This window comes from Scyliorhinus torazame, chromosome 6, assembly GCF_047496885.1.
Source record: "Scyliorhinus torazame isolate Kashiwa2021f chromosome 6, sScyTor2.1, whole genome shotgun sequence".
NCBI classification, from domain to species: Eukaryota; Metazoa; Chordata; class Chondrichthyes; order Carcharhiniformes; family Scyliorhinidae; genus Scyliorhinus; species Scyliorhinus torazame.
Window position 1 is genome coordinate 144,548,249 of NC_092712.1, and position 576,716 is coordinate 145,124,964.

General features: G+C 49.7%; 2 protein-coding genes and 1 pseudogene across 7 annotated transcripts; 1 reads left to right on the plus strand and 2 right to left on the minus strand.

The window, feature by feature from the left end:
• Positions 1-204: 204 nt before the first annotated feature.
• Positions 205-311,064, minus strand: ddc (dopa decarboxylase). 3 transcript variants are annotated; one of them, XM_072508857.1, is made up of 14 exons: positions 310,963-311,064; positions 310,290-310,512; positions 309,279-309,392; positions 301,596-301,715; positions 231,281-231,415; positions 208,898-209,041; positions 185,930-185,996; positions 170,049-170,143; positions 126,702-126,769; positions 113,133-113,209; positions 85,157-85,176; positions 70,626-70,724; positions 30,716-30,817; positions 205-982 (listed from the first exon to the last, which is right to left on the minus strand). In XM_072508857.1, the coding sequence occupies exons 2-14, from the start codon at positions 310,488-310,490 to the stop codon at positions 785-787; spliced, it is 1,440 nt and encodes a 479-aa protein (XP_072364958.1). In that variant the 5' UTR covers positions 310,491-310,512; positions 310,963-311,064; the 3' UTR covers positions 205-784. The 3 variants fall into 3 exon arrangements, with proteins under 3 accessions (XP_072364958.1, XP_072364957.1, XP_072364959.1); XM_072508856.1 differs by lacking the exon at positions 310,963-311,064 and adding an exon at positions 310,756-310,902; XM_072508858.1 differs by lacking the exons at positions 309,279-309,392; positions 310,963-311,064 and adding an exon at positions 310,756-310,902.
• On the minus strand, positions 47,538-51,696 carry LOC140425647 (ferritin heavy chain pseudogene; annotated as a pseudogene).
• A 155,048-nt stretch (positions 311,065-466,112) lies between the features above and the next one.
• Positions 466,113-482,514, plus strand: fignl1 (fidgetin-like 1). 4 transcript variants are annotated; one of them, XM_072508859.1, is made up of 2 exons: positions 466,113-466,207; positions 476,327-482,514. In XM_072508859.1, the coding sequence occupies exon 2, from the start codon at positions 476,337-476,339 to the stop codon at positions 478,467-478,469; it is 2,133 nt and encodes a 710-aa protein (XP_072364960.1). In that variant the 5' UTR covers positions 466,113-466,207; positions 476,327-476,336; the 3' UTR covers positions 478,470-482,514. The 4 variants fall into 4 exon arrangements, with proteins under 4 accessions (XP_072364960.1, XP_072364961.1, XP_072364963.1 ...); XM_072508860.1 differs by lacking the exon at positions 466,113-466,207 and adding an exon at positions 466,215-466,270; XM_072508862.1 differs by lacking the exon at positions 466,113-466,207 and adding an exon at positions 466,298-466,452.
• The last annotated feature ends 94,202 nt before the right edge of the window (positions 482,515-576,716 follow it).

Genomic DNA, 576,716 nt, shown 5'->3' on the forward strand with positions numbered 1-576,716 from the left:
ACATGCTGTGTAATTAATAAATATAACCTGAAATAATTAAGATTCAAATTCCAAGATACTCCAATAAATGTTTCAAGTGTATGAACCAAAGCTTTAAAAAAAAAATCTTTGACCTGAAGTTAAAGAGTAGCCTCTCTCCTGACTCTGAGAATCTAACTTAACACTTCAGTAGTGGTCAGAATAAAATTAAACAAGAAAGTATAGTTCAGTTTAGAATTTGCACACCATTTATTTCTCACAATACATAAACCAATAGCTACTGTCAATGTATTACTGTTAATTATTTGCTTGAGCAGTGATTAAATAATTTGGGATTACAATTTAAAAAGAAAGTTTTTTGACTGCTTACAAATAGGATGGGATTGATCCAGTACCTCTTTATTATCCCGGATGTGCCCTCAGACAACCCAACTAGATGTTGTAGTGTAAATGTTCTTGAGGATGTAAGCAGCGACTCTGAACTACAACAGCCCGGTTTAGCAAAATAGAGTACAACAATGAAGTAAGAAAGAGCCAAACATGAATAGCAATCATTACATTTTTCAATACACAACGGTATTTGTTGAACACACAAGGAATCAAAATAAAATCTACAGTGCAAAATACACACAAGCTATTTATGAATTTATTTGATTTAGTGCATGGGAATGATTGGTTTACATTATTCTCTGATCATCCAGATCAGCATCAAAATCACATCATTGACAAAAATAAAATTAAAATGCAGTCATTTAACACCAATATATATAACAATGAAGCTGGAATTCTTTGCCGAAGTAGCATATTACTGATGATCTTTTTCAAGGTCAGTCGCGATCTCCTTTATGTTCTGCCAAGCATATTGAACATGTTTACTTTCAGCTGCTTGTGCACATAAAACAAACCTGAGGACAAACTTGTCACGAAGTTGGCATGGCACAATGTGAATCTTTCCCATTTTGTTTATTCTTTGAATGAGATCTTCATTTAGCTCGTTTGAACCCTAAACAAAATGAAGTACACCAGAAAGATCTTGAAGGATGTTTTTACTTTTTTATAACCATGCAAATTTTAATAAACTGCAAACTTTCCAATGTGGAATCATAAAACCGACAGCACAAAAGGAGGGTATTCAACATATCGTACCTATGCTGGCTCTTTGAGAAAGCAGACATGCTTCATTCCACACCCCTGTATTTTGTCCCTAATCCTATAAATTCTTCATCCTCAAGTACCTAACTGTGGTAGTCTGTATTAGGGGTATTACGGTACCTAGGTTGAGGCTGAAAGACCATTGGTGTGGGAGGTACCTGAGACATGAAGATCATTGGTGAAGCCTGCCTGCTGGCTCTGTCCAGTAAGGCGGAGTATAAGAGTCTGTGTCTCCCCAGCAGCCACATTCTGTACCTGCGCTGCTGGGGGAAACATCTAGTCCAATAAAGCCATCAATTGTCTTCCAATCTCGCTTCTGGAGTTATTGATCAGGCATCAATTTATTGGACTAGATTTTAAAGAATGGAGCTCCAAATCAAACCGGAGTGTCTGCAACTCAGCCCCCACGTGGCAAACTCAGTGGCAACCTTCAAACACTGGCTGGCGTGCTTCAAAGGGTACATCAGGACGGCCACGACTGCATCCACGGAGGACCAGAAACTGCAAGTTCTCCACTCTAGGGTGAGCCCAGAGATCTACACCCTCATCGAGGATGCAGATGATTTCGAGGCCGCGATGACCCTGTTGAAAGGACACTACATTCGCCCAGTAAACAAGGTTTACGCCCGGCATCTGCTAGCGACAAGGCGACAAATCCCGGGGGAAATCGCTGGATGAATTCTACCGCGCGCTCCTGGTACTGGTTAGGAACTGTGACGGCCCGCAAGTTTCAGCCAGCGACCACACAGAACTTTTAATCTGGGACGCATTCGTTGCAGGTATGCTGTCCTCCCAAATCCATCAGCGGCTGCTGGAGAAAGAGACACTAGGCCTCAAGGAGGCACGGGCCCTTGCTAGCTCCCTGGATGTGGCCTCCAGAAACGCCTGCGCGTACGGTCCCGACTGCGCGGCAGCCACTTGGGCAGCGTGGAACCCACCCGCGGACAACCCCGATGCATCCCCCCACAAGCTTGGGCCGCGCGGCTACCGGGGGGCCCCGCTGTTATTTTTGCGGACAAGCCAAGCACCCCCGGCAGCGCTGCCCGGCCCGCTCCTCCACCTGCAAAGGTTGTGGCAAAAAGGGCCATTTTGTGGCAGTATGCCAGGCCCGGGCGGTCGCCGCTGTCTCCGGGGCCGCCACCACAACTCTCTCCACGGGCCATGTGCGGGCCGCGGGCACCGCCATTTTCTTTTTCCCCAGCAATTTACGGGCCCCGGGTGCCGCCATCTTGTTCCCCATGGACAACGTGCGATGCGTGGGTGCCGCCATCTTGCCCACCCCCAGCCATGTGCGACCCGTGGGCGGCGCCATCTTGGCTGGAGTCTCAGGACCCCGATTCGGATGACCACACACCGCCTGAGGAAAATCTCCAATTTGTACCACGACTCGCCTCGGTGACCCTGGACCAGTCTCGACCCCGAACACTCGACCGCGACGACGACCGTACTCAACAACGGGCGCAAAACATCCTGCCTGATCGACTCCGGGAGCACAGAGAGCTTCATACACCCCAACACGGTAAGGCGCTGTTCTCTTCCCATACACCCAGTTAACCAAAGAAATCTCCCTGGCCTCCGGGTCTCACTCTGTAGAGATCAAGGGGTTCTGCATAGCTAACCTCGGTCCAAGGAAGAGAATTAAAACATTTCCGAATTTACGTCCTCCCTCACCTCTGCACTGCCACGCTCCTGGGGTTGGACTTACAATGCAACCTCCAGAGCTTAACTTTTAAATTTGGCGGCCCTATACCCTCCCTCATTGTCTGCAGCCTCGCGACCCTCAAGGTCGACCCGCCTTCCCTTTTTGCGACCCTCAACCCGGATTGCAAACCCGTCGCCACCAGGAGCAGAGGGTACAGTGCCCAGGGCCGGACCTTCATTAGGTCGGAAGTCCAGCGGCTACAGAAGGAAGGTGTTATCGAGGCTAGCAACAGCCCCTGGAGAGCTAAAGTAGTGGTTGTAAAGTCCGGGGAGAAGCACAGGATGGTCATTGATTATAGTCAGATCATCAACAGGTATACGCAGCTCAACGCGTACCCTCTCCCCCGCATATCTGATTTGGTCAGTCTGATTGCACAATACAATTTTTTAGTATTGTCTTTTCCACAGTGGACCTCAAATCCGCCTACCACCAGCTCCCCATCCGCCAGGACGACCGCAAGTACCCTGCATTCGAAGCAGATGGGCGGCTCTACCACTTCCTAAGGGTTCCCTTCGGTGTCACAAATAGAGTCTCGGTCTTCCAACGGTAGAAGGACCGAATGGTTGGCCGGTACGGTTTGCGGGCCACGTTTCCGTACCTCGACAATGTCACCATCTGCGGCCACGACCAGCAGGACCACGACACCAACCTCCGCAAATTCCTCCATATCGCAAAAACCCTTAACTTGACCAACAACAAGGACAAATGTGTGTTCAGCACCGACCGTCTAGCCATCCTCGGCTACGTAGTGCATGATGGAGTCATAGGCCCAGATCCCGAACGCACGCACCCCCTCATGGAGTTTCCCCTCCCCCACTGCTCCAAGGCCCTGAAACGATGCCTGGGACTTTTTTCATATTACGCCCAGTGGGTCCCCAATTATGCGGTCAAGGCCCACCCACTAATCCAATCCTCAGTTTTGCCCTGTCGGCAAAGGCCCGTCAGGCCTTCAGCCGCATAAAGACGGACATCGCAAAGGCCACGATGCCGTTCAGTTAGGGCGCTCGAGAGTTACAAGTTAGCTAGGAAGGACCTAAAGAGAGAGCTAAGAAGAGCCAGGATGGGACATGAGAAGTCTTTGGCAGATAGGATCAAGGATAACCCTAAAGCTTTCTATCGATATGTCAGGAATAAACAAATGACTAGGGTAAGAGTAGGGCCAGTCAAGGACAGGAGTGGGAAGTTGTGCGCGGAGTCCGAGGAGATAGGAGAGGTGCTAAATGAATATTTTTCGTCAGTATTCACACAGGAAAAAGGCAATGGTGTCGAGGAGAATACTGAGATTCAGGCTACTAGACTAGAAGGGCTTGAGCTTCATAAGGAGGAGGTGTTAGCAATTCTGGAAAGTGTGAAAATAGATAAGTCCCCTGGGCCGGATGCGATTTATCCTAGGATTCTCTGGGAAGCTAGGGAGGAGATTGCTGAGCCTTTGGCTTTGATCTTTAAGTCATCTTTGTCTACAGGAATAGTGCCAGAAGACTGGAGGATAGCAAATGTTGTCCCCTTGTTCAAGAAGGGGAGTAGAGACAACCCCAGTAACTGTAGACCAGTGAGCCTTACTTCTGTTGTGGGCAAAATCTTGGAAAGGTTTATAAGAGATAGGGGGCGAAATTCTCCGTAATCGGCGCGATGTCCGCCGACCGGCGCCAAAAATGGCGCAAATCAGTCCGGCATCGCGCCGCCCCAAAGGTGCGGAATCCTCCGCATCTTGAGAGGCTGAGCCCTAACCTTGAGTGGCTAGGCCCGCGACGGACTGATTTCCGCCCCGCCAGCTGGCGGGAAAGGGCTTTGCGCATGCGCAGTGGAGGGGTTCTCTTCCGCCGCCGCCGTGGTGGAGACCATGGCGAAGGCGGAAGGAAAAGAGTGCCCACACGTCACAGGCACGCCCGCGGATCGGTGGGCCCCGATCGCGGGCCAGGCCACCGTGGGGGCATCCCCCGGGGCGAGATCGCCCCGCGCCCCCCCAGGACCCCGGAGCCCACCCGCGCCGCCTTGTCCCGCCAGTAAGAGAGGTAGTTTAATCCACGCCGGCGGAACAGGCATTCCAGCAGCGGGACTTCAGCCCATCCGGGCCGGAGAATCGCCGGGGGGGGGGGGGGGGGGGGGGGGCCCGCCAACCGGCGCGATTCCCGCCCCTGCCGAATCTCCGGTGCCGGAGAATTTGGCAACCGGCGGGGGCGGGATTCAAGCCAGCCCCCGCCGATTCTCCGACCCGGCGGGGGTTGGAGAATCCTGCCCAGGATGTATAATCATCTGGAAAGGAATAATTTGATTAGAGATAGTGAACACGGTTTTCTGAAGGGTCGGTCATGCCTCAGAAACCTTATTGAGTTCTTTGAGAAGGTGACCAAACAGGTGGATGAGGGTAAAGCAGTTGATGTGGTGTATATGGATTTCAGTAAAGCGTTTGATAAGGTTCCCCACGGTAGGCTACTGCAGAAAATACGGAGGCATGGGATTCAGGGTGATTTAGCAGTTTGGATCAGAAATTGGCTAGCTGGAAGAAGACAAAGGAAATTTTCAGACTGGAGTCCAGTTACGAGTGGTGTACCACAAGGATCTGTTTTGGGGCCACTGCTGTTTGTCATTTTTATAAATGACCTGGAGGAGGGCGTAGAAGGATGGGTGAGTAAATTTGCAGATTACACTGAAGTCAGTGGAGTTGTGGACAGTCCAGAAGGATGTTACAAGTTACAGAGGGACATAGATAAGCTGCAGCGCTGGGCTGAGAGGTGGAAAATGGAGTTTAATGCAGAAAAGTGTGAGGTGATTCATTTTGGAAGGAATAACAGGAAGACAGAGTACTGGGCTAATGGTGTCTCGGTGTCCATGTACACAGATCCCTGAAAGTTGCCACCCAGGTTGAGAGCGCTGTTAAGAAGGCGTACGGTGTGTTAGCTTTTATTGGTAGAGGGATTGAGTTTCGGAGCCATGAGGTCATGTTGCAGCTGTACAAAACTCTGGTGCGGCCGCATTTGGAGTATTGCGTGCAACTCTGGTCGCCGCATTATAGGAAGGATGTGGAAGCATTGGAAAGGGTGCAGAGGAGATTTACCAGAATGTTGCCTGGTATGGAGGGAAGATCTTATGAGGAAAGGCTGAGGGACTTGAGGAAGTTTTTGTTAGAGAGAAGGTTAAGAGGTGACTTAATTGAGGCATACAAGATGATCAGAGGATTGGATAGGGTAGACAGTGAGAGCCTTTTTCCTCAGATGGTGATGTCTAGCACGAGGGGACATAGCTTTAAATTGAGGGGAGATAGATATAGGACAGATGTCAGAGGTAGGTTCTTTACTCAGAGAGTAGTAAGGGCGTGGAATTCCCTGCCTGCAACAGTAGTGGACTCGCCAACACTAAGGGCATTCAAATGGTCATTGGATAGACATATGGACGATAAGGGAATAGTGTAGATGGGCTTTAGAGTGGTTTCACAGATCGGCGCAACATCGGGGGCCGAAGGGCCTGTACTGCGCTGTAATGTTCTATGTTCTCTATGCACGCAATCGATGAATCCTTTCCCTTCCGAGTCGAGAGCGACGCGTCTGACGTAGCTCTGGCGGCCACCCTCAACCAAGCGGGCAGGCCCATGGCCTTCTTCTCACGCACCCTCCATGCTTCAGAAATCCTTCATTCCTCCGTTGAAAAGGAAGCCCAGGCCATAGTAGAAGCTGTGCGGCACTGGAGGCATTACTTGGCCGGCAGGAGATTCATGCGCCTCACTGACCAATGGTCGGTAGCTTTCATGTTCGATAATGCACAGCGGGGCAAGATAAAGAACGATAAGATCTTACGGTGGAGGATCGAGCTCTCCACCTACAACCTTGAGATCCTGTATCGTCCCGGGAAGCTAAACGAGTCTCCTGATGGACAAGTGGACCGACTCCGGGCCCTCCATGAGGACCTCTGCCACCCGGGGGGTCACTCGATTCTTCCATTTTTCAAGACACGTAACCTGCCCTACTCCCCCGAGGAGATCAGGACCGCCACCAGGAACACCAAATCTGCGCGGAGTGCAAGCCGCACTTCTACACGCCAGAGAAAGCACTCCTGATAAAGACTTCCCGTCCCTTTGAACGCCTCAGTATGGACTTCAAAGGGCCCCTCCCCTCCACCGACCCCAACACGTACTTCCTGAATGTGATTGACGAATACTCCCGGTTCCCATTCGCCATCCGATGCCCCGACATGACCGCAGCCACCGTCATAAAAGCCCTCCACAGTATCTTCGGTTTCCCTGCCTACATATACAGCGATAAGGGGTCCTCCTTCATGAGCGACGAACTGCGTCAATTCCTGCTCAGCAAGGGCATCGCCTTGAGCAGGACGACTAGTTATAACCCCCGGGGAAACGGACAGGTAGAGAGGGAGAACGGAATGGTCTGGAAGACCGTCCTACGGTCCAAGAATCTCCCAGTCTCCCGCTGGCAGGAGGTCCTTCCTGATGCACTCCACTCCATCCGATCACTGCTGTACACCACGACAAACGAAACACCTCATGAACGTCTCCTTGTCTTCCCTAGGAAGTCCTCCGGGACCTCGCTACCAACATGGCTGGCAGATCCTTGTCCCATTCTGCTCCGCAACCACGTGCGGGCGCACAAGTCGGTCCCATTGGTAGAGAGGGTCCACCTCCTTCACGCTAACCCTCAGTACGCCTACGTGGCATAACCCAACGGCCGGCAGGATGCGGTCTCCCTATGGGACCTGGCGCCCACTAGAGCCCCAACCACATCCCCCCCACCAACCCCACCCTCCCTCCCACCGGTGCACCCCACGGCTGTCCCCTTTCCAGGTGGATCGGTTCTTCCACTGGTCCCACCCAGGGATGAGGAAGCTACCGAAGAAGCCAAAGTCACGCTCATGGAGTCACGGATGCCCGAGCCGGCACCCGCATCACCGCCGAAACTGCGACGATCACAGAGGACAACCAGGGCCCCCGATCGACTAATTGCTTCATTCTGACATGTAGCTGTTTAGCACAGGGCTAAATCGCTGGCTTTGAAAGCAGACCAAGGCAGGCCAGCAGCATGGTTCGATTCCCGTAACAGCCTCCCCGAACAGGCGCCGGAATATGGCGACTAGGGGCTTTTCACAGTAACTTCATTTGAAGCCTACTTGTGACAATAAGCGATTTTCATTTCATTTCATTTTCACATGTAAAATGAATACTGTAAATAATTGTGACATGTAATAAGGCAAAACACTGTACCACCAACGGGTATCACCATAACCTCTACCACTGTATGATGCGAGACCACCACTCCCGTGGGACTTTTTTTTAACAGGGGGTGAATGTGGTAGTCTGTATTAGGGGTGTTACGGTACCTAGGTTGAGGCTGTAAGACCATTGGTGTGGGAGGTACCTGGGGCATGAAGATCATGGGTGATGCCTGCCTGCTGGTTCCGCCCAGTAAGGCAGAGTATAAGAGTCCGTGTCTCCCCAGCAGCCGCATTCTGTACCTGCACTGCTGGGGGAAACATCTAGTCCAATAAAGCCATCAATTGTCTTCCAATCTCTCTTCTGGAGTGATTGATCGAGCATCACTAACCAAATCCCTTTTAAAATTATTCATTGAATCAATTTCCACTATTCAGGTTGAACATTCCAAACCCTGTCAATTGAATGAAAACATTTCCTCTCATTGCCCTGTAGTTATTTTGCCAATAAGTTTACATTCACAGCTGGAGCCCCTTTTCAGAACATTAGCAGCAGCTTTCCTCACTGCGGTATGTCTGGGAGGTCGAGAGTTTCATGCATAGCACATGTATAGACGTAGTTATCCTGCAGTTTAAGAATATGGAAATTGAGTGCGAATGGGTGATCATCAGACAGTCGAGAAGAAACAGGCAGGAAGTTGCTTATTGCTGTTATCGGGAAGGGGGCAGTGGTTGCTGAGTGAGTGCTTGCTGAGAGGGGGAGTAAATTTTTTTTAAACGTACTGTTGGGGGTTTCCAGCTGAATCCGGTCAGAGTGAGGACAGAATGACTGCCGGGTAAGTTGTAAAGATTTAAATTGTTTGCGCGGGCCCATAACAGCTGATTGCTGTTCTCGTGTGGGACGCAGTGGTTGCTGAGTGAGTGCTTGTAAGTAGCAAAGATTTAAATTGTTTGCACGGGCCCATAAAAGCTGATTGCTGTATTCGTGCGGGGCACAGTGGTTGCTGGTTAAGTGTTTTATTTTTACCTGTATTTAAGTTGGGCGGTTCCTAAACCCGGGATACAACACTTGTAGTGTCCCCCACCCTTCCATTTCCTCTAACCTAAGGGATTGAGTGAATATCAGGTAAGCTCTTTCTTTCTTTTTCTTGGTTTTATCCGCAAGTTATCGAGGGGGGATGGCAGGGAAGGCAGTGCAATGTTCCGCCTGCAGAATGTTTGAGGTGAGGGACGCCGTCAGTATCCATGCTGATTTCATCTGTGGGAAGTGCACCCATCTCCAGCTCCTCAGAAACCGCGTTAGGGAACTAGAACTGGAGCTGGATGAACTTCGGATCATTCGGGAGGCAGAGGTGGTCATAGATAGTAGCTTCAGGGATGTAGTTACTCCGAAGAATCAAGATAGATGGGTGATGGTGAGAGGGGCTGGGAGGAAGCAGTCAGTGCAGGGATCCTCTGCGGTCATTCCCCTCAGTAACAGGTATACCGCTTTGGATACTGTTGAGGGGGACGACCTACCAGGGGTAATCCATGGTGAACGGATCTCCAGCACTGAGTCCGTCCCTGTGGCTCAATCGTTAGAGAGACAGATAGACGGTTCTGTGGCAACGAAAGAAACTCACGGATGGTTTTTGCCTCCTGGGTGCCAGGGTCCATGACGTCTCGGACCGTGTTTTCAGAATCCTTAAGGGGAGGGGGAACAGTCACAAGTCGTGGTACACATCGGCACCAACAACATAGGTAAGAGAAGGGATGGGGATTTAAAACAGGAATTTAGGGAGCTAAGGTGGAAGCTGAGAGCCAGGACAAACCATGTTGTCATCTCTGGTTTGTTGCCGGTGCCACGTGCTAGCGAGTTAAGGAATAGGGAGGGAGTGCAGATAAACACGTGGCTGCAGGGATGGTGTTGGAGGGAGGGTTTCAATTACGTGGATAATTGGAGCACATTCTGGGGAAGGTGGCACCTGTACAGACAGGACAGTATGCACCTGAACCAGAGGGGCACCAATATCCTGGGAGGGAGATTTGCTACGGCTCTACAGGAGGGGTTTAAACTAATTTGTCTGGGGTTGGGAAAACAAGCGGTAGTCCAGAAGCCAGTGTTGAGAGTAGTGAGGTACTGAGGAGGGTATCAAGGTCGCAGGAGTGTACCGGCAGATAGGAAGGTGGGTTGAAGTATGTCTACTTCAATGCAAGACGCATCCGGAATAAGGTAGGTGAACTTGGAGCGTGGATTGGTACTTGGGACTACGATGTTGTGGGCATTACGGAGACATGGTTAGAACAGGGACAGCAATGGTTGTTGGAAGTTCCGGGGTATAGATTTTTCAGTAAGAGTAGGGAAGTTGGTAAAAGAGGTGGAGGAGTAGCATTGTTAATCAAGGATAATTTAACGGCTGCAGAAAGGCAGTTCGAGGGGGATCTGCCTTCTGAAGTAATATGGGCTGAAGTTAGAAATAGGAAAGGAGCGGTCACATTGTTAGGAGTTTTCTATAGGCCCCCAAATAGTAATAGAGATGTGGAGGAAGAAATTGCAAAACAGATTATGGATATGTGTGGAGGTGTCAGGGTGGGTGACTTTAACTTTCCAAATATTGATTGGAACCTCTATAGGTCGAACAGTTCGGATGGGGCAGTTTTTGTACAGTGTGTGCAGGAGGGTTTCCTGACACAATATGTGAATAGGCCGACAAGAGGTGGGGCCACATTGGATTTGGTACTGGGTAATGAACCGGGCCAAGTGTTAGATTTGTTTGTGGGAGAGCACTTTGGAGATAGTAACCACAATTCGGTGTCTTTCACTATAGCAATGGAGAGGGATAGGGCCATACGGCAGGGCAAGGTTTATAATTGGGGGAGGGGTCATTATGATGCGATTAGGCAAGAATTAGGAGCATAAGATGGGAACAGAAACTGTCAGGGAAAGGCACAAATGAAAAGTGGAGCTTGCTCAAGGAACAAATACTGTGTGTCCTTGATAGGTATATCCCTGTCAGGCAGGGAGGAAATGGCCGTGTGAGGAAACCATGGTTCACAAAAGATGTTGAATGCCTTGTCAAGAGGAAAAGGAAGCGTGTGTAAGGATGAGAAAACAAGGTTCAGTTGGTCACTTGAAGGTTACAAGGTAGCAAGGAATGAGCTAAAATAAAGGGCTTAGGATAGCTAGGACGGGGCATGAGAAGTCGTGGGTCGGATCAAGGAAATCCCCAAGGCTTTTTACTCTTATGTAAAATAAAAGAATGATCAGGGTGAGGTTAGGGCCGGTCAAGGACAGTAGTGGGAACTTGTGCATGGAGTCAGAAGAGATAGGAGAGGCGTTGAATGAATATTTTTCATCAGTGTTCACCAAGGAGATGGGCCATGTTTTTGAGGATGAGCGTGTGATACAGCTGGGAAGGCTGGAGAAGTTAGATGTTCTGAGGGAGGACGTATTAGCAATTTTGAAAAACCTGAGGGTCGACAAGTCCCTTGGGCCAGATGGGATATATCCTATGATTCTTTGGGAGGCAAGGGATGAGATTGCAGAGCCTTTGGCTTTGATCTTTGGGTCCTCACTGTCCACGGGGATAGTGCCAGAGGACTGGAGAGTGGCGAATGCTGTTCCTCTGTTCAAGAAAGGGAATAGGAATGACCCTGGTAATTATAGGCCAGTTAGTCTTACATCGGTGGTCAGTAAGTTAATGGAAAATGTCCTGAAGGATAGGATATATGACCATTTGGAAAGATGCAGCTTAATCCGGGATAGTCGGATTCGTGAAGGGTAAGTCTTGCCTCACAAATTTGATTGAATTCTTTGAGGAGGCAACTAAGTATGTAGATGAAGGTAGAGCAGTTGATGTCGTATACATGGATTTTAGTAAGGTGTTTGATAAGGTTCCCCATAGTCAGCTCACAAAGTAAGTAAGGAGGTGTGGGGTAAAGGGAAATTTGGCCAATTGGATAAGTAACTGGCTATCACATAGAAGACAGAGGGTGGTGGTGGATGGAAAATTTTCAGACTGGAGACCAGTTACCAGAATGACAGGGAGTGGGATAGCTTGATCTTCGTTTCGGACAAGGCTCGGAACAACATCGAGGGCCGAAGGACCTGGTCTGTGCTGTACTGTTCTATGTTCTAAGTACAGGAGTCCCTAAGTGCATCTCACTCAAACCAGTATTCATTTGGAGAATGCAGCCAGAGCCAGGTCAATAACTCCATAGGTGTCTCAGCTGTACAGAAGGGGTCAAGGAAGTGTGGAAACGTAACATCAATAGGAGATTCAATCGTTAAGGAACTATATTGGTGCTTCTGCAGCCGCAGACATGAATCCAGGGCCGCCACAGTCGGGAGAGGGCCAATTGACGGGCAGGGTGTGGGCTTCATTTGGGCCTGGGGGCAATGTAGGCGGGCGGTCCGGGAGCGCGAGCGGCTGATGCGGGGCACTATTTCAGCGGTCCAGCTCCGCGGGCTGAGTTCGCCATGGAACATGGCGCGGCCGCTGCAGGCCGCCGCCGTGCACATGCGCGGCCTCTGACCCGGAAGTGCACGGGGTCGTATCAGCAGTTAGAGCTGCGAGCTCTACGTCGGTTCCCTGCTAGCCCCCAGCAAAATAGGGAAACAGTGTCCTTTTGACACCTGCCATAAAAGACCTCAGGCTGGATTCTCCGCCGACGGGATGCTCCGGTTTGCCGGCAGCCCGGGGGTTTCCCGACAGTGTGGGACTGCCCCACAATGGGATACCCCATTGACCAGCCGGTGTAACAGCATCCCACCGGCGGGGTGAACCTGAAATGTGGCACGGCTGGGTGGAGAATCCAACCCCGCAGTTTTCCCGACAACGTGGGCATTTCGTCTCCAAAACGGAAAATCCAGCCCAGTGTTTAAACTGGTTATGGAAAAGGACAAAGACCGAACCAGAGTAAGAAGAACTAATTGGGGGAAGGTCAACTTCAATGGGGTAAGAATGGATGTGACCTGAATATTTTGGAGTCAAAGCAGAAACAAACTGAACAATGGGCTGAACAGTGGGATTCTCTGTTTCAGAGACTAACTGTTGACCCCGGAACTGAATTGATGCTCTATGAAGGGAAAATTGGCGCCGTTCCCAGAACAATTCATCAACCGCGAATAGGTTAGCACTGCGTCACGTGGAACACGATCGATTCCAATAAGCAGTGCCGGATTCGCCAGGTTCAGGGTGACACTCGGGAGGCTGACAAGCTGCAGCCGCATAAACACACTTCACTCCCCACACACATCATCCCACCCAAGGAGACAGCAAGGTGAGCGACACCCTGTTTCATGGTCGTGGAACTGGAAACACTGCTAGACGCTATGGAGGAGAGGCAGAAGACCCTGTACCCCGGGGTGGGAAGGAGACTGCCAGCCACTGCCATTCACCATGCCTGGATGCAGATGGAAGAGGTCACGTGCGCCGTTGTCAACAGTGCTAGGACCGGCCAATGTTGCCGCAGAAAACTGCACGACCTCAGGGTGCCCAGGTGAGTAGGCAGCACGGTGCCCAGAGCACCAACCCCCCTCCCACGCAAATAAAATATGTTTATTCAAAGTTTTTCCAACAAATATTTTCAACCAATTAAGCCCCCCCGGTAACAGAAAAAAGAAAGAGAAAAGAACAGAACAAAACATAAACATATCAATCAAACATACTACAGAACTTATACAATGGGTTTCTCCCGCACATGATAACCCTCCCATGTGCTTTTTACAAGTACCCCTAGGGAAAAAAAACCTCTCCTGCCCGCCCAACTACCCCCCACCCCCCCGAAAGAGACTCCCCCCTCCCCTCCCCTCCCTGTGTTGCTGCCGACCGACCTCATTCGAACGCTCCGCGAGATAGTCTAGGAACGGTTGCCACCGCCTGAAGAACCCCTGCGCAGACCCTCTCAAGGCAAACTTTATCCTTTCCAGTTTAATGAACCCTGCCATGTCATTTATCCAGGCTTCCACACTGGGGGGCTTCACGTCCTTCCACATAAGCAAGATCCTCTGCCGGGCTACCAGGGACGGAAAGGCCAGAATGCCGGCCTCTTTCGCCTCCTGCACTCCCGGCTCGTCCGCCACCCCAAATAATGCCAGCCCCCAACTTGGCTTGACCTGGACTTTCACCACCTTGGACATAGTCTTTGCGAAACCCCTCCAGAACCCATCCAATGTCGGGCACGACCAGAACATGTGGGCGCGATTCGCCGGGCTTCCCGAGCACCTCCCACATCTGTCCTCCACCCCAAAGAACCTACTCAGCCTCGCCCCTGTCATATGCATTCTGTGAATAACCTTAAACTGTATCAGGCTGAGCCTGGCACATGAGGAAGAGGAATTAACCCTACTCAGGGCATCAGCCCACAGACCCTCTTCAATCTCCTCCCCCAACTCCTCCTCCCACTTGCCCTTCAGCTCCTCTACCGAAGCCTCCTCCTCTTCCTTCATCTCCTGATATATCGCCAAAACCTTGCCTTCTCTGACCCATACTCCCGAAATCACCCTGTCCTGAATCCCCTGTGCCGGGAGCAACGGGAATCCCCTCACCTGCCGCCTCACAAACGCCCTCACTTGCATATACCTGAACGCATTTCCCGGGGGTAACCCAAACTTCTCCTCCAGCGCCCCTCGGCTCGCAAACGTCCCATCTATAAACAGGTCCCCCATCCTTCTGATCCCTGCCCGATGCCAGCTCCAAAACCCCCCGTCCATCCATCCTGGGATGAACCGATGGTTCTCCCAGATCGGGGACCACACTGAGGCTCCCATCTCACCCCTATGTCGTCTCCACTGCCCCCAGATCTTTAGCGATGCCGCCACCACCGGACTCGTGGTGTACCTTATCGGCGAGAGCGGCAGCAGTGCCGTCACCAGCGCCCTCAGGCTCGTTCCTTTGCAGGACACCATCTCCAGCCTCTTCCATGCCTCCCCCTCTCCCTCTATTACCCCCTTACGGATCATCGCCACGTTGGCTGCCCAATAATAGCCACCCAGATTCGGCAACGCCAGCCCTCCCCTGTCTCTACTACGTTCCAGAAACCCCCTCCTTACACTCGGGGTCTTGTTTGCCCACACAAAACCCATGATGCTCCTACCTACCCGCTTAAAAAAGGCCTTGGTAATCATAATAGGAAGGCACTGGAACACAAAAAGAAACCTCGGGAGGACCATCATTTTAATTGACTGTACCCTGCCCGCTAGCGAGAGTGGCAACACATCCCATCTTTTAAAGTTCTCCTCCATATGCTCCACCAGCCGCGTCAAATTAAGTTTGTGCAGGGCCCCCCAGCTCCTAGCTACCTGGATCCCCAAGTACCAAAAGCTCCTTTCCGCCCTCCTCAATGGTAGGTCGTCTATCCCTCTTCCCTGGTCCCCTGGATGCACCACAAATAACTCACTTTTCCCTACATTGAGCTTATAGCCCGAGAAGTCCCCAAACTCCCTTAGGATCCGCATGACCTCCACCATCCCCTCCACTGGATCTGCCACATACAGCAACAGGTCATCGGCATAAAGCAACATCCGATGCTCCTCTCCCCCTCGGACCACCCCCCTCCATTTCCTGGACTCCCTTAATGCCATAGCCAAAGGCTCAATTGCTAATGCAAACAGGGGGGACAGGGGGCACCCCTGTCTCGTCCCTCGATACAGCCGAAAATACTCCGACCTCCGTCAATTCGTAGCCACACTCGCCACCGGGGCTCTATATAGGAGCTTAACCCACCTGATAAACCCCTCCCCAAACCCAAACCTCCGCAACACTTCCCAGAGATACTCCCACTCCACCCGGTCAAAGGCCTTCTCCGCGTCCATAGCTGCCACTATCTCCGCCTCTCCCTCCACCGAGGGCATCATAATCACATTGAGGAGCCTCCGCACATTGGTGTTTAGCTGCGTGCCCTTTGCAAATCCCGGCTGGTCCTCATGAATCACCCCCGGGACACAGTCCTCAATTCTCGTAGCCAGCACTTTTGCCAGCAACTTAGCATCCACATTGAGGAGCGAGATCGGTCTACACGACCCACATTGCAGTGGGTCCTTGTCCCACTTCAGGATTAGAGAGATCAGCGCCCCGGACATTGTCGGGGGCAGGGTCCCCCCCCTCCCTTGCCTCATTGAAAGTCCTCACTAGCAACGGGGCTAACAGGTCCGTATACTTCCTGTAAAACTCAACCGGGAACCCATCTGGCCCCGGGGCCTTCCCCGCCTGCATGCTCCCCAGTCCTTTAACCACCTCCAACCCAATTGGCGCCCCCAAACCAGACACCTCCTGCTCCTCCACTCTTGGGAACTTCAGTTGATCGAGAAATCGTTGCATCCCCTCTTCCCCCGTTGGGGGCTGAGATCTGTACAGCTCCTCATAAAAGTCCTTAAATGCCTCATTTACTTTCACCGCACTCCGCACCGTAGTTCCCCTGCTATCCTTAACTCCACCTATCTCCCTCGCTGCCATCCTCTTACGGAGCTGATGTGCCAGCATCCAGCTCGCCTTCTCCCCATACCCGTACGTCGCCCCCTGTGCTTCCCTCCACTGTGCCTCTGCCTTCCCTGTGGTCAACAAGTCGAATTCCGTCTGGAGACTTCGCCGCTCCCTCAGTAGTCCCTCCTCGGGGGCCTCTGCATATCTGCTGTCTACCCTTAGGATCTCCCCCACTAACCACTCCCTTTCCCTGCCCTCTCTCTTCTCCCTGTGAGCCCTGATGGAGATTAACTCTCCCCTGACCACCGCCTTCAGCGCCTCCCATACTACCCGCACCTGCACCTCCCCGTTGTCGTTGGCCTCCAAATACCTTTCAATGCACTTCCGCACCCTCCCGCCCACCTCCTCATCCGCTAGTAATCCCACATCCAGACGCCACAGCGGGCATTGGTCCCTCTCCTCTCCCAACTCCAGCTCCACCCAGTGTGGGGCGTGGTCTGAGATAGCTATGGCCGAGTACTCCGTTCCCTCCACTTTGGGGATCAGCGCCCTACTCAAAACAAAAAAATCTATCCGGGAGTAGGCTCTGTGTACGTGAGAGAAAAAAGAAAATTCCCTGGCCAGGGGCCTAGCAAATCTCCACGGGTCTACTCCCCCCATCTGGTCCATAAACCCCCTAAACACCTTGGCCGCAGCCGGCCTCTTCCCCGTCCTAGATCTGGAGCGATCTAATGCTGGGTCCAACACAGTGTTGAAATTCCCCCTCATTATCAAGCTTCCTGCCTCCAGATCCGGAATCCACCCCAACATGCGCTTCATAAATCCAGCATCATCCCAGTTCGGGGCGTATACGTTTACCAATACCACCCACGCCCCCTGCAACCTACCGCTCACCATCACGTATCGACCTCCATTGTCCACTACAATATTCTTGGCCTCAAACGACACCCGCTTCCCCACCGGTATTGCCAGCCCTCTGTTCTTCACATCCAGCCCGAATGGAATACCTGTCCTACCCATCTCTTTCTCAACCTGACCTGGTCTGCCACCTTCAAATGTGTCTCCTGAAGCATGACCACGTCCGCCTTCAGTCCCTTTAAGTGCGCGAACACTCGGGCCCTCTTAACCGGCCCATTCAGGCCCCTCACATTCTAAGTTATCAGCCGGATTGGGGGGCTTCCCGTCCCGCCCCCCTGCCGACTAGCCATCTCCTTTTCTAGGCCAGTCCCATGCCCGCGCCTCCTGCACTCTCCAGTCCCCCAGACGGGGCCACCCGCCCCGACCACCTCTTGTGTTTCCAGTTCCCCATCGGCCAATGCAGCAGCAACCCTCCCCCCCCCCCCCCCCCCCGCTCCCCTGCCCCCCGCCAGATCTATATCTAGCTCTTTTGCTCCCCCCATAACACTCCCATAAGTCAGCTGACTCCTGCTGACCCCGGCCTCCCCTGCCGTCCCATTGACTCCCCCCGTGTGGGAATCCCCCCTCCCCAGCAATCAGTGTGCGTTCCTCCACCCCATCCCCATCCCCCTCCTCCATACTTCCCTAGCGCGGGAAAAAGCCTGCGCTTTCCTGAGCCGGCCCCGCCCCCTCTGGCGCCGCTCCTGTTGCGGCCTTATCTCAATTCCCCCATCCCCGGGCCTCCCCTCCCTCCAGCACCGGCGCCCACATCTCTCACAGTCTCCCCATCAGATCTCTTCCCCCATTCCCATCCATCACCCAACTCGTGGAACATCCCCTACGCATAGTTAAAACCCTGTATACAACCGACATCCCCCCCACAACCACAGACCCTCAGTTTGAGTCCAACTTTTCAGTTTGTATAAAGGTCCAAGCCTCCTCAGGCGTTTCGAAGTAGTGGTGTCGATCCTGAAACGTGACCCACAATCGGGCTGGCTGCAGCATTCCGAACCTCACCCCCTTCCGATGGAGCACCACCTTGGCCCGATTAAAACCAGCTCTCTTCTTTGCCACCTCTGCACTCCAGTCCTGATAGATTCGGATCTCCATATTCTCCCACCTGCTGCTCCGCTCTTTCTTGGCCCATCTCAAGACACATTCTCTATCCACGAAATGGTGAAACCTCACCACTACAGCCCTTGGCGGCTCGTTGGCCTTGGGTCTCCTCGCCTGGACCCGGTGAGGCCCTTCTAGCTCCAGGGGACTCGGAAAGGTCCCCGCACCCATCAGCGAGTTGAGCATCGTGCTTACATATGCCCCGGCATCGGCCCCCTCCACTCCTTCAGGGAGACCCAGAATCCGAAGATTCTTCCTCCTCGACCTGTTCTCCAGGTCCTCAAATCTTTTCACCCACCTCTTCTTGTGCAGCGCCTCGTGTGTCTCCATCTTCACCACCAGGCCCAAGATCTCATCCTCGTCTCCGTGGTTTTTTCCCCGCACCTCCCGGATCGCTGCCCCTTGGGCCTTCTGGGTCTCCACTAACCCCTCGATCGCCGTTAGCATTGGCGCCAGCACCTCTTTCTTCAGCTCCTCAAAGCAGCGCCTGAGAAACTCCTGCTGCTCCTGCACCCATGCCGCTTGATCTGCGCCCGCCGCCATCTTATTTTTTCTCCCTCGCACTTTTCGCTGCTCCAAAAACGCTTTTTTGACCTCTCTGCTCCTGGTCCAATCCATATACTATGGGGGGTGGACGTCGAAAAATTTCCGTTGGGGCTCCTCTGGAGAGCCCAAACGTCAGTTTTAGCGGGAGCCGCCGAATGTGCGGCTTAGCTCCGCATAGCCGCAACCGGAAGTCCCGTCCCACGCACCTCTAACCGCACCCCCACCACCACCATCTGGAGGGCTGCCAAAGGCCCACCCTGCACCACATGCCGGCTCCCATACCGGCTGTCATGGCCAAGTGCCCTGGCCACTGAAGTTACCAGCTACCTATCTCTTGGGCTGCACATATCCAACTATCTAACAATGTACATTTTCTGTTCCCCCACCCCTGCATCTCCAGGAGCAGGACGCTCATCATCGCCATGAAAGGGAGAAGATTGGAGGGGACCGCCGGATCTGGGGCCCCTCAGCACAGCGGAACAGAGGGCACTGGATGTGGTCAATAGGCCCGGAGAAAGAGCAGTCGCTGAGGCAGAGGTCGGCATTAGGCGAGGAAGTGAGACCCCCCTGAGTTGCTGTTCCCCATGACGGGCATGTCACCGCCATCCACCCCCCCCCCACACACATACACACCACCCCACACACACACACACCACCCCCCCCACCACCCCCACACACACACACCACCCCCACACACACACACACCAACCCCACACACACTCACCCACACCACCCCCACACACCCCTACCACTCCCACCAACCTCACACAAACACACAGCCACACACCAACCCCCACCACCCCCCCCACACACACACCCACACCACCCCCACACACGCACCACCCCCACACCAAACACACACACCACCCCCACACGCACACTCCACCCCCACACGCACACTCCACCCCCACACGCACACACCACCCCCACACGCACACACTACCCCCACACGCACACACCACCCCCACACGCACACACCACCCCCACACGCACACACCACCCCCACACGCACACACAACCCCCACACGCACACACAACCCCCACACACACACACCACCCCCATACCACCCTCACACACACACACCACCCCCACACACACCACTCCCACACCCCCACACCACCCCCACACCACCCCCAACCCCACACACCCCCCCACACACACACACACCATCCCCACACACACACACCACCCCCACACCTCCTCTCCACCATCACCACACACCCTCTCTATCATCACCCCCCTCCCCATACCCACCCCAATCTCACACTGGCCCACAATGCAATAATGCATCCTGTCTGTATTTTGCAGGAGTGCCTGGTGGTGGCGTTGGCACTTCTGGCGCCCCCCCCCCCCCCCCCCCCCCCACCACCACAGCCACAAATGGAGATCAGCCAGGACAAGGACACGGACAGTGACGAGAGACCTTAGTCCACATTCCGTGACATCCTGGAGCTCAAGTCCGGGGAGCACGTCGACTTTCCGTCACAACTGTCTCCAACACCCTCCACCATCCCAGAGACACTCACCGCGGTTGAACACTTCAGTGAAGAGGCACAACAGGTGGCGGTAGGAACCCCTGAGGGGATGGATGGTCAGAGGGCGGGCTGTCCCAAAGGACTAGCTGCCGTCCAGATGTGGGCTTCTGGAATGGACAGTCCCATTGATTGTGGAGATGCCGTCGCAGAGCCAGGAACTGCATGGGGAGTTGTCAGCAACCATCCAGCTCCTGCAGGTGCACCGAGGAGTCCAGCTGAATGCAGGAGCAAGAGGTGGTGCCGATCATGGATGCCACTCAGGCCAACACCACATGAGTGGTGTCCACGGTGGTGGCCTTGGAGGCGAAGGTTTCAGCCATAGGTCAAGATGTCCATGACCTGGGGGAATCTGTGGAGGCTGTGGCCGAGGCTTAGGACAGGGTTTCCCTGTCACAAGCAGCCATGTACCAGAGCCACCTGGACATTGCAGAGGCACTCCAGATTCTGGCCCAGTCACAACTGATGGCATTAGCGGCATTGCGCGGGCTCTGCCCAACGTGACACAGATATAGTGGGAGGCGGCACAGTCACTGGCTGATGTGGCACAGACGCAGGAGGTGGTGGCACAGTCGCAGTGTGATGTGGCGCAGGCCCAGAGGGAAGTGGTCTACTCCTTGTGCGCCATGGCCACATGTATTGAGACCCTAGTTGGGGTGGGTGTTAACCTCCAGGACTGGCAGCGCCTGGTGGCGGGTGAACCTCAGGGATTAGCTCCGCTCGCACCCCTGTCCCATGGAGGCCATCAGGCACCCCAAGGGAGGAGGAGGTGATGGGGCCTCTGCCAGTGACTCCCGCAGTGGAGGTACCGGAACACCATAGCACCTTGGACTCCCCCCTTCACGTCTGGTGGGCAGCGGGCATAACAGGGTAGAACCACGTCACCTGGGATACCCAAGCAGCAGTGGGCCCATCCAGGCCTGGTCGCCCCAGAAGACGGCCGCCAAAGTCCCCTTAGTCTGTGAACCTGGAGACAAATAGCACGTCCTGTGCTCGCCGGCCCAGGGGCACAAGTTGTGCAGCCTCGCTGGCCTGCCCAGAACCCATGTCATGCCCATCCTCGCACTCCCTAGCATCCTCCTCATCGGATGAGGACTGGCATTCATTCCTCTCCTCCCGCACATCACCCCTCCGCTGCACAATGTTGTAGAGGACACAGCAGGCCATCACGATGTGGGAGACCCTCATATTGCCATACTGGAGGGCCCCTCCAGAACGGTCCAGACACCTGAACCGCATCTTCAGGATGCCGTAACATCAATTGTTCACGCCCCTGGTCGCTGCATGGGCATCATTGTAGCCGGTCTCCAAAGTGGATAATACCTGTCTCACAGCTGCCAATCCCTCAGCTGGGTGCGCCTCGAAGAGGACAGGAACTATTGCATGTGCCAGGATAAAGTAGTCTTGCACTTTGCCCGGGTATTGGGTGCAGACGTGCATGATGCGCAGCTCATGGTCACACACCAGCAGCTTTGCAGGCTGCGACAACGGCAGTCGGTGCCTCAACACCCTGGTCCCGAGGTGGGGGTCATCCCGACATCACGGTCCAACCCCTGGTCAACCCTTTTGGTTTGTGAAGATTGACCTGTCATGGGCCGGTACTTGGAGGATGACCTGCATCCCATCGATTATCCCCCAGACCTGGGGCATCTTTGTGATGACGGTGAACCCCTCTGCCCGGACATACTGGTGGACTCGGTCCACATTGAATTTTATGTATTGTGGCGACCGAGCGTATAGGGCCTCTTGAGACAGTGGAAATGCACCTGTGCACCGAGGTCTGAGAGAGTCCGGACACATCCCCACTCAGCACTTGGAAGGATCCTCTGGTTTAAATGTTCAAGGCAACAGTTCCCCATATCCCTGTGGTGCCAGCTGCACCATGATCTAGCAGATTTGTCGCACTGTCCCCTGCTCAGCCGGAGTATTTGACGGCATGCCTGGTTTGGCAGGTCCTCGAATGACAGGCCGGTATACATGAGGCCCTCATGCGTTGCCTCCTTTGTACCCCCTCCTCCTCAGCATGTTGGGAGGCCGACTCCCCACCCTCACAGGCTGCCCCCTGTTCCTTTGGGGGAGGCTCTGCCGCTGCAGCGTCCCCCTTGAGCGGATCCAGCTCGGACAACCTCAGTGCATCCTCCAGAGCTGCGGTGGCTGGGATGAAGGCCATCAGCCGTTCCCCCGGCACTCCACTGTCTGGACCCCTGACCCCTGACACTCTACAAAACCAGGGGTCAGGGTGGGCGGTCAGTGGAGTGCACAGCAAGATGGCTGCTTTGCAGGCTACGGCAATGGCAGGAATTTGGATTTTCCGGCCCATCGCCGAAGTGATTTCGGCATTGCTGACCAGAGAATCCAGCCCACAGTGCGTGATTTAACTAAAATCCCGCCCCCCCCCCCCCCCCCGCCCATGAGGACGCACTCATCATCATTTCTTGCACTGAGAAGCTCCAGCGAGCTCAGCTCCTCCATGTAGGAAGAGATTGTGACACCATTTAAATGGCATCCCGATCTCTCAGCTCCTGATGCAACTCCCAGATTCCCCCAACACCCCAACTTAGCTATAAGGGGGTCATCAAGCCCTCCTGCACTCCACCTCACACGGGCGGGGCACTCCCGGGCCCAATACTGGTACGGGCAAAATGTCAGGCTGGCACCTTGGCACTGCCAGGCAGGCTGCCAGTGCAAAAGTGGCACCAGCAGTGTCAGGGTGCCATCCTACCTGGAGGCCGACCACCCGGGGACCTCCGATCACCTTGGACACCCCCCAGGTACCGTTGCGCCTGGTCCCCGTTTGTGGGGGCCAGTGCTGAACAGCACCCAATTGGGATCTGCTCAGCAAGGCCGATAGATGCCGGGTGGATGTTCGTACCAGTATCAGTATGGCTAAGTGCAAGATTGATCGCAACATCTTGTGCGATCTGGTTCGATCGTGCGAGGCGTAACGGCCATCAGGAATCCCAGGATGACCTCTCCTGGTTCCAGTGGGACACAGCCGGTAGATTGCACCCATAGAGATTAAGATGAAGAAGAAAAGGTGTGCTTATGACAACTGTTGGACGGAGAATACAACAGAGAACCAGGCTGAATATAGAATGTTCAGAAGTGAAGTGAAAAAGCAAATAAGAGAAGCAAAGAGAGAGTATGAAAAAAGACTGGAGCTAACTGAAAAGGGAATCCCAAAATCATCTTCAGGCATATAAATAGTAAAAGGATGGTAAAAGGAGGACTGGGGCTGATTGGGGACCAAATTGGGGATTTATGCATGGTGGCAGGGGCATAGCTGAGGTATGAATTTAATATTTTGATTCTGTCTTTACCAAGGAAGAAGATGCAACGCAGTGAAAGAAGTGGTGATTAATACATGAGAAGGGTTTAAAATTCATAGAGATCTTGGACCGAATGTCTGTACTTAAAGTTTACAAGGCACCGGGACCAGGCGAGGTGCAGCCAAGGATCTTGACAGAGCTGAGTGGAAATTGCAAAGGCAGTGACCATCATTTTTTAAGTCTTCCTTACACTCAAGAGCGGTGCCAATGTACGGGAGATTTGTAAATGTTACACACTCTTGTTTGTAAAAGATGTATCAATAAATCCAACAGCTACACATCGGTCAGTGTAACTTCGGGGTGGGGAAACTTCGAGAAACAATAATTCAAGCAGAATTAAGTCACATGGACAAATGCAGGTTCGTGAAGGGAAGCCAGCACGAGCTTAAGGGAAAATCAAGTTTAACTAACTTGCTATTTTTTAAACAGAGAGGGTTGTTGAGGGTAATGCAGTTGATGTGGTGTACATGGACTTCCAGCATGTCTTTGATTTGGTGCCGCACAACAGACTTGTGAGCAAAATTATAGCTCATGGAACAAAAGAGACAGTAAAAATATGGATATGAAATTGACTGAATGATAGGAAACAGAGATTAGTGATAAATGGATGGCTTTCTGGCTATATTGGGGGAAGGTTTCCAGTGGTGGCCGCTTCAATGTTTGGACCTTTGCTCTTCCTGCTGTATTTTAATGACTTAAACCTTGGAATACAGGGCAGAAGTTCAAAATTTACAGGCTTATATAAAATTTAGAAGCATCTCAAATTGTGAGCAAGATATGCAGAATGTTGAAACGATAAAGATAAATTGTTGCAATGGGCCGACAAGTGACAGATAAAGTTCAATGCGGAAAAAAACACTTACCTTCACAGGAGCAGGCCGTTGGATTTCGGCGGGAGCGGTGCGCACGGCATTTCTGGGAGGTAAGCTTTTCCTTTAAAAAACACTTACCTTCACAGGAGCAGGCCGTTGGATTTCGGCGGGAGCGGTGCGCAAGGCATTTCTGGGAGGTAGGTTTTTCCTTTAAAAAACACTTACCTTCACAGGAGCAGGCCGTTGGATTTCGGCGGGAGCGGTGCGCAAGGCATCTCTGGGAGGTAAGTTTTTCCTTTAAAAAAACACTTCTTTTCTGTTTGTTTTTTTTCGACCCGCGGACTTCTGGGAAGGCCCCCCCCCCCAACCAATAAATTCTGGTGCAGAGGAAACCCGAGACACTACACGTGTAGTGTCTCCCACCCACCCTCCTCCTCTAACCTAATAATAAGATCCATTGGTGCGAGGTAAGTGCCATATTATATTATTATTATTAGCATTATTATATTATATCATTAGCATTGCGCAGGTCAAGGAGACACAGCCGGAGTGAGAGAGATACAGACAGTGAGAATTTGGTAGTTTGGTGCAGTGAGGTAACCAGGAAAGGTAAGTGGTTAATCTAATTGTGCTGTTTTTCAGTTAAAAGTGCAGGGTAGTGTCTGATTGGCTGAAGCTGCCCCCACCATAAACTTAAATTAAACTAATTAATTAATTAGTGATGGGTGGTCAGGTGATGTGCTTGAGCTGCTTGATGTGTAAGCTGGCAGATCCCATTGCGAGCTGCAGCGACCACATCTGCAGTAAGTGTTGGCTGCTCGAAGAGCTCCGGCTCAGAGTTGATGAGCTGGAGTCTGAGCTTCAAACACTGAGGCACATCCGGGAGGGGGAGACTTACCTGGACACTGTGTTTCAGGAGGCAGTCACACCTGTCAGAGTAAGTAGTTTAAATCCTGCCAGTGGCCAGGGACAGCAGGGTGTGACTGCAAGTCAGGCAGGTAAAGGGAACCAGCAGTCAGGAACTCAGGAGCCTCAGCCCTTGACTCTGTCCAACAGGTATGAGGCACTTGCTCCCTGTGTGGATGGCGAACAGGGTTGCAGGAAGGATGAGTCAGCTGACCAAGGCACCATGGTTCAGCAGGCCATTCAAGGGGAAGGAGTAAATAGGCAAGTTGTCGTTGTAGGGGATTCTATTATCAGGGGGATAGATAGTATCCTTTGTGAGCAGGATAAAGAGTCCCGCATGGTATGTTGCCTGCCCGGTGCTAGGGTGCGGGACATCTCTGACCGGCTTGAAAGGATACTGGAGAGGGAGGGGGAGGATCCAGTTGTTGTGGTCCATGTCGGTACCAACAACATAGGCAAGTCTAGGAAAGAGGACCTGTTTAGAGATCATAAAGTGCTAGGATTCAAATTAAAAAACAGGTCCTCAAGGGTCATAATCTCCGGATTACTGCCCGAGCCACGTGCAAATTGGCATAGGGAGGCAAGAATAAGGGAAGTTAACACGTGGCTGAAAGAGTGGTGTGGGAATGAGTGGTTCCTTTTCATGGGACACTGGCATCACTTTTGGGACAGGGGGGACCTATACTGTTGGGATGGTCTCCACCTGAACCGAGCTGGGACCAGTGTTCTGGCGAAAAGAGTAAATAGGGTGGTCAATAGGACATTAAACTAAAGATTGGGGGGGAAGGGAAAGTCAGGGAACCAAGAGGTTAAGTAATCAGCGGGGAGCGTAGCTGCTTAGGAATACAAAAAAACATGAACAGACAAAACTCAAGAGTGGTTACGATTGTCCCCACCCCACAAAATATGACACAGTGTATGGAAAGGCTCAGTAAACCAAGGTCCACCACACTAAGAAAACAAAAAGGGACGGTCAATAGAGAATTAAAGGTGCTATATTTAAATGCGCGCAGTGTACGGAACAAGGTAGATGAGCTTGTGGCCCAGATTGTGACTGGCAGGTATGATGTGGTAGGCATCACAGAGACATGGTTGCAGGGGGTTCAGGACTGGCATTTAAACATCTAGGGATTCTATCGAAAAGACAGAGAGGTGGGCAGAGGGGGCGGGGTTGCCTTGTTAATTAGGAATGAAATTAAATCAATAGCACTAAACGACATAGGGTCAGATGATGTGGAGTCTGTGTGGGTAGAGTTGAGGAACCACAAAGGCAAAAAAACCATAATGGGAGTTATGTACAGGCCTCCTAACAGTGGTCAGGACCAGGGGCACAAAATGCACCACGAAATAGAAAGTGCATGTCAGAAAGGCAAGGTCACAGTGATCATGGGGGATTTTAATATGTAGGTGGACTGGGTAAATAATGCTGCCAGTGGACCCAAGGAAAGGGAATTCATTGAATGTTTACAGGAGGGCTTTTTGGAACAGTTTGTGATGGAGCCCACGAGGGAACAGGCCATTCTGGACTTAGTGTTATGTAATGAGCCAGACTTGATTACAGATCTTAAAGTAAGGGTGCCCTTAGGAGGCAGTGATCATAATATGGTCGACTTCAATCTCCAATTTGAAAGAAAGAAGGTAGAATCAGATGTAAAGGTGTTACAGTTAAATAAAGGTAACTACAGGGGCATGAGGGAGGAACTGACGAAAATCGACTGGGAGCAGAGCCTAGTGGGAAAGACAGTAGAACAGCAATGGCAGGAGTTTCTGGGAGTAATTGAGGACACAGTACAGAGGTTCATCCCAAAGAAAAGAAAGGTTATCAGAAGGGGGATTAGGCAGCCATGGCTGACAAAGGAAGTTAGGGAATGCATCAAAGCAAAAGAGAAAGCCTATAATGTGGCAAAAAGTAGTGGGAAGTCAGAAGATTGGGAAGGCTACAAAAACAAACAGAGGATAACAAAGAGAGAGATAAGGAAAGAGAGGATCAAAGTTGCAGGTAGGTGAGCCAGTAATATTAGGAATGATAGTAAAAGTTTCTTTAAATACATTAAAAACAAACGGGAGGCAAAAGTTGACATTGGGCCGCTCCAAAATGACGCTGGTAATTTTGTGATGGGAGACAAGGAAATAGCTGAGGAACTGAATAAGTACTTTGTGTCAGTCTTCACAGTGGAAGACATGAGTAATATCCCAACAATTCCGGAGAGTCAGGGGGCAGAGTTGAATATGGTAGCCATCACAAAGGAGAAAGTGCTAGAGAAACTAAGAGGTCTAAAAATTGATAAATCTCCGGGCTCAGATGGGCTACATTCTCGAGTTCTAAAGGAGATAGCTGAAGAAATAGTGGAGGCGTTAGTTATGATCTTTCAAAAGTCACTGGAGTCAGGGAAAGTCCCAGAGGATTGGAAAATCGCTGTTGTAACCCCCCTGTTCAAGAAGGGAACAAGGAAAAAGATGGAAAATTATAGGCCAATTAGCCTAACCTCGGTTGTTGGCAAGATTCTAGAATCCATTGTTAAGGATGAGATTTCTAAATTCTTGGAAGTGCAGGGTCGGATTAGGACAAGTCAGCATGGATTTAGTAAGGGGAGGTCGTGCCTGACAAACCTGTTAGAATTCTTTGAAGAGATAACAAATAGGTTAGACCAAGGAGAGCCAATGGATGTTATCTATCTTGACTTCCAAAAGGCCTTTGATAAGGTGCCTCACGGGCGACTGCTGAGTAAATAAGGGCCCATGGTATTCGAGGCAAGGTACTAACATGGATTGACGATTGGCTGTCATGCAGAAGGCAGAGAGTTGGGATAAAAGGTTCTTTTTCGGAATGGCAACCGGTGACGAGTGGTGTCCCACAGGGTTCAGTGTTGGGGCCACAGCTGTTCTCTTTATATATTAAAGATCTAGATGACGGGACTGGGGGCATTCTGGCTAAGTTTGCCGATGATACAAAGATAGGTGGAGGGGCAGGTAGTATGGAGGAGGTGGGGAGGCTGCAGAAAGATTTAGACAGTTTAGGAGAGTGGTCCAAGAAGTGGCTGATGAAATTCAACCTGGGCAAGTGCGAGGTCTTGCACTTTGGAAAAAAGAATAGAGGCGTGGACTATTTTCTAAACGGTGACAAAATTCATAATGCTGAAGTGCAAAGGGACTTGGGAGTCCTAGTCCAGGATTCTCTAAAGGCAAACTTGCAGGTTGAGTCCGTAATTAAGAAAGCAAATGCAATGTTGTCATTCATCTCAAGAGGCTTGGAATATAAAAGCAGGGATGTACTTCTGAAGCTTTATAAAGCATTAGTTAGGCCCCATTTAGAATACTGTGAGCAATTTTGGGGCCCACACCTCAGGAGGACATACTGGCACTGGAGCGGGTCCAGCGGAGATTCACACGGATGATCCCAGGAATGGTAGGCCTAACATACGATGAACGTCTGAGGATTCTGGGATTATATTCATTGGAGTTTAGGAGGTTGAGGGGAGATCTAATAGAAACTTACAAGATAATGAATCGCTTAGATAGGGTGGACGTAGGGAAGTTGTTTCCATTAGCAGGGGAGACTAGGACCCGGGGGCACAGCCTTAGAATAAAAGGGAGTCACTTTAGAACAGAGATGAGGAGAAATTTCTTAAGCCAGAGAGTGGTGGGTCTGTGGAATTCATTGCCACAGAGGGCGGTGGAGGCCGGGACGTTGAGTGTCTTTAAGACAGAAGTTGATAAATTCTTGATTTCTCGAGGAATTAAAGGCTATGGAGAGCGGGTAAATGGAGTTGAAATCAGCCATGATTGAATGGTGGAGTGGACTCGATGGGCCGAATGGCCTTACTTTTGCTCCTATGTCTTATGGTCTTAAATGTGGAGGTATTCATTTTGATAGAAAGAACACAGATGCAATATAAAATAAAGGGCATAATTCTAAAGAGGGTGCAGGAGAAGTAGGAGTTGAGTGTCTATGTACAGAATTTATTCATAGAATCCCTACATTGCCGAAGGCAGCCATTCAGCCCATCAAGTCTGCACCGAAAGAGCACCCTACCCATGCCCATCATCCCGTCCACCTCACCCTATCCCCATAACCCAACCCAACCTGCACAACCCTGGACACTAAGGGGCAATTTACCATGGCGAATCCACCACACATCTTTGGACTGTGGGAGGAAACCAGAGCACCTGGAGGAAACCCACGCAGACACAGGGAGAATGTACAAACGCCACACAGTGACCCAAGGCCGGAATTGAACCAGGATCCCGAGCACTGTGAGGCAGGAGTGCTAACCACTGTGCCACCTTGTGCAACCACAGGTGGTTGACAGGTTGAGACAGCAGTCGAGAAAGCAGTTAGCAAAGCACACAGGGGCACAGAGTACAGGAGCAAGGAGTTCATGTTAAACTTGTATAAAACACTTATTTGTTCTCAACTGGAGTATTGAGCCCCGTTTTGGGCACCGCACTTTCAGAACAATGTGGAAGAGGGACAGTGCAGAATAGATTTGCATTAATGGTTCCAGAGACGGGGGACTTCAGTTCCAAAGATAGCTTGGTGAAGAGAAAGATGAGAGGAGATTTGATAGAGGTATTCAATATCATGAGGGGTTCAGATAGTTAGTGAAAAACTGTTCTCACTCGTGAAAGCATCAAGAATGAGAGGACACCGATTTAAGGTAATTGGCAAAAGAAACAATGGAGGCAGGAGGAAAAATGTTTTTCAAATGATGTTTACGATCTGAAATGCACTATCTGAGGATGTGGTGGTGCTCATGCATTGATGGGACATCACAAGGAAATATTTGGACACATTGTGGGTAGTAAGAGTGAGACACACAGGGGAGCAGCCTCACCAGATCTTCTCTTCAATCCTGTGGTTGCTGTAGCCTCAGAAATCTAAGTGCTGGTGAGCTTTACTGGCCCTATAGTTAGAACCCTTCCTATTACAGAATGGATGTTTCATCGCGCCCCGCCTTCAAACACTGGAGTCTTCTGCTCCCTTAACATTTGAACGGCTTTCCTTATTTTCCGGCTCTGCTGCCATCGTGATGAGGTCATACAATTCCACCCCATCCCCAATTTCCTTGTCTGCGCTTCTATGTATTGGACCTTTGGAAACAAGTATTTGGACTAGAAATCTATATCTCCGTGCTGAAGAGGAAAATATCAGGTGGGATTAATATTAACAGTATTTTTACATACCTTCATTCTGAAGCACACCAGTCCCAATATGACATCATTTTCAATTTCAAATCGTCCATCTTGACGTACCAAACTCTCAAACTCGTGTGCTAGACCCACGTGCTGCAGAAAACACAACATAAATGAATGCTCAAATCCCACTTTTTGACACACCTTTTCTCAGCAAAAATAAACGATGCTGCCACAAAATGAATTAAATTGGACAAATCGTGTTGGAACATTGTCACTGTTTATAGAACATAGAACAGTACAGCACAGAACAGGCCCTTTAGCCCTCGATGTTGTGCCGAGCATTGTCCGAAACCAAGATCAAGCTATCCCACTCCCTGTCATTCTGGTGTGCTCCATGTGCCTATCCAATAACTGCTTGAAAGTTCCTAAAGTGTCTGACTCCACTATCACAGCAGGCAGTCCATTCCACACCCTAACCACTCTCTGAGTAAAGAACCTACCTCAGACACCCCTCCTATATCTCCCACCCTGAATCTTATAGTTATGCCCCCTTGTAACAGCTACATCCACCCGCGGAAATAGACCTATCCTGCAAACCAGGCAGCATCCTGGTAAATCTCATTTGCACCCTTTCCAATGCTTCCACATCCTTCCTATAATGAGGTGACCAGAACTGCACACAATACTCCAAATGTGGTTTCATCAGGGTCATGTATAGTTGCAGCATAACCCCGCGGCTCTTAAACTCAAGCCCCCTGTTAATAAACTCTAACACGCTATAAGCCTTCTTCACGGAACCTTCAGAGATCTGTGGACATGAACCCCAAGATCTCTCTGTTCTTCCACATTCCTCAGAACCCTGCCGTTGACACTGTAATCCGCATTCAAATTTTTTCCACCAAAATGAATCACCTCGTACCTATCAGAGTTAAACTCCATCTGCCATTTTTCGGCCCAGCTCTGCATCCTATCAATGTCTCTTGGCAGCCTACAATAGCCCTCTACCTCATCCACTACTCCACCAATCTTGGTGTCATCAGCAAATTTACTGACCCACCCTTCATCCCCCTTCTCCAAGTCATTGATAAAAATCACAAATAGCGGAGGACCCAGCACTGATCCCTGTGGTACACCGCTGGTAACTGGTCTCCAGTCTGAAAATGTTCCATCCACCACCACCCTCTGTCTTCTATGTGATAGCCAGTTACTTATCCAATTGGCCAAATTTCCCTCTATCCCACACCTCCTTACTTTCTTCATGAGCCGACCATGGGGAACCTCATCAAACGCCTTACTTAAATCCATGTAAACGACATCAACTGCTCTACCTTCATCTACACACTTAGTTACCTCCTCAAAGAATTCAATCAAATTTGTGAGGCAAAACTTATCCTTCACGAATCCGTGTTGACTATCCAGGATTAAGCTGCATCTTTCCAAATGGTCATATATCCTATCTTTCAGGACCTTTTCCATTATCTTCCCGACCACCAAAGTAAGAGTAACTGGCCTATAATTACCAGGGTCATTCCTATTCCCTTTCTTAAACAGAGGAACAACATTCGCCACTCTCCAGTCGTCTGGCACGATCCCCGTGGACAGCGAGGACCCAAAGATCAATGCCAAAGGCTCTGCAATCTCATCCCTTGCCTCCCAAAGAATCCTTGGGTATATCCCATCTGGTCCAGGGGACTTGTCGACCCTCGGGTTTTTCAAAATTGCTAATACATCCTTCCTCAGAACCTCTACTTCCTCCAGCCTTCCCGCCTGAATCACACTCTCATCCTCAAAAACATGGCCCCTCTCCTTTGTGAACACTGAAGAAAAGTATTCATTCAACGCCTCTCCTATTTCTTCTGACTCCATACACAAGTTCCCACTACTGTCCTTGACCGGCCCTACCCTCACCCTGGTCATTCTTTTATTTCTCACATATGAGTAAAAAGCCTTGGGGTTTTCCTTGATCCGACCCGCCAAGGACTTCTCATGCCCCCTCCTAACTCTCCTAAGCCCTTTTTTCAGCTCATTCCTTGCTACGTTGTAACCCTCAAGCGACCCTACTTAACCTTGTTTTCTCATCCTTACATACTCTTCCTGTTTCCTCTTGACAAAACATTCAACCTCTTTTGTGAACCATGGTTCCCTCACACAGCCATTTCCTCCCTGCCTGACAGGGACATGCCTATCATGGACACACAGTATTTGTTCTTTGAACAAGCTCCACTTTTCCTTTGTGCCTTTCCCTGACAGTTTCTGTTCCCATCTTATGCTCCCTAATTCTTGCCTAATCGCATCATAATTACCTCTCCCCGAATTATAAACCTTGCCCTGCCGTATGGCCCTATCCCTCTCCATTGCAATAGTGAAAGACACCGAATTGTGGTCACTATCTCCAAAGTGCTCTCCCACAAACAAATCTAACACTTGGCCCGGTTCATTACCCAGTACCAAATCCAATGTGGCCCCACCTCTTGTCGGTCTATCCACATATTGTGTCAGGAAACCCTCCTGCACACTGTACAAAAACTGCCCATCCGAACTGTTCAACCTATAGAGAATATTCCAATCAATATTTGGAAAGTTAAAGTCACCCGTGACAACTATCCTGAGACCTCCACAGCTATCCATAATCTGTTTTGCAATTTCTTCCTCCACATCTCTATTACTATTTGGGGGCCTATAGAAAACTCCTAACAATGTGACCGCTCCTTTCCTATTTCTAACTACGGCCCATATTACTTCAGTAGGCAGATTCCCTTCAAACTGCCTTTCTGCAGCCGTTAAACTATCCTTGATTAACAATGCTACTCCTCCACCTCTTTTACCACCTTCCCTACTCTTACTGAAACATCTATACCCCGGAACCTCCAACAACCATTCCTGTCCCTGTTATAACAATGTCTCCGTAATGGCCACAACATCGTAGTCCCAAGTACCAATCCACGCTCCAAGTTCACCTACCTTATTCCGGATGCTCCTTGCATTGAAGTAGACACACTTCAACCCACCTTTCTGTCTGCCGGTACATCTCTGCGACCTTGATACCCTCATCAGTACCTCACTACTCTCGACACTGGCTTCTGGAACACAATCGTTTCCCCGGCCCCCTGACAAATTAGTTTAAACCCCCCCCCCGAAGGACCGTAGCAAATTTCCCTCCCAGGATATTGGTGCCCCTCTGGTTCAGGTGCAAACCGTCCTGTCTGTACAGGTCCCACCTTCCCCAGAATGTGCTCCAATTATCCACGTACCTGAAACCCTCCCTCCTACACCATCCCTGCAGCCACGTGTTTATCTGCACTCTCTCCCTGTTCCTCACCTCACTAGCACATGGCACTGGCAACAAACCAGAGATGACAACATGGTTTGTCCTGGCTCTCAGCTTCCACCCTAGCTCCCTAAATTCCTGTTTTAAATCCCCGTCCCTTCTCTTACCAATGTCATTGGTTCCGATGTGTACCACGACTTGTGACTGCTCCCCCTCCCCTTTAAGGATTCTGAAAACACGGTCCGAGACGTCACGGACCCTTGCACCCGGGAGGCAACATACCATCCGTGAGTCTCTTTCGCTGCCACAGAACTGTCTATCTGTCCCTCTAACTATCAATTCCACAATAACTATTGCTCTCCTGCTCTTCCTCCTTCCCTTCTGAGCCACAGGCACGAACTCAGTGCTGGAGATCTGTTCACCGTGACTTACCCCTGGTAGGTCGTCCCCCTCAACAGTATCCAATACGGTATACTTGTTACTGAGGGGAACGACCACAGAAGATCCCTGCACTGACTGCTTCCTCCCAGCCCCTCTCACCGTCACCCATCGACCTTGATTCTTCAGAGTAACTACATCCCTGAAGCTACTATCTGTGACCACCTCTGCCTCCCGAATGATCTGAAGTTCATCCAGCTCCAGCTCCAGTTCCCTAACGCGGTTTCTGAGGAGCTGGAGATGGGTGCACTTCCCACAGGTGAAATCAGCAGGGACACTGACGGCGTCCCTCACCTCAAACATTCTGCAGGAGGAACATTGCACTGCAATGTAATTTAAACATGAAAATATTTATAATTAAGACAAACTACAGGACAGTTTACATGAGGACAGGAAAGTAACTTGGTTGATCATGTATCTGGTGGGAACATGATCAGGGGAACAGGACTAAAATGAGTTTGGAGAGAGTAGTGGCACAGTTGATTTCAGGATTATGCAATTTGTCTTATTGAGTAGGAAGAAGGAATAAAGCACGAGACAGAAATTAGCACCCGTTCTTAACATTTTGAATTATCCTAATCGAGATGAAAACTGGCTCCATGGGCTTCTGGTGCAATTGAACCTCAGAAAGAATGGCACAGAGGCATCACTGATAAATGATAACACTTAAAAAACATGTTGGCTAAGTGACAGTGTAGAACCAGATGGAGGGAGGATGCTTGAATTGGGTCAGGAGAAGCTGCGAGAAAGGAATAATAGAGGAATAATGGTCAGTAACATTGCCAGATATCATATACAGTCTCATGGCTTCATGCCAATTTGCTAACAATCTATCAACCCTTTCTAATGATGAATCCATTCATAATCCTTCAGATGAAACTCTACATGGAGAAAATACTGATGAATAAGCAAAGGTACAGAATGTACTCTTCCAACATCATCCATCGAGCAGGAGATACAAAAGTCTGAGAACACGCACGAAAAGATTCAAAAAGTGCTCCTTCCCCACTGTTACCAGACTCCTAAATGACCCTTTTATGGACTGATCGATTAATACTGTACTCCTGTATGCTTCACCCGATGTCTATGTATTTACATTGTGTAACCATGTGTTGCCCTATTACGTATTTTCTTTTCATGAACTAAATGATCTGTTTGTACGTAGAAAAGTACTTTTCACTGTACCTCGGTGCATGTGACAATAAACAAATCCAAATCCAAATGGAAGTGAACTAGCAGAGACCTAAGTATCTAAACTACAAATGTTGACCTGGATAATATATCGAAGACATCAAAATGAAGGAGTAATCTATTTGACTTCAACCTCAGAAACATATTGATCACTGATGCATCTTTCAATGATTGCTTTGATAAGCATGATTACCATACTGCCCTTGTGAATATATGAAGACTAAAAGGATAACTCAAGGAAGAGTAGAGACAATTAAAGGCCGTAAAGATGAATTGCATGTGGAGGCGGAAAACCTGTGCATTTTTCTCAATGAATACTGTGTGTCTGCAAGGAAGGAGATAAAACAGATATTGGGCGGGATTCTCTCAGCCCGTGCCGGGTTGGAGAATCGCCGGGCCGGGAGCGAATCACGCGACGCCGCCCTGACGTCCGTCCGCCGATTAACCGGTGAGTGGAGAATTGGCACCATTGGCGCCAGCACGGTCGGCGCGGCGCCGGTTGGGGGCTGCGCCAGCGATTCTCCGCCCGGGATCATAGAATTTACAGTGCAGGAGGCCATTCGGGTCTGCACCAGCACTTGGAAAGAACACCCTAACCCAAACCCACACCTCCACCCATAACTTAGTAACCCCACCCAACACTAAGGGCAATTTTGGACACTAAGGGCAGTTTAGCATGACCAATCCGCCTAACCTGCACATCTTTGGTCTGTGGGAGGAAACCGGAGCACCCTGAGGAAACCCACGCAGACACGGGGAGAATGTGCAAACTCTGCACAGACAGTGACACAAGCCGGGAATTGAACCTGGGACCTTGGAGCTGTGAAGCAATTGTGCTTACCACTATGCGACCATGCTGCCCACTATGCTACTGTGCTCCCCTCCTTGGATGGGCCGAGTGGCCGCCTAAAAAAGCCTGAGTCCGACCAGTGCCATTCACATCTGGTCTTACCCAATGAGACCTCGGCATCCATCCTGTCGGGGGTGGCCTGGTGAGGAGGGTGGGGGCGGGCGGGGGGGGGGGGGGGGGGGGGGGGGGGGGGCCTCCTACGTGGCCTGGCCCGCGATCGGGGTCTACCGATCGGCAGGCCGGCCTCTCGTGGTGGGGGCCTCTTTTGCTCCACGCCGGCCCCTGTAGCCCTACGCCAAGTTGTGCCGGGGCCGGCGCGGAGGAGGAGGCTACCGCGCATGCGCGCATTCGCGCCGGTCGCAGCGCACATGCGCAGACCCACGGCGCCCATTTGACGCCGGTATCGGCAGTTGGAGTGGCGTGGGTCGCTCCAGTGTCCTGCTGGCCTCCTGTAGAGCAGAGGAGCACTACACATAGCAGTCCGATGACGCCGTCGTATTTATCTCTAGTTTTTACGATGGCGTCCACACTCTGCCTTCAGATAGGAGAATCCCGTGTTTAAAGAGAAAGACTGTGAAATATTAGATAGGATAAACAAAGTGAAAGAGGAAACATGAAGGTGTTTAACATCCTTGAAGGTGTATAAATCACCATGCCCGGAAGAAACACATTCAAGGCTGTTAAGAGATGCAAGAGAGGATTATCATTTTCTCGTCCTCCTTTGCTGTAGAAATTGTGACAGAGTCGAAGGACGTAGCATTGTTTAGAAAAGGGTAGGCTGAGTAATTACAGGACATTTGGCCGAACCACGGGCATATTATTGGAAAAGCTTCTGGCAGAATAAATCATCATTTAGAGAGACATAGTTTAATTAAGGACAGCCAGAATGGATTCGTTAAAGAAAGGCAGAGTCTGACTAACTTCATTGAATGTTTTAAGGAGGCAACAAGCAGGATCGATAAGGATAGTGCATTTGATGTTGTCTACATGAATTTTAGCAAGACTTTTGACAAGATTATGCACGGCAGACTAGTCTTAAAACTAAAAACTCATGGGATCCAAGGGAAATTTTGATTTAAAATTTGCAAAGTGTTAAGAAGCAAAGGGTGACACATGATTGTGTTAAGACCATAAGACATAGGAGCGGAAGTAAGGCCATTCGGCCCATCGAGTCCACTCCACCATTCAATCATGGCTGATTTCAACTCCATTTACCCGTTCTCTCTCCATAGCCCTTAATTCCTCGAGAAATCAAGAATTTATCAACTTCTGTCTGAAAGACACTCAACGTCCCGGCCTCCACCGCCCTCTGTGGCAATGAATTCCACAGACCCACCACTCTCTGGCTGAAGAAATTTCTCCTCATCTCTGTTATAAAGTGACTCCCTTTTATTCTAAGGCTGTGCCCCCGGGTCCTAGTCTCCCCTGCTAATGGAAACAACTTCCCTCCATCCACCCTATCTAAGCCATTCATTATCTTGTAAGTTTCTATTAGATCTCCCCTCAACCTCCTAAACTCCAATGAATATAATCCCAGGATCCTCAGACGTTCATCGTATGTTAGGCCTACCATTCCTGGGATCATCCGTGTGAATCTCCGCTGGACCCGCTCCAGTGCCAGTATGTCCTCCTGAGGTGTGGGCCCCAAAATTGCTCACAGTATTCTAAATGGGGCCTAACTAATGCTTTATAAAGCTTCAGAAGTACATCCCTGCTTTTATATTCCAAGCCTCTTGAGATGAATGACAACATTGCATTTGCTTTCTTAATTACGGACTCAACCTGCAAGTTTGCCTTTAGAGAATCCTGGACTAGGACTCCCAAGTCCCTTTGCACTTCAGCATTATGAATTTTGTCACCGTTTAGAAAATAGTCCACGCCTCTATTCTTTTTTCCAAAGTGCAAGACCTCGCACTTGCCCACGTTGAATTTTATCAGCCACTTCTTGGACCACTCTCCTAAACTGTCTAAATCTTTCTGCAGCCTCCCCACCTCCTCCATACTACCTGCCCCTCCACCTATCTTTGTATCATCGGCAAACTTAGCCAGAATGCCCCCAGTCCCGTCATCTAGATCGTTAATATATAAAGAGAACACCTGTGGCCCCAACACTGAACCCTGCGGGACACCACTCGTCACCGGTTGCCATTCCGAAAAAGAACCTTTTATCCCAACTCTCTGCCTTCTGCATGACAGCCAATCGTCAATCCATGTTAGTACCTTGCCTCGAATACCATGGGCCCTTATTTACTCAGCAGTCTCCCGTGAGGCACCTTATCAAAGGCCTTTTGGAAGTCAAGATAGATAACATCCATTGGCTCTCCTTGGTCTAACCTATTTGTTATCTCTTCAAAGAATTCTAACAGGTTTGTCAGGCACGACCTCCCCTTACTAAATCCATGCTGACTTGTCCTAATCCGACCCTGCACTTCCAAGAATTTAGAAATCTCATCCTTAACAATGGATTCTAGAATCTTGCCAACAACCGAGGTTAGGCTAATTGGCCTATAATTTTCCATTTTTTCCTTGTTCCCTTCTTGAACAGGGGGGTTACAACAGCGATTTTCCAATCCTCTGGGACTGTCCCTGACTCCAGTGACTTTTGAAAGATCATAACTAACGCCTCCACTATTTCTTCAGCTATCTCCTTTAGAACGCTAGGATGTAGCCCATCTGGGCCCGGAGATTTATCAATTTTTAGACCTCTTAGTTTCTCTAGCACTTTCTCCTTTGTGATGGCTACCATATTCAACTCTGCCCCCTGACTCTCCGGAATTGTTGGGATATTACTCATGTCTTATACTGTGAAGACTGACGCAAAGTACTTATTCAGTTCCTCAGCTATTTCCTTGTCTCCCATCACAAAATTACCAGCGTCATTTTGGAGCGGCCCAATGTCAACTTTTGCCTCCAGTTTGTTTTTAATGTATTTAAAGAAACTTTTACTATCATTCCTAATGTTACTGGCTAGCCTACCTTCATATTTGATCCTCTCTTTCCTTATTTCTCTCTTTGTTATCCTCTGTTTGTTTTTGTAGCCTTCCCACATTATAGGCTTTCTCTTTTGCTTTGATGCATTCCCTAACTTCCTTTGTCAGCCATGGCTGCCTAATCCCCCTTCTGATAACCTTTCTTTTCTTTGGGATGAACCTCTGTACTGTGTCCTCAATTACTCCCAGAAACTCCTGCCATTGCTGTTCTACTGTCTTTCCCACTAGGCTCTGCTCCCAGTTGATTTTCGTCAGTTCCTCCCTCATGCCCCTGTAGTTACCTTTATTTAACTGTAACATCTTTACATCTGATTCTACCTTCTTTCTTTCAAATTGGAGATTGAATTCTACCATATTATGATCACTGCCTCCTAAGTGCTCCCTTACTTTAAGATCTTTAATCAAGTCTGGCTCATTACATAACACTAAGTCCAGAATGGCCTGTTCCCTCGTGGGCTCCATCACAAGCTGTTCCAAAAAGCCCTCCTGTAAACATTCAATGAATTCCCTTTCCTTGGGTCCACAAACATATTGAAGTCCCCCATGATCACTGTGACCGTGCCTTTCTGACATGCACTTTCTATTTTGTGGTGCATTTTGTGCCCCCGGTCCTGACCACTGTTAGGAGGCCTGTACATAACTCCCATTATGGGTTTTTTGCCTTTGTGGTTCCTCAACTCTACCCACACAGACTCCACATCATCTGACCCTATGTCGTTTAGTGCTATTGATTTAATTTCATTCCTAATTAACAAGGCAACCCCGCCCCCTCTGCCCACCTCTCTGTCTTTTCGATAGGTTGTGAATCCCTGGATGTTTAAATGCCAGTCCTGAACCCCCTGCAACCATGTCTCTGTGATGCCTACCACATCATACCTGCCAGTCACAATCTGGGCCACAAGCTCATCTACCTTGTTCCGTACACTGCGCGCATTTAAATATAGCACGTTTAATTCTCTATTGACCGTCCCTTTTTGTTTTCTTAGTGTGGTGGACCTTGGTTTACTGAGCCTTTCCATACACTGTGTCATATTTTGTGGGATGGGGACTATCGTAACCTCTCCTGAGTTTTGTCTTTTCATGCTTTTTTGTATTCCTAAGCAGCTACGCTTCCCACTGATTACTTCACCTCTCGGTTCCCTGACTTTCCCTTCCCCCCCAATCTTTAGTTTAAAGTCCTATTGACCACCCTATTTACTCTTTTCGCCAGAACACTGGTCCCAGCTCGGTTCAGGTGGAGACCATCCCAACGGTATAGGTCCCCCGTCCCAAAACTGATGCCAGTGTCTCATGAAAAGGAACCCCTCTTTCCCACACCACTCTTTCAGCCACGTGTTAACTTCCCTTATTCTTGCCTCCCTATGCCAATTTGCACGTGGCTCGGGCAGTAATCCGGAGATTATGACCCTTGAGGACCTGTTTTTTAATCTGAATCCTAGCTCTTTATAATCTCTAAACAGGTCCTCTTTCCTAGACTTGCCTATGTTATTGGTACCAACATGGACCACAACAACTGGATCCTCCCCCTCCCTCTCCAGTATCCTTTCAAGCCGGTCAGAGATGTCCCGCACCCTAGCACCGGGCAGGCAACATACCATGCGGGACTCTTTATCCTGCTCACAAAGGATACTATCTATCCCCCTGATAATAGAATCCCCTACAACTACAACTTGCCTATTTACTCCCTCCCCTTGAATGGCCTGCTGAACCATGGTGCCTTGGTCACCTGACTCATCCTTCCTGCAGCCCTGTTCGCTATCCACACAGGGAGCAAGTGCCTCATACCTGTTGGACAGAGTCAAGGGCTGGGGCTCCTGAGTTCCTGACTCCTGGTTCCCTTTACCTGCCTGACTTGCAGTCACACCCTGCTGTCCCTGGCCACTGGCAGGATTTAAACTACTTACTGTGACAGGTGTGACTGCCTCCTGAAACACATAGTGTCCAGGTAAGTCTCCCCCTCCCGGATGTGCCTCAGTGTTTGAAGCTCAGACTCCAGCTCATCAACTCTGAGCCGGAGCTCTTCGAGCAGCCAACACTTACTGCAGATGTGGTCGCTGCAGCTCGCAATGGGATCTGCCAGCTCCCATATTATTGGAACTCTGTTTCTAGTGACATTTTGCAGCGCTCAAGACCTTGCTGTTCATAGTGATAAGAAAGACTTACATTTGTGTAATACCATTCTCAACCAATGGTTATCCCAAAGTGCTCGACCGCCAATGTAATACTTTTGAAATGTAGTCACTGTTGCAGCATGGGAAATGTAGCAACCAACTTGTACCTAGCAAGCTCTCACAAACAGCAATTTGATAAATTCCAGATAATATTTTGTTTTGCTGAATGAAGAAAGATAAATATTGATGTGGATGCTGGGAAAGCACCCCTTTCTCTGCCTCAAAATAGTGTCATGATATTTTTATATCCCCCAAAAGGCCAGGTTTAATGTCCCATCCAAATGGCTGCAGCTCTAACAGGACAGCACACACATAAAATAAAGATTCAGAGTTAAGTATATGGAACATGCTGAAAAGGTTTGCAGAAAAGAAGAAGAATTGGAGTACAGTTGATAGTTGGAAATGAAATATGGACTGCAAGAAGATAAATGGGTTGGTCAGATGGTCAGAAAATAAGCAAATGGAACACCATCTGGAAAAGCAAAGGTCAGGCATTTTGGAGGACAAACAAGGCAAGGGAATACACAATAAACGGTAAGAAACTGTGTAGTACCAAGAAACATACACCCTGGAGTATATGTCTACATAGTGGGTGGCACAGCAGCACAGTGATTAGCACTGTTGTCTCACAGCACCAGGGAATGGGTTCCATTCTAGCCTTGGGTGACTGAAGTTTGCATGTTCTCCCCTTAAGTGTCCAAACATGTGCACGTTCGGTGGGGTTACAGGGATGGAGTGGTTAGTGGGCCTAGGTAGGGGTGCTCTTTTGGTGGGTCATTGCAGAATCGATGGGCTGAATGGCCTCCTTCTGCACTGTAGGAATTCAATTCTACATATCCCTTCAGGTAATAGGAGAGAATAGTATAAAACACTTGTTAGACTGCAGCTAGAATACTGCATACATTATTGGTCACCATATCACAGAAAGAATGTCTAGAGGGCAACCACATGAATATTTTAAGGAATGGAGCAATTTAGCTATGGGGAAATATTGAATAAGCTGGGGTTGTTTCCTGCAGAATAGAGAAGGCTGATGGGAGATTTAATTGAGATTTATTAAATTATGAGGGCCTAGATAGAGTGGTTAGCTTCATAAATGCATTAATCATGGAAGACAGTTTATCTTCTATGACTAAGAACATTCTGGAAGAATTTGTTTTTTTAAAAGACACTCTCCCTCAAATGTTTAATCATAGAATCATAGAATTTAGAGTGCAGAATGTGGCCACTACGTCCATCGAGTCTGCACCGGCCCTTGGAAAGAGCACCCCACTTAAGGCCACACCTCCACCCTATCCCCGTAACCCCACCTAGCCTAAAGGCAATTTTAGCATGGCCAATCCACCTGTGGGAGGAAACCAGAGCACCTGTAGGAAACCCACGCAGACACGGGGAGAACATGCAGACTCCACACAGACAGTGACCCAAGCCGGGAATCGAACCTGAGACCATGGAGCTGTGAAGCAACCTGTGCTAACCACTGTACTACCGTGCTTCCCTATGCAAGTACTCTGGTTTCTGCTGTTCCTAGAAAAGACTAGATTTTACAAGAAAAGGTAATTATGCAGTTTTAAAGCAGCTGGAAACCTCTTGACCCTGGTAGATGATTTACACTGGAGTCACATGGTGGTTTATGGCTCTGAAAAAAAAAATGCTTTGTAAAATTGTGTTTAAAGGTTGATTGCTGTTTCGCTTCTTGGATGGTGGGATGGAGGGGGGGGGGGGGGGGATTGGGGAGACAAAAAGGATCAACTGCTTGGAGTATTAGAAGACAACTGTTCCCGAAGCATCAGACCTAGATGAAAGCAAAAAGTGAATGGAAGTTACTCAGATGTCACCCTGCATTATTCAATAACTGCAAATTTTCCATGAAGTTTGCCTGAATGGTAGTGCAAGAGTCATTGATTGTTTCAGAGACTGGTACTGTGAGACCAATCGTGTAACTCTACTTTCATATTTCTTCTTGTTTTCATTTTTGTTTCGACATCCTGGGCAAGTGAATTCCAAACCCACTTGTCCTGGAGTCACAAGTGAATTAACCAATAATTCTTATTATAATACCAAAGTCTTTGGCTCTTGGATGCCCAATAATTACAGTCACCATGTTTATAAGTTTACCCACAATTATTGTTCATTTCTAACAATAACTATAATGAACTTTGCAGTAAATACAGCTGGCAGAAAAGGGTAGAGAGGGATAAAAAAAATAATAAGCACACCTTCCTGCACAGCAAGCTGACAGGTTCAGGTCTTTGTTTTGCAGCCTATAATGGTATTTTTGCAAGTTCAGGAATACAGCGCTCACAGCAGCTTTCCTGGATTGGCACCTTTATTCTCTTCAAACTTTGCTTTCAGTGGGTTGTTTCCACTCAGACCTCTGTAGTTTCAGTGATCCAGCACTCACAGCAGGCATTCTGGAGAGAGATGTCACTAACAGGTTTTCTGGAGAGAGAAGGCACTCACTTCAGTCTTTCTGGAGAGAGATTCGGAGACAGAGTAGCAGGGCCTTGCTTCATGCTGCTGGGATCAAAACAGAGAATTCTTGGGGCTCTGAAAAGCATTCCACTGCGATGTAATCCAATCACCACCTGTTACCAGGCAGAGTATGGCTTTTTAGGCCAATTCATTGGCCACCAGCCAATTAATCAAACCTAATCCCAAGCCATCTCTCCTACTGTGCTGACAGGTTTGTGGTCTCCTTTTCAAAGCAGCACAGGCTAGCAAAGTGATCTCTCCAGTAACTTCTGGATTTTTCTGCTTGAATTAAAGGTACAAGTTGCTTGTCTTAAAGAGAAATGTCCATTAATCATCCGTGGATCAAAATAAGAATGGTAAAATAGAAGAAAGCAGAAATAAGGGAAATAAATAGGATATCCCCTACATACCTCCTTCCCTAAAAGAATGAAACTTCAGGGCACAAAGTTTCATTGATGTATGCAAGACATGAATCACAAACACATATCCATGCAATCCTTCACCATGGTACAAGACCCCTTCCCAGGCTCTGTATTGGTAACTGGTCAGTCGTCAAACACGTGACAAAGCATCGACAATCACATTATCCTTTCTGGGGCTGTGTACAATTTTAACATTGAACTGTTGCAGTAATAAACTCCAACAGAATAATTTTGCATTCTTGGTTTTAAATGTCTTTATAAACGCAAATGGATTATGATCTGTGTAAATTAAGCTTTGTTTATTGTTGGACATGTACTTTAAAATGCTGGAGGGCTACCCCAATCCCCAGGTCACTGCCATCTGTGGCCACTTTAAATAGTCTGAAAGGTCCAGGTCGGCTGGACCAGAGCGTTTTCGCTTAATTCTGCAACATGTCTGACATGCCCCATATCTCAGTCTCTAACTGAGCCAGTCCCTGTGGTTTTAGTCAAGACTTTATTGGTTCAGAGAGTCTTATGTTCACATAATGATTAGTTAATGGAGTGCCCCTGGTGTTTCCCTACAACTCAATATCTTTATTGAGTAATATCTTCTCTCTGTTCTTCTTCTGCTGATAGGTTTGCATTTTTGGTTTTGGAACTCTCTCTTCAAACAATGCCTGTCATGATATGCAGACATGCACATAATGAGATACAGAAAGGCAGCTAATGAACACAGAGAACAGGACATAACCAATCAGCAGGCAGAACACTTAGGGGTGGTTTCCCACTATAAAAGGCACTCGGCACTCACATTTCGTCTCTTTCCACTGGGGACGTCTACAGAGTGAGTCAGGGTGTATATATCACATAACACCTCCAGCACATGGCTAAGAGGTAGTCTGGTTTAGTCAGAGTAATCACACTTAGGCTAGCAGAGAGTCGAACTCACAGAGAACTGTGCTAACTGTGTGACAGGTTCAATAAATCAGATTGAACTAACTTCAAAGTCTGGAGTATCTTTCAGTTAAAGCTGCATCCAGTTGCAGCCCGTGTTATCTCAGTGTGCTTAACACTGCAATGCCTTGTTTTCACTCTTGGCTACAAGATCAAAAACAACGTGCTTCCCTTTGTCAGGTTTCTGACTGTCTAAATTAGAAAGGACCCCTGAATGAATTTCTTCTGCATTCCTGTCTATTTCTGTCTCCAGTGTTTTCTGATATTCCAATGAATGTTTCTCAAGTTTGAGGATCATCTGCAACCAAACTACAAGCAATAATGTCAATGCTGAGAGAAATATTGTGTTCATTTTTAATTAATAAACTCTCTTCAACCCTTCCAGCTTTACATTCTCTCTTTCCTGCACATGGTTACTTTCAGAATCAGAGAATGGCACATTTTGGCTCCATGAACTTTCTGGTTTTTGTTAACAGATGCAGTGGCAGAATCACTTCATAGTTCTCTAACCACCTTCCCCTTAATTGTCAAAATGAATCAATTACTGATTATTTCATCTCCTTTGTTATTTGCTTCTTTTACCTAAAAGAGGCACTGTGCCTCTTTAAAAGTGAGGGTTAATCAGGTGTTCGCTTGGTGTCATTTCACAGTCCTTGCGTCCTTATACTGAATAACTGATGCCGTGCTATCATGTATATTGTCCTTCAAAGCAGGCATCCTCTGGAAAATATTTGTACTTACAGTGAATGGCAATGAGCGTACTGCTGTAACAAATTAATTTTAGAAACTCCGACTCACTTTCTTCTTTCAATTTGCAGTCTTCATTCCTGGCTTTGGAAGAGTCACTTACCACTTTTGCAAGATCAGTCAGGGACAGTTCTATTCGATAACAGCTGTTTATCATAACTTCATAATCAGGACCAAAATTGGATTCAGAATCCTTGTCTGCTTCGCCACCACTGTCAATACTATTATATTCGGACTCCTCTTTCTAATGGTCACCCTAGGTCTTGGAGTCCTCGGAACCTGGTTCTTTATTAGGTTTTACCTTTGAAAAATCTCCGTGAGTGATCATTCCTTCGAAATAATTTCATCAGTAGCAGCAGAATCAGATTCACTACCATTGTCATTTGAGATGTGATTAATGTCTGTCAACGTTTCTGTCTTTGAGTCACTTAATGCCCAATGAGTTTTCCGAATTCTCCCATGCCCTACCGTTGGGATCTCATGGGCTATCTGCAATACATTCCTCGGACTCTCTCTAATGCTGGATGAAGCTATAACCTTCACTCAAGGTTTAGAGGAAATGTACGAGACACGTTTTTTACACAGAGGGTAGTGGGTGCCAGTAACTCGCTGCCAGAGGAGGTGGAAGCAGGGACGATAGTGACGTTTAAGGGGCATCTTGACAAATACATGAATAGGATGGGAATAGAGGGATACGGACCCCAGAAGTGCAGAAGATTTTAGTTTAGACGGGCAGCATGGTTGGCACAGGCTTGGAGGGCCGGAGGGCCAGTTCCTGTGCTGTTCTTTTCTTTGTTCTTTGTTCATTCCTCAAAAGTATGTTAACTGTGTGGGAGTTTCTTAACCACTCCGACAATCTACTGGACCTAACACTAATTCATACTCCAATTGTACTTTATACAATGGAACTGGGATATAATCTCCACCTATCGCATTCACTAATACCTTAGCTTTCACTGAGCTCTCCAGAGGGAAAACCAAATCCTTTTCCAGTAAGAGAGTTTGAGTAGCACCTATGACCCTAAAAATAATTATGGTTTGGCTATATCAGTTGACAAAAATTGTGTCCAAAAAGGGTTGGATGGGGTTACTGTTTTTTTTAAGGTTTAAGAACTTTTATTTGGGAACAGATTGTAAAGTTGTTCTTTCCGGAATGATTGTCCAGTGCATTTTTGTGGCCAGATGGGATCACTTTAATGCCATGGCCATTTTGGTAAAAACAGTGTTATAACTTAACGTAGAAAACAACAGGATTGATCGCCCTGTTGAACAATGGAATCCCTTCTGACCAATCAGGATGACGAGCTTGCAAAAAAAACAAAGGCGGGCAGATCGAACAGACGCAAGTCTAATGAGCCAAGTTGGCCAAGCATAACCTCTCCTTAACTGCTCCCCCCGAGGGTGTGCTTGTCGAACAGGTACTCCCCATGCCATTCTCGGGAGCGCCCAATCGCTTCAAGTTGGTAATATGCTCTCCAAGCCTCCTAATGGCCACAATTTGCTCATTCAAGTAGTTTTGATTCCAGGAATTCACATAGAGAATGATCATTTTGGTCGGATGCCAGTTTGAGTAGGTCCACGATTCACTGATTCACATCCTTCTCCAAGCACAGGGCCCGTTTCATCACCTCTAAGCCGTTGCCCCATTCGTCCTGTTTGAGTTTCTTGATGTCCTTCAGGATGATGCGGCCTCCACGCAGATTCTGAAACTTCATCAGCTTCACAGCGTGTTCCTGCTCCTCAAGTGACTGCTCCAAGCAAAACTTGGAAAAGTTCCTCAGAGCGATATCATCCCACTCGAAGTAGTAGGCCATGGACAGGTAGACATAGAACATAGAAAATACAGCACAGAACTGGCCCTTTAGCCCGCGATGTTGTGCTGAACATTTGTCCTTGATTAAGAACAAATTAACCTACACCCCATCATTCTACCGTAATCCATGTACCTATCCAATAGCTGCTTGAAGGTCCCTAATGTTTCCGACTCAACTACTTCCACAGGCAGTGCATTCCATGCGCCCACTACTCTCTGGGTAAAGAACCTACCTCTGACATCCCCCCTATATCTTCCACCATTCACCTTAAATTTATGGCCCTTGTAATGGTTTGTTCTACCCGGGGGAAAGGTCTGTGACTGTCTATCTAGTCCCCTGATCATTTTATAAACTTCTATCAAGTCTCCCCTCATCCTTCTCCGTTCTAATGAGAAAAGGCCTAGCACCCTGAACCTTTCCTCGTAAGACCTACTCTCCATTCCAGGCAACATCCTGGTAAACATCCTTTGCACCTTTTCCAAAGCGTCCACATCCTTCCTAAAATGTGGCAACCAGAACTGCACACAGTACTCGAAATGTGGCCTTACCAAGGTTTAGTACACCTGCATCATCACCTCACGGCCCTTAAATTCAATCCCTCTGCTAATGAACGCGAGCACATCATAGGCCTTCTTCACAGCTCTATCCACTTGAGTGGCAACTTTCAAAGATCTATGAACATAGACCCCAAGATCTCTCTGCTCCTCCACATTGCCAAGAACCCTACCGTTAACCCTGTTGTCATGTGAGAGTACCCTTTAAGAAATGGGTGTTTAAGAAATGTACCTTTAAGAATTGGAGCTGCTCATGTTACTGGAGTGATGTCAGAGTGTGGGTGGAGCTGAGTTCTGGTTCTGCTTTTTTGGTTTCACTTTGAGGAAAAGAGCTTGGATGTGTCTGTGTTTGCAATGAGCTGCATCTGCTGTGATCTCTGCCATGAAAGACTATCTCTGGATCATTTGGGTGATTTAAACTCATAATAGAATGACTTTAACCTGATGTGTTTCTGTTTAAAGGTGTTAAGCCTTTTGGGTGTAAAAGGACAGCATACAGGTTACTTAAGAGTTGTGTTCTTGGGGGGTGTATTTGATTTACTGGTTGCTAAGATATTCACTGTTTGTTTTAAAAAGGTTAACTTGAGTTCATAGAATAAACATTGTTTTGTTTTAAAAACCACTGGTCCATTTTCTGCTGTACCACACCTGTAGAGTGGGCCGTGTGCTCCCCATACCACAATCTATTAAAAGTTGTGGGTCAGGTGAACTCATGATACACTTTGGGGTTCTCTAAACCCTGGCCCATAACCCTGTATTCCGCATTCATATTTGTCCTTCCAAAATGGACAACCTCACCCTTTTCAGGGTTAAACTCCATCTGCCACTTCTCAGCCCAGCTCTCCATCCTATCTATGTCTCTTTGCAGCCGACAACAGCCCTCCTCACTATCCACAACTTCACCAATCTTTGTATCGTCTGCAAATTTACTGACCCACCCTTCAACTCCCTCATCCAAGTCATTAATGAAATTCACAAACAGCAGAGGACACAGAACTGATCCCTGCGGTACGCCACTGGTAACTGGGCTCTCAGCTGAATATTTGCCATCCACCACCACTCTTTGACTTCTATCAGTTAGCCAGTTTGTTATCCAACTGGCCAAATTTCCCACTATCCCATGCCTCCTTACGTTCTGCATAAGCCTACCATGGGGAACCTTATCAAATGCATAATATCCATGCATAAAATCCATGTACACTACATCCACTGCTTTACCTTCATCCACGTGCTTGGTCCCCTCCTCAAAGAATTCAACAAGACTTGTGAGGCAAGACCTACCCCTCACAAATTCGTGCTGACTATCCCTAATCAAGCAGTGTCTTTCCAGATGCTCAGACATCCTATCCCTCAGTACCCTTTCCATTGCTTTGCCTACCACCAAAGTAAGACTAACTGGCCTGAAATTTCCAGGGTTATCCCTATTCCCTTTTTTGAACAGGGGCACGACATTTGCCACTCTCCAATCCCCTGGTACTACCCTTGTTAACAGTGAGGACGAAAAGATCATTGCCAACGGCTCTGCAATTTCATCTCTTGCTTCCCATAGAATCCTTGGATATATCCCGTCAGGCCTGGGGGCTTGGTTATCCTCAAGTTTTTCAAAATGCCCAACACATCTTCCTTCCTAACAAGTATCTCCTCGAGCTTACCAGTCTGATTCACACAGTCCTCTCCAACAATATAGCCCCTCTCATTCGTAAATACTGAAGAAAGGTACTCGTTCAAGACCTCTCCTATCTCTTCAGATTCAATACACAATCTCCCACTTCTGTCCTTGATCGGACCTACCCTTGCTCTAGTCATTCTCATATTTCTCACATATGTGTAAAAGGCCTTGGGGTTGTCCTTGATCCTACCCACCAAAGATTTTTCATGCCCTCTCTTAGCTCTCCTAATCCCTTTCTTCAGTTCCCTCCTGGCTATCTTGTATCCCTCCAGCGTCCTGTCTGACAGGAACATACATATCAAGGACACGTAGTATTTGTTCCACATTTCAATTGTGTCCTACCCTGACAGCCTATGTTCCCAACTTATGCACTTCAGTTCTTGTCTGACAGCATCGTATTTACCCTTCCCCCAATTTAAACCTTGCCCTGTTGCACGCACCTATCCCTCTCCATTACTAAAGTGAAAGTCACAGAATTGTGGTCACTATCTCCAAAATGCTCCCCACTAACAAATCTATCACTTGCCCTGGTTCATTACCAAGTACCAAATCCAATATGGCCTCCCCTCTGGTCGGACAATCTACATACTGTGTTAGAAAAGCTTCCTGGACACACTGCACAAACACCACCCCATCCAAACTATTTGATCTAAAGAGTTTCCACTCCATATTTGGGAAGTTGAAGTCACCCATGACTACCACCCTGTGACTTCGGCACCTTTCCAAAATCTGTTTCCCAATCTGTTCCTCCACTGCTGCTATTGGGGGGCCTATAGAAAACTCCCAACAAGGTGACTGCTCCTTTCCTATTTCTGACTTCAACCCATACTACCTCAGTAGGCAGATCCTCCTCGAACTGCCTTTCTGCAGCTGTTATACTATCTTTAATTAACAATGCCACCCCCCACCTCTTTTACCACCCTCCCTAATCTATAACATCTATAACCAGGAACCTCCAACAACCATTTCTGCCCCTCTTCTATCCACGTTTCCGTACTGGCCACCACATCGTAGTCCCAAGTACCGATGCATACCTTAAGTTCACCCACCTTATTCCTGATGCTTCTTGCGTTGAAGTATACACACTTCAACCCATCTCCTTGGCTGCAAGTACTCTCCTTTGTCAGTGTTACCTTCCCCACTGCCACACTACATGCTTTGACATCCTGAACATCAGCTACCCGAGTTGCTGGATTACAAATCCGTTTCCCTGCCAAATTAGTTTAAACCCTCCTGAAGAGTACTAGATGTAGGAGGTGGTCAGCTCCTGGTTGATCTGTCTGTTGATGCCCTCCTCACATTCCCGCTGGTACTTCAGGCCGCTCCCTCCGTCGCACCGATGGTCCTGCGGCCCCCTCCGGATCAGCAGCTGCTGCCCGGCAGCGGCAGCAGGGGAGTGGCAGAGAGAGAGCAGACCCGGCCGGACCTGGGGTCGGCGCAGGAGGCGGCGGCTGGGCTGCAGGCCCAGCCACAGGCCGGGTAGGAGGCCCCACAGGCTGCCCATGGATTGGGTTATTGATTGATTGATTGGATTTGTCACATGTACTGAAGTACAGTGAAAAGTATTTTTCTGCGGCCAAGGGAATGTACACAGTAAGTATATAGTAGACAAAAAAAGAATAATCGCCCGAGTACATTGACAAATGGCACATCGACAAACAGTGATTGGTTGCAGTACGGAACAAGGGGCCAAAGAAAGCAAATACACGAGCAAGAGCAGCATAGGGCATCGTGAATAGTGTTCTTATGGGGATGGGATGGAGATGTGGGCTCTTTCCAAGGGCTGGTACAGACCTGATGGGCTGAATGGCTTCCTTCTGCACTGTAAATTCTATGATTCCATGAACCAATTCATATGCACGCAGAATAGCCCTTTTAACCTTGTTGTAATTCTTAAGACACCCGCTCTGATTGGGAATCATAACCGTCCTGTACCCGCCCCATCAATTTACTCTGCAAGGGTAATGTTCACTTTTCTCTTGGCCACTCCATTTGGGTTGCTATTCTTTCAAAAGCCCTAAAAAAGGTTTCTACCTCCTTTTCTTCGTATTTGGAAGGGCCTGTATAAATTTAAACATATTGCCACTGGGCTCTATTCTAAGATTAAGCTCCCCTCTACGTTCTGGCAGCTCCCCACTAATTTCTAATGCCTTCATAGTAGAATCATTACAATGCAGAAGGAGGCCACTTGGTCCATCAAATCTGCACCATCCCTCTGAAAGAGCACCCTACCTATCCCCGTAGCCTAGAAACCCCACCTCACCTTTTGGATATTAAGGGGCAATTTAGCATGACCAATCCACCTAACCTGCACATCTTTATTTTTCAGCCTGCAGCGGTTTCTTTGCAAGTTCAGGAATACAGCGCTCACAGCAGCTTTCCTGGAGATGCAGCTTATGTCTCTTCAAACTTTTCTTTCAGGGCGTGATTTGTATTCAGGCCTTTGACATTTCAGTAATACAGCACTCACAGCAGGCTTTCTGGAGAGAGATTTGGAGGAGAGAGATTAGCAACACATATCTTCGTGCAGCCAGGTTCAAAACTGAAACTCCTTGGGAATCTGAAAACATTCCACTGGGATATAATCCAATCACCACCTGTTACCAGGCAGAGTTTGGCCTTTTAGGCCAATTCACTGGCTACCAGCCAACACATCTCTCACTGGTGCTGATAAGTCTGTGGTCTCCTGTTCAAACCAGCACAGGCTAGCAATGTGATCTCTCCTCTAACTTCTGGATTCTTCTGCTTGAATTAAAGATACAGGCTCCTTGTCTTAACATCCATGAATCAAAATAAGATTGCAAAATAAAATAAAGTGGAAATAAGGGGAATAAAAAGGAAGGTCCTTTCCACTTTCAACTTGACAAATCTGGTTTTATAATAAACTAATAATTTTATTGAAGAAACTTGGGCAATGAGTGGTAATTCTGAGATTAATAAATCAAGTACATATTTTACTGTATAATTGGCTTCAAAAATTAATTTAAATATATGTTGTGACCCATGGAGTAATGGATCCAGAGATGGACAGTACATTCCTCCCATTTCAGTCATAACCATTGGTATCACCTCTTTCTGTTAGCAGTCAGACCAGGAACCATCGATTGAAAGTAATTGGTAGAAGGATTAGAAGGGAGTTGTGGAGAGATAGTCTTTCGCCTAAGAGCTGGTGGAGATCTGGAACCTTGCCCGAAAAAGTGTGGTCACAATAAAGACCTTCATCACTTTTTTAAAATACATGGACATGCACTTGATGCGCAGCTATGAACTAAGAGTTGAAATATGGTATTAGGCTATTTTTCTTAGGGGTACAATTCTAACGGCAGTGCAGGAACAGAGGGACTTGGGCATTTATGTGTACAAATCATTGAAGGTGACAGCTATGGGATCCTGAGCTTTATAATTTGAGGCATAGAACACTTAAGAAAAGGAAGTTATGATAAATGTGTCAGACCCAACTGGAGTACTGTGTCCCGTTCTGAACATCACTTTCTAGGAAGGATGTGAAGGCATCAGAGAGGGCGCAAAAAGAGAGATTCAGAATAACATATAAATTAGGAGCAGGCATAGGCCATTCGGCCCCTTCAGCCTGCGCTGCCACTGAATAAAATCATGGCTGATCTAGTTGACTCTTAACTGATCCACATTGAAATGGCTTAGCAGACTACTCAGTTCCAGGGCAATTAGGGATGGGCAACAAATGCTGATCCAACCAGCGACGCCCACATTTCAAGAATGAATAAAAGAAAACCAGCCTTATACAGCTAAAGCATAACCTCCCTACTGGTCTTTTGTGATTCATGCACTTGGACACCCAGATCCCTCGGAGCTTTGCTATCTCTCACGATTTAGATAATTAGCTTTTTTATTCTTCATGTGGAGCTTTTTTTATTCATCAAAATGGAGAATTTCAAAGTTTCCCACATTATACTAAATTTGCCACACCTTTGCAACTCACTTGGCCTATCTATGTTCCTTTGTAGCCTCCTTATGTCCTATTCACAATTTACTTTCCTGCCTATTGTTTTGTTGACAGCAAATTAGGCAATAGTAAACCAGCACTGACAATAACAGCTAAGAAAAAGGCACCAGCAGACAATGAACCAAGGACCTGCCTGAGGGAAGAGCAGATATGAATGAAATGTTTGGTGAGAAGGGTAGGGAGTAGAAATAGGTGAGTTGCTCTTGTCGAGCTGACATAGACCCAATGACCTGCTTACGTTCTATAACCATTTTATATTTCTATGTTAAGACATTTATCTTCATAACAAGACTATTGTCCTCCAACAAATAGTGTGGCACTGGCATGGTGCTAAGTCAGATGATTCAAAGCCAAATCTAGCAGTCCAGAACTTGGCATCCACAAGGTGCTATGGATAGTACAATGTATAACATTTTGGCCTCGCAGGTCCCTCATTTGCCACCACCATTAAGTCAGGAGGTTAATTGGAATGTATAGAGAGGTGGATCTGGTACAACACTAATCTCATGTTAGAATTGTCATGATATACATCAGCATATCATGGTGCAATCACACACACACTGACACACTGATGGACATACAGTAGGACCAACCAGCATACACAACATCGCAGCCAATTACCGGTGAGAGCACACGCACTATAAAGACAGGGGACACCAGAGTCCCCGCTCATTCTAGCAGCAGCCAGCTCAGAGCACAGAGCTCACAGCCTGCCTCTCAGGCATTCACCATGTGCTGAGTGCCTCACCTAGATAGTGATAGGACAGGGTCCACAGATAAGCTGGTAATGCACGTACCCAAGCTTACAGTATGTTATTACAGTTGAGTTGTTAATAAAATAGAGTTACACCATTTCCAGCCGTGTTGACCTGTTTGTAGACCAGAACACCCAACACGACAAGAATAAGGTAAGAACTCATGAAGCTGCAATAAGGAAATACCTGTCTGTAAGCAATAAAAAGGGGAGTTAATTGCTTGGGGGTAACTTCACTGAACTAGTAAATGAAATTAAAATTGCTTATTGTCACAAGTAGGCTTCAAATGAAGTGACTATGAAAAGCCCCTAGTCGCCACATTCTGGTGCCTGTTCGGGGAGGCTGTTACGGGAATTGAACCGTGCTGCTAAGCCTGCCTTGGTCTGCTTTCAAAGCCAGCGATTTAGCCCTGTGCTAAACCAGCCCCTGGTAGTAATCCAGAGGCCCAGGCCCTGGGAAGATGGGATCAAATCCCATCATAGCAACTGGTGGAATTTGAATCTGTTCATAAATCTACAATATAATGCTAGTCTCAGTAATGCAACCATCATCAATTGTTGTCAAAACCCACCTAATGCACTGGAGGAAATCTGCCATCCTTGCCTGCTCTGGCCTATTTGTGACAAAGTGGCTGATTCTTAACTACATTCTGAAAACATAGAAAACATAGAACATGGAAAATCGGTGCAAGAGTAGGCCATTCAGCCCTTTGAGCCTGTACCACCATTCAATATGATCATGGCTGATCATGCAAATTCAGTATCCCACTCCCACTTTCTCTCCATATGCCTTGATCCCTTTAGCCGTAAGGGCCACGTCCAGCTCCCTCTCGAATATATCCACCAAACTGTGGCCCCAGTTGCTTTCTGTGGTAGAGAATTCCACAAGATCACAACTCTCCTCATCTCAGTCCTGAATGGCTTACCCCTTATTCTTAGGCTGTGACCCCTAGTTCTGGATGCTCCCAACATTGGAAACATTCTTCCCGCATCTAGCCTGTCCAGTCCCATCAGGACTTTATATATTTCTATGAGATCCCCTCTCATTGTTCTAAACTCCAGTGAATACTAGCCCAGTCAATCCAGTCTTTCTTCATCTGTCAGTCCTGGTGAATTAGTCTGGTGAACCTTTGCTGGACACCCTCAATAGCACAAATGTCCTTCCTCAAACTAGGAGACTAAATCTGCACACAATACTCAAGGTGAGACCTCACCAAGGTCCTGTATAACTGCAGCAAGACACCTCTACTCCTATACGCAATCTCGCTATGAAGACCAGCATGCCATGAGCTTTCCTCACCGCCTGTTGTACCTGCAAGCCAACCTTCAGCGACTGTTCCACCATGACACCTAGGTTTTGTTGCACTTCCCCTTTTCCGAAACTGCCACCATTCAGATAATAATCTGCCTTCCTGTTTTTGTCAACAAATGGATAATCTCACATTTACCCACATATATTGCATTTGTCAAGTATTTGCCCATTCAGCCAGCCTGTACAAGTCACCCTACAGCCTCTTTGCATCCTCCTCACAGCACACACTGTCACCAGCTTAATGTCATCTGCAAATTTGGAGATATTGCATGCAATTCGTTCATCCAAATCATTAATGTATATTATAAACAACTGGGGTCCCAGCACTGAACACGGTGGTACCCCACTAGTCACTGCCTGCCACTCTGAAAAGGATATGTTTATTCCCACTCTCTGCTTCATGTCTGCCAACCAGTTCTCTATCCACATCAGTACATTACCCCAATACCATGAGCTTTGATTTTGCTCATGAATCTCTTGTGTGGATCCTCGTCAAAAACCTTTTGAAAGTCCAGATACACAACATCCACTGGTTCACCCTTGTCCTCTCTACTGGTCACATTCTCAAAAAATTTCAGGACATCTGTCAAGCATGATTTCCCTTTAGTGAATCCATGCTGACTTGGTCCGATCCTGTCCCCACTTTCCAAATACTCAGTTATTTTATTCTTAATAATTGACTCCAGCATTTTACCCACCACCGATGCCAGACTAACCGGTCTATAATTCCCTGGGTGGGTTCTCCGATCCCGCACCGTGTCGGAGAATTGCCGGGGGGGGGGGGCGCGATTCACACAACGCTGCCCCGACAATTCTCCGGTGACCATTGGCGCCATTGCGGCAGCGGACGCTTTACGCGGCCCCCCCCCCCCCGGCCGATTCTCCATGCACGATGGGCCGAGTGCCCGCCGGGTTAGGCCAAGTCTCGCCGGCGCCATTCACGTGTGGTCAAACCCGGCGGGACCTCGGCGTTCATGTTGCGGGGGACAGCCTGGTGGGGAGGAGAGAGGATCCGGCCCCGGGGTGGCCTGGCCTGCGATCGGGGCCTACCGATCGGCGGTTGGGCTTATCCTGGTGGGAGCCTATGTCCCTCCGCGCCGGGTCCCTGTAGCTCTCCTCCATGTTGCGCTGGGGCCGGCGCGGAGAAAGCAACTAGCGCGTATGCACAAACTCGCGCCGGCCGTAGCGCGCATGCACGAGCTCGCGCCGGCTGTTGCCCTCATGTGCGGACCCGCGGCGCTCATTCTGACGCCGGTGGAGCAGTGTGAGGCTCTCCAGTGCCATATTGGCCCCCTGTGCGGTGCAGGATTGCTGCTCCTAGGGGCCTGTTGGCGCCATCATAAAACGCGACAGCATTTACGATGGCGTCAACACTTAGATCAGAGAATCCCACCCCCCGTTTTCTCTCCCTCCTTTTTTTAAAAAGTGGGGTAACATTAGCTACCCTCCAATCCATTGGAACTCTTTCAGAGTCTATCGAATGCTGGAAAATGATCACCAATGCATCCACCATTTCTAGGGCCACTTTCTTCAGTACTCTAGGATGCAGACCATCAGGCCCGGCTAATTTATCGAGTTTTAATCCCATCAATTTTCCCGATACAATTCCCCTACTAATAAGGATTTTCTTCAGTTCCTCCTTCATGCTACACTCTCTGTCCCCGAGTATTTCCGCAAGGTTATTTGTGCCCCCTTTAGTGAAGACAGACCCAAAGTAATTGTTTAAATGGTCTGCCATCTCTTTGTTGTCCATTATGAATTTGAACATAGAACATTACAGCGCAGTAAAGGCCGTTCAGCCCTCGATGTTGCGCCGACCTGTGAAACCACTCTAAAGCCCATTTACACTATTCCCTTATCGTCCATATGTCTATCCAATGACCATTTGAATACACTTAGTGTTGGCGAGTCCACTACTGTTGCAGGCAGGGCATTCCACACCCTTACTACTCTCGGAGTAAAGAACCTACCTCTGACATCTGTCTTATATCTATCTCCCCTCAATTTAAAGCTATGTCCCTTCGTGCTAGACATCACCATCCGAGGAAAAAGGCTCTCACTGTCCACCCTATCCAATCCTCTGATCATCTTTTATGCCTCAATTAAGTCACCTCTTAACCTTCTTCTCTCTAACGAAAACAGCCTCAAGTCCCTCAGCCTTTCCTCATAAGATCTTCCCTCAATACCAGGCAACATTCTGGTGAATCTCCTCTGCACCCTTTCCAATGCTTCCACATCCTTCCTATAATGCGGCGACCAGAATTGCACGCAATACTCTAAATGCGGCCGCACCAGAGTTTTGCACAGCTGCAACATGACCTCATGGCTCCGAAACTCAATCTCTCTATCAATAAAAGCTAAGACACCGTACGCCTTCTTAACAACCCTCTCAACCTGAGTGACAACTTTCAGGGATCTGTGTACATGGACACCGAGATCTCTCTGCTCATCCACACTGCCAAGAATCTTACCATTAGCCCAGTACTCTGTCTTCCTGTTATTCCTTCCAAAATGAATCACCTCACACTTTTCTGCATTAAACTCCATTTGCCACCTCTCAGCCCAGCGCTACAGCTTATCTATGTCCCTCTGTAACTTGTAACATCCTTCCGTACTGTCCACAACTCCACCGACTTTAGTGTCATCTGCAAATTTACTCACCCATCCTTCTACGCCCTCCTCCAGGTCATTTATAAAAATGACAAACAGCAGTGGCCCAAAAACAGATCCTTCTGGTACACCACTAGTAACTGGACTCCAGTCTGAACACTTCCCATCAACCACCACCCTTTGTCTTCTTCCAGCTAGCCAATTTCTGATCCAAACTGCTAAATCTCCCTGAATCCCATGCTTCTGTATTTTCTGCAGTAGCCTACCGTGGGGAACCTTATCAAACGCTTTACTGAAATCCATATACACGACATCAACTGCTTTACCCTCATCCACCTGTTTGGTCACCTTCTCAAAGGACTCAATAAGGTTTGTGAGGCACGACCTACCCTTCACGAAACCGTGTTGACTATGTCTAATCAAATAATTCCTTTCCAGATGATTATACACCCTATCTCTTATAAACCTTTCCAAGATTTTGCCCACACAGAAGTAAGGCTCACTGGTCTATAGTTACTGGGGTTGTCTCTACTCCCCTTCTTGAACAAGGGGACAACATTTGCTACCCTCCAGTCTTCTGGCACTATTCCTGTTGACAAAGATGACTTAACGATCAAAGCCAAAGGCTCAGCAATCTCCTCCCCAGCTTCCCAAAGAATCCTAGGATAAATCCCATCCGGCCCAGGGGACTTATATATTTTCACCCTTTCCAGAATTGTTAACACCTCCTCCTTATGAACCTCAAGCCCTTCCAGTCTAGTAGCCTGAATCTCTGTATTCTCCTCGACAACATTGTCTTTTACCTGTGTGAATACTGACGAAAAATATTCATTCAGCACCTCTCCTATCTCCTCGGACTCCAAGCACAACTTCCCACTACTATCCTTGACTGGCCCTACTCTTACCCTAGTCATTCTTTTATTCCTGACCTATCTATAGAAAGCTTTAGGATTATCCTTGGTCCTACCTGCCAAAGACTTCTCATGTCCCCCCCTGGCTCTTCTTAGCTCTCTCTTTAGGTCCTTCCTAGCTAACTTGTAACTCTCGAGCACCCTTACTGAACCTTCATGTCTCATCTTTACATAAGCCTCCTTCTTCCTCTCGACAAGTGTTTTGACTGCCTTAGTAAACCACGGTTCCCTTGCTCGACCATTTCCTCCCTGCCTGACAGGCACATACTTATCAAGGACACGCAGTAGCTGTTCCTTGAACAAGCTCCACATTTCCATTGTGCCCATCCCCTGCAGTTTTCCTCTCCATCCGATGCATCCTAAGTCTTGCCTTATCGCATCATAATTGCCTTTCCCCCAGATATAACTCTTGCCCTGCGGTATATACCTATCCCTTTCCATCGCTAACGTAAATGTAACCAAATTGTGGTCACTATCACCAAAGTGCTCACCTACCTCCAAACGAGAGCCTCGCCTCTCGTTGGCCTATCTACATACTGTGTCAGGAAACCCTCCTGCACACATTGGACAAAAATGGACCCATCTAAAGTACTCGAACTATAGCGTTTCCAGTCAATATTTGGAAAGTTAAAGTCCCCCATAACAACTACCCTGTTGCTTTCGCTCCTATCCAGAATCATCTTTGCAATCCTTTCCTCTATATCTCTGGAACTTTCCGGAGGCCTATAGAAAACCCCTAACAGCGTGACCTCTCCTTTCCTGTTTCTAACCTCAGCCCATACTACCTCAATTGACGAATCCTCATCAAACGTCCTTTCTGCCACCGTAATACTGTTCTTGACTAACAATGCCACACCTCGCCCTCTTTTACCACTTTCTTTTACCACCTTCCCTGAGCTTACTGAAATATCTAAACCCCGGCACCTGCAACAACTATTCCTGTCCCTGCTCTATCCATGTCTCCCAAATGGCCACAACATCGAAGTCCCAGGTACCAACCCATGCCGCAAGTTCACCCACCTTATTCCGGATGCTCCTGGCATTGAAGAAGACACACTTTAAACCACCTTCCTGCCTGCCGGTACACTCCTGCAACTGTAAAACCTTACTCATGACCTCACTACTCTCAACCTCCTGTATACTGGAGCTACAATTCAGGTTCCCAAGCCCCTGCTGAACTAGTTTAAACCCTCCCAAAGAGCATTAGCAAATTTCCCCCCCCCCAGGATATTGGTACCCCTCTGGTCCAGGTGTAGACCATTCCGTTTGTAGAGGTCCCACCGACTCCTCTCTTTCCCTATTCCGTATCTCGCTATCACGCGACATGGGTAAGAACCCAGAGATAATAACTCTGTTTGTCCTAGATCTAAGTTTCCACCCTAGCTCCCTGAATTCATGCCTTACATCCCTATCCCTTTTCCTACCTATGTCGTTGGTACCTATGTGGACCACGACTTGGGGCTGCTCCCCCTTCCCCTTAAGGATCCCGAAAACATGATCCGAGACATCACGCACCCTGGCACCTGGGAGGCAACACACCAACCGCGAGACTCTCTCGTTCCCACAAAATCTCCTATCTATCCCCCTAACTATGGAGTCTCCAATGATTAATGCTCTACTCCTCTCCCCCCCTTCCCTTCTGAGCAACAGGGACAGACTCTGTGCCAGAGACCTGCACCCCATGGCTTACCCCTGGTAAGTCCCCCCCCCCCCCCCCCCCCCGCAACAGTATCCAAAGCGGTATACTGTTACAAAGGGGGACGACCACAGGGAATCCCTGTACTGACTGCTTCCTCCCAGCCCTTCTCACCGTCACCCATCTATCTTTATTCTTCGGAGTAACTACATCCCTGAAGCTTCTATCTATGACCACCTCTGCCTCCCGAATGATCCGAAGTTCATCCAGCTCCAGCTCCCTAACGCGGTTTCTGAGGAGCTGGAGATGGGTGCACTTCCCACAGATGAAATCAGCAGGGACACTGTTGGCGTCCCTCACCTCAAACATTCTGCAGGAGGAACATTGCACTACCTTCCCTGCCATCCCCCTAGATAAAAAAAGAAAAAGAAAGAAAGAGCTTACCTGTTAATTCACTCCCCTTCTCAGCAAGCACTCACTCAGCAACCTCTGCGCCCTGCACGATAACACCTGAGGGAATATAAAAGAAAAACTACTTACCAGTCACCAGCCAATCCCTTACCTGCAGGCTGTGGCGTCACGGTTCAACTTCTTCCTGACCTCGAGCCTTCCTCTTGATCTTTACAGCAGTTGTTTTTTTTGGGGGCTAGAGGAGGGGGTAGGGAGGGAAACACTGAAGAAGTGTTTCAGGTTTAAGTGTCACTTGCCAACAGCTCCTCCACAAACTACCTTCAAATTAGGGTGACCACGACGGAGGTATGCAAATTTCCCTTGCAACACCAATCAGCAGCTCCGCTCTACTGCCCTCTGCTGGATGCTTGTCTTCACTCGAACAGCTAGGGTCTTTAGCTCAGGTACACCTTCAAGTTAGGGTGGCCACGACGGAGGTATGCAAATTTCCCTTGCAACACCAATCAGCAGCTCCGCTCTACTGCCCTCTGCTGGATGCTTGTCTTCACTCGAACAGCTAGGGTCTTTAGCTCAGGTACACCTTCAAGTTAGGGTGACCACGACGGAGGTATGCAAATTTCCCTTGCAACACCAATCAGAAGCTCCGCTGTACTGTCCTCTGCTGGAAACAACCTGATTCTACTGAAGGGAACCTACATTTGTCTTCACCAGTCTTTTTCTCTTCACATATCCAGAGGAACCTTTGCAGTCAAGCTTTTATGTTTTCTGCAAGCTCACTATTTTCCGCTTCCGAATTAAACCCTTATTCCTCCTCTGCTGAATTTTAAATTTCTCCCAGTTCTCAGGCTTGCTGCTTTTTATATGCCTCCTCTTTGGCTTTAACACTATCCCTGATTTCCCTTGTTAGCCATGGTTGAGTAATTTTCACGTCCTCCTCTTGTGCCGGACAGGGATGAACAATTATTGAAATTCATCCACATGTTCTTTAAGTGTCTGCCATTGCCTATCCACTGTCAACCCCTTAAGTATCCTTTGCCAGCCTTTTCCAGCGAATGCACGTCTCATACCATAAAAGTTAGCTTTCTTTAAGTTCAGGACCCTAGTCTCAGACTTAACTGTGTCATGCTCCATCTTAATGAAGAACGCTACGATACTATGGTCACTCTTCCCTAAAAGCTCATGCACCAGAATATTGCTAATTAATTCTCTCTCGTTGCACAATACCCAGTCTAGGATGACCTGCTCTCTAGTTGGTTCCTTGACATATTGGTCAAGGAAACCATCCCTTATACATTTCAGGAAATCCTCCTTCATAGCATTGCTACAAGTTTGATTAGCCCAATTAATATGCAGATTGAAGTCATCCATAATAACTGCTGTACCCTTACTGCACGCATCTCTCATGACCTGTTTGATGCCATCCCTAACCACACACCTACTGTTTGGTAGTCTGTACACAACTCCCACTCACGGTTTTTGCCCTTTAGTATCCCGCAGCTCCACCCATACAGATTCCATATCGTCCAAGCTAATGTCCTTCCTTATTATTGAGTTGATTTCCTCTTTAACCAGCAATGCTATCCCACCTCCCTTTCCTTATATCTTTCCTGAATATTGAATACCCCCAAATGTTGAGTTCCCATCTTTGGTCACCCTGGAGCCAGGTCTCCATGATCCCAATTACATCATATCCATTAATGATTGTCAGCACAGTTAATTCATCAGCCTTGTTACAAATGCTCCTCACATTAAGACACAGAGCCTTCAGGCTTGTTTTTTTTTTTACATGTATTGCTCTTTTAGAATTATGATGTGATGTGGCCCTTTTTGATTTTTGTCTTTGGTTTCTCTGCTTTCCACTTTTCTCTTTACTGCCTTTTGTTTCTGTCCCCACCTTATTTCCTTCCGACTTCCTGCATCGGTTTCCACACCCCCTGCCATATTAGTTTAAACCCTCCCCAACAGCACTAGAAAACACTCCCCTGAGGACATTGGTTCCAGTGCTACCCAGGTGCAGACCGTCCAGCTTGTATTGGTCCCACCTCCCCAGAACCGGTTACAATATCCCAGGAATATGAATCCCTCCCTCTTGCACCATCCCTCAAGCCACGTATTCATCTCAGCGATCCTGCCATTCCTACTCTGACTAGCATGTGGCACTGGTAGCAATCCTGAGAACCTACTTTTTAGTTTAACTCCTAATTCCCTAAATTCAGCTTGTAGGACCGCATCCCAGTTTTTACCTATATCATTGGTACCTATATGGACCACAACAGCTGGCTGTTCACCCTCCCCCTCCAGAATGTCCTGCAGCTGCTCAGAGACAATCTTGGCCCTTGCATCGGGGAGACAACAAACCTTTGTGGAGTCTCATTTCCGGGCGCAGAAATGCCTATCTATTCCCCTTACAATTGAATCCCCTACTGATATAGCTCTGCCACTATTTTTCCTGCCCTCCAATGCAGTAGAACCAGCCACAGTGCCATGAAGCTGGCTGCTGCCACTTTCCCCTGGTGAGCTATCTCCCCAACAGTATCCAAAACGGTATGTCTGTTTTGGAGGGGACACTCGCACTGCCTTCCTGATCTTCCTCTGTCTGGTGGTCACCCAATCCCTATCTTCCTCAGTAATTTCTATCTACGGTGTGACCAACTTATTGAATGTGCTATCCACGATTTCCTCAGCATCACGGACGCTCCAAAGTAAATCCACCTGCAGCTCCAGAGCCGTCAAGCGGTCTGACAGGGGCTGTAGTTGGACACACTTCCTCCACGTGAAGGAGTCAGGGACACCGGAAGGGTCCCTGAATTCCCACATCGCACAGGAGTCTAGGATCTCCTGCCATGACTTAACCCTGAAGTTAACTTTACAACAAAGCCAAGAGAGAATAAGAAAAGAAAATAGAACATAAAAATAAAAACTACTTACCAGTCACCCCTACCTGCTGCCCGTGATATCCTTCTTTACCCTTGCTTGTCCTCCTCACGGTGCCTTTTTTTTTGTTTAGAGAAAGAGGGAGGGACGGAAACACAATGTAGTGTTTCGGGCTAAACCGCTCCTTGACACCAGTTCTTCGACATCAGTTCTTCGGCTACCGTACCGTACAGTCGAGATGACTGAGTTGACGTGACCTTCTTCCTGTTTGTCACTGGAGAGGTTCTATGATTACCCACATTACAATTGAGGTGACCGAGTTGACTTTTCCAAGAAACCTCTCTGCCGCCTTTACTGAAGTGGCCCAACAAGCCACTCAGTTCAAGAGTAAATAGGGATGGGCAGCAATGCTGGCATAGCCAACGACACCCAGATCCCAGGAAAGGATAAAGAAAAAAAGCAACAAAAGCAACAGATTGTAGATGGAGTTTAGTGGTCCTACAACCAACCAATCACAGCATCGCTCTGGGCTCTAGTTGAAGTGTGGTGGCAGACAATCAGATCCACATCAGTGGAGGAAGAAACTCCATGTCCATCTTTAACAATGGAAAAATCCAACTTACGAGTGTAGAAGAGAATACTGAAATGTGTGTAAATGGCTTCATCCAAATATTCCCAGTAGATGACCCCATTTCAGCTCTTCCCAAAGTCCACACCACAATAGATGTTACTATCCTGTCAATGTGGTTCACTCCACATACCATTCATAAAGAACACTGAATGGAATAAAGGTTTGACTCTGACAACATCCTGGTTGAAGGGCTGATGATCTGTATTCTAGAACTTGCCTGCTCCTTCCATCATCCCCAGCTGAGCAATTTAAAAGCAAATATTTTTGGAAATACTCAGCAGATTCGGCAACATCCGGAAAGAAGTTTTTCCAGGTCACGACATTTTATTAGAATAATTTCAGTACAGCTGAAATTGGAGCTGAATAGAGTATGATAAGCTGGACAATGTCCAAGTGTTGCCTATTCATAGTAAGGAACAAACATAACATAGCCAATTGCTGTCAACCTTTCATTCAATCTTCACAAAAGGATGGATGAAAGGAGTCATTAATATTACCAGCATCTTACAAAGCAAAGGTAGTACTCATCTGCAACATCAGCTTTGAAAAAGGCTGGTGCTGGTCTTTTGTGCCCTGTTCCCGGGATGGCGGGACTGTCCTATTAAGAGAGATTGGGAAAACTAGGCCTACATTTTCTAGAATTTCAAAGTATGAGAGGTAATCTCACTGAAACCTACAAAACATTTAAAGGGATAGACAGGGTAGATGCCGGGAAGATGTTTATTTGTTGGGGAGTCTAAAACCAGGGGATAAGATAGAACATAGAACTGTACAGCACAGTACAGGCTCTTCGGCCCACGAGGTTGTGCCCAATTAGTCTGAAACTAAGATCAAATCAACCTACTCCCAATCATTCTAGTGCACTCCATATGCCTATCCAATTAAGTGCTTGAAAGTTCCTAAAGTGTCCGACTCCACTACCATAGCTGGGAATGCATTCCACGCCCCAACCACTCTCTGACTAAAGAACCTACCTCTGACATCCCTCCTATATCTTCCATCATGAGCCTTGTAGTTAAGCCCTCTTGTAACAGCTACATCCAGCCGAGGAAAAGATCGCTGAACGTCCACTCTATCTATCCCTCACATCATCTTATACACCTCAATTAAGTCACCTCTCATCCTCCTTCGCTCCAATGAGAAAAGCCCTAGCTCCCTCAACCTTTCCTCATAAGACCTACCCTCCAATCCAGGCAGCATCATGGTAACTCACCTTTGCACCCTTTCCAATGCTTCCACATCCTTCCTATAATGAGGTGACCAGAACTGTACACAATACTCCAAATGTGGTATAACCAAGGTTTTGTACAGTTGCAGCAGAACCCCATGGCTCTTAAACTCAATCCCCCTGTTAATAAATGCTAACACACTATAAGCTTTCTTCACGGCTCTATCCACTTGGGTGGCAACTTTCAGAGATCTATGGACATGAGCTCTGAGATCTCTCTGCTCCTCCACATTCTTCAGAACCCTGCCGTTAACACTGTAATCCACATTCAAATTTGTCCTACCAAAATGAATCACCTCACACAGGGTTAAGCTCCATCTGCACATTTCAGCCCAGCTCTGCATCCTATCAATGTCTCTTTGCAGCCTACAACAGCCCTCCACATTATCCACTACTCCACCAATCTTGGTGTCATCAGCAAATTTACTAACCCAACCTTCAACTCCATCATCCAAGTCATTGATCAAAATCACAAATAGCAGAGGACCCAGCACTGACCCCTGTGGTACACCGCTGGTGACTGGGCTCCAGGATGAAAATTCACCATCTCACCATCCTCTGTCATCTATGTGATAGCCAGTTACTGATCCAATCGGCCACATTTCCCTCTATGCCATGCCTCCTTACTTTCTTCAATGGGGCACCTTATCAAACGCCTTACTAAAATCCATGTATACGATATCAACTGCTCTACCTTCATCTATGTACTTAGTTACCTCCTCAAAGAATACAATCAAACTTGTGAGGCACGACGTACCCCTCACAAATCCGTGCTGACTATTCTGGATTAAACTGTATCTTTCCAAATGATCATAAATCCTATCCCTCAGGAGCCTTTCCAATAATTTATCGATGACCGAAGTGAGACTAACCGGCCTATAATTCCCAGGGTTATACCTATTCCCTTTCTTGAACAAGGGGACAACATTCGCCTCTCTCCTGTCTTCTGGCACTATTCCTGTAGACAGTGAGGACAGAAAAATCAAAGCCAAAGGCTCTGCAATCTCATCCCTCGCCTCCCAAAGAATCCTAGGATATATCCCATCAGGCCCAGGGGACTTATCTGTCCTCAGGCTTCCCAAAATTTCTAACACATCTTCCTTCCGAATATCTACCTCCTCCAACCTACCAGCCTGTATCGCACTATCCTCCTCAACAACGGGACCCCTCTGCTTTGTGAACACTGAAGAAAAGTATTCATTTAGGGCCTTTCCTATATCTTCAGACTCCATGCACACGTTCCCACTACTGTCCTTGACCGGCCCTAACTTCACCTTGATCATTCTTTTATTCCTCACATAAGTGTAAAAAGCCTTGGGGTTTTCCTTGATCCTACCCCCCAAGGACTTCTCATGCTGCCTCCTAGCTCTCCTAAGCCCTTTCTTGAGCTCCTTCCTAGCTGTCATGTATCCCTCAAGTGTCCTAACTGAACCTTGTTTTCTCATCTTGACATAAGCCCCCTTCTTCCTCTTGACAAGATTTTCAACCTCTTTTGTAAACCATGGTTCCCTCACTCGACCATTTCCTCCCTGCCTGACAGGGACATACATATCAAGGACACACAGTATTTACTCCTTGAACAAGCTCCACATCTCAATTGTGCCTATCCCTGACAGTTTCTGTTTCCAACTTATGCTCCCCATTTCTTGCCTAATCGCATCGTAATTACCCTTCCCCCCAGTTATAAATCTTGCCCTGCCGTATGTTCCTATCCCTCTCCATTGCTATTGTGAAAGTCACCGAATTGTGGTCACTATTGTCACGTGAGAGTACCTTGAAGGATTGGGTGTTTATAAATGGGTTTGTATATAAATATCTGTAGTGAGTGTACCTTTAAGAAATGGGTGTTTACTACTGCAGTGATGTCAGAGTGTGGGTGGAGCTGGGCTGTCTGTCAGCTTTTTACTTTTGTTTTAGGCTGTTTTGCTGCAGGGGGTGTTTTAGTTTCGTTTTCAGTGTTGGAGCTGAAGTGAGGCAGAGCAGGTGTACCGTTGATCTCTCTGCCATGAAAAGACTATCTCTTGATCATTTGGTGAATTCAGAATTATAAATATTTTCAATAGTGAATGTAAACCTAATGTGCTTCTGTTAAAAGGTGTTTCTTTTGTCTTCTGGATGTTGTTTGAGAAGTTATTAAGGATTACTTAGTGTTGTATTCTTTGGGGCTTGTATTTGAACTAATGGTTGCTAAGATGTTTACTGTTTGTTTTGAAAAGGTTAACTTGAGTTCATAGAATAAGCATTGTTTTGCTTTAAAAAATATTTTTCCATTTCTGCTGTGACACACCTGTCGAGTGGGCCGTGTGCTCCCCATACCACAATCCATTAAAAGTTGTGGGTCAGGAGAACTCCATGATACACTTTGGGGTTCTCTAAACCCTGGCCCATAACACTACCTCCAAAGTGCTCTCCCACAACCAAATCTAACACTTGGCCCGGTTCATTACCCAGTACCAAATCCAATGTGGCCCCGCGTCTTGTCGGTCTATCCACATATTGTGTGAGGAACCCCTCCTGCACACACTGGATAAAGACAGCCCCATCCAAACTATTCAAATTATAGTGATTCCAATCAATATTTGGAAAGTTAAAGTCACCCATGACAACTACCCTGTGACTACCGCACCTATCCAAAATCTGCATTGCAATCTTTTCCTCCACATCTCTGTTATTGTTTGGGGGCATATAGAAAACTCCTAACAAAGTGACCGCTCCTTTCCTATTTCTAACTTCAGCCCACACTACCTCAGTAGACAGATCCTCCTCAAACTGCCTTTCTGCAGCCATTATACTATCCTTGTTTAACAATGCTACTCCTCCACCTCTTTTACCACCTTCCCTAATCTTACTGAAACATCTAAACCCCGGAACCTCCAACAACCATTCCTGCCCCTGTTCCATCCACGTCTCCATAATAGCCACAACATCGTAGTTCCAGGTACCAATCCATGCTTCAAGCTCACCAACCTTAATCCTGATGCTCCTTGCATTGAAGTCGACACACTTCAAACCACCTTCATGCCTGCAGGTCCACTCTTGTGACCTTGGTACCTTCCTCAGTACTGCATTACAATCAACTTCCTGAACTCCAGCAACGTTATCTCCTGGACTACAAATCAGTTTCCCATCCCCCAGCCAAATTAGTTTAAACCCCCCCAAAGAGCTGTAGCAAATTTCCCTCCCAGGATATTGGTGCCCCTCTGGTTCAGGTGTAACCCGTCCTGTTTGTACAGGTCCCACCTTCCCCAGAATGTGCTCCAATTATCCAAATAACTGAAACCCTGCCTCCTTCACCATCCCTGTAGCCACGCGTTTAACTGCACTCTCTCCCTGTTCCTCACCTCGATCACACGTGGCACTGGCAACAAACCATAGATGACAACACGGTCTGTCCTGGCTCTCAGTTTCCACCTTAGCTCCCTGAATTCCTGTTTTACATCCCCGTCCCTTTTCCTACCTATGTCGTTGGTACCGATGTGTACCACGACTTGTGGCTGCTTCCCCTCCCCCTTAAGGATTTTGAATGAAGGTGAGAATTACTTTTGCTCAGAGGGCTGTGAATCTTTGACATTCTCTATCCCAAAGAGCAGTGGAAACTCAGTGATATAGTATGTTTAAAGCAGAGGTTGACAGTTTTCTGAATACCAATGACATAAAGGGATACAGGGATAGTGTGGGAGAAAGGCATTGAAGTGTACGATCAGCGATTATCGTATTGAATGATAGAGCAGTTTCAATGGGCTGAATGGCCTTATCCTGTTCCTATGTTAAGCCTTTCTGAAAACATGCATCATCATTCTTCTCTATATGTTGAAATAGAAAGCCTATTGGATTTCTCACACTATTGTTAGAACTGCAACTACTTTTAAGCTATTGTAATATATAATATATTTCCATTATATACTAGGTATCGAACTTCTTTGTTTATTACCACTCTCAATTAGTGGTTGTATGAGACAGAATGGGAAGGATTACTGCTGTTTTGATCAAAGTATTGTACACAGAGATATAATGTGACACAGATTTTCAGTATACTTTGCAGACACTTTTTATATACCTGCATATATCATTTTTGGTAACCTACCTTACGGATATGTTCTTGAAGTCCTTTTATTCCAAACATTCTGAACACAAACCACATTTTCAGAGAGCGGAATCTACGTCCGAGGGGAATCTGCCAGTGCTATATGTAAAGAGTGTTAGTTAAAATAGCTGCTTGGTGACTTCTGTCGCATATCCTGAATCAAATTGAGCAATTTGTAGGACGGATAACTATTATTGATTTGTCCTTAATGCTGGAGTACGTAATTTGAGCTCATACTCAAGGTGAAGGCTGAACATTGAATGGAGAGAATTAATTCATACTCACTAAGCTCTATATCCAGCCCTGAATTTCCTTGATACATTGCACTGTTGTTACTTTACAAAGCTGCGGCGCTCATCAGCAAATATGTTTCTTGGGAAATTAATTTTCCTGTGAAGTGGTCTAAGTTCTGGCATAGTTACATCCTAAATATGCATTGAGCAGCCCAGGCCCCAGAAAACTACAGTTCATAAGTGATGCAGAATTCTCAGCTTTTGAGACAAAATGCAATGGCTGGCTGCTTTGGCAGCACCTTTCCCGCTGGCCAAAACCACCATCAGATTCTGCGCTTGGAATCTCAGAGGAATCCCCTCTGCATCACCTGGCGCCGTCAGCTGATTCATCTGCCCGCCATCAATTGGAGGCTTTGAAGATCCTGGTGCCATATTTAAACACACTCATATCACTCTCTCCAGTCCACCTGTCTTCGGACTTTCCAATATGTCAGGGAGCCCCAAGATAAAGGCTAGCAGCCTCAAGGAGGAGGCAGCACCAGCTTTCACTACCATGACCCTTGGGGGCATTTCTGTACCCCAGAAAGAAGCACACCAACCTCACCCTTCCGGCCAGGGAGGCCGTTGCACAGGAGGTCAGCGTGTCGGTCACCCATCCGCGAAGCACCATACAGCGAAAGAAGTGGATGAATGATCTCATCCATTCCACCAGGGTAAGTCATCTCTCAACATGGCATCAGGTACTCAAACAGTTACTCTCTTCACAGATCTTACAGGTGACAGATAGCTGCACTTACTCTTTCAACAAGACTTTCACAATATCTGCCTTGTTGCTTGAGCTTTGATCTTTGTCCCTTCTGGGTCAGACACATGTCGCATAGGGGACATGTATTTCATTCAATCTCTGCTCCTTCCCCTCTCATCACATCTCTTTCTTTTGCCCCAATACAAACCAAACTTGCACACAAGTGCGAGCGAATCCAGCCGGGGAGGGACGGCAGAAATCATCACCCTCAGTGAGTTCGAGGAGGCTGCTGCAGAGCTTGCGGGCAACGATTGAGATCGCTCATGTGCTAACACAGAGTTTAAACTCTCACAACCTGGTATTGAACGCAGCTACACCACTTCATCAAATCCTGCAATTCACATTGAGTGCCATGTACACCGAATTCACTTCAGCTCATCCGATAAAACTGTCCTTCTGTCTTTTTCAGATAGACCATGGCCAGCTACCAGCCAAGCAGCTCTCTGAGCACCGGAGCATATCTGCGAATGAAGGGGCTCAGGAAGAACTATCAAAGCATACACCCATACCCTCCACTACTGCAGAGACACACCTCGGTGGGGTGCAGCTCCAGGATAGAATCAGGGTCACTTTCTGGGGAACATCTCACAGACATGACCCCCAAATAATCAGAGGCTGGAACAGGCCAAATCTCTGGAACTCAAGAGGGTTGCTGGAGACCAGTCACATGCTCAGCCCCAGTCAGCTGATGAGCCTTTGGCAGTGTCCGTCACTCAGCTCACAGGTGTAGATGCAGAGGGAGGCACTGGAACATCGAGCAGAGCTTCGGCAGTCACTGGTCCTTTTGAAGGCCTTTCAAAGCTCTCAAATGCTTTATTTCTGTTTATATCACTGACTTGGGAAGCCAGTGATGCACTCGTGCCAAGAAAGCAGGTAAATGCCATTGCTGTGTAAAGTCCCCTGCCGATTGGATGGGTGGATTGTCAAAACTGCCAAGAAGGTCAAAGAAGTGACATGAAAAGTGGGTTGTCCGGATTTGGTTGACACAAGTACAGTATCTCACAACTTGCAACCTCAAGATAAAGGCCGTGCCAGATTTCAGATTGCGCCGGATTTTGGTCAGATGATTCGAGACATCGGCACTTTGGGTGAAGCTGGTGCAGTTGGGGTCAAGGATTACTCAGACAGTGGGACTAGACTGGCATGCAAGCGCCGAAGGGAATAACTAGTCAGGTGCTACACTATCCAACTTGTCCAGTTTAGTGTTCTTTAATTTTTCTCAATTAAAATTGATGCATGGAACATTCTAAAAATATCTGGTTTTGGACAACTCGGATTTTAGACACTGCACTGTATGACATAGTGAGGGAAATGTTGTGGCCTAGTGGGTATCATCCCTGTCTCTAAGCCAGATCCTCTGGGTTTGAGTCCCACTCCAGGATTTGATGCCCATGGGAGTTATGCTCATTAAGTAGTCAAACAGATTGATTATCAACCAGTAAATTCTCCCGATAACTCCATGGCAGCCGGTAGGAACAGGAGGGCCTCCTGGTCATCCATGATTGATGCAGAGTGGTGCCCCTCAAGCTATAGCCTCTGGTGATAGGCTGGTGACCTGTTCCAGGGAAAACTAGACACAGAAACAGACAGAAACACTTGCCATGTCTGTCTGGTGTGCCACCTGATGGTCGGAGGTCATACTGATTGCTATGTGCACAGATATACAACTACATACATTTATTCAACTATATACATTTTTGTGTACATGCATATCACCACATCCCCTTCCTTTGGAGGCATTAATATTTACCAATGTGACTGTACTTTAAAAGACCGGCTATGCATGATAACTTAAAACATATACTGTACACAGTTTATTACAAGTTCAGTCTGTGAGGCTTGCGACAAAATCTGGTTGATCTCCTGAGTGATGGCTGAATCGGCAATTGTGTACCACCTTCATTTGTTGCTGGTGTTCCTGCTCATTCCGCATTCACTGTCGTGGATGCTTTTCTGATCACTGGTTCTGTTGGGTGGTCTGTGCCCGCTTCAATTTGGCGATTACGCACTAGCTCTTCTGCTGGACTCAGCACGAAAGGCCGTTGCACTTTCAATTGTACTCTTCGATTCCTTCACAAGACTAAATCATCGTCAGTAAGCACCAGAAACGACTGGACCTGCCTGTTGCAAAACCTTTGCAAGGTTTGACCATCCATTGCCATTGGCATCCTCGAGTCTGACGGTATCACCTGGAAGCAGTAGCTGTAGCTTCCCTGTGGATCTATCATAGACCTCTTTCTGCCTCCTCTTTTGAAAAAGCGATTTCCACTCCAGTTGTTGATCTACAGGGGGAGTTGCCATGGAAGGCAGGGTGTACGCAGCTGTCTGTTCATGAGCAGCTGTGCCGGCGATAGTCCATTGACAAGTTGTGCCAAACAATAGCTAAGAAGAGCAAAATAAATGCCTTCACGGCTATCAATGGCCTTCTTTAGCAGCTGTTTTACGATATGCACACCCTTTTCCGCCTTCCCGTTCGATTGGGAATATAGAGGATTAGAGGTGTTTAAAATCATAGTGACGGGCAAATTCAGTCCATTCATGATTTTTGAAACAAGGTCCATTGTCCGACATAACAATACTTTATATACCATGCCGGGCAGAAATCGCTTTGGCATGTAGTATGACACACCAAGCAGTCGAGTTCGCCAACTGTACAACCTCCAGATAGTTCAAGAAGTAGTCATTAATTGCTAGGTAGTCTCTCCCATTGAAGTGGAACTGATCCATGCCCACTTTCTGCCACGGACTTTGATAATGTCACCCACTTGCATCAGCTCTTTGCTTTGCTTGCAGCGGAATTTATGAAATGTGTCACAGTGGTCGACCATGCCTGCAACATCTTGGGTGATGCCTGGCCAAAAGATTTTATTCCTAGCCCTGCGCTTGCTCTTCTCTATGCCCAGGTGCCTTTTATGGAGCTTCTTAAGCATGAGCGGCCTCATGGTATGCTGGTATGCAGAATCACCATCCTGTGCTGTCGCAGAAGAAAGCCATTCACCTCACTCAATTCTGACTGAACATTGTAGTACCCCGAGGAGGAACTCTTCTGCCATCCCGCTCGGAGAAATTTAAATACCATTTGCAGGACTGCTTCCTTGCTGTTTCTGCCTTTATTAGGCGCGACTTCTCATCGGAGACTGGAAGCGACGTAGTGACGAGATTGACATGTAGTTGCACATCCTCATTAACCAGGCGTACCCCTTTGATGCCGTGGCTCGGGAAAGCATGTCAGCGATTGTAAGGTACTTGCCTGGTGTATAGATGAGATCAAAGTCATTGCTCTGGAGCTTCATCATTAGGCGTCGTATTCTCGGGACATTTGGCACAAATTCTTTTGCACAATGGAAACAAGTGACTGTGGTCAGCCTCCATCAGAAACATCGGCAGCCCGTACACATAATCATGGCATTTTTCTCAACCCGTAACTAACCAAGGTGTTCTTTTTCAATCTGCGCATACCTGCGCTCTGTTTCGGACATCGCTCTGGACACGTATGCCACTGCTGCCGGCTGTCGTCTGCACCCTGCTGCAGTAATAGTGCTCCAAGGTCATCCTGGGACACATCAGTCAAAATCTTTGCCTTTTTTGCCGGGTCAAATAAGGTGAGGACTGGTGCTGTCGGTAGCGAGATACACTGTGCTTGCCACTCATGCTCGTGTTTGGGAGACCATTGAAACACTACGTCCTTTTTTAGCGATTCTCACAGCTGGGAAGTTTTGGAGGCCAGGTTGCGAATAAACTTGCCCACAAAGTTGATCACTGCTGGTATGCATAAGACGCCTTTTTTTTCTGTGGTTCGTGGCATCGTTAGAATGGCCTTAATCTTTTCATCATGCAGCTGCACACCTTTTGCCGAGAGCCTGTCCCCTAAAAAGGTGATGGAACAACCCTGATTTGTCATTTTGTTTTATTGAACTCGAGATCATTTTTTTTTACCCGTTGTCGGACTCTAAGAAGTCTTCCATCATGCTCCTCATGTGTGGACCCCCAGATTATATTATTGACATAAACATGGACAGCCTGGTAACCCTTCCACTACGTGCTCCATGGCATGATAGGAAATTTCAGACGCCGAATTTATGACAAGCGACATTCTCCGGAAGCAGAAGCGCCTGAAGGGTGTGTTAAACGTACACAGCCTTGTGCTTACTTTGTCCAGCTTGAGCTGGCAGAAGCCTTGTGACGCGTCCAACTTGCTGAAACATGGAGCTCCAGCCATCTCGCACACTATTTCTTCCCTACGGGAGAGGGTAGTGCTCCCTTTTGATGTTCAAGTTGAGATCCATGGGGTCTATTACATATCCTCAGGTCACTATTCCTCTTTTTAACACACACCATGGAGTTAACCCAGTCAGTGGGTTCCTCTATGCGCCTGATGACTGCTAGAGCAGTCATGTTCTGTGCAACTCAGCCTTCAGTTTGTCCTTCAGCGGAGCAGGCATGCGTCTCGGCCCGTGCATGACTGGCCGATTCGCCTTCAACTGGATGCAATATATAAAAGGCAGAGTGCCAAAGCCTTGAAATACCTCCGGATAGTCCTTCTTGATAGGTTCAGCGGATATATCTCGGCAGGGTGCCATGCTTTCTGCAATGTACACCCGCTTGACGAGCCCAAGCTCTTCACACGCCTCCACTCCAATGAGCGATTCGTGCTCTGTCTCCACTATGGAGAATGTTATCATGCACGTTCTGTCCTTGACAGGAACGTTGAGCTCACATGCTCCTAATGCTGTGATCTGATGACCGTTATAGTCCTTCAGGAGTACTGCTCTTGGGACCATTTTCGGCAAGATTTTCAGTCGTTTCAGCGCTGACAAAGTGATCAGATTGGCCCCCGCTCTCGTATCGAGCTTACATTTGATCGGTGTACCATTAACCATCAGCGGAATTGTCTTCACTGTGGCTGCACATTTTGAGAAAAAACTTTCCGCTTTGGCTCGTCGAACTATTCGTGTCCCCCGTCGAGATCATGCTCAGAGCAACCACGTTGTCAATATTTCCTTATCTACACTCATTGGTTCTGTTTGATCAAATGTTGGATGTAAGGATCAAATGTTGGACACCTTGCAAAATGACTTGTTCTGCCATACTTGTAACTGACCTTTCCAAGTGCAGCTCATCGTTGTGGCAAATGTCTTATGCCGAATTTCTGGCACAAAATGACGGATCCAGTCAGCCGCCCAAAATGGCCACCCATACTGAGACCATGTTTCTATTTTGACTGCGTCACAATGCGCTCAAAATGGCTACCCGCATTGAGACAATGTTTCTATTTCGGCTGCATCACAGTGCTAATGATGCCAGCGTCTTCTTCAAGATTTGCGCCAACATGTTTTAAGCTGAACATACTGATCTGCTGTGCAGCCAACTCACTTGCATGGCAGATCTTGATACCATTTTCTAATTTCAGGTCTTCATCCTGTAACAATCTTTCACGGAGCGTATCATTCGATATCCCAAACACTATTTGGTCACGGATAATTTTGGCTGGTACGATGTTGTGGGCATCACAGAGACATGGCTGCAAGGGGATCAGGGCTGGGATCTAAATATCCAAGTATATATGTCCTATCGAAAGGACAGGCAGACGGGCAAAGAGGGCGGGGTTGCATTGTTAGTAAGGAATGAAGTTAAATCGATAGCAAGGAGCGATATAGGATCAGAAGGCATAGAATTTCTGTGGGTAGAGTTGAGGAATCGCAAAGGTAAAAAGACCCTGATGGGAGTTATGTACAGGCCCCCTAGCAGTAGTCAGGATGTGGGGCAGAAAATAAATCAGGAGATAGAAAAGGCAAGAAAAAAAAGGCAATATTACAATAATCATGGGGGACTTCAATATGCCAGATGGACTGGGAAAATCAGGTTGGTAGTGGATCCCAAGAAATGGAATTTGTGGAATGTCTAAGAGATGTTTTTTTGGAGCAGCTTGTGACAGAGCCGACTAGGGAACAGGCAATTCTGGATTTGGTGATGTGTAATGAGGCAGACTTGATTAGAGAACTTAAGGTGAAGGAACCCTTAGGGAGCAGTGACCACAATATGATAGAATTTACCCTGTAGTTTGACAGGGAGAAGCTGCAATCAGATGTAACGATATTACAATTAAATAAGGGTAACTACAAAGACATGAGGGAGGAGTTGGCCAGAGTTGATTGGAAAAGGAGCCTAGCAGGGAAGACAGTGGAACAGCAATGGCAGAATTGGGGGTTATTAGGGAGGCACAACAGAAATTCATCCCAAGGAGGAGGAAACATGCTAAGAGAAGGACAAGGCATCCGTGGCTGATGAGGGAAGTCAAGGACAGCATAAAGGCTAAAGAAAAAGCATACAAAGTGGCAAGGATTAGTGGGAAACCAGAGGATTGGGAAGCCTTTAAAAGCAAGCAGAGGACAACTAAAAAAGCAATAAGGGGAGAGAAGATGAAGTATAAGTGCAGGCTAGCTAGTAATATAAAGAAAGATAGGAAGAGATTTTTTTCAATATATAAAAGGTAAGAGAGGCAAAAATAGACATAAGACCACTAGAAAATGTGGCTGGAGAAGTAATAATAGCAAACAAAGAAATGGCAGATGAACTGAATAGTTACTTTGCAAGAGTCTTCACGGTGGAAGACACCAGTGGGATGCCAGAGCTCCAGGAGAACCAGAGGGCAGAGATGAGTGCAGTGACCATTACTAAGGACAAGGTTCTGGGGAAACTGAAAGACCTGAAGGTGGATAAGTCACCTGGATTGGATGGCCTACACCCCAGGGTCCTAAAAGACATAGCTGAGGAAATTGTGGAGGCATTAGTGATGATCTTTCAGGAATCACTGGAAGCAGGACGGGTCCCAGAGGACTGGAAAGTGGCTAATGTAACACAACTGTTTAAGAAGGGAGGGAGGCAGAACACGGTAAATTATAGTCCAGTTAGCCTGACTTTGGTCATTGCTAAGATTTTAGAGTCTGTTATTAAAGATGAGATCGCGAAGCACTTGGAAGTGCATGGTAAAGTAGGACTGAGTCAGCACGGCTTTGTCAAAGGGAGGTCATGTATGACAAATCTGTTGGAGTTCTTTGAGAGGTAACAAGGAAGTTGGAAAATGGAGAACCAGTGGATGTGATTTATTTAGATTTCCAGAAGGCCTTTGACAAGGTGTCACATAGGAGACTGTTAAATAAGTTAAGAGCTCATGGTGTTCAGGGTAAGATCCTGGCATGGATAGAGGATTGACTGACTGTCAGAAGGCAGAGAGTGGGGATAAAGGGGTCTTTTTCAGGATGGCAGCCGGTGACTAGTGGTGTGCCTCAGGGGTCTGTGCTTGGACTCAACTTTTTAAAATATACATTAATGATCTGGAAGAAAGTACTGAAGGCGCTGTTGCTAAGCTTGCAGATGATACAAAGTTCCGTAGAGGGACAGGTAGTATTGAGGAAGCAAGGGGGCTGCAGAAGGATTTGGACAAGCTAGGAGAGTGGGCAATGAAGTGGCAAATGAACTACAATGTGGAAAAGTGTGAGATTATGCACTTTTGGAAGGAGGAATTTAGGCACAGACTATTTTCTAAATGGGGAAATGCTTCGGAAAGCAGAAGGGACTTGGGAGTCCTTGTTCACGATTCTCTTAAAGTTAATATGCAGATTCAGTCGACAGTTAAGGAGGCAAATGCAATGTTAGCATTCATGTCAAGAGGGCTAGAATGCAAGACCAGGAATGTACGTCTGAGGCTGTATAAAGTTCTGGTCAGACCCCATTTGGAGTATTGTGAGCAGTTTTGGGCCCCGCATCTAAGGAAGGATGTGCTGGCCTTGGAAAGGGTCCAGAGAAGTTTCACAAGAATGATCCCTGGATTGAAGAACCTGTCGTATGAGGAACGTTTGAGGACTTTGGGTCTGTACTCGTTGGAGTTTAGATGGATGAGAGGGGATCTTATTGAAACTTACAAGATACTGCGAGGCCTGGATAGAGTGGATGTGGAGAGGATGTCTCTACTTGTAGGAAAAACTAGAACCAGAGGACACCATCTAAGACTAAAGGGACTATCCTTTAAAACAGAGATAAGGAGGAATTTCTTCAGCCAAGAGGGTGGAGAATCTGTGGAACTCTTTGCTGCAGCAGGCTGTGGAGGCCAATTCACCGAGTGTCACAGGGATAGGTAAGTTCTTGATTAATAAAGGGATCAGGGCTTATGGGGAGAAGGCAGGAGAATGGGGATGAGAAAATATCAGCCATGATTGAATGCCGGAGAAGACTCGATGAGCCAAGTGGCCTAATTCTGCTCCTATGTCTTGTGGTCTTATCATCAATGACTTTAGATTACTGAAATTGCAGGACTGGGCCTTCAGCCTCAAGTTGGTTACAAAGCTATCAAAAGATTTGCCTGCCTTCTGGGTACACGTACAAAATATGTAATGTTCAGATGTTGTTTTTTTCCAGAGAGCAATGCCAATCTTATCGTAGCTTTTCTCCTCGCTCAAGTGAAGGTATTGTATATTTCTACTGCTTGAGGACTTGCTACCGTGAGCAGCAACGCAATGCGCCTCTCATTAGTCTGTACCTGCAGGCCAAGGGCTGAAACATAAGAGTGTAAATTGTTGCTTGAAAATTGTTACCCAAGTATTGAAGCTGTTGGAGTGCCTTCAAAACTTCCAACTCTAACTTCACCGGCATTTGTTGCATTGAATTGCAGATAGCCGTAATTCACCAGGTCGGCGGAATAATCTTCTCTGTATTTTGCCTTCCTTTTTTCTTGATATCTTTAAATGTTCTTCACTCCTGGTACCATGTTGTGTTCTGTGATATGGCCATTACAATGATGAACACAGACCATCTAGTTGTTGAACTAAAAAGATGATTTATTAACAAACACGTGGAAAGATAACTGACAGTTTACTATATAGACAATGGCTACTAAATAAATTCAGTGAATTCTTCTGCAACTATTCGATCTGCTACTATCCTCTTATGTGTCCTACTACCAACTGCTGGGTGTCTCCAGTCATGTGATGGATGTCTTGACACCACCTGCTGGCCGGAGGTCATACAATAGCTTTGTGCACTGATATGCAACTATATATATTTCTACAACTATATACATTTATGTGTACACGCATATCACCACAGTGTCCTTCAAGCCGGAACCGCTGCTCCATCTCTTCAGTCCTGTAGACGGCAGCTGCTCTTGGTGTTGCTGCTTCCCCAATTGTTGCTGCTGATGCTGCTACTACTGCTGGTGTGGCCGGTCCTGTTGTTGTTTTTTTGGAGGTCCAGCCTACTGCTGTGTGAGTGATACTTGTGCTGCAGTGATGGCTAACAGCAAGGGAGTTGAGATGCAGGTGGAAATTCTCAAAGGCACTTGTAATAAACTCCAAAATGTTGTAATAGTCACTCAAAATAGTGAACCCAGGCTGACAGAAGTAATCTGACAACGATATGCCTTTCACTACAGCCAACCACAAGCGAAGTGATTTCATTCCCAGCACATCAAGTTCATTAAACAATTGTTCCCCTGCTGTACTCCCGCCTCTTGCAGCTTGTCAAGATGTACAAAGTTCTAGAAACCAGTGCACTGACTGCTAAGTGAGACGAATGACAAATTTTGATTTGTTTCCTGTCTATTGGAAGGGGGCACTCCACTCACCTCCAAATCCGCCTGGGCCAAGCTCGGAGGAGGTTGGGATGATGACTGGTTCCTGACCCAGCGTCGCTTTACAGGTACTTCATCCCGTGCCTATCTCCCTGTCCATTAAAATCCTACCCTGTGACGTGGACTTCTTCAAAATAAACAACAAGTAGTAATTATCTGCTAGGGACAAATATAACTGGTGTTTGACAATACTGAGGGATTGCTGCAGAGAATGTCAGTTCAAGTCATGACAGGACAATAACAGTCTAATAATGCTGCAGACGCTGCATATAGCAAGGAAATTCAGGGCTGGCTCATTTTCAATCATTTTTGGCGATTGTTAAGTTTCATATGATAAATAACACAAGCAAACAAAAGAAAACACAGTTTATACCTCAAGTGGTCATTTCTGATGCAGTGAGATATTATAATTTGCGAAACTGGAATCAAGATGGGTTAACAAAGTGAAAATAATAATTCCCCCAATTGGGTAATGGTAACGTCACTGGACTAGTAATCCAGAGGTTCAGGCTGATGCTTTGGAGACATGGGTTCAAATCTCAACATGGCAGCTGATAGAACTTAAATTCCATTAATAAATCTGGAATTGAAAAGCGAAGGAAACTGTCATCAATTGTTGTAAAGAACCCACTTCATTCATTAATGCCCTTTGGAGAGGGAAATCTGCTGTCCTTGCCGACAGCCAGACCCACAATAACGAAGTTGACTCTTAACTGACCTTTATAATGGCTTAGCAAGCCATTCACTTGTGGCAATTAGGGATGGGCAATCAATGCTGGTTTTGCCAATGAAGTCCACATCCAATGAAAGAATTTAAAAAAAACTACCTCTCAGCTAAAATGCTTTCAAAGAAAGTAACCTCTCTGAAGTGCTACTTTTACTCTCTGAGGCAGTGATTCATAGCTTTGCCAGCTTCTACAGGTGGTGGTAACCTCTCCATTATTTTTCTCCAGTGATTATTCCTGACAATTTTGAGTGAACAGCTGAGAGATATTTGACTCACAAGGCCACAAAGCTGAGCATGGTCTTATCCTCAAAATACACAAATTCAGCAGAAACCATCAGAGAGCAGGAATTTTAGCCGTTCCCCTCCCTACCTTGAGGGCACCAAGTTCAATATATAGTGTTTCTATGTGGATTCCAAAGTAACACTCGAAAGTGGCCCTTTTTAATTATATTCTTAGCAATCATAGAACCATAGAATAGAACCGTAGAATTCCACAGTGCAATTCTGCACGGACCCTCTGACAGAGTACCCTACCTAGGCCCACTCTCGCACACTAATCCCGTAACCCCATTTAACCTGCACAGCTTTGGACACTAAGGGGCAATTTAGCATGGCCAATCCATCTACCCTGTACATCCTTGGACTGTGGGAGGAAATTGGAGCACCTGGAGGAAACCCACGCAGATATGGGGAGAACATGCAAGCTTCACAAAGGTCAAGGCCGTGATTGAACCTGGGTCCTTGGCACGGTGAGGCAGCAGTGCTAACCACTGTGCCGCACCATATTCCCATCAGAAATTTGCCAGTGTGAATAATTACTTAAAAACAGAGGGCTAAATTTTTCTTTCTTTGCTCATTTTAGTGAGAAATTATACGCGAGTACAAAACAGTACTTTCTACTTTATACTCTGGCCTTTATTTTCACAAAAATTAACAAACAAAAAAATATATATGTATGAATTCACCTATCTCACATTCCAAATGGGAACTCATGCTCAAGGAAAGCTGAGAATTAACAGTACAGTGTTGACATCTCATATCTGACCTCTTTTTTTTCAGTGTAGCTATATGCTGAAAAAAGACAATTGGTAAATTTACCCTCTAACTTGAAGTTTTATGATGTGGAGATGCCGGCGTTGGACGGGGGTGAGCACAGTACGAAGTCTTACAATACCAGGTTAAAGTCCAACAGGTTTGTTTCGATGTCACTAGCTTTCGGTGCGCTGCTCCTTCCTCAGGTGAATGAAGAGGTCTGTTCCAGAAACACATATATAGACAAATTCAAAGATGCCAAACAATGCTAGGAATGCGAGCATTAGCAGGTGATTAAATCTTTACAGATCCAGAGATGGGGTAACCCCAGGTTAAAGAGGTGTGAATTGTCTCAAGCCAGGACAGTTGGTAGGATTTCGCAGGCCAGATGGTGGGGGATGAATGTAATGTGACATGAATCCCAGGTCCCGGTTGAGGCCGCACTCATGTGTGCGGAACTTGGCTATAAGTTTCTGCTCGGCGATTCTGCGTTGTCGCGGGTCCTGAAGGCCGCCTTGGAGAATGCTTACCCGGAGATCAGAGGCTGAATGCCCTTGACTGCTGAAGTGTTCCCCGACTGGAAGGGAACATTCCTGCCTGGTGATTGTTGCGCGATGTCCGTTCATTCGTTGTCGCAGCGTCTGCATGGTCTCGCCAATGTACCACGGATGTCCCGAAGCGTGGTACATTGGCGAGACCATGCAGACGCTGCGACAACGAATGAATGGACATTGCGCAACAATCACCAGGCAGGAATGTTCCCTTCCAGTCGGGGAACACTTCAGCAGTCAAGGGCATTCAGCCTCTGATCTCCGGGTAAGCGCTCTCCAAGGCGGCCTTCAGGACCCGCGACAACGCAGAATCGCCGAGCAGAAACCTATAGCCAAGTTCCGCACACATGAGTGCGGCCTCAACCGGGACCTGGGATTCATGTCACATTACATTCATCCCCCACCATCTGGCTTGCGAAATCCTACCAACTGTCCTGGCTTGAGACAATTCACACCTCTTTAACCTGGGGTTACCCAATCTCTGGATCTGTAAAGATTTAATCACCTGCTAATGCTCGCATTCCTAGCATTGTTTGGCATCTTTGAATTTGTCTATATATGTGTTTCTGGAACAGACCTCTTCATTCACCTGAGGAAGGAGCAGCGCTCCGAAAGCTAGTGACATCGAAACAAACCTGTTGGACTTTAACCTGGTGTTGTAAGACTTTGTATTGAAGTTTTATATAAAGCCATGCATTCAGATGTCCCATTTTATCTATCAAAAAGGTTTTCTGAAATGAGGAACCTCCAGAACAATCATTTGTTATTTATTCATAAATTTCAAAACGGTTTTCAAAAATTGAGAAATGCCAATTTGTGAAATGGGTCTGATAAGCCTGATATCTTTGTTGAAATCAACATTAAAATGAAACAAGGACATCCAATATCTACAGTTACGTTTGGCGACTTAAAAACCCCATAGAACTCACTATAGATTCAAAATGGTTGCTGGTTTTTCTGGACTGTTATTTTAACTAGAGACTATTTGTAGTTGTAAGCTATATTAAATCAACTAGCGCCCCAACATCTTATGCAGTAAAGGCTTCATACAATTAAGTCTTCTCGATCCCAGATTTAATCTCTTTCCATGCTATGTTAACTGCTTTCTGCCAGGTGGCAGTAGAGGAGCTGCAATTGGCTTCAGCATGTCTAGGAAAGGAAAATCAGTCTCGAAGTTTCTGCTCAGAGCATTATTCAGTAACATTTGCTGGATGTGTTTGTAGACACTGGGGAGGATTGGGTTTGAGAGTGAAGGTCCAAGTTGTTGAACATTCTGATAGTATTCTCCATTTAGGCTCACACAGAAATAAATAGTACAGGAAGGTCGCACACAGTGAATATCCTAACAGAGGTTATTAACCTCAGGAGAGGAAATATCTCCAAGAGAACCAAAACTTAGTTTAATAAATATATATTTAGACGAACTACAAAGCTGGATGCACTGATAAATAATTAGCTGAATGCTGAGTGCTAAACCTGACTAGAGCTGGAAAAATATACCATACTTTTGAGACTAGTTCATATTAATTAGTTTTAGAAATTCTTGATGGGCACTCACCCGATAATCAGTGACAAGTCCTGGAAATACAGAGCAAAAAGAGAGCTGTTAGTGTAAAATGTGACGATTTAAAAAAAATATAACTGCAAATGACTGAACACAAAGGTACCCAATATCAATGGTTGTAATAGAATATACGGAATAATATGCACAACAAGATTTTATGGCCTTTGACCCAGAGACAGTAACAGTAAGAAAAAATTATAATGAATTTAAAATATTTTACAATATGCGGTAGTCGGTATTAGGGGTATTATGGTACCCAGGTTGATGCTGTAAGACCATTGGTGTGGGAGGTACCTGAGACAGCAGTATCATTGGTGAAGCCTGCCTGCTGGTTCCGCCCAGTAAGGCGGAGTATAAGAGCCTGTGGCTCCCTAGCAGCTGCATTCTGTACCTGCACTGCTGGGGGAAACATCTAGTCCAACAAAGCCTTCAATTGTCTTCCAATCTCGCTTCTGGAGTTATTGATCGAGCATCAATTTATTGGACTAGATTTTAAAGAATGGAGCTCCGAATCAAACCGGAGTGTCTGCAACTCAGCCCCCACGCGGCAAACTCAGCGGCAACCTTCAAACACTGGCTGGCGTGCTTCAAAGGGTACCTCCGGACGGCCACGACTGAACCTACGTAGGACCAGAAACTGCAAGTTCTCCAGTCGAGGGTGAGCCCAGAGATCTACACCCTCATCGAGGATGCGGACGATTTTGAGGCCGCAATGACCCTGCTGAAAGGGCACTATATTCGCCCAGTAAACCAGGTCTACGCCCGACATCTGCTAGCGACGAGGCGACAAATCCCCGGGGAATCGCTGGAGGAATTCTGCCGTGCGCCCCTGGTGTTCGGTAGGAACTGTGACTGCCCGCAAGTTTCAGCCAGCGACCACACAGAACTTTTGATCCAGGATGCTTTTGTTGCAGGTATGCTGTCCTCCCAAATCCGCCAGCGGCTGCTAGAAAAAGAGACACTAGGCCTCAAGGAAGCAAGGGCCCTTGCTAGCTCCCTGGATGTGGCCTCCCGAAATGCCCGCGCGTACGTACCCAACCGCGCAGCGGCCCCTTGGGCAGCATGGAACCACCCCGCGGCCGACTTCGATGCATCCCCCATCCCCTCACAAGCTTGCGCTGCACGACTACCAGGCAACCCCGGGGGGACCACCTGCTATTTTTGCGGGCAAGCCAAGCACCCTTGACAACGCTGCCCGGCCCGCTCCTCCACCTGCAAAGGGTGCGGCAAAAAGGGCCATTTCGTGGCGGTATGCCAGGCCCGGGCGGTCGCCGCGGTCTCCGGGGGAGAACCGGGACCGCCACCCCAACCCTCACCATGAGCCACGTGTGGCCAGTGGGCGCCGCCATCTTCCTGTTCCAAAGGCACGTGCGGGCCCCGGGCGCCGCCATCTTGTTCCCCGGGGACCATGTGCGACATCTACTCAAGGACAACTACGCACAGAAAACGAACATGCTCTTCGCCAGGCAGGCACTCGCCACTTGCTCTCAACTCCCTGGTGAGTCCACAGAAGACTTCTGGCGGGCCCTAATCCCACTAGTCCGGGACTGTGACTGTCAGGCCGTTACGGCCACGGAACACTCAGACCTCCTTATGCGGGACGCTTTTGTGACTGGAATTGGGTCAGATCTCATACGCCAGCGGCTCCTAGAAGGGGCCACGCGCGACCTCGCAGAGACTAAAACGCTAGCGCTCTCCATGACGGTCGCCCTGCGCAACGGCCAGTCCTACACCCCCAGCTGCGCAGCCCACCCCTCCTACGCTTCGTGGACCGCACAGACAGCCGCCCCAGCGAGGGCGCTGCCCACCCAATTCGCGTGCGCTGTACGCCAGCCAGCGAACCCCGGGGGCCCCAGATGCTATTTTTGCAGCCAACAGAAGCACCCCCGCCAACGCTGCCCGGCCTGCGCTGCCCTTTGTAAAGCCTGTGGGAAGAAGGGCCACTACGCCGCGGTGTGCCAGGCCCGCTCAGTAGCCGCTATCGCCCCACCCACCTCGGTCACGGAAAATGGGCGCCGTCATCCCCCCCCCCTGGACCACGTGCGGCCAGTGGGCGCCGCCATCTTCCTGTCCGTGCAACACGTGCATTTCATGGGCGCCGCCATCTTGTTCCACCCCCGCAACGTGCGTTCCATGGGCGCCGCCATTTTGTACCCCTCAAGACCTCCGGGCGCCACCATCTTATCTACCCCTCAGCACATGGGCACCACCAGCGTTCCAGGACTCGGGGTCACCAGCCGCCCCATTACCCGACGACCAACCGAGACTCGCCTCCATGACAATCGACCAGTCTCGTCCGCATAACCTGACCAACGCATCCACCAGCGTGAAAGTCAACGTACATGTAACCTCCTGCCTGCTGGACTCAGGGAGCACCGAAAGCTTCATACACCCGGATACGGTAAGGCGCTGTTCCCTCACGATACACCCCGCCAACCAGAAAATCTCCCTGGCCTCCGGATCCCATTGCGTAGCGATCCGGGGGTACTGTACGGTCACGCTCACGATCCAGGGCGTACAATTCAGCGGCTTCCGCCTCTAGGTCCTCCCTAACCTCTGCGCTGCACTAATCCTTGGCCTGGACTTCCAGTGCAACCTCCAAAGCCTAACTCTGAAATTCGGCAGGCCCTTACCACCCATTACTGTGTGCGGCCTCGTAACCCTAAAGGTCGACCCACCTTCTCTCTTTGCCAATCTAACTCCAGATTGCAAACCCGTCGCCACCAGGAGCAGATGGTACAGCACCCAGGACAAGACCTTCATCAGGTCCGAAGTCCAGCGGCTGCTTCAGGAAGGCATCATTGAGGCCAGCAACAGCCCCTGGAGAGCTCAAGTGGTAGTAGTTAAAACTGGGGAGAAACACCGAATGGTCGTGGACTACAGCCAGACCATCAACCAGTACATGCAGCTCGAAGCGTACCCCCTCCTACAAAATGGTTAACCAGATTGCGTAGTACCGGGTCTTCTCAACGGTAGACCTGAAATCCGCCTACCACCAGCTCCCCATCCATAAATCGGACGATCCATACACCGCCTTCGAGGCAGATGGCCGCCTACTTCACTTCCTTAGGGTCCCCTTCGGTGTCACAAACGGGGTCTCGGTCTTCCAAAGGGAGACGGACCGAATGGTCGACCGGTACAGGTTGCGGGCCACCTTTCCGTACCGAGACAACGTCACCATTTGCGGCCATGATCAGCAGGACCACGACGCCAACCGTGCTACATTTCTCCACACCGCTACTCTCCTAAACCTCACTTACAACAAGGCGAAGTGCGTGTTCAGCACGAACCGCTTAGCCATCCTCGGCTATGTGGTCCAGAACGGAGTTCTGGGACCCGATCCCGACCGCATGCGCCCCCTCATGCAGCTCCCCTCCCCCACTGCCCCAAGGTCCTCAAACGCTGCCTGGGGTTCTTTTCGTACTACGCTCAGTGGGTCCCAAACTATGCGGACAAGGCCCGCCCACTCATACAGTCCACCCAGTTTCCCCTGACGGCCGAGGCCCAACAAGCCTTCGCCCGGATCAGAGCTGATATTGCCAAGGCCACAATGCACGCTGTAGATGAGACACTGCCCTTCCAAGTAGAAAGCGACGCATCAGACGTTGCCCTTGCCGCCACCCTCAATCAGGCAGGCAGGCCCGTGGCATTCTTTTCCCGTACCCTTCATGCCTCAGAATTTCGGCATTCATCCATCAAAGAGGCCCAGGCTATCGTTGAGGCTGTGCGACATTGGAGGCGTTACCTGGCTGGCAGGAGATTCACTCTCTTCACTGACCAACGGTCGGTAGCCTTTATGTTCAACACACAGCGGGGCAAGTTCAAAAATGCTAAAATCTTGCGGTGGAGAATCGAGCTCTCCACCTATAATTACGAGATTATGTATCGCTCCGGCAAACTCAACGAACCTCCAGACGCCCTATCACGAGTTACATGTGCCAGCACACAAGTACACCGACTCCAGGCCCTGCACGACAGCCTTTGTCACCCAGGGATCACTCGGTTGCACCACTTCATTAAGGCACAAAATCTGCCCTACTCCGTCGAGGAAGTAAGGACAATCACCAGGGACTGCCAGGTCTATGCGGAGTGCAAGCCGCACTTCTACCGGCCGGACCTCGCGCACCTGGTGAAGGCCTCCCGCCCCTTTGAACACCTCAGCGTGGACTTCAAAGGCCCCCACCCCTCCACCGACCGTCACACATATTTTCTCAGTGTGATTGACGAATACTCCAGATTCCCCTTCGCCATGCCATGCCCCGACATGACGTCTGCCACCGTCATTAAAGTCCTCAACACAATCTTCACTCTGTTCGGTTTCCCCGCCTATATCCACAGTGACAGGGGATCCTCATTCATGAGCGATGAGCTGCGTCAGTTCCTGCTCAGCAGGGGTATCGCCTCCAGCAGAACGACGAGCTACAACCCCCGGGGAAACGGACAGGTAGAAAGGAGAATGGGACAGTATGGAGGGCCGTCCAGCTGTCCCTACGGTCCAGAAACCTCCCGGCCTCCCGCTGGCAGGAGGTCCTCCCTGATGCACTCCACTCCATTCGCTCATTACTCTGCACTGCCACTAACAATACACCCCATGAACGTCTTTTTGCCTTCCCCAGGAAGTCCACATCTGGGGTGTCGCTACCGACTTGGCTCGCAGCTCCGGGAACCGTTCTTCTCCATAAGCATGTCCGACTCCACAAGGCAGACCTGTCGGTGGAGAGGGTGCACTTGCTCCACGCAAATCCCCAGTATGCCGACGTGGCGTTCCCCGACAGCCGCCAGGATACTGTCTCCCTCAGGGACCTGGCACCAGCAGGTTCCACCCCCACACCCCCTCCGCCCCCGGCACCACCCTCCCCTCCCATGTCGCTCCCAACAGCAACCCCCCCCCCCTCGCAGGACCATCCATTCCCCCCCCTGCCCACGCTCGTCGATGAAGATGATTTTGGCACGCTCCTGGAGTCACCATCGACCAGATCAGCACCAACATTGCCGACACCACTGCGTCGCTCCCAGCGGAACATCAAGGCCCCGGACCGGCTAAACCTTTGACCGGTCCACCGGACATCAAAGGACATTTGTTTGCTCAAACCTTGTAAATATTAACTCATTGTTGTATATAGTTATCCACCACCCCGGCCGGAATCAATTTTTAAAATTAAAAAAATATATATTTATTAAAGTTTTTTAACACAATTTTTCACCCTTACAAACAATAACCCCCCCTCCCCCGTAACAAAATAACAAGAAATCGCACAGAGCAAGATATATACATGGTAAAATGATATGTTTACACAGCTTTGTACACTGGCTCTCTCCCGCATGTGCCAGTTTCCCCAACCCTTCACGTTATTCTTGCTCATCCACCCTCCCAGGCAATCCCCCATTCCCCGCCCCCCCCCAGTCCCAAGACGTCCCCCCCCCCAGTTGCTGCTGCTGCTGACCAACCTTCCTCTAACGCTCCGCGTCTAGGAACGGTTGCCACCGCCTGTAGAACCCCTGCGCAGACCCTCTCAAGGCAAACTTAATCCTCTCCAGCTTTATGAACTCAGCCATGTCGTTTATCCAGGCCTCTACGCTGGGAGGCTTCGCCTCCTTCCACATTAGCAAGATCCTTCGCCGGGCTACTAGGGACGCAAAGGCCAGAATGCCGGCCTCTTTCGCCTCCTGCACTCCCGGCTTGTCCACTGCTCCAAATATTGCTAGCCCCCAGCTTGGCTTGACCCGGACTTTCACCACCTGAGATATTAGAACATAGAACATAGAACAATACAGCGCAGTACAGGCCCTTCGGCCCACGATGTTGCACCAAAACAAAAGCCATCTAACCTACACTATGCCATTATCATCCATATGTTTATCCAATAAACTTTTAAATTTCCTCAATGTTGGCGAGTTCACTACTGTAGCAGGTAGGGCATTCCACGGCCTCACTACTCTTTGCGTAAAGAACCTACCTCTGACCTCTGTCCTATATCTATTACCCCTCAGTTTAAAGCTATGTCCCCTCGTGCCAGCCATTTCCATCCGCGGGAGAAGGCTCTCACTGTCCACCCTATCCAACCCCCTGATCATTTCGTATGCCTCTATTAAGTCTCCTCTTAACCTTCTTCTCTCCAACGAAAACAACCTCAAGTCCATCAGCCTTTCCTCATAAGATTTTCCCTCCATACCAGGCAACATCCTGGTAAATCTCCTCTGCACCCGCTCCAAAGCCTCCACGTCCTTCCTATAATGCGGTGACCAGAACTGTACGCAATACTCCAAATGCGGCCGTACCAGAGTTCTGTACAGCTGCAACATGACCTCCCGACTCCGGAACTCAATCCCTCTACCAATAAAGGCCAACACTCCATAGGCCTTCTTCACAACCCTATCAACCTGGGTGGCAACTTTCAGGGATCTATGTACATGGACACCTAGATCCCTCTGCTCATCCACACTTTCAGGAACTTTACCATTAGCCAAATATTCCGCATTCCTGTTATTCCTTCCAAAGTGAATCACCTCACACTTCTCTACATTAAACTCCATTTGCCACCTCTCAGCCCAGCTCTGCAGCTTATCTATATCCCTCTGTAACCTGCTACATCCTTCCACGCTATCGACAACACCACCGACTTTAGTATCGTCTGCAAATTTACTCACCCACCCTTCTGCGGCTTCCTCTAGGTCATTGATAAAAATGACAAACAGCAACGGCCCCAGAACAGATCCTTGTGGTACTCCACTTGTGACTGTACTCCATTCTGAACATTTCCCATCAACCACCACCCTCTGTCTTCTTTCAGCTAGCCAATTTCTGATCCACATCTCTAAATCACCCTCAATCCCCAGCCTCCGTATTTTCTGCAATAGCCTACCGTAGGGAACCTTATCAAACGCTTTGCTGAAATCCATATACACCACATCAACTGCTCTACCCTCATCTACCTGTTCAGTCACCTTCTCAAAGAACTCAATAAGGTTTGTGAGGCATGACCTACCCTTCACAAAGCCATGCTGACTATCCCTGATCATATTATTCCTATCTAGATGATTATAAATCTTGTCTCTTATAATCCCCTCCAAGACTTTACCCACTACAGACATGAGGCTCACCGGTCTATAGTTGCCGGGGTTGTCTCTGCTCCCCTTTTTGAACAAAGGGACCACATTTGCTGTCCTCCAGTCCTCTGGCACTATTCCTGTAGCCAATGATGACATAAAAATCAAAGCCAAAGGTCCAGCAATCTCTTCCCTGGCCTCCCAGAGAATCCTAGGATAAATCCCATCAGGTCCCGGGGACTTATCTATTTTCAGCCTGTCCAGAATTGCCAACACCTCTTCCCTACGTACCTCAATGCCATCTATTCTATTAGCCTGGGGCTCAGCATTCTCCTCCACAACATTATCTTTTTCCTGAGTGAATACTGATGAAAGATATTCATTTAGTATCTCGCCTATCTCCTCAGACTCCACACACAATTTCCCATCCCTGTCCTTGACTGGTCCTACTCTTTCCCTAGTCATTCGCTTATTCCTGACATACCTATAGAAAGCTTTTGGGTTTTCCTTGATCCTTCCTGCCAAATACTTCTCATGTCCCCTCCTTGCTCGTCTTAGCTCTCTCTTTAGATCCTTCCTCGCTACCTTGTAACTATCCATCGCCCCAACTGAAACTTCACACCTCATCTTCACATAGGCCTCCTTCTTCCTCTTAACAAGAGATTCCACTTCCTTGGTAAACCACGGTTCCCTCGCTCGACGCCTTCCTCCCTGCCTGACCGGTACATACTTATCAAGAACATGCAGCAGCTGATCCTTGAACAAGCCCCACTTATCCAGTGTGCCCAACACTTTCAGCCTACTTCTCCACCTTATCCCCCCCAAGTCACGTCTAATGGCATCATAATTGCCCTTCCCCCAGCTATAACTCTTGCCCTGCAGTGTATACTTATCCCTTTCCATCATTAACGTAAACGTCACCGAATTGTGGTCACTGTCCCCAAAGTGCTCTCCTACCTCCAAATCCAACACCTGGCCTGGTTCATTACCCAAAACCAAATCCAACGTGGCCTCGCCTCTTGTTGGCCTGTCAACATATTGTTTCAGGAAACCCTCCTGCACACACTGTACAAAAAACGACCCATCTATTGTACTCGAACTATATCTTTTCCAGTCAATATTTGGAAAGTTAAAGTCTCCCATAATGACTACCCTGTTACTTTCGCTCTTATCCAGAATCATCTTCGCCATCCTGTCCTCTACATCCCTAGAACTATTAGGAGGCCTATAAAAAACTCCCAACAGGGTGACCTCTCCTTTCCTGTTTCTAACTTCAGCCCATACTACCTCGGAAGAAGAGTCCCCACCTAACATCCTCTCCGCCACCGTAATACCGCTCTTGACTAGCAGCGCCACACCTCCCCCTCTTTTGCCTCCTTCTCTGAGCTTACTAAAACACCTAAACCCCGGAACTTGCAACATCCATTCCTGTCCCTGCTCTATCCATGTCTCCGAAATGGCCACAACATCGAAGTCCCAGGTACCAACCCATGCTGCCAGTTCCCCTACCTTGTTTCGTATACTCCTGGCATTGAAGTAGACACACTTCAAACTACCTACCTGAACACTGGCCCCCTCCTGTGACGTCAAATCTGTGCTCCTGACCTCTATACTCTCATTCTCCCTTACCCTAAAACTACAATCCAGGTTCCCATGCCCCTGCTGCATTAGTTTAAACCCCCCCAAAGAGCACTAACAAATCTCCCCCCCAGGATATTTGTGCCCCTCAGGTTCAGATGTAGACCATCCTGTCTGTAGAGGTCCCACCTTCCCCAGAAAGAGCCCCAGTTATCCAGAAATCTGAATCCCTCCCGCCTGCACCATCCCTGTAGCCACGTGTTTAAATGCTCTCTCTCCCTATTCCTCATCTCACTATCACGTGGCACGGGCAACATCCCAGAGATAACAACTCTGTTTGTTCTAGTTCTGAGCTTCCATCCTAGCTCCCTGAAAGCCTGCCTGACATCCTTGTCCCCTTTCCTACCTATGTCGTTAGTGCCAATGTGGACCACGACTTGGGGCTGCTCCCCCTCCCCCCTAAGGACCCGGAAAACACGATCCGAGACATCACGTACCCTTGCACCTGGGAGGCAACATACCAAACGTGAGTCTCTCACGCTCCCAGAAAATCTCCTATCTGTGCCCCTGACTATAGAGTCCCCAATTACTAATGCTCTGCTCTTCTCCCCCCTTCCCTTCTGAGCAACAGGGACAGACTCCGTGCCAGAGGCCCGTACCCCATGGCTTACCCCTGGTAAGTCTCCCCTCCCCACAAGTATCCAAAGCGGTATACTTGTTTCTCTAGATCCCTGCACTGACTGCTTTGTCCCAGTCCCTCTTACAGTTACCCACCTATCTCCAATCTTTGGTGTAACTAATTCCCTGAAGCTGCTATCTATGACCCCTTCTGCCTCCCGAATGATCCGAAGCTCTTCCAACTCCAGCTCCAGTTCCCTAACTCGGTCTTGGAGGAGCTGGAGATGGCAGCACTTCCTGCAGGTAAAATCAGCAGGGACACTAACTGCATCCCTCACCTCAAACATCCTGCAGGAGGAACATTGCACTCCCTTCCCTGCCATTCCTCTAACTTTCTACCAAGATCTGGCTAACAACTAAATTAAATTTTTTATAAAAAATAATAATAATATAATAAAATATGGTACTTATATTGCTCCCGCCACTCCTCTCCAGAGCTCCTCCAGTGCCGGGCATGACCAAAACATATGGACATGGTTCGCCGGGCTCTCTGAGCACCTTCCACATCTGTCCTCCACCCCAAAGAACCTACTCAACCTCGCCCCCGTCAAGTGTGCTCTGTGAACCATCTTAAATTGTATCAGGCTGAGCCTGGCACACGAGAAGGAGGAATTAACCCTACCTAGGGCATCAGCCCACAGACCTTCCTCAATCTCCTCCCCCAGCTCCTCCTCCCATTTACCTGTCAGCTCCTCTACCAGCGCTTCCCCCTCTTCTTTCATCTCCTGGTGTATTGCCGACACCTTGCCCTCCCCGACCCATACACTCGAGATCACCCTGTCTTGAATTTCTTGTGCCGGGAGCAACGGGAATTCCCTGACATGTCGCCTCACAAACGCCCTCACCTGCATATATCTAAAGGCATTTCCCGGGGGTATCTCGAACTTCTCCTCCAGTGCCCCTAGGCTCGCAAACGTCCCGTCAATGAACAGGTCCCCCATTCTTCTAATCCCGCCCGATGCCAGCTCTGAAACCCCCCGTCCATCTTCCCCGGGACAAACCGGTGGTTACCCCTGATCGGGGACCTCACCGAGGCTCACATTGCACCTCTGTGCCGTCTCCACTGGCCCCAGATCCTTAGCTTTGCCGCCACCACCAGGCTCGTGGTGTACCTTGCGGGCGGGAGCGGCAGCGGTGCCGTCACCAACGCCCCCAGGCTCGTTCCTTTACAGGACGCCATCTCCATCCTCTTCCATGCCGCCCCCTCTCCCTCCATTACCCACTTGCGGATCATCGCCACATTTGCTGCCCAGTAGTAGCTCCCTAGGTTTGGCAGTGCCAACCCTCCTCGGTCCCTACTGCGTTCCAGGAACCCTCTCCTTACCCTCGGGGTCCTATTCGCCCACACAAACCCCATTATACTCCTACCTACACTCTTGAAAAAAGCCTTGGTGATCACGATGGGAAGGCACTGAAACACAAACAGAAACCTCGGAAGGACCACCATTTTGACCGACTGTACTCTACCCGCTAGCGAGAGCGGTAACATGTCCCATCTTTTGAAGTCCTCCTCCATTTGCTCCACCAACCTCGTCAGATTCAGTTTATGTAGGGCCCCCCAATTCCTGGCTATCTGAATCCCCAGATACCAAAAGCTCCCCTCCGCCCTCCTCAGCGGTAGGTCTCCAATCCCTCTTTCTTGGTCCCCTGCCTGTAATACAAAGAGCTCACTCTTCCCTACATTGAGCTTATAGCCCAAAAACTCCCCAAACTCCCTTAGAGTCTGCATGACCTCCACCATCCCCTCCATTGGATCCGCCACGTACAGCAACAGGTCATCTGCATAAAGCGACACCCGATGCTCTTCTCCCCCTCGGACCACCCCCCTCCATTTACTAGACTCCCTCAATGACATGGCCAAGGGTTTGATCGTCAATGCAAACAACAGGGGGGACAGGGGGCACCCCTGCCTCGTCCCTCGGTACAGCCGGAAGTACTCCGACCTCCGCCGGTTCGTCACTACACTCGCCACCGGGGCTCTGTAAAGGAGCTTAACCCAACTGATAAACCCAAACCCAAACCTACCCAGCACCTCCCAGAGGTACTCCCACTCTACTCGGTCAAAGGCCTTCTCCGCGTCCATGGCTGCCACTATCTCCGCCTCTCCCTCCTCCGATGGCATCATTATCACGTTTAAGAGCCGCCGCACATTAGTGTTTATTTGCCTGCCCTTTACGAATCCCGTCTGGTCCTCGTGGATCACCCCCGGGACACAGTCTTCGATCCTCGTGGCCAGCACTTTCGCCAGCAACTTAGCATTCACATTGAGGAGCGAGATCGGCCTGTACGATCCACATTGCAGTGGGTCCTTGTCCCGCTTTAGGATCAAAGAAATTGTCGCTTCCGACATTGTCGGGGGCAGGGTCCCCTCCTCTTTTGCCTCATTAAAGGTCCTCACTAGTAGCGGGGCCAACAGGTCTACGTACTTCCTGTAGAACTCCACCGGGAAGCCGTCCGGCCCCGGGGCCTTCCCCGCCTGCATACTCCCCAAACCCTTGCTCAGCTCCTCCAACCCAATTGGTGCCCCCAAACCAGCCACCTCTTGCTCCTCCACCCTCGGGAATCTCAGTTGGTCTAGGAATCGTCTCATCCCCTCTTCCCCCGCTGGGGGCTGGGATCTGTACAGCTCTTCATAGAAGGCCTTAAATACCTCGTTTATTTTCGTCGCATTCCGAACCGTGGCTCCCCTTCCATCTTTGACTCCCCCTATTTCCCCCGCTGCCGTCCTCTTACGGAGCTGGTGTGCCAGCATCCGACTAGCCTTTTCCCCATACTCGTAGGTCGCCCCCTGCGCCTTCCTCCACTGTGCCTCCGCCTTCCCTGTGGTCAACAGGTCAAACTCCGTCTGGAGCCGTCGTCTTTCCCCAAGTAATCTCTCCTCCGGGGCCTCTGCGTATCTCCTGTCCACTCTCAAAATCTCCCCCACTAACCTCTCCCTTTCCATGCCCTCTGTCTTCTCCCTATGAGCCCTGATGGAGATTAGCTCTCCCCTGATCACCGCCTTCAACGCCTCCCACACCATCCCCACCCGCACCTCCCCGTTGTCGTTGGCCTCCAAGTACCTTTCGATGCACCCCCTGACCTTCCCACACACCACCTCATCTGCCAGCAGTCCCACATCCAGCCGCCACAGCGGGCGTTGGTCCCTCTCCTCTCCCAGCTCCAGTTCCACCCAGTGCGGGGCGTGATCCGAAATGGCTATGGCCGAATACTCCGTCCCCTCCACCCTCGGGATGAGCGCCCTGCCCAGAACAAAAAAATCTATCCGGGAGTAGGCTTTGTGCACGTGGGAGAAAAAAGAAAATTCCCTGGCCTGCGGCCTTGCAAACCTCCATGGGTCCACTCCCCCCATCTGATCCATAAACCCACTAAGCACCTTGGCCGCCGCCGGCCTCTTTCCAGTCCTTGATTTGGAGCGGTCCAGTGCTGGGTCCAGCACCGTGTTGAAGTCCCCTCCCATTATCAGGCCTCCTACCTCCAGGTCTGCGCCCGAAATGCGCCCCAACACGCGCTTCATGAATCCAGCATCATCCCAGTTCGGGGCGTATACATTTACCAACACCACCCACGTCCCTTGCAACCTACCGCTCATCATCACATATTGCCCTCCATTATCCACTACGATAGTCTTGGCCTCAAATGACACCCGCTTCCCCACCAATATTGCCACCCCTCTATTCTTCGCGTCCAGTCCCGAGTGGAATACCTGTCCTACCCATCCCTTTCTTAACCTGACTTGGTCCGCCACCTTCAGATGTTTCTCTTGGAGCATGACCACGTCTGCCTTCAGTCCCTTTAAGTGCGTTAACACTCAGGCCCTCTTCACCGGCCCATTCAGGCCCCTCACGTTCCACGTTATCAGCCGGATTGGAGGGGCTCTCACCCGTCCCCCCCTCTCCGCCGACTAGCCATCTCCTTTTCTAGGCCGGTCCCGTGTCCGCGCCTCCCTCACCCTCCGGTCCCCCAGCCGGGGGACCCCCGCCCAGACCACCTCTTCTGTGTCCCATTCCCTTTCGGCCAGTGCAGCAGCAACCCTTTCCCCCCCCCTCCCCTCCCCCCCCCCCCCCCCCCCCCCGCTAGAACCCTGTCTAGCTTTTTTGCTCCCCCATATCACTCCCGTAAGTCAGCTGATACCTGCTGACCCCGGCTTCCTCCGCCGTCCCATTGACCTCCCCGTGTGGGAGTGTCCCAATCAGTATGCGTTCCTTCGTTCCCCTTCCCGCCTTTCTTCCCTCGCGCGGGAAAAACCCTGCGCTTTCCAAAGCCTGCCCCGCCCCCTCTGGCGCAGCCCCTGTCGCGGCCTTGTCTCTCTCCCCCAGCCCATGTAACATTTCCTGCGCGTGATTGACCCCCTATACACAACAACCATCACACATCAAACCTCAAACATCCCACCCACCCTCACAAACCCTCAGTTAGAGTCCAACTTTTCGGTTTGTATGAAGGTCCACGCCTCTTCAAGCGTTTCAAAATAATAGTGTTGGTCCTTGTATGTGACCCACAGTCGCGCTGGCTGCAGCATTCCGAATTTCACTCCTTTCCGGTGCAACACCGCTTTGGCCCGGTTGAAACCCGCTCTCCGCTTTGCAACCTCCGTACTCCAGTCCGGGTACATTCGGATCTCTGCATTGTCCCACTTACTGCTCCGCTCCTTCTTGGCCTATTTCATAACCCTCTCTCTGTCTGTGAACCGGTGAAATCTCACCACCATCGCCCTTGGCGGTTCATTTGCCTTGGGCCTCCTCGCCAGCACCCGATGTGCCCCGTCCAGCTCCAGCGACCTCGAAGGGGCCTCCGCGCCCATCATCGCCGCGAGCATCGTGCTCGCGTATGCATCGGTCCCCTCCACTCCTTCAGGGAGACCCAGGATCCGCAGATTCTTTCTCCTCGACCTGTTCTCCAGGTCTTCGAGTCTTCCCGCCCACCTCTTGTGCAGCGCCTCGTGCTGCTCCACTCTCACCGCCAGGCCCAAGATCTTGTCCTCATTCTCACTGACTCTTTTCTGCACCTCCTGGATCTTTACCTCGTGGACCTTCTGGGTCATCCCATGTCCTTTAATTGCCGACAGCATAGGCGCCAGCATCTCCTTCCGCAGCTCCTCGAAGCAGCGCTTGATGAACTCCTGCAGCTCCGGCCCGCACTCCGCTTTGTCCCCGGCCGCCGCCATTTTGTTTTTTTTCCCTCGCTTCTCCTGCTGCTCCAATGCCGCTTTTTTGGCCGTTTCACTTCTGGTCCGGTCCATAAAGGTTGGAGGGGGACCTCTCTCTTCCCTTCCCCACGGGTTGTCTTCGAAAAAAATTCCGTTGGGGCTCCTCTAACGAGCCCGAAATTCCGTAATAGCGGGAGCTGCCGAATCGTGCGGCTTAGCTCAGCATAGCCGCAACCGGAAGTCCCGGACTCATTTTTTAACAGGGGATGAATGTGGTAAACCACTGTTGCACCTGTATTAGGTGATGTATGGTAGGACCTGTACTACAGGTTCGCCGGTAGTCCCTGCCTGCTGGCTCTGCCCAGGAGGCGGGGTATAAATATGCGTGTCCTCCAGCCAGCAGCCATTTCGCCAGCTGCTGTGGGAGGCCACACACCGGATAACAATAAAGCCTCAGTTGGATTTAACTATCGTCTTTTGTCCAATTGATCGTGCCTCATGGAGCAGACGGTACAGTGCCCAGGACTGGACCTTCATTAGGTCGGAAGCCCAGCGGTTACTGAAGGAATGTATTATTGAGGCTAGCAACAATCCCTGGAGAGCTCAAGTAGTGGTTGTAAAGACTGGGAAGAAGCACAGGATGGTCATCGATTATAGTCAGACCATCAACAGGTATACGCAGCTCGACGCGTACCCTCTCCCCCGCATATCTGATCTGGTCAATCAGATTGCACAATACAAGGTATTTTCCATGGTGGATCTAAAATCCGCCTACCACCAGCTCCCCATCTGCCCTAGCGACCGCAAATACACTGCATTCGAAGCAGATGGGCGGCTCTACCACTTCCTAAAGGTTCCCTTCAGTGTCACAAATGGAGTCTCAGTCTTCCAACGGGAGATGGACCGAATGATTGACCGGTACGGTTTGCGGGCCACGTTTCCGTACCTTGATAACGTCACCATCTGCGGCCACAACCGGCAGGACCATGACACCAACCTAAAAAATTTTTCCATACCGCAAAAATCCTTAATCTAACCTACAACAAGGACAAATGCATGTTCAGCACCGACCGTCTAGCCATCCTCGGCTACGTAATGCATGATGGAGTTATAGGCGCAGATCCCGAACGCATGCGTCCCCTCATGGAGCTTTCCCTCCCCACTGCTCCAAGGCCCTGAAACATATTATGCCCAGTGGGTCCCCAATTATGCGGACAAGGCCCGCCCACTAATTCAATCCATGTTTTTTCCCCTGTTCGCAGAGGCCCGCCAGGCCTTCAGCCGCATCAAAGCGAACATTGCAAAGGCCACGATGCACGCAATCGATGAATCCCTTCCCTTCCAAGTCGAGAGCGACGCGTCTGACGTAGATCTGGCGGCCACCCTCAACCAAGCGGGCAGACCTGTGGCCTTGTTCTCACGCACCCTCCACGCTTCAGAAATCTGCCATTCCTCAGTTGAAAAGGAGGCCCAGGCCACAGTAGAAGCTGTGCGGCACTGGAGGCATTACCAGGCCGGCAGGAGATTCACTCTCCTCACTGACCATCGGTCGGTTACTTTCATGTTCGATAATGCACAGCGGGGCAAGATAAAGAACGATAAGATCTTACGGTGGAGGATCGAGCTCCCCACCTACAACTATGAGATCTTGTATCGGCCCGGGAAGCCAAACGAGCCTCCTGATGCCCTATCCCGCGGCACATGTGCCAACGCACAAGTGGACCGACTCCGGGCCCTCCACAAGGACCTCTGCCACCTGGGGGGTCACTCGATTCTTCCATTTCATTAAGACCCGCAACCTGCCCTACTCCATCGAGGAGGTCAGGACTGCCACCAGGAACTGCCAAATCTGCGTGGAGTGCAAGCCCTACTTCTACAGGCCAGAGAAAGCGCACCTGATAAAGGCTTCCCGTCCCTTTGAATGCCTCAGTATGGACTTTAAAGGGCTCACCCACCCACACCCCCACCACCAATCCCACCCTCCCTCCCACCGGCGCACCCCACAGCCGCCCCTTCCCTGGTGGATCGGTTCTCCCACTGGTCCCATCTAGGGGTAATGAAACTGCCGAAGAAGCCAAAGCCACGTTCTCGGAGCCACGGATGCCCGAGCCGGCGTCTGCATCACCGCCGGAACTGCGACGATCGCAGAGGATGACCAGGGCCTCCGACCGACTAATTGCTTCATTTTGAATGTAAGTAAATACTGTAAATATTTGTGACATGTAACGCGGCAAAACACTGTACTAATGTATACCGGATACCACCATAACCTCAACCTCTACCACTGTATAACGCAAGACCACCACCCCCGCCAGACTCTTTTTTTTAACAGGGGGTGAATGTGGTAGTCGGTATTAGGGGTATTGCAGTACCCAGGTTGATGCTGTAAGACTATTGGTGTGCGAGGTACCTGAGACAGCAGTATCATTGGTGAAGCCTGCCTGCTGGTTCCGCCCAGTAAGGCGGAGTATAAGAGTCTGTGTCTCCCTAGCAGCTGCATTCTGTACCTGCGCTGCTGGGGGAAACATCTAGTCCAATAAAGCCTTCAATTGTCTTCCAATCTCGCTTCTGGAGTTATTGATCGGGCATCACAACACCAGTCCAACTGGTTTGTTTCGAATCACTAGCCTTCGGAGCACGGCTCCTTCCTCGGGTGAATGAAGATGTGGGTTGCAGAAATATATATATAGACAAAGTCAAAGATGCAAGACGATACTTTGTATGCGAGTCTTTGCAGGTAATTAAGTCTACAGGTCCAGACGGAGCAACTGGAGAGAGGGATAATCACAGGTTAAAGAGGTGTGAATTGTCTCAAGCCAGGATGATTGGTAGGATTTTGCAAGCCAGGCCAGATGGTGTGGGGTGAATGTAATGCGACACAAATCCAAGGTCCCGGTTGAGGCCGTACTCATGTATGTGGAACTTGGCTATAAGTTTCTGCTCAGCGATTTTGTGTTGTCGCGCGTCCTGAAGGGCGCCTTGGAGAACACTTACGCAAAGATCAGAGGCTGAATGCCCTTGACTGCTGAAGTGTTCCCCGACTGGAAGGGAACATGCCTGCGTGCCGATTGTCACGCGATGTCCGTTCATCCGTTGTCGCAGCGTCTGCGTGGTCTCGCCAATGTACCACAAACCTGTTGGACTTTAACCTAGTGTTGTAAGACTTCTTACTGTGCTCACCCCAGTCCAATGCCAGCATCTCCACATCATTTAAAATGTTTGGGGAATCTGTAACTGTTTTTTAAAAATGTTTGAAAATGTCTTCAGTTTGTATCAATTATAAAAGGATCAGTTATAAGTTTTGGTAAATAAGAAATACTGGTCCATGTTACCTGGTGATTCTTGACTTTGAAGTCGAAAAACAGCAGGAACAAAATTAAAATACAACGGCTATGGGGCAGACAGAAAGAACAAAGATAAAGATGTATCTGGTAGATCCAGACTACCTTGACTAATGGGAGCTGAGAGTTCATAGAATCATAGAAACCCTACAGTGCAGAAGAAACCATTTGGAAAAACGGGTCTGCACCAACCTTCCGAAAGAGCATCCTACCGAGGCCCACTCCCCGCCCCATCCCCGGAACACCACATGACCCACCCATCCCTGGACACCTAGGGGCAATTGAGCATGGCCAATCCACTTAACCTGCATGCCTTAGGTCTGTGGGAGGAAACCGGAGTACCCAGAGAAAACCCATGCAGACACAGGGAGAAGGTGCAAACTCCACACACAGTCACCCTAGGCTGGAATTGAACCCAGATCCCTGGCGCTGTGAGGCAGCAGTGCTAACCAAAGGTGCCACCCAGAGTTGAGATGATTCCAGAAAGAACTGTTCCACTGATAGACGGTTGCATGAGCAGAACCCTGTTTATATGGAAGCTGCTGCCTGGGAGAATTGGCGAAGTGTTTGAAGGAGAGGGATTGGAATTCTGCCATAAGAAGATCCGAGATGGAAGAATTCTGAGCTTATAATTGATGCCATGTAGCAAAATTGATAGCCTTTAAGATCTGTGAGATTTACCTTTGCTGTTCCTGCTATTCCATGTGTAATTTATACTTTGTACGTGCCTTGGTTTATCTGTTAATTTATGGTTAAATTATGTTGGCTCTGATTTGTTCTAAAGTTGAAGAAAGTGAAATTTTGTTCTGTAATTTCTTTTTTTGAGAATTGTTTGACAATTTTGATTCTTTTGGGTATATGGATCCCCACATGGATCATAAGAAAGATAAAGGGCGGGATTCTCCCGCAATTGGCCGGATGGCCCGACGCCGGCGCCAAGAGCAGTGCAAACCACTCCGGCGTCGGGCCGACCGAAAGGTGCGGAATCCTCCGCATTTCCGGGGGCTAGGTCAGCGTCGGGGGGGCTGGCGCCACGCCAACCGGCGCTGAAGGGCCGGCGCGAGTTGGCGAATGTGCAGAACTGCCGCCGTTGTTCCGTGCAAGCACAGACTGGCCGGCGTGTTTCCTGCGCATGCGCAGGGTGGTTCTTCTCTGTGCTGGCCATGGCGGAGCCAGTGTGGAAGGAAAGCGTGCCCCCACAGCACAGGCCTGCCTGCAGATCGGTGGGCCAGGCCACCGTGGGGGCCCCCCCTGGGGCCTGATCCCGTGCGCCCCCCCCGAGGACTTACCTAACCGGCCTACAAGCCAGGTCCCGCCGTGAAGGACCATGCCCATTTCACGCCGGTGGGACTGGCCAGGAAACGATGGCCGCTTGGCCCATCGGGGCCCAGAGAATTGCCGGCGCGGCGTAAACCCCGCCCCCGCCGGAAAACCAGCGCCGGAGAATACAGCAGCCGGCGTCGGAGCGGTGGGGTGGGATTCGCGCCACCCCTCGGGGATTCTTTGACCCGTCGGGGGGTCGGAGAATCCCGGCCAAAAAATCCTTAGTTTTTAAACTGAATTTGAAAATAGTTTATATGCAGTACTTGTAAATGGCGTTGAGGTGAATTTGAAAATTCAATGATAGTATGATTGCTGCTACCAGGAGTCATCTTCGCTATGTGGTCGTTAATGAATCCTATTTAATTGCATGATATCAGGTCTAGTATAGCCTGCTCTCTCGCTGGCAGTAGAATGTGATATTCTCAGAAATGACCCCAAAATCATTCTATGAATTCTTCATCGAGGCTACCTTCTCTCATCTAAGTTTCCCAGTCTATATGCAGATTAAAATCAACCATGATTATCAGCGTAATTTCGGACAAGTGCCCGTCATTTCCTCCCTCATATCACAGATTATCATAGAATTTACAGAGCAGATGGAGGCCATTCAGCCCATCGAGTCTGCACCGGCTCTTGGAAAGAGCATCCTACCCAAGGTCAACACCTCCACCCTATCCCCATAACCCCATAACCCAGTAACCCCACCCAACACTAAGGGCAATTTTGGACACTAAGGGCAATTTATCATGGCCAATCCACCTAACCTGCACATCTTTGGACTGTGGGAGGAAAGCGGAGCACCCGGAGGAAACCCACGCACGCACGGGGAGGATGTGCAGACTCCGCACAGACAGTAACCCAAGCCGGAATCGAACCTGGGACCCTGGAGCTGTGAAGCAATTGTGCTATCCACAATGCTACCGTGCTGCCCAATTATCCCAATATCATATCTTACTGTCTGGTTAATGTGAAGTGGCCTGTACACCATTCTCACAAATGACTTCTTGCCGTTAACATTTGTTTTCTCTACCAAAACCTTTTCTACATCATGGTTTCCTGAACTTAGGTCAGCTCTCTCCAATGTGGTCTACCATCATTAATTAACAGAACCACTCTTCCACCTTTTTCTAGCTTCCTGTCTGCGGTGGGTCGGTTCCATGGATCATGTGACCGAATCGAGGACAATTTCGCAGGCGCGTGCGGACCCCGACCAAAAGAGAATTTGCACCGGGCCTGGGAGCAGGAACCCGGCAAATGTGGACCAGGTTATGACCTGCTGTGTAATGTACCGTACCTGTTACTTACTGTGCCTTTGCCTTTCATCAATAAACCCCCTTGTTAAATACTGGAAGCCTCGAGTGAATGCCTCGAGCCACCACACTGTCCTTCCTAACTCCTGTGTACCCTTCAATATTCAGGTCCCATCGATGCCATCCTATAACCAAGTCCCTGTAATGGTTATCAGATCGCACTTATTTATTTATTTGTGCTCTCAGTTCATCAGTTTTGTCCCTTTATTCGTTTTGTAAAATCGAGTCTCATCTGTTGATTTGTTCTCCCACTACACTCTGTCTTTTCCTGACACCGCCTGGTTATCATTTCCCACATTAATGCCTTTCTCTCTTATCTTTTCTCTATTTGATTTACCACATCTTCCCAAATTTAATCTTTTGCCCGCATTATTTAGTTTAAAATACTCTCGACTTTCCTAGTTATGTGGCTCGCCAGAACACTAGCCCGAGCACGGTTTAGGTGTAGATCATCCCAAAGGTATAGCTGTCACTTTCCTCAGTACTGGTACCAATTTCCCACGAACAGGAAACCACTACTCCCGCACCAGTCTTTGTGCCACGGATTCATCTCTCCAATTTAATATACCCTTTGCCAATTTGCATATGGCTCAGGTAAGAAATTTGTGGTCCTGCTTTTTAAGTTAGTGTCTAGTTCACACTCTTTATGCAGAACCTCTTTCCTAGTTCTACCTATGTCATTGGTGGACCACAGAAACAACCTGGGCGAGATTCTCCGACCCCCCTGCTGGGTCGGAGAATCGCCGGGGGCTGGCGTGAATCCCGCCCCCGGCAGTTGCCGAATTCTTCGGCACCGGATATTCGGCGGGGGCGGGAATTACGCCGCGCCGGTTTGCGGGCCCCCCCCCTGCGATTCTCCGTCCCGGATGGGTCGAAGTCCTGCAGCTACAATGCCTGTCCCGCCGGCGTAGATTAAACTACCTACCTTACCGGCGGGACAAGGGGGCGCGGGCGGGCACCGGGGTCCTGGGGGGGGCGCGGGGCGATCTGGCCAGGCCCGCGATCAGGGCTCACCGATCCACGGGCGGGCCTGTGCCGTGGGGGCACTTTTTCCCTTCCACCTTCGCCATGGTCTCCACCATGGCGGAGGCGGCAGAGACTCCCTCCAATGCGCATGCGCGGGAATGCCGTCAGCGGCCGCTGATGCTCCCGCGCATGCGCCGCCCGGAGATGTCATTTCCGCGCCAGCTGGCGGGGCACCAAAGGCCTTTTCCGCCAGCTGGCGGGGCGGAAATTCGTCCGGCGCAGGCCTAGCCCCTTAAGGTTGGGGCTCGGCCCCCAAAGATGCGGAGCATTCCGCACCTTTGGGACGGCGCGATGCCTGACTGATTTGCGCCGTTTTGGGCGCCAGTCGGCGGACATCGCGCTGATACCGGAGAATTTCGCCCAGGGTCCTCCCCTTCCCACTGCAAGTTATTTTCCAGTCCTGAGCAGATGTCCCAAACCCTGGCACTGGGCAGGCAACACGGCCGTCTGGACTCTCGCTCTTTTCTGCAGACAACAATGTTACTCCCCCTCACCATACTGTCCCTATTAGCACCACATTCCTTTTTGCCTCCTCCGCTTGAATGTCTTCCTGTACCAGGGTGCTATGGTCAGTTTGTTCTAAAGGAGAAAATCAGCAAGAGATTATGTCTTGGAAAGGAAGAAATTACTTGTGTTGACAGTTCTTTTCTCAGCTCAGGATTTTCTAAAACACTTCATTGCTCATGAATTACTCCTTCAAAAGTAGTCATTGTTGTTTAGGCAAACATAACAGCCAATTCCTGAATGGTAAGATCCGCAAACAATTTTGAGGTGATGTTACTGCTTGGTGTTGCTTGATGGATGATGACAAAGATGCCAGAATACGCAGACATGTATTCATCTTTGCATCTCATCAAAGAGAGCACCCACTTCCTATTTCACTGAACTATCGACCTCGATTATTTACTCACGTTCTGCAGTGGGACTGGAGATACAACTTTCTAACATGTAGGCATAAGTGCATCACTGAGACAGCATAAATACTCCAGATGGGTCAGCTACTTTGAGCTGAATGAAGGACTGTGCATTAAGAGTTTCTGAATCACCATGATCGAGAAGTGAGGGAACGATTAGAGGGGCGGGTTAGAGGACAGGAAAGTTGGGTTGAGGCCACATTCAAATCAGCTATGATCCTATTGAATTACAGAGCAGGCTCGAGGGGTCCAATGATCTCCTCCTGCTTCTAATTCTTGTGTTCTTCTATGACAAATCTACTCGGCCATTGAGTCTTTCCAGATAGCACCAGGAGACATCAGCTAAATTGCAGCTCACACTGTAAAAGTAGAGTAATTGATTTCTTCTATTACTAAGCAGTAATATAACAATCAAGCCAGATTGAGGTGCTCCAAAGTTGCTGTTTATATTTACAAAATTACAATGGACTTCTTGTCTCTTGGCAGTTTCTGCAACAAAAGGCATTTTCACATGAACAATTCTTTAACCTGACTCACAGCCCCCTACCAAGAGGACAGATGAACTGAAGTTAATTCAACCTTAAGTTTGGCTCTTACCTTTTGACCTTCTGATTTGGGTGTCCCTACCAGACGTTATGCTCATCGTCTCTAATCCTGTCTCTTCCACATTCATGGCACTCATCTCCAGTCCCTTAAATTCAAGAGATGCAGTCTTGATCTGATATAACAGCCAACTGGTTTAGCCTTCACTGCCAGATATGGCTCGACCACAAAAAACATGCTCTTGTCTGTAAAAAACTGCTTCCTATTCCAGAATCAGCCTCAAATGAAAAACTAATCTCTGGTTTATTTTCTCTACTGCAAACGGTGGTCTTAAGTCTCTCCCCCCAGTCTTCTCCATCTTCATGTCCAACAACACATGTGAGGAGCTTATAGATCTCTTTGTCATGAAGATTGAGGACATCTGATCAGCTGACCCTGCCACTTACCTCCTTTTCCCAAGCTCATGGCCAAGCTTCCTCTCAGGGACTCCCTGTCCTGACCTTGTAACTTCCTCTCCAATCTTCCCTCATGCCCAAACTCATCTTATCCATGAGATCCACCTCCTGCTCCCTTGGCCCTATTCTCACTGAACTACTAACCACCCAATTTCCATTTCTGATTTCCACATTACCTGCTACTGTTAATAATTTTTGTTTTTTGGACATTGTTGCCCTCTTCTTCAAATCTATTGTCACTCTGCTCTTCAATAAGAATTAACCCTTGACCTTTTCATCCTTGCAAACTGCCGCCCCATCTCCAACTTCCCTCTCGTCACCAAAGACCTTAAATATAATGTCACCTCCTAAAGTCATGACACCTTTCCTGGAAATCCATGAGCAGAATGTAATGTTTGGTGGCATTTCCCACCCATCACCTGAAGGGTCAGCAGGGAAGTCATTTAATGCTGTGAGAGCGACTGGCCATTCTGATTGATTGGCACCACTGGAAGTGGTCATATCTGGCACTACTACAGTCCTTGCAAAGAAAAGCTAGGATCCAGGTGGAACCAATGTATGGGTGAGGGGGATTTTTCAGAGGGGATAGGGTGGGTTACACTTGGGTAGGGTGGGTGAGAAGGATGGGAGTCTTGAGTGAGAGAATAGGGGGGGTGGGGTGGAAGGAATACACGAATCAGTCTATGGGGTTGATCATCTGATCATGAAAGGGGGTCCACGAAGGGATACATCCCTCACTCTCTCGCTCGAGGACCAAGCAGGGCAAAGTGCCAGGCTTCCCCTGCCCCGTCCCTGACCTCCTTTATCCTGTGAAAAATTGAGGCTGGTTGGGAAGCAGCACTTAATTGGCCAAGTAAGTATGAGTAGAATGAGGATGTGTGGACTTCCCTAGGCCTCGTTTGTCCCAGTAAAATTGCAGACAGGTCAAGGACAGGCAGGATAGTGGCAGGAAAGTCACCTGGGGAATTTTATAGGCCTCTCTGCCTGCAAAGTGGCCTGTGGGGCTGTAAAATTCAGATCCATGCTTGAATCCCTGCAAACAGGTTTCCACCCTTTCCATACAGCTCTTACCAAATTCACAAATGACATTCAATGTCAATGTGACAAAGGTAAACTCTCCCTCTTCATCCTTCTCGAACTGCCTGCAGTGTGTGACACAGTTGATCATTTAATTCTCCTTCACTGCCTCTCCACCCTCCAGCTGGGTCGGACTGTAGTCGCTTTGTTCCATTTTTATCAATCTAATCATAGCCAAAGGATATCTCCTCAGTCACCTCTTATTTCTCATTTATACCCTGCCCTGTGAATTGTCTCAAGCCGGAACAGTTGGTAGGAGTTTGCAAACCCGGGCTAGATGGTGGAGGGTGAATATAATGAGACATGAATCCAAGGTCCTGGTTGAGGTCGTACTCATTCGTGTAGAACTTGGGTATCAGTTTCTGCTCGGCTATTCTTGGTTGTCGCGCGTCCTGAAGGCCGCCTTAGAGAACGTTTACCCGAACATCAGAGGCTGAATGCCCTTGACTGCTGAAGTGTTGCCCGACTGGAAGGGAACATTCCTGTCTGGCAATTGTCGTGCGATGTTCATTCTTTCATTACGAAGTCTTACAACACCAGGTTAAAGTCCAACAGGTTTGTTTCGATGTCACTAGCTTTCGGAGCGCTGCTCCTTCCTCAGGTGAATGAAGAGGTCTGTTCCAGAAACACATATATAGACAAATTCAAAGATGCCAGACAATGTTTGGAATGCGAGCATTAGCAGGTGATTAAATCTTTACAGATCCAGAGATGGGGTAACCCCAGGTTAAAGAGGTGTGAATTGTCTCAAGCCAGGACAGTTGGTAGGATTTCGCAGGCCAGATGGTGGGGGATGAATGTAATGTGACATGAATCCCAGGTCCCGGTCCCAGCAACCTCAAACGAACCATTGTTTGCAGCAAACTACCCAGTCTTCAGAACAGTGACCACGACACCACACAACCCTGTCATGGTAATCTCTGCAAGACGTGCCAGATCATCAACATGGATACCACTATTACACGTGAGAACACCACCCACCAGATACGCGGTACATACTCGTGCGACTCGGCCAACGTTGTCTACCTCATACGCTGCAGGAAAGGATGTCCCGAAGCGTGGTACATTGGCGAGACCATGCAGACGCTGCGACAACGAATGAACGGACATCGCGCAACAATCACCAGGCAGGAATGTTCCCTTCCAGTCGGGGAACACTTCAGCAGTCAAGGGCATTCAGCCTCTGATCTCCGGGTAAGCGTTCTCCAAGGCGGCCTTCAGGACCCGCGACAACGCAGAATCGCCGAGCAGAAACTTATAGCCAAGTTCCGCACACATGAGTGCGGCCTCAACCGGGACCTGGGATTCATGTCACATTACATTCATCCCCCACCATCTGGCCTGCGAAATCCTACCAACTGTCCTGGCTTGAGACAATTCACACCTCTTTAACCTGGGGTTACCCCATCTCTGGATCTGTAAAGATTTAATCACCTGCTAATGCTCGCATTCCAAACATTGTCTGGCATCTTTGAATTTGTCTATATATGTGTTTCTGGAACAGACCTCTTCATTCACCTGAGGAAGGAGCAGCGCTCCGAAAGCTAGTGACATCGAAACAAACCTGTTGGACTTTAACCTGGTGTTGTAAGACTTCGTACTGTGCTCACCCCAGTCCAACGCCGGCATCTCCACATCATTCTTTCATTGTCGCAGCGTCTGCATGGTCGATAAGTCGATCAATGAGTCGAGCGCCATATCCCGTTCTTACGAGGTCATCTTTCAGCGTCTGCAGATGTTTGTCATGTTCCTCCTTGCCTGAGCAGATCCTGTGTTTATGGAGGGCTTGTCCAAAGGGGATGGCTTCTTTAAAGTGAAGCCATCCCCTCTGAAAGACCGGATATGGCACGCAACTCATCGATCGACAGTTCCAGCGCGCCAAAGCAAAAAACCGCATCAACCTCCTCAGAAGACAAACACTGAACTCAACCGACAGAGTACCCTTCGTCGTCCAGTACTTCCCCGGAGCAGAGAAATCACAACATCTTCTTCACAGCCTTCAACATGTCTTGGATGAAGACGAACATCTGGCCAAGCTATCCCCATACCCCCATTACTTGCCTTCAAACAACCGTGCAATTTCACACAGACCATTGTTTGCAGCAAATTACCCAGCCTTCAGGAGAGCATGGACCACGACACCACACAAACCTGCCATGGCAACCTCTGCAAGACGTGCCAGACCATCGGCATGGATACCACCATTACATGTGAGAACACCACCCACCAGGTACGTGGTATCATACTCGTGCGACTCGGCCAACGTTGTCTACCTCATACGCTGCAGGAAAGGATGTCCCGAGGCGTGGTACATTGGCGAGACCATGCAGACGCTGCGACAATGGATGAATGGACATTGCGCAACAATTGCCAGGCAGTAATGTTCCCTTCCAGTTGGGGAACACTTCAGCAGTCAAGTGCAATCAGCCTCTGATCTTCGGTTAAGTGTTCTCCAAAGGCTTGCATTCAAAGTATCATCTTGCATCATTGACTTTGTCTATATATGCTGTGGTTGTGGAACCCAACTCTTCACTCACCTGATGAAGGAGCTGCACTCTGAAAGCTAGTGATTCAAAGCAAATCTGTTGGCCTTTAACATGGTGTTGTTAGACTTCTTACTGTTCCCACGCCAATCCAACACCGGCATCTCCACATCAGAAATTTAAATGATTGTTGCACCTGTTGCTATTGATGATGCCAAAACCAACAAAAATAATTCTTAATGACCCTGTGTTTTCTCAAAAAATTGCAGTAATGGACAAGACAGTTAAGTATATCTAGTAAAATAAATGATCAATATTACACCCTGAAACCACAGCTCCTATGAATTAGAACTGCTAACGATGTGAGATATAGTCAGACAAAGGTTAAAGATTGCTCCATTAACTCCACAATTCAAAAATAATGGGCGGGATTCTCCCGCAATTGGCGGGGCAGCCCATACCGGTGCCAAGAGCGGCGCGAACCACTCCGTCGTCGGGCTGCCCAGAAATTGCGGAATCCTCCGCACTTCCGGAGGCTAGGCCGGCGCTGGAGGTTTTGACGCCAAAGGACTGCCGCTGCCCGGTGCGAGTTGGCACCTGCGCAGGAAATTTCTTCTCTGCGCCGGACATGGCTGAGCCTTACAGAGGCCAACGCGGAGGGAAAGAGTGCCCCCATGCCACAGGCCTGCCCGCAGATCGGTGGGGCCGGATCCCCCCACGCACCCCCCCCCCCCCCCCCCGAGGACCCCGGGACCCCGCTAGACGGCCGACAAGCTAGGTCCCGCCGAGATGGACCATGTCCATTTCACGCTGTCAGGACTGGCCGAAAACGGGCAGCCACTCAGCCCATCGGGGCCCAGAGAATTGCCAGAGGGGCTGCTACCAACGGCCCTCGACTGGCGCGGCGTGTTCCCAGACGCCGGACAATTCGGCAGCCGGCATCGGAGCAGCGGGGCGGGATTCACGCTGACCCCCCACCGATTCTCCGATCCGGCGGGGAGCCGGAGAATCACGGCCATTATCACAAACACTAATCTGAAAAATACCGGAGTTCTGATGATCATGTCTGAGATAAAGAGGATCCATTTTGAAAGCTCCAATGAGTTCTGATCTGCTCTTCACCCTAAAAGAGACAAAAAGTGACAAAATGTTCATGAATTGATATATTTACTTGCACATCCTAGCAAAGGTAATGCTGAGAAATTAGGTTATACCATGAAGTACAGAAACAATCATCGGATTTCTAATTTAGCATTCTCTGCAAAGCTCACACAGCTAGATTTGTATATATTTGCAGAACTTATACCTCCTTCTATGCAGTGAGCATGATATTAGTAAGAAAGGTGATAAAAGATTCACTGCCCAGGAATAATTATCTATCTCACATTAAAAGAAAACATTCTAAATGAGCATTTTTAGAATATCTCTTCAGTGACAGTACAATACTCTGCTATTTAAGAAGTGTGAGAACACACAACTGCAATATCCACACAGCATAATTAACTTTCAGATGATAAACAGTAACAGTGCTTCATTAGATTTTAAACATACCTTGGCAATATCTTCTTAAAATTAAAATATATAATAGAATGAATATTAGGTATTTACTCCTGATGTCATTAATGTAATTTAAAAAAATTAAACTTTAACATTCTTTACAAAAATAACTAAATTTTGTTTATTTATTGCCGGTCCCGGAGGAAATTTAAGAATCACCCACATTGCTTTGGGTCAGGAATCACATGTAGGCCAGACCAGGTAAGGATGACAGATTTCCTTCCCCAAAGGACATTTGTGAACCAGATGGATCTTTCCAACAATCGACAATGATCATTATTAGACATTTTTAATTCTAGATTCCTTTTTAATTCAAATTTTACCACCTGCCATGGTGGGATTTGAACCCAGGTCTCCAGAGCATTACTAGTCCAGCGACAGTTACACTATTATACCACTGCCCCCCCTATTTACGAAGTTTACACAAGACCGTCCTTGAAGAGTACATATTAACCATAATTATGGAGCCAATTACACAGTCCAAACGCAGTGCTGTCAGAATAGCTGTTCATCAGACCTGATTATATCATTTACATATTTTAGGGGAATTAAGACAGCACAGGAAACCATGGAGGTCATGTGACATCTGTTGATGCCAATTTTTCTCCTGGGAAAGGCGGTAGCCATTTTGACACCCAGAAAGCGGGGACAGACGGAAGTGTGGCATATCCAGGAACATTCTTTTCCAGTTGTGGTGATAATGCGTCACTCTATATACACAAGGGGTTAATGTAAATACACTACAACTAAGTAAACACTAGAGGGAGCACCAGAGATGTCATGACATGCAGACATACAGTCAATGGGCCATTACAACAGGACACAGCCAATGGGTAATCAGGACACCCAGAGGTGGCATTACCACAAGGGGGCACTTCACAACCCATACAAAAGGACAGGGCACACATGCTCTGCCTCTTTCCACAGACAGACATCTAGAGAGTACATCAGGGTTGATCAGAAGCATCATACCCAGCATGTGGCTTAGAGCAGACTGGTTTAGTTAGACTGAGTTACTACAGTTAGATTAGCAGGAGAGTCGAACTCATTTAAGAACTGTGTTAGTAGTTCAACAAATATATTGAACGCATTACAAAGTCTGGATCTTCCTTTGTCAAAGCATACATCAAGGAAGCAGATTATGCTACACGAAGAAGCATAACACAACACCAGTCAGGCCTTGTTTCATGCTTAAAGACAGTATAGCTTCTCAGTGCTTTCTCATTGTAGGTCTTTATTGAACTGGCCTTTAAGATTCAAGCTCACAGTGTCCGCCTCACAGCAGTAGAAGTGCTTCCCTAAAATCTCTCCCGAATGGCCTTGCCCTAATTTTTGGACTATGTCCACTAGTTCTAGAATCTCCAACCAGTTGAAACAGTTTATCTGTATCTACCCTGTGTTTTCCTGTTAATATCTTGAAGACTTCGATCTGATCACCCCTTTACCTTCTAAATTCTAGAGAAAACAGGGCTAATTTGTATAATCTCTCCTCGTAACTTAACCCCTGAAGTCCAGGTATCATTCTTGTAAACCTAAGTTGCACTTCTTCCAAGCCAAAACATCTTTGCAGTGCAGCTTGTTTAACTTGATACCCCACTACAAGCATCATTCTGGCCAGTTTGATCTTCAATTTCAATACGCATATTTGGCTAGTAGAGCACCTCTTGTGCCTTTCGCTGAATTGATTCATTTCCTTGATGACTTGCGTGGATGCGTTTCAGCATCTCTCCTCCCGCCTCCTCAGGGATGATGACTTTATTTCCTTTGTACAAGATGCCACCTTGGGCTGTCAACTCACCTTGGTCTTCTCAATATGCTCTTGTGGCTACAGGTATGACCTTGTTGATTTCAGGCTATCCCTTAATCACTTTTTCTTGTAGCATTTCGAAAGTTAAAGCTTGTTGGCAGTTTGCTTGATTTCAGCAAGGTGCTTGTCGGATTCAATCGGTGGAATTCTCTGTTTGGGGTTGTCCTACCGGAGCTCAATTCCACATGTTTTACGATCCCCTTGTTGTTGTAAAGCGGGATGCAATTCAATGTCCCTTACCATACAAATGTATGCATGCCGTGGAATATGAGCGATTCCCAGGGAATCCCGCTATCGACCGCCATCTTGAACCCTAATAATGGAGTCCTGCGACCGGCACCCCACTCCCACCACATGGCAGCCCCCCACCCCTGGATTGCCTGGATGACCCCCCCACCTCCAAGTAAGGGGCGATCTCCATCCATCCCCCCCCCACCCCCGGGGACACCTCCCCAGGGACCTCTGTAACAAGGGGACACCCCTGGACCCTTGTAATAGCGGGACCCGTCCCAGGGACCCCTGTAATAGTGGGACCCCTGTAAAAGTAGGACCCCCCAGGGACCCCTGAAATGGGGGGTGGGGGGGGGGCCTAGGGATCTCTCTAATAAGGGGAATCCCCCAGGACCCTTGTAATAGGGGGACTCCCCCAGGACCCCTGTAATCGAGGGACCAGCCCCAGGAGCCCTTGAATAGAGGGACCAGCCCCCAGGGATCCCTGTAATAGGGGAACCCTCCCAGGGACCCCTGGAATAGGAGGGCTTCCTCCAGGGCCCCTGCAATAGCGGGACCCTCCAGGGAACCCTGTAATAGGGGGACCCCCCACGGAACCCTGTAATAGGGAGGCCCCCCAGGGGCCCCAGTAATAGTGGAACTTCCCCTGGGATCCTTGTAATGGGGGACCCCCTGTAATAGGGGGGGCTTCGCCCAGGGATCCCTGTAAAAGGGGAACCCATCCGAGGACCCCTGAGATAGGGGAATCCCACACAATCCCCTGATAGAGGGGAACTTCCCCAGGGACCCCTGTAAAAGGGAGACTTGCGCCAGGGACCCCAGTAAAAGGATACCCTCCCAGGACCCCTGTGATAGGGGGATCCCACATGGACCCGTAAAAGGGGAACCCCGCAAGAAATCCTGTAATAGGGAGTCCCCCAGGAACCCACTGCCTAAAGGAACCCTCTCCATAGCCATTTCCCACACACAGAAAAGGAAATCCTGTTTGGAAGCTAGCGAGGAGTCCAGACTGCTCCAGGGACTGAGGGAAGCATTAGATCTGTAATACTTACCTTGCAGCTCCTCATGTCCATTCCTTGAAGGAGAACTTCAGTGTCTGCATTGGGTATCCACCAGGTCCACTGTCTTCAATCCATTCATGGCTTTCTAGTAGTGGTTTGTGATTGACAGCTCGTAAAAAACATCTGCAGCTTGATCCATTTATATTCCTTCACACATCAGTGGTCGAAGTGATGAAAACCTAATGTTTGTAAACATTGGCCACATCAAAGAGCGAAAGTGCATTCAACTCACTGAAGCATGTGATTTCATTGCACTTACCTCTCTTTGATGTGATCAATGGATGTCCAACAGTTTCCATCCACTACCAACTTCCACTTACTGACTGAACTTGTTCTCACATTGAACAACTTCTTCTTTAGCCCCCTCTCACTTCCTCCAAATAAGACCCATGGGTACCAATATGGGTCTTAATTAGGCCTGCATGTTTGTCAGATATGTGGAACATCCCTTGTTCCAGTCCTACCTCAGCTCCAAATCTCCATTATTTTTCCAGTACATTGATTTTATCAGTCCCATTTCCCATTCTCACCCTGAACTGGAAAACTTAAGACTTTATTACCAACTCCACCCTTCTCTCACTTTCACCTGGTCTGTCTCTGATCCTTCACTTCCATTCCTCAACTCCTGTCTGCAGTTTTGAGAATAGGCTGTCAAGTAATATTCATTATAAGCCCAGTGACACCCACAGCAACCTCCATTAATTCCTCACCTCCTGCTTCCATTCCATTCTCCCACATCTAATAATAATTGCTTATTGTCACAAGTAGGTTTCAATGAAGTTACTGTGAAAAGCCCCACATCTGCTCTGATATTGCAATCTTCCACATCAGTACTTCTGATGTCTTCCTTTTTCCTCAACCCAAGATTTCTCCACCGGGTCCGACGCATTTCCTGCACTCATCCCTTCGGTTCTCATCCCTTCCCCTTGTTAAGGAATGGATTAAGAAACATTCCAATTAGATGTCTCATTGATCCAATAATTGACACTGATATGTAAAGAGGCTACATGTGGCCTTTGGGGCATGTGATGTGATGATAGAGTTTGATGCAGAGTGTGTTCAAGGAAAAATAAAGGTGTTTGGGAAAAGGAGCAAAGCTCTTGACTCAACAGCAGCCAGAAGCTAACACTGGTAGCAGAGGATGGTTGCTGTGCAAATGTAAAGGGTTGACAGGTACAACTTTTCCAGAAGAAAAAGATTCTGCATCAACCAAGGAGTGAGTGAGAAGGAAAAAAAAAAGGCTGAACCGAGGATAAAGATGGCTGGATATGACTATCCGCCATTATTTTCTGAAAGGGGATCGTACGACCAATGGAGAAGGCAGTTGTTATGTGGACTAAGGTAACTGTCTTGGGAAAGAGGAAACGAGGTATGGCATTGGCTCTTTATTTTTCTTATGAGAGTAAAATCCGAAGCAAAATGTTTTCTGAACTGGAATTGGAACAATTAAACTCAGAAGAAGGTCTGGAGACTATTATGTTTTATGGATAAGATATATCAAAAGGATGACTTGTCAAGTGCGTATGAGGCCTGGTCAGAATTTGATAGATTCCGGAAAACAGAGGAAATCTCTATTGAGGACGATATAATGGAATTTAGCAGACTGTACAGAAGGCTGCACAAACACCGCCTGGAATTTCCACGGTCTGTGTTGGCATTTAAGTCACTGGACTTTGCTAGATTGTCCAAGATGGATAGGCTCCTGGTTTTGACAGGAGTTAAGTTCGCGAATAATGATACCTTATACGATCAGATGATAGAGGCCTTAAAGAAGTTTATTGGGAAACATTCAATCCCTCTGGCTTTAACGACACAAATGGGACAGTCAGCAATAAAGCAGACTATGGAAGATACACTACTGACAGGATGGTGAGATCGTACGGCTACGAACAGGTTACGAGAGTATGGAAGGAGATCGGGACCCAGAAATTATGAGGCCAGGAACCCATTTAAAATATATAATAGGAGGGACATAGAACATTACAGCGCAGTACAGGCTCTTCGGCCCTTGATTTTGCGCTGACCTGGGAAACCACTCTAAAGCCCATCTACACTATTTCCTTATCGTCCATATGTCTATCCAATGACCATTTGAATGCCCTTAGTGTTGGCGAGTCCACTACTGTTGCAGGCAGGGCATTCCACGCCCTTACTACTCTCTGAGTAAAGAACCTACCTCTAACATCTGTCCGATAGCTATCTCCCCTCAATTTAAAGCTATGTCCCCTCGTGCTAGATATCACCATCCGAGGAAAAAGGCTCTCACTGTCCACTCTATCCAATCCTCTGATCATCTTGTATGCCTCAATTAAGTCACCTCTTAACCTTCTTCTCGCTCGCAAAAACAGCCTCAAGATAGGGGATTTGGTGAAGGCACACTATCATCCAAAGCCCTCAGTCATTCTTCAGTGTTTTACGTTTAATTCCATGGGAATATGTTGTGATGCTAAGGAGCATCGCAGTTTACTGCTACTTCGGGGCCATCCTGAACAATATTCTGAGAGATTGCTTAGTTTGTGGAGTCAATAATGAGGCTATCCAGAGAAAGCAGATGGATATCAATTTTTAAAGGCGCTGGAGATAGTGTTAGTGTTAGCAATGGAGAGTGCTGATAAGGGCGCACAGGAGCTTCAGAACATGCCAAATGGTGGTGCAGTTCATTACATAGGGCGGAAAGCTGCAGTCAACAGTGGTGCGAAAAGTGAAAATGCTAGTTTTGAACGGGAAGCAAATGTAGCGGCAAGCAGAGTCGTAAGAAGTGGAGTGAATGGAACACTAAGGGTGGGACATAACTAAATGGGAATAAAGTCCTATTGCGAACGCGTTTAGCCGCATATTTCCCGGCGCTCGCAGAGCTGAGAAACACAACGCGATAAAACGTCACTTGCATTAGATCGGGGGTCTCAGCGGGGATCGTGTGATCGAGGCCGCACACAGCCCACTTTGTGCACTGAGGAGCTCCATTCCAAAGAACGCAAATTGGCCAGAGCCCAATCTAATAGAACGTTTAACTTGGGGCTGGTTTAGCTCAGTGGGCTAGACAGCTAGTTTGTGATGTAGAACAAGGCCAGCAGCATGGGTTCAATTATGGAGAATGGAAATAGGAAAATTAACCCCAGAAATGCCCAGGGTATGGTAAATCAATGTTTTCAGTGTGACTCTCAATACCATTATGCTTTCAAGTGTCCAACACGTTATAATAGTGTTTGAAGTGACATGGAAGAGTCGGAAGAGGAAAAAGATAGTGACCAGAAAGAAGGCATTGTCCTATCAACAAGCAGTTTTACTCCGGTAATGAGGGTGTTGGTTGCAGAATCGATCAATTGTGCTGTATTGGACAGTGGCTGCATATCTACTGTGTGTAGAAGTGACTGGTTAAAATGTTACCTGGACTCTTTGAGTGCTGAAAATCGTAACAAGGTTCAGGAATTTGAAAGTTCCACAAGTTTCAGGTTTGGGGATGATAATACTCTGAAGTCGCTGAAAAGAGTGGTGATCCCTTGCAATATTACCAGAGTGAATCATTTCATTAGCACGGAGGTTCTATCAAGTAAGGTACCTTTGCTTCTGAGCAGACCGTCGATGAAGAAAGCACACATGAAACTGGATATGGAACAGGATAAGGCAACAGTTTTTGGAAAGACGGTGAGTTACAATTTTCACAGTCGGGACACTATTGTATTCCATTACTGACAAATAATATTTCAGGTGCAGTTGTTAAGGATGTGTTGTTGGCAGCTGGAAATGGGACTTTCGCTGATAAGCTTGTGGTATTAAAACTGCATAGGCAATTTGCGCATCCGTCTCCTCGGAGGCTGAAAAATTTATTAAAGGATGCAGGGGTAAGGGATGAAGACTATGCTAAGCTGATAGAACAGGTTAGTGATCGTTGTGAGGTTTGTAGGAAGTACAGAAGGACACCATCACGACTGATAGTAACCCTACCTTTGGCCAGGGATTTTGACGACATTGTAGCCATGGACCTTAAGATCTGGGATAAAGATAACAATATATCGGTTTTGCATTTTGTAGATTTAGCAACCAAATTTAGTCAATCAACCATTGTATGAAGTAAATGAAAGAGAGTAATCCTGGATCAGATCGTGGAAAAATGGATAGGGACAGGAATGGGCCCACCAGCAAAATTCCTTGCAGACAATGGGGGAGAATTTGCTAATGATGAGTTGAGGGATATGTGTGAAAACATAAACATCACAGTTATGAATACGACTGCGGAAAGCCCATTTAGTAATGGTGTGTGTGAAAGAAACATGCAGTAATAGATGACATGCTCTGGAAAATTTTGGCAAATAGATCAAATTGCAAGTTAAATTCAGCCTCAGCATGGGCAATACATGCAAAGAACTCGTTGCAGATGATTGGGGGCTATAGTCCCTATCAATTAGTGTTTGGTAGAAATCCTAAAATCCCGTCCATTTTGGATGACCAGCCTCCAGCTTGGGACGGGACTACAATTAGGTGTTTGGGAAAAGGAGCAGACCTCTTGACTCTTTATTCAACAGCAATCAAAGGCTAACACCCCTCCCTCCTAAAACCATGAGAGGGTTCCTGTAATAACCTGCATGTGACATGCATAAGATTCATCCAGCTGAGGATGAATGTTCCCTTGTCCTGGTTGGACTGGGTATTAACCAGTTGGGGGCAGCACGGTAGCACATTGGGCAGCACGGTAGCACAAGTGGATAGCACTGTAGCTTCACAGCGCCAGGGTCCCAGGTTCGATTCCCCGCTGGGTCACTGTCTGTGCGGAGTCTGCACGTTCGCCCCGTCCCGTGTCTGCGTGGGTATTGTCCGGGTGCTCAGGTTTCCTCCCACAGTCCAAACACGTGCAGATTAGGTGGATTGGCCATGATAAATTGCCCTTAGTGACCAAAAAGGTGGAGGGGTTATTGGGTTACGGGAATAGGGTGGAAGTGAGGGCTTAAGTCGGTCAGTGCAGACTCGATGGGCCGAATGGCCTTCTTCTGCACTGTATGTTCTATGTTCTAACCAGCATTTGTATAATAGATCAGCATCTGTAGTAGTCGACAGAAAGGTGCAAGGACCCGGTAATGTGTAACCGGGCCCTATGTATGTGCAGCTGTAAAGCTCAATAAACGTCTCCCTGTGAACTTGCTGATTCACCTTGTAGTTACTTTAGTTCCCTTTGTCTTCACCTTTCGCACCAGCAACCTCCACATTCATCACATTCACCTTTCCCCTCCTGCCTTTTCACCATTTTAACAGGACCGTTCCAGTCCATGCCACCTGCTCCACCTTCAATCACCCGCAAAATCCCATTGCCTCTATATGGTATCTTTTCATGCAAGCGCAGGAGTTGCAACACCTGCCTTTTCACCTCCGCTTCTCACTGTCCAAAGTCTCAGGCAATGGCTCCAGGTGAAATCATGATCTATGTGCCCATCTCTCAATTTTGTATGCTGTATTCACTACTCGCAATGCGGTCTGCTACATAATTTGGGCGACTACTTTACAGAATATCTCTGCTCATTCTGCATGCATTGCACCGAGCTTACAGTGGCCAGTCATTTTAATTTTCCATCTTGCTCTCACTTTGACATCTCTGTCCTCAGCTTACTGCAGTGTTCGAACCAAGCTCAATGCAAGCCAGATCGGCCACTTCACATCAAATGAAAGCACAATTCTGTGGATGCTGGAAATCTGAAATAAACATTTTTAAATGCTGGAAATACTCAGCAGGCCTGGAATCTTTTGGGGAAAGAGAAACAGAGTAAACTCTTCAAATTAAATTGGACGATTCTTTGGAACATTTTCAGGCACTTTTGCAATCTTCTGGACTCAACATTAAGTTCAACAATTTTGTTCCTTTTTTTTGCATGTTCACACTTGTTTTTGCATTTGGCTAGCAACTGCTAATTTTTCTGTCATTCACAACTCCTCTAGATGATTCTTTTATTTCCTTCCTTTTCCCATTACTCCTCCCTTTGGTCTTGTACCACTAAATCTTTTGACATTTATTGGGCTGGATTCTCCGAGACATCTTACCAAAATCGCGAAACGCGATCGGCCGGAGAATCGGCTCCGCCGCCGAAATCGGGATTGATGCTGGTTTTGCACCGATTCTGAATTCTCCGGACCCCACAAATCGCGGCGCCTGTAACAGCTGTCGGGGCACTTGAAGCGATTCTCTGGAGCCTCGGCGATTCTGCGGCCCGGATGGGCCGATTTCTCGACCGCGTGGTTCTAATCACCTATAAAAATTCGTGAAGCCGACGTGTTGGCTGAGGCAGCTGCGGAAGGAGGTGGGGTCGGGGAGGGGAGGAGAAGGTGGGGGAGGGGAGACAGGCCGAGCAGTTGGGTAGCCCCCGACATGGCAGGGCGGTCCCTACGCAAGGAGCGCCATTACGGCGGCCATCTTGTTGGTCAGCCACCCCGGGTGCTGGGTGAACGCAGGGTTAACGGCCGTATGGGTGGGTGCTGCCTCCCTCCCCGGCCACCCCATTCAGGGGGGAACACCCAGGGCTACACCGATGGTAGCCCCCAGTGAGGGCAGTGCCATGAAACGGTGGTCCTGGCAGCAGAGATGGGTGCCAGGAGGGGGGCACCGATGGGGCGGGGCTGCAGGACATGCGTGGCTGGGGCGCGTGGTGCCAACTGGGCCATCATGTATCCCATGACAGAAGGTTGTGCACGGGTCTATGCGCCATGGTAACATTTTCTCCCCTCACACCCTGCAGATCATAATGTTTGGAAACTACCTAGCGATGTTAGCCGCCATGGCAGGGGCCGCTGCCCTGCATGCAGCCCTGTGACAGCATCAGCGGAGACGGCTCAGAGAGGAGGCGGAGGCTGCAGCAGAGGAGTGGGCCGCAGAGGGGCAGGGGACAGCCGCTCAGGCTGGAGGGCCACCCGCTCGAAAGGCTGAGGCGGAACAAGATGAGGAGGATGAGGAGGTAGTGGTGGTGCCAAGAAGGCGCCTGATGACTCTCTACGTGACCGGCGCCGCATGACCTTTTGAGGAACTCCCGGACCGGGCATGCAGGAGGAGATTGCGGATGAGCCGGGAAACCTTCGGACACATCTGCCACATGATGGCACATCTGGCACCGCAGGGGATTGAGGGAGGACATCCGCTCCCGGTGGCCGTCAAGGTGGTGGTCGCCCTGAACTTCTATGCGATGGGGTTGTTCCAGTCGCCGAGTGGGGACTAGTCCGGCATCTCCCAGGCATCAGTGCATAGGTGCATCCGTGCCGTCCTCGACACCCTGTATGCCCTTGCGGACCGGTATATAGAGGTTTCTGTGGTCCGCGCCCACCAGGATGCCCCGGATCAAGGGGTTAATCGATGGGGTGCATGTCGCCCTGCGGCTACCTGTGGATAACAGGCCACTGTTCACCAACAGGAAGGGGTATCACTCCATGAACGTTCAGGTGGTCTGTGACCACCAGATGAGAATCCTGCATGTCTGCACCCGGTACCCAACAGTGTGCATGACTCGTTCGTCTTGGCCCAATGTGTGATCCTGGAATGTTCGCTGAACGCCGCCCCCTCCAGCCCCCCCCCCCCAACCCCGGCTGCGGGGCTGTTGCTGGGCGACAGGGGTTACTCATTGGGGTAGTGGCTGATGACGTCTATTCGGAGACCACAGAGCGACGCAGAGAACCGCTACAATGATGCCTATTATGCGACGAGTGGGGTGCTCGAGAGGTGCTTCGGGGTGCTGAAGATGCGCTTCAGACGCCTGGACCGCTCTGGAGGGGCCCTCCAGTACGAGGCCAGGAGGGTCGACCGCATCGTTGGGGTCTGCTGCGTCCTCCACAATATAGCCCAGCAGAGGGGTGATGTGCTGGGGGAGGATGAGGAGCAAGGGCAGGCCTCATCGGGTGAGGGGGAGATAGACAATGGGCGGGACATGGGTGCCGGCCATGCATGGGAGGCCGCACTAAGCCATCGGCAGGGCCAGGGCACAGGACCAACCAGGGGGGCGGGGGGGGGGGGTGGGTGTTGCTCGGCAGGGGCACGAACACCACAGTATCACACCCCCTCACCACCGGACACCCTCACCTCCCACACCACCAGACACTCTCCTCCCTCGGGGTGCCTGGTGGCCCCCGGGCTTCTCCATGGGACAGGGGTGCGAGTGGAGCCAAACCCTGAGGCCCCCCCGACACCTGGTGCTGCCTGTCCTGGATGCCCGCTCTGTTATCGACCAGGGTCTGTATGTTTGCGGCCATGGAACACAGTGAGTGAGTGGGCCATCCGTGTCTGGGACTGGGCTGGTGGTGGATTGTGTAGGAGATAGGTGTGCCGGAAAGTCAATGTCATCATCGGACCTGAATTCCGGGGTCTCCTGGGTCGTGGTGTTCTGTGTGTCTGTCCCGTGTTTCTGTCCCCTGGGTCATGGTGTCTTGAGTGTTTGTCCCCTGGCTCGTGGTGTCCTGTGTTTCTGTCCCCTGGGTCGTGGTGTCCTGGGTAGTCTCGGGCAGAGGGCTGGTGTTCCGGCTGCTCTCCCTGTCAGTGCTTGGGTTCCTGGGGGGCACTGGACCTGGAACTACCTGGGGGCAGGAGGCCCCGTAAGGGCCGTGCCCATTGCCAGCTGGTCCTGTAAGACGCAAGAAAGCATGTATGGTTAGACAGGCGGATGGGGGTGAGGCATGAGGTGGTGAGGGCTGTTTGTGTGGGGGGTGTAGGGGTGAGGGGTGGGCACACGTGTCGTGACGACCCGCTACCAGGCAAGGGGTCTCACTGGGTGGCACGCCTCCGACTCCACATCGGTGACCTCCCTCTACTCCAGCCTGCTGACGATGTGGAGTACCCTCTGCTCTGGCACGGTGGGGGGGCGCAGGTCTTCTGGTCCCCCTCCGGTCTTCTCCCGCTCCCGCCAATTATGAGCGGTCTTGTCCTGTGCGGGGGGGGGGCCAAACACAAACAACAGTGTTAGACGGTCTGACACATGCAACCCAGGAGTTGGGTCTCTGATGGCATTAGTGCACAGGGCACCCGGCCTTTGCTGCTGGCATGGGTGGGTGCAACCATGTGGGTGAGGGTAGGGGTGGGTCTATCCCCCTGGGGGAGGCAGTCACATATGTGTGGGGGGGGGAGTTGGTGCCAGGGGCACAGTGCTGCGTACTCATCCTGGCTGCCTTGAGGAGGTCATGCAGCTTCCTTTAGCACTGGTCAGCTGTCCTGGCCACCACACCGACGGCGCTGACAACGTCAGCCACCTCCGCCCACGCACGGCGAACGCTGGCTCCTGCTGTCCCGCAGCCCGGCCTGGGGTATAGTATGAGCCTCCTCTCCTTCATGGCATCCAGGAGGGTTATCATAGAATTTACATTGCACAAGGAGGCCATTTAGCCCATCGAGCCTACACCAGCTCTCGGAAAGAGCACACTACCCAAGCCCACACCTCCATTCTATCCCCATAACCCAACCCAACCTCTTGGACACGGGACCTTGGCGCGTGAGACAGCAGTGCTAACCACTGCGCCACCGAGCTGCCCGGGGGGAGAATATTTAACGCCAGCCACAACGTCAAGTCAATGATAGAACCTGCGAATCGGCGGCTGGTCTGTCAGGCGTTGCAAAATGCACCCGTGCCAACCCATTGTGGGCTGTTGAATGGCTCCCCCTGGGGGCCTGATGACGCCGTCATGAAACTTTGTAGTTTCCACAACGGCGTCAACACTTCGCCCCATTTTGGGAGAATCCAGCCCACGATCTCCCATGCTCCACCCGATCAAAGACATTTTCCACCCTCCTCCATTGACCCATGAAAACCTATTATATTTCTAAGTTATTTTTCTAGATCTGATTAACTATTATCAACCAGAAATGTTAGCTCGCACACCACAGAAGATGCCTGACCTGTTGGGTATTTTGTTTTTTCCCCAAAAGAGAGTATCTTCTTCAGCTGCAAACATGTGTATCCCGTGAATTTAGAAAATTGAATGGGGGTATTATCTGGATAACTTACCATAAGGCAGAGCAATCGAAGTTCACCAAAAGCCATTTATGAGGATTAAAGTTGAATGAATCTGAAAACTGATAAAGCAAAGAAAACTGTAACATATTATCTGCAGATTTAAGGTCCAATTATGCAATATAATTATCGTAACAGAAGGAAGGCCTGTTGCACAGGCGTGGCAAATAATAGAGAACTGACTTAATAAAGTCAACTCGGGTTAATAATTATCAAACAGATTGGCTGATGTTATGGTTATTTGAATCAAATATCCAAAGAGTTAGCAAATGTTGTTGGGCGCCTACACTCAGTTAAAGCAGAGCTGTGCAGTGAAAGGTTTAAAGACTTTCTGCTGGTAGTTGAAAACATGTAAGGTGGAACAGGAGGAAGCATTATGGATCTTATTTCAGAAGATACAGGAAAATGTTTGGGGTTAAGGCCTCCACGGTGGCCTGGCCCGCGATCGGGGCCTACCAATCGGCGGGCTGGCTTGTCCTGGTGGGGGCCTATGTTCCTCCACGCCAGGCCCCTGTAGCTCTCTGCCATGTTGCGTCGGGGCTGGCTCGGAGAAGGCTACCCATGCGCGTGCGCGAATTCGCGCCGGCCGTAGTGCGCATGCGTTAATTTGCGCCGGCCACAACGCGCATGCGCAGACCCGCGGTGCCCGTCCTGATGCCAGTATCGGTAGCTGGTGCTGCCTGAGGCGCTCCAGTGCCGTGCTGGCCCCTTGTGAGGCACAGGATCGCTGCTCCTAGGGACCTGTTGGCGCCATTTTAAAACACGACAGCGTTTACAACGGCGTTAACACTTAGCCTCAGGATCTGAGAATCCCGCCCAATGTACTGAGAAACTAGACTGAAACATTCGTATATGCATCATTACAATGCACACAGATTAATGAACACATTGAAAGGAATGGTAGCAATAAGCATGGAAAAATCTGCACCTTCTCCTCAAAATTCTTTCGGTCCTTCTCTTTTACTAAAAATGCACAGGCACAGATATACCCATAGGTGTTGTTATTGTAATGATATAATATCTTGAGCTTAATACTGTACAATAATTGCTTATAAGGGATTGGGTAAACACATCATTGGTTCATTTATTAAGAGTGGGCACATGAGAGCAGTTATCAGAGCTAAGTGTTACAATCCCAGTTGGTGATACTAACATGGAGCAAGGGTTCCATTCTGGGACCCTCCTGTCCAGTAGTATCACCAACTGGGATTGTAACACTTAGCTCTCTATCTTCATTTTAAAAGTTGTTTCCAGATTACTTGAACTTAAAAGAGATAACTGTTTTTTGGAAGGAATTCAAACCTGCTGATTTGGAAAGGAAACAAGAGCATCCATACCAAGTCTTGAGTGCCGTGTGCTGGGCCACACCTTTGAAAAGGGTTTTCTATTTGGATCTTGTTATTAAATTTGAACAGTTATGGGGGAGTCATTCAGTGTTATAAATAGATTACTGTAGCTGTGTGGGGTATTTATGTGTGTAGTTGATAAAAATGCTTACTGTGTGTTATAAAAATGTTAACTAATCCAGTAGAATAAAGCATGTTTTTTCATTAAAAGTGCCTCAGACCCCTGTTGAATAACACCTGGAAGGCAGGCTCTTGTGCTCATCGTAACCAAAATCAATAAACAGTTATAGGTCAGGTGAACTCCATGATATACATTGGAGTTTTCTAAACCCTGGTTTATAACAGTGCGGAGTCTTCACGTTCTCCCCATGTCCGGGGGAAATTATTTTATTTAAGGTCCGTGTGGATATGGAAAGGAGGGAGGAATATGACAGTATTGTGAGCGAGATAGTGGAGGTCAACAGGGAGGATTTGAGGGTGCCCCACTGCGGAGGGATTGGTGAGGAGGAAAAAATTGCTGGGGCAGTTTGACACGTTGACAATGGGGAGGGCAGTAGAACAACTGCATAGGGAAAGAGGGGTGCAATATGAGTATGGGGAGAAGGTGAACCGCCTGCTAGTGCACCAGCTGCGGAGGCAGGCCGCATCCAGGGAAACATTGAAGATACAGACTGGGGCTGGGGATGTGGCGTCGGGGCCGAGGAAGATAAACTAGATGTTTCGGGAGTACTACCAGAATCTGTGCGAGTTGGACCTGGGGGGCGAGGAGGGGGGCAAGGAGCGATTTCTGGATGAGCTGGAATTTCCGCAGGTGGAGGAAGCAAAGAGGCATACGTTGGAAGAGCCCCTGGGGCTGAGGGAGGTGCTGGATAGTATCAGGGGTATGAAGTGGGGGAAGGTCCCTGGGCCGGACAGGTACCCGGCAGAATTTTATACAAAATTTGCGACGGACCTGGCACCACACTGTTGGTGCCGTTTAATGAAGCACTGGAGAAGGAGCAGCTGCCGGAGACGATGGCGCAGGTAGTGATCACGCTATTCCCAAAAAAGGGGAAGGACCCGGTGGAATGTGGGTCGAATAGGCCCGTATCGCGATTGAACACAGATGTGAAAGTATTGGCTAAGTTGTTGGCAGGGAGGATGGAGGATTGTGTCCCGGGATGGTTGCAGAAGATCAAACAGGCTTCGTGAAGGGCAGGCAGCTCACGACTAATATAAAACGGCTGTTGAATGTAGTGATGAATCCGTCGGGGGCTCTGGTACTGGGGGTGGTGGTGTCCATGGACGCGGAGAAAGCATTTGATCGGGTGGAGTGGCGGTACTTGTTTGAGGTTTTGGGAAGGTTTGGGTTTTGGCAGAAATTTGTGGCACGGGTGCAGTTGCTGTATGTGGCACCAAGGGCGAGTGTGAGGATGAATAATGTGAGTTTGCGGAGCTTTGATTACAGAGGGGTACAAGGCAGGGATGCCCGCTGTCATCATTGCTGTTTGTGCTGGCCATACAGTCATTGGCGATGGCTCTTAGGGGGTCAGCACAGTGGCAGGAGATTATGAGGGGTGAGAGGGTGTCATATGGTGTCGCTCTGTGCCGATGACCTCTTGCTGTGTGTCAGATCTGCTGGAGAGTTTGGGAAGGACTGTGGACCTGCTGTGGAGGTTTTTAGGGTTCTCGGGGTACAAACTGTATAAAGAACAAAGAACAAAACAGCACAGGAACAGGCACGTCAGCCCTCCAAGCCTGGACCGATCATGATACCAACCTTTGCCAAAACCCTCAGCACTTCCTTGTGCCCTATCCCTCTATACCCATCCTAACCATGTGTTTGTCAAGATGCCTTTTGAAAGCCATTAATGTATCTGCTTCCACAACCTCCCCTGGCCACGCGTTCCAGGCACTCACCACCCTCTGGGAAAATCCTGCCTCGCGCATATCTCCTCTAAACTTTGCCTCACGGACCTTAAACCTATGCCCCATGGTGATTGACTCCTCCACCCTGGGAAAGACTGCCTGCCTATCCACTCTATCCATGCCCCTCAAAATCTTGTAGACCTCTTATCAGGTCACCCTAATCTCCGTCTTGCTGATGAAAACAGTCAGAGTCTATTCAGCACCTCTGTTGTGAAAAGTGAGGTTTTCCCGGGTGAATGTGCTAGGACCTCGGGCTAATTTACGGGGGATGCAATTTACAGTAGTGCGGGATAGGTTCAGGTATTTGGGGATTCAGGCAGCGAGTGAATGGACGGGGCTCTATCAAATTCTCAAGTGGAACTGAACAAAACTGGTGGAGGAGATCGGGGGCATCTCAGGGGGTGGGATATGCGGTGATGTGCATCACTGTAAATACATGTAAGCTCGATAGACGCTAGAGGGAACACCAGAAACATCACACACACACACTCAACCAATAGATAAGTTAGGTGGGAGGCGACCAATAGACATTCACCAATAGACAGTCACAAGGAAGCCGCTTATGTTACAAAGGAAACATAACAAAACATGGTACCAGTAGTGAACTGCTTAAATCCAGATAGCCATACCTCAGCGTACAGTGGCAGCCAGCAATACCCAGGCAAGATGTAAGGGCTCCCGATTCCGCAGCCGCTCCAGTGCCACGGCGATCTCCGCGAGAACTGGCAGCGAGTCCGGCAGGCGTTTGAATTCTACCTGGTGGCAGCCGAACTTAAAGACCTGGCCGATAATGAAAAAATAGAGTTTCTCCCCACCATCGCCGGTGCAAGAGCAAAAGAAATCTTTTAAAAATTCAAGTTCTCCAAGGGGCAAAACAGGTACGACTTCCAGGCAGTCCTGGACAAATTCGGCAAATACTGTGAGGAAAACACACTCCAATCGGCAAGGAAAGGTAAGAGAAGCGCCAGTACTCACCTCGAGGCCGAGGGCCCGGACCAGAGAGCGATTTGGGTCGAGGTCGGCGGCCATCTTGCTAAAGGGACTACACTAGCGCCGTTGCGCGAGAAGTGCGCAGAACCGGAAGGTTCGTTTGCGCATGCGCGAGACGCCGTGCATGCGCAATCAAGAAAACGGCCATCGGTAAAGGAACAGCGATCTGCGCATGCGCAATCGCTTCCTACGTGCTATGTCACGCGCGTCATGACGTCAGAGGCCCCAGACCGCACCAATTTAAAGGGGAAATGTCCCAAATCAAAGAAAAAATCTTTTAAAGCTGTAAAACAACCTTCCTTCACCTGGAATGACAGCACAATGCCTCAAATTGAACCAGGAAATGAATTTAACCTCCGAAGAACCCTGCAACAAGCAGTTACCTACGCACAAACCGATGATACCGACCTTTACATTTTTTCTGGACCTCGCGAGCCCAATGACAGCTCCATGGTCCTATACGACTACGACTCGGACGAACCTTTCGTGTTGCACATTGGTGACCCCTGCATTGAATCCGGCGCTGATGCGGATTCATTTTTCGGATTTGAGGATCTTCAACCCAGCAGATATGACGTCCCAACTCATCAGTGCAGGATGATGCTGCAGCCTGGAATTAAGAGACAGAAAACGGTACAAGCCCACAGAGAGCGGCCTGCTGCCACACAGAGCGTGGTCCACGCCCCGCTCAGGGTTCCCGACTCTACGAAAGACATGCAAGACTCCACACCACAGTCCTTGCAGGAACAAGACGTGACTCCAGTGTCACAAGACTCCACAGCAAGCTCGTGGGCAGACTCCACAATTGCAGAAACGCAAGACTCCAGAGCGCAGTCCTTGCATGAACAAGAAGTGACTCCAGAGTCACAAGCCTCCACAGCGAGCTCGTGGACAGACTCCACGATAGAAGGAACGCAAGACTCCAGAGCGCAGTCCGTACACGAACAAGAAGTGACTCCAGTGTCACAAGCCTCCACAGAGAGCTCGTGGACAGCCTCCACGATAGAAGCAACGCAAGACTCCAATGCGCAGTCCTTGCAGGAACAAGACCATGAGGGTCTAGCAACCTCCTCTGACCAACTAGCGGCAGACGATGCAAGTCTGCCATGCTCACGTAAACAGCAAGAAGGCTATAACAGTCTACTACGCTCCACTGCACAGCAGGACGACCATGACGGTCTATCATGCTACAATGAAGGGCACAGCGCTGATGACTGTTCAAGTCCAAATGAAGACAAGCCAAAGGAATCACCTCTTCCAAACCCGAAGAAAAAAGGATTATGCGCTGACCTTCAGGATCATTCTAGCCGAACAGATATTAATAATGCTGCACAGTCACAGAAGGATGCTGAGGATTTGCTAAAGAAATTGTTTGTATGTCTAACTTGCAAGGAGCAGACTGAAAATTGCCATTGCTTTCGTACGGATCGAAAAAATGGACAAGACATTGATCCTCATTTAATGGAAATAACACAACCCGAATCATATCTACAGCAGGGACAACTGTCTCCCTTCAACACAAAACTGCAAAGTCCCAACTTCAGAGACCAGCAGTTAGTCAGTAATGACTCTTCAACCCCTGATGGGAATATTAATCGCATTGAACCTCTGCACACTCCACTGATGAATGAGCAGAACATTGGAGCAAGAATCCTGAGGACACCGACATCGAGTAGCCAGATAAAGCACTTAAAACCCGCAGCAGTTTCAAGTGAACCAATTGTGCTTTCCAGTGATGGTGAAGATGCAGATAAGGTCGACCCGATTATCCATTGTACCACATTAACTCCAGAGATTAAGCATTTATGTCTGGGGAGTAGAATGTGGGCAATTGAGAACAGTAAAAGAGAGACTGTGACTGTGCCAGTCCCAGCAAAATCAGAGCCAGAGACTACGAAGGCATGTACATTAGAAAAGGATGCATATGAAGTAACTGAGAAGAAAATTGAAACGGACTGTCCTTTGGAAACTAGTACAATGACGAAAGAAACATTGGATCTAACATTTGATGCCCTACATATGGGAGAAATTGAGGGAAATGAACAAGGTTCTGTAATGTCTGGGGGAAGATTTAAAATTCCAAAGAAGAAAAGCCCAAATGAAGGACAACGGCAAGACAATGACAGTCCATCCACATTGTTTGCACCACCAGATGAAAACTCTGACAATTTACCCATCCCTAGTGAACAACAAGCAGCTACTGAGGATCTACCCACGGTATGTGAAACGAGTGACGACAGCATCCTACTTCCCATGCAAAAGGTGCAAAGTGACAGACCTCAGCTAGTGCGTACAGAAGCACTCGACGATCACGGTGAGACCACTGGTGACTCCGGTGACACCACACTACTTCCACCCTCAATTGCTCGAACCTCTCCACTAGTCAATGCATTCCTGCATGTTCCGACTCCAGACGTGCAGCTTCAAGAAATCCCAGCTGACTCCAGTGAACCTGCTAAGACTCCGGATGGGGAGCATCAACAAAAAACAGACCAGACTCCAGATGGGGAGCAACCAAACGCCGACTCTGATTCACGTAAGCCAGACTTTACTCCAGACAGGCAGTGTCGCAACCTCAGTGATGGCACGCTCAGGGTGACAGCAGATGCCACAACGACAGGAGATAGATCACGTGACAATCACACTGGGTCAGCAATAACAAGCAGCAGCTACAGTCCAAAAAGAATACACCAATTTTCACCACAGCTATGTCCACACATTTGTTCCACACCGACAGTGCGGCCAATGACAGCTCATGCTGGACAAACCCAGTATTCAAGCCTGCAGCAGCCAGCAGTCTATGCAGCATATTCTCAAACAGGCCAGCACTACGGATTGCCCACTAATGGAATCAAGACTGAAGGAGGACTACCGCCAGCGCAATCTGCACTACAGACTGGATGCCTTAGTTACTGCCCAGGATTTGCTGCACCACAGCCTGGCCAGACAGCATAGTCCTATCAGATGCAAGGTTCTAGTTTCACACCATCACCAGACATTGATGCAAGCAGCAATTCTGTCTCCAAATCGACATGCTTCAACGCTTCTCAGCAGAATCACCCTTCCAGCACAGCATGTGGCCAGAACCAGTATGCACAGTCTCATCCGACTTCAACATCTGGCACATCCATGACCTCGAATGATACTGTTGATGGTACCTCTTCAATGTCAACGATCTATCAGCTACAAGATGCCATCCGACAGCACCACCACAAACACAAAAAGAAAAAAAGAAAAAGACTCCAAAGCGGACAGCGCAGTGATTCGACCACTTCTTGGTTCCTGTTGATGGTGTTCATAACCAAGAGCGACATTTGACCATGATGATTGATGGTTTATGGACTCACATGAATGATTTGGACTTATTGTTTAATCACCGTTCCCATGACTTGTATATACCTTACCTTCTCTACCTGTTCTTTGTTCAGTTTTTCGTCAAGTGTACAGAAAATATGAACATATAAAAAGGGGAAGATGTGGTGATGTGCATCACTGTACATACATGTAAGCTAGACAGACACTAGAGGGAACACCAGAAACATCACACACACACATTCAACCAATTGATAAGTTAGGTGGGAGGCGACCAATGGACATTCATTATACACAAGGAGGTGACACGACCACAGGGGGGCATTACACCAACCCATACATAAAGGACACCACACAGATGATCAGCCCCCTTCGGCCAGTGGAGACAGTCAGTGAGGAGAGGCACAGGGTTGATTCATTATCACATCCACCACGTGGAAGACAGCAGCTGGTTAGTCAGTTTAGGGAGCTACAATAGGATTAGCAGTAGTGTCGAACTCAAGTTGTAAAAGTGTACATAGTGTAAATAAATGAGTTGAAGTTATTTACACATCTCGACCTTCCTTGACAAATGCCACACAAGGAAGCTGCTTATGTTACAAAGGAAACATAACAAAACAGGATACACTGCAGTTGATGTTGGCGGGGAGGGTCCAAGTAGTAAAAATATACATTCTGTTTCTTTTTCAGGCTCTACCGATCTTTATACCAAAGGCCTTTTTTCGGAAATTGGACACGATTATTTCGGACTTTGTATGGGCAGTGAAGGTGCCGAGAGTTGGGAGGACCCTGCTGCATAGGCAGAGGCAGCAGGGGGTTTGACGTTGCCGAATCTGCTTCATTAATATTGGCCGGCAAATGTGGATGAGATGCGGCGATGATGGGAAGGAGAAGGGTAGAGTGGGTTAGGATGGATGAGGAATCTTGTAAGGGGTCTGGTTTGAGGGCTATGGTGACAGCAGCGTTGCCAATGGCTTAGAGTAGGTATTCACAGAGCCCAGTGGTGCAATCCACGGTGAAGATATGGAATCAGTTGAGGAAGCATTTTAGGGTGGAAGGGATGTCAGTGTTAACACCGCTGTGCGAGAATCATTGCTTTGAGCCGGGGGGGGAGGATGGATAGTGTATGCAGAAGGGAGGGAAGTGGGGCTGGTCAAGGTTAGGGATCTGCATTTGGAGGAAGGGTTCGCCAGTCTGGAGGAGCAAAGGAAGAGGATAGAGCTGCCTAGGGGGAGTGAGTTCAGGTATCTGCAGGTTAGACACTTTGTCTGGAAAGTTTGGAGGGAGTTCCCTAGGTTGCCGGGATACACCCTGCAGGAGCGACTGCTGCTTCCGGATGTGGAAGGAGAGGGAAGAATTGGAAGTGGCTGGGGGAGCAGGGAGGCGAGCGGGTGGTGAAGATCAAGGAGAAATGGGAGTTGGGAGGTGAGATCAATTGGAGAGTATGGAGTGAGGCACAGCGTAGGGTAAACAGGACCTCATCCTTTGCAAGGATGAGTCTGATACAGTTTAAGGTGGTGCGTCGGGTGCATTTGACTCAGGCGATAATGAGTGGGTTCTTCCAGGGGATAGCAGATGAATGTGAGAGTGTGGGCGGGTGCCAGAGAATCAGTGTGAGAGGTGTGGGCGGGGGCCAGCGAATTACACGCACATTTCGAGTTGCGAAAAATTGGGATGATTCTGGGCGGGAGTGTTCGCGGTCTTCACCAGGGTGGGGAGGGGAGGTGGATCTGGACCCTTTGGTGGTGATATTTGGGGTTTCAGAGAAGCCGAAGGACTGGAGAGGTGGAAGGTTGAAGTCGTGGCCTTCGCCTCTCTGATTACACGGTGGCGTATTTTGCTGGAGTACAGGTCGGCATCGCCACTGGAGGTAGCGGCTTGGTTGGGTGACCTGTACCACTTCCTGTGGTTGGAGAAGATAAAATATGAGTTAAAGGGCTCTGCAGAGGGGTTTGAGAAAAGGTGGGGGATGTTTGTGATCGTGTTTGAGGAGCTGTTCATCACGAGGGGGGAGGGGGTGAAAAAGGGGAAAAGATTTGTACAGACTGGATCGTTGACTGCTGGGAAGTATGTTTCCCAGGGTGTTTATTTGTTGTAATCTGTTTTGATACATGTTTGTAATAAAAGGAGTCTCTAAAGCATAAAGCTTATCTGCTGGAACACTCCGATCTTGCGATTATAACCTTGTCTGGACGTTTCTTTAATTGTCCACAGTGATCCGTGGGATTGTAATTCTTGGATATGTTTCGTGGTTGCATTTGGGATTTGGTTGAGGAGCTGACATTTATCTGATTTATCCTCAGTTACTTCTCACGACTACATCTTTGCGTACAATGACTATAGGACCTTAATTCTGAACAAATCCTTGTCACTTCAGCTGTGGGACCTTGGATGGGAACTTGTTGTCTTAAATGTAAACTTGACAATTCTGTGCCAGCACTTTTATCATGCCGTTGGTCATATTCTCTTGCTGTTTTCAAAGTTGTGCTTTTCGGTAGCATAGTGGTTTGCGCTATGGCTTCACAGCTCCAGGGTCACAGGTTTGATTCCCGGCTTGGGTCACTGTCTGTGCAGAGTCTGCACGTTCTCCCCGTGTCTGCGTGGATTTCCTCCGGTTGCTCCGGTTTCCTCCCACAAGTCCCGAAAGACGTGCTATTAGGTAATTTGGACATTCTGAATACTCCCTCTGTGTACCCAAATAGGCGCCGGAATGTGGCAACTAGGGTCATTTCACAGTAACTTCATTGCAGTGTTAATGTAAGCCTACTTGTGACATTAAAGATGATTATTATAATTTCTGGGAGAGTAGAATGGATACGAGACAGTAAATTTGGTACACATGGATCTTCCAAACATGGGACTGGATTATCTGGTTGCCGACGCCGAAAATGCGTTCAGCAAAGGGCCGGAGAATCACATTTCCCGACCGAATTGGGGGCGACGCTGCTTTTGCGATTCTCGGCCCCCTCCAAAGTGGCGTATTCCACAAATCCACAGCCTCCGGCCATTGCCTGAGGCTCGCCCCCTCGATGCTCCGCCTCCGACTGGCATAGTTCCCAACGGCGCGGGACACGTGTGGTCTCAACCGCCGGGAACTCAGCGTGGCGGCTGTGGACTCAGTCCAGTGGTGCCACAGTCAGGGAAGGGCCGATGTGAGGGCAGGTGAGGATATTATTCGGGGCTGGGCGGTCCAGAGCGAGTGAGCCGGCCGAAGGGGGGGGGGGGGGGGGGGATTATTTCACGGGCCAGGTCCGCTAGCAACCTCTGCCATGAAGCACGGCGCGGCTGCTGCAGGCTGCCACCGCGCGAATGCGCGGCCACAGACCTGGCAATTCTCTGGGGCGTATCAGTAGCTGGAGCCGGGTGCTCTACGCTGCCGGCATGCTAACCCCCTGCAAAATGGGGAATCGATGGCCATTTTGCGCCAGTTTTCCAGGCATAAAATGCCACCGTTAAGAACCCTGACGAGTCCACCTCAAAGTTCATAGCAAGGCTTCATCAGCTTGTTGAGCACTAAGTTCGGGACTGCACTTAGTGACATGCTGTGTGACTGATTGGTTTGTGGAATCCATAATCTCAATATCCAAAAGAAACTCCTGGCTGAAACTACACAACGTTGATAAAAGCGATCAAGATGGCTCAGGCAACGGAGTGTGCTGAGAAAAGCACCACTGAGCTCCATAGGGCAGCTGATAGGGAAGTCAAAGTATGGGGCTGTATGGCCGCAAGGTGTGTAGCAGGATCAACAGGCACAGCAGAGAACCAGACGCAGTCCTTGGGACTGGACTGGAGTCAAAGGACTGAGAAAAGATCAGGCCATCAACGTAAGACAAAGGTGGACTGCTATCATTGTGGGCAGGACCATCCCAAAGAGACTTGGCATTGCCGAGTATTTCCGTTGTAATGGTCGGGGCCATAGTAGAACATTGAACATAGAACAGTACAGCACAGAACAGGCTCTTCGGCCCTCGATGTTGTGCCAAGCTTTGTCTGAAACCAAGATCAAGCTATCCCACTCCCTGTCATTCTAGTGTGCTCCAGGTGCCTATCCAATAACCGCTTGAAAGTTCCTAAAGTGACCGACTCCACTATCACAGCAGGCAGTCCATTCCACACCCTAACCACTCTCTGAGTAAAGAACCTACCTCAGACATCCCTCCTATATCTCCCACCCCGAACCTTATCATTATGCCCCCTTGTAACAGCTACATCCACCCAAGGAAACAGTCTCTGAACGTCCACTCTATCTATCCCCCTCATCACCTTATAACCTGTATTAAATCGCCTCTCATCCTCCTTCGCTCCAATGAGAAAAGCCCTAGCTCTCTCAACCTTTCCTCATAAGACCTACCCTCCAATTCAGGCAGGATCCTGGTAAATCTCCTTTGCACCCTTTCCAATGCTTCCACATCCTTCCTATAATGAGGTGACCAGAACTGCACACAATACTCCAAATATGGTCTCACCAGGGTCCTGTACAGTTGAAGTATAACCCCGCGGCTCTTAAACTCAAGCCCCCTGTTAATAAACATGAACACACTATAAGCCTTCTTCACGGCTCCATCCACTTGAGTGGCAACCTTCAGAGATCTGTGGACATGAACCCCAAGATCTCTCTGTTCCTCCACATTCCTCAGAACCCTGCCGTTGATCCTGTAATCCGCATTCAAATTTGTCCTACCAAAATGAATCACCTCGCACTTATCAGGGTTAAACTCCATCTGCCATTTTCCGACCCAGCTCTGCAGCCTACAACAGCCGTCCATCTCATCCACTACTCCACCAATCTTGGTCTCATAAGCAAATTTACTGACCCACCCTTCAGCCCCCTCCTCCAAGTCATTTATAAAATTCACAAATAGCAGAGGACCCAGCACTGATCCCTGTGATACACTGCTGGTAACTAGTCTCCATTCTGAAAATTTTCAGAGCACCACCCTGTGTCTTCTATGTGATAGCCAGTTACTTATCCAATTGGCCAAATTTCCTTCTATCCCACACCTCCTTACTTTCTTCATGAGCCGACCATGGGGAACTTGATCAAGCGCCTTACTGAAATCCATGTATACGACATCAACTGCTCTACCTTCATCTACACACTTAGTTACCTCCTCAAAGAATTCAATCAAATTTGTGAGGCAAGACTTACCCTTCACGAATCCGTGTTGACTATCCCGGATTAAGCTGCATCTTTCCAAATGGTCATTAATCCTATCCCTCAGAACCCTTTCCATTAACTTGCCGACCACCGAAGTAAGACTACCTGGTCGATAATTACTAGGGTCATTCCTATTCCCTTTCTTGAACAGAGGAACAACATTCGCCACTCTCCTGTCCTCTGGCACTATTCCTGTACACAGTGAGGACCCAAAGATCAAAACCAAAGGCTCCTCATCCCTTGCCTCCCAAAGAATCCTAGGATATATCCCATTTGGAATATTGTCTTGTCGACCCTCAGGTTTTTCAAAATTGCTAATACATCTTCCCTCAGACCATCTACCTCCTCCAGCCTACCCGCCTGTATCACACTCTCATCCTCAAAAACATAGCCCCTCTCCTCGGTGAACACTGATGAAAAATATTCATTCAACGCCTCCCCTATCTCTTCTGACTCCATGCACAAGTTCCCACTACTGTCCTTGACCGGCCCTAACCTCACCCTGGTCATTCTTTTATTTCACACACAAGAGTAAAAAGCTTTGGGGTTTTCCTTGATCCGTCCCGCCAAGTACTTCTCATGCCCCCTCCTAGCTCTCCTAAGCCCTTTTTTTTAGCTCATTCCTTGCTACCTTGTCTCCAAGCGACCCAACTGAATCTTGTTTTATCATCCTTACATACGCTTCCTTTTTCCTCTTGACAAGACATTCAACCTCTTTTGTGAACCATGGTTCCCTCACACAGCCATTTCCTCCCGCCTGACAGGGACGTGCCTATCAAGGACATGCAGTATTTGTTCCTTGAACAAGCTCCACTTTTCATTTGTACCTTTCCCTGACAGTTTCTGTTCCCATCTTATGCTCCTAATTCTTGCCTAATCGCATCATAATTACCCCTCCCCCAATTATAAACCTTGCCCTGCCGTATGGCCCTATCCCTCTCCATTGCAATAGTGAAAGACACCGAATTGTGGTCACTATCTCCAAAGTGCTCTCCCACAAACAAATCTAACACTTGGCCCGGTTCATTACCCAGTACCAAACCCAATGTGGCCCCACCTCTTGTCGGCCTATCCACATATTGTGTCAGAAAACCCTCCTGCACACACTGTACAAAAACTGCCCTGTCCGAACTGTTCGACCTATATAGGTTCCAATCAATATTTGGAAAGTTGAAGTCACCCATGACAACTACTCTGAGACCTCCACACCTATCCATAATCTGCTTTGCAATTTCTTCCTCCACATCGTTATTACTATTTGGGGGCCTATAGAAAACTCCTAACAATGTGACCGCTCCTTTCCTATTTCTAACTTCAGCCCATATTACCTCAGTAGGCAGATCCCCCTCGAACTGCCTTTCTGCAGCCGTTAAACTATCCTTGATTAACAGTGCTACTCCTCCACCTCTTTTACCACCTTCCCTACTCTGACTGAAACATTTATACCCCGGAACGTCCAACAACCATTCCTGTCCCTGTTCTAACCATGTCTCCGTAATGGCCACAGCATCGTAGTCCCAAGTACCAATCCACGCTCCAAGTTCACCTACCTTATTCCGGATGCTCCTTGCATTCAAGTAGACACACTTCAACCCACCTTCCTGCCTGCCAGTACAGTCCTGCGACCTTGATACCCTCCTCAGTACCTCACTACTCTCAACACTGGCTTCTGGACTACAGCTCGTTTTCCCATCCACCTGACAAATTAGTTTTAAACCCCCTGTAGCCATCTGGGATGGCCACGTCCCGATTACAAAATGGGCACTTTACAAAGAATGCAGGGAAAATTGGACAATACCGAAAAAGCAAGCAGGTGCAAGGTCTGTCTGTTGATTAGAGCTATAGCTCTCAGACAAGACCGATACTGCAGAACCATCTACATACTAATTGTGTCAGCTATTAGATAGGTACATGGATTACGGTAAAATGATATAGTGTAGATTTATTTGTTCTCAAGGGCAGCACGGTAGCATTGTGGATAGCACAATTGCTTCACAGCTCCAGGGTCCCAGGTTCGATTCCGGCTTGGGTCACTGTCTGTGCGGAGTCTGCACGTCCTCCCCGTGTCTGCGTGGGTTTCCTCCGGGTGCTCCGGTTTCCTCCCACAGTCCAAAGATGTGCGGGTTAGGTGAATTGGCCAATGATAAATTGCCCTTAATGTCCAAATTGCCCTTGGTGTTGGGTGGAGGTGTTGAGTTTGGGTGGGGTGCTCTTTCCAAGAGCCGGTGCAGACTCAAAGGGCCGAATGGCCTCCTTCTGCACTGTAAATTCAATGATAATCTATGATTAATCTAGGACAAAGGTTCGGCACATCATCGTGGGCCGAAGGGCCTGTTCTGTGCTGTATTTTCTATGTTCTATGTTCCAATGAGCCATCCCCAGGAGCAAAAAGGCAACATTTAGGTAAACAATGCTAAGACAGACACCCCGGCGCCAGAGGAGACTAAAACAAAGTAAACCAACGGCCACCTAGGTCACGCCCAGCATTCAGGGAACCCACCCCTCTATTGGAGGAAAATCGATAAGAACGATTGGGAAACGGCCCAATTAATAGGGGCCAAGTTCAAGGCCCGCCCAAAAGTGCGCAAAGCCCTTTTGGGAATAAAAAGGATTCCCCAAGAGAGAATCGCTCTCTTGGCCTTGGCTCTCAGCGAGGAGAGACCTGCCAAAGCTGCTCCAGACCAAGTAAGTTCCAAGTCAACGCACGCTACAAGATAGATGCTCCTAGTTGCTATCCTGTAAACAGCTCAACCCAGCAGCCTCAGAACCGAGCAACGGCCATTGTTCCTCTGACTGAGTGGGCACCCGAAGCTAAGTATAGGCTTTTAGTAGTAGTGATAGTTTAGGTTGCAGAGTTTTATGCACGAGTAGATTTGACTGTGTGTGTAAATAAATGAGCATTGAGTATGAACTTACTAACTGGTGTATCGAGTCTTTGATCAGTATTCGGTTTATAACCTTGTGCAGTATCGAAAGGTACCTGGCGATTCTTGAGCAAACGTAATTAAACAGAGCCAAATTAAGAAACAACAGCAACGAGCAACATTTACTGGCGACATCTGACGGGACTCGATTTAGAAGTGGAACCACTCTGAGAGAACCCAAAATTTGAATTGAGAATCCAATTGGAAACAGAAAGAACCACAAGTGTAAGAACAGTACCGATCAAGCCTCCGAGATTCAGAAGTGTGTTAATGCATGCGTACTAACAGGGATATAAGGTAAACCTGAGAGATTTTGTTGCGTAAAACTGTTGGGAGTTTTGTAGGCCGGAAATTAGCGTAAACCATACCCATGTTTACATCACCACTTTATCACCCCCTGTTCCAAATTCAGTAGAGAATCTAGGTAGATAAAATGGCAATGAAGGCAATGAAACGCCTTATGAACCCCCAAGAATTCAAGGTCGCAGCGACCAGTAGAGTAGGACAGTGTCCCGTTTGGGAAGATGAGATCAGAAATACCTCAAAGGGAAATGATGGCCCCTTTGGAGTGAATTCTGTGCCAATGACGAAACAGGTCCCGGGAGTGTAGGACATACTTGGTGGGAGAACCTGTCAGAGATCCACAAGAAGAGCTTAGGGAAAGCTCGCAAGCCGATGGCAATCGTGTCTTGTTTGGCACAATTGCGAGGCACAGAGGAGGTTGTTAGGACGCTCCGTAGAGAGATAGAGGAGAGATACAGAAGTAGTGAGGTACACTTGAGCAAAGTAGAGAAGGAGAATAGAGATTTGAGAGAGCAGTTAGCAGCAACAGATAGAGAGGTGGATGATGCCAAGTGGGCACACCAGTCTTGTCTTGTGCATTTGAGTTGTTTCCAAATGCAATAAGATAAGGCCTACCAGAGCAACAAGTTGAGAAATTGCAGAAACATTGCAATGATTTGAAAGCAGCCCTATGAGCACTCGATACTTCCACGATGGAACAAAGGCAGAGCTGCGTAGACCACGCAAAGTGCCGGAAGCAAATTGCAGAATTGCAATCTCTGCTTTCCATTCAAAATGGGTTTCAAAGCACATTCAGACCCCAGTTAGATCGGAAAATGGCCCCGATTGGCAGGAATTGAACGGGACTGCCCATAGATACGTACATGGGACATGTATGCAGGAAAAACTCCAGAAAAGGAGAGCGCCCCAACCCCCAACTGAACAGGCAGAACACACCCCCATGAACCCTGTAACCACACACGGCAGGGCCGCAGCAGAAGGAGATGCAGATTTCCTTTACACAACCCCGTTAACCGTGACCCAATTACGGGACGCATGTGGAAAAAGTACACCGTTCCTTCCCACATCAGACCCCCACCAATTTTTCGCAAAAGTCAAACAACAGGCTACCATGTACGGCCTGGACGAAAAGGAGCAAATGAAGCTCACAGTTTTAAGCCTCGACCCTTCAGTCGTAGCAGCCCTTCCCGACCACAGAATGTAGGAGGAGACACACTCCAAGAGATGCACACAGCGATCCTTGATGCGATCAGCTATAACAGAGGAGACCCCGTAGAAGGCCTAAACAAGTGTAGGCAAAAGAAAACAGAGCACCCACAGCATTTGCTGGATGCTTGTGGATACACTTCACAGCAGTTTTCGGAGAGTTATCCCACACCCATTTGTCCACAGATAATATGGCCAAATGGACTCGAATCCTAGTCTCTCACACGACAGACGCAGGACAGAAATCTTGCGCAAATTATGACCCCTCAGATGAGGTCCACAATGAAAAATGGGTTTTGAAAAGGTTGTCCCGCACTTGGGAGCAATCAGTCCAAAGCAAAAGCGCATTTATAAAACCCGATGAAGAGCAGGCAGATATGAATCCAGTTAAAGCGCACCAGAACCCCACATGAGTAAATGAGGGCAGGAACAGCCCACTCCAGCCCAAAGCTCAAGAATGTTACAATTGTGGACAGTTAGGAAACTTTGCACGAGAGTGCAATGTGCCACATAAGCAGCAGAGAAGCCAACAGACAGGCACCCTAAACAGGAATAGGGCAAAGCCGATCCATAGCGTTAGTGCCCGTTCAGAGAATGCAGACATGAACAGCATCGACTGACGGTGTTCAGGCTCCCCAACTTAGGTCTGCGACACCCTTTGGGACAGGTCCGGTAGAAGCAGGCAATGTTCGGGGACACCACATAGAATTTCTTTGGGACAGAGGAGGTTCCCGCACCACACTCAATTCCTCCACGATGTTTCAATGAGACACGTGGCCCACAACAGACACCATCGCACTCAGCAGCTTTACAAGTCATTTACAACAGGGACACATCACAGCCCCTGGAGCGATACAAATAGGTAACATCACAACTAAGCACCACGTAGTTTTGGTTGATTTGTCCCAGACAGCAGAAGATATCCTAGGGATCGATTTTATGAGCTCCCACAATCTTTCTTTTGACCCAGTTAACAAGTGTGTATGGAAAATGGCAAAGGCAGCACGAGCTCCCGCCACGCTCACAGTAGGAGAGTACGTAAACAGGATGAGCTCAGTAGGAGACTTCTGGTTCGACCCTCGAGCCGTTAGGGCAGTCCTGCAGGAACACAAAGCGGCATTTGCACAGCACAAGCACGACTGTGGCAAATTGTCTGGCTTTGTGAACATTACAGGTCCCGACCCCAGACCCTAGAAGCAGTACGGATTTCCCTGGAAGCAGAGGAAGAAATCTCCAAAGTAATAGAGGGTTTGTTGGATCACGGCGTACTCAGATCAGTAGCCTCCACAAGCAACGCACCGATTTGGCCCGTCAGGAAACCCGATGGATCATGGCGACTGACCATCGATTACCGGGAACTGAACAAAGTAACCCCAGCAGCAGCCCCCACCGTAGCCACGAGACCCGAGACCATGCTCAAACAGGGACTCTAGTCAAAAGAAAATTCGGTTTTGGACATTAGCAACGGCTTTTGGTCCATTCCATTGGCTAAAGCGTGCCAGTACAAATTTGCCTTCACATTCCAGGGCCAACAATACACGTGGATGTGCCTTCCACAAGGCTTCCACAACTCCCCCTCCATTTTCAACCAACAGCTGGCAAATGGATTAGCAAAATGTTCCCGCCCCGATTGTCTGGTCCAGTACGTAGACGACTTGTTACTACAGACGGATACAAAGGGAGAGCACAATTCGCTTCTCGCCGAACTCCTAAAAGAAATTGGTTGTAAAGTCAACCCCAAGAAGGCCCAGATTTTGAAAGAGAAAGTGATTTACTTGGGAACAGTGATCACACATGGTAAACGTGAGATCGAGCAAAAGAGAATTGACTAGATCGTCAAATTGCCCCTTCCCCAATGTCTCAGCCCTCCGGTCATTTTTAGGACTGGTTGGCTACTGCCGAAACCATATTGACAGTTTCGCCACTAAAGCAGCGCCCCTTACTGAACTTCTCAAGAAGCAGGCACCTTGGGAATGGCTTCCACAGCATACGGATGCCGTGGATACTTTAAAAAGAGCACTCAGCACAGCCCCCGCACTACAGGTCTCTGATCCACTTTCCCCGTACACAATTGAGGTTGCAAGCATCGACTGAACCCTTTCAGCCGTTCTCCTCCAGGAACGCCATGGCCAATTACGCCCCGTAGCATATGCCTCACGCGTGTTAGACCCTGTCGAGCAAGGATTTTCTGCCTGTGAAAGGAACATGCTCGCAGTTTTTTGGGCAGTACAGTACTTCGCCAATGTAATAATCCACAGGAGGCAGGGGTTCCGTCACTACACCTGTATTTATTTGCAATAACTTTATACAAGAGCAGCTCCAAACAGTGCTGCTAGCATTCCAGTCAACTTAAGACTGCCTCACAAAGCCTACACAGGTGCTTATATGGGCCCCCTCAATGAGCTATCATTGAGGGAGCTCCTATTCCAATTGGTCAACCAATAATGCCAATTGGAGGTCATTACAGCCTACATTACAGGACTCAACCCCATCACCATTCTCACTGAACACACCCCAACACAGCTATTATTAGACGGCCGACTTAAGGATGACACAGTCAACCAAATCCGCGCAGCCCGTTGGACCCTTCTTTTACAGGGACGGGACATTACAGTAAAAAGAACCAAGACTCACACCTTCTTTGCCGATAATTTGCAGTATGCAGGCACTCCTCATGAGTGTGAGATCATCACCACAAAACAGAACACAGGCCCATTTGTTCCTAAAATACCTCCCAGGAAAGCAGGTATTACACCCCAGAGACCCCAGCCCACAGACACGTGTGCACCCCTGAAGATTAATATGGATGGCTCCTCCACAGTGCTAAATGGAAAGAGAATTACCGGTTGCGGTATTTACGTAGAGGACGCGCAGGGACGCACCCTAGATGAGATTGCATTAAAGTTGCCAGGAAACTTAGGCTCGCAGGCAGCAGAACTGGCAGGGATCGGTTACATTGTAGACCACACCGACTTGTTCCCGACCCCAGAAGACATCTATTCGGACAGCTTGTATGTTTGCAATAGTTTGACGGAATTCCTACCCCTGTGGGAAACGAGAGGATTTGTTTCCGCGGACGGTAAACCCCTACCCTCAGCCCTTATTACTCCGCCACATCTTAGAGACAGCGAAGGATAGAAAATATGGAATAATTAAGGTTCGCAGTCATCACCGTTCTTCCCCCCCCCCTGGTAACGTTAAAGCAGACACCCTAGCGAAGGCAGGCTCCAGGCATGGTTATATTTGGAACCCCCCCAAAAGCACCCCAGTACACGCAGTTCAGGTCTCACAGACCAATATTCAGGATCTAGCGAAGGCACAGAAAGAGGACGAGAAATTCAGGGAAGTTTTAACGGGTACCTTATACAGCCCCGTATGATAAATACAAGAAGTCAATAACCACACATGACGGTGTGATTTTAAAGGATGGCATTTATATAGTTCCCAGCCAGGACAGGAACCAGGTCATTTGTCAGTTCCACGACAATCATGGACACCAATGTATTGAACCCACCCTAGCCCACCTCAGGCCACTCTGCTGGTGGCCTGATTTAAAAGCCGATGTTACCCACTACATAGAGAATTGCTTGATCTGTGCCCAGAACAATCCGGACAGATATGCGAAAAAAGCTCAACTTAGTCATACCCGCCCTGTTAATGGACCCTGGACAAATCTACAGATAGACTATATAGGACCCCTACCCCCTTGCAGAAATGGTTATAAGTATGTGTTGGTGGTCATCGACACCTTCACAAAATGGGTGGAAGCATTTCCATCGAGAACTAATACGGCCAAGACAACAGCTAAAATACTAACACAGCACATCTTTACAAGATGGGGCCTCCCCCGCAGTATAGAATTCGATCAAGGCTCCCATTTCACAGGACGTGTAATGAAAAACGTCCTCACAATTTTCGGCATTCGACAAAAGTTTCATAGCATACCACCCCCAGTCAAGTGGTATTGGAGAGAGGATGAACAGGACATTAAAAACCACCCTCAGGAAAATGGTGCAGCAGAATAACAGCACCTGGGATTCAGTTCTCCCATTTGCTTTAATGTTTATAAGGAACACGGTATCCACATCCACAGGATACACCCCCCCACACTCTCATGACCGGACGCCCCATGAAAGGGACAGAGTATTTATTAGGACTGGATTTGGCCAGCCCCGCAGTCACAGCCCTCACGCATGAAAATGCTGTACAACAATTGATAGAGAACATAAAGGCAGCCCAACTCGCAGCAGCTGTGAGACTTGGGACCAGGAAGAAACAGAGCAAGGCTTGTTTCAACATAACAGTACACGCCACTGAGTTTGCAGCAGGGCAGCAAGTAATGCTTTCCGTATACAACCCCAGTTCATTCCTTTCCCCTAAATTCTCCGGACCGTACTACATTTCGGACAAAGTCAGCCCCTTGGTATACAAGATTACATATCCCAATGGCAAGTCTGCGTGGTTTCACATTAACCAGCTCAAGGCTTATGGCTCACAGAATAACCACACACACCACATCCTGCTCGCAGCAGCAGATGAGCACGCCCCGCCCACAGATGTCGTTTTCCTACCCTCCCCCAACCAGTCCAGCCCATCCTCAGACACAAATTCAACTCCACCCCAAGAGGCACGACTCAGCCTCTCCCTTCATTCAACCAGCAGCGACAGCGACAGTGATAGCGATCACGATGACGATAGCCACAGCACACCACGTTACGATTATCCCCCTGTACCAGGCTCCATTCCCAGTGAATCCGAGCATGATTCCACTGACCCCTTCAAGATTACATATATCAAAGCCCCTGACCCAGACCCACCGCCCGACGATTACAGATTGAAACCTAGTAGCTCCAACCTCAATACACGATTCTGGCACCGAGACAATTCGTTCAGGCTCATCCGGAATGATGAGATAGACCCCAATTCGCCCCAAGCAGCTTTAGCACGGTTACTACAGTCAAGAGTTTGGCAGCCGGGAGAAGATGATGACAGAGTCTGACTCCCACCAAACAAATCCCTTTGCGACCCTGCTCGCTATTGAGCAGTGAGGTGTCCAGACGCTGGAAAAAAGGAACCGATGGGAGAGATACGGTGTCCTTTCTGATGGAACCTGCACCATGTTTGTTGTATGTTTGTTCGTTAGTGTTAATGTTAAGTGTTGTTTGTAAACTTGAAAGTTTTTCACAGCCCCACGTCACCATTCCTTTGACGCCCAATGCCTGTTAGAGGAACAAGTTTGTCCCCGGACAACAGTTCAGAGGAACTAGTTTGTCAACAGAAACCAGTTTAGAGATACAAGTTTGTCAGCAGACAACAAGGCAACCCCCACGATGACCACATTCTTATCCGTTCTTGCCGGTTGCTCAGGCAGTGGAGAAACGGCACTGGTTCCCGCCCTGTCTGAGGACCCCGCTCTGGTCAGCTATGCTCGGGTAGAGCACAAACGGCATTTATCGCCGTCCTACCCGGGGATTCCACCCATTTCTTACCCGCCGCGGCCCATACGTGCCCCATTTTGCCACTTTCGGTTCAAAATTCTTTTGTTTGTTTTTGCCGACCCTTAGGTTGCTTCCGTATGCTATTTACATCCTCAAACACTAGGATGGTAGATCGCACAGGCTGCGAGACAGCTTGCACTATGTCAGTATTTATCTCGGATGTCTTGTCCCAAATATTTGGTTTATATAAATAAAAAGAGGGAGTCACAGATGGTGACCAATCATAATGGGAAATTGGTAACAAAGGACAGACAGACAGACATACAAGATCTTAAGCAAGATAATAACAGATATTATGCTTGTGTCCACAGAACTCTGGAACCTCAGGAACCCCAGAGGAAGAAAAAGAAGACAGAAAGACGGAAAGATGAAGACGGCCTCCATCATGTTCACCTGGATCTTAGCGAGATCCCTTCAGTTGCACGCGGATGCTACCCCCCTGACCCCTACCACACAAGCCGTGAATGATTCCCACCCCCGCAATACACAGAACCCCGAGATAGCTAGCCCCGCGATGCTAACAATACCCCGACCTGGTGCGATACATTTACCACCTGGTACTCACTATTGTATATAGTAGAAGCCCTCTTAGTACTGGCGATACTTTGCAGTGTCGTGCAGACACATAGAGTCAGGAAATGGTGAAAGAGAGCCTACCGCTCTAGCGCCCCGGTATACACGTTCACATCCCTTATTTTCGGACTTCACCAAACCCCCGAACCCCTTGACATGAATTAAAGTGAATCCGTTTCTCTTTATGTATTCTGTTCAATAAAGAAATGTAAACCTCTGTGCCTGACTGCCAGGCCAGAGAAATTTGTGTGCTGCTATTTTGTACATTTAAAATGTTGTAGATTTTTGGGATAGTTTATTGAGGATAGTTAGAGGTTCCAGTTTTTTTATTTTTCAGGAATGCATGCATCAATGTCATAGCTCCCCGTAAAGTTTTATAATAATGGATGTATTTAAAATGATTTAGGTAAAATTGTGTTTCATAGGATAGGGCAGAGTAGAGCCTAATTTTTGGGTACCCCGTTTGGTCAGGGGATGAAGACGACGCAGTAATGTGATCCTTCACGCTTCGCATTGAGGATCACAAGGAGGGTGTGTAGCCATCTGGGATGGCCACGTCCCGATTACAAAATGGACACTTTGCAAAGAATGCAGGGAAAATTGGACAATACTGAAAAAGCAAGCAGGTGCAAGGTCTATCTGTTGATTAGAGCTGTAGCTCTCAGAAGAGACCAATACTGCAGAACCATCTACATACTAATGAGCCATCCCCGGGAATAAAGAGGCAACATTTAGGTAAACAATGCTAAGACAGACACCCCGGCGCCAGAGGAGACTAAAACAAAGCAAACCAACGGCCACCTAGGACACGCCCAGCAATCAGGGAACCCACCCCTCTATTGGAGGAAAATCGATAAGAACAATTGGGAAACGGCCCAATTAATTGGGGCCAAGTTCAAGGCCCGCCCAAAAGCGTGCAAAGCCCTTTTGGATATAAAAAGGATTCCCCAAGAGAGAATCGCTCTCTTGGCCTTGGCTTTCAGCGAGAAGAGACCTGCCAAAGCTGCTCCAGACCAAGTAAGTTCCAAGTCAACGCATGCTACGAGACAGACGTTGCTAGTTGCTAACCTGTAAACAGCTCAACCCAGCAGCCTCAGAACTGAGCAACGGCCATTGTTCCTCTGACGGAGTGGGTACCCGAAGCTAAGTATAGGCTTTTCGTAGTAGTAATAGTTTAGGTTCTGGAGTTTTGTGCAATTGTATATTTGACTGTGTGTGTAAATAAATGAGCATTGATTTTGAACTTACTAACGGGTGTATCGAGTCTTTGATCAGTATTCGGTTTTGAACCTTGTGGCGGTATCGAAAGATACCTGGCGATTCTTGAGCAAACGTAATTAAACAGAGCCAAACTAAGAAACAACAGCAACGAGCAACACACCCCGAAGAGCAAATTTTCCTCCCAGGATATTGGTGCTCCTCTGGTTCAGGTGCAAACCGTCCTGTTTGTACAGGTCCCACCTTCCCAAGAATGTGCTCCATTTATCCACGTAACTGAAACCCTCCCTCCTACACCATCCCTGCAGCCACGTGTTTATCTGCACTCTCTTCCTGTTCCTCAACTCGCTAGCACGTGGCACCGGCAACAAACAAGAGATGACAACATGGTTTGTCCTGGCTCTCAGCTTCCACCCTAGCTCCCTAAATTCCTGTTTTAAATCCCCATCCCTACTCTTACCTATGCAGTTGGTACCTATGTGTACCACGACTTGTGACTGTTCCCCCCTCCCCCTTAGGATTCTGAAATTCAAGCATGTTGACGTGCAAGGCAATGTGCGCCATTGCAAAATAGCAGCAGTGGCAGTCCACACGGCCACTGAACAAAGTGGAGTGGAGCTCTGAGGAAGAGCACACAATGTACCATTTGAACACCATCCAGTTAAACAACACGGCCCCAACTGAAATCATTCTCAGTACGAACTGTAAACCTTTAAAACTGGAAGTCAACAGAGGGGCCTTGATGACTGTTGTGAGGAAAGAGACCTTCAAGTATATCTGTGATGGAGATAAAACTTTAAATTTCAGCAGCACCACAGCCAAGCTTTCCACTTATATGGGGGAATTCCTGAAAATCCTTGGGACTACCAACACGCAAGAAACCAATCTACCCTGGTTGTCGTGGAAGGTCACAGACCTAGCCTAAAGAGAAGGGACTGGCTACAGCATCAGGTGGAATTTTTTTAAATTTCCAATGGTGTCCTTCAAGAAGTTCTGAGAAGGTATGAGGACATTTTTCACAGGGGAATGGATGGGGGATATGGAATGTGGCAAAGAGCAGGAATAACGCAACTGAAAGATCTGTTTGTGGATGGGAAGTTCGCGAGTCTGGGAGCGCTGACCGAGAAATATGGGTTGCCCCAAGGGAATGCATTCAGGTATATGCAACTGAGGGCTTTTGCGAGGCAACAAGTGAGGGAATTCCCGCAGCTCCCGACACAAGAGGTGCAGGACAGAGTGATCTCAAAGACATGGGTGGGGGATGGTAAGGTGTCAGATATATATAGGGAAATGAGGGACGAAGGGGAGACTATGGTAGATGAACTAAAAGGGAAATGGGAAGAAGAGCTGGGGGAGGAGATCGAGGAGGGGCTGTGGGCAGATGCCCTAAGCAGGGTAAACTCGTCGTCCTCGTGCGCCAGGCTAAGCCTGATTCAGTTTAAGGTATTACACAGGGCGCATATGACTGGAGCACGGCTCAGTAAATTTTTTGGGGTGGAGGATAGGTGTGCGAGGTGCTCGAGAAGCCCAGCGAATCATACCCATATGTTTTGGTCATGCCTGGCACTACAGCGGTTTTGGATGGGGGTGACAAAGGTGCTTTCAAAAGCAGTGGGGGTCCGGGTCGAACCAAGCTGGGGGTTGGCTATATTTGGGGTTGCACAAGAGCCGGGAGTGCAGGAGGCGAGAGAGGCCGATGTTTTGGCCTTTGCGTCCCTAGTAGCCCGGCGCAGTATATTGTTAATGTGGAAAGAAGCCAAGCCCCCAGGGGTGGAGACCTGGATAAATTATATGGTAGGGTTTATAAAGCTAGAGCGGATTAAGTTCGTTCTAAGGGGGTCGGCTCAAGGGTTCACCAGACGGTGGCAACCGTTCGTCGAATACCTCGCAGAAAGATAGATGGAATGGAAAAAAGAAGGCAGCAGCAGCAGCCCAGGATCCGGGGGGGGGGGGGGGGGGGCGCGAGGGGGGGGGGGTGGAGGAACCAGAAGGACTCTCAGGGTTGTTAATATATACTGTATAATATGTATATGTCGTTGCGACAGGTAATTATATATTGGACTGTTAAATTATATCTTTGGAGAGTGTGACTTGCGATAAGGCAGTTGCCAATTAGGGTTAGTTTTCATTTTTGTTATTTATTATTTATTCATTTTTTGTTTATAAAATAGGTCATTGTTATTTGTGTTGTTATAATATTGTGTAAAGGATGCACAATGTACTGTGTTGGTTGACCAAAAATTTTCAATAAAATATTTATATAAAAAAAAAGCAGATGATACAGAACGGGTGCAACAATGAAAAATCTGAGCACTTGAGACCCTATTTAACCCATGAAGATGAACTGACATGTGAGGATGATGTGATCTTGTGGGGCTCACAAATCGCTGATGTGCCATTAGCCACGGGACCTCTCTTACAGGAGCTGCATTGTGCCCACCCAGGGCAAACGGAGATGAAGTTTTTTGGCACGCAGCTATATATCGTGGCTAGGCATTGATAAAGCCTTCGAAGAAATCGGACAGCAATGTCTACCCTGTCCATCTCAAAAATCTCTGACTCCATCGGCCACTCTGCACCCTCAGGAATTGCCAGGTCGCCCATGGATCCGGGTGCACGTTGAGTATGTGGGCCCTTTCTTGGGCAGGCTGTTTTTAGCTTTGATGGACACCACTCCAGTGAATGTCTAGACAGGAGATGTGGACTACAACCTGTCTTGCACCAAGCGTTCGCTATACATGGGCTACTGGAATCCATTATATCTGACAACTCCTGTTACAGGGGACGACTCTCAGACATTCAATTAAACCAACAGCATACACTACACTAGCATGGCCCCATACCACCCTACGTCTAATAGATTGGCTGAGAGGGCCGTTCAGATCTTTAAGAACTCCATGCTGAAACAGTCTGACAAACCGCTGCGCCAATGGCTTGCCAAACTTTTGTTGTCATACCCCACACCACCACGAGGGTCACAACTGCTGAGTTGCTGATGGACCGTTGCCTCAGGAGGAAGTGATGGGATCCATGCCGCCACCTCAAGGGAGGCACTGGAAAATCTTAGCCCTTCCAAATTCCCCCCACCTGACACTGATGCATCTGCTGAGCAGTGGGCAGAACAGGGTAATCTGTCATCACCTGAGGCATCCGAAAGTCAGCCGGGGTGACCAGAGGGCAAATGCCAAGCACATCACAGGTCAGAGGGCGAGAAATGCAGCAGGCTGCCTCCACCTCTGATGTGATGTCTGGGGAAACATGTGGATGAAGCAGTACACTGTGAAAGATAAGATAGATAACACTTAAGTTGGCACGGGTGTGGTAGAGAGTAGATAGTAAGGGGAAAGGGCACACATGTTGCAAATTGTCACAATTCAAAGTTATGCGGAGGTGAAAAAATCCATCTTAGGTGCATATGAACTAGTGCCTGAAGCTGACAGACAAAGGTTTATAAATTTAAGGAAAGAATTTGGTCAAACATACATGGAGTTTGAAAGGATCAAACAGAGTAATTTTGACGGGTGGATAAGGGCTTTGAAAATAATCCAAACGTATGAAGCTCTCAAAGAATTTATATTTTTGGAGGAGTTTAAAAATTCAATTCCTGATGCAGTGAGAACTCATGTGCAAGAGCAGAGGGTTAAAACTGCGAGATTAGCAGCAGAAATGGCAGATGATTATGAATTAGTTCATAAATCAAAGTTTGGTTTCCGTCATCAGTTTCAGCCGGTGAGGGATAGAAACTGGGGACATGAGAAATACTCAAGTGGTCAAGGTAAAGGTGATCTGATGGGAGTTAATAAGGGGAGTGTACCTCAAGTTAAAAAGAAATCCAGGAGGGTGGAAGAGACAAGAAAAGTTTCAAATATTTTCACTGTAATAACCTAGGCCATGTAAAGTCACAATGTTGGTGGTTGAAGAAAAGCACTGGGAAGGTTGATGTGGTAAAACAGGATAAGTCAAAGTGATAAACGAAAGCCCAAGTGAAGTGAAGGAGGTGCAAAAGATTGTACAGCCAGAGCAAGAGGTGATTAAGAAGAAGGTGCCAGATCTCTTTAAAGAATTTACTTGTGTGGGTAAAGTTTACTCATGTGTGTCAGGAGGAGCAGATAAAGAAGTCACAATTTTAAGAGATACAGAAGCTACTCAATCTTTAATGGTAAGAGATGAGGAGTTATGTAGTTTGGGAAGAATGTTGCCAGAAAAGGTGGTAATAAGTGGAAATCAGGGTGAGAGGAGTAGTATTCCATTATTTAAGATAAGGTTGGAAAGTCCAGTGATGAGTGGTGAAGTGGTAGTAGGAGTAATGGAGAAACTATCTTGTCCAGGAATACAGTTTATCTTGGGGAATGATGCAGCTGGATCACAGGTGGGAGTGATGCCTACTGTGGTTGATAAGCCAGTGGAAAATCAGACAACTGAAGTGTTGAAGGATGAATATCCTGGGATTTTTCCGGGTTGTGTAGTAACATAGACATAGAACAGTACAGCACAGAACAGGCCCTTCGGCCCTCGATGTTGTGCCAAGCTTTGTCCAAAACCAAGATCAAGCTATCCCACTCCCTGTCATTGTGGTGTCCTCCATGTGCCGATCAAATAACCGCTTGAAAGTTCCTAAAGTGTCCGACTCCATTATCACAGCAGGCAGTCCATTCCACACCCTAACCACTCTCTGAGTAAAGAACCTACCTCGGACATCCCTCCTATATCTCCCACCCGAACCTTATAATTATGCCCCCTTGTAACAGCCATATCCACCCGAGGAAATAGTCTCTGAACGTCCACTCTATCTATCCCCCTCATCATCTTATAAACCTCTATTAAGTTGCCTCGCATCCTCCTCCGCTCCAAAGAGAAATGCCCTAGCTCCCTCAGCCTTTCCTCATAAGACCTATCCTCCAAACCAGGCAGCATCCTGGTAAATCTCCTTTGCACCCTTTCCAATGCTTCCACATTCTTCCTATAGTGAGGTGACCAGAACTGCACACAATATTCCAAGTGTGGTCTCACCAGGGTCATGGACAGTTGCAGCATAACCCCACGGCTCTTAAACTCAAGCCCCCTGTTAATAAATGCTAACACACTATAGGCCTTCTTCACGGCTCTGTCCACTTGAGTGGCAACCTTCAGAGATCTGTGGACGTGAACCCCAAGATCTCTCTGTTCCTCCACATTCCTCAGAACCCTGCCGGTGACCCTGTAATCCGGATTCAAATTTTTCCGACCAAAATGAATCACCTCGCATTTATCAGGGTTAAACTCCATCTGCCATTTTTCGGCCCTTCTCTGCATCCGAATAAGGTCGCAAAGTCACAGATTAAGACAAGAAGAGAAATCAAAGAGTGAAGATGACGCTGAAGTGCAATTATCAGAAACGATTTTTTATCAGATGGTTGAAAAAGAAAAAGAAAAGGTGGAGGATGAGGCGGATATTTTTAGTTCAGGAAGATTGGCGGAGTTACAACAGAAAGATGTAGAAATAAAACGGATATAGAACATAGAACATAGAAAATACAGCACAGAACAGGCCCTTCGGCCCACGATGTTGTGCCGAACCTTTGTCCTAGGTTAATCATAGATTATCATTGAATTTACAGTGCAGAAGGAGGCCATTCGGCCCTTTGAGTCTGCACCGGCTCTTGGAAAGAGCACCATACCCAAACTCAACACCTCCACCCAACAGCAAGGGCAATTTGGACATTAAGGGCAATTTAGCATTGGCCAATTCACCTAACCCGCACATCTTTGGACTGTGGGAGGAAACCGGAGAACCCGGAGGAAACCCACGCAGACACGGGGAGGACGTGCAGACTCCGCACAGACAATGACCCAAGCCGGAATCGAACCTGGGACCATGGAGCTGTGAAGCAATTGCGCTATCCACAATGCTACCGTGCTGCCCTTAAGAACAAATAAATCTACACTATATCATTTTACCGTCATCCATGTACCTATCCAATAGCTGCTTGAAGGTCCCTAATGTTTCCGACGATATATCAGAAAGCATACACGGAAAGGAATCTGCGTTTATACCAGAGTGTTATTACCGCCAAAGTGATGTCTTGATGAGAAAATGGAGGCCTTTACATATGCAGGCGGATGAAAAGTGGGCAGAAGTTCATCAAGTAGTATTGCTGGTCGGGTATAGAAAAGAGGTTTTGCGAGTTGCACATGAGGTACCAGTGGGAGGTCATTTGGGAATCAGGAAAACTCAAGCTAAAATCCAGAAACATTTTTATTGGCCTAGACTACATAATGATGTAGTTAAATTTTGTCAATCATGTCACACATGTCAAGTGATAGGGAAACCTCAAACAGTGATAAAACCAGCGCCGTTAATACCCATTCCAGCATTTGAGGAACCTTTTACAAGGGTCCTAATTGATTGCGTAGGACCGCTTCCTAAAACAAACAGTGGGAATCAATATCTTTCGACTATAATGGATGTGTCTACTAGGTTTCCAGAGGCCATTCCAGTACGTAATATTACAGCTAAAAAGATTGTAGAGGAGTTACTAAAGTTCTTTACTAGATATGGACTACTCACAGAAATACAATTGGATCAAGGATCAATTTTTACCTCCAGCTTATTCAAAGAAGTTATGGATAGCTTAGGAATAAAACAATTTATATCAACTGCGTACCATCCAGAATTGCAGGGAGCGTTAGAAAGGTGGCATCATACATTAAAGACAATGTTGAGGGCTTATTGTCAAGATTATCCAGAGGATTGGGAGAAAGGAATTCCATTTGTACTGTTTGCAATTAGGGATGCATCTTATGAGTCAATCAAATTTAGTCCTTTTGAACTAATTTTTGGTCATGAGGTAAGAGGACCACTTGAATTGGTTAAGAAATAATTGGTGAGTGAGAAATCGGAAATTACATTATTGGATTATGTGTCAAATTTTAGGGAACGATTAAATAGAGCAGGTGAATTGGCGAGACAACATTTGAAAGATGCACAAAATGTGATGAAACGGGTAGCGGACAAGAAATCCAAAGTTCGTAGTTTTGCCAGTGGAGATAATGTTTTAGTGTTGTTGCCAGTGGTAGGTGAACCTTGAAAAGCTAGGTTTTGTGGACCTTATCAGATTGAAAGGAAATTAAGTGAGGTGAATTATGTGATAAAAACACCAGATAGAAGGAAGACTCACCGAGTGTGTCATGTGAATATGCTTAAAAGGTACTTTGAAAGGGAAGGAGAGGAAATGGAGTTTTAATGACTCTAATTCAAAGTGACAAACCAAATCCAGATGACTGTGAATTTGACATACCTCAAATTAAATTGGAAAATGAGAATGTGCTTAAAAATTGGGATAAATTGTTGAGTTACCTTCCAGAGGAAAAACAAACCGACCTGAAAGAGTTATTGATATCACATGGGCAACTTTGTGATGGTAAATTGGGAAGTACTAAAATGGCTATACATGATGTAGATGTGGGAAATGCTGTTTCAATCAAACAACATCCATATAGACTTAACCCTTTAAAATTGGCACAGGTTAACAAAAAGATTGAGAGTATGCTTATCAATGGCATAATTGATGTGGATTGCAGCCAATGTAGCTCACCCATAGTGATGGTACCAAAACCAGAAGGTACCCACCGGTTGTGTGTGGACTATAGAAAGGTTAATGCAGTTACAGACTCTTATCCTATCCCACGTTTGGAGGATTGCATTGAGAAAGTGGGACAATCAGCTTTTATTTCCAAATTGGATTTACTTAAAGGTTACTGGCAGGTACCTTTATCCGAAAGGGCGAAGGAGATTTCAGCTTTTGTGACTCCAGATGGTAGATACCAATTCAAAGTTATGCCATTTGGCATGAAGAACGCCCCAGCCACATTTCAACGGTTAACTAACAAAGTTGTTTCAGGATTACCCAATTGTGTGCTATACATCGATGATCTGGTAATTTTCAGCCAGACATGGACAGAACATTTGAAACATCTGATGGAGTTATTCGATCGATTTCCGGAGGCGGGTTTGGTGATAAACCTAGCCAAAAGTGAATTTAAAAAGGCCCAAGTCACTTTCCTTGGCCATACAATCGGACAGGGTTGAATGGTCCCACGGGATGTGAAAACAAAAGTTATTGGGGAATTTCCGAGACCCTTGACACGACGGGAAATAATGTGATTTCTTGGTATGAGTGGATTTTACCGGAAATTGTTCCCAATTTTAGCAGTGTGGTCGCTCCACTGACGGATTTGCTCAAGAAGCGTAACAAATTCCAGTGGACAGCGGAGTGTCAACAGGCATTTGACGGCTTGAAGGCTGTGTTAACCACTGCTCCTGTGTTAGCCATCCCAAATTATATGAAACCATTCAAAGTGGTGGTTGATTCGAGTGATGTGGGTGTAGGTGCGGAGCTTCTGCAAGGGACTTTGTGATCTGATTGAACTAAAGTATTTGACTTTAAAGAGAAATGCCGAGGCGTAGAGAAATGGACCTCCTTGTTCAATCAAGAAGGATTTCAGTTGGAGGAAGAAAAACAAAAATGGACTATATTATTATATCTGTTTGCGTGTGTTGTTTTTTGAAACAAAAAAGTATATTTACTGTGCATTTCTTAAAGAATGGTGAAAAGGTGAAAAATGAAACCATCTTGAAGTTGATGGTTTATTTTTTTTCCTTGGGGGAAGTGTCATGTGAGTGTAGCTTTAAGAAATGGGTGTTTATAAATGGGTGTGTGTGTAAATATCTGCAGTGAAAGTACCTTTAAGAAATGGGTGTTTACTACTGCAGTGATGTCAGATACTGGGTGGAGCTGGGCTGTCTGTCAGCTTTTTACTTTTGTTTTAGGCTGTTTGCTGCAAGGTGTATTTTAGTTTCGATTTCAGAGCTGAATAGCTGCAGTCACAGCCAGAAGGTGTACAGATCTCTGTCTGTAATCTAAAGACTGTAAATCGATCCTGGTGATTTAAAACTAATAACTGTAGTGATTTTAACCTGATGTGCTTCTGATAAAAGGTGTCTTAAATCTTATGGATGTTAAAAGGAAAGCTGAAAGGATTATTTAGTGTTGTATTCTTTGGGGGTTGTATTTGAATTAATGGTTGCTAAGATGTTCACTGTATGTTTCAAAAAGGTTAACTTCGAGTTCATAGAATAAACATTGTTTTGCTTTAAAAAAATACTTTTCCATTTCTGCTGTACCACCACTGTAGAGTGGGCCGTGTGCTCCCCATACAACAATCTATTAAAAGTTGTGGGTCAGATGAGCTCCATGATACACTTTGGGGTTCTCTAAACCCTGGCCCATAACACCTCTAAGTTCACCGTAAGTCTCCTACGCTCCAGGGAAAAAAGTCCCAGTCTATTCAGCCTCTCCTTATAACGGGACCATGAAGTCCTGGTAGCATCTTCGTAAATCTCTTCTGCACTCTTTCTAGTTTAACAATACCTTCTCACAACTTATCCACTGCAGAAGTAAGGCTCACCGGTCTGTAGTACCCAGGCTTATCCCTACAAACCTTCTTAAACAAGGGCACAACATTTGCTACCCTCCAATCTCCTGTGGCTGTCGATGATTCAAATGTCTCAGCTAGGGGACCAGCAATTTCCTCCCTAGCCTCCCACAACGTCCTGGGAAACATTTAATCAGTTCCCGTGGAATTATCTATCTTGATGCGCTTTAATATCTCCAGCACCTCCTTCTTTTCTGTAATATGTGCACTCCTCAAGCCATCACTTTTTATTTCCCCAATTTCCCTAACATTCGTGCCTTTCTCAACAGTAAATACTGACAAGAAATATTAATTTCGGACCTCTCCCATCCCTTGTGGATTGGCACAGAGATGAACTTGTTTATCCTTTCGAGGCCCTACCCACTTCCTACTCACTGTTTTACCCTTTGTGTATCTGTAAAAGCTCTTTGGATTTTCCTTTGCCATATCTGCCAAGCCAATCTCATATCCCCTTTTTGCCCTCCAGATTTCTCACTGAGGTCCACACCGACAAGCCCTATACTCTTCAAGGATCCATTTGATCCTCGCGGCCTATGCATGTTATAAGCCTCCTTCCTCCTTGTCATGATATTCAAACACACACATCATGATGGACACACCAACAGGCAAATCAGAGCACACAACACCACAACCAATCACACACAAGAACACCAACCACATAAAAAGCACGAGCACGACACCTGGTGGTCAGTAGGTCTGGGGACAAAGACACGGAGAAGAGCTGTTACAAAATCACAAACAGGGAATCCCCACGTGCAGAGTGTCAAGACAAAACTGTACATAGTAAGTTTAAATAAAATAGCGTTGTACCATATACAACCGTGTTGGCTCATCTGTGTGTCAGAACACCCAACACCACACTCCTTTTGACCATGGCCTCAATATTCCGAGTCATCCAGGGTTACCTCCTTCTACCGGGGTTGGCAGTGACATCGGGTGTGGTCCATGGGATGGAGGGTGATGACAATCCGCTCTGCGATGAGCTCCGGTGCTTCACATCGTATGACAATGTCTGACTCATGCCCACGGTGGCACCTTCCACCTGGGTCCTCCCTGCATGCGAGCTGGCCAGTCCCTCACACAGTCCAGTCGAATTCCTGGGCTGGGGATGCTGGGGATTGTCGGGGTACGGGGGGGGTGGGAGCATGCTCCTCCCACAGGGCCTGCACTAGTCTACCCCCTCCCCCGGCCAGCACACACCCACACCTATCAGATGGAGCACTGAGGCAGGCTTTCATGGTGTTAACACGTGTTTATTGTGCGTTAATATATACACAGTCTGTGCCCTAGCCCCTATAACTAAACTGTGCTCTCCACCCGTCCCCACCAAACTGGTGTCTAACTTTCTGGCCTTACAGCCCCTAACACTACGCCTAAGTGGTTCCCCGAATGGTACAGGAGGGGTGGAGGCGGCCTGCTGTGACTCCTGCCCTGCTACAAGGGTCCCCGTTGGCACGTGTCTCCTGGGGTGACCCGGCCTGGATGGGCCCGGCTGCTGCTTGGGTGTTCCGGGTAGCGTGGTGCCGCCCTGTTTTGCCCGCTGCCCACCATATGCACCAGAGATATGGACTTCTTCCATTGGGCAGGAGATACAAAAGTCTGAGAACATGCATGAACAGACTCAAACACAGCTTCTTCGCGCTGTTACCAGACTCCTAAATGACCCTCTTATGGGCTGACCTGATTAACACTACACCCTGTATGCTTCACCCATTACCGGTGTCTATGTATTTACATTATGTACCTTGTGTTGCCCTATTCTGTATTTTCTTTTTATTTTATTTCATGTACTCAATGATCTGTTGAACTGCTCGCAGAAAAATACTTTTCACTGTACCTCGGTACACGTGACAATAAACAAATCCAAATGCAAAGGGTTGGAGGTGTTGCGGTGTTCCGACACCTCCCCTGCGGGTGTCACCGGCACAGGCTCCAGCACCTCCTCCTCCCCTCTCGGGGTGCCCGATAGCCCCCATGCTACTCCATTGGGCAGGGGTGCGAGCGGAGCCATCCCGAGGCCCGCCCGTTACCTTGCATTGCCATTCCTGGAGGCCCGCTCTGGTCTCGATCAAGGTCTGCGCACTCGCGGCCATGGAGCACAGGGAATGGACCATCTCCATCTGGGACTGCACCACATCACCCTGCGACTGTGCCACCACCCTGTGTGTCTGTGCCACATCAGCCAGTGACTGGGCCATCTTCCTCTGGGTCTAGGCCACCTCCCTCTGGGACTGGGCCACCTCCCTCTGGGACCCGGCCACCCTACCCAGTGTCTGCGCAACGGTGGCCAGCAACTGGGGAATCCGGCTGACGCTTACAGCCATGGCCTGCTATGACTGGGCCATGCTGAGGAGCACCGCTGCAATGTCCAGGTGGCTCTGGCACATGGCTGCCTGTGAGAGGGCAGCCTTGTCTTGGGCCTCAGCCGCCGCCTGCACAGAATACCCCGGGAGTTCAACACGCTGATCCATAGCCAAAACCGTTGCCTCCACCGTGGATGCCACCCATGCGGTGTCGGCCTGGGTAGAACGCATGACCGGCACCACCCCCTGCTCCTCAATGCAGAAGGACTCCTCCACCTGCACCTGAAGGTGCTGGATGCTCACCGTCATCCCCTCCTGTGGTGCCTGGCTGCATCTGCACTGTGACTGGTACTGGATGTTCCAGAAGCCCGGGACCCATCTGGACGGCAGCTGGTTCCTGGGCTGACCTGCCCTCCGATCGTCCAGCCCCTCGGCTGCTCCTTCCTCCACCTGCTGTACCGGATGAAATGTGTGGTGCGCACCACATAGTGTCCCAAGAGCCTCTTCACTAATGTGCCCAACCGAGGTGATAGCCTCTGGTATGGTGGAGAGTGTAGGAGACAGCTGTGACGGAACGTCAGTGCCATCCACCGACCCGAGCTCCGGGGTATCCTGAGTCTCAGGGGGAGAGCTGGTGTTTGGACTGCTCTCCCGATCAGTGCTCGGCTCTCTGGGGGCACCGGATCTGGTACTGGCTGGGGGCTCCGGAAGGACCGGCACCATCTCCGGAATGGCCTGTAAGACACAGAACGACATGTATAATTAGACAGCTGCCGGGGGCACGGTGTTGAGGTGGTGAGGGGCAGTGTGGGAGTTCAGCTGTCCCCCGGGGGGAGGAGGGACCGGGTTACGGGTCTGTGTGGGGAGCAGGGTTAATGCCAGTGTCACGGAGCGGCCAACTCACCCTGGTCGCCCTGAGGAGGTCGTGGAGTTTCTTCCGGCACTGCATGCCAGTTCGGACACCATTGCCCGCAGCACCCAGGCAAGGTGAACAGTGACGCCTGGCGGCCTTCCACCCAGGCCAGGGTGCAGGGTCCTCCGCCTCTCCTCCAGGGCATCCAGGAGGGTATCCAGGTGGGTGTCCAGTTCAGCATCCCTGAACCATGGCGCTGCTCTCCTTCCAGCCACCTTGTTGACTGGGACGGTGTGTGGGGGGATGGATCGTTTAAGTGTGGCTGCAGCGTGTGAGCCTCATGTGCATCAATCACGGACCCGGCGAATCTGGCACCGCTTTGCATGGAATTGATTATGTTCCACGTGGCATTGGTGCTAGCCCATTTAAAGTAGCTGAATCGGTGTAGCTGTTGCACAGTTTTTCCTGTCGTTAAATGCTGCAGTTTCCACGCCGGCATTGGCATTTTGTCTCAAAACCGGAGAATCCAGCCCGAAGTCTCCCAAGTGGAGAATTTTTGCCCCTTTTTCTTGTGTTCTTTGGTGCAGTCAACCTTGAGGCTTATGGAAAATCTTCCTACAAGAAATTACCGTTGAAAAATTTTGTGAAATCCGAAGAAATGTATTGAGAATTGTAGGAATAGCTCGTTCCTCTCCTCTCTCTTTCGTAAAGAAAGCTCCCATTCCAGCTCATTAGGCTGACAAACAGAAAATAACAATTTACCTTTATCAAGGACATGTCACAAAACAAGATATTCTCAATCCTGATAAAGGGGCGGGACCCATAATTGAAACAAGATTTAAGCAAGCAATGAGCCACAAAATGACTCCTTGGACTTCCAATGGAAATAAGAGGGATTATCTGTAAAATCCATCCCTTGTCAATGCACAATTTAATAAATGATTGGCATAAGCCACCCAGAAATAAGCTGTACAATTCTCAAGAGGGAAAACAACACTTTGGTTGGGCAGAAGAGAGAACTTCTCGAGGTGGACCTATGCTGACTCCAGTGTAACACTTGAATAACTCGAAAAGAGTGAAGAAAAATGAACAAATTGCTACTTCCAACCCTCACCTTGGAGAAGACAAAGAGCATTTTAATATCTTGGCTCATTCGAGGAGGCAAACAGACAAAGGGCTGTCACTTCCAGCCATGGACGTTAGCTTCATCCAGCCATGTGTCTGGTTCAGACCAGTGTATCATTCTGAAAGACTGCCACCAGCAGCCATGAAGATCAGCATCAACTCCCCAATTCCCCCACACATTTGTCTTATCTGGGACCAATAAACTGTTTTCAACTGTTACGGGTCATGTGTCTTTTCTGCCGATTGAGCCTATATACCAAATTTCTTACACTCCTCAAATTTGGCTCAACTCAGAAATTTGTCACCATCTTCTGCCTGCTCCATAAAGATATGAAAGCTGTAGTCTTCACCAATGGAACCATCATAAATCCTATCTCAGTGAAGACTGGGTCAACCAAGGCTAAGTTATTGCCCCAACCCTCTTCTCCATTGTCTTTGCAGCAATACTGCACCTCACCTTGAGCAAATTACCCACCAAAGTGGAGATAATCTACAGAACAGATGAGAAATTATTCAAACTAGGCTGACTTCAATCAAAAATCAAAATCACTCCAATCTCGGTCATAGAACTTCAATATCCAGATGACACGTGTGCAAGCTCATTCAAACGCAGAGCTCCAGGTTATAGTTGATTCCTCTCCAAAGCATATGTGAAAATGGACCTTTCACTAATCATCCAGAAAATGAATGTCCTCTTCCAACCAGCTACCACAGCATAAGACATCCAATGTTGGTTACGAATAATGGTGAGATCCTGGAAAATATGGTCCATTTTCCATATAATGGGAGCCTCTTCTCAACGGGGACAGACAGAGATGATGAAATCCATCTTCACCCCCAATTTGTGTGCTTAGACTTCAATCAACTGAAGAAAAGGGATCAGAATCTGAAGCTTAAGCCTGAGGTCATGGTTTACTGCAGCAGTGATTCCAGACCTCCTATTTGTTTCACAGACTTGGACAACATATAGTAGATACCTCAAAACACTGGGGAACTGCCAGCAGTGGTGTCTTCGCAAGATGTACTCAATCCAGTGGCAAGAAAGGCAGTCCAACAAAATGTCCTCACCGAAGCAACTTGCCCAGCCTCGAGGTGCTAATTACTCAAAACTAGTGATGAGTTTCTGGACATGTAGTTTGTATACCTGACATTAGACTCACAAAGCAAAATGCTCTCAGAACAGTCATGGCAGGAGACTCGCAGAAGGACAGCGGAAAGGCTTTAGGGGTATCTGTAAAGTATCTCTGAAGAAGTCAAATATCCCTTCTGACTCATGGGAATTCCTGTCTTATGACCAACCAAAATGAAAAAGGATCGTTCGGGAAGGCACCAAACACACCGAGAGACTTTGTGGAGAATGTGCAGAGGTGAAGTCAAGGCATCAGAGACAATGGACAAACCTTCAAACAATCCATTTACTTCCCTTCAAGCACCACCAGTCCCACATGATCATCAGCCACCTCGGAACCGGATTGGAAGCAAGTTTTCTTCAATGCAGAGAGATTGCTTATGAAAAATGAAACATTTCTAAATGTGACCGTTGGGTGAGTGTACAGTAAAAATAAATTCCGATAAGGATTTCACATGAATAATGTCTGCAAAGAACTAGGGGGCGACAATTATGAATGGAATGTACAAACTTAGCAAGAAATTATTACCAAGAAGGGAGGCAAGGAGAAAATCAATAAAAGGTTGACAATTAAAGCCACTAGGGTTCTGCTAAAATATGAATGAGCAGAAATCAAGCCTATCTATGCTTCTTTTCAACAGCTCCGTGTGCTGTTTATTGAGTATTGTAATATTTCTGTGAAAAAGTATGTTGTTTGTTTTGACTTAAATTCAATCAATTAATCATTGGGAACTGGGTTTATTACTAACCATGAAATGCAATGTTCTGCCAATAACATTTGTTTTATGTGCATTTCCTTCATAACATTAGTAATTTTCGGCAACCTTCAAAGAAAAGTGCCCTCAGCTTTTATTACCATGTAAAGCAATTTGATTGTATGTCAATATTAAAATATAGATTTTCTTTAAATTAATGGCCAAAAAAGCCCATGAACTCACCAGTATGAGGAACTACATGAGAAGTGAAGTCTTTGGGATTGGAAATCCAATTAATAGATATTACGTTGGGCAGCACGGTAGCACAAGTGGATGGGCGGCACGGTAGCCCAAGTGGATGGGCAGCACGGTAGCCCAAGTGGATAGCACTGTGGCTTCACAGCGCCAGGGTCCCAGGTTTCATTCCCCGCTGGGTCACTATCTGTGCGGAGTTTGCACGTTCTCCCAGTGTCTGCGTGGGTTTCCTCCGCGTGCTCCGGTTTCCTCCCACAGTCCAAAGACATGCAGGTTAGGTGGATTGGCCATGATAAATTGCTCTTAGTGACCAAAAAGGTTAGGTGGGGTTATTGGGTTATGGGGTGGGGTGGAAGTGAGGGCATAAATGGGTCGGTGCAGACTCGATGGGCCGAATGGCCTTCTTCTGCACTGTATGTTCTATGTCATAGATTATCATAGAATTTACAGTGCAGAAGGAGGCCATTCGGCCCATCGAGTCTGCATCGGCTCTTGGAAAGAGCACTCTACTCAAGGTCAACACCGCCACCCTATCCCCATAACCCAGTAACCCCACCCAACACTAAGGGGAATTTTGGACACTAAGGGCAATTTATCACGGCCAATCCACCTAACCTGCACATCTTTGGACTGTGGGAGGAAACCGGAGCACCCGGAGGAAACCCACGCACACATGGGGAGGACGTGCAGACTCCACACAGACAGTGACCCAAGCCGGAACAGAACCTGGGACTCTGGAGCTGTGAAGCAATTGTGCTATCCACAATGCTACCGTGCTGCCCCACAGATGCAAGACATAATGCTGATTACATTTCCTCAATAACTAAAAATATCATTGGAAGCTATTACAGATTTAATCTACCTATTTAGAAATTATTTTTCATTTCCTTGCAGTCTGGTTTTTGTTTGAATACTTGTCTATTTTGTAAAATGGAATATTGAATGAAAGTCAGTGAATTATTTAATCCTTACAAGTTGTTATTACCTCGTTGATTTAACAATAAAACACAAGTCATAGTCCATACTTATTGAAAGGAAATACATGCAATATCGACAACATGCATTCGAAAAATGTGCTATTTTCTAGACTAAAAAGTCGATTGTAAGGATTCAGAGTGGTTCCAGGAATGAGGGATTTTTAACGACAAGGCTAGGTTAGAGAAGCTGGGATAGTTCTCCTTGGAGCAATGGAAGTTGAGGGGAGATCTGATAGAGATGTACAAGATAAGGGAGATAAAGATAAGATGATCCCATTAACTGATGGTACAAGGTTTAGAGGACAGGGATTTAAGGCTTTGAGTAAGAGATACAGGAGGAATGTAAGGAAGAAACCTTGTACGCAGCTAGTAATGACCCGGCACACACAATGTAAAAGGGCAATAGAAAAAAAGATGATCAAGGAAATTGGATAGAAACTTGAGAAAAGTAAATTTGAAGGGTTACGGGGATAGAGCGGGAGGAATACAACTGGCTAGATTGCTCCACAGTGACTCAGAATAGATTTGAAGTGTTGAGTGGTCTCCTTCTCTGCTAATATGTCTGTATGATCATGAGTAGATTCTAGTATGCTTTTACAACTATTGACATTCAACTTTTTCATTTTTGAAACTTGAGGAACAGAATGAACCTGGCCTGATGCCAGCAGTCCAATGAAACCTGAGTGAATTAGCACGGGTTGAGTAGCTGAACATGGGCACGGAAGAGAAAGGGTTTTGGCTGCCTACAGCCAGACATATGGTCAGCAGAGATCAAGCACCTGGCCTGGTGTAGCATCTGGCAATTCAGACCCCTGTTTTGTTTATAAACATATAATCCGAGTTGGATAGACTTTGTGAATCCCTTATTCAATGAAAGAAACACCTCACACTGTCTTGAATAATGTGCAAGAGTCCATTATCCATACAGATATGGAGCAGAGAATTGTCAGAAATGCGATCTGTTGTGGATCATGTGACAGTATCTGTGACAACTACACAGCAGGATTTTGCCACCACTCCTATTGTGGGAGAAACATTCACAAATATTCAAACTACTGATCTAGAGTTATTGAGGGACAACCTCTTGGTCAGACAGCAAAACGCTGAAGTTTCCAATGGGTATTGTTGGGGGGCAGAACCTCCATCCACCTCAAACAGGGCCATCGATGCAGGCTTTCCAATGTTGAGAATTCTCAGACTCCTGACTTTCACCAACACCGAGCATAGATTCATCAGTGGAGATCAGGCTAGATGATGATATCAGCTGGGACTCAGTCTGGTATTGTGATGAAAAATAAATACTTAAAAAAATGACAAAGTGGGACGGGGTGGGGGGAGTTCTCCAGACTCGTGTATATCCACTACAATTTGTTTGACTTTGGGTGAGTGGACATCTCAGGATCTTAGGTGTGACCCTCTTGGTGTGATGTGCACCACTGAACCGTTAATTAAGGGATCTTTCCCTGACCCCCACAAACTTTCATCATTTTCCACACATGTCTATGAATATTACTGACCAAGAACTGAAGCACCCCAAGATCAGCTTAAATATTTCATTGTAACATTATGCTTTCATTTTTCTTTCAATTTGTTTCCCCGGAACCAGCTCAGCAATTGCTGCAAACAAGCGAATTAAACTTCCAGAAATCTCCACTACTCCATTCAGTGATAGCTCTGTTAAAACAACAGAAGGAGAAATGGAACAGAACTAAATTCAGCATTTTCTGCTAATAGCTACAGCGATAATATCTAGCCTATAATTAAATGCTTTTGAACTATATCTATCACTGAATAATCCTGTGAATAACAGCCTAATGTTACTTGTTCAGGTTATTTCGCCTTCATTCTTTACTGATCGGAAAATGTCGATTGTGTGCAAGTTGTTTGTATTTTTAATTTCAGTGTGCATCACCTTTATTTGTATGCATATTAAATTTTATCTACCTTATCTTGTTTATCAAACTTCTTTACAATGCAATAAGCGACATTGGTTTTTGTCATCATTTTTTTCCCAAAATTACACCCCTTCTTATTTTTATGAATAGTAGAAACAGGATGGAAGTAGAATATTGCATCAAAGATTGCCGTTCTTACCTCCACACCATTTAAAAGAGGTCTGAACTCTGGGCAAATAAAAGCACTTCCTGCATAGGCGGCATCAATGTGCATCCAGATATTTTCAGAATTGCCTGAAATATTACACATAAAAATCAAATCATATTTTATACTTTATTTTGTGAAGTACAGATGCCCAAAAAAGATGTTTTACAACAATGCGATATCAGCCAACAACACAGAAACACATAGAAGGTAAAGAAAGAACTTGCATATGTACAGCATCTTTCATAACCTCAGGATACCCAAAACTAAACTATGAATTACTTTTGAACTGCAACATAGGGAAACACTGCTATAATATTGGTACAGTAAGAGGTTTTACAACACCAGGTGAAAGCCCAACAGATTTGTTTCGAATCACTAGCTTTCAGTTTACAGGTCTAGATGGAGCAATTGGAGAGAGGGATAATCACAGGTTAGAGAGGTGTGAATTGTCTCTAGCCAGGACAGTTGGTATGATTTTGCAAGCCCAGGCTAGATGGTGGAAGGTGAATGTAATGCAACATGAATCCAAGGTCCCAGTTGAGGCTATACTCATGTGTGCGGAACTTGTCTATAAGTTTCTGCTCGGGGATTCTGCGTTGTCGCGCGTCCTGAGGGCCGCCTTGGAGAACGCTTACCCGAAGCTTGAGACAATTCACTCCAGTTGCTCCGTCTGGATCTGTAGACTTAATTACCTGCAAAGACACACACTCAAAGTATTGTATTGCATCTTTGACTTTGTCGATATATATGTTTCTGGAACCCACCTCTTCATTCACCTGAGGAAGCAGCAGTGCTCTGAAAGCTAGTGATTCGAAACAAACCTGTTGGACTTTAACCTGGTGTTGTAAGATCTCTTACTGTGCTCACCCCAGTCCAACACCGGCATCTCCACATCATAATTTTGGTAAACAAAGCTGTCAATTTCTACACAGCAGGGCTGATGAGCACCAATGAGATAATGAGCCGATCATTTTGTGATGTTGGTTGAAGGGTAAGCATGGGTAAACCAGGACACCTACCTGTTCTTGCTTGAACAACGGCATTGGATCTTTCATGGCCTCTTTACAGAACAGATGTGGTTTGGATTTAGCATCACGTTTGGAAGATTGCAGCTCTGATGGTGCAGCACTAATTGTCTGCATAGACTATGAGCTCAAATCTCTGGAGTACAAACTGAGCCTGTGACATAGTGGGGGCCAGAGGCGAAAGTAAAATAAATCAGCCTCTAACATCTGAACAAAGCAATTTTCTTCATCTTAAAGCCCCATTCGCACCAGTGTATTAGAATTAGGCAAAGAGGCAGAGACCCATGGGATGACACTTTAACTCATTTAAAATTCAATGGCTTACACAGAGTTAAAATTGGGACTGAGACCAGCACCGCCACAGTCGGGGCGGGGGGGCATTCTCCTGCCGTATCCGCAAGTAAAGTCGGGGGCTTTATGCTGTCCAGCTGCTGGCCCACCACTGGACGGAGGATCGGTGCGGGGGCGTCGTCGACTTTCTGGTCATAAGACCAGATGAATCCTGCGGACAGAGCCTCAGGATCGGAGAATCTAGCCCGTGGTTTATGTTCACAGCATTTCTTCATGCGGAAACATGTTGGATTACTTCCATGCCATTAATTACATCCTGGACTTTTGATTTTCGCCATTTAGAGGAATTTTGATACCACATTAGCCAACAGTGAGAACAGTGAGAATCGGGAAGTGCAATTCTCGCTGGCAAGATCGCGTTTTCCGATTTTCCTGGTCATCGCCAGTGGTAATGGGAATCCTGCCGTGGAAGACCGGGAAATTAATTTAAGTACATTACAATATATGTGGGGAGCCGTCCAGCCGGGACAGCCCTCTCAATGAATATTCTCCACTCGCCGGCTTGACGTCATGTCAGCGTGAGTTCCAACAGCTGTATAAAAACGAGAACCTGGTGACCTCACCCCCAAAGGTGACATCAGATGTGAGCGCTGAGGTTGGCATTACCTTCCAGGGTGGCATTACCTTCCAGGGTGCCAGTCACAGAAGGGGCAGCAGAGAGGACGCGGGCTAAAGGGGTCATTCAGCATCAGTATCTCAGGGGATGGAGTCACTCTGCAGCTGGCTGGTGGTCTTCAAGGTTTAAAGGGGTCTAGTGGCTGGAATACAGGCAGCGCTTCCAGTGTCCCGCATGTTTGCTCTGTTGTGTTATGTAATTTGGAATAACACAAGCTGCCACTTGATGCAGTTTTGAGTAAAAGATGCTCCAGACTTTGAAGTGAGTTCAATGTGTTTTATTGAACTATTAGCACAGTTCTCAATGAGTTTGACTCTCTGCTAATCTAAATGTAGTAACTCAGTCTAACTGAACCAGCCTTGCTCTTAGCCACATGCTGGGATGTGATGCTGAGGATACACCCTGTCTCACTCTGTAGATGTTGATCTGTGGAAAGAGGCGGGGTGTGAGTGCCTCATCCCTTTTATAGTGAGATACCACCCCCGAGTGTCCTGACTGCTCATTGGTCGTGTCCTATTCTATGTGTTCATTAGCTGCATGTTTGCATATCATGACATCTCCCCTTTTTTAAATGTTTTGTTGGCGTATGTGAATGTATTTACATGTGAATGAGTCTGTCTAACGTGACTGATGGAGGACAACAGAACAGAGCAAACAAAACAAACGTTCACAAGTCCAGTCTCTGAGACTTGCGTCTGATCCTGGTCGACCACCGGAGAGGTGGCGGAGGGGACGACGGCGCCTTGACAGGCGGGATGGAAGCCTGACTGGTGGCCTCATGGTGCGAGGTATCAGGTGGTGGCAATTCAACATATGGAAATGGAGGAGAAAGTGGTTGCGGGCAGGCAACTTTGCGCAGTGCCCGTCGATTCCTTCGCACGATGGAGCCATCAGCCATACGTAAATTTAAGTGCGGGGCACGCATGGCCTATCGAACAATGACAGCCGGGCAGACCACCTACCATCTGGTATCTTGATCCTGACAGTGTCTGCCGAGGATAGCATGGTCAGATCGGTGGCATGAGCATCATAGCCCTGCTTTTGATGGTCTCTGAGCTGCTGCATCTTCTGCAGCATCGGGAGGTGATCCAGGTTGGGGTGGTGTATGGTTGGAAGCGTGGTCCGCAGGTCCCTGTTCATCAGGAGTTGAGCCGGCGACATGCCAGTGGACAATGGAGTCGCCCTGTAAGCGAGCAGTGCAAGGTGTATGTTGGAAGCAGAGTCCGCGGCCTTGCAGATGTGCTGTTTAACAATGCGCACCCCTTTCTCGACTTTTCCATTGGACTGCAGATATTGCAGACTGGAGGTGACATGCTGGAAATTGTATGACCTGGCAAACGTGGACCATTCTCGACTGCTAAAGCACGGGCCATTGTCGCTCATGACAGTGATTGGGATGCCATGCCTTGAGAACATTTTCTTACAGGCTTTGATGACGGTCAGAGAGGTGAGGTCCGGGAGCTTCAGCACCTCAGGGTAATTCGAGAAATAGTCAATGATCAATACATAGTCGCGACCATTCGCATGAAAGAGGTTGATGCCAACCTTGGACCACGGAGAGGTCACTATGTCATGCTGTTGGAGCGTCTCCTTGCTCTGCGCTGGCTGGAACCGCTGACAGGTATCGCAGTTCAGGACCATGTTCGTGATTTTCTGACTGATGCCGGGCCAGTAGACAGCTTGCCGGGCTCTGCGTCTGCACTTCTTGGCGCCCAGGTGTCCCTCATGAATCTGGCCCAGCACCAAGCTCTGGAGACGGAGCAGAATGACAATGCTGTCCAGCTTGAGGAGGATACCATCAATAACCGTCAGGTCATCCTTCACGTTGTAAAATTGTGGACACTGCCCTTTCTGCCAGCCATTGGTGAGGTTGTGGATGACGCGCTGCAAGAGGGGGTCTTTGGCTGTCTCATCATGGATGAGAACTACCTTCTCATCTGTCGCCGGGAGACTGCTTGCACACAGCTGCACCTGCGATTCGATGTGCTGGATGATCTTCAACGGCTCACCTAAATTGGCCAACTCCCGATTTAAAATGGCGAATGGCAAAGGCTGATGGGAAAGTCAGCCAACATAGACAGAGACCAGCAGCTGCAGGTTTGCTGTGTAGATACCTCTGCAAAGGCCAGACAACATCGATACCAGCGACCACCAGCATTAAATGTAGCAGCCATCTACATACTGATGAGCAATCCCTGGGAACAATAAATGACATTTTGGACACACAAAGCAAAGCCAGACACCTCGGCGCCAGCAGGAGCCAACACAAAGGAGGTGAACGAGCACCTCAAGACCGCCCATCGATCAGGGAACTGCTCCAGTATTGGAGATATCGAACCAAGCGATTGGCACAAAGTCCAATCACTTGGGACCAGGTACAGGGTCCGCCCCGAATGGCGGGAAGCCCCTGGGGACTATAAAAGTTAAGCCCCAAGCTCTCTTCACTCTCTTCACCTCTGCGTCCTGCCCGGGTCAGCCAGCAACACGAACCAATATTAACCATGACCAGTGCAGTGACCCCCGAACAAAGTAAGTCTTAATTCAACGCTCGCTACGAGATAGGCGCTCCTAGCTACCAATCCGTACCAACATCGAATCCCGCAGACTCAGAACCCGAACGAAAAGCCATTTGTTCCCCTGACCTGGTGGGCCAGTCCGAAGTTAAGTATAGGCCTGTTAGTTGTAGAAGTAGCTTAGACGTAGAATTTATGCATGAGCAGCGATTACTGTGTATAATAAATGTGCTTTGATTTGAACCTTACTAATCGGTCTATTGGGTGATTGATCATTACTTGGACTTGAACCTCGTGGCGGTATCATAAAGATACCTGGCGACTCGAGAGCAAAGGTAATAAAACAGAGCAATTGAACCAACGGAAAGTTAGCAACATTATTTGGCGATATCTGACGGGACCCGATCTAGAAGTGGCATAACCACTCCGGGAGAACCCAAGAATTTGAATTAGAGATACAATTGGGAACAGGAAACCAAAAGCGTTCAAGCAGTTCTGATCAATACTCATAATTCGGAAGTGTGTGTATGCATGCGTAACTAACAGTTACAAGGTAACAGTTATAAGGCAAAACTGATAGATTTTTTTGTTGCGATAAAACTGTCGGGAGTTTGTACTTCGGAAAGTAGCGAAAGCCGTACCCGTATTTACAGCACCGCCTTAATACCCCTGTCCCAAATTTTAAGAGCAGCATTCGGATAGGTAAGATGGCAATGCAGGCAATGCAACGCCTCATGAACCCAGAGGAATTTGCGGTCGCAGCGACCAGCAGCAGTAGAGTGGGACAATGTCCCATTTGGGAGGAAGTAATCAGGAAATATCTCAAAGGGAAAGGATGGCCCCTTTGGAATGAATTCTGTGACAACGAGGAATCAGGCCGGAGTATAGGACATACTTAGTGGGAGAACCAGAGCGAGATCCACAAAAAGAGCTTAGGGAAAGCTCGCAAGCCGATGGCAATCATGTCCTGCTTGGCACAATTGCGAGGCACAGAGGAGGTCGTTAGGACGCTCTGGAAAGAAGTAGAGGGCATACATCGAATGAGTTAGGTCGATGTAAGCGAGGTAGAAAGAGAGAATTTAGAATTGAGAAGGAAATTGGCAGCAAAAGATGGAGAGGTGGAGGATGCCAAAAAGGCACACCAGTCTTGTCTGGCGCACTTAAGCAGCTTCCAGTCTCAATATGAAAAGGCCTATCAGGACACGCAACGTGCAGTCCTGGTACGTGAAGAAACAGAAAAACAGGTAGAAGCATTGCAGAGACAGTACAGCGACCTAAAGGCAGCGTTAAGAGCACTCCATGCTGCCACCACGGAGCAAAGACAAAGCTCACTAGACCATGCAAAGTGCCGGAAGCAGATTGCAGAGCTGCAATCACTGCTTTCAGTTCAGAAAGGATTCCAGGAAACCTTTGGAGCGAAATTAGATCAGGAAGACAACCCTGATTGGGAAGAATTGAATGAAACAGCACAGAGATATGTTCAGGGAAAGCCACAAAAGAGGAAAGTGCCACAACCCCCCACAGAGCAGATAGTTCACGCTCCACTGAACCCAGTAACCACCCACCACACAGCATCGTGGACGATACGGAATTTCTATACTACACCACCTTAACAGTGACCCAATTATGGGACGCGTGCGATAAGATCACACCGTTCCTCCACACCTCAGACCCCCACCATTGCTTTGCCACAGTAAAGATTCAGGCGACAACGTACGGCCTGGATGAGCGAGAGCATGTAAAGCTCCCAGTTTTAAGTTTAGACCCTTCAGTAGCAGCAGCCCTTCCCGACCCACAGAATGTAGGAGGAGGCACCCTTGCGGAAATGCACACTGCATCCTGGATGCGACCGGGTATAACCAGGGTGACCCTGTAGATGGCCTCAACAAATGCAGGCAAAAGAAAGCCGAGCCCCCCACAGTGTTCGCTGGACGCCTGTGGATCCACTTTGCAGCAGTCTTTGGAGACTTAGACCATGCCCATTTGTCCCCAGACAACATGGCCAAATGGACCCGCACCCTTATCTCCCATGCCACAGAAACAGGACAGAAAGCTTGCACAAATTATGATCCCTCAGAGGAAGCTCATAACGAGAAGTGGGTAGTGAAAAGATTGTCCCGCACCTGGGAGCAATCTGTACAAAGCAAACCCGCAGTCAAGAATCCTGAGGAAAAGCAGGCCGCCGCAGATATACAGGCAGTTACCACACACCAGAACCCCGCATGGGTGAATGAAGGAAAGAACAGCCCTCCACCCAAGTCACAGGAGTGTTACAACTGTGGACAGTTGACACACTTCGCAAGAGAGGGCAATGCCCCTAGAAAGCCACAGAGAGCCCAGCAAACGGGGACTCTGAGTAAGAAGACAGAGCCCATACATAGTATGAGCGCCCGTTCAGATCAGACGGACCTAACCGGAACGGATTGACGGTGTTCGGGCTCCCCCAGTTGGGTCTGCAACACCCTTTGGGATAGGTCCGGACGACCGGTAGCGAAAATTCGGGGACAGCCCATCGAATTTCTCTGGGACACAGGAGGGCCCCGCACCAAAATACATTCCTCCACCCTGTTTCAAAAAGACACGTGGCCCACTACAGCCACCATCACCCTCAGCGGCTTTACAGGCCACTCACAGCAGGGACACATCACAGCCCCTGTACCCATTCCAATCGGCACCATCACCACCAAGCAACCCGTGGTTTCAGTTGACCTGCCCCACACAGCAGAACACATTCTTATCATTTGATCCAGTAAACCAGTGTGTCTGGAAAATGGCAAAATCCGCAAGAGCCCCCGCAACGCTCAACATAGGAGAATACGCAAACAAAATTAGCGCCGTAGGCGAATTCTGATTCAACCCGACCACGCTTAGTACAGACAAGCAGGTTAGGGCAGTTCTGCAAAAGAACAGAGCAGCATTCGCGACCCACAAGCACGACTGTGGACGGATGACTGGCTCCGTACAAATAACAGGACCTGACCCTAGACCCCCAAAACAGTATGGATTTCCCCAAGAGGCAGAGAGAGAAATCTCAAAGGTAATAGAAAGCTTATTAGAGCAGGGCGTACTTGGATCAGTAGTCCACTAATAATGCCTCGATTTGGCCAGTGAGAAAGCCCGATGGATCATGGCGACTGACCATCGATTACCGGGAACTCAACAAAATCACCCCCACTGCAGCCCCACAGTAGCCACAAGTCCCGAGACCATACTCAAGCAGGGACTCAATTCCCGATTCTTTACGGTTTTGGATGTCAGCAATGGATTCTGGTCCATTCCATTGGCAAAGGCGTGCCAGTACAAATTTGCCTTCACTTTTAAAAATCAGCAGTACACGTGGACATATCTGCCACAAGGATTCCACAACTCCCCCTCCATTTTCCACCAACAGTTGGCAAATGGTTTACCCAAATTCTCTTGCCCTGAATGTCTGGTTCAGTACGTAGACGACCTACTACTGCAGACAGACACCACGGAAAAGCACATTGAGCTTCTGTCCGAACTCTTACACTCAATCGGTTGTAAAGTCAACCCCAAAAAAGCCCAGATTTTGGAAGATAAGGTGATATATTTGGGAACAATTATCACACATGGTAAACGCGAGATCGAGCATAAAAGGATTGACTCGATTGCTAAATTGCCCCTTCCCCAGAACGTTTCAGCCCTCCAGTCGTTTTTAGGACTGGTTGGCTACTGCCGAAACCACATTGACGGTTTCGCCAGCAAGGCAGCACCCCTCTCAGACCTCCTAAAGAAGGGAGACCACTGGGAATGGCTTCCGCAGCATACGGATGCTGTGGACTCTTTAAAACAGGCACTCATAGCAGCCCTCGCACTACAAGTTCCAGACCCGCTTTCCCCTTACGTTATAGAGGTAGCAACCACAGACTGCACCCTTTCGGCTGTGCTCCTCCAGGAACGGCATGAACAGTTAAGACCCGTAGCTTACGCCTCCAGACATTTAGATGCTGTGGAGCAGGGATTTTTAGCCTGTGAGAGGCACCTGCTTGCAGTATTTTGGGCAGTTCAGTATTTTTCGTATATTACCGGACTGAACCCCATCACAATTCTCACCGAACACACCCCCACCCAACTTTTACTGGACGGACGACTCAAGGACGGTACAGTAAGCCAGATTAGAGCAGCTAGATGGACCCTTCTCTTGCAGGGACGGGACATCACTGTTAAACGGACAAAGACGCACACCTTTTTAGCCGACAACTTACAGTACCCCGGAACCCCCCATGAATGTGAAATTATCTCTCCACACCACAACACAGGCCCCTTTATCGCTAAAACACCCCCCATAAAGATAGGGAGTTCACCCCAGAGACCCCAGCACACAGACACGTGCGAGCCCATAAAGATCTATGTGGATGGATCTTCCACAGTATTGGATGGGAAGCGCATAACAGGTTGCGGTATATATGTCGAGGAGGCACAGGGACGCGCCCTAGAAGAAATATCATTGAAACTTCCAGGCCACTTAGGCGCACAGGCAGCAGAGCTTGCGGCCATCTCATATATAGTGGAACACCCAGATTCCTTCCCCAGCCCAGCAGACATATACTCGGACAGCTTCTATGTCTGCAACAGCCTCACGGAATTCCTGCCCCTGTGGAAAGCAAGAGGATTTGTTTCCGCAGACGGGAAACCCCTACCCTCAGCCCCATTGCTCCGTCACATTTTAGAGAGAGCACAGAACCGGACTTTTGGGATAGTCAAAGTTCGAAGTCACCATCGTTCCTCCCCCCCCTAGAAATGTAAAAGCTGACGCACTGGCTAAAGCAGGTTCCAGACATGGATATTTTTGGACACCCCCCGAAAGCGCACCAGTGAATGCAGTTCAGGTCTCGCAGACTAGGATCGAGGATCTAGTGGAGGCCCAGAAGCAGGACAGCAATCTCAGGGAAATTGTCAAAGGAAACTATCCAGCACCCTATGAGAGGTTTAAAAATGCTCTGACCACACATGACGGTGTGGTGTTAAAAGACACCCTTTATGTGGTTCCTGAACGGGACAGGAATCAACTGATTTGTTTATTCCATGACGGTCATGGACATCAGGGAATCGATCCCACTACAGCCCACCTTAAGCAGCTTTGTTGGTGGCCGATTTTAAAGGACGATGTTAATCACTACATCGAGAATTGTCTTATCTGTGCCCAGAATAATCCGGACAGATATGCCAAAAAGGCTCAACTCAGCCATACCCGACCCATTAATGGCCTCTGGACTAACCTCCAGATCGATTTTATAGGACCATTGCCCCCTTGCAGGAATGTTTATAAATATGTACTCGTGGTGATAGACACGTTTACAAAATGGGTGGAAGCATTCCCAGCCAGAACAAACACAGAACTGCAAAAGCCACAGCCAAGATTTTGACCCACCACATCTTTACAAGATAGGGACTCCCCCGCAGCATTGAGTCTGAACAAGGTTCCCATTTTACGGGACGTGTCATGCAGAACGTCCTCACGATATTTGGCATCACCCAAAAATTCCACATAGCATACCACCCACAGTCGAGTGGTATCGTGGAGCGCATGAATCGGACCCTAAAATCCATCCTCAGAAAAATGGTCCAGCAAAACAACACCATTTGGGACTCAGTCCTCCCTTTTGCGCTGATGTTTTTGCGTAATACAATTTCAACTTCCACAGGTTACACCCCACACACCCTCATGACCGGACGCCCCATGAAAGGCAAAGAATTATTAGGTTTAGACTTGACCAGCCCCGAGGTGACGGCCCTCACACACGAGAAAACAGTAGAGCAATTAGTGAATAATGTTAAAACGTCTCAGCTAGCAGCCGCAGTGAAATTGGGCACAAGGAAGAAACAGAGCAAGGCTTGTTTCGACAAGACAGTGCATGCGACTGAGTACAGTGTAGGGCAGCAAGTCATGCTCTCCGTATACAAACCCAGCACATTCCTGTCACCAAAGTACTCGGATCCATACTCCATTGCGGACAAAGTAAGCCCTTCCATATACACGATAAAGTATCCCAACGGAAAGACTGCATGGTTTCATATCAACCAGCTGAAGGCATATGGAACACAGTCCAACCACGCACACCACGTCATGCTCGACGCAGCAGACCACGCCCCGCCCACAGCCAACGTATCCCTACCCTCCCCCAACACGTCCAGCCCAGCCATGGACTCGACCTCGACTCCACCCTCGAAATATACACTCCGCCACGGAACGCCCACCGACTGCAGCAGCAGAGACAGTGTTTGTGACTCGGACGATAGCCACAGCACGCCTCCCTACTATCTCCATGCAACAGGACCCACACCCAGCGAATCTGACTACGATTCAAGTAATCCTTTCATGATCACTTTCCTAAACAAACCCCACCACCGACCTACCATGACGACCCCGATTCTGTCCCCACACAACTAGACACCACCTATTGGCACAGAGACAACTCATACAGACTCGTCCAAAACGACGAGAGCGACCCCAAATCACACCACGCAGCCCTATCAACCTTAATAGATTCAAGAGTTTGGCATCTGGGAGAAGATGACGACCTTGAGTCTGACTCCCAAAACGAGAACTCCTTTGCGACCCTGATCGCAACCGATAACTGAGGTGTCCAGATGATGTTTTAAAAGGAACCGCTTGGGAGAAAACGGTGTCCTTTCTGATGGAACCTGCAGCATGTTTTACGTTGTTTGTACGTTTGTTAAATGTTGTTTGTCAGACCGCAAACATTTTTTCACGGCCCCACGCCTTTTTGGCCGAAACCTCGGGGGACTTGCCCACAGAGACTTGCTATTGGCCAGACGCTAGTTCAGAGGAACTAGTTTGTCTGCAGAGACTTGTTAAGGTCCCAGACGCCAGTTCAGCGGAACTAGTCTGTCGACAGATACCACACGCCCGTTCGTAACTGCCCTTCTGGTTCTAGGGAAGAACCACTGTGGCAGCCCCCCCCACGATGACTACATTTCTTGCCCGTTCTTGTCGGCTGCTCAGGCAGTGGAGAAACGGCTTGGGACCCACCCTGCCTGGGAACCCCACTCTGGTCAACTACTCTAGGGTAGGGGAGACACGGCATTGGTAGCGGTCCTACCTGGGGACTTCATCCAACTCTTACCCGTCGCGGCCCATACGCACCTCATTTGGAAATGTTAGTCAAAATGTTTTTTGTTTCAGGTACCCCTTAGGTTGCCAACCATATGCTATTTACATCCTGAAACATTTGGATGGTAAATCGCACAGTCTGCGAGACGGCTCGCACTGGTTCATTATTTGAAAGTGTTGACCTGGTTTACCGGGCGAATATCGTGTCCTTTTAGCAGCTCTATCGCTGCATCGAAGTCTTCCGCTTCCTCGATGAGGGTATAAATCTCCGGGCTCACCCTTGAGTGCAGGACTTGCAGTTTCTGCTCTCCCGTGGGTGCGTTTTCGGCCATCCCGAGATACCCTTTAAAACACGCCAGCCAGTGCTTAAAGATTGCCGCTGAGGGGCAGCACAGTGGCACAGTGGGTTAGCCCTGCTGCCTCTTGGCACCGAGGTCCCAGGTTCGCTCCCGGCTCTGGGTCACTGTCCGTGTGGAGTTTGCACATTCTCCCCGTGTTTGCGTGGGTTTCGCCCCCACAACCCAAAGATGTGCAAGGCAGGTGGATTGAACACACTAAATTGCCCCTTAATTGGAAAAAAATTAATTGGGTACTCTAAATTTAAAAAAAAAAGATTGCCGCTGAGTTCGCCGCGTGGGGGCTAAGTTGCAGACACTCCGACTTGTTTCGGAGCTCCATCCTTTCTTCTTTAAAAAACTAGCTTATTAAATTGATGCACGATCAATGACCACTAAAGCGAGGTTGTAGTCCAACTGAAGGCTTTAATAAGCTAGATGTTTCCCCAGCAGCTCAGGTACAGAATGAAGGCTGCTGGGGCGGCACGGGTTCTTATACCCCGCCTAGCAGGGCGGAGCAATCATACATTCTAACCAATAGAAAGCATACAGTTTCCACCAATGGTGCTTTAGCCTATCAGTTACCTTAATACCTATAATACCACAAGGGCTACCTTTGCTTTCCGTTTCCAGGAGCACTCCTGGTCTGTATGTTTGAAAGAAGCTGCGTCCCACTGTGTTTGGAATTTGGCGTCTAGAGGGTGCCTGGTGGGATGGCGTGGCAGCCAAATCTGAGCCCACCTACCAGCAAACCAGTGTGTTGACTGTGAATGCTTGATTAAGGAGGCGGGTTGCGGTGGGAAGGTCTAAAGCGCCCTCCTTAGGCTATGATGTGGAGATTAAGGAGGACCTCTCCCAGCCAGGAAACCTGCTGAGTGATTGCCAGAGTTACTTGGTGGTCTTCCTATAATATTGTGGGCCTGCCTGTTGCAGCCAAAATGGAGGTAGGGACAGGAAGTTACCTTTAATTAGGCACAAAGAGTCTGAATTGACTGAAAGTGAACTTGATCAAATCCCATGGCAGGCGAAGATGGGGAAATTTAGCTCATAGCTTGCTTCTAAAGGTAGATTTAAAAAGCATGGATGTTGGAAAATCAGGAATGTGGAAATGTATGTGCCATCCATGTGTGTTGAACACTAGCTACATTTTGAGAGTGTGAGAACATATGGCACTAAGGAACCTTGTGCTACCTTATACTGAACATTATGCTGGATAACACGACAAACACAATCAGTTCTGGTTACCGCACTATGGGAAGGATGTGATGGCACTAGAGGGGGTGCAGAGGAGATTCACCAGAATGTTGCCTGGGATGGAGCATTTTAGCTATGAAGAGAGGCTGGATATGATCGGGCTGTTTTCTGTGGAACAGAGAAGCTGAGAAGGGGACCTAATTGAGGTGGATGAGATTATGAAGGGCATGTATAGGGTGGATAGAAAGCAGCTGCTGATCTTAGTTGAAAGGCAATAACATGGGGGCCTAATTTTAAGGTGAAAGGCTGGAACTTTAGAGGAGATTTGAGGAAAAGAGTTTTCACCCAGAGAGTGGTGAGAATTTGGAATGCACTGCCTGGAAGGGTAGCGGAGGCAGGAAACCTCACAATCTTTAAAAAGTACTTGGATGAGCACTTGAAATGTCATAACATTCAAGGCTATGGACCAAGTGCTGGGAAGTGGAATTGTGTAGATTTACAGTAGTTTTTTGTCGGTGCAGGCTTGATGGGATGGAGGGCCTTTGTGAAAGAGAAGTTAATGTGAGGATTAGTTGCCCGCTCAAAGAATACATTAATATTAATTGCAATTAAAGAAAAGGCATGCTAAAGCAGGCTGGGAGTGCTTGACTGTATTTTAACACTGTTTTTGAATAAAACTTAGATGGTCAGATAACGTAAACAAAATACTGCTTAGTATTTTGGACTCAGCCTTATTATGATAACACGTTGTTCTTCCGAAGGACAACAAAATACGTACGCGAGTTATTTTTAGCCAAGCGCAAGATCATATATGCTACGTATTTCATCTTGCGTACTTTCCAAGGTTTGTTTAATATAAACAATGGCCAGCCAGCTGTTGTTTACTTCTTTTGTGTATTTTCAGGCTATAAAGATAATGGTTTTTGGTGTATAATTCAGAGTACTGTGGTATGGCTATTTAGCCTACTGCAGCCTCTCCATGACATAGTGTTCAATAAAATTTCTGAAACAACGCTCAAAGCCTCTGTCTCTATTATTATTTCCACAACAGCCTTTTCTGTATTGCATGATTCTAAAAAATGTCCCACATTTATATTTTCAACATAGTGAAGTATTTCTTCCTTGCCTGCTTCAGTTCAGGCCATAAGTAAGACTCAGTTGAAGCATTGTCACCACCATCCATGCTGACTGATGGTACTAATCAATTCCAGGGTATTGCCCTCCTCCAAATCCAGTTGTTGCACTGCACTTCCTCCATAGCAAGAACATCGGGTGGGATTCTCCGACCCCGCGCCGCGTTGGAGAATCACCGAGGGGGAGGGGCACGATTCATGTGACGCCGCTCCGACGCCGCTCCGCTGATTGTCTGGTCACTGGAGAATCAGTGCCATTGGCGCCGGCACGGCACACATTGGCCCGCCCCGGCGATTCTCCACGCGCGATGGGCCGGTGCCTGCCGAGATAGGCCGAGTCCCACCGGCGCCGTTCACGTGTGGTCCTACCCGACCTCGGCGTTCATGTTGCCGGGGGTGGCCTGTGGGGGGGGGGGTATTCGAACCCGGGGGGAGGGGACCTCCATGGTGGCCTGCCCCGCGATCGGGGCCGACCGCTCGGCGGGCGAGCTTATCTTGGTGGAAGCCTATGTTCCTCGTTGCCGGGCCCCTGTAGCTCTCCGCCATGTTGCATCGGGGCCGGAATGGAGAAGGCAACCCATGCGCATGCGCGAACTTGCGCCGGCCATAGCGTGCATGCGCGGACCCGTGGCGCCCATTCTGACGCCGGTATCGGCAGCTGGAGCAGCGTGAGGCTCTCCAGTGCCGTGCTGGATCCTGTGCGACGCAGGATCGCTGCTCCTGGGGGCCTGTTAAACGCGACGGGGGTTTACGACGCCATCAATACTTAGCCTCAGGATCAGAGAATCCCGGCCATCCTTCCTCAGATAAGGACACCAAAATTGCACACAATATTCCCGGTATGGCCTCATTGATGCTCTGTACAATTGCATTAAAACATCCCTATTCATACACTGAAACCCTCTTGCTATGATGGCCAACATACAATTTGCCTTCTTTAATGCCTGCTGTACCTGCACATTTGCTTTCAGTAACTGATGCACGAGGACACCAAGGTTTCACTGAGTATCTATCTCTGTCAATTTACACCCATGCAAATAATAATCTACCTTCCTATTTTTGCTACCAAGTGGATAATGTCACATTTATCCACATTATATTGCATCTGCCATGCATATGCCCACTCATTAAGCCTGTCCAAATCACACTGAAGCATCTCCGCATCCTTCTCACAGTTCACAGATCCCTGTGATACCTAACTAGTCACTGCCCACCAATCGGAAATAGACCCATTTATTCCAACGTTTTGCTTCCTGTCTGCCAACCAGCTTTCTATCCATCTCAAGACACTACCCGCTATACCATGCATTTTAACTTTACATTGTACTCTGCTATGTGAGATCTTGTCAAAAGCCTTATGAAATTGAAGCAACACTCTATTCGGGTGCAAGGCCAGTTTGTTGCTTCTGAATCATTTACTCATTTGATGCATAATGGTGCTGGGACAGATTTATCTGCCAAATATCTTTAACCTGGTGCAACAAGATTATCCCTTGTCAATATAGGGATAATATAGTGTAACAGATCAGAGAATCTAAAGAAAAATAACTTGTCCTTTAATGTGGATAACACTATAAACATTAACTAAATATATTTAAGATATTCTTACAGATAGGTCCCAGCTCCATGATGTTATCGAATGCACAGGAGGAAGTGGTGCCAAGTGTTGCACAAAACTGTGGATATAAAGAGCAGAAAATAAATAAAATCAGCTGAGTAGAACATTCACTTAGGCCCTCCCAGTCTGCCTAGCTAAATTCAATCATACAAGATTCTGAAGGAACATGACAGGGTTGTTTCCGCTGGCTGGGGTGTCCAGTCTCAGGGTGAGGGGCAGATCAATTAGGACTGAGTGGAGGAGACATTTCTTTACTCATAATTTGTGAATCTTTAGAATTCTCCAACCCAGAGCCTTATGGAAGCTCCATTACTGAATACATTTAAGCCTGAGATGGACAGATGTTTGGTCTCCCAGGGAATCGAGGGACATGGGGAGCGTAGAGTTGAAGCCCAAGAGCAGCCATGATCGTTTTGAATGGTGGGGAAGGTGCGACTGGCCGTATGATCTATTCCTGCTCCGATCTTTGTGTTTTTATGAAGGGCTGGATGCAGTTGCTAAGGTCATTTCTAAATTTAAAACTTTTAAAAGTTGGGAAGAGGGCGCTTCATGATGGGAGTGCCCCCTCTCTAGTTTGAACAGCAGGTTACTGCTTCGTTCAAGCTGACGGGCTTTTTATTGGCCTTGCAGCTTTGAGAGGGCATCTGCCATTCTTAATTTGGAAGCAAGCCCATCATCCTCTGCAACTAATTGGCCAATTCAGAGAAAATTTCTGCTCTCTGAATTGACAACATTAAGCCTGCTGGCGGGCTGTCTCCGCCGGCGTAAAACACGCAGCGGGATGGCCAGTAAATCCTGTTGGCGGGCTGCCTCCGCCACCGATAAAGACACGGCGGGTGGTCAGTAAATCCTGCTGGTGGACCGCCGCCGAAAACCTTGCGGCAGGATGGTCGGTAAATCCTGTTGGTGGAACTCCTCCGCCGCCGTAAACCACGCAGCGGGGTGGTTGATAAATCCCGCCGATAATGTAGAAAATGTCAATTGAATTTTACGAGCTACAAAAGAACAAAGAACAAAGAAAAGTACAGCACAGGAACAGGCCCTTCGGCCCTACAAGCCGGTGCCGACCATGCTGCCCGACTAAACTAAAATCTTCTACACTTCCGGGGTCCGTATCCCACTATTCCCATCCTATTCATGTATTTGTAAAGATGCCCCTTAAACGTCACTATCGTCCCTGCTTCCACCACCTCCTCTGACAGCGAGCTCCAGGCACCCACTACCCTCTGTGTAAAAAAACGTGCCTCGTACATCTCCTCTAAACCTTGCCCCAAGCACCTTAAACCTATGCCCCCCAGTAATTGACCCCTCTACCCTAGGAAAATGCCTCTGACTATCCACTCTTTCTATGCCCCTCAAAAGTTTGTAGACCTCTATCAGGTGGCCCCTCAATCTCCGTTGTTCCAGTGAGAACAAACCGAGTTTATTCAACCGCTCCTCATAGGTAATGCCCTCGATACCAGGCAGCATCCTGGTAAATCTCTTCTGCACCCTCTCAAAACCTCCACATCCTTCTGGTAGTGTGACGACCAGAATTAAACACTATACTCGAAGTGTGGCCTACCTAAGGTTCCATACAGCTGCAGCATGACTTGCCAATTCTTATACTCAATGCCCCAGCCAATGAAGGCAAGCATGCTTCTTGACTATCTTCTCCACCTGTGTTGCCCCTTTCAGTGACCTGTGGACCTGTACACCTAGATCTCTCTGACTGTCAATATTCTTGAGGTTTCTACATGCACTGTATATTCCCTACCTGCATTAGACCTTCCAAAATACATTACCTCACATTTGTCCGGATTAAACTTCATCTGCCATCTCTCCGCCCAAGTCTCCAAACGATCTAAATTCTGCTGTATCCTCTGACAGTCCCCATCACTATCTCCAATTCCACCAAACTTTGTGTCATCTGCAAACTTACTAATCAGACCAGTTACATTTTCCTCCAAATCATTTATATATACTACGAACAGCAAAGGTCCCAGCACTGATCCCTGCGGAACACCACTAGTCACAGCCCTCCAATCAGAAAAGCACCCTTCCATTGCTACTCTCTGCCTTCTATGACCTAGCTAGTTCTGTATCCATCTTGCCAGCTCACCCCTGATCCCGTGTGACTTCACCTTTTGTACCAGTCTGCCATGAGGGACCTTGTCAAAGGCCTTACTGAAGTCCATATGGACAACATCCACTGCCCTACCTGCATCAATCATCTTAGTGACCTCTTCTAAAAACTCTAGCAAGTTAGTGAGACACGACCTCCCCTTCACAAAACCATGCTGCCTCTCGCTAATACGTCCATTTGCTTCCAAATGGGAGTAGATCCTGTCTCAAAGAATTCTCTCCAGTAATTTCCCTACCACTGACATAAGGCTCATCGGCCTGTAGTTCCCTGGATAATCCTTGCTACCCGTCTTAAACAAAGGAACAACATTGGCTATTCTGCAGTCCTCCGGGACATCACCTGAAGACAGTAAGGATCCAAAGATTTCTGTCAAGGCCTCAGCAATTTGATCTCTTGCCTCCTTCAGTATTCTGGGGTAGATCCCATGAGGCCCGGGGGACTTATCTCCCTTAATATTTTTCAAGACGCCCAACACCTCGTCTTTTTGGATCTCAATGTGACCCAGGCTATCTACACCCCCTTCTCCAGGCTCAAAATCCACCATTTCATTCTCTTTGGTGAATACTGATGCAAAGTATTCATTTAGTACCTCGCCCATTTCCTTTGGCTCCTCACATAGATTCCCTTGCCTATCCTTCAGTGGGCCAAACCTTTCCCTGGCTACCCTCTTGCTTTTTATGTATGTGTAAAAAGCCTTGAGATTTTCCTTAACCCTATTTGCCAATGACTTTTTGTGACTCCTTTTAGCCCTCCTGACTCCTTGCTTAAGTTCCTTCCTACTTTCCTTATATTCCACACAGGCTTCGTCTGCTCCCAGGCTTCTAGCCCTGACAAATGCCACCATTTTTTTTGACGAGGCTTACAATATCTCTCGTTATCCAAGGATCCTGAAATTTGCTGTATTTATCCTTTTTCCGCACAGGAACATGCCAGTCCTGAATTCCTTTCAACTGACGTTTGAAAGCCTCCCACATGTCAGATGTTGATTTACCCTCAAACATCCGCCCCCAATCTAGGTTCTTCAGTTCCTGCCTAATATTGTTATAATTAGCCTTCCCCCAATTTAGCACATTCACCCCAGGACCACTCTTAACCTTGTCCACTTTAAAACTTACTGAATTGTGGTCACTGTTCCCGAAATGCTCCCCTCCTGAAACTTCTACCACCTGGCCCGGCGCATTCCCCAATACCAGGTCCAGTACAGCCCCTTCCCAGTTGGACTATCTACATATTGTTTTAAGAAGCCCTCCAGGATGCTCCTTACAAACTCTGCCCCATCCAGCCCCAGCACTAAATGAATCCCAGTAAATATTGGGGAAGTTGAAGTCTCCCATCACAACAACCCTGTTGTTTTTACTCGTTTCCAAAATCTGTCTCCCTATCTGTTCCTCTATCTCCTGCTGGCTGTTGGGAGGCCTGTAGTAAACCACCAACATTGTGACTTCACCCTTCTTATTCCTGATCGCTACCTAGATAGCCTCACTGCCCTCTGCGGTGTCCTCCCGTAATACAGCTGTAATATTCTCCCTCACCAGTAGTGCAACTCCGCAACCCCTTTTACATCCTCTTCTATCCCGCCTGAAACATCTAAATTCTGGAACCAATCCTGTCCTTCCCTCAACCAGCTCTCTGTAATGGCAACAACATCATAGTTCCAAGTACTAATCCAAGCTCTAAGTTCATCTGCCTTACCCGTAATACTTCTTGCATTAAAACATATGCACTTCAGGCCACCAGGCCCTCTGTTTTCAGCAACATCTCCCTGTCTGCTCTTCCTCGGAGCCATACTAGCCCTGCAGTTTTCCATGTTTGAAGAACTGATTGTATCTAAAGCAGATCTCTTTCTTCATGATCACCACATATATTTACCGACGCATTATTGTATTTACTTTATACGTCATTGAAGGCTACTTGTGACAATAAGCGATTATTATTATTATTATTACATCCTTAGGGCGCCTTCTGATCTATTGCTCCGGTACCCACCCTCCTGCCATACTAGTTTAAAGCCTCCCGTGTGACAGTAACAAACCTCGCGGCCTCTCCAGTTTTGTTGCAACCCGTCCTTCTTATACAGATCACACCTGCCCTGGAAGAGCTCCCAGTGCTCCAGATAACGGAAACCCTCCCTCCTACACCAGCTGTTTAGCCATGTGTTTAGCTGCTTTATCTATAAATTTAAACCACATTTTCATTTAATTCTTTTTTAAAATAAATTCAGAATACCCAATTCATTTTTTCTAATTAAGGGGCAATTTAGCGTGGCCAATCCACCGAACCTGCACATCTTTGAGTGTGGGGGTGTACGCAAACATGGGGAGAATGTGCAAACTCCACACAGACAGTGACCCAGAGCCGGGATCGAACCTGGGACCTCGGCGCCGTGAGGCAGCAATGCTAACCACTGTGCCACTGTGATGCCCAATTTCATTTGTTTCTTGATGCAAATAAATGCTCATGTGAATCTTGTGTGAGAATAAGAATGCAAAGTGATTGATGTAGTAAACTGTGTATGATATTAAAAAATGACACTGCCTGCAGTTTTCCATGTTTGAAGAACTGATTGTATCTAAAGCAGATCTCTTTCTTCATGATCACCACATATATTGGTGCATTACTGGATTTACTTTATTGCTCACAAATGTCCAGACATTTATTACATCCTTAGGCTGAGGGAGGCTGAAAGATAATGAGATTTAGTTTAATCTTTGTGGCCATGTGTTAGCTATACAAACGAGGCTGGTAGCTCTGCAGGCTTAATTAGTTTAAACAAATAACACTAAATGTTCCAGTTAAGCTTAATTTGTAGACAAACGTTTTTTAAAATAATGGATTCAGAAGGTGAGAACAATTCATGAGCCATCTGCCTGGCATTTAGGCCCGCAGATTTAATTTACGCTAATAAAGACCAATTGAAATTATAAAGAAAATGTACTTGTTTATATGTTTGGCTTATTTTGAAACAGAATGTAATATAAAAGACAATGATGTAGACATTGTAAATAGGTCTCGGAAGGCAGAAGGGCAGGTCAATAGGGTGGTGAAAAAGGTATATGGTACACTTGCCTTTCTCAATCATGGCATAGATTACAAAAGCAAGGAAGTCATGTTGGAGTTACATAGAACATTGGTGAGGCCACAGCTGGAGTACTGTGTGCAGTTCTGATCATCACTTTATAGGAAGGATGTGATTGCACTGGAAGGGGTGCAGAGGAGATTTACCACAATGTTGCCTGGGCTGGAAAGTTTTAGTTAGAAGAGAGATTGGATAGACTGGGGTGATTTTCCTTGGAGCAGATGAGACTGAGGGGGGACATGATTGAGATGTGTAAAATTATGAGGGGCATTGATAGACAGGAAGAAATGTTTCCTTTCATGAAGTGATCAGTAACCAGTGGGCATAGATTTAAGGTAAGGAGCAGGATGTTTAGGTTTAAAAGGGATTGGAGGAAAATCTTTTTTACCCAGAGTGTGGTGGGAGTTTAGAACTTGCTGCCTGAAAGGGTGGTAGATGCAGAGACACTCATAACATTTAAGAAATATTTAGATGTGCACTTGCGATTCCAAGACATACAAGTGTCATGGGAGTGTCCCTTTAAGAAATGTTTTTGTCTTATGACATGGCATCAGTGATGTCATTGTGTGGGTGGAGTTGGGCTCTGGCTCTGGGAATTGGGTTTACTTTAACTTTGAGTTTGAACTAGTTTTGTTCTGCACAGGTTGAAAGAAGGTTTTTTTCTCTATCTGCATTTTAAAAGCTGTTTCCAGACTGCTTGATAACTTGAAAAGAAATAACTGTTTTCTGGAATAAATTCAAATCTGCTGTTTTGGAAAGGGAACAGGAGCATCCATACCAGGTCTTGAGTGCTGTGTGCTGGGCCATGCCTTTGAAAAGGGGTTTCTGGTTTATGGGATCTTGTTATTAAATTGGAACAGCTAAAGGGGGAATTTATTGAGGATTATACATAGAGTAGGTAGCTGTGTGGGGTATTTATGTTGGTAGTTGCTAAAAATGCTGAGTGTTTGTGTTTATAAAAATGTTAACTAAATACGTAGAATCAACTTTGTTTTTGATTAAAAGTGCTTAAGGCCTCTGTTGAATAACACCTGACAAGCAGGCCTTTCTGCTCATCGTAACCAAAATCAATAAACAGTTGTAGGTCAGGTGAACTCCATGCGATACATTGTAGTTTTCTAAACCCTGGCCCATAACACAAGGCTATGGGCCAAGCGCTGGAAAATGGGATTAGAATATTTAGGTGGTTGTTTTTGACTGGCACAGGCACAATGGGCTGAAGGGCATTTTCAGTGCTGTAGGACTCTGACTTTCCATGTCCACCTTCCATTATCATGTCTAACAAATTTGATTGAATTTTTCAAGGAGGTTACTGGATGTGTAGATGAGGGCAGTGTGACGCGGTAGCACATTGGTTAATACCGTTGCTTCACAGTGCCAGGGCCCTGGGTTCAATTCGTGGCTTGCGTCATGTCTGTGCGGAGTCTGCACATTCTCCCCATGCCTGTGTGGGTTTCCCCCTGGTGCTCCGGTTTAGACCATAATACCACAAGACATAGGAGCAGAATTAGGCCACTCGGCCCATCGAGTCTTCTCCGCAATTCAATCATGGCTGATATTTTTCTCATCCCCATTCTTCTGCCTTCTCCCCATAACCCCTGATCCCCTTATTAATCAAAAACCTATCTATCTCTGTCTTAAAGGCACTCAGTGATTTGGCCTCCACAGCCTTCTGCGGCAAAGAGTTCCACAGATTCACCACCCTCTGGTTGACAAAATTCCTCCTCATCTGTGTTTTAAATGATCGTCCCTTTAGTCTGAGATTGTGTCCTCTGCTTCTAGTTTTTCCTACAAGTGGAAACATCCTCTCCACCTCCACTCTATGCAGGCCTCGCAGTATCCTGTAAGTTTCAATAAGATCCCCCCCTCATCCTTCTAAACTCCCACGAGTACAGACCCAGAGTCCTCAATCATTCCAAATATGACAAGCTCTTCATCCAGAGATCATTCTTGTGAACCTCCTCTGGTCCCTTTCCCAGGCCAGTGCATCCTTCCTTAGATGTGGGGCCTAAAACTGCTCCAAATACTCCAAATAGGGTCTAACCAGAGCCTTATACAGCCTCAGAAGTACATCCCTGGGCTTGTATTCTAGCCCTCTCGACGTGAATGCTAACATTGCATTTGCCTTCCTAACTGCCGACTGAACCTGCGCGTTAACCTTAAGAGAATCGTGAACAAGGACTCCCAAGTCCCTTTGTGCTTCAGATTTCCGAAACATCTTCCCATTTAGAAAATAGTCTATGCCTCCATTTCTCCTTCCAAAGTGCATAACCTCACACTTTTCCACATTGTATTCCATCTGCCACTATTTTGCCTACTCTCCTAGCCTGTTGAAGTCCTTCTGCAGCCACCTGCTTCCTCAGTACAACCTGCCTCTCTACAGATCTTTATAATTTTTTATAATTCTGCAAACTTAGTAACAGTGCCTTCAGTTCCTTCTTCCAGATCATTAATGTTTCCTCTCACAAGTCCCAAAAGACGTGCTTGTTAGGTGAATTGGACATTCTGAATTCTCCCTCTGTGTACAAAGAACAAAGAAATGTACAGCACAGGAACAGGCCCTTCGGCCCTCCAAGCCCGTGCCGACCATACTGCCCGACTAAACTACAATCTTCTACACTTCCTGGGTCCGTATCCTTCTATACCCATCCTATTCATATATTTGTCAAGATGCCCCTTAAATGTCCCTATCGTCCCTGCTTCCTCTACCTCCTCCGGTAGCGAGTTCCAGGTACCCACTACCCTCTGCGTAAAAAACTTGCCTCGTACATCTACTCTAAACCTTGCCCCTCTCACCTTAAACCTATGCCCCCTAGTAATTGACCCCTCTACCCTGGGGAAAAGCCTCTGACTATCCACTCTGTCTATGCCCCTCATAATTTTGTATACCTCTATCAGGTCGCCCCTCAACCTCCTTCATTCAAGTGAGAACAAACCGAGTTTATTCAACCGCTCCTCATAGCTTATGCCCTCCATACCAGGCAACATTCTGGTAAATCTCTTCTGCACCCTCTCTAAAGCCTCCACATCCTACTGGTAGTGTGGCGACCAGAATTGAACACTATACTCCAAGTGTGGCCTAACTAAGGTTCTATACAGCTGCAACATGACTTGCTAATTCTTATACTCAATGCCCCGGCCAATGAAGGCAAGCATGCCGTATGCCTTCTTGACTACCTTCTCCACCTGTGTTGCCCCTTTCAATGACCTGTGGACCTGTACTCCTAGATCTCTTTGACTTTCAATACTCTTGAGGGTTCTACCATTCACTGTATATTCCCTACCTGCATTAGACCTTCCAAAATGCATTACCTCACATTTGTCCGGATTAAACTCCATCTGCCATCTCTCCGCCCAAGTCTCCAGACAATCTAAATCCTACTGTATCCTCAGACAGTCCTCATTGCTATCCGCAATTCCACCGACCTTTGTGTTGTCTGCAAACTTACTAATCAAAACCTGAACAGGTGCCGAAGTGTGGATTGGGGGATTTTCACAGTAACTTCATTGCAGTGTTAATGTAAGCCTACTTGTGACATTAACAAAGGTTATTATTAATAACTATTATTATTATTAGTCTACATGGACTTCAATGAGGATTTTAACAAGTTCCTTCATGAGAGAATGATCAAGAAGGAAAGAGTCCATGGGATGCAGGGCAATTTGCCAAACTGGATCCAAAATTGGCTTAGTGTCAGGAAGCAGGTATTGGTCGAAGGTTATTTTTGTGACTGGAAACTTGGGCCCGGTGGTGTACCACAGGGATCGGTGCTGGTTCCCTTGTTGTTTGTAGTGTACAGTAATGATCTAGACATGAATGTGAGGTATGATCAGTAAGTTCGCAGATGACATAAAAATTGGTGTGGTAAATATCAAGGAGGAAAGCCTTACAATTGCAGGACGATATAGAAGGGCTGGTCAGATGGGCAGAACAGTGGCAAATGGAATTTAGCTCTGCAAAGTGTGAGGCAATGCAATTTGGGATAACTAACACGGCAAAGGAATATACAATGAACAGTAGGATGCTAGGAAGTACAGAGGACCAGAGGGACCTTGGGGTGTGTGTCCAAAGATCCCTGAAGGCAGTAGGACAGTAGATAAAGTGGTTAAGAAGGTATATGGGATACTTGCCTTTATTAGCCGAGGCAGAGAATATAAGATCTGGAAGATGATGAAGATGTATAAAACGCAGGTTAGACCACTACTTAACTATTGTGTATATTTCTCGTCGCTGCACTATAAAAAGGATGTGATTGCACAGAGAGGGTGCAGAGGAGATTCACCAGATGTTGCCTGGGCTGAAGCGTTTCAGCTATGAAGAGGGGCTGGTAAGACTGGGGTTGTGTTCCTTAGAGCAGAGAAGGCTGAGGGTGGATCTCATTGAGAGGTACAAAATTATGAGGGACATTGGGCAGATTGGAAGAAACGTTTCCCCTTAGTAGAGGGGTCAATAACCAGGCAGCATAGATTTAAGGTAAGGGGCAGGGGATTTAGAGGGGAGTTGAGGAAAAACCTTTTCACCCAGACGATGGTGCGAATCTGGAACTCACTGTGGTAGTCACCACTGTTGTATTATATTGTATATATGGGTATTACGGTAAGGCCCCTGTACTACAGGTCCGGGGGTAGGTCCCTGCCTGCTGGCTCCGCCCAGGAGGCAGAGTATAAATGTGTGTGCTCTCCGAACAGCAGCCATTTCGTAAGCTGCTGTAGGAGGCCACACATCTCTGTGTAATAAAACCTCGATTACATTCTACTCTCGTCTCGTCGTAATTGATAGTGCATCAATTTATTACACAGAGATTTTTCAGAGATGTGCCTCCGCATCAAGCCGGATCGCCTGCAGCTGCATCCTCAAGCAGACAACGCCAAAAAGGACTTCCAACATTGGCTAGCTTGCTTTGAAGCATACATCGGGTTTGCGCCAGACCCAATCTCAGAAGCGCAGAAGCTCCAGATTCTGTGCACGCGGCTGAGGTCCAAAGTTTTTCCCCTCGTCCAGGACGCACCTACCTACGCAGAGGCCATGGCACTACTGAAGGAGAATTACGCTCAGCAGACCAACAAGATCTACGCCATGCACCTCCTATCCACATGGCACCAACTTCCTGGTGAGTCTGTGGAAGATTTCTGGTGTGCCCTGCTCGCCCTGGTGAGAGACTGTGACTGCCAGGCCATTTCGGCCACTGAACATTCGAACCTGCTAATGAGAGACGTGTTCGTTACGGGCATCGGGTCTGACTACATCCGCCAGCGCCTCTAAGAAAGGGCCATGTTTGACCTCGCAGCGACCAAGAAACTAGCGCTCTCGCTCACGGTCGCCTCACGCAGCGTACAGGTTTATGCCCCCGACCGCACGGCCCACCCCCTCTGTGCATTGTGGACCCCGCCAACGGCCACCCCATCGTGGCTCCCATCAGCGACTGCCCTCAGCCAACCCCATGCCTGCGCCGCGCGGCAGCCAACCAACCACGGGGGACCCAAGTGCTACTTCTGCGGACAGACACAACACTCACGACAGCGCTTGCACGCGTGGAGCGTGCTCTGCACGGCCTGCGGCAAGAAAGGACATTTCACTGCAGTGTGCCAGGCCCGCTCAATCGCTGCTATTGTCCCGGCACCCCCACGTGCGGCCAGTGGGCGCTGCCACCTTCCTCTCCTCAGACCACGTGCGGCCCGTGGGCGCCGCCATCTTGTTCCACTCACAACACGTGCGGCCTGTGGGCGCCGCCATCTTACCCACCTCAGGACCCCTGCCCATCGGGCACCTAATCGGGCCGCTCATTGCCTGCAACCGCCGTCAACCAGCCACGTCCCGCCTCGGTCACGATCGACCAGTCTCGACTGCACAACCACGCGACCGCTTCGACAAAGGTGAAGGTCACGTGATATCCGGTCTTCTGGACTCCGGGAGCACTGAGACTTTCATCCTCCCCGATACGGGAAGACGCTGCTCCCTTGAGGTACACCCTGCTAACCAAAGAATCTCCCTGGCCTCCAGATCACACTCCCTGGCGATCCGGGGTACTGCATCGTCACCCTCACCGTCCAAGGCGTAGAGTTCAGTGGCTTCCGGCTCTACGTCCTCCCCAACCTCTGCGCTGCCTTGCTACTCGGCATGGACCTCCAGTGCAACCTCCAGAGCCTAACCCTGAAATTTGGTGGGTCCCTACGACCCCTTACTGTTTGCGGCCTCGCGACCCTCAAGATCGACCCGCCTTCCCTGTTTGCAAACCTCACCCTGGATTGCAAACCCGTCGCCACTAGGAGCAGATGGTACAGCGCCCAGGACAGGACCTTCATCAGGTCTGAGGTCCAGCGGCTGCTGCGGGAAGGTATCATCGAGGCCAGCAACAGCCCCTGGAGAGCCTAAGTGGTAGTGGTGAAAATCAGGGAGAAAAACAGGATGGTCGTTGACTACAGTCAGACCATCAATCGGTACACTCAGCTCGACGCATACCCCCCCCCCACGCATATCTGATATGGTCAATCAGATTGCACAGTACCGGGTCTTCTCGACAGTGGACCTGAAATCTACCTACTACCAGCTCCCCATCCGTAAGGCAGACCGCCCATACACTGGGTTTGAAGCAGACGGCCGCCTTTACCATTTCCTTAGGGTTCCCTTCGGTGTCACCAACGGGGTCTCAGTCTTCCAACGGGAGATGGACCAAATAGTTGACCAGTACGGGCTGCGGGCCACTTTCCCGTACCTGGACAATGTCACCATCTGCCGCCACGACCAGCAGGACCACGACGCGATGCACGCAGTCGACGAGACGCTCCCCTTCCAAGTCGAGGGCGATGCATCTGACGTCGCTCTGGCCGCCACCCTCAACCAGGCAGGCAGGCCCGTGGCATTCTTTTCCCGCACCCTCCATGCCTCCGAAATTCGGCACTCCTCCGTCGAAAAGGAGGCCCAAGCGATCGTTGAAGCTGTGCGACATTGGAGGCATTATCTGGCCGGCAGGATATTCACTCTCCTCACTGACCAACGGTAGGTTGCCTTCATGTTTAGCAACACACAGCGGGGTAAGATCAAAAACGAGAAAATCTTGAGGTGGAGGATCGAGCTCGCCACCTACAATTACGAGATTTTGTATCGCCCCGGTAAGCTCATCGAGCACCCCAATGCGCTGCCCCGAGGTACATGTGCCAGCGCACAAGTGGACCGACTCCGGACCCTGCACGACGATCTCTGTCACCCGGGGGTCACCCACTTTTACCACTTCATTAAGGCCGGCAATCTGCCCTACTCCATCGAGGAAGTCAGGGCTGTCACCAGAGACTGCCAGGTCTGGGCGGAGTGTAAACCGCACTTCTACCAGCCAGACCGTGCGTGCCTGGTGAAGGCCTCCCGCCCCTTTGAATGCCTCAGCGTGGAGTTCAAAGGGCCCCTCCCCTTCACCGACCGCAACACGTACTTTCTTAATGTGGTCGACGAGTATTCCCGATTCCCCTTAGCCGTCCCATGCCCCGATATGACGTCTGCCACCGTCATCAAAGCCCTCAACACCATCTTCGCTCTGGTCGGTTTCCCTGCCTACGTCCACAGCAACCAGGGATCCTCATTTACGAGCAAGGAGAGGTGCCAGTACCTGCTCAATAGGGGCATTGCCTCGAGCAGGACGACCAGCTACAACCCCAGGGGAAACGTGCGGGTAGAGCGGGAGAATGGGACGGTCTGGAGGGCCGTCCAGCTGGCCCTCTGGTCCAGAAATCTCCCGGCCTCCCGCTGGCAGGAGGTCCTCCCCGACGCACTTCACTCCATTCGGTCGCTCCTGTGCACCGCGACCAACGAAACCCACCGTGAACGTCTCTTTGCCCTCTCCAGGAAGTCCACCTCCGGGGTTTCGATCCCAACGTGGCTGGCAGCTCCAGGACCAGTTCTCCTCCGCAAGCACGTGCGGCTCCACAAGGTGGACCCGTTGGTTGAGCACGCGAACCCGCAGTGCGCCTACGTAGCGTACCCCGACGGCCGCCAAGACGCAGTCTCCCTCAAGGATCTGGCACCAGCTGGGTCCCCACACACCTCCCCCCCCCAACCCAGCGCCACCTTCCACTCCCCCGGCGCACCCCACCGCAGCCCCTGCTCCAGGACAATCCGTCCTCCCCTTGCTCCCACCCGGGGATGAAGAGGATTTCGACACGCTCCCGGAGTCACCGAAGACCAAGCCAACGCCTGAGTCGCCACCAGTATTGCGGCGCTCTCAACAACAGATCAAGCGCCCAATCGTCTAAATTCGTAACCTTCTCTGTAATTTTAAAACCAATCTGCCTGTATATAGTTTTCCACCGCCCCCCGCTGGACTCATTTTTAACAAGGGGTGAATGTGGCAGTCACCACTGTTGTATTATATTGTATATATGGGTATTACGGTAAGGCCCCTGTACTACAGGTACGGGGTAGGTCCCTGACTGCTGGCTCCGCCCAGGAGGCAGAGTATAAATGTGTGTGCTCTCCGAACAGCAGCCATTTCGTAAGCTGCTGTAGGAGGCCACACATCCCTGTGTAATTAAGCCTTGATTACATTCTACTCTCGTCACGCTGTAATTGATAGTGCATCACTCACATAACATTTAAGAAGCAACGGACTTCCGGTGGCGGCCATGGAAGAGTAGGTCGCACATTCGATAGCTCCCGCCTGTAACGGATTTTCAGACCTTTTTCCCCCGACTTTTCTCAGAGTTTATGGGATAAATCGGTGAACTATGCTACAGTAAGGAGGATTCCCTCTCTTGTATGGAGAATTGGACCAGATGTCCAATTGGACCAGCACGGTTCAATTCCCGTACCAGCCTCCCCGAACAGGCGCCGGAATGTGGCGACTAGGGGCTTTTCACAGTAACTTCATTTGAAGCCTACTTGTGACAATAAGCGATTTTCATTTCATTTCATTTTCATTTTCAAGTGGCCGTGTGAAACGACTCAGGCCTGGTAGTGAGAAGCAAGCAGATGACCTACTGCCCCAGAATATAGCTATCATGCATACTCCCCAGGAAGCGTACATACACGTGCATTATCTTTCTCTGGTGGTCGCAAACGAGCTGTATGTTGAGGGAGTGGAACCTCTTTCAGATAACATAGTGTTCGCTTTTTTTTTAAATTTAGAGCACCAAATTAACTTTTTCCAATTAAGGGGCAATTTAGAGTGGCCAATTCACGTACCCTGCACATCTTTGGGTTGTGGGGGCAAAACCCACGCAAACACGGGGAGAATGTGCAAACTCCACACGGACAGTGACCCAGAGCCGGGATCGAACCTGGGACTGCGGCGCCGTGAGGCTGCAGTGCTAACCATTGTGCCACTGTGTTGCCCAGAGTGCTCATTAACGACGATTGCCAATTCCCTATTTGCAATAGCCTTCAGTCGCATGGCCAGAGGCTTCGGCAGTCGGCAGGGGTTATGGGTGTTGTTGGGGAAGACGGGCAGGGACAAGGGTTTCCCCCGGAATGGGCGATCCAGGCGTTGGCATGGTGGCGTCGCGAGTGGTTGCTCTCCCCGATCCTCCCATGGTGGCCCACCCCTGCGGAGGGTTCCGCACATCCAGCTCAGCGTCCCCCACCTCCTGCCGAGCACAGGGACAGCAAGCTCAGTGCTCCGATCTCTTTGCCTGTGACCAAAAATGGCTACTCATCTCCTTGGCATCGCACAGAAGCCCTTCCGTCAAGTTCACATTTTTAAAAGGAGTATTAATCTGCGCCAGCGTGAACACTTTTTTATTTTTTTATTATTCTCCTTTTTCACGTTTTCTCCCACATTTACACACATCAACAATAAACAATAATCAGCAAGATATGTCAATCCCCATAATAACAACGATCCCATCCGCCCACCAATCCCCAAACCTCAACCCACATGTTTACATAAACAAATGACAAAAAGGAATCAGGGATTACCCGTAAGTCACCCTTAATCTACACAGCTCCACCCCCCCTAACCAACGCCATCCAGCCTCTAAGAGAGTACCGTACATGATACCCCAAAGTTGTACCCCCCCCTCAAGTCTCCAGCTCCTCCCATCCACTGCCTCTTGTAAAACTCCTCCTCCCAACCTCGGTTCCCTCCCCCAACCTCAGTTCCCTCCCCTCAACTTTCCACCCCGGCTAGACCACTCGGACCCTGTTCTGTCAGGCTCCGATGGCCGCAACCCCTCCCCCCACCTCACTCCCGGCTTAAACCGGCCAGCGTGGAGGCCCCCACCCGGGTCCCTTTCCCCCTTGCCCGGCCCTAGGAAAGCCCAAAGATCCCCTTTTAGCACACAAACCCCGCATATCCACCTACACCCCAAAGGGCCCCCCTTTCAAGTGAAAGTCCCGTCCCTTCCCTTGTCCAAATATATGCAACATTGGCTCCTTTAGCCTCTACACCCGCGCGCAGTGATACAAAAAAAAAGAAGAAAATACAGTCAATTTAGCACAGGGCTAAATCGCTGGCTTTGAAAGCAGACCAAGACAGGCCAGCAGCACGGTTCAATTCCCGTAACAGCCTCCCCGAACAGGCGCCGGAATGTGGCGACTCGGGGCTTTTCACAGTAACTTCATTTGAAGCCTATTTGTGACAATAAGCGATTTTCATTTTTTCATTTCATTTCATGAGGTTACATCGGCACATGACCATTCCTCAATTTGTCAGTTCTGCCACAGTCCTTCTGCCTTCGCAAACTCCTCCGCTGCTTCCGCCATTCCAAAATAAAAGTCCCTGAGCTTGTAAGTCACCCTCAGCTTCGCTGGATATACAATGCCGCACTGCACCTTGCCAATGTACAGTGCCCTTTTCACCTGGTTGAAGTCAGCCCGCCTCCTCGCCAGCTCCACCGTAAAGTCCTGGTATACATGTATACCAGCTCCAGCCCACTGCACCACCCACTTCTGCTTGGCCCAGCTCAGGACGTTCTCCTTCACACTGTACCTACGGAGGCACAGAGTCACTGCCCTTGGTGGCTCACTCGCCTTTGGTACAGGCCTCCACGACCGATGAGCCCGATCCAGTTCATATCGGATGGGGTCCTCCCCCTCCCCCAGTAGTTTTGGCAGCATCGCGGCAAAATACTCAGTCGGCTTCGGTCCTTCAACTCCTTCGGGCAGCCCCACGACCCTCAAATTCTGTTGCCTGAATCTGTTTTCCAGATCTTCCATTTTTCCTCGCAGATTCTTGTTCGTGTCCATCACCTTCCGCATCTCCTTCCCCATCGCCTTCCCCATCGAGGCAAGTTGATCACCGTGCTGCAATACCGTCTCCTCCACTTCCTCCAGCGCCTCCCCTTGCTCTCGCACCTCCGCCAGTGCGCTCGCCACCGCCGTCTTCACCGGGGAAACCGCCTCCTCCACCAGCACATTCAAAACCTCCCTCATCTCCTTCCTCACCATCTCCATGCATTTCTCAATCTGCGCCAACTGCTTTTGGAATTCCGCAGCCATCACCTTAGTTAGTTCTTCAGCCGTAAGCACCGCGGCCTCCCCTGGTGCTCCAGCCTCCATTTTCTTTGTTGACCTTTCCCCTCTCCAACAGACTTTCAGCCGCTTTTTTCCCGGCCGTTTTTTTGGTGTTTTTCGACATCCTTCTTCTCCTTGCGCTATCTCACGACTTTTACTGCCGTCGCTGGCCCTAGGACCGGGTGTTACTCCCCGAAAATGCCGTTCCCGAACGGGAGCCCTCCAATGTGCGGATGCCTCCCGCCCGCCGTCACCGGAAGTTCCACCAGCGTGAACACTTGCGGGGGAGGCCGATGAATGACAGGAGGCCATTGGGTATAGGGTGGCTCCCGTTTCTTGCATGGGGGAATTGGGGTTTAAGTGGTGATAATTGGTTTCTCGCCACGCTACGGCGAGATCCAGATTTCGCCTACGGGAGTGGAATGGTTGCAATACAAACTGTTTGGCGCCTGGCGTGATTCTCGTTTTTGGCCTCTCCCACTATTCACCGGCCTCATTTAACTTGAGCGAGAGCGCAATGAGACCGGAGAATCACGCCCACCGAATCTGCACCAATGTTTTGTTTCTTTATTACTTCCATTAGCACTTTTTTGCTTTTGTTACATGGCTTCTTTGGTATCAAATCTCTCCTGCCTCCTAACCTATTGCTGACCTTCCCTTTTTTATCATTTTTTGTTAGTGTCACAACTAGGCTTACATTAACAGCAGCACGGTAGCACGGTAGCATAGTGGATAGCACAATTGCTTCACAGCTCCAGGGTCCCAGGTTCGATTCCGGCTTGGGTCACTGTCTGTGCGAAGTCTGCACGTCCTCCCCATGTGTGCGTGGGTTTCCTCTGGGTGCTCCGGTTTCCTCCCACAGTCCAAAGATGTGCAGGTTAGGTGGATTGGCCATGCTAAATTGCCCTTAATGTCCAAAATTGCCCTTAGTGTTGGGTGGGGTTGCTGGGTTATGGGGATAGGGTGTGGAAGTGTTGACCTTGGGTAGGGTGCTCTTCTCCAAGAGCCGGTGCAGACTCGATGGGCCGAATGGCCTCCTTCTGCACTGTAAATTCTATGATTCAAACAATGCAATGAAGTTACTGTGAAAATCCCCTCGTCGGCACACTCTGGGGCCTGTTCGGGTACATGGAGGGAGAATTCAGAATGTCCAATTCACATAACAAGCACGTCTTTCGGGACTTGTGGGAGGAAACTGGAGCTCCCGGAGGAAACCCACGGAGACACGGGGAGAACGTGCAGACTCCAGACAGACAGTGACTCAAGCCGGGAATTGAACTTGGGTCCCTGGCGCTGTGAAGCAACAGTGCTAGCACTGTGCTACTGTTCGCCCTGTTGCATCTGATTCCCCTCCCTCCTTTTCCAAAGCATAAAACCCAGAACATCGCTTAGTTCCGAAGAAGAGTCATATTCGACTGGATACATTCATTCCCTTTCTCTCACCACAGATGCTGCCAGATCGACTGAGATTTTCTAGAACTTTGTTTTATACCTGAAATGTTATGGTTGCACTAACCCACAGATACCAAATCATCTAATGTTGTCGATCTCACAATATGTTGGGGTACTGTGGTGAATGTATAATTACTGATAATTCACCAGTGCACTGCATTATGTTATGTTATGTTATTAACCCTGTGGGCTCCACCTATGGGCCATTGTGTGGCTTCACCCACAGGGGGATATGTTGGGGCATGTACGGGCTCCGCCCATGGCTCCACCCCTTTAGAGGAAGTATAAGAGTAGCTGACCTGCGGGGCCGCCTTCAGTGTTGTACCGGTCACAGGCAGGCACTGTTCTCAGCTGATTAAAACCACGGTTTACTTCTCCACGTATCTTCGAGTGAATTGATGGTCACATCAATTTAATCAGCTTAAAATACTATTATGGAAATCAGCCCTCAAACCTGACAGACTGGAACTCGATCCACAGGCCGCAGAGGCGAAATAAATTTTTTCACATTTGCTTCGAAGCTTCAAGGCCTTTCTCGCCGCGTCGTCTACGTCATCCGTCACTGACGAACAGAAGCTGAGCCTCCTCCACGCACGGGTGAGCCATCGCATTTCAGTTCAGCTCGACAAAGCCGCTTCCTATACAGAGGCCCTCGCACTACTCGAACGCCTCTACGTGTGGCCTGTGAACAAGGTATACGCGCGACACGTCTTCACCACTCGCCGCCAGCGCCCTGGGGAGTTGCCAGATGATTATCTATGCGACCTCAACGCCCTCGCGCGCAACTGTAACTACCAGGCTGTTACGGCCACTCAGCACATGGAGCTCGCCGTCCGAGACATTTACGTGGCGGGAGTCCGATGGAACTATGTGAGACAGCGCTGTTCGAAAAAGGGGCCCAGGACCTGGACGACACGGTAAAACTGGCTACCTCTCTGGAGGTTGCTTTTCAGAGCCTTACTGTGTTCCCGGCCGACCACGCGACCCCCTTGTGGGCCCCCGACCAGAGACTACCCCAGGCCTGTGCCGCGCGGACACCCGCCCATCATGGGGGGCTACCCTGCTATTTTTGCGGCCAGGCCCAACAGCCCTGACAGCACTGCCCAGCCCGCAACGCGAACTGCAGCAGCTGTGGGCGAAAAGGACACTTCGCCAAGGTCTGCCTGGCCAGGTCTAAGAACTCGAACTCACAGACCTGATCCACAGACTCTCAGGCCCGCAGACCCCGCAATGTGGCAGCGTGTCTGCCGACTCCGCACAACACGTGCGACTCATGGGGGCCGCCATCTTGACCATCCTCCCCCACGCAGCCAGCCACGTGCGATCCATGGAGGCCGCCATCTTGGATGCCATCTGCTACGCCGCTCGACGCGTACGACCTACACGGACAGCCTTCGCGGGGCTGCCTCAGCACCTCCGATCATGCCGCCGGCTACCCACAACTCAGCGCGGTCACCCTGGACCAGTCACGACCTAAGCACCTCCGGAGCTCCATGATGGCCGTCCGGGTTAACAGGTACGAGACATCTTGCCTCTTCGACTCCGGGACCACAGAGAGCTTCATTCAACCGGACATGGTAAGACGCTGCTCGTCCCCAATATTCCCGACACAACAAACCATGCCCCTCGCCTCTGGGTCGCACTCGGTGCAAATCCAAGGTTGAACTACCCTAGCGATACAGGGCGCTGAGTATGCTAATTTTCAACTATATGTGCTCCCAGACCTCTGCGCTCCTCTCCTTTTGGCACTCGACTTCCAGTGCAACCTCAGGAGCCTAACTCTTCAGTACGGGGGGCCCCTGCCCCCGCTCACCATATGCAGCCTCGCGATCCTAAAAATCGCGCCCCCCCATTTCGCAAACCTCACCGCCGATTGCAAGCCAGTAGCCACCAGAAGCAGGCGGTATAGCATGCAGGACAGGATGTTCATTCGGTCCGAGGTCCAGCGTCTCTTGCGGGAGGGGGCTCATAGAGGCCAGCAATAGCCCCTGGAGAGCTCAGGTGGTGGTCGTCAAGACCGGGGACAAGTTCCGGATGGTGGTTGATTAGAGCCATACCATCAACCGGTTTACGCAACTCGATGCGTACCCCCTTCCCCGGATTGCAGACATGGTAAATCAGATTGCGCACTACCGCGTGTTCTCCATGATGGATCAGAAGTCTGCATACCACCAGCTCCCAATCCGCCCGGAGGACCGCCACGACACGGCGTTTGAGGCAGACGGCTGCCTCTTCCATTTCCTCCGGGACCTTTTGGCGTCACAAGTGGGGTTTCAGTGTTCCAATGAGCGATGGACCGAATGGTGGACCAGTACGGGCTGCGGGCCACGTTTCTGTACTTGGACAATGTCACCATCTGCGGCCATGATCAGCAGGACCATGACGCCAACCTCCACCGATTTCTCCAAACTGCCCAAAAACTCAACCTCACCTACAACAAGAAGAAATGCGTTTTCCGCACAACCAGGCTAGCCATCCTCGGCTACGTTCTGGAAAACAGGGTCCTATGGCCCGACCCTGACCGTATGCGCCCCTCTCCCTCACTGTTCCAAGGCCCTGAAGAGGTGCCTTGGATTTTTCTCCTATTACGCCCAGTGGGTCCTCCAGTATGCAGACAAAGCCCGCCCACTATTTAAGGCCACCCTCTTTCCTCTGGCAGCCGAGGCCCGCCAGGCCTTCAACTGCATCAAGGTGGACATCGCCAAAGCGGCGATGTGCGCGGTGGACGAGTCCGTCCCCTTCCAGGTGGAGAGCGATGCCTCAGAGGTCGCTCTCGCCACCACCCTCGACCAAGCAGGCAGACCGGTAGCGTTCTTTTCACGCACCCTCACGCCCTCTGAAATTCGACACTCCTCGGTCGAAAAAGAAGCCCAAGCCATCGTGGAAGCCGTGCGGCACTGGAGGCACTACCTCGCTGGTAGGAGGTTTACCCAGTCACCGACCAATGAACGGTTGCCTTCATGTTTGACAATACGCAGCGGGGCAAGATCAAGAATGATAAGATCTTGAGGTGGAGGATCAAACTCTCCACCTATAACTACGATATAGTATATCGTCCTGGGAAGCTCAACGAGCTCCCAAATGCCCTGTCCCACGGCACATGCGCCAGCGCGCAAGATGACCGACTACGGGCTATCCATGATGACCTCTGCCACCCGGGGGTCACCAGGCTCGCCCATTACATCAAGGCCCGCAACCTGCCCTACTCCACCGAGGAGGTCAGAGCTATAACCAGAGACTGCCAAATCTGTGCGGAGTGTAAACCGCACTTCTATCGACCAGATAAGGCCCACCTGGTAAAGGCATCCCGGCCCTTTGAACGCCTCAGTATCGATTTCAAAGGGCCCCTCCCCTCCAATAACCGCAACACGTACTTCCTTAACATCATAGATGAATTCTCCCGCTTCCCGTTTGCCATCCCCTGCCCCGATATGACCACCCCCACTGTCATTAAAGCCCTGCATAGTGTCTTCACCCTGTTTAGTTTCCCCAGTTATGTCCACAGCGACGAACTACGTCAGTACCTGCTCAGTCAGGGCATCGCCTCGAGCAGGACTACCAGTTATAACCCCAGGGGAAACGGGCAGGTGGAGGGGGAGAACGCGATGGTCTGGAAGACCGTCCTACTGACCTTACAGTCCAGGAATCTCCCAGTTTCTCACTGGTAGGAGGTCCTCCCCGATGCGCTCCACTCTATTAGGTCCCTCCTTTGCATGGTCACAAGCCAGACTCCTCATGACCGCTTGTTTGTTTTCCCTCGGGGAGCTAACTCAGGGGCCTCGCTTCTGCCCTGGCTGATGACACCGGGTCCAGTCCTCCTCCGAAAACACGTTCGGAGTCATAACACCGACCCCCTGGTAGAGAGGGTCCAGCTCCTGCACTCCAACCCACACTATGCGTACGTCGAACACCACGATGGCTGGCAAGATACCGTATCCCTCCGGGACCTGGCGCTCCGCAGGCTCCACCACCACTAACACTACTGCATCCCCCACACTATGTCCCGTCCAACCTGCCATGTTCAGCACCCCCACCTCTATATGGTTCCCGCGCTCCCTCCCACCCGCCGCACCGGTCCACAGGAATGAAGCTCCGGAAGAGCCACTCCCGGAGTCCAGGCCTGTGCCCGCTCCGGACCCACTTCCACAGCCACCTGAAGTGGCTGCAACACCAGTGCTTCGGTGGTCGCAATGTACGATCCGGGCACCGGACCAAGTGAATCTATGAGCCCGTCACCCCCGACGGACTTCATTTTTTAAACAGGGGGTGAATGTGGTGAATGTATAATTACTGATAATTCACCAGTGCACTGTATTATGTTATGTTATGTTATTAACCCTGTGGGCTCCAACTATGGGCCATTGTGTGGCTTCACCTACAGGGGGATATGTTGGGGCATGTACGGGCTCCGCCCATAACTCCACCCCTTTAGAGGAAGTATAATAGCAGCTGACCTGAGGGGCCACCTTCAGTATTGTACCGGTCGCAGGCAGGCACAGCTCTAAGCTGATTAAAACCACGGTTTATTTCTCCACGTGTCTTCGAGTGAATAGATGGTCACATCAGGTACGAACATTTAAAATTAGTTTAATGAGGCACAACTCCCCACCAGGATATCAGGAGTGTCATGAATCTTGCTGATTTATCTTTGTGTTCACTCTCTATTCACCAGTAAAATGAAACTCTCAGAGCCTCGCCCCATAAAAACTACCTGTTAATGTCACAGAAAGCCAGGATGCATGTTTTGTGAAAGTAATCTAATTATGCAAATAATTCATGGTTTGACGCCACAAGAAGGTGGAAAATATAGAAAAATAATAGTGCAGTCAAGTTAGTTTCGGACCAAAGATAATGGGAATGTTTACTTACATAGAAAGGAATGAGTCCCAAGGCTTTATCTTCTTCCACAGCTTGTCTTAATGTTTCCCCACGGAGACAGAATTTCTCATCAGTGGGTAACTTTCGCATTTTGATGCTAGCAATCATTCCTGCTCGTTCAACAGAAGAGTGAGCCTGACAAAGAAACAAAGATTGATTTCAAAATTGGACTTAAGCGGCAAATAAACATTAATTGCAAGGTTAAGCTACCATTAAGAAACAAAGTTTCTTTCTTTCCGATAGCACTGACTCAGGGTTCATGGACCCAATTTTAACTATTCGTAAGCGAGTGTGTTTTGAAGGGTTAAAATTTCACCCATCGCTGCTCCCCGCAGGCCTCAGGTACTTCATCTAAGTTGCCATTCAAACCTGAGCCCAGTGAGTGAAAGCATTATAGCGGTGTCAAATATCAGTACATGCAGAATTCTCAGCAGAGATTAATGAGTGACAATCTTGAGTGGGAACCCTGGCTGATTTGTCCTTATTCCAGATATATCTAGTTGGGAGAAAGGCCAAATGGAGAATTGATATAGTTGATGAGGATTGTAGCAACAAATGGGCTGAGACAGGGGACGAGTAGAAGTGGATGTAGATAGTCTTTGTGATCACGAGAGTATGGGGTAGCTGTAACTGCAGTGCCATCCTTTTAATTCAACTGAGATGAGGCAATTTAGCACATATTAAAAACTGAATCTCAACCTTGTGGCCAAGCTGCATGTCATCCATGGACCTTAAAACTCATTGTTAAATGCAATTAGAATAATAATAATCTTTACTGTCACAAGTAGGTTTACATTCATACTGCAATGAAGTTACTGTGAAAAGCACCTAGTCGCCACATTCCGGCGCCCGTTTGGGTACACAGTGGGAGAATTCAGAATGTCCAAATTATCTAACAGCACGTCTTTCGGGACTCGTGGGAGGAAACGGGAGCACCTGGTGGAAACCTACGCACACACAGGGAGAACATGCAGACTCCACACAGACAGTGACCCAAGCCAGGAAGCAAACCTGGGATCGTGGAGCTGTGAGGCAACAGTGCTACCCACTGTGCTACTGTGCTGCTCTCGTTAGTTTGACTCAGATTTTGCATTTTAGCCAGTCTGATCAGCACTGATATATTTTAAGGTTATACATTAGGTATTTTTCGGTTCAGTTTCCTGCAATCACTCCTGTGTCAGAATCTCACATTGTCTGTGGTTTAAGTGTGTATCTATCTGTCCAAGAACTAGGTAAACAATTATAAGACTCAGGAATCAAACATAGCCTCTTGCCTCCACTATATGCTAATTTGCAAGAATGTACCGCCTGCTGCCATTTCCTTCTCCTCCAATAGGCTGAATCTAAATTCTATGCACATCATTTGGAGGGATGCATTGTGCACATTGGGGGCACACCCCGAGGATGTTACCCCATCCACTCTCCCAGTTTGTTCCTCCCCACCTGGCCTCCAAAGCCTACTCCCCCCACCCCACCCATTGCTCCTGGGTAATCCGAACCTTTCCCACCATAAAGGAATGGGACTTACCTGGGTCGGGTGTCATTTCAAGATTTTTGTAAAACTGCTTGCAGTCCCAGCAGTGTCCACTCCTCAGTTCTAGTGCTGCTGAGTCTGCTGGCGTTGCTGGCCTAATGGTAGTTCTTGAGGACTTCCCATCCACTGAGGGAATGATCTGCAGCATGTTATTGTTGCGGGGTGACTGATTCTTAAAAATCAGTTGGTGACTTTCCTTCCCTGGGACAAGCATTCCCGCACCCCCCCCCCTTCCAACCCCCGCCCCCCCCCCCCACCCCCACCCCAGCCAGACCCCACAAAATTCAGGCGAGGCTATAAAGCAATGAGAAACTAATTTTAGCCACAGCGAAAGGTTCTCTTGCAACCTCAAATCTATCTTTGATCCCTCCTATTTTTCACCTACATGTTGTCCCTCAACAACACCATCCCAAGAGACAACATCAAATGCCTTGTGGTGACATCCAACTCGACGTCACTACCACCTCTCTCAATCACTGCCTCTCTGTTTTTAGATTACTTGTCCAAATGCCAATCCTAGTTGTGCAGAAATTCCTCCAATTAAATATAAGGAAGGCCAAAACCGTAGCCCTTTGTCCCCACATAAACACTGTTCCCCAGGCATAGATTTCACCCCTTGAGGGATCCCGGTCATTGTCTCAAGCTAAACTAGACTATTTGCAACCTTGGTGTATTCCACCTCAATTTGACATTCCAATCCCATAACCTCGCTATCATAATGATCACTTAGTTACATCTCTCTCTAACATCACCCTGCTCCGTCCATCTCAGCCAACCTGTTAAAATCCTCATCCAAGCCTTTGTTACCTCCATTCTTGACTGTCTCAATGATTTCCTGGCCTGTCTCTTATCTTTAACCCTCCATAAAATTGAACTGATCCAAAACTCTTTGCCCATATCCTAACTTTTACAAAGTCCTACTTAATCTCCAGCCCAATGCTTGCTAATCTTCATTGACTCCAGATCCACCAACTTTAGTTTAATATTGTCAGTCTCATGCTCAAATTGTTCCATGACATCCCCCCTCCCTACTTCCTTAACTTCTTCCATCATACAACTACTCAAGAACTCTCAATGCCTCAAGTGCATTCTCCATTTATTTGGCTCCATCGTTGTTGGTTGTACCTTCAGATATCTACACCTAAAAGTATGGAACACTTCCCAAAATCTCTCCATCTTGTATATTTGTCCCCTTGTTCTGGACTTACACAGAAATGGAAATGGTTTCAGGTTATGTACCCTATTGAAGTCCTTCAAATTATAATGTCCTCCATCAGGTCTCCTCTGGAGTCTTCTCTTTTCCAGCTAAAGACTGCTTTAACCTTTCTGATAGTTGCATCCTCTCTTCAGTGGTTCAATATGTTCTTTGTAGTTGGGACACCAGAATGGCACACAACACACCAAGTACAGACAAATGTTCAAAACAAATTTAACATTGGGCGCGATTCTCCAGAAAGATTTTTAAATGTGGTAGCGAGCAGGAAATGCCGCGAGCTTCCCGGCGTTCAGCCCAGTGAAACCGGCAGCGAAATTCAATGTTGATTGGTCCACTTAACGAGGCCTCATGGGCTTCTCGCCACAAATAACACCTCACCAGCTGATTCTCCAGGACCGCGCTCGCTAGCCCCATACTAACAAGGTCGAGAGCACTGAAACTGCACTTGCTAAGCCAATCCCAGCCAGCTCGCAATAATGGCGTTGATGAGGCCAGCCCCAAGATTCAGGGACGCTGACCTGGGGAGGCTCCTGGATGCACTGGAGACCTGGAGGGATGTCCTGGTCCCCGATGTTCCCAGAGGATGAGCCACAAGGCAGCAAGTGCTGCCTGGGATGATGTGGCGGCAGCCGTTAGTTCCAACAGTGAGACCAAGAGGACTGTCCAGCAGTGCAGGAAGAAGATCAACGACCTACACCGGGAAGCACGAGTGGCTGGACACCAATGCCCCCCACCCAATCCCCAAGGGAGAATCCACCCCCCCAACTCTCCAAGTGACCTCAGCCCTCCCTCCCCTCCCCAACCTGCCCCTCTCCTACCACTTTACCACGCAGGTGGCTACCGGTACCCTCTCTATGTCTCCTAGGAAAAGCTCTCCCAGAATTGACGGGAGAGGGTCCAGACTGGCAGTTAGACATAACATTTCTCACCTCCTTCGAGGAGCGGGCCCTGGAGCTGACTTTGTGTGGCCGAGGACAGATTGGTCACCCACGCGGAGGCTGACGGATGCCGCAGAGATGAGGAAACACCGGGCTCCACCCGGGAGACCTGTCGAACGCGAGGGGTGATTACTTTACTGGCTGACCCATCCCTCCCACTAACCACCTGTCCATTCTCCTGCAGGTCCTCCAGCCTCCATCCCGGGCGGTACCCTCTCCTGACCCCGAGGTGAACACCTCGGAGGAGAGCTCTGAGGATGCCACCGTGGCACAGCGGTCATCCACACCCTCCACCAGCTAGATGCATACACCTCGCTGGGACATGTTAGTGGACAGGCTTCTGGGGCACAATTTGGTGAGCACCACACTGCTGCTGATGCACATCTGGTGGAGGCAGGAACCCCCAGGTCATACAGCAGTCAGAGGGCTGCTGGATCCCAGAATCCAGCTGGGCCCCAGCCTGATGCTGAGTCCCTGGAAGTGGGTTACCCGGAGCTAATGGTGACGTTAGGGAGTGACTGGGACATTCAGAGGGAGATATTGGCATCACTCCAGCAGATCCATAGCCGATTGGAGGAGTCCCAAAGGCTGCAGCCGCAGATGCCGCCGGCAATGCGTGGCACCAAGGCCAACACTGCTAGAGTGGCGACCGCAGTGACGAGCCTGGTTCACAACATTGGCACCATGAGTGAAGGTGGCCAAGGCGTTGTGCAGTGGGTGCCGGCTATGGCTGAGGGTCTCGGCAGAATGTCCGACTCACTGGGGGAGCACCAGGCTGACCTTGATGAGGTTCTGCGGGACATGTCCCGCTCTCAGATGGGCATGGCTGAGGCATGTCACACCTTGTCACTGAGGAGCATTGACAAGGGCGTTGACACATTTGCACGGACCATGGGGACCCGCCAGGGCAGAGCCAGACAATGAAGGGGCAGCCAGGGCTATAACCCGATCGGGTGGAGGGGGCTGTGGGTTCCAGGCCAGAACCATCCCATGAAGTGGCAACTGTGGCCACCAGCTCCTACGAGTTTCACCCCTCTGATGAGGCCGCACATGGGACAGAGCAGCATGGCTGTGCATGGTCACCGACAAATGAGCCAGGGCCCTCCGGTCCTGAGCCCCAGAGGACACCCGCCAGGAGCATCAAGGGCCATGGGACGAGGTAAGCAGCTGGCTGCCTCCACATCTGATGTCCATCCTGGGGAGCCACCAAAACGTAGTGGTAGAGCCAGGATGACCAGGCGCATTGAGGATCACTAAAAGCACTGTGGTGGGAGGGGAAGGGGGGGGGGGGGCACCATCGTAAGTGGGGTATTATACAGCACATTAAACAACTTTTTGCACAATCACTATGCTGCCTCTGTCACTTTCTTCTGCAATGTGGGCCGAGCCCCGGACCCTTTGCCCATCTCTCCAGGTACCTCTCCCTCCCCCTTCCCCTCCCCGTGGCGCTCACCCAGCCTCCGGCAGTGGACATCTCCCTGGAGCTGTGTTCCATCCCCTGGGTCTCTGGGTACGATACCGAGGTCTGGCAGCTGGCCAGTTAGCTTCACAGCAGGGCAATGCCTAAAAATACTTTGAGATACATTCAAACTTGAAGGGAAATGACAATAAGCAATTCAGACCTGGCTGTCTGGAAGGTATTACGTTGTAAATTACAGCCTACTAAAAGCTATTTCTCTTTGAAAGTGAATGGAAGCCTTGCAAATCAATGAATCTGAGGGGACTTAAAGCCTTGTGATATGTTTTGGCTTTCTATGAAGCAACAGCTGCTGCTTTCTAGACTGTCTAAGGCAGCACATGGAAGGGACAGTTAAGTGAAAAAGCAGTGATTTTTCACTGTTTCTGCCTGGACTGTGCCTTAGTGGGCAGGATTTGTATTGTGGGAGAGAGGGGGTGGCCGTCCAATGGATTTTGGGGCACCTACATTACATAATTACCCCTTTATCTAACCACAGGGTCCACCGCATCAGGGCCATTCTTAAAAATATTTGTATCAATCCACGTCCGGAGGCATGGAGAATCAGGCTTCCAGCCCGTTATCGGATGCAAATGGGTTCAAATGACCCATTTGCATCCTCCCGCCGGCACGTGCTAACCACTGTGCTACCGTGCCACCAATGCGATCGGGAATCCCTCAGATATCCAGTAACCATCGTGTTGGTTAATGTATATGCCCCGAATTGGGATGATGCGGGATTTATGAAGCGGATGCTGGGACATATCCCGGACCTGGAGGTAGGAAACCTGATAATGGGGGGGGGGGGACTTCAACACCGTGCTGGACCCAGGGTTAGATAGATCTAGACTTGAAAATGTAACTTTGTTCAACTCCCCACAGATACGACCTGGCCTGCTGAATGTTTCCAGCAAGTTATTTTTTAAATTTCAGATATCCAGTAACCATAGTATTTGCTTTTGACAAATGGTATGACCCGAGCATCAAAACTAATCTACGATGCCAGTGCAGTTGAGCGATGAAGGAGGCAACTTGCAATTGGGGTTGCAATCTATACTCTGCCATTTCAGGATTTTAATTTCACACCGAACAGCTAAATTCAAGTTTAACAAAGATTCTGTATTAATTCAGCTGGAGAGCGAGAACAAAAAGAAAATAAATCTATGGAAGCCAGCATATTCAGTCATTAATGTTGGTAGTGCTGGTTATTATTTAGGCAAAAACTGGAAAAAAGAACAAGATAAAGACAAACCGAATGGTAAAGTTACTGACAGTTTATATATCAGGGGTGGGGGATTTTTCGATACTCGAAACTCTGTTTCTCTCTCCACAGATGCTGCCAGACCTGTATTTTTATTTAATATTGCCAGCGTCCTCAGTATTTTGCTTTCATTTACATGGTAGTCAGGCCTTTGTTATGGCAATTGCAGCTAGCCTCCACCCACAGGAAAGTTGTGGATATTCATTTTCCTGACCTGGAGGGTGGCTGGAACTGGATTGATTAATCTCAGCATTCTGGAAACATCCGCTACACTGTTCGATGTATTTCAAACACCAGGTGTTTACATTGCTGGTCTGTAAAATCACATCAATCATGCTAAACATCTGTTACTTTTGTTATGCATACTGAAAATATATCTATCTGCCTATACAATAAACGCTGGCTATTATGAGTCTATAAAATAATCAAGGCTGCTGTTAAATAAATAAAAGATCTTTTCAGTATTTGGGTTAGATAATGAGTCCCTTCTCAAACAGCTGACAGTCCTAACTATGAATGTGTATAGTTAACAGACACATATCTTATCTTCATCAGGAAGAAAGTGAGGAGCAGAAATAGACGTGAAAGAAATGGAAGATGGACATGAAAACTGGAAGTAACTGAAAGGATGGTTAAATAATGCATGAAAAAAAAGGAAAACGTTACGATGAAATATAGTGAGAGGTAAAATAATGGTAAATAGTGAGGGAGGAAAGCCTATGCTGATGATAGAGATAATCTTTCCTGTCTCAATTAGCTTTTAAAGTCATTATGTAGATTTTCATTCATAAACAGGTGAACTGCAGACAAAAACAAGTGTGTTTATGTCACGCCTTTAGTGTAATAAAACATCCCAAGGCACCTCAGAGATGCATTATAAAAAGTACACCGAGTCACACAAAGAGATATTGCAGCTGGATTTTTGTGGAGTCCGGCTGTTTCCAGGGGCCTTTAAAAATGATGAATGGGACCTCAATTTAGAAGACCTGCTCCTATTTTTCTGGCAGATGTCATTTTTACAGGCAGAGGGAAAAGCAGTTGTGTGAACCACACAGGCGCAAAACACAAACTCAGCAAGGCCATTTAAAATTAGTGTTCAGTTGAAACTAGCCCTATCTTAACAGTTCAAAGAGCCTTGAAATACCCAGCCTTAAAAAAATGAAAGAAATAAGGCTGCAACTGCCAGAGTAAAAAAAGATACCTTGGGCGGTATTCTCCCCCCCTCAAAACCGGGTGGGAGAATCGCCGGGGCGCCTCGTGAATCGCACCACGCCGACCCCCGCACGCGATTCTCCCACCCCCCCCCGAAAACAGCACCGCACGAATCGCGGCGGGCTGCTCGGAGAATCGGCGCAAACGGCGAGCGGCGATTCTCCGGCCCGAATGGGCCGAGCGGCCGCGCGTAAATGGCCTAGTCCCGCCGGCGCCATCCACACCTGGTCGCTGCCGGCGGGTACTCGTCGCGAAGGCTTGGGGGACGGCCTGTGGGGGGGGGGGCTCCATTCCCGGGGGGCAGGGGGCTCTGGAGTGGCCTGGTACACGATCGGGACCAACCGATCGGCGGGCCAGCCTCTCTGTCGGCGGGCCGCCTTTCTTCCGCCGGCGAGCCTGGATCCATCCGCCATATTTGTGCGGGTCGGCCTGGGGGAGGACGGCCACCGCGCATGCGCTAGTTGGCGCCGGCCCAACTGCGCATGCACGGGACCCAAGGCGCCGCGTCTTTTACGCGCCGCCGGGTTTCTGACGCCGCACCGAGGCCCTAACCCCGTAAATCACACGACGCCCCTTCTAGCCCCATGGAGGGGATAGAATACGGGTCTGGGAACGGGCGCCGACACCGGAGTAAAACACTCCGGTTTTTACTCCTGCATCGGCACTTAGACTCCCATTGGGAGAATCCCGCCTCTTTTGCTGGAGTGCATTGATTAACAGGCTATCTGATGTAGTTTAAAAAAAACTCACTGGACTTCTGGTTGCGCCGATGACCAGCTAAGCCGCACGTTTCGGCGGCTCCAGCTCGAACGGACCTTCAGGCTCTTTTAAGAGCTCCAACGGGGAATTTTTTCGGGATGAAACCCGGTGAAGGGTGAGACAACAGGGAGTCCCCCCCCCCAGCGAAAAAGAAAAATATCGGCGGCGGCGGCCAGATCGCGAAGAATCCTCGAGGACAGGGGCAGAAGGTAAAAAGGAGCAAGATGGCGGCGGAGGGAGCCCAGGCGACATGGGGACCGGACCAACACGAATTCTTAAGACGGTGTGTGGAGCTGCTTAAAAAGGAGGTGCTGGCCCCGATGCTACAAGCAATTGAGGGGCTTAAGGAGACACAAAAGACCCAGGAGATGGAGCTCCGTGTGCTGGAGCAGAAGGTGACGGACAACGAGGACGGGATCCTGGGCCTGGCGGTCAAAATGCAGACGCACGAGGCGCTCCACAAAAAGTGCATTGAAAGGATTGAAGTCCTAGAAAACAGATCACGGAGAAAGAACCTCCGGATCCTGGGTCTCCCCGAGGGAGTGGAAGGAGCGGGCGGCGGGGCTTACGTGAGCACGATGCTACGCTCGATGATGGGAGCTGAGGCCCCCTCGGGCCTCTTGGAAGTGGAAGGGGCCTATCGGGTCCCTGCGAGGAGACCAAAGGCGGGAGAATCACCTAGGGCGATGATCGTGCGATTTCGCCGCTTCAATGACAGAGAGGTGGTTCTGAGATGGGCCAAAAAGGTACGAAGTAGTAGATGGGAGAATGCGGTGGTACGAGTGTACCAGGATTGGAGTGCGGAGGTGGCGAGAAGGAGGGCGAGTTTTAATCGAGCCAAGGAGGTGCTACACAAGAAGGTGAAGTTCGGGATGTTGCAGCCGGCGCGACTGTGGGTCACGCACCAGGAGAGGCATCACTACTACGAAACGGCGGAAGAAGCATAATTAAAAACGAGAAACTGGATCAGAACTGAGGGACTCATGTTGGAGGGGAAATGAAAATGCTGATGTACATAGAGATGTAAATTGGGGAGGGGGGGACACTGAGAAATGTGGGCGCCGGTGGGGGGGGGAAGAAGAGACATAGGCGGGGGATGGGGAATGGGAGTGGGGCGGCAGAGGGAGCTGCGCCACGAGGGGCGGGACGGCTCTAGAGAACACAGGGTTTATTTTTCTTGTTCCCGCGCCAGAAAGATGATGGCGGGAAGATAGGCGCAAGGTGGATGGGAGTTGCTCACACAGGGGGGTCAAGGAGAGAGTGGGAGAAGCCGGGGTCAGTTGAAGTCAGCTGACTTTCGGAAGCAATATGGGGGGAGTAACGATGCTAGATGGGGATCTAGCAGGGGGGAGGGGGGGGCGGGGGGAGGAGGGGATAACTGGGTTGCTGCTGCAGAGATCGAAAAGGAACTGGTAAAAGAAAAGGTGGTCGGGGCGGGAATGCACGGCTGGGGAACGGGTGGGTGCGCGTAGCCGGGACGTGGGACTGGCCCAGAGAGGGTGATGGCTAGTCGACAGTGGGGGGGGCAGGCAGCCCCCCAGTTCGGCTGATCACGTGGAACGTGAGAGGCCTAAATGGGCCGATTAAGAGGGCCCGAGTGTTCGCGTACTTTAAAGGACTGAGGGCAGACGTGGCCATGCTTCAGGAGACGCACCTGAAGGTGGCGGACCAAGTTAGGTTAAGGAAAGGATGGGTGGGACAGGTGTTCCACTCAGGGCTGGATGCAAAGAACAGAGGGGTGGCCATACTGGTGGGGAAACGGGTGTCATTCGAGGCTAGGAACATTGTAGCAGACAGCGGTGGCAGATATGTGATGGTGAGTGGCCGACTGCAGGGAATGGAAGTCATGTTGGTTAATGTATATGCCCCGAATTGGGATGATGCGGGATTTATGAAGCGGATGCTGGGACATATCCCGGACCTGGAGGTAGGAAACCTGATAATGGGGGGGGAGGGGGGGGGGGGGACTTCAACACCGTGCTGGACCCAGGGTTAGATAGATCTAGATCTAGGACCGGAAGAAGGCCGGCAGCGGCCAAGGTGCTTAGGGAGTTTATGGACCAAATGGGGGGAGTGGATCCGTGGCGATTTGTTAGGCCGATGGCCAAAGAGTTCTCCTTCTTCTCCCATGTCCACAAGGTGTACTCCCGGGTAGATTTCTTTGTTTTGGGAAGGTCACTGATTTTGAGGGTGGAAGGAACTGAGTACTCAGCTATAGCTGTTTCAGATCATGCCCCACACTGGAACCTGGAATTAGGAGAGGAGAGGGAGCAGCGTCCACTCTGGCGACTGGATGTGGGATTATTGGCGGATGAGGGAGTCTGCGGAGATGTATCGAAAGGTACCTGGAGGCCAATGACAACAGGGAGGTCCGAGTGGGAGTAGTATGGGAAGCACTAAAGGCTGTGGTCAGAGGAGAGCTGATCTCCATCAGGGCCCACAAGGGGAAAACAGAGGCCAAGGAAAGGGAAAGACTACTGGGGGAGATTTTGAGGGTACATAAAAAACATGCGGAGGCCCCGGATGAAGGACTATACAGGGAGACGCGACGACTCCAGACGGAGTTCGACCTGTTGACCACAGGGAGGGCAGAGGCACAGTGGAGGAAGGCACAGGGGATGAGATATGAATATGGGGAAAAGGCGAGTCGCCTGTTGCCCCACCAGCTGCGAAAGAGGACAGCGGCGAGGGAGATAGGGGGAATTAGGGAGGAAATGTGAGCCACGGTGCGGAGAGCAGGGAAGATAAACCAGGTGTTTAAGACCTTTTACGAGAGACTATATAGGTTCCAACCCCCGGAGGGAAAAGAGGGGATGCAGCAGTTTTTGGACCAATTAAGGTTCCCGAGGGTGGAGGAGCAGGAGGTGGAAGGCCTGGGGGTGCCAATTGGGGTGGACGAGGTTACCAAAGGGCTAGGAAACATGCAGGCAGGGAAGGCCCCGGGACCAGATGGGTTCCCGGTGGAATTCTATAGAAAATATGTGGACTTGTTGGCCCCGCTGCTGGTAAGGACCTTTAACGAGGCCAGAGAAGGGGGGACCCTACCCCCGACAATGTCGGAGGCGACGATATCGCTAATCTTGAAGCGAGATAAAGATCCGCTGCAGTGCGGGTCCTATAGGCCTATCTCACTGCTAAATGTGGACGCCAAGTTGCTGGCAAAGGTGCTGGCAACGAGGATAGAGGATTGTGTCCCGGGGGTGGTGCACGAAGACCAGACAGGGTTCGTAATGGGGAGACAATTAAATATCAACGTGCGACGGCTATTAGGGGTGATAATGATGCCCCCAGCAGAGGGGGAGGCAGAGATAGTGGCGGCAATGGATGCAGAGAAGGCATTTAATAGGGTGGAGTGGGAGTATCTATGGGAGGTGCTGAGGAGGTTCGGGTTCGGGGAGGGGTTTGTCTGCTGGGTTAAACTCCTATATGGGGCCCCAACGTCAAGTGTGGTCACAAATCGGCAAAGGGCGGAGTATTTTCGACTACACAGGGGAAGAAGACAGGGATCACGTTGTCCCCATTACTGTTCGCGCTGGCAATTGAACCACTGGCCATAGTGCTGAGAGACTCCAGAAAATGGAGAGGGGTGATTAGAGGGGGAGAGGAACACCGAGTGTCACTCTACGCGGATGACCTACTGCTGTATGTGGCGGACCCAGTGAGGGGGATGACAGAGGTCATGCAGATATTGAGGGAGTTTGGAGATTTCTCGGGATATAGGCTTAACATGGGAAAGAGTGAGCTTTTTGTGATACACCCTGGGGACCAGAGTAGAGGGATAGATGGCCTACCGCTAAGGAGAGTGGAAAGAAACTTCCGATACCTGGGGATTCAGATAGCCAGGAGTTGGGGAACCTTACACAGACTCAATCTGACTCGACTGGTGGAACAAATGGAAGAGGATTTCAAAAGGTGGGACATGCAGCCGCTGTCACTGGCGGGCAGAGTGCAGGCGATTAAGGTGATGGTCCTCCCGAGGTTCCTATTCGTGTTCCAATGTCTCCCTACACTGATCACTAAGGCCTTTTTCAAAAAAATAGATAGAAACATCACGAGCTTCGTGTGGGCAGGGAAGGCCCCGAGGGTAAGGAGGGGGTTCCTACAACGTAGCAGAGTCAGAAGGGGACTGGCGTTGCCGAATTTGGGCGATTATTATTGGGCCGCCAACGTGGCAATGATTCGTAGGTGGATGATGGAGGGAGAGGGAGCGGCGTGGAAAAGGCTGGAGATGGCGTCCTGCAAAGGAACGAGCTTAAAAGCGCTGGTGACGGCGCCACTACCGCTCTCCCCCAAAAAATTTACCACGAACCCAGTGGTGGCGGCAACATTAAGTATCTGGGGGCAATGGAGGCGACAGAGGGGTGTGTTGGGAGCCTCGGTATGGTCCCCGATCAGGAACAACCATAGGTTTGCCCCAGGAAGGCTGGATGGAGGATTCCAGAGCTGGGACCGGGCAGGAATTAGGAGAGTGGGAGATTTATTTATAGATGGGAAGTTTGCGAGCTTGGGAGCGCTTGAGGAAAAGTATGAGCTGCCCCGGGGAAATTTCTTTAGATATATGCAGGTGAGAGCGTTCACGAGACAACTGGTTAGGGAATTTCCGCTGCTCCCGACACAAGGGATCCAGGACAGGGTGCTTTCGGGGGTGTGGGTCGGGGAGGGCAAAGTGTCAGAGATATACCGGGAGATGAGAGAAGAGGGGGAGGAGCTGGTGGGCGAACTGAAGGGAAAATGGGAAGAAGAGCTCGGGGAGGAGATTGAGGAGGGTTTGTGGGCTGATGCCCTAAGCAGGGTAAATTCCTCTTCCTCGTGTGCCAGACTTAGCCTGATCCAATTTAAGGTGCTGCACAGAGCACACATAACGGGAGCAAGGTTGAGCAGGTTCTTCGGAGTGGAGGACAAGTGTGGGAGGTGCGGGGGAAGCCCGGCGAACCACACACATATGTTTTGGTTGTGTCCGGCACTGGAGGGGTATTGGAGGGGAGTGACGGGAGTGATCTCGAAGGTGGTGAAGGTCCGGGTCAAGCCAGGCTGGGGGTTAGCTATATTTGGAGTGGCGGATGAGCCGGGAGTGCAGGAGGCGAAAGAGGCCAATGTTGTGGCCTTTGCGTCCCTAGTAGCCCGGCGTAGGATTTTACTCATGTGGAAGGAAGCGAAACCCCCCGGAGGCCTGGATAAACGATATGGCGGGGTTCATAAAACTGGAGCGGATGAAGTTTGCGCTGAGAGGATCGGCTCAAGGGTTCACCAGACGGAACGTTACGGGGAAGATAGATGGCCAGCAGCAGCAACCCGGGGGGGGGGGGTAAATTGTTTGTGTTTTTGGAGGGGGAGAGGGGAGGGGAGCATTACTTCGTGTTATTTGGTTAGTTTACTATATTATTTAAACAATGTTATATAGCAGTTATCATGTTACCATTTTTGTTGATCTGTAAGGGAAAAAATTGTGTTTGAAAACTTTAATAAAATATATTTTTTAAAAACTCACTGGCTTTCAATTGGCATAATTGTTGACATTTCTCCAGAACTCACAGAAGCCATTTTGAATCAATGGCCGAGTTCCAGAAGTCCAAAACCAGTTAATGAATAGATATTTGTTTCATTTTTAGGACATGTTGACCACTCAAGGTTTGAACATGCTTCATGAATGAGAGTTTGAGAATCAGGGGCGTCATTCTCCGCCGGCGGGAGTCTCCGTTCTGCCGGCGCCCGGGGGTTTCCCGACGGCGTGGGGCTGCCCCACAATGGGAAACCCCATTGACCGGCCGGTGTTACGGAGACTCCCGCCGGCCGGTCAGCGCAGAAATGTGGCGGGGCGGGTAGGAGAATTTCGCCCCCGATGTGTACGAGTGAGAGCTGTTAGATTATTAGTAGGTTTTTTTCATTTCCATATTGCTCCTGAAGTCTGCCCAGAGTGAATACTGGGTGAATGGCCCTGGAAGTGGCATAAAGGGGTATGGAGGTGACATGCTGATATGTAGGGGGGATGGAGATGGAGGTGCTGGTGTGATCAACCATGTCAAAGGCTGCAGACAGATTGAGAAGGATGAGGTGGGAAAATTTGCCTTTGTTAGTCACATTGGATGTAATTCGTGACTTTAATTTCAATTGTTTTGGTACAAAGACGGAGTGGAAACTTGATTTGAAGCATTGAAACATGTGGAAGAATTGTACAGCCCCTACCGCCAGTGGGACCTTTTGTTCCCACTATAGTCAATGGAGTTTTGAATGGCTCACTACATTTTACAAGCCACTCGCACCGCACCAGTGTCATAAAATTCCACCAATCGAGTTCTGGAATAAATGAGGACACATTTTGGAGGTTACCGTGAGTTGAAGAATTTGAAAGATAAGGGAGGTTTGTGATGAGTCAGTAGTTTGCAAGGACGGAGGGTTCAAATCTTGTTTTTTTGTAGATTGGTTGCTGATATCAGATTTAAACAAGAAGGAAACTACAGTGAAGAAAGAGAACCATTTGCAATGTCAGTTAATATGGGGACCAGGGAGGAGAATCAGGTGATCAGCAGTTCAGAGCAAATGGATTCAATTGAACAGGACCATAAAAGCATGGAAAGGTTATGGCACAGAAGGAGGCCAATCAGCCCATCATGTCTGCGCCAGTCAAGAAGCATAAAAACAAGAAACTAGCCAGTCATTTTAATCCCTTTCCAGTATCTGGTCTGTAGCCTTGCAGGTTACAGCACATCAGGTGCAGATCCAGGTAGCTTTAAAATAAAAGTTGTTTCAACCTCAACCGCCATGTCAGGCAATTAATGCCAGGTGTCCACTGTCATGATATTCAAACACACACATCATGATGGACACACCAACAGACAAATCAGAACACACAACACCACAACCAATCACACACAAAGACAGGAACCATATAAAAGCACGAACACGACAACCTGGTGGACGGTATGTCTGGGGACAAGGACACGGACACGACCTGTTTCAACATCACAGACAGGGAATCCCCACGTGCAGAGTATTAAGACAAAACTGTACATAGAAAGTTTAAATAAAATAGCGTTGTACCATATACAACTGTGTTGGCCCATCTGTGTGTCAGAACGCCCAACACCACATCCACCACCCTCTGGGTGAAAACGTTTTTCCCCTTGTCCCTCTAATCCTTCTACCAATCACCTTAAATTTATGCCCCAGGTAATGGATGTCTCAGCTATAGGAAACAGGATTTTCCCATCTACCCTGTCTCGGCTCCTCATTACAATTACGTCATTCCTTAGTCTCCTCCCAAGGAAAACAACTCTAACCTATCTAATCTTCTTTCATGGCTGCAATTTTCAAACCTTGGCAACATTCTTGTAATCTCCTCTGCCCTCTCTCCAGAACAATTATATTCTTCTGTAATGTGCTGACCAGAACTGTACACAGAAATCCAGCTATGGCACTTTATACAGTTCCATCATTACATCTCTGCTTTTGTATTCAATACCTCACTCAATAAAAGGAAAGCATTCCATATTTTTTCTTTACCGCCTTATCCACCTGTTCTGTCACCTTCAGGGACCTGTGGCTATGCACTCCAAGGTCTCTCACGGTCTCTATCCCTCTCAATATCCTCCTGTTTATTGAATATTCCCTTGCTTTGTTTGCCCTCGCCAAATGCATTACCTGACACTTCTCTGGATTGATGCATTTGCCACTTTTCTACCCAATCAACCAAACTATTGATATCATTCTGGACTTCACAGCTATCCTCTCACTATGAACTTCCTGTCCACTTTTTAAGTCATCTGCAAATTCTTTGGACCAGTCTGGTATGAGGGATCTTGTTAAATCCCCAACGAATATCCATATAGACAACATCCATTGCACTACCCTCATCAATCCTTCTTGTTACTTCCTAACAAAAAGATAAAGCTAGTAAGACACAATCTTCCATTAACAAAACCATGCAGACTATCCCTGATCAATCCATGCCTTTCCGAGTTACCCAACAAGTCTGGGGCATGCCCAGAACATGTGGATATGGTTGGCTGGGCCTCCCTGGCACTGTTTGCATTTGCTCGCCACATTCAGGAAGAACCTGCTCATTCTTGTTCTGGTTAGGTGCGCTCTATGCACCACCTTTGCTGCGTTAGGCTTAACCCTATGCACGTAGCGGTAAAGTTCACCCTGTGCAGTGCTTCGATCCAGAGTCCTCCCCCTATCTTTATGTATAGTTCCTCCTCCCATTTTTCCCTTGGCTTGTCCGGGTGGAGCATACCTCTTCCAAAAGTTACCCATAGATGTCTGCACAGTTTCCCTTCCCTAGGTCGCCCATGACCAGCAGTTCTTCTACGAATGACTGTCTTGGTAGCTGGGGGTATGTCGTTGTTTCTTTGCGATGGAGGTTTTTGGCTTGAACGTAACTTAGATTGTTTCCTCTTGGTAACTGGAATCTCCGTGAGTTCCTCCAGGGTCACTACTCTATCGTCCCTGTACAAGTCCCTAACCGTCAGAGCCCCCTCGCCTTTTGAAGGTGGCATCCATTATTGCTGGAGTGAACCTGTGGTTGTTGCAGATCGGGCCATGGTGGACATTTCGGTTAGGCCGAAGTGTCATCGGAAGTATTTCAAATGGTCCAGCTAGATCTAGCGGTGGATGGCTAAACCAGTTGTCCGCCATATACTTTCAAGCCTGTGTTTCTTGGATTTAGGGAATAGGGTTAAGGGTTGGGAGAGAGAACAGAACAAAAACAAAAACAAAAAGTGGGGGGGGGGGGGGGGGGGGGGGCGGAGGAAGAGATTTTAATGGAGTGTGCAAGAGCGGGAAATGTGGCATGGCAAGAAACTGAATTAGGTGGAAGCTAAAATTTTCATGTCCCGCTGGCAAATTGAGATGCAAAAATCATGTTAGTGGCATATTTGTGTCATGGCAGACCTCACACCGGCCTATGGAGGGTACACAGTCATCTATTTGCATTCCATGAATGCTCATCAGTGTAAAGCTTTTTTTAAAATTATGTTTTATCTTCAAGATTAGGCGAGCAGAGAATGAGAATCTCTATGCGCCCAGTTCACATTTGCTTCAAGGGGGCGTTCCTCAGTCAGCTTTGTGCAGTTGTGATTGAGGTCAGCAATTTTCCTTGTTGAACTCTGCAGCATTAGGGATGCGAGCAGGAGAATGGCAGCTTGCATGGAGGCTCTGGACCAGAAAGGGGAATCTGCGGTGAGGGGAGGGGAGGGTGTGGAGTGAGCTTGGAGCATAGAGTGGAAGAGGGTTGCAAGGAAGGGCAGATGGTGGGGTTAGGGCATGGCTGAGGGTAGTGGGAAGGACCTGGTGTCCTGAGGGTGATGGGAACAGTCAAAGTAAGAAAATGAGGAGCTTAAAGAGCAGTGTCGTAATTATAGTTGGAGAGCTCGATTCTCCACCACAAGATTTTAGCATTTTTGATCTTGTCCCGCTGTGCGTTATTGAACATGAAGGCTACCGACCGTTGGTCAGTGAGGAGAGTGAATCTCCTGCCGGCCAGGTAATGCCTCCAATGCCGCACAGCTTCAACAATAGCTTGGGCCTCCTTTTCGACGGATGAGTGCTGAATTTCTGAGGCATGAAGGGTGCGGGAAAAGAATGCCACGGGCCTGCCTGCCTGATTGAGGGTGGCGGCATGGGCGACGTCTGATGCGTCGCTTTCTACTTGGAAGGGCGGTGTCTCATCTATAGCGTGCATTGTGGCCTTGGCAATATCAGCTCTGATCCGGGCGAAGGACTGTTGGGAGTCAGCCGTCATGGGAAACTGGGTGGACTGTATGAGTGGCCAGGCCTTGTCCACATAGTTTGGGACCCACTGAGCGTAGTACAAAAAGAACCCCAGTCAGCGTTTGAGGGCCTTGGGGCAGTGGGAGAGGTGGAGTTCCATGAGGGGGCGCATGCGGTCGTGATTGTGCCCCAGAACTCCGTTCTGGACCACATAGCCGAGGATGGCTAAGCGGTTCATGCTGAACATGCACGTCTCCTTGTTGTAAGTGAGGTTTAGGAGAGTAGCGGTGTGGAGAAATTTAGCAAGGTTGGCGTCATGGTCCTGCTGATCATGGCCGCAGATGGTGACGTTGTCTTGGTACGGAAAGGTGGCCCACAACCCGTACCGGTCGACCATTCGGTCCATCTCATTTTGGAAGACCGAGACCCTGTTTGTGATGCCGAAGGGGACCCTAAGGAAGTGGTATAGGCTGCTATCTGCCTCGAAGGCGGTGTATGGACGGTCTGATTTACGGATGGGGAGCTGGTGGTAGGCGGATTTCAGGGCTACCGTTGAGAAAACCCGGTACTGCACAATCTGGTTCACCATGTCAGATATGCGTGGGAGGGGGTACACTCCGAGCTGCGTGTACCGGTTGATGGTCTGGCTGTAGTCGACGACCATTCGGTGTTTATCCCCAGTTTTAACTACTACCACTTGAGCTCTCCAGAGGCTGTTGCTGGCCTCGATGATGCCTTCCTGAAGCAGCCGCTGGACTTCGGACCAGATGAAGGTTTTGTCCTGGGTGCTGTACCGTCTGCTCCTGGGGGCGAAGGGTTTGCAATCTGGAGTTAGATTGGCAAAGAGGGAAGGTGGGTCGACCTTTAGGGTCGCGAGGCCGCACACAATAAGAGGTGGTAAGGGCCCGCCGAATTTCAGAGTTAGGCTCTGGAGATTGCACTGGAAGTCCAGGCCGAGGATTAGTGCAGCGCAGAGGTTAGGGAGGACTTGGAGGCGGAAGCCGCTAAATTCTACGCCCTGGACCGTGAGCGTGACCTTACAGTACCCCTAGATCGCTACGCAATGGGATCCGGAGGCCAGGGAGATTTTTTGGTTGGCGGGGTGAATCATGAGGGAGCAGCGCTTTACCGTATCTGGGTGTATGAAGCTTTCGGTGCTCCCGTAGTCCAACAGGCAGGAGGTTACATGCCCGTTGACATTCACGCTGGTGGATGCGTTGGTCAGGTTATGCGGACGAGACTGGTCGATTGACATGGAGGCAAGTCTTGGTTGGTCGTCGGGTAATGGGGCAGCTGGTGAGCCCGGGTCCTGGAACGCTGGTGGTGCCCATGTGCTAAGGGACAGACAAGATGGCGGTGCCCGAAGATCCTGAGGGTTACAAAATGGCGGCGCCCATGGAACGCACATTTCGGGGGTGGAACAAGATGGCGGCGCCCATGGAACGCACGTGTTGCGCGGAGGGGAAGATGGCAGCACCCACTGGCCGCACGTGGTCTGAGCGGGGGGGATGGCGGTGCCCATTGTCCATGACCGAAGGGGGTGGGGGCGATAGCGGCTACTCAGCGGGCCTGGCACACCGCGGCGAAGTGGCCCATCTTCCCGCAGGCTTTACAAAGGGCAGTGTGGGCCGGGCAGCGTTGGCGGGGGTGCTCCTGTTGGCCGCAAAAATAGCAGCGGGGTCCCCCAGGGTTCGCTGGCTGACGTGCAGCGCAGGCGTATTGGGTGGGCAGCGCCCCCGCTGGGGGGCTGTCTGTGGGGTCCACAAAGCGAAGGATGGGTGGGCCGTGCGGATGGGAATGTAGGACTGGACGTTGCGCAGGGCGACCGTCATGGAGAGCGCTAGCGTTTTAGTCTCTGCGAGGGTGCGTGTGGCCCCCTCTGGGAGTCGCTAGCGTATGAGATCTGACCCAATTCCAGTCACAAAAGCATCCCGCATAAGGACGTCTGAGTGTTCTGTGGCCATAACGGCCTGACAGTCACAGTCCCGGACTAGTGGGATTAGGGCCCGCCAGAAGTCTTCTATGGACTCACCAGGGAGTTGAGAGCGAATGGCGAGTGCGTGCCTGGCGAAGAGCATGTTCGTCTTCTGTGCTAGTTGTCCTTGAGTAGAGTCATGGCTTCGGCGTAGTTCGGCGCATCCTGGATTAACGGAAAGACTTTGGAGCTCAAACTGGAATATAAAATCTGAATCTTCTGAGCCTCCAGAACATGGGTTGGTGCCGCGTTGATATACGCTTCGAAGCAAGCTAGCCAGTGCTGGAAGTCCTTTCTGGCGTTGCTTGAGTGAGGATCCAGCTGCAGGCGATCCGGTTTGATACGGAGGTCCATCCTTAGAAACTGATAGCAATAAATAGAGGCACGATCAATTGGACAAAGGCGATAGTTGAATCCAACTGAGGCTTTATTGCTATCAGGCGTGTGGCCTCCCACAGCAGCTGGCGAAATGGCTGCTGGCTGAAGGACACGCATATTTATACAGGCAGGGACTACCGGCTAACCTGTAGTACAGGTCCTACCGTACATCACCCAATACAGGTGCACAGTGGTTTATCACAGCGACGACCCAATGTCATCATGCACTCACACAATGGGAGGAATATTCTGCACCCCCTGCAGTGTGTTTGTGGCAGTCTAGGCGAGCCGCCATTGGCCGGTAGTGGGATCTTCTGGTCCAGCCGCTATCAACAGGGTTTCCCGTTGTTCACACCCTCTGCTGCTGGGGAAACCACGGCAGGGGTCGCCATTGGCGGGATCAGAAGATCCCACTGACAGGGCGGCAGGAAAATCCCACCAGCAGGAACAGACAGAACGTCCTGCGAAAATATTCTGGTGGGCTTCTGACTCTTGCACGCACCTGCTAACTGAAATATTCTGGAGTACGCAATCAAGCAGCCAACTTCGCCCAGTATGGGGTCAATTAGGTACAATTTTACATTGCCCGTCTGCATTTGTGGTTGGTGGGCAGGCCGATTGGCCAGACGGCCTTTACGTTTTATTTGCAACTTGGATCCAGGGCGGGATGAAATCAAATCTGACAAATGTCTGGGGCTAAGTTTGTGTTTGAATGCGCTGTCGAGAAAGTCTTTGCATAGTTTTTCTATTCCAACGTTTTTTTTTTAAAACAGGTCAGCAGCTCCCGGAGACTGCTCTGTTGTGGCTGCCCCCTGAGGGAGCACATTAAAAACGCCAGCTCCACCCTCCCCTTTCTTGGTGCCCACCCTCTTCCTGTCCTCCACAACAGCGGGGGCTAGCTGCCCATTAATTGGTACATTCCAGGGCCAATCGCAACTGGAAGCATGCTTTGCACACACATCTGGGCCCACTAGGTGCACGTTCCTGACGGACAAAAATTCAGACCATATAAGATTCTGAGCAGGTTTCAAAGGGTGGATGCTGAGAGAATGTTTCCTCTTTTGGGGGAATCTAGATCTAGGCGGCATAGTTTAAAAATAAGGGGTCTCTGATTTAAGATGGAAATGAGGAAAGATTTCCTCTGTCAGAGAGTCTTCGTCTTTGCAATTCTCAGCAGCGGAGGCTGAGCCATTGAATATATTCAAGGTCGAGCAGGACAAACGTTTGATCTACAAGAGGGTCAAGGGTTATGGGGGCAGGCAGGAATGTGAAGATAAGACCACGATCAAATCAGCCATGATCTTATTCATGGTGGAATAGGTTTGAGGGGGAGAATGGCCTACTCCTGTCCTATTTCCTATGATCTCTCAGTGGAGGTAGGGAATGAGCCAATTAAAAGCTTTGAGTGGGGTTTCAAGGATAGTCTAAGAATATTCTAGAAATGGCTTCAAAGTACTGTTAACACAAGGTTGGGGGCGGACGATCCAACTACCTATCCTCAATCTCGCACTCCACTTTTTGAGACTGTAGTTTGAGATATAGTTGTTGCCTTGTTTCTGAACATCTAAATATGAATTCCACTATATTTGTGGCAAAACTTTTGCACAATATCCAGACTGATATCTACATTCTAATAATTTGCCGAATTGGCACAATTTAGTACATTTTTAAGTTGTGGATCGCCTAAAACCCAAACCTACTAAGTGCAGAACAATGACACATTATTTTTTTCCTGAACTTTACAAAAAAAGTAATTTCAGAAAATAATTACTTTTTAATATTATTTTTTAATTCTGTTTCAGTTCAGTTGTCTTGTTCACATTCATGGCCAACATTCCTCATCTATTATAAAACTACACATATCTTACAGGTGGCTTAATAGTGACATTTAATATTTGAGGAGGTCAGTTCAAAGAAAAGACCAGAGCAACACTCACCTCCTCAGATGTGTAAGCCACCAGCTTTGACATGATCATGTGTTCTCCAAGATCAGGACATTTAGCTTGCATTTGTGTAATCATCTTCTTTCTTGCAGCAAGAAGTGCCACCAATGTACTTTCACTGGCTGTGCTCTAAATAAAGAATTAATGACCATGAATAGCCAGCAGTTAAACAGTTAAACTTCACATAGTACTCCCTTCAAGCACTGTTTTCCACGCCACAAATACCATTTTGGCTCAAGAATGGTATTCACAGTGCACCTCATCAACAACACTCGTATCCCACAAACGAATCAAAGAAATGTGCAAACTTCTGGTGTAAGCTGCACCAAGCACCATTTTGGTGAGCATATTCATGCATGTGCAGGGAGCATGAACCTGAAGTATGTAGAGTAGGCAGATTGTAACATTAATCAATTGATCACACAAATTGGATGCTGGCACTGCTATCTTGGAACTTAATGGTCTGGCTAACACCTTCTCTTAACCCCACACAAGTGAACATGCATTCAGCAGCAACAAGGACCAATTCAATTTAAATGGTGTCACAATATGTGGATATTGTAAAGTACAGAAAGGGTTAATGTAATGTTACTACTCTAGTCACTAGAAGGTTCTACAGAGCAACCATATACATATCACATGCCTCCTTTACTTCTGGGAGATAGATGGAGAGCAAGACCCAGTAGTTGTGAGATAGTTGAACTAATAGAATAGTTAATAGTGTAGGTGTGTCGTGCAATCTTTACTTATCTAATTCCTTAGTAATATGTTCAAATCTAATTCAGTGCAGTGTAATAAATTAACTTGTTTATTAAACACAGTTTGCTGTTCTTTGTTAGCTCTACAACCTTCAGCATCCTGAAAGAATTAAAACAAAGAACACAACAAATGGTAGTTTCAGGTTAGTTGCTGATAGGGTGGAAGTGAGGGCTTAAGTGGGTCGGTGCAGACTCGATGGGCCAAATGGCCTCCTTCTGCACTATGTTCTATGGTCATAATCATCTTCCCTCTTGAATGACAGCAGTGCAGAAAGAGTAAGCAGAGGCAACACAGAGCAGATTGGAAGAGGGAGAAAGAGGTTGGAGAGAAAGACTTTCAACTGGAGGCCATAACTGCCAGGATTCTCAGGGAATAAGTATTCAATCTGTGAGAAACAGTGTGTTAGATGTTATCAAGAAGGTCTTCACTGAAACTTGCTACATACAACAGCCACAATTACAACCTCAGAGCAGGACAAGGATGACACTATTAGTGGCTAAGAAAATGTCTGTGAGCATGAATTTATGTTGTTCATTCCAGGCTGGAGATTATTTTTTATTACATGGGATATGGACATTGAAGGCTCGGCTGACATTCATTGCCCCACCCTAAATGCCCTTGATAAGGTGGTGGAGTAGAGGATTTCCTGGTTTGTGTGTTGCTTGCATCAAAGCAATGGCAGTATCATTTTTCAATTTTGCCACTATTTACAAACATTGAAAAGACAAAAACTGCATTCATGGGTTAGTATTACAATATATGGGGATGTTTTACAGTATGCATTCATAATCAACACGATTAAGCACTTTGTAACTGGTTTTCTTTCAACACAGATTCTAGTTTCCTTGAACACTTGCAGCTTGAAAACTGCTGGTCTAGATATAGCTGTGGAAAATTGACAGAAATCAGATAGAGGTATGCAGGTTTACTAAAATCCATAAATGGGGGAAAGGATTTTGGTGTTCTACACTGATTACTGTTGCTCTCTTTGGTTGGCTCTGAATATGGCGGTCAATAGGGTCGCCTTCCTTATCCTAATTATGTTTGCTCTAGAGTCGCCAGGTATCTTTCGATACCGCCGCGAGGTTCAAACCCGAATACTGATCAAAGAGCCAATACACCAGTTAGTTAGTTCAAAGTCAATACTATTTATTTACACACACAGCAATATCTACTCATGCACGAGATACTACAGAGTAAACTATCACTACTGCTAAAGCCTATATTTAGCTTCGGGCACCGACTCAGTCAGAGGAACAATGGCCGTTGTTCGGATCTGAGGCTGCTGGGGTCGAAGGGGTAGAGGGGAAACAGCTAAGGTCGTCCATCTGGTAGTGAGCGTTGACCTTGGACTTACTTGCTTCTGGTGGACGGGTCTCTCCGTTGTGAGAGCCGAGTCCAAGAGAGCGATTCTCTCTTGGGGCCTTCTTCTTATACCCGAAGGGGCTTCGCGTGCTTTTGGGCGGGCCTTGAACTTGGCCCCAATCAATTGGGCCATTTCTTGATCATTCGCATTGATCGTGACCAATAAAGGGATGGGTGCCCTGATGGCTGGGCGTGTCCTAGGTGGCCGTTGGCCTGCTTTATTTTCTGCTTTCGGTTTGGGGAACTAGCGCTGCGAGGTCTGGGGTCAGATCGGTTACTTAAGTATCTTCCTTTGTTCCCGGAGATGGGCCATCCATATGCTAATGGGACTACAGTTTCAGTCTTGTCTGGCAGCTGTGGCTCCAATATGCAGGCAGGCTCTGTGCCTGCTTGCTTTCTTAACATTGTCCATTTTTCCCTGCAATCTTTGCAAATGTCCATTTTGTATTCTGGAAGTGGCCATCCCAGATGGCTACATTACCAAAGAAAAACAGCAGAAATGATGGGCCTGATTTTCACAGATCACAAAACAATGTGAAAATAATGGGCAGGGCCAGTAAATGCAACAGTAACAATGGCATGTGTGAAACTGCTTTTAAAAACTCACCTGGTTATTATAATAGGGTACATTGGTTCTGTGCATATTGTATACTGGATGAATCAGCATTGAAGTGCCATGGAATTTGTGTGGGTTGGAATGGAGAATGAGGATAGGGTAGGGAGCATGAGTTGGCATTGGGTTTGCCAGGGGAATGGGATGGCATTTGGAGTGGGTGGGTGGTGAAGATGTGAGGGGTGAAGTCTAAAGGGTCAAAAGTGTAAGGAAACTACTGGGATGAAATTGCAGGGAACTGAGGCAGGGATTTTAACCCACCGCCACAGCCGCCCTAGTGGTAGCCTCCAATATGCTTCCAGGGACAGGAGGCCCGAATCTATGCTGTAAAAGCAACTGTTTCCCCCCCTCCCCAATTCCTTGAGCAAAAACTGGGATTTGACAGGGCACTATCTACATTGGCGTGTCTGTGGAGTCAGGAAATTTCCCAAATTAAACTATCTGCCTTGGTAGCAAAAATTCAACCTGATAAGTCTGTACAAGAAGTTGAACCGTAGCTGGAAATAAGTACAATAAAAACAGAAAATGCTGGAAAGATTGGAGATGGGATGGTAAGAACGAATGGGAACATCTGAGAAAGGGTGGAAAGCAAGACAGATTATGACAAAAGATTTCATGGTGCAGGGCCAAAGGGAGTGGGAGTGGGACAAGTAAAGAACAAAATATGTGTTGAGAGGTGGTATGGCTAGCAGGATACTTAACAGCTTTTGTTTGAAAGAAGGAAAGAGAGAACAAAAAAGCTGCAAGAGAAACCAAACAAAATGGTGCCAGAATTTACAATATCTTAACCTGACGTACTCAATTTTGAGTCTAGAATGTGATAAAGTGACTGGTTGAAAGGTGAAGTGCTTTTTCTCAAGCTTACTTTGAGCTTCCGGAAGGGAAAGGTCAGCATGAGAGCAAGGAGGATTGTAGTACCCTCAATAACGACATGAGTGTGTGGAATGGTAAATGAAGGCAAGCAGAGAACAAGCCTTAGCCGAGACGCGTGCTTACTGGGTGCCGACTACACGGCGTCACCTTATATATGGCTCCCTGGTGGGCGGAGCCAGAGGCGGAGTCCCCCAGGGTTCCAAACCCAGTCATAAAGGGGCATCACCTACATGATGTTAAGGGTACAGTAACCATTTATCACATTCACCCCGTTTCTAAAAAAAAAACGCAAAGTCCGTCGGGGGTGAAGTGGAGTCACATGTCCATTCTTTTTGGCGGCCTGATCGTCCTCGTCGACCTTCTCAGCTCGGGCGGTGGTGCGGCGGACACGGACGTCTTTGGTGAGGGTACAGCCGGGAGCACAGTGGTCGGAGCTTTGGTCCGGGTAGGGGGTCGGGGGGCAGGGGGAATAGCTGGGGATAGGGGTAGCTGTGCCGGCGGGAGTGTGGAGCACTGGGGGGGGGGTGAGGGGGGGGGGTGCGGTTGGTGTCTACTGACGGAGTGGGGGTCCGGGGGGGGGCATCAGTGGGGGAACCAGCGGGTGCCAGGTCCCGCAGGGAATCCATGAGGAGGGGGCGTCTACAGTGGGGGAGCAGCAGGTTCCAGATCCCGGAGGGAAACCGTGTCTTGCCTGCCGTCGGGGTTCTCGACGTAGGCGTATCGGGGGTTCGCCTAGTAGTCAGACCCGCTCAACGAGGGTGTCCGTTTTATGGCTTCTCCCGTGCCTCCGGAGAAGAACAGGTCCCAGAGTTGTCAGCCAAGGTGGAAGCGAGACCCCGAAGGTGGACTTCCTGGGGAAGACGAACAAGCGGTTGTGAGGGGTCTCATTCGTGGCCGTGCAGAGGAAGGACCTAATGGAGTGGAGGGCATGGGGGAGGACCTCCTGCCAGCTGGTGGTTGGGAGGCTTCTCGACCGTAGGCCAGAAGGACAGCCTTCCAAACTGTTGCGTTCTCCCTCTCCACCTGCCCGGTTCCCCGCGGGTTATATCTGGTCGTTGGCTTGAGGCGATGCCCTTGCCTAGCATATACTGACGCAGCTCATCGCTCATGAACAATGTACCCCGGTAGCTGTGGATATAAGTGGGAAAACCAAACAGGGTGAAGATGCTGTGCAGTGCCTTTATCACGGTGGCCGAGGTCATGTCGGGACAGGGAATGGCGAATGGGAAGCGGGAGAACTCGTCGATGATGGTTAGGAGGTAGATATTACAGTTGGTGGATGGGAGGGGACCTTTGAAGTCCACGCTTAGTCGCTCAAAGGGCCCCGAGGCCTTTACAAGGCGATCCTTGTCTGGCCGGTAGAAGTGCGGTTTGCACTCCACGCAGATCTGGCAGGCCCTGGTCATAGCCTTGACCTCCTTGGTGGAGTAAGGTAGGTTGCGGGACGTGATAAAGTGGGCGAGCCGGGTAACCACCGACAATCCACAATGACAGAGGTCATTGTGGATGGCCCGCAGGCGATCCTCCTGCGCGTTGGCGCATGTGCCGCGGGACAGGGCATCTGGGGGCTTTTTGAGCTCCCCTGGACGATACTTAATATCGTACGCGTAGGTGGAGAGTTCGATCCTCCACCTCAAGATTGTATGATTTTTAATTTTTCCCCATTGTGCGTTATCAAACATGAAGGCTACCGACCGTTGGTCGGTAACGAGGGTGAGCCTCCTACCGGCTAGGTAGTGCATCCAGTGTCGCACAGCCTCCACAATGGCTTGTGCCTCCTTTTCGATTGCAGAGTGCCAAATCTCGGAGGCGGTGAGGGTCCGGGAGAAGAATGTTACTGGCCTGCCTGCCTGGTTGAGGGTAGCAGCCAGGGCGAAGTCTGATGCATCGCTCTCTACCTGGAAAGGGATGGTTTCGTCCACCATGTGCGTAGCGGCCTTGATGATGTCGGACTTGATGCAACTGAAGGCCGACCGGGCCTCAGCCATCGGGGGAAATGTCGTGGTCTTTATGAGTGGGCGGGCTTTGTCCGCAGAGCTGGGGACCCACTGGGCATAATAGGAAAAAAGCCCCAAGCACCGTTTGAGGGCCTTGAGGCTACGGGGGAGGGGAAGTTCCTTAAGTGGGCGCATGCGGTCGGGGTCGGGACCTAGGACCCCGTTTTCCACGACGTAGCCGAGGATGGCTAGTCGGGTTGTGTGGAAAACGCATTTTTCCTTGTTGTAGGTCAGGTTGAGGGCCCGGGCGGTTTGGAGAAACTTTTCAAGGTTCGTGCCATGGTCCTGCTGATCATGGCCGCAGATGGTGACATTGTTCAAGTATGGGTAAGTAGCCCGCAGGCCGTACTGGTCCACCATTTGGCCCATCGCCCTCTGGAAGACGGAGACCCCATTTGTGACGCCGAAGGGGACACTGAGGAAGTGGAAGAGCCGGCCGGCTGTTTCGAAAGCAGTATGGAGGCGGTCTATCGGTCGGATAGGGAGCTGGTGGTCGGCAGATTTGAGGTAGACAGTGGAGAATACACGGTATTGAGCGATCCGATTGACCATCTCTGCTATGCGGGGAAGGGGGTACGCATCGAGCTGCGTGAAGTGGTTTATGGTCTGGCTGTAATCCACGACCATGGGTTTCTTTTCCCCAGACCATACTACCACCACTTGTGCCCTCCAGGGGCTGTTGCTAGCCTCGATGACCCCCTCTTCCAGTAAACGCTGGACCTCTGACTTGATAAAAGTCATATCTTGGGCACTATACCGCCGGCTCCTGGTGGCGACGGGCTTACAGTTGCGGGTGAGGTTCGCGAATAGTGAGGGGGGGTGCAACTTTCAGCGTCGCAATGCTGCATACCGTGAGGGGGGGCAAGGGTCTGCCGAACTTCAGGGTCAGGCTTCGGTGGCTGTATTGGAAATCCAGACCGAGCAGCAGGAGGGCGCAGAGGTGAGGGAGGATATAGAGCTTGAAATGAGCGTATTCGGCGCCCTGGATCACGAGATCTGCAATACAATACCCCTTGATTTGGACCGAGTGGGACCCAGAGGCAAGGGCTATGGTTTGGGAAGCGGGATAGGTGCGCAAGGAGCAGCGCCTTACCTTTTCTGGGTGGATAAAGCTCTCCGTGCTCCCGGAGTCGAAGAGACCGGGAGTGTCGCGCCTGTTGACCTGGACCTGCATCATGGAATTCTGCAGGTGCTTTGGCCGCGAGTGGTCGAAGGTGATCGCTCCCAGTTGCGGGTAATCTGAGTCCTCAGCCGAGTCGGATTCACAAAATGGCCGCCACCGTCGGTCGCACGTGTCGGGTCTCGAAGATGGCCACTGCCAAGATGGCCGCCCCCATGACTCGCATGAGGCCGATGACGTGTCAGAAAGGGGCGTGTCCGGTCGGTGCACAGCCGCGTTGCGGGGTCTGCAAGTCTGTGAGCTCGATTTTCGGGCCTGGTGAGCTTTTTGTTTCTGGGCCTTGGGCCTGGTCAGGCAGACCCTCTTGAAATGCCCCTTCTTTCCGCAGTCGCTGCAGATGGCGGAGCGGGCTGGGCAGCGTTGATAAGGATGCTGGCCCTGCCCACAGAAATAGCACGGTGTGGCCTCGGTCTGGGCGGGGCGCCGCACGGAGCAGGCTCGTAGCGTAGCCGAGTCTGGGGAAGTCCAAGGGGGGCTCGCAGGGTCGGCGGGGTACGTGCCTAGGTTGTGGCGGGCCACTTCCAGTGAGGTGGCGAGAGTTACCGTGTCCTGAAGGTCTTTAGCTCCATTTTAGAGGCATCACTGCCTGATATAGGTGGAACGGATGCCGGACACGAATGCGTCTCGGATGTGCAGGTTCATGTGGACTTCGCCCGTCACATCCTGATGGTTGCAGTTCCTGGCGAGCACGGTGAGCTTTTCCACGTACTCGTCCAGCGTTTCCCCTGAGCCCTGCCGGCAGGTGGGGAGCAGGTGCCGTGCATGTACCTCATTTATGGGTTTGACGAAACGCTTTCGCAGGATCTCGATCGCCTCGGCGTAAGTGGTCGCCTTCTCATCATGGCGGAGATTCTATGGCTCACCCGGGCGTGGAGTAGGCGCGGCTTGCGAGGCCCTAGGACGGGAGTTTCCCAAGATTCCAGGTAGGCCTCGAAACAGCGGAGCCAGTACTTAAAAATTTCTTTGGCCTCCGGTGTCCGTGCTTCCAGGTTGAGCTTTTCTGGCTTGAGGCCGGCGTCCATCCTAACATAGTCTGCTTATTACATTGTAGTACCCTCAATAATGACACGAGAGTGTGGAATGGTAAATGAAGGCTTTAATAAGCAGATAACTAGCCTGCTGCCGAGACGTGTGCTTACTGGGTGCAGCCTACAGGGCGGCACCTTATATACCTGGCACCTGGTAGGCGGAGCCTGAGGAGGAGTCCCCTAACGTTCCAAATCCAGTCTTAAAGGGGCATCACCTACATGATGTTAAGGGTACAGTAACCATTCATCACAAGGATAATTAAAAAACAGAAGATTGGAAGCTAGGGATAACACTTAACAACACAAAGGGCATGTTCCGCAAACAAGTCAGCAAGTCTGCATTTGGTCTCCACAACATAAAAGGAGACCACATTGTAAGCAGTGAGCATAGGAACTTAATTAAAAGACGCATCTTGAATGGTGAAAAGGGAGGAGGTAAAAGGACAGGTGTACATCTGCTGTGTTTGCATGGAAAGATGCCACAAAAAAGGGTGGGGGGGGTATTGGTTGGCCACCAAGTGAACCAGGATGTGGCGGATGGAATGATCCCTTCAGAATGCTGAAAGGGGAAGTGATGGCATCATGGTGGAGGCAACAGAAATGGTGGAGCACGATCTGTCAAATATGGAGGCTGACGGGATAGAAGGTGAAGACAAGACTATAATGATTTTTAAAGGGAGCGGAAGGGTAAGAGCAGAAGTGTGTGAAGTAGAACAGACATGTTTGATGGACCCATCAACCACGGAGGAGGGGGTGCTCTCCTTGGTTGAGGAAAATATGTCAGAAGTGCTCATATGGAAAGTTGCATTGTCAAAACAGAACTGATGGAAATGAGGAACTGGGAGAATGAACAGAGTCTTTACATGAAGCATGGTGTGAGGAAACCATGGTAGCTGCAACAGTCAGTGGGCTTATAGTGAATATTGGTTAATAACCTATCCACTGAAATGAAGACAGAAAAGTCAAGGAAAGAAAAAAAAAAAGAGTTGGAGATAGATCATATGAAGGCAAGAGAAGGGTGGAATTTAGGAGAAAAGGCAATGAAATTATCCAATTCGCCGGAGTAGGACTAGAACAAAAAATGTTTGTCAAATCCCACAAAAAGGCAGGCATAACTAGGATTCATGCAGGAGGAAGTGAAGTGGAGCTGAAGGAGATGTTCTGCAATGCAAGAACGAGTTCAACAAGGAGGAGTGAAGGGAAGTGGTCAGGATTGGGGACTGGTTGGGCCACATTCTAAGAAGGGGCAAATGTTCTTCAGACCATTTTAGTGAGGGCTGGCACTGGAGAGAGATTGGGTGTCTATGGTGTAGAGGGCATGAATAGGACCAGGAAATTGGAAGCTTAAAATGACAGAGGGCATCAGAAGAATCAAAGACCCAGGTGGAAAGAGACTGGACAAGAGGAAAACAAATAAAGTTAAGCGAGGAAGTGATCAGTTCACTGGGGCAGCATTGGCTTCTTGCTGAGCTTACTGTATTTATTAAGGTGGGTGTTAAGGGGACAAAGCTGAGACCTTTGCTTCAGCGACAAAAAGAAGATGGGAGAGTAATGTGAATCCAGGCCAAGGGGTGAGATTGTAAGAAGGAATGGAGGTCAGAGAAAAGTGATGGCGAAGGAGGAGTCAGGCACATATGGTACCCATGAGTTTTGCAGCATGCGATCCTTCACAAATAATTAGTTGTTAAAGCTCCAATTAAGACAAAGGATGAAACTGTGGACCAGAGCAGCTTTTGAAGAGAGTGAGTCGGTGGTTCTGAAGAGAGAAAGAGAGAAGTTGAGGGCATATGGTAGCTAGCACATGTGAGTGTGGATTTTAGGGTTTAGCAAGACCGTGATAAGAGGAGTTCTGAATGTCTTGGAGATATCTCCAATTGAGGGTTGATCAAAAGCAAGAAGAGTGGAATTTCAGTTGGAACCCCAGTGCAGTAAACCAGACACGGGGACAGTTGCTAAGGAAACAGGTGTGGCTGTACAAGTGAGTTTACGAAGATACATGATCAAACACGAGGAAGAAAATAGAAAATAAGGCAAATAACGTAGAAGAGACCGATCAAAATTCTTCCTGGAAAAGTGCAGAACTTCTTCAAGGTGGGCAGAACTAAAAAACAGTAATCAGACTTAAACTTGGGAGAGGGGGGAATCTAATACAAGCATTTAAAATTTGGAAATGGCTTCTGCGATACTACAACCCAAATTTGTTCTGTCTGCTAATCATTTAAGGTGACATGGTAATATAATGGTTGCTTTCATTTCAGACTCTGCAATGTTCTTTATGTATGTACATAACATGCAATATTAAAAAACCCACAATTGCAATGTCATTGTGCCTGCCACTATCAGGGTGCTTTGGAGTGTTCATTTTCAACATGCAAGTAAAAAACATAGCAGTATCAATGCTGCAGATGAGTAGTGGGCTTTGTTGCCATTGCAATTACCTGAAAGTAGTATCATCGATCCTCCACAGTCCCAACGAATAGACAAAGTTCATTCATTTCCAAAATATGCCATACCTGATACAATATATTGACTGCTGTAACCAAAGAATATTATTAAGAAGAGGATGGACTATTAAATATTGTTTCTCCTGATCTAGGAGTCAGCAGCAAGTAGATTAAAATTTTGGATTACTGTTAAAAGATTAAAAAGGGAGTTTAGAGGAAATATTGTATGCTGAGAATACTTCTTAGAATAGCAGATTGAATTATCATCTGCCTATTGAATCACAATCTTTAAAATAAAATGATATAAACACAATTAAAATATTAAAGGATGTGATGAAATAGCCCGGAAATACGATTTTATTAGATAACTGCGTTGGTGTTGAGACAGAATATAGCAACTGTCATGTGAGAGTACCTTTAAGAAATGGGTGTTTATCGAATAGCTGCAGTGATGTCAGAGTGTGGGTGGAGCTGGGCTGTCTGTCTTTCACTTTCGTTTTTCAGCAGGCAGCTACAGTGAGTTTAGTTTTGTTTTTGAGAGCTGGTTAGCTGTAGGAAAAGAAAGCAGCTGTATAAGGATCTCTCTGCAATCTAAAGACTGTCTCCAGATCATTTGGCTGATTTCAAAGTGATAACTGCTCTCAGTAGAGAATTTAAACCTGATCTCTGTGATTAAAAAGTTTTTTTTTGTCTTCTGAATGTTGCAAGGAAAGATTAAGGGTTACTTATAGAATATTGTATCTGTGGAGATGATTGGTGTTGATAGTTAAGATGTTTACTGTGGGTTTATAAAGTGTTTACCGGTTTCATAAATAAACATTGTTTTAATTATAAGTACTGTAAGGCTCTGTTGCACCACACCTGCAAAGTAGGCCCACGTGCTCCCCATAACTACAATCTATTAAAAGTTGTAGGACAGGTGAACTCCATGATAAACTTTGGGGTTCTCTAAACCCTAGCCCATAACAAATAGGGGGTTCATCCAGGATAAAAGTCTATATTGGGTTGGCTTTGTGAACTTAAAGACAGTGAGGGGTAAGCATATTTGTGGTTGCTTTTTAGGTGTGGTATTTCAATTTAAGTAGGGAGTGTGTTGTGGACAATGGCTCTTTCAGAGGCTCAGAAGTTTTTGGGGGTGATTAAGGTCACACGCTGAACCTTACGAAGAGAGACTAAGAAAAGGCTTTTAGATTTGGCAAAAACATTGCAGTTAATGTTACCTGGCAACATGCGAAAACAAGAGGTACTTACCGTGGTAGCTGAGCATTTAAAATTGCCTGAGATACAGTCTGACTCATTGGAAATGGCAAAGATTCAGTTACAAATGGAGCAACTTGAACATGAAAACGAATTAAAGCAGCTTGAATATGATAGAGAGGAAAAAGAAAAGGAGAGAGAAGAAAGGAGAAAAGAAAGAATGGCCCTAGCAGAACAAAAAGAGAAAGGGAGGTACAGATCAGAGAAAAAGAAAGAGAAAGGGAGGAAAGGGAAGAAGAGAGAGAGTTTGAGCTTCAGAAAATGGCCATGAAACATGACAGTCAGTTAAAACTGGCGGAGGTAAAGGGAAACGTGCAGTTGGAGGATAGTGATGAGGCTAAAGAGAAAGAACGTCATAGTCAAAGGCTTGGTGGGGATCTATTTAAATATGTCCAAGCATTGCCAAGGTTTGATGAGAAGGAGATGGAAGCCTTTTTCATTTCATTTGAGAAGGCAGCTAAACAAATGAAATGGCCACCGGACATGTGGGTATTACGGATTCAAACAAAGCTGGTAGGTAGGGCTAGTGAAGTGTTTGCATCACTATCAGAGGAGATATCTGGGACGTATGAGGACGTGAAAAATCCATCTTAGGTGCATATGAACTAATGCCTGAAGCCTACAGATAAAGATTTAGAAATTTAAGGAAAGAACCTGGTCAAACATACATTTTGATAGGTGGATAAGAGCTTTGAAAATAAAGCAAACGTATGAAGCTCTCAGAGAAATTATACTTTTGGAGGAGTTTAAAAATTCAATTCCTGATGTAGTGAGAACTCATGTTGAAGAGCAGAGGGTTAAAACTGCGAGGTTAGCAGCAGAAATGCAGATGATTATGGATTAGTTCATGAATCAAAGCTTGGTTTTCGACATCAGTTTCAGCCTGTGAGGGATAGAAACTGGGGAAAAGAGAAATACTCAAGTAGTAGAGGTAAAGGAGATCTGATGGGAGATAGTACCTCAGATTAAAAAAGAAATCCAGGAGGGTGGAAGAGAAATGAAAAGTTTCAAATGTTTTCACTGTAATAAACTAGGCCATGTAAAGTCACAGTGTTGGTGGTTGAAGAAAAGCACTGGGAAGGTTGATTGATAAGAAGGCGCCAGATCTCTTTAAAGAATTTACTTGTGTAGGTAAAGTTTACTCATGTGTACCAGAAGGAGCAGGTAAAGGAGTCACAATTTTAAGAGATACGCGAGTTAGTCAATCTTTAATGGTAAGAGATGAGGAGTTATGTAGTTTGGGAAGAATATTGTCAGAAATATGTGGAATTCAGGGTGAGAAGCGTAGTGTTCCATTATATAAGGTAAGGTTGGAAAGTCCAGTGAAGAGTGGTGAAGTGGTAGGACGAGTAATAGAGAAACTATCTTGTTCAGGAATACAATTTATCTTGGGTAATGATATAGCTGGATCGCAGGTGGGAGTGATGCTTACTGTGGTTTGCAAGCCAGTGGAAAATCAGACAACTGAAGCGTTGAAGGACGAATATCCTGGGATTGTTCCGGATTGTGTAATAACAAGGTCGCAAAGTCAGTGTAAGACAAGAGGAGAAATCAGAGAGTGAAGTTAAAGTTGAAGTTCAATTATCAGAAATTATTTTTGATCAGATGGTTGGAAAAGAACAAGAACAGGTGGTGAGTGAGGCAGCTATTTTTAGATCAGGAAGATTTGTGGAATTACAACAGAAAGATATAGAAATAAATCGGATTTATCAGAAAGCATACACGGAAGGGGATTCTGGGCGTTTACGAGAATGTTATTACCGTAAAAATGATGTCGTGATGAGAAAATGGAGACCTTTACATATGCAGGCGGATGAAAAGTGGGCAGAAATTCATCAAGTGGTATTGCCTGTAGGGTATAGAAAGGAGGTATTGCGAGTAGCACATGAGGTACCAGTGGGAGGTCATTTGGGAATAAGGAAAACTCAAGCTAAAATACAAAAACATTTTTATTGGCCTGGACTACACAAAGATGTAGTTAAATTTTGTTGATCATGTCACACATGTCAAGTGAGAGGGAAACCTCAAGCAGTGATACAACCAGCACCCTTAATACCCATTCCAGCATTTGAGGAACCTTTAACAAGTGTCTTGATTAATTGCGTAGGCGGGTGGATGAAAAGTGGGCAGAAGTTCATCAAGTGATATTGCCGGTAGGGTATATAAAGAAGGTATTGCGATTAGCACATGAGGGACCAATACATCCCACTATTCCAGGAATCAGCCTGGTAAACCTTCGCTGCACTCCCTCCATAGCAAGAACATTTCCTCAGATAAGGACACCAAAACTGCACACAATACTCCAGGTGTGTCCTCACCAATACTCTATACAATTGCAGTAAAACATCTCTATTCCGATACTCAAATCCTCTCGCTACGAAGGCCAATATACCATTTGCCTTCATCCTGTCTGCTGTACCTGCACACTTACTTTCAGTGACTGTTGCACAAGCATATGATTTGATCCACCTCTCTCAATTTACACCCGTTCAAATAATAATCTGCCTTCGTATTTGTGCTACCGAAGAGGATAACCTTACATTTATCCACATTATACAGCATCTGTCATGCATGTGTCAACTCACTCAGCCTGTCCAAATCCTGCTGAAGCATGTCTGCATCCTCCTCACACTTCACCCTCCCACCCAACTTTGTATCATCTGTTGCCTCGTCCAAATTATTGATATATAATGTGAACAGATGTGGTCCGAGCACAGATTCCTGCAGCACCCCACTAGTCACTACCTGCCAGAAAAAGACCCATTTATTCCAATGTTTTACTTTCTGTCTGCTAACCAGCTTTCTATCCATCTCAAGACATTACCCGTAATCCCATGCGCTTTAACTTTACATATTAATCTGCTATGTGAAACCTTGTTGAAAGCGTTCTGAAAATCTAAATAAACCACATCCCCCAATTCTCCCTGGTCAACCCTACTAATTACATCTTCAAAGAATTCTAGTAGATTTGTCAAGCATGATTTTCATTTCATAAATCCATGCTGAGTTTGTCTGATTACACCACTGCTTTCCAAATGCTGTAATCTGAAATCCTTGATAATGAACTCCAGCAACTTCCCTACTACCAACATTAGGCTCACTGATTTATAGTAACCTGCTTTCTCTCTACCTCCCTTTTTGAATAGCGGGGTTAAATTCGCTACCCTCCAATCTGTAGGAACCATTCCAGAGTCCAAAGAATTTTGGAAAATGATCACCAATGGATCTACTATTTCTAGGGCCACTTCCTTAAGTACTCTGGGATGAAGATTATCAGGCACTGGAGATTTGTCCACCTTCAATCCCATTAATTTCTCCAAAACCATTTCTTTACTCAGACTAATTTCATTGAACTCTGTGTTTCTCATTATTCATGTCTTTTCTAGTTAGCTATAGATGAGATAGATAAAAGGTTTAATTGAGAACTCATTAAGAATAATTAACTGAAAATCATATTAAGCATTCATTCAGTGCAACTATAGCTGGGAATTAATCAGAAAGGACTCTCGAGTTTCACATTTTGCAGACTGCTAGAGACTGCAAGGTCAAATAGCTAAAAGACCCTATTGTGTCATAAAGAACTGGGCTGAGGTCCCAGTTCTGTTTCTATGGTAACAACCAGTACATGGTGATAAGTCCTAGTGGAAAATGCGTTTTCTCAGGCAATGGGATGAGAAAATCAGACCAATATATTTCAATACATATCTCTCTCAAAATTGGCAAACAGACACTTCGGTCGAATTGAGTGAATTATAAATTAGTTAAAACCAATCAGAGATTAAAAGAAAGCGATAATAAGATAATAATTTCCTTAAAAATCACTTGTCGGGATGGAAAAATCCATTCCGGAATCAATCTACCTCTTTCAGAAACTTATTTTCTTTGCTTGCTTTTGCTATATCGCCATCTTTCTGTTGTTTAAATCAATCAGTAATTTTGTACTGTGTATCGTGATTTGAAGAATAACCAAGATTTGTAATTGAATGAAAACTCAACCACTGTATTCGCTAAAGACAATTAATCTGACCTAAGTTTGTAGTGTAACCAAAGTTTACCAGTAGACATAGCTAACAAATAAAGCTCAACAAAACTTTGCCAAAAAGCGCAGCCTGAATCTCAGTTATTTGGGAACTAAGAAAGGATAACACTTATCCAGGGTTCTGAATAGACACAGAGATCCATCACTCAGCCATGTCTTTGTTACCTGTTATCAATTCCCCCGTTTCTGTCTGTAAGGGGCCTACATTAATTTTTATCAATCTTTTTCTCTTTAGATATCTATAGAAACTTTTATAGTCAGTTTTTATGTTCCCTGCTAATTTATTTTCAAATTTTATTTTCCCCTTCTTAATCAGTCCCTTGGTCTGCCTTTGCTGAATTTTAAAGTGTTCCCAATCCTCAGGTTTACTGCTTTTTCTAGCTAATACGTATGCCTCTTCTTTGAATTTACTACTGTCTCTAATTCCCCTTGTACGCCATGGTATGACCACAGTTCCCTTTCTACTCTTGTGCCAAATAGGAATAAACAACTTTTGGAGTTCCCCTATTCGTTCCTTTAGTGCCTGCCATTGCCTATACATTGTCCTTCCTTTCAGTAATGTGTCCCAGTCCATCATAGCCAGTTCATGTCACATACCATCATAGTTACCTTTATGGAGGTTCGGGGCCTTGTCTCAGAATCAACTGCCTCGCTATTCACCTTAATAAACAATTCTACCATATTATGGTCACTCATTTCCAAGGGTTCTCTCACAATTAGATTGCCAACTAATCTTTTCTCGTTGCATCCTTGCTCATTGCATAACACCCAGTCAAAGATGGTCTGTTCCCTTGTTGGTTCCTCAACATACAGGTCCAGAAACCCTCCCATATACACTCCAGAAATTCCTCCTCTATTATATTGTGACTAATTTATCAGCCACCCAATCTATATGCTGATTAAAGTCACCCATGATCACAGATGTTCCTTTATCACATGCATCTCCGATTTGCTGTCTAATGCAATTCCCAACATTACCACTACATTTTGGTGGTCTGTATACCACCCCTATGAACGTTCTTTGCCCCTTGATGTTCCTTTTTAAATATTTCTTTATTCTCCTCCTTTTTCACATTTTCTCCCAATTTACACCCACCAACAATAAACAATAATCAGTAACAAATATGTCAATCCCCGTATCAATAACAATGATCCCATCCTCCCACCAAACCCCAAACATTTGCCCGCATGTTCACATAACCAAATGACATTCAAATACACTTTAATAAATTTAAGCATAATTATTTGACTTCCTCGCCGTTTGTTCCCTATGGTAGCTTGGGGGCAGGTTCGTGGGCCCATGTGTCGGGGTCAGAGCCAATTGCGCAGGAGTATGCAAACCTCGGCCAACAGCATGTCTGCGCAGGGCCAGGGAGCAGGCAGAGTGAACCCCAGAGCAAGGAGTGAACACTTGCATATAGTTGTTCAGTGCCTGTATAATATTTGCCTTGTATCTTTCTTAATAAACCCCTTTTGGTTTACACCACACACCTCCAGTTTGCGCATCTTGAGCCAGTATATTCCTCCCACGCTAAAGTGACATCACGTTGGCATGATTTACAACTACTTTTGAAAAACGTGAAGCAGTCCAGAGTAATCCACTGGTAAGTATAGCCCCCAGGCAAAGGGACATGGACATGATGGTGTTACAGATGCATGCAGCAAAGTGCTACAGTACCTGGTCCGAAAAGCTGGCTGTGTCGCCGGGGAGCCGAACGTTGGTTTTCTCACCAGAGCCAGCACTTTATAGGAACCAAATCTGAAAATGTTGCCCTATATTACTGGTCAATTAGAAGTTCATTGAATTTGTAAAAAAACATTTATTTGTTGGATAGACTTGTCCATAGATATCCATGCAGGTGTTCCTCAAGGTATTTCCCAAAGCCTAAACATTTTCAACTGCCTCACCAATGACTTTTCCACCAACACAATGTTAGTAGTGGGGATGTTCATTGCTGATTTTATAGTATTCCATACCATTCGCAACATGGAAGCACTGATGCACGATCAATTGCACAAAGACTAAAGTTGGGTACAACTGTGGCTTTATTTCAGTCAGATGCAAGGCCTCCTGCTGCAGCTGGCAAAATGGCAGGGCACTGGGGGTCATACATATTTATACAGTTCTCCCTGGGTGGAGCCAGCCAGCAGGAGCTACCGGCGAACCTGTAGTGCAGGTCCTACCTTACATCTCCTATTACAGTGGATCACCACAAGCACATTTTGCCAGCATGCATCAGATCTGCATCCAGGCTTCGGTTGATAAGGGGCAAGTGTCACTGACGTTGAAGTGCTGAGGCCCCACCATCAACATCTTTGGGGTTACCACTTACCAGAAAACCTATCTGGGCCAACCATATAAATACCGTGGCTTCAGGAGCAACTCAAAAGACTAGGATCCTGTGGAAAATAACTCACTTTCTGACTGCCCAAAGTGTGTCCATCGTCTAAACGGAACAAGTGAGGAGTGTGATGGAATACTCTCCACTTTCCTGAATGAGTGCAGTTCAAATAACACTCAAGCCGCTCAACATCACCAAGGACAAAGAAGCCTGCTTCGCCAGTACCTCATCAACCACCTTAAACTTCCAATCCCTCCACCACTGACGCAGTGGCAGCAGTGTGTAACATCTGCAAGATATACTGCAGCAACACGTCAAGATCCTTCCGACAGCACCTTCCAAAGCCACAACCACTATGACCAAGAAGAACAAGTGTACCAGAGATGCATCAGTTAATAGGAATGCTTCGACCTTGGGTGGAATTCTCTCCCCCCCACCAGCATGTTCAATGGCAGGCAGGAGGGGAAGGTATGGCGGAATTCCCAGAAATTAGTTTCAAGCTGGCATGAAACTAATGCCGTAGCAGCCAAATGAGTGAATGGGCTAGGGTCTGGCAGATGGAATACAATGTTGACAAATGTGAGGTTATCCATTTTGGTAGGAATAACAGCAAAAGGGATTATTATTTAAATGATAAAATATTAAAACATGCTGCTGTGCAGAGAGACCTGGGCGTGCTAGTGCATGAGTCGCAAAAAGTTGGTTTTCAGGTGCAACAGGTGATTAAGAAGGCAAATGGAATTTTGGCCTTCATTGCTTGAGGGATGGAGTTTAAGACTAGGGAGGTTCTGCTGCAATTGTATAAGGTGTTAGTGAGGCCACACCTGGAGTATTGTGTTCAGTTTTGGTCTCCTTACTTGAGAAAGGACGTGCTGGCACTGGAGGGTGTGCAGAGGAGATTCACTAGGTTAATCCCAGAACTGAAGGGGTTGGATTACGAGAAGAGGTTGAGTAGACTGGGACTGTACTCATTGGAATTTAGAAGGATGAGGGGGGATCTTATAGAAACATATAAGATTATGAAGGGAATAGATAGGATAGATGCGGGCAGGTTGTTTCCACTGGCGGGTGAAAGCAGAACTAGGGGGCATAGCCCAAGTAGATTTAGGACTGAGTTTAGGAGGAATCTATGGAATTCCTTGCCCAGTGAAGCAGTAGAGGCTCCTTCATTAAATGTTTTTAAGATAAAGATAGATAGTTCTTTGAAGAATAAAGGGATTAAGGGTTATGGTGTTCGGGCCGGAAAGTGGAGCTGAGTCCACAAAAGATCAGCCATGATCTCATTGAATGGTGGAGCAGGCTCGAGGGGCCAGGTGGCCTACTCCTGCTCCTAGTTCTTATGTTCTAAATCACTGAGTGTCTTTAAGACAGAGTTAGATAGGTTCTTGATTAATGAGGGGATCAGGGGTTATGGGGAGAAGGCAGGAGAATGGGGATGAGAAAAATATCAGCCATGATTGAATGGTGGAGAAGGCTCGATGGGCCGCGTGGCCTAATTCTGCTCCTATGTCTTATGGTCTTAGGTGTTTACAATGGGACCTTCTGCCGCCGTGGCGAGTCAGAAAATCCTCTAGAGGCCAGTGTGAACCTCATTTGCATCCTGTTAATGGGATGTAGATCAAGGCCTGACCATGCCCCCCCCCATCCCCCCCACAAAAACGTTAGATTCTCCATGTCGTCGGCAGGAAAACCCACCGGCGTGAAACAGATTCGGAACAATGTGGCGTGAAGATGTCGGAACTCATCTGAACAGTGCCTTGGGAAGCCTCCGGAGTTCAGGATGAAGGCCACCCATAACCCTGCAACATCACAGATGTGAGTTTGGGGAGCATCTTCCAGATTTGGTGTCAGCCTCAGAATGTTCCAGGAGCTCCATCTTCATTTTCAGGACGTCAATCTTTCTTTTTCAATGGTGGTGGTGGTCTGTGGTGTTGGATGCCTTTTCAATATGGCACCTGGACATGATGGCAGGCTATGTGCCATCCACGCCTGTCCTGCCACTGAATATTAAAACACCTGGGTGCATGATTAATGAGGTTGGGGCCAGAAGATTGTGTTTTTCCCTGTTGGCCGCCACAGCGGGAAATGCTGCACATTTCCGCTCCCGCCAAGACACCAAGCCTTAAAATTGGGAGAACTCCACCCCTTTTTCTGTCCCGGTTCCAAACTGTTCCTAAATTACTGACTCCAGACCTCACGTGCTAACAGTCCGAGATTAAACCGGTCACTTCACAACCTGGGTAGCACATCTAATCCTGAGATGAACTTCTGACCTCACATTTGTGTCAACTGTAAGACTACTTGTTTCCACCTGTGGGAGCGTTTTCAAGGACTGAGTATTGAGCTGGCTTTTATGTGGGGCTCCTCCCTCTTAGTTACAGCTCAGCTAAACACAAAGACCTGCGGACACATCAACTCTGGTTAAGGCAGCTTTATTTTCCAAGCTTGGTCAACGTATGAGGGAGAGTGATTTGGATAAATGCCACTCTGCACTGGTTCAGTTGGACAGTTATACAATTTTCCAAAAATCAATAGGTCACCCCGGTTGGACTCGATCCAATCCTTGAAGCTGTCAATTGTTTTTTTTTTTTAAATATATTTTATTCAGATTTTTTCGGTCAAACAAGAACAGTACAAGATTTTCCCCTTTTTACAACTTTAAAACAATATAAATAATAATGACCGTTTTTAACAAATAAATAATATATTAACTGAACGGCAACTGCCAACAACAAAATAATAACTCTTCAAAACAATGAAGTCCCACACGCCAGTATAAATAGCTAATATACAAACAACTATAAGAAACCCCTGAGGGCCCTCCCCTCCCCTCCCCTCCCCTCCCCTCCACTCCCCTCCTCCCCCCCCCCCCCCCGCCCGGGTTGCTGCTGCTACCTTCCCCATTTCCCTTATCGTTCTGCGAGGTAGTCAAGGAATGGTTGCCACCGCCTGGTGAACCCTTGAGCCGAACCTCTTAGTGCGTACTTTATCCGCTCCAATTTTATAAACCCTGCCATGTCGTTTATCCAGGCCTCCACGCCCGGGGGCTTAGCTTCCTTCCACATAAGCAATATCCTTCGCCGGGCTACCAGGGACGCAAAGGCCAAAACATCAGCCTCTCTCGCCTCCTGCACTCCCGGCTCTTCTGCAACCCCGAATATAGCCAACCCCCAGCCTGGCTCGACCCGGACCCCCACCACCTTCGAAAGCACATTTGCCACCCCCACCCAGAACCCCTGTAGTGCCGGGCATGACCAAAACATGTGGGTGTGGTTCGCTGGGCTTCCCGCGCATCTCCCGCACCTGTCCTCCACTCCAAAAAATCTACTTAACCTTTCTCCAGTCATATGCGCCCGATGTAGAACCTTGAATTGTATCAGGCTGAGCCTGGCGCATGAGGACGAAGAGTTTACCCTACTTAAGGCATCTGCCCACAGTCCCTCCTCGATCTCTTCCCCCAGCTCCTCTTCCCATTTTCCCTTCAGCTCATCCACCATGATCTCCCCCTCGTCTCTCATCTCCCTGTATATATCTGACACCCTACCATCCCCCACCCATGCCACAAAATCACCCTGTCCTGAATCTCTTGCGCCGGGAGCTGCGGAAATTCCCTCACCTGTTGCCTCGCAAAAGCCCTCAGTTGCATATACCGAAATGCATTCCCCGGTGGCAACCCATATTTTTCCGTCAGTGCTCCCAGACTCGCAAACGTCCCGTCTAGGAACAAATCCCTCAGTTGCCCAATCCATGCTCTCTGCCAGACTTTAAATCCCCCATCTATCTTCCCCGGGACAAACCTGTGGTTGTTCCTTATCGGGGACCTCCCCGAGGCACCCGTCACTCCCTTATGCCGTCCCCACTGCCCCCAAATTTTCAGTGTTGCCACCACCACTGGACTTGTGGTGTACTTTTTCGGGGAGAACGGTAAAGGCGCCCTCGCTAATGCTTGCAGGCAGGTTCCCCTACAAGACGCCATCTCTAGTCTTTTCCACGCCGCTCCCTCCCCTTCCCCCATCCACTTGCATACAATTGATATATTGGCGGCCCAATAATAGTCACTTAAGCTCGGCAGTGCCAGTCCCCCACTATCCCTGCTACGCTGCAGAAACCCCCTCCTCACTTTTGGGGTCTTCCCACCCCACACAAAGCTCATAACGCTCTTATCCACTTTTTTGAAAAAAGCCTTGGTAAACATCACAGGGAGGCACTGGAACACAAAAAGAAATCGCGGAAGGACCACCATTCTGACCGCCTGCACCCTACCCGCCAGTGACAGGGACACCATGTCCCATCTCCTAAAATCCTCTTCCATCTGCTCCACCAATCTTCCTAAATTAAGCTTATGCAAGGTTCCCCAGTTCCTGGCTATCTGGATCCCTAGGTACCGAAAATCCCTTGTTACTCTCCTCAGCGGCAAATCATCTATTCCCCTGCTCTGTTCCCCAGGGTGCATCACAAACAGCTCACTCTTCCCCACATTCAGTTTATATCCCGAAAATTCCCCAAACTCCCTGAGTGTCTGCATTATCTCGGGCAACCCCCCCACTGGGTACGCAACATACAACAACAAATCATCCGCGTATAATGACACCCAGTGCTCTTCTCCTCCCCTAGGTACTCCCCTCCACTTCCTAGAGCCCCTCAGCGCTATGGCCAGTGGCTCAATTGCCAACGCAAACAGTATCGGGGACAGGGGACACCCCTGTCTTGTCCCTCTATATAGACTGAAGTAGTCAGATCTCTGCCTGTTTGTGATCACACTTGCCACCGGGACCCTGTACAAGAGCTGAACCCACCCAATAAACCCCTCTCCAAATGCAAATCTCCTCAACACTTCCCACAGGAAATCCTACTCCACTCTATCAAATGCTTTCTCAGCATCCATCACCACCACTATCTCCGCCTCTCCCTCCGGCAGGGACATCATCATCACACCTAGCAGCCTCCGTATATTAGTGTTCAACTGTCTCCCCTTAACAAACCCAGTTTGATCCTCGTGAACCACCCCTGGGACATAATCCTCTATCCTCGTCTCCATCACCTTGGTCAAGAGCTTGGCATCTACATTCAGAAGGGAGATTGGCCTGTAAGACCCGCACTGCAGTTGGTCTTTGTCCCTCTTCAGGAGCAACGATATCGTCACCTCCGACATCATCGGGGGCAACGTCCCCCCTTCCCTGGCCTCGTTAAAGGTTCTCGTCAGAAGCGGGGCTAGTAGGTCCATGTATTTCCTTTAGAATTCCACCGAGAACCCATCTGGTCCCGGGGCCTTCCCTGCCTGCACGCTCCCAATCCCTTTTACCACCTCCTCCACCTCAATCTGTGCTCCCAATCCTGTCCTCTCCTGCTCCTCCACCTTCGGGAATTCCAGCTGACCCAGGAAGTGCATCATTCCCTCCTTCCCTTCCGGGGGTTGAGCCTTATACAGCCTCTCACAAAATGCCTTAAACACCCCGTTCACCCTCTCTGCTCCGCGTTCCATCTCACTCTCCTCGTCCCTCACCCCACCTATCTCCCTCGCCGCCCCTCTCTTCCTCAATTGTTGGGCCAGTAACCGGCTCGCCTTCTCTCCGTACTCATACTGTACTCCCTATGCCTTCCTCCATTGTGCCCCTGCCCTGCCCGTGGTCAGCAAGTCAAATTCCGTATGCAACCTTCGTCTTTCCCTGTACAGTCCCTCATACGGAGCCTCTGCATACTGCCTATCCACCCTCAAAATTTCTCTCAACAATCGCTCCCTCTCTTTACTCTCTTGTTTCCCCTTATGGGCCTTTATGGAAATCAGTTCCCCTCTGACCACCGCCTTCAGTGCCTCCCAGACCACTCCCACCTGGACCTCCGTCGTCATTAATCTCCAGGTACCTTTCGATACATCTCCTCACCCTTACACACACACCCTCATCCTCCAACAGTCCCATATCTCATCTCCAGAGTGGGTGCCGTTCCTTTTCCTCTCCTACCACCAGATCTACCCAATGTGGAGCATGGTCCGTGATGGCTATAGCCGAATACTCCGTCCCTGTCACCTTCAGGATCAGTGCCCTTCCCAGGACAAAGAAGTCTTTCCGAGAATACACCTTGTGGACATGAGAGAAGAAGGAAAACTCCCTACTCCTGGGCCTAGTGAATCTCCATGGGTCTACTCCTCCCATCTGCTCCATGAAGTCCTTAAGCACCTTGGCCGCTGCCGGCCTCCTCCCGGTCCTGGACCTGGACCGGTCCAGCCCTGGATCCTGCACCGTGTTGAAATCTCCCCCCATTACCAACTTTCCCGCCTCCAGGTCCGGGATACGCCCCAGCATACGCTTCATGAAGTTTGCATCATCCCAGTTCGGGGCATATACGTTCACCAGAACCACCGCTTCCCCTTGTAATCTGCCACTCACCATCACCTATCTACCCCCACTGTCCGCTACTATGGTCCTCGCCTCAAACACTACCCGTTTCCCCACTAATATAGCCACCCCTCTATTTTTCGCATCCAAGCCCAAGTGAAATACCTGTCCCACCCATCCCTTACGTAATCTGACCTGATCCGGAGCTGTCAATTGTACCTTGTCCAATGAAGTTTACTTTGGGCAGCATGGTGAATGTGTGATCAGCACATGATTTAACCCCATCCTGCCATCTGTTGTTTTCCAGGACTCTTGTATCCGCTATGTCTTCTTCTCCCCTGTTGCCATGTTGCTTATCTCAGCCAGTTCTTGCCTATCCCATTGTTTGTCTGGGTACAGGATTTTAAGCTGGTTCCTCTTTGTACCATGGATTGTCTGAGACGGGATGTTGGGGGCACTGATAGTAACTGCTTAATCAGCTGGCTATATTATTGCTGACCATATGATTTCTGTCACATTCTGTGTGTCTTAAGAACATGGGCGAGTTATCTAGCTTAAATCACATCATGCATTGGGGCCACTGCTTTTTAGCAAGAGTTTAAGTGCTTGTACTGCTATGTTCTAAAAATACATGTTCAATGGTTGGTAATGATTACTGGGTAAACTTTCAATGATTAGCCTTAATCCTCAATAAGCTAACTTAGTAGAACTATTCTAGTGTTAACCCAGCTATCCGGTTTTATGGGGTCTCATCTCAGGACACTCTCCTTCACCACCTCCATAACATTGTCCCACTTTACCCTGCTCTCAATTCATCCGCTATTAAAACCCTTATCCATGCCTTTGTTACCTCTATATTTGACTATTCCAATGTGCTCCTGGCTGGTCTCTCACATTCTGCACTCCATAAAGTTGAGGTCATTCAAAGTCAGCTGCCCATGTCATCAGGCACAACATGTCTCGTTCCTCTCATCAGCCCTGTGCTCTCTAATTTACATTGGCTACGGACCAAGAAATTACTTGACTAAAATTCACACTCCTGTTTGCAAATTCCTCCATGGCCTTTACCCTTCCAACTTCTGAGATACTCGCATCCACCTAATTCTGACCTCTTGTACATTCCCAACTATAATCATTCCACCAGTTGTGGACATGCCTTCAGTTGCCACAGCCCCAAGCTCTGGAAGTCCCTCCCTCCACCTCTGACTCTTTACCTTGCTTTCCTCCTGATACAAGCTTTTGGTCATCTGACCTCAAGTCTCTTTATGTGGCTTGGTGTCATACAATAACTCACAATGTTCCTGTGAAATGCCTCGGAAAGTTTCATTACATTACACGTTGTTATTGTTGTTTTCGAAAGACTTCCGGTTGCGGCGATGCGGAGCTAAGCCGCGCGATTCGGCAGCTCCTGCGATCACGGACTTTCGGGCTCTCTAGAAGAGCCCCAACGGGAATTTTTTGAAGACGTTCCATGTGGGAAGTGGAGGGTGAGGTCCCCCTTCACCGTTTATGGATCGGACTAGAAGCGAAACGGCCAAAAAAGCGGCGTGGGAGCAGCGGGAGAAACGAGGGAAGAAAAACAAAATGGCGGCGGCCGGAGATAAAGGGGAATGCGGGCCGGAGCTGCAAGAGTTCATTAAGTGCTGTTTTGAGGAGCTGCGGAAAGAGATGCTGGCGCCTATGCTGTCGGCGATTGAAGGATTAGGGATGACCCAGAAGGCCCACGACGTAAAGATCCAGGAGATGCAGAAAAAAGTTAATGAGAACGCGGATGAGATCTTGGGCCTGGCGGTGAGGGTGGAGGCGCACGAGGCGCTGCACAAGAGGTGGGCGGGAAGATTCGAAGACCTGGAGAACAGGTCGAGGAGAAAGAATCTTCGGATCCTGGGTCTCCCTGAAGGAGTGGAGGGGGCCGATGCCGGAGCATATGCGAGCACGATGCTCGAGTCGATGATGGGCGTGGAGGCCCCTTCAAGGCCTCAGGAGCTGGATGGGGCACACCGGGTGCTGGCGAGGATGCCCAAGGCTAATGAGCCGCCAAGGGCGATTCTGGTGAGGTTTCACCGATTCACAGACAGAGAGAGGGTCTTGAAATGGGCCAAGAAAGAGCGGAGCAGTAGCTGGGAGAATGCGGACATCCGAATATACCCGGTGTAGCGCACAAAGACTCCATGAGACGAATATAGTGAAGTCGATGAGGCTTTATTAAGCGTGTCTGTTCCCCAGCAGCTCGATAGTAAACTGGCCTGCGGGGGAAGACACCGGCTTCTTATACTCCGCCTTCAGGGCGGAGCTTGAGGTCAACGGCCAACCAGGACCCGGGATCTGTCAGCCAATGACATTAGGACTTCCAGTCCCACATGACCCCCAATACATACTACCACATTCACCCCTTGTCAAAAATGAACCCGGCGGGGTGATGCTTCGTATGGTGGTAAGGGTTTACAGGGCTGGTCCTGGGAGGATAGAACATTCACATGGTAGTACAGTATTGGACAGTTGCATCCTGTTGCAACTATTTACAGAGGGTATAGGAAAAAAAACAAAATGTTCTTTGAACAGTCCATCTTTGTTTTACATCGACGCCACGAGTCGGTCGGGCGGTCTGGTCATCCGTGTCGATCGCCTCGGCCCCGGCGGTGGTGGTGGTGCTTGTACCAGTGTTGTTGCCTCCAGGAGCCGTACGGTTTCAGCTGTCGGTGCAAAGGGGAGGGGGACTGATCCTCCTGGGAAGGGGGCGGTCGCGGGGTGCGGCGGTGGCAGGAAGGGGGGCGGTTGGGTTGATGGTGTCGGGGGGGTGTGCGTGGTGCCGGCGGGCGCCAGATCTCACAGGGAGACCGTGTCCTGTCGGCCGTCGGGGTACTCCACGTAGGCGTACTGGGGGTTTGCGTGGAGGAGGTGAACCCTTTCGACCAACGGGTCCGCCTTATGTGCCCGCACATGCTTTCGGAGCAGGATGGGTCCTGGGGCCGCCAGCCAGGTCGGCAGCGATGTTCCAGAGGAGGACCTCCTAGGGAAGACAAGGAGACGCTCGTGGGGCGTTTGATTAGTGCTTGTACATAATAACGACCGGATGGAATGGAGAGCGTCCGGGTGAAACTGGGAGATCCCTGGACCGTAGGGCCGGTAGGACGGCCTTCCAGACCGTGCCGTTCTCCCTTTCTACTTGCCCGTTCCCCCGGGGGTTGTAGCTGGTCGTCCTGCTTGAGGCTATGCCCTTGCTGAGCAGGAACTGGCGCAGCTCGTCACTCATGAAAGAGGACCCCCTGTCGCCGTGGACGTATGCAGGGTAACCGAACAGTGTGAAGATGCTGTTCAGGGCTTTAATGACTGTGGCCGCGGTCATGTCGGAGCAGGGAATGGCAAAAGGGAAGCGGGAGTATTCGTCCACTACATTAAGAAAATATGCGTTGCGGTCGGTGGAGGGGAGGGGCCCTTTGAAATCGAGACTGAGGCGTTCAAAGGGGCGGGAAGCCTTAATCAGGTGCGCTCCATCTGGCCTGAAAAAATGCGGCTTGCATTCCGCGCAGATGTGGCAGTCCCTTTGACTGTACGGACCTCTTCTAAAGAGTATGGGAGATTGCGGGACTTGATGAAGTGGTAAAACCGAGTGACCCCCGGGTGGCAGAGGACCTCATGGAGGGTTTGGAGGCGGTCAATTTGTGCGTTGGCACATGTGCCGCGGGATAGGGCATCGGACGGCTCGTTCAGCTTTCCGGGCCGGTACAAGATCTCATAGTTGAAGGTGGAGAGCTCGATCCTCCACCTTAAGATCTTGTCATTTTTAATTTTGCCCCGCTGTGCATTATCGAACATGAAAGCTACCGACCGTTGGTCAGTGAGGAGAGTGAATCTCCTGCCGGCCAGGTAATGCCTCCAATGTCGCACAGCTTCCACCATGGCTTGGGCTTCCTTTTCCACTGAGGAGTGGCGGATTTCTGAGGCGTGGAGGGTTCGGGAGAAAAAGGCCACGGGTCTGCCCGCTTGGTTAAGGGTGGCCGCTAGAGCTACGTCGGAGGAGTCGCTCTCGACCTGGAAGGGGAGGGACTCGTCGATGGCGCGCATCGTGGCCTTTGCGATGTCTGCTTTGATGCGGCTGAAGGCCTGGCAAGCCTCTGTCGACAGAGGGAAGGTCGTGGTCTGTATTAGGGGGCGGGCCTTGTCTGCGTACTGGGGGACCCACTGGGCGTAGTACGAAAAGAACCCCAGGCAGCGTTTCAGGGCTTTTGGGCAGTGCGGGAGGGGAAATTCCATGAGTGCGCACATACGTTCGGGGTCTGGGCCTATTATCCCATTGCGTACTATGTAGCCCAGAATGGCTAGCCGGTCGGTGCTAAAAACGCAGTTGTCCTCGTTGTACGTGAGGTTCAAGGCTTTGGCGGTCTGGAGGAATTTTTGGAGGTTGGCGTCGTGGTCCTGCTGATCGTGGTCGCAGATGGTTACATTGTCGAGATACGGGAACGTGGCCCGTAACCCATGTTGATCAACCATCTGGTCCATCTCCCGTTGGAAGACCGAGTCCCCGTTTGTGACGCCAAAAGGGACCCGTAGGAAATGGTATAATCGCCCGTCTGCCTCGAAGGCTGTGTACTTGCGGTCACTTGGGCGGATGGGGAGCTGATGGTAGGCAGACTTGAGGTCCACGGTGGAGAAGACTTTATACTGGGCAATCCGATTGACCATGTCGGATATGCGGGGGAGAGGGTACGCGTCTAGTTGTGCCTCGAAGGCTGTGTACTTGCGGTCACTTGGGCGGATGGGGAGCTGATGGTAGGCGGACTTGAGGTCCACGGTGGAGAAGACTTTATACTGGGCAATCCGATTGACCATGTCGGATATGCGGGGGAGAGGGTACGCGTCTAGTTGTGTGTACCTGTTGATGGTCTGGCTATAGTCAATGACCATCCTTTGTTTCTCCCCTGTCTTCACTACTACCACCTGCGCTCTCCAGGGACTATTGCTGGCCTGGATTATGCCCTCCTTTAGTAGCCGCTGGACTTCGGACCGAATGAAGGTCCGGTCCTGGGCGCTGTACCATCTGCTCCTAGTGGCGACGGGTTTGCAATCCGGGGTGAGGTTCGCAAACAAGGACGGGGGTTGCACCTTGAGGGTAGCGAGGCCGCAGATAGTGAGTGGGGGTATGGGGCCGCCAAATTTAAACGTAAGGCTCTGTAGATTACATTGGAAATCTAATCCCAGCAAGGTGGGGGCACAGAGTTGGGGAAGGACGTTATGTTTGTAGTTTTTGAACTCCCTCCCCTGCACCGTTAGGGTAACTATGCAGAATCCCTGGATCTGTACGGAGTGGGATCCTGCAGCTAGGCAAATCTTTTGTGCGCTGGGATAGGTGGTCAAGGAACAGCGTCTTACCATGTCGGGGTGTATAAAGCTTTCCGTGCTCCCGGAGTCGACTAGGCATGGCGTCTCGTGGCCGTTAATTAGGACCGTTGTCGTCGTCGTCTGGAGTGTCCGGGGCCGAGCCTGATCGAGCGTAACCGAAGCGAGCCGTGGTTGTAGTAGTGGGGTGGGGTCCGTTGTTGCCGTCCAAGATGGCGTCGGGGATGGACAAAATGGCCGCCCCCATACATCGCACGTGGCTGGGGGGTCACAAGATGGCGGCGGTGGTGGACAAAATGGCCGCCCCCATGCGTCGTACAGGTCGGGGGCGGTCCAAGATGGCGCCGCCCCTCCTCCCCTCGTGGTGGTCGGGACCCAAAATGGCGGCGTCTGCGGGTCGCACAACGGCGCCCCTCCTCCCCTCGTGGTGGTCGGGACCCAAAATGGCGGCGTCTGCGGGTCGCACAACGGCGCACCTCCTCCCCTCGTGGTGGTCGGGACCCAAAATGGCGGCGTCTGCGGGTCGCACAACGGCGCCCCTCCTCCCCTCGTGGTGGTCGGGACCCAAAATGGCGGCGTCTGCGGGTCGCACATGGTGTGCTGGGGGGTCTGGGGAGCGCTAGGACCGCGAGCGCTAGGACCGCGCGGAGCTGCCTCACCGCAAGCGCTAGGACCGCGAGCGCTAGGACCGCGCAGAGCTCCCTCACCGGGGACAGCGGTGGTCGGGGCCCAAGTCGGCGGCGCCGGCGGGTCAGGCATGGGGCCGCGAGCGCATGGAGCGCGAGGAGCTCCCTCACCGGGGACAGCGGTGGTCGGGGTCCAAGTAGGTGGCGCCGGCGGGTCAGGCGTGGGGCGCGGGACGGGGGTGAGGGTGGCGTTCGGGACGTGAAAAGCCCCCTCCTCTCCGTGGAGAGTGTTGGCCGGGACCCAAAGCGGTAGCGCCGGCGGCGGGTCGTACATGGGCTGCGGGGAGGGGGATTGGGGAGCGTAGGCGGCGTGCAGGGCTCCCAGCTCTCCCGGGACCGCGGTGGTCGGGAACCAGAGCGGCTGCGCCTGCGGGTCGCACATGGCGTGCTGGGGGGGTTGGGACGCATAGACTGCTTGTAGTGCTCCCTGTGGCCCCGGGACGGCGGCAACCTCGCGGGATCGGCACACCACCGCATAATGGCCCTTTTTCCCGCAGCTTTTGCAAATGGCTGCGCGGGCCGGGCAGCGCTGTCGGGGGTGTTTCGCCTGGCCGCAGAAATAACAGCGGGCGCCCCCGGTGCGACTCGGCGTTTGGACTGCGCAAGCCTGTGGGGGGTCTGGGGGGGGTAGGGGGTTTGCCGCGACGGGTACGTACGGGGCCCAATGGCCTGCCGCGCAGTCGGGGCCGTAGGCGCGGGTATTACGCGCGGCCACGTCTAGGGAGGCTGCTAGGGCCCGTGCCTCTGAGAGTCCTAGCGACTCTTTTTCTCGAAGTCTTTGGCGGATTTGGGAGGATTGCATACCTGCCACAAAAGCGTCGCGCATTAACATGTCCATGTGTTCGTTTGCATTCACCGACGGGCAGCTGCAGGCTCGTCCCAAAATCAGCAGCGCGGCGTAGAACTCGTCCATCGATTCACCGGGAGCTTGCCGTCTTGTCGCGAGCTGGTAGCGAGCGTAGATTTGGTTAACTAGGCGAATGTAGAGACTTCTGAGTGCTGCGAACACCGTCTGGAAATCGTCGGTGTCTTCAATGAGGGTGAAAATCTCCGTGCTCACCCTCGAGTGCAGGACCTGCAGTTTTTGTTCGTCTGAGACTCGGCCGGTGGTCGTTCTGATGTAGGCCTCGAAGCAAGTCTGCCAGTGTTTGAAGGCTGCTGCCGCATTCACTGTGTGGGGGCTGATCCTCAGGCATTCTGGAATGATCCTGAGCTCCATAGTCCTTTTTAGGCACGCTTAATAAATTGTAGCGCACAAAGACTCCATGAGACGAATATAGTGAAGTCGATGAGGCTTTATTAAGCGTGTCTGTTCCCCAGCAGCTCGATGGTAAACTGGCCTGCGGGGGGAGACACCGGCTTCTTATACTCCGCCTTCAGGGCGGAGCTTGAGGTCAACGGCCAACCAGGACCCGGGATCTGTCAGCCAATGACATTAGGGCTTCCAGTCCCACATGACCCCCAATACATACTACCACACCCGGACTGGAGCACGGAGGTTGCAAAGAGGAGAGCGGGTTTCAACCGGGCCAAGGCGGTGTTGCACCGGAAAGGAGTGAGATTCGGAATGCTGCAGCCAGCGCGATTGTGGGTCACATACAAGGATTAACATCACTATTTTGAAACGCCCGAGGAGGCTTGGACCTTTATTCAAACTGAAAAGTTGGACTCAAACTGAGGGTCTGTCAGGGTGGGGGGGGATGTTTGATGTTTGTTGTACATAGGGTGTTAATCACGCGCAGGAAATGTTCCACGGGCTGGGTGATGGATGGGGATGGGGAAAGGGACCAGGTGAGAAGACCGTACGAGATGGTGGGCGCTGGTGCTGGAAGGAGAGGAGGCTCGGTGATGGGGGAAATGAGACAAGGCCCGACAGGAGCTGCGCCAGAGGGGGCGGGGCAGGCTTAGGAAAGCACGGGCTTTTACCCGCGCTAGGGAAGAACGGAGGGAGGGGGACTGGAGGAGCGCAGACTGATTGGGAGATTCCCACACGGGGGCGGTCAATGGGACAACGGGGGAAGCCGGGGTCAGCAGGAGTCAGCTGACTTACGGGAGTGCTATGGGGGGAGCAAAAAAGCTAGACACGGGTCCCCCAATCCGGCTGATAACGTGGAACGTGAGGGGCCTGAATGGGCCGGTAAGGGGGGCCAGAGTGTTCGCGCACTTAAAGGGACTGAAGGCAGACGTGGTCATGCTCCAGGAGGCACATTTGAAGGTGGCGGATCAGGCCAGGTTAAGAAAGGGATGGGTAGGACAGGAGTCAGCTGACTTACGGGAGTGTTATGGAGGGAGCAAAAGAGCTAGATATGGATCTAGCGGGGAAGGGGGGGTGGGTATAGGGTTGCTGCTGCATTGGCCAATGGGGAACTGGAAATAGGAGAGGTGGTCGGGGCGGGGGTCTGCCGTCTGGGGGACTGGAGGGTGCGGGAGGCGCGGGCACGTGACTGGCCTAGAAAAGGAGATGGCTAGTCGGCCGGGGGGAGGGGGGGGGGGGTGAGAAGCTCCCCAGTCCGGCTGATAACTTGGAATGTGAGGGGCCTGAACGGGCCGATCAAGAGGGCCCGGGTGTTCGCGCATTTAAAAGGACTGAAGGCAGACGTGGTCATGCTTCAGGAGACACATTTGAAGGTGGCAGACCAGGTCAGGTTGAGAAAGGGATGGGTAGGACAGGTATTCCATTCGGGGCTGGATGCGAAGAACAGAGGGGTTGCAATACTGGTGGGGAAGCGGATGACGTTTGAGGCCAAGAATATTGTAGTGGACACTGGAGGTCGATACGTGATGGTGAGCGGTAAGTTGCAGGGGACATGGGTGGTATTGGTAAATGTATACGTCCCGAACTGGGATGATGGCGGATTCATGAAGCGCATGTTGGGGCGGATTCCGGACCTGGAGGTAGGAAGCTTGATAATGGGTGGGGATTTTAATACGGTGTTGGACCCAGCACTGGATCGCTCCAGATCTAGGACTGGGTGCTTAGGGGGTTTATGGATCAGATGGGGGGAGTGGACCCGTGCACAAAGCCTACTCCCGGATAGATTTTTTTGTTCTGGGCAGGGCGCTGATCCCGAAAGTGGAGGGAACGGAGTATTCGGCCATAGCCATTTCAGATCACGCCCCGCATTGGGTGGAACTGGGGTTGGGAGAGGAGAGGGACCAACGCCCGTTGTGGCGGTTGGATGTGGGACTGCTGGCAGATGAGGCGGTGTGTGGGAGGGTGAGGGGGTGTATCGAAAGGTACTTGGAGGCCAACGACAACAGGGAGGTGCGTGTGGGGGTGGTATGGGAGGCGGTGATTAGGGGAGAGCTAATCTCCATCAGGGCTCATAGGGAGAAGATAGAGGGCATGGAAAGGGAGAGGTTAGTGGGGGAGATTCTAAGAGTGGACAGGAGATACGCAGAGGCTCCTGAAGAGGGACTACTTAGGGAAAGGTGGCGTCTCCAGGCGGAGTTTGACCTGTTGACCACAGGGAGGGCAGAGGCACAGTGGAGGAAAGCGCAGGGGGCGACGTATGAGTATGGGGAGAAGGCGAGTCGGATGCTGGCACACCAGCTCCGTAAGAGGATGGCAGCGAGGGAAATAGGTGGAGTCAAGGATGGAAGGGGAGCTACGGTGCGGAGTGCGACGAAAGTAAACGAGGCATTCAAGGCCTTCTATGAGGAGCTGTACAGATCCCAGCCCCCAGCCCCCAGCGGGGGAAGAGAGGATGAGACGATTTCTGGACCAACTGAGGTTCCCGAGGGTGGAGGAGCAGGAGGTGGCTGGTTTGGGGGCACCAATTGGGTTGGAGGAGCTGAGTAAAGGTCTGGGGAGTATGCAGGCAGGGAAGGCCCCGGGACCAGACGGGTTCCCGGTTGAGTTCTGTAGGAAATACGTAGACCTGTTGGTCCCGCTGCTAGTGAGGACTTTTAATGAGGCAAGGGAGGGAGGGACCCTGCCCCCGACAATATTGGAGGCGACGATCTCTTTGATCCTGAAGCGGGACAAGGACCCACTGCAATGTGGGGCGTACAGGCCAATCTCGCTCCTCAACGTGGATGCTAAGTTGCTGGCAAAAGTGCTGGCTACGAGGATCGAGGACTGTGTCCCGGGGGTGATTCACGAGGACCAGACGGGATTTGTAAAGGGTAGGCAGCTAAACACCAATGTGCGGCGGCTCCTAAACGTGATAATGATGCCATCGGTGGAGGGAGAGGCGGAGATAGTGGCAGCTATGGACGCGGAGAAGGCCTTTGACCGAGTAGAGTGGGAGTACCTCTGGGAAGTGCTGCGTAGGTTTGGGTTCGGGGGAGGGTTTATTAGTTGGGTTAAGCTCCTTTACAGAGCCCCGGTGGCAAGTGTGGTTACGAATCGGCGGAGGTCGGAGTATTTTCGGCTGTACCGTGGGACGAGGCAGGGGTGCCCCCTGTCCCCCCTGTTGTTTGCACTACCAATTGAACCCTTGGCCATGTCATTAATGGAGTGTGGTAGTATGCATTAGGGGTCATGTGGGACTGTGAAGCCATAATGTCATTGGCTGACAGATCCCGGGTCCTGGTTGGACGTTGACCTCTAGCTCCGCCCTGAAGGCAGAGTATAAGTACCTGGAGTCCTCCCCCGCAGGCAGTCTACTACCGAACTGCGGGGGAAACAGTCACGCTTAATAAAGCCTCATCGACTTCACTCTATTCGTCTCTCGGAGTCTTTGTGGCTACAATTTATTGAGCGTGACTAAAAAGGACTATGGAGCTCAGGATCATCCCGGAATGCCTGAGGATCAGCCCCCACACAGTGAACGCGGCAGCAGCTTTCAAGCACTGGCAGACTTGTTTTGAGGCCTACCTCAGAACGGCCACCGGCCGGGTCACAGAAGACCAAAAACTACAGGTCCTGCACTCGAGGTTAAGCACGGAGATTTTCTCTTTCATCGAAGACGCAGAGGATTTCCAGACGGCGTTCGCAGCACTAAAAAGTCTCTATGTTCGCCCAGTAAACCAGATCTACGCTCACTATCAACTCGCAACGAGACGGCAAAGTCCCGGAGAATCGATAGATGAATTCTACGCCGCGCTACTAATTTTGGGACGAGCCTGCAGCTGCCCGTCGGTGAACGCAAATGAACACACGGACATGTTAATGCGCAATGCTTTTGTGGCAGGTATGAACTCCTCCCAAATCCGCCAAAGTCTTCTAGAAAAAGAGTCGCTAGGACTCTCAGAGGCACGGGCCCTAGCAGCCTCCCTAGACGTGGCCGCGCGAAATACCCGCGCCTACGGCCCCGACCACGCGGCAGCCCATTGGGCTCCGTACGTACCCGTCGCGACAAACCCACCCCCCCCCCCCCCGGACACCCCACAGGCTTGCGCGGTCCAAACACCAAGTCGCACCGGGCGCGCCCGCTGCTATTTCTGCGGCCAGGTGAAACACCCCCGGCAGCGCTGCCCGGCCCGCGCAGCGATCTGCAAGAGCTGCGGGAAAAAGGGCCATTTCGCTGTTGTGTGCCAGTCCCGCGGGGTCGCCGCTGTCCCGGGAGAATAGGGAGGCCTGCACGCCGCTTATGCTCCCCAACGCCCCCTGCGCCCCATGTACGACCCGCAGGCGCAGCCACTCTGGGTCCCGACCGCCGCGGTCCCGGGAGAACAGGGAGCCCTGCACGCCGCTTACGCTCCCCAACCCCCCCCCCCCCCCCCCCCGCGTCCCATGTATGACCCGCCGGCGCTACCACTTTGGGTCCCGACCACCGCTCTCCCTGGAGAAGAGGGAGCCCCGCACGTTCCTAACGCTCCCCAACCCCCCCAACGCCCCATGTGCGACCCACAGGCGCAGCCATTTTGGGTCCCGGCCACCACGAGGGGAGGAAGGCGCCGCCATCTTGGACCACCCCAGACCTGTACGACGCATGGGGGCGGCCATTTTGTCCACCCCCGCCGCCATCTTGTGACCCCCCAGCCATGTGCGATGCATGGGGGCAGCCATTTTGTTCACCCCCGACGCCATCTTGGACGGCAACAATGGACCCCAGTGTCGACGGCTCCACGGGGTTCGAAGAAGACGCTCAAATACTACAACCACGTCTCGCTTCAATAACGCTGGACCAAGCTCGGCCCCGGACACTCCAGACGACGACGACAACGGTGCTGATAAACGGGCACGAGGCACCTTGCCTAGTCGACTCCGGGAGCACGGAAAGCTTTATCCATCCCGACACGGTAAGACGCTGTTCTTTGACCACCCATCCCAGCGCACAAAAGATTTCCCTAGCTGCAGGATCCCACTCCGTACAGATCAAAGGCTTCTGCATAGTTACCCTAACGGTGCAGGGGAGGGAGTTCAAAAACTACAGGCTCTACGTCCTTCCCCAACTCTGCGCCCCCACATTACTGGGATTAGACTTCCAGTGCAATCTACAGAGCCTTACCTTCAAATTCGGCGGCCCAATACCCCCACTCACTATCTGCGGCCTCGCAACCCTCAAGGTGCAACCCCCGTCCTTGTTTGCAAACCTCACCCCGGATTGCAAACCCGTCGCCACTAGGAGCAGACGGTACAGCGCCCAGGACCGGACCTTCATTCGGTCCGAAGTCCAGCGGCTACTAAAGGAAGGCATAATCCAGGCCAGCAATAGTCCCTGGAGAGCACAGGTGGTAGTAGTAAAGACAGGGGAGAAGCAAAGGATGGTCATAGACTATAGCCAGACCATCAACAGGTACACACAACTAGACGCGTACCCTCTCCCCCGCATATCCTACATGGTCAATCGGATTGCCCAATATAAAGTCTTCTCCACGGTGGACCTCAAGTCCGCCTACCATCAGATCCCAATCCGCCAAAGTGACCGCAAGTACACAGCCTTCGAGGCAGACGGGCGATTATACCATTTCCTAAGGGTCCCATTTGGCGTCACAAACGGGGTCTCGGTCTTCCAACGAGAGATGGACCGAATGGTTGATCAACACGGGTTGCGGGCCACGTTCCCGTATCTCGACAATGTAACCATCTGCAGCCACGATCAGCTGGACCACGACGCCAACCTCCAAAAATTCCTCCAGACCGCTAAAGCCTTGAACCTCACGTACAACGAGGACAAGTGCGTTTTTAGCACAAACCGGCTAGCCATCCTGGGCTACGTAGTGCGCAATGGGATAATAGGCCCCGACCCCGAACGTAGGCGCGCCCTCATGGAATTTCCCCTCCCGCACTGCTCAAAAGCCCTGAAACGCTGCCTGGGGTTTTTTTCATACTACGCCCAGTGGGTCCCCAGTACGCAGACAAGGCCCGCCCCCTAATACAGACCACGACCTTCCCTCTGTCGACAGAGGCTTGCCAGGCCTTCAGTCGCATCAAAGCGGATATCGCAAAGGCCACAATGCGCGCCATCGACGAGTCCCTCCCCTTCCAGGTCGAGAGCGACGCCTCCGACGTAGCTCTAGCGGCCACCCTTAACCAAGCGGGCAGACCCGTGGCCTTTTTCTCCCGAACCCTCCACGCCTCAGAAATCCGCCACTCCTCAGTGGAAAAGGAAGCCCAAGCCATAGTGGAAGCTGTGCGACATTGGAGGCATTACCTGGCCGGCAGGAGATTCACTCTCCTCACGGACCAACGGTCGGTAGCCTTCATGTTCGATAATGCACAGCGGGGCAAAATCATAAACGACAAGATCTTAAGGTGGAGGATCGAACTCTCCACCTTCAACTACGAGATCTTGTATCGTCCCGGAAAGCTGAACGAGCCGTCCGATGCCCTATCCCGCGGCACATGTGCCAACGCACAAATTAACCGCCTCCAAACCCTCCACGAGGACCTCTGCCACCCGGGGGTCACTCGGTTTTACCACTTTATCAAGTCCCGCAACCTCCCATACTCCTTAGAGGAGGTCCGTACAGTCACAAGGTACTGCCACATCTGCACAGAGTGCAAACCGCATTTTTTCAGGCCGGATGGTGCGCACCTGATTAAAGCTTCCCGCCCCTTTGAACGCCTTAGTCTGGATTTCAAAGGACCCCTCCCCTCCACCGACCGCAACATATACTTCCTTCATGAGTGACGAGCTGCGCCAGTTCCTGCTCAGCAACGGGATAGCCTCGAGCAGGACGACCAGCTACAACCCCCGGGGGAACGGGCAAGGAGAGAGGGAGAACGGCACGGTCTGGAAGACCGTCCTACTGGCCCTACGGTCCAGGGACCTCCCAGTTTTACGGTGGCAGGCGGTCCTTCCGGACGCCCTCCACTCCATCCGGTCACTACTGTGTACTAGCACTAACCAAACGCCTCATGAGCGCCTCCTTGTCTTCCCTAGGAGGTCCTCCTCTGGAACATCGCTGCCGACCTGGCTGGTGGCCCCAGGACCCATCTTGCTCCGAAAGCACGTGCGGGCGCACAAGTCGGACCCGTTGGTCGAAAGGGTTCACCTCCTTCACGCGAACCCGCAGTACGCTTACGTGGAGTACCCCGACGGCCGACAGGACACGGTCTCTCTGCGAGATCTGGCGCCCGCCGGCAACACACACTCCCCCCCGACACCAATCACCCAACCCCCCCCCCCTTCCTGCCACCGCCGCACCCCGCGACCGCCCCCTTCCCAGGAGGATCAGTCCTCCTCCCAGGCCCGACCAGGAATGAAGACCAAGCTGAAACCGTAAGGCTCCCGGAGAAGACAACACCGAAACAAGCACCACCACCACCACCGGGGCCGAGGCGATCGACACGGACGACCAGACCACCCGACCGACTCGTGGCGTTGATCTAACAGTACAATGTGGACTTTTAACGAGAACATTTTGTCTTTTCCTGACGATTACTGTAAATGGTTTGAAACAAAAAAAAACCTTGTACATACTGTAATAACATGTGAAAGTTTTCCTCCCAGGACCAGCCTTGTAAACCCTTACCACCATGCGAAGCATCACCCCGCCGGGTTCATTTTTAACAAGGGGTGAATGTGGTAGTATGCATTAGGGGTCATGTGGGACTGTGAAGCCATAATGTCATTGGCTGACAGATCCCGGGTCCTGGTTGGACGTTGACCTCTAGCTCCGCCCTGAAGGCGGAGTATAAGTACCTGGAGTCCTCCCCCACAGGCAGTCTACTACCGAACTGCGGGGGAAACAGTCACGCTTTATAAAGCCTCATCAACTTCACTCTATTCGTCTCTCGGAGTCTTTGTGCGCTACATGGAGTCTAGGAAATGGAGGGGGGTGGTCTGAGGGGGAGAGGAGCATCGGGTGTCGCTTTATGCAGACGACCTATTGCTGTATGTGGCGGATCCAGTGGACAGGATGGTGGAGGTCATGCAGACTCTAAGGGAGTTTGGGGATTTTTCGGGCTATAAGCTTAATGTAGGGAGAAGTGAGCTTTTTGTAGTACAGTCAGGAGGCCAGGAAAGGGGGATAGACGATCTACCGCTGAGGAGGGCGGATAGGAGCTTTCGGTACCTGGGGATCCAAATAGCTAGGAGTTGGGGGGCCCTACATAAACTGAATCTGACGAGGCTGGTGGAGCAGATGGAGGAGGACTTCAAAAGATGGGACATGTTGCCGCTCTCGCTAGCGGGAAGAGTGCAGTCGGTCAAAATGGTGGTCCTCCCGAGGTTTCTTTTTGTATTCCAGTGCCTTCCAATTGTAATCACCAAGGCCTTTTTTAAGAAGGTAGGCAGGAGTATGATGGGTTTTTGTGGGCGAATAAGACCCCGAGGGTAAGGAGAGGGTTTCTGGAGCGCAGTAGGGACCGAGGAGGGTTGGCGTTGCTGAGGTTGGAGATGGCGTCCTGCAAAGGAACGAGCCTGTGGGTGCTGGTGACGGCACCGCTGCCGCTCTCGCCGACAAGGTACACCATGAGTCCGGTGGTGGCGGCAACGCTAAAGATCTGGGGCCAGTGGAGACGGCACAGGGGTGCAATGGGAGCCTCGGTGTGGTCCCCGATCAGGGGTAACCATCGGTTTGTCCCAGGGAGGATGGACGGGGGGTTTCAGAGTTGGCATCGAGCAGGGATTAGAAGAATGGGGGACCTGTTCATTGATGGGACGTTTGCGAGCCTAGGGGCACTGGAGGAGACGTTTGGGCTACCCCCGGGAAATGCTTTCAGATACATGCAGATGAGGGCATTTGTGAGGCGACAGGTGAGGGAATTCCCGTTGCTCCCGGCACAGGAAATTCAAGACACGGTGATGTCGGGTGTATGGGTCGGAGACGGCAAGGTGTCAGCGATATACCAGGAGATGAAAGAGGGGGAGGCGTTCGTAGAGGAGCTGAAGGGTAAATGGGAGGAGGAGCTGAGGGAGGAGATTGAGGAGGGGCTATGGGTTGATGCCCTAAGTAGGGTTAATTCCTCTTCCTCGTGTGCCAGGCTTAGCCTGATACAGTTTAAGGTGGTTCATAGAGCGCACATGACGGGGGCGAGGCTGAGTAGGTTCTTTGGGGTGGAGGACAGATGTGGGAGGTGCTCAGGAAGCCCGGTGAACCATGTCCATATGTTTTGGTCATGCCCGGCACTGGAGGGGTTCTGGAGGGGAGTGGCGGGAACAGTATCTAAGCTGGTGAAAGTCCGGGTCAAGCCAAGCTGGGGGCTAGCACTATTTGGAGTAGTGGACGAGCCGGGAGTGCAGGAGGCGAAAGAGGCCGGCATTCTGGCCTTTGCGTCCCTAGTAGCCCGGCGAAGGATCTTGCTAATGTGGAAGGAGGCGAAGCCCCCCAGCGTGGAGGCCTGGTGTTATAACCTGCCTACTTACCATTGGCTGGGGACTAATGACTATCCCACAATCCTGTGGGAGTATGAGCTTCTCCAATGAGGGGGGCGGGGAAACCACTAGTAAAATCCTAGTATAAACAAAGCTGGCCAGTTCAGGAACCAGCAGGAAGGAGTATGTAGCAAGGGAAGTTACTGCTACTGTTATGTCCATATGTTATAGTAAATAAATGTTATTACTTTGTATCCTTAAAACTCGTGCTGGATTCTTCGTGGCCCTTACAAAACTGGCGACGAAGGTTAAAGTGAATAGCTGTCTATACTGCTGAAGCCACCTCCCTGGATTTTTGTTGGATACAGGTTGGAAGTTGTTTTCTATTATACCAAGCCTCTGTACGGACGTTTGGATGTTTTTGATGCTGCGCTGGAAAGCTGGAACCAGTACACACAACGGATGCGTTACTATTTCCGGGCAAACAATATCACCGAAAACGAGCGCCAGGTGGTCATATTGCTCACCGCCTGCGGCCCGCATACGTTTGGGGTGATTAGGAGCCTTACGTACCCAGCTGCGCCGGACACCAAAATGTTTGAAGAACTTGTGAATATAGTGGGGCAACATTTTAACCCAACCCCGTCCATGATAGTCCAGCGTTACCAGTTTAATACCGCTGAGAGGACCCCTGGAGAATCCCTTGCCGATTTTCTATCCAGGCTACGCAGGATTGCGGAGTATTGTGACTATTGTCAGAAATGTTACCCGACCGTTTGGTTTGCGGTATTGACAATGCGGCCACCCAGAGAAAGTTGTGAGCGGAGCCAACGTTGACTTTTCAACAGGCCATTCAAATAGTATTGTCCCGAGAGAGCGCAGAGCGAGGAGTACAGGAGCTACAGGGAATGGAAGTGCATGCCTTGGGGCGCAACCCCTTCCGTCCGAAAATGTCCCCCCGCACTCCTGCGGTACCTTGGGCGAGGCAACGTCCGGACCGACGCCAGTGGCCGTTGAACATTCCTCCCGAAGGGAGCCTTCTCCAGAGCCAATGGATGAGGAGCCATGTCCGTGTCAGACTTGTAGGCGCCGACCCCGTTGCGGACGGCGGTCCTGGGGGCGCCAGAGGCGCCGTTGTTCCGACCGAAACTGGGACCAGCCCAGGGGCCGTAACTGGGACCAGCCCAGAGGCCGTACCTTCCATGTGGATGAACGTGCGGCAACTACTCCCGAGGACGTGGAGACGGAGGACAACTGCCTGCAGCTGCATTGTGTGGCAGCTCCCCGTGTGGCCCCCATTAAGGTGACAGTACGGATCAATGGCCACCCGCTTGAGATGGAGTTGGATACTGGCGCAGCGGTCTCTGTGATCGCCTAGAGAACATTCGACCGCATCAAGCAGGGTATACAGTCCCTTACATTAACCGACTCACAGGCCAGGTTGGCCACCTACACGGGGGAACCACTGGACATTGCAGGAACTACAATGACCCCTGTTGTCTATGGACGCCAGGAGGGGCGTTTCCCACTTATCGTGGTGCGCGGCCATGGGCCCAGCCTGTTGGGTGGGGACTGGTCGCGCCATTTGCGGTTGCAATGGCAGCACATCCTCCGAACAGTTTCGGAAGGGTTGACTGAGGTGCTAGGACGATACCCAGATGTATTCCAGCCTGGTTTGGGGAAAATAAAAGGGGCCGTAGCCCGTATCCAAGTTGAACCAGGAGCCACGCCGCGCTATTTCCGGGCGTGCCCAGTGCCTTACGCCTTGCTCGAGAAGATAGAAGGGGAGCTCACTCGTTTGGAGAGTTTGGGTATTATCAGGCCCGTCCGTTTTGCTGACTGGGCAGCACCAATTGTACCTGTAATGAAGCCAGATGCCACAGTTCGCTTGTGTGGCGACTATAAACTTACAGTGAATACGGTTTCCTGACTCGACCGATATCCAATGCCTCGCATAGAGGATCACTACGCGAAACTTGCAGGTGGACTCTCGTTCACAAAATTAGATATGAGTCACGCTTACCTGCAGTTGGAGCTGGACCCTGCCTCCCGACCATATGTAACGATTAATGCACACCGGGGCCTGTATGAATATACACGGTTGCCCTTTGGAGTATCCTCTGCCTGCGCAATTTTTCAACGTGTTATGGAGGGCATTGAGAGGTTTACCACGTGTGGCTGTCTACCTAGATGGCGTTTTGATTACAGGGACGTTGGAGCAGGAACATTTGGAAAATCTGGAGGCTGTCCTTAGACGCCTATCGGAGGCTGGAGTCCGTTTACGTCGCACAAAGTTCGTATTTCAGGCAAAGGAAGTAGTCTACCTAGGTTATCGGGTGGACCGCGAAGGTCTGCACCCCGTCGCAGAGAAGGTGCGTGCAATTCAACATGCCCCCACCCCGACTGACACTTTGCATCTTCGTTCTTTTCTCGGTCTCGTAAACTATTACGGGAAGTTCCTCCCCAATCTGGCAACTACGCTGGGCCCTATGCACCTTCTGCTAAAGAAAAATCACACCTGGGTTTGGGGTCAGCCGCAAGAAATCGCTTTCCGGCGGGTAAAGCAACAATTGTCGTCATCTGGGTTACTAACCCACTATGATCCTGGAAAGCCTTTGCTCGTCACGTGATGCATCCCCGTATGGTATTGGGGCCGTCCTGTCCCACAAGATGGAGAACGGGGCCGAGCGACCAATAGCTTTCGCCTCCCGCACATTAACTGCAGGGGAGAAAAAGTACGCGCAGATCGAGAAGGAGGGCCTGGCAGTGGTTTTTGCGGTGAAACCCTTCCACCAGTACGTGTACGGCCGCCATTTCACTATCGTGACTGATCATAAGCCCCTGCTGGGATCTTCAGAGAGGATAAACCAATACCACCCATTGCTTCTGCACGGATCCAGCGCTGGGCTTTGTTGCTTGCTGCATACAAGTATTCTCTGGAGCACAAACCAGGTACGCAGATAGCAAATGCCGACGCACTGAGCTGATTGCCTTTATCGACCGGCCCCATGTCGACCCCCACGACCGGTGAGGTGGTTGCAACCCTAACTTTTATGGACACCTTACCTGTCACGGCATCACAGATCCGTGAGTGGACCCAGACGGAGCCAGTCCTGTCAAAGGTTCGGCACATAGTCCTGTATGGTGGGCAGCATAGACAGCTCCCAGGCGAGTTGCGGGCATTTTCCTCCAAGCTGTCAGAATTCAGCGTGGAAGACGGCATCCTCTTGTGGGGGACGCGTGTGATTGTCCCGGAAAAAGGCCAGGAGCTGATATGAACAGACTTGCACCATGGGCATCCAGGCGTGACCAAAATGAAAATGTTGGCACGGAGTTATGTCTGGTGGCCAGGCCTCGACACCGACATTGAGAAGGTGGCCCAAAACTGCTCCATTTGCCAGGAGCATCAGAAGCTTCTGCCGGCCGCGCCCCTACATCACTGGGAATGGCCAGGGCGGCCTTGGGCACGCTTGCATGCAGATTTCGCAGGCCCTTTTCAAGGATCCATGTTCCTTCTACTAATTGACGCCCAGTCCAAATGGCTAGAGGTGCACAAGATGCAGGGGACAACGTCCTGCGCAACAACTGAAAAGATGCTTTTATCATTCAGTACGCATGGCCTCCCCGAGGTGTTGGTCACGGATAACGGCACTCCATTCACGAGTGAGGAGTTTGCGAGGTTCACGAAGATGAACGGCATCCGCCATATCCGCACTGCCCTTACCACCTGGCTTCAAATGGGTTGGCAGAGCGCGCAGTGCAGACATTCAAAAGAGGCCTAAAGAAGCAGTCTTCCGGATCAATGGACACGAGACTGGCTCGCTTTTTATTTACGTACAGGACCAGCCCCCATGCAGTGACTGGGGAAGCTCCCGCAGAACTCCTAATGGGCCGGAGACTTCGCACCCACCTTAGTATGGTTTACCCGGACATTGGCGTAAAAGTACGCTGCACACAAGAACGGCAGGGACAGGGATTTTCTCGGCATCGGTCGATTCGGCAGTTTGCGCCCGGTGACCCAGTGTTCATTCGGAATTTTGCTGGTGGTGCCCAATGGGTTCCTGGTGTAATCTTTCGCCAAACGGGCCCTATATCTTACCAAGTGCAAGCCCAGGGTCGTCTGCAGCGAAAACATGTAGACCACGTTCGGCCCAGAAGACTATCCCCTCAAAAGATTCCCCGCCCCCGGAGCTCATTTCAACAGCCGCGGAGACCAGAGACAAGGGAAGGTAGTCCTCACAATCTTCCACTGGTGCCTCACTCGAAGCCTGCGCAGGTCGTTACGGGACCGAATGGAGATAGAGACGCTGACATGATGGAGGCAGCAGACTCTGACTCCGAGATGGAGACACAGGATGCATCAGAGGGGGAATCCTCGGATCCACGGGCCGTGGATGTACAACCGTTGCGCCTTTCATCACGGAAGCGCCGGTCTCCGTCTCGTTACACTCCACCTGATCCAATGCCGCGTGCAAATGGTGTCCGGCCTGCGGCCAAACGAGTCCGACGCCCTCCTTCGCCAGGGTCTTCGGTGGATTCCTTGGACTTTTAGGGGGAGGGATGTTATAACCTGCCTACTTACCATTGGCTGGGGACTAATGACTATCCCACAATCCTGTGAGAGTATGAGCTTCCCCAATGAGGGGGGCGGAGAAACCACTAGTAAACTCCTAGTATAAATAAAGCTGGCCAGTTCAGGAACCAGCAGGAAGGAGTATGTAGCAAGGGAAGTTACAGCTACTGTTATGTATATATGTTATAGTAAATAAATGTTATTACTTTGTATCCTTCAAACTCGTGCTGGATTCTTTGTGGCCCTTACGGAACCTGGATAAATGACATGGCAGGGTTTATCAAGTTAGAGAGGATAAAGTTTGCCTTGAGAGGGTCTGTGCAGGGGTTCTACAGGCGGTGGCAACCGTTCCTAGACTATCTCGCGGAGCGTTAGATGAAGGTCGGTCAGCAGCAGCAACCCGGGGGGATGTCTTGCGTGGGGGGGCGGGGGGGGGGGGGGGGGATTTGAGCAAGAAAATACATGAAGGAGCTGGAAAACTGACATGTACGGGAGGAATCTAATGTACAAAGTTCTGTAACATATTGTTTTACCGTGTTTATGTCTTGCTATGTGCGTTTTCTTTCTATTTTGTTACGGGGGGGGGGGGGGGGGGGGGGGGGGGGAGGAAGAGTTGTTTGTAAGGGGAAAAAATTGTGTTAAAAATCTTAATAAATATATATTTTTTTTTAAATTGTTGTTTTGGAAAATCAACATCTCCAAGTTCTCCTCTGAGTCGCATACCAGCTGACTTGGAAATTTATCAGTATTCCTTTCATTGTCGCTAGGGTAAAATTCTAAAACTCCCTTTGTAACAGCGCTGTGGGAGTAAATCAGATGTGGATTTACTGTTCGTGGGGGCTCGCACTCACCTTCATTTCTAGACCCCCCACCAAACTCACACCCCTCCTCACCCACTGTCGCCCCGCAGAACAATGGCAGAAGCCACAAAAATACACAAATTGATCACTACTTTTTCACTTGTAAAAACACACCTGGGATGAATAATTGCTGAATTGAAATCCAGGTTTACTTCTTGTCAGAATGATGGTCAAGGTGGTGAATATTGCAATGTGAGTTTTGAGGCAAGCAAACGTGGAACTTGCTGATGAGCTAAGAGATGAAAAAAATTAGCCAATAATATCACTGCAGGCCAGTGCAGGACAGAATGAGGTGGTCCAGTACAGGAGCAAATACTCCAGTCAACAAGACGTACACACTGCCATTCACTACATTTCATAGAGTCTCATTTAGTTTCAAAGATGAAAGTTTCCTTACTTCTTTTCACAAAAATCAAATAAGTTATTGACGTTAATTCACATAAGTCTAGTGAGTCCAAGTCCAATATCAGGTGGTTTTGTCCGGTAGAATTCCGTTCTTTATCCTAGAGACTTTCTGAAGGCCAGTCTTGAGAGCCATGGTGGTTAGAATTATCGGCATATGATCAGCTGGAGCTTTTATATATCAGACTAGCAATGATCCGTTTTGAAAACAGAATTTAAACAAGAGATTATGGAAGAGGGACAGATTTTAAGATTTTCTTGCTTCATCCCTTCTTGGCATAGCAAGTTCGAAAGCTTTTTATCTACACTTTTCCGTTACAAAAAAAAATTACATCATTGTCGGTAAAATCTTGTAAAGACACACGTCAATTGCCAATATTGCTGAACTTGTCAAATATTACTGACTCATTGTACTTCACAAATAACTTCTAACTCTTTCCAATGCAGAGAAAGGACTGCACCGGAAATAAATGTCCATCGGAAGAATTTGTGACAGGTATAATTAAAAATATTTTCAGATTGGTTTCCACATTTGGAAAGGTTGCCTGCAAACAATTACATACAAGTCTGTACAAATCAGCTGGTGATCTCAAAGCACAGAGATAATTATTTCAGGGTAGACAAACTCACAGGGCCAGATGGTATCCATCCCAGATTTTTCCCAGAGCCAGATGGCATCTATCCCAGATCACTGAGGGAGACAAGAAATAAAATCGCTGTATCTCAAGCAGAAATCTTTGTTTCCTCGTTGGCCACAGGTGAGATCCCAGAGGATTAGAGGATAGCCACTGTTGTCCTATTATTTAAGAAGGGTGTCTAGGATAACCAGGGTAATTATAGGCTGTGAGCTTGATGTCAGTGATAGTGAAATTGTTGGAAAAGGTTCTCAGAGAATCTATGCATGTTTGGAAGTGAATGGTCTTATTAGCGATAGCATGGTTTTGTACGAGAGAGGTCATGTCTCACTAATTTGAGTTTTATGAGGAGGTGACAAAAATGATTGACGAGGGAAGGGCTGTAGATGTTGTCTGCATGGACTTTAGTAAAGCATTTGACAAGGCCCTTCATGGCAGGCTGGTGCAAAAGATTAAATCACATGGGGTCAGGGGTGAACAAGCTAGATGGATTCAGAACTGGCTTGGCCATAGAAGACAGAGGTTAGCAGTGGAAGGGTATTTTTACGAATAGAAGTCTGTAATTAGTGGTGTTCCACAGGGATCAGTACTAAGGTACCGAAGGTACCGAAACCCATTCCCACCTGGCAACTCAAACTCCTCCTCTCGTGCCTCCAAGGTCTGAAAGCCCTCCTGGATGAATAGGTCCCAAAATCACTCAATGCCTGCCCGCTGCCATCTCTTAAAGCCCCCTCGGGGCAAACCGGTGGTTGTCACAAATCGGTGACCACACTGACACCCCCTCCAATCCCAGGTGCTGCCTCCATTGCCCCCACACCCTTAGGGCTGCCACTAACACAGGGCTTGTAGAGTACCGAGCCGGCGAGAACGGCAGAGGTGCCGTTAGTAAAGCCTCCAAACTCGTACTCGTGCAGGATGCCGCCTCCACTCGCTCCCAAACCGGCCCCTCCCCCACTACCCGATTCCTGACCATCGATCTGTTGGCCGCCCAGTAATGGTTAATAAAGCTCGGGAGGGCGAAGCCTCCCTCTCCGTGACCCCGTTCCAGGAGCGCCTTCTTTACTCTCGGGATTTTTCCCGCCCACACAAAACCCGATATCACCGTGTTCATTTTCCTGAAAAAAGCCTTTGGGACAAAAAATGGAAAACATTGAAAAAAGAAGAGCAGTCTTGGAAGGACCGTAACCTTTACCGTCTGGACCCTCCCCATTAGCATCAGCGGGAGCATGTCCCATCTGCGGAAGTCCCTTTTCATTTCATCAACCGCTTTGTCCAGATTTAACTTAAGAAGCTGCCCCCAATCCTTAGCCACTTGAATCCCCAGATATCTAAAACTCCTCTCAGCCACTTTAAAAGGCAACTCCTTCAGTCTCCTTTCCTGCCCCTGTGCCTGGATCACGAACATCTCGCTCTTTCCCATATTTAACTTGTAGCCTGAAAATTGCCCAAATTCTCCTAGTATCTCTATGATTTTGGCCATCCCCCCCACCGGGTCTGTGACATAGAGCTGCAAGTCGTCCGGATAGAGAGAGACCGTGTGCTCCAACCCACTCCTCACTATCCCCCGCCAGGCTTTCGATGATCTAAGGGCTCTATGGCCAGGGCAAACAGTAATGGGGAGAGCGGGCATCCCTGCCTTGTCCCCCTACAAAGACCAAAGTATTCTGACCGGACACGGTTGGTTCTTACATTTACCACCGGATCCTGATAAAACAGCCGGACCCAATCCGCAAATCCCTGTCTGAACCCAAACCTGCCTAAAATATCCCATAGGTACTTCCACTCCACCCGGTCGAAAGCCATCTCCGTGTTCATGGCTACTGCCACCTCAACATCACGCCCCTCCTCTGGTATCATTAGAACATTAAGAAGCCGTCGAATATTGGACGTCAGGTACCTGCCCTTCAGAAATCCTGTCTGATCCTCTCCGATTACCTCCGGGACACAATCCTCTATTCGGGTGGCCAAAACCTTTGCCAGCAATTTAGCATCTACATTCAAAAGCGAATTTGGCCTGTACGATCCACAGCTCTCCGGGTCCTTGTCTCGCTTCAGAATGAGAGAGATTGATGCCTGTGATAGCGTTGGGGGAAACACTGCCAGCTCCTTGGACCTGTTAAAAGCCTTGAACAGAAGCAGCCCTACTAGCCCAGAAAACGTTTTATAAAATTCCACTGGGAATCCATCAGGTCCCGGGGCCTTACCCGATTGCATCGCCCCCAATCCGTCTATCACCTCCCCGAGCCAAATTGGGCCCCAGGACTTCCACCAGCTTCTCATCTACCTTCGGGAACTCTAGCCTCTCCAGGAATTGATTCATACCCTCCTCCCCGACCGGGGGTTCCAACTCATATGGTCGACTATAGAATTCACGGAACACATCATTAACCACCCCCGAGCCCATCACTACCTTCCCCCTCATATCCTTTATTTTCCCTATTTCTCTTGCTGCCTCCTGCTTCTTCAGCTGATGCGCCAGCATCCTGCTAGCCTTCTCCCCATATTCATGTATTGCCCCCTTTACCCTCCTCAGCTGTCTCTCCGCCTTACCTGTGGACAAGAGCCCAAATTCCATTTGGAGTCTCTGACGTTCCTTCAGGAACTCCTCCTTCGGAGACTCCGCAAATCTCTTGTCCACTTGTAAGATTTCTCCAACAAACCTGTCCAGCTCCGTCCGTTCAGTCTTCTCCCTATGGGCCCGAATCAAAATACATTCCCCTCTAATAACCGCCTTCAATGCCTCCCACACCACCCCAGCCGCGGTCTCTCCCGTGTAGTTGTTCTTTATATACCCCTGAATGGCCTCGCTCACAGATCTCGTCGTCAGCTAACAGCCCTGCATCTAATCTCCACTGCGGCCGCTGGGACTTTCCCATGCTTACCCATATGTCCATCCAATGTGGTGCGTGGTCTGACACTACAATTGCGGAGTACTCAGTGTCCTCCACCCCCACTAACAGTGTTTTATCCAGTACAAAGAAATATATCCTGGAGTATGCTTTGTGCACATGAGAGTAGAATGAATATTCCTTGCTCCTTGGCCTCTCGAATCTCCACGGATAAACCCCTCCCATGCGCTCTATGAACCCCCGCAGTTCTTTCGCCATTGCTGATACTTTCCCTGACCTCGAACTCGACCGGCCCATTCTCGGATCTAGGACCAGTTTGAAGTCACCCCCCATAACCAACCGGTGCAAGTCAAGGTCCGGGATCTTTCCCAGCACCTTCCTGACAAACGCAACATCATCCCAGTTTGGGGCATATATATTTATCAACACCACTGCCATTCCCTCCAGTTTCCCGCTAACCATAATAAAGCCGTCTCCCGGGTGGGCCTCTATCTTCCCCATCTCAAATGCCACGCTTTTGTTAATCAGGATGGTCGCCCCTCTTGTTTTAAAGTCCAGTCCCGAATGGAATACCTCTCCGACCCATCCCTTCTTTAGTCTAACTTGGTCTCCCAGCCTCAAGTGTGTCTCCTGTAACATGGCCACATCCGCTTTTAGCTGTCTCAAGTGCGCGAACACACACGGGCCCTTTTGACCGGCCCATTCAGTCCACGAACATTCCACGTAACCAGTCTGGTCGGGGGGGGGCTCTTGCCCTCTCCCCAGTCGATCAGCCATGACCTCTCCTAGGCCAGCCTTTAGCCCATGTCCCGCACCTCCCCTGGCCCACCCCTCGGCAGACACTGCCATCTGGTCACCATCTCCAACCTCCTAAAAGTCCCCTAAACGTCAGCAGTCCCCTCCCACCCACCCCCTCTCCCCTACTCCATTTCTCTTCAACTCTCTCCCCACTTTGCTCCCGTGAACCAGCTCTCCCAGCTAGCCTAGCAGCTCCCGCCCCTGGCGCCGAGCATCCTACCACCTGCTGGATCCTCTCCCCACCACTCTTAACATAAGTTCTCAAAACAGTAGCAACAAACACAGAAAGCAAACAAACAATCCCCAAGGTCCGGGCGCAGAGCCCCACCCCTCCTCCCTTTACAACACCTTATCAGTCCCATCACCTTCAAACAGAGCCGAAAACAATAGAAGAAAAATCAAACAGGGTAAGAAAAAGTTTATGCATGCAAAAACTCAAAACATCTTTTCTTTCCTCCTCTCCTCTCTTCCCCCCCCCCCCCACCCAAGAACATCGCAACAAAAAAAAACATTTTTGTATCTCGGTACATGCGACAAAATCAAATCAATCCGAGAGATCCTTCTTTTCCCGATCACCGCAATTTTTTTATTCAAGATTTTTGGCCAAACATAACAGTACGTGGTGTTTCTTTTACACAACAATAAAGCAATATAAATAACAGTGGCCAGTTTTAAACAAATAAATAAATAATATATAAACAAAAACAAAACTGAATGGCAACTGCCTTGTCCAAAATAAATACTCTCCAAAAATACAATCCAACAATCCAATATACAATTACCTATAACAAATACCTATACATATACAATAACATCCCTGAGAGTCCGTCCGATTCCTCCCCCCCCCCCCCTCCCCTCCCTCCCCCCTCCCCCCTGGGTTGCTGCCATTGTCTACTTCTTTTCCGTTGCCACCGCCTGGTGAACCCCTGAGCCGAACCCCTTAACACAAACTTAATCCGTTCTAACTTTATAAACCCTGCCATGTCGTTTATCCAGGTCTCCACACCCGGGGGTTTGGCTTCCTTCCACATAAGCAATATCCTGCGCTGGGCTACTAGGGACGCAAAGGCCAACATGTCAGCCTCTCTCGCCTCCTGCACTCCCGGCTCTTCTGCAACCCCAAATATAGCCAACCCCCAGCTTGGTTCGACCCGGACCCCCACCACCTTCAAAAGCACCTTTGCCACCCCCACCCAGAACCCCTGTAGTGCCGGGCATGACCAGAACATGTGGGTGTGATTCGCTGGGCCTCTCGAGTATCTCGCACACCTATCCTCTACCCCCAAAAATTTACTAAGCCGTGCTCCAGTCATATGCGCCCTGTGTAACACCTTAAATTGTATCAGGCTTAGCCTGGCACACGAGGACGAAGAGTTTACCCTACGTAGGGCATCAGCCCACAACCCCTCCTCAATCTCCTCCCCCAGTTCTTCTTCCCATTTCCCTTTTAGCTCATCTACCATGATCTCCCCCTCGTCCCTCATTTCCCTGTATATGTCCGACACCTTACCATCCCCCACCCATGTCTCTGAGATCACTCTATCCTGCATCTCCTGCGTCGGGAGCTGTGGGAATTCCCTCACCTGTTGCCTCGCAAAAGCCCTCAATTGCATGTACCGAAATGCATTCCCTTGGGGCAACCCATATTTTTCCGTCAGCGCTCCCAGACTCGCAAACGTCCCATCTACAAACAGATCTCTTAATTGTACTACCCCAGTTCTTTGCCATGCTCCAAATCCCCCATCCATTCTCCCCGGAACGAACCTATGATTGTTTCTTATCGGGGACCGCACCGAAGCTCCCGTCCTTCCCCTATGCCGTCTCCACTGCCCCCAAATTTTCAATGTAGCCACCACCACCGGGCTTGTGGTGTATTTCTTTGGTGAGAACGGCAACGGTGCCGTCACCATTGCCTGTAGGCTAGTCCTCCTGCAGGACGCCCTCTCCAATCTCTTCCACGCCGCTCCCTCCCCTTCTCCCATCCACTTACACACCATTGAAACATTGGCGGCCCAGTAGGCTCGGTAGTGCCAACCTCCCCCTGTCCCTACTACGCTGCAAGAATCCCCTCCTCACTCTCGGGGTCTTCCCAGCCCACACAAAACTCATAATACTCTTCTCGATTCTTTTGAAAAAAGCCTTCGTGATCACCACCGGGAGGCACTGAAACACAAAAAGGAATCGCGGGAGGACCACCATTTTAACCGCCTGCACCCTACCTGCCAATGACAGGGACACCATGTCCCATCTCTTAAAGTCCTCCTCCATCTGTTCCACCAACCGCGTTAAATTAAGCCTGTGTAATGTACCCCAATTCTTAGCTATCTGGATCCCCAAGTACCGGAAGTCCCTTATTACCTTCCTCAACGTTAAATCCTCTATCTCTCTGCTCTGCTCCCCTGGATGCACCACAAACAACTCACTTTTCCCCATGTTCAGTTTATACCCTGAAAAATTCCCAAACTCCCAAAGTATCCGCATTATCTCTGGCATCCCCTCCGCCGGGTCCGCCACATATAGCAACAAATCATCCGCATACAGAGATACCCGGTGTTCTTCTCCCCCCCTGAGTACTCCCCTCCACTTCCTGGAACCCCGCAATGCTATGGCCAGGGGTTCAATCGCCAGTGCAAACAATAACGGGGACAGAGGACATCCCTGCCTCGTCCCTCTATGGAGCCGAAAATAGTCAGACCCCCGTCCATTCGTGACCACGCTCGCCATCGGGGCCCTATACAGCAACTGTACCCACCTGATATACCCATCCCCAAAGCCAAATCTCCTCAGCACCTCCCACAAATAATCCCACTCCACTCTATCAAATGCTTTCTCGGCATCCATCGCCACCACTATCTCCGCTTCCCCCTCTGGTGGGGGCATCATCATTACCCCTAGCAGCCTCCGTATATTTGTGTTCAGCTGTCTCCCCTTCACAAACCCAGTTTGGTCCTCATGAACCACCCTCGGGACACAATCCTCTATCCTCATTGCCATTACCTTAGCCAGAATCTTAGCGTCCACATTCAGGAGGGAAATGGGCCTGTAGGACCCGCATTGCAGCGGGTCTTTTTCCTTCTTTAGGAGGAGCGATATCGTTGCCTCTAACATAGTCGGGGGCAGCTGCCCCCTTTCCCTCGCCTCATTAAAGGTTCTCATCAGTAGCGGGGCCAGCAAGTCCATATATTTCCTAGAGAATTCAACTGGGAATCCGTCTGGTCCCGGGGCCTTCCCCGCCTGCATGCTCCCAATCCCTTTCACTACTTCCTCCGTCTCAATCTGTGCTCCCAGTCCCACCCTCTCCTGCTCCTCCACCTTAGCAAATTCCAGCTGATCCAGAAAGCGCATCATTCTCTCCTTCCCATCCGGGGGCTGAGCTTCATATAATCTTTCGTAAAATGCCTTGAACACTCCATTCACTCTCTCCGCTCCCTGCTCCATCTCTCCCTCCTCATCTCTCACCCCCCCCCTATCTCCCTCGCTGCTCCCCTTTTCCTCAGTTGGTGGGCCAGCAACCTGCTCGCCTTCTCCCCGTATTCGTACTGTACACCCTGTGCCTTCCTCCATTGTGCCTCTGCATTACCCGTAGTCAACAAGTCAAATTCTACATGTAGCCTTTGCCTTTCCCTGTACAGTCCCTCCTCCGGTGCCTCCGCATATTGTCTGTCCACCCTCAGAAGTTCTTTCAACAGCCGCTCCCTTTCCCTACCCTTCATTCTTTCCTTTATGTGCCCTAATAGATATCAGCTCCCCTCTAACCACTGCCTTCAGCGCCCCCCAGACCACTCCCACCTGTACCTCCCCATTATCATTGAGTTCCAAGTACCTTTCAATACACCCCCTCACCCTTAAACACACCCCCTCATCTGCCAATAATCCCATGTCCATTCTCCAGGGTGGACGCTGTTGTTTTTCTTCCCCTATCTCCAGGTCCACCCAATGTGGAGCATGATCCGAAATGGCTATAGCCGTGTACTCAGTCCCAGTCACCTTTGGGATCAGTGCCCTTCCCAAAACAAAAAAATCTATTCATGAATAAACTTTGTGGACATAGGAGAAAAACGAACACTCCTTACTCCTAGCTCTACTAAATCTCCAGGGGTCTACTCCTCCCATCTGCTTCATAAAGTCCTTAAGCACCCTAGCTGCAGCCGGCCTCCTTCCGGTCCTGGACCTCGATCTGTCCAGCCCCGGGTCCAGCACCATATTAAAATCTCCACCCATTACCAACTTCCCCACTTCTAGGTCCGGGATTTGTCCTAACATATGCCTCATAAAGTTGGCATCATCCCAGTTCGGGGCATACACGTTCACTAATACCACCGCCTCCCCTTGCAATTTGCCACTCACCATCACGTATCTGCCCCCACTATCCGCCACTATAGTCTTTGCCTCAAACATTACCCGCTTCCCCACTAGTATGGCCACCCCCCGGTTTTTTGCGTCTGGCCCCGAATGAAACACCTGCCCCACCCATCCTTTGCGTAGTCTGACCTGGTCTATCAGCTTTAGATGCGTCTCCTGAAGCATAACCACATCTGCCTTAAGTTTCTTTAGGTGTGCGAGTACCCGTGCCCTCTTAATCGGCCCGTTCAGCCCTCTCACATTCCACGAGCCCCCCAACCCGGTTGATCACTTTACCCCCCCCCCCTTGACGACTAGCCATCTCTTTTTTCAATCCAGCTCCTCACCCGGTTCCCATGTAGCCGTATCTCCCCCAAGCGGCGCCCCCCTCGCCCCGGCCACCCCCTCCCCATACCAACTCCCCCTTCTCCCCAGCAGCAACAACCCAGTTAACCCCCCCCCCCCCGCTAGATCCCAAACTAGCGTAATTGCACCCCCCATGTAGCTGTTACGGGAATTGAACCGTGATGCTGGCCTGCCTTGGTCTGCTTTAAAAGCCAGGGATTTAGTGCAGCATTCAATAAGTTTGTATTAATATATTGCAGTGATTTGCTGACTGCACTAATTATTTGAAGTAGACCTACTTTCCTGCTATCGAAGCTCTGTGCACGACAATTTTTGATGTCCAAACCTAAATTTGCAATGATCTCCAAAACAGTTGCAACCAGGCACACTGATGGACAAAACAAATAATCGCTGGTCACATATCTTAAAATTAATGTTAATTGGTCCATGACTCACATCTGGGGCGAAATTCTCCGGTATCGGCGCGATGTCCGCCGACCGGCGCCCAAAACGGCGCAAATCAGTCGGGCATCGCGCCGCCCCAAAGGTGCGGAATCTTCTGCATCTTGGGGGGCCGAGCCCCAACCTTAAGGGGCTAGGCTCGCGCCAGACTAATTTCCTCCCCGCCAGCTGACGGAAAAGGCCATTGGTGCCCCGCCAGCTGGCGTGGAAATGACATCTCCGGACGGCGCATGTGCGGGAGCGTTAGCAGACGCTCACGGCATCCCCGCGCATGCGCTGTGGAGGGAGTCTCTTCCGCCTCCGCCATGGTGGAGATCGTGGCGAAGGCGGAAGGAAAAGAGTGCCCCCACGGCACAGGCCCGCCCGCAGATCGGTGGGCCCCGATCGCGGGCCAGGCCACCGTGGGGGCACCCCCCGGGGCCAAATCGCCACGCGCCCACCCCAGGACCCCGGAGCCCGCCCGCGCCGCCTTGTCCCGCCGGTAAGAGAGGTGGTTTAATCCACGCCGGCGGGACAGGCATTCTAGCAGCGGGACTTTGGCCCATCCGGGCCGGAGAATCACGGTGGCAGGCCCGCCAACCGGAGTGGCGCGATTCCCGCCCCCCGCCGAATATCCGGTGCCGGCGAATTCGGCAACCGGCGGGGGCAGAATTCACGCCAGCCCCCGGCGATTCTCCGACCCGGCGGGGGGTCGGAGAATCGCACCCCTGGTGTTGAATCAATATTATGGAATAGTGTTTGGCATCTTTGACTTCATTAGTGAATTGACATCTGAGCTGCTCAGCCACTACAGTGATGAAGTCACCGTAGGTTTGATGTGTTAAGTTAGTTTTCCCTGAGCCACAATATTGATAGGCTTTCAAATGCTCTTTGGAGAAGCTCGTCAAATTCACTTGAGATACCTCTTCGACTCGGCGCTGATGACTCATCTTGTCCTCTTAAAGGAAGTCACAAGCAAGTTAGCAGTTTGATTGTTGCAACAACATGTCTCAGCATTTCCTATGGTAAGAACATTCCTTTAAAATTGAGCTGATAACACAGGATCAATTCTTCCAGATAATTCACAACATTTATGCCGGCGGAAACCTCAGCAGATCGCCTCGAAGTGGCCAGCTGCTGTGCCTCTACCTCACCTCATGGTCTCGCGCACGGGACCTGCTGCCAACAACTGTTTCCCACTCTTTGAGTCTCATCCAATCAGAGTAGAGGGGCAGCGTGTGGGACGGTTGTAAGGGGAGTGGCATAGAATTGGGTGCCAAGGCTGTGACACTCTGCCTGCCACCCACTTGTCTCCACTAGAATTCGAGCCATTACTGAAGACTGAAAATGTAATGAACCTAAAAATATATGTGGACTTCGATACAAAATGCAGTAGACTTTACGGGCGGGATTCTCCGTGAATCGGCACGATGGCCCGAACCTGGCACCAAAAACAGTGCGAATCACTCCGGCGTTGGGGCCACCGAAACGTCGCGAATTCTCCGACCCGGAATGGGCTAGTAGCGGCGTGACGCCATTCGCGACGGCGTCACTCGTCACGAACGCGCGCGCCATCAGTGACGCCAAAAGAGGCCCCCCCCTGGAGACCTGGCAAAATGGCCGCCCGCCTCGCAACGCCAAATGAGACTCCCCACTGCCTGCCCCCCTTTCCCCCTTTCCCCCTTTCCCCTTTCCATATCCCCCCTTACCCCTTTCCATATCCCCCCTTATTCCCCCCTTACCCCTTTCCATATCCCCCCTTACCCCTTTCCATATTCCCCCCTCCCCTTTCCATATCCCCCTTACCCCCCATATTCCCCCCTTACCCCCCACATTCCCCCCTTACCCCCCACATTCCTCCCTTACCCCCCATATTCCCCCCTTACCCCCCATATTCCCCCCTTACCCCCCCATATTCCCCCACCCCAATATCCCCTTCCCCCATATCCCCACTTCCCCCATACCCCCCTCCCCTCATACCCCCCTCCCCTCATACCCCCCTATCCCCCCTTCCCCCATATCCCCCCTTCCCCCATACCCCCCCCCATATGGGGGGGGATATTGTGGATGAGGGGAATATGGGGGAAAGGGGAATATGGGGGAAGTGGGGATATGGGAGAAGGGGGGGACAGACCCGGCCCATCAGGCGGACGCCGCCCCCTAGACGTTCCAGGACAACCACGAGCCAGGGACAGGCCCGGAGCACCAGGCGGGCACCGCCCACATCTAGTGCAAGTGCGGCAACGAAGGTGGGCCACACCCAGCGATGAGGTGGGCAGCCACAGCAACAGGCCCCTGTCGCAGCCGACCAAGGACACCGACGCACAGGACACCAACGCACAGGACACCGACGCACACGACACCGACGCACACGACACCGACGCACACAGAGGACGGATGGACAGGAATCACCACTCCAGGGGACCCCGGACTTCGGGTCAGATGAGGAGCATGACATTACGCCACTGCTATCTCCTACACCCTCCACCATCGCAGAGACACTCACCTCGATTGGGCACTTTAGCAATGTGGCATCTGGGACACTAACTGGTGCGTGTCATGATATTCAGGTAAACATCATGGTGCAAACATACATACATACTGATGGACAGATCAATGGACCAATCAATACACACACAACACCACAGCCAATCACAGGCAAGAGCATACACACTATAAAACGGGGAACACGACACTTCCCGCTCATTCCAGCAGGAGACAGCTCAGGGCACAGAGTTCATAGCAAGCCACTCAGACATCCACCATGTGCTGAGTGCCTCGACAAGATAGTGTTAGGGATAGGTCCACAGATTCAAGGGTAATGAACGAACCACAGTAACCAGTTTACCATTGTAAATATTGTTAGTAATAAAACGGAGTTGTACCATCCGCAACCGTGTTGGTTCGCCTGTATAGCAGAGCACCCAACACGACAGTGCGCACAACACAGCCGTCCCGGTACAGCAGATGGAGGCAGGAGCAGCTGAGGGGCCGGGCGGTCGGAGGGCAGCCCAGCACAGGCAACCAGCTGCTGCCCAGACGGGTCCCAGGTTCCTGGAGTTACCACATCCACCCATAGACCCGATGCAGGCACGGACCAAGGGACAACTGAAGGGGGTGACGACCGGCTTGCGGCAGCTGCAGACAAAGGTGGAGGAGTCCACCCGCGTGCAGGAGCAGGTAGTGGTGCCGGTCATGCGTGCCACCCAGGCTGACAGCTCAAGGTGGCGTCCGCGGTGGAGGCAATGGGTGCGACGGTGTCAGACATGGGTCGCAGTATGCAGGGTGTGGGGCTTGTGGCCCAGGACATGGCTGCCCTCTCACAGGCAGCCATGAGCCAGAGCCAGCAGCAGATCGCAGAGGCTCTCAACGCCGTGGCCCAGTCTCAGCAGGCAATGGCCCAGTCTCAGCAGGCAATGGCCCAGTCTCTGCAGGCCATTGCTGAGGGCATCGGTGTCATTGCCCAGGTGTTGGCCGGCGTCGCCCAGACACAGACAGGGATGGCCAACTCCCTGAGCTCCATGGCTGCAAACTTCCAGACCCTTGTTGATACCAGGGTGGGCATCCAGGACAGGCAGCGCCAGGTGTCCGGGGGGGGGGGTAGGGTGCTCGGTCTGTTCGCATCCCTGGGCCATCGGGCACCCCGAAGGAGGAGGTGCTGGGGCCCGTTCCGGGTCCCCCTGTAGGGGAGGTCCCGGAACAACGCAACACCTCAGACACACACCCTCTTCAGTCCCATGTGCATCTGGTGGGCAACGGTAGGACAGGCTGGAAGCTCCCCATCCCAGTCGCCCGAGCCACAGCCTGGCCCATCTAGGCGGGGCCGCCCCAGGAAACGGCCGCCAAAGGGGTCCTTAGTCACAGGGCAGGAATCACAGGAGTCCACCTCCAGTTCTGCTGCACCATCTGGGGAACCACCTAGACGTAGTCATAGGGCCCGTAAGGCCAAACAATTAGACACTGAGTAAGTTGGCACGGGTGCAGGGCACAGATTAGTTCTGGGGCTAGGGCACATGTATGAACAATTTGTTATTAAAATCACTTTCACACCTACAGAAGCTGCCTTTGTGCTCTGTCCGAGTCGTGCGGGGGGTGGGTGTGAGGTGAGCGCCAGTGGGTGTGTGAGGGGTGACAGAGTGTCGGCCTCAGGTGAGTGTGCCCTCCCCTCGAGTCACCCTCGCCATCCCCCCGGGCAGACGACGGAACCATGTGCTGCAGTGTCACGGCCGCATGCAGGGACGGTCCGGGTGGAGGGTGGTACTGTGGCCATGGGTCAGACATTGCCCAATGATCTAGAGCCCAGAGCTCATCACAGGGCGGGTTGTCATCATCCTCCATGGCCTGCAATAGACACGCCTCCACCGGTGACCGTGTGAGCCCGGCCCGTTGTGTCGCAGGTGGAAGTGCAATGGAGGGGTGGTGTATATGCGGGTGGGGTGCGGGTGGTTGGTGTTGGGTGGGCAGGGGGAGGGTGGTTGGTGTTGGGTGGTGGGGTGAAGGTGCTTGGTGATGGATGGGTGGGGTGAGGGTGGTAGGCTGGTGCCGTAGTGTGCAGTCTATGCCCATACTCGGCGATTCCCCCCTAGTCCGTGAACCGGGCGGCTATCAGCCTGTCCTGTGCCCGCTGGTCTAGCCGCTAACGGTGGGCAGCCTCCCGTCCATGTCCAGCCCGTCTGTCCTGACCATTGCCCCCATCCTCCTCATCTGGGGAGGACTGCGCCTCATCTTGCTGCTCCTCCACTCCCCCCTCCTCTGCCTGCAGCACATCGCCCATCTGCTGGGCTATGTTCATGGAATAGATCCCCTTCCTATTCGTGAACATGGCACTGTTATCCGCAGGTGGCCGCATCCCATCGATCGCCCCCTGGACCATAGGCATCCTGGACACCGCAGCGAAGCCCGTTGCCCGGGCAACCTGGCTGGCCCCGGTGCACAGGGAACTGGATGTACCGGTCCGCAATGGCATATAGGGCGTCTGTCACAGCATGGATGCACCGGTGCACCGATGTCTGCAAGATGCCGGACAGGTCTCCACTTGGCGCCTGGAATGACCCCATGGCATAGAAGCTCAAGGCCACCATAACCTTGACGGCCACGGGGAGAGTGTGTCCTCCCCCAGTGACACGCGGTGCCAGGTGTGCCATCAGGTGGCAGATGTGTGCCACGGTTTCCCGACTCATCTGCAGTCTCCTCCTGCATGCCCGGTCCGTGAGGTCCGAGTACGACGAGCGGGGCTAGGACACACGGGGCCTCATCGGGCATCTCCGTCGCCGTGGCACCACCACCACCTGCTCCTCCTGTCATGCGGGCGGTCCTCCACCTGGGAGGCTGCCACCTGCCTCCCTGCGGCACGCTCCTCTGCGGCAGCCTCCGCCGCTTCCCTGGCACGCTCCTGCTCCAGCTCCCCCAGGGCAACCATGGCGGCCAACATCGCTGGGGGATCACCAAACACATGGCTTGCTGGGGGTGGGGGGGATAGACGACATGTCACCATTGCCCATATCCCCCCGCCCCCCTGCAGCCAGGTGCCATTGGCTGCATGGTCGCAACTGTTGGCAGCTGGCACATGGCCAGACGGACCCCCCCCCCCCCCCCCCCCCCCCGGCACGCACCGTCCCCAAAACCCCCCCTTTTCCTCCCTGGCACGCACCCTCCCCAACCCCCCCCCCCCCTCCTCCCCAGCATGCACCCTCCCCAACCCCCCCCCCCTTTTAAGCTGTGAGATGGAGGGAGGACGAGGCCACTACCATTGCATAAATTTCAAACCCATATTTCAGAGTCAATTAAATCAGGGGCTGTTATACATGCAACCAGAAGGTCGAATGTTAGCGCTTTTGGGCACGGTAACATCCTCAATTTGGTTGGCTCATCTACAATTCTAATAGTTTGTTGTACACAAGGTTAGACATTTAATAATAATCTTTATTGTCACAAGTAGGCTTACATTAACACTGCAATGAATTTACTGTGAAAAGCCCCGAGTCGCCACATTCTGGTGCCTGTTCGGGTACACAAAAGGAGAATTCAGAATGTCCAATTCACCTAACAAGCACGTCTTTTGGGACTTGTGGGAGGAAACCGGAGCAGTGGGAGGAAACCCACGCAGACACGGGGAGAACGTGTAGACTCCGCACAGACAGTGACTCAAGCTGGGAATCAAACCTGGGATCCTGGTGCTGTGAAGAACAGTGCTAACCACTGTGCTAATGTGCCACCCAGGATTGGCTCCTAGTGTAGCACTGTTGTAATATGGCATTAAGGAATAGCAGCATGCTATCACTTTTAAGAAACTATGTTATGTGAACAAGCCTCTTTTACATTGGCCTGGAGAAGAACACACAGAGCTCTGATGCCCTCAAGCTTTCTGTTCATGTACATCTGTTCACTTGTGCCCAGAATTAATTATTGAACCCACAACATGGCTGAAATTTTCTGTCCATTCCTGCCGCCGGTTACTCAGCGGCGAAGAGTGGGCACAACAGGAAAACCCGTTGACAGCGGCGGGACCGGTAGATCCCATTGTCATCCAATGACTCGCCATCTCTGCCATCGCAAAATACGTCACAGGGGTGATGGACCCCCTTATGAGCGATTCTTTATAACACAGGACAAACATAATTTCTGCCCCACACTTGTTTGTAGCAAGGTCCTTACTGGCATTGGAGCCTTGCAATTTCTGCCCTATAATTGCTGGATTGCTAACAAGCTGATCTTTAATCCCTGTATATCACACAAGCACTTTGTAGCTGTTTGTATCAGCGCTAGTAGAGAGGAAATCTCAGAATAAGTTGCTAAGATACATTTTACTTCACGGTTGACACAATACAGACAACCGTTGCTATGGTGAGTCATGCAGAAGAGGAAAAGAAAATCTGGTCAATGCTGACGCATACTCTTCCACTCATCAAAAATCTATAGCTATAATTTCCTTTCATCTGCAGTTTCAAGTGCCAGCTGAAATATATTTGCAATTAGGTCGCTACCAGGTGACAGATACAACAACTGACCGAATAACATTCAAACCCATGCTTTGCCGATATCAAAATTACATCTCAGAACAAAAATGGATTTATGCTGCCTGTCTGCAATGATTGCAAGATGCAGGAAATTAATGTCAGCAGCAGATTCACAGATTCCAATTAAATTGGGAAGGTTTTTACCATCATAAACATTTAACAATTTTGCACATGCTGAAATGCAAGCAATCAGACGCTTCGAACAAAGGGAATGACATTTGCAAAGGTTAAACATCAAATAATGGGACTGATGGCACACAGGCTGTAATATTTGAGCTATTTTTATCAAAGATCACTGCTTTTGAACAGTTATTGCTTTCGCTACCTGAAAAAAAAATATGTCTTTGGTCCAAATCAGTATTATTATCACCAGTTTTAGTTTGCTTTAACCATGTATGACTCACAAGGAAATTAGCTTAGTTGGCTAGACGGCTGGGTTGTGATGCGGAGTGACATTAACAGCACAGGTTCAATTCCTGTCCCGACTGAGGTTATCTGCCTTCTCAACCTTGCCCCTTGCCTGAGGTGCGGTGACCCTCAGGTTAAATCACCACCAGTCAGCTCTCCCCTTCAAAAGCGGAGAGCAGCCTATGGCCCTTGTGGCTATGGCGATTTACATTTCACCAGTCAATAACGATTCAGCTCAAGCAAGGGCCTGTATTTTCCAATCCTACCTGAAATCAAGCAGCTTGGTTGCAGAAACAAACAGGAAAATAAGGATGAGCCGAACTGCTACATCATTATCCTGATCCATTGTTTTCTCCTCTATCATTCCAGCAGAGAAGGCCAGCTACCCCTTCAGCAACTACTGCATGAAAATGGTGACAAGCAAGGCTACTCTTGTCATTACTGATATGGCCAATCCCAGTGACGGCTCGGAAAGGACGATGGGAAACCCCAGGGAGCAGTGGCAAACTTTTTGTTGATTGGTGGACCTCCCATCCCAAGATAAGACCCCAGCACTAAGGTGGATCATGTGTTTGGTCCTTCTGCTCTTTAAATTGTGGTTTCTGTCCTTTCTGTTACAGCAGCAGGGCTCTGGCTGCAGCACCAGCGCATTTAGCTCCGCAGGAATGCAGGTTTGTCCTTTTTTTTTAAAAGTACACAGTCGGAGGAAATGGAAGTTTCTTGCAAGGCCAGCATTTATTGTCCATCCCTCATTTCCCTTGAGAAGGTGGTTGTGAGCCACTTTATTGTGCTGCTGCAGTCCGAGTAGTGATCCACAGTGTTATTGGGGAGTTTCAGGATTTTGTCCAAGCAGCATGGACAATTGGGCATTTATTTTTATGTCAGGATAGTGCGAGACTTGGAGGGGAACTAGCAGGTAGCGGTGTTCTCATGTGGCTTTTGTTCTTTGAGGTGGTCGAGGTTTTGTGTCTCAGAGGTGCGGTTAACTAGTTGCTGCACTGGTCAACTGGCATAGCCATAGTGTGCCAGTGGTGAGGAAGAAGTATGAGTAACTTCAACAGAAAAGACAATTGCGTGTTTTGTATGTTTTGAATTTATGGTTGCTCGAGAGAATACGCTGGAGACTTCCAGTTACAACCGGGAGCTTTATTAACAAGAGGCAATGGCAACTATATACAGGCACACAGCAATGATGGTTAGATCTTCATTCTCTGGCTCTAGGATCCACACTGCCCCGGTCCCTGTTTCAAGGGGTTCCCACTTCCTCTCTAATGGTCGGGATTTGCGCTCTCATGAATGATTGTACCCGAACCAGTCATGTGGACCGCGAGGCTCGCCTATTTAAGGAGGCCACGCTTCCACAGCATTATCATCCAAGTCCAACTTAATCCCCAGTGATATCATGTGATGAACAATTACAAACTGCAATCAATCAAACTGTTCTAAACTGCTTGTTTTTGACTGAAACAGGTCATTCGAATGTATGTTTTCCGAATTAAAGCATCAATATAAATCATGCCCTGAAGAGACGAAAAAATGGGACATTTTCTGGCTGTAGTTGAGGATTTGGAGTCCATTGGTAAGCCTTTACTTTCTGGTTCCTACACCTTGTCAACATTGTGTTCAACAGTCTATCTCCTTCATCAATGGCACAAAAGGAAGGGACACAACTACATGGAAGGAAGTAGGGTAATTAGAGTCAAATTAGACGCAGAAAGACAAATAAAGTGAGGGAAGGATATGATGTGCAATCAATTACTCTCGAGACAAGGTGAGTCATAACTAATAGGCTTTAATCTGCTTGAACTGTTCCCCAGCAGCTTCGATTTACAGAAAGTAAAGGCTGCTGGGACGGCATCGGTTCTTATACTCCGCCTCTCAGGGCAGAGCGATATACATCAGCCAATGGTAGACCCCTGGGTCCACCATTCTCAGGTACCGCAACACCTGGTATTACCACATTCACCCCCCTGTTAAAAAAGAGCCCGGCGGGGTGATGGCCAGCGTTAATGTCGCTTTTCGCATGGTAGGACCAGGTATGGAGGTGCCGTGATGTCGAGGGTAATAGCAAAGTGTTCATGGTGCAGCAATCAGTCGATCGGGTGGCCTGGTCGTCCTTCTGGAGCGTCTGGGCTTCAGCGGTGATCCTGATGGGGGTCCCGGCGGTTGCGACTCCGGGAACGTGGTGTCGTCCTCCCAGGCAGCTTCGTCACCCTTAGGCGGCACTGTTGGGGCGTAAAGTGGGCGGGGGGGGCACCTGTAGGGGGCGTTGGTGCTTGTTCGGGCCTAGGCAGGGGCGGCGGGAGTACTGACCCTCCGGTCAGGTGCTGCGGGGAGGGTGGGGGTGGGGGCACTGGTGCGGGTGTGCGTGGGGCTCCGGCAGGTGCCAGGTCCCGAAGGGAGACTGTATCTTGGCGGCCGTCAGGGAACGCTACATAGGCGTACTGGGGGTTGGCGTGCAGCAGGTGGACCCACTCAACCAACGAGTCCGACTTGCGCGCTCTCACATGTCTCCGAAGCAGGATGGGTCCGGGTGTTGCTAGCCAGGTTGGGAGCGAGGTCCCGGAGGACTTCCTGGGGAAAACAAGGAGACGTTCATGAGGTGTCTGATTTGTGGTAGTACAGAGCAGCGACCGGATGGAGTCAAGGGCCACCGGGAGGACTTCCTGCCAGTGGGAGACTGGGAGATTCCTAGACCGTAGGGCCAGCAGGACGATCTTCCAGACCGTTCCGTTCTCCCTCTCAACCTGCCCGTTTCCCCGGGGGTTGTAACTGGTCGTCCTGCTCGAGGCGATGCCTTTGCGGAGCAGGAATTGACGCAGATCGTCACTCATAAAGGAGGACCCCCTATCACTGTGAATGTATGCGGGGAAACCGAACAGGGTAAAGATACCCTGGAGGGCCTTGATGACGGTGGTTGTGGTCATGTCCAGGCAGGGGATGGCGAATGGGAACCGGGAGTGCTCGTCAATCACGTTCAGGAAGTACGTGTTGCAGTCGGTGGAGGGGAGGGGGCCTTTGAAATCCATGCTGAGGCGTTCAAAGGAACGGGAAGCCTTTATCAGGAGTGCCCTCTCTAGGTGGTAGAAGTGCGGTTTGCACTCCGCGCAAATTTGGCAGTCCCTGGTGACTGTCCTGACCTCCTCGATGGAGTAGGGCAGGTTGCGGGTCTTGATAAAATGAAAGAAACGAGTGACCCCCGGGTGGCAGAGGTCCTCGTGCAGGGATCGGAGGCAGTCCACTTGTGCGGTGGCACAAGTGCCGCGGGATAGGGCATCAGGAGGCTCGTTCAGCTTCCCGGAATGGTACAAGATCTCGTAATTGTCGGTGGAGAGTTCGATCCTCCACCGCAAGATCTTGTCGTTCTTAATATTGTCCCGCTGTGCATTATCGAACATGAAGGCAACCGACCGTTGGTCCGTGAGGAGAGTGAATCTCCTGCCGGCCAGGTAATGCCTCCAGTGTCGCACAGCTTCTACTATGGCCTGGGCTTCCTTTTCGACCGAGGAGTGGCGAATTTCGGAAGCATGGAAGGTACGGGAGAAGAAAGCCACGGGCCTGCCCGCTTGGTTGAGGGTGGCCGCCAGAGCTACGTCGGACGGATCGCTCTCGACCTGGAAGGGGAGGGACTCGTTGATGGCGCGCATCGTGGCTTTTGCAATGTCTGCTTTGATGCGGCAGAAGGTCTGGCGGGCCTCCGTCGACAGGAGGAAGGTTGTGGACTGGATCAGGGGTCGTGCCTGGTCTGCATAATTGGGGATCCACTGTGCATAACAGCTGAGGAAGCGCTTTAGGGCCTTGGGGCAGTGAGGGAGGGGGAACTCCATGAGGGGGCGCATGCGCTCAGGGTCGGGACCTATGACTCCACTTCTCACTACGTAGCCTAGAATGGCTAGACGGTCGGTGCTAAACACGCATTTATCCTTATTGTAAGTCAGATTAAGGATATTTGCAGTCTGGAGACATTTTCGGAGGTTGGTGTCGTGGTCCTGCTGGTCATGGCCGCAGATGGTGACGTTATCAAGATATGGGAACGTTGCGCGTAAGCCGTACCGGTCAACCATTCGGTCCATCTCACGTTGGAAGACCGAGACCCCGTTCGTGACACCAAAGGGAACCCTTAAAAAGTGATAGAGCCGCCCATCTGCTTCGAAGGCAGTGTACTGGCGGTCACCATTACGGAGGGGTAGCTGGTGGTAGGCAGAGTTGAGATCCACCGTGGAGAAAACCTTGTACTGCGCAATCCTGTTCACCAGGTCGGCTATACGGGGGAGAGGGTACGAATCCAGCTGCGTAAACCTGTTGATGGTCTGGCTGTAGTCAATGACCATCCTATGTTTCTCCCCGGTCTTTACCACCACTACTTGAGCCCTCCAGGGGCTGTTGCTCGCTTCGATGACCCCTTCCATCAGCAGCTTTTGGACCTCCGACCTGTTAAAGGTCCTGTCCTGGGCACTGTACCGTCTGTTCCTGGTGGCGACGGGTTTGCAATCCGGGGTGAGGTTCGCAAACAGGGAAGGCGGGTCGACCTTAAGGGTCACGAGGCCGCAGACAGTAAGGGGGGTATAGGGCCGCCAAATTTAAAAGTCAGGCTTTGCAGATGGCACTGGAAATCCAGCCCAAGGAGGGTGGCTGCGCAGAGGTGCGGCAGGACGTACAGGCAGAAATTGCGGAATACCCTGCCTTGGACAGTGAGGATCGCTAGGCAGAACCCCTTTATCTCCACCGCGTGTGACCCGGAGGCCAGGGAGATCCTTTGGTTTACAGGATGGGTGACAAGAGAACAGCGCCTTACCGTGTCGTGGTGAACAAAGCTTTCCGTGCTCCCAGAGTCGATCTAGCACGACGTCACGTGGCCGTTGATGGAGATCGTCGTTGTAGCTTTCGCAAGCGTCCGGGGCCGACTCTGGTCCAGAGTCACCGAGGCCAGCTGCAGTAATGGAGAGTTCTGGTCGGGCAGCGTGTAGTCGGCTGTGCTGGGGGCCTGGGGCCCCATCCAAGATGGCATCAGCCATGGGTCGCACATGGAGTCCGGGGATTAAGAAGATGGCGGCGGCGAGGGACAAAATGATGGTGCCCACCCGTCCAGCATGGTGGCCGGGGGGCAAAATGGCCGCGCCTGCGGGTCGCACGCAGCCCGAGGATAGGGTGGTGACGGTGGGCGCTGGATGGCCGGGGCCTGAAAAGGGGGCTGCCGATAGTCGCTGGAGACCGCGGCCACGGCGCGGGCCTGGCAGACCCCAATATAGTGGCTCTTCTTGCCGCACCCTTTGCAGGTGGCGGTGTGGGCCGGGCAGCGTGGGCAGGGATGATTCGCCTGCCCGCAGAAGAAACAGCGTTGTCCGGCGGCGGTAGCGGGCCGTCTCGCCGCGCAGGTTTGCGGGGTCAGAGGGAAGGTCTGAGGGGCTGCCGCAACGGGGTGCCACGCAGCCCAGGGGGCCGCCGCGCATCCGGGAGCAAAAGCCAGCGCGTTATTATACGCAACGTCCATGGACCCCGCCAGGGCCCGTGCCTCAGTAAGTCACAGTGTCCATTTCTAGGAGCCTTCGGCGGATATCAGGGGAAGTCATACCAGCCACGAAAGCATCCCTGATCAAAAGTTCCGTGTGCTCGTTCCCCGAAACTGGCGGGCAGCCACAGTTTCGACCCAGCACCAGCAGCGCCCGGTAGAAGTCTTCCAACGTTTCTTCGGGGCTTTGCCTCCTAGTTGCCAGCAGGTGACGAGCATAGACCTGGTTCACAGGGCGGATATAATGTCCTTCTAGCAGCTCGATCGCTGCAGCATAATTCTCCGCCTCCTCAATCAGAGGGTAGATCCCAGGGCTGACCCGCGAGCGTAGAAGGTGCATCTTTTGTCTTTCCGTGGGGGTGTCGGCGGCCGTGTTGAGGTAGCCCTTAAAGCACGCCAGCCAATGTTTGAAGATAGCAGCAGAGTTGTCCGCGTGGGGGCTGAGCTGAAGGCACTCCGGTTTGATACGGAGATCCATCCTTTCAACTGAAGTTGTAGCAGATTAAATTGATGCGCAATCAATTACTCTCGAGACAAGGTGAGTCATAACTAATAGGCTTTAATCTGCGAGAACTGTTCCCCAGCAGCTTCGATACAAAAAGTGAAGGCTGCTGGGATGGCATCGGTTCTTATACTCCGCCTCTCAGGGCGGAGTTATGTACATCAGCGAATGGTAGACTCCTGGGTCTAGCCAATGGTCATCCACCTCTCAGGTATCGCAATACCTGGTATTACCACAGAATACATAAAGTGAGGGAAAGAAAGGCTGGGTTAAGTGAGAGAAATAAATAAACGGGAAAAGAGAGAGATACATTTAAAATTCTCCAGAACAACTTTCAACCAACAGGAGTGAAACTTGGGAGGTTTGATCGTTCCTTGTCTGGGCTTTCAAGATTGAGCTCAGATCAAGCCATTATTATCTTAACAACATGAATCTGCAGCCCTAAATGGCTATGGAGTGATTCATTCATACTTGTGACTTTTGTGGAGATTGACAGTGAATTCATTGTAATTACTAGCTATATGTGGAGTGGCGAGAGTGTCCAGATATTTATTGCATTTCGCGACTCCTGACAGGATTGCTTCTCGGTCATAAATTGCTGAATTTTATACTCATGAATAATGACAGGTGCTATGAATTCACCCTCATTTCCCTGGCAATTTCTGTGCAATTATAAAAGTTTGCAATCTTTATAATCTATTATTGAACCTTTTTTTGTTTTACCTGTATCACTCCACCACCTTCTCCACCAGTCTCAACTAGAAAATCTTCAGGCAGATTCAGCATCTTCCCCAGCCAGTCAAGCATCACAGTCTCTAACTCCGTACATGCGGGGCTCGAAGCCTGAAGGGAAAACCAGGAATTTGCTTACACCTGTCATGATATGCAGACACATATATAATGATATACAGACAAGCAGCTAATGGACACAGAGAACAGGACATGACCAATAAGCAGGCAGGACACTCAGGGGTGGGATCTGACTATAAAAGACACGAGGCACTCACACTCCGCCTCTTTCCACTGATGAACATCTAGAGAGTCAGTCAAGGGTGTTGTTACAATCTCACACCTCCACCACGTGGCTAAGAGCTAGTCTGGTTCAGTCAGACAGAGTAACCACACTTAAGTTAGCAGAGAGTCGAACTCACAGAGAACTGTGCTAACTGTGCTATTAGTTCAATAAACCTGATTGAGCTAACTTCAAGGTCTGGAGTATCTTTCTGATCTAAGCTGCATCCAGTTGCAGCCAGTGTTAGACCAGTGTACCTAACACGATAACACCTCATGAGCTAAACATAAAAGTCATATCACAACATTGTTCTTACTAATACTGTTCAAAAGGAGAATTAAAATACATATTTTTAAAAATATTTTTATTCTCCTTGTTCACATTTTCTCCCAAATTTACACCCAACAATAATCACTAATGAATGCAATGTCAATCCCCATATCAATAACAACGATCCCATCCTCCCACCAAACATTAGCCCGCATGTTAACATAAACAAATGACAAACCACGTTCATATGTTTTGGTCCTGTCCAAAGTTGGAGGATTACTGGAAGGAGGTTTTCAGGGTAATCTCTAAAGTGGTGCATGTGAAACTGGACCCGGGCCCTCGGGAGGCCATATTCGGGGTGTCGGACCAGCCGAGGTTGGAAACGGGTGCAGATCCTGTTAGGGTTGAGATCAATCTCTCCACCCTGTGCCCTGGCGTGGCGGGGGGACCTGCTGGAATTCTTGACTCTGGAGAAGGTCAAATTTGAACTGAGGGGGAAGGATGGAGGAGTTCTACTATTCATGGGCGTTATTCATTGCACTTTCGAGAATTGGATTGCATCGAACATTAGGGGGGGCGGGCTGGGAGGAGGGGGACTGTATGTGTTAATGACGACTATGGGTGACTCCTGAATCCTTTTTGTCATTTGTTTATGTTAACATGCGGGTTAACGTTTGGGGGTTTGGTGGGAGGATGGGATCGTTGTTATTGATATGGGGATGGACATTCGTTACTGATTGTTGTTTATTGTTGGGTGTAAATTTGGGAGAAAATGTGAAAAAAGAGAATAAAAATATTTTTTAAAATATATATTTTAATTCTCCTCCTTTTTCACATTTCCATCCAAATTTACACCCACCAACAAACAACCAACGGTGACAAATACAATGTCAATCCCCTGGACAACAATTCCTTCCTCCCAGCAACCACCAAACAACCCTCAATATTTTAAACACAAACATCAAGGGGAAGGGTTCAGGAATCTACCATCCACCCATACATAGTCACCAACAACATATCCAGTCCAACCTCCCACCCCTACCCTAAACACCCCTCCCAATGTTCGATGTCATCCAATTCTTGAAAGTGCAGAATAAACAAACTCATGAATTGTAGAACCCTTCCATCCTTCCCCTCAATTCAAACTTAATCTTCTTGAGTGTTAAAAACTCCAACAGATCCCCCGCCACACCAGGGTACAGGGTGGAGAAACTGACCTCTACCCCAACAGGATCCGCCTTCGGGCGATCAGCGAGGCAAAGGCTAAAACATCTGCCTCCGCACCAGCTTCCAACCTCGGCCGATCCAATACCCCAAATATGACCTCCAGACGACCCGGCCCAAGCCTCACATGTACCACCTTCGAAACTACCCTGAACACCTCACTCCAATACCCCTCCAGCTTTGGACAGGACCAAAACATATGAACGAGGTTTGTGGGCCCCCCAACATATGAACGTGGGTTGTGCCCCCCTCTCCACCCCCGACCGCACCATTCACAAACATCCTCTACCCCTCAAAGAGTCGGCTCATCCTCACCTTTGTGAGGTGCGCCCTATACACCACCTTCAGCTGAATCAGCCCTGATCTCGTGCACAAAGTTGAGGCATTCACCCTCTGGAGCACCTCACACCACAACCCCTCCTCCATGCCCTCTCCCAAACTTTCCTCCCACTTTGCCTTAATCCCCTCCAACGGTGCCTTCTCTTCGCCCAGAAATCACCGACACCACTCCGTTCCCCATTCCCCCTGTCGTCACCACCTCCTCGAACAGTGTGGATGCCAGCGTAACCGGAAAGCTCTGTATCTCCTTCTTAGCAAAATGTGAGGCGGTATTTTAGATTAAAAAGGTCGGGACTTCCGGTGGCGGCACGTAGGTGGAGGTTGTATGTTGGGTAGCTCCTGCTCGAGGATCGATTTTTTTTGGAACTTAATACCGGTCCCAGGGGCGATTTTTAAATGGACAGGTGCAGGAAAACATAAGGAAGGAGGGGGAGGTCTAATAATCCAGAAGAAAACGATTGGTAAGAAGAAGGCAAATGAAGTTTCGCCATTAAGCAAAAAGGTCAGCCCGGCAGCAGGAAAGATGGCGGATCGCTGGGTGGGGCAGCACCCTTCACAGAAGAGAAGATGACCGAGGTGATGGCTGTGGAATTTGAGAAAGTTTGCCAAACACATAGATGGTGAGGAAGGAAATGATGGCAGCAACAAAGATATTGGTGGAGGAGACAATTGCCCCGGTGTAGGTAGCGGTGTCGAAGACATCGGCCGAGGTGCGGGGGCAGGGAGAAAAGCTGAAGGGGGTGGAGGAGGCTTTTTAGAGACTAGTCGCAAATTAGAGACTAGCTCACCCCAATGGATGAGGAGCTACAGACGGTGATGGAGGCCAACAATGGACTGAGAGCGAAGGTGAAGAACTGGAAAATAGGTCTAGGCGGCAGAACTCAAGAATTTTGGGTCTGCCGGTAGGGGCGGAGGGCCCCAGACCGACTGAGTACATTGCCAAGGTGTTGGCAGAGCTGTTGGGGAGCGGGGAGGGGGGAGAAGATCCCTCCCGATATGAACTGGATCTGGCTCATCGGTCGTTGAAGCCTGAACCGAAAGCGAATGAACCGCTAAGGGTGGTAATAATTTGTTTTCACAGGTACCATAGAATCATAGAATTTACAGTGCAGAAGGAGGCTATACGGCCCATTGGGTCTGCACTGGCTCTTGGAAAGAGCACCCCACCCAAGCCCACACATCCACCCTATACCCATAACCCAGTAACCCCACCCAACACTAAGGGCAATTTTGGACACGAAGGGCAATTTAGCATGGCCAATCCGCCTAACCTACACATGTTTGGACTGTGGGAGGAAACCGGAGCACCCAGAGGAAACCCACGCACACATGGGGAGAACCTGCAGATTCCGCACAGGCAGTGACCCAAGCCGGGAATCGAACCTGGGAGCTGTGAAGCAAATGTGCTAACCACTATACTACCGTGTTGCCCTGAAGGAGAAGGAGAAGTTGGGCGAAACAGAAGTACATAGTACATAGAACATACAGTGCAGGAGGCCATTCGGCCCGTCGAGTCTGCGCCGACCCACTTAAGCCCTCCTTTCCACCCTATCCCTGTAACCCAATAACCCCTCCTAACTTTTTTTTAGGTCACTAAGGGCAATTTATCATGGCCAATCCACCTAACCTGCAATTCTTTGGACTGTGGGAGGAAACCGGAGCACCTGGAGGAAACCTACGCAGACACGGGGCGAACGTGCAAACTCCACACAGACAGTGACCCAGCGGGGAATCGAACCTGGGACCCTGGCGCTGTGAAGCCACAGTACTATCCACTTGTGCGACCGTGCTGCCCCACAGAAGTGTGAGGTGATGGGGGCAGGATCTGGAAAACGCATTTACCAGGACCTAACCATGGAGCTGGCGAGAAAGCAGGTGGCCTTTCGGCTGACGGAAGGCGGCACTGTACAGGAGTGTGTGAGGTTTGGCATGGTGTATCCAGTGAAGTTGATGGTGACCTACAACTCCAAGGACTTCTACTTTGTGACGGTGGAGGCAGCAGAGGCTTTTGTGAAGGCAGAAGGACTGGGGCAAAAATGAGACTAGGGTCTGGTCTTGGACTGAGGGTAGGGTGTTGGAATGCTGTATATAGTCCTATTTCGTGTTGCTATTTGGGATTTAAGTGTGTAGTTGCCTGTTTGAGAAGGGTAGAAGTTGGGATTTTTCACTATGGCAGTTTTTTTGGGGTTTGTACGTTTGCACTGGGTTTGTCTATCTGATTTCTTTGTTTTTTCGGGACTGGGCGGAGGAGGGCTGTCCTGCTGGGTTAGGATGGAGGAGGTTTTGTGTCGGGGATCGGGGCTGAGGGGGCTGGTAATGGCGCCACTTCCAATGGCCCCGAGCAAGTATTCTGGGAGTCTGGTGGTGGCAGTGCTGAAGATTTGGAGGCAGTTGAGGCAGCATTTTAAGTTGGGGGCTGAGTATGGGGAGATGCCGATCAGGGAGAATCACAGGTTTGAGCCGGGGGGGCTCGATGGGCAGTTTCGGCGATGGGAGGAGAGAGGGATCAGGGTAATAAAAGACCTGTTCCTGGGGGGACATTTTGCAAGGTTGGAAGAGTTGGGGGAGAAGCATGGACTGGGGCAAGGGGAAGGATTTAGGTACTTGCAGCGCCGAGACTTTGCAAGGAAGGTGTTTCCAAGCTTCCTGATCGCATCGGCCCCCTTGTTGTTGGACGCCAGGGGAATTGGAGAAAGGGGTGGTGTCGGCGATTTACGGGAAGTTTCTGGAGGAGGGCAGGGTGTCCATGGAAAGGATTAAGGCCAAGTGGGAAGAAGAGTTGGGGGAGGTAAAGAAATAACATTTGTGGTGTGAGGTGCTACTACGGGTGAACGCCTCAACCTCTTGCATGAGGTTGGGGCTGATACAGATGAAGGTCATATATAGGGCGACCCTCACGAGGGCGATGATGAACAGGCTCTTCGAGGGAGTGGAGGATGTCTGTGAGCGGTGTGGGCAGGCCCCACAAATCATGTAGATATGTTTAGGTTCTGTCCGAAGCTGGAGAGGTATTGGAGGGAGATCTTTAACATCATCTTAGGGGTACTACATGTGGACTTGGAACCGGGTCCCTTAGAGACCATTTTCGGGTTGTCGGACCGGCCCGAGCTACAGGGACAGATGTTTTAGCCTTCACCTCGCCGATTGCCTGGAAACGAGTCCTGTTGGGGTGGAGATCAGCTTCTCCACCCTGTGCCTCGGCATGGCAGGGGGACCTACTTGAATTCTTCACCCTTGAGAAGGTGACATTTGAACCAAGCGGAATGGAGGGGTATTACAATTCATAGGGACGGTTTATCATGCACTTTCGGAAACTTGTTGCCACTGAACACTGGGGGCGGGGATGGGTTCACTTTTTCACTGTATTGTTGTTAACTTTTACCTGGAATGTACAAATGGATGTATTGGACTGTGTGTTGAGGGTACTGTTGTTTTGGGGGATTGTTATTTTGTTTGTTTTTCTTTTGTTGTTTGATTGATGAAAATGTGGAGAATAAAAAGATTTTTTTTTAAAGATAAAAAGGTAGACTTTCCAACACAGCCACAAATCTCCCATTAGCTATTACCAGTGATTGCCAACCACACCTCTAAATCCCCAGGTGAAGGTCATCACAATAAGGTGAAAGTCATCCCAATAATCATCCAGGAGGACAGTTTGCATGTGTAGAGGTGCCCATCCCAATGAGGTTCTGTAAAATTGGATGTGGTATGGAGTGTTTAAAATTTCAATTAAAAAAATACTAGATTACCTTCTGCCGCATTGCACACAGCCTCCAAGATCAAGTGCAGGTTTCAAGCTGAGCAAAGTTGGAGGGCAGGGGGGAAATTAAACCGACAAAGTGGAGAGGGTTTGATTGAAGGCAGAAAAAGGATGAAAGTGGGGGCAATTAGGAGAGAAGGGTTGACGAAATGGATGAGGCAACATGTAGGGGATGGTGAGGAGCAAGGAGCTGGAATAGGAGGGGGACAGGGAGAGAAGGATAAGATGTAAGGCACAATCCAATTGCCATGCTGTGCCTGAAAGTCAGCTTGCCGTGGCGCAGCATGGCCGATAAAAGCTTAGAGACCCTGCTCCCAGGATCTATCCCGCTCGCAATGCGTTGTGAGTTCTAACGCAATCTCGCGAGACATTGAGATGTAAACCCTGCCATTGCGGACAGGAACACTCATTGGCAAATCTACGTATTGCAGCAAGATAGCTGGTCTCATTTTAATGTGCAGATTCCAGAGGTATCTGAGACTTTGGGATCTATCCCCTTCACCGTTGGAGACCTCGGGCATTCGCATTTGGTACTGGTCTCTGCAAACTGGGACCAGATGGAACGGCACTCAAAGGGGTCTCGCAGGAAATTGGAGGCCCCCAGCTGCATGCCCTTTGAGACGGGAGCTGCCCTGGCACTGCTGGTGCCACCTGGGTGCCAGCCTGGTATTGCCAAGGTGCCCAGGTGGTACTGCCAACTGGGTGCTAGGTTGCAGTGCCAATGTGCTGAGCTGGTACTTGTTGCAAAACGATCGTGCCGGATGTTCCCTACGTGGGGGGGGGGGGGGGGGGGGGGGGCAGCGGAAACACTCTCAATGGGGAAGAGGGCTGCAAAGAACTGTAATCCTACCGCCAGGTCTCCGTTTTTCTTCTCAGGAAGGACTGGATTCTGCCTCTGGTTCAATGCAAGAGATTTGGGGGAGGGAGTTGATTGCCTCCTCCTCCAGATTTCTATTATATCAAGAAGGATCTGCCTGTCACTGGGGAACTGATGCAAGATTAACTAACACCCTAACATGAACAAATATATGCCCCACAGCCTGTTAAACACATATTTCAACTATTTTCTCACAGTAAGATGTAAAAAGCTATTTGTTTTCCCTATCCTGTAACCTTCCAAGCATTGTCACGGGAGGAGGGGGGGAGGGAGTTAAGAGGGTGCGCAATGTAACGGTGGAGGGGGGCGGGGGGCGGGGAGAGAGGGTGTGAGCAGCGTCACCGGTGAGGGGAGGAAAGAGGGGAGACAGCATCACAGAGGGGGTGGGAAATAGTGTTCAAAGCGTCACCAGGGAGAGACAGTGAGGCTTGTGTAGTTGAAAGGAAGTTGAGGGGACAATTAATAGAGGTGTGCAAAGTATGGGGCGTCTGGAAAGAGCAGTGAGAAACTATTTTGCACTGGTAGAAGGGATGAGATCCGGAAGACACCAATACAAGGCAAATGGCAAAAGAATCAACAGGATATATGATCTGCTGCAAATTCACACTGACATTTAATAATATGCTAAGTGGCAGTTTAACAATATTGACAAATTGATCTGTTATTGATTTGCAACTTCCTCAATCTATAATAATCTCTGTGCACAGAAAAACAATTTCCTGACGATTACATGAACTCGGGCAGTTGGTATCAACACCAAATAATGTTTCCTCCAAAATTGTTTTTTTTAAAGAAAAAGAACAGCCATAATAAACAGGGGGGAAAACGCTTAATCGGTGTCATTGCACTATACCAACTGACAGGTTTGAATGCATTCATCCGTATTCACTAAATGTGGTGTAAAACAGGAGGGTTCTTTCTTACCCAGGAAAATCCAACGCAACCGATGCCACCACACAACATGTCACCCAGAAAACCAGGTAAGGAGATAGAGGCGGGGAAATATGCATGAAAGTGAGGACTTTGCCAGTGGGTTACCTGAGAACAAAAACACATGATCACATGTGAATACAATAACTAAAGGTGTCAGAAAACTCCTAAAGATCGCTAATGTGATGTTCAACCCTGTGTGGAGATTGTCTATTCTCCCCGTGTCTGTGTGGTTTTCCTCCCACAGCCCAAAGATCATAGAATGTAATCATAGAATTTACAGTGCAGAAGGAGGCCATTCGGCCCATCGAGTCTGCACCGGCTCTTGGAAAGAGCACCCTACCCAAGGTCAACACCTCCACCCTATCCCCGTAAATCAGTAACCCCACCCAACACTAAGGGCAATTTTGGACACTAAGGGCAAATTTATCATGGCCAATCCACCTAACCTGCACATCTTTGGACTGTGGGAGGAAACCGGAGCACCCGGAGGAAACCCACGCACACACGGGGAGGATGTGCAGACTCCACACAGACAGTGACCCAATCCGGAATCGAAACCTGGGACCCTGGAGCTGTGAAGCAATTGTGCTATCCACAATGCTACCGTGCTGCCCAGAATGTACAGATGTACAAGTTATGTGGATTGGCCATGCTAAATTGTCCAAAGGTTAGGTGGGGTTACGGGGGTTGAGTCTCAGTAGGATGTTCTTTCGGAGGGTCGGTGCAGACTCGATGGGTCGAATGGCCTCCTTCTGCACTGTCGGGCTTCTAGAAAAAAAACTAAATCCCAATCCATATTTACTGCTGCCTGTTATAACAACTGGGCGTTTGGTTCAATTCTTACACTATGTTACTTTCCAAGTTGTCAGTTCTTGATCTTATTCAAACACATGGCAACAGGTAGTTTGAAAATAATTTTTTCAGCATTTCTTAATTCCGGGGAGCAGGTTTATGCAGAAGTTTTAAAATCAGTGAATGAACTTGTGGGCTAAATGTGCTCACCCCCGGCATAATGACTCTCTCGATGTCCGCCATCAGATCCGCGAAGCTTTCGGGTTCATGGGGTGCGCTGTCCGGAATGAGGGGTCGCAGATACCCGGGCTGCACTGCCGGATAAACGCGACGTTGTTCGATGGTTTCCCAGTAATCAATAATATAATCCACCATCTCTTTACCCCTTGTACGAAATTCTTCCAAATCCATGGCTCTTTACTTCAGATTCCAACTAAAGGGAAATGCAGAATTTTCATTAAAAAATAAAACATTTGGGAATTGCTGCACAGCCGAAAGAAACACGGAGAAATCTATATACCACCTAACTGCTGACAGCAAAATGAACGCACGTCCCTTCAAAGGTAAAGTGACTGAGGCCAGGTCAAATTCCGATTGTTGGGAACTAGTGTAATTCCCTGCGCACCTACCCAGCTTCACCAACCCAATTGCAAATGTATAAAATAGTCTATTTTACCCATCGTAACATCTGCTAACATTGCCTTGTTACATTTAACACGGTTGACCTTGCAATAAATCCTAATCCGAATGTATTAAACGCCGTTTTACACTGTGCAGCCGCTTGTTTGGTTTACCGGCGATTAAACTAACTGGTATTCAAAGCCTAAGGGTCTGTTATTGAAAATATTGCTGTACGTTTTCATGTGGAAGGTACTGTACTCACATGTGATCACAATGACGCTGACATGTACTTTGTTCTTTGAGGTTTCAGGCAAAATGTTCTCTCTCTTATACAGTGAGAGAAACACAAGTCGCAGTCCCAGCCAATCAGAGACAGGCAGCGCTCAAGCCTGTCAACTAACAGGATCAAGCTCCCCCTCCCTTCAGATTTGCAAACAGGATTTAGCAGTCTAATAATGCAACATCCAACATTGCCTGGATCAAAGAGCTCTGAATATTCGGCTCATCGTGCCTGTGCTCACTGAAAGAGAGCCAAATCCTAATCCCATTCTCCTTTGTAGAATCACTGGGCAGAATGTATGACCCCTGCCACTCGGCAACTTTGGTGTTATTTAATCAGACGGGAAGGTGAGTGGGGCTTATCACCACCTTCCCATTTCCACACGGAATAAGCTTGAGGTGGGAAAACCGTTGAAGTAATTCCTGTTTCCAACTATGGGCCTTAAATAGGCAATTAGCTTTGTTTAGAATGTTAGCAGTTTACAAGAATGACCCGTCTTGTAACAGAACTTTCCCAAAGTCTGGAACATGGTCGTCACGCGCCGCAGCTCTCCCCTGTCAGGAGTAGCGGCTGTCGTTAGGGAGCCGCTGCTCAGGAATCCGTACCTCCATCAATATCTATTCCGGTGGCTGGCGGAGTGGAGGGCTGTGGCTGCCGGGGTGACCAGGATCGGGGACGTGCTGGGTGGCGGAGAAGTGGGCTGGATGATGTCCCCTGCTCAGACGGAATTCCACAGTGGTCCCAAGCCCGGAACCTCCCCTGGGCGGCGGTACCCAACAGCCCCAGCTGCCTCATGGAAATACCATCCGTGCCCTTTTTAACAACACGGAGGGGTTTCCTGTACGGCCTGCTCTTTCCACCTCCTTGCCCTTGCCCGCCGACCAGACACCCCTTGGCGGGTCTCATTGCTGTCCAGTGGTGGAGGTCCCCACTGGAGGTCCCTCTACAGAGGTGTCCTTCCCGTAAAACCTGGGGTGGAGGGTGTTGCACATGGCAGTGCCATGAAACTCCCGGTTATGTCACTTCACAGACTCCCCAGAGACCTACCACTTTTGCGGCCTGATGGAGACTGTGCAGCATGTATATATCGTATGTCCTAGGTTGCACTCCCTTTTTGGTTTCTTGACAACGTTGTTGAGGTTTAGTTTGCACTTTAACCCCACACTCCTGATCTAGGGGCATCTGATGCGGAAGGGGGCAGGGAAGGCAGAAGACCTCCACGTGAGCCTGCTCCTGGGCTTGGTCAAAATTGACTTTAATAGGTCCAGGCAGCGGGTGACCGTGGGGGCCACCCGACCTGGCCGTCTGCCCTTCCGCGGTCTCATTTGCGGCCGGGTGTCCCTGGATTAGGAGCCTGCGGTGTCCACGGGCAAACTCGAGGTCTTCCGTGGCATTGGCGTAGATGTGGGGTGGTATCCCGCCTGAGTGGACTCCTCCTCGGACGGAATTCCACATTGGTCCCAAGCCCCGGAACCTCCCACATGGGCTGGTGTCCCACAACCCCAGCCCCCTCGCGGAAATACCCTCCATGCCTTTTCGCACAGGACTTTCCTGTACAGTCTGCTGCTGCACACCTTCCACCTCCTTGTCCTCGCCAGCTGTCCGGACACGCCTGCATCGTTGCCGTCTGGTGGCGGTGCTCCCCACTGGAGGTCCCTCTACAGAGACGTCTGTCCCCTAAATCTTGGGGACCTGGGGTGGAGGGTGATGCAGCAGCAGTACCGTGCAATTATCGGCTCTACCAGTTCACAGACTCCCTAGAATCCTGCCATTTTTGAGGACTTGGGGAGGCCGTGAGCCATGTGTATGATGAGTGTCCTAGGCTGCACTCCCTTTACAGTTTCTTAACAACGTTGTTGTTAAAGGATTGGTTACGATTCAGCACCACGCTTCTGATCTATGAGCACCCAGTGCGGAGAGGTGTGGGGAAGGCGAAGGACCTCCTCGTGAACCTGCTCCTGGGCCTGGCGAAACTTGGCATTAACAGGTCCACACAGCGGACGACTGATGGTATATAATTGGCCAGAAAAGGAGTATGCACTACTCTTCCCAACACAAAGGAGTGTCATGAGGGACCTGTTAACTTTAACTGAACACTTAATGTACAGAGGTCGGATCCTCAAGGAGGGTAAGCCTCCTTGTTTCCTTCTCCAGGAAGCAACAAAATGAGCCCAGGAACCGCTTGTCCTCCAGCAGCAGGTTGTTAAAGTGCCAGTATGCAACCCCACCCGAGTGCAGAATGGAATGGGTTCTGCCCATACCAGATGCTGGTCCGAGCACGGCACCTACTGCACAGAAAATAAGGGAACACAGGAAACGAACGCCTTAGAAATGTAATGGTGGTCGATTCTGGACACTCCGACTCCAGACGACACACAAGTGAACATGCTGGAGTCAGGATGAAGATGTCACCAGAAGTTCACAAAGTCGAGGGACCCGACCAGCTCCCTTAACTTCACCACCGCAAGCTTACGGCACTGGGTATCAATGCGGTCCCTGGCCCCGAGGGCGCGGTTGAAATCACTCCCAAGGATGATTCACTCGCCCGTGTTGATGGAAATGGGATGAGTGGACACATGTTCAAAGAACGTCATTTGCTGCTGGCCAAGCGTAAACATTCACCAAGTGAAGACCCCCCCCCCCCCCCCCCTCATGGACCGTGAAGTGCAGCAATTGGCCTGGCACAATTTCATTGACCCCCAGGATCTCCTGCTGAAAATGTGGGTCCAACAGATAGCCACTCCATCAGTATTAAAGGCCACTCATGTACACCACCTCCCCAACCACTCCGGGGGCCACATGGCTTTGTCTCCTGGAACGGTGTGGTTTCCTGCAGGAAGCACACCACATAATTTCTGTTCCGGAGGACCAAAAAGGTTTGGAACCTGCGTTGTGCATCTCAGCTTCAGTTGATGTTACGGCTGGTTATGGTCACCTTTGTGACAGATGTATAGTGCTACAGTCACCTTCACATGGGATGGGCATGTTAGTGCTTTGGAGGGAGAGGAGGCACATGTGTCCCTCTGCTCCCTTAGGAGCCTGGTAAAGAAATCATTCAACCTGCATAGTTCGTTCTAGTCCATATCCTGCGCCCCTTTACAATAGGCATGGGTGGAATAGACCAGTGATTGAGGGCCAGCTAGACTCTGTTTCAGTGACCGCGGTCCATCAGAAGAAAGTCCCAGGGTTCCCCAGGGGGGATGAGGAGCGATTCTTGAGGGGGCACGAGGGAGTCCACTGCTTTGCTGCTCATCCTCAGTGCCCACCACCAAGTAGCTGTCCTCCAGGCAGTCGCTGTACGGGTCCGAGTCATCTGCAACAGGGAGTGAGGCAGAAGGGACAGGCCCACCAACCACCCTGACTTTGTCGTAATCCCACCCCCAGGATCGACAACAGAGGAGTCCTCCTCGGGCACCTCTTGGGGTTATGGGCCAGAGGGTGGTGGTGGCACAGACCTCCGCTCTGCTCCGCCCCAGACACCGGGTCCCTTGCGTGCTCAGTCCAGACTGTTCTATTGACCACCCATTCTCCACCACTCTTTCAGGCAGTGAGTTCCAGACTCCCACCACCTTCTGGGTGAAAAGGTTTTTCCTCAGATCCCCTCTCAACCTCCTGCCCCTTAACTTAAATCTATGCCCCTGGTCATTGATCCCTCCACCAAGGGGAGAAGCTTCTTCCTGTCTACTCTATCTATACCCCTCATAACTTTTCAATCTCAATCATGTCCGCCCTCAGGATTCTCTGCTCCAAGGAAACAAACCCAGTCTATCCAATCTTCATAACTAAAACTCTCCAGCCCAGGAAACATCCTGGTAAATCTCCTCTGCACCCTTTCCAGCACTATCACATTCATCCAATAATGTGGATTCCAGGACTGCAACACAATACTCTAGCTGTAACCTAACCAACATTTTATACAGTTCCAGTATAACCTCTCTGCTCTTAAATTCTATGACTTGGCTAATAAAGGCAAGTATACCATATGCCTCCTTAAACACTGCATCCAGTTGCTCTGCTAACTTAAGGGACCTTGGTGTACATGTCCACTGGTTCTCCTTTGTCTAACTTCTTGTTACCTTCTCAAAGAACTCTCACAGATTTGTCAGACATGACCTCCCTTTGACAAAGCAGTGCTGACTCCGTCCTATTTTACCATGCACTTCCAAGTACTCCACAATCTCATCTTTAATAATGGACTCTAAAAACTTACCAATGACCAAAGTCAGGCTAACTGGTCTATAATTTTCCATCTTCTGCCTCCCTCCTTTCTTAAACAGCGGTGTTACATTAGCCACTTTCCAGTCCTCTGGGACCATTCCTGCCTCCAGCGATTCCTGAAAGATCACCAATGCGTAAACTACTGGGTGTAGTCCATCCGGTCCAGGTTATTTATCCACCTTCAGACCTTTCAGTTTCCCCAGAACCTTCTCCTTAGTGGTGGCCACTGCATGCACCTCTGCGCCCTGGTTCTCTTCGAGCTCTGGCATCCAAGTGGTGTCTTCCATCGTGAAGACTGATGCAAAGTAACGATTCAGTTCCTTTGTCATTTCTTTGTTTCCTATTATTACTTCTCCAGCCACGTTTTCCAGTTGTCCAATGTCTATTTTTGCCTCTCTCTTACCTTTTATACATTGAAAGAAACTCTTCCTATCTTCTTTCATCCAAAGAATGAAGATAGAGGGGTGACAGTGAGAGGGGCTGGGAGGAAGCAGTCAGTACAGGGATCCCCTGTGGTCGTTCCCCTTAGTAACATGTAGACCGCTTCGGATACTGGTGGGAGGCACGACTTACCAGGGGTAAGCCATTGGGTACAGGTCTCTGGCACAGACTCTGTCCCTGTTGCTCAGAAGGAAAGGGGGGAGAGAAGTAGAGCATTAGTCATTGGGGACTCCATAGTTAGGGGGACAGATAGGAGATTCTGTGGGAACGAGAGAGACTTGCAGTTGGTATGTTGCCTCCCAGGTGCCAGGGTGCGTGATGTCTCAGATCGTGTTTTCGGGATCCTTAAGAGGGAGGGGGAGCAGCCCCAAATCGTGGTCCACATAGGCACCAACGACATAGGTAGGAAAAGGGATGGGAATGTAAGGCAGGTATTCAGGGAGCAAAGGTGGAATCTTAGAGCAAGAACAAACAGAGTTATTATCTCTGGGTTATTACCCGTGCCACTTGCTAGCGAGACAAGGAATAGGGAGAGAGAGCAGTTGAACATGTGGCCACAGGGATGGTGCAGGAAGAAGGGATTCAGATACGTGGATAATTGGGGCTCATTCTGGGGTAGGTGGGACCTCTACAAACGGGATGGTCTACACCTGAACCAGAGGGGTACCAATATCCTGGGGGGGGAAATTTGCTAATGCTCTTCAGGAGGGTTTAAACCACTTCAGAATGGGGATGGGAACCTGAATGTGGCTCCAGTGCACAGGAGGTTGCGAGTAGTGAGGTCATGAGTACGGTCGCAGGAGTGAACCGGCAGGCAGGAAGGTGGTTTGAAATGTGTCTACTTCAACGCCAGGAGCATCCAGAATAAGGTGGGTGAACTTGCAGCATGGGTTGGTACCTGGGACTTCGATGTTGTGGCCATTTCGGAGACATGGATAGAGCAGGGACAGGAATGGTTGTTGCAGGTTCCAGGGTTTAGATGTTTCAGTAAGCTCAGGGAAGGTGATAAAAGAGGGGGAGGTGTGGCATTGCTAGTCAAGGACAGTATTACGGTGGCAAAAAGGATGTTTGATGAGGACTCGTCTACTGAGGTAGTATGGGCTAAGGTTAGAAACAGGAAAGGGCACCCTGTTGGGAGTTTTCTATAGGCCTCTGAAAAGTTCCAGAGATGTCGGGGAAAGGATTGCAAAGATGATTCTGGATAGGAGCGAAAGTAACAGGGTAGTTTTCATGGGGGACTTTAACTTTCCAAATATTGACTGGAAATGCTATAGTTCGCGTACTTTCGAGGGTCCGTTTTTGTCCAATGTGTGCAGGAGGGTTTCCTAGCACAGTATGTGGATAGGCCAACAAGAGGCGAGGCCATATTGGATTTGGTACTGGGTAATGAACCAGGTCAGGTGTTATATTTGGAGGTAGGTGAGTACTTTGGTGATAGTGACCACAATTCGGTTACATTTACGTTAGCGATGGAAAGGGATAGGTATATACCGCAGGGCAAGAGTTATAGCTGGGGGAAAGGCAATTATGATGCGATTAGGCAAGCCTTAGGATGCACAGGATGGGGAAGGAAACTGCCGGGGATGGGCATGTAGCGCACAAAGACTCCGAGAGACGAATAGAGATGAAGTCGATGAGGCTTTATTAAGCGTGACTTGTTCCCCGCAATTCAGTAACAGACTGGCCTGCGGGGGAGGACTCCTGGTTCTTATACTCCGCCTTCAGGGCGGAGCTAGAGGTCAACGGCCAACCAGGACCCGGGATCTGTCAGCCAATGACATCACGGCTTCACAGTCCCACATGACCCCTAATGCATACTACCACATTCACCCCTTGTTAAAAATGAACCCGGCGGGGTGGTGCTTCGCATGGTGGTAGGGGTTTACAAGGCTGATCCTGGGAGGAAAACTTTCGCATGTCATTACAGTATGTACAAGGTTTTTTTTTGTTTCGAACTATTTACAGTATTCGTCAGGGGAAAAGACAAAAAGTTCTCGTTAAAGTCCACATATTGTAGTGTTACATCGACGCCACGAGTCAGTCTGGCGGTCTGGTCGTCCGTGTTGATCGCCTCGGCCCCGGTGTTGGTGGTGGTGCTTGTTCCAGTGTTGTCGTCTCCGGGAGCCTTACGGTTTCTGCTTCGGCTTCACTTCTGGTCGGGCCTGGGAGGAGGACCGATCCTCCCGGGAAGGGGGCGGTCGCGGGGTGCGCCGGTGGCAGGGAGGGGGTGATTGGTGTCGGGGGGGTGTGCGTGTTGCCGGCGGGCGCCAGATCTCGCAGGGAGACCGTGTCCTGTCGGCCGTCGGGGTACTCCACGTAAGCGTACTGCGGGTTCGCGTGAAGGAGGTGAAATCTCTCGACCAACGGGTCCGACTTGTGCGCCCGCACATGTTTTCGGAACAAGATGGGTCCTGGGGCCGCCAGCCAGGTCGGCAGCGACGTTCCAGAGGAGGACTTCCTGGGGAAGACAAGGAGGTGCTCATGAGGCGTTTGGTTAGTGCTAGTACACAGTAGCGACCGGATGGAGTGGAGAGCGTCCGGGAGGACCTCCTGCCACCGTGAAACTGGGAGGTCCCTGGACCGTAGGGCCAGTAGGACGGTCTTCCAGACCGTGCCGTTCTCCCTCTCTACTTGCCCGTGCCCCCGGGGGTTGAGCTGGTCGTCCTGCTCGAGGCTATACCGTTGCTGAGCAGGAACTGGCGCAGCTCGTCACTCATGAAGGAGGACCCCCTGTCGCTGTGGACATATGCGGGGCAACCGAACAGTGTGAATATGGTGTTCAGGGCTTTAATGACTGTGGCCTCTGTCATGTCAGGGCAGGGGATGGCGAAGGGGAAACGGGAGTACTCGTCCACCACATTCAGGAAGTATGTGTTGCGGTCAGTGGAGGGGAGGGGCCCTTTGAAATCCAGACTAAGGCGTTCAAAGGGGCGGGAAGCCTTAATCAGGTGCGCACCATCCGGCCTGAAAAAGTGCAGTTTGCACTCTGCGCAGATGTGGCAGTTCCTTGTGACTGTACGGACCTCCTCCAAAGAGTAGGGGCGGTTGCGGGACTTTATAAAGTGGTAGAACCGAGTGACCCCCGGGTGGCAGAGGTCCTCGTGGAGGGTTTGGAGGCGGTTAATTTGTGCGTTGGCACATGTGCCGCGGGATAGGGCATCGGATGGCTCGTTCAGCTTTCCGGGACGGTACAGGATCTCATAGTTGAAGGTGGAGAGCTCGATCCTCCACCTTAAGATCTTGTCGTTTTTGATTTTGCCCCGCTGTGCATTATCGAACATGAAGGCTACCGACCGTTGGCCGGTGAGGAGAGTGAATCTCCTGCCGGCCAGGTAATGCCTCCAATGTCGCACAGCTTCCACTATGGCTTGGGCTTCCTTTTCCACTGAGGAGTGGCGGATTTCTGAAGCGTGGAGGGTTCGGGAGAAAAAGGCCACGGGTCTGCCCGCTTGCGTCGCTCTCGACCTGGAAGGGGAGGGACTCGTCGATGGCGCGCATCGTGACCTTTGCGATATCTGCTTTGATACGGCTGAAGGCCTGGCCAGCCTCTGTCGACAGAGGGAAGGTCGTGGTCTGTATTAGGGGGTGGGCCTTGTCTGCATACTGGGGGACCCACTGGGCGTAGTATGAAAATAACCCCAGGCAGCGTTTTAGGGCTTTTGAGCAGTGCGGGAAGGGAAATTCCATGAGGGGGCGCATACGTTCGGGGTCGGGGCCTATTATCGCATTGCGCACTACGTAGCCCAGGATGGCTAGCCGGTTTGTGCTAAAAACGCACTTGTCCCCGTTGTACGTGAGGTTCAAGACTTTAGCGGTCTGGAGGAATTTTTGGAGGTTGGCGTCGTGGTCCAGCTGATCGTGGCTGCAGATGGTTACGTTGTCGAGATACGGGAACGTGGCCCGCAACCCGTGTTGATCAACCATTCGGTCCATCTCTCGTTGGATGACCGAGACCCCGTTTGTGACGCCAAATGGGACCCTTAGGAAGTGGTATAATCGCCCGTCTTCCTCGAAGGCTGTGTACTTGCGGTCACTTGGGCAGATGGGGAGCTGATGGTAGGCGGACTTGATGTCCACGGTGGAGAAGACCTTATATTGGGCAATCCGATTGACCATGTCGGATATGCGGGGGAGAGGGTACGCATCTAGTTGTGTGTACCTGTTGATGGTCTGGCTATAGTCTATGACCATCCTTTGCTTCTCCCCTGTCTTTACTACTACCACCTGTGCTCTCCAGGGACTATTGCTGGCCTGGATTATGCCTTCCTTCAGTAGCTGCTGGACTTCGGACCGAATGAAGGTCCGGTCCTGGGCGCTGTACCGTCTGCTCCTAGTGGCGACGGGTTTGCAATCCGAGGTGAGGTTTGCAAACAAGGATGGGGGCTCAACCTTGAGGGTTAAGAGGCCGCAGATAGTGAGTGGGGGTATTGGGCCGCCGAATTTGAAGGTTAGGCTCTGCAGATTGCACTGGAAGTCTAATCCCAGTAATGTGGGGGCGCAGAGTTGGGGAAGGACGTAGAGCCTGTAGTTTTTGAACTCCCTCCCTTGCACCGTTAGGGTGACTATGCAGAAGCCTTTAATCTGTACGGAGTGGGATCCTGCAGCTAGGGAAATCTTTTGTGCGCTGGGACGGATGGTCAAAAAACAGCGTCTTACCGTGTCGGGGTGGATAAAGCTTTCCGTGCTCCCGGAGTCGACCAGGCATGCTGTCTCGTGCCCGTTTATCAGTACCGTTGTTATCGTCGTCTGGAGCGTCCGGGGCCGAGTTTGGTCCAGCGTCATTGAGGCCAGACGTGATCGTAATGCTTGAGCATCTTCTTCGAACCCCGTGGAGCCGTCGACACTGGGGTCCGTTGTTGCCGTCCAAGATGGCGGCGGGGGTGAACAAGATGGCCGCCCCCATGCATCGCACATGGCTGGGGGGTCACAAGATGGCGGCGGGGGTGGACAAAATGGCCGCCCCCATGCGCCGCACAGGTCTGGGGTGGCCCAAGATGGCGGCGCCCCTCCTCCCCTCGTGGTGGCCGGGACCCAAAATGGCGGCGCCTGCGGGTCGCACATGGGGCGCTGGGGGGGTTGGGGAGCGTTAGGAACGCGCAGGTCTCCCTCTTCTCCGGGGACAGCGGTGGCCGGGACCCAAAGTGGTTGCGCCTGCGGGTCATACATGGGGTGCGGGGGGGGGGGGGGGTTGGGGAGCGTTAGAAACGCGCAGAACTCCCTCTTCACCGGGGACAGCGGTGGCCGGGACCCAAAATGGTTGCGCCTGCGGGTCGTACATGGGGCGCTGGGGGGGTTGGGGAGCGTAAGAAGCTCGCAGGACTCCTTGTTCTCCTGGGACAGCGGCGACCTCCCGGGACCGGCATACAGCCGCGAAATGGCCCTTTTTCCCGCAGCTCTTACAAATCGCTGCGCGGGCCGGGCAGCGCTGCCGGGGGTGTTTCGCCTGGCCGCAGAAATAGCAGCGGGCTCCCCCGGTACGACTTGGCGTCTGAACAGAGCAAGCCTGTGGGGTGGGCGGGGGGGGGGTTTGTCGCGACGGGTGTGTACGGAGCCCAATGGGCTGCTGCGCGGTCGAGGCCGTAGGCGCGTGCGTTTCGCGCGGCCACGTCCAGGGAGGCTGCTAGGGCCCGTGCCTCTGAGAGTCCTAGCGACTCTTTTTCTAAAAGTCTCTGGCGGATTTGGGAGGAGTTCATACCTGCCACAAAAGCATCGCGCATTAACATGTCCGTATGTTCAATCACGTTCACCGGCGGGCAGCTGCAGGCCCGTCCCAAAATTAGTAGCGCGGCATAGAATTCGTCTATCGATTCTCCGGGACTTTGCCGTCTCGTTGCGAGTTGATAGCGTGCGTAGATCTGGTTCACTGGGCGAACATAGATGCTTTTTAGTGCTGCGAACGCTATCTGGAATTCCTCTGCGTCTTCGATGAGAGAGAAAATGTCCGGGCTTACCCTCGAGTGCAGGACCTGTAGTTTTTGGTCTTCTGTGACCCGGCCAGGGGCCGTTCTGAGGTAGGCCTCGAAACAAGTCTGCCAGTGCTTGAAAACTGTTACTGAACTGCGGGGAACAAGTCACGCTTAATAAATTGTAGCGCACAAAGACTCCAAGAGACGAATAGAGATGAAGTCGATGAGGCTTCATTAAGCGTGACTTGTTCCCCGCAGTTCAGTAACAGACTGGCCTGCGGGGGAGGACTCCTGGTTCTTATACTCCGCCTTCAGGGCGGAGCTAGAGGTCAACGGCCAACCAGGACCCGGGATCTGTCAGCCAATTACATCACGGCTTCACAGTCCCACATGACCCCTAATGCATACTACCACAGGGCACAATTGAAATGTGGAGCTTGTTCAAGGAACAGCTACTGCGTGTCCTTGATAAGTATGTACCTGTCAGGCAGGGAGGAAGTGGTCGAGCAAGGGAACCGTGGTTTACTAAAGTAGTTGAATCACTTGTCAAAAGGAAGAAGGAGGCCTATGTAAATATGAGACGTGCAGGTTCAGTTAGGGCGCTTGAGAGTTACAAGTTAGCCAGGAAGGATCTAAAGAGAGAGCTAGGAAGAGCCAGGAGGGGACATGAGAAGTCTTTGGCAGATAGGATCAAGGAAAACCATAAAGGTATGTCAGGAATAAAAGAATGACTAGGGTAAGAGTAGGACCAGTCAAGGACAGGGATGGGAAGTTGTGCGTGGAGTCCGAGGAGATAGGAGAGGCGCTAAATGAATATTTTTCGTCAGTATTCACACAGGAAAAAGACAATGTTGTCGAGGAGAATACTGAGATACAGGCTACTAGACTAGATGGGATTGAGGTTCATAAGGAGGAGGTATTAGCAAATCTGGAAAGTGTGAAAATAGATTGTGAAGATAGAACCTGGAGCGATAGGGACGCCTAGAAACTCTGGTGACCGATCAATCGACCCTTAACGAATAACAGGAGGATTGTACCTTAGGTGCCTTTGCGGTAACTGCCCAGGACGGGTATTTATAGCTTAATTTCAAGCCTAGACTGAAAAGTCTAGACCTGGAATACGGGCAAGAGAGATGGAGCAATGGGTCAGAAGTGGGGAGAATTAAAGAAGCAGAGGAAATCTTTAGAGAAAGTGATTCATCAGGAGGGTGACATATTCTTTATCAGGGTGCCCAGAGCCCTGCAGAGTAGAGATCCGATCGGGATCTTGACAACATTATGTAAATTTGCATTTGAAAGAAAAGCTGAATCACTAGTTTTGTTGGGACCCAAGCAGAAGCAAGCAGCTGCTCAAGTGGGCAAGATATACTCGAGATTAGTTAAAATTATTGATCAGGACAATATGAAAGAAATAACTCAAATTCCTAGTGCATACAAAATTAAATCAAAACTGGCAAAAGAGTATAGAAAGCAGTTGCAAAACAATGAGACGTTAGCAATGGAGGAAGATGAGGAGTCAGTGTTAGAATCAGATAGCACTGAAAAGACAGTGGGGCTGCAAACGAGTGCGCTACGTGAAAAGAGAAGTGAAAAGGTGCAGATGGAAATTTTAAAAATCCTGCACCAAGGAGGGAAGCAAATACAATTAGTGGCAGGGGATTTTGTGAATGCCAAGGAGATTGTGCAGGTGAATCCTTCCAATAAGGAGGGGACGTTAGGAGCAGGAATATCGGGGGTATTAGCTCACAAATTAAATCCGGAGCTACAGCAGAGATTAAATGAGGCAAAATAAAACTCCTGGAAAAGAGAGGCTTATCAGAACGGAGGGGTCTCAATTTTTGTTAGAATACCTAAAGCTCTATAGAATAGAGAGTCAAGGGGCAAAATTCTCCGGAAACGGCGCTATGTCCGCCGACTGGCGCCCAAAATGGCGCAAATCAGACGGGCATTGCGCCGCCCCAAAGGTGCGGAATGCTCCGCACCTATGGGGTCCGAGCCCCAACCTTGAGGGGCTAGGTCGGCGCCGGACGAATTTCCGCCCCGCCAGCTGGCGGGAAAGGCCTTTGGTGCGCCGCCAGCTGGCGCAGAAATGACATCTCCGGGCGGCGCATGCGCGGGAGCGTCAGCTGACAGCTTCCCACGCATGCGCAGTGGAGGGAGTCTCTTCTGCCTCCGCCATGGTGGAGACCGTGGCAGAGGCGGAAGGGAAAGAGTGCCCCCACGGCACAGGCCCGCCCGCGGAACGGTGGGCCCTGATCGCGGGCCAGGCCACCGTGGGGGCACCCCCCGGGGCCAGATCGCCCGCGCCCCCCCAGGACCTCGGAGCCCGCCCACGCCGCCTTGTCCCGCCGGTAAGGTAGGTGGTCTAATTTATGCCGGCGGGACAGGCATTTTAGCGGCGGGACTTCGGCCCATCCGGGCCGGAGAATCGCGCGGGGGGGCCCGCCAACCGGCGTGGCGCGATTCCCGCCCCCGCCGAATCTCCGGTGCCGGTGACTTCGGCAACCGGCGGGGGCAGGATTCACGCCAGCCCCCGGCGATTCTCCGACCCGGCAGGGGGTCGAAGAATCTCGCCCAAGATCTCAGTGGATAAATGAGTGTGTGTGTGTTTGATAGGGATTTGTGAATTTTCCTTTGGTGTTTCTAGTTTTTAAATGTTGTATTTTTGAAAAAGAAATCGAGTTTCACATCAATTATAAGTTATAAATGGCAGGCAGAAATGTGATCAGTATTATGTGGTAGCAAATTAGTATGTTCAGAACTAAATTGGGGTTAGCATAAACACAAAACGAAGTTTTACTGGCAAGCAGCCAGAGCTCTGTGCAGGAAAATACTTTGAAACTAACACGTTGAAATTGACACGGCACAGCTCCACCATGGTCCTAGTGCCTGTTGACTCGCTAGAAAGTCACTAGCAGAAGGAGTGAAGTTTAGAAAGTTAAATGCATTGAAGAAGGAGTTTTAGGGAATGAAGATATTAGACCAAAAGTTAGATTAGGAGAATTACTTGCAGTATCATGGAAATAAGAATCTGATGGCAGGAAAAGATTTAATCAAGATAAATACTGGGAAGATTAGGATATTGAAACCAATAGACAACATGGAGAAAATAAAGAAACAGAAAGAGAAAAGTATTTTAAGTGATGAGGCATGGCGAGCGAAAGAAGAGGTGTTTGAGATTCTTTGAATCTCACTCAGGGGTGCAATGATAGAAGGAGGAGGCTTAACTGGCCTTAATTGTATGATGTATGTACATGAGAAAAAACCCACACTAGTAAAGAAAGAAAAAAGAAAGAGATGGTGGCAAAGGAAATCCGGAAGTCCTGGAGAGGGCACTTCTGGAAGATCCAGACAAGAATAGAAATCACAAATTTTAAAAAAAAATAGGGCCCTCTCCAACTTTAACCTGTTCATTTTCTTTTTCAGATGGAGAGAATGATACAGACCCATTTATTTGGAAGGGGAAAAAGAGCTGCAGTCAAGAGGGAAATAAGAATCAGGGTTGAAGAAGGAATGGAAGTAATTAGGAGAAAGAGAAAAATAGATTGGCTAAAATGGGGGGCAACGATATTAATGGGGATTACAGTAATTAGTTTGGGATTATTAATATGGTTAGTTGCATTAGGAAAGTCAGGTGAGATAATGGGATATGGAAAAATAGATACCAGATTGAATCACAGAGAACACATAATAAAAATAAAAATAAACAAATGTTTAAATGTAACGGAGGAAATCATTAATTTTCAGGACATTCAGGAAATTGGACTTAACAACAGTATGTTAGAATCAAGAGAGAGTGGCAGTAACAACATGTTCAGTTAAATGTGGGGAGCACTTACAAACAGTCTAGGATACATACTGAACCTATCAGACAGATTGAAGATTTTTAAACAGTATGCAGGAAAAACTAATGACACTCAATGGGACCCCGAGAAAGGACAAATTAAGACAGGAAATGCATTACAGAATAAAACCACAAGTAGGAGAATGAAACAAAATAGATGGAATAAATGCCTCAAACCACCAATGCAAGGAAGTTTGTGTGAATTAAAATCCAATCTCACAGGTTGGAACATTAGTGATGTATGGGTGAATGAAGGAAGTATTGAATTAACTAAAGTAAAGACAGGTAATGAACAAGTATGGGTGAAAGAAATAATGGACAGATTAGAAGGCCGGAATGAAATCACTATAATCAGGAATGTAACGCTAATAGATAGAGGGGCAAGTTATGAAGTATTAAACAAAGAAGAAGTCACAACACAACTTAGTTTAGAAAATCCAAATTCAAATAATAATAATAATAAAGGATTAGATAATACAATGAACGATTGGTGGACCGAATTAAAGAAAAGATGGAAGAATGGAATACATGGCATCGCCTGTGCTCCCATGTTAATAAAAGGACCGGTGTGGCTAATAATCAGACCAGAAAATAAGAGCAAAGTAAAGGTAACACTAAACAATTCATTTCCATGGGTACATTATCGAGAGGAATGGGGATTAGTGATAGATTGAGGGGAAAAAACTTCAGGACAAACAGCGAGTATAGAAGGGATTATTGGTATTCGAGGAGAAAAACTGAAAGTGAGTAAATTTGGAATATTTTATAGCGAAGGGTGGAAAGTGGATATGGATAAGGTTCAGGACATTGAAAAAGGAATGATGAGAAAATTAGTGGAATTATGGCATGGTCGACAAAAGAAAGATGTTACTAATGGATGGAAAGGTTTGGCTACACACCCAGAAGATGCAGAGGGGGAATGGATATTAGGCCCATGTAAAGAACAATGTGTCAGTAGCAGTCTCTCAAAAAGGGCAACAACCTGCGATGCATCGGAAAGGAAATACAACTGCACTGAGCAGTTGCACGAAGAAAGAATGGAAAGATATCTAGTGAGACAAAGAGTAGCAGGGGGATTTAGTCAACTTGAGTCATATGAAGGAAGTATAGGTCAAGCCTATAAGTTTATTGGATTTACTGAAGGAGAGCTAATCAAAATATTAGAAAAACCGACAACATTGACACCTGAATATACATTGATATTAGCAAAATGGTTTGGTGACTTTTATATCAAAAACTCATTAAAAGTAGCATCACCATTAATAGGGAGACTATTGAAGGTCTGTGGGCTGATGCCCTAGGTAGGGTTAGTTCCTCCTCCTCGTGTGCCAGGCTCAGCCTGATACAATTTAAGGTGGTCCACAGAGCGCACTTGACGGGGGCGAGGTTGAGTAGGTTCTTTGGGGTGGAGGACACATGTGGAAGGTGCTCAGGGAGCCCGGCGAACCATGTCCATATGTTTTGGTCATGCCCGGCACTGGAGGGGTTCTGGAGAGGAGTGGCGGGAGCAATATCTCAGGTGGTGAAAGTCCGAGTCAAGCCAAGCTGGGGGCTAGCAATATTTGGAGTAGTGGACGAACCGGGAGTGCAGGAGGCGAAAGAGGCCGGCATTCTGGCCTTTGCGTCCCTAGTAGCCCGGCGAAGGATCTTGCTAATGTGGAAGGAGGCGAAGCCCCCCAGCCTGGAGAAATGATATGGCTGGGTTCATAAATTTGGAGAGGATTAAGTTCACCTTGAGAGGGTCTGCGCAGGGGTTCTACAGGCGGTGGCCGTTCCTAGACTATCTCGCGGAGCGTTAGAGGAAGGTCAGTCAGCAGCAGCAGCAACCTTGGGGGGGGGGGGAACGGGCGGACGTCCTGGGAGGGGGGGGGGGGGGGGGGAGGGGGGACTGCCTGGGAGGGTGGAGGAGCAAGAGATAACATGAAGGGTTGGGGAAACTGGCACGTACGGGTGAGTGCCAGTGTACAAAGCTGTGTAAATATATCATTTTTGCCATGTATATATCTTGCTCTGCGCAATTTCTCGTTTTTTTTTGTTACGGGGGGGGGGTGGTTATTGTTTGTAAGGGAGAAAAATTGTGTTAAAAAACTTTAATAAATATATATATTTTTTAAAATAGGGAGACTATCAAGAGGGAGATACCGCTGGAACAGAGAAATAAAATTTGCATCAAGAGCAGTGACCTCAGGGTATAGGGCTGTTGTTCCAATACCTTGGGTAAAGACCAAACGAGGATTCAAATTTATAGGAAAATTTAGTAAATGGAAAGAACCTAAGAAGGAGATTGAATTTGAGCAGTGTACATGGGGAAAATGATGAGAATGAAAGACAGTAATCAAGCAAAACCAGTATGTTTAAAAAGGGAACACCCTGAAACCGGGCAGAATCTGATGAAACAGTTAACAGCTAGATATGGTACAGGCAAGAAAGAGAATGGGATGGCCACTTGGTATGTAGATAGGTCAGTGGGGTCAGGAATAGTATGCCAAATGGACGATAACAAAATGTTAATGGAAGGATGGAAAGATTTCAAGGAAGAGGAATGGTGTAAGGGAGGAACTTGGAATAGGATGAGCCCAAATAAATCAATTAACACTTGTGTGTCAGGGATAGAACACCTCCCATATTATCCCAGCTGGAGTAATTTGGGACACGATTTAGTAGATGTGGGTTTGAAAATTAAAGAGATAGTTAAAACAGCAATTAAGATTATAACAAGCCCATTTAAATGGTTCTGGACAATGTTAAACTGGATTTTAAACAATTGGTACTTGTTTGTAACAATTGCAGGGGGAGTGATCATCGCTGCCTTACTATGGAAATTGGGAATTTTTAAATTGTGTAGGATTTTATGCTGCAAATGCTGCAATAAAATTGCTCAAAGAAGAGAGAGAAAAATGATTCAATTGGCCACATATTTGAGAAAAGTAAATGATAAAGCCAGGAAGAAATCTTCCCGGTTTAGAAATAAACCAAAATATCAAATTACTGAAGAGTGAAATCTCTGGTCTCCAGCTCTGGCTGGACATGTGTCCTAAGAGCCAGCTGATGGATGATCTGAGGTCTCCACAGAATGCGTATTACATGATGGATTTATTTGAGGGTCTCGACAGGTAACATGTCACTGACGAGGAACCCTTCAGTTTTTAAAAAAAAGAGAAAGCAATGGCATGAAAGACAAATTCCTTTTTATTACTTAACGAAGCAGATATATTATGCTTGATGTTGCGACGGGTTATATATGGCAAGTGTATTAAACGTAGTTGCCTTGAGGCATTATGATAGTTATTAAAGAAGAAATGTTCTGTATCTTATGCAATACTGTTATCTATGTATGTAAGAAGAAAAAAAAAGGCAAGATGGCTGGAGCAAGGCCTGACATGACTTGATATATGTAATATCTACTGATAACGGGGGAATACTGAATGCTGATGGTTTGTTGTTTCAAGCAAGAATTAGCACTGTGAAGAGACAGACTGCATCAGGTCAGGAGGCACGTGTCTCGCACCAAGCGGGCAGTGAGGTCTGTCAAAATCATAAATTATAATAGGACACTAGTATGAGTTAGATGCGATAGATGGGTACATAAGGATGGGCATAAGCTAAATGTTTTCAGAAAGTTTTGGAACAAGTGGTGGGACGTAACTCTCAGGACTGAGATAAGAACATAGGGGAGTCCAGTATGTTTTTCGATGGAGGCCTACGAGACATGCAACCATTTGAACAGATATTGATGGATCAGCCACTGCAGGGGGTGAGAGTTGTTTTCTCTGTAGTGGCGTTAGGTAACAGAAGAATTGCACCAAGTTTGACAGGGTTTATGATAGAAGTATTTAATTGGTAATTTCTAATATGTGTGATTTAGGTATTGAAATTAAAATGTATTAAAAATAGTTATAAATGTTAACTTCAATAACACCCTGGTCAGACCAGGATTTGAACTGTCAATGTTATATTTTGTCTTTTAATAGGATTGTAATAGTAGTTGAAATAATTATGTAACGCGGGAACACACGAACAGTTGTGTGAGTAGTTGCTTGACGACATGTTAGGATAAGACTTATTCTTTTACATTTTATATTTTAATAGGGAGGATTTCATGTTTATCTGCAAACGGATAAAATCATGGTACAAAATGAAGCCAGTGGATTAGATTGGCGAATGCCTCAACCTGCTGGATGCATTAAATGTTTCAGAACTAGTAATAGAAATGGGTTTTTCACCACTTTAGGGTGGCTGTGTGGTAACTGTTATCAAGGCAGTTATAAACTTCATGTACTTCAGGACATGATAACAGAGGAAAGGGATCTTAGTGAGACATGGCAATCAGTTTCGATAGGATGTAGAGCGAATGGCCATGGCCCTAGTTGGTTTAGAGACATAATACCAACTCGTCTACTGAGGTAGTATGGACTGAGGTTAGAAACGGGAAAGGAGAGGTCACCCTGTTGGGGGTGTTCTATAGGCCTCCGCAAAGTTCCAGAGATGTAGAGGAAAGGATTGCAAAGATGATTCTGGATAGGGGCGAAAGCAACAGGGTAGTTGTTATGGGGGACTTTAACTTTCCAAATATTGACTGGAAACGCTATAGTTCGAGTACTTTAGATGGGTCCGGTTTTGTCCAATGTGTGCAGGAGGGTTTCCTGACACAGTATGTAGATAGACCAATGAGAGGCGAGGCCATATTGGATTTGGTACTGGGTAATGAACCAGGACAGGTGTTAGATTTGGAGGTAGGTGAGCACTTTGGTGATAGTGACCACAATTTGATTACGTTTACTTTAGTGATGGAAAGGGATAGGTATATACCGCAGGGCAAGTGTTATATCTGGGGGAAAGGCAATTATGATGCGATGAGGCAAGACTTAGAATGCATCGGATGGCGAGGAAAACTGCAGGGGATGGGCACAATGGAAATGTGGAGCTTGTTCAAGGAACAGCTACTGCGTGTCCTTGATAAATATGTACCTGTCAGGCAGGGAGGAAGTGGTCAAATGAGGGAACCGTGGTTTACTAAAGCAGTCGAAACACTTGTCAAGAGGAAGTGACGAATGTGATATGAAATAGTTACTTTAGAGATATTAGTTAATGTAATGTAGAGGTAGGCCAGTCTAATTCTGGTGAGTTCACAGACAAAGGATTTCAGACCGCATGGCAAAGCAAGGAAGAGGTGTGTCCACCAAAGGAGGAGAAAAGGATGCTGGGTAATAGGGGCCAGAGGAAGGGATTGGAAGTGAGCCAATCAGAATATATCAACAGGTCAGGAGGGGTATAGGATGACCTATGGGAATCGTGTATGTGAAACTTGATGCCATTTGAATGTATCAGTACAGACTCCTTTGTTCTACAGACTCACTTGATTCCAGAAGTGTACGAAGCAGGATGTGCTTTGTGCTACTGAGAATTGAGTAAAGCTTGCAAGCTAAATAAAATAACTAATGCTGTACCTGCAAACCCATCTCGACTTTTATTGAGGCCAGACTGACGGGTAAAGAAACTTGGGATTTGACAGAAGAAGGAGGCTGATGTAAAGATGAGACATGAAGGTTCAGTTAGGGCGCTCGAGAGTTACAAGTTAGCTAGGAAGGACCTAAAGAAAGAGCTAAGAAGAGCCAGGAGGGGACATGAGAAGTCTTTGGCAGGTAGGATCAAGGATAACCCTAAAGATGTCTATAGATATATCAAGAATAAACAAATGACTAGGATAAGAGTAGGGGCAGTCAAGGAGAGTAATGGGAAATTGTGCGTGGAGTCCGAGGAGATAGGAGAGGTGCTAAATGAATATTTTTCATCAGTATTCACACAGGAAAAAGACAATGTTGTCGAGGAGAATACTGAGATTCAGGCTACTAGACTAGAAGGGCTTGAGGTTCATAAGGAGGAGGTGTTAGCAATTCTGGAAAGTGTGAAAAATAGATAAGTCCCCTGGGCCAGATGGGATTTATCCTAGGATTCTCTGGGAAGCTAGGGAGGAGTTTGCTGAGTCTTTGGCTTTGATCTTTAAGTCAACTTTATCTACAGGAATAGTGCCAGAAGACTGGAGGATAGCAAATGTTGTCCCCTTGTTCAATAAGGGGAGTAGAGACAACTCCGGTAACTATAGACCAGTGAGCCTTACTTCTGTTGTGGGTAAAGTCTTGGAAATGTTTATAAGAGATAGGATGTATAATCATCTGGAAAGGAATAATTTGATTAGAGATAGTCAACACAGTTTTGTGAAGGGTAGGTCGTGCCTCACAAACCTTATTGAGTTCTTTGAGAAGGTGACCAAACAGGTGGATGAGGGTAAAGCAGTTGATGTGGTGTATATGGATTTCAGTAAAGCATTTGATAAGGTTCCCCACGGTAGGCTATTGCAGAAAATACAGAGGCATGGGATTCAGGGTGATTTAGCAGTTTGGATCAGAAGTTGGCTAGCTGGAAGAAGACAAAGGGTCGTGGTTGATGGGAAATGCTCAGACTGGAGTCCAGTTACTAGTGGTGTACCACAAGGATCTGTTTTGGGGCCACTGCTGTTTGTCATTTTTATAAATGACCTGGATGAGCACGTAGAAGGATGGGTGAGTAAATTTGCAGACGACACTAAAGTCGGTGGAGTTGTGGACAGTGCGGAAGGATGTTACAAGTTGAAATGAAATGAACTACACACTTCCGAATCTTGGGGGTTTGATCGATACTGGTCTTACACTTGTGGTTTATTTGACTTTTCCAATTGGATTTTTAATTCAAACGTGTTATGTGTTCTCTCGGAGTGACACAGTCACTTCTGGGTCAAGTCCCGTCAGAGGTCGCCAATAAATGTTGCTTTCTTTACTTGCTCTAAATATGGCCGTCAATAAGGTTGCCTTTCTTAATATGGATATGAATATGATATGCTCTCAGTGTCGCCAGGTATCAAATGATACCGCCACAAGGTTCAACCAGGTATCGATCAAAGAGCCAAACAACCAGTTAGTTAGTTCAAGATCAATGGTACTTTATTTACACACACGATTAACTTACACATGCAACATAAACACTACGAGCTAAACTACACCTAACAACTATGACAACCTGTACTTAACTTCAGGCACCCAGCTTAGGTCAGAGGAACAGTGGCCTTTGTTCGAACCTGGATCGGCTGGATCTGGCGAAGTAACTGCGGTTTGGCTAGGATCATCCGTCTGGTAGCGAGCATTGAACTTGAACTTGCTTCTGGTGGTGCTGCGATTGGAGATGGACGTTGCCGGAGTGCCAGGTCTAAAAGAGATCGAACACATGTCAGTGTCTCTCTTTATCCTTGAGGAGTTTCGCGCTCTTTTGGGCGGTCCTTAGGTTTGGACCCAATTAATTGGGCAGTTCTCGATCACTGCCTTTGATCTGAGTCCATTTCAGCGGGGGCAGTGCGGAAGTGATTTCTGGGAGGTAAGTCTCTCCTTTAAATTTTTAAAAAAATTTTAGTGTTTAAGGTGGGAACAGGAAGTCGACCCGCGGACCTCTGGGAAGACCCTCACCAATAAATTCTGGTGGAGAGGAAACCCGAGACACTACACGTGTAGTGTCTCCCACCCGCCCTCCTCCTCTAACCTAATAATAAAACACATTGGTGTGAGGTAAGTACCATATTTTATTATTGTTATTAATATTTTTTTTAATATAAAAAATTTAATTTAGTTGTTAGCCAGATCTTGGTAGAAAGTTAGAGGGATGGCAGGGAAGGGAGTGCAATGTTCCTCCTGCAGGATGTTTGAGGTGAGGGATGCCGTTAGTGTCCCTGCTGATTTTACCTGCAGGAAGTGCTGCCATCTCCAGCTCCTCCAAGACCGAGTTAGGGAACTGGAGCTGGAGTTGGAAGAACTTCGGATCATTCGGGAGGCAGAGGGGGTCATAGATAGCAGCTTCAGGGAATTAGTTACACCAAAGATTGGAGATAGATGGGTAACTGTAAGAGGGACTGGGAAAAAGCAGTCAGTGCAGGGATCCCCTGCGGTCGTTCCCCTGAGAAACAAGTATACCGCTTTGGATACTTGTGGGGGGGACGACTTACCAGGGGTAAGCCATGGGGTACGGGCCTCTGGCACGGAGTCTGTCCCTGTTGCTCAGAAGGGAAGGGGGGAGAGGAGCAGAGCATTAGTAATTGGGGACTCGATAGTCAGGGGCACAGATAGGAGATTTTGTGGGAGCGTGAGAGACTCACGTTTGGTATGTTGCCTCCCAGGTGCAAGGGTACGTGATGTCTCGGATCGTGTTTTCCGGGTCCTTAAGGGGGAGGGGGAGCAGCCCCAAGTCGTGATCCACATTGGCACTAACGACATAGGTAGGAAAGGGGATAAGGATGTCAGGCAGGCTTTCAGGGAGCTAGGATTAAAGCTCAGAACTAGAACAAACAGAGTTGTTATCTCTGGGTTGTTGCCCGTGCCACGTGATAGTGAGATGAGGAATAGGGAGAGAGAGCAATTAAACACGTGGCTACAGGGATGGTGCAGGCGGGAGGGATTCAGATTTCTGGATAACTGGGGCTCTTTCTGGGGAAGGTGGGACCTCTACAGACAGGATGGTCTACATCTGAACATGCGGGGCACAAATATCCTGGGGGGGAGATTTGTTAGTGCTCTTTGGGGGGGTTTAAACTAATGCAGCAGGGGCATGGGAACCTGGATTGTAGTTTTAGGGTAAGGGAGAATGAGAGTATAGAGGTCAGGAGCTCAGATTTGACGTCGCAGGAGGGGGCCAGTGTTCAGGTAGGTGGTTTGAAGTGTGTCTACTTCAATGCCAGGAGTATACGAAATAAGGTCGGGGAACTGGCAGCATGGTTGGTACCTGGGACTTCAATGTTGTGGCCATTTCGGAGACATGGATAGAGCAGGGACAGGAATGGATGTTGCAGGTTCCGGGGTTTAGGTGTATTAGTAAGCTCAGAGAAGGAGGCAAAAGAGGGGGAGGTGTGGCGCTGCTAGTCAAGAGCAGTATTACGGTGGCGGAGAGGATGCTAGATGGGGACTCATCTTCCGAGGTAGTATGGGCTGAGGTTAGAAACATGAAAGGAGAGGTCACACTGTTGGGAGTCTTCTATCGGCCTCCAAATAGTTCTAGGGATGTGGAGGAAAGGATGGCGAGGATGATCCTGGATAAGAGCGAAAGTAACAGGGTAGTTATTATGGGAGACTTTAACTTTCCAAATATTGACTGGAAAAGATATAAATCGAGAACATTAGATGGGTCGTTTTTTGTACAGTGTGTGCAGGAGGGTTTCCTGACACAGTTTGTTGACAGGCCAACAAGAGGCGAGGCCACATTGGATTTGGTTTTGGGTAATGAACCAGGCCAGGTGTTGGATTTGGAGGTAGGTGAGCACTTTGGGGACAGTGACCACAATTCGGTGACGTTTACGTTAAGGATGGAAAGGGATAAGTATACACCGCAGGGCAAAAGTTATAGCTGGGGGAAGGGAAATTATGATGCCATTAGACGTGACTTGGGGGGGATAAGGTGGAGAAGTAGGCTGCAAGCGTTGGACACACTGGATAAGTGGAGCTTGTTCAAGGATCAGCTACTGCGTGTTCTTGATGAGTATGTACCGGTCATGCAGGGAGGAAGGTGCCGAGCGAGGGAACCGTGGTTTACCAAAGAAGTGGAATCTCTTGTTAAGAGGAAGAAGGAGGCCTATGTGAAGATGAGGTGTGAAGTTTCAGTTGGGGCGATGGATAGTTACAAGGTAGCGAGGAAGGATCTAAAGAGAGAGCTAAGACGAGCAAGGAGGGGACATGAGAAGTATTTGGCAGGAAGGATCAAGGAAAACCCAAAAGCTTTCTAGTATGTCAGGAATAAGCGAATGACTAGGGAAAGAGTAGGACCAGTCAAGGACAGGGATGGGAAGTTGTGTGTAGAGTCTGAAGAGATAGGCGAGATACTAAATGAATATTTTTCGTCAGTATTCACGCAGGAAAAAGATAATGTTGTGGAGGAGAATGCTGAGCTCCAGGTAAATAGATTAGATGGCATTGAGGCACGTAGGGAGGAGGTGTTGGCAATTCTGGACAGGCTGAAAATAGATAAGTCCCCGGGACCTGATGGGATTTATCCTAGGATTCTCTGGGAGGCCAGGGAAGAGATTGCTGGACCATTGGCTTTGATTTTTATGTCATCATTGGCTACAGGAATAGTGCCAGAGGACTGGAGGATAGCAAATGTGGTCCCTTTGTTCAAAAAGGGGAGCAGAGACAACCCCGGCAACTATAGACCGGTGAGCCTCACGTCTGTAGTGGGTAAAGTCTTGGAGGGGATTATAAGAGACAAGATTTATAATCATCTGGATAGGAATAATATGATCAGGGATAGTCAGCATGGCTTTGTGAAGGGTAGGTCATGCCTCACAAACCTTATCGAGTTCTTTGAGAAGGTGACTGAACAGGTAGACGAGGGTAGAGCAGTTGATGTGGTGTATATGGATTTCAGCAAAGCGTTTGATAAGGTTCCCCACGGTAGGCTATTGCAGAAAATACGGAGGCTGGGGATTGAGGGTGATTTAGAGATGTGGATCAGAAATTGGCTAGCTGAAAGAAGACAGAGGGTGGTGGTTGATGGGAAATGTTCAGAATGGAGTTCAGTCACAAGTGGAGTACCACAAGGATCTGTTCTGGGGCCGTTGCTGTTTGTCATTTTTATCAATGACCTAGAGGAAGGCGCAGAAGGGTGGGTGAGTAAATTTGCAGACGATACTAAAGTCGGTGGTGTTGTCGATAGTGTGGAAGGAAGTAGCAGGTTACAGAGGGATATAGATAAGCTGCAGAGCTGGGCTGAGAGGTGGCAAATGGAGTTTAATGTAGAGAAGTGTGAGGTGATTCACTTTGGAAGGAATAACAGGAATGTGGAATATTTGGCTAATGGAAAAGTTCTTGAAAGTGTGGATGAGCAGAGGGATCTAGGTGTCCATGTACATAGATCCCTGAAAGTTGCCACCCAGGTTGATAGGGTGGTGAAGAAGGCCTATGGAGTGTTGTCCTTTATTGGTAGAGGGATTGAGTTCCGGAGTCAGGAGGTCATGTTGCAGCTGTACAGAACTCTGGTACGGCCGCATTTGGAGTATTGCGTACAGTTCTGGTCACCGCATTAAAGGAAGGACGTGGAGGCTTTGGAGCGGGTGCAGAGGAGATTTACCAGGATGTTGCCTGGTATGGTGCTATCCACTCCCTCTTCCCAGGTACTCATCCCCAAGCATCGGTTTCTGCCCTCTGGCTACATGGACTCCATCAGCTGAATTGGTTCTTGTACCTCAAGGACTGTTGCATCTACCTTTATCGGGGCTTGAATTGTTCGCCAAAGATGGCATTAGCTGAACACTAATGTATACAGGAGCCGGTAAAATGCTGCATGTTTGCATATTGGTCAGCTGAGCTGTTCACAGCAGTTTTTTTTAGCATGTTTCCAGTCTGTTATATATTTTACTGGTAAACGGCACTGACAGACATCCAGTGACATTCTTCTGTCTGACCGTGTTTTTAGTTCAGCCGTTAGGGCTCCTGTTTCTAAAGTTGAAGTTTTGAGTTTAATTTCCTATCCGAGGTAGTGTTAGGTTTTGAACGCGTGAGCAAGACATTTTTTTAAATATTGAGCCGGTTAATCTTTCCAATGCGATTTTACAAATGCTAACAACAGGTGTGAAGAAATAAAATAATAAAATAATCCTGAGTTACACCCTTTAGCAATGTGGTAGAGTGGAGCTGTCATTTCAGGTGAAACATCATTTCAGTTTACAATATTTACATTCAATAATACAGAAGTGCCAACAGTGAGTGTGAAGTTTTTAAAAGTAATCATGGAGAATCTTTTGTGAATGTGGTGTAGGTCGTGATAGTCAGCCAGAAGGTCAGATGTAACAAAACACATTTTACAGTCAAGTTGGTGGCCAGCTGCACAATAAATAAACAGAGCAATTTTAAAAAGCATGCATAAGAGAAAGGGATGGATGAGTTAGACTTGGCAGTGGTGGAGGGAGATTGAGGGACTTTAATTCCTTCCACGTTGCCCCTGGACCCTTCCCCATTCACGTGGCGTAATGTTCTGCATCCCCAATTGCAGATTGCCGAGCAGTAACCGTCTCTGAACTGGGCAGAAAGTGCAGCACCAGGTGTCAGTATGTTATTTAAAATCATTTTGCATTCTCACCAGCTCATTTCACTGTATTGAAATCTGATTGAGATGTTTCAAAACATCATTTTGCTGTGTCATTAGCTCATTTTGCTGTGTCATTAGCTCTTTCAAAAAAAAACTATTCATGGGACATGGGTGTCGCAGCCTGGACCAGCATTTATTGCCCATCCCAAATTGCCCTTGAGGGAATAATTCAGAGTCAATCACATTGAGGATGGCAGATTTCCTTCCCTGAAGGACATCATGGTGTCATGGTCATCGTTTGACTTTTAATTCCAGATTTGTATTGGATTCAAATTTCACCATCTGCAGTGGCGGGATTTGAACCCGGGTCCCCAGAACATTACTCTGGGTCTCTGGTTTACTAGTTCAGTGACAATACCACTATGCCACCGCCTCCCTGCCCCTGAGAAATCTGTATGTGCTGAACATTGACGTCTGCGACTTCCGGTGACGGCGGGCGGGAGGCAGCCGCGCGTTGGAGGGCTCCCGTTCGGGAACGGCATTGACGGGGAGTAACGCCCGGTCCTAGGGCCAGCGACGGCAGTAAAAGTCAGGAGACAGCGCACAGAGAAGAAGGATGTCAAAAAACACAAAAAAAACGTCTGGGAAAAAAGCGGCTGAAAGTCCGTTGGGGAGTGGAAAGGTCACCGCGGGGTCAACAAATAAAATGGAGGCTGGAGCACCAGGGGAGGCCGCAGTGCTTACGGCTGAAGAAATAACTAAGGTGATGGCTGCGGAATTCGAAAAGCAGTTTGCGAAATGCATGGATACGGTGAGGAAGGAGATGAGGGAGGTTTTGAGTGCGCTGGTGTAGGAGGCGGTTTCCCCGGTGATGACGGCGGTGGCGAGCGCAGTGGTGGAGGTGCAAGAGCAAGGCGAGGTGCTGAAGGAAGTGGAGGAGACGTTATTGCAGCACGGTGATCAACATGCCTCGATGGGGAAGGAGATGCGGAAGGTGATGGACACTAACAAGGATCTGCGAGGAAAAATGGAAGATCTGGAAAACAGATCCAGGCGACAGAATTTGAGGATCGTGGGGCTGCCCAAAGGAGTTGAAGGACCAAAGCCGACTGAGTATTTTGCCGCGATGCTGGTAAAACTATTGGGGGAGGGGAAGGATCCCTCCCGATATGAACTGGATCGGGCTCATCGGTCGTGGAGGCCTGTACCAAAGGCGAGTGAGCCTCCAAGGGCAGTGACTCTGTGCTTCCGTAGGTACAGTGTGAAAGAGAAGGTCCTGAGCTGGGCAAAGCAGAAGCGGGTGGTGCAGTGGGCTGGAGCTGGTATACGTGTATACCAGGACTCTATGGTGGAGCTGGCGAGGAGGCGGGCTGCCTTCAACCGGGTGAAGAGGGCACTGTACATTAGCAAGGTGCAGTGCGGCATTGTATATCCAGCGAAGCTGTGGGTGACTTATAAGCTCAGGGACTTTTATTTTGGAACGGCGGAAGCAGCGGAGGAGTTTGCGAAGGCAGAAGGACTGTGGCAGAACTGACAAATTGAGGAATGGTCATGTGCCGATGTAACCTCATGACTGTATTTTCTTCTTTTTTGTATCATTGCGCGCAGGTTTAGGGGCTAAAGGAGCCAATGTTGTATATATTTGGACAAGGGAAGGGACGGGACTTTGGGGTGTAGGTGGATATGCGGGGTTTGCGTGGGGAATCTTTGGGCTTTCCTAGAGCCGGGCAAGTGGGAAAGGGACCCGGGCGAGGGCCTCCACACTGGCCGGTTTAAGTCGGCCAGTGAACGGGAGTGAGGTGGGGGGAGGGGCTGCAGCTATCGGAGCCTTGTTGATGGGTGAAAATGTGGGACAAAATTTGAAAAAGGAGCAGAATTTAAAAAATGTTAAAAAAAACATTGACGTCTGCTCATTTTTGGACCTGCTGGGAGACTTCGGTTCAGGAAAGCAATCGGGTCCTTGCAAATGCCTCAAAATCTTCAGCCCTCTGCAACACATCCTCATACAATTTATCGTTGAAATCATAAGCTGTTAATCTGCAAATTGAGGTTCTGGAGATGTGGGATCTTCCGCTGCCAATGTTGCAGGGTCCTCACCTCCAGATGTCTCTGAGTTCCCCCCCTTTGACACAGCAGCCAGATCATCACAGGCTTCTCCCTCCTCAACCACTATTGCATTCAGTGTTTGTGATAACCTGCATGAGGGACCTCCAAAAGATCATTCAATGATCACCCGTGGGGCCCATGGAGTATGGGTTTCCATGTAGCGGGTGTCCAATCCTGCTGAGACTCGTTATCAAGCCTTTTAAATACTGTCTCAGACCTGGACTGGGAGTCTCTGTTAGGCCCGGCTGGGACACTAGTATTGTGCGGCTTTACTTTTGAGTTTAAATAAATTTGGTTGAACCTTTATTTCGTGTCTCCCGGGTTACTACAGTGTTATCACTGGATCTTCCTCAGTATCGTCTTCAAGATCTGAAATATCACCCTCCTGTAAGGCCTCTCCCTCCTCTGCTTCAGCTACAGTGCTGCACTGTTGCATGCCCCTGCCTCCATTACATTGCTTTCAGGTATCTTTGCTGCTGCATGAAACTCAGCTAAATTGCTCAATTGTGACCATGTCACCTGTGAGAGAGTTAAAAAAGCATAATTAATTTTGCAACAAATTAACTGTCATCTTGGTAATCTGATATGTTAGCTTTTCCTACTTATCCAACGTCTGGATCACTGCTGTTTATTATGGGGCTTGAGAGACACAACAGCTGCCAGCGCACTCCTGTTCAGCAAGTTCCTTTATGTACATTAGCTCCCCCTCCAATCAGTGAGCACTTCCAGGTAATATGAGTCTGTTTTGTCTGCAGAAAGAAAAATGTGTTACAAAAACCTAACTAACCTGTCCTGACACAAACTGAACAACTTCTGACAACGCGACTCACGTTGAATAAGGGGCCTGAACGGGAACGTGTGGCCGAGGTCACACTTAGCCCCGTTTTGTACAGTAGGGAGCTCCGTTCGCAGGAACACCCCATTGTTGCAACAGACCAGGATGTCATTTTTAAATGGCGTCCGGATTTCCGAGGCCCCCGAAGCAATCCCCGACCTCCCCATCAGCCCAAACACACTAAGGGTGGTCCCCGGACCACCCCCCCCCCCCCCACACCCAAGACGGTCACCCCAGCCCGACTGCATGTGTACAAAAAATGCCAGCTTGGCACCTTGGCAGTTCCCAAGTGGCACCATCCTGCCCAAAGGGCATGCAGCTGGGCACATCCTATCCCCTGGGAGACCCCCATGAGTGCCATTTCATCTGGTCCCCGTTTGTGGGGACCAGTGCTGATCAGCGGTCGCCCGAGGTCTCTGAGGGGAAGGGATTGAATCCCAAAGCCTCAGGTACTCAGGAATCTGCACTTTAGACTGAGGCTTACTAAGATTTGCCATAAAGTGATCCAACCCATTGTGGGCGGACTTCACATCGCTACGTCTTGCGAGATCGCATTGAATCTTGGGAGGTGTTGCGAACCCGTTGGATCCTGGGAACGGGGTCTCCTGGCTTTCCACGGTCATGCTGCGGCGCGGCAAGTTGCTTTTCAGGCGCAGCGTGGCCGTTGAACCATGCTCAATACTGTTCGTAAACTGACTAGTTTTAGTGTGACTATTATTTTGTAGTTTGAATTAATGTTAAGCATTTTGTGCTAAAATTGATTGAAGTCATTTTAGTAAAAAAGAAACCAACATTGTTGAAAACCAGTCAGATTAGTTAAGTAGACACGCTTAATTGCAAGGCAATTAAAGAATAAGTAATGAATTCATGGAGATGTGTCATGTGAGAGTACCTTTAAGAAATGGGTGTTTATAAATGGGTGTGTATGTAAATATCTGTAGTGAGAGTACCTTTAAGAAATGGGTGTTTACTACTGCAGTGATGTCAGAGAGTGGGTGGAGCTGGGCTGTCTGTCAGCTTTTTACCTTCGTTTTAGGCTGTTTGCTGCAGGGTGTGTTTTAGTTTCATTTTCAGAACTGGATAGCTGCAGTCACAGCCAAAAGGTGTATTAGAGTCTCTCTCTGTAATCTAAAGAATGTAAATCGATCCTTTGGTGATTTTAAAACTAATACCTGCTCTCAGTAGTGACTTTAACCTGATGTGCTTCTGTTAAAGGTTATGTTTTTTAAGTCTTATGCATGTTAAAAGGAAAGCTTAAAGGATTACTTAGTGTTGTAGTTTTTGGGGGTTGTATTTGAATGAATGGTTGCTAAGATGTTCACTGTATGTTTTAAAAAGGTTAACTTGAGTTCATAGAATTTACATTGTTTTGCTTTAAAACATACTTTTCCATTTCTGCTGTACCACACCTGTAGAGTGGGCCGTGTGCTCCCCATACCACAATCTATTTAAAGTTGTGGGTCAGGTGAACTCCATGATACAATTTGGGGTTCTCTAAACCCTGGCCCATAACAGATGTTAGAAAGGCAGGAACACAAACGTTAGTCAGGGTGATTCTCCGTTTCTGAGACTAAGTGTTGACTCCGATACAAATTTCATGGACTTTCATGACAGCAAAACTGGCGCCTCAAGAACACAATTGATTCCAATGAGAAACGGTGCGAGATTTGCCGGGTCCGTGATTGAAACTCGTGAGGCCGACAAGCTGCAGCCGCATATACACATTGCAATCCCCACACACACTCATCCCAGCCAACAAGGTGGCATTGGTTGTTCTGGAGCGCACCCATACAGCTGATGGGTCAGCTGGGACCAGAGAGCACCCAGGTGGGGACACCTAAATGACGTTTTGCCCTAAGGTCACAGTGGGCTGTGAGCGGCTTGCGTAGCTGCATGTCCGCCTTGCCTGCTGCGGCAAAGGTGTTCTGTACCCGTCCACCCCGACACCACAGCCCACCTCCTGGCCACCCCCGCGACTTCCTCCGGCCTTAGCAGAAGACCCCGGGACAGCGGCGCAACTGTCAGCAAACTATGGTGATGTTGGACACTTTCCAAACCCTCTCTCCATCTCCGTCAGCAGCCACCACGCCGGTTACACGATTTTCAAAAGCACAAGTGAACCGCGCTGTCGGAAACTCGGCCCATTGGAGGAGGAGCATTGCGAAGGCCCAGAGAATATCGGGTCAGGCCCACTAATGAAATGCAAACAGCATCCACTGAACATTTCATTCTGGTGCGCATTGATGCCTTTGTAGAGATGATGTAAAATTATGATTTGGCGTCAAATCAATGCCTGCCGCGATTTTGGAGTCGGAACCTATTCTCTGCCCAATCATGTTTCGTGACTTCAGCATCGGCAAACGAGAATCCCGCCCTTTAACTTTGATAATTATAAACACATTTCTAACACTTAATTACAGATTCTTAAAACGCTGTGGGAATTATAAGTGTGTGCTTTATAGCCCGGGTTGCAGGATTCGCTGCCATCACTGGGATGCCTCAGGTCCAGGGTCAATCAATGTTGCCCTATGAGCACCGGTTCGACATGGGGTGCCCTTCATTAACAGAAAGAGGTTCTATTTCCTTAATGTGCAGTTGGTGTGCGATCACCAGCTCCACATCATGTACATATGTGCACGCTACCCCGACAGAGTACACAATGCATTCAGCTGGCACACTCTGAGGTACCTGTCGACTTCGAGGCGCTCCCTCGGATGAGGGATTGACAGGTGGGTGATAAGACTTATCCGGTGAGGACATGGCTCATGACACCTGTGCCGAGGCCCCAGCCTGAAGTGGGGGACCGTTACAATGAAGCACAGTCAGCAGCCAGGAACATCAAGGGGTAAATCAGCATGCTCAAGATGCAAGTCTGCTGTGTGGACCGCTCTGGTGGGGCTTTACAGTATAGCACTAGAGGGTCTCATGGATCGTGCTGGCATGTTCTGCTGCACAACTAGATGCAGCAGTGAGGTGACATGATGGACGAGGAGGTGAGAGTGTGAGGCCTCGTCGGATGAGGAGAACCATGAGAACGTCAAGGAGGATTCTGAGGAGGATCCAGAGGACACTCATCAGGCCGCGGCAAGGGTCATACCAGGTAGGTCCAGGGAGAACCTGATCGAGTCTTGATTCAACGACTCGGTCTATCGTCCATCACCCCCCGCTATTCTCCAACCCTGCCTTCTCATTACTGTTGTTCCTCCCTTCCTCCAAACCTTGCCAGCGCTTCCCTTCAACATTTACCTCTTTCAACAAACAGTGCTCCCCCTCTCCAATGGTCAGCTTAATATCACACCAGAGTGATGAGCCTGGGTTAGCTGTATCAATGGGTCTCTTCTGTGGGCAGGACGATGAGGACGATAATCCCTTTGTACTTTGGGATAGGAATGAAAAAAGAAAAAGAGCTAACAATTTGCCTGTGCTATTTCTGGGACATGGAGTTATGAGGCATAATCTGCTGTGCCCGTTAAGTTTGAGGGAGGCTGCACGCAAATTTGGTGCTGCCTCCTCATTTACTTAATTGTAGCATCGGTCTAAGTGGGGACACATTGCTGGCTCTCTGAGCACTCAGCAGGGAGGCTGAGAAGCATCTGCTAACAGCATGTGGCACAGCCACCCTTTCCTCTTAAAGAGAGTCTGTCCCGCTTCAAGGAAAATTGCACTGAATTATGGGAGGGAGGTGGCTGCTCAAAACTATTGCAATTGTACACAAGATAAATGGATCAGGGCAGAAAGGGGGCTCCAGGGTCATGGATACAGAATGGGATGCCTTAGTGTTGGAAGGGGCTGTTTAGCACCGGGGTAAATCGCTGGCTTTGAAAGCAGACCAAGGCAGGCCAGCAGCACGGTTCGATTCCTGTAACAGCCTCCCCGAACAGGCGCCGGAATGTGGCGACTAGGGGCTTTTCACAGTAACTTCATTTGAAGCCTACTTGTGACAATAAGCGATTTTCATTTTCATTTCAGCAGACAGGAGTAGAGATGCCATGGTTCTGCAGTGGGGTGAGGATAGGCAACCAGGAGACCCTCAAGGAACACCCGCAGAAGAGAATGGAAGGAGGTAGTCAGGCAGAACAACTGCCAGCATCTGACCCTGAGGATCTGTCAAGAGTAGCACATGAGTGGTCAAGGTCAGTGAATGGATCTTCACAGTTAGATTAATGGCAGCAGGATGTCATTGCTATAATGTAAACCTGGCTAAACGAGGGGCAAAATTGGCAGCTCAATATCCCTGGATACAGAGTTTTCAGGCAGGACAGAGAAGAAAATAAAAAAGGAGGGTGAGTAGTACTAATGGTTAAAGAATCAATTCCAGTTGTGAGGATGGATGAGATACTAAATGGGTCAACAAGTAAGGCTTTATGGGTTAAACTTAGAAATAAAAAAGGGACAGTCACTCTACTGGGAGTATATTATAGACCCCAAATTCTGAGAGGGAGATAGAAGAGCAAATATGCCGGCTGTTACAACAAGAGAGCAATAATAGTAGGAGACTTTAACTATCCCAATATCAACTTGGAATCAAACAATATGAGGGGAGCAGAGAGAGAAAATTCAAGCAGTGTGTCCAATTAGTGACAAACCCAATGAGAGGAGATGCAATTCTAGACCTAGTCTTGGGGAATGAAGAGGGGCAAATGGGTAAAGTGACATTTGGTGACCATATCGGGGATAGTGACCATAATTAAGTTAGATTCAGTATTACCATGGAAAAGACAGAGATAAAGCAGGAGTAAAAATTTTGAACTGGGGGAAGACAAATTTTGAAGAAATGAGACGATAAATCTGTGGAAAAACAGTGAGAAGCACTAAAAGGAGAGATCCTAAAAGTACAAAGTAGACATGTCCCCCAAAAAATAAGAGCGGTACTACCAAATCTAGACCCGCCTGGTTGTCCAGAGAAATACAGGGAAAGATCAAACAGCCTACGATAGGCATAAAGAACTAAGCACTGCAGGTAGCATAGACATGTAAAGAAAGTGCAGGGACAAAGGCATAAAGGAAATAAGGGAATGAAAAAAGATTAACAAGTAAAATTAAAGAAAACCCAAAGATATTTTCCCAATATATTAATGGTAAAAGATTAGTTCAGGAAAAAGTCAGACCTATCAGAGATGAAGAGGGGAACTTGTGTGTAGAGGCGGAGGCTGTGGGAAGGGTTTTAAATGAATATTTTGTCTCCGCGTTTACAAAGGAAATGGATGTTGCAGATATAGTAGTCCAGGAGGAACACTGAGATATTGGATGGAATAATCATAAAAGGGGAGGAAGTACTTGAAGGATTGAACGCCTTGAAAGTTGATAAGTTGCCAGGGCCAGATGGTTTGTTTTTGAGGCTACTGTCGGAGTTCAGAAGGAGATAGCAGATGCTCTGAGGATTATTTTACAATCCTCACTCGACACAGGAGAGGTACGGGAAGACTGGAGAAATGCAAACGTTGTTTTATTGTTTAAAAAGGGATTGCAGGAAATGCCGAACAATTATGTAGCCACCTAAAATGGCTGATTCCCGATTAAATTGGTCAAACCCCGATCTAAAATGGCGAACGAAAGAGACTGATGGGAAAATCAGCCAACAGGACTCAAACGGACAGCTGCAGGCAGAACAGTGTATTCGGCTCTGGGGAAGTCGGCCCAGACCGATACCTGCAACCATTAACAGCACATCAACCCAGCCATCTGCATTTTAATCGGCCATCCCCGGGAACAATTGTTACAAATTAGCAATTGAAAGCCGATCCAGACCTTCGGCGCCAGCAGTGGCCGAGACAAAGAAAGGTGGACGGCCACCCCCCGATCAAGGAATCGCCCCACTATTGGAGCATATCGAACCCAGTGATTGGGACCAAGTCCAATCACTTGGAACCAGGGTCAAGGTCCGCCCCGAGAGGCGGGAAGCCCCTAGGGACTATAAAAATAGGGGCCAAGTTCAGATCGACCCTTCTTCTCCTACTCGCAACATTCGAGACCCTTCGACGAAAGAACAAGTAAGTCTTACTCCAGCGATCGCTACCAGATAGGTGTTCCAGACTATCGACCTGTACCAGCCTTTTTGAATCCCGCAGGCCAGACCCAATTCGATAGACCATTCGTTTCCCTGACCTGGTGGGCCATCACCAAAGTTAAGTATTGGCCTTTAGTGGTAGGTAATAGTCTAGAAGTAGGATTATTGTATAAGTATTTACTGCTGTGTATAATAAATGATCGTTGATTTAACATTTACTAAGCGGTGTGCTGCATTATTAATCATTACTTGAGCTTGAACCACGTGGTGGTATCAGAAAGATACCTGGCGACTCGTGAGCAAAGGTGACAGAATTAGAGCTAATAAAACTAAGGCTAATAAGAGCAACAATTATAGGGCAGTTAGTCTTACATCAGTGATGAGCAAATTAGTAGAATCAATTCTGAGAGATTGGATTAACTGTCACAGAGAAAGACATGGACTAGTCAGGGATAGTCAACATGGATTTGTCAAAGGAAGGTCTTGCCTCACAAATTTGACAAGAAGGGTTGATGAAGATAGGACAGTGGATGTGGTGTACATGGATTTTAGCAAGGTGTTTGACCAAGTCCCACACGCCAGATTGGTCAAGAAAGTGAAAACCGATGGGATGCAGGGCAAAGGGCAAACTGGATAAAAAGTTGGCTGAGTAACAGGAAACAAAGGTCAATTGCTGCCCTTGCAATTGGAAAGTTGTTTCAAGTGGTGTTCCACAGGGCTCGGTGATGAGACCTTATTGTTTGTGTTATATATTAACGATTTGGACGTGAACGTGGGGAGCATGATTGGGAAATTTACAAATGACACAATTGGCCAAGTGGTGGACAGTGTAGAGCAGTGATTTTCAAAGTGGGGGTCGTGACACCCGGATGGGTCGCGGGATGCTGTAGAATGGGTTGCCAAAAGGTCATTATTATATTCCAATTTCTCATAGTAATGTTGTATTGCTTTGTGCAACATGTGTTACTCAATTGCTTCTTCCAGGATGATCTTTAACTCAAAGGTAATTAACACTCGTAGTCTTCAAATTAGAGCAAATACTTATTGAGTAACGTTGACTAATTAACTGTGAGTTTGTTCTCTCTCCAATGCTTAAATTAGATGGTCCATGAACATGATTGATAAAGGAATACTTATGATCATCTACACCTGTGGTGAGCTGTCCTTGTATGCTTGTGGTCACTAGAACCTGCTCCTGTGAAGAGGCTGATCCTGGCTTCAATCTGTCTATTTATACATCTCTAGTGCTACCCTCTAGTGATTACATAGTTATAGTGTCTTTACATTAACCCCTTGTGTGTTTACAGATATGCAGATCACTACAGTCATCAAAATGATCCCCAAAGATCACCTGACCATGGTTAGCTTTCTCTCTCGAGGTAAATCCTCACTGCAGTACAGTGTATGACCACATGGGACTGATGTAGAAGCCGGTGCCGAGGATTTCATTGCCTCTCTGGGCCAGAGTGTAGTTGGGCAGTCTGCAGTCAGATACCAGTAAAATTCTCTTTGGGTGGCATATCCTGCTACTGTGTTCAGCATTGGGATCTGTATTATTTCTTGAGTTCAGTGTGTCACTAACAAACCCCATGCATCATTTATCATTCTCTCCGTTAACTTGGACATACATCCTCCTCCACTCCTCCAAGCCCTATGTCCATTCCTTCCACTTCCGAATTGTCCCTCCACACCAGGCTCTTGTCCTTCAAGGACGCTTCTTTATTTAATCACCTGGCCCGGTGCTATCCACTCCCTCTTCCCAGGTACTCATCCCCAAGCATCGGTTTCTGCCCTCTGGCTACATGGACTCCATCAGCTGAATTGGTTCTTGTACCTCAAGGACTGTTGCATCTACCTTTATCGGGGCTTGAATTGTTCGCCAAAGATGGCATTAGCTGAACACTAATGTATACAGGAGCCGGTAAAATGCTGCATGTTTGCATATTGGTCAGCTGAGTTTTTTTTAGCATGTTTCCAGTCTGTTATATATTTTACTGGTAAACGGTACTGACAGACATCCAGTGACATTCTTCTGTCTGACTGTGTTTTTAGTTCAGCCGTTAGGGCTCCTGTTTCTGAAGTTGAAGTTTTGAGTTTAATTTCCTATCCGAGGTAGTGTTAGGTTTAAAACACAAACGGGTTAGAGTTGGAAGCAAAAAAATAGAGGAAGATGGTGAAACTATCACTAGAAACATATTTGACCACCAATGGGTTCATGAACAAATTGATCCTTCTAAAATTGATGAATGGTCCAAGGGTCTTCCACACCCTAAAAAGGGTGGTATGACCACATGGGATGGAATTCACAGATTACAAGCCATTTACAGTCTCCACCCATTTGATGGAGTACAAATTCTGACTATCATGCTAGGTACTCGTATAAGTTTAACCCTTAAAAATGAAGTAGAAGTTGCCCTTGGAGACGATTTGCAAAATTTGGAAGCTGGTTGGCAAGCAGTCAAGAATTGGCTATTAAAATTCCGTCCCCCGAGGACCAATTGGTCTAAGATCACAGCTTGCATTCAAAAAAATGATGAAGATATTCAGGATTTTGAGGAAAGATTTTTACATACTTGGATGGAATATTCAGGGATGACACTCGACCAGGAAAATGACACATGGGATGCAAGCACTTTAAGTCCATTAAAAACAGCTTTTATAACCGGTGTTAAACCTGGAGTTTCTGCTGCCTTGAATTTGGTTTTACTAGCTTGGGCCACAGCTGGCACATACCGAGACATAGTTGACCGATGCATTCAGATAGATCGTGGTTTGCACAATCAGGCAACTTTTAACACTGCAGCTGCTCAAATGCAGCCTATTGCTCAAATCCAGCCCATGTTACCTGCTGCTCCAGTGGCGGCTGTTGCAGCACCTGCAGGAATATCAGCAGTAACTACAATTTCACCACCAGCGCTAGAACAAACATGTACCCTTGCTCCATTAAAATCATGTAAGAAAATACCACAATGTCTTTTCTGTGGTAGAGTAGGACACTGGATGGCAAAATGCTATCAAAAACAATGGATGGATTCAAGAGATGATAATGAAGTAGACAATGTTCACTACAATACATTTCCACCTCATGGTCAACCATGTAACACGTACCAACAAGACACACCCAGTTTGGCTTCTGGTCAGCAACACTGGCTAAGCAACTACAACCATGGTTTGCTTTTACAGTTAATCAACAACAGTATCATAATAGCCCAACTGTTTACCACATGGCTTTACAGAATCATCTCAGGCAACTGCCTGTTCGGCCTTCCACCATTATCCAATATGAAGATGATGTTCTGATAACCTCTATCAATAAAGATGATCATGACAAAGACTTACGGGTGGTCTTGAACCACCTCAGTACTAACAGTCACAAAGTTAGCTTTCACAAAGCACAAATTGCCCAGAAAGATGTTTACTTGGGACAGAAAATTTCCAAACGAAAAAGAGAACTTACTCAGAACAGAACGGCTGCCATCAAAGCAGCTAAAGAAACCTCAATGTATCGCTAAAAAGTTGCCAAGAACTGTCAACTTAAGAAAACTGTCATTATTCTGAACGTTGCTGTATTAATTTAAAGAAATTAACATATCTTGTTAGCTGTGTTTCCTTTAACAAATTCATCTACATAAAATCAAGATACAGCACAAGATTGGTTCAGTTATATATTTAATAAGTTATTGTATTTGATATTTTAAAATAAATGTTTGGAATTAGCCTGGAAATTAAAACTTCAAACAATGTGGAAGCTGGTTTTAAAAAAAGCCCCAACAATCTTTGATTAAAAGCCAAAAGAACAGGTTGTTCAAAGAAATTTGATAACGGGAATTTGGCAGCAATCCAACTTTTACTCCCAGTCCATTTGAGTGACAAATAAAAAAAGTTTAAAGATGCGAATGGCATCATTCCAAGTTATACGCCTCTTTTTGTCTCTGTAAGAAAATTAACCCTTTCAACAAGCTTTTGTGTATAATCCAGAGGATGTCCATTTTGATAATCATTTTACCATTTATTACTAGATCATATGTTCAACTTTTATTGTATAATAATTTTACATGAAGTTATTATTAATTACCAATGTGATCAAATTTGATTAATTTATTAATTATAATAATTATTTTGAAATGCCTGTTGTATTTTAAGTGTTAATTTTATTGTTTAAAACTGCAATGATTCTTTGCGCTTTTACCTATCCTATCGCATTAATGATGTATTTTAATCTTTCCTGATATATCTCAATTTTTCGATTTATCGAAGGGCCGACTGTAGAAGCCAGGTATTTCGAATACAACTAGTATAGGTAAAAGATAGCTGTTTAAGCATAAATGTTGAGCCCCAGTTTTAAATACCCATTTATACAGCATAATTCACTTTTACTGAGGTCCGTTGTTCTGGCAAATGCATATTTTCAAAGGCAGTGTGACATTAAAACAGCACAGTTGCAAAACAATTTGACACTGCTTGTGCTAATTGTCAAGGCCAAGGGCTGAATACACAGCAACATGAAGGCACCATTGTTCACAATGCAGATAACAGCTGGGTCAGAAAAGCTGATGTTGCACATTGAAGATGGACGGCTTGCCATCAAATCAAATGTGTTTGAGTCTAACCCAAACCAATTAGGATTATATTGGGGTGTAATTAGACGACTTAAGACAGATATGAAAGTGTATTGTCTTTGTGTGTTGTCTGTAGTGTATTGTCTTTGGGGGGGTGTGTTGAGGAGATGTCTTTGTGTTGTCTTTCTGTTAGTTTAGTCAGTTTTGTCCTTTATAGTCTCCATTTAAGATGTCTTTTGGGGGTTCTGTCAGTCTAACAGTCTGTGTCAGTGATGTTAGTCCACTTTTGACTTTGAGTTTGAGTTTAGCTGAAGATTAGCTCTCTCTCTCTCTTCATGTTTCATTGCCAGACTTTGACCTTTTAAAAGTTGCTTTCGAGCTGTCTGCCTAAGCAAAGAAAGATAATGTCTGTAATTCTCTGAAAGCTTCGAATTGTCTACAAATTGCCTTTTAAATGACTTTCAAATTGTAATCAAGCGACTACAAATAAAACAATTCTTTTTGGCACCTGAGGAGTTTGTACTGCAAATTTCTGCTGAGTTCCAGTATTCGCAAAGTGCTACTGATAACCGAATAGCAGAGATGATATAAATTCCTTCAACTATACACAGTCGAATAATAAAAGGAATCAAACAACTTAACACAGTCTACAAATAGTACAAATCTTACAACTTGTCGTATTGCGCCAGGACTTGATTCATCAACTAAGCTTCCCCCAAACTTGGCGTAGTTCGACAGGTTAAGATCCCATAAATTATAGATTCCTATAGTGGTGGTGTGGGTGATAAAGTGGCAGATGGAGTTTAACACAGAGAAGTGTGCGATCATGCGTCTAGGGAGGTCGAGCAGTTGTAGGGAGTACACAATAAATGGGAATATACTAAGAGGTGTAGGTGAAGTGAAAGATCTTGGCATACAGCTACACAGGTCCCAAAAGGCATCAGTTCAAGTAGACAAGATTGTTAAGAAAACACATGGAATGCTCTCCTTCATTGGCAGAGGTAGAGAATATAAAAGTAAGGATATAATGTTAGAATTGTGTAAAACACAAGTGAGACCAAAACTGGGATATTGTGTGTAGTTCTGGTCGCCACATTACAAGAAGGACATTATTGCTCTGGAGAGATGGCAGAGGAGGTTCATAATAATGTTGCCAAGGCTAGAATTGTGTGGCGATGATGAGAGATTTGATAGGTTGGGGTTATTTTGCTTGGAACAAAGAAGATTGAGTGGTAACTTAATTGAGGTGTACAAAATTATGAGGGGAAGAGATAGAGTGGACAGGATCAAATTGTTTCCCTTGATGGAGAATTCTAGAACCAGGGGACATGGATTTAAGATAAGTGGCAGAAGATGTAGAGGGGACATTACGAGAGGGGACATGAGGAAAAACCTTTTTATGCAGAGGGTAGTGGGAGTCTGGAATTCGCTGCCCGAGTTGGTGGTGTAGGCAGAGACCCTAAACTCTTTTAAAAGTTACCTGGATCTGCACGTCAAGTGCTCTACGCTTACAGGGCTATGACCAAAACTGGGATATTGTGTGTAGTTCTGATCGCCACATTACAAGAAGGACATTTTGACACACAAAGCAAAGCCAGACTCCTCGGCGCCAGCAGGAGCCAAAACAAAGGAGGTGAACGAGCACCTCAAGACCGCCCATCGATCAGGGAACCGCTTCAGTATTGGAGAAAATCGAACCAAGCGATTGGGACAAAGTCCAATCACTTGGGACCAGGTACCGTGTCCGCCCCGAAAGGCGGGAAGCCCCTGGGGATGAGAGAATTAAGCCCCAAATTCAAATCGCTCTCTTCTCCACCTCTTTGTTCTCTTCATCGCTCTCTTCTTCCTGCCCGGGTCACCCAGCAAAAGGAACCAACATTGACCGTGACCAGTGCAGTGACTCCAGTGATCATCGAAATCGTAAGTCTTAAATCAACGCTCGCTACGAGATACGCGCTCCTAGCTACCAATCCGTACCAACTTCGAATCCCGCAGACTCAGAGCCCGAACGAAAGGCCATTTGTTCCCCTGACCTGTTGGGCCAGTTCAAAGTTAAGTATAGGCCTGTTGTTGTAGAAGTAGCTTAGACGTAGAATTTGTGGATGAGTATCGATTACTGTGTATAATAAATGTGCTTTGATTTAAATCTTACTAATCGGTGTATTGGATTATTTTTTTTTTTTTTTAATATGTTTTTATTAAGAGTTTTTCAACAATATTTTCCACCTTACAAACAACCCCCCACCCCCGTAACAAAGAAAAGAAAAATAACTCGCGTGGCAAGACATGAACATGGCAAGTCAATACGATACAGAACTTTGTACATTGGATTCTTCCCGTACATGTCAGTTTCTGGATCATTCATGTGTTGTCTTGCTCAAATGCCCCCCAGAGAAACCCCGCTTCCCCCCCCCACCCCCCGGGGCTCCCTCCCCTCCAGCCCCCCCACGAACGATGTCACCCCCTCTCCCCCTGGGTTGCTGTTGCTGCTGTCCGATCTTCATCTAACGCTCCGCGAGATGATCTAGGAACGGTTGCCACCGCCTGTAGAACCCCTGCGCAGACCCTCTCAAGGCAAACTTTAACTTTTCCAACTTGATAAACCGAGCCATATCATTTATCCAGGCCTCCACGATGGGGGGCTTTGCCTCCTTCCACATTAACAAGATCCTTCGCCGGGCTACTAGGGACGCAAAGGCCGGAATAACGGCCTCTTTCGCCTCCTGCACTCACGGCTCGTCCACTACTCCAAATAATGCTAGCCCCCAGCTTGGCTTGACCCGGACTTTCACCACCTTAGATATTGTTCCCGCCACTCGGACAACGGATTGCCCTTGGTGTTGGGTGGGGTTACTGGATTGCGGGGATAGGGTGGAGGTGTGGACCTTGGGTAGGGTGCTCTTTCCAAGAGCCGGTGCAGACTCGATGGGCCGAAAGGCCTCCTTCTGCACTGGAAATTCTATGATGATCTATTCTATGACTCCCCTCCAGAACCCCTCCAGTGCCGGGCATGATGAAAACAGATGGACATGGTTCGCCGGACTTCCTGAGCACCTCCCACATCTGTCCTCCACCCCAAAGAACCTACCCAGCCTCTCCCCAGTCATATGTGCTCTATGAACCACCTTAAATTGTATCAGGCTAAGCCTGGCACACGAGAAAGAGGAATTAACCTTACTTAGGACATCAGCCCATAGCCCCTCCTCAATCTCCTCCCCCAACTCCTCCTCCCATTTACCCTTCAGCTCCTCAGCCAAAGCCTCTCCCTCTTCTTTCATCTCCTGGTATATCGCCGACACCTTGCCCTCTCCAACCCATACGTCTAAAATCACCCTATCTTGAATCCCCTGTGCCGGGAGTAGCGGAAATTCCCTCACCTGCCGCCTCACAAACGCCCTCACTTGTATGTACCTGAAAGCGTTTCCCGGGGGTAGCCCAAACTTCTCCTCCAGCGCCCCTAAGCTCGCAAACGTCCCGTCAATGAACAGGTCCCCCATTCAACTAATCCCTGCCCGATGCCAGCTCTGAAACCCCCCGTCCATCCTTACTAGGGCAAACCGATGGTTGTCTCTGATTGGGGACCACACCGAGGCTCCCGTCGCACCCCTGTGCCGTCTCCACTGCCCCCAGATCTTTAGCGTTGCTGCCACGACCGGGCTCGTGGTGTACCTTGTTGGCGAGAGCGGCAGCGATGCCGCCACCAGCGCCCCCAGGCTCGTTCCCCTGCAGGACGCCATCTCCAACCTCTTCCACGGATCATTGCCACATTGGCTGCCCAATAGTAACCAGCCAAATTCGGCAACGCCAACCCTCCTCTATCTCTGCTACACTCCAGGAACCCCCTCCTTACCCGCGGGGTCTTGCTCGCCCATGTAAATCCCATAATGCTCCTGCTTACCCTCTTAAAGAAGGCCTTAGTAATCACAATTGGGAGGCATTGGAATACAATAAGAAATCTCGGGAGGACCACCATTTTAACCGACTGTACCCTACCCGTCAACGAGAGTGGCAACATGTCCCACCTTTTAAAATCCTCCTCCATCTGTTCCACCAACCGCGTCAAATTAAGTTTGTGCAGTGCCCCCCAGCTCCTAGCTACCTGAATCCCCAAGTATCGAAAGCTCCTTTCCGCCCTCCTCAACGGTAGGTCGTCTATCCCGCTTCCCTGGTCCCCCGGATGGATCACAAAGAGCTCACTCTTTCCCACATTGAACTTATAGCCCGAAAAATCTCCAAACTCCCGTAGGATCTGCATTACCTCCACCATCCCCTCCACTGGATCCGTCACATACAGCAACAGGTCGTCTGCGTACAGCGACACTCGATGTTCCTCTCCCCCTTGAAATACTCCCTTCCATTTCCCCGACTCCCTTAATGCCATGGCCAAAGGTTCAATTGCTAATGCAAACAGCAGGCGGGACAGGGGGCACCCCTGCCTCGTCCCTCGATACAGCCCCAAATACTCTGACCTCCGCAGGTTCGTGACCACACTCGCCACCGGGGCTTTATCATAGAATTTCCAGTGCAGAAGGAGGCCATTCGGCCCATCGAGTCTGCACCGGCTCTTGGAAAGAGCACCCTACCCAAAGTCAACACCTCCACTCTATCCCCATAACCCAGTAACCCCACCCAACACTCAGTAAACTTAATTTATACAGGAGCTTAACCCAACTAATAAACCCTCCCTCAAACCCAAACCTCCTTAACGCTTCCCAGAGATACTCTCACCCTACCCGATCAAAGGCCTTCTCCGCGTTCATGGCTGTCACTATCTCCGCTTCTCCCTCCACCGATGGCATCATTATCACATTTAGGAGCCTTCGCACATTAGTATTTAACTGCCTACCCTTTACGAATCCCGTCTGGTCCTCGTGAATCACCCCCGGGACACAGTCCTCAATCCTCGTGGCCAACATTTTTGCCAGCAACTTAGCATCTACATTAAGGAGCGAGATCGGTCTATACGACCCACATTGCAGTATGTTCTTATCCCGCTTCAAGATCAAAGAGATCGTCGCCTCCGACATTGTCGGGGGCAGGGTCCCCCCCTCCCTTGCTTCATTGAAGGTCCTTACCAGCAACGGGGCTATCAGGTCTACATACTTCGTATAAAACTCCACCGGGAACCCATCCGGCCCCAGGGCCTTCCCTGCCTGCATGCTCCCCAGTCCACCCCAATTGGCGGCCCCAAACCAGCCACCTCCTGCTCCTCCACCCTTGGGAACCGGTGTATTGGATTATTGATCATTACTCGGACTTGAACCTCGTGGCGGTATCATAAAGATACCTGGCGACTCGAGAGCAAAGGTAATAAAACAGAGCAATTGAACCAAGGAGAAAATTAGCAACATTATTTGGCGACATCCTGACGGGACCCGATGTAGAAGTGGAAAACGACTCCGGGCGAACCCAGAATTAGAATTAGAGATCCAATTGGAAACAGAAAACCACAAGTGTTCAAGCAGTTCTGATCAATACTCATAATTCGGAAGTGTGTGTATGCATGCGTAACTAACAGGGCGATAAGGTAAAACTGATAGATTTTTTGTTGCGACAAAACTGTCGGAAGTTTGTATATCGGAAACTAGCGAAAGCCGTACCCGTATTTACAGCACCGCCTTAATACCCCTGTCCCAAATTTGAAGAGCAGCATTCGGATTAAAACCCCGGTCCCAAAATTTGAAGAGCAGCATTCGGATAGGAAAGATGGCAATGCAGGCAATGCAGCGCCTAATGAACCCAGAGGAATTTGTGGTCGCAGCAACCAGCAGCAGTAGAGTGGGACAATGTCCCATTTGGGAGGAAGAGATCAGGAAATATCTCAAAGGGAAAGGATGGCCCCTTTGGAATGAATTCTGTGACAACGAGGAATCAGGCCCCGGGAGTATCAGACATATTTGGTGGGACAACCTTAGTGAGATCCACAAAAAGAGCTTGGGGAAAGCTCGCAAGCCGATGGCAATCGTGTCCTGCTTGCCACAATTGCGAGGCACAGAGGAGGTCGTTAAGACGCTCCGGAAAGAAGTAGAGGGCATACATCGAATGAGTAAGGTCGATGTAAGCGAGGTAGAAAAGGAGAATTTGGAATTGAGAAGGAAGTTGGCAGCAAACGATGGAGAGGTGGAGGATGCCAAAAGGGCACACCAGTCTTGTCTGGCACACTTAAGCAGCTTCCAGTCTCAATATGAAATGGCTTATCAGGACACGCAACGTGCAGTCCTGGTACGCGAAGAAACAGAAAAGCAGGTAGAAGCATTACAGAGACAGTGTAGCGATCTAAAGGCAGCATTAAGAGCACTCCATGCTGCCACCACAGAACAAAGACAAAGTACGCTAGATCACGCAAAGTGCCGGAAGCAGATTGCAGACCTGCAATCGCTGCTTTCAGTTCAGAAAGGCTTCCAGAAAACCGTTGGAGAAAAATTAGATCAGGAAGACGGCCCTGATTGGGAAGAATTGAACAAAACAGCGCAGAGATATGTTCAGGGACCATGTGTGCAGGGAAAGCTACAAAAGAGTAAAGCGCCCCAAACCTCCACACAGCAGATAGTTCAAGCTCCAATGAACCCAGTAACCACCCACCGCACAGCCACATCAGACGATGCGGAATTTCGATACTCCACCCCCTTAACAGTGACCCAATTACGGGACCCGTGCGAGAAAATCACACCGTTCCTCCCCACCTCAGACCCCCACCATTTCTTTGCCACAGTAAAGCATCAGGCAACCATGTACGGCCTGGATGAGGGAGAGCATGTAAAGCTCACAGTTTTAAGTTTAGACCCTTCAGTAGCAGCAGCCCTTCCCGACCAACAGAATGTAGGAGGAGGCACCCTTGCAGAAATGCATACCGCGATCCTGGATGCGATCGGGTATAACCGGGGTGACCCCGTAGATGACCTCAACAAATGTAGGCAAAAGAAATCCGAGCACCCCACAGCGTTTGCTGGACGCCTGTGGATCCACTTTGCAGCAGTCTTTGGAGACTTAGACCGCGCCCATTTGTCCCCAGGCAACATGGCCAAATGGACCCGCACCCTTATCTCCCATGCCACAGAAACAGGACAGAAAGCTTGCGCGAGTTATGATCCCTCAGAGGAGGCCCATAACGAGAAGTGGGTAGTGAAAAGATTGTCCCGCACTTGGGAGCAATCTATACAAAGCAAACCCGCAGTCAAGAATCCTGAGGAAAAGCAGGCCGGCGCAGATATACAGGCAGTAAAAACACACCAGAACCCCGCATGGGTGAATGAGGGAAAGAACAGCCCCCCACCCAAGTCACAGGAGTGTTACAACTGCAGACAGTTGGGACACTTCGCAAACGAGTGCAATGCCCCTAAAAAGCCACAGAGAGCCCAGCAGACGGGCACTCTGAGTAAGAAAAAGACAGAGCCCATTCATAGCGTTCATCAGACGGACCTGACCGGAATGGACTGACGGTGTATGGGCTCCCCCAGTTGGGTCTGCGATACCCTTTGGGATAGGTCCAGATGACCGGTAGTTGCAGCGAAAATTCGGGAACAGCCCATCGAATTTCCCTGGGACACAAGAGGGTCCCGCACCACAATAAATTCCTCCACCATGTTACAAAAAGACACGTGGCCCACTACAGCCACTATCACCCTCAGCGGCTTTACAGGCCACTCACAGCAGGGACACATCACAGCCCCTGTACCCATTCAAATCGGTAACATCACCACCAAGCACCCCGTAGTTTTAGTTGACCTGCCCCACACAGCAGAACACATTCTGGGAATCGATTTCATGAATTCCCATAATCTTTCGTTTGATCCAGTCAACCAGTGTGTCTGGAAGATGGCAAAATCCGCAAGAGCGCCCGCAACGCTCAACATAGGAGAGTACGCAAACAAAATTAGCGCAGTAGGCGAATTTTGGTTCAACCCGACCAAGCTTAGTACGGATAAGCAGGTTAGGGCAGTTCTGCAAAAGAACAGGGCAGCATTCGCGACCCACAAGCACGACTGTGGACGGATGACTGGCTCCGTAAAAATAGCAGGACCTGACCCTAGACCCCAAAAACAGTATGGATTTCCCCAAGAGGCAGAGGGAGAAATTTCAAAGGTAATAGAAAGCTTATTAGAGCAGGGCGTACTTAGATCAGTAGCCTCCACTAATAATGCCCCGATTTGGCCAGTGAGAAAGCCCGATGGATCATGGCGACTGACCATCGATTACCGGGAACTCAACAAAATCACCCCCGCAGCAGCCCCCACAGTAGCCACAAGTCCCGAGACCATGCTCAAGCAGGGACTCAATTCCCGATTCTTTACGGTTTTGGATGTCAGTAATGGATTCTGGTCCATTCCATTGGGAAAGGCGTGCCAGTACAAATTTGCCTTCACTTTTAAAAATCAGCAGTACACGTGGACATACCTGCCACAAGGCTTCCACAACTCTCCCTCCATTTTCCACCGACAGCTGGCAAATGGTTTAGCCAAATTCTCTCACCCTGAATGTCTGGTTCAGTACGTAGACGACCTACTACTGCAGACAGACACCAAGGCAGAGCACATTGAGCTTCTGTCCGGACTCCTGGAACTATTACACTCAATGGTTTGTAAAGTCAACCCCAAAAAGGCCCAGAGTATGGAAGATAAGGTGTTATATTTGGGAACAATTATGACACATGGTAAATGCAAGATCGAGCATAAAAGGATTGACTCTATTGCTAAATTGTCCCTTCCCCAGAACGTTTCAGCCCTCCGGTCGTTTTTAGGACTGGTTGGCTACTGCCGAAACCACATTGACAGTTTCGCCAGCAAGGCAGCACCCCTCTCAGACCTCCTAAAGAAGGGAGCCCCCTGGGAATGGCTTCCGCAGCATACGGATGCTCTGGACTCTTTAAAACAGGCACTCATAGCAGCCCCCGCACTACAAGTTCCAGACTCGCTTTCCCCTTACGCCATGGAGGTAGCGACCACAGACCGCACCCTTTCAGCCGTGCTCCTCCAGGAACGGCACGACCAGTTAAGGCCCGTAGCTTACGCCTCCAGAATTTTAGATGCTGTGGAGCAGGGATTTTCAGCCTGTGAGAGGCACCTGCTCGCAGTATTTTGGGCGGTTCAGTATTTTTCATATATTACCGGACTGAACCCCATCACAATTCTCACCGAACACACCCCCACCCAACATTTACTGGACCGACGACTCAAGGACGGTACAGTCAGCCAAATTAGAGCAGCGAGATGGACCCTTCTCTTGCAGGGATGGGACATCACTGTTAAAAGGACAAAGACGCACACCTTTTTAGCCGACAACTTACAGTACCCCGGAACCCCCCATGAATGTGAAATTATCTCTCCACACCACGACACAGGCCCCTTTATTGCGAAAACACCTGCCAGAAAGATAGGTAGTTCAATCCAGAGCCCCCAGCAAACAGACACGTATGAGCCCATAAAGATCTATGTGGATGGATCTTCCAGTCTTGGATGGGAAGCGCATAACAGGTTGCGGTATATATGTCGAGGACGCGCAGGGACGCGCCCTTGAGGAAATATCGTCAAAACTTCCAGGCCACTTAGGTGCGCAGGCAGCAGAGCTTGCGGCCATCGCGTATATAGTGGAACACCCAGATTCCTTCCCCAGCCCAGCAGACATATACTCGGACAGCCTCTATGTCTGCAACAGCCTCACGGAATTTCTGCGCCTGTGAAAAGCAAGAGGGTTTGTTTCCGCAGATGGAAAACCCCTCCCCTCAGCCCCATTGCTCCGTCATATTTTACAGAGAGCCCAGAACAGGACTTTTGGGATAATCAAAGTTCGCAGTCACCATCGTTCCTCCCCCCCCCCCTGGAAATGTGAAAGCCGACTCACTGGCTAAAGCTGGTTCCAGGCGTGGACATTTTTGGACACCCCCCCGAAAGCCAGTGAGTGCAGTTCAGGTCTCACAGATAAAGATCGAGGATCTAGTGGAGGCCCAGAAGCAGGACATTAATCTCAGGGAGATTGTAAAAGGAAAATATCCAGCACCCTATGAGAGGTTCAAAAATGCACTGACCACACGTGACGGTGTGGTGTTAAAAGACACCCTTTATGTGGTTCCTGAACAGGGCAGGAATCAACTGATTTGTTTGTTCCATGACGGTCATGGACATCAGGGAATCGATCCCACTACAGCCTATCTCAAGCAGCTTTGTTGGTGGCCGAATTTAAAGGATGATGTAAATCACTACATCGAGAATTGTCTTATCTGTGCCCAGAATAATTCGGACAGATCTCCAAAAAGGCTCAACTCAGCCACACCCGACCCGTTAATGGCCCCTGGACTAACCTCCAGATTGATTTTATGGGACCATTGCCCCCTTGCAGGAATGGCTATAAATATGTACTTGTGGTAATTGACACATTTACGAAATGGATGGAAGCATTCCCAGCCCGCACAAACACTGCAAAAACTACAGCCAAGATTTTGACCCACCACATCTTTAGAAGATGGGGACTCCCCCGCAGCATTGAATCAGACCAAGGTTCCCATTTTACAGGACGTGTCATGCAGAATGTCCTCACAATATTTGGCATCACCCAAAAATTCCACATAGCATACCACCCACAGTTGAGTGGTATCATGGAGCAAATGAATCGGACCCTAAAATCCACCCTCAGAAAAATGGTCCAGCAAAACAACACCACTTGGGACTAAGTCCTCCCTTTTGCGCTGATGTTTTTGCGTAACACAATTTCAACTTCCACAGGTTACACCCCACACACCTTCATGACCGGATGCCCCATGAAAGGCAAAGAATTTTTGTTAGGTTTAGACTTGACCAGCCCCGAGGTGACGGCCCTCACACACGAGAAAGCAGTAGAGCAATTAGTTGAAAATGTTAAAACGGCTCAGCTAGCAGCCGCAGTAAAATTGGGCACAAGGAAGAAACAGAGCAAAGCTTGTTTCGACAAGACAGTGCATGCGACTGAGTACAGTATAGGACAGCAAGTCATGCTCTCCGTATATAACCCCAGCACATTCTTGTCACCAAAATACTTGGGTCCGTACTCCATTGCGGACAAAGTAAGCCCTTCCGTATATAAAATAAAGTATCCCAACGGTAAGACTGCGTGGTTCCATATCAACCAGCTGAAGGCATATGGAACACAGTCTAACCACGCACACCACGTCATGCTCGACGCAGCAGACCACGCCCCGCCCACAGCCAATGTAACCCTACCATCCCCCAACACGTCCAGCCCAGCCACGGACTCGACCCCGACTCCACCCCCAAAATATACACTCTGCCCCAGAACGCCCACAGACTGCAGCAGCAGAGACAGCGACTGTGACTCGGACGATAGCCACAGCACGCCTCCCTACTATCCCCATGCAACAGGACCCACACCCAGCGATTCCGATTCCGATCCGAGTGACCCTTTCATGATCACTTTCCTAAACAAACCCCACCACCGAACTACCATAACGACCCCAATTCTGTCCCCACACAGCTAGACACCAACTATTGGCACCGCGATATCTCATTCCGACTCGTCCGCAACGATGAGAGCGACCCCACCTCACACAATGCAGCCCTTTCAGCCCTGATACACTCAAGAGTTTGGCACCCGGGAGAAGATGATGACCTTGGGTCTGACTCCCAAACCGAGAACCCCTTTGCGACCCTGTTCGCAACCGAGAACTGAGGTGTCCAGATGATGTTTTAAAAGGAACCGCTTGGGAGAAACGGTGTCCTTTCTGATGGAACCTGCAGCATGTTATATGTTGTTTGTAAGTTTGTTAAATGTTGTTTGTCAGACCAAAAACATTTTTTTCACGGCCCCACGCCTTTTCGGCCGAAACCTCTGAGGACTTGCCCACAGAGACTTGTAAAGGTCCCAGACTCCAGTTCAGCAGAACTCGTCTGTCGACAGATACCACACGCCCGTTTGTAACTGCCCTTCTGGTTCAAAGAAAGAACCACTACGGTAGCCCCACCACGATGACTACATTTCATGCCCGTTCTTGTCGGTTGCTCAGGCAGTGGAGAAACGGCTTGGGACCCACCCTGCCTGGGAACCCCCCCCCCCTCTGGTCAACTACACTCGGATAGGGGAGACACGGCATTGGTAGACGTCCTACCCGGGGACTCCATCCAACTCTTACCCGTTGCGGCCCATACGCATCTCATTTAGGAAATTCTAGTTCAAAAAGTTTTGTTTTGTTTCAGGTACCCCTTAGGTTGCCAACCACATGCTATTTACATCCTGAAACAGTTGGATGGTAAATTGGACAGTCTGCGAGACGGCTCGCACTGGTTCATTATTTGGAAGTGTGTTTTGTCCTAAAATTTGTTTTTTGAGAAAAAAAAAATTAGGGAGTCACTCATAGTGACCAATTATAAAGGGAGTAATTGGCACTAAAGGACAGACAGACTATCGTACGAGATGTTAAACCAAGATAGTTACAGACACTATGCTTGTTTCCACAGAACTCCAGAAGCTCCAGGACCAGAGAAGAGAAGAAAAGAAAAGAAAAGAAAAGAGCCATGAGAACTTCCTTCACATGGATCATCACCATAATCATGGACATTTGGTTGCGAGTGAACGCGAACCCCATGACTTGTTTTACTTCCCCACAGTACCCAGAGCCCAGTGACACCGCACCATCTTGGTGTGCCAGGTTTGTAACCTGGTACTCTCTGTCATATGTAATAGAAACCTTACTAGTATTAGCGATACTCTGCTGCATCGTGCAGACTATGCATCTAAGGAAATGGAGAAGGAGAGCCTACCGCGCTCGAACCCCGGTATATAGGATCAGATCCCCTATTTTCGGATACAACCAGACCCCCGATCCCCGCGACCCCTGCATTTGTATAGTCAATAAAGAAATGTTCAGAATGTTCATGAGCAAATTGTACGATCCTGAGCTTGACTGCCAAGCCAGGAAGACTGTGTATAAACTGCTATGATTTTGTTGTATGGTTGAGGAAGTTAGAATAATGAAATGAGTTAGAGGTTCCCATTTTTTTTTGTTTTGTAATGCATGTCCCTGTTTGACATAGCGCCCTTAGAATTGTCAGTTAAAAATTTTTGCATAGTTATGGTCAGTGTCGAGGCCATGAAGGAAGTGCTCCCCCAGGTCAGGGAATGGAAAGCAACATAGTTATGTGATCACAAGGAGGGAATGTAGCCACTTAAATTAGCCAACTCCCGATTCAAAATGGCGAATGGCAAAGGCTGATGGGAAAGTCAGGCAACAAGACAAAAACCAGCAGCTGCAGGTTTGCTGTGTATTTACCTCTGCAAAAACCAGACAACATCGATACCAGCGGCCATCAGCATAACAAAGTGAACAGCCATCTGCATACTGATGAGCAATCCCCGGGAACAATAAGTAACATTTTGACACACAAAGCAAAGCCAGACTCCTCGGCGCCAGCAGGAGCCAAAACAAAGGAGGTGAACGACCACCTCAAGACCGCCCATTGATCAGGGAACCGCTCCAGTATTGGAGAAAATCGAACCAAGCGATTGGGACAAAGTCCAATCACTTGGGACCAAGTACAGGGTCCATCCTGAAAGACGGGAAGCCCCTGGGGACTATAAGAATTGAGCCCCAAGTTCAAATCGCTCTCTTCTCCACCTCTTCGGTCTCTTCACCGCTCTCTTCTTCCTGCCCGGGTCACCCAGCAAAAGGAACCAACATTGACCGTGACCGGTGCAGTGACTCCAGTGATCATCAAAATCGTAAGTCTTAAATCAACGCTCGCTACGAGATAGGCGCTCCTAGCTACCAATCCGTACCAACTTCGAATCCCGCAGACTCAGAACCCGAACGAAAGGCCATTTGTTCCCCTGACCTGGTGGGCCAGTTCAAAGTTAAGTATAGGCCTGTTAGTTGTTGAAGTAGCTTAGACGTAGAATTTGTGCATGAGTAGCGATTACTGTGTATAATAAATGTGCTTTGATTTAAATCTTACTAATCGGTGTATTGAGTTATTGATCATTACTCGGACTTGAACCTCGTGGCGGTATCATAAAGATACCTGGCGACTCGAGAGCAAAGGTAATAAAACAGAGCAATTGAACCAAGGAGAAAATTAGCAACAATGGTATGCCCTATGTCACAATTTAATGGCCAAGAAATAGAAACATCGACATTGGGCTGGATTCTCCGATTCTGGGTCTATGTCCACATGCTGGCATGAAATGAAAATCGCTTATTGTCACAAGTAGGCTTCAATGAAGTTACTGTGAAAAGTTCCTAGTCGCCACATTCCGGCGCCTGTTTGGGGAGGCTGTTACGGGAGCATGGGAAGAATGGTGTATGTAGGGAGTGTAATGTGTATGTGCGGCTGCAGCTTGTCAGCCTCCCGAGTGTCGATCACGGACCTGGTGAATCCCGCACCATTTTTCATTGGTATCGATTGTGTTCCAAGCGGCACTGGTGCTGGCCCCTAAATGGTAGCAGAATTGGTCGAGCTGCGGCGGCAATTTTTCTGTTGTAAAAGTCTACGGATTCAGCGTTAGCGTCAGCACTAAGTCTCAGAAACAGGGAATCCCACCCATGATTCTTCAGATGTGTTGTATTTTCATGTATTCTTTATTGTAAGTTCACGTTAATTGTTACTTCTGAGGTGATCATGCTATACAACATTATTTAAAATGCAGACACAGCTGACCCCCACCCATCTACGTGCTCTTAAGAATGTATTGACCCACGGGCAGCAGGGTGGCGCAGTGGTTAGCACTGCAGTCCCACAGCACCGAGGTCCTAGATTCGATCCCGGCTCTGGGTCACTGTCCGTGTGGAGTTTGCACATTCTCCCCGTGTTTGCGTGAGTTTTGCCCCCACAACCCAAAGATGTGCAAGGTAGGTAGATTGGCCATGCTAAATTGCCCCTTAATTGGAAAAAATGAATTGGGTACTCTAAATTTATTTTTAAAAACAATGTATTGACCCACATTACTCTCAGTGGGTGTAAATGAGACAGGTGCAGTTGCACTTAATGAACCTTAAAGATGATGCTGGATCAGAATGATTAGGCAAGGAATGCTGTTACATGGTTGGCCATGCACGCGCAAGACATCCTTGGTACCAGCAGTCAGTGGCAAATATATATGACAAAGCTCCACTCACCGTTCTATTCTTGGTTGTAAAGGATGCAGTTTTTTAAAAACATTTTTCCGATTAAAGGGTAAATTAGCAAGGCCAATCCACCTACCCTGAACATCTTTGGATTGTGGGAGTGAGACCAACGCAGACACGAGGAGAATGTACAAACTCCACACTGCTAATGACCCAGGGCCGGGATGAAATACGGCTCCTCGATGCCGTGAAGCAGAAGTGCTAATCACTGCACCACCTTGCCGCTCTGAGGATGCAGTTTTATCGTCAATTCATAAGTGAGTATTGGCAGGGCTAGATCTGCAATCCAGCATGGCAATGCAGGTCTAGCAATAGAGTCATGGTCATGCAGATGCTTTATTGTTGTCTGAACTTGGTATAAATCAGGTTGTTCCTGGCATCCCTTGTTCGCTTCTCCGTGGCACTGGCATCCATACAAGGTTCATTTGGATTTATAGTCTCCTCACGCTCCAACAAATCCTCCTCGTCTGAGAAAGACTGATCTTCCACGCTCATTGCGATACCCTCAATTACAACTCGAGAGAGATGATTGGTAATACAAAGGTTTTAATTAGCAGAGAACCAGACAGCTGCCGAGAAGTGTGCTCACTGCACGCTGCCCACTGAACATGACCTTATATACGGCTCACTAGGGGGGCGGAGCCGGAGGCGGAGTTGGTTCCAAGCCCGGTCTGAAAGGGATCATTACATTAAGGGTACAGTTATCATTCATCACATTCACCCCGTTTTAAAAAAAACGCATAGTCCATCGGGGGTGAAGTGGAATTACATCTCTAGTCTTTTGCGTGGTCTGGTTGTCCGTGTTGACCTTCCCAGCTCCGGTGGTGGTGCGGCGGATACGGTCGTCCTCGTTGGGTTATACCCCGGAGCCCGGTTATCTGAGCCTTTGCCCGTGTTGGAGCAGGGGGGGGGTATCCGGGGTGACTAGGGTGATTGGTGCCGACGCCGACGGGGGGGAAGGGGGCGCTGGGGGGGGCGCTGTCGGGGACGACAGTCGGTGCGGAAGGGGAGCATCGGTAGAAGGGGGGCATCGGTGGGAGAGCCAGCGGGTGCCAGGTCTCGCAGGGAAACTGTGTCTTGCCTTCCGTCGAGGTGCTTGACGTAGGCGTATTGAGGGTTTGCGTGTAGTTGGACCCACTCGACTAGTGGGTCTGTCTTATGGCTCCTCACGTGTCTCCGGAGTAGAACTGGTCCCGGAGTCATCAGCCAACGTGGAAGCGAGACCCCAGAGGTGGACTTCCTGGGGAAGACAAACTGTTGTGAGGGGTCTCGTTCGTGGCCATGCAGAGGAGCGACCTGATGGAATGTTGGGCATCGGGTAGGACCTCCTGCCAGCAGGTGGTTGGGAGACTTCTTGACCATAGGGCTAGAAGGACAGCCTTCCAAAGTGTCGCGTTCTCCCTCTCCACCTGCCCGTTTCCCCACGGGTTATAGCTGGTCGTTCTGCTCGAGGCGATGCCCTTGTTGAGCAGATACCAACGCAGCTCATCGCTCATGAACGATGTATCCCAGTCGCTGTGGATATAAGCGGGGAAACCAAACAGGGTGAAGATGCTGTGCAGTGCCTTGATTATGGTGGCCGAGGTCATATCGGGGCAGGGGACAGCGAAGGGGAAGCGGGAGAATTTGTCGATGACAGTGAGGAAATAAATGTTGCGGTTGGTAGATGGGAGTGGCCCTTTGAAGTCCACGCTTAGTCGCTCAAAGGGCCCAGGGGCTTTTAACAGGCGAGCCTTGTCTGGTCGGTAGAAGTGCTGTTTGCACTCCACACAGATCTGGCACACCTTGGTCATGGCCTTGACCTCCTCGGTGGAGTAAGGTAGATTTCGGGACTTGATGAAGTGAGCAAGCCGGGTGACCCCCAGGTGACAGAGGTCATCGTGGATGGCCCGCAGACGGTCTTTCTGTGCGTTGGCGCACGTGCTGCAGGGCAGGGCATCTGGGGAGTCATTGAACTTCCCCGGACGATATGTAATATCGTACGTATAGGTGGAGTGTGCGATCCTCCACCTCAGAATTTTATCATGCTTTATTTTGCCCCTTTGTGCGTTATTGAACATAAAGGCGACTGACCGTTGGTCGGTGACGAGGGCGAACCTCCTACCGGCTAGGTCGTGCCTCCAGTGCCGCACGGCCTCCACTATGGCTTGTGTCCCCTTCTCGACTGCAAAGTGCCGAATTTCCGAGGCGGTGAGGGTTCGGGAGAAAAAGACTACTGGCTTGCCCGCCTGGTTGAGGGTAGCAGCCAGGGCGACGTCTGATGCATCGCTTTTCTACCTGTGAGGGGATGGTTTCGTCCACCGCGTGCATGGTGGCCTTGATGATGTCGGCCTTGATACAACTGAAGGCCGACTGGGCCTCAGCCGTCAGGGGAAAAAACGTGGTCTTAATGAGTGGTCGGGCTTTGTCCGCATATCTGGGGACCCACTGGACGTAATAGGAAAAGAGCCCCAAGCACCGTTCGAGTGCCTTGAGGCTACGGGGGGGGGGGGTTCCTTAAGGGGGCGCATGCGGTTGGGGTCTGGGCCTAGGGCCCCGTTTTCCACGACATAGCCGAGGATGGCTAGTCGGGTTGTGTGGAACACGCATTTCTCTTTGTTGTATGTCAGATTTAGGGCCCGGGCGGTCTGGAGAAGTGTGCTCACTGCACGCTGCCCACTGAACATTACCTTATATACGGCTCCCTGGGGGGCGGAGCCAGAGGCGGAGTCCCCCAGGGTTCCGGTCTTAAAGAGGTCATTACATTAAGGGTACAGTTATCATTCATCACACTCTTCTACTAGCAACATCTGTCCACATTAGAGCCAGGTTGTGCAGTGCACAGCAGACTACTACTTCCAGAATGTTTTCAGAAACCCACAGACCAAACAAAGCAGGAGGAGCACATTTTAAGAAGGCCAATGGTGTGCTTCATGATGGCTTTGGTAGGTGCAGGAACTTGACCGTAGCACTCCTCTGCATCATTCTGCAGGATGCCACATTGGCGCCATCAGCCTTGTATGCAGGATATAGCTCTTGTTGCTGAGGATCCATCTGTCAATTTGGGTGGGCCTTGAAAAACGCTCAGGAAACCATGAGTTGTGCAAGATCATGTGCCATGGCAGCTCCCTGGGAAACAAGACCACATCTGCTTTATTTTTGTCCTGTGATTGCATACCAGGGCGGAATTCTCCCTTCTGAGGGCTAAGTCCCCACGTTGGTGGGAAAACTGGCGGCAACCACTCCGGCGTCAACAGCCCCCGAAAGTGAGGAATTCTCTGAACTTTCGGGGGCTAGGTTGACGGCGGAGGGGTTGACGCTGCTCCAGCCGGTGCCAAAGGGCCGGCGCGAGTTCGCGCATGCGCGGAATGGCCAGTGTGATCTCGCGCATGTGCAGACCGGCCGGTGTATTTCCACGCATGCGCGGGGGTTCTCATCTACGCGTCGGCCCCCGGGCAATTTGGCGGAGCCCTACAGGAACCCGGCGCAGAGGAAAGAAGTCTCCCCACGGAACAAGCCCACCTGCAGATTGGTAGGCCCCACCGTGGGGCCCCCACGGGTCGGATCCCCCAGTGCCCCCTCTCCCCCTCCGAGGACCGCCCCCGCACACTTACTTGCTAGGTCCTGCCGTGCATGAGGTGAGTAATTCACGCTGGCGGAACTGTGCAAAACTAGGCGGCTGCTTGGCTTATCCGTGCCCGGAGAATCGCTGTCAACGACCCCCGACCGGCCTGGCGGGAATCCCGCCGCCTGAAAAATGGCGCCGGAGAATAGCGCAGCCAGCATTGGGGCGGCGGGGCGGGATTCGTGCCTCCCCCCGGGGATTCTCCGGCGGGGGATTTGGAGAATCCCGGCCCAGTTGTATGTTTACGGAGTGAAAGATTTTATAATGAGACTGAATGTCACTGTCCTTGCTCCCTGGCTATCTTTATCAGTGGTGATGTGGATAAAAATCATTGGCACAATGGAATAGGGCATCAGTCAGCATCCATATTCACTTCCTTTAGTCTGCAAAATGCCACATATGTTGTCCATCAGGCCTGTAAGGCAACGCTGGCATAGAAATGGAGCACCATTGGAACCTTGGGGGCCACGAGCATGGGGTTCCTTCTAAATTCAAGTAGCTGCATGTCTTGATGAACAATCTAGCATATCTCGGTGACCATTTCCCAGGACATTCTCAAGCATCCCAGACATTGCCTAACATCTGGAGGTAGTTTGCTTTTCTCCTCTGGATGCATCAATGCACCAGTGTCCATCACCTATTGTTATTTCAGGAGTTGCACTGTGTAAAGAAGGCAAACATGCATATGAAACCATGCTCATCTATGGTTCTCATGCATTGAGCTAATAATTAGGGAGTTCCTTTCATTGGCTAATTGTGTACAACATAAACTCTATCCATCCAATTTCAATTCCAGTGTTTTTAATGAAGCCACTCAATCTGATGTGTGTGACCTTTCAAACTCATTCCTGTACCTACCACCATTCTTCTATAACCCTTATGCTTGTTCCCATCGCCCTTGACCCACTCGTGCCTTACCTCTATGACCCTTGAACCTCCCCATGTTATGCTAGATCTTTTTACTTGACATTCCACCTCTTCCCCATCCCACAACTGTCCAAATGTCTACTCTGAAACTTCCTGTTATCCTCAATATTTTTGTCCGCTGCCATGATCAACCCTACCAGAATTTTGAACACCTGACCTCGACACTGGACTTGTCCCTTCTACCAAATCCAACTCCCTCCGCAACCCCGCCATAACTGTTCCAACCTCCGCCACCCAGCACCATCAATTCAACCCATAGAATCCCAACATTGACAGCATCAACCGCATTGTTTATGTCCATCATTCACCTTACCATTCTCGAACAACCACACCTGAATGCCAGCCTCTTTCCTCCTCCATATTTGCCTCCACCGAAACACCTCTCACCTCCCTCCAATTCCTCCTCTGCAACTGCCAGCACCTAAACACTCCCTGTCCTCCCTCCCTTCACTCCTCCACACCTGAACACCACTCCCAATCCTCCCTTACTTTTCTCCCCTGTACTTCCCTGTACCAGAATACCGCCCTTTCCACTCCTCATTTTCTTGTGTCCCAGAGTTCAACATGGACAGCCAATCACTTTAGACAAAACTGTACAAAGCCAAGTTGTGCACGTCTAAAATCAACTGTGAACTGGGTGGCATGGGAAAGATTTTTGCGTGTTGCTAACTTTATCCTGAGTATTGGACTTGACTAAAAACTGTTTCACATGAATGAATATTCATATTACAAGCAGTAACGCCCCCACCACAGGCTAGCATAATGCTAGAGATGCCGCAAACGTGCTGCTGACTTTATTTTGGTATCTCAAACTGCCACCAGGTAATCAAAATTCCACATCCCAGCTAATTAAGTAACCCCACACACTGCATTTCCCACTCTTGCAGGCTCCATAAAATCTGCCCCCTACCCCGCCAAAAGGAGAGAGCAATCCCCTGCAATTACAGACTGGTAAGCTTAAAATCTGTGGTATGGCAAGTAAAATCAACTCTCTTCTCAACATACAAAATTAGATTGGATAGGTGGATAAAATAAAAAAGGAGACAAAAAGATACTTTGTGAGTGGAGGTAATTAAAAATATATCTGAAAAGAGTGACATGTTGTCAAAGTTTTTGTCTTGTATTCATTAGAATAGTGGTGGGCAACCTGCAGCCTGGGCGCCCCGTGTGGCCCAGAGTTCTGAGTGCAGCTCACAAGACATTTTGGTGAACATAGAACATAGAACAATACAGCGCAGTACAGACCCTTTGGCCCACGATGTTGCACCGAAACAAAAGCCATCTAACCTACACTATGCCATTATCATCCATATGTTTATCCAATAAACTTTTAAATGCCCTCAATGTTGGCGAGTTCACTACTGTAGCAGGTAGGGCATTCCACGGCCTCACTACTCTTTGCGTAAACAACCTACCTCTGACCTCTGTCCTATATCTATTACCCCTCAGTTTAAAGTTATGTCCCCTCGTGCCAGCCATATCCATCCGCGGGAGAAGGCTCTCACTGTCCACCCTATCCAACCCCTTGATCATTTTGTATGCCTCTATTAAGTCTCCTCTTAACCTTCTTCTCTCCAACGAAAACAACCTCAAGTCCATCAGCCTTTCCTCATAAGATTTTCCCTCCATACCAGGCAACATCCTGGTAAATCTCCTCTGCACCCGCTCCAAAGCCTCCACGTCCTTCCTATAATGCGGTGACCAGAACTGTACGCAATACTCCAAATGCGGCCGTACCAGAGTTCTGTACAGCTGCAACATGACCTCCCGACTCCGGAACTCAATCCCTCTACCAATAAAGGCCAACACTCCATAGGCCTTCTTCACAACCCTATCAACCTGGGTGGCAACTTTCAGGGATCTATGTACATGGACACCTAGATCCCTCTGCTCATCCACACTTTCAAGAACTTTACCATTAGCCAAATATTCCGCATTCCTGTTATTCCTTCCAAAGTGAATCACCTCACACTTCTCTACATTAAACTCCATTTGCCACCTCTCAGCCCAGCTCTGCAGCTTATCTATATCCCTCTGTAACCTGCTACATCCTTCCACACTATCGACAACACCACCGACTTTAGTATCGTCTGCAAATTTACTCACCCACCCTTCTGCGCCTTCCTCTAGGTCATTGATAAAAATGACAAACAGCAATGGCCCCAGAACAGATCCTTGTGGTACTCCACTTGTGACTGTACTCCATTCTGAACATTTCCCATCAACCACCACCCTCTGTCTTCTTTCAGCTAGCCAATTTCTGATCCACATCTCTAAATCACCCTCAATCCCCAGCCTCCGTGTTTTTTGCAATAGCCTACCGTGGGGAACCTTATCAAACGCTTTGCTGAAATCCATATATATCACATCAACTGCTCTACCCTCGTCTACCTGTTCAGTGACTGCTGCCCACGTGGAGGGTTGCCACATTCCACTGGTTTCTGTCCGTGTAGTTTTTTTCCTACGCACGCAACTGAACTGATACTCATGTAAAGCAAGGGTGAGTGAAGTGAAGTGAGGTGCGTGCTGATTGCACATAAAACTGACTGTGAGAGCCGCGTGCTCCCTCTGCATCCAACCTGTAAATATTTATGTTGTTTTTACCATTCGTGATGTTGATGACAGTTCTATTAATATGAATAACTAAGCATTTTCTATAACTAGTTATGAAATATATGGGTGTGAATAAATGTATTTAATCTTATTCATAGGTCAAGATTAGTGAACAAGCCTCGTTTCAATCTTGCAGCCCACTGAGATGAAGGCGGACCACTCCTGCGGCCCACTCACTAGCCTAGATTGGCCATCACAGCATCAGAACAAACCCAAGAATGCCAAATTTCATACCATCATCTGTAAGAATTCACCATTTGATTTCATCTAAAAAAATCAAAATAAATATGTGTTAAGTTGTAAAGTTTGGGTCTATCATGTGAGATTAAAGACAAGTGGCTGGTTCTTCTGATCATCACACAGGGCATGCCGACTTACTGGTATCTTTTATTTTCTTATGCTTCGGTGAAGAATTTTTAAATTTATTCCTGCATTAGACAGGCTATATAAATGTTGTTCTTATCAACGTTGAACTCAGTAATAACTCAAATTACCGACCTCTGAGGCTAAGGTTCTGCTGTGAACAAAACCTATGGGCTGGATTCTCCGTACAGTAACGCCAAAATCGTGAAACGCGATCGGCCGGAGAATCGGCTCCGATGCCGAAATTGGACTTGACGCCGGTTTCGCGCTGATTTGGAATTCTCCGGACCCCCCAAATCACGGCGCCCGCCGCGCGGCCCAGAAGTACAGTATGCATCTCATTATCTGCCCTGACGACCGATTTTCAGGGCCTCAGCGATTCCGCGTCCCGGATGGTCCAATTTCTCGACGGCATGTTTCTAACATCCTTTAAAAAGTCGTGAAGCTAGCATGCTGGCTGTGGCTGCTGTGAGAGGTAGGAGGTGGCGTGAGGGTACTGCGGGCTCCCGTATCGGACACCGGCTGTGCTTTCTGCAGGGGTGGGCCTTGCCAGGATCGGGGGAGGGAAGGGGAAGGGGGGGGAGGGGACAGGCCCAAGCAGCCGGGGAGCCCCCAACGGACAGGAGTGGTGCCCAGGCACCAAGCGGCATTAAGGCGGCCATCTTGCTGGCCACCCACCCTGGCCCCCGGGTGGATGCCAGGAGGGTCGGCTACATCGTTGCGGTTTGCTGCGTCCTCCACAATATAGCCCAGCAAAGGGGCGATGTCCTGGAGGAGGATGAGGAGCAAGGGCATGCCTCGTCAGATGAGGGGAAGGGGGACAATGAGCGGGACATGGGGGCTGGCCAGGCACAGGAGGCCGCACAACAGAACCGCCAGGGCCAACGAGCACATTAATCAAGACATGTTTCACCAACTGTGGTTGCTGGGCAGGGGCACGGACACCACAGTACCACACTCCTTCACCACCGAACACCCTCACCTCCCACACCACCAAACCACCCACCTGCACCCCCCCCCCCCCCCCCCTGTTATATATACCTGCGGCACTACGAGCCGGGGGCACTGGGTTGGCAGTGACAGCAGGTCTGGTCCATGGGATGGAGGATGATGACAGCCCACTCTGTGATGAGCTCTATGCTCAACATCGTTGGATAATATCTGACCCATGCCCACAGTAGCACCTTCCACCTGGGTGACCACTGCATGCGAGCTGGCCAGTCATTCATATGGCCCTGTCGAATAGCTGAGGACGGAGTAATGGGGACCAAGAAAAACAAAACCCAGCCCACATGGCTTGCATAACCAACATCCCAACAACAATTCCCCACCAACCTACCCCCACCGTACCCAACTCCCCATGCCTCCCCTTTTTCACACCCCTCCCTCACTGCTGACAGCTTAGTCTTTTCCAAAGAAGTTGATGAACGGCTTTATAAAGTTCGGAAGTGCCGGCCGCCCCCCCCTGCCCCACCCTCCCACTGATCCCGCTACAGAAACACCTTCTTCATCCGTGGGGCTTTACCCGCCCACACAAATCCTGAGATCACCGCATCCACTTTCCTAAAAAACGCCTTGGGAATGAAGATTGGGAGGCTCTGAAATACAAACAAGAACCTTGAGTGGACCATCATCTTTACTGTCTTAACCCTCCCAGCCAATGATAATGGAAGCGCATCCCACCTTTAAAGCCATCCCTCATCTGCTCCACTAACCAAACAAGATTCAGCTTATGCAGCTGCTCCCACCCCTGCGCCACCTGAATGCCAAATATCGAAAACCTCCCCCCACCAACTTGAACGGCATCTCCCCCAGTCTCTTCTCCTGCCCCCTCGCCTGGATCGGAAAGACCTCACTCTTCCCCACATTCAATTTATACCCCGAAAACCAGCCACATTCTTTATAAAATCGCCATAATCCTCCCAATACCACCCAACGGATCCGAAATATACAGTAACAAATCGTCCGTGTTAAGCAAGATCCTGCGCTCCACCACTCCCGTACTATCCCCTGCCAGTCCCTCGACGCTATCAGCGCCAGCGCCAACGGCTCTATAGCCAGGGTAAAGTGGGGAGAGTGGATATCCCTGCCTCATCCCCCGGTGCAGCCTAAAATAGTCCAAGCTCACCCGGTTCGTCGGCACACTCGCCACCGGTGTCTTGTACAGCAGCTGGGCCCAATCCACTGCCCAAACCCAAACCGCCTGAAAACCTCCCACACATCGTCCCACTCCATCCGATCAAAGGCCTTTTCCACATCCATAGCGACCACCACCTCCACTTCTCGTACCTCGGGGGGCATCATTATCACATTTAGTAACCTCCTGATATTAGCTGCCAGATGCCTCTCCTTCACGGAGCGGTCTGGTCCTGCCCTATCATCCCTGGCACACAGTCCTCAATTTTCGAAGCCAAGACCTTGGCCAATAACTTGCTGTCCACATTTAACAGTGAGATCGGCCAATACAGCCCACACTGCTCCGGATCCTTATTCCGCTTCAAAATCAAGGAGATCGAGGCCTGCGACAGCGTCGGGGGAGCATTCCCCGCTCCCTCGCCCATTTAAATGCCCTCACTAACACTCGCCCATTTAAATGCCCTCACTAACAAGGGCCCCAGGACCCCCAAAATCTTTTTATAGAACTCCACTGGATATCAGTCTGAGCCCGGGGCCTTGCCCGACTGCATCGCTTCCAGACCCTCCACCACTTCTACCAGCGCAATGGGGGCACCCAGTCCCTTCACCAGGTCTTCCTCCACCTTCGGGCACACCAACCCCTCCAAAAACCACCGCATCCCCTCCATCCAGGCCAGGGGTTCCGACTCACCCCATTCACCCCCATCGGGTCCAAAACCGTGTCCCCCCCCCCCCCGTCTTTCACTTTCCTGAACTCCCTCACGCCTCTTGCTTCCTTAATTGGTGCGGCAGCCTCCTGCTCGCCTTCTCACCATATTCATAAACCACCCCTCTCGCCCTCCGCTGTTGCTTGCCATAGTGGAAGGAACTCTGTCAGGTTATTGCATATGTACATACTGTCTGAATGTATCGTGGCGGGGGTTGGGAATGAGTCGGGGTGGGTGACCCCATAAGCTAACGTAGTCAGCTCGGTGGCTTGGGCTCCAAGGTGTCTGGGTAGTTTGAGGGCTACTTCTTCCAGTGTCCTCCATGTAAATGCCATTGCCAGTTATTCTACTCCCATCATCAATCATGGAGGAGTCAGCTAAATAAATTTTAAACGTGTGCTCGATGGCTGCCAGTTTGTTGCCTGTCTGTGGCTCTAGTAGTTTGGGAATGAAGGGTCCCATGGAGTGTTTGGTGGCTATTACCTAGCACTCGTGGGGCTCCTCCATAATGCAAGTTGTCAGCTAGGAACGTGGGCACTTTAGTTCGCTTCACCCTAATGTCCCTACCCTGCAGTAACAGTGTCAAGCGTGCAGCGCGGACCTGACTTACTGAACCGTCGATCCTCTTATGAGAGTTGGGTTGGGGTGTGCTCTGTGAGGGTAATGACGGGATTGAATCTGGTGGTGTAGCCAAAATATTGGACAACCCAAAATATTGCGAGCAGGTGTCATTCACATCCAGAGAAGCCTTGCTCTACGGGGTCAAATACTCAGGAAGCTTTTGCTACGGGACCTAATCTGTCGTGCCGTTCCTGCAATGGTAGGGCAGAAAGGGTACGGTCTGTGGCTGCAACATCCGATGCATAGGGCAATTCTGGGTAGGGAACTAGTAGGGCTGGTGCTATGTCTAGGGTGCGCTTTAATTCAGTTACTGCGGCAGTGTGCTGCGTGGTCCAATTCCAGGGGGCATTTTTCATTAAAAGTTCAAACAGTGGAGCGGCTTTGGTGGCAAACCCATCAATGTGATTTCTGCAGTATCCTACCAGGCCTAAGAAGGACCGGAGGTAACTGTAGGATGGTGTCTACTCTTATTCTCTCAATCTCTCTTTTCCTGTAAGTTATTATGGTGCCTAGGTATAAGACCTTTGGCTTCATGACTTGTGTCATTGTTGGGTTGACCTTACATCCAATAGAGTGGAGCAGTGCTAGTAACTCATCTAATAAAGCCACATGCTCCTCTCTGGTGTTGGTCTGCAGTAATAGATCATGTACATACTGCACTAGGCAATCGGGGCGGGAGAATTTAGACAATCCTGCGGCTAGCTGCCGGTTAAATATGGACGGGAATTTGTGGAAGCTCTGCGGGAGACAAGGCCAAGTGTATTGTTTGGCCTTGGAATGGAAAGGTGAACTTATACTGGCAGGCCCGGTCCAATGGTACAGACCAGAAACCATTGCTGATGTCCAACACGGTGAAGTATTTTGCCTGCACCCCTTGTTTCATCATGGTTGTGCGGCTTGTAGCTACAGTTGGGGCTGCAAGTGGGGTTACTTTATTTAATTCTCTGTAATCAATCGTCAGACGCCATGATCTGTCTGGTTTCTTGATGGACCAAATCAGGGCATTGTATCCCAGAGGAATTTGATGAGATGGCCTCATACAACGCCAGTGACCAGGAGTCTCCCTATGCTATCTCATCTGGTACTGTAGACCCAGTTCGGATATGCCGGACACCATCAGTCTAGGGAGTCATACATGAGGTTGTGTGTGTAAGCATCCACGGTATGCATGGGTGGGGTGGCTGGGTCCTTCTAACGGTCTCGAGAGGCGTTCTCGGTCGTGTCTGAGGCTTGTTCTGGGTAGTGGGATATGGTGTCTGGGTGGCCTCTGGGTTCGACTGTATGGCGGTGGGGGTTTTCTTCAGTCATGGGCGAATTGTCCCGGCTGCCCATAGTTGTAACATGTCATAGAATCATAGAATTTACAGTGCAGAAGGAGGCCATTTGGCCAATCAAGTCTGCACCGGCCCTTGGAAAGAGCACCCTACCCAATCCACATCTCCACCCTATCCCCGTAACCCCACCCTACCTTTTTGGACACTAAGGGCAATTTATCATGGCCAATCCATCTAATCTGCACATCTTTGGACTGTGGGAAGAAACTGGAACACCCGGAGGAAACCCACGCAGACACGGGAAGAACGTGCAGACCCCGCACAGACAGTGATCCAAGCCGGGAATCGAACCTGGGGCTCTGGAGCTGTGAAGCAACAGTGCTTAACCATTATGCTACCACGCTATCCCTCTATTCCTTCCTGGAGGTGGGTATGGTGGAGCGGGCTCTCTTGGGTATTTCTCTCTTGGGTATTGGGGTTTCTCTCCATCCTCAATTCTCCATATGGGGCCCTGATTAGCCCTCATTGAATTCATGGGGGCTTCCTTTCCATTTGGGGTGGTTGATCCTGGCGATTGTTCCCATTTAGTGTCGTCGGCTTCATCTAGGTTGGAGCACTCTAATTCCCCATAATCCTTTTAAAATGTATCCAGAGACGACTGGCAAAGGTCGGGTGTTACCCTTTCCTTTGTTGACACTTACTTAAGCCGTCAATGGGGTCTCCTTTATTGTAGCCTACCACAGTCAAAATTGCCTTTCATTTCATCTAAACTCCCCAGTCCCACATTTTGGGGATATGGCAAGACTGATCTCACGGACTGAGTAAGGCACATCACCATGAGTTTCACTTCCTCCCTTTCATCTAACCTGTACATAGGGCTGGATTCTCTGCACCCCAACGCCAATATCGCGGTCGGCGCGGGGAGGCGGAGAATCCACTTTCAAAATCGGCGAGACCGCAGAGTACGGCGCGCGGCCGTCAGGCCCATTGCCAGAGGCCCGCCCAGCAACCTCCGCTCCCGACCGGCCGAGTTCCCGAAGGCGTGGAACTAACCACCTATTGCCGGTCGGGATGCTGGCATGGCGGCTGCGGAGTTGGGAGCGTGGGGATCAGAGGCCAGGGGGGGCTTTACAGGTGGCCGGGGATTAGAACTGCGCGGTTTCAGGTTCAGGCGTGCGGCCGATTGGAGAAGGGGTCTCCTTTCTCTGTGTGGCTCCGTGGTCCGAGTCCGCCATGGAGCTCAGCACAGCCGTTGGAGGCCACCGCCGTGCGCATGCATGGATTCCGAACTGTAAGTGCTGGGGCCCTTATCTGCAGCAAAAGCTGCAAGGTTCACTCCGGGTCCCTGCTAGTCCCCTGGATTAGTTCAACTTTTTAATAGGAATTTCGGGAGTAAAACTCCACTGTTTTTACACCGGCATGGGGACATAGTCTCATTTTGGGAGAATCCAGCCCATTACCTTTTGCTGCCTGATGTCTTCAAAGAAGCAGTGTGGGTCAGCAGTCGGCTCAAAGGTCGTGATTTTATTACACACGTCACTCAGTTGGGTTACTGTGAACGGACTTGTATACGTGATAGCCGGGCCTGGGGTATTCCCTATCCTTCTCTCTGTGGTGACTGGGTGCATCGATACTGGGGTTGGAACAGGCACTTTCTCTGTGGTGGCGGATGGTGCGGTCGGTGTGATTGTCTGTGGGGCTGGCGGTGACATATCCCAACTCTTGGTCCTCATTGCATACATTTTCGTGTTCTCTTGAAGCTCTGCCCAATCTGCCATCTCTTCTCCCACTTCCTGAACTGTCCCGAAGGTACACATAAATCTATTTTGAACTGAGAGTAAGGATTTTAATTCAGTGATTTCTCGCTGGCACTTAGAGTGGTCAGCGGTTTCTTGGCGCTGCCCCTTACTGGTTTGGTGGAGCGTTTTTAACCTTGCCTGCAGGTCAGTGCACTTCGCTTCTAGACGAGTGACGGCTTGCTCTCGTACCACGACAGCCCATTGGGTGTCCTGGTAGACTTTATCACATTGGGTCTGAAAGCTGCCTAAATGCACCAGGTTAGCCTGGTTTATGCGCTTCAGGGCACTTACCTCCCTGTCTTTATCCACTATCATTTGCTCAAATCTCTCCTGATGTTTTTCTTTCAATCTTTGTGCCTACTCCTGCCTTTCCTCTTTCGATTTCTTTCCCTCCTCCTGCCTTTCGTCTTTTAGTTTCGTAACCCCCTCCTACCTGTCGTCTTTTAATTTCTTCACCTCCTCCTGCCATTCACTTTTTAATTTCTTAACCTCCTCCTGCCATTCGCTTTTTAATGTCTTTATCTCCTCCTGACTCTCCTCTTTTAATGTCTTTATCTCCTCCTGACTCTCCTCTTTTAATGTCTTTATCTCCTCCTGACTCTCCTCCTTTAGTTTCTTTAACTTGTCCTGGTCCTTCACTGGTTGTCCGTGGATGGTCTTTAGGACGTCCTCGGTACCTAGTAACTGCACCAAGCAGCATACTACAGCTATTGTTTTTTCATATTTTGCAGTACGCTTCATGTGCGCTTTATTTAAGTCCTCCCACAAAGTCTGTCCTATTGCTCCGGGACCTGTTTCGGCGTTCGAACAAAACTCTGCCCATAGGGGCCATCCTTTATCTTTAATATATTTTCTTATTGTCTCTGCCTCTGCCTTCTGTGATGCCATAATTTGGGAACAAGGGTGTAGGAAGTTGATTGGACAGCAAGAACGGCTTGTGGCTATTTTACGGTCCTAATCCCTCTGAATTTGAGTGCAAATTAGTAGAGTTTACCCTATCATCCCCTGTTAGGTACGCATGCAGTTAGTACACACTTCCAAAATCAGGGATTTGTCCAATACGGAGTATACACCTGTGGTTTTTGATTTTTACACAATTCTTTTAAGAGAGACCTTCCTCTCCCTTCCATGCCATCACGTGGGGCATTTTCTGTCTTAATTCAGGCTCAGGCTAAATCTCCAAGAATTATGGGTGGGATTCTCCGCAATCGGCGCGATGTCCGCCAACCGGCGCCAAAAACGTCGCGAATCAGTCTGGCATCGCGCCGCCCCAAAGGTGCGGAATTCTCCGCATCTTGAGGGGCCGAGCCCTCACTTTGAGGGGCTAGGCCCGCGCCGGAGTGATTTCCGCCCCGCCGGCTGGCGGGAAAGGTCTTTGGCACCCCGCCAGCTGGCGCGGAAATTACTTTGCCGTGTGACGCATGCGCGGGAGCGTCAGCGGCCGCTCACGGCATTCCCGCGCATGCGCAGTTGAGAGGGTCTCTTCCACCTCCGCCTCCGCCATAGTGAAGACCATGGCGAAGGCGGAAGGAAAATAGTGCCCTCACGGCACAGGCCCGCCCGCAGATCGGTGGGCCCCGATCGCGGGTCAGGCCACCGTGGGGGCATCCCCTGGGGCCAAATCGCCCCACGCCGCCCCCAGGACCCCGGATCCTGCCCGCGCCGCCTTGTCCCGCCGTTCGAAAGGTGGTTCAATCCACGCCGGCTGGCGTGGGTTCACAGCGGCGTGACTTCGACCCATTGCGGACCGGAGAATCGCCGGGGGTGGGCCCGCCGACCAGTGCAATTTCCACCGACCGGCGCAATTCCCGCCCCCGCCGAATCTCTGGTGGCGGAGAATTCGGGACCTGGCGGGGGCGGGATTCACGCCAGCCCCCGCCGATTCGCCGGCCCGGTGGGGGGGTCAGAGAAGCATGCCCATTAGGTCTGTGGGATCTTTCGGACTAACAATTTTTTTCTAATCAAATCCCACCAGAGTCGCCAATGTGTTGTGCCTAAACCACAGTGTGTCTTTAACCCGTATACGATAGACAAATGACCACAAGTTGTTTCATACAATAGTATAATTTGGCTAGCACACAATGTTAAGGTTATTTCAATCACACACACATACGTTGAACTATAGATCTATTACATACAAGACCTTAACTTAACTTTCAAGGTACTGGCAGGTACCGGGCCAGGTATGGCCTTTATCTTGAATCCGCAGTCTGGCACAGTTGTTGGTCATTGTTGTCCTTGGCTCTGGTCCTTCCTTCAATGGCGTGGATGGTCTTCCTCCTCTTCGGCCAGCGGAGGTCACCGTTGTTGGTTGTTGTCGAGAGAGCGAGTGAGGGATTGCACAGCACCTTTTATCCCCAGGAGTTTTGCGCCCTTTTGGGCGGTCCTAGCTGAACTTCCAGTCAATCAATCAGGGCTCGATCACCTTGATTGATTAGGTCCAATCAAGGCCCATTACCTTGATGGTGGGGCGTGTCCTTACTGGCCATGTCCGTTGATGTCCGAAGCACGTAGGCCTTTCCAAATAAGGAAAGTTACACTATAGTCTGCTACACTATATCGATTAGCATTTTCAGCCCATTGTCCTGGGATGGCAGATTTTCCTGTGCTATTTGCAAAGTCGAGGCTGCAGTCTTTTGTTTATTTGAGGGCTGCAGCCTGCTTGTTGCTGAACTTGGCAACTTTTTATAGCATTCTTTGCCGGACGCCATTTTAGGTAGCCACAGAACAAAAGCAAAAGAAGTGGTAAAGGCAGTAATTTTTCTTTTTTAAAAATATATTTATTAAAGTTTTTTAACACAATTTTTCTCCCTTACAAACAATAACCCCCCCTCCCGTAACAAAAAAAACAAACGAGAAATCGTGCAGAGCAAGATATATACATGGCAAAATGATATATTTACACAGCTTTGTACACTGGCCCTCACCCGTACGTGCCAGTTTCCCCAACCCTTCATGTTATCTCTTGCTCATCCACCCTCCCAGGCAGTCCTCCCTCTCCCCCCCCCACCCCCCCGCCCCCCGCCACCCCCCCCCCAAGGTTGCTGCTGCTGCCTACCGACCTTCCTCTAACGCTCCGCGAGATAGTCTAGGAACGGTTGCCACCGCCTGTAGAACCCCTGCGCAGACCCTCTCAAGGCGAACTTAATCCTCTCCAACTTTATGAACCCAGCCATATCATTTATCCAGGCCTCCAGGCTGGGGGGCTTCGCCCCATTCCACATTAGCAAGATCCTTCGCCGGGCTACTAGGGACGCAAAGGCCAGAATGCCGGCGTCTTTCGCCTCCTGCACTCCCGGTTCGTCCACTACTCCAAATATTGCTAGCCCCCAGCTTGGCTTGACCCGGACCTTCACTACCTGAGATATTACTCCCGCCACTCCTCTCCAGAACCCCTCCAGTGCCGGGCATGACCAAAACATATGGACATGGTTCGCCGGGCTCCCTGAGCACCTTCCACATCTGTCCTCTACCCCAAAGAACCTACTCAACCTCGCCCCCGTCAAGTGCGCTCTGTGGACCACCTTAAATTGTATCAGGCTGAGCCTGGCACACGAGGAGGATGAATTAACCCTACCAAGGGCATCAGCCCACAGACCTTCCTCGATCTCCTCCCCCAGCTCCTCCTCCCATTTACCCTTCAACTCTTCTACCAGCGCTTCCCCCTCTTCTTTCAACTCCTGGTGTATTTCCGACACCTTGCCCTCCCCGACCCATAAACCCGAGATCACCCTATCTTGAACTTCTTGTGCCGGGAGCAACAGGAATTCCCTCACCTGTCGCCTCACAAAAGCCCTCACCTGCATATATCTAAAGGCATTTCCGGGGGTAACTCGGACCTCTCCTCCAGTGCCCCTAGGCTCGCAAACGTCCCGTCGATGAACAGGTCCCCCATTCTTCCAATCCCCGCCCGATGCCAGCTCTGGAAACCCCCGTCCATCTGCCCCGGGACAAAACGGTGGTTACCCCTGATCGGGGACCACGCCGATGCTCCCATTGCACCCCGGTGCCATCTCCACTGGCCCCAGATCCTTAGCGTTGCAGCCACCACCGGGCTCGTGGTATACTTTGTCGGCGAGAGCGGCAGCAGTGCCATCACCAACGCCCCCAGGCTCGTTCCTTTACAGGACGCCATCTCCATCCTCTTCCATGCCGCCCCCTCTCCCTCCATAACCCACTTGCGGATCATCGCCACATTTGCTGCCCAGTAGTAGTTCCCCAGGTTTGGCAGCGCCAACCCTCCTCGGTCCCTACTGCGTTCCAGGAACCCTCTCCTTACTCTCGGGGTCTTATTCGCCCACACAAACCCCATAATACTCCTGCCTACTCTCTTAAAAAAGGCCTTAGTGATCACGATGGGAAGGCACTGAAACACAAACAGAAACCTCGGAAGGACCACCATTTTGACCGACTGCACTCTACCTGCCAGTGAGAGCGGTAACATGTCCCCATCTTTTGAAATCCTCCTCCATTTGCTCCACCAACCTCATCAGATTCAGTTTATGTAGGGTCCCCCAACTCCTGGCTATCTGGATCCCCAGATACCGAAAGCTCCCCTCCGCCCTCCTCAGCGGTAGGTCCCCTATCCCTCTTTCTTGGTCTCCCGCCTGTAATACAAAGAGCTCACTCTTCCCTACATTGAGCTTATAGCCCGAAAACTCCCCAAACTCCCTTAGAGTCTGCATGACCTCCACCATCCCCTCCATTGGATCCGCCACGTACAGCAACAGGTCATCCGCATATAGCGACATCCGATGCTCTTCTCCCCCTCGGATCACCCCCTTCCATTTATTAGACTCCCTCAATGACATGGCCAATGGTTCGATCGCCAATGCGAACAACAGGGGGCACCCCTGCCTCGTCCCTCGGTACAGTCGAAAGTACTCCGACCTCCGCCGGTTCGTCACTACACTCGCCATTGGGGCTCTGTAAAGGAGCTGAACCCAACTGATAAACCCTCCCCCGAACCCAAACCTACGCAGCACCTCCCAGAGGTACTCCCACTCTACTCGGTCAAAGGCCTTCTCCGCGTCCATAGCTGCCACTATCTCCGCCTCTCCCTCCTCCGATGGCATCATTATCACGTTTCAGAGCCGCCGCATATTGGTGTTTAGTTGCCTGCCCTTTACAAATCCCGTCTGGTCCTCGTGGATTACCCCCGGGACACAGCTCTCGATCCTCGTGGCCAGCACTTTTGCCAGCAACTTTGCATCCACATTGAGGAGCGAGATCGGCCTGTACGATCCACATTGCAGTGGGTCCTTGTCCCGCTTTAGGATCAAAGAAATTGTCGCTTCCGACATTGTCGGGGGCAGGGTCCCCTCCTCTCTTGCCTGATTAAAGGTCCTCACCAGTAGCGGGGCCAACAGGTCTGCGTACTTCCTGTAGACCTCCACCGGGAATCCGACCGGTCCCGGGGCCTTCCTTGCCTACATGCTCCCCAAACCCTTGCTCAGCTCCTCCAACCCAATTGGTGCCCCCAAACCAGCCACCTCTTGCTCCTCCACCCTCGGGAATCTCAGCTGATCTAGGAATCGTCTCATCCCCTCTTCCCCCGCTGGGGGCTGGGATCTGTACAGCTCTTCATAAAAGGCCTTAAATACCTCGTTTATTTTCGTCGCACTCCGAACCGTGGCTCCCCTTCCATCTTTGACTCCCCCTATTTCCCTCGCTGCCATCCTCTTACGGAGCTGGTGTGCCAGCATCCGACTAGCCTTTTCCGCATACTCGTAGATCACCCCTTGCGCTTTCCTCCACTGTGCTTCCGCCTTCCCTGTGGTCAACAGGTCAAACTCCATCTGGAGCCGTCGTCTTTCCCCAAGTAATCTTTCCTCCGGGGCCTCTGCGTATCTCCTGTCCACTCTCAAAATCTCCCCCACTAACCTCTCCCTTTCCATACCCTCTGTCTTCTCCCTATGAGCCCGAATGGAAATTAGCTCTCCCCTGATCACCGCCTTCATCGCCTCCCATACCACCCCCACCCGCACCTCCCTTTTGTCGTTGGCCTCCAAGTACCTTTCGATACACCCCCTCACCTTCCCACACACCACCTCATCCGCCAGCAGTCCCACATCCAGCCACCACAACGGGCGTTGGTCCTTCTCCTCTCCCAGCTCCAGTTCCACCCAGTGTGGGGCATGGTCCGAAACGGCTATAGCCGAATACTCCGTCCCCTCCACCCTCGGGATGAGCGCCCTACCCAGAACAAAGAAATCTATCCGGGAGTGGGCTTTGTGTACATGGGAGAAGAAAGAAAATTCCCTGGCCTGCGGCCTTGCAAACTGCCATGGGTCCACTACCCCCATCTGATCCATAAACCCCCTAAGTACCTTGGCCGCCGCCGGCCTCTTTCCAGTCCTTGATTTGGAGCGGTCTAGTGCTAGATCCAACACTGTATTGAAGTCCCCTCCCATTATCAGGCCTCCTATCTCCAGGTCCGGAATGCGCCCCAACATGCGCTTCATGAATCCTGCATCATCCCAGTTCGGGGCGTATACGTTTACCAACACCGCCCACATCCCTTGCAGCCTACCGCTCACCATTACATATCGCCCTCCATTGTCCGCTACAATAGTCTTGGCCTCAAATGACACCCACTTTCCCACCAATATTGCCACCCCTCTATTCTTCGCATCCAGTCCCGAGTGGAATACCTGTCCTACCCATCCTTTTCTTAGCCTGACCTGGTCCGCCACCTTCAGGTGTGTCTCTTGGAGCATGGCCACGTCCGCCTTCAGTCCCTTTAAGTGCGCGAACACTCGAGCCCTCTTCACCGGCCCATTCAGGCCCCTCACATTCCATGTTATCAGCCGGATTGGAGGGGCTCTCACCCCCCCCCCCAACCCCCCCCCCCCCCCCCCCCCCCCACGCCCCGCCGACTAGCCATCTCCTTTTCTGGGCCAGTCCCGTGTCCACGCCTCCCTCACCCTCCAGTCCCCCAGAGGGGGGATCCCCGTCCCGACCACCTCTTCTGGGTCCCATTCCCTTTCGGCCAGTGCAGCAGCAACCCTTCCCCCCCCCCTTCCCCCCCACTAGACCCCTGTCTAGCTTTTTTGCTCCCCCATGTCACTCCCGTAAGTCAGCTGACGCCTGCTGACCCCGGCTTCCCCCGCTGTCCCATTGACCTCCCCGGTTGGGAGTCTCCCAATCCATATGCATTCCTTCGTTCCCCTTCCCGCCTTTCTTCCCGCGCGCGGGTAAACACCCCGCGCTTTCCAAAGCCCGCTCTGCCCCCTCTGGCGCAGCTACTGTCGCGGCCTTGTCTCTCTCCCCCAGCCCATGTAACATTTCCTGCGCGTGATTGACCCCCTATATACAACAACCATCACACATCAAACCTCAATCATCCCCCCTACCCTCACAAACCCTCAGTTAGAGTCCAACTTTTCGGCTTGTACAAAGGTCCACGCCTCTTCAGGCGTTTCAAAGTAATAGTGTTGGCCCTTGTATGTGACCGACAGTCGCGCTGGCTGCAGCATTCCGAATTTCACTTCTTTCCGGTACAACGCCGCTTTGCCCGGTTGAAACCCGCTCTCCGCTTTGCAACCTCCGTGCTCCAGTCCGGGTATATTCGGATCTCTGCATTGTCCCACTTACTGCTCCGCTCCTTCTTGGCCCATCTCAGGACCCACTCTCTGTCCGTGAACCGGTGGAACCTCACCACCATCGCCCTTGGCGGCTCATTTGCCTGGGGCTTCTTCGCCAGCACCCGATGTGCCCCGTCCAACTCCAGCGGCCTCGAAGGGGCCTTCGTGCCCACCATCGCCTCGAGCATCGTGCTCGCGTATGCCCCGGCATCAGCGCCCTCCACTCCCAAATCTTGCACTGAGTGCTGAATTTGGTGCATTTGAGTGCGATAGTGAGAGTTTGGTGACCGAGGGAGTATAAGGCTTCATTTTTATCTAAAGTTTAGTCTTTCTTTTATTTAGTTAATTAACTTAAAAGTTGCTGTTTGGTTTAGAAGAAGGTGAATTTTCAATAAGCTTTAAACAGGCTTCTACTTGTAGGCACTTGCAGCTGGAACTTGTTAATTAGTAAATTGGATTAGGCCAGTTTTCAGAGGCTAGATTCACAGTACAAAAGTGATCCCCTACAGTGCAGACTTTGTTTGCACTGAGTGCTGAATTTGGTGCATTTGAGTGTGATAGTGAGAGTTTGGTGACCGAGGGAGTATAAGGCTTCATTTTTATCTAAAGTTTAGTCTTTCTTTTATTTAGTTAATTAACTTAAAAGTTGCTGTTTGGTTTAGAAGAAGGTGAATTTTCAATAAGCTTTAAACAGGCTTCTACTTGTAGGCACTTGCAGCTGGAACTTGTTAATTAGTTAATTGGATTAGGCCAGTTTTCAGAGGCTAGATTCACAGTACAAAAGTGATCCCCTACAGTGCAGACTTTGTTTGCACTGAGTGCTGAATTTGGTGCATTTGAGTGCGATAGTGAGAGTTTGGTGACCGAGGGAGTATAAGGCTTCATTTTTATCTAAAGTTTAGTCTTTCTTTTATTTAGTTAATTAACTTAAAAGTTGCTGTTTGGTTTAGAAGAAGGTGAATTTTCAATAAGCTTTAAACAGGCTTCTACTTGTCGGCACTTGCAGCTGGAACTTGTTAATTAGTTAATTGGATTAGGCCAGTTTTCAGAGGCTAGATTCACAGTACAAAAGTGATCCCCTGCAGTGCAGACTGTGTTTGCACTGAGTGCTGAATTTGGTGCATTTGAGTGCGATAGTGAGAGTTTGGTGACCGAGGGAGTTAGGTGCTCCTTTCATTTTGTTTCCGACATTCCCGCAAAGAGTGCGAAGAGAGCCAGGAGTTTACAGAAAGTGTAGCTGACTGGGAGCAGGGTCGGAGGGCGGAGATCTAGTTAGTCCACAGGGCAGCTATATTCTGTCAGGTAAGAGGGGATGGAGGCTAGGCCAGTTACATGCTCCTCCTGTAGGATGTGGGTGGTGAGGGATACCACCGGTGTTCCCACTGACTATACCTGCGGGAAGTGCACCCAACTTCAGCTCCTCAAAGACCGTGTTAGGGAACTGGAGCTGAAGCTGGATGAACTTCGGATCATCCGGGAGGCAGAGGGGGTGATTGAGAAGAGTTACAAGGAGGTAACCACACCCAAGGTACAGGACAAGAATAGCTGGGTTACAGTCAGGGGGAAAAAAACAAACAGGCAGAAAGTGCAGGGATCCCTCGTGGCCGTTCCCCTTCAAAACAAGTATACCGTTTTGGATGCTGTTGGGGGGGATGACCTACCGGGGGAAGGCCCTAGCGGCCAGGTCTCTGGCACTGAGTCTGGCTCTGGGGCTCAGAAGGGAAGGGGGGAGAATAGAAAAGCAATAGTTGTAGGAGATTCAATGGTTAGGGGAATAGATAGGAGATTCTGTGTTCGCGAGCGAGACTCCCGGAAGGTATGTTGCCTCCCGGGTGCCAGGGCCAGGGATGTCTTGGATCGTGTCTTCAGGATCCTTAAGGGGGAGGATGAGCAGCCAGAAGTCGTGGTGCACATTGGTACCAACGACATAGGTAGGAAAAGGGGTGTGGAGGTAATAAACAAGTTTAGGGAGTTAGGCTGGAAGTTAAAAGCCAGGACAGACAGAGTTGTCATCTCTGGTTTGTTGCCGGTGCCACGTGATAGTGAGGCTAGGAATAGGGAGAGAGTGCAGTTGAACACGTGGCTGCAGGAATGGTGTAGGAGGGAGGGCTTCAGGTATTTGGATAATTGGAGCGCATTCTGGGGAAGGTGGGACCTGTACAAGCAGGACGGGTTGCATCTGAACCAGAGGGGCACCAATATCCTGGGAGGGAGGTTTTCTAGTACTCTTCGGGAGGGTTTAAACTAATTTGGCAGGGGAATGGGAACCGGATTTGTAGTCCAGCAACTAAGGTAGCTGATATTCAGGATGCCAAAGCGTGTAATGAGGCAGTGGGGAAGGGAACACTGACAAAGGAGAGTACTTGCAGGCTCGGAGATGGGTTGAAGTGTGTATACTTCAACGCAAGAAGCATCAGGAATAAGGTGGGTGAACTTAAGGCATGGATCGGTACTTGGGACTACAATGTGGTGGCCATCACGGAAACTTGGATAGAAGAGGGGCAGAAATGGTTGTTGGAGGTCCCTGGTTATAGATGTTTCAATAAGATTAGGGAGGGTGGTAAAAGAGGTGGGGGGGGGGTGGCATTATTAATTCGAGATAGTATAACAGCTGCAGAAAGGCAGTTCGAGGAGTGTCAGCCTACTGAGGTAGTATTGGTTGAAGTCAGAAATAGGAAAGGAGCAGTCACCTTGTTAGGAGTTTTCTATAGGCCCCCCAATAGTAGCAGAGATGTGGAGGAACAGATTGGGAAACAGATTTTGGAAAGGTGCAGAAGTCATAGGGTAGTAGTCATGGGCGACTTTAACTTCCCAAATATTGAGTGGAAACTCTTTAGATCAAATAGTTTGGATGGGGTGGTGTTTGTGCAGTGTGTCCAGGAAGCTTTTCTAACATAGTATGTAGATTGTCCGACCAGAGGAGGGGCAATATTGGATTTAGTACTGGGTAATGAGCCAGGGCAAGTGATAGATGTGTTAGTGGGGGAGCATTTTGGAGATAGTGACCACAATTCTGTGACTTTCACTTTAGTAATGGAGAGGGATAGGTACGTGCAACAGGGCAAGGTTTACAATTGGGGGAAGGGTAAATACGATGTTGTCAGACAAGAATTGAAGTGCATAAGTTGGGAACATAGGCTGGCAGGGAAGGACACAAGTGAAATGTGGAACTTATTCAAGGAACAGGTGCTACGTGTCCTTGATATGTATGTCCCTGTCAGGCAGGGAAGAGATGGTCGAGTGAAGGAACCATGGTTGACAAGAGAGGTTGAATGTCTTGTTCAGAGGAAAAAGGTGACTTATGTAAGGCTGAGGAAACAAGGTTCAGACAGGGCATTGGAGGGATACAAGATAGCCAGGAGGGAACTGAAGAAAGGGATTAGGAGAGCTGAGAGAGGGCATGAACAATCTTTGGCGGGTAGGATCAAGGAAAACCCCAAGGCCTTTTACACATATGTGAGAAATATGAGAATGACTAGAGCGAGGGTAGGTCCGATCAAGGACAGTAGCGGGAGATTGTGTATCGAGTCTGAAGAGATAGGAGAGGTCTTGAACGAGTACTTTTCTTCTGTATTTACAAATGAGAGGGGCGATATTGTTGGAGAGGACAGTGTGAAACAGATTGGTAAGCTCGAGGAAATACTTGTTAGGAAGGAAGATGTGTTGGGCATTTTGAAAAACTTGAGGATAGACAAGTCCCCCGGGCCTGACGGGATATATCCAAGGATTCTATGGGAAGCAAGAGATGAAATTGCAGAGCCGTTGGCAATGATCTTTTCGTCCTCACTGTCAACAGGGGTGGTACCAGGGGATTGGAGAGTGGCGAATGTCGTGCCCCTGTTCAAAAAAGGGACTAGGGATAACCCTGGGAATTACAGGCCAGTTAGTCTTACTTCGGTGGTAGGCAAAGTAATGGAAAGGGTACTGAAGGATAGGATTTCTGAGCATCTGGAAAGACACTGCTTGATTAGGGATAGTCAGCACGGATTTGTGAGGGGTAGGTCTTGCCTTACAAATCTTATTGAATTCTTTGAGGAGGTGACCAAGCATGTGGATGAAGGTAAAGCAGTGGATGTAGTGTACATGGATTTTAGTAAGGCATTTGATAAAGTTCCTCATGGTAGGCTTATGCAGAAAGTAAGGAGGCATGGGATAGTGGGAAATTTGGCCAGTTGGATAACAAACTGGCTAACCGATAGAAGTCAGAGAGTGGTGGTGGATGGCAAATATTCAGCCTGGATCCCAGTTACCAGTGGCGTACCGCAGGGATCAGTTCTGGGTCCTCTGCTGTTTGTGATTTTCACTAATGACTTGGATGAGGGAGTTGAAGGGTGGGTCAGTAAATTTGCAGACGATACGAAGATTGGTGGAGTTGTGGATAGTACGGAGGGCTGTTGTCGGCTGCAAAGAGACATAGATAGGATGCAGAGCTGGGCTGAGAAGTGGCAGATGGAGTTTGACCCTGAAAAGTGTGAGGATGTCCATTTTGGAAGGACAAATATGAATGCGGAATACAGGGTTAACGGTAGAGTTCTTGGCAATGTGGAGGAGCAGAGAGATCTTGGGGTCTATGTTCATACATCTTTGAAAGTTGCCAGTCAAGTGGATAGAGCTGTGAAGAAGGCCTATGGTGTGCTCGCGTTCATTAACAGAGGGATTGAATTTAAGAGCCGTGAGGTGATGATGCAGCTGTACAAAACTTTGGTAAGGCCACATTTGGAGTACTGTGTACAGTTCTGGTCGCCTCATTTTAGGAAGGATGTGGAAGCTTTGGAAAAGGTGCAAAGAAGATTTACCAGGGTGTTGCCTGGAATGGAGAGTAGGTCTTATGAGGAAAGGTTGAGGGTGCTAGGCCTGTTCTCATTAGAACGGAGAAGGATGAGGGGCGACTTGATAGAGGTTTATAAGATGATCAGGGGAATAGATAGAGTAGACAGTCAGAGACCTTTTCCCCGGGTGGAACAAACCATTACAAGGGGACATAAATTTAAGGTGAAAGTTGGAAGATATAGGAGGGATATCAGAGGTAGGTTCTTTACCCAGAGAGTAGTGGGGGCATGGAATGCACTGCCTGTGGAAGTAGTTGAGTCGGAAACATTAGGGACCTTCAAGCAGCTATTGGATAGGTACATGGATTACGGTAAAATGATATAGTGTAGATTTATTTGTTCTCAAGGGCAGCACGGTAGCATTGTGGATAGCACAATTGCTTCACAGCTCCAGGGTCCCAGGTTCGATTCCGGCTTGAGTCACTGTCTGTGCGGAGTCTGCACGTCCTCCCCGTGTCTGCGTGGGTTTCCTCCGGGTGCTCCGGTTTCCTCCCACAGTCCAAAGATGTGCGGGTTAGGTGAATTGGCCAATGATAAATTGCCCTTAATGTCCAAATTACCCTTGGTGTTGGGTGGAGGTGTTGAGTTTGGGTAGGGTGCTCTTTCCAAGAGCCGGTGCAGACTCAAAGGACCGAATGGCCTCCTTCTGCACTGTAAATTCAATGATAATCTATGATTAATCTAGCACAAAGGTTCGGCACAACATCGTGGGCCGAAGGGCCTGTTCTGTGCTGTATTTTCTATGTTCTATGTTCTATGTTCTCCCTCAGGGAGACCCAGGATTCGCAGATTCTTTCTCCTCGACCTGTTCTCCAGGTCTTCGAGTCTTCCCACCCACCTCTTGTATAGCGCCTCGTTCTGCTCCACTCTCACCGCCAGGCCCACGAGCTCGTCCTCGTTCTGACTGACTCTTTTCTGTACCTCCTGGATCTTAGCTTCGTGGACCTTCTGGGTGATCCCAAGTCCTTCAATTGCCGAAAGCATAGGCGCCAACATCTCCTTGCGCATCTCCTCGAAGCAGCGCTTGATGAACTCCTGCAGATCCCCTTTGTCCCTGGCCGCCACCATTTTGTTTTCTTTCCCTCGCTTCTCCCGTTGCTCCAGTGCCGCTCCTTTGGCCGTTACACTTCTGGTCTGTTTAAAAAGTCTATGGAAACTCCTGAAAAAGGTCTGAGAGTCAGTTCCAGACGGGAGCTGCCGAATATGCGACCTACTCCTCCATGGCCGCCACCGGAAGCCTCGTCCCTGCTTCTTCAATGGCCTTGGTAGATCTTTTCACAGTTGTTCCCTCTGCTGCTAGAATTCACCTTTGATAGAGTCAAGTCAGATTGCAGCTTTAAGCTTGCCCTTCCCCCCCCTGCATGCTGGAAGAGGCTTTTGTCTAAATCTGCAGCCAAAGCCAAATCCTTTACTGTTTCTGTCGGGTCTGGTAGCCAAAAGACATAACATTCCTGGGGGACACTGTCAGGGGAATGCTGCAGTCTTCTTCCCACACCAGGAAATGTCAAACAAATGCCGTGGGGGCCCTGTAAAAGAGCCCAAAGGTCCGTTCCAAGCGGGAGCTACCGAATATGCGACCTAGCTCTGCATAGCCGCACCCAGAAGTCGGTAAAGGCAGTAATAAAGAAAAAAAACATTGGTGCAGATTCGGTGGGTCCGATTCTCCACCCTCGTTCTGCTCTCACTCAAGCAAAACAAGGCCCGTGAATACTGGAAGAAGTCAAAAGGGAGAACCGCGCCAGGCAGCAAACAGTTTGCAATACAACCAGCCCACTCCCGTAGGATAAATCAGGATCTCGCAGTAGCGTGGCGAGAAAACAATTATCACCACTTAAGCCCTAATTTCGTACAATTAACGAGAGTCACCCCACAGCCAATGGCCTCCCGTCATTCATTGGCCTCCCCAGCAATTGTCCACCTGGCACCAATTAGTACACCTTTATAAAAATATGAACCTGGTGGAAAGGCTTCTGCGGAGAGCCGAGGAGGTGAGTCGCCATATTTGTTTTTAGGAAAAGAGCCTGGGGCGCTGGACTTGCTGCCCCTGTGCTCGGCGGGGATGGGGAGCCTTGGCTGGGTGTGGGAGACCCTCTGCAGGGATGGGCCACCATAGGAGGTTGGGGCTGGCATGATGGTGGAAGGTGGACATGGAAAGTCATTGAGTCCTACAGCACAGAAAAGGGCCTTCAGCCCATTTCGCCTGCGCCGGTCAAAAACAACCACCTCGCTATTCTAATCCCATTTCCCGGCATTTGGCCCCTCGCCTTGATTGCCTTGGGATCGTAAGTGCACACCTAAATACATTTTAAATGTTATGAGGGTCTCTGCATCTACCACCCTTTCAGGCAGCGAGTTCTAAACTCCCACCACTCTCTGGGTAAAAAAGATTTTCCTCACATCCCCTTTAAACGTAAACATCCTGCCCCTTACCTTAAATCTATGCCATCTGGTCATTGATCCCTCCACCAAGGGGAAGTGTTTCTTCCTCCTGCCCCTTACCTTAAATCTACGCCCCCTGGTCATTAATCCCTTCACCAGGGAGAAAAGTTTCTTCCTGTCTATCTGTGCCCCTTATAATGTTATAAATCTCAATCATGTCCCCCCTCAGTCTCCTCTGCTCCAAGGAAAACTACCCCAGTCTATCCAATCTCTCTTCTAAGTAAAACATTCCGGCCCAGGCAACATCCTCATAAGTCTCCTCTGCACCCTTTCCAGTGCTATCACATCCCTCCTACGTGGTGTTATATCTCCTGCAATTGAATGGGAAGGAAATGAGGGGTTGGGGATGATCGAAGAGTGGGCCAAGCTGTCACAGACATGGACTAATGCCCACTAGGGATGGTCATTATAGCGCCCAAATTCACTAAACTGCTATTTTTCGTACAACTGTCCAACAGAAGCTGTAGCCCTACCAAATGTGAATATTTAAATAGACATACTAATTTGCCTGGTGTTGAAAAATACACTATTATTATTTGGGATTCTAATGAATGCAACTACATCACAGATGTTAATACACCCCTGGTTTCTTTGACACAAAAATATCATTATCTCTGGATTGTCATTATCGGAGGGGGGTGGAGGGGGTCACGGTCTGTAGGGCCGGAAAATCCCACCTAGATGCACAGAAAAGTACATTGTAGAAAAGGCCCTTAGGCTCATCGAGTCTGCACCGCCACATCAAAGGCACCTGGCCTGCCAATCCTAATCCCATTTTCCAGCACTTGGCCATTAGCCTCAAATGTTAAGACGTGCCAAGTGCACATCCAGGTACTTTTTAAAGGATGTGACGCAACCCGCATCTATCAACCTCCCAGGCAGCACGTTCCAGACCGTTACCATCCTATGGGTAAAAGAGTTTTTGCTCACCTCTCTCTTGAACCTCCAGCCCCTCGTAACCGACCCTTCAACTAACAGCTGTTCCCTATCCACCCTGTCCATGCCTCTCATAATCTTGTACACCTCAATCAAATCGTCCGTCAGTCTTCTCAGCTCCTAAACAACCCAAGCCTGTCCAACTTTGCTTCATAATTTAAATGTTCCATCCCAGACAACATCCTGGTAAAATGCCTCTGCACCAGTTCCATTGCAACCACATCCTTCCTATAAAATGGTGGTCAGAACTGCACATAGTACTCCAGCTGTGGCCTCACCAATGTTCTATATAACTTCAACATGAATTCCTTGTTTTTATAATCTATGCCACGATTGATAAAGGCAAGTGTACCATATGCCTTTTTCACCACCCTGTTGACCTGCCCTTCTGTCTTCCAAGATCTATTTACATTGTCTACATCATTGTCTTTTAAATTACATACTATTCCAAAATAAGCCGGACATACAAACAAGTACATTTTCTTTACAAGTAGTCATTATTAGCGTAAATTAAATCTACGGGCCTTAAATGCCAGGCAGATGGCTCATGAATTGTTCTCACCTTCTCAATCCATTGTTTTAAAAAACATTTGTCTAGAATTTAAGCATAACTGGAACATTTACTGTTATTTGTTTAAGCTAATTGAGCCTGCAGAGCTACCTGCCTCATTTGCGTAGCTAACACATGGCCATAGAGATTAAATCTCATTATCTTTCAGCCTCCCTCAGCCTAAGGATGTAATAAATGTCTGGACATTTGTGAGCAATAAAGTAAATCCAATAATGCATCGGTAAATATATGTGGTGATCATGAAGAAAAAGATCTGCTTTAGATTCAAACATGGAAAACTGCAGGCAATGTCATTTTTTAATATCATACGCCGTTTACTACATCAATCACTTTGCATTCTTATTCTCACACAAGATTTATATGAGCATTTATTTGCATCAAAGAACAAATGAAAATGTGGTTTCAATTCATATAAAGCTCATAAAATTCAATTGAGATTTTATACATTATGGGCTGGGTTTACCGGCCATCCCATTGCGTGTTTTCCGGCGGCGGAGGAGGTCCCTCAGCAGGATTTACCAACTCAGCTGTTGTCAACGGGATTTCCCAGTGACTGCACCCTTTGTCGCTGGGAAACCCATGTGCTGACACGGAAACGGAATATCCCGCCGGCATGAACAACCGGTAGATCGTACCCTACATGTGCACAGTGCCAATGCACATAAATCACCCAAGAGTGTGTTGCCCACATCAAAATGGAGTCCACTAGTTTGTATCCTTTGCTCCTTCATTGTTTTATCAACCTGACACAATGTATATTGAAGGTGGTTTAACTGGAAAGCACCCTTTCAAAGTTGGGTTCTGGGTCGGGACCTCCAACGTTGGTGTAAAATAGGGGTCCCATCTGTGTAATGCATAGGGCACAATTACCGAGCAAGATTTTCTCCGAATTGGCCAATAGTGGCAGAGGATGGGCTTGCTGCCAAATTAAGAATGGCAGATGGCCTCTCAAAGCTGCAGGGCCAATAAAAAGCCCCTCAGCTTGGAAGAAGCAGTAACCTGCTGTTCAAGCTAGAGAGGGGGCACCTCCCATCATGGAAATCCCTCTTCCCAACTTTTAAAAGTTTTAAATTTAGAAATGGCCTTAGCAACTGCATTCAGCCCTTCATAAAAACATAAAGACCAGATCAGGAGTAGACCATACAGCCTGTCGCACCTTCTCCACCATTCAATGCAATCATGGCTGCTCTAAGGCTTCAATTCTACTTTCCCACCTGCAGCACCCCACTAGTCACTGCTGGCCACTTTGATAAAGAACCGGTTTTGTGACAACTTGCATGGGGCACATCCAGCTGGGGGGTGATTGTTTCCCTGTGCTCACTGGAAGCTCCCCCACCCTGGGCGGGGTAGTTTATTAGCACTGATATAAAAGTTCAGCAAGTGTAGGGCTGACCAGAAAGGAGAGAGGAGCGGGTGAGGTGTACCAGGCCTTGTGTCGGTAATGTTGTTTGTTAAATAAAAATACTTTCAAGAAACTTGTCAACTCCCCTCGCTTTACTAAAAGTTTATTCTTACTCAGTTTTCTGTCTGTTAAGCAATTTGCAATCCATGCCATTATATTATCCCCAACCCTGTGTTTTAGTATTGCACAATAACCTCTTGTCAAAAGCTCTCTGAAAGTCCAAGTACACCACATCCACTTGTTCTCGTTTATCTATTCGACTAGTTACGTCCTCAAAAAAATTCTGTAGGTTAGTCAAACAGGGGCCGAAGTTTCTATCCATTCCCGGGAGCAGAACGTTCCAGTCTCTCCACCGGCGACCTACTGATCGCGGTGGGACCGGAATATCCCACTGCAGGCCAACTCTGCTGTCACAAAACACAGTAAAACAGTTTGCCATGTGCACATGATATTTACACAGATATTTACACATGTTTTTTATTTACAAATTTTACACACATTTCTTCCGTTGCTCCCCCCCCCCCTCCGTTGACAGATGGGCTCTTTCCTGGCACCACCTTTCTCCCTGGGTGTTGTATTGCTGTAATTCACTCCTCTTTTATGTGGTTCCTGTTGTTACCTTTGTGGGTTCACTGTGGGTTACGCCTCTCCTCCGCCCTGCCCCCTCCCCTCCCCTCCACCCTTTTACCCCATGTTTCTCTCTGCACCTCCTCTGGGTTTCCTTCTTGCCTTTCCTCCAACCCCCTCCCTCCACTCCTCTCCACTTTGAGTGCTCCTGCCTGTCCTCCTCAGTCCCCGCTTACTTCCCAATCACTATTGGCCTCGAACAGGTCTTGCAGCAGGATGATGAATATCCCCCACGCTTCGTGGAAGCCCTCATCCAACCCTCGGATTGTGTACTTGATCTTCTCCAGGTGGAGAAATTCCGACAGGTCTGCCAGCCAGTCTGTAGCTGTGGGTGGTGCTGCTGATCGCCAGCCGAGCAGGATTTTCCAGCGTGCGATTAAGGAAGAAAAAGCCAAGATGTCGGCCCTCTTCCCCATATGTAGTTCTGGCTGGTCCGAAACTCCGAAGACTGCCACTCCAGGGCAAGGCTCCATCCTCACCCCAAGAACCTCAGACATCGCCTCGAAGAAGGCTGTTCAGAACCCAGCAGGTCTGGGGCAGGCCCATAACATGTGGGCATGGTTGGCTGGGTCACCCTGGCACCATTCATATTAACCTCCACCAGGGCAACACTGTGGCGCAGTGGATAGCACTGCTGCCTCACGGCGCCGAGGTCCCAGGGTACATACCGGCTCTGGCTCGCTGTACGTGTGGAGTTTGCACATTCTCCCCGTGTTTGCGTGGGTTTCACCCCCACAACCCAAAAGACGTGCATGGGAGGTGTATTGGCCATGATAAATTGCCCCTTAATTGGAAAAAATTAATTGGGTACTCGAAATTTAAAAAATATATATATATTTATCCTCCACCTCCGTGAAGAACCTGTTAATTCGGGTTCTAGTTAGGTGAGCTCTGTGCACCACTTTAAACTGCATGACGCTTAGCCTTGCACAGGAGGAGGTGGAGTAGGCCTTACTTAGTGCTTCGCTTCAGAGTCACCAGCCCACTTTGGTCTTGGGTGTGTCCTCCTATTTCTGTTTAGCTCCGTCCAATGGTGTCCTTGCCCTTTCCAGAAGTCGTCCATAGATGTATCACATAGATGTACCTCTCTCCTTACTGTCCGTGTTTCGTAGTTTCTTCAGTAGAGTGTCTCTCGGGGCCCTGGTACTTCATTGTCTCCTTGAGGAGAAAGTGCCGGAACCCCTGTTGTCAGGAGTTCCAGTTCTTCCGTTAGTTCGTCTAGGGTCACGAGTCTGTCCCCTATGTAAAAGTCCCTGACCCCTAGTGCCCCCCCCCCCACCCCCCACCCCCCCATCCTGCCTCCAATTTTTAAAGGTGGCATCCAGCATGGTTGGCGGGAATTTGTGGTTACCGTAGATGGACGCCATGGGGGACATCCCGGTTAAACCAAAGTGCTGCCTGATTTGGTTCCATGCCCTCAATGTGGCTACCGCCACTGGGCAGGATGTGTATTTTGCCAGAGGGGGAATGGGAGCTCAGCCATGGCAGAGGGCCCGGAGGGTCTTTCTCTTGCAGGAGGACTCCAGCTTCACCAATTCCAGTTCGGTTCTCGTATCCATCCCCTCACCCTCTCAGCTGTGGCTGCCCAGTGGCAGTATTGCAGGTTCGGGAAGGCCAGGCCACCCATGTTTTTCCTCCTTTGCAGTGCATACTTGGGATCCTTGGGTTCTTCCCCCCACCCCCCCCCCCCCCCCCGAACCACACACACAAACACCATGATCAGTATGTCTATCGCTTGGAATAAGGCCTAGGGGATGAAGATCGGTATGGATCTGAACAGGAAGAGGAACTAGATTGTCTGCAGCCTCCCCGTCAGGGAAGGCGGGAGTGCATCCCATCTCTGTAGGTCATTTTTTGACTTCCTCCGCCAGACTAGTCAGATTCTACTTCTGGATCCATGTCCAGTCATGGGCTATCTGTATCCCCAGGTAGCAGAATTTGCTTTAGGATAGTTTGAATGATACATCACCCAGCTCTGTCCATCCCCCGCTCGGGTTCACCGGGAATGCCTCACTCTTGCCCACGTTGTTCTTGTGGCCCGAGAAGTCTCAAACTCTTTCAGGAGCTTCATGCTTGCTTCCTCGCCATTCAGAGGGTCCAAGATGTAGAGGAGCAGGTCATCGGAAAAGAGTGAGACTCTGTGCTCTCTGCCTCCTCTTCAGATGCCCTTCCAGTCTTTCACGTCTCACAGAGCGATCGTCAGGGGTTCGATTTTTAATTTGACTTAAATAACTATTTTGGGTTGATTTAAATTTATATTTTTTAATTTCAATAAAACAACTATTTTTAATTTGTTGTCAGATCAAGAGGGATAAATACTCAGTTTAAAAGAAAAAAAATCTAATGAAATAGTACACGGGAATTGAATTTAACCTGACACAAAAATATCTTTCTAAAATCTAATTTCAAATGTTTAATTTAAAGGAATAATTCATGGCAGGACAGCTCCAAGGCGTGGTCTGTTCCTCTTGCTCCATGTGGCAGGCTGGGGACAGTTCCAGTCCCCAGGGTCAGCATGTGTGCAGGAAGTGTCTCCAGTTGCAACTCCTGGAAGCTCGAGTTTCAGAGCTGGAGCGGTGGCTGGAGACACTGTGGAGCATCCGCGAGTCAGAGAGTATCGTGGATAGCACGTATAGAGAGGTGGTCACATCGCAGGCTCAGACTCCGCAGGCAGGAAGGGAATGGGTGACCACCAGACAGAGCAAGAGAGCGAGGCAGGTAGTGCAGGAATCTCCTGTGGCCAGTCCCCTGCAGAACATATATACCAATTTGGATACTGTTGAGGGGAATGGCCTCTCAGGGGAAAACTGCAACAGCCAAACTCGTGGCACCACGGTTGGTTCTGCTGCAGAGGGGAGGGGTGATAAGTGTGACAGTGCAATAGTTATAGGGGATTCAATTGTTTCTGTGGCCGCAAACGAGACTCCAGGATGGTATGTTGCACCCTGGTGCTAGGGTCAGGGCTGTCTCGGAGCAGGTACAGGATATTCTGGAGGGGGAGGGTGAATAGCCAGTGGTCATGGTACAAATCGGTACAAACGACATAGGTTTAAAGAAAGGGATGAGGTCCTAAAAGCAGAATACGGGGAGCTAGGAAGGAAGTTAAGAAATCGGACCTCGAAGGTAGTGATCTCAGGATTACTACCGGTGCCACGTGCTGGTCAGAGTAGAAATGACAGGATATATAGGATGAATACGTGGCTGAAGGGATGGTGTCAGGGGGAGGGTTTCAGATTCTTGGGGCATTGGGACCGGTTCTGGGGGAGGTGGGACCTGTACAAACTAGACGGGTTACACCTGAGCAGGACTGGAACTGATGTCCATGGGGGGCTATTTGCTAGAGCGGTTGGGGAGTGTTTAAACTAATGTGGCAGGGGGGTGGGAAGCGATGCAGGAAGTCGGAAGATAGTAAAAGAGGGACAGAAACAAAAGGCAGTAAGGGGGAAAATGTAAGGCAGAGAGACCATAGTCAAAACTCAAAAAGGGTGACAGTACAAGGTACAGTGACTGAGGGGAGCTCAGTGAATAGGCCCAGTAATACTAAAAGGAATAAAACGGGAAGTAAAAACATAAATGAAAAGCGACGCGGCACGTTGTTACATGAAGATATGGGTTCAACGACTAGGAAAATTAGGAGAAAAGTTAAGAGGAAAAATAACTTATGAGAGGTTACTGATCAAGGTGTTAAGATTTAAAACAGAGGTATAAAAGCCAACATAAGTGTACTTTACCTGAATGCCCGTAGTATTCGGAATAAGGTAAATGAGTTGATGGCGCAAATCATCGTGAATGACTATGATTTAGTGGCCATTACTGAAATATGGTTAAAGGATGGTCATGACTGGGAGTTAAATATCCAAGGGTATCAAACTATACGGAAGGACAGAGTGGATGATAAGGGAGGTAGTGTAGCTCTATTATTTAAGGGTGACATCTGGGCAATAGTAAGGGATGACATCGGTGCTATGGAGAATAAGTTTGAATCGATTTGGGTGGAAATCAGAAATAGTAAGGCGAAAAAAATCACTGATAGGAGTAGTTTATAGGCCACCAAATAGTAACATTATGGTGGGGCAGGCAATAAACAAAGAAATAACGGATGCATGTAGAAATGGTACAGCAGTTATCATGGGGGATTTTAATCTACATGTCGATTGGTTTAACCAGGTCGGTCAAGGCAGCCTTGAGGAAGAGTTTATAGAATGTATCCGCGATAGTTTCCCAGAACAGTATGTAATGGAACCTACGAGGGAACAAGTGGTCCGAGATCTGGTCTTGTGTAATGAGACAGGATTGATTAATGATCTCATAGTTATGGATCCTCTTGGAAGGAGCGATCACAATATGGTGGAATTTGAAATACAGATGGAGGGTGAGAAGGTAAAATCAAAGGAGATTACAATGCGAAGAGAGAAGAGCTAGCTATGGTAGACTGGGAGCAAAGACTTTATGGTGAAACAGTTGAGGAACAGTGGAGAACCTTCCAAGCGATTTTTCACAATGCTCAGCAAAGGTTTATACCAACAAAAAGGAAGGACGGTAGAAAGAGGGAAAATCGACCGTGGATATCTAAGAAAATAAGGGAGAGTATCAAATTGAAGGAAAAAGCATACAAAGTGGTAACGATTAGTGCGAGACTAGAGGACTGGGAAATCTTTAGGGGGCAACAAAAGCTACTAAAAAAGCTATAAAGAAGAGTAAGATAGATTATGAGAGTAAACTTGCTCAGAATATAAAAACAGATAGTAAAAGTTTCTACAAATATATAAAACAAAAAAGAGTGGCTAAGGTAAATATTGGTCCTTTCGAGGATGAGAAGGGAGATTTAATAGTGGGAGATGAGGAAATGGCTGAGGAACTGAACAGGTTTTTTGGGTCGGTCTTCACAGTGGAAGACACAAATAACATGCCAGTGACTGATGGAAATGAGGCTATGACAGGTGCGGACCTTGTGATGATTGTTATCACTAAGGAGATAGTGATGGGCAAGCTAATGGGGCTAAAGGTAGACAAGTCTCCTGGCCCTGATGGAATGCATCCCAGAGTGCTAAAAGAGATGGCAAAAGAAATTGCAAATGCACTAGTGATAATTTACCAAAATTCACTAGACTCTGGGTGGTCCCGGCGGATTGGAAATTAGCAAACGTGACACCACTGTTTAAAAAAGGAGGAAGGCAGAAAGCGGGTAATTATAGGCCAGTTAGCTTAACTTCGGTAGCAGGGAAGATGCTGGAATCTATCATCAAGGAAGAAATAGCGAGGCATCTGGATGCAAATTGTCCCATTGGGCAGACGCAGCATGGGTTCATAAAGGGCAGGTCATGCCTAACTAATTTAGTGGAATTTTTTGAGGATATTACCAGTGCGGTAGATAACGGGGAGCCAATGGATGTGGTATATCTGGATTTCCAGAAAGCTTTTGACAAGGTGCCACACAAAAGGTTGCTGCATAAGATAAAGATGCATGGCATTAAGGGTAAAGTAGTAGCATGGATAGAGGATTGGTTAATCAATAGAAAGCAAAGAGTGGGGATTAATGGGTGTTTCTCTGGTTGGCAATCAGTAGCTGGTGGTGTCTCTCAGGGATCAGTGTTGGGCCCACAATTGTTCACAATTTATATAGATGATTTGGAGTTGGGGACCAAGTGCAATGTATCCAAGTTTGCAGACGACACTAAGATGAGTGGTAAAGCAAAAAGTGCAGAGGATACCGGAAGTCTGTAGAAGGATTTGGATAGGTTAACTGAATGGGCTAGGGTCTGGCAGATGGAATACAATGTTGACAAATGTGAGGTTATCCATTTTGGTAGGAATAACAGCAAAAGGGATTATTATTTAAATGATAAAATATTAAAACATGCTGCTGTGCAGAGACCTGGGTGTGCTAGTGTCAAAAAGTTGGTTTACAGGTGCAACAGGTGATTAAGAAGGCAAATGGAGTTTTGTCCTTCATTGCTAGAGGGTTGGAGTTTAAGACTAGGGAGGTTATGCTGCAATTGTATAAGGTGTTAGTGAGGCCACACCTCACTATTGTGTTCAGTTTTGGTCTCCTTACCTGAGAAAGGACGTACTGGCACTGGAGGGTGTGCAGAGGAGCTTCACTAGGTTAATCCCAGAGTTGAGGGGGTTGGATTACGAGGAGAGGTTGAGTAGACTGGGACTGTACTCGTTGGAATTTAGAAGGATACGGGGGGGGGGTGGGATCTTATAGAAACATGTAAAATTATGAAGGGAATAGATAGGATTGATGCAGGCAGGTTATTTCCACCGGCAGGTGAAAGCAGAACTAGGGGGCATAGCCTCAAAATAAGGGGAAGTAGATTTAGGACTGAGTTTAGGAGGAACTTCTTCACCCAAAGGGTTGTGAATCGATGGAATTACTTGCCCAGTGAAGCAGTTGAGGCACCTTCATTAAATGTTTTTAAGATAAAGATAGATAGTTTTTGGAAGAATAAAGGGATTAAGAGTTATGGGGCGAAATTCTCCCCCAACGGCGGGATGCCCGCCGACTGGCGCCAATCAGACGGGCATCGCGCCGGCAAAAAGGTGCGGAAGTCTCCGCATCTTTGGCGGCCTAGCCCCAACATTGAGGGGCTAGGCCGACGCCGGAGGGATTTCCGCCCCGCCAGCTGGCGGAAATGGCGTTTGTTGCCCCGCCAGCTGGCGCGGAAATGCGGCGCATGCGCGGGAGAGTCAGCAGCCGCTGTCAGTTTCCCAGCGCATGCGCGGGAGCGTCAGCGGCCGCTGTCAGTTTCCCGCGCATGCGCAGTGGGGAGAGTCTCTTCCGCCTCCGCCATGGTGGAGGCCGTAGCGGAGGCGGAAGGGAAAGAGTGCCCCCACGGCACAGGCCCGCCCGCGGATCGGTGGGCCCCGATCACGGGCCAGGCCACCGTGGGGGCACCCCCCGGGGTCAGATCGCCCCGCGCCCCCCCCCCAGGACCCCGGAGCCCGCCCACGCCGCCTGGTCCCGCCGGTAAATACCAGGTTTGATTTACGTCGGCGGGACAGGCAATTCCTGGGCGGGACTTCGGCCCATCCGGGCCGGAGAATCCAGCGGGGGGTCCCGCCAACCGGCGCGGCCGGATTCCCGCCCCCGCCCAATCTCCGGGAGCGGAGACTTCGGCGGGGGCGGGGGCGGGATTCACGGCGGCCAATGGCCATTCTCCGACCCGGCGGGGGGTCGGAGAATAACGCCCATGGTGTTCAGGCCAGAAAGTGGAGCTGAATCCACAAAAGATCAGCCATGATCTCACTGAATGGCGGTGCAGGCTCAAGGGGCCAGATGGGCTATTCCTGCTCCTAGTTCTTATGATTTCCAGAGTGAACAAGAGCAGGGACAGTGGGCATCCCTGTCTTGTGCCTCCATGTGGGACACTGGAAGTTGTGCCTGTATACCAGCCACTCGACCCCTTAAAACCGAGACCTCGAGCAATGAAGGGCTGCTGAGTGACCTCATCCCCCGAGATACTGATACTGAATGATCCACCCCCCCCACCCCCGAGGCCCGCGTCCTCTCTGCTGCCCCTTGTGCGACTGGCACCCTGGAAGATAATGGTGACCTCAGCGCTGACATCCAATATCACCTTTGGGGGTGAGGTCACCATGTTCTCGTTTTTATACAGCTCTTGAAACTCACGCCGCGTGACATTAAGCCAGCGACTGATGAATATTCATTGAGGGGGACAGTCCCAACAGGACAACCCATTACTTATATTTTAATATATTTAACTGAGGTTCCCGGCCTTCCACATCAGGTTTCTTGTTACCACTGGCGAGGGGCTTGGAAAATCGGAAACACAATCTCGACAGCGAGAAACGTGCTTTCCAATTCTGACTATATCTTGCGCCCGCATCACAGTTCTCACTGATGGCGAATACGAGATGAAAATTCCGACCAAAAGGTGAACTTTCTTTAAATAGCGAAAATCAAAAGTCCAGTGTACAATTTATGGCATGGCATGCAAGTAATCCAACATGTTTCTAGATGAAGAAATGCTGCAAACATAAACCACGGGCTGGATTGTCCACTCCCCGACGCCAAAATCGCGTTCAATTTTTCAATTCTCCGCCGTCTGAAATCGGCATACTCGGAGGAGTACGCCACGCCGAGTATCCACCGCCTCATGCCATTGTTTGAGGCCCGCCCCGTGATGCTCCATTGCCGACCGGCAGAATGCCCGATGGCGTGGCTTCCGTGTGCTCACACCGTTCGGGACCCTAGTGTGGCGGCTGCAGACTCAGTCTGGGGCCGCCACAGTGAAGGGTGGGCCGATCGACGGGCAGGGGGGACTTCGCTGGGGGCAATGTGGGCGGGCGATGCAGGGCATTACTTCAGCGGTCCGCCATGGAGCATGGCGCGGCCACTGCAGGCCGCCGCTGTGAGCATGCATGGCCTCTGACCCGGAAGTGCTGGGGGCCGTATCGGCAGCTAGAGCTGCAAGCTCTACGACAGCTCCCTGCTAGCCCCCAGCAAAACGGGGAATCGGTGGCCTTTTGACGCCAGTTTTCCTGGCGTAAAAGACCACAGTTTTCATGACAGTGTGGCGACTTAGTCGCCAAAACGGAGAATCCAGCCCCACATATTTTCTTAGTCCAGCAATAGTCCCACCTGTGTCTGCTCAGATACTGCAAATCAGTTCTTCTGGCAGGGTTTACAGTCCATTCATGTTGCGGTTGTCCATAATATCCCTGTTATTTGCTGATACTGAGCAAGTCGAGAGTCATATCCTGGAAAACTTTGGATTATGACCTGTACAATACTGAGAACTGGTGATAGCATGTACATACCTCCACTAAGTTCAGAATCAGCCACGGAGATAATTAGCCTGTGGTTTTGATGCCTTGATGTCAGACGAGCAGGGAATCAGCTCTGATTTCAAGTGGTTGAGAGATTGAAAATATGCTAAACAAACACTTTATCTGTGAGTTCACAGAGGAGATTTTGGGGATTTCACCTCAGCATGTGTCCTAAAAAAATTAAAATTTCTAATAAGACCATCTCTTATCGGTTAAAAGAAAACAACGCACTAGGTTAGAACCATAAAAGGATTACAGTGCAGAAGAAGGCCATTCAGAGTCACACTGACGGGACTGATGAGATTTTGCGATGTACTTTTAGGCACTTTTAAAGTTGAAATAATATTTTCATGAGATTCACACCACGCCCATGGCGAGATGACTCTGATTTGCGTGCCCGGGGATCAGTTGAGCATTTCAATCAGGGAGAGGGCACTGCATTTAAACGCCTCCCCTGCACTTGTTCAAAATACAGCCAAGGAGATGGTTGCAAGGAAGACTGCGCTGCACTTTTTAGAGGGAGCACTGAAAAGGTTTCTGTATCCAGTGGAGGAGAGATGTGCTGTGTCGTACCCTCAATTGGGAAAAAGACCTTTGAACAAGGTAAGCAAGCCTACATGGGATGCGATGGATAACTCTTGCTTCTGCAGTGGAGGATGGGGGTGCAGTGCAGCCAGAGTAAATAATTCCTCTCATCTGTCACTTCTCACCCACTCACACACCCATCACACATCTACTGGGAGCTCACTCACTGCTCACTGCCACCTCATAGGGGCCCATCACTCACTCTCCCATATTCATCCCCATCCCCTCTGTAGATCTTCTCCTCATCACATCCCAGTTCCCACTCACCAACTATACATGCCATGCATCCTTGCCATATTTACACCTGTTTACACACTCGTGTCTCCTTGCAGGACAAGCTGGCTCACAATAAAAAGGAGAGAGCACAGTCAGAATGGAGGCATGCTTTTGTGAGGGCCAAGAAGAATCCAGCATGAGTTTTAAGGATACAAAGAAATAACATTTACTTACAATAACATATATATATATATATATATATATATATACACACAACAGCAGCAGCAACTTCGCTTGCTGCCCACTCCTTCCTGGCTGGTTCCAAACTGGCCAGCTTTATTTATAAAGGGAGTCTGCTCATGATTTCTCCGCCCCCCCCTCATTGGGGAAGCTCATACTCCCACAGGATTGTGGGATTGTCATTAGTCCCCAGCCAATGGTAAGCAGGCAGGTTGTAACATCCCTTCCTCCCAAAGTCCAAGGAATCCACCGAAGACCCTGGCAAAGGAGGGCGTCGGACTCATTTTGCCACAGGCCGGACACCATTTGCATGAGGCGCTGGATCGGGCGGCGTGTAATGAGACGGAGACCGGCGCTTCCGTGATGAACGGCGTAACGGTTGTACATCCACGGCCCGTGGGCCTGAGGATTCCCCCTCTGGTGCGTCCTGTGTCTCCAGCCTCCATCATCGCGGCGTCTCTATCTCCACGCGGTTCTGTAACGACCTGCGCAGGCTTTGAGTGAGGCACCAGAGGAAGATTGTGAGGACTACTTTCCATTGTGTCTGGTCTTTGTGGCTGTTAAAATGAGCACCGGGGGCGGGGAATCTTTGGAAGGGATAGTCTTCTGGACCGAACGTGGTCTACATGTTTGCGCTGGAGACAACCCTGGGCTTGCACCTGGTAAGAGAAAGGGCCCGTTTGGGGAAAGATTACGCCAGGGACCCAATGGGCACAACCAGCAAAATTCCGAACGAGCACTGGGTCACCGGGCGCAAACTGCCGAATCGGCCGATGCCGGGAAAAACCATGTTCCTGCCGTTCTTGTGTGCGGCGTACTTTTGCGCCAATGTCCGGGAAAACCATGCTAAGGCGGGTGCGAAGTCTCCGGCCCATTAGGCGTTCTGCGGGAGCTACTCCAGTCACCGCATGGGGGTTGGTCCTATACGAAAGCAAAAAGCGAGCCAGTCTCGTGTCCATTGACCCAGAAGACTGCTTCTTTAGGCCTCGTTTGAATGGCTGCACTGCGCGCTCCGCCAACCCATTTGAAGCCGGGTGGTAAGGGGCAGTGCGGATATGGCGTATGCTGTTCATCTTCATGAACCTCGCAAATTCCTCACTTGTGAATGGAGTGCCGTTATCTGTGACCAGCACCTCGGGGAGGCCATGCGTACTGAAGGACAAACGCATCTTCTCAATTGATGCGCAGGACGTTGTGCCCAGCATCTTATGCACCTCTAGCCATTTAGACTGGGCATCGATTAATAGAAGGAACATGGATCCTTGAAAAGGGCTGGCGAAATCCGCATACAACCGCGCCCAAGGCCGCCCTGGCCATTCCCAGTGATGCAGGGGCACGGCCGGCGGAAGCGTCTGATGCTCCTGGCAAATGGAGCAGTTTTGGGCTACCTTCTCAATTTCGGTGTCGAGGCCTGGCCACCAGACATAACTCCGGGACAACATTTTCATTTTGGTCACACCTGGATGCCCATTGTGCAAGTCTCTTAGTATCAGCTCCTGTCCTTTTTCCGGGACAATCACACGCGTCCCTCACAAGAGGATGCCGGCTTCCACGCTGAATTCTGACAGCTTGGAGGAAAATGCCCGCAACTCGCCTGGGAGCTGTCTATGCTGCCCACCATACAGGACTATGTGCCGAACCTTTGGCAGGACTGGCTCCGTCTGGGTCCACTCACGGATCTGTGATGCCGTGACAGGCAAGGTGTCCATAAAATTTAGGGTTGCAACTACCTCACCGGTCGTGGGGGTCGACATGGGGCCAGTCGATAAAAGCAATCGGCTCGGTGCGTCGGCATTCGCTATCTGCGTTCCTGGTTTGTGCTCCAGAGAATACTCGTATGCAGCGAGCAACAAAGCCAAGCGCTGGGTCCGTGTGGAAGCAATGGGCGGTATTGGCTTATCCTCTCTTTAAAGTCCCAGGAGAGGTTTATGATCAGTCATGATAGTGAAGTGGCGGCCATACACGTACTGGTGGAAACGTTTCACCGCAAATACCACTGCCAGGCCCTCCTTCTCGATTTGCGCGAACATGTTTTCCGCTGCAGTTAAGGTGCAGGAGGCGAAAGCTATCGGCTGCTCGGCCCCGTTCTCCATCTTGTGGGACAGGACGGCCCAAATACCATACAGGGATGCATCACATGTGACGAACAAAGGCTTTCCAGGATCATAGTGGTCATAGTAACCCCGACGACGACAATTGTTTTACCCACCAGAAAGCGGTTTCTTGTGACTGACCCCAAACCCAGGTGTGATTTTTCTTTAGCAGAAGGTGCAACGGGGCCAGCGTAGTTGCCAGATTGGGGAGGAACTTCCCATAATAGTTTACGAGGCCGAGAAAAGAACGAAGATGCAAAGTGTCAGTCAGGGCGGGGGCCTGCAACGGGGTGCAAACCTTCGCGGTCCACCTGATAACCCAGGTAGACTACTTCCTTCGCCTGAAAGACGCATTTTGTGCGACTTAAACGGACTCCAGCCTCTGAAAAACGTCTAAGGACAGCCTCCAAATTTTCCAAATGTCCCTGCTCCGATGTCCCTGTGATCAAAACATCATCTAAGTAGACAGCGACACGCGGTAAACCTCTCAAAATGCCTTCCATAACGCGTTGAAAAATAGCGCAGGCAGAGGGTACTCCAAAAGGCAAACGTGTATATTCACACAGGTCCCGGTGAGTATTAATCGTTACATATGGTCGGGAGGCAGGGTCCAGCTCCAACTGTAGGTAGGCGTGACTCATATCTAATTTTGTGAACGAGAGTCCGCCTGCAAACTTCGCGTAGAGATCCTCTATGCGAGGCATTGGATATCGGTCGAGTCGGGAAGCCGTATTCACTGTAAGCTTATAGTCACCGCACAAGCGAACTGTGGCATCTGGCTTCATTACAGGTACAATTGGTGCTGCCCAGTCAGCGAAACGGACGGGTCTGATAATACCCAAAGTCTCCAAACGAGTGAGCTCCCCTTCTACCTTCTCGAGCAAGGCGTAGGGCACCGGGCGCGCCCGGAAATAGCGCGGCGTGGCTGCTGGTTCGACTTGGATACGGGACGCCCCCTTTTATTTTCCCCAAACTGGGCTGGAATACATCAGGGTATCGCAACCAGTCCCGACCCAACAGGCTGGGCCCATGCCGCGCACCACGATACGTGGGATACGCCTCTCCTAGCGTCCATAAACAACAGAGGTCATCGTAGTTCCTGCAATGTCCAATGGTTCCCCCGTGTAGGTGGCTAACCTGGCTTGTGTATCGATTAATGTAAGGGTCTGTATACCCTGCTTGATGCGGTCGAATGTCCTCTGGACGATCACGGAGACCGCTGCACCAGTGTCCAACTCTATCTCAAGCGGGTGACCATTGACCTGTACTGTCACCTTAATGGGGGCCACATGGGTAGCTGCCACACAATGCAGCTGCAGGAAGTCATCCTCTATCTCCACGTCCTCAGGAGTAGTCGCCGCAGGTTCATCCACATGGAAGGTACGGCCCCTGGGCTGGCCCCAGTTTCGGTCGGAACGGCCCCCAGGACCGCCGTCCGCGACGGGGTCGGCGCCTACAAGTCTGACACGGACATGGCTCCTCATCCATTGGTTCTGGAGAAGGCTCCCTTCGGGGAGGAATGTCTGACGGCCATTGGCGTCGATCCGGACATCGCCTCGCCCAAGGTACCGCGAGTGCGGGGGGACGTTTTCGGATGGAAGGGGTTGCGCCCCAAGGCATGCACCTCCATTCCCTGTAGCTCCTGCACTCCTCGTTCTGCGCTCTCTCGGGCCAATACTATTTGGCCTGTTGAAAAGTCAATGTTGGCTCAGCTAACAACTTTCTCTGTGTGGCCGCATTGTTAATACCGCAAACCAAACGGTCGCGTAACATTTCTGACAAGGTCTCACCATAGTCACAGTACTCCGCAATCCTGCGTAGCCTGGATAGAAAGTCGGTAAGGGATTCTCCTGGGGTCCTCTCAGCGGTATTAAACCGGTAACGTTGGACTATCGTGGACAGGGTTGGGTTAAAATGTTGCCCCACTAAGTTCACAAGTTCATCAAACGTTTTGGTGTCCGGCGCAGCTGGGTACGTAAGGCTCCTAATCACCCCAAACGTATGCGGGCCACAGGAGGTGATCAATATGACCACCTGGCGCTCGTTTTCGGTGATGTTGTTTGCCCGGAAATAGTAACGCATCCGTTGTGCGTACTGGTCCCAACTTTCCAGCGCAACATCAAAAACATCCAAACGTCCGTATAGAGGCATGGTGTAATAGAAAACAACTTCCAACCTGTATCCAACAAAAATTCAGGGAGGTGGCTTCAGCAGTGTAGACAGCTATTCACTTTAACCCTCATCGCCAGTTTTGTGAGGGCCACGAAGAATCCAGCACGAGATTTAAGGATACAAAGAAATAACATTTATTTACAATAACATATATACACAACAGCAGCAGCAACTTCGCTTGCTGCCCACTCCTTCCTGGCTTGTTCCAAACTGGCCAGCTTTATTTATACAGGGAATCTGCTAATGATTTCTCCGCCCCCTCATTGGGGAAGCTCATACTCCCACAGGATTGTGGGATTGTCATTAGTCCCCAGCCAATGGTAAGCAGGCAGGTTATAACACATGCCCAAATTGAAAATCCTCACTTCATTTCAGGAGAGCGTCCTAGAGCTTGCCAGGGAGGAAGTGCCAGTGCCAGAGGATGGCGGGGCTTCTGAATCTCACTCCAGCTGGCGCTCTATCCCATGGAGAAACAAGGGACCCTTGAGCTCCCATAGGGTTGATCAACAGGAGCAGCATGGGTATGTAATCATCAAACAATGATGCCCTTCACAGTACAGCAGCACAGATCCTAACCATGAGAATTCCAGCAAGGCAGAAGAGAGGGAGGACCATCTAGTTTTATTGGGAGTGGCTGAATTCAATTTTTGGCACTGAGGCCAAACTGTGCCATGTAATGTTTGATCTAACGAATTTGAGGCTGTTGATCATTTCTGTGATTTAGTTCATAGTCTTAAGTAAGTCAAGTTCAAGAATACAACATATCCCTCCACAACAAAATGTCATTTTATAAGCTTTACATAATAACATCAACATATGATGCATATCGATCTGGAGAGCACAAGTAATTTCATAGAATTTACAGTGCAGAAGGAGGCCATTCGGCCCATCGAGTCCGCACCGACTCTTGGAAAGAGCACCCCACCCAAGGTCAACACCTCCACCCTATCCCCATAACCCAGTAACCACACCCAACACTAAGGGCAATTTTGGACACGAAGGGCAATTTATCACAGCCAATCCACCTCACCTGCACATCTTTGGACTGTGGGAGGAAACCGGAGCACCCGGAGGAAACCCACGCACACACGGGGAGGATGTGCAGACTCCGCACAGACAGTGACCCAAGCCGGAATCGAACCTGGGACCCTGGAGCTGTGAAGCAATTGTGCTATCCACATGCTACCATGACGGGGATAGGGTGGAGGCGTGGGCTTAATTAGGGTGTTCTTTCCAAGGGCTGGTGCAGACTCGATGGGCTAAATAGCCTTCTTCTGCACTGCAAATTCTATGATAATGGCAGTCCCCAGAGAGAACAAAAGGCCAAATAGCAGAGAAACCTAACCTGGACCTACTGTTAGTGCCTTTCTTCTCAGGGGTATACTCATGGAGCCATTAACAAGCTCACTTTTCAGTGGAACTTCTGTGCTTATATTCTGTATTTATGTATGTATGTAGGTGTACATATGAAAATATATATTTAATTACATGGACATGGATCATGGGCCTGCCGGAGGGCAGTGAGAGAGCGGACGCTGGCGCATATGTGGCGCGGATGTTCGAGACGTTACTTGGTGAAGGGGCATTTGCTCGGTTCCTGTAAGTGGGCCGGGCGCACAGGGCGCTAATGAGGAAGCCGCACGGGAACGAGCCGCCGAGGGCGATGGTGGTGCAACTGCACCGGTTCCTGGATAAGGAATGGATTATGAGGTGGTCCACCCGGATTTTGACGAGACAGCAAGCTGCACGTCTATCAGGACCTGGGTGCAGAACTGGTCAAAAGGAGAGTGAGCTTCAGTAAGGTGAAGATGGCCCTCTTTAAAAAAGGGGTGAAGTTCGGCATGTTATACCCATCGCATTTGTGGGTTGTAAGTTTCAGGGCAATCCTCCATATTTTTAAAAGGACTGAGGAGAAACCTGACATTTTAAAATGGCCAACTCTGGCTGCTAGCTGACAAAATCTCCCAGAAGGCTCGGCAGGACTAACCTAACTTACCTGTGGATTGGGCTCAGGAAAGGTGCGAGCCACAGGAATCGAGGTACAGCAGAGACACCGACACACCGGTGATCTAATCACCAGAAGAACAAAGGGAGATAGAGATCAGCAGACGAGAAGAAAACAGCCCAGGAGGGAGACAATGGCCACGCAAATCGGCCCCATAACAGAAAACAAAAGACCCAACCTGTTAATGGGATATCGTTCAGGAAGCTCCGGACAAACATTAACAGTTCTTTAAAATTGGCCAATAAACATTAACAGTTCGTTAAAATTGTCCGACAAGCATTAATGGGGAGCTTTTTAGTTTTGTAGAATCGTGACACGAGGAAAGACCAGCTTGCACCCCCTTTTCAACCCAAGGAAGGAAGCACCCGGAGACGACAGAGCCCCCTAGGATTGAAAGTATCCTCAGCCAACTTGTTGAAGTTCCTGAACTAAGATAGGAGTAGAGGCAAGGGAGGGGGGTAGCGTTTTAAGCTCCGGTAATCTTTTGCTCATCTGTAAAATTGTGTAAAGGAAGATTTTCCTTGTGTCCGTTAGTATTTTCTCCCGTAGTAATAAGATAAAGCATAAGTTTTATTCATGTGTGATGTGATATTGGAGAGGTTGATTTTGGTGTTGTTAAGTAAATTGTAAGTTTGAAACTCGTTTGGAGTCTGTCTTGTTCTTTTTTTTTTCCTCTCACTGACACGCTCTGGCAAAGTCACAACTTTTATCCTCGACCATAATTCCGGAGTCGAGAACCAAGGGTGATCTGGGCGCCTCGAAACGCTCACTCAAGGGAGACTACTGGTTAGGCATAAACAGTGTGATCTCTCTTTTTCTCTCTCTTGGGGAACTACTCGAGTGGAGTAGGTACAGGGTGGCAGTTTGTCCCACCGACAAGAGAATCACCCAGGCATTGGTGGTGGTTCTGGGATAGCTGTGTGATATAAGTATCAGGATACCGGTTCGATATAAATGGTTGAACCTGGTTCAGCGCTCTCTCCTGCGCAGTTGCCCCAGTGCGGCATTCCCCGGACTTCAAAATTCCGAGGCTTGTAGGAGAGACACTCACAGCTATCGGCAGACCCCCAAACACCGGCCTGTAAGTGGAGTAAAGAGAAGGAAACCCCTACAGGGTAACATATGAAGACCGGGAACTCTATTTTGGGTTGCCAGAGGAGGCGATCGAATTTGTGAGAGACAATGGATTGGCTTGAGAAGGAGGACATTGAACTTTGGAGAAGATGTTCCTGTTTTGTATTTTGGTTTTCTTCTAGTTTGTATGAACCACTTTTGCACTGTACTTGGAGCTGGTTCTCTGTTTTGCGTTTGTTACATTCTTGATGGGGGGTGGCTCTTTTCTTTGTGTTTGGTGGGGACTGTAAAGTTTGCACTGGGAGAACGATTGAGCGGTGGGAGGGGAATCAGTGTGGGCTAGGATGCTAGGCGCCATGGGCAGGGGCTGCCAGGCTAGCTGGGTGGGCTGGTTCAGGGAAGCGCAGTAGGGGTGAGCAGGTGGTTAGTGTGTTGATGGGGGTTGGGATTGTTATTTTGTCATGGGATGGGGGGGGGGGGGGGCGGAGGGAGGGGGGTAGAAAATAAAATGAAAATTGCTTATTGTCACAAGTAGGCTTCAAATTAAGTTACTGTGAAAAACCCCTAGTCGCCACATTCCGGCACCTGTTCGGGGAGGCTGTTACGGGAATTGAACCATGCTGCTGGCCTGCCCTGGTCTGCTTTAAAAGCCAGCGATTTAGCCCTATGCTAAACCAGCCCCTAAACCAGAAGATTGCTGACAGGGGAAGGACTGTTGAAAGGTGACATGGTGAGGGTCGATGGCGGTGGGCGCCAGAAGGGGGCCTGAGGAGATGCGGGATTCGGGCTGGAGGCTGGCACAGGAAGGGTTATGGTTGATCGGCAGGGATGGAGAGGGCGGGGTGCCCCCCGACCAGGCTGATCACATGGAATGTGAGAGGATTGAATGGGCCAGTCAAGAGGGCCCGTGTGTTTGCACATTTGAAAAGCTTAAAGGCGGATGTGGCAATGGTACAGGAGACACACCTGTGAGTGGTGGATCAGACTAGGCTGAGGAAGGGGTGGGTAGAGCAGGTAATCCACTCAGGACTATACTCTAAAACAAGGGGGTGGCGATTCTGATTAACAAGCAGGTGGTGTTTGGGAAGTATAGTGGCAGATTCGGGGGGGGGGGGGGGGTGGATGGGGGGGATGGGGGCAGATATGTTATGGTGAGCTGGAAGCTGAAGGGATGCCAGTGGTGCTGGTAAACATTTATGCACCGAACTGAGACGACGTCGAGTTCATGAGGCAGGTATTGGTGCAGATACCTGACCTGGACTCGCGCCAGCTGATTAAGAGGGGTGAATTTAATATGGTTATAGATCAAAGGCTGGATCGGTCAGGTTCGAGGACAGGGAGAGTGTCGGTGGTTGCGAAGGGACTAAAGGGGTTTGTGGAACACATGGGGGGATGGATCCATGGAGGTTTGGGCAGTCGAGAGCGAAGGAGTACTCATTTTTTTCCCATGTTCACCAAGTGTACTCTCGAATTGACTTTTTCATAATGGATAGGACGTTGGTGGCGGGGTGGTGGATGTTGAGTATTCGGCGATACTGGTGTTGGATCATGCCCCACATTGGGTGGACGTATAGGTAAGGCGGGGGGGGGGGGGCAGTGCCCGCATTGGAGGTTAGATGTAGGCGGAGGATGAGGTGTGTGTCCGGTGAGGGAAGCCATTCGGAGGTACGTAGAGATAAATGATACGGGGGAGGTTTCGGCAGCTATGATATGGGAGACGTTGAAGGTAATGGTGAGAGGGGAGTTTATCTCGATACGGGCCCACAGGGGCACAGTGAGAAGGCGGAGCGGGAGGAAATGGATAGATTAGTGAGGGAGATTCTCCAGGCAGACACGGGGTACCCGGAGGCGGGGTTGTTGAAGGAGCGGCAGAAGCTGCAGATTGAGAGTTTGGGTTGCTATCTACAGGGAAGGCAGGGGGGCGGGGGGGGGGGAGGAGACAGTTGACAAAGGCGACAGGGGTGGTGTACGAATATGGGGAGAAGGCGAGTAAGATGCCAGAACACCAGCTAAGGAAGTGGGAGGTTGCGAGGGAGATTGGGAAAGTGAAAGGCAGAGGAGGGATACGATCTTGGGCCCGGTTGGGATGAACAGGGTGTTTAGGGACTTTTACAGTCAGTTATATGAGTCGGAACCCCCAGCCGGGGTGCAGGGGATAAGGTTGTTTTTGGAGGGACTGGAGTTTCGACAGTGTCAGCACGCTCGCAGCCATGGAGCACAGGGTGGACCATCTCCATCTGGGATTGCGCTACATCACCCAGTCACTGTGCCACCACCTTCGGGGTCTGTGTCACATCAGCCAGTGACAGCTGTGGGACTGGGCCAACACCCTCTGCGTCTTTGCACGTCAGCCAGCGCCATGGACGGCTGTGACTGGGCCACGCTCAGGTGCGCTGCTGCGATGTCCAGGTGGCTCTGGTTGCCTGAGTGACGGCAACTCTGCCCTGGGCCTCGGTCAGTGCCCTCACTGAATTCCCCAGGCCTTGGGCATGTTGATCTATAGCCAAAACTATCGCGCCCCAATACCTCCACTGCGGACGCCACCCGTGCGGTGTTGACCTGGGTGCACGCATTGTCACCACATCTCCTGCTGCTGCACGTGGTTGGACTCCTCCAACTGCACCGGCAGGTACGGAATGCTCAGTGACAAGCCCTCTTTTAGTCCCTGGCTCTGCGACTGCACATCCATGATCAATGGGACTGTCTGTTCCAGAAGCCCAAAACCCGTCTGGACAGCAGCTAGTTCCTGGGGTCGGCCTGCCCTTCGACCGTCCACCCCCTTGGGTGTTCCTACCTCCACCTGCTATACCGGATCAGCTTTGTGGTGCCCACTAGATAGTGTCCAAGGAGCCTCTTCACTAACATGCCCAACTGAGGTGAGTGTCTCTGGGGTAGTGCAGAGCGTTAGAGACAGCTGTGACGTCAAATCTGTGTCATCCTCCTGAGTCTCGGGCGGAGGGTTGTTGTCCGAGCTGCTCTCGTCGCTGGCCGGTATGAGCACTGGCATGGTGCAGGTTGGACGTTCGCCCGCCCTCTGGGTGGGGATAGGGTGTTGGGTTCCGGGTGTGTGGAACGGAGGCTAATGCCAGGGGCACAGTGCTGCCTATTCACTCTGGCCGCCCAGAGGAGGTTGTGCAGATTTTTGCGGCACTGCTGGCTGGTCCAGATGACATCACCCATGGCGCTGACTGCCTCAGCCACCTGGGCCCATGCATGGAGAATGGTGACGGCTGGCAGCCTCCTTCCCAGACCGGTGTACAGGGTCATCTTCCTGTCCTTCACGGCGTCCAGGAAGGTCTCCAGCTCTGCGTCCACGAATCTTGGTGCTGCTCTCCTCGCTGCCATCTTGTTGGCTGGGATGGTGTGTGTGGGGAGTGAAGTGTGTATGCGGCTGCAGCGTGTCAGCATCCTGAGTGTCAATCGCGAAACCGGCAAATCCAGCACCGTTTCTCATTGGAATCGATTGTGTTCCACGTGGCACCGGTGCTGGCCAATTAACAGTAGCTGAATCAGTCCAGATGCGGCACCAGCTTTTCTGTCGTGGTACTCCACAAATACTGTGTCAGCGTCAAAACTTAGTCTCATAAACGGAGAATCCTGCCCAATAAGCGTCAAATTTGCTTTGTAACAGTCTTGCGAAGTGCGTTGGGATACTTTATGACGTTAAAAGTGTGAGTTAAAAGTTGTTCTATGGCATACAGAGATTGCATTTAGGAAATTGTTAGAAACAAGGGGTTACAAACTGGGAGCCAAGCGGTCAAACACATCTGAAAATTGGATGGTATAGCTATTTCTGAGGAAAAATACGAACCTATTTACTTTTCACAGAACAACTTGAATTTTAAATTATGGGTTGTTATTAATATCATCAGTTAAAGAGCACACAGGCAGATAAGATGAAGTCCCAAAGAAACAATGTAGTATTGCATTTTGTATTCAAGTCAACCTGAAAGATTCAATGATTTAACTTGTAATTTCAAAAGAAGTTCTAATTGGTATATTATAAATCTCTTTGTTAGTTCTCGGTACATGAAGTGATAATTGCTAAATCTGTTGCTGTCCAACATGTTGGTTCCCTCCTTAATTTTACTTTTTGCAAATTTAAAAATTTAACTCCGACAAGAAGGGACTGCAACAGTAGTATGAGCAGTAGCTTTGGTCCCTGTTTCTAAGGAAGGATGTGTTGGCCTCGGAAAGGGTCCAGAGGTGGTTCACAAGAATAATCGCTGGAATGAAGAGCTTGTCGTATGAGGAACGGTTGGGGGCTCTGGGTCTGTACGCGTTGGAGTTTAGAAAGATCAGGAGGAATCCTACTGAAACATAGATGGCAAGATGGCACCGGAGCGAGGCGACTCTCTGCGAGCTCTCCCTAACAGATCCTCTTTTTATTTATCTTATACTCGTTCTAATCATTTAAAATTTAATTCTAAGACTAAGATCATTTCTAACCTCTCTCTTTTATCTTTTCTTGCAGGCTTGAACATCCTCCGTGGCCCGTGGAGAACTTTTGACCTGACCTGAACTCCACCCCAACCTCGATTTGGACCCGACCCAGATCTCGGAGAGCCCAACCCGGCCTAATAAACGACGCCAGCCCCCGGATTGCCCAGCCCAGTCCCCGGAGCTACCGACCCGACCCCCGACGACGAGATCCGGCCAAACGTGATCCCGAGAGACCCGTCCAGCAACCCGACCCTGAGAGGCTCGCCCAGCAACCCAACCTACCTGGTGATGGAAGAAAGAAAAATCTGGGCCAACTCCAAGACCCGACACCAGGACCGCCCAGGGAGGGAACAGACCACGGAACCCAGCATAAACTACCTCAGGAAGCCCCTGCCCACGAACCAGGGCCCCTGAAATAGCGGAGACCCCGCGCGAGGACCTGAACGCGCCACAAGGTATTCCCGTGCCCGCAAAATGCCGGACCCAATCGGATGGCAAACATGCCCCCCAGCAACCCCTCTACCTCAACCAGCTCCCAGGACCCTGCCAGACACGACCCCGGAAACGTAACCAGTGCCCTGGTCCCCGCCAGTGCCCTGGACCCCACCAGACGCAACCACCTACCTTCCACAAGGTCAGACTTCTCCCATCGGATCCCAGGACCATCCAGCCGCAGCTGCTGACCGAGGAAGCGAGGGAAACGTGGCCGTCTGCAGGATGAGACTGAAGCAATGCGGTTTCAAGGCCCCTCTCCCCAGCATACTCCTGGCAAACGTCCAAGCGATCAAAAAGAAGCTGGATGAACTTAATGCCAGATTTACCTCTCAGAGGGAAGTAAGAGACTGCTATGTGCTCTGTTTCACAGAGACATGGCTCACCCCCGCCTCACCAGACTGTGCCATACAACCTGAAGGCTTCTCAATTCACCGGGTGGACCGCACCGTGTCATCAGGCAAAGCAAAGGGTGGAGGGGTTTGCCTCCTCATCAATTCCTCTTGGTGCTTGGATGTGGCAACCCTGGCGACCTATTGCTCCCCGGACCTGGAATACCTGAACGTGAAGTGTTGCCCATACTATCTTCCACATAAGTTCACTTCAGCCATTATCACAGTGGTCTACATACAGGCAGAAGTGAAGAAGGCGCTGAACGAACCGTACACAGTTATAAACAACTACGAAACAAAACACCCAGAGGCCTTGTTCATCGTGGCCGGGGACTTCAACAAGGCCAATGTCAAGAGTGTACTGCCAAAATTCCACCAGCACATACATCTCCTGTCCCATCAGGGGCGAGAACAATCTTGACCACTGCTACTCAAAAATCAAGGGCGCCTACCGGTCCATCCCCCGACCACACTTTGGGAAATCAGATCATAAGACTGTTGCTCTGTTTATCTGGTTATAAATATGGCGGTCAACATGGTCGCCTTCCTTAATCCTAATTATGTTTGCTCTCGATACCGCCACAAGGTTCAAACCCGAATACCGATCAAAGAGCCAATACACTAGTTAGTTAGTTCAAAGTCAATACTATTTATTTACACACACAGTAATATCTACTCATGCACAAAGTACGACAAACTAAACTACCTCTAAATCTAACGCCTATACTTAGCTTCGGGTGCCCACTCAGTCAGAGGAACAATGGCCGTTGTTCGGATCTGAGGTTGTTGGGTTCGAAGTGGTACAGGAGAACAGCTAAGGTCGTCCGTCTTGTAGCGAGCGTTGACCTTGGACTTACTTGCTTCTGGTGCAGCTGGGTCTCTCCGCTTTGAGAGCCAAATCCAAGAGAGCGATTCTCTCGTGGGGGTTCGTTCTTATACCCGGAGGGGCTTCGCGCACTTTTAGGCGGGCCTTAAACTTGGCCACAATTAATTGGGTCGCTTCTCGATCACTGGTATTGATCTTGACCAATAAAGGGGTGGGTGCCCTGATGGCTGGGCGTGCCTTTGGTGGCCGTTGGCCTTGCTTTGTTTGTGCTTTCTGTTGGGGAACTGGCGCCGGGATGTCGGAAACAGTATCGGTTGCTTGAGTGTCTTTCCTTTGTTCCCAGAGATGGGCCATCAATATGTTAAATAACCTATAGTTTCAATTCCGTCTGGGAGCAGTCGCTCCAATATGCATACAGGCTCTGTGCCTGCTTGTTTTCCTAACATTGTCCACAGTTACATTCTTTGCAAGCGTCCATTTTGTATTCTGGAAGTGGCCATCCCAGATGGCTACAAGACGGTGCTCCTTCTCCCAGCATACAAGCAGAAACTCAAGTGGGAGGATCGAGCCAAGAAGGTCGTGCAGTGCTGGTCCAAGGAAACATAATTAAGAACTCAGCGATCAACTTAAATGAATATGCCACCACCGTCACAGACTTCATCAGCAAATGTGTGGACGACTGCGTGCCAAAGAAAGCAGTACGTACATTCCCCAACCGGAAAACATGGCTCAATCGCGGGATTGACTCCCTAATGAAGGACAGGTCTGAGGCGTTCAAGTCAGGCAACCCTGACCTATACAAGAAATCCAGGCACGACCTCCGCAAAGCCATCCAAGATGACAAGAGAGAATATCAAACCAAGCTAGAGTCACAGACTCTCAGCGGTTGTGGCAAGGCCTAAACAACATAACGGGTGACAAAGTGAAGCCGAGCAGTATCTCCGACATCAGTGCACCCCTCCCCAATGAACTCAATGCATTCTATGCTCGGTTCGAGCAGGAAACCAACAATCCGCTGTCGAGTGCACCAGCAGCCCATAACTCACCCATACCCACCATCACTGCTTCCGAAGTCAGATCGGCCTTCTTGAAAGTGAACCCTCGGAAGGGGACGGGCCCGGACAGGATCCCTGGTCGTGCACTCAGAGCCTGCGCGGATCAGCTGGCAGCTTCTTAAAGCTTCATGAAGACCACCATCATACCGATGCCAAAGAAGAACCAGGCAATGTGCCTCAATGACTACCGTCCGGTGGCCCTGGCTTCAGTGGTAATGAAGAGCTTCGAGAGGTTGACCATGAAGCGCATCACCTCCATACTCCCAGAATGCCTTGATCCACTGCAATTAGCATACCGCCGCAACCGGTCCACAGCAGACCCCATTTCCCTGGTCCTACACTCATCCCTAGAGCATCTCGACAACAAGGATTCCTATATCAGACTCCTATTTATTGACTACAGTTCTGCCTTCAACACCATAAACCCAGCCAAACTCATATCAAAGCTCCAAAACTGGGAACTTGGCTCCTCACTCTGCAACTGGATCCTCGACTTTCTGACCCACAGACCACAATCAGTAAGAATAAACAACACCTCCTCCACAATAGTCCTCAATACCTTTACAGATGCACCTTAGAAAGCATCCTATCTGGCTGCAGCACAGCCTGGTATGGCAACTGCTCGGCCCAGGACCGCAAGAAACTTCAGAGAGTCGGGAACACAGCCCAGTCCATCACACGAACCTGCCTCCCATCCATTGACTCCATCTACATCTCCCTCTGCCTGGGGAAAGCAGGCAGCATAATCAAAGACCCCTCCCACTTACTCACTCTTCCAACTTCTTCCATCGGGCAGGAGATACAGAAGTGTGAGAACATGTACGAACAGACTCAAAAACAGCTTCATCCCCGCTGTTACCAGACTCCTAAACAATCCTCTTATGGACTGACCTCATTAACACTACACCCGTGTATGCTTCATCCGATGTCGGTGCTTATGTGGTTACATTGTGTACCTTGTGTTGCCCTATTTTGTATTTTCTTTTCATGTACTTAATGATCTACTCGCAGAAAAATACTTTTCACTATACCTGGGTAGATGTGACAATAAACAAATCTAATCCAATCCAATCCAAAAAACTTACAGTATACTGCGAGGTCTGGATAGAGTGGACGTGGAGAGGATATTTCCACTTGTAAGAACAACTAGAACCAGAGGACAAAATCTCAGGCTAAAGGGACGATCCTTCAAAACAGAGATGAGGAGGAATTTCTTCAGCCAGAGGGTGGTGAATCTGTGGACCTCTTTGCCGCAGAAGGCTGTGGAGGCCAAATCACTGAGCGTCTTTAAGAGAGAGATAGATAGGTTCTTGATTAATAAAGGGATCAGGGATTATGGGGAGAAGGCAGGAGAATGGGGATGAGAGAAATATCAGCCATGATTGGATGGCGGAGCAGACTTGATGGGCCAAGTGGCCTAATTCTGCTCCTATGTCTTATGGTCTCATAGCTTACTGCTACGATCATCTTTAATTATATTGTTTTACCGTTCCATCTCATCAAGCATCTGAACTCCTTTTTTCCAACATATTCATAAAGTTCTGGCCTGGGATCTGCTGGGTACCCAGTCATCATCATCGTTGTCATCTGTCCCTCGATTCGAGACTGACGTCTATTCAGGCTTGTGACGTTCTGCCATGGGTCTTCATGTGAATGAATAGGCCAATTTTCAACCTACAGCTCTTTGGGCATAAGGGGCAGGATGACCAACGGGTTGGTGGGATCTGGAGCGCAGGACTTCCCTTTCTTTCCTTCTCTGCACCCCTTCACCCCTTTGCTGCATCATTAAGACACTGGCCCAGATATTCTGGTCTCTGGATCATCAGAGCTTGGATGTAAGACTCAAAATGCACATTGTGACCCTGCAGATGTCATGACATGCTTACCTCCTGGGGAATCATCGGTGAAGTTTGAATTTTCGACCAACAGTTCTCTGCTCCCTGGAACCCTCCGCAAATTTCTCCAAAGCTAGAGTCAGAGATTTCTGACAGTTCTAACATACCTACCCACCTGGATAGTTACTCAGGAGGTGTTAGACAGCAAATTCCTAGTCCAGCGCTTGGGTAACTACAGACATGGCTCTCCAATCACTTACACTGACCTCCCAGACTCTCGCCTCGACCCCTTGACTTCCCGATTACCCCCCTGACAATGTCCTGAGCCCCAGACCAAACACCTGACCCAACTACCCCTTCCAACAATACTGACTCACAACCACTCAAATAACCCTCCAGTCCTGACCCTCTGACCAGACCTCACAACCCCCCATCACCCTACTGCCTACCCCTTGTGATGTTCTCTGTTTTGTAAATCAGGATGACTTGAGAATGTAGTGTTGAACAAAGTTGATTGATTTACACTACTTAAATAAGATTCGAACAAGTCACAAGGTATAAATTATTAAATTAAACTATACAATATCTCTTAACTACAGAACTCAACACGATGCAACTATCTCACGCCTAAACACCTTCCCCCAGAATGCCAGGAGTCACATGATATTTATATGACTGCTCCTTGTCTCCATCTGGTGGTGTGAAGTATTAACATCAAACAGTTAACCCTTTGTATTCCTTACAATATACATATTGTTACACCCCTGACCTGGCCAGAGTCCAACCTGACTGTACCCCTCTTGATCTACCCACCCACCTGCCACCCTACACACCTACCATCTCAACCATCACCCACATACCTCATCCACCCTACCCATTCACACTGGACAAACTTACCTTCTGACAGCTGTTTTTTGTAAAAACGTGGCATGCCCAGTCTTCCCTCTGTCGCTAATCCGCTGCGATGGAGTTGTCTGATGGACTGGAGATTCCACATTTCTGGGAATGACTGGCCAGACGTTGTGGCCAGAAATGTGGAGCTGCATTGGGGCACAGAGAAGTAGTCATAGTGGCAATCCGATAGTGAGTGCCGCTTCCCAGATCAGGCTGTTATGATTCAAAGTGGGATGCAAGTTGATGGACATATTGTCGCCATTTCGAAAGATTGGTAGCAAGCTCCTCCTGGACTATATCAATGCTGTTGCACATCAAGCAGAACTTCTGAATGTCTTTGAAGCATTTTCTTTGTGACCCCTGGAAAATCTCTATTTGAGAGTTGAGAAAATAAGACCCTGTGGGGGAGACTATTTTCAGTCACCCGGAGTCAAAGTTGGTTTTGCAGCTTTGCCCAATACATCAGGTGAAATAAGTCAATAGAGGTCAGGGAGCACAAGGGTAATAGGTGAGTGGGACTTGGTGCAAGTTAAAAGATGCTGACATGAGTGGTGTTGATGTGGCGCAATTGGTTAGGAGGAGATAGGGGCGGACATCTTGGGGTGGGCCCAAGGGTGAGCGAGGGGTGGACCTGGGGCAGCTAGCTAATAGGGGGTTATTTCTCATAGAATTTGCACTGCAGAAGGAGGCCATTTGGCCCATCGAGTCTGCACCAGTTCTTGGAAAGAGCACCCCACCCAAGCCCACACCTCCACCCTATCCCCATAACCCAGTAACCCCACCCAACATTAAGGGCAATTTTGGACACTAAGGGCAATTCAGCATGGCCAATCCACCTAGCCTGCACATCTTTGGACTGTGGGAGGAAACCGGAGCACCCGGAGGAAACACACGCACACACGGGGAGAACGTGCAGACTCCACACAGACAGTGACCCAAGCCGGAAATCGAACCTGCTCCCCCGAGATCCAGCCCACTGACAATGGCGCGTCTCGGAATCAATGACCGGAACAGGGTGGCACATCTGGGCATGTGCTACTGCAAAGTGCCACGTGGCCCTCCAGCCCCAGCACCCCCAGAGAACGCCCGCCAGAGGCATCAAAGGCCGTGGGATGTGGTAGGCAGCTGGCTGCCTCCACCTCTAATGTGCATCCTGGAGACACACCTTGACGTAGCGGTAGAGCACATCGAAGATCAGAGAGGACACTCAGAGAGGACACTGGGGGGGGGGGGGAGAGAGAGTGGGTAAGGGGGCATTTAGGTGTGTTGGTGTGTTGTGGGGAGGGGTGGGGAGAGGATCTGGGAGGGGTGACAAGAGTGGGACCATCGGGGGATTGGGGCAGTTGGAGACACATCTACATTATAAAACATCGTTGACCTTGACCAATATGACACCTCACTTTCCTCCACAATGTGGGCTGAGGACCAATTGCATGCCTCATCTTCCTGGACATGGAGGACCCAGATACCTCTTCCCGCATTCCCCCCCCCTCTCCCCCTCCAGCAATGCCCCCGTCCCCCCATACACGGGCAGGTGATGGGTGTGAGCGAGCACTCAGCAGACAAGCCGGGGTCAGGCCATGGCATTGAATGAGGAGCACCGGCGCTCACCTCTCAGCGGATTCTCATCACCCACCTCCCCTCAACAGTGACCCACTGGCAGTGTTGACACAGTCTCATCACCCTGGAGTGATGTTACACTGACTCTGGGAGGGTGGAAATGTTGGGTGATGGAGGGGAGGTGGTGTGGGGAAGATAACGGGTGAGGGATAGGGGGAAGGGGCGGAAGTGGGTGTTGGGGAGAGGCGGGATGACAGACGAGGCCATGTCCTATGTGAAGCGGGTGAAGATGAGGGCCATCTGGCCCTCCGGGTTTACCGGACCCTCGGCGCTGCTGCTTGCCCTCCATTCTCCAGCTGGTCCTGTGGGTCCTCCCCGGGCTTGTCCTCCAGCCCCTCCTGGTCTGGCGCCTCCTCATCCTCGGAGGTGAAAACATGTTCCTCCGCCTCGACCTCCAGAAAGTCACCCTGCTGCTGTGCCAGGTTGTGAAGGACACAGCAGGCCACAACAAAGCCCCCCCTCTGGGGGGTGTACTGCTGTGCACTACCAGAGCGGTGGAGGCATCAGAACCGCATCTTGAGTATGATGCACCGCTCAATGACAGCCCGGGTGGCTGCATGGGCCTTGTTATAGCAGGTCTCCACATTGATCCCTGGCCTCTATAATGGTGTCATTAGCTAGGTCCTTAGAGGGTGCCCCTTATCCCCCAAGAGCCAACTGGCCATGCTGGGGTGGTCCTCGAAGAAACCGGGGATGTCCAACTGCCCCTGGATGTAGCTGCCGTACACACTCCCCACAAATACATGATCTTCAGGTGGTGGTCGCACACAAGCTGGGCATTCAGGGAGTGGAACCCCTTCCTGTTGCTGTAGGCCCGGTGAGCACAAGACGATATGCGTGCTACCTAATAGCCCCGGACTTGGGGCATCCCGAGGATGGCGGAGAATTCTGCTGCTCCGGCATCTTGTTGGGCTTGGTCCATGATAAAGTTTATATAGTCTTCTGCCAAGGTAAATAGGGCATCCGTGACTTCAAGGATGCACTTGTGGATGTAGCCTGTGAGATGCTGCATTGAGACATATAAAATGATGAAGGGAATAGATAGGATAGATGCGAGCAGGTTGTTTCCACTGGTCGGGGAAAGCAGAACTAGGGGGCATAGCCTCAAAATAAGGGGAGGTAGATTTAGGACGGAGTGTAGGAGGAACTTCTTCACCCAAAGGGTTGTGAATCTCTGGAATTCCTTGCCCAGTGAAGCAGTTGAGGCTCCTTCTTTAAACGTTTTTAAGAAAAAGATAGATACCTTTCTGAAGAATAAAGGGATTCGTGGATATGGTGTACGGGCCGGAGAGTGGAGCTGAGTCCACAAAGATCAGCCATGATCTCATTAAATGGCGGAGCAGGCTCAAGGGGCCAGATGGCCTACTCCTGTTCCTAGTTCTTATGTTATGTAAGTCCCCGCATGAGCCCTGAAATTATCCTGAGGCGTAGAAGTTCAGGGCTGCGGTGACCTTGTCACCGGGAGTGGGTAGCCTCCTCCTCCATGTGGTGCCAAGTCAACGAGGACATGGCATAGGTGCCGCACCATCGCCTTGTTGAGGCAGGGCCTCCTGCGGCACCCTCTGGTCGCCGAAATGTCCCCGGTGCTGGCGCCCAGACCCTGGGAGTTCTGGTGTTGGCCTCTGCATCTTAGGTGTTGCCCCCCCCCCCCCCCCCCCCCCGGTCTGATTGAGATGCTGGACAATAGCTCCCACATGCAACATTGCATACCGACCCAGGGGTTCCACTTGGGATGTGTGAAGTGCTCACTTAAGTACGATTGTCAATTCCCAATCCCCAATTAGTAATAGCCTTCAGCTCCGCAGCTAGAGGCTTCTGTGGACAGTGGGAGTTATGGCTGGTCGGTGGGGCAGGCAGACTGGACTGGCGTTGGCCCCAGAATGGAACCACACGATCCAGGAGATGGCAAGGCGGACCCGCGGGTGCTGAGACCCCCCCCCCTCCCCCTCCCCATCCCCCGCCAGCCCAACCCAGCCCAGGCCATGGGTGGCCACCCTTCCTACTCAGCAACACTCCTCCCCCCTCTATTGACATTCCACTCTGATCGAGGCTGGCCCCCGGTGGCTCCCCCAACTTCCCTTGAGCATTGGGGCAGCTCATTGCATGGGAGGGAATATGGCTTTTCACCTCCTCGGGTCCCGGCAGCAGCCATTCCGCCAGCTTCATATTTTTAAAAAGGAGTACTAATCAGCACCCGCGTAACCACTTGCTGGGGAGGCCGTTAGATCACAGGGGACCGTTAGATGGGGGGTCGTTCGTTAATTGTATGGAGATTGGTCTTAAGTGGTGATTATTGGTTGCTCGCCAAGCTGCGGCGGGATCGTGATCTCGCCAATAGGGCTTGGGCCAGTTAGATTGCAATCAGATGGACACCCGGTGCAGTTCTTGATTTTGACCTCTTCCGCGATTTAACGCCCTCATCGTGCTCTTACTTAAGTGCACCGCAGCCATTAAATCGCGCCCATTGAATCCAATAGACAGGTGTCACGCTCAGATCAAGAAAACTACTTGCCGAGATTCAACTCTTCATAGAATCATAGAATTTACAGTGCAGAAGGAGGCCATTCGGCCCAATCAAGTCTGCACTGGCCCTTCGAAAGAGCACCCTACTTAAGCCCACGCCTCCACCCTGTCCCCGTAACCCAGTAACCCCATCTAACCTTTTTTGGATACGAAGAGCAATTTAGCATGGCCAATGCACCTAACCTGCACTTCTTTGGACTGTGGGAGGAAACCGAAGCACCCGGAGGAAACCCACGCAGACACGAGGAGAGCATGCAGACTCCGCACAGACAATGACCCAAACCAGTAATTGAACCTGGGACCCTGGAGTTGTGAAGCAACAGTGCTAACCACTGTGCTACCATGCTGGCCAGTTCTTTTTTTAAAAATATATTTATTAAAATTTTTTAACACAATTTTTCTCCCTTACAAACAATAACCCCCCCCCCCGCCCCGTAATAAAAAAAATAAGAAATCGTGCAGAGCAAGATTCGTACATGGCAAAATGATATATTTACACAGCTTTGTACACTGGCCCTCACCCGTACGTGCCAGTTTCCCCAACCCTTCATGTTATCTCTTGCTCATCCACCCTCCCAGACAGTCCCCCCTTTCCCCGCCCCCTCCTCCCCCTCCCAGGACGTCCCCTTCACCCCCCCCCTCCCCCCAAGGTTGCTGCTGCTGCTGCTGACCGACCTTTCTCTAACGCTCCGCGAGATAGTCTAGGAACGGTTGCCACCGCCTGTAGAACCCCTGCGCAGACCCTCTCAAGGCGAACCTGATCCTCTCCAACTTTATGAACCCAGCCATATCATTTATCCAGGCCTCCAGGCTGGGGGGCTTCGGCTCCTTCTACATTAGCAAGATCCTTCGCCGGGCATGCCGGCCAGTTCTACAGGAGATAGTGATGAAATGGATGGCCTGAAACCATCTCAGACACTTCTCTTCCTCTAAGAGAGTATTGGGCATATGGATAGGAGGTGATTTCCCAAGATGACATGTGGTACAAAGGAACTAGAGTCATCTCTAAAGATATGCTAAAATGCATCCATACAAGCCATCAAGGAATTAGACAACTCTAAATTAGGAGAAGTACTCTGCTGAATAAAATGAGCAATGAGATTAGGGGCCATGTCAGCAGTGCTTGTAATGAACATCAAGATAAGCAAATTAAAGAGCACTCGTGACATCCATGACGACCCCGAATAGACTAGAAAGAACAAACAGTTTTAGCAAACAAGTTTTTTTTATGCTTGTTTGCTGCATGTGGGTATCTTGCAACTGCAAATGAGAGTGCAAATGAGAGATATTTGGAGTAACGTCTTTGTGCCCTGTTGCCGTCTTTGTGCACTGTTGTCTCTTGTGTACTGTGGCTTAACCTCTGAGGTCATTTAGGGTAAAACAAAGGTTTTGGAGAAACCATTTTTACACACTACATGGAACAAATGCAATAAAACCTTTTGATACCTTGTCCAAGTGGCCATTCCTTATGTAAATAGCTGGATTATGAGAGGTGAAAGACTTTACAAACACAAGTCCAAAGTTGACCCTGATCAGATCACCTCCCAACCTGCATCCTTTGCAACAGGGATCAGCAGATATTAATGAGGAGTGAGTGATCTGGCTGGTTTTCCCTTCCCTAATTCAAGACTTCTGATTTGTACAAGAAAATTATGAAGTTGCCACCCAGTGGAAAATCCAGGCAGATGCAGCTCACTAACTAAAAAATTATGAGCCATTTGCTGTGCAGTAGCATTTTCTTTTGTTCCTGAGAAAAATGATGCAAATGGATATTTCCAAAAGGGCATTTTGATTATGTGTCTTCTAAATGAGAATTCCTTGCTCAACTGCAATAGAGGCAACAATAAGAGATATATGCCATTGTCACCATTCTTTCAGAAACAACTTTTCTTGATTTAATATGGAGACTTTTCTTCTATTATGAGTGTAATTATTGAGTATATCTATTGACTGGCATTCCAATGCAAAATATGACTGCAAAAAATCGCAAGACGTTTTTTGGTCAATTTATATTTGAGGAGCACTTCACAGTTCTCTTCAAGGGGAGCAGTTCTCGAGTTCCGGGTGCGGCGAAGACCAGCTAAGTCGCATGTTTCGGCAGCTCCCGTTGGAACGGACTTTTGGGCTCTTAATAGGAGCCCCAACGGCAATTTAAACGGCCAAAAACACTGTGCGGTAAACCAGAAGGGAATCCCCCCCGGACATGCATGGATAAGGGAGAGGATAGCAGCCGGATTGCGGAGGATCCTCTGGAGCAGCGGCAAGGAAGAGAAGCTCAAAGCAAGATGGCGTCGGAAGGTGGCTGCCTGTTATGGGGCCCGGACCAACAAGAGTTCTTGCGGCGCTGTGTGGAAGAGCTGAAAAAGGAGTTGAAGAAGGAGCTGTTGGCCCCGATATTACAGGCGATTGAAGGGCTAAAGGAGGAGCAGAGGACCCAAGAGCTGGAGCTTCGGGTCGTGAAGGTAAAGGCTGCTGAAAACAAAGACGAAATACAGGGCCTGGTGGTGAAGGCAGAGACGCACGAGGCACAGCACAAAAGGTGTGTGGAAAGGTTGGAAGTACTGGAGAAGAACTCAAGGAGGAAGAATTTAAGGGTTCTGGGTCTTCCCGAAGGCGCAGAAGGGGCGGACGTCGGGACATATGTGAGCACGATGCTTCACTCGCTAATGGGATCGGAGGCCCCGACGGGCCCTTTGGAGGTGGAGGAAGCTTATCGAGTTCTGGCACGAAGACCGAAGGCTGGAGAAATACCCCGAGCTATAGTGGTGAGGTTTCTCCGCTATAATGACAGAGAGACGGTCCTCAGATGGGCGAAGAAAACTCGGAGCTGTAGGTGGGAGAACGCGGTGATCCGCGTATACCAGGATTGGAGTGCGGAGGTGGCGAGAAGGAGGGCAAGTTTTAATCGGGCTAAGGCGGTGCTTCACAAAAAGGTCCAGTTTGGAATGTTGCAACCGGCGAGATTGTGGGTCACTACTTTGAGACGGCAGAAGAGGCGTGGACATTCATTGTGGACGAGAAGCTGGAATAGTCTGGCGAGAGAAAGAACTTTTGGGACAAAGTGGTGGGGTGATTATATGGGGCGAGAAAAAGGGGGGGAGGGGGGATGGTTTTTTCAATTTGTTAGTTTTGCGATCCTGTAACTTTTCTCTCTTCCCCATGTTGGGGGGGGGGGGGTATGAGGAACTGTGGGCGCCAGCCATTAGGGGTGGGGCCGAGTGGGAAACGCAGGCTTTGTTCCCGCGCTATGGTAATTATGGCGGGAACAAGGACACAGGAAGGAGGGGGCCTCGTACAGTGGGGGCCGAGGACAAGGGGGGAAGCCGAGGTCAGCCAGAGTTCGCTGACTTCTGGGAGCAACATGGGGGGTGCAACTAAGCTAGAGGGGGATCTAGCGGAGGGGGGGGGAAGAGGGGGGTTAACTGCTGCTAAGGAGAAGGGGGAGCTGTTATGGGATGGGGTTGTTGAGGCGGAAGGCGCCGTCGGGGGGATATACGGGTACGTGGGAACCGGGTGAGGAGCTGGGTTAAAAAAGGGGATGGCTAGTCGACAAAGGGGAGGGGTAAAGAGCCCCCCAACCCGGCTGATCATGTGGAACGTGAGAGGGCTGAACGGGCCGATTAAAAGGGCACGGGTACTCGCACACCTAAAGAAATTAACGCTGCGACAACGAATGAACGGACATCGCGCAACAATCACCAGGCAGGAATGTTCCCTTCCAGTCGGGGAACACTTCAGCAGTCAAGGGCATTCAGCCTCTGATCTCCGGGTAAGCGTTCTCCAAGGCGGCCTTCAGGACCCGCGACAACGCAGAATCGCCGAGCAGAAACTTATAGCCAAGTTCCGCACACATGAGTGCAGCCTCAACCGGGACCTGGGATTCATGTCGCATTACATTCATCCCCCATCTGGCCTGCAAAATCCTACCAACTGTCCTGGCTTGATACAATTCACACCTTTTTAACCTGGGGTTACCCCATCTCTGGATCTGTAAAGATTTAATCACCTGATAATGCTCACATTCCGAGCATTGTCTGGCATCTTTGAATTTGTCTATATATGTGTTTCTGGAACAGACCTCTGCATTCACCTGAGGATGAGCAGCGCTCCGAAAGCTAGTGACATCGAAACAAACCTGTTGGACTTTAACCTGGTGTTGTAAGACTTCGTAAAGAAATTAAAGGCAGATGTGGTTATGTTGCAGGAGACGCATCTGAAACTGATAGACCAGGTCAGACTACGTAAAGGATGGGTGGGGCAGGTGTTTCATTCGGGTTTAGATGCGAAGAACAGGGAGGTGGCTATTTTAGTGGGGAAACGGGTACTGTTTGAGGCAAAGACGGGTAATGGGGGTAGATATGTGATGGTGAGTGGCAGATTGCAAGGGGAGGCGGTGGTTCTGGTGAACGTATATGCCCCGAACTGGGATGATGCAAATTTTATGAGGCGTATGTTGGGACATATCCCGGACCTGGAGGCGGGAAAGTTGGTAATGGGGGGAGACTTCAATACGGTGCTTGATCCAGGGCTGGACCGGTCGAGGTCCAGGGCCGGGAGGAGGCCGGCAGCGGCCAGGGTACTCAAGGACTTCATGGAGCAGATGGGAGGGGTAGACCCCTGGAGATTTATTAGGCCTAGGAGTAAGGAGTTCTCATTTTTCTCCCATGTTCACAAAGTATACTCACGGATAGACTTTTTTGTCTTGGGAAGGGCACTGATTCCGAAGGTGACATGGACGGAATATATGGCCATAGCCATTTCGGACCACGCTCCACATTGGGTAGACCTGGAGTTAGGAGAGGAAAAAGAACAGCACCCACTCTGGAGAATGGATATGGGCTTATTTGCGGATGAGGGGGTATGTTTAAGGGTGAGGGAGTGCATCGAAAGGTACTTGGAGCTTAATGACAATGGAGAGGTTCAGGTGGGAGTGGTCTGGGAGGCATTGAAGGCAGTGGTTAGAGGGGAACTGATATCCATAAGGGCACATAAAGGGAAGCAAGAGGGTAAAGAAAGGGAGCGATTGCTGAAAGAACTTTTGAGGGTGGACAGGCAATATGCGGAGGCACCGGAGGAGGGACTGTACAGGGAAAGACAAAGGCTACATGTGGAATTTGACCTGCTGACCACGGGTAAGGCAGAGGCACAGTGGAGGAGGGCACAGGGCGTACAGTATGAGTATGGAGAGAAGGCGAGTCGGCTACTGGCCCACCAATTGAGGAAGAGGGGAGCAGCGAGAGAGATAGGTGGGGTGAGAGATGAGGCGGGAGAGATGGAACGGGGAGCGGAAAGAGTGAACGGGGTGTTCAAGGCATTTTATGAGAGGTTATATAAGGCTCAGCCCCCGGAAGGGAAGGAGGGAATGATGCATTTCCTGGATCAGCTGGAATTCCCTAAGGTGGAGGAGCAGGAGAGGGCGGGACTGGGAGCACAGATTGAGATGGAGGAGGTGGTAAAAGGGATTGGGAGCATGCAGGCGGGGAAGGCCCCGGGACCGGACGGATTCCCGGTGGAATTTTATAGGAAGTATATGGACCTACTGGCCCCGCTTTTGACGAGAACCTTTAACGAGGCCAGGGAAAGGGGGCAGCTGCCCCCGACAATGTCGGAGGCAACGATATCGCTCCTTTTGATGAAGGAAAAAGACCCGCTGCAGTGTGGGTCCTACAGGCCCATTTCCCGTTTAAATGTAGATGCTAAGCTCCTGGCTAAGGTAATGGCGATGAGGATAGAGGACTGTGTCCCGGGGGTGGTCCACGAGGATCAAACTGGGTTCGTTAAGGGGAGACAGCTGAACACGAACATACGGAGGTTGCTAGGGGTAATGATGATGCCCCCACCAGAGGGGGAGGCGGAGATAGTGGTGGCGATGGACGCCGAGAAAGCATTCGACAGAGTGGAGTGGGATTATCTGTGGGAGGTGCTGAGGAGATTTGGTTTTGGAGAAGGGTATATCGGATGGGTACAGCTGCTGTATAGGGCCCCGGTGGCGAGCGTGGTCACGAACAGACAGAGGTCTGACTACTTCCGTCTTCATAGAGGGACGAGGCAGGGGTGTCCCCTGTCTCCGTTACTGTTTGCATTGGCGATTGAGCCCCTGGCTATAGAACTGAGGGGCTCCAGGAAGTGGAGGGGAGTTCTCAGGGGAGGAGAAGAGCACTTGGTATCCTTGTATGCAGATGATTTATTGCTGTATGTTGCGGACAGTGGAGGGGATGCCTGAGATAATGCAGACACTCAGGGAGTTTGGGGAATTTTCGGGGTACAAATTGAATATGGGGAAGAGTGAGTTGTTTGTGGTGCATCCGGGGGAGCAGAGCAGGGGAATAGATGACTTACCGCTGAGGAAGGTAACAAGAGATTTCCGGTACTTTGGGATTCAGATAGCCAGGAGTTGGGGAACCTTACATAGGCTTAATTTAACAAGATTGGTGGAACAGATGGAGGAGGATTTCAAGAGATGGGACATGGTGCCCCTGTCACTGGTGGGTAGGGTGCAGGCGGTCAAAATGGTAGTCCTCCCGAGATTCCTTTTTGTGTTTCAGTGCCTTCCGGTGATGGTCACTGCAGCGCACAAAGACGAATAGAGTGAAGTCGATGAGGCTTTATTAAGCGTGTCTGTTCCCCCGCAGCTCGATAGTAGAATGGCCTGCGGGGGAGGACTCCGGCTTCTTATACTCTGCCTTCAGGGCGGAGCTAGAGGTCAACGGCCAACCAGAACCCGGGATCTGTCAGCCAATGACATTAGGGCTTCCAGTCCCACATGACCCCTCATACATACTACCACATTCACCCCTTGTCAAAAATGAACCCGGCGGGGTGATGCTTCGCATGGTGGTAAGGGTTTACAGGGCTGGTCCTGGGAGGAAAACATTCATATGGCAATACAGTATGTACAATTTTGTCCTGTTTCAACTATTTACAGAAGGTATCGGGAGAAAAGCAAAATGTTCTTGTGAAAAGTCCATATATTGATTTAGATCGACGCCACGAGTCGGTCGGGTGGTCTGGTCATCCGTGTCGATCGCCTCGGCCCCGATGGTGGTGCTTGTACCGGTGTTGTCGTCTCCGGGAGCCTTACGGTTTCAGATTGGGCTTTATTCTTGGTCGGGCCTGAGGGGAGGGGAACCGATCCTCCTGGGAAGGGAGCGGTCGCGGGGTGCGGCGGTGGCAGAAAGGGGGGGGTTGGGTGAATGGTGTCGGGGGGGTGTGTGTGTTGCCGGCGGGCGCCAGATCCCGCAGGGAGACCGTGTCCTGTCGGCCGTCGGGGTACTCCACGTAAGCGTACTGCGGGTTCGCGTGGAGGAGGTGAACCCTTTCGACCAACGGGTCCGCCTTGTGTGCCCGCAAATGCTTTCGGAGCAAGATGGGTCCTGGGGCCGCCAGCCAGGTCGGCAGCGATGTTCCAGAGGAGGACCTCCTAGGGAAGACAAGGAGACGCTCATGAGGCGTTTGATTAGTGCTCGTACATAATAGCGACCGGATGGAGTGGAGAGCGTCCGGGAGGACCTCCTGCCACCGTGAAACTGGGAGGTCCCTGGACCGTAGGGCCAGTAGGACGGTCTTCCAGACCGTGCCGTTCTCCCTCTCTACTTGCCCGTTCCCCCGGGGGTTGTAGCTGGTCGTCCTGCTTGAGGCTATGCCCTTGCTGAGCAGGAACTGGCGCAGCTCGTCACTCATGAAAGAGGACCCCCTGTCGCTGTGGACGTATGCGGGGCAACCGAACAGTGTAAAGATGGTGTTCAGGGCTTTAATGACTGTGGCCGCGGTCATGTCAGAGCAGGGAATGGCGAATGGGAAGCGGGAGTATTCGTCCACCACATTAAAGAAGTATGTGTTGCGGTCGGTGGAGGGGAGGGGCCCTTTGAAATCCAGACTAAGGCGTTCAAAGGGGCGGGAAGCCTTAATCAGGTGCGCACCCTCCGGCCTGAAAAAATGCGGTTTGCATTCCGCGCAGGTGTGGCAGTCCCTTGTGACTGTACGGACCTCCTCTAAAGAGTATGGGAGGTTGCGGGACTTGATAAAGTGGAAAAACCAAGTGACCGCCGGGTGGCAGAGGTCCTCGTGGAGGGTTTGGAGGCGGTTAATTTGTGCGTTGGCACATGTGCCGCGGGATAGGGCATCGGACGGCTCGTTCAGCTTTCCGGGACGATACAAGATCTCGTAGTTGAAGGTGGAGAGCTCGATCCTCCACCTTAAGATCTTGTCGTTTTTGATTTTGCCCCGCTGTGCATTATCGAACATGAAGGCTACCGACCGTTGGTCCGTGAGGAGAGTGAATCTCCTGCCGGCCAGGTAATGCCTCCAATGTCGCACAGCTTCCACTATGGCTTGGGCTTCCTTTTCCACTGAGGAGTGGCGGATTTCTGAAGCGTGGAGGGTTCGGGAGAAAAAGGCCACAGGTCTGCCCGCTTGGTTAAGGGTGGCCGCTAGAGCTACGTCGGAGGCGTCGCTCTCGACCTGGAAGGGGAGGGACTCGTCGATGGCGGCATCGTGGCCTTTGCGATATCCGCTTTGATGCGACTGAAGGCCTGGCAAGCCTCTGTCGACAGAGGGAAGGTCGTGGTCTGTATTAGGGGGCGGGCCTTGTCTGCGTACTGGGGGACCCACTGGGTGTAGTATGAAAAAAACCCCAGGCAGCGTTTCAGGGCTTTTGAGTAGTGCGGGAGGGGAAATTCCATGAGGGCGCGCATACGTTCGGGGTCGGGGCCTATTATCCCATTGCGCACTACGTAGCCCAGAATGGCTAGCCGGTTGGTGCTAAAAACGCACTTGTCCTCGTTGTACGTGAGGTTCAAGGCTTTGGCGGTCTGGAGGAATTTTTGGAGGTTGGCGTCGTGGTCCTGCTGGTCGTGGCCGCAGATGGTTACATTGTCGAGATACGGGAACGTGGCCCGCAACCCATGTTGATCAACCATTCGGTCCATCTCCCGTTGGAAGACCGAGACCCCGTTTGTGACGCCAAATGGAACCCTTAGGAAATGGTATAATCGCCCGTCTGCCTCGAAGGCTGTGTACTTGCGGTCACTTGGGCGGATGGGGAGCTGATGATAGGCGGACTTGAGGTCCACGGTGGAGAAGACTTTATATTGGGCAATCCGATTGACCATGTCGGATATGCGGGGGAGAGGGTACGCGTCTAGTTGTGTGTACCTGTTGATGGTCTGGCTATAGTCTATGACCATCCTTTGTTTCTCCCCTGTCTTCACTACTACCACCTGTGCTCTCCAGGGACTATAGCTGGCCTGGATTATGCCTTCCTTTAGTAGCCGCTGGACTTCGGACCGAATGAAGGTCCGGTCCTGGGCGCTGTACCGTCTGCTCCTAGTGGCGACGGGTTTGCAATCCGGGGTGAGGTTCGCAAACAAGGACGGGGTTTGCACCTTGAGGGTTGCGAGGCCGCAGATAGTGAGTGGGGGTATTGGGCCGCCGAATTTTAATGTAAGGCTCTGTAGATTGCACTGGAAATCTAATCCCAGTAATGTGGGGGCGCAGAGTTGGGGAAGGACGTGTAGTTTGTAGTTTTTGAACTCCCTCCCTGCACCGTTAGGGTAACTATGCAGAAACCTTGGATCTGTACGGAGTGGGATCCTGCAGCTAGGGAAATCTTTTGTGCGCTGGGATAGGTGGTCAAGGAACAGCATCTTACCGTGTCGGAGTGTCTTCCTCGAACCCCGTGGAGCCGTCGACACTGGGGTCCGTTGTTGCCGTCCAAGATGGCGTCGGGGATGAACAAAATGGCTGCCCCCATACATCGCACATGGCTGGGGGGTCACAAGATGGCGGCGGGGGTGGACAAAATGGCCGCCCCCACGCGTCGTACAGGTCTGGGGTGGTCCAAGATGGCGGCGCCCTTCCTCCCCTCGTGGTGGCCGGGACCCAAAATGGCGGCGTCTGCAGGTCGCACATGGGGCGCTGGGGGGGTTGGGGAGCGTTAGGACCGCGCGGGGCTCCCTCATCTCTGGGGACAGCGGTGGTCGGGACCCAAATTGGTAGCGCCGGCGGGTCATACGTGGGGACGGGGGTTGGGGTTGGGTAGCGCACAAAGACTCCGTGAGACGAATAGAGTGAAGTCGATGAGGCTTTATTAAGCGTGTCTGTTCCCCCGCAGATCGATAGTAGAATGGCCTGCAGGGGAGGACTCCGGCTTCTTATACTCCGCCTTCGGGGCGGAGCTAGAGGTCAACGGCCAACCAGGACCCGGGATCTGTCAGCCAATGACATTAGGGCTTCCAGTCCCACATGACCCCTAATACATACTACCACAGTCACGAAGGCTTTTTTCAAGAGAATTGAGAAAAGTGTCATGAGTTTTGTGTGGGCCGGGAAGATTCCGAGAGTAAGAAGGGAGTTCTTGCAGCGTAGCAGGGATAGGGGGGGGCTGGCACTACCGAGCCTCAGTGAATACTATTGGGCCGCCAATATCTCAATGGTGTGTAAGTGGATGGGAGAAGGGGAGGGAGCGGCGTGGAAGAGATTGGACATGGCGTCCTGCAAAGGAACCAGCCTACAAGCAATGGTGATGGCGCCGTTGCCGTTCTCCCCGAAGAAATACACCACAAGTCCAGTGGTGGTGGCAACACTAAAAATTTGGGGGCAGTGGAGACGACATAGGGGAAGGACGGGAGCCTCGGTGCGGTCCCCGATAAGAAATAACCATAGGTTTGTCCCGGGGAGAATGGATGGGGGATTTGGAGCATGGCAGAGAGCTGGGGTTGTGCAACTGAGAGATCTGTTCGTAGACGGGACGTTTGTGAGTCTGGGAGCGCTGACGGAAAAATATGGGTTGCCCCAAGGGAATGAATTTCGATACATGCAACTGAGGGCTTTTGCGAGGCAGCAGGTGAGGGAATTCCCGCAGCTCCCGATGCAGGAGATTCAAGATAGAGTGATCTCAGGGACATGGGTGGGGGATGGTAGGGTGTCGGATATATATAGGGAAATGAGGGACAAGGGGGAGATCTTGGTGGATGAGCTGAAGGGGAAATGGGAAGAAGAGCTGGGGGAAGAGATTGAGGAGGGGCTGTGGGCTGATGCCTACGTAGGGTAAACTCGTCGTCCTCATGCGCCAGGCTAAGCCTGATACAATTCAAGGTTTTGCACAGGGCGCATATGACCCGAGCAAGGCTCAGTAAATTTTTCAGGGTAGAGGATAGGTGTGGGAGATGCTCGAGAAGCCCAGCAAACCACACCCACATGTTTTGGTCATGTCCGGCACTACAGGGGTTCTGGGTGGGGGTGGCAAAGGTGCTTTCGAAGGTGGTGGGGGTCCGGGTCGAGCCAGGCTGAGGGTTGGCTATATTCGGGGTTGCAGAAAAGCCGGGAGTGCAGGAGGCGAAAGAGGCTGATGTCTTGCCCTTTGCGTCCCTAGTAGCCCGGCGAAGGATATTGCTTATGTGGAAGGAAGCCAAACCCCCGGGCATGGAGACCTGGATAAATTACATGGCAGGGTTTATAAAACTAGAACGGATAAAGTTCGCACTAAGGGGTTCGGCTCAAGGGTTCACCAGGCGGTGGCAACCGTTCATTGACTACCTCGCAGAACGATAAAGGAAATGGGAAGGTAACAGCAGCAACCCGGGAGGGGGGGGGGTGGCTCGGACGGGTCCTCAGGGGTGTTTTTGTATCGATATTTGTATTAGACTATGTATATTGGATTGTTTGATTTTATTTTTGGAGAGTTATTATTTTTGATATGGTAGTTGCCATTTAGTTTATATATTATTTATTTATTTGTTAAAAACTGCCACTGTTATTTATACTGTTTTATTGTTGTAAAAAGGAAAACCTTTGTATTGTTTTGTTTGGCCAAAAAATTTGAATAAAATATATATTTTTTAAAAGTGGAGCAGTTCTCTACTTTCCTCGAGTCCCTCACATTGTGGAATCTATTCCGTTTACATCACACATCAGGCTCTGCAGTAATGTGTTGACCTAATGCAAAATACTACAGGTTGGGGTTTTTATGCTAGAGGTCTGATTCTCCTAGTTAATAGGGAAACCTCTCCCCCTTATTACCGGGGGAACCCATATTCAGAGGAGGTCACCTGGAATCTAGTCCTGATCCGTGACCTCCATGAGGGTTATAACATAGCTCCCTCCACAAGTCCAGGAATACGTCCATGTCCATGGCCAGGTCTAATGGTGCCTTAGGTGTCCTAGCTCGGGAACGGCCGTCAAGGGCTGAACATGTGGCATCCGATGTTGTGTACTGAACTGTGGAACAGCACTTGCGCGTGGCGCAGCTCGGCAAGGCCGTAGATGCTGCAGTGGTCGGAGATGTTGACACCGTTGGCTCTGGCGGTGCAACATGTCCACGTCAACCTTGAAATCAGAGTTCAGTGGGTCTTCATCTGACATTTTGGTGTCCTCTACGTCTGAAATTGGCTGCTCCAGATCAGGTGCGCCTGGGACCAATGGTAGCGACTGGGGCAGAGGCATCAGTTCGAGTTGGGAGCGGTTTTACTCCGAAACCTCCGGAATCAGATCCGAAGTCTCTTGGATGCCCCCACGGAGGTGATCCACATATGCCTGCTTGTGCCCTTACTTGATATGACACTGGTCCTGTCTGGCCAACATGATGTCTGGTGTCCACGTGGCTCCTGGTGTTTCAGAATTTTGGACATACACCAGGTATCCTACTGCAAAAGTGTGTAGGGGCGAACATCGCCCCGCGTCAGTCTCGGCCAGATCCTGGTCCCGATGGATTTTTCCAGCAATGTCCGAGAGGACTAAATTCAACTGTGTTCGCAGGTGACGGCACATCAACATTTCGGCCGCCGTCATGGCATGTGACGTTGTCCTGTAACAATAAAGGAATCATGCCAGCCACATCTCCCAAGATCCTGTGGTCTGCTTCTTCATTCCATTTACAAAAGTCTGGTCGGTGTATTCTGCCAATCCATTTGACACTGGGTGGTGCGGGGGATTTGTACATGCCACATCCCGTTGGCGGCCAAGAACGCCCCAAACTCCGCACTTGTAAATGCTGTCTCATTATCCGAGACCAGCACCTCTGGTATGCCATGCATGCTGAAAGAATGCTGCAGTCAGTCAATGGTGGCTTGAACCATCGTGCTTTGCATTTCGTAGACCTCCATCCACTTGGACTGGGCATCAACGATGATGAGGAACATAGCCCCCTGGAATGGTCCCACAAAATCGATGTGGAGATGGGACCAAGGAATGCCCTGCCAATCTCATCCTCGTCGCCAGTGTAGAATCCGCTAAAGCAGCACGCATTGACCAGGCAGATAGAAACATATATTTATGATATTACAATCTCTACTCCCCGAATGGTCTCCCTCCCCAACCTGCTCCCAGGTCAGAGTTTTTAATACTAGAGGTCTGATTCCACAGTTAAGGGGGAAACCTCATTACTGGGGGATCTCATATTCAATGAAGGTCACCTGGAATATAATTATCCTAATACCATGACCTCCTTGAGGCTTAAAACATGACTCTAATCTAAACGAGAAGCAGCCGAGCTACATCAAAGACGAGAAAAAACAAACAGGACTATGCCGAAGATGGAAGTGGTTGAGAAATTTATCAAGGCCAGGAAGAAACAGTACAACATTCACCAGCCAACGGCAAAGGAGCTACAGTTAGAACCAGAGGAGAAAAAGCGCAAGCTGACCTAACAGAAGTCATGGAATGGAACTCGAGTAGAGCCAAGGAAATCCCATGTAATGGAGGCTATCGGTTTTGTGACGGGTTAGAGAACTGCTAGTCTCAGAGTGAAACGCATCAACGATGTGGGGCTGAATTCTCCGCCGGCGGGATGCTCCGTTTGTCTGCAGCCCAGGGGATTCCCGATGGCGTGGGGCTGCCCCACAATGGAGAACCCCATTGACCAGCCGGCAGGGTGTAAAGGAGCATCCTGCCGGCGGGGTGAAACAGAAATATGGCGCGGCGGGGCGGAGAATCCAGCACAGAGGGCAGCATGGTAGCACAGTGGTTAGCACAATTGCTTCACAGTTCCAGGATCCCAGGTTCGATTCCCAGCTTGACTCACTGTCTTTGCGGAGTCTGCACATTCTCCCCGTGTCTGCGTGGGTTTCCTCCGGGTGCTCTGATTTCCTCCCACAATCCAAAGATGTGCAGGTTCGGTGGATTGGCCATGATAAATTGCCCTTAGTGTCCAAAAATAAAAAATAAAAAGGTTGGGTGGGGTTACTGGGATAGGGTGGAGGCGTGGGCTTAAGTAGGGTGCTCTTTCCAAGAGCCGGTGCAGACTCGATGAGCCAAATACCCTCCTTCTGCACTGTAAATTCTATGATTCTATGACCTTCATGTAGAACATCCTGCATCACCTACTACCAGAGTCATTCAAAGCTCATGAAAAAAAAGATTGATCAGTTAAAACAGGATATTCCAAGAAGGAATCTGAAATCCATGCCTTACAAACCAAGCTTGAAATATCAAACTGCTACTCACTGCTAAAGAACACAGAGCTACCATACTTCAAACAAAGGATCAAAAGATTGACTCACTGGAGAGAAATATTCAGGATTTAGAAAATGAAATTCAAATACTGAGATGAATGGAGCTTTGAGTACTGAAGACTGGGAAGAGGAGCTTAAGCAGATGGAAGTTTACAAGAGCCATTATTGAGAATTCTTTGCAGAGCCAATTGAATGATAAACTAACAGTTGTGTGGATAATACAGAGACAGAAACTGCCCAGTGTTCGAGGGTGCTGCGGAGGACAAAGCACTGGACAAACCCTGAGAAATAACACAACTGTTGGGACAGGTTGGCAATTCAGGAGAGTTGTTTAATAAATTTAACAAGAAGAAGGAAGAAATGTTGCTCGTAGAGGTCGAGTTCGATGCAGCCATAACAAAAATTTCCAAAGCCATGCACAAGAGAAGGGAGTTATCAAATGTTGTTAGGTGACGTCTTGTTTAAGTTGTACAAGACATTAGTAAGGCTACACTTGGAATACTGTGTACAATTCTGGTCACCCTCTGATAGAAAGGATATTATTAAACTAGAAAAAGTGCAGAAATGATTTACTAGGATGCTACTGGGACTTGATGGTTTGAGTTATAAGGAGAGGCTGGATAAACTGGGACTTTTTCCTTGGAGCGTAGGAGGCTTAGGGGTGATCTTATAGAGGTTTACAAAATAATGAGGGACATAGGTAAGGTAGATAGTCAACATCTTTACCGAAAAGTAAAGGAGTCCAAAACTAAAGGACATAGATTTAAGGTGAGGGGGCGAGATATGAAGGGCCCAGAGGGGAATTTTTTTCACACAGAGGGTGGTGAGTGTGGTGTTCTTTGTGTTGCTTATTGCAGGATGATTGGCACAGTGTTCACAAAGACCACAGAATAGCTTTTAACTTAAACAAAGCTATGATTGTATTTACACTACTAAACTGGGATTCAACACTAAGTCCTGAAGAATAAACAATAACATCTAACTACATTCATCTACTGCTAATCTAACGACTGATATAAACTATAATCTAACCTTGCTCACACTATCTGCTCTTATTTAAAAAAAAATTTTTTAGAGTACCCAATTAATTTTTTCCAATTAAGGGGCAATTTAGCGTGGCCAATGCACCTACCCTGCACATCTTTGAGTTGTGAGGGCGAAACCCACGCAGACACGGGGAGAATGTGCAAACTCCACACGGACAGTGACCCAGAGCCGGGATCGAACCTGGGATCATGGCACCGTGAGGCAGAAGTGCTAACCACTGCGCCACCATGCTGCCCTCATTATCTTCTCTTATGACCTCACTAACTATCTCCTGCATACACTCCTCCCCTAAGGTCTAGCATCACTGCCTTATATAGTTGTTTCTGTGGCTCCCTCTAGTGGCTAATCTCGAAACTACATTAACCCTTGTAATGCAGATAGTTATGATAATACCACAATGAGTGTCTGGAGCGAGCAGCCAGAGGTAGTAGTAGAGGCGGGTACAATTTTGACTTTTAAAAAGCATTTAGACCGTTTTATGCGTAAGCTGGGGACAGAGGCGGCACGTGGCAGCATTGCTGCCTACGGCGGTGAGGACCCGGGTTCAAATCCCGGGTTCGAATCCCGACTCTGGATCACTGTCTGTGTGGAGTTTGCACATTCTCCCCGTGTCTGCATGGGTTTCACCCCCACAACCCAAAGATGTGCAGGTTAGGTGGATTGGCCACTCTAAATTGCCCCTTAACTGGAAAATAAATAATTGGGTACTCTAAATTTATTTAAAAAAAGATGTGTATAGCGGGATATAGGCCAAATGCGGGCAATTGGGGCTAGCTTAGTGGTAAAAATTGGGTGGCATGGACAGGTTGGGCCGAAGTGCCTTTTTCATGCTGTGAACCTCTATGACTCTAAGAGAATGAATGGATTGCAAAAGCAGAGTGTAATAAATCCACGGAGGCAGAAGTCCCGTCACCAGAATTCCTTTTATTTACAAACCCAACAGCTGAACAACCATGACCATTCAGCTGCTGTCTACAGCGGGAGTGCAGAGGATCTGACACTCCCTGTTATATACACAGAAAGGGGTTCCCTCATTGGGCCACTAATCAGGGAACTCGTATTCTAGTTGGCCAATCGCAAAGGACTGGCCTAAGTCATTACACCCCTCCCCGCCCCCCCCCCCCCCCCAAATGTCTGAGGTGCTCCCATGGTCCCAGTGGCTCATGGGTCTCCTGCTTCGTTTTTGCACCGGGTCCGCTCCTCCACTTCGGCTTCCAACATAGGGGGGTATAACGACTAGGCGCCCGTCTTTTCCGATGTGAGCGCCTGAGGGGTGGTTCACCCCTTTCCACAGCAGGAGTACAGCTACGGCATCATCCACGGTGTCCATATCCGAGTCCGATGTCCTCACCAGTGGTGTCGGAGGGACGTGAATAGTTTGTCAGGGCGAACTCTTCACGGTCCTTGGTATGCTGGTCTGAGTCAGCTCCAGAGAAGGAAACAAATCTGAGGCCCGCACCTGGTCCAGGTGTTTCTTTATTACATGTTTTCCCACACGTATTTCATATGACACAGGTCCTGTCCTGGCCTTGGTTGTTCCTGCTACCCATGTGGGGCCATTCGCATAATTTTTGACCCACACATTTTCATCCGTGTTGAACTGCCTTTCTCGGCGAGTGTTGTCGTGGCCCCTGCATTGGGCCTCTTGGTGTCACTCTATTCTGCCACCTAAATTCGGGAATAGTAGACTCAGCCGGGTTCGGAGTCGTCTGTCCATGAATAGCTCCGCCGGTGCTATTCCCGTTGTGGCGTGTGGGGTTGATCTGTAGTCAAATAGCCAGCGCGACATGGTGTCCAATAATGCTGCTGACTGTTTCTTCAACCCAAATTTTAAGGTATGGATGGCTCTCTCCGCCAAACCACTCGATGCGGGGTGGTGTGGTACCGTCCTTATGTGCCGAATGCCTTCGACTTCATAAATTTTGTGAAGTCCTGATTGGTGAAAACCAATCCATTATCTGAAACTAACACCTCCGGGATACTATGAGTTATGAACGAGGTGCGGAGTTTTTCCAATGGTAGTTGTTGATTTTGCAGAGTTAATTTTGTAGATGTCCAGCCATTTGGAATGGGCATCTACTATAATAATAAACATTGAACCCATAAAAGGGCCCGCAAAATCGACATGAGGTTGCAACCATGGTCTACCTGGTCATTCCCATGGGTGCAGCGGGGCTGCCGGTGGGCACCTTCTGCCCTTGTTGGCATTCTTTTTTTAAAAAAATATTTTTATTCTCCTCCTTTTTCACATTTTCTCCCCCATTTACACCCATCAACAACAAACAATAATCAGCAAGATATGTCAATCCCCATAATAACAACGATCCCATCCGCCCACCAACCCCCAAACATCAGCCTGCATGTTTACATAAACAAATGACAAAAAGGAATCAGGGATTACCCAGAGTCACCCTTAATTGACACTGACCCCCCCCCCCCCCCCACCCCCCCAACTAATGTTAGATGTTATCCAGTTCTTGAAAGTTCATAATAAATAGAGCCCATGACTTGTAGAACCCCTCCGAGCTTCCCCTCAGTTCGAATTTAACCTTCTCAAGGGTCAAGAATTCCAACAGGTCCCCCCGCCACGCCAGGGCACTGGGTGGAGAGGCTGCTCTCCATCCCAGCAGGATCCGCCTTCGGGCGATCAACGAGGCAAAGACTATGATATCTGCCTCCCTTTTCCAACCCTGGCTGGTCCGACACCCCGAATATGGCCTCCTGGGGACCCGGGTCCAGTTTCACATGCACTACCTTGGAAATTACCCGAAACACCTCCTTCCAGTACTCCCCTAGCTTTGGACAGGACCAAAACATATGAATGTGATTAGCGCCCCCCCCCCCCCCCCCTACCCCACCCCCCACCCCACCCCCTTTGCTTTGATTCCTTCCAGTGGTGCCTTATCCTCTTCCAAAATAGCTCCATACACCGCTGACACTGCCCCCTTCTCCAGTCCCCTTGTCGTCAACACCTCCTCCAGCAATGTGGAGGCCGGTTCCTCTGGGAAGCACTGTATCTCCTTCCTGGCAAAATCCCGAACCTGCATGTACCTAAACACTTCTCCCTGCTCTAGCCCATACTTTGCTTCCAGCTCCCTCAATCCTGAAAACCGACCCCGAAGAAACAAATCTTTTAGCGTCTTAAACCCCTTCTCTTCCCATTTCCGAAAACTTCCATCCCACCTCCCTGGCTCAAATCTGTGGTTCCCCCGAATTGGCATTTCCCTTGACCCTAAACCCAACCCGAAGTGTTGGCGAAACTGCCTCCAGATTTTCAATGAAGCTATTATTACCGGACTCCATGAATATTTCCCCGGAGCTATCGGGAGCGGTGCTGTTGCTGGTGCCTTCAGCCCCGACCCCCTGCACAAACTCTCCTCCATTCTGACCCACTGAGAATCAACCCCCCTGACCCAGCTCCGCACCTTCTCCACATTCGCTGCCCAGTAGTAGTACAACAGGTTCGGGAGAACCAAACCCCCTGCCTGCCTTCCCCTCTGTAGCAGCACCTTTCTCACTCTGGCCACCTTCCCTCCCCATATGAATGAGGTAATCCTTCCCTCAATCTCCCTGAAAAAACTTTGGCAGGAAAATTGGTAGGCATTGAAAAATAAACAGGAATCGCGACAACACATTCATTTTAACCGCCTCTACCCAACCCCCAGTGACAGTGGAAGGCCGTCCCACTTGCCATAATCGGCTTTCACTCTCCCCACCAAACTAGTGATGTTGTACCTGCGAAGCCTCCCCACTCCTGGGCAACCTGCACCCCCAGATACCTAAAATGAGTCACTGCTCTACGGAATGGCAGCCCCCCCTCCCCTGCCCCCACCCCCGGCCGAGACACCACAAAATACTCACTCTTGTCCAGGTTCAGCTTGTACCCCGAGAAAGACCCAAATACCCGCAGTAGCTCCAATATTCCTCCTATCGACTCACTCGGTTCCGACACATACAGCAGCAAGTCGTCGGCATATAAGGACACCCTATGCTCTATCCCCCCCCGCACTATTCCTTTCCATGCTCCCGAACTTCTCAATGCGATGGCCAACGGCTCAATCGCAAGTGCAAACAGCAGGGGGGATATAGGACATCCCTGTCTCGTCCCACGGTGGAGAGAAAAGTATCTCGAACTGATATTATTTGTGCGGACACTCGCCTTCGGCTCCTTATATAATAGCTTTACCCAGTTCACAAACCTTGGTCCAATCCCAAACCGCTCCAGCACTGCCATCAGGTACCCCCATTCTACCCGATCAAACACCTTCTCGGCGTCCAATGCCACAACTACCTCTGTTTCCTTCCCTTCCGCCGGTGCCATAACAACGTTCAAAACCCTCCTAATGTTCGAAAACAGCTGCCTTCCTTTCCCGAATTCCGTCTGATCCTCTCCAATCACCTCCGGGAGGCACACCTCCAGCCTTCCCACCAGTACCTTCGCCAACACTTATGCGTCCACATTCAGAAGTGATATGGGCCTATATGACCCACACTCCGTCGGATCCTTATCTTTTTTTAGCAACAGTGAAATCGATGCCTGCCCCAAGGTTTGCGGCAACACCCCCTTCCCTAGCGCCTCCTCAAACATCCCCGCCATCAGGGGTGCCAACCTATCCTTAAATTTTTTATAATATTCCACCGGAAACCCATCCGGCCCTGCCACTTTCCCCGACTGCATCCTCCCAATCGCATCCTTTATCTCCTGCTCCCCTATTGCTCCTTCTAATGTAGCCCCGTCCTGATCCCCAGCCTCTGGTTCTCCAACCCATCTATTCCTGCATCTCACGGTCTCCCCCGGGTGGCTCTGACTTGTACAACCTCTCATAAAACTCCTCCAAAACCTTGTTAATCAGCACTGGAGCCACCACCAACTTCCCTGCCCAATCCTTCGCCTGAAGAATTTCCCTTGCCGCTGCCTCCCTCCGGAGCTGACCTGCTAACATACGCCTTATCTTCATGTTCATAAACTGCACCCCTTGCTCGTCTCAGTTGACGCACCGCCTTCCTGGTGGACAAGTCGGTCGAAGCTCGCCTGTAGTTCCTTCCTCTTTTCCAGCTTTGCCGGGTCCCCATCCTCTACATACCTCCTATCTATCTCCAATGTCTCATCGATTACCCTCTGCCACTCCAACCTCTCCTCTTTGTCCACCCTGGCCTTAAACAAAATTACCTCACCCCTCACCACTGCCTTTAGAGCCTCCCAGACGACTGCCTTCGACACCTCACCCGTACAATTGAAATCTACATATTCCTTAATTACCTTTTCAATATTCTCACAGAACACTTGGTTCCCCAAAAGCCCCACATCCAGTTTCCACCCCGGTCTCTGCGCTGCCCCCTTCTCCAGCACCATATCCACCCAATGTGGAGCATGATCTGACACTGCAACTGCAGAGTATTCCGACCCCTTGTCTCCAGCCAGCAAAGCCTTCCCCACCACAAAAAAGTCGATCCGTGCGTATACCTTATGGACCGCTGAGAAAAACGAGTACTCCCGTTCCCTTGGCTGCAGGAACCTCCAAGGGTCCACCCCTCCCATTTCCACCATTAGCCCAGCCAGCGACTTCGCCCCCCTGATGGTACCAGCGAGCGCTGCAATGATCTGTCCAACCTTGGCTCCAGCACCAAGTTCCAGTCCCCCGCCCACACAATCAGCTCATGCGTGTCCAAGTCGGGAATAGCCCCAAACACCTTCCACGCAAATCCCACATCATCCCAATTGGGACCGTATACACCTAACAGCGCCACTAATCTCCCCTCCAGCGCCATTGCCACAATCACATATCTGCCCCCCTGATCTGCCACCACCTTCTCCATCTGGAAGCGTACCCTTTTGCTGACCAACACCGCTACCCCTCGAGCTCTTCCATCAAATCCGGAGAGAAACACTTGGCTAACCCAGCCCTTTTTAAGTCTCACCTGGTCCTTCACCCTCAAGTGAGTCTCCTTCAGCGTTGCTACATCGGTTTTCAAACTTTTTAAAATGTGGAAGCACCCTTGACCTCTGGACCGGACCTCCTAACCCTCTCACGTGTTCCACGTGACTATCCTTACTGGGGGTCTCTCACCCACCCCCCCCCCCACCTTTCTTATCCACCATCACCATACCACTGGGCCCTGCCCCATAAGCCTGACCCGCCCCTGTCCATTGTTAACATCGAACCCCTTCCCCCACCCCTCCCAAGAACTCCTACAAAAACATCCCCCAACATCCATCCCTCTACTCCCTCTTGCTCGCCTCGTAGGCCCATTGAAGCCTGCTATCCAGGCTCCAACGTCCGCAGCCCTCCTCTCGCCTCACCCCCGTTCACTAACTGACTTTAGTTAGCTAGCGCGGGTGGCTCTCCCCGCCAAGACCTCTCGCCCCCTTCCACCCAGTCCCAGAGAAAGAAACTCCAAAACAAACCCAACAATCCAACCCCTACAATTCACTAACATAACATTTAACCGTCGCAACACAGAACGCCATTAACTTAAACTCTGTAACAATGCAAAGAGAAGTAAATTTCAATACAAATAAGTAAAAAGAAAGTTGTAACATTTGTACATTTTCCAGCCGCTCAAACACAGTCCACAGTCTCTCTTCCAGTTCCGCTCTTCACGTCTGTCCCAAGCCTTCTGCCCTCACGAACGCCTCAGCCGCCTCCACTGTCTCAAAATAAAAGTCTTTGGAGTTATATGTTAATCTCAACTTTGCCGGGTACACCACACCAAATCGCACCCCCTTCTTGTACAAAGCCGCCTTCACTCGCCCAAACGCCGCTCGTCTTTCTGCCAACTCCACAGTCAAGTCCTGGTAGATCCGAACCGCAGTACCATCCCACAGCACCTCACGCTTCTGCTTCGCCCAGTTTAATACCTTCTCCTTCATGCAACTTATGGAAGCAGATAATTACTGCCCTTGGCGGCTCGTTCACTTTGGGCTTCGGCCTTAATGACCGATGAGCTCGGTCTAGCTCGTACAGGGTGGGGCTCTCACCCTCCCCCATCAGCTCCGCCAACTTCTTAGCGAAGTATTGCGTTGGCCTTGGGCCCTCTGTCCCTTCGGGTAAGCCCACAATTCTCAAATTGTGCCGCCTTGAGCAATTTTCCAAGTCTTCTATTTTATCTTCTTTCTTTTCTCCTCTCTCCCCCCTCACCCTCCTGTCTTTCATCAATCAGACATTCTTTTTTTTGAAAAAAAAAGGCAGAGAGAAAAAAAACTTTCACCAAACTTCCTTAAACCTTCTTTCTTTCTTCTCTGCATTCACCCAGAGCTCCCCTGGGACCAGGCTTCAACCTTCTTCCTAGGTGGGAGCCATCTGACGTGGAGCACCCTCCCTACATAGTGCCTCAGCCTCCTCATAGCTCCGCCCCCGCTGCTCAAACCTGCCACGCAGGGCCCAGCGCCTCAGCCCCCGCCGCCTGACACTCACGCGGGGTTCTTCGCCGGTTTTTAAACCGGCCCCGCTGGCTGCTCGTGACAGCCCCAAGGGCCGACGATAGTCGGGGAGTGCGTGAGGACTTGGGGATTTCCCTGAAATCGCCGCGAATCGCCGCCACCGGCAGGAGCTCTTGTTGTTGCGGCCGCCCTGCTCGCCCACGCCACTGGAAGTCCCTTGTTGGCATTCTTGGCACGACCTACCAATGCCGCTATGTCTGTGTCCAGGCCCGGCCACCAGACATAGCTTCTGGCCAGCATCTTCATTTTTGAGACTCCAGGGTGCCCATGATGTAGTTCAGCCAGTATGGCTCAACGGTCTTGACTTGGAACTATTACTCAAGCCCCCCCATAGCAGGATCCCGTCTTCCACGGTGATCTGCTCTCTTCTGCTCCAGTAAGGGTGGAATTCCGCCTGGACCAGTCTTTCCATCTCCCCAGTTAGCCCATGTGTTCTATTTTTTATAAAACCGGGTCCCTTTGGGTCCAAACACGAATGTTTTGTGCGGCCACTGGAAGGGTGTCCAGGAAATGTAACGTCATTACCATCTCCTCTATTTTGGGTACTAATGGCGGGGCGTCCGGTAATCGCAGCCTGCTAAGTGCATTGCCGTTTGCCACCCGGGTTCCTGGGCTGATGCTCCAGTTGATACTGGTACGCCGCCAGTAGTAGGGCCCAGCGCTGGATCCAGGCCGAAGCTATTGGTGATATTGCTTTGTCTTCTTTCAACAAACCCAGCAATGGCTTGTGGTCTGTAATTATAGTGAATTTCCGCCCGTACAAGTACTGGTGAAATTTCTTCACCTCGAAGATCACAGCCAGTCCTTCCTTTTCGATTTGGGCGTACATTCGTTCTGCCGCTGCCAGCACCCTGGAAGCAAACGCTTTAGGTTGTTCCTGTCCGTTTTGCCCTCTGCGTGCCAAAACTGCACCAATGCCTTATGGAGACGCGTCGCACGTGAGCACCAACTCTTTCCCGGGATCGTAGTATGCCAAGATGTTCTCTGAGGAAAGCTGTTCTGGCAAAGCTGTTCAGCTTTTACAAAGGGTCATCTGGACTCAAAACGTTAGTTCTTTTCTCTCCCTACAGATGTTGCCAGAACTGCTGAGATTTTCCAGCATTTTCTCTTTGGTTCCCAGAGCATTACCCTAGGTCTTTGGATTACTAATCCAGTGATAATACGACTATGCCACTGCCATACTTGGAAAAGGTGCAGCTGTGGGAATCACAAATGAAGTAGACATAGAAAGTATGCGGGAGCAAAGTGACACAGTGAGAAGACAGTTAGAATCATAGAATCGTAGAATTTACAGTACAGGAGGCCATTCGGCCCATCGAGTCTGCACTGGCCATTGAAAAGAGCACCCTACCCAAGTCCACGCCTCCACCTATCCCTTTTATTAACATAACCCGGTAATATCACCTAATCTTTTTATACACTAAGGGCAATATAGAATTGCCAATCCATCTAATCTGCATGACGCTCTCGAAACCTGCCTGCGACCCACCTGCGGGTCACGATCCTGAGTTTGAAAACAACTGCTTTGACCTGAGGGTCACCACATCTCAGGCAAGGGTCAAGGTGGGGTCTTCCTGAATAACCTCAGCTGGTACAGGAATTAAACCCATGCTGTTGGCATCACTCTACATTATGAAGCAGCCATCCAGCCAACTGAGCTAACCAAGCACCTGTTTGTAGTATGTACGAGGGATGCCTGCTGCGTTAAATAGGCAAAATGCTGGGGCAGATTGAATGGAAGTCTCTCCCATTGTGGATCACTTGAGCGCCATGTATTATTCAAGGTCAGAACCCCGAACTAAAGTACATGAGAATTTGATACCAATCATAGTAAGAGTACATTTAATTCAGAAAGATGAAGGTTTGAAACTGCATTTAGTACATCAGTTGGAAAAATGATAGAGATTACATATTCAACATAAAGAACACCCAGCGTCACTTGTGAATCAAGATTCCATGTAATAACAATCTTTATTATTGTCACAAGGAGGCTTACATTAACACCACAATTAAGTTGCTGTGAAAATCCCCTAGTTGCCACACTCCAGCACCTGTTCGGGTACACAGAGAGAGATTTCAGAATGTCCAATTCACCTGACAGTACATCTTTCAGGACTTGATGGGAGAAACCAGAGCACCTGGTGGAAACCCACGCAGACCACAAGGAGAACGTGCAGACTCCGCATGGACAATGACCCAAGCGGGAATTGAATCTGGGATGGTGCTAACCACTGTGCTATTATTCCGCCCCTATAGATATAGAGTGATTATATACAGTAGAAGCTGTGTGTACCATCTACAAGATGAACTGCAGTAACCCACCAAGGTTCATTGACAACATCTTCCAAATCCATGACCATTACCATCTAGAAGGATAAGAGCAGCAGATACCTAGGTACCCCACCACCTGGAGACTCCCCTCCAAGTCACTCACCACTCTGACTTGGGAATATATCACCGTTACTTCACTGTTACTGGGGCAACATCATGGAACTCCTCCCTAACAGAATAGTCAAGGACTGCAGCAGTTTCAGAAGGCAACTCACCACCACTTTCTGAACGGCAACTAGGGATGGGCAATAAATACTGACCGAACCAGCGACGCCCGCATCCTGTAAATCAATTTAAAAAATTAGATTGCTTCAGTAAACATAAGGGAGTATAATTGTGCAGGTGTGATATTACACAAGAATAGAGTAAAGGATGTGGTTCCCCCACAATATAAAATGGTAATTCGCAGATAGGTATCAAATGAAACTAAGATAGCATATCAAGGTAGGGGCACCTATTGTGTGACCTCATCTGCAAAGGTTTTGAAGATGGGAAATGTCCATGGTCCAATTAGACAGAACTGTTTTAAACCTAAATATCGAACTCAGGTAGGATCTGAACGGGTTAATCTGATACCTCAATACAATATAACAGAGTGGCGGGTTAATCTTAGCATGTTATCTGAAGGCAAGAAAACAGTGACTAGCCTGCGACACCCATTCATCTTTTATCATTAAAGCTAAAAGTAATTTTAGAGAAAACCAAGGTGTCTAATAAACATGTGATTCACTTCCAACAGGGGAATCAAAACACTCTGTAAGCAATACAAAGTTTATGAGCAGCATCGTGTGAGAAATTACTTATAATAACATCCTTGGTATAGAATAATATCAATGTTACAGATCCGAATTTTGATCACTGTGGTGTTAACCATAACATATTTGAAGATGATGATTACCGGATGTCACAATGAACGATGGAATTAGGAAATCTAGAGCTCGAGCAACAGCAATTAAATTGGTTACATTTGTTTTGAAGGATCAGCTTCGTTTCACCATTAAGGTGGGGAATTGTATAGTTGGCAACAAAATGTGTTAAATAAGCTTATTTGGGGTATAAAACAATAAGGCTAAGTCAGGATGTATGATTATTAATATAAATCACTCATAAATTCTTCTTGTGCTTGCCCTGTTTTGCCTGATTATGATGGTTCAGAATATGTTTGTTAAAGATGTATGTTAGAGCCTAAAGTGTAACTGCAAGGCATGACAGTTAAATTTGGCTATAAGTTAAGATGTAGCAAGCTGATCTGTAAGCAAGCCTAGGGCAGCAACTAAAAGTGCCTGTTGTACAACAAATACCTGCAAAAAAGATGTCAGAACCATGCAGGTCTGCTTAGTTATTGTGGACAGGCAGTTAAGTATTTTAATTCAATTACGTTGCTTGAGCATGAGCTTTACGACTTACTGTGGCGACTGTGGAGTAGGTCGCACATTTGGGGGCTCCCGCTCTGGTTGGGCTTTTGGACCTTTCCCCCGGACTTTGCTTCGATTTTAATCGGAAGATTTGTTGGCTGAGGCAGCTGGACACTGTTTCCTCGCATTGGTTTATGGAAAAAAGGATTAGAAGCGTGCAAAAGGGCAGGAACAAGAAGCCAGTAGTGAGTGGTGTGGAAGCTGGAACGGGAGTCAGTATGGCCGAGGGGCGGACCCCTGGGGTGGCAGCGCAAAGTGCAGTGGACCCAGTGATGCAGGCCATCCAGGATGGTTTTGCCAGACAGAAGCGGGAATGTTTGGACCCGATCAAGGAGTCAATTGATCGCCTGGAAAGCAGACTGGGCGATTCAGTAGGTGGAGAAGGCGCTGCTGGAACAAGAGGAGCACCAAACAGCGGTGGAGTTGGAGGTGGGGATGCTTCCTGAGCAGCAGAAAAGGCTCCTGGAGAAGGTGGAGGACCTTGGGAACCGGTCCCGCCGACAGAATCTAAGAATTGTCAGGCTTCCTGAGGGAGCTGAGGGAGCAGATGCAGGAGCATACGTGGCGGGTATGTTTGAAAAGCTGCTTGGCGAAGGGGCATTCCCCCGACCGCTGGAGGTAGACAGGGCGTATCTGGTGCTTGCCAGGAAGCCGCGGGCGGGGGACCCTCCGAGGGCAATGGTGGTGCGATTTCACAGCTTCCTGGATAAGGAATGTATTCTGCGGTGGGCCAAGCGCACGCAAAGTTGCAAGTGGAAGAATACCATCCTGCGGGTATACAAGGACCTGAGCGTGGAGGTGGCGAGGAAGAGGGCAGGCTTCAACCAGGTCAAGGCGATCTTCTTTAAGAAGCAGGTGAAGTAGGGCCTGCTGTACCCGGCGAACTTATGGGTCACGCATGAAGACCAACACCATTATTTTGAGTCGCCCGATGAGGCGCTGGACTTTGCAAAAAGCAAAGGACTGGTGGGAGCTTGAGAAATTTTGGACTCAGTGACAATATGTTGGCCAATATTGGGTCCTTTTTCTTTGTCTGTTCTTTTTCTGGAGGGTTTTTTGTTTACTTGTTTTTCCATCTCTCCCCCCTCGGATTGTTGGTGGGGCTGCAGTTGGAGGGGGGGGGTTCCTCTCTTACTGTTGTTAAAATTGGCTATGTTTTTTCTTTTTTCTTTGTATAAATTTTTTTCTTTGGAGCTCTGTTAAGGGGAGAGGGGAGTGAGGGGGGGGGGTGTCGATTTTTCATTTTGTTTTTGGTTCTTTTCTGTTTGTGGGGTAGATGTTGGTAATTGTTCTTCTTGTGTTGTAGTTTGGGTAATTATACTCTTGTGCACTTTGGTGGGATGGTGACATGCCTATCTGGGTTTCGGGGGGTGGTGCCTTTGATCTTTGTTCTAGCTTGCTGCTGGGTGTTTGTTGGGGGACGGCTGGATGAGGAAACCTGTTTGCAGGATCAGGGGAAGGGGAGTGAGGGAACAATGTTTGGGAGGCTTCTTGGCACCAGAGGCAGGGGTCACCAAGCTAGCTAGAGTGAGCTAGCTCACAGAAGCACAGTGGGGTGTGTGTATAAGATTAGTTTATTAGCTGTGTTGAGATTTAGAGTTGTGTTGCTGGGGGGGGGGGGATGGGTTCTGCTGACGTGGGAAGGACTTTGATGGAAGGTCACTGAGGGGGTCGGGGGTGGGGGCCGCCCCGTGGCAGGATGGAGTAGGTGCGGTGCACGGGCTGGAGGCAGGCCCAAGAAGGGCGATGGCTGACAGGCGGGGAAGGGGGCACTTTGCCCTCCAACTAGGCTGGTCACTTGGAACGTCCAGGGGCTCAATGGGCCGGTGAAGAGGGCTTGTATGTTTGCACACCTTAGGAGTTTGAAGGCGGATGTGGTGCTGCTGCAGGAGACACATCTTAAGGTGGTGGATCAGGTCAGGTTGAGGAAAGGCTGGGTTGGGCTGGTTTTCCACTTGGGGCTGGACTCTAAGACAAGGGGTGCTGCGATTTTGATAAATAAGTGGGTGGCGTTTGAGGCGGGGAGGATAGTCTCGGATGTAAGAGGGAGATTTATCATGGTTAGTGGTAGGCTGCAGGGGATGAAGGTAGTGTTGGTCAACGTATATGTGCCAAATTAGGACGATGGGGATTTTATAAAGCGGGTGCTGGGGAAGATTCCGGACCTGAATTCGCACAACCTGATCATGGGAGGGGATTTCAATCCAGTTATTGATCCCGGCCTGGACAGGTCATGCTCGAGAATAGGTAGGGCGCCAGCAATGGCAAAGGAGCTGAAAGGGTTCATGGAGCAGATGGAGGGGATGGATCAGTGGAGATTTAGGCAGCCGAGAGCCAGGGAATTTTCTTTCTTCTCCCACATTCACAAGGTCTATTCCCGGATAGATGTCTTTGTTGTGGAGAGGGGAGTGGTGGACACTGGCTATTCGGCAATTCCGATCTCGGACCATGCTCTGCACTGGGTGGACCTGCAGGTCAGTATGGATGGCAAGCAGTGCCGGCACTGGAGATTGGATGTGGGGCTATTGGCGAACGAAGCGATCTGCGAGAGATTGAGGAAGTGCATGCTGAACTACCTGCAGGTAAATGACACGGGGGAGATCTCAGCAGCGGTGGTCTGGGAAGCGCTGAAGGCGGTAGTGAGAGGGGAGCTGATCTCGATCCGGGCTCACAGGGACAGGATGGATAGGACAGAAACGGACCGACTGGTAAGAGAGATCCTACGAGTGGATAGGAGTTATACCGAGGCTCCAGAGGCGGGGCTATTGAGGGAACGACAGAGGCTGCAGGTGGAATTTAGTTTGTTAACTACAGGAATGGTCAACGTATTGGATGGAGGGGGTGGATCAGTGGAGATTTTGGCAGTCGAGAGCCAGGGAATTTTCTTTCTTCTCCCACATTCACAGCTCAGGAAGGTGAAGGGAGCGGTGTACGAGCCCGGGGAAAAGGCCAGTAGGTTGCTTGCACAGCAGCTCAGAAAAAGGGAAGCAGCTAGGGAAATAGGGAAAGTGGTTGATGGGGACGGGAACTTAGTTGGGGACTCGGAGGAGGTGAGCAAGACCTTTCGGGACTTTTATAGTAGGCTGTATAGATCGGAGCCCCCTGGGGGGCCGGAGGGGATGAGACACTTTTTGGATGGGCTGACTTTCCCGAAGGTGTACGGGGAGCTGGTAGAAGGGCTGGATGCCCAGGTCGGGCTGGAAGAGATAATGGAGGCCTTGAAGGCCATGCAGTCGGGGAAGGCCCCGGGACCGAACGGCTATAAAAAGTTCTCCGGGATATTGGGGCCAGTGCTGTTGAAAGTCTTTAACGAGGTCAAGGGAAGAGGAGTTCTACCCCAATGTCACAGGCCATGATTTCGCTCATTTTGAAAAGGGACAAGGACCTGCAGCTGTGTGGTTCTAATGGGCCAGTATCCTTGTTAAACGTGGATGCCAAGTTCCAAGCCAAGATTCTGGCCTCTAGGATTGAGGACTGTGTACCTGACGTCATAGGAGAAGACCAGACAGGGTTTGTTAAGGGCAGGCAGCTGGGGGCCAATGTTAGAAGGCTGCTCAATGTGATTATGATGCCCCCGGGAGGTAGGGAAGTTGAAGTGGTGGTTGCGATGGAGGCAGAAAAAGCGTTTGACCGGGTCGAGTGGGATTACTTATGGGAGGTGCTGGAGCGGTTCAGGTTTGGGGGGGGCTTTGTTGACTGGGTTAGGCTGCTGTACCGGGTGCTGGTAGCTAGTGTACGGACAAATAGGACGACGTTGGAATATTTCAGACTACACTGGGGGACGAGACAGGGGTGTCCCCTCTCCCCACTGCTGGCGATAGAGCCGTTGGCGATTGCTCTGAGGGCCTCAAGGGCGTTCCTTTTTCAAGCGGATTAATAAGATTATTGCGGGCTTTGTGTGGGGGGGCAAGCCCCCGGGGGTGAAGAGAGCAATGCTGGAATGGAACCGGGGAGATGGCGGGCTGGCGCTGCCGAATTTCAGTCATTACTACTGGGCGGCCAACATAGCCATGGTGAGGCGGTGGCTAGCGGGGGTGGAGCCGGCGTGGGTGCGCATGGAGGCGGCCTCGTGTAAGGGCACAGGTTTAGGGGCACTGGTGACGGCGCCCCTGCCGTTCCCGCCGGCGCGTTACTCCATCAGTCCGGTGGTGGTGGTGACCCTGAGAATCTGGGGGCAGTGGAGGAGACATGTGGGGGCTTCGGTATGGTCCCCAATCTGCGATAACCATAGGTTTGCCCCGGAGAGGATGGATGGGGGGGTTCCGTATTTGGTGGAGAGAGGGAATAGAGAGGATGGGGGACTTGTTCATAGAAGGAAGCTTCCCGAATATGAGGACGCTGGAGGAGAAGTTTGCGTTGGCTGGAGGGAATGATCTCCGGTATTTACAGGTGTGGGACTTTTTGCGAAGGCAGGTGCCAACCTTCCCACTCATGCCATTAAGTGGGATTCAGGATAGGGTAGTTTCTGGAGGATGGATACGGGAGAGGAGGATCTCGGATATATATAAAGAGCTTACGGGGTCAGAGAAGACGCAGACCGAGGAGCTGAAGCTTAAGTGGGATGAGGAGCTTGGGGGTGAGATGGAGGAGGGTCTGTGGGCGGACGCGTTAGGAAGGGTCAATGCCACCACAACATGTGCCAGGCTCAGCCCGATCCAGTTTGGGCATATCCAAAACTGAGAGGGTTTTGGCAGGGGTTTGCCGACACCATGTCCACGGTATTAAATACAAGGGTGGCAATGAGTCCGGAAGTGGCGATTTTTGGGATATCGCAGGATCCGGGAATCGAGGAGAAAGAGGCAGATGTTCTGGCCTTTGCTTCCCTGGTAGCCTGGAGGCGCATATTGCTGGATGGAGGGACTCAAAGCCCCCAAAATCGGAGACCTGGCTTTCAGACATGGCAGGCTTCCTCTGTCTGGAAAAAATTAAGTTCGCCATGAGAGGGTCTCTGTTAGGGTTCGCCCGGAGGTGGCAACCATTCATCGACTTCCTCGCAGAAAATGAAACGTCAGCAGAAGGGGGGGGGGGGGGGGGGGGGGCGTTAGGTTAGTGTAGCGTAGGGGGGTAAGTAATGGCAGGGCCTGCGGGAGAGAGTGGCGCAATTTGCACTATGTATATATTTTTTTCTTTTCTTGTTATTTATATTGTCGATTTTGTTGCTGTTAAACTGCCAAAGAAAATACCTCAATGAAACATTTATTAAAAAAAAGAGCATGAGCTTTACATAACAAGGCAACACTGAACTAAGGACCATGGGACCAGTTACATAGGCAAATAAGGTGAAAGAAGGTGCGGAAGGTATAAATTGGGGCTTCCGAGAACATTCAGCCCAAACCTTTGGAAGTAGAGGACAACATGAGACTGAGCATTAAGACAATAGATTTGGTCAACAGAACCCCGTGAGGAAACATGTGCCATAGTCAATTAGGAACTGGTCCCTTGGATGAGGGTCCTAGGATGCGAGGCTCAGTAAATTGCATCTAGATTCTCTGGAGTTTAGAAGAATGAGAGGCGATCTCATTGAAACATACAAGATTCCTAGTGGCCTCGATATGGTAGATGATGAGGTTGTTTCCGCTGGTTTGGGAATCTAACATGAAGGACAGGTTCAGGATAAGGGGTCAATCATTATACACTGCAATGAGGAGAAATTACTTCACTCAAAGGGTTGTGAATCTTTGGAATTGTTTGTGGATACTCCCTCATTTAACGCATTTCAGGCAGGGATAGGCAGATTTTTGGTCTCTCAGGAAATCAAGACATATGGGCAGCAGGCAGGAAAATTGAACTGAAGTCCAAGATCAGTCATGATGATATTGAAGACAGAGCAGGCTTGAGGGGCCATATGGCCAACTTCTCCAATTTCTTGTTTTTTGTATATCCCTCTTGTCCAGAGCACAGTGGCAGTCCCCCCCGCCCGTACCCGTTCCCCATCTCCACCTCTGTCCAAACGCATCCACCCCCTCCCCAATTCCCCCCAGCATCATTCCCCCCACGTTGTTCCCTCCACGTTGCCTCCCCCTCCCCATTGTCCCCCTGCCCCGTTGCCTCCACCCCCTCCTGAATAAGCCATTAAAAATATTGAATTAGACAGAATTTAAGTGTCCTGTTTTCCTTGAGGTACCCCATATCTGGCACCCGTATCCGAAAAAGGCTTCCAACAAATTCCTGTGGATTCTATAAACATTAAGTAACATTCCATATGGCATAAGTCAAAGTCAGATATGTCTCTGTACATGTATAAAGGCTTCTGAGTAAGGTTTTAGCTCTTTCTGCCTGTTAATAAAAAGTAACCATTTATTCAATTCAAAAGTATAATGTCCTAATTAGGTACGAGTTCTACCTATTATTTATATTTCACTTAACCTTCTGTACTGTAAATTCTATTCTATGAAACTAACCTATATTTCATCACATGGGAACGGAATTTCCTTCGATGTTATAAAGAACAATTTGTTCTTGGTAACAAAAGTATTATTCTGTCTGAAATTCAAGTAAATAAATAAATTCAGAAACACTTTTATATTTTCACGGTGAAGAAAAAAAGTATATCTTTAGCATTAACCTTTTTAACTACAACACTATCATGAGTAGTCTGAAATTTTTCAGTTCACTGTTGGTTACAACACTGCAGTTCATGCAACTGTTTCTTGTGCTAAATGCATCTCACCCCACTAAAATACTAACTAATAGCAGCTGTGTACAACTGTCATGGTGCAGGGTATAATTGTATTGATGGGATAAAGGACCTTGTCAATTATTATAATTGAGAGCAGCTTCACTTGTTGTATCCTTGGACGACCAATGATATGCAGAAAAATTGAACTAAATAACTAAGAATAGGATAATATAGTTATTTTTGTTTGAACAACTGAAGCAAGCAACACATCCCCGAAGAGCTGTTAACCTACTGGTATTTGTTTCTCTCATATGGACAAGTTTAAAGAAATCATTTTTGAAATATTTTAAGACATATTTCAGAGGAGATTGCGCTGTAATGGTAATGTCACGGGACTAGGTTCAAATCCCACCATTTCCAGCTGGTGGACTTTGCCTTCCATGAATAAAATATGGAATTGAAAGTTAGACTCAATAATGGAACTATCAACGACTATTTTGACCACCTATTTTGTTCACTAATGTCCATTAGGAAAAAATCTTACCTGGTCCGGTCAATATGTGACTCCAGATCCCCAGCAAAGTGGTTCCTCTGAACTACTCTCTGAAATGGCCTACCAGTCACTGAATTCCAGGGCAATTAGGGATGGGCAAAAAATGCTGGCCTTGCCAGCAACACCTCTATCCCATGAAGGAATATAAAATGTATACTTTTTAAAATAAAAAATACAAACAATATTCATACTATTCACTTTAATCCAAAGGGTGGTTCTACAAAAAAGCCTTAAAGACAGATGTTATTTTTTTCACAGGGAGCACAGCCTTGCAATTTCGAGATTACTATGTGCATATACGTGTAAGAGAATGCTCTGTCAGATCTTCATGATCTTCAATGTTACCACCTGAAGGATTCAGAATTTGGGTTTTCCTCCATTTTAGATTGTTCCTCAATTTTGTGTTAGTCAGAACTTAACAGACTGTTGGTTAATTCAGCTGAACTTCATTTTGGACAAAACATGCAAACCGGACATAACCGAAGGAAGCAGGACCCTTTTATCTGCTGTGCTCACTCCCAGGAGTAGCTCATGGCTATCTGACATTGGTTCCTGCTCATCTACAGTTGTTGTTGTATTTGCCTTCAAAAATAACATGGCTTGCTGACAGAAACTTAATTAACTTTTAATGCCATACATTTATGTTATGAATTCACTCTGCATAACCTTTCTAAATGGTAATCATGGACACAACTTATATCAAGGACACACTTGGTATAACCTTTTTAAAAATAAATTTAGAATACCCAATTCATTTTTTCCAATTAAGGGGCAGTTTAGCGTGGCCAATCCACCTACCCTGCACATCTTTGGGTTGTAGGGGAGAAACCCATGCAAACACGGGGAGAATGTGCAAACTCCACACAGACAGTGACCCAGGGCTGGGATCGAACCTGGGACCTCGGCGCCATGAGGCAGCAGTACTAACCACTGTGCCACCGTGCTGCTCCACTTTGCATAACCTTAAGTATAATTTGTATTATAATCTTTTATACTAAGCATTATAAAATATTCTGTGAATTAGGAATGGTGACCATATTATCGTTTGTATTAAAAGTAAAATGATCTTGTGCAGCTTTTTAGGCTCGCAGAAAGAAGGTAGTTGAGGGCTCATGGCCAGATAGCTGATAAGAGAGAGACAAAAGGGAGGGATTCTCTGTCCCACCGCATCTGTTTTCTGGTGCGGCGGGTCCCCGCCGACAGCGGGATCCTCCGTTCCTGCAGCTGGCCAATGGGTTTCCCATTGTGGGCACCCCCACGCCGTTGGGAAATCCGCGTGTGTGAATGCGCTGCCGGCAAACGGAGGATGGTGAATCCAGCCCTGAGTCTTTGTTTTCATAAGAATCCAAGCTGCTGGCATTAGCCATTATCAAAGGGGACAAAAAGTAAACGTAAGGGCCTTAGAACAAGATAAATGTATTTTGACAGAGGACTGAATTTTGCTCCATAAGTAAAAGCTTGAAAATAAGTTAGATGGATGGAGGATAAGAAATAAAGGGGAAAGGGACAGTGTAGGGTGATTAAATGGAGGAAAAGTATCATTTTGGACTGGAAAGGCCTAGCAGCTGTATCTGTGTTGTAATTTCTCTGTGATTCATAGAACATACAGTGCAGAAGGAGGCCATTCGGCTCATCGAGTCCGCACCGACCCACTTAAGCCCTCACTTCCACCATATCCCATAACCCCTCCTAAACCTTTTGGTCACTAAGGGCAATTGATCATAGCCAATCCACCGAGCCTGCACGTCTTTGGACCGTGGGAGGAAACCAGAGCACCCGGAGGAAACCCACGTAGACACGGGGAGAATGTGCAGACTCCGCACAGACAGTGACCCAGCGGGGAATCGAACCTGGGACCCTGGCACTATGAAGCTACAGTGCTATCCACTTGTGCCACCCAAAGGTAGAGACAAAATATCAAACCATGTAGTCGGAATCCCTGAGGACAACACAAGGATGTGTGTGCTTCTCCATGAAGCCAAGATAAGTCTATGGACCACATTCCCACCTTGGCCATTCTGTTCAACTTGAGTTTAGTTTTACTCTGTTTTTTCCTGTTGGGTGCTTTTCTGCTCGAAGACTATTGCCTCAGTGAAAACACCTTAAATTGGTTGCGATCTGCAACTTGTGTCAATAGACATTAATGGAACATTAACTTAAACATTTCACAATACAGAACGTCAAAGCACTCATTCTTCGGCACCAGTTCAACAAATATCACTTTGGCAATTAAACGTATTTTCCCCACTAAGCCTTCTAGTTATTTTTCTATGTAATAATATTATCGTTTCCTTTTCAAATGTTGCTCATATAATTTGTAATATTTACGAGTCCCCATGAAGAATTTGAGGACTGAAACGCTGACTGATCTACAGATGCCATCATCCTGTTCTTAATCACTGTCCAGGAGCCCGGGAACTGACACAAGTCTGGGCCAGGAGGTGGCGCTGCACACAGGTACTCAACGAGTCCCATCTTGGCTCTCACTCGGTGATCTTTGGCCACAGCGAGCCACCCAGTGACTGCTGCAAAATCTGCTCATTGGAGTTGGGCAATCCGGATTAGAGGTCAGGGGTGAACCACGGGTGATCCGTTCTGGATCGGGGAAACGGCTATCGTGCGCGCGTTGTGTCAGTGTGACGGTTTCAGTGGAGATCGCGCGCTGGGTCAGGGTGACGGTTTCAGTGGATATCGCGCGCTGGGTCAGAGTGACGGTTTCAGTGGAGATCGCGCGCTGGGTCAGAGTGACGGTTACAAGTGGATATCGCGCGCTGGCTCAGGGTGACGGTTACAAGGGGATATCGCGCGCTGGGTCAGTGACGGTTACAAGGGGATATCGCGCGCTGGGTCAGAGTGACGGTTACAAGGGGATATCGCGCGCTGGGTCAGAGTGACGGTTACAAGGGGTTATCGCGCGCTGGGTCAGAGTGACGGTTACAAGGGGTTATCGCGCGCTGGGTCAGAGTGACGGTTACAAGTGGATATCGCGTGCTGGGTCAGAGTGACGGTTACAGGGGATATTGCGCGTTGGGTCAGGGTGGCGGTTACAAGGAGATATCGCGCGCTGGGTCAGAGTGACGGTTACAAGTGGATATCGCGCGCTGGGTCAGAGTGACGGTTACAGGGGATATTGCGCGTTGGGTCAGGGTGGCGGTTACAAGGGGATATCGCGCGCTGGGTCCGTGTGACGGTTACAAGGGGATATCGCGCGCTGGGTCAGGATGGCGGTTACAAGGGGATATCGCGCGCTGGGTCAGAGTGACGGTTACAAGGGGTTATCGCGCGCTGGGTCCGTGTGACGGTTACAAGGGGATATCGCGCGCTGGGTCCGTGTGACGGTTACAAGGGGATATCGCGCGCTGGGTCCGTGTGACGGTTACAAGGGGATATCCCGCGCTGGGTCCGTGTGACGGTTACAAGGGGATATCGCGCGCTGGGTCAGGATGGCGGTTACAAGGGGATATCGCGCGCTGGGTCAGAGTGACGGTTACAAGGGGTTATCGCGCGCTGGGTCAGAGTGACGGTTACAAGGGGTTATCGCGCGCTGGGTCAGGATGGCGGTTACAAGGGGATATCGCGCGCTGGGTCAGAGTGACGGTTAAAGGGGATATCGCGCGCTGGGTCAGAGTGACGGTTAAAGGGGATATCGCGCGCTGGGTCCGTGTGACGGTTACAAGGGGATATCGCGCGCTGGGTCAGGATGGTGATTAAAAAGGGGATATTGCGCACTGGGTCAGAGTGACGGTTAAAAAGGGGATATCGCGCGCTGGGTCAGAGTGACGGTTACAAGGGGATATCGCGCGCTGGGTCAGAGTGACGGTTACAAGGGGATATCGCGCGCTGGGTCAGAGTGGCGGTTACAAGGGGATATCGCACGCTGGGTCAGGATGGTGATTAAAAAGGGGATATTGCGCACTGGGTCAGAGTGACGGTTAAAAAGGGGATATCGCGCGCTGGGTCAGAGTGACGGTTACAAGGGGATTTCGCGCGCTGGGTCAGAGTGACGGTTACAAGGGGATATCGCGCGCTGGTTCAGTGTGACGGTTACAAGGGGATATCGCGCGCTGGGTCAGAGTGACGGTTACAAGGGGATATCGCGCGCTGGTTCAGAGTGACGGTTACAAGGGGATATCGCGCGCTGGGTCAGGGTGACGGTTACAAGGGGATATTGCGCGCTGGGTAAGGGTGACGGTTACAAGGGGATATTGCGCGCTGAGTCAGAGTGACGTTTAAAAGGGGGATATCGCGCGCTGGGTCAGAGTGACGGTTACAAGGGGATATCGCGCGCTGGGTCAGAGTGACGGTTACAAGGGGATATCGCGCGCTGGTTCAGAGTGACGGTTACAAGGGGATATCGCGCGCTGGGTCAGAGTGACGGTTACAAGGGGATATCGCGCGCTGGCTCAGGGTGACGGTTACAAGGGGATATCGCGCGCTGGGTCAGTGACGGTTACAAGGGGATATCGCGCGCTGGGTCAGAGTGACGGTTACAAGGGGATATCGCGCGCTGGCTCAGGGTGACGGTTACAAGGGGATATCGCGCGCTGGGTCAGTGACGGTTACAAGGGGATATCGCGCGCTGGGTCAGAGTGACGGTTACAAGGGGATATCGCGCGCTGGGTCAGAGTGACGGTTACAAGGGGTTATCGCGCGCTGGGTCAGAGTGCCGGTTACAAGGGGTTATCGCGCGCTGGGTCAGAGTGACGGTTACAAGTGGATATCGCGTGCTGGGTCAGAGTGACGGTTACAGGGGATATTGCGCGTTGGGTCAGGGTGGCGGTTACAAGGAGATATCGCGCGCTGGGTCAGAGTGACGGTTACAAGTGGATATCGCGCGCTGGGTCAGAGTGACGGTTACAGGGGATATTGCGCGTTGGGTCAGGGTGGCGGTTACAAGGGGATATCGCGCGCTGGGTCCGTGTGACGGTTACAAGGGGATATCGCGCGCTGGGTCAGGATGGCGGTTACAAGGGGATATCGCGCGCTGGGTCAGAGTGACGGTTACAAGGGGTTATCGCGCGCTGGGTCCGTGTGACGGTTACAAGGGGATATCGCGCGCTGGGTCCGTGTGACGGTTACAAGGGGATATCGCGCGCTGGGTCCGTGTGACGGTTACAAGGGGATATCGCGCGCTGGGTCCGTGTGACGGTTACAAGGGGATATCCTGCGCTGGGTCCGTGTGACGGTTACAAGGGGATATCGCGCGCTGGGTCAGGATGGCGGTTACAAGGGGATATCGCGCGCTGGGTCAGAGTGACGGTTACAAGGGGTTATCGCGCGCTGGGTCAGAGTGACGGTTACAAGGGGTTATCGCGCGCTGGGTCAGGATGGCGGTTACAAGGGGATATCGCGCGCTGGGTCAGAGTGACGGTTAAAGGGGATATCGCGCGCTGGGTCAGAGTGACGGTTAAAGGGGATATCGCGCGCTGGGTCCGTGTGACGGTTACAAGGGGATATCGCGCGCTGGGTCAGGATGGTGATTAAAAAGGGGATATTGCGCACTGGGTCAGAGTGACGGTTAAAAAGGGGATATCGCGCGCTGGGTCAGAGTGACGGTTACAAGGGGATATCGCGCGCTGGGTCAGAGTGACGGTTACAAGGGGATATCGCGCGCTGGGTCAGAGTGGCGGTTACAAGGGGATATCGCACGCTGGGTCAGGATGGTGATTAAAAAGGGGATATTGCGCACTGGGTCAGAGTGACGGTTAAAAAGGGGATATCGCGCGCTGGGTCAGAGTGACGGTTACAAGGGGATATCGCGCGCTGGGTCAGAGTGACGGTTACAAGGGGATATCGCGCGCTGGTTCAGTGTGACGGTTACAAGGGGATATCGCGCGCTGGGTCAGAGTGACGGTTACAAGGGGATATCGCGCGCTGGTTCAGAGTGACGGTTACAAGGGGATATCGCGCGCTGGGTCAGGGTGACGGTTACAAGGGGATATTGCGCGCTGGGTAAGGGTGACGGTTACAAGGGGATATTGCGCGCTGAGTCAGAGTGACGTTTAAAAGGGGGATATCGCGCGCTGGGTCAGAGTGACGGTTACAAGGGGATATCGCGCGCTGGGTCAGAGTGACGGTTACAAGGGGATATCGCGCGCTGGTTCAGAGTGACGGTTACAAGGGGATATCGCGCGCTGGGTCAGAGTGACGGTTACAAGGGGATATCGCGCGCTGGTTCAGAGTGACGGTTACAAGGGGATATCGCGCGCTGGGTCAGGGTGACGCTTACAAGGGGATATTGCGCGCTGGGTAAGGGTGACGGTTACAAGGGGATATTGCGCGCTGAGTCAGAGTGACGTTTAAAAGGGGGATATCGCGCGCTGGGTCAGGATGGCAGTTACAGGGGGATATCGCGCGCTGGGTCGGGGTGGCGGTTAAACAGTGGATATCGCGCGCTGGGTCAGAGTGGCGGTTACAAGGGGATATCGCACGCTGGGTCAGGATGGTGATTAAAAAGGGGATATTGCGCACTGGGTCAGAGTGACGGTTAAAAAGGGGATATCGCGCGCTGGGTCAGAGTGACGGTTACAAGGGGATATCGCGCGCTGGGTCAGAGTGACGGTTACAAGGGGATATCGCGCGCTGGTTCAGAGTGACGGTTACAAGGGGATATCGCGCGCTGGGTCAGGGTGACGGTTACAAGGGGATATTGCGCGCTGGGTAAGGGTGACGGTTACAAGGGGATATTGCGCGCTGAGTCAGAGTGACGTTTAAAAGGGGGATATCGCGCGCTGGGTCAGGATGGCGGTTACAGGGGGATATCACGCGCTGTGTCGGGGTGGCGGTTAAACAGTGGATATCGAGCGCTGGGTCAGAGTGACGGTTACAAGGGGATATTGCACGCTGGGTCAGGATGGCGGTTACAAGGGGATATCACGTGCTGGGTCAGAGTGGCGGTTACAACGGGATATCGCGCGCTGGGTCAGGATGGCGGTTAAAAAGGGGCTATCGCGCGCTGGGTCAGGATGGCGGTTAAAAAGGGGATATCGCGCGCTGGGTCAGGATGGCGGTTAAAAAGGGGATATTGCGCGCTGGGTCAAGGTGACGGTTACAAGGGGATATTGCGCACTGGGTCAGGGTGGCGGTTACAAGGGGATATCGCGCGCTGGGTCAGGATGGCGGTTAAAAACGGGATATCGCGCGCTGGGTCAGGATGGCGGTTAAAAAGGGGATATCGCGCGCTGGGTCAGGATGGCGGTTAAAAAGGGAATATCGCGCGCTGGGTCAGGGTGACGGTTACAAGGGGATATCGCGCGCTGGGTCAGGATGGCGGTTAAAAAGGGGATATCGCGCTGGGTCAAGGTGACGGTTACAAGGGGATATTGCGCGCTGGGTCAGAGTGACGGTTACAAGGGGATATCGCACGCTGGGTCAGGATGACGGTAACAAGTGGATATCGCGCGCTGGGTCAGGATGGCGGTTACAAGGGGATATCGCGCGCTGGGTCAGGATGGCGGTTAAAAAGGGGATATCGCGCGCTGGGTCAGGATGGCGGTTAAAAGGGGATATCGCGCGCTTGGTCAGAGTGACGGTTACAAGGGGATATCGCGCACTGGGTCAGGGTGGCAGTTACAGGGGATATTGCGCGCTGGGTCAGGATGGCGGTTAAAAAGGGGATATCGCGCGCTGGGTCAGGGTGACGGTTACAAGGGGATATTGCGCACTGGGTCAGAGTGACGGTTACAAGTGGGTATCGCGCGCTGGGTCAGGGTGACGGTTACAAGTGGATATCGCGCGCTGGGTCAGGGTGACGGTTACAAGGGGATATCGCGCGCTGGGTCAGGATGGCGGTTACAAGGGGATATCGCGCGCTGGGTCAGGATGGCGGTTACAAGGGGATATCGCGCGCTGGGTCAGGGTGACGGTTACAAGGGGATATTGCGCACTGGGTCAGAGTGACGGTTACCACGGGATATGGCGCACTGGGTATGAGTGGTGGTTACAAGGGGATATCGCGCGCTGGGTCAGGATGGCGGTTAAAAAGGGGATATCGCGCGCTGGGTCAGAATGGCGGTTAAAAAGGGGATATCGCGCGCTGGGTCAGGATGGCGGTTAAAAAGGGGATATTGCGCACTGGGTCAGAGTGACGGTTACAAGTGGATATCACGCACTGGGTCAGGGTGACGGTTACAAGGGGATATTGCGCGCTGGGTCAGAGTGACGGTTACAAGGGGATATCGCGTGCTGGGTCAGGGTGGCAGTTACAGGGGATATTGCGCGCTGGGTCAGGATGGCGGTTAAAAAGGGGATATCGCGCGCTGGGTCAGGGTGACGGTTACAAGGGGATATCGCGCGCTGGGCCAGGATGGCGGTTAAAATGGGGATATCGCGCGTTGGGTCAGGATGGCGGTTACAAGGGGATATCGCGCGCTGGGTCAGGATGGCGATTACAAGGGGATATCGCGCGCTGGGTCAGGATGGCGGTTACAAGGGGATAACGCACGCTGGGCCAGGATGGCGGTTAAAAAGGGGATATTGCGCGCTGGGTAGGGGTGGCGGTCACAGGGGATATTGCACGCTGGCTCAGGGTGACGGTTACAAGGGGATATCGCACGCTGGGTCAGGATGGTGATTAAAAAGGGGATATTGCGCGCTGGGTCAGAGTGACGGTTCAAAAGGGGATATCGCGCGCTGGGTCAGAGAGACGGTTACAAGGGGATATCGCGCGCTGGGTCAGAGTGACGGTTACAAGGGGATATCGCCCGCCTTGCTCTCGCTTCCCCCCCCCGCCTTGCTCTCGCTTCCCCCCCGCCTTGCTCTCGCTTCCCCCCCGCCTTGCTCTCGCTTCCCCCCGCCTTGCTCTCGCTTCCCCCCCCGCCTTGCTCTCGCTTCCCCCCCCGCCTTGCTCTCGCTTCCCCCCCCCGCCTTGCTCTCGCTTCCCCCCCGCCTTGCTCTCGCTTCCCCCCCCCGCCTTGCTCTCGCTTCCCCCCCCCGCCTTGCTCTCGCTTCCCCCCCCGCCTTGCTCTCGCTTCCCCCCCCGCCTTGCTCTCGCTTCCCCCCCCGCCTTGCTCTCGCTTCCCCCCCCGCCTTGCTCTCGCTTCCCCCCCCGCCTTGCTCTCGCTTCCCCACCCGCCTTGCTCTCGCTTCCCCCCCCGCCTTGCTCTCGCTTCCCCCCCGCCTTGCTCTCGCTTCCCCCCCGCCTTGCTCTCGCTTCCCCCCCGCCTTGCTCTCGCTTCCCCCCCGCCTTGCTCTCGCTTCCCCCCCGCCTTGCTCTCGCTTCCCCCCCGCCTTGCTCTCGCTTCCCCCCCCGCCTTGCTCTCGCTTCCCCCCCCGCCTTGCTCTCGCTTCCCCCCCCGCCTTGCTCTCGCTTCCCCCCCCGCCTTGCTCTCGCTTCCCCCCCCCGCCTTGCTCTCGCTTCCCCCCCGCCTTGCTCTCGCTTCCCCCCCCCGCCTTGCTCTCGCTTCCCCCCCCGCCTTGCTCTCGCTTCCCCCCCGCCTTGCTCTCGCTTCCCCCCCGCCTTGCTCTCGCTTCCCCCCCCGCCTTGCTCTCGCTTCCCCCCCCGCCTTGCTCTCGCTTCCCCCCCCGCCTTCCTCTCGCTTCCCCCCCGCCTTGCTCTCGCTTCCCCCCCTGCCTTGCTCTCGCTTCCCCCCCGCCTGCTCTCGCTTCCCCCCGCCTTGCTCTCGCTTCCCCCCCCGCCTTGCTCTCGCTTCCCCCCGCCCTGCTCGCTTCCCCCTCCCCGCCTTGCTCTCGTCCCCCTCCCCGCCTTGCTCTCGCTTCCCCCTCCCCGCCTTGCTCTCGCTTCCCCCTCCCCGCCTTGCTCTCGCTTCCCCCTCCCCGCCTTGCTCTCGCTTCCCCCTCCCCGCCTTGCTCTCGCTTCCCCCTCCCCGCCTTGCTCTCGCTTCCCCCTCCCCGCCTTGCTCTCGCTTCCCCCGCCCCGCCTTGCTCTCGCTTCCCCCGCCCCGCCTTGCTCTCGCTTCCCCCGCCCCGCCTTGCTCTCGCTTCCCCCGCCCCGCCTTGCTCTCGCTTCCCCCGCCCCGCCTTGCTCTCGCTTCCCCCTCCCCGCCTTGCTCTCGCTTCCCCCTCCCCGCCTTGCTCTCGCTTCCCCCTCCCCGCCTTGCTCTCGCTTCCCCCTCCCCGCCTTGCTCTCGCTTCCCCCTCCCCGCCTTGCTCTCGCTTCCCCCTCCCCGCCTTGCTCTCGCTTCCCCCTCCCCGCCTTGCTCTCGCTTCCCCCTCCCCGCCTTGCTCTCGCTTCCCCCTCCCCGCCTTGCTCTCGCTTCCCCCTCCCCGCCTTGCTCTCGCTTCCCCCTCCCCGCCTTGCTCTCGCTTCCCCCTCCCCGCCTTGCTCTCGCTTCCCCCTCCCCGCCTTGCTCTCGCTTCCCCCTCCCCGCCTTGCTCTCGCTTCCCCCTCCCCGCCTTGCTCTCGCTTCCCCCTCCCCGCCTTGCTCGCTTCTCCCCCTCCCCGCCTTGCTCTCGCTTCCCCCTCCCCGCCTTGCTCTCGCTTCCCCCTCCCCGCCTTGCTCTCGCTTCCCCCGCCCCGCCTTGCTCTCGCTTCCCCCGCCCCGCCTTGCTCTCGCTTCCCCCGCCCCGCCTTGCTCTCGCTTCCCCCGCCCCGCCTTGCTCTCGCTTCCCCCGCCCCGCCTTGCTCTCGCTTCCCCCGCCCCGCCTTGCTCTCGCTTCCCCCGCCCCGCCTTGCTCTCGCTTCCCCCGCCCCGCCTTGCTCTCGCTTCCCCCGCCCCGCCTTGCTCTCGCTTCCCCCGCCCCGCCTTGCTCTCGCTTCCCCCGCCCCGCCTTGCTCTCGCTTCCCCCTCCCCGCCTTGCTCTCGCTTCCCCCTCCCCGCCTTGCTCTCGCTTCCCCCTCCCCGCCTTGCTCTCGCTTCCCCCTCCCCGCCTTGCTCTCGCTTCCCCCTCCCCGCCTTGCTCTCGCTTCCCCCTCCCCGCCTTGCTCTCGCTTCCCCCTCCCCGCCTTGCTCTCGCTTCCCCCTCCCCGCCTTGCTCTCGCTTCCCCCTCCCCGCCTTGCTCTCGCTTCCCCCTCCCCGCCTTGCTCTCGCTTCCCCCTCCCCGCCTTGCTCTCGCTTCCCCCTCCCCGCCTTGCTCTCGCTTCCCCCTCCCCGCCTTGCTCTCGCTTCCCCCTCCCCGCCTTGCTCTCGCTTCCCCCTCCCCGCCTTGCTCTCGCTTCCCCCTCCCCGCCTTGCTCTCGCTTCCCCCTCCCCGCCTTGCTCTCGCTTCCCCCTCCCCGCCTTGCTCTCGCTTCCCCCTCCCCGCCTTGCTCTCGCTTCCCCCTCCCCGCCTTGCTCTCGCTTCCCCCTCCCCGCCTTGCTCTCGCTTCCCCCTCCCCGCCTTGCTCTCGCTTCCCCCTCCCCGCCTTGCTCTCGCTTCCCCCTCCCCGCCTTGCTCTCGCTTCCCCCTCCCCGCCTTGCTCTCGCTTCCCCCTCCCCGCCTTGCTCTCGCTTCCCCCTCCCCGCCTTGCTCTCGCTTCCCCCTCCCCGCCTTGCTCTCGCTTCCCCCTCCCCGCCTTGCTCTCGCTTCCCCCTCCCCGCCTTGCTCTCGCTTCCCCCTCCCCGCCTTGCTCTCGCTTCCCCCTCCCCGCCTTGCTCTCGCTTCCCCCTCCCCGCCTTGCTCTCGCTTCCCCCTCCCCGCCTTGCTCTCGCTTCCCCCTCCCCGCCTTGCTCTCGCTTCCCCCTCCCCGCCTTGCTCTCGCTTCCCCCTCCCCGCCTTGCTCTCGCTTCCCCCTCCCCGCCTTGCTCTCGCTTCCCCCTCCCCGCCTTGCTCTCGCTTCCCCCTCCCCGCCTTGCTCTCGCTTCCCCCTCCCCGCCTTGCTCTCGCTTCCCCCTCCCCGCCTTGCTCTCGCTTCCCCCTCCCCGCCTTGCTCTCGCTTCCCCCTCCCCGCCTTGCTCTCGCTTCCCCCTCCCCGCCTTGCTCTCGCTTCCCCCTCCCCGCCTTGCTCTCGCTTCCCCCTCCCCGCCTTGCTCTCGCTTCCCCCTCCCCGCCTTGCTCTCGCTTCCCCCTCCCCGCCTTGCTCTCGCTTCCCCCTCCCCGCCTTGCTCTCGCTTCCCCCTCCCCGCCTTGCTCTCGCTTCCCCCTCCCCGCCTTGCTCTCGCTTCCCCCTCCCCGCCTTGCTCTCGCTTCCCCCTCCCCGCCTTGCTCTCGCTTCCCCCTCCCCGCCTTGCTCTCGCTTCCCCCTCCCCGCCTTGCTCTCGCTTCCCCCTCCCCGCCTTGCTCTCGCTTCCCCCTCCCCGCCTTGCTCTCGCTTCCCCCTCCCCGCCTTGCTCTCGCTTCCCCCTCCCCGCCTTGCTCTCGCTTCCCCCTCCCCGCCTTGCTCTCGCTTCCCCCTCCCCGCCTTGCTCTCGCTTCCCCCTCCCCGCCTTGCTCTCGCTTCCCCCTCCCCGCCTTGCTCTCGCTTCCCCCCCCCCCCCTCCGCCTTGCTCTCGCTTCTCTCTTTCCCCCCCCCCCCACTGTGATTCTGGAGTTCTTCCTGCTCCCCTCCTGTGCCCAACTCATGCCTGGGCCTTAAACCGTCCTGGGGAAAATGACGCCAACTGAAGTCAGCTGCGCAATCCTTAGAATAAATGTAAATGACAGCACAAGTAATTTTATCCTCTGGAAGTGCAGGCTAAAAATTGTGAACCAATTAAGTTTTCAACTACAGTTAATGGACTTTTTATACCTGAAAGTTTCGTAAAGAAAAATACTGCAGTTATTTAACTGCATATTAATGCCATTTTAAATTCTGCTTTCTTTTACATAGGTTTGATGAAATGCAATCTTTTGATGCACTCCATCTCAGTGAATGGCAGAGACATTATTTCAATATAATCTCCAATGATTGCACACCTGGACAGAGGGCTGATGCTTATCGTGCGCAAATTTTGCGGTTGCAGTTTGCATGGGCAAATGCTGATATATCTTGGGACTGCACAGCCAGCTCATTCAGGAGATACAGTGAAAGATATTCAGCCATTATTGACTCAGACACTGCAGAGACTGGGTTGAATAATTATGCTGACAGTGTTCTGAGTTTGTCAAAATGTCAAAAGAATGAAAGCAATCAGTGGCAGTCGTTGTTGACTGAAGACCATATTTTCAAATTAAAAAGTGTGCAAGAGATGTTTAAATCTGGCAAAAGAGCGAGAGACCTGCTGGTATTGGCAGCTGATGTTTCATCAGTAGTTGGGAAAACTAATGACAGTCATAAAGTAGAAAGTGCATCTGTCAGTAATACAGAAGGCTCAGTTACTAAAATTAAAACTTTGACTCTGTCCACTGATGTGCCTTCAAAAAATGTTAATGAAAACTATTCTTCAGACAAGCCCTCCACAGTTATTGCTTTTGCGTGTCCAAAAATGGTGCAAAATCTGTCAGTTGCTCAGCCAGTGATTGATGAGAGTCATGCCTCGAGTTCTACAGGTAAATTTTCATCAGCACCTACTAAAAGCCTTTATGGGGGCCCCGTGTTTGGATTGAGCAAATTGACAAGTTGTACTGTACCTCAGACAACAGTATCGGGACAATGTATGCCTCTTAATAGCAATTTAGCCCTTGTGGCACCTGGTAGTACATCAAAGAGGAAGTCTTCCCAGATATCAGGAGACGTCGGTAGTGATTCATATAATAACAACATGAGTTATGGACAATTTCAAAACCAAAACTGGACTAATTCTAATCAAAAGAGTTTTGATAATGTGACCAGAAATATGAAATGTGATGGTGATGCCGCTGATGAAGGTTTTATAACAAGTTTTAAAACCGCTAAGGACCAGCTGCATGTTGATCAACAGAAAAGGTTTGGGAACCAATCTCAACCTCAGCGATCACCTGCAACAACATACAATTGTCCAAAGAAGTCATTGGGCACAGTCAGGTCTCGTGGTTTGTTTAGTAAATTTGTTTCTCCAGTATCAAAACAGGATAATGGTGATGAAAATGGTGGACTGTGTTCAGTGCCTCATGTGAACAGTTCTTCTGAACTCACTCTACCAGTGGATGAATGTTTGAAGAATCTTGAGCCAAAGATGATTCAACTCATTATGAGTGAGATCATGGACCATGGTCCCCCAGTGAACTGGGATGACATCGCAGGGCTGGAATTTGCTAAAACAACAATTAAGGAGATAGTGGTTTGGCCAATGCTTAGACCAGATATCTTTACTGGACTCCGTGGCCCACCCAAAGGAATTCTTTTATTTGGCCCTCCTGGAACAGGTAAAACTCTAATTGGTAAGTGCATTGCATGTCAGTCGGGAGCTACTTTTTTCAGCATCAGTGCTTCATCGCTAACTTCCAAGTGGGTTGGAGAAGGTGAAAAAATGGTACGTGCGATGTTTGCTGTAGCACGTTGCCACCAACCTGCAGTTATCTTCATTGACGAAATTGATTCTCTCTTGTCTCAACGAGTTGATGGAGAACATGATTCTTCTCGAAGAATAAAAACTGAGTTCTTAGTCCAGTTAGATGGTGCTGCTACTTCAGCAGATGATCGTATTCTTGTGGTTGGAGCCACAAATCGACCCCAAGAAATAGATGAGGCAGCTCGGAGACGTCTGGTCAAAAGACTGTACATCCCTTTACCTGAATTATCAGCAAGGAGGCAAATAGTGGTGAAGTTGATGTCTCATGAAAGCTGTTCCCTGAATCCAGAGGAATTGGAGCTGATCATTGAACAATCTGAAGGATTTTCAGGGGCTGACATGACTCAACTTTGTCGAGAGGCAGCTTTGGGGCCAATCCGCAGTATACAGATAGCAGACATCTCCACTATCACCCCGGACCAAGTACGATCTATTGCATTCATCGACTTTAAAAATGCTTTTGTAAACGTGAGACCAAGTGTATCTCCGAAAGACCTTGAACTGTATGAGGATTGGAATAAAACATTTGGCTGTGGCAGATGATTATGGCAAAATTGCATAGGAATATGGGCGCATATACTATCGTTCAGACTAAATTTTTTATAGAGATACTTTTGTATGTTAGGTGTTTGTTCTGTCAAACATGTGTACTGAAGTCTTTTGCAAAAAGGATGCTTTCAGTAAAATAATTACATTCAAATCAATTTAAATTGCTTTGTCCCATGTTGACAGCATATTGTGAGAATTCATGCTGCAGAAGCCTTTATTATTCTTATCAGCAGTCTTCCGTAAAAGCAGCCACCTTTTTGTTTCATTTTGAACTTTTAAAACAAAAATCACCAGGCAATCATCCTTAACAATGATATTAATACCAGTGAACAATGGGAAATCTTTAAAACTGTTCTCGGGAGAAAAATGAAATGTACAAGTCCCTGGCATCCAAAAGGGGACATGATAAAACAAAATCTCAGTGGCTAGCTGTTGAAAGACAAGAACCCTTAAGCCACACTGCTTTTACTGATTAAATGAAAATAAATCCTCAGAGAACAGTGATAGATACTGGACTTGCATTCAAATTGTTCGTTAGAGTATCCAGCAGATTAGTTGAAAGAAGATTTCGGATAACTGTGGCTAACGATACCCTCTGTGTCCCCTCAGGAAAAGCTCTCTCATAATCAGCGGGAGAGGCCCAAACTGGCGGTGGGGTGCTGGACTTGAGAAACTCCACCTCCTTCGAGGAGTGGGCCTTGGAGCTGTCCGGTGTGGCCAAGGACAGGGCGGTCACCCACGTGGAGGCTGGCGAATGCCGCAGAGGTGAACCACCGGGCCCCACTGGAGGACCTGTCAAACGTGAGTAGTCAGTGCCTTACTGACTGACCACATGTCCATTCTCCCGCAGGTCCTCCAGCCGATGGTGACGGCTCATCATGGACGGCGCCGTCCCGACTCCAAGGAGAACATCTCGAGGAGAGCTCCGAGGATACAACTGCGGCACAGCTGGCATTCCCACTCTCCACCAGCGCAAATACACACACCTCGGTGGGTGGGAGACTTTTTTTTTGAAAATATTTTATTAAGGCATATAATTTTAACAATTCTGAGTAAAAAACAACAAAGCAAATAACAACCAACCCCAGCCAACATGGCTTACATACACAATTCACCAATCCCCCTCTCCCACTAACTATTTTGCACCTCAACAAGCCCCCCCTCCCCCATGCCTCCCTCTCCCTTTTACACCTCCCATCCCTTTTCTGCTGACAGCTTAATTTTACCCAAAGAAGTCGATAAACGGCTGGCAGCCGGACGAACCCTAGCATTGATCCTCTCAGGACGAACTTGATCTTCTCAAACCCGAGAAACCCGGCCATGTTACTAACCCATACCCCCGATTTTGGGGGTTCCGAGTCCCTCCACACCAATAAAGTCAGTCTCTGGGCTATCCTCGGTGGGAGATGTTAGTGGTCAGAATGCTGGGACACATTTGTTGAACACCACACCGCTGCTGATGTACACCTGGTGGAGGCAGGAACCCCCAGGCAAGACAGGAGTCGAAGGTCTGCTGGATTCAGCTCGGTCCCAACCCGATGCTGCTCCCCGGCACAGGTTCCCTGAGCTGGTGGAGATGTGAGGGAGCAGCCAGGACGTTAGAGGGAGAAGTCAGGAGGGAGGAGTCCCAGAGGCTATGGCTGCAGGAGATGGCGCTGGCAATGAGTGGCACCGAGGCCAACATTGCCAGGGTGGCGACAGCAGTGGAGAACCTGGTGCAAGATGGCGCCATGAGTAAAGGTGCCCAAGGCGTCGCTCAGTCGATGACTGCCGTGGCTGAGGGTCTCGGCAGTATGTCTGCCACACTGGGGGATGTCACCCAGTGCCAGGCCGACCTCGATGGGGTTCTGCTGGTCATATCCCACTCTCAGATGGGGATGGCCGAGACACGGCAGAGATTGTCCAAGTCGCAGGTGGGCATGGCTGAGGCACTGCAGAGTATGGCCCGGTCACTGGGGGATGTGTCCCAGTCACCAAGGAGCATCGCCGAGGGCGTCGACACAATGGTGCAGACTATAGGGAACCGGCAGGGCTGGCAGAGCCAGGTGATGCAGGGGCTGCCGGAGCCTGAACCAGCTGCCCCTCCATCCCAAGGTGAACTCCAGGGTCCCATAGGCATCGACCTGGAGGGGACGCTGAGTAGCAACCCCGGCTCGTCTTATGGAGCGGCGAGAGTGGCCACCAGCACTCCCGAGTTCCACCCCTCTGATGAGGCCGTGTCTCAGCACATGGGACAGGGCGGCACGGCTGTGCTTGTGCCGTCGACAAGTGAGCCAGGGTCCTCCGGCCCCAGAGGATGCCCGTGAGGGGCATCTAAAGCCACGGGACGAGGTAAGCAGCTGGCTGTCCCCACTCAGATGTGCATCCTGGGGAAACACCAAGACGTAGTGGTCAATGTAGGAGAGCCAAGCACATTGAGCATCACTGAGGGCATCGGGGGAGGGGGTGGGATAGCACTATCGGGAATGGGGTGTTGTATAGCATATTAAACAACTCTTAGCACAAATTTTACGATGCCTCTGCCACTTCTGCGATGCGGACTGACCCCCAAACATTTTGCCTATCCCGGCAAACCCCCCTCCCCATGGCACCAACCCACCCTCCGGCCGTGGTCATGTCCCGGGAGCTGTGCCCCATCCTCTGGGTGTGCAGATGTTGACTGCTGCATGCATGGTGCTGATTCCCACAATGCCCAGGCATCAAGGTTTGATTGGAATGCTAGGCAATGGCTCCCACATGCTACATGGCCTTCCTACCCACAGGAACCCACTTAGCATATGCCAAGTGCTCACTTAAGCACAGTTGCTAGTTCCCTATTAGCGATAGCCTTCAGCCACACAGCCAGAGGCCTCAGCAGTCGGTATGGGTTATGGGTGGGGTTGATGGGCAGGGGTTGCCCCCGGCATGGGCCTTGGATCCAAGGGTTGGCATGGTGGTGCTGCGATGGATTGCCCCTCCAGTTGTCCCCCACTCTCCCATGGTGGGCCACCGCCCGCCGGGCAGGTGGGGTGGCACAAACCTTATGATGCATCTGTCACTATCTTCTGCGATGTGGACTGACCCCGGGACACTTTGCCTGTCTCTCCAGGCAAACTCCCCTCCCCGTGGCACCAACCAACCCTCCAGCCGTGGTAGTGTCCCGGGAGCTGTGCCCCATCCTCTGGGTGTTCGGATGTTGACTGCTGCATGCATGGTCCTGACCCCCACACAGTGTCCCCCACACAGTGTCCAGGCATCAAGGTTTGATTGGAATTCTAGGCAATGGCTCCCACATGGTAGCATCCCCAGTCTCTTTGCCTGTGCGCAAAGATTGCTACTCCTGTCCTCGGCTCGCCATAGAAGCCCTTCCGTCAGGTTCACGTTTTTAAAAAGGAGTACCAATCGGCGCCAGTGTGAACACTTGCTGGGAAGGCCGCTGAATGACAGGAGGCTGTTGGATGATGTGTGGTTCTCGTTAATTGTATGGAAATTGGCCTTAAGTGGTGACAATTGGTTTCTCGCCACACAATGGTGGGATTTCGAATTCGCCTATGGGAGCGGACTGGTTGCATTGCAAACTGTCGCCTGGCGCAGTTACCGTTTTCAGCCTCTCCCGCTATTCATTGGCCTCGTTACGCTTGAGCGCGATAAACAGGCTGGAAGATCACGCCCATTAATACCAGTAGATGCAGATAAAACCTCGGATAGAATAATGCATCTTATCTAATAGAGTTAGTAGAACTTTCAGCATTCCCCCTGGATGCCAACAGAGAATAGGTGGATTATTTATATTGGGTTATGTATGTGATTTATATATTTAATGCCTCACTGGAGATGGGAATTATTTCCATGGGTGGAAGGAGGTTAATTTCATTAATGTAACTTAAATTCCCCAGCTGCCATGGGAGAATTTGAATTGCTGCTTCTGGATCATTTGTCCAAGTCTTTGAATTACTAACCCAGTAATAAGCCCACAATGCTATTTACTATGTGCACAGACTGCACCTATGTAGACAAACTATGTGGATAAGTTAGGGAAAATAAAGAACCATGCATTTAAGGAAGTATTAAGTTCGGATACATGTTAGGCTTTCCTTTGCTCCACTCCTCCCAATTATCTCTCTATTGTGGCACAGTTGAACATGTGTTCAATGGCTTTATTTAAAGGCCAACAGGTTTGTTTCGATGTCACTAGCTTTCGGAGCGCTGCTCCTTCCTCAGGTGAATGAACAGACCTCTTCATTCACCTGAGGAAGGAGCAGCGCTCCGAAAGCTAGTGACATCGAAACAAACCTGTTGGACTTTAACCTGGTGTTGTAAGACTTCGTACTGTGCTCACCCCAGTCCAACGCCGGCATCTCCACATCATTTATTTAAAGGGATCAACTATTCAGAAATAATTGGCAGCACGGTAGCACAGTGGTTAGCACTATGGCTTCACAGCTCCAGGGTCTTGGGTTTGATTCCCGGTGAAACAAATATATCTGCCATTCTGCTCTCACTGAGATTGTTCTCTGAACGCTCCAGTTTATATGTCTCTTGTGTAAGTCTTTCTCGCCCAACATTTTGTCCTGTTCTGCCAATTGTTTGAGAGCAAGCGCTTTGTGCATAATCCTTGAAGTCAGGACAAAGTTTTTCAGCATATGCCACACCACTCTAGACATTAGCAACTTTAAACAACTCTCGAAAATCAGCAAATAATAATAACAATCTTTATTGTCACAAGTAGGCTTAAATTAACACTGCAATGAAGTTACTGTGAAAAGCCCCTAGTCACCACACGCCTGCACCTGTGTGGGTACACTGAGGGAGAATTCAGAATGTCCAAATTACCTAATCGTATGTCTCAGGACTTGTGGGAGGAAACCCACGCAGACGGGGACAACATGCAGACTCCGCACAGTGCAGACTCCGCACAGACAGTGACCCAAGCCGGAATCGGACCTTGGACCCTGGCGCTGTGAAGCAACAATGCTAACCTCTGATCTACCGTGCCACCCATTATTGACTATTGATTGAATGCATGTTATATTGCAGGTTCTACATGTCAACTGAGCTGCAATTCAACCAAGGGACATTCCATTCCGTCATCCAGTTGGTATGCGACCAGACACAAAGTAGCATGTAGGCCAATGGCAGTGGACATGTTGCTTTTATTTTGTGATGGTCTGCTGTGCCATATTGCATTTGAGCCACCATAAAAAAACAAGTTGGCTGCTAGGTGACTAGAGCTACCCTTTGACAACATGGCCCAGGACTCAGGAGCACAAACTATAAGACCATAAGAAACAGGAACAGGAGTAGGCTGTTCGACCCTCGAGCATGCTCCACCATCCAATAGGATCATGGCTGATCCAACATTCCTCACGTCAACATTCCTGCCCTTTCCCTGAAACCCTTAATTCTCTTACTGATCAAAAGTCTTATCTCAGCCTTAACTGTACACAAGGACTCTGCTCCCACAGCTCTCTGTGGAAAGGAGTTTCAAAGACCCGCAATCCTCTTGAGAAGAAATTCCTCATCTTAGTCTTAAATTGGCACCCCTTTATTCTGAGATTAAGCCCTCTGGTCCTAAACTCTCCCATGAGGGGAAACATCCTCTCGCCATTTACCCTGTCAAGCCCCTTAAGAATCTTGTATGTTTCAATTAGATCACCTCATTCTTCTAAATTCCAATGAGTAGAATCCCAACCTGTTTAACCTTTGCTCATAAGACAATCCCTCCATACCGGGGTCATCCTCATGAACCTTCTCTGAATCGTCTCCAATGATATAATATCTTTCCTTGAATAATATCTTTCCTTGAATAAGGGGGCAAAACTGCTGACAGTAATAAAGATGTGGGGCGGGATTCTCCGGTCGGCAACGGCGAAATCGAGTTCGTTGATCAGCCGGAGAATACCCGTTTCCGCCGAAATCGGGGGTGGCGCCGCTTTCGCGATTGCCTAAGGCCCACCCCCCCGATGCTCCGCCCCCGACCGGCCGAGTTCCCGACGGCTTTATTTGCGTGTGCTGTCATCCGTCGGGAACACGGTGTGGCGGCTACGGACTCAGTCCCGCAGACAGGGGTCTTTGTCAGGGGCTGGTGCACTGTGTGGTGGGGGGTGTGGTCCGGGCCGCGCGATCTGGCCAATGGAGGGGACTATTTCGCGGGCCAGGTCTGTGAGCGGTCTCCCAAGTTGCACGGCGCGGCCGCTGCAGGCCTCCGCCGTACGCATGCACGGACCTGGCAATTCTCCGGTCGTATCGGCAGCTAGAGCCGGGTGCTGTACGCTGCTGGCATGCTAGCCCACAGCCAAACGGAGGATCGGTAGCCGTGTTGCGTCGAATTGTCAGTCGTAAAACGCCACTGTTCCCATGCCGGCGTGAGGACATAACCTCAGAATCAGAGTATCCAGCCCGTGGTCTCACTGGTATTTTGCTTAGTTGCAGCAAGACTTTGCTACTCTTATACTCCAACCCCTTGAAATAAAAACCAACATTCCATTAGCCTTCCTGATTACCTGCTGTACCTGTAAGCTAGCTTTTTGTGTTTTGTGCACAAGTACCCCCAAGTCCCTTTGTGTTTCAGCTTTCTGCAATTTTTCTCCATTGAAATAATAGTTCTTTAGTTCTAACTAACTAAAACCATAGAATCCCTACTGTGCAGAAGGATGCCATTCAGCCTATCGAGTCTGCACTGAGCATCTGAAAAAGCACCCTACCTAGGCCACTCCACCACCCTACCCCAATAACCCAACCTAACCTGTACATCTTTAGACACAAAGGGGCCATTTAGCATAGCCAATCCACCTAACCTGCACAGCTTTGGAACGTGGGTGGGAGGAAACCAGAGCACAGAGAAAACCGAGGCAGGCATGGGGAGACAGTTCAAACTCCACATAGTCACCCAAGGCCAGATTGAGCCCAGTGCCTGGTGCTGTAAGGCAGCAGTGCTAACTACTGTGCTACCTTTTCAAAATGAACAACTTCACATTTTCCCACCTTATACCTCATTTGACAACATTTTGCCCACTTGATTCCCTGTCTGTGCGGAGTCTGCACGTTCTCCCCGTGTGTGCGTGGATTTCCTCCGGGTGCTACGGTTTCCTCCCACAGTCCAAAGATGTGCAGGTTAGGTGGATTGGCCATGATAAATTGCCCTTACTGTTGGGTGGGCTAACTGGGTTATGGGGATAGGGTGGAGGTTTGGGCTTGGGTAGGGTGCTCTTTCAAAGAGCCGGTGCAGACTCGATGGGCCGAATGGCCGCCTCCTGCACTGTAAATTCTATGATTCTATGAATATCTCTTTGCAAACTTTGTCTCCCTCTCGCAATTTGCCTTTCCACTTATTTGTGTGTCTGCAAATTTGGTTATGTACAATCCATTCAGACAATAGCAGTATGCATATAATGAAAGCCATGCTGCCTTACAAATTTTGATACAGTAAACTTTTGGGAGATTTCAATGCTTCTGCAACCTGGACCAATTGAGGGAAACCTACAGTGCTCAGCAGAATGGGTGCAAAGGTTTGTGCATGTCTGATGTATGTGGCAGAATCTCATTATCATGCACTTGATGGCAACTATATGGTGACTAGCTGAGAAAGTACATTAAGACGAAGGGAGGAGGCAACCAATATAGGCTAGCACAGTGGTTAACACTGTGGCTTCACAGCGCCAGTGTCCCAGGTTCGATTCCCGGCTGGGTCACTGTCCATGCGGAGCCTGCAGTTCTCCCCATGTCTGCATGCGTTTCCTCGGGTGTTCCGGTTTCGTCCTACTAGTCCCGAAAGACTAGTAGGTTGGGTGGTTTGGACATTCTGAGTTCTCCCTCTGTGTACCCAAACAGGTGCCGGAATGTGGCGACTGGGGGCTTTTCACAGTGGCTTCATTGCAATGTAAGCCTACTTGTAGTAATAAAGATTATTAAAATTAAATATTGTTTTAATTATCTGGTTAAGCTTTCTTTGGCTCATCTAACTGCAAGTAAGCACAGCCCTAATTACTCATTCATCAAATGTAAAATATCTTCTCTTTACTGTAGCTATGACTCATCTTTCATTTTCTCACGCCACAATATAAATATTTCCCACTTTTTAAAGTCTTTTAGCTTTGACAAAGGGTCATCTGGACTCGAAACGTTAACTTCTTTCTCTCCCTATAGATGCTGCGAGACCTGCTGAGATTTTCCAGCATTTTCTCTTTGGTTTCAGATTCCAGCATCCGTAGTAATTTGCTTTTATCATTGCATCTGTTTGGCCATAATGCAAAAATAATAGCCACTACAAAATAAACTATCCACAACCAAACCAAATTTATAAATCAAAAATACCATAAATTCAAAAGTGAACCTTGTTTGTTTCCTTACTGCCTGACTTTGTGCTTTTTACGCATCTTTGTGTCCCCAGGCAGTGCAACCCATTGGCTGCAGCATGGCTGAAGAAAGGAGCTGACATTCTGTGAGAGAGACTATAAAAGGCAGGGCAACTTCAAGCAAACTGCACTGAGGTGGCACTTCAGCAATCCTAGTAATATGTACAAGTTGTCAGACTGCTGTCGCAACCTGCAACAAGGCTTTTGAACACTGGTATTTGATGACATCAAACTTCCCTTGTGTAAAAGCTGTGTGAGATTGCAAGGCACCAGGTTGAGATTGCATGGCTACAGTCTGAGTTTCCACTTCAGCATCGATGGTTAGCTTCTGCTTGTAGTGCAATGAAGCTGAGACACCAGTCATTAAATGCTGCTGCATGGTTGGGACATTGCCATAGGAATTCTTCAGGTTAGCATCCAGGACAAAGCAGCCTGCTTCATTGGCGCAGTTGAACATGTGCCACCCTAAACATCCACTCCCTGCACCACCAGCTAGTATTGTGTACAATCCACAAGATGCACTTCAGCAACTTGCTAAGGCTCCTTTGGCTACACCTTCCAAAGCAACCTTTGCCACCTAGAAAGACAAGGGCAGCAGATGCATTGGAACAGCAGATGGGAAGTTAAAAGATTATATATATATTTAGAATACAGTCTGGTATATGTACTACTGTTTCTAAAGGAAATGCTGAAAAAAAATACACAGGATAATTATACGTGACTGCATTACCTAATAAAGGCATTGGTGAAAGGAGCCCCAGAAAACCAAAAAGTAGCCCCAGAAAAACAAAAAGTGACTCCAACCAGAATACAACTCTGAAGAGGTACAGTGTGTTTTTAAGTTGTGTTGGCTAGTTTGTACACTGGCTAGCTTCTCATGATGTTTCACCTGATCACATGCTCAATTGTGCATTTGCCATTGGTTGCATGCTGCAACCATTTCAATTAGCACAAAGTTTGTGTGCAACCTATGTTGGAAGCAGTGAGAACAGAGTAAGCCTGGATCATAATAACCACATCCATTTTTGAGCCTGCCCAATTTCGTAGCTAAAGGTTTCAATGGTAATTTTCAGTGACTCTTGGGGATATCTTTTGGTTTTAAATAATTTATTGAAGGTATATCCAGAAAATACAAAAACAGGAACAGTCACTAAAACAAAACAATATTGAACAATCCAGAATACAGTAACAGTGCATATAACACTATAGCAATATAACCCAGCTGGAACCTCCATATATACAATACATTCTGCACTGTAAATTCTATGACCTACACCTGCCACACCCCCAAGAAATGTTTAACCTAAATAAAGTACCCTCCTACTCCTTAATAACCAATATTTACTGTACCCTGTCACCTTCCCTCCCACCTGCAGACGTTTTAATACTTCTTGAAGAAGCCGATGAACAGCTTCCACCTCACGAAGAAGCCCTCATCCGTACCTCTAATGGCGAACTTAATTCTCTCCAAATGAAGGAACTCAGCAAGGTCCCACACCTGACCTGATACTTGGTGGGTCCGGGAACCACCAGTTTAGCAAAATTCTCCTCTGGGCCAACAGGGAGGCGAAAGCCACAATATTGGTCTCTCCCCATCAAAACACCAGCATCTTCAGAAACTCCAAAAAATAGCTATCCATGGAGAATGCGTGACCACCATTCCCACCACCTGAGACAGTACATCCATGACTCCCTCCCAGAACCCCACCAATTTTGGACAGGACCAGAACATGTGGGCGTGATTTGCAGGGGACCTGGCACATCGTGCACATTGATCAACCACTTCTGGGAAGAAGCGTCTCAGTCTTGTCGGCGTCATATGTACTCTACAACTTTAAGCTGAATAAGACTAGGTCTAGCACACAACGAGGATGTATTAATCCTACACAGTGCTTCTTCCTAAATCCAATCTCGCACCATGCCTCCCAATTCCTCCTATTTTTGCCGCATTGCCACCATCAAAGCTTCCTCCTTCCTGGCCAACTCAGCGTACACATCAGGGATCTTCCCATCCCCAATATCATCCTCCAAGAGGAGCCTGTCCTGTAAACCCAAGGACGGCAACATTGGGAACAAACCCGCCTCCTCACTCAAAAAGGCCCTTATCTGGGGGTATCTGAACTCATTACTGCTGGGCAATTGATAAGCCTCCGTCAACTAGTCAAGTCCGCACATTTCCGACCCAGAAAAAGGTCCTCGCAACATTTGATCCCCAAACGGTCCTACTCCTTAAACCTGGCATCCAATCTCACTGGGATAAATCTATAGTTACTACAGATCGGGGCCTTCCTATACATGCATTCCAAGCCAAAATGTAGCCGGCACTGATTCCACACCCTTAAAAGTAGAAATTACCATTGGATTCAGCGAGTACCTGCTCGGTGAGAATGGTAGAGGAACTGAAGCTAGTGCCCTTAAGGAGGTCTCTCTACACGAGGCCTCCTATACCACACTGACCCTTGCTCTAACACCCATTTCCGTATCATGACAATATTGGCAGCTCAGTAGTAACTGAAAGTTAGGGAGAGGCAAGGCCACCACCCAGTCTACTATTCCCAAACACATTCTCTTAATACGGGGATCCTCCCCGCCCATGCAAAGCTCAGAATAAGCCTATTGACCTTTCTGAAAAAGGATTTGGGCAAAAAGATGGGAAGATTGGAAGAGTCATGCACTATGATCCTGCGTGGACCAACTTGCGGATGTGTTTGCGGACATCTTCAACCTCTCCGTTCCGAGGTTTCCACCTGCTTCAAGAAAACCACCATCATACCTGTGCCAAAGAAAAACCAGGCAACGTGCCTCAACAACTACCGTCCAGTGGCCTTGGCATTGATCATTATGAAGTGCTTCAAGTGCCTGTGGGCACTTCAATATGCTTAATGACACCCAAGGCAGTTATGCTCGCTAGCTCTGCCTTTAGTTTATCCTTTAATGACACTGGCACACGTCTTGGCGCATGAATCACAGGTTCCGCATCTTCCTTTAATTGAATCTTGTACATGTATGGTAACGTACCAAAGCCTTGGAAAATTTCAGGGAAATCATTCAGTATGGAGCCTGCTGAGGGATGAGGGCCTGTTGCAGCACAGTCTGGACTAGCTGCAGCTCCTCACATGCTTCAACTCCAATTAAAGACTCGCGGTCCACCGCTACCACAGAAAAATTCAATTTGTGAATTTTTTTTTTTACATCAACATCAAGGTCACATGCACCTAACTATGAGATTTTGTTGTCATGTAATCTCTTAACAATAGAATTCTGTTAACTATTTTTGGTTCAATTTTCAGCTTTTTTACATTGGACAGGCTGATGAGGTTGGTCCTCGCAATGGTGTCGAGCTTGACTTATCACTGAGCCATTTATCTTTAATGGCACTGTCCATTTATCCTTATGATTATCTGCCTTCAATTCACTATTGGTATGACTTGAGGCTCTCTGGGCGCGATTCTCCGCCCCCGCGCCAGTTGGGAGAATCGCCTGGCGCCCCATTTTTCCACGCGACGCCGGTCCGACACCCTCCCTCGATTCACCCAAGCGGCGAGAACGGCCCCGTCATGTTCTGCGTGGCGCAGGCCGGAGAATCGCCCAAGACACCCAAAATGGCGATTCTCCGCTATTCTCCGGCCCGGATGGGCCGAAGTCCCGACGGCGTGACCGCAGTTCATGCCGTCGCCGTTCACACCTGGTAAATAAAATCATCAGCCAGTCGTGCTGGCTAACGCTGAACAGTGAGGAGGTGAACAAACTTTCCCGGAGCTCCTGCAGCCCGGGTCGGCTTCCCCGAGAACGCTGCGGCCAACGGTGGGGGTGGGGGGGGAGGGGGTTGAGGGAGAGTGTGGAGATGGGAGGGGGTAGGGAGGGGGTGGAGGTGGGAGGGAGGTAGGGAGGGAGTGGAGGTGGGAGGGGGGTAGGGAGGGAGTGGCGGGGAGGGAGGGAGTGGCGGGGAGGGAGGGAGCGAGGGAGTGGAGGGGGGAGGGTGAGAGGGAGTGAGTGGAGGTCGGAGGGGTGAGAGAGTGTAGAGGGTGTCGTCCATCCGCGGATGCCACGTCAACCGCCCTGATATTGCAGGACGGTGACAAGGACACGGCCGCAGGTTGTCGCGTAGCTGATGGGCACAGGCGACTGGCACACTGGTGAGAAGTGACCATTGGACGCAGACAGTGGCCAGGTGTCAGGCTGGCTGCGTATCTGCAGTGCGACCAGGCCACCGGGGCACACAGGGATCCCATGCAACCCGGCTGTCGAGGTGTGGAAGAACCTCCGTGTAACATGTTGTTTCTCTGCCCCCCACCACCCTCCTGCAGGTCACCATGTATGCCAACCAGACAGTGATGTTCACTGCCGTGGTTGGAGCCGCAGCACTGCAGGTGGCCATCCAGCAGCGTAGACTGCGATGGCCCACAGTGGCTGCAGATGCAGCGGCTGCTGCAGCTGCAGCAGAGGGGATGGCCGCGGAGTGGCCCGTCGTCGCCGCGCAGGCCGCAGGCGCTCAGGGCCGGAATGTCCAGGGGGATGCCGAGGGGAACATTGACCCCCCCAACGGCGAGGAATGCACAGGAAGCGGGCACTGATATTGAAGTGCTTGGGGGGGGGGGGGGGGAGGGAGGAGGAGGAGGAGAAGCCACTGATGGTGGTGCCAGGGCGCCACAGGTGTCCAGCAAGGCCTAGGGTGTACCATGACAGAATGTCGTTCGAGGCTCTACCGGACATCACATGCAGGAGGAGACTACGGTTCAGCAGGGAGGTGGTCGCACATATGTGCCACCTCGTGGCGCACCTCGCACCACGTGGAATGGGAGGAAGACACGCGATACCAGTCTCCGTCAAGGTGACGGTGGCCCTAAACTTTAAAAAAATATATATTTTATTAAAGTTTTCAAACACAATTTTTTCCCTTACAAATCAAAGAAATAAAAATACAAGTGACATGATAACTGCAATATAACATTGTGTAATTAACATGGTAAACTAACCAAATAACACAAAGTAATACTCCCCCCGCCCCCCCCCTCCAAAAACCCCAACCGTTTACCCCCCCCCCCCCCCTCCCTCCCCCCCCCCTTCACCCTGGGTTGCTGCTGCTGGTCATCTATCTTCCCTCTAATGTTCCGCTAGGTAGTCGAGGAACGGTTGCCACCGCCTGGTGAACCCTTGAGCCGATCCTCTCAGCGCAAACTTCATCTGCTCCAGTTTTATCAACCCCGCCATATCGTTTATCCAGGCCTCCAGTCCGGGGGGCTTCGCTTCCTTCCACATGAGTGAAATCCTACGCCGGGCTACTAGGGGGCCCTAAACTTTTACGCTACCGGTTCTTTCCAGGCGCTGAGCGGGGACCTATCCAGGATCTCACAGGCATCAGTCCACAGGTGCATCAGGGCCATGACCGACCCCTTGTACGCCATCGCAGACAGGTACACTCAATTCCCCGAGGACCGAGCACAGCACGGGCACGTGGATTCGCCAAGGTGGCCAGGATACCGATGGTCCAGGGCGTCATCGATGGTGTGCACGTCCCCAAGCGCCCACCTGAAGACAACAGGAAAGTGTTCATGAACAGGAAGGGCGCATACTCCATGAACATTCAGGTGGTGTGCGACCCCCACATGAAGATCATGCACGTGTGTGCAAGGTTCCCCGGGAGTGTGCATGACGCCTACATTCTGGTACAGTTGTTCATCCCCGAAATGTTCGATGCATGCCCCCCCCGGCTGAGGGGTTGGTTGCTGGGCGACAGGGGCTATCCGTTGAGGTCATGGTTGATGACGCCAATACGGAGGCCTCAGACCAACGCAGAGAGCCTATACAACGAGGCCCATGCAGCAACCAGGGGTGTGGTGGAGCGGTGCTTCGGCCTGCTTAAGATGCGATTCAGATGCCTGGACCGCTCCGGAGGGGCCCTGCAGTACCGGCCCGACAGGGTCGGTCGCATAGTTGTGGTCTGCTGTGCGCTGCACAACATTGCCATGCAGAGGGGAGATGACCTGGTGGAGGAGTCGGAGGGAGGACCCGACGGCACCGGAGCCAATGCAAACGAAGGGGAGGAGGAGGAGGATGGCGTGCATCAGGGTGGGGGGAGGGGCTGTAGCCACCTGGGTTGACCACTACCCGACGTAAAATGGAGATCTGCAAAGACTACAGGGAAATTCAGCCGACACAGGCAAAAACTAGCAAGTGCAAAAATCCTGTGTATTAGAACTTGCAAAAGCCCAGACAGCACTGAAACTCACAGCCATCTGCATACTAATGAGCGATCCCCGGGAACAATTGAAACATGTAAGGTGAATAAGGCCAAGCCAGACTCCTCGGCGCCAGCAGGAGCGAAGACAAAGGAAAGCCAACGGACACTCAGGGACCGCCCAGCGATCAGGGAACAACTCCAGTATTGGAGAAATCGATCCAAGTGATCGGAACGTAGTCCAATCACTTGGAACCCCAGATACGGGGTCCGCCCCAAAGGGCGGGAAGCCCCTGGGGACTATAAAGTAAAACCCCCAAGTTCAAATCGTCCTTCTTGGCAGGGTCACTCAGCAACTCGAATCAACCCTTGAGAGTGAACTGTCTAAGCTGCCGCATCAACCAAGTAAGTCTCCAGTCAACGCACGCTACGAGATAGGGCGGGTATAGGCTATATTACCAAGGTTCCGGGACACGGACCTGGACACCCTCCTTGATGAGGTAGAAAACCGAACGGCCACCTTCTGCCCAAGACGTGGACATCGCCAGCCATCCAGCATGGTGAGGCGTGGTTGGCACCGCTGTGAGGCACACCCCCCGGTCCGCCAGGGTAAGTGCGATGAGGGTGCCCCGGGGTCACAACCAACCCCCCCCCCCCCCCCCCCCCCCCGGGCACGAGGGGGGGAAGTGGGGTAGAGAGTTCAGGGTGCTGAATGTTGTACTCGACCCACATGACCACCGGGACCCCCCCTGGAGAGATGCCATGGCGTGGCTCCAACTGTCTCCTCACCCAGCATTGATATAGCCTATATCTGCACGCCCTGATGATACCGGCCTAGTTGCTTTATCCAACCGCCCCCGCCCCCCCAGGACAAGACAGCGCACAACCATCGTGAGCGTATGAGAACCGGAGGGTGTTCTCCTGTGCTGCACCCCCTAAACGTTCGCGAGCAGAGGGCCCTGGACCTCGCCGGCGGATCCGCCACCCGGGAGGTCGCGACATGCCAGGTTGGAGACGCAGAAGCAAGTGAGACAACCCTGCATGTCCTCACCCCTCACAACCTGTCATCGCCCCCCTCACACTCTGGCCACTGCACCCTCGATCCACTCCCCCCTCACACTCTGGCCACTGCACCCTCAATCCCCTCCCCCTCACACTCTGGCCACTGAACCCTCAATCCCGTCCCCCCTCACACTCTGGCCACTGCAGCCCCCATTCCCCTCCCCCCCTCACACACTGCCCCCACCACTACCATACATCCGGCCCAGCCTGTCTAACGAACCCCGTATCGTTGTGTTCCCCAGGGCCAACCGCCGAACGTCCAGGGTTGCCTCGGCCAACACACAGCCGACCATCTCCAACCTCAAGCGCACCCAGGGACGCACGCCAGAGGGTGGCAGTCGGTCAGACAGGAGGGCCATCCTCTCAGTCTGGGACGCTGGACGGGGATGCACAGAGGACGGACAGAGACAATACCGCAGGGCACAGGACGGACAGTGACGAAAGTGATGACCGTGTATTGCCCGAAGGTAGGGCCATGAGTCACGACAGTGACGGGAACAGGATGGGGACAGTGGACGGTGACGCACAGAGGACGGCCACACAGTCCACGGATTCACCTGGAGGGCGACATGACATGGGCCACATGCACCTTGCGCCGGGCCATGAGGGGGACCAGTACACACCAGACTTCCTAACGGACGATGACCTTGAGCTGGCGGCACTGCTGTCTCCCACACCATCCACCATTGCAGAGACACTCACCTCGGTTGGGCAGATAAATGATGAGGCTCCCGGGTCACGGTCTGGTGTGCACCACAGCCGAGCCGGTACAGCAGGTGGGGTTTGGAGCAGCTGAGGGGCTGGACAGTCGGAGGGCAGCCCAGGCCCAGCAAACAGCTGCCGCCCAGACGGCTCCCGGGTTCCTGGATGTACTTGACCCACCTAGACAATCGATACATGTGAACATCCAGGGACTGAATAACGGGATGAGGGCCATCTTCCAGGACCTGCACACGCAGTTGGAGGAGTCCATTCGCGTCCAGGAGCAGGGAGTGGTGCCGCTCATCGCAGCCACCCAGGCCGACACCGCACGGGTGGGTGAAACGGTATCGGCCATTGGTCAGGTTCTGCAAGGCGTTGGGCTTCACGTGCACGCGTCATCCATGGCCCAGGTGGCCATGCGCCAACACGACATTGCCGCCGCTCTCCGGGCCCTGGCCGACTCTCACCATGCCATGACCCGGTCCCAGCAGGCGATGGCACAGTCCCAGCAGTCAGTCGCGGAGAGCATAGACGGCCTGGCGCACGTGATGGATGGCGTAGCGCACTCACAGGTAGAGATAGCACAGTCCCTGGCAGGAATGTCGCACTCCCTGGGCTCCGTCTTTGCGAACATTCGGACCGTGGTCGATACCGCTGCAGGCCTCCAGGACTGGCAGCGCCAGGTGTCGGTGGTGCGACGGGGCATGTCTCCGATCGTACCTCCATCCCACAGTGAGGCCTGGGGGCCACCGGGCTCCCCGAGGGAGGAGGAGGGTCTGGGGCCCGTCCCATTACCTCCAGCGAGGGACGTCCCGGTACACTCGGCCTCCCCCCGTTCCGTCCCTGGCGCATCTGGTGGGCAGCGGGCAGAACAGGGTGGCACCACGCCATCTAGCATGCCGGCCGAGCAGCCTGGCCCATCAAGGCCGGGTCGCCACAGGAAACGCGTGCCGACGGGGAGCTATTTCGCAGGGCGTAATTCTCAGCAGTCCGCCTCCACTCCTGCTGTACCATCTGGGGAGACATTAGACGCAGTGGTAGGGCCGGTAAGGCAAAGAAGTTAGGCACATAATAAGTTGGCACGGGTGCAGGGCACAGTTTCGTTGTAGGGGGTAGGGCATCTGTATGTGAATGTCACAAACAAACTCACTGTTGCACTTAACTTGTAAGACTCTGTGCTATGTCCGGTGCCAGGGGGCTTGTGAGGGTGACCGAGTGGCGCTGTGGTTAACGAGTGGTTCAACGTTGGTGCCGGATGTGCTGTCCCTTTCCCCCTGCCTCCCAAAATCGGACACCGTAGTCCTCGGCACTCTGACGCCAGCTACCCCACACGGGCACGTGATTAAATGTCCGTTACGAAGTCTGTGACCACCGGAGTGCAGGGTTCAGCTATCGCCATGAGTCAGACCTTGGCTGGCGAATCTGAGCTGACAGCTCATCGCAGAGCGGGCTGTCATCATTCAACATTGCTCTGATCACACCCGCTTACACAATCATCAATGTTGTGCAATCCCGTAGTGCCGCAGTGGTAAGGTGATGTGGAATTGGTGCCGTGAACGCGGTGCGGGGGGTGGGTGCAGCGTGGTGCCCGTGTGCAGGACTGGCGGTGCAAGTGGCAGTGTTCAGTGAATCCCTCCCCCACGGTGCGTGAACCGTGCGGCCACCAACGCGTCGCGTGCCCGCTGTCCTCGACGGTACCGTCGTGCAGCCTCCTGGACGTAACCAGCACCCGGGCAGTGCCTGTGTCCTGCAACCCTCCCCCCACCCTGATACACGCCATCCTCCTCCTCCCCTTCGTTTGCATTGGCTCCGGTGCCGTGGGGTCCTCCCTCCGACTCCTCCAACAGTGCATCTCCCCTCTGCGTGGCAATGTTGTGCAGCGCACAGCAGACCGCAACTATGCGACCGGCCCTGTCAGGCCGGTACTGCAGGGCCCCTCCGGAGCGGTCCAGGCATCTGAATCGCATCTTCAGCAGGCCGAAGCACCGCTCCACCACACCCCTGGTTGCTGCATGGGCCTCGTTGTATAGGCTCTCCGCGTTGGTGTGAGGCCTCCGTATTAACGTCATCAGCCATGACCTCAACGGATAGCCCCTGTCGCCCAGCAACCGCCCCTCAGCCGGGGAGGGGGGGGGCACCCATCGAACATTGCGGGGATGAACGACTGTGCCAGAATGTAGGCATCATGCACACTCCCGGGGAACCTTGCACACACGTGCATGATCTTCATGTGGGGGTCGCACGTCGGTCACGGCCCTGATGCACCTGTTCCCAGATAGGTCCCCGCTCAGCGCCTGGAAGGAACCGATAGCGTAAAAGTTTAGGGCCACCGTCACCTTGACGGAGACTGGTATAGGGTGTCCTCCACCCATTCCAAGTGGTGCGAGGTGCGCCACGAGGTGGCATATATGTGCAACCATCTCCCTGCTGAACCGTAGTCTCCTCCTGCATGTGATGTCCAGTAGAGCCTCGAACGACATTCTGTCGCGGTACGCCTTAAGCCTTGCTGGGCGCCCTGGCACCACCATCCTCCTCCTCCTCCTCCCCCCCCCCCGAGCACTTCGATATCAGTGCCCGCTTCCTGTGCATTCCTCGCCGTTGCGGGGTCAATGTTCCCCTCGGCATCCCCCTGGACATTCCGGCCCTGAGTGCCTGCGGCCTGCGCGGCGACGACGGGCCACTCCGCGGCCATCCCCTCTGCTGCAGCTGCAGCAGCCGCTGCATGTGCAGCCACTGTGGGCCATCGCAGTCTACGCTGCCGGATGGCCACCTGCAGTGTTGCGGCTCCAAACACGGCAGTGAACATCGCTGTCTGGTTGGCATACAACATGGTGACCTGCAGGCGGGTGGTGGGGGGGCAGAGAAACAACATGTTACACGGAGGTTCTTCCACACCTCGACAGCCGGGTTGCATGGGATCCCTGTGTGCCCTGGTCGCGCTGCAGATACGCAGCCAGCCTGACACCTGGTCACTGTCTGCGTCCAACGGTCGCAGTTCACACCATCCTCCTCACCAGTTTGCCAGTAGCCTGTGCCCATCAGCTACGCGACAACGTGCGGCCGTGTCCTCGTCACCGTCCTGCAATATCAGGGCGGTTGACATGTGGCATCCGCGGATGGGCGACACCCTCCACACTCTCCCTCACCCCTCCCACCTCCACTCACTCCCTCCCACCTCCACTCCCTCCCACCTCCACTCCCTCCCACCTCCACTCCCTCCCACCTCCACTCCCTCCCTCACCCCTCCCACCTCCACTCCCTCCCTCACCCCTCCCACCTCCACTCACTCCCTCCCACCTCCACTCACTCCCACCTCCACTCCCTCCCGCCTCCACTCCCTCCCGCCTCCACTCCCTCCCTCACCCCCTCCCACCTCCACTCCCTCCCTACCCCCCGATCCCACCTCCACACCCTCCCTCCCTCCCTCCCCCCTCCACACTCTCTCCCCTCCCCCCCCCCCCCCATTGGCCGCAGCGTTCTCGGGGAAGTCGACCCGGGCTGCAGGGGCTCCGGGAAAGTCCGCCCACCTCCTCACTGCTCAGCGTCAGCCAGCATGACTGGCTGACGACTTTATTTACCAGGTGTGAACTGGGGTCACGGCGTCGGGACTTCGGCCCATCCAGGCCGGAGAATAGTGGGGAAAGCGGAGAATCGCCATTTTGGGTGTCTCGGCCGGTTCTCCGGCCTGCGCCACGCAGAACACGACGGGGCCGTTTCGCCGCTTGGGTGAATCGCGGGAGGGCGTCGCACCGGCGGCGCGTGGAAAAATGGCGCGCCAGGTGATTCTCCCAACCGGCGCGGGAGCGGACAATCGCGCCCCACGTCTACAAAGAATGTGTCCTTGAGGCACAGTTCATCAAAAGTGCTGATATTCTTTTTTTGTTCAGGCCTTCTCCTGGAATAACATTGGGTTGCAAAATGATTTTGACATTACAGTTGGCACCATGCTTTTCCATAAGCAGGGCATTGCTGTGGCAAATGCTATTTGCCACATCGAGGACATAAAATGGAGGATCGGGTTGGCCACTCAAATTGGCCGCCCGCACTGAGAGCACGTTTCTTATTCGGCTGCGTCACCATATTAAAGGCATCTGCCGCTTCTTCTGCCTTCGTGCCAAAATGCCGGAGATTTAGCGTGATGATCTGTTTCGCTGCAAGCTCACTGGCGTGACATATATGGATTGCACTTTCGAGTTGCAGGTCTGTTTCCCACAGAAGCCACTCGCGCACTTTAACATTGGAGATCCCAAAAACTATTTGATCGCGTATCATTGACGACTGGAGTGTTCTGAAGTTGCATGACTGTGCCTTCAACTGCAAGTCAGTGAGGAAGCCATTGAATGCCTCTCCTGTGTTCTGGGTGCGGTCCGGAATATATAGCACTCAAAGGTTTCATTTTTTTTTGCGGAGCAATGCCAATCGAGTTGGATAAGAACTTCTTCGAAGCTTATGCTGTCAGCCACATTTTCAAAAACAAAAGTGTTGAAAATTTCAATTGACTGGGGACCTGCTACAGTGAGCAGCAACGCGATACGACTCCCATTGGGCTGTGCCTGCAGTGAAGGGCTGCAATATCGAGTCTAAACTGTTGCTTAAACTCCCTCCAATTCTCATCTACATTCCCGGTAATCCAAAACTCTTGAGGTGCCTTGAGGCCTCCATCCCAGGCTTCGAAGTTTTAGTGCTCATTGAGCATCAGATGCCAGTGGCTTGAAAGGTTAGGAGCAAAAATGGGTTTTCTTTCTTCTTCAAAGTTATCTTTAGTAGTTCTGATTTTTTTTGTACAGAATCTTCGAGTTCTTAGTAAATCATCAAACCAGGTACCATGTCATGTTCTGTAGGCTGGCTGAAGTGAATGATGAACTACAGAACATCTAGTTTAAATAATTTCTTATGAATCAACTGCGTGATAAAGATAACTAGGATAAATCAAATAATAAACCACTGACACTAATTAACTATTGTAGAGCTACAGCACAATACATCTACCCTCTACCATGACCTACTCCCAACTCAAGTCAAAAGATGTGCAGGTTAGGTGGATTGGCCATAATAAATTGCCCTTAGTGTCCAAAATTGTCCTTAGTGTTGGGTGGGGTTACTGGGTTATGGGGATAGGGTGGAGGTGTTGACATTGGATAGGGTGCTCTTTCCAAGAGCCGGTGCAGACTCGATGGGCCGAATGGCCTCCTTCTGCACTGTAAATTCTATGATAATCTAACTCCCCAGCCACAGGGTCATGTGTTTGGTTTACACTGCCACCTAGTGGTCGGAGGTCGTGTAAACATACACACCCCTCTCTGCATCAATGGTGGAGATGGTTGGCAGCTTCAAATTCCTAGGTGTGCACATCACCAACAATTGTCCTGGTCCACCGACGTCGATGCTACAACTAAGAAAGCACAACATTGCCTATATTTTCTCAGGAAACTAAGGCAATTTGCCATGTCCACATTGAATTTTACCAATTTTTACAGATGCACCATAGAAAGCATCCTGTCTGGATGCATCATAGCCTGGTATGGCAACTGATCAGCCCAAGACCATAAGAAGCTACAGAGAGTCCTGAACACAGCCCAGTCCATCACTTGAACCCGCCTCCCATCCATTGACTCTGTCTACAACTTCTGCTGCCTTGGGAAAGCAGGCAGCATAATCAAAGAACCCTCCCACCCAGGTTATTCACTCTTCCAACTTCTTCCATCGGGCAGGAGATACAAAGTATGAGAACATGAACTAACAGGTTCAAAACCCGAACAGGCACCGGAATCATTGAATCATAGAATTTATAGTGCAGAATGTGGTGACTAGGGGCTTTTCACAGTAACTTCATTGCAGTGTGAATGTAAGCCTACTTGTGACAAAAAAGACTATTAAATTAAATTTAAATTAAAAACAGCTTCTTCCCCACTGTTACCAGACACCTGAATGACTCTCTTATGGACTGATCTGATCTTTTCACACATTTTCTCTACTGAGTAGTACTGCACTTCGCATGCTCACCCCGTTGCCTGTGCCTATGTATTTACATTGTGTACTTCTGTGTGTCCTATGTTTTTCTTTCATGTATGGAATAATCTGTCTGGACTGTTCGCAGAACAATACTTTTCACTGGATCTCTGTACACGTGACAATAAAACAAATACAAAATGGAACCTCGGCAGGATCACCATTTCTATTGTCCGGACTCTCCCGGATAGAGACAGCATAAACCTGTCCCATCTTTCAAACTCCTCTTTCATCCCCTCCGCTAAACTTGCCAGATTTAACTTGTGAAGCTGGGCCCAGTATCGTGCCACCTGAATCCCCAGATAACAAAGGTTATTTCTTGCCAACCAGAACAGAAGCGCAATCAAATAACCCTTCTGCCCTCTGGAGCCAATCAGAAACATCTCGCTCTTTGTCGTATTAAGGTTGTATCCGAAGAAGGAGCCAAACTCACTCAGAATCTTGTCAAATTACTCCATGGGATTAGTAATGTACAAAAGGTCATCTGCTCCACCCCCACCCCCCCCGCCCAATACCCCTCCATTCCCCAGGCACCCGAGAGTCATTGCCAATGGCTCAATCGTAAGGGCAAAGAGCAGAGGAGAGAGTGGGCACCCTATCTCGTCCAGCGCTGCAAAGTGAAATATTCAGAGCCAACCCTGTTAATGGAGAGGCAACCGTGCCATTAGTGTTTGATGCATCCTAATGCAAAACGTGGTCCCAGCACCAGTGACCATTTTAAGCAACCGACCAAAACCTCCATTTTATGCAAGCGATGCGGTAACAGACATTTGCAAAGGCAATGTCCCGCATTTGGAACGATTTACTCCAAATGCAAAGGCAAAAATCACTTTGCTAAACAATTGCTTTACCGATAAAAAAGGGGAACAAACAAAATCAATCAACATGGTTGATGAAATCATCCTGGAAGACACGTTCTTTGTAGACGTGATTTCTAGTGAAGACATGAGTAGTCAAGCCATGCAAGCAGACAAAGCTTAAATGATGATTTACACTAACAGTGATGCAAATGCCAATGCTCATACAGATAACTGGACAGTTCCTTTGATGATTAATGAAACTTTAAGTAATTTCAAACTCGACATGAGAGCAAGGGCCAATCTTATCAGTTTGTCAGATTTGAAAGAGCTGAGAATTAAACCACAAGTGTTCAATAAAGTGGTATGGCTGAAAGACTACAACGAAAAAATAATTATTACTCTAGGAGTACACGAGCTAGACGACAACGTCAAGAACAAAGTTCACGCAGTGAAATTTTCCATTGTAGAGGCTGAACATGAATCTTTACTGGGAGTGGAAGCACATGAGCTAGTTAAAAGCACCAGTGTACAGTTCAGACTGCGCAGTCGCCAAGCAAAATGCATCAGTAGATTCCATATTGAAAGAATTTGCTGAACTATTTCAAAGCTTTGGCACTTTACCATTCACATATCGAATCCAGTTGACAGAGAATGCACAGCCAGTCATAAACGCACCAAGACATGTACCAGCTCCATTAAAGGATAGACGGAGGAATGAGCTAGAAAGAATGATGGCTTTGGGAGTAATCAAACACATTGAAGAAACAACAGATTGGATGAACTCTGTGGTCCAAAAAGAAAATAACGACCTAAGAATCTGTATGGATCCCAAAGATCTTAACTTAAACATCAAGGTCAACAAGACAAAAAGAAAGCCGGACAGATTGAATTTGTGACGGACAGTAAATACTTGAATGATCAAAAAAATTATGCATATCATGTATATTGTATGGTAAACTGAACCAACTTATGTAAATAGTTCACATTTCCAAAGGAAAGGGGATGTGATGAAATGCATAAGCAATCATGCAAATAATAATGCATGCGACCTCCAACCAGCAGGTGGCAGTACAGAACTACCACGTGACCCTATACTTCAAGGGGTCTGAAGTTAGTCGTGTTAGTGGATTGGCATACTTGCAGTAGCTTTAGGATAGTTTATTATAGAAAGTATAGAAAGTCGTTTTTTAATCTATTTTTCATAGTTATTTGAACCACGTATTTGTTTTGTAATTAATATTTAACTCGTCAAGAATTAAGACGCTCTAGTGTGCATTATTCCTCCCAGCCAAGCACCAGAGTGTAACAGGTGGCCAAACACCTTCTCACCGACCAACTTCTGCAGCAAATGTGTGACATATTCCAAGGATTGCGAGCCCTGCAACCCCTCCGGCAGAACCACTATTCGGATATTTTGCTGACGCTCATGATTCTCCAACTCGTTAACCTTGTCACGTACTTTTTTAAAGCTGTCCGCTAACAAGGAACGCTCTGTTTCCACAAGGCTAGTCCGTCCTCCGTTGGCGATGATCTTCATTTTCTATAACAATGCACCCTGAGCATCTTAATCGGATCACTGTCCCTGACGAGATCTTCAGAGGTTTCCAACCTTTGTTTTAGGAACTGAGCAGTTAAAAAGCCCACCAGCTGAGTTGTGGACCATTGGGCCGGCAGTGCCGTCTCCGGGTCCGGCGCCTTCAGCCGCATTTCCAGTGCCTCGCGGTCTGCTTGCAGCCGCTTTTTTTTTTGCCATTACGCTCGGCCTCGTGCATTCTGGACCTCGCTCGAAATATTACTGTCACCTGTCAGAATTGGGACCTCGGGATCGTGTTTAAAGGTCTGACTAGGTTCTATTGAGCGAAAAGAAGTTTCCCCACACGGGAGCCACCAGGCGGGACATGGCCGCGACCAGAAGTCCCGGCTCTTGAGAATTCCTAATTATTATTCAATGAGTTGTCACCTTCCAAATCCATGTCCACATTTCGCTTAACTCCATGTTTAAATCCTGTCCAGTCAGGTTTTTGCACCTTGTTAAGAAATATACATTTTTCCAATATTACTCTGGGATACTGTGAAGCAAGCTTGTGGGGACTGTGTGTGTCTAACTAAAATGGAAGACGGACTGCAACATTTAAATCATCAAAAGTTAAGTATAAAAGCAGGCCTTTGAAGTGGAGATCAGCAAAGGTAAGAAGGGATACAAGTAAAAAACATGGATGAAAAGTAGCATTAGATAAAGGAGGCTTGATTGCGTTTACTTGTTGAATTTCAAAGAGAAGTGAAAGTGCATTTATAACTGGCAAGCATCATAAATTAATAAAGTAAAGTTATTAAGTTTATTTTTCCTGAATATAGTGGTCATAAAGACAATGAAAGACTTTTATATTCTGGGAAAGGTAACTTCCAAGGAAAGTTATTAACAAGGGATTTAAAGATGAAAGAGAAAAAACATTTAAGGAAAGATTAAAAGCTGTATGAGTGGACTGGCAATGTGATATAGAACATAGAACATTACAGGCCCTTCATCCCACGATGTTGTGCCGACCATTTATCCTAATCTAAGATAAACCTAACCTACAATCCTTCAATTTACTGCTGTCCATGTGCCTGTCTAAGAGTTGCTTAAATGTTCTTAATGACTCTGACTCCACCACCTCTACTGGCAATGCATTCCACACACCCACCACTCTCTGTGTAAAGAACCTAACTCTGACACCTCCCCTATACCTTCCTCCAATCACCTTAAAATTATGTCCCCTTGTGACAGCCATTTCCACCCTGGGGAAAAGTCTCTGACTATTCACTCTATCCATGCCTCTCATCACCTTGTACACCTCTATCAAGTCACTTCTCGGCCTTCTTCGCTCCAGTGAGAAAAGCCCTATCTCCCTCAACCTTTCTTCATAAGACATGCCCTCCAGTCCAGGCAGCATCCTGGTAAATCTCCTCTGTACCCTCTCCAAAGCATCCACATCCTACAATGAGGCGATCAGAACTGGACACAATATTCTAAGTGTGGTCTAACTAAGGTTTTATAAAGCTGCAGCAAAACTTTGCGGCTCTAAAACTCAATCCCTCTGTTAATGAAAGCCAACACACCATACGCCTTCTTAACAATCCTATCAACCTGGGTGGCAACTTTGAGGGATCTATGTACGTGGACCCCAAGATCCATCTGTTCCTCCACACTTCCAAGAATCCTGCCTTTAACCCTGTATTCAGCATTCAAATTCGACCTTCCAAAATGAATCACTTCACATTTATCAAGGTTGAACTCCATCTGCCACTTCTCAGCCCAGCTCTGCATCCTGTCAATGTCCTGCTGTAACCTGCAACAACCCTCAACACTATCTACAACTCCCCCAACCTTCGTGTCATCGGCAAACGTACTAACCCACCCTTCCACTTCCTCATCCAAGTCATTTATAAAAACCACAAAGAGCAAAGGGTCCAGAACAGATCGTTGCGGGACACCACTGGTCACCAACCTCCAGGCGGAATACTTTCCATCCACTACCACTCGCTGTCTTCTTTCGACCAGCCAATTCTGTATCCAGACAGCCAAATTTCCCTGTATCCCATGCCTCCTAACTTTCTGAATGAGCCTCCCATGGGGACCTTATCAAATGCCTCACGCAACGTACAGGCTTATGCCCCCGACAGCATGGCCCACGCCCCCGTGCATCGTGGACCCCGCCAGCGGCCACCCCATCGTGGACCCCATCAGCAACCGCCCTCAGCCAACCCCACGCCTGCGACGCACGGCAGCCAACCAACGCCAGGGGACCCAAGTGCTACTTCTGCGGACAGACAAATCACCCCCGGCAGCGTTGCCCGGCATGGAGCGCGCTTTGCAAGGCCTGTGGGAAGAAGGGACATTTCACTGCAGTGTGCCAGGCCCGCTCAATCACCGCTATTGTCCCGGCACCCCCCATGTGCGGCCAGTGGGCACCGCCAACCTCCTCTCCTCAGACCACGTGCGGCCCGTGGGTGCCGCCATCTTGCTTGCCTCAGAACCAATGGGCACCGCCAACTTGTCTGCCGCAGGACATGTGCGGCCTGTGGGCGTCGGCATCTTATCCGCCTCAGGACCCCTGCCCGTCGGGCATCTCATCGGGCCGCTCATCGCCTGCGACCGCCGACGACCAGCCGCGTCTCGCCTTGGTCACGATCGACCAGTCTCGACCGCACAAACTCGCGACCGCTTCGACAAAGGTGAAGGTTAATGGACACGAGATATCCTGCCTTCTGGACTCTGGGGGCACTGAGAGCTTCATCCACCCCGATACGGTAAGGCGCTGCTCCCTCACGGTACACCCCGCTAACCAAAGAATCGCCCTGGCCTCCGGATCCCACTCCGTGGCGATCCGGGGTACTGCATCGTCACCCTCACCGTCCAGGGCGTAGAGTTCAGCGGCTGTGGTAGTATGCATTAGGGGTCATGTGGGACTGTGAAGCCATGATGTCATTGGCTGACAGATCCCGGGTCCTGGTTGGACCTCTAGCTTCGCCCTGAAGGTGGAGTATAAGTACCTGGAGTCCTCCCCCGCAGGCAGTCTACTACTGAACTGCGGGGGAACAGTCACGCTTAATAAAGCCTCATCGACTTCACTCTATTCGTCTCTCGGAGTCTTTGTGCGCTACAATTTATTAAGCGTGACTAAAGGACTATGGAGCTCAGGATCATCCCGGAATGCCTGAGGATCAGCCCCCACGCAGTGAACGCGGCAGCAGCTTTCAAGCACTGGCAGACTTGTTTCGAGGCCTACCTCAGAACGGCCACCGGCCGGGTCACAGAAGACCAAAAACTACAGGTCCTGCACTCGAGGTTAAGCACGGAGATTTTCTCTCTCATCGAAGACACAGAGGATTTCCAGACGGCGTTCGCAGCACTAAAAAGTCTCTATGTCCGCCCAGTAAACCAGATCTACGCTCGCTATCAACTCGCAACGAGACGGCAAAGTCCCGGAGAATCGATAGATGAATTCTACGCCGCGCTTCTAATTTTGGGACGAGCCTGCAGCTGCCCGTCGGTGAACGCAAATGAACACACGGACATGTTAATGCGCGATGCTTTTGTGGCAGGTATGAACTCCTCCCAAATCCGCCAAAGACTTCTAGAAAAAGAGTCGCTAGGACTCTCAGAGGCACGGGCCCTAGCAGCCTCCCTAGACGTGGCCGTGCAAAATACCCGCGCCTACGGCCCCGACCGCGCGGCAGCCCATTGGGCTCCGTACGTACCCGTCGCGACAAACCTACTACTGAACTGCGGGGGAACAGTCACGCTTAATAAATTGTAGCGCACAAAGACTCCGAGAGATGAATAGAGTGAAGTCTCCGGCTTCCGGCTCTACGTCCTTCCCAACCTCTGCGCTGCCTTGCTACTCGGCCTGAACTTCCAGTGCAACCTCCAGAGCCTAACCCTGAAATTTGGTGGGCTCCTACACCCCTTACTGTTTGCGGCCTCGCGACCCTTAAGGTCGCCCCACCTTCCCTGTTTGCAAACCTCACCCCGAATTGCAAACCCATCGCCACCAGGAGCAGACGGTACAGCGCCCAGGACAGGACCTTCAACAGGTCTGAGATCCAGCGGCTGCTGTGGGAAGGTAACATCGAGGCCAGCAACAGCCCCTGGAGAGCCCAAGTGGTCGTGGTGAAAACCGGGGAGAAAAACAGGATGCTCGTTGACTACAGTCAGACCATCAATCGGTACACACAGCTCGACGCGTACCCCCTCCCACGCATATCGCATATGGTCAATCAGATTGCACAGTACCGGGTCTTCTCGACAGTGGACCTGAAATCGGTCTACCACCAGCTCCCCATCCGTAAGGCGGACCGCCCATACACAGCGTTTGAAGCAGACGGCCGCCTTTACCATTTCCTTAGGGTTCCCTTCCCCATCACCAACGGGGTCTCGGTCTTCCAATGGGAGATGGACTCAATGGTTGACCGGTATGGGCTGCGGGCCACTTTCCCGTGCCTGGACAACGTCACCATCTGCGGCCACAACCAGCAGGACCACGACGCTAACCTTTCCAAATTTCTCCACATCGCCACACTCCTCAACCTAACTTACAACAAGGAGAAGTGTGTGTTCAGCACAAACCGATTAGCCAACCTCGGCTATGTGGTTCAGAACGGAGTTCTAGGGCCTGACCCCGATCGCATGCGCCGTGAGGCACGATCAATTTGGCTGGAGACGAAGTTGAATTCAAACTGAGGCTTTATTAGCATCTGAAGTGTGGCCTCCTACAGCAGCTGATGAAATGACTGCTAGCTGAAGGCCACGCATATTTATAACCCGGCTCCTGGACGGAGCTAGCATGCAGGGGCCCAGGTGAACCTGTAGTGCAGGTTCTACCGTACAACCTTTAATATAGGAAAACAGTGGTTTACCACATTCACCCCCTGTTAAAATTGAGTCCGGCGGGGGTGGTAGATAACTATATACAATTCGCAATCTTTAATATTTACAGAACAGTGGAAAGAAAAATGTCTCTGGTCATCCGGTGGGCCGGTCAGAGGTTCAGCCGGTCCGGCGCCTTGATCGTCCTCTGGGATCGACGAAGTGGAGCCGGCGATGTTGGTGCTGTCGTGGTCGAAGTTGATTCCGGGAGCGTGCCAAAATCCTCTTCATCAATGGGGGTGGGCAGGGGGAGGACGGATGGTCCTTGGGGGGGGGGGGGGGGGGGGGGGGTGATGGGGGCGGCGACGGGGGTGGTGTGGGGGCGGAACCTGCTGGTGCCAGGTCCCTGAGGGAGATGGTATCCTGGCGTCTGTTGGGGAACACCACGTAGGCGTACTGTGGGTTTGCGTGGAGCAGGTGCACCCTTTCCACCAACGGGTCCTCCTTGTGGAGCCGCACATGTTTACGGAGAAGCACAGTTCCCGGAACTGTGAGCCAAGTTGGGAGTGATACCCCGGATGTGGACTTTCTGGTGAAGGCAAAAAGGCGTTCATGCGGTGTACTGTTAGTGGCAGTGCAAAGTAATGAGCGAATGGAATGTAGTGCATCAGGGAGGACCTCTTGCCAGCGGGAGGGCGGGAGATTTCTGGACCGTAGGGACAGCTGGACGGGTCTCCATAGCGTCCCATTCTACCTGTCCGTTTCCCCGGGGGTTGTAGCTCGTCGTTCTGCTGATGGGCAATACTCCTGCTGAGCAGGAACTGGCATAGTTCATCACTCATAAATGAGGATCCCCTGTCACAGTGGATGTAGGCGGGGAAGCCAAACAGAGTGAAGGTAGAATTAAGGGCTTTAATGACGGTGGCTAATGTCATGTCGGGGCATGGGATGGCGACTGGAAAACGGGAGTATTCATTGATCACACTGAGGAAATATGTGTGTCGGTCGGAGGAGGGGAGGGGGCCTTTGAAATCCATGCTGAGGCGTTCAAATGGGTGGGAGGCCTTCACCAGGTGCGCGCGGACCGGCCGGTAGAAGTGCGGTTTGCACTCTGCACAGACCTGGCAGTCCTTGGTGATCGTCCGTACTTCCTCGACGGAGTAGGGCAAATTTTGTGCCTTAATGAAGTGGTACAACCGAGTGACCCCTGGGTGACAAAGGCTGTCGTGCAGGGTCCGGAGTCGGTCTACCGGTGCGCTGGCACATGTACCTCGGGATAGGGCGTCTGGGGGCTCATCGAGTTTGCCAGGGCGATACTTAATCTTGTAGTTATAGGTGGAGAGCTCAATTCTCCACCGCAAGATTTCGTCATTTTTGGTTTTGCCCCGCTGCGTGTTGTTGAACATGAAGGCTACCGACCGTTGGTCAGTGAGGAAAGTGAATCTCCTGCCGGCCAGGTAATGCCTCCAATGTCGCACAGCCTCAACGATAGCCTGGGCCTCCTTTCCGATGGATGAGTGCCGAATCTCGGAGGCATAGAGGGTGCGGGGAAAGAATGACACGAGCCTGCCTGCCTGGTTGAGGGTGGCGGCAAGGACGACGTCCGATGCGTCGCTTTCTACTTGGAAAGGAAGTGTTTCGTCTACAGCGTGCATTGTGGCCTTGGCAATATACGCTCTGCTCCAGGCGAAGGCCTGTTGGGCCTCCGCCGTCAGGGGGAAATGAATGGACTGAATGAGTGGGCAGGCCTTGTCCGCATAGTTTGAGACCCACTGAGCGTAATACGAGAAAAACCCCAGGCACGTTTGAGGGCCTTGGGGCAGTGGGGGAGGGGTAGCTCCATGAGGGGGTGCATGCGGTCGGGATCGGGCCCCAGAACTCCGTTCTGGACCACGTAGCCAAGGATGGCTAAGCGGTTTGTACGGAACACGCACTTCTCCTTGTTATACGTGAGGTTGAGGAGAGTGGCGGTGCGGAGAAATTTAGCGAGGTTGGCGTCGTGGTCCTGCTGATCATGGCCGTAGATGGTCACATTGTCTAGATACGGAAACGTGGCCCGCAAGCCGTACCGGTCGACCATTCGGTCCATCTCCCTTTGGAAGACCGAAACCCCATTGGTGACGCCGAAGGGGACCCCTAAGGAAGTGATATAGCTGGCCGTCTGCCTCGAAGGCGGTGTATGGCCGGTCCAATTTACTGATGGGAAGCTGGTGGTAAGCGGATTTCAGGTCCACCGTTGAGAAGACCCGGTACTGTGCAATCTGGTTAACCATGTCAGATATGTGTGGGAGGGGGTACGCGTCGAGCTGCGGGTACCTGTTGATGGTCTGGCTGTAGTCCACGACCATTCGAATTTTCTCCCCAGACTTAAACCACTACCACTTGAGCGCTCCAGGGGCTGTTGCTGGCCTCGATGACGCCCTCCTGAAGCAATCGCTGGACCTCGGACCTGATGAAGGTCTTAACCTGGGTGCTGTACCGTCTACTCCTGGTGGCGCCGGGTTTGCAATCTGGAGTTAGATTGTCAAAGTGGGAAGGAGGATCGACCTTTAGGGTCGCGAGGCCGCACACAGTGAGGGGTGGTAAGGGTCCGCCGAATTTAAGGGTCAGGCTCTGGAGGTTGCACTGAAAATCCAGGCCAAGGATAAGTGCAGCACAGAGGTTAGGGAGGACGTAGAGGCGCAAACCGTGGAACTCTACGCCTTGGACTGTGAGCATGACCGTGCAGTACCCCCCGGGTCGATACGCGATGGGATCCAGAGGCCAGGGAGATACTTTGATTGGTAGGGTGTACCTTAAGGGAGCAGCGCCTTACCGTATTTGGATGTACAAAGCTCTCGGTGCTCCCGGAGTCCAGTAGACAGGAGGTCACGTGACGTTCACTTTCATGCTGGTGGATGCATTGGTCAGAGTGTGTGGTCTGGACTGGTCGATTACCATGGATGCAAGTTGTGGTTGATCGTCGGGTAGTGAGGCGGCTGCTGCGACGGGGTCCTGAAACGCCGTTGGTCTCCGTGTGCTGCGGGGTGGACAAGATGGCGTTGCCCGGAGGTCCTGGGGGTCGCAAAATGGCGGCGCCCATGGAACGTACGTTGCGGGGGTGGAGCAAGATGGCAGCGCCCATGAAATGCACATGTTGTGCGGGGGAGAAGATGGCGCGCCCATTGCTCGCACATGGCCTGGGGAGGATAGCGCCGCCCATTGTCCGTGACTGGGGGGGTGGGGGCGACCGCTGCCGCTGAGCAGGCCTGGTGCAGGGGAGAAGATGGTGGCGCCCATTGTCCGTGACCGGGGGGGGGGGGGGGGGGTGACCGCTGCCGCTGAGTAGGCACACCGCTGCGTAGTGGCCCTTCTTCCCGCAGGCCTTACAAAGGGCAGTGCTGGCTGGGCAGCGTTGGTGGGGGTGTCTTTGTTGGCCGCAAAAATAGCATTGAGGCCCCCCGGAGATCACCGGCTGGCGCGTAGCGCAGGCGTACTGGGTGGATAGCGCCCCCACTGGGGCAGCTGCCTGTGGGGCCCATGAAGCGTAGGAGGAGTGGGCCGCGCGGCTGGGGGCGTAGCATTGTACTTTGCGCAGGGCGACCGTCATGAAAAACGCTAGTGTTTTAGTCTCTGCGAGGTCATGCGTTGCCCCTTCTTGGAGCCACTGCCTGATAACATCGGACCCAATCCCAGTTACAAAAGCGTCCCTCATCAGGAAATCTGAGTGCTCCTCAGCTGTAACGTCCTGGCAGTCACAGTCCCGAACTAGTGGGATCAGGGCCCTCCAGAAGTCCTCGATTGACTCACCAGGTAGTTGAGTACGGGTTGCGAGCGAAGTACGGGTCTGGCGAAGAGCGTGTTCGTCTTCTGCTCATAACTCTCTTTGAGTCGAGTCATAGCGTCACCATAATTGGGCGCATCCTGGATCGGCGGGAAGATTTGAGAGTTCAGTCTGGAGTACAAGATTTGAATCTTCTGCGCCTCTGGATCAGGGGTCGGTGCCGCGTTGATACACGCTTCAAAACAAGCTAGCCAGTGCAGGAAGTCCTTTCTGGCGTCGCTTGCGTGTGGATCCAGCTGCAGTCGATCTGGTTTAACCCGGAGGTCCACCTTCTGAATCAGATACTAATAAATTGAGGCACGATCAATTTGGCTGGAGACGAAGTTGAATTCAAACTGAGGCTTTATTAGTATCTGAAGTGTGACCTCCTACAGCAGCTGACAAAATGGCTGCGAGCTGAAGGCCACGCATATTTATAACCCGGCTCCTGGGCGGAGCTAGCATGCAGGGGCCCAGGTGAACCTGTATTGCAGGTTCTACCGTACAACCCTTAATATAGGAACACAGTGGTTTAACACACGCCCCCTCATGGAACTCCCCCTCCCCCACGACCCTCAAACGATGCCTGGGGTTCTTTTCGTACTACGCCAGTGGGTCCCAAACTATGCAGACAAGGCCCGCCCACTCATTCAATCCACCGCTTTCCCATTGACGGCTGAAGCTCACCAGGCCTTCAACCGTATCAAGGCCGACATCGGCAAGACTGAGATGCACGCGTTCGACGAGACGCTCCACTTCCAAGTCGAGAGCGATGCATCAGACGTCGCTCTGGCCGCCAACCTCAACCAGACAGGCAGGCCCGTGGCATTCTTTTCCCGCACCCTCCATGCCTCCGGGATTCGGCACTCATCCGTCGAAAAGGAGGCCCAGGCTATCGTTGAGGCTGTGCGACATTGGAGGCATTACCTGGCCGGCAGGAGATTCACTTTCCTCACTGACCAACGGTCGGTTGCCTTCATGTTCAACAACACACAGCGGGGTAAGATCAAAAATGATAAAATCTTGAGGTGGAGGATCGAGCTCTCCACCTACAATTATGAGATTTCTTATCGCCCCGGTAAGCTCAACGAGCCCCCGATGCCCTGTCCCGAGGTACATGTGCCAGCGCACAAGTGGACCGACTCCGGACCCTGCACGACGATCTCGGTCACCCGGGAGTCACCCGATTTTACCACTTCATTAAGGCCCGCAATCTGCCCTACTCCATCGAGGAAGTCAGGGCTATAACCAGAGACTGCCAGGTCTGCGCGGAGTGTAAACCCCACTTCTACCGGTCAGACCGTGCGTGTCTGGTGAAGGCCTCCCGCCCCTTTGAACGCCTCAGCGTGAACTTCAAAGGGCCCCTCCACCGACCGCAACACGTATTTTCTTAATGTGGTCGACGAGTATTCCCGATTTCCCTTCGCCGTCCCATGCCCCGATATGACGTCTGCCACCTCCCAGGTGCCAGGCTGCGTGATGTCACGGATCGTGTTTTTGGGATCCTTAAGGGGGAGGGGGAGCAGCCCGAAGTCGTGGTCCACATAGGTACCAACGACATAGGTACCAACGACATAGGTAGGAAAAGGGATAGGGATGTAAGGCAGGAATTCAGGGAGCTAGGGTGGAAACTTAGATCTAGGACAAACAGAGTTATTATCTCTGGGTTGTTACCCGTGCCACATGATAGCGAGACGAGGAATAGGGAGAGAGAGGAGTTGAACATGTGGCTACAGGGATGGTGCAGGAGGGAGGGTTTCAGATTTCTGGATAACTGGGGCTCATTCTGGGGTCGGTGGGACCTCTACAAACGGGATGGTCTACACCTGGACCAGAGGGGTACCAATATCCTGGGGCGGAAATTTGCTAATGCTCTTCGGGAGGGTTTAAACTAGTTCAGCAGGGGTTTGGGAACCTGAATTGAAGCTCCAGTATGCAGGAGGTTGAGAGTAGTGAGGTCATGAGTAAGATTTCAAAGTTGCAGGAGTGTACCGGCAGGCAGTAAGGTGGTTTAAAGTGTGTCTTCTTCAATGCCAGGAGCATCCGGAATAAGGTGGGTGAACTTGCGGCATGGGTTGGTACCTGGGACTTCGATGTTGTGGCCATTTCGGAGACATGGATAGAGCAGGGACAGGAATGGTTGTTGCAGGTGCCGGGGTTTAGATATTTCAGTAAGCTCAGGGAAGGTGGTAAAAGAGGGGGAGGGGTGGCACTGTTAGTCAAGGACAGTATTACGGTGGCAGAAAGGACTTTTGATGCGGACTCGTCGACTGAGGTAGTATGGGTTGAGGTTAGAAACAGGAAAGGAGAGGTCACCCTGTTAGGGATTTTCTATAGATGGGTCCGTTTTTGTCCAATGTGTGCAGGAGGGTTTCCTGACACATTATGTAGATAGGCCAACGAGAGGCGAGGCCATATTGGATTTGGTACTGGGTAATTAACCAGGACAGGTGTTAGATTTGGAGGTAGGTGAGCACTTTGGTGATAGTGACCACAATTCCATTACGTTTACTTTAGCGATGGAAAGGGATAAGTATATACCGCAGGGCAAGAGTTATATCTGGGGGAAAGGCAATTATGATGCGATGAGGCAAGACTTAGGATGCATCGGATGGAGAGGAAAACTGCAGGGGATGGGCACAATGGAAATGTGGAGCTTGTTCAAGGAACAGCTACTGCGTGTCCTTGATAAGTATGTACCTGTCAGGCAGGGAGGAAGTGGTCGAGCAAGGGAACCGTGGTTTACTAAAGCAGTCGAAACACTTGTCAAGAGGAAGAAGAAGAAGGAGGCTTATGTAAAGATGAGACATGAAGGTTCAGTTAGGGCGCTCGAGAGTTACAAGTTAGCTAGGAAGGACCTAAAGAGAGAGCGAAGAGGAGCCAGGAGGGGACATCAGAAGTCTTTGGCAGGTAGGATCAAGGATAAGTCATCTTGTCTACAGGAATAGTGCCAGAAGACTGGAGGATAGCAAATGTTGTCCCCTTGTTCAAGAAGGGGAGTAGAGACAACCCAAGTAACTATAGACCAGTGAGCCTCACTTCTGTTGTGGGCAAAATCTTGGAAAGGTTTATAAGAGATAGGATGTATAATCATCTGGAAAGGAATAATTTGATTAGAGATAGTCAACACGGCTTTGTGAAGGGTAGGTCGTGCCTCACAAACCTTATTGAGTTCTTTGAGAAGGTGACCAAACAGGTGGATGATGGTAACGCAGTTGATGTGGTGTATATGGATTTCAGTAAAGCGTTTGATAAGGTTCCCCACGGTAGGCTACTGCAGAAAATACGGAGGCATGGGATTCAGGGTGATTTAGCAGTTTGGATCAGAAATTGGCTAGCTGGAAGAAGACAAAGGGTGGTGGTTGATGGGAAATGTTCAGACTGGAGTCCAGTTACTTGTGGTGTACCACAAGGATCTGTTTTGGGGCCACTGCTGTTTGTCATTTTTATAAATGACCTGGAGGAGGGCGTATAAGGATGGGTGAGTAAATTTGCAGATGACACTAAAGTCGGTGGAGTTGTGGACAGTGCGGAAGGATGTTACAAGTTACAGAGGGACATAGATAAGCTGCAGCGCTGGGCTGAGAGGTGGCAAATGGAGTTTAATGCAGAAAAGTGTGAGGTGATTCATTTTGGAAGGAATAACAGGAAGACAGAGTACTGGGCTAAAGGTAAGATTCTTGGCAGTGTGGATGAGCAGGGAGATCTCGGTGTCCATGTACATAGTTCCCTGAAAGTTCCCACCCAGGTTGAGAGAGTTGTTAAGAAGGCATATGGTGTGTTAGCTTTTACTTGTAGAGGGATTGAGTTTCGGAGCCATGTGGTCATGTTGCAGCTGTACAAATCTCTGGTGCGGCCGCATTTGGAGTTATGTGTGCAATTCTGGTCGCCGCATTATAGGAAGGATGAGGAAGCATTGGAAAGGGTGCAGAGGAGATTTACCAGAATGTTGCCTGGTATGGAGGGAAGATCTTATGAGTAAAGGCTGAGGGACTTGAGGCTGTTTTCGTCAGAGAGAAGGTGGTTAGGAGGTGACTTAATTGAGGCATACAAGATGATCAGAGGATTGGATAGGGTGGACAGTGAGAGCCTTTTTCCTCGGATGGTGATGTCTAGCACGAGGGGACATAGCTTTAAGTTGAGGGGAGATAGATACAAGACAGATGTCAGAGGTAGGTTCTTTACTCAGAGAGTAGTAAGGGCGTGGAATGCCCTGCCTGCAACAGTAGTGGACTCGCCAACACGAAGGGCATTCAAATGGTCATTGGATAGACATATGGACGATAAGGGAATAGTGTAGATGGGCTTTAGAGTGGTTTCACAGGTCGGCGCAACATTGAGGGCTGAAGGGCCTGTACTGCACTGTAATGTTCTATCAAAGCCCTCAACACCATCTTCGCTTTGTTCGGTTTCCCCGCCTATGTCCACAGCGACTGGGGATCCTCATTTATGAGCGAGGAGCTGCGCCAGTACCTGCTCAACAGGGGCATTGCCTCGAGCAGGACGACCAACTACAACCCCAGGGGAAACGGGCAGGTGGAGCGGGAGAATGGGGCAGTCTATGGGCCGTCCAGCTGGCCCTAGGGTCCAGAAATCTCCCGGCCTCCCGCTGGCAGGAGGTCTTCCCCGACGCACTTCACACCATTTGGTCGCTCCTGTGCACCGCGACCAATAAACCCACCCCCCCCCCCCCCCATGAACGTCTCTTTTCCTTCCCCAGGAAGTCCACCTCCGGGGTTTCGCTACCAACGTGGCTGGCAGCTCCAGGACCCGTTCTCCCCCGCAAGCACATGCGGCTCCACAAGGTGGACCCGTTGGTTGAAAAAGTACAGCCGCAGTGCGCCTACGTAGCGTACCCTGACGGCCGCCAAGACACAGTCTCCCTCAGGGATCTGACACCAGCTGGGTTCCCACACACATCCCCCCTGCCCCGGCGCCACCCTCCCCTTCCCCGGCGCACCCCACCGCAGCCTCCGCTCCAGGACAATCCGTCCACTACTTGCTCCCACCCGGGGATGAAGAGGATTTCGACACACTCCCGGAGTCACCGAAGGCCAAGCCGACGCCTGAGTCGTCACCAGCACTGCGGCGCTCTCAACGACAGATCAAGGAGCCCAATTGTCTAAATTTGTAACCTTCTCTGTAATTTTAAAACCAATCTGTATGTATATAGTTTTCCACCACCCCCGCTGGACTCATTTTTAACAAGGGGTGTATGTGGTAGACAACACTTTTGTATTATATTGTATGTATGGGTATTACGGTAAGGCCCCTATACTACAGGTACGGGGGTAGATCCCTGCCTGCTGGCTCCGCCCAGGAGGCGGAGTATAAATGTGTGTGCTCTCCGAACAGCAGCCATTTCGTAAGCTGCTGTAGGAGGCCACACATCTCTGTGTAATAAAGCCTCGATTACATTCTACTCTCTCGTCGTAATTGATAGTGCATCAAGGTGGATCTGATGCTGCTGGGGAGGTTGACAACGGTTTGATGGTTTCCTGCTCGAACTTAAATTCAGTTCTGAGTTAAGATCAGAACTCAGCTTGCAGTTTGCCAGTAATTCAATTTGAATTTTCAAACATTTTAAGTTTTAAAAGAAAACTGTTAAAACCTTTTTCAAACTTTGCCAAGTAACAAAAAATTGCCATTGGTTATAAATAGGCAAATAGTTATTCTTAAGTGACTTTAATATCAGTCACTGACTCAGCCCACTGTCTGCGTTTGCAGTACGCAGCACACAGTCAACAAAATCAAACTGCTAAATACCACGCAGTTATTCAGGCTTGCGGAGACCTTGAGGAACTTTGCCAGCTGTCGGCTACCAAACTAGGAGGACATAGGGACGTTCCCTCCACCTCTGGGACCCGGGGGGGGGGGGGGGGGGAAACAGGAGCACCAGCTGCCCCTCGTACCCCAGGCAGGAGACAAACTCCTGCCGGAAGGTCCCCAGGAACTCCTGCATGAGCCCCAGCCTCAGGTTCCAGACAGCAGCCTTTTAGACAAACCCCAGGCAGATGCCACCGGGACCCTCTAGGGCCCCACAACAGGCAGCACCCCGTCGCCTATTCGAGGACAGAGGCCCGCGATACCCCCAGTACCCTCCTCAACAAGGACGGTATGAGTTCCGAGATAGAGCTAATATCCACCCCCTGGAAGATACCAGGATGATAAAAATCCACAGAGGCAACAGCAACAATACCAGGATGATAGAAATCCACAGAGGCAACAGCAGCAATACCAGGATCAGCCTAGAACTAATGGCAGTACTGGACAAAACAGAGGCCAAGGTAGAAATTCTAGAGGTGGCCACGTTCCGGCCAACATCCGAGTGTGCACCACCTCTAAGAATCACTATTGACTAACAGGCAGGTCCGCTCACAAATTCTCCCAAATCGCTCCCGCTCAATTCCCATACATAAATGCCACCCTGTATCTTAATCCAAAATTACTAATCGCTACAATAGGGGTAATTTTACTTCCAGATACTGGGGCGGAATTGCCCCTCATAAACGAAGGATTTGCCCGCTACCATTCCTTAAACAGACCCATAATAGGATCGCGTCCCAAAAAACAATTGACTCCCTATGCCAACAAGGCGTTCTGATTAAAAGATCATCTCCTTATAATTCCCCTATGTTTGGGATTCCCAAACCTAAAGGCGGAGTCAAACTTTTCGTTGACTACCGAGAACTAAACCGCGTTACGACTCCAAACGCAGCCCAATCCGCGAGCATACAACAAGTTGCGCAACAGATTAGCCTAAAAAAGTACAAATCCACTTTGGACTTATCGAATGGCTTCTGGTCACACCCAATCCTCCCCGAGGAGTATGATTACACAGCGTTCACTGGTCCGAACGGCCACCAGTACGTCTGGACCCGACTCCCGCAGGGCTTCTGCAATTCGCCTCAGCTCTTCACGGCTGGCGTCATTTCAGCATTAGCGCCCATATGTCATAAGTACGATATCGACGTCTATGTAGACTACGTGTACGTGACAACTGACACCCGTGAACATCACTTAGAAGCCCAGTACAAAGTTTTTACCCTCTTAAAAATCCATGGATACATAGTCGGCCTTAAGAATTGCCAATTGCTTAAACAATCAGTTGAATACCTCGGTATCAATGTCACAGACACTGGCCGAGGCCTTACTGACTCCTTTTCCGAGAAACTCTCGGCTATTAAAAATCCTACTTCCCTGAAACAATCTATACTGGGACTGCTTAATTGTGCACAGACGTTTGTACCAGCATTCGCTCCACTTTCAGCCTCCTTGTATGAGTCCTGTACCCCGACAAATAAACCTTTCTACTTCCCGGAGCATGCAAAGGAAACTCTTCCACAGCTAATTCTTGCAGTGAAAAATGCCGCTGACCTGAGCTCAAGAGACCCATCCAGGGATATCTGTCTTATCCCTTGGATCGCTTCCCGAACAGCCTGGGCAGCCTGCTTCGATGAGGGGGCTGTAGCGCACAAAGACTCCGAGAGACGAATAGAGTGAAGTCGATGAGGCTTTATTAAGCGTGACTGTTCCCCCGCAGTTCAGTAGTAGACTGCCTGCGGGGGAGGACTCCTGGTTCTTATACTCCGCCTTCAGGGCGGAGCTAGAGGTCAACGGCCAACCAGGACCCGGGATCTGTCAGCCAATGACATCACGGCGTCACAGTCCCACATGACCCCTAATGCATACTACCACATTCACCCCTTGTTAAAAATGAACCCGGCGGGGTGATGCTTCGCATGGTGGTAAGGGTTTACAAGGCTGGTCCTGGGAGGAAAGCTTTCGCATGTTATTACAGTATGTACAAGGTTTTTTTTTTGTTTCGAACTATTTACAGTAATCGTCAGGAGAAAAAGACAAAATGTTCTCGTTAAAAGTCCACATATTGTAGTGTTAGATCGACGCCACGAGTCGGTCGGGCGGTCTGGTCGTCCGTGTCGATCGCCTCGGCCCCGGTGGTGGTGGTGGTGCTTGTTCCGGTGTTGTCGTCTCCGGGAGCCTTACAGTTTCAGCTTGGGCTTCACTCCTGGTCGGGCCTGGGAGGAGGACCGATCCTCCTGGGAAGGGGGCGGTCGCGGGGTGCGGCGGTGGCAGGAAGGGGGTGATTGGTGTCGGGGGGGGGGGGGTGTGTGTTGCCGGCGGGCGCCAGATCTCGCAGGGAGACCGTGTCCTGTCGGCCGTCGGGGTACTCCACGTAAGCGTACTGCGGGTTCGCGTGAAGGAGGTGAACCCTTTCGACCAACGGGTCCGACTTGTGCGCCCGCACATGTTTTCAGAGCAAGATGGGTCCTGGGGCCGCCAGCCAGGTCGGCAGCGACGTTCCAGAGGAGGACTTCCTGGGGAAGACAAGGAGGCGCTCATGAGGCGTTTGGTTAGTGCTAGTACACAGTAGTGACCGGATGGAGTGGAGGGCGTCCGGGACGGTTTGGAGGCGGTTAATTTGTGTGCTGGCACATGTGCCGCGGGATAGGGCATCGGACGGCTCGTTCAGCTTTCCGGGACGATACAAGATCTCGTAGTTGAAGGTGGAGAGCTCGATCCTCCACCTTAAGATCTTGTCGTTTTTGATTTTGCCCCGCTGTGCATTATCGAACATGAAGGCTACCGACCGTTGGTCTGTGAGGAGAGTGAATCTCCTGCCGGCCAGGTAATGCCTCCAATGTCGCACCGCTTCCACTATGGCTTGGGCTTCCTTTTCCACTGAGGAGTGGCGGATTTCTGAAGCGTGGAGGGTTCGGGAGAAAAAGGCCACGGGTCTGCCCGCTTGGTTAAGGGTGGCCGCTAGAGCTACGTCAGAGGCGTCGCTCTCTACCTGGAAGGGGAGGGACTCGTCGATGGCGCGCATCGTGGCCTTTGCGATATCCGCTTTGATGCGGCTGAAGGCCTGGCAAGCATCTGTCGACAGAGGGAAGGTCGTGGTCTGTATTAGGGGGCGGGCCTTGTCTGTATACTGGGGGACCCACTGGGCGTAGTATGAAAAGAACCCCAGGCAGCGTTTTAGGGCTTTTGAGCAGTGCGGGAGGGGAAATTCCATGAGGGCACGCATACGTTCGGGGTCGGAGCCTATTATCCCATTGCGCACTACGTAGCCCAGGATGGCTAGCCGGTTTGTGCTAAAAACGCACTTGTCCTCGTTGTACGTGAGGTTCAAGGCTTTAGCGGTCTGGAGGAATTTTTGGAGGTTGGCGTCGTGGTCCTGCTGATCGTGGCCGCAGATGGTTACATTGTCGAGATACGGGAACGTGGCCCGTAACCTGTGTTGATCAACCATGCGGTCCATCTCTCGTTGGAAGACCGAGACCCCGTTTGTGACGCCAAATGGGACCCTTAGGAAATGGTATAATCGCCCGTCTGCCTCGAAGGCTGTGTACTTGCGGTCACTTGGGCGGATGGGGAGCTGATGGTAGGCGGACTTGAGGTCCACGGTGGATAAGACCTTATATTGGGCAATCCGATTGACCATGTCGGATATGCGGGGGAGAGGGTACGCGTCTAGTTGTGTGTACCTGTTGATGGTCTGGCTATAGTCTATGACCATCCTTTGCTTCTCCCCTGTCTTTACTACTACCACCTGTGCTCTCCAGGGACTATTGCTGGCCTGGATTATGCCTTCCTTCAGTAGCCGCTGGACTTCGGACCGAATGAAGGTCCGGTCCTGGGCGCTGTACCGTCTGCTCCTAGTGGCGACGGGTTTGCAATCCGGGGTGAGGTTTGCAAACAAGGATGGGGGTTGAACCTTGAGGGTTGCGAGGCCGCAGATAGTGAGTTGGGGTATTGGGCCGCCGAATTTGAAGGTTAGGCTCTGTAGATTGCACTGGAAGTCTAATCCCAGTAATGTGGGGGCGCAGAGTTGGGGAAGGACGTAGAGCCTGTAGTTTTTGAACTCCCTCCCTTGCACCGTTAGGGTAACTATGCAGAAGCCTTTTATCTGTACGGAGTGGGATCCTGCAGCTAGGGAAATCTTTTGTGCGCTGGGACGGATGGTCAAAGAACAGCGTCTTACCGTGTCGGGGTGGATAAAGCTCTCCATGCTCCCGGAGTCGACCAGGCATGGTGTCTCGTGCCCGTTTATCAGCACCGTTGTCGTCGTCGTCTGGAGCGTCCGGGGCCGTGCTTGGTCCAGCGTCATTGAAGCCAGACGTGGTTGTAATGGTTGAGCGTCTTCTTCGAACCCCGTGGAGCCGTCGACACTGGGGTCCGGCGGGGGTGGACAAAATGGCCGCCCCCATGCGTCGCACAGGTCTGGGATGGTCCAAGATGGCGGCGCCCCTCCTCCCCTCGTGGTGGCCGGGACCCAAAATGGCGGCGCCTGCGGGTCGCACATGGGGCGCTGGGGGGGTTGGGGAGCGTTAGAAACACGCAGGACTCCCTCTTCTCTGGGGACAGCGGTGGCCGGGACCCAAAGTGGTAGCGCCGGCGGGTCATACATGGGGCGCGGGGGGGGGGGGGGGTTGGGGAGCGTAAAAGGCGTGCAGGGCTCCCTGTTCTCCGGGGAGAGCGGTGGTCGGGACCCAAAGTGGTTGCGCCTGCGGGTCGTACATGGGGCGCTGGGGGGGTTGGGGAGCATAAACGGTGTGCAGGGCTCCCTGTTCTCCTGGGACGGTGGCGACCTCCCGGGACCGGCACACAGCCGCGAAATGGCCCTTTTTCCCGCAGCTCTTACAGATCGCTGCGCGGGCCGGGCAGCGCTGCCGGGGGTGTTTCGCCTGGCCGCAGAAATAGCAGCGGGCTCCCTCGGTGCGACTTGGCGTTTGAACCGCGCAAGCCTGTGGGGTGCGTACGGAGCCCAATGGGCTGCCGCGCGGTCGGGGCCGTAGGCGTGGGTGTTTCGCGCGGCCACGTCTAGGGAGGCTGCTAGGGCCCGTGTCTCTGAGAGTCCTAGCGACTCTTTTTCTAAAAGTCTTTGGCGGATTTGGGAGGAGTTCATACCTGCCACAAAAGCATCGCGCATTAACATGTCCGTGTGTTCATTTGCGTTCACCGGCGGGCAGCTGCAGGCCCGTCCCAAAATTAGTAGCGCGGCGTAGAATTCATCTATCGATTCTCCGGGACTTTGCCGTCTCGTTGCGAGTTGATAGCGAGCGTAGATCTGGTTTACTGGGCGAACATAGAGACTTTTTAGTGCTGCGAACGCCGTCTGGAAATCCTCTGCGTCTTCGATGAGGGAGAAAATCTCCGTGCTTAACCTCGAGTGCAGGACCTGTAGTTTTTGGTCTTCTGTGACCCGGCCGGGGGCCGTTCTGAGGTAGGCCTTGAAACAAGTCTGCCAGTGCTTGAAAGCTGCTGCCACGTTCACTGTGTGGGGGCTGATCCTCAGGCATTCCGGGATGATCCTGAGCTCCATAGTCCTTTAGTCACGCTTAATAACTTGTAGCGCACAAAGACTCCAAGAGACGAATAGAGTGAAGTCGATGAGGCTTTATTAAGCGTGACTGTTCCCCCGCAGTTCAGTAGTAGACTGCCTGCGGGGGAGGACTCCTGGTTCTTATACTCCGCCTTCAGGGCGGAGCTAGAGGTCAACGGCCAACCAGGACCCGGGATCTGTCAGCCAATGACATCACGGCTTCACAGTCCCACATGACCCCTAATGCATACTACCACAGGGGCCACGACGCCATTCCAATACCTCTCCCTTAACTACTCCCCCTGTAAACAGATATTGACCGCCTTAGAACGCTGCATGGTCCTCATCCTACATGCCGTAAGATCCTTGCGGAAGGTTCAGGCCAATGCACGCATTATAATCAAAACGGGTTTTCCCCAACTAAGATCACAAGAAGGAATGCCAGGGAACGAACCCAGGCCAGATACACTAAGTGGCACCATCTTTTCTATGATACCTCCCTGAGCTTTGAATATAATGAAAAATACTCGCAGGATATACTCCATTTTCCCGGTTTTGAAAAACTGGACAAAGAAGAGGACCCGGATATTCCGAGTCTCAAACTTACCGTAACTCCCCTAGAGGACTTTGACCTTGTCATTTACTGTGACGGATCGGCAATACCCATCCCTGATAGACAAGGCAGCATGCGCACGATAACTGGTAGTGGGATAATACTAGATTCTCATTCAAATGGAACCTTTAACCCCACCAAATCAATTTCAAGGACCCTGGGTCCCCATAATGCCCAATATGCAGAAGCACAGGCATTATTATTAGCCTGACAAGAAATATCTTCTAATGATACTAAAACATTAATCTGCACTGACAGCGCCTATTGCCAGAAGGCAGCTAATACTTTCTTACCAGTATGGAGAAAGAATACCTTTCAGACAGATAAAGGAAAACCAATAGCTCATATATCTTTATGGCAAAAGATTGCCCAGCAACTAGACAACAAGCGTCATGTTACCATTATGCATGTCCCAGGCCATACAAAAGGAGGCCCCCACAGCATCGGTAACCAAATGGCAGACAATGCTGCAAAACAAGCAGTGACCCTAGAAGAAGTAGGGATAGAACATGTAACGGTCCTGGTAATTACAAGACAAATGTACAGTGACAATCAGGATGATGAGTTACGCCTACTTATTTCCGGGAAAACCCCGCGCGGGTACCCATCCAACTATAACTATCATTGCGACGAAATGGGAAGAGTCTTGGTTACTATTCCAGGAAAGGAGGCTAAGGTTATCCCACCAGCAAAGAAACGCCTAAGTTTAATACAGGAGGCCCACGTTCGCCATGGTTCTGGCCATCCTGGAGCAAAGGCAATAATGGCTAAACTACTGCTCACCTATTGGTGGCCTTATATATTAACTGATTGCAAAAGATTAGTGGCAAATCGTCCTCAGTTCCTCCAGACCTTGAAAGGAGGAGTCATCATCAGATCTAAATTCATTTCAAGAGCAAAACCAGACGTACCCCACCGTGTGTGGCAGACTGATTATGGGGGACCCTTTACGCCCTCTACTGGGCACCCTCCTTATACAGGACAAAACCAGTTCATCTTAGTAGTTGTTGACACCTGTACCTCCTACACGTGGTTGGTGCCCACAACCCGCTGTACAGAAAGCACAACTGTTAATGCATTCAAAAACATCATTTTTCCCAGCGCTGGTTCCCCCATATGTCTCCACACAGATTGTGGATCTGCCTTTGTTGGAAAGGCGTTCCAGAAAATGTGTACTGACAAAGGTATTAAATTGGAACACAGCACTCCTTTGCACCCGCAATCAAGTGGGTCGGTGGAGCGGCGTAACCAAGATGTGAAGCTTTGCATGACTAAACTGCTAATGGCACGAGGATGCAGTTGGGCCAAATTGGTGCCGGAGGTACAGCTGGCAGTCAACAACCTACCCCTGAGTCGCGTAGAACCTGAAAAACACATTGCACCTTATTTTTTAATGTTTAAGGTACAAATGAATACCGCCCAGCCGGCATCAGAAGGAATAATTCCTCAGTACAACCCAGAATTAGCCCAAGAAATGATTGGCTTATTGTCTCAAATACAGCCTCCTAAACCACCAGAACCCAATGAGTGGTCACCACAAGAAGGTGACTGGGTACAAGAAAAGGAAAATCCTAAGAATACCTTACTTAGACCTAAATGGAAACCCCCCGTTTGTGTCAAACAGGTCCAAGGTCAGACGCTTCTAGTTGACCATGGGACAAAACTAATATCCATTGATAACTGTTGACCAGTTCCCAAAGCCTTTGAATCACAGGTTAACAACACAATGACACGTTGGTACGCGCGATATGAGGTTAGATCCCATAATGAGTCAGAATTAGATGAACCTCCAGAGGAAATACCTCGGACTCAAGTTATTACTACACCTGGGAAGACCTGTCTCAAAGGTCACCCTCAGTATTTAAAGTTTAAGGCCAAAGTACAAAAGATCATACGTTCCCAAAAGAGATGGTCCAATAAGCAGAAACCCCAGTGCTGCTGCCTTACCGCACTCGGCATTACCTTTTCACTTATCCTTTGTACCCTCCTACTTGGCACTATTACGGTCTCCCTCACTGCAACGCAAACTTTTGACCTAAACTCTAATATAGGCCAGGACCTTAACTATACAGAACTGAATAATAATGACAATAATAACAGGCAAAACTGACATCTATGATCATTGGAAGAACCAAACTCCACGGTCTCCGTACCTTCAGAGATGCCAATTCAACGATCATGGGTCAAAGATGGTATTATTGCCTATACAGACCTCCATCCCACAGTAAGGGCGGCAGGAACTATCATGGTTTCACACACCTTAGGCCTAGACACAGATGTCATTTCAGCCCAACTCATGCTAAAAGAATTTTGACATAAACAAACAGTGGCATCTGCTATCAGACAGCTGAAATTAACCTCTCCCCAGCTGAAGCTTGCTCAATTCACTGAGACAGAAGAAGACATCCTTCAGTATGCACACTGTTATATCGTCACGCTGCCCGAAGCCCGACCACCGGTCACTTCAAAAGTGGACCAATGTATTCCGCTACTACCCTTAGATGAATATGCATTTTCGGACAATGGACGACGATCAGTCATAAATATCTTCTCTCGCCACACAGAGAGGGTGCGGTGCCAAATGGCATAATTACGCAATTTTGGAATTAATTCCTACTGTTCCTCTCCAGGCTCTAACAGTGCCCACATTCAAAATGCCATCAATTACTCGACCCCTGACTACCATATGCCTTCACTAATGGCTGGTGAACATATTATTTGTTCCACTTCCTTCTACTGACCCTGGTACAAAGAATCCAGAGACCCCGTTAAAGATTCTATTAATTTCCTCAAGTCACTATCACAAAATTCGTCCAACAACAACCTTCCCGATACGTGCCTACATATCTCCAAGGCACCAATCACTCAGGTTCATGCCAAGATTTCTTTCAACCTATCACTCTTCGTGACGTTTGCAGGCACCCCCTCTGGGTCGCCCTCCTCAATCAATCCTTATCAAACCATACAATTGGCATGAGATTGAACAGAAAAGATATGGGAGCTTGTCCACTAGAAAACATTACTAACCCCTATTGGCATTGTATTAATAACCTCACAGCCTCTACCTGGACAGATAACAGTAACCAGAATATCACCCTCAGATCTCTCTATCTTGCCCTATTAGAAAATGAGACCCTCCTACACTCGCTTCACCAAGTGTTAACTCCTATTCCCTTTTGGAACACTACCCTGGCAGATAGTGCAGGATATTCAACTGCAGAATTGACTGTGCCTGGCTCCAACAGCTTGATTGCCACCTCAGGAATAAACTTCCCTCTTTCATCTTGAACTTCAAACGCGACTTCCCTCAGGTCTCGCACATATTGCATACAATCTCACCGCGCCTCAGCCCATGGCCAACCGCGAACGCAGGTCTATTTCCGCTCAAATAGTTAAGGGACAACAAATCTCAGTGGACCTTTTCTCCAGGTTTTTATCCTGGAATAAGGAACTGACGAACAACCAGCAGAATATTGCTCATCATATTATTTCCCTCGGAAAACACTCGTGCCAGGGACTAGCCCTCTCAGCAGCAGCTGTTACATTTAGGGGCCAAACTAGGGGCCAAACTATCGATCACTAAAACTTATACGCAACTACTTAGAATTATTAACGTTATCCAGATGGGCCATGTCCCATGGGAAGAGTTAGAACAGTCAATCGAATATATGTCTTTGGACAAACACCTGGCTGGTTTACAAAGAGGAGGAACTACTGTAAAACTTTATAACGTCATTACTTCTAATCCTGAAGATCCTGCTGGAGATATATTAGGTGGTATGGTAACTAGATATTACCAAAGACGTCGGTATAAGATTCAGCTTGTATTCTCGATACCTATGTTTCATGAAAATGGAGTGTCATTATTTACCTACTTTTTGGCCAACATTGGCATTCCCCACTGTCGGGCCAAACACTGTACCCTGATACAGATAAAACCCGACTATAATGTTGGTATAAGTGAGCTGCCCCTTAAAAACCAGACGGCCTTATTACACGCCTCAACTAACATTACCTGACTCATGGCTAAATTACGCCCTCAGGGATCCTTCTACATTGTTGATGACTGGACACCAGTTAACCTCTGCGATGCCAGTGCACGTGGTTGCCCTGTAATAGCCACGCCCATTACACAGGCGTTCCGCTCCTACTTCTCCATGGCCAATGGCTCAACCATTATAGCCACAGCAAACTTTTGCGAGGATTGCTCACTTCCAGTCGGCACCTGGCTAATTACCTCAACGATTAACCATACCAGGTGTTGTGACTATTTATTACCGCCAGTCACACAACATAAGCAGTCTACCTACTGCCCCCCAGCGGTAGAGCCATTTCTAAGGCTGCTTATTTCACAAATACTGGACGCCGCAATGGTCATCATACAGGAGCCATTAGTCCTTACATATACTAATTGGGACATCGAGAAACAGATAAAACACCTCCAGGCTCACTTGGAGTCAATAGACACTTCCTATACGGGAGGCATGAGAGAATTCTTTACTGTATTAGGCGAGACCATGAAAAACGCCTTCCCGAGACTACCACATGCATTCTCCTCGATTATTGACTTTACCATCAACACGGCCTCCAGAATGCTTAACTGGTTTGGCGATATGTTCGGAATGGGAAAATACCTAAAATATGGTTCAATTGGGGTTGCAGGCATAGTACTGATATATTTCGTTCGCCCCAATAGATAATTGACAGTTATGGATCAATACCAAAAGAGAGACGAGGACATAATTCAAGAATTCACTTTCCAAATCTATTTCTCTTCCCTGTCATTATCAGAATTATATGAAGAAGCTCTTGTCTCACGATATATGAGCTCCAATGGTTCCGTTCCAGGCGCTCTTTATTTCCGAGTCAGGCCGTCATTGTGGTTCTCACTAGGCCTCTCACATCCAGACCTCCAGACTACAAGCAACCTGCTTACAGTGAGACACTTGTGCGTTCCCTCTGCCCTTATGGCCTCATGCCTGCTTTGTGACTTTTGTTGCCCATCTTTTGATCCTTTATCTTGCCACTCACGCCATGTCCACTCCTGGTGCTACACCCTGCATTGCCAACTTCTGGACAACATTACGGTTATGAATTGGCATCCTTATAAAATTCCCCTTAAGTCTTTTATGAGGCTACATCTTACGCCCTTCCAGCCCCACTTGACCGTTTCGCATTAGAGAACTCACCTTCAATACAAATGAGCATCCTCGGCTATTACCTTACCCCTTCACGCGCTGTGCCTTTCACGCCACACGCCTCATACGATGTGGCTTCTACCTCTGCTTTATTGACAGATAATCGTGACTCTTCGCCGAGAGAGGAGCCGAGCATTGGACTTCGACTGGATGTACTTCCAGGACTAGAAGACGTTGATGTCAATACGTTCAACTCTAACTTCAATGTGTCTCTCTCTGACTAAACATTATAAGACGAAAGAACAGTTTTCACGACCCTTTCACTTCCCCTTTTTGGTTACTTGGACACCAGTATTTCCACCGGTCTGCTCAGCAGCCTAGGTGGCCAAGAGGAGGATATGTGCCTTATCAATACTAGATTGGCCCAGATCACCTTGGAGCTCCAACTGCCAAGGCCAAAATTTGAACCAAAGTAGAAGACCAACCAAAAACAAATTTACAAACCATTATGTCTGATAATCCAACCTTCTGCTCCCCCTACTGCCCCATCCTCCAGCAATGGGGCTCAGTAAATCAATACTACTCAATCCACACTGATCAACAAAGACAAGAGACCCTCTATACTCTGCAAAAGCTGCACCAATTATTGCTTGAGCATCGCACCCCCTTATGCGGAGAATTGATGTACCGATTCCTATACCCACGCTGGACCGAGGACTGGACCTCGTGCCTCACCTTGATGACCATGCCAACGGATGATCATCTAAATTTCAATTTCTATCCACACCACCTGGAAAATTTGGAAAAAGACCCTGGACATGGAGACGCGTTAACCTTTTGCAGATCTAACAATGGCACCTTCACTTGCAACAAAGTGCAGTTCCATGTTGGAGTAACTAAAGGAGAAACTTCTAACTCCTATACTTGCCCTTACATTCCAGAGCAACCAGAAGAAACCCTTTTGCAAGGACTTATGAGCAAGGACTTCCTGAAAGCCCATACTAGCCATTGTAATCTAACCACAGGAATGCTTATCTTTGCCCACAATCACCCCGTGAAGCAAAGGCACCTTACACAATTTCAGTGTGTAACCTGTTCCAACCAGAATATTTACTAGAAGTGCTCTCCCATTTGTCTGCACTGTTTGATCCAAGCATGGGAATTTAATATGGAAATGGAAATTTGTTTTAACTACGACCCGAGATCCTCCGACCCAATAATTTCAGATCCCCAAGTACCTGACAACTATGAAGCCGATTCTAGGCTGGCAGAAAAGGTAATTCTGAAACTAACTTCTTATAAAATAGCACCTCAAATAGGATGTACCCCTGAACAAGTCCTCAAAATACTGACCATGGAAAAAGAAACAGGTCAGCAAACCCCATTCAATCCAATATGTACACTCTGGGCAGGAGGAATGCCAACTGCCTCCAAACCAGGCATAACTACCCAAATACCAAGACACTAGCGGAGCTCCTACAGACAGACACCTTCCGTATGATCGACCCAGATAATGGTTGATGGATGGTCTGCCTGGAAAGGATAGTGTCCCTTAGAGGACATGAAGATGTCCATAAAGTAATAATACAAGCCGATACCCAAAACTTCCAAGAAATATTTTCAGCCCTTTCAGAATTGGAAAATATCCTTTATGCCAAGAACGCCCGAGATGAGAACAGGTTAATTGATCAATTTAAGAAAGGATTCGAGAAATTCTCCCTCTGCCATGGATGGGGACACAACCAAACCCCATGCCCCGCGGCCTATGAGCACACGGAAGCTAAATTTTCCAACCTTACACTGAAAATGGTCTGTGACGAAGTAAGTCACAAAACTGGATTTGGTCCATGGCAATTGGATGCCCAAAAAATACACCAAATGGAAATAGCCAAATTAACCATGTATGGTCATTCTCCACTCCATGTGAGTGCCGACCAAACCTACCTGAACGACCCCAGGTCATCAACCCAGACTTTTGCTGATCGGGTAAATAACAAAGAAAACCTGCTGCCAGGAACTGGCCAAATGGATTTAGAAAGCCGCACTAAGATAAGCAAGTAGTGATGCCCACCAGAGATAGGATAGATGGGACTTACCCCACCTAAGCATTAACTCTAACTGACTAGACCTGCCTTATCTTTCCAGATTGACCAACCCGGCTATGTTTCCATATACTTGGAGGATACTCAGCCTATGGAGAAAGATCATGCTCATTACTCTTGTATAACCTACAATTTTAATTCTAATCAGCATTAGAAACCTTAGGAATAGCTTGCCTTATAACAGGAAACTGTAACATTATTATTGAATGCATTAACTTTAGATTACTGTACCTTCAAAACATAAATCGATTTCCTGAACAAAATACCCACAGTCCATATCTTGCTAAAAAAAAAACTGCCCGTCACACTAATACCAGAATCACACTCAACACGAGGACAAATTACAAAGCAAAACTCCTCTTGGAATTGTTATTATCTCCTCTTATTATGGACCCTCAAAAGGTGGACTGAACCGCCTGTTCGGAAATCAGAAGCATATATCATGGGAAAAACACCCATGAAGGACTGGTGGCAGAATCAACCCTTTTCCAAACAGTTGGAAGGAAAAGAGGGATGCAAAAAAGATGGACATTCATTCAATATGAACCATGATCATAAAAAGCGAAACTCAAGGATATTCATCAAGAAACTATCCGAAGAAAATATTAGCCACCAGACTAATTTCATTCAAGAGGAGGATGTGGCGGTATCCACCTATATTAAAGGCTGATCAGAACTGATTTTATATTAAATCATATATTCACTTTATATTAAAAACTGATCAGAGCTGATGCTATATTAAATCATGTATTTAACCCTATATTAAAAGCTGATGACTGATGAAGTCCATTATCAATGTAAACCATTACTTATCGCAATAATGGTTTTAATATGTATTATCTTGGTAAGAGTCCAGATGCAGTGAACTCATTAAGTCTTGTGGCCTTGTCTGGAAATAAGCTCTGCCAACTAAGGGAGGATATCACTTGTATCGTGGCCTTGCTACTATGGGGGCTACTGCTTGGCAAGAGACCCTGCCAAAAAGGGAGGCTGGTGTTTTTCAGGAGATAGCTAACTGAGGTATCAACCTCGTATCTTTAGAAACAGGTGCCCTGTAGGCCTCCCTGAAACTAAGGCCTTGCCAACCAAGAGGGACACTGTTCTTTGTCTCGAAATAACTGCAGGGAGTTAACTTGTTTTTCAGAAGCAGGGGCTATACTAAACCTCCCCTCGAACTCCTTAGCTCTCCCTGAGTGTAAAAACAATTAAATATTCAAGCAAAAGCTGTGAAAGTTAGAGTTTCGCTTGGAGAGCTGTTTAGGAGATTACTGGGTGTTTAAACTGCTATCTCGACTCGTAGAATTCTGCTCGTGATTGAGCATCGAATTCCGAGACTACTAGTCGTTGTGAGTATGAAATATTTGTAGCTTAATCAATTATGTAGTTAAGAAGGTCACAGGCTAACTCATCACGTATCCTGTGTCTGTCAAACTGTATCATTTATCAAAACACTTGTATTACCCTTTTTTCTTTAAATAAATTGAGTATATATTTTACCATGCAGATTTGTGTCTATTTTAATAAATAAGAATGACATTTAACTAAGATTCATCATATTCTCACCCTTTGAGGCTATCTGGAGGGTCACTTGCCCATGCCTAGCTCTCAAGAATTAGAAATATTTAGTCGACGTTAAGGATAAGATAGTCATCTAAGTCACAGTCTCTCCTTTACACTGAAGGTAGTGAACGCAAGGCACATTGTGTATACTATAATTAGATCTCCCATATAGCGAGTCTTACTTTAGATATTCACAAGACCTAGTCTGGTAGCTCACAACCTCGAATAGTCGGGAAGATCTTAGATAAATACTCCTCAACTGTCACAGTGTCTCGTCACATCCTCAAAGAATTCAATGAGGCTTGTGGAAAGTACCCGGTGGAATTTTATAAGGAGTTCTCCGGGGGGGGGGGGGGGGGGGCGTTGGGACCACAGTTGGTCAGGGCATTCAATGAAGTTGTCACATATGTCGATCTCCCTCATTTTAAAACGGGATAAGGTTAGGCCGTGAAAGGCCGATCTCCCTGTTAAATGTGGATGCCAAATTACTGGCGAAGATCCTGGCCACAAGGATTGAGGAGTGCATCCCATGGGTCATAGGGGAGGACCAGATGGGGTTCATTAAGGGGCAGCACTTGGCGACTAATGTTAGGAGGTTGCTGAATGTAATTATGATGCCTCCAGAGGGGCACGAGGTTGAGGTGGTGGTGGCCATGGACACAGAGAAGACCTTTGATCGGGTGGAATGGGAATACTTATTGGAGGTCCTGGGGCGGTTTGGGTTTGGGCAGGGATTTGTGGATTGGATCCGGTTGCTATACCAGGCACTGGTGGCGAGTGTGCGGATGAACAGGGTGAGATCAGACTACTTCATGTTGTACTGGGGGACAAGGCAGGGATGTCCACCTTCCCCACTGTTTGCCTTGGCTATAGAGCTGTTGGCATTGGCATTGAGAGCATCTGGCAGGGGATAGTGCAGGAGGGTGGAACACAGGGTCTCACTCTACGCGGATGATCTGTTTCTGTACATATCAGACCCACTGGGGGGAATTGGAGGGATTATGGGGATACTAGAGGAATTTGGCCGGTTTTCGGGATACAACTTTAATATGGGTAAGAGTGAGGTCTTTGCGATCCAGGCGAGGGGGCAAGAGAAGAGACTGGGTGAGATGCCGTTCAAGGTGGTGTGAGGGAGCTTTCGATATTTGGGTATCCAGGTGGCGTGGGAGTGGGAGCAGCTGCATGAACTGAATTTGGGGCGGCTGGTAGAACAGATGAGGGGGGACTTTCGGAGGTGGAAATCGTTCCCGTTGGTGGGCGGGTACAGACAGTTAAAATGACAGTCCATCCAAGGTTTATGTTTTCCAGAGCCTCAAAATTTTTATTCCCAAGGCGTTCTTCAAAAAGGTGAATGCAGAGATCTTGGCATTTGTTTGGCCGTAAAACCCCGCGGGTTAAGAAGGTCCTACTTGAGCGGGGGCGCACGGAGGGGAGACTGGACCTTTCGGACTTTATTAAATACTATTGGGCGGCAAATATTGCGATGGTCAGGAAGTGGGTAGTGCGGGAGGAGTTGGTATGGGAGCGGGTGCAGGCAGCCTCATGTAAGGACACAAGTTTGGGGTATTGTTAACGGCACCTCGGCCATTCTCGCTGGCTTGGTACTCCAGAGGCCCGGTGGTAGTGGCAGCCCTGACGGTGTGAGGACAGTAGAGGCAGCACATGGAGTTGGAGAGGATATCGTTGTCACCGATATGTGATAATCACCGGTTCGAGCCAGGGGGGAGGGGGTTGGATGGGGAGTTTCGGAAGTGGCAGCGGGCAGGATCAAGAGATTTGGGGATCTCTTTATTGATGAGGGTTTCCCAAGCTTGGATGAGCTGGGACAGGAGTTTGAATTGCCAGGTGGGAATGGGTTCCGGTATCTGCAGGTGAGGGACTTTGTGCGGAGTCAGGTTTTGATGTTCCTGCACCTGCCGCCCCAGGATAAGGTGGTGTCAAGAACATGAGTAGGAGAGGGGAAAGTCTCAGAGATCTATAAGGAGCTGATGGAGTGGGAGAGAGCCCTGATAGGAGAGGTGAAGAGAAAGTGGGAAGAAGAGCTGGGTGGGGAGTCAGAGGCCGGGTTATGGGAGAAGGCCCTGAGGAGAGTTAATGCGTCCTTGTCGTGTGCCAGGCTCAGCCTGAAACAGTTTAAGGTGGTCCACAGGGCACACATGACTATGGCCTAGATGAGCAGGTTCCTTGAGGGGTGGAGGATAGGTGTGGGGGCTCCTGCTAACCATGTCCCGATGTTTTGGGTATGTCCGAGGCTGAGGGGTTTCATGCAGGGGTTTACTGATGTCATGTCAGAGGTCTTAAAAGTGAAGGCGGTTCAGAGTCCAGAGGTGGCAATTTTGGTGTGTCGGAAGATCTGGGAGCCCAGGGGGTGAGAGAGGCCGACGTCCTGGCCTTTGCCTCCCTGTTGGCCCGGAGGCGGGTCTTATTAGGGTGGAGGGACTCGGAGCCCCCAAAGTCGGGGGTGTGGGTTCGTGACATGGCGGGGTTTCTCAGACTCGAAAAAATTAAATTCTCCTTGAGGGGTTCATTGCAGGGGTTTGCTCGGGGGTGGCAGCCGTTCATTGACTTCTTTGAGGAAAATTAAGCTGTCAACAGTGGGTGGTGGAAGGGAGGGAAAGGGGAGGCACGGGAGAGGTGAGTCAGGATAGGGGAACCAACGGAATGGTGGTTGGGAAAGGTGGCATTGTTTGCGTAAGCCATGTTGGCTGAGGTTTGTGCCTGGGGGGTTTGTTGGTTATATTATTGTGTTTTTGCTTTTGTTGACATTTGATGTTTAAAATTATTAAAATTATAAATGCCGCAATAAAATATTTTCTAAAAAAAAAGAAAACAAAATAAAAATGTATTCCAGAGCTGGCATTACAATAGAACATAGAACGATACAGCGCAGTACAGGAATACTGGCTGATAATCTGGGATGGCTCAAAACAGTACATATCTTGCCATTAAACATTAGAGTGCAAGACCCAAGATCTAATCAGCAAAGCAGCGGCATCCTCTGCACTGGGTTCGGACACCATGGGTGGTATTCTCCATTAGCTGACGCCAAAATCGCGAACCGCGATTGAGCGGAGAATCGGATCCGACGTCAAAATCACGGCGGGCACCGATTTGACACCAAATCACAATCCTCCATCACCTCGACAGTGGTGGCAATGAGGTCCGGAACGCACGTACAGTGAACACCATTTGCACATCATTAGCAGGCCCGACCCAGTATTCTCCGGAGCCTCCGCGATTCTCCACCTCCAATGGGCCGAGTTCCCAATGCACGAATCACTTGTACCTTTAAACATCGTGAAACCAGCATTGTGGCTGATGAGGGAGAGAGAGGAGGTAGGACACAGAGAGGCACGACCGTGGGCTGCCGGCTGGACACTGGTCGGGTTGGCTGGGGTGAGGAGGAGCCTGAAAGGGCCAGGGGGGTTGGTGACTAGGGGATGGGCTATGGGGCCAGAAGCTCCCACGGTGGCGGGCAACGACGGGGCCAGGGGTGCAGAGAGGTGGGGGGAGACAAGCGGGGGCAGAGCCCACAGTGCCAACCTGGGCCACCACCTAATCCATTGGCCCTGGTTGGCATGGGTAAAGCGCCATGCTAACATGTCAGCCTTTCACCCCCTGCAGACAATGGATTTTCAAATTCAACCAGAAATTATGGCCTTCCTGATAGTTTCCGCAGCCCTGGGGATGCCCTGCAGCTGTACGAGCTGGAGCTGCTCAAGGATGAAGCTGCAGCAGCAGAGCGTGCAGCAGCGGAACGTGCCACAGAGGAACAGGAGGCAGCCACCGTGGATGGAGAGCCGACCCCCAACAGGCTGAGGAGGAGGGGACATGGTATGAGGCTGATGCACTATCAATTATGACGAGACGAGAGTAGAGAGTAATCGAGGCTTTATTAAGCAGAGATGTGTTGCCTCCTGCAGCTGCTGCTGAAATGGCTGCAGCTCGGTGAGCACACACATTTATACTCCGCCTACTGGGCGGAGACAGCAGGCAGGGATCTACCCCCATACCTGTCGTACAGGAACCTTACCGTATTACTTCTCATATACGTAATATATACAAACAGTGGTGACTACCACATTCACCCCCTGTTAAAAAAGAATCCAGCGTGGGTGGTGGAAAACCATTTATACGTATGGGAGCATTTTTAAAGTGTACTGTTTGGGGAAAGTTCACAAATTTAGCCGGCCGGGTGCCTTGATCCTCCGTTGTGAGCGCCGCAGTCCCGGTGACGATGCAGGCGCCGGCTTGGTCGCCGGTGACTCCGGGAGCGTGTAGTCCTCATCTTCATCCCCGGGTGGGACCAAGGGGAAGACGGATCGTCCAGGAGTGGGGGCTGTGGTGAGGTGCACTGGGGGTGAGGATGGGTGGCGCCAGGGCAGTTGGGGGGGGGGGGGGGGGAAGAGAACCAGCTGGTGCCAGGTCCCTGAGGGAGACTGTGTCTTGGCGGCCATCGGGGTATGCCAGGTAGGCGTACTGCGGGTTTGCATGGAGTAGCTGTACCCTCTCGACCAATGGGTCTGCTTTGTGGAGCCGCATGTGCTTGCGGAGGAGAACGGGTCCTGGAGCTGCCAGCCACATTGGGAGCGAAACCCCAGAGGTGGACTTCCTGGGGAAGACAAGGAGGCGTTCATGGGAGGTTGCATTAGTCGCAGTGCAAAGTAGCGATCGGATGGAGTGGAGGGCGTCGGGGAGGGCCTCATGCCAGCGGGAGACTGGGAGATTTTTAGACCGTAGGACCAGCAGGACAGCCTTCCAGACCGTCCCGTTCTCCCTCTCCACCTGCCCGTTTCCCCGGAGGTTGTGGCTGGCCGTCCTGCTCGAGGCAATGCCCTTGCTGAGCAGGAATTGACGCAGCTCATCACTCATACAGGAGGATCCCCGTTCGCTGTGGATGTAACCGAACAGAGTGAAGATTCTATTGAGGGCTTTGATGACTGTGGCAGACGTCATATCGGGACATGGGATTGCGAAGGAGAATCTGGAATATTCATCGACCTGTTAAGGAAGTACGTATTTCGGTCAGAGGAGGGGAGGGGCCCTTTGAAATCCATGCTGAGGCGTTCAAAGGGACGGGAGGCCTTCACCAGGTGTGCTCGGTCTGGCCGGTAGAAGTGCGGTTTGCACCCCGCGCCGACCTGGCAGTCTCTGGTGACAGCCCTGACTTCTGCAATGGAGTAGGGTAGGTTGCGGGCCTTTATGAAGTGAAAAAAACAAGTGACCCCTGGGCGACAGAGACCATTGTGTAGGGCCCAGAGACGGTCCACTTGTGCGCTGGCACATGTACCTCGGGATAGGGCATCGGGGGGCTCGTTGAGCTTACCGGGGAGATACAAAATCTAGTAATTGTAGGTGGAGAGCTCGATCCTCCACCTCAAGATTTTATCATTTTTGATCTTGCCCCACTGTGCATTATTGAATATGAAGGCAACCGACCGTTGGTCAGTGATGAGAGTGAATTTCCTGCCAGCCAGGTAATGCCTCCAATGCTGCACAGCTTCTACGATGGCTTGGGCCTCCTTTTCGACGGGGGAGTGCCGAAATTCAGAGGCGTGGAGGGTGCGGGAAAAGAATGCCTGGTTGAGGGTGGCGGCCAGAGCAACGTCTGATGCATCGCTCTCGACTTGAAAGGGGAGGGTCTCGTTTACCCCATGCATCGCGGCCTTGGCGATGTCGGCCTTGATACGGTTGAAGGCCTGGTGAGCCTCGGCCTTCCGGGGGAAAACTGTGGAGCGAATGAGTGGGCGGGCCTTGTCCACATAGTTAGGGACCCACTGGGCATAGTATGAGAAGAACCCCAGGCACTGTTTGAGGGCCTTGGGGCAGTGGGAGAGGGGGAGTTCCATGAGGGGGCGCATGCGGTCGGGGTCGGCCAAGGATGGCTCAGCGGTTGTGCTGAACACACACTTCTCCTTGTTACACGTAAGGTTCAGGAGTTTAGCGGTGTGGAGAAATTTGAAAAGGTTAGCGTCGTGGTCCTGCTGGTCGTGGCCGCAGATGGTGACGTTATCCAGGTATGGGAAGGTGCCGTACCGGTCAACCATTCGGTCCATCTCCCGTTGGAAGACCGAGACCCCATTAGTGATGCCAAAGGGAACCCTAAGGAAGTGGTAAAGGCGGCCGTCTGCTTCGAACGCAGTGTATTAGCGGTCCGCCTTGCGGATGGGGAGTAGGCAGGTGGTGGTAGGTAGGCAGGTGGTGGTAGGTAGGCTGGTGGTAGGTAGATTTCAGGTCCACTGTAGAGAAGACCCAATACTGTACAATATGATTGACCATATCAGAAACGCGTGGGGGGGGGGGGTACGCGTCGAGCTGCGTGTACCGATTGATGGTCTGACTGTAGTCAATGACCATCCTGTGTTTCGCCCCAGCCTTTACAACTACCACTTGGGCTCTCCAGGGGCTGTTGCTGGCCTCGATTATGCCTTCCCGCAGTAGCCGCTGGAGCTCTGACCTGATGAAGGTCCTGTCCTGGGCACTGTACCATCTGCTCCTGGTGGCGACGGGTTTGCAATCCGGCGTGAGGTTTGCAAACAGGGAAAGGGGGGGGGGCGACCTTAAGGGTCGTGAGGCCGCATACAGTAAGGGGTGGTAGGGGCCCGCTGAATTTCAGAGTTAGACTTTGGAGGTTGCACTGGAAGTCCAGGCCGAGTAGCAAATCACCGCAGGGGTTGGGGAGGATGTAGAGCTGGAAGTTGCTGAACTCCAAACCCTGGACGGTGAGGGTGGCGGTGAAGTACTCCCGGTTCTCCACGGAGTGGGATTCGGAGGCCAGGGAGATTTGTTGGGTACTGGGGTGTACCGCGTAGGAGCAGCGCCTTAGCGTATTGGGGTGGATGAAGCTCTCCGTGCTCCCGGAGTTGAGAAGGCAAGGTGTCTTGTGGCCATCGACTTTCACCGTCGTTGTCGCGGTTGCGAGGTTGTTTAGCCGGGACTGGTCGAGCGTGATGGAAGCGAGCTGCGGCTGGTGTTGGTGGGCCTCGGGCTGGTCGGCGGCTGTTGCGGACGATGAGCGGCCCGATGAGGTGCCCGACTAGCAGGGTACTGAGGCACCGTCCAAAATGGCGCCGAAGATGGCGGTGCCCACAGGGCGCACGGCGTTAAAAGATGGCGGCGCCCACTGGCCGCACGAGGTCTGATGGGGGGAAGATGGCGGCGCCCATGGGCCGTACGTGTTTTGATGCGAGGAAGATGGCAGCGCCCACGGGGCGCACGTGGGTTGCGGGGACGAAATTGGCGGCACCCACGGGTCGCACGTGGGGGGTGCAGGAACAATGGGCCTGGTTACAGCGGTGATCGACCGGGCCTGGCACACCGCAGCAAAATGTCCCTTCTTCCCGCAGGCCTTGCAGATTGCGCTCCGCACCAGGCAGCGTTGCCGAGGGTGCTTTGTCTGCCCGCAGAAATAGAACTTGGGCCCCCCGGTGTTGGCTGGCTGCCGCGCGGCACAAGCCTGGGGTTGGCGGGGGGCGGTCGCTGGTGGGGTCCACGATGTCCAGCAGGGGGGTGCAATTCAATCAGGGGCGTACGCTTGTACATTACGGGAGGCTACCGTTAGTGAGGTTGCGAGTTTCTTGGTCGCCGCAAGGTCGAGCGTACCCCCTTCTAAGAGGCGCTGCCGGATGTACGCCGACCCTATGCCCGTAACAAAAGCATCCATGATTCGGAGTTTGGTATTTTCAACTGTCAAAACTGCCTGGCAATTGCAGTTCCTCGCCAGGGCGTGCCAGAAATCTTCCAATGACTCACCGGGGAGTTGTTGCTGCTTGGCAGGAGGTGCCTGGCGTAGAGTTTGTTGATCGGCCGGGTGTAGTTCTCTTTCAGAAGCGCCATGGCCTCAGTGTAGTTGGGCGCGTCCCAGATAAGGGGAAAAATATTGGAGCTCAACTGTGTGTACACGATCTGGAGTTTCTGTGCTTCTGAGGGTTGTTCTGTCGCTGATCCAATGTAGGCTTCAAAGCAAGCTAGCCAGTAGTCGAAGGCCGACGTGGCGTTGCTGCTTGAGGGTGCAGCTGCAGGCGATCTGGCTTGATGCGTAGGTCCATCGCTGTAATATCCCTGCTTAATAAATTGATGCACTATCAATTACGACGAGACGAGAGTAGCGAGTAATCGAGGCTTTATTAAGCAGAAATGTGTTGCCTCTTGCAGCTGCTGACGAAATGGCTGCAGCTCGGTGTGCACACACATTTAGCCAGCAGGCAGGGATCTACCCCCATACCTGTAGTACAGGAGCCTTACCATATTACTTCTCATATACGTAGTATATACAAACAGTGGTGACTACCACAGAAGCCTTGTGTGTACCAGTACTGCCCGTCATTCGAGGACCTACTGGACAGGGTATGTTGTCGAAGACTTCGGCAGAACAGAGAGACAGTGCGACATATCTGCCAGATCATGGCACACCTGGCACTTCGGGGGAATGAGGGCGGACACCTGCTCTGAGTGGCTGTCAAGGTGGTGGTCGCCCTAAACGTTTACTTGACGGGGTCCATCCAGGCACCGAGTGGGGACCTGTCTGCGATCTCATAGACCTTGGTGCCCAGTTGGATCTGCACTGCCAAGGAGGCCCTATATGCCCACTCAGATCAATACATCCATTTCATTGTGGACCCACCAGGATGCCCAAGTAGTGGGGTTCGCCGCCATCACCGGCATGCCCCGGGTTCAGGGGGCGATCGACGGGATGCATTTCCCCCTCTGAGCACCTGCAGATGACAGGCTGCACTATACCAACAAAAAGCGGTTCTATTTGATGAACGTGGCACCTGATATGTGACCATCAGCTGTGCATCATGCATGTCTGCACCGCTTCCTGGGCAGTATGCATAGCACCTTCATCCTGGCACACTCGGCGATTCCTGACATGTTCGAGAGCCCCCCCACCCCTTCCCACATCCCCCCAGGCTGTGGTGTTGGCTCCTGGGCGTCAGGGTTATCCGCTGCGTTCATGATGATGAAACCTATCCCGAGGCTACAGATTGACTCGGAGACCCGCAACAACGATGCCTATGCAGCACCAGGAGCGTGATCGAGTGGTGCTTCGGTCTCCTGAAGGTGCGGTTCAGGTGTCCAGTGTGATGCTGAGAGGTTCATCTGCATCGTGACAGCCTGCTGTGTCCTCCACAGCATCGCGCAGCAGAGGGACGACATGCTGGAGGAGGAGGAGAAATGCCAGGCCTCATCCAACGAGGAGGATGTGGGGGAAGGGGATGGTAAGCAGGACATGTGGCCCAGGTAGGAGGCCGCGCGACGTGTGCGCCAGGGCCATTGCACACGGGTCGCTTTTACCAACTGGGGGGGGGGGGGGGGTGGTGGTGAGGCAACACTGGCCAGGGAACGGACACCGCACCCCAGTCCACCCCTCACACCCATCTGACAGAGCACTGAGGCAGGCTGTAACAGTGGTAACAGGTGTTTAATGTGACAACATATATATAGATTTATGCCCTAGCCCCAATAACTAAACTATGCCCTGAATCAGTGCCAACTTAACTGATGTCTACTTTTCTGGCAGTACGGGCTCTAACGCTATGTCAAGGTGGATCCCCACTTGGTACAGCAGAAGTGAAGTGCATACTTCCTGCCCTGCAACCTGGGTCCCCATTGGTGGCCATCTGGGGCGACCGGACATGGATGGGTCCAGGTGCACCCATCCAGGTGTTACTTATGGCGCTGACTGCCTCTGCCAACTGCGCCCAGGCGTGACGAACGGCGATGGTAGGCAGCCTCCTTCCCAGACCAAGGTACAGGGTCAACTGCCTCGCCTCCCCCACGTCCAGGAGGGTCTCCAGCTCGGCATCCATGAAGTTGGGTGCAGCTCTCCTTGCTGCCATCTTGTTGGCTGGGATGGTGTGTGTAGGGAGTGAAGTCTGTGTGTCCTCCTGAATGTCAATCACGGACCCAACGAATCTGGCACCACTTCTCAGTGGAATCGATTGTGTTCGTCGTCGCACAAGTGCTAGCCCCTGAACCGTAGCTGAATCGGTCTAGGTACGCCGCCAGTTTTGCTGTTGTGGAACTCCACGAATCCTGCGCCGGTTTCAACACTTAGTCTCGGGAACAGAGATTCCGCCGCATGTATTTCAGATAAGACATTAAAGTGAGGCCCTGTCAGGTTTACATTAAAGGTCGATGGCGCTATTTCAAAGAAAAACGGGAAATTTCCCAGGTGCCAGTGCAATTTCAATCCTTTAGCCCACAGCATTGAAAAACAGATTGTCTGGCCATTATCACACTGGCATTTGGCATTGCTGATTGTGGATCTTATTGTGAGCAATATTAGTTGTTGCATATCTTACTTTACTGCTTCAAAAGTACTTAAATATTTATGAAGCACTTTGGGATGATCTGGGGGTCATGAATCAAGCCATATAAATGCAAGTTCATTGTTTCTTTGAAAAAATTGTATAAACACAGTTGCTCTTAGGTTTAATTGTCCTTGCAAGTTATTTTTATACCCCATTTTTTGCACCTCTTAACATTCTTTGTATCTGTTGTATTTTATAGCTCTCCCAGGATGATAACAACATGTATCCTATTAAGGAGTGTTAAAAAGCTAAAGTTTGACACCAAGTTGCATAAGGAGATATGAGATAATTGATGTGAATTCGGATATGGGCAGCACAATTTTGGATGGCCTAAAGTTTATGGAAGGATAGGAAATGGTGGGCTGACCATAGAATCAAAGAATGGTAACAACACAGAAATAGGTCATTCAGACCATCATGTCCATGCCAGTTCTCAGTTAATCCCACTTCCCTGCCTCTTTTTACCTTCAAAGTTTGAGAAAAGATTTCCTTGGCAGATAGTATCCAATTCCCTTTTGAAACCTATGACTGAATTTGCTCCCCACACTCTCTGGCAATGCATTTGAGATCCCAACCACTCAAAAGGACCCATGTCCTCTGGATCTCAACCCTTCCACCAATGGGAATAGTTTATCCCTCTCCACTCTATTTAGGTCCCTCATGTTTTTAATGTCTTTATCAAATCTTCAATCAACCCGATAGGAGTTCCATCCCAAAGGAGAACAATCCCAGTTTCTCCAATCTACACTCAGAATGGAAACGGAGGGTACCGTGGCAACTGGTGGAATTTAAATTTAATTAACAAATCTGGAATATAAAACTAATTTTGGCAATGGTGACCCTGGCAACTATTATTATTTTTTTAAAATAAATATTTTTATTCTTTTTCACATTTTCTCCCACATTTACACCCATCAACAATAAACAATAATCAGCAAGATATGTCAATCCCCATAATAACAACGATCCCATCCGCCCATCAATCCCCAAACATCAGCCCGCATGTTTACATAAACAAATGACAAAAAGGAATCAGGGATTACCCATAGTCACCCTTAATCTACACAGCCCCCCTCCCCCCCCCCCCCCCCCCCCCCACCCACCCTCCCATCGATGTTATCCAGTTCTTGAAAGTGTGGCCACCCGAGTCAAAAGGCAGCAAATAGGTCAAGGAGGACAAGGAGGGATATTTTAACCTGTGTCACAGTCATTTAGGATGCTATTTGTGACTTTGATATCACTTCTGGGGCAGGTTATGATGTGACAGATGTTAAGTGCCAGGCTGACCAAATCCCAAAGGAAAATTTGGACATGCTATCACAATGATTAGCAACTTGTATTTTATTGTGGGAAGGTATGTGCACTGAAGCAAGGAGTAAACATTCCAGTACAACTTTCAGAGATTTTAAACATTCAAATTTAAACTTTTATTAGCAAAGGAAAAGAAAACAATCAAACAAGATCACATTTATAGTTAATATTCATCTTAGAAACATTTCCCAAAACATTTTGGCCTAGTTACATATATAGAAGCAAACATAGAAAATAGAAGGGCCATTCAGCACGTCGAGCCTGCTCTGCCATTCATTGTGATCATCAAATTCAATATCCTGATCCTGCCTTCTGCATATCCCTTGATCCTTTTAGCCCCATATGGCCGAACGGCCACCTAAGATGGCATCCTGCATAGGATGCTGGGAAATTTAGCCAAGTGCTGAACAAGTAGACTGCAGTTTAAATAAACATTCATGAGCAAGCTGCAGCCTAGACATTGCAATACAAAGGGAAAAGGCCATCTCCAGAATAATGGAACTATCCTGCCAATCACACTTGTTTACCAGACACAGCAGCACCTAAACTTCTTATTTGGAAAGCCTACATACCCCCAACACTTGCAGGCATGGCCACTGAGTGCCCACCCCGAAATCAAGGTGGTAGCCCCTGATTGGACTTGATCCATCAGGATGATCGAACCCTGATCAATTGATTGGCAATGATCCAGAAACTGCCCAAAAGGGGCACAAAGTCCAAGCAGGTTAAAAGATGCTGCACCATCTTAGAATGTCTCTCTGCAGCAACATGCAACAGCAACAAAACAACAGTGATCTTCACCGGCCACCACAAAGAGGACCATCACGCCACCAAACAGAAGGAAGACCAGAGCCAGAGCATCAGACCAGACCAAGGACCAAACATCGAGGACTTCCGAAGTCTAATACAGATAAAGGCCTTTATCTGTCTGGGTACTTACTAGTCATTCTGAAGTTAAGTTAAGGTCTAGTATGAACTTTAGTATTCTGTAAAATAACTTGTGTTGGATGGTGTGATTGATTAACTGTAACATTGTGTGAGTGTGAATAAATACTATTTGATTAAAGCCGGCTCACAGTCATTTGTCCACCGCATACGGGATAAAGACACACTCGCATAGAGTTAGAATTTACAGTGCAGAAGGAGGCCATTCAGCCCATCGAGTCTGCACCGGCTCTTGGAAAGAGCACCCTACCCAAGGTCAACACCTCCACCCTATCCCCATAACCCAGTAACCCCACCCAACACTAAGGGCAATTTTGGACACTAAGGGCAATTTATCATGGCCAATCCACCTAACCTGCACATCTTTGGACTGTGGGAGGAAACGAGAGCACCCGGAGGAAACCCACGCACACACGGGGAGGATGTGCAGACTCTGCACAGACAGTGACCCCAAGCCGGAATCGAACCTGGGACCCTGGAGCTGTGAAGTAATTGTGCTATCCACAATGCTACCGTGCTGCCACACTGTGGTCGCAATACACAAGAGCTATATCTAATTCCTCTTGTAAATTACCGTTTTGGCCTCAAATCCTTCCTGTGGTAGCAAATTCCACAGATTTACCACTCTCTGGGTGAAGAAATTTCTCCTCAACTCAGTCCTAAAAGGATTACCCCTTATCCTCAAACTAAGACCTTTAGTTCTGGTCTCCCTCACCATTCAGAAACATTCTTTCTGAATCTACCCTGTCAAATCCTGGTTAGAACTTTATACGTTTCTATGAGATCCCCTCTCACTCTTCCAAACTCCAATGAATATAATCCTAACCGACTTAGTCTCTCCTCACAGGACAGTACCGCCATCTCAGAAATCAGCCTGGTAAACCTTCACTGCACTCCCTCCTCAGCAAGAATATCCTTCCGCAGATAAGGACACCAAAACTGCACACAATACTCCAGGTGTGGCCTCACCAACTCCCTATACAATTGCAGTAATACATTCCTATTCCTATACTCAAATCCTCTCTGGCATTAAGGCCAACATGGGTTTCCTCCGGGTGCTCCGGTTTCCTCCCACAGTCCAAAGATGTACAGGTTAGGTGAATTGGCCAATGATAAATTGCCCTTAATGTCCAAAATTGCCCTTAGTGTTGGGTGGAGGTGTTGAGTTTGGGTAGGGTGCTCTTTCCAAGAGCCGGTGCAGACTTAAAGGGCCGAATGGCCTCCTTCTGCACTGTAAATTCAATGATAATCTATGATTAATCTAGGACAAAGGTTCGGCACAACATCGTGGGCCGAAGGGCCTGTTCTGTGCTGTATTTTCTATGTTCTATACCACGTGCCTTCTTTACTCCTGCTGTAACTGCGCGTTTACTTTCAGCGGCTGATGCACGAGGCCACCAAGGTTTGTGCATCCACCTCTCTCAAGGTACACTCATTCAATTAATAATCTGCCTTCCTATTTTTGCTATAGAAGTCGATTACATCACATTTATCTACGCTATGCTGCATCTGCCATGCATGTGCTCACTAACTCAGCCTGCCCAAATCACACTGAAGCATCTCTGCATTTTCCTCACAGCTCACCCCCCCCCCCCACCCAACTTTGTATCATCTGCAAATTTGGTGATAATAGTTCCCTTGTCCAAATTATTAATATATAATGTGAACAGGTGGGGTCAAGCACAGATCCCTGCGGTACCCCACTAGTCACTGCCTGCCAATCGAAAAAATACCCATTTATTCCAACCCTTTGCTTCCTGTCTGCTAAGCAGCTTTCTATCCACCTCAAGACACTACCCGCAATCCCATGTGCTTTAACATAGTAATCTGCTACGTAAGACCTCGTTGAAAGCCTTCTGAAAGTCTAAATACACCACATCCACCGGTTCACCCTGGTCAACTCTACTAGTTACATTTTCAAAGAATTCCAATAGATTTGTCAAGCATTTGTAAATCCTTCTGCAAATCCATGCTGATTTTGTCTGATTACATGACTGCTTTCCAAATGCTGTGCTATGAAATCTTTGATAATGGACTCTAGCAACTTCACTACGACCAAAGTCGTAAACAGGTCTATAATCCCTGTTTTCCCTCTACCTCCCTTTTTGAATAGTGAGCTTACATTAACTACCCTCCAATCTGTAGGAACATTTTACAGTCAAAAGAATTTTGGACAATGACCACCAATGGATCTACTTTTTCAACAGCCACTTCCTTAAATAGTATGGGATGAAGATTATCAGACCTTGGAGATTTATCCTGCTTCCATCCCATTAATTTCTCCAAAACCATTTCTCTACCAATACTGATTTCCTTCAGCTCCTCATTAAAACGTGTTTCTCTCAGAACTTCCGGTACATTATTCATGTCCTCCTTTGTGTAGGCAGAAGAACCAAAGTATGAACTTAGTTCCTCAGTCATTTCATTGTTCTCCATTATGAATTCACCCGTTTCTGTCTGTAAGCCTACATTCGTTTTTGTCAATCTTTTTTTCTTTAAATGCCAATAGAAACTTTCAGAGTCAGTTTTTAACGTTCCCCGCTAGCTTATTTTCCCCTCCTTAATCAATCACTTGGTTCGCCTTTGCTGAATTTCAAAATGCTCCCAATCCTCAGGTCTATTGTCTTTTCTTGCCGAATTGTATGCTTCTTCTTTGAATCTAATGCTAACTCTAATTTCCATTGTAAGCCATGGTTTGGCCACATTTCTCTTTCCACACTTGCACTAAATAGGAATAAACAACTTCTGGAGTTCACCTACTCATTCCTTCAATGCCTGCCATTGCCTGTCTGCTGTCCTTCCTTTCAGTAAAGTTTCCCAATCCATCATAGCCAACTCATGTCTCGTACCATCATAGTTACCTTTATTGAGATTCAGGACTGTGGTCTCAGAATCAACTACCTCATTATCCACCTTGATAAAAAATTCTATCATATTATGGTCACTCATTCTCAAAGGTTCTCTCACAACCAGATTGCCAACTTATCCTTTCTCATTACACAATATCCAGTCCTTAGCCCAAGATGGCCTGTTCCCTTGTTCCTCAACATATTGGTCCAGAAAACCGTCCCATATACACTCCAGAAATTCCCCCTCTATTGCACGGTGACTAACTTGACTCACCCACCCAATCAATATGCAGATTAGTCACCCATAATCACAGATGTTCCTTTATCACATGCATCTCTGATTTCCTATCCATTGCTATTCCCAACATTACCACTGCAGTTTGGTGATCTGGGGCGTCATTCTCCGACCCCCCAGCGGGTCGGAGAATGGCCGTTGGCCGCCGTGAATCCCGCCCCCGCCGGTTGGCGAAGTCTCCGGTACCGGAGATTGGGCGGGGGCGGGAATCGCGCCGCGCCGGTTGGCGGGCCCCCCCGCTCGATTTTCTGGCCCGGATGGGCCGAAGTCCCGCCGAGAAATTGGCTGTCCCGCCGGCGTAAATTAAAGTAGCTATTTACCGGCGGGACAAGGCGGCGTGGGCGGGCTCCGGGGTCCTGCGGGGGGCGCGGGGCGATCTGGCCCCGGGGGGTGCCCCCACGGTGGCCTGGCCCGCGATCGGGGCCCACCGATCCGCGGGCGGCCCTGTGCCGTGGGGGCACTCTTTCCCTTCCGCCTCCGCAACGGTCTCCACCATGGTGGAGGCGGAAGAGACTCTCCCCACTGCGCATGCGCGGGAAACTGTCAGCGGTCGCTGACGCTCCCGCGCATGCGCCGCCCCGAGTGTCATTTCCGCGCCAGCTGGCGGGGTAACAAACGCCGTTTCCGCCAGCTGGCGGGGCGGAAATCCCTCCGGCGTCGGCCTAGCCCCTCAATGTCGGGGCTCGGCCCCCAAAGATGCGGAGCATTCCGCACCTTTGGGGCGGCGCGATGCCCGTCTGATTGGCGCCGTTTTGGGCGCCAGTCGGCGGACATCGCGCCGTTGGGGGAGAATTTCGCCCCTGTATACCACCTCCACAAATATTTTCGCTCCTTGGTGTTTCTTAACTTGACCCATACAGATTCCACATTGTCTATGCTAATATCTTTCTTCAATATTGTATCAGTATCTTCTTTAATCAACAATGCAACTCCACCACCTTTTCTTTCAGTCTGTCCTTCCTAAACACTGAACAGCCCTCAAAGTTTGGTTCCCACCCTTGGTCGTCTTGGAGCCATGTCCCCGTAATCCCATCTATATCATACACCTTTAAATCTATCAGCGCAACTAATTCATCCATTTTGTTTTGAGTGCTCCGAGCATTCAGATACAAAACCTTAAGGCTAATTCTTTTAACATTCCTTGTCCCGTTCCTACTATTTTTTACTGCATCCATATCTGATTCTGGCCCTTAATTTCTCTGCCTATCACTTTTCTTATTCTCCCTGATTCCCCTGCTCTGAATCCTTACATTGTTCCCCGCGCCCCATCCACTCTAGCAAGTAAAGATAAAGTCGCCATAGTCTCAAATGACCACAGGCTGATTTCCCCTTAGAGGGGGTGAGCTGACTGGTGGTGATATAACCTGAGGATCACCACACCTCAGGCAAGGAGCAAGGGTGAGAAGGCAGGCCTTCATGAATAACCTTATTACAGGAAGTAGCCCCACCAAGGACATCAGTCTTCATCCTGCCCAGATTTAACCTGTAGAGTTTGTATTTGTCCCACTTCCTCCAGAACCTATCTGGAGGAAGTGGGGGTAATAGTGACATAGTGGTAATGTCATTGGACTAGTAATTCAGAGGCCCAGGATAATGGGGACATGGGTTCAAATCCCAACATGGCAGTTGTTGGAATTTAAATTCATGGGCAGCACGGTAGCACAAGTGGATAGCACTGTGGCTTCACAGCGCCAGGGTCCCAGGTTCGATTCCCCGCTGGGTCACTGTCTGTGCGGAGTCTGCCCGTTCTCTCCGTGTCTGCGTGCGTTTCCTCCGGGTGGTCCGGAGGAAGCACAGTGCAATACACCCGTGTCTGTGTGGGTTTCATCCAACAGTCCAAGGACGTGCGAGTTAGGTGGATTGGCCATGATAAATTGCCCTTAGTGACCAAAAAGGTTAGGAGGGGTTACTGGGTTACGGGGACAGGGTGCAAGTGAGGGTTTAAGTGGGTCGGTGCAGACTCGATGAGCCGAATGGCCTCCTTCTGCACTGTATGTTCTATAATGCCCCAGGAATCTGAAACCCGCCTCCTCACACCATCTTTTCAACCACGTATTCATCACATATATCCTGATGTTTCTACTCTGATTCGCTCGTGGCACTGGTAGTAATCCTCAGATATCTACCTTTGAGATCCTCCTTTTCAACTTTCTTCCCTTTTTAAAAAATCTATGTCATTTGTTCCAATATGTTACCATGACAACTGGCTGTTCGCCATCCCCCTTCAGTATGTCCTGCAACTGTTCTGAGACATACTTCACCCTAGCACCCAGGAGGCAACAAACCATCCTGGAGTCTCTTTTACGACCACAGAAACGTCCATCTATGCCCCTCACAATTGAATCCCTATGACTATTGCATTTCTACAACTTTTGTTCCTCCCTTGTGCAGAAGACCAACCGTGGTGGAACAAATTTGGCTGCTACTGAGATGTTATTCCCCTCAACAGTATCCCAAACTGTATGTCTGTTTTGCAGGGAAATAGCCACAGGAGATTCCTACACTGCTTGCCTAATTCTCTTTTTCTGCCTGGTGGTCACCCATTCTCTTCCTGCCTGTGGAGTCTGAGCCTGCGGTGTGACAACCTCTCTATACGTGCTATCCACGATACTCTCCACCTTGTGGATGTTTCTCAGTGTCCCCAGAAGCCGCTCCAGCTCCAGAACTCGGGCTTCCAGGAGCTTTAGCTGGAGACACTTCCTGCACATATGCTGGTTCTGGGAACTGGAAACCTTCCTGGTCTCCCTCATGGAGCAAGAAGAGCAGACCCATGATTTGGAGTTCTCCTGCCATGTCTTACCCCTTTAAGTTAAATTAATCATTTTAATATCAAACAATATTAGCTAAGACCCTTCTTCTCTGCTCTTTGTTATTATAAAATATATATCTTACAAACAATGAATCACAGAACGATATCTTAACAATTATAACCAACAGTAATAATAAGTACCTACCCAACTGCACTCATCCAAACAGTTGCTTAGATTTCCTCAGGAGGTGTAAACATGCACTCTGTTCTTTCTTACAGTCTTTTAATACCTGGTTCTGCTCTCAGATTCACCTTTTCTGCACTCATTTATCCACCTAGCTTTGTTCCCTAACTGTTAACTTATTTAGTCATTTAAGTTTCAGCTATTTAAAGATGGTTCCTAGTGTCGGTTACTCACCAATCAATCAACCTACTGCTTTACAGTAACGTCACTCTTGGATTTTTCAAACTCAGCACACTGTCTGAACAGTGGCCGCAGGTCCGGTGTTCTCCGCTGCCTGAAGGTGAGTGAAGGCCCCGAGCCTCGCACTCCCTTTATCCTCCGATCCTAGAAAAGTGTCCCTCGCATGTTCGATGCTCTCCACTACCCGTCTCACAAATAATCAGGTTTTCAGGAATCAGTCCCTGAGATCAGGATTTTTCAAAGTGCAGATCGCTGCAGGGGTTGGAAGGATTGCGGCGCTAAGAGTCGCAGTATCCCCCAAAAAAGAATTTCTTCTCGCTGTGCCTATCAGCGGGTAACGGCATTTAAAATGAGAACCACTGCATAATAGGCATGCGCTCTTCCGACCATAAGAGGCAACAGTGAGCAAGTCAGCGAGCCCTGCACATACACTTGGCACCAAGCACCCTGTACGTACATGCTGTTGGCGCAAAATCACTTGGAGGCGAGCTTTCACTTTTGAGCAAGGCAAGAGGACTGTGAACATGGATCATTTTGTTACAAGAGACGGCCAGAGACACAAATAGACAGTGTACCTGCTGGCCAGGTTCTCACATTGGAATCTTCTAGAAACAGCTAATCCATAGAGTTAACGGCAGGACAGAGCAGCACTAGTGCTTGCTCTGCTAGTGTACAGAACTCCAGGGCCTCTGGTGAACAGCCTACAAAGAAGAAACTTAAATCGGGAACAAAACAATATAAAGAGGATTTCTTGTTGAGGTATGGTTTTGTTAATTATGCCAATGCAAATCAGGATGAAAAGCTCATATGTGTTACATTCAGCAAAGTACTGGTAAATGAGAGTTTACAATCTTCAAAACTGCAAAGGCATCTGAAGACTAAGCTCGAGAACAAACCTCTTGATTTTTTCAAAGGATGCAGTGAGAACTGAAATGATCATCTGAAGTCCTTCGAAGAAATGTAACATTGAATGCCAAAGCACAATTAGACTCTTACATGGTAGCTTACTGTGTAGCTTAAGAGAAAATGCCCCAGACTGTAGCAGAGAGATTAATTCTTCCTGCAACAGTAGACACGGCTCACATAGTCCCAAATGAGAGACCAGCTGAAAAACTCAATATGCATCCTTCTCAGAGATAACACAGTGGCTCGCCGAATTTGTGAGAATTTAGAAGTATAGCTTATTTCTCATTTAAATTAAGCACAGGAGTTCTCAATGCAATTGAATAAAATTCCAGACGTTTCAGGTTGTGCAACCTTGCTAGTTTATATTAGGTATATTTGACACAATAAATTTGTTGAGGATTTGTTGTGCTGCTTGACATTACCAACCAGCATGACTGGCACACAGATCTTTGAAGTGTTGAATAGTTATGCAGTTGGAAAGTGTGGGCTCAACTGGGTTCATTGCAGAGGAATCACAAGCGTTGGGGCAGCCAACATGATTGGGAGAAACAACAGAGTTATAATAAGGATTATGGAGGCAGTCGGTAGGACATTGTTTGGAATTATTTACTTTATTCACCTCAAGGAATTAGCTTCAAAAGGAATGCCATCCAATGTTGAAGGGGTGTTGAAAGGAATTGTGAAAGTCATGAATTTTATTAAACACAGAACACTCGATAACAGGCTTTTCGAGGCTCTGTGTTCCAAAATGGGGGCTGAGCACACACATGGATTGTTCCACACAGAGGTCCGTTGGCTGACAAGGGATCAGGTGCTTGGTAGAGTTTACAAACTGAGATCTAAAATCCATGCTTTCCTGCTTGAGAAATCTTCCCCTCTGGCTGATTTGTTTGGTGATGAAAGTTGGATGCTAACTATGTCTTACCTTACAGACATCTTTTCAATTCTAAATAAATTGAACCTTAAATTGCAAGGAAAAGATGATGATTGCTTTTGGCACTGTGAAGAAATTGATGCTTTCCAAGTCATTGAAAGTTTGGTAAGGGCGAGTACAAAACCAAAATTATTACTTGTTCCCCACACTGCTGCGGCACATCGAAGAAAACACTGTTAGTAAGGGAACTGTCAATAAACTAACAAGCCTTATTCAGTCACATCTGGCTAACCTGATCAACAGTTTTTGTCACTACTTTTCAGAGGAGAAGTTTCAGATTTTGATAAAGAGATGGGTGTAAAATCCCTTTGGGTTTGAGACCACAGAGTCAGTTATTAACACATAGCTGACTCCAAATGAGGAAACTAAGCTGTTGCACCCGACCGGTGACATTATATTAAAAACACACCACAAGTCCATGAGGTTGGCAGCATTCTGGAGTAGCATCTCCCAGGAGTATCCAGTGCTGAGTAAAACAAACATTTTGTTGATATTGCACTTCATGACAACCTTCATGTACGAGGTGTTTTCCGTTCTCACACAATGGCACAATGGAACCGGCTGACGTCTGTACCTGATATGCACTTTGCCCTCCTCCTGTGAACCTGATTGAAGTGAGATCATGAGGCCAAAGTGAGCTCACCTGTCACATTAAAGACAAGCGAACATGCCGTGGGTCGCAAAGATTAACTGGCGCGGGTCGCAAAGATCGGCTGATATGGGATTGGATGGTTGACAAAAATGGGTCCGGGAAAAATATATACTTACTGTTGCTAAAGGGGAAGTATTTCCCCAGGTTTCTCTCACTCTCTCACTTGACAATGGGGGCGGGATTCTCCGACCCGCGATGGGCCGAAGTCCCGCTGCTGTCATGCCAGTCCCGCCGGCGTGAATCAAACCACCTACCTCACCGGCGGAACTGGCGGCGCGGGCGGGCTCCGGGGGGGGGGGGCGCGGGGCGATCTGGCCCTGGGGAGTGCCCCCATGGTGGCCTGGCCCGCGATCGGGGCCCACCTGTGCCGTGGGGGGCACTCTTTTCCTTCCACCTCGGCCATAGCCTCCGCGATGGCCGATGCGGAAGTGATACCCCCCTACGCATGCGTGGGGATGACATCAGCAGCCGGTCGGCCGGTGCAGTCCCTTCGGCCCCGGCTGGCGTGGCGCCAAAGGCCTTTCCCACCGGCCGGCGGCGCGCCAACCACTCCAACGCGGGCCTAGCCCCTCAAGGTGAGGGCTTGGCCCCTAAAGGTGTGGAGAAATCCACCCGGAGCCGGAGTGGTTCCCGCCACTCCATCCCGCCGGGAAGGGGCGTGGTTCCCGCCGGGAAGGGGAGTGGTTCCCGCCGGGAAGGGGAGTGGTTCCCGCCACTCCATCCCGCCGGGAAGGGTAGAATCCCGGCCTGGAGATCCAAAACTTGTAACAAAACCTTGCTTCCTGGAACTAAAGCACATCTCTCGGGATGGCTAGAGGCTGCTTACCTCTCTGGTCTGTCCCCAGCAAAGCATATTCTTCAAGATAGGATTTATGATTATTTAGAAAAACATAGTTTAATTAAAGAGAGTCAGCATGGCTTTGTGAGGGGCAGGTCATGCCTCACAAGCCTCATTTAATTCTTTGTGGATGTGATGAGACACTTTGATGAAGGTCAGGCAGTGGATGTGGTGTATATGGATTTCAGCGCTAGTTTTTTGGTCGCTGCAAGGTTGAGCGTGGCCCCTTCTAAGAGGCGCTGGCGAATGTAGTCAGACCCTATGCCCGTAACGAATGCAGCTCTCATCAGCAGGTTCGAATGTTCAGTGGCCGAAATGGCCTGGCAGTCACAGTCTCTCACCAGGGCGAGCAGGGCACAGCAGAAATCTTCCACAGACTCACCGGGAAGTTGGTGCCGCATGGATAGGAGGTGCCTGCCGTAGATATTGTTGGTCTGCTGAGCGTAATTCTCCTCCAGTAGCGCATGGCCTCTGCGTAGGTAGGCGCGTCCTGGACGAGGGGAAAAACGTTGGACCTCAGCCGCATGCACAGAATCTGGAGCTTCTGTGCTTCTGGGATTGGGTCTGGCGCAGACCCGATGTAAGCTTCAAAGCAAGCTAGCCAATGTTGGAAGTCCTTTTTTGCATTGTCTGCTTGAGGATGCAGCTGCAGGCGATCCGGCTTGATGCGGAGGCACATCTCTGAAAAATCTCTGTGTAATAAATTGATGCACTACGAATTACGACAAGACGAGAGTAGAATGTAATCATGGTTTTATTACACAGAAATGTGTGGCCTCCTACCACACGTGTGTGACTACCACACACCTACATCTACTTTCAAAGTCAGATCGGTCTTCTTGGAAGTGAATCCTCGGAAAGTGACGGGTCCTGACAGGGTCCTTGGTCGTGCACTCAGATCCTGCGAGGAGCCATTTTCAGACCATGACAATATTGGCAGCCCAGTAGTAACTCTGAACATTAGGGAGAGGCAAGGCCTCCACCCAGTCTACACCTCCCAGACATACACTCTTAATATGGGGTTCCTCCCCGCCCACACACAGCTCGGAATAAGCCAATTGACCTTTCTGAAAAACGTTGACCTTTCTGAAAAACATTTTGGGCAAAAAGATGGGAAGATTCGAAGAATAGTGCACTCAGACCCTGCGCAGACCAACTGGCGAATATGTTTGTGGATAGCTTCAACCTCTCCCTACTCCATTCCGAGGTTATCAACTGCTTCAAGAAGACCACCATCATACCTTGCCAAAGAAGAACCAGGCAACGTGCCTCAACAACTACGAGAGGTTGGTCTGAGACGCATCAACTCCATACTCCCAGAATGCCTTGATCCACGGCAATTCGCATACCGCCACAAGAGGTCCACAGCAGACGTCATCTCCTTGACCCTACACTCATCCCTGGAGCATCTCGACAACAAGGACTTCTATGTCAGAATCCTATTCATTGACTATAGCTCCGCCTTTAGCACCATTATCCAAGCCAAGCTCATATTATAGTTCCAAAACCTAGGTCTTGGCTCCTCCCTCTGCAGCTGGAACCTGACCCCTAGGCAACAATGAGTTAGGATAAACAACAACACCTCCTCCACGATAGTCCTCAATACCGGGGCCCCGGAAGGTTGCATACTTAACCCCTTACGGTACCCCTATACAACACGATAGTGTGGCAAAACTTGGCTCCAACTCCATCTACAGGTTTGCTGATGACATGACTAGTGGGTTGTATCTTGAACAACGATGAGTCAGAGTACAGAAGAGAGATCGAGAACCTCATGGCATGGTGTAATGACAGCAATCTCCCCCTCAATGTCAGAAAAACTGACATTCAGGAAGCAAAGTATCGTACACACCCCTGTCTGCAGCAATGGTGCCGAGGTGGAGATGGTTAACAGCTTCAAATTCCGAGGTGTGCACATCAGATACACCCACGTCGAGACTACGACCAAGAAAGCACAACAGCACCTATACTTCCTGTGGTAGTCACCACTAGTAGTATATTACATGTATTACAGCACTGCCCGTATAGTAGAGATACATGGGTAAATCCCTGCCTGCTGGCTCTGCCCAGTAGGTGGCGTATAAATGTGTGTGCTCGCCAGTGCTGCAGCTATTCCAGCTGCAGGAGGCACAACATCTTTGCTCAAGCAGAGCCCTCAAGCAGCCAACGCTACGTCCGCCTTTGACCAATGGCTGGCCTGCTTCGAAAGCTACCTCAAAACATCCGCTGAGGAACCCGCGGACTCGTAGAAGCTCCAAGTCCTCTATTCACGGGTGAGCCCTGACATTTTTCCTCTCATCCGGGATGCACCCACTTACTCCGAAGCGATGGAGCTCCTGAAGGGGTACTACGTTTGACGAGTCTATTAAGTATACGCCAGGCACCTCCTGGCCATGAGACAGCAACTCCCCGGGGAGTCCCTGGACGATTTCTGGCATGCCCTGCACATCCTAGGTAGGAACTGTGACTGCCAGGCAGTTTCGGCAGTCCAGCACACCGAACTTTTAATTCGAGACGCTTAGGTTACGGGCATGAAGTCTGCGTACGTCCGCCAACGGCTGCTGGAAGGAGCCACGCTTGATCTTGCGGGAACTAGGCAGCTTGCTAATTCGTTAGAAGTGGCCTCCCATAACGTCCAGTCCTACTCCCCGACCGCGCAGCACCCTTGTGGGCCCCACCAGCTGCCGACTCCAGCTCACCGCAAGCCTGTGCCGTGCGGCAGCCAGCCAACTCTGGGAGGCCCAAGTGCTATTTTTGCGGGCAAAACAAACACCCCAGGCAGCACTGCCCGGCGCGGAGCGCGACCTGCAACGGCTGTGGGAAGAAGGGACACTTTGTTTCTGTTTGCCAGGACCGGTCGGTCGCTGCTGTTTCCAGGCCCGGCGTTCCCCACGTGTGACCCATGGACGCCGCCATTTTCCCCTTCGCAAGCCACGTGCGGACAGTGGACGCCGCCATCTTCTTCATCGCAAGCCACATGCGCCCCGTGGGCGCCGCCATCTTCGCCGTCATTTTGGACGGCGTCTCAGGACCCCTGCTCGTCTGGCCATTCATCGCATGCCGCTGCCTCCACCACCGCTGACCAGCCCGGGACCTCCCAGCATCTGCCGCAGCTCGCCTCTATCACCCTGGATCAGTCCCGGCCCCGCAACCTCGCACCGCGACGGTGAAGATCGATGGGCACGAGACGACCTGTCTTTTTGACTCTGGGAGCACAGAGAGCTTCATCCACCCCACTACAGTAAGGCGCTGCTCCCTCCCAGTACACCCCGTCACTCAGAAAATCCGTGCAAATCCGGGGGTACTGCATCGCAATCCTCACCGTCCAAGGTGTAGAGTTCAGAAAATTCCGGCTCCCCCACCTTTGTGCTGCCCTGTTACTCGACCTGGACTTTCAGTGCCATCTCCAAAGCCTAAACTGAACCTTCAAATTCGGCGGACCCCTACCCCCCCTCACCGTATGCGGCCTCACGACCCTTAAGGCGATCCACCTTCTGTGGTTGCGAACCTCACCCCGGATTGCAAACCCGTCGCCATTAGGAGCAGACGGTACAGGGCCTAGGACAGGAACTTCATCAGGTCGGAGGTCCAACGTCTTCTGCGGGAAGGGGTCATTGAGGCCAGCAACAGCCCCTGAAGAGCTCAAGTGGTAGTAGTAAAGACTGGGGAGAAGCACAGGATGGTCATTGACTACAGTCAGACCATCAATTGGTACACGCAGCTCGACACGTACCCCCTCCCACACATATCTGATATGGTCAATCAGATTGCGCAGTATCGAGTCTTTTCCACAGTGGACCTGAAGTCCGCCTACCACCAGCTCCCCATCCGCCAAGAGGCCCGCCAATACACTGTGTTCGAAGCAGATGGCCGCCTCTATCACTTCCTTCGGGTTCCATTCGGCGTCACTAATGGGGTCTGTCTTCCAGCGAGAGATGGACTGAATGGTTGACCGGTATGGACTGCGGGCCACCTTCCCGTACCTAGATAACGTCACCATCTGTGGCCACAATCAGCAGGACCACGACGCGAACCACCAAAAATTCCTCCAGACCGTCAAACTCCTTAATCTCACATACAATAAGGAGAAATTGCGTGTTCCTCACCAACCGCTTAGCCATCCTTGGCTATGTTGTGGGCAATGGAGTCCTAGGGCCCGACCCCGACTGCATGCACCCCCTCATGGAACTCCCACTGCCCCAAGGCCCTGAAACGATGCCTGGGATTTTTCTCCTACTATGCGCAGTGGGTCCCTAATTATGCAGACAAGGCCCGCCCACTCATTCAGTCCACAGTTTTTCCCCTGACGGCTGAGGCCCGTCAGGCCTTCAACGGTATCAAGGCAGACATCGCCAAGGCCAAGATGCACGCGGTTGACGAGTCCCTCCCCTTTCAGGTGGAGAGCGATGCATTGGACCTAGCTCTGGCCGCCATCCTCAACCAGGAGGGCAGGCCCGTGGCCTTCTTTTCCCGCACTCTCCATGCCTCCGAAATTCGACACTCCTCTGTCGAAAAGGAGGCCCAAGCCATAGTGGAAGCTGTGCGACATTGGAGGCATTACCTGGCTGGCAGGAGATACACTCTCCTCACTGACCAAAGGTCGATCAACTTTATGTTTAATAATATACAGTGGGGCAAGATCAAAATTGACAGGGTCTTTAGGTGCAGGATCGAGCTCTCCACCTATAATTATGAGATCTTGTATCGCCTGGGGAAGCTCAACGAGGTCCTTGATGCCTATACCACGGTATATGTGCCAGCGCACAAGTGGACCGATTCCGGGCTCTCCACTATGACCTCTGCCACCCGGGGGTCACCCGGTTCTTCCATTTCATCAAGGCCCGCAACCTGCCCTACTCCATTGAGGAGGTCAACAGAGACTGCCAGGTCTACGCAGAGTGCAAGCCGCGCTTCTACCGGCCAGATCGAGCGCACCTGGTGAAGGCCTCCCGCCCCTTTGAGTGCCTCAGCATGGACTTCAAAGGGCCCATCCCCTCCACTGACCGCAACACGTACTTTCTGAATGTGATTGATGAGTACTCCCGGTTCCCTTTCGCCTTCCCATGCCCCGATATGACTTCTGCCACGGTAATTAAAGCCCTCCACAGCATCTTCACTCTGTTCGGTTTCCCCACCTACATCCACAGCGATCGGGGTCCTCTTTTATGCAGCCATTCTGGTTCCAGCTACAGGAGGCACAACATCTTTGCTCAATAAAGCCTCAATTATTCCACTACGCTCGTCTTTATAGTAATTGATAGTGCATCACTTCCACAGGAAACTAAGCAAATTTGGCATGTCAACATCAACTCTTAATAATTTTTACAGATGCGCCATAGAAAGCATCCTATGTGGCTGCATCACAGCCTGGTATGGCAACTGCTCAGCCCAAGACTGTAAGAAACTACAGAGATTCTGAACACAGCCCAGTCCATCACGCGAACCCGCCTCCCATCCATTGACTCTGTCTACACCCCCCACTACCTCGGGAAAACGGGCGGCATAATCAAAGATTCCACCCACCCAGGGTATTCACTCTTCGAACTCCTTCCATCGGGCAGGAGATACAAAAGTCTGAGAACACACACTAACAGATTCAAAAACAGCTTCTTCCCCGCTGTTACCAGACTCCTGAATGACCCTCTTATGGACGAACTGATCTCCTCAAACATCTTCTTTACTGAGTAGTACTGCACTCCTGTATGCTTCACCTGATGCCTGTGTCTATGTATTACATTGTGTATTTATGGATGCCCTAAGTTCTTTTTTCATGTATTAAATGATCTGTCCAGACTGTACGCAGAACAATACTTTTCACTGTACCTCGGTACACGTGACAATAAACAAATCCAATTCTGCTCTTTGAAATGCAAACCTGATGCTGCTTGATACTTCAGGGAGGGTCTTTTCAACAACTCCCAATGTTGCCCTCTCTCTGGACCTTCAAAGTTTTGAACAACCATGGGAGGTGCCAGTGAATGCTTGACCAGTGCTGGCATCACTATCAATTCTCAGTGTGCCTCTCACCAAGGTAAGTCTTCAGGTACTTCCTTTAAAGAAGTCTTCCATTTTTTTACTGTGGGTATTCTGTTGATGGCACTTAATAACTGCTAGATTGGTGTCACCACTGCTGCCACCATATTTTGTCGGTTATCTCGTTGCCTAATCTATACTGGGATGATTCCCCTCAACTAATGAGTGACTTGGGTCTAATTCAGATAGGTTAGTATATATGATCAGCTACTAGGTAAGTAATCTCTAATGCAGACTATTCCATCTTTTCTACAGTCTTAATTAAATGACTGCTGGTGTCATATGAGGTACCGAGGAAGTTAAACAAAGGAGAACCAGTTTATTCTATTTGGATTTCCAGAAGACCTTTGATGAGGTGCCAGGCATGAAGCTGCCTATGGTGTTAGGGACAAGGTACTGGCATGGATAGAAGATCTGCTGACTGGCAGAAGGCAGAGAGTGGGAATAAAGGGGTCTTTTTCAGGATGGAAGCCGGTGATTAGTGGTGTTCTGCAGCGGTCAGTTTTGGGACCAAACCTATTCACAAAATACCTTAACAACCTGGAAGAAGGAACTGAAGGAACTGTTGCTAAGTTTGCAGAAGATGCAAAGCTATGTATAGGGACAGGTATTATTGAGGAAGCAGGGGGGCTGCAGAAGGACTTTGACAGGGTAGGAGAATGGGAAAAGAAGTGGCAGATGGAATTCAATGTGGAAAAGTGTGAGGTTATGCACTTTGGTAGGAAGAATAGAGGAATAGACTATTTGCCAAATGGGGAAAGGCTTCAAAAACCTGAAGCACAAAGGGACTTAGTTCAGGATTCTCTTAAGGTTGACATGCAGATTCAGTTGGCAGCTGGCAAATGAAATGTTAGCATTTATTCTCTTCATTCTGAGAGCGCTAGAATACAAGAGCAGGGATGTACTGCTGAGGCTATATAAGCCACTGGTCAGACCCTATTTTGAATATTGTGAGCAGTTTTAAGTCCCATATCTAAGGAAGGATGTGCTGGCCTTGAAGGGGGTCCAAAAGAGGTTCACAAGAATGATCCCGGGAATCAAGAGCTTGTCATATGAGGACCGGTTGAGGACTCTGGATCAGTACTCAATGGAATTTGGATGGGTGAGGGCGGGATCTTATTGAAACTTACAGAATACTGAGAGGCCTAGATAGAGTGGATGTGGAGAAGATGTTTCCACTAGTGGAGGAGACTAGAACGCGAGGACACACGCTCAGATTGAAGGGACGATCCTTTAAAACCGAGAAGGGGAGGAATTTCTTCAGCCAGAGGGTGGTGACTCTGTGGAAGTCTTTGCCGCAAAAGGCTGTGGAGACCAAATCTCTGAGTGTCTTTAAGACAGGAACAGATAGATTCTGATTAATAAGGGAATCAGGGTTATGGGGAGAAGGCAGGAGAATGGGGATGAGAAACATATCATGATTGAATTGCAGAATAAACTCGATTGGCCGAATGGCCTAACTGTGCTCCTAAACCTTATGGTCATGAAACACATCTCTATCTCATTGACAGAACTATTAACCAATAATGCTATATTCTCAGCTTCATTCTTGAAAACAAAGTCCAGAATAGCTCCTTTTCCTGTTGGGTTTGCTATGTACTGGCTTAAAAGTTCTTTTGAGTGCATTTTAAGAATTCTCCACCCACTATATTTTTTACATCGATTTTCTACCAGTTAGTTATTAGGGTTGTTTTTCTCAGAGACTTGCCAGTATATTTTCCCTCTGACTGTTTTGGGGTTTATAGTCCCTTATACGATCTTTTACATGTTTTATCTCTCCCAGAACAGACTCAATGCTCCAGGAATCTCAAACCCTCTCTCCTACTCCAACCATTCATCTGCTCTATGCTCCTATTTCAGGATGTGGCAAAGTGATTAATCCAGAGTTTATGGTCTTAAAGAACTTGCTTAGTAATATCTTCTTGGCACTCTCAAAGCTTCCTGCAGGATCTAATATATTATTCCAAACCCTGCCTATCAACCTTTTATATGTAACCTTATTGAGCGCCTTTTGGACATCCAAGATTACTGCTGTGTTGAACCCCAAAAGAACAGAGAAAAAACAGTGGACTCGGGGATTTTGTGCTTGTGCAAGTCAGAGAATGGCTGCACATGAGAAGTTTTTTATTTCTTTAGCTCACAAACTGGGTGAAACAGTGCGAAACTGATCAGGTGAGTTTAAGATGAGCGCCATTCCAGAGAAGATGCCCCAAGGAGTAGAATAGGGAAGGGGGTGTGGTAGTCACCACTGATGTATATATTGTATATATATAGGATGTTGTTATAGGTGCTTTACGGTAAGGCCCCTGCACTACAGGTACGGGGGTAGATCCCTGCCTGCTGGCTCCGCCCAGTGGGCGGAGTATAAATGTGTGTGCTCCCAGTACAGCAGCCATTTTGTCAGCTGCTGTAGGAGGCCACACATCTCAGTGTAATAAAGCCTCGATTACATCCTACTCTCGTCTTTGTGTAATTGATCGTGCATCAGGGGATAAAAAGGTCCCTAGACATGAATAAGATACGGAAGCAGGGGGCGCGATTCTCAGACTTTGTTGCGCTCTCGTTTAAGTTGTGCTTATGTATTTGTATATATCTGTGAAGATAAAGTTGGAGTGAAATGATGGTGCGATTTGAATCAGTTATTGGTGTTTGTATTGAAATATTTCCACAGTTTTGTCTAGTTAATTTGTCTTATCTAATTGACATTTTATTTTTTGTTAAAAGTACACTCGCAGACTCCTGTCAATGTGTTCAGTAACTGCCCTCCACAGCTTAAAATAGGACCTATCAAGCCAGAATGCACTCTGGAATCAGACTTGTCCCGTAGTAATACCAGCTGTGATTGTAATACTTATATCTACTGGTTCCCTTTATCATACTCTCCTACCTACATGCTCAAAAAAACTCTAATAAATTTGTCAAACATGATTTCCCTTTCATAAATCCATGTTAACTTTGTCTGATCATGCTACTATTTTCTAAGTGCATTTCTAAACTTCTTTATAGATTCCAGCAGTTTCCCAACAACTGATGATGTGGAGATGCCGGTATTGGACTGGGGTGAGCACACTAAGAAGTCTTACAACACCAGGTTAAAGTCCAACAGGTTTGTTTTGAATCACTAGCTTTCGGAGCGCAGCCTCCGATGATTCACCTGATGAAGGAGCTGCGCTCCGAAAGCTAGTGATTCAAAACAAACCTGTTGGACTTTAATCTGGTGTTGTAAGGCTTCTTACTGTGCCAACAGCTGATGTCAGACTAACTGGTCTTTAGCTCTCTTGTTGTCTCGCATCCTCCTTTCTGAATAGTAGTGTCACGTTGTTCACTTCCAATCTGCTGGGACTGTTCCAGAATTTAGGGAATTTATTAGGAAATAACAGCAGTGCATTCACAATAATCGCAGCTATCTTTTTTTGGAACCCGAGGATGGAGGCAATCAGGTTTTGAGAATTTGGTGGATTTTACTCCGGTTCCCCAGAGCTTTTTCTCTGCTTCTTACTATCCTCACCTTTTAGAATCTAGGTTACTCTATTCCTAGTATGCAACATGTGCCTTCTACTGTTTAGACAAAATATTTGTACAATGTCTCTGCCAATTCCTCATTCCCCATCATAATTTCTCCTATCTATGTTTCAAAGAATTCAAAATTTACTTTAGCTGCTCTCTTCCTTTTCATAAACTTCTACGAGCTCTTACAATTTATTTTTATACTCCTGATTCATTCACTCTGAGGCTCTTTTTTTCCCTTTTCATAAACCTTTTGGTGGCTCTTTAAAAAAAATAAATTTAGACAACCCAATTCATTTATTCCAATTAAGGGGCAATTTAGCGTGGCCAATCCACTTAGCCTGCACATCTTTTGTGTTGTGGGGTAAAACCCATGCAAACACGGGGAGACTGTGCAAACTCCACATGGACAGCCTTTTTGGTGACTCTTTGCTGATTTCTATAACTCCCCCAATCGCCAGCTATTCTTTACAACATTATAAACCTCTCTTTTAATTTAATAGTACTCTTACATTCCTGAATAAGCTATGGATAAATCTTTCTTGCTGAGTTCTTGTTTTGCAATGGAATGTATTTTTGTTGAACACTTGAACTGTTTTATTCAATGATGTGGAGATGCCGGCATTGGACTGGGGTGAGCACAGTAAGAGGTTTTCCAACACCAGGGTAAAGTCCAACAGGTTTGTTTCAAATCACTAGCATTCTGAGCACTGCTCCTTCCTCAGGTGAAACTGTCCAAGTCATTCACCTGAGGAAGGAGCTGTGCTCCGAAAGCTAGTGATTCAAAACAAACCTGTTGGACTTTAACCTGGTGTTGTAAGTATTTTTTAATGTTTCCTTCTTTATTTATGACCATACCTTTCAGTCTATTTGCTCCACCAACTTTAGCTTTATTAATAGGGACATGGAGTAGAAGAACGACGAGATTATGTTGAACTTGTTCAGCTGGGGCTGAACTAGAGTGCAGAAAAGATTCACAAGAATGCTTCCAGGGATGAGGAACTTTAGTTATGAAGACAGACTGGAGAAATTACGACTGTTTTCCTTGGCGAAGGTATTCACGATCATGAGGGGTCTGGACAAAGTAGATAGGGAGAAATGAGTGCCAGTTATGAAAGCATTGAGAATGAGAGGTCACAGATTTAAAGTGATTGGCAAAAGAAGGAAAAGCTACACAAGAAACGTGTGGTTTAAGGCCTGGAATGCACTGCCTGAGTGTGGCTCAATCGAAGCATTTAAAAGAGAGACTGTTATTCAAAAAGGAAGAATGTGCAAGGTAATGGGGAGAAGGCAAATGGTACGAGGTGAATTGCTCATTCATAGTGCAGGTGCAGACATGACGGGCTGAATGGCCTCCTCCGGCGTTGTAAGAATTCTGTGATTCTATCCGAAAGAGAGAGAAAGTTATAAACATTGTTTAAACAACATTTAAAGTCTTCATACAGATATTAAAAGTGGGCAGTTTTCATGTACGATGCAATCCACTCCTTCAAACCTTTCATGAATAAAATGCATTGTGTCAATTCAGCAAAAGGTGGCGCTGTTCACAACAGAATGAATGCCACTATTCCCATGAACCCAAGTGGACTATTTTAAACAACCACTTGAAAATTAAATGAAATGAAAATCGCTTATTGTCACAAGTAGGCTTCAAATGAAGTTACTGTGAAAAGCCCCTAGTTGCCATATTCCAGTGCCTGTTCGGGGAGGCTGGTACGGGAATTGAACCGTGCTGCTGGCCTGCCTTAGTCTGCTTTCAAAGCCAGCGATTTAGCCCTGTGCTAAACCAACCCCTTAAACCGTCCACTTTGAGGCTCTACAGACAGTCACACCACAGTAAATACAGATATCCCCGAGCTATGAAGTATTCTGGTGATGAAGGCACCCAAATTGATGTTAGTTAAAACCATTCAAGTTTACAATTGGATAGAGGTAGCTAACCTGTACTAATTAATTTGATGGCCATTGGTAGCAATAAGGCTGTAAAAGCCAAAATGTCTTTTTGAAGATAAATTTCCATAACTTCCGATCATACAGGTACGTATGCCTGGGGAGAATGTGGGGTGAAGGAACCACAAAAATGCACTGGGAAACTGCCCCAGAAGATCTACATAAGGATTGCAATTGCTCTCAAATGGGAACTATCCGATACTCCAATTCAGATCACAGGGTGGGGTTTTATGGCCCTTTTTTGTACATACAAGGGGAGTTCACACCACGTTGAGCAGAAGAAGAAAAGGTTTATTTCTAAGGGCATTAAGCACCCGGCTCCCGGTGATACCCAACCAGATGAACTGGCCGGCTTTATGTACAGAAGTGATTAAGCTTCCCCACCCCCTTAGCGAGGAAGTGCATACTAAACAAAGGATTCTGGAAATATCATCATCCTGACCCCATAAGTTCTGTACGGGTACAGGTAATAACGTCCCTCCCCCCTCCAAAGGTCGTGGACGAGGAGGAGAAGCAGAAGACGAGGAAGGACAACAAACTCTCTTTGGCTCAGGGGGAACATCCTGTGCTGAGGCACAGGTTCCAACAGCGAATATCGTGTCGGGGCACACCGTTTCCTACAGGAGTGCCGCAGCGGGACTGCACAGCCGAGTACACCTCAGAGGTCACAGAAGGCTATACGTCCATCTTGGAATCTGAAAAAGCTTCATCACGTGGTCTTCCGTTGTGACGTTCACGGGCGTCGACAGGTCTGACAGCGGGATCGGACAATACGAAAAGGGGCACCCATCAGGAACCGTACGTAGGGTGACCTCTGCAACTGAAGGTGACCCATATAGCGCTTCAGCAGCTGGCCATTGACCTGAACCTGGTAGGAGACCAGTCCAGTCTGGCGGAAAACAGTACCCAGGAGCCAGTGGACACCGATGGCAAAATTCTGAACCAACACCGTGGCTCCTGGTGCAAAATGCCGGGGCAAACGATGCTGAGCAGGACAGTGTCCCTTCTGATCCGGAGTATGGCGCATCTTTGCCCTGATATCAGGGAACAGCAATCTCAGGTGGGTAGGGCATCGCTGGCCCTTGAGCAACTCAGCCAGAGCCACTCCAGTCACAGCGTGCGGTGTGGTCAGATACGTGGACAAGAACTGAGCCAGCCTCATACCCATGGCTCCTGAAGTCTGTTTTCGAAGCCCTTGTTTGAATGTCTAACGGCCTGCTCGGCTAACCCATTAGACACTGGGTGGTAAAGCGGCTGTTGGCACATGCCAAATCCTGTTGGCCTTTACGAACGCCGAGAAATCCTCACTAGAAACCATGTTATTCATGATGAAGACTTCAGGTATGCCACGCGCCAAAAAAACCCAGACACGGTTTCTCAACTGTCACACGAGAGTTGATTGTTGTTATCTTGGATTTCCAACCACTTTGAATGGGTGTCTACCAAAAGGATGAACATCGAACCCATGAACGGACCAGTGAAGTTGGCCTGAACCTGGGCCTGGTGGGAGCCAGGCCACTCCCAAGGATGAAGGGGAACGGTGGCAGGGAGTTCCGGTGCTCCTGGCAAATGGGACACTGTTGAGCTTCTTTTTCGATGTCCGTATCTAGTCCTGTCACCAGACATAGCTCCTCACCAACATCTTCATCTTAGACATCCCTGGACAGCACAATGGCACAGTGGGTTAGCACTGCGGCCTCACGGCACTGAGGTCCCAGGTTCGATCCCGGCTCTGGGTCACTGCCCGTGTGAAGTTTGCACATTCTCCCCGTGTCTGCGTGGGTTTCGCCCTCACAACCCAAAGATGTGCAGGGTAGGTGGATTGGCCACGCTAAATTGTCCCTTAATTGGAAATAATTAATTGGGTACTCTAAATTAAAAAAAAAAAAAATCTTAGATACCGCTGGGTGTCCGTTGTGCAGCTCTCTTTGTCAGAGTACAAGCTCCTGACCGCGCACCTGCGTGCCCAGTAGCAGGATACATCTTCTACACACAAGCTTGAACATCCTGGAGGAGAAAGTTCGCAGTTCCCCTGGCAGCTGTCTATGCTGGCCACCAACCAATACCAGATGCCGCACCTTGGCCAGTACGGGGTCCGTCTGGGTCCAATCTCGAATACACGATGCAATGCCTAGCAGGAATTCCAGGAAATTCAACACCGCGACAACCTTGCACACCAGAGAAGAGGGCAAGGCCTTGGCTGGCAAGAGGAACCAGCTCAGTGCATCAGCATATGCAATGTGGGTCGCTGGCCGAGGCTCAAAGGAGTACTCGTATGCGGCCAGCAGGAGAGCCGAGCATTGGATCTACGCCAACGCAAAAGTCGGGATCGCTTTGTCCTCATGAAATAGACCAAGAAAGGGCTTATGGTCCATAACAATGTTGAAATGGCGGCCTAGGCACATTGGTGGAATCATTTTACACCGAATACCACTGCCAGACCCTCCTTCTCGATTTGCGCATTGTTACACTCAGCCGCGATCAGCATCCTGGATGTGAAAGCGATCGGCCTCTTGACCATCCGATGGGCCAGAACGGCCCCGATCTCGTAAGGTGACACATCCGCATGAAGATTAATAGCTTGCCGAAGTCATAATGTTTCAGCACATCCAAGGACAACAGCCGTCTCTTGATACGCCAAAAAGCAACCTCCTAGGCAGCACCCCAGATCCAGGTCTGGTTCTTCATCAGGAGTAGATGTAGAGGGGCCCGTATGGTCACAAGATTTGGGACAAATTTCCCATAATAATTGTCCAATCCCAGAAATGAGCGGAGTTCCATCGTATCCATTGGGGCGGAGGCCAACTGGATGCATGCACCTTCTCCGCTATTGGGTGCGGACCCGCTCCAGTGCCAGTATGTCCCTCCTGAGGTGTGGGGCACAAAACTGCTCATAGCACTCCAAATGGGGCCAAACCAGTGCCCTACAAAGCCTCAGAAGTACATCCCTGCTTTTATATTCCAAGCCTCTTGAGATAAATGACAACATTGCATTTGCCTTCCTAATTACGGACTCAACCTGCAAGTTTACCTTTAGAGAATCCTGGACTAGGACTCCCAAGTCCCTTTGCACTTCAGCATTATGAATTTTGTCACCGTTTAGAAAATAGTCCATGCCTCTATTCTTTTTTCCAACGTGCAAGACCTCGCACCTGCCCACGTTGAATTTCATCAGCCATTTCTTGGACCACTCTCCTAAACTGTCTAAATCTTTCTGCAGCCTCCCCACCTCCTCAATACTACCTGCCCCTCCACCTATCTTTGTATCATCGGCAAATGTAGCCAGAATGCCCCCAGTCCCGTCATCTAGAGTGGATAGTCAGAGACCTTTTCCCAGCGTAGAGGGGTCAATTACTAGGGGGCATGGGTTTAAGGTGCGAGGGGCAAGGTTTGGAGATGTGCGAGGCAAGTTTTTTACACAGAGGGTTGTGGGTGCCTGGAACTCGCTGCCGGAGGTGGTGGAAGCAAGGACGATAGTGACGTTTAAGGGGCATCTTGACAAATACATGAACAGGATGGGAATAGAGGGATACGGACCACGGAAGGGTAAAAGATTTTAGTTTAGATGGGCAGCATGGTCGGCGCAGGCTTGGAGGGCCGAAGGGCCTATTCCTGTGCTGTACTTTTCTTTGTTCTTTGTAGAACAGGAACCCAGGAGGGATTTACCAGGCAGTGTACATCTCATTTGTATAAATACAACTTTGTTTCCTATCGGTGTTCCATGAGCACCCCACTCACATTGGTTTCACGTTTGGGCTGCAAAAGAGCATTAGCAATAGGAATTGTGATCCTAGTGTGCCTGGAGAATAGTCACTGTACTGACGAGGGCAGGCCCCGTTATGGCATGTTTAGCAGGCAGAGGAGTGCAGCATAGTTAATTTGTGTGACCCCGAGCACTCATCTTTGAAACAGGGATTTTCAAAATGCGAGTCGTGGCGCAGATGGGGATAAAGCAGTAAATAGATGATTTGTCAATTGTGTCAATGCAAATGAGGATGCAAAGCCCATGTATGTTATATGCAGGGAAGTGCTGGTAAATGAGAGGAGAATTTTCAGATTTTTAAAAAGAAGTGGTGTGAAAAATTCCTTTTTGAGGTTTAGGCCCCAGAGCCAGTTATTAACTTACAGCTTACATTTTCTAAATTCATTTTTTCATGGGATGTGGGATTCGCTAACTAGGCCAGCATTAGTTGTCCATATCTAATTGCCCTGAGAAGGTGGTGGTGATCTGCCTTCTTGAACCGCTGAGGCCCATGAGGTGTAGGTACACCCACAGTGCCATGAGGGAGTTCCAGGATTTCTGACCCAGCGACAGTGAAGGAATGGCAATATATTTTCAAGTCAGGAGTGACTTCGAGGGAAGCCTCCAGGTAGTGGGGTTCCCAGGTACCTGCTGCTCTTGTCCTTCTAGATGGTAGTGGTTGTGGAAGGTGCTGCAGAAGGAGTTACTGCCGTGCACCTTAAAGATGGTACACACGGCTGCCATTGTTTGTCGGTGGTGGAGGGATTGAATGTTTGTGAAGGGGCAACAATCAAGCGCTGCTTTGTCCGGGATGGTCCTCCAACTCCTTTTTTTAGTTTTTTAAAATAATATTTTTATTCTCCTCCTTTTTCACATTTTCATCCAAATTTAAACCCACCAACAAACAATCAACAATAACAAATACAATGTCAAACCCCCGGTCAACAATCCCCTCCTCCCACCAACCCCCAACATTTTAAATACAAACATCTAGAAAAGGAATCAGGAATCCACCATACATAGTCATCAACAATGTACAGTCCAATCCTCCCCTCCCCCCGAAACCACCCCCTCTAATGTTCGATGTCATCCAATTCTTGAAAGTGTGTAATGAACAAAGCCCATGAACTGTAGAACCCTTCCATCCTTCCCTTCAACTCAAACTTCACCTTCTCGAGTGTTAAGAACTCCAACAGATCCCTCCCCCACCCACGGGTTGGAGAGACTGACCTCCACCCCAACAGGATCCGCCTTTGGGCGATCAGCGAGGCGAAGGCTACAACATCTGCCTCCGCACCCGCTTCCAACCCCGGCCGATTCGATCTCCCGGATATGGCCTCCAGCGGATCCGGCTCAAGCCTCACATGTACCGCCTTCGAAATTACCCTGAAAACCTCCTTCCAATACCCTTCCAGCTTTGGACAGGACCAAAACATATGAATGTGGTTTGCGGAGCACCCCAGCAACGCTCATACTCTATCCCTTCACAGAGTCGGCTCATCCTCACCTTTGTGAGGTGTGCCCTATACACCACCATTCAGTTGCATTAGCCCCAACCTCGCGCACAAAGTTGAGGCATTCACCCTCTGGTTGTGAGGCATTCACACCACAACCACTCCTCCATGCTCTCTCCCAACACCACCTCCCACTTTGTCTTAAGCCCCACCAGCGGTGCCTTGTCTTCTCCCAGAATCACCCCATAAATCGCCGACGCCTCCATTCCCCATCGTCAGCATCTCCTCCAAGTGTGGAGGCCGGCGCCACCGGGAAGCTCCGTATATCCTTCTTAGCGAAATCCCAGACCTGCATATACCTAAACATTTCCCCCTGCCCCATCCCATATTTGGCCTCCAGCTCCTTCAGTCCCGCAACCCGGCCCCCCAGAAACAAATCCTTTTGTGCCCTAACTCCCTTCTCTCCCATCTCTGAAAACTCTCATCCCACCCCTGGCTCAAATCTGTGATTCCCTGAATCGGCATTTCCCTTGACCCCGCCCCCAGCCTAAAGTGCTGGTGCAACTGCCTCCAGATTTTCAATGTCCCGACTACAACCAGACTCCCTGAATATTTCCCAGGGGCCATCGGGAACGACGCAGTTGCCAACGCCCTCAGCCCCGACCCTCTGCACAGACTCTCCTCCATCCTGACCCACTGGGAATCCACCCCTCTCTAACCCAGCTCACCTTCTCCGCCCAGTAATAATATAGTAAATTCGGAAGACCCAACCTTCCTGACTGCCATCCTCACTGTAACACCTTCCTAATCCGAGCCACCTTCCCCCCTCCCCCCATATAGACGAGGTAATCATCTTTTGTTTTATAGGGATGTCTGCTGCAATTATTCACAGGCTTTGTGAGGTCACTCCTGGAATATTGCATGCAGTTTTGATCTCCTTATCTGAGGAAGGAAGAGGGAGTACAGAGAAGGTTTACCAGAGATTCCTGGGATGGCAGGACTGGCGTACGAGGAGAGATTGCAACGGTTAGGATGTGTATTTGCTCGGGCAGCACAGTGGGGCAATGGGGAGCACTGACCTCCTCCTTTTTGACTGTCCACACTGTCCTACCCAAGCCCTTTACTTTGGTGAACACTGAAGCAAAGTACTCATTTAGTACCTCTTCCATTTCCTCTGGCTCAACACATAGATTCCCTCCACTGTCCTTAAGTGGTTCAATTCTTTCCCTGGCCACCCTCTTGCTTTTTACATTTGAATCAAGGGGTATGCCAGTAAGCAAAGGGGTATTAGGTGAATGGGACTTAGCGCAAATACGGAGACAGACAATAGAGCTTTGGATTACTTAAAGTTTATGGAAAGTAGAAACGGAAAGAACGGCAAGAGGTGCATTGCAATAGTCAAGTTTAAAAGTAACAAAGGTGCAGATGAGGGTGTCAGCTGTAGATGAACTGAGATGGGGCAGAGTCAGGCAATGTTACAGAGATATAACTAGGTAGCTTTAGTGATGGCATGAATATGTGTTTGGAGTCATCTTGGAGTCAAATATGACACCAAGGATATAATTTAATTCCCTCCCTTGAGATGAGTTTGTTGGCAGTCACCTTTGTCAGATGGATGTACCTTTAAGAAATGGGTGTTTATCGAATAGCTGCAGTTATGTCAGTGTGTGGGTGGAGCTGGCCTGTCTGTCTTTTACTTTCATTTTTGAGCTGGCAGCTGCAGTGTGTTTTTGGTTTCGTTTTCAGAGTTGGAGAGCTGTATTCACAGCAAGAAGATGTTATGATCTCTCTCTGCAATCTAAAGATCACTTGATGATTTCAAAGTAATACCTGCTTCTGTAGAGAATGTAAACCTGCTGTCTTTATTTCAACAGAGTTTAACTTGTGGATGTTGTTTGGAAAGTTATCAAGGGTTATCTGTGGAGTACTGCATCTTTTGAGGGGTGGTCAGGATTGGTAGTTGATAAACTGTTAACTGTGTGTTTATAAAATGTTAACTGGATTCATAGAATAAACATTGTTTTATCATAGATTATCATAGAATTTACAGTGCAGCAGGAGGCCACCCGGCCCATCGGGCCCGCACCGGCTCTCGGAACGAGCACCCCACCCAAGGTACCACCACCCTATCCCCATAACCCAGTAACCCCACCCAACAATGTTGTATTATAAGACTTTAAAATTCTGTCAAAGCATTTAGAGTACAATCTCCAACGATGAAGAGAGAAGAATCCGGGCAACAGATACACAAATGCTAAAAAATAATCACCAAGGGACAAATGCTAAAAAATAATCACCAAGTAATCCCTTACTAATAGCATTTCACAGTTAATGGCAATAAGTTAAATGAGATATAATACCAACATAAGCAGTACAAAAGTAAAGTTCAAATGACGTAGTAAATAAAGACAGTATTCTAGCATTTTGTTTTAAACATACTTAGCTCTCTGTTACATCACACCTGTAGAGTGGGCCGTGTGCTCCCCATATCAAAATCTATTTAAAGTTGTGGGTCAGGTGAACTCCATGAAAAACTTTGGTGTTCTCTAAATCCTGGCCCATAATACCTTCCTGCCTCTGCCCTGATTAAGTATGGGCAGGAAGAACAGGCTTGAAGGGTTAAATAGCCTTTTCCCTGACCCTATCTTCTTCTACCATAAAAGCTACATTATTCACAACATAATTAAAAAGAACTTTGATAATACCTAAATCTACAAAAGTGTCATGAAGTTGTGCACAGGATTCATAGAATTAACAGTGCAGATGAAGGCCGTTCGACCCATCGAGTCTGCACCGGCTCTTGGAAAGAGTACCCTACTTTTCTGTGAGGCAGTAGTACTAACCACTGCGTCACTGTGTCGCCCCAACTGATATATCACAAATATATCAGTTGTCTCAAAAGATTGTTAAAAATTGAAACTTAATGTAATATCAATGGCTAATATCATATTGAATAATCGGGAATCGTCTAAAACATTCAATCTATTTTGAGTGTGATTATACTTTAATCTTTTCTTTATCCTGCAGATCCTGCCATGATTAAAAGGCTTGTTTTATGCTATTTGCTTATGTCCTCTGTGCAAATATTCTCCTTGGTCCAATTCAATGTATTCATTCAGAATCATGCAGTACTATGAATTAAGACAGCTGGTAATAAAGATCTGAATGTGATTCAAACCACTGATGTAATTTTGAACTCAGGATATAAGTTAATTGGATCCCTCTATTTCACTACTCATTTCCACCTTCTCCAACCAGAACTACATAATTTACATTTATTTGGTCCACTGGCATATGAATATACGTTGAATTAATTGAACTGCCATTAAATTGCCAAAAGTAGTTTAAATATATCTACTTCAGTGAGTAGAAATATCATATTGACAAATAGCCCTCAATGTTCCAGGTGCCATCAATGTTGATTTGTTGGAAGAATATACAAGAAGGCTTTGGATTTCCAGAATCAGTTATTTTGGATTGAAACATTGGTCATGAATTGGCTCTCTTCCATTACATGTGCGTGGGCATTGTAAGAAACATTCGGCAGAATTTTCTGGTCCCACTCGCCGTGGGATTGGAAATTCCCACCCAAAGTCATAGAGTCCAGCCTGGTAGCATCCTCGTAAATCTCGTCTGCACTCTTTCTAGTTTAACAATATCCTTCCGACAATAGGGTCAACGGACCTTTTGCTGATCTGTCAAATTTTCCACCCCGCCATGATGATTCCCACAGCAGGCGAGATTGGAAAATCATATTAACGTTTATTTGATACAACAATTGGTTCACTTTTTTTGTATTTCACACAGCTTGCCTCTCACCAGTGCAGCTGAAATTAGATCAGCAAGTGTAGGGATCATGGGTGTGCGGGATTTGGTACACTAGAGGTTATGAACAACAGATGGGAGGTTGGCCAGGAGAACATTAATTGATTTGGAGGTGATGACGTGATGAAGGCATCGATGATGGTTTCAGCCACAGATCAAAGTGTGGCACCACAGGATAATGCATAAGTCATTGGTTGGTGAATGTTTTTCCCATTTATCTTCAAAACTCGTGAATTTAATAGTAAATTAAGGTTTTATTAGTTGTAGTGAGGTTTACCAGCAGTAGTAAAGGTTATTTAGAGTGGCAGTGTTTATCAATTATAAATTAATTAAGAAAACTAAATAAATTAAACCATAATAAAAATGGAAGGGCAGGTGAGATGTTGAGACCTGCAGAGTGTGGGAGCTCCTGGACTTCAATGTGATCCAGGGCAAACTGCTCATGAGCAGTGGGCGAGAACACTTCCTGAGTGAGATACATCCAGAGTGAGTGTAGGTATCGGGAATTTGGAGCATAGTGAGAATTTGATGTAGAGGGAGGTGGGGGTTTTTCTTTGCTTTCTAACTTTTTATATCTTTAGAGACTGGTCTAGCCCTACCGCAGCAGTAGAAGCTATAAGGGAGAGACGATTGGTTAAATAGTGGGTAAATATTTACTACTTTTATGTCCTATAGTCTGTAAGGTCTTTTGTGGTTTCCAAAGCCTGGGGCCAGCATATGTGCCGGACGCGTCTCCAGCTTCTGGGAGCATGGTTCTCCGAGATGGAGCGGCGGCTGGGGACACTGTGGAGCAGCTGTGAGGCGGAGAGTATTGTGGAAGACATGTATAGAGAGGTGGTCACACCGCAGGCTAAGACTCCATAGGCAGGAAGGGAATGGGTGACAAGTAGCCAGAGCAGGAGGACTAGGCAGGCAGTGCAGGAATCTTCAGTAGCTATACCACTACAAAACAGATGTACCACTTTGTATGCTCCTTTTATAAGGTCGCACTACCACTTTGTATGCTGTTGAAGGGCTTGGCCTCTCAGGGGAAAGCAGCAACCTCAAATTAGTTGCACCATGGTTTGTTCTGCTGCAAAGGGTGATGTGTTGGGTATGCCGGGTCTGCGAGGACTGCGTTTACTGCAGCAGTGAGAGAGACCGGCTTCCAACACTTGAAGAAATACAACTCGATTTTATTGAACTCTTAACTATCATACATACTTTAACTGTGGGTTGACACTATGCTGACTTGACTGGAGACCTGAGGCTAACCTGACCAGACTATCTTACTACCACATGGTGCATCTTCTAGTTGCTGCTCAGGGGCTCTGACTGTCTCAGGGCTGGATCCCAAGAGAGTGGGAAAACTAGTGCCCTCTAGTTTTATAGTGGTCGTGTCCTGTCTGGTGATTGGCTGCTGTGTTCTGTGTGTTCACTGGTCATCTTGTGTGTCAATCACCGTCTGTCTGTGCACCATCATATACCTGTGTGTATATTATGACACAGGGGAGGAGTAAAATGTGTGGAAATGCAA

Excerpts from the sequence above, each read along its gene's own strand:
- ddc (XM_072508857.1), bottom strand. The coding sequence starts at position 310,490 with ATGGATTTGGAAGAATTTCGTACAAGGGGTAAAGAGATGGTGGATTAT. Across the intron at positions 170,144-185,929 it reads CATGGAGCTGGGACCTATCT|GCAATTCTGAAAATATCTGG; the intron begins GTAAGAATATCT and ends GTAATATTTCAG. Across the intron at positions 30,818-70,625 it reads TTCAAGAACATATCCGTAAG|CACGTGGGTCTAGCACACGA; the intron begins GTAGGTTACCAA and ends TGTTTTCTGCAG.
- fignl1 (XM_072508859.1), top strand. The coding sequence starts at position 476,337 with ATGCAATCTTTTGATGCACTCCATCTCAGTGAATGGCAGAGACATTAT.